The sequence below is a fragment of the Schistocerca nitens genome, chromosome 2 (assembly GCF_023898315.1).
Source record: "Schistocerca nitens isolate TAMUIC-IGC-003100 chromosome 2, iqSchNite1.1, whole genome shotgun sequence".
In the NCBI taxonomy this organism is placed as follows: Eukaryota; Metazoa; Arthropoda; class Insecta; order Orthoptera; family Acrididae; genus Schistocerca; species Schistocerca nitens.
Genome location: NC_064615.1, coordinates 197,158,090 through 197,734,805, shown reverse-complemented (window position 1 = coordinate 197,734,805; position 576,716 = coordinate 197,158,090). Strand labels below are relative to the sequence as shown.

Here is a 576,716-nt window from a genome sequence, read left to right as displayed (position 1 = left end):
CGTCGCCGTCAGTGTTTCGTGTGTGTGCCTTCGTTTGTGTGTAGTGTTGTTCGCCGTCACGCCACCATCGTTCACGTGCCGTCGCCATCATCCATGTTCTGTGCATTGTGTCGCCCAGTGTTAGTGCTGTTTCTCGTCCAGCGTGAACGGCTCCATGTTTTTTCGATTTTTAGTGTCTACATTTTTTGCCCACCGTTTTGACTGTCTTCCCTGTGCCACCTTTATGTGCTACTTGTTGTCAAACTCGAGGCTGAAGAGCGGCGTATTGTGCTGCTGACAGCCCGCCTTTGTATAAGGTGTTTAAAATCACAATAAAGAAAAAAAAACCCTCGTAAGGTATTAATGAACCGCATCGCAAGCTACCACTTGAGCTTCACAAAACACAGTGGTTATTTTGCTGCTGTATGCTTGATCCCGGTCCCGGCGGAGATTCGAGTCCTCCCTCGGGCAAGGATGTGTGTGTTTGTAGTTAACTTTAGGTTAAGTAGTGTGTAAGCTTAGGGACTGATGACCTTAGCAGTTAAGTCCTATAAGATTTCCCACACATTTGAACATACTTATTCTGGTGCCTCACTTGAACATTACGTACTTTCTCCCTCTGTCTTTAACACTGTGTGTGTGTGTGTGTGTGTGTGAGTGTACACGTTAGATTACTTTTTACCTGTTTGTGTTGCATTTTTCTGAAGTTTCTTTAATGTCTGAAACAGTGTGCCTTTGCACAGTGTAGCGTGGCTGTTTATAATCTTATTTCCTTCTTTTACAGTCGATCACCTTCACAATATCATTGTGTTGCATGTGGCAACGGATTCGAATACACTAGAGAATAATCAGAATAGACATAAAATATTTTAAGCATAATTTTCTCTTCAATAATATTGCTTAAAATTTGTTTGCATTTTACAGATTTGAATAAAAGTATACACTTCTGACGCGGCGCCGTTAGAGTTGGCGACGAATCTGCATACTCCGGAAACAAATACGTCTCTACTACCTCAGTACACACAACATTCGTGACATAAGTAACACCGTCAACAACTTCCTGTGCATCCTTCGCAGTATCTACAACGAACTTACAACCGACAGTGGCACTCTGCACGACACAAATATCATTGACGCAAAGAGATCTCGCCACCAAGAAGCAGTTGTGCGAGATGAACGAACGTTGGTAGTAGTGTTTCTGCATCTGGAAGATAACGCCTCTTCATATTTCACTGCAGTCGTACAAGAGTGGCGATAGAGGCGACAGTATGAGGAAGCAGATCAGGTTTGCTTTAAACACGCGATGAAATGGTCGTGGGGTCGTGAGCGTTAGTTACCTCTGAGACTGGAGGTAGTCAGTCGGTGATAGTAGTAAAATAGGGGTTGCGTCTTAGATTAGTAATTAAAACATTCTCGGTCTCAGGTTCTAAACCCACCACCACTTCAATTTTGATTAATATTCAGCATTCGCGCCTGAAGACTGCTGGGATAAGAAGTACCCTCATTCTGCCAACGGCTTTATGAAAGAGGGTGGAGGAGCGGACAGAGGTTCAGGGCACTCTCTTCCCCTTGGGGTGGGAACCTGCCTCTAAAGGCGGAAGCATCAGCAATGATCAATGGCATGAGGATGCAGAAGCCAATGGAAACCACTGCATTAAAGACATATTACGTGTATCCATAGGACATGAGGTCTGTAACTGAAAAAGTGCCATGATGATCTCTCCAATAGCAAAAGATTCCGAACTAGACCCGCATACGGATCTCCAGGAGGGGACTGCGAAGAGGAAGGTGACTATGAGGACAAGACTGAGTAACCGACGAAAGGATGACGTTCTACGAGTCGGGGCGTGGGATGTAAGGAGTTTGAAAGTGGCAGGGAAACTAGAAAATCTGAAAAGGGAAATAATAAGAGGGGGTCAGTGAAGTGTAATAGAAGGCAGAGAGTAAGTTACGGTGAAAAGTTCGATGACAGAGTTGTTCTCTCCAGAATCGATAGCAGACCGACAATAATTCAGGTATATATGCCAACGTCGCAAGCGGAGGATAAAGAGATAGAGAAAGTATGAGTATATTGAGCTGGTAATTCAGTACGTAAATGGAGATGAAAATCTAATAGTCATGGGGAACGGCAATGAGGTTGTAGGGGAGGGAGTAGAAGAAAGGGTTAGGAAGAGTATGGGCTTTTTAGTAGAGATGAGAGAGGTGGAAGACTAATTGAGTTCTGCAATAAATATCAGTTAGTAATAGCAAGAATCACAAGAGGAGGAGTTATACTTGGAAACAGTTGGGGGATATGGGAACATTTCAGTTAGATTACATCGTGGTCAGGCAGAGATTCCTAAATCAGACATTGGACTGTAACCCTTACGCAGGAGCAGATATAGACTAAGATCAGAATTTAGTAATGACGAAGAGTAGGCTGTAGATTAGGAGGTAAGTCAGGAAGATTCGGTGCGTAAAGAAGTGGGATACTGAAGTACTAAGGCGTGAAGAGATACACTTGAAGTTCTCTGGAACTATGGACACCGTGATAATGAATAGCTCAGTAGGCACTACAGTTAAAGAGGAATGGATATCTCTAAAGAGGGAAATCACAGAAATTGCAAACAAAAGCGTTGGTACAAGGAAGGCAACTGTGAAGAAACACCCGATGAAATACTTAAGATATCATCGAAAGAAGGCAGGACAAAAATGTTCAGAGATATACAGGAATACAGGTCATTTAGGAACGAAATAAATAGAAATCGCTTGGAAGCTAAGGCAAAATGGCTGCATGAAAAATGAGAAGAGATTGAAAGAGTAACGTTTATTGGAAGGAAAGATTCAGCATACAGAAAACTCAAAACAGTCTTCGGTGAAATTAAAAGCAAGGCCGGCAACATTAAGAGGGCAATGGGAATTCCACTGTTAAATGCAGAGGAAAGGGCAGATAGGTGCAAAGAGTACACCAAAGGCATCTACGGGAGGAAAGGCTTGTCTCATGACCTGGCATAAGAAGAAACAGGAATATACAGGGAGGAGATATGGGATCCAGTATTAGAATCAGAATTTAAAAAGGCTTCGGAAGACTAAAGGTCAAATAAGGCGGAAGGGAGAGATAAGATTCGATCAAAATTTTTAAAATCATTAGGGGAAGTGGCAACAAAAAGACTGTTCACGTTGGCGTGTAGAGTATATGAGACTGGCTATATACTATCTCACTTTCGGAAAAACATCATCCACACAACTCTGAAGATAGCTAGAGCCGACAAATGCGAGAATTGTCCCACAGTCAGCTCAACAGCTCATGCATCCATGTTGCTGACAAGAGTAACATCCCGAAGAATAGACAAGAAAGTTGAGGATCTATTAGATGACGATCAGTTTGGCTCTAGGAAAGGTAAAGGCGACAGGGAGGCAACTCTTGTGTGTGGTTGATAATGCATCGATATACCTTCATAGGATTTGTTGACCTGGAAAAGGGTTCGACAAAGTAAAATGGTGCAATATGTCCGAAATTCTGAGAAAAATAGGGGTAAGCTATATGGAAAGGAGGGTAATATACAGTATGTATAAGAATTAAGAGCGAACAATAAGACTGCAAGGCCATTACCAAAGTGCTGTTCAGTCTATGCATCGAGGAAAGACTGATGGGAATAAAAGAAAGGTTCAAGACTGGGATTAAAATTGTGGGCGAAAAGATATCAATGATATGGGTTGCTGATGACGTTGTTATCCTGAGTGAAAGTGATGAAGGACTTCAGGGTGTGTTGAATGGAATGAACAGTCTAATGAGTACAGAATATGGTTTGAGAGTAAATCGAAGAAAGACGAAGGTAATGGAAAGTAGCAGAAATGAGAACAGCGAGAAACGTAATATTACAATTGGGTATCAAGAAGTAGACGAAGTTAAGGAATTATTCTACCTAGGCAGCAAAATAACTAAGACGGACGGAGCAAGGAGGGCACAAAAAAAACAGACTAACACTGGCAAAAAAGACATTCGTCGCCCAGAGAAGTCTGCTAGTATTATACATAGGTGTTAACTTGAGGAAGAAATTTCTGAGAATGTACGTTTGGAGCACAGTATTGTATGGTAGTGAAGCATAGGTTGTAGGAAAACCAGAACATTAGAGAATCGAAGCCTTTGAGATGTGGTGCTACAGAAGAATGTTAAAAATTAGGTGGAGTGATAAGGTGAGGAATGAAGTAAGTTCTCTTCAGAATCAAAGAGGAAAGGAATATATGGAAATCACTAACAACAAGAAAGCACAGGGTGATAGGACATCTGTTAAGAGATCAGAGAATGAATTCCATGGTCCTAGAGGGAGCTGCATGAAGTGTAGAACTAATTTGGGACATGAGGGGCTTCTATCTTGACTAACACGAATAACAGAAATAAAGATGAATAACATCTTAAATACACTGTTTAAGCTCCTCTGCATATAGCAGTTTTCCTTAGTAATAGTAATAGCTCATTTTTTCTTAATAGGAGGGAATATGATGGGGATCCATAAACTGGTATAGTTTCACTAGCCAAGGTGCTTTGAATATTGCAAAAGTAAAAACTATCTATAAAAGCTAATCATTCACTGAAATCACTTTCCAAGGTAATAAAATGCAGCACTGGGCTTAATTAACTTCAAAAGGAACCATTCATGATGGGTACCAAAACTACACTATCTTTGAAAATGTGCATAACTTCACTTCTAATAGTATTAACGCAAATCGGTTTATTAAAGGTTTAACTGTACTTGTGCTTTAATCACCTGTGAAGCAGGTATTCTTGGAAATAATATTTACACAACCTAGCACTGTAATTCTCTCTCTCTATTCGTTTAGTCGGTTCCGACTCTTCGTGACCCCATGAACCAAATCACGCCACTTTTTCCTGTCTTGCACTTTCTCCCGTAGACTTCCCACATTGGAACACATTGCTTCTGTGATGCCATCGATCCATCTCATCCTCTGACGTCCTCTTCTTCTAGTTCCTTCAATCTTCCCCAGCATTAATGTTATTCCAGCGAGGCATGCCTTCGCATTGTGTGTCCAAAGTAGGTCAGATTTTGTTTTAACATTAGACCTTCCAGGGAGAAATGTGGTTTAATTTGCTCAAATATTGATCTGTTGGTTCTCTTTGCAGTCCATGGAACTCTAAGAAGTTTCCTCCAACACCACAATTCGAAGGAGTCAATTCTTCGCCGTTCAGCCTTTCTAATGGTTCAGCATAAGCCCGGCCTTTTCACTTTCGTCTTTCACCTTCAGTAAGAGTGTTCTCAATTCATCTTCACTTTCTGCCAACAGGATCGTATCATCCGCGTACCGAAGGTTGTTTACATTTATTCCAGTTATTTTAATTCCTGTTTCGCCTTCACCTAGCCTCGCATTCCTCATAACATGTTCTGCATACAGATTGAATAAGTACGGTGACAGTATGCAGCCTTGCCGGACCCCTTTCTGGATCTTTATCCATTTCGTTGTTCCATACGTAGTTCTCACCGTTGCTTCTTGGTCAAGGTATAAACTCCGTATCAGATGAATGAGGTGATCTGGTATACCTGTAATCCTACGCAACTATATTTTGTAATAAACTAAGGATACTTTAGCAAAGGCCTATTTAGCATCACTTTTATGGTTTTGGCTTTCAAATAATTAAGGTTTTCACTTTTCAATTGATGATCTTTAAATTATTGTACTTAAAGTTCCTACTTTAACAATTTCACTTGGAGTAGTCCATAAACAAAGCATCCAAATATGGTTCAAATGGCTCTGAGCACTATGGGACTTAACATCTGAGGTCATCAGTCCCCTAAGAACTTAGAACTACTTAAACCTAACTAACCTAAAGACATCACACACATCCATGCCCGAGGCAGGACTCGAACCTGCGACCGTAGCGGTCGCGCGGTTCCAGACTGAAGCGCCTAGAACCGCTCAGCCACACCGGCAAAGCATCCAAATTTTACTCTTACTTTACCTTTTGCTACTCCTGTTACTTTAGACAAAAAATCACTTTTAATCACATGAATGCCAGAATTGTTCATTTAAGTCAGGATACTCGGTTTTAGTAGCACTTAGATAAGGACCCTGCGTAGTTTCGTGATCAGGATTGAAGTTACGGTTTCGAACACAAATTGACGTTTCATGTCATTATTCTTGAAACAACACACAAATTAACTGGTCCGTGCCAATGTACATTACGTAATTGAATGTATGAAGTCTGTGAAGCAGTGGCGAAGATTAGTGGCAGGCGAAATGGCGGGTAACAGTATTCACGGCTCTTGATGTGCGAATGCTCTATAAAATCTCTTCGTGGCGTCGGATTTTCGATATATTAGATCCTTTCCATTATTCCGTGAATACCAAATAATAGCCAGATCCACATCCTAAGCAAACCCCTTCTAATGCAGCTTCCAATTTCCTCTGTTAGCACCGTCGAGATATACCGTGCTAAGGCTAGCCACACACGGCGTGCCGTTCACACAAATGAGCCGCTCAGTTCGACCGCCAAACTCCCCTTTTACATCGCGCCACGCCACTTTCGTTGCGGAGGGACTTCCCTACAGCCTTTGCATGTTACGTATACAAGTGTCCTAAGCATGTACCAGCTCTTAACAAACATACTTCTTTCATAAACATATTCACACTATAGTAATTTAAAATTTCAACATATTCTTTTCATTTTTTCATATATACATTACAAAACTCTAATTTTCTTGCCATACATCGAGGAGTTCAAACAACACAGAATCCACACTTCATAAATTGCAAATACACAGTTGCTTAAAATGAAATACTTCCAATCGACATAAGTGTTACAAGTTCACTAAAACATAATTTCACACTTAGCCGTATAGATCATCACAGGTGTCGAAAAACTGTTATTACTTACATTCAAAAAACCCAATAAAAGAATACAGAAAGTAGAATTTAGAAATCCCGATTTAATGGGAAATGTATCGATGTTGTTGCTATATTGAGTATATGATTTTTATGTATGAATATGAATATTACTACACAAAATAATATTTACGATGTATCGTTGCCTTTCATTTCAATAAACAAATACAGGGTATATCAAAAAGATCATCCAATTTGGGATGCATATATTTCTGAAAGTAATAAACATATACAATGAATTTTGTTTTTTGATGAACGGAAAACTCAAGAAGTTTTTTTTATACCTTTTGGTTCAAATGGCTCTGAGCACTATGGGACTTAACATCTGTGGTCATCAGTCCCCTAGAACTTAGAACTACTTAAACCTAACTAACCTAAGGACATCACACACATCCATGTCCGAGGCAGGATTCGAACCTGCGACCGTAGCAGTCGCGCGGTTCCGGACTGAGCGCCTAGAACCGCTAGACCACCGCGGCCGGCCTTTATACCTTTTCATAGCTGTCCAATATGCCCTCGTTGAGATGCACAGCATATATCAGTGCTATATTCAGATTGTTCCACACTGCACCGAGCATGTCCTGAGTTACAGCTTTCACAGCAGCTGCTGTTCGATGTCTCAGTTCATTCATTGTCATTCTAAAGGAGGGACATAAACAGTGTCTTTTACAAACCCTCACAAGAAATAATCACATACAGTCAGGTCCGGGAACCTTGGAGGCCAGTAGTGTAAGGCTGAAACATTTGGTTCAGTGCAATCGATCTATCGATCAGTAATTCTTTGATTTAAAATTTCACGCACATCCAGATGCAAGTGTGGTGGTGCAACACACGCCAGCGGAATCTGGGGTATGTTGAGCTGTCGAGTTGCATGACGAACGGATTTCTGCGGACTCCTTGTGAAACTGTGGCGGTTGCGTCCGACGTCTGTGTCAGACACGTGGGGTCGGCCCGGCGATTTGCCTTTACACAAACAACCTGCTTTCGGAATTGTTCATGCCATCGTCTAATGTTATGTGCTGTAGGAGGATCCATAGCTTACCTGGTACGAAAGTCACGCTGAACAGTTGTTAATGACTATCAGTGCGCAGACTGTAGAACACAAAACTTTTTTTATTGTTCTGACACCATTTTTACTAGAACTGAAGTGGGCGCACACTTCTGCTACCTAGCGGGAACCTGCTTTTTCCAGCAGTACATTGTTCACCCACATATCTCAAATAACATTTTTTTAAAATCTTATGATACGTTTTGATACACCTTGTACAGTATTTTTACAAAATTATTTCAGTGATCTAAGATATTGTTAGATTCTTTTCTAGAAATAAATGAGTGCACAGCTAGCATATTCTTGCTGAGTCAGTGGAGTGGTATAAAGAATATGAGCTTTCGTTTTGTACATTTCGGTTGATTTTCGTTTTTCAATGATGTTTTACTTTATGCCACGCTTATTATTTTTCTTACAATTCGAAGATGCTGTGTGGACTAACGTATACCTAGCGTGATGAAATATGTTACATTTCTAGACCGTTTACACAGACATACTGCCGGCCGGGGTGGCCGAGCGGTTCTAGGCGCTACAGTCTGGAACCGCGTGACCGCTACGGTCGCAGGTTCGAATCCTGCGTCGGGCATGGATGTATGTGATGTCCTTAGGTTGGTTAGGTTTAAGTAGTTCTAAGTTCTAGGGGACTGATGACCTTAGAAGTTAAGTCCCATAGTGCTCAGAGCCATTTGAACAGACATACTCGTTCAACTACTTCTAGCGAGAATATACGAAATGTAAGCGTAATTTTAATTCTTCGAAACATGAAACTAATTCCACAGGCTGATCTTGAATAAATAGTTAAAATCATGTAGTGGATCTTCTCATGCAGTCCAAAATATTTTGGAATATGTGTTCGCGATGAAATGCATAAAACCTCACTTTAGTAGAAATACATTCGGGTGTAATGATGTTGCCAGATTTGAAGATAAAAATTTCTACATGTTTCTCCTCAGCGGAGCACTTTCATGCGTTTTTCTGAGAGAATTTGACAAAAAAATATAAAATCTGAAGTCGTTTATCCATAAAAGGAAATAGTAGGGTTACTGCTGAATCATTAGACGGAGGAGTGCCGACTTGTACACCGGTTAAACTAGATCAGGATCTGGTGGCAGCAACTAGTAGAAAAAAAAAAGAAAAATGGGCTACGTCACGAGCAGGTGGTCTGTCTGAGATATTATCGGCGCGAGTGTTCTACTCGTTGCCTGCTGAAGTAGCGAAACTCTGTGCTCAGGTAGGGGAAGGAAGTTCTCGTCCTAGATAACCGACGCAGCGGAACTCACATGTGCCCCAGTTAATGATGAAGTGATCTCCACTGACTGTCAGAAATTATACAGAACCTGTCTCGTTGTGGTGCTCATCTGTGGGGTATATACCTAACATATATAATCTCACACTTTACTGTTGGAGAATTTAAAAGCAAAGACGTCAAACTTAACATTACAAAAGGAACTCCGCTGCTAGACATATGGGAAAGAGCAGATTGGTTTGCCTGAGTATACTGACGGCCTCTCAGCAGAGGAATAACTGTCGGATAACGTGTTGATATGGATGACGTAGTGAATCTAAAATGACATTTCCACAGTCACTGTTAGCATGTTTCTATTAATATGACCGATTTAGTGATTTTAAATCGCATCCTTAGGTGTTTCGTGGATTGTGGACGAAGTTGGGGATTCAAAGTGACACATTAGAGCCTCATAATGACGCTGGGGATGCTGGGTGCAAGAGCTGCTCTGAAATGAAGAGATTGATACAAGAGAGGAATTCGTGGTGGACAAAATCAAATCAGTCAGAAGACTGACGACCTAAAAAAAAGACTAATAATGAATAGAGACAGTTGTTTCGCAGCAACTTGCAGCTGTTCCTCAGTAGCTGTGTGTTTGTCTGACGATAAAGTCACTCGTTCTTTGATCATGCGTTTAATTATATTTACGAACTTGGATCTTGGTGAGATTTTTCCAAAGATTATTTGAAGTTTGACCGGAGGACCAAGTCCCTTCCACGTAAAGCACAGCTCACACCATAATGTAGCCATCACCATCTTGCACAGTGCCTTGTTAACAACTTGGGTCCGTAGCTTCGTACGATCTGCGCCACACTCGAGTCCTACCAACTGAAGTCGGGACTCATCTGACCAGGCCACGGTTTTTCAGTCTTCTAGGGTCCAAGCAATAGGGTCAGGAGCCCAGAAGAGGCGGTACAGGCGATGTCGTGCTGTTAGCGAAGGCACTGGCGTCGGTCGTCTGCTGCCACAGCCAATTACTGTCAAAAGCGGCTTCGAGACGGATAGGTTGTAATGGCCTGGCACACAGAGGGCCAGGATACTGAAAAACTAGCCAAAATTTCAAAATTTCTCCATTATGTCGAAAAGTGGGTGTAATGCAGCTTCTGACCCGCCTGATAACGATTTTTATTTCAAAATTAAAGAATTCAAAATGCGGATCCAGTGTGAAGAAAAGAATCTGGAAAAAAATAAATATGTTGTTGTGGTCTTCAGTCCTGAGACTCGTTTGATGCAGCTCTCCATGCTACTCTATCCTGTGCAAGCTTCTTCATCTCCCAGTACCTACTGCAACCTACATCCTTCTGAATCTGCTTACTGTATTCATCTCTTGGTCTCCCCCTACGATTTTTACCCTCCACGCTGCCCTCCAATACTAAATTGGAGATCCCTTGATGCCTCATAACATGTCCTACCAACCGATCCCTTCTTCTGGTCAAGTTGTGCCACAAACTCCTCTTCTCCCCAATCCTATTCAGTACCTCCTCATTAGTTATGTGATCTACCCATCTAACCTTCAGCATTCTTCTGTAGCATCACATTTCGAAAGCTTCTATTTTCTTCTTGTCCAAACTATTTACCGTCCATGTTTCACTTCCATACATGGCTACACTCCATACAAATACTTTCAGAAATGACTTCCTGACACTTAAATCTATACTCGATGTTAACAAATTTCTCTTCTTCAGAAACGCTTTCCTTGCCATTGCCAGTCTACATTTTATATCCTCTCTACTTCGACCATCATCAGTTATTTTGCTCCCCAAATAGCAAAACTCCTTTACTACTTTAAGTGTCTCATTTCCTAATGTAATTCCCTCAGCATCACCCGACTTAATTCGACTACATTCCGTTATCCTCGTTTTGCTTTTGTTGATGTTCATCTTATATCCTCCTTTCAAGACACTGTCCATTCCGTTCAACTGCTCTTCCAAGTCCTTTGCTGTCTCTGACAGAATTACAATGTCATCGGCGAACCTCAAAGTTTTTATTTCTTCTCCATGGATTTTAATACCTACTCCGAATTTTTCTTTTGTTTCCTTTACTGCGTGCTCAATATACAGATTGAATAACATCGGGGAGAGGCTACAACCCTGTCTCACTCCCTTCCCAACCACTGCTCCCCTTTCATGTCCCTCGACTCTTATAACTGCCATCTGGTTTCTGTACAAATGGTAAATAGCCTTTTGCTCCCTGTATTTTACCGCTGCCACCTTTAGAATTTGAAAGAGAGTATTCCAGTCAACATTGTCAAAAGCTTTCTCTAAGTCTACAAATGCTAGAAACGTAGGTTTGCCTTTCCTTAATCTTTCTTCTAAGATAAATAAATTCACTCCTGGAAATTGAAATAAGAACATCGTGAATTCATTGTCCCAGGAAGGGGAAACTTTATTGACACATTCCTGGGGTCAGATACATCACATGATCACACTGACAGAACCACAGGCACATAGACACAGGCAACAGAGCATGCACAATGTCGGCACTAGTACAGTGTATATCCACCTTTCGCTGCAATGCAGGCTGCTATTCTCCCATGGAGACGATCGTAGAGATGCTGGATGTAGTCCTGTGGAACGGCTTGCCATGCCATTTCCACCTGGCGCCTCAGTTGGACCAGCGTTCGTGCTGGACGTGCAGACCGCGTGAGACGACGCTTCATCCAGTCCCAAACATGCTCAATGGGGGACAGATCCGGAGATCTTGCTGGCCAGGGTAGTTGACTTACACCTTCTAGAGCACGTTGGGTGGCACGGGATACATGCGGACGTGCATTGTCCTGTTGGAACAGCAAGTTCCCTTGCCGGTCTAGGAATGGTAGAACGATGGGTTCGATGACGGTTTGGATGTACCGTGCACTATTCAGTGTCCCCTCGACGATCACCAGTGGTGTACGGCCAGTGTAGGAGATCGCTCCCCACACCATGATGCCGGGTGTTGGCCCTGTGTGCCTCGGTCGTATGCAGTCCTGATTGTGGCGCTCACCTGCACGGCGCCAAACGCGCATACGACCATCATTGGCACCAAGGCAGAAGCGACTCTCATCGCTGAAGACGACACGTCTCCATTCGTCCCTCCATTCACGCCTGTCGCGACACCACTGGAGGCGGGCTGCACGATGTTGGGGCGTGAGCGGAAGACGGCCTAACGGTGTGCGGGACCGTAGCCCAGCTTCATGGAGACGGTTGCGAATGGTCCTCGCCGATACCCCAGGAGCAACAGTGTCCCTAATTTGCTGGGAAGTGGCGGTGCGGTCCCCTACGGTACTGCGTAGGATCCTACGGTTTTGGCGTGCATCCGTGCGTCGCTGCGGTCCGGTCCCAGGTCGACGGGCACGTGCACCTTCCGCCGACCACTGGCGACAACATCGATGTACTGTGGAGACCTCACGCCCCACGTGTTGAGCAATTCGGCGGTACGTCCACCCGGCCTCCCGCATGCCCACTATACGCCCTCGCTCAAAGTCCGTCAGCTGCACATACGGTTCACGTCCACGCTGTCGCGGCATGCTACCAGTGTTAAAGACTGCGATGGAGCTCCGTATGCCACGGCAAACTGGTTGACACTGACGGCGGCGGTGCACAAATGCTGCGCAGCTAGCGCCATTCGACGGCCAACACCGCGGTTCCTGGTGTGTCCGCTGTGCCGTGCGTGTGATCATTGCTTGTACAGCCCTCTCGCAGTGTCCGGAGCAAGTATGGTGGGTCTGACACACCGGTGTCAATGTGTTCTTTTTTCCATTTCCAGGAGTGTATATTGGACAAAAATTTTTCGGTGAATATTTATAGTCCTATTGATAAACTGCATTAGAAATCTACCTTTGTCACTGTCTTTATTACAGAAAATATGTATTTGTAAGAAAAATGGGAAGTCTTAACTTTCCTCCTTTTGTGCTTCTTGGAAATTTGGAAATTTGTGGTAAGGGATTATGGGACCAAACAGTTGAGGCCATCGGTCCCTAAGCTTACACACTACTTAACCTAACTTAAACTAACTTACGCTAAGGACGACACACTCACCCATGCCCGAGGGAAGACTCGAACCTCCGACGGGGGCAGCCACGCGGACCGTGACAAGACGCCCTATACCGTGCGGCTACCCGCTAGGCTGCGCTACTAGTTCTTCATCTTCATTTCCTTCTTCATGTTCTTCCTCGCCGACATTTCGATCCTCTTCATCATCTGCAGGCATCTTATTCCTCGTAATCCTCTACAGCAGTCACAAAGAGGGCAACGGTTTCAGACAAGAAAGCTTTCACTTGCCTCGGAGATGGTTTCCACAAAGAAGAAATACGGGGATTTCGTTGCCAGAAATCCCCGGAACACGTCCTCCGTATTTTTCATGCGAGAAGATTTTAGTGCGAAGCTTGGGCGATATTGCCTTATTACTTTGGTTGTAGATTCCTGCCAGCTTCCGACTGCTGACCTATTGGTAAAAGTGTAGAAGTAATTATGCTCGGCCGTGGGTCAGCAGTCTATGGACTCCTGTTGGCATATTATGCCACGAGTACTCCTTGACATAATGGCTGGCTGTTGCAATGGCGAAGCTTCGAATCTTTTCTACGCCATTTTCTATTTTCTCAGTGTAAATAACGGCATTTTGCAACTGTCACTTAAAAAATGGCTCACAGCTGGAGCTGCTATTAGTAGATGCATTTTAAAGGCTGATAGCTGAATCTTAAGGACGCAACGAAAAAGAAGGAGGAATGTCGTCCTCTTTTCCACTTGCGTTTTACAATTTTCTTCCTTGCATTCGGGTAAGAAATTAATGAACAAAAACCAGTTGTTAATAAATGATTAAATAATGAAATAACAGATCGGAGTTAAGTACATACCTTCTGGAGCAGTTTCCATTTGAAGAACTGTCTGATTTGGCTGGACAAAAACATTTCATGCGAGGTACACATGACTTTTCCAGCCCGGCTAGATAGGCGCTTGGCTCACAAATGAACACCATGTTGGGCCTGAAATGCAGTCTTCTAAGACCGGAACTCAATAGTCTCAACATTACTCTAGCCAAGCTATCAAACGAAACCTCTTAACTTCGAACTTTATTTTTTATTATTTACGGCCACTATTTCGTGATTCTGACCCAATGTGCGACGCCTGGGAACCAGCATCTCGGAAACGACGAATCTGGTCAGTAGTTCGCGTTACTCTGTCCTGAACATCTGTGGAAAGTACATGAAGGACGGTGAAACCACAGCATGCGTCAAGGTGTTGGGCTACCACTCATCACAGAAAGTAGACGTCAGACGCTTAAACGATCTGTGACAGTTCAAATAACTTACGGGTTTGCTGCCGGCTGACGTCGTCGACCATCGCCGATATTTCGACAGGAGCACACCCTGCCATTCTCGAGGCACGAATGCAAGGAGGAAGCAATGTGCAAGGGAATTTAATACCTCGGTTCACAGAGGTGAAACAAGGAAGATACCACACACAGAACAAGTAACCGCAGAGTCAACACACAATCAAAGATAACCAACATCAGAAATGTCGATAGTGACTGTTAATCAACAGGTGAGGTAGCACTAATTCTGTCCCTCTGTTATTGATGAGAGACAGAGCCGGATTCCAAGTAGCATTTAAACAAAATCTACCATCTCTGTTTATAAGGTTGCTTGATAGTCCATAAAGAGGCTGTCCCGTTGAGGCCTATTGTTTCTAATATTGGTGCTCCGACATATCTTGTAGCTAAACATCTTGCTAGTTTGTTGAGCCCACTAGTAGGTAGGTGTGAACACCACATTAAGAACTCCGCAGATTTCTTACGTCGAGTGCAGGGATGGAGTTTGAATGATTGTGATATTTCAGTCAGTTTTGATGTGGTTTCTCTTTTCACTCGCGTTCCTCTCTCTGATTCGTTGCAGCTAATTGAGGTTAAGTTTAGTGTCGAGTTAATAAATTTGTTTCGACATGTGCTGACTTCCACTTACTTTTTATTGAATGGTCAGTGCTACGAACAGACTGATGGAGTTGCAATGAAAAGCCCGTTGTCACTTATTGTGGCCAATTTGTTTATGGAGGACTTTGAGGAACGTGCATTGGAGTCAGCGACCTTGAAACCTGCGTGTTTTTGCAGATATGTAGACGATACTTTTGTTGTTTGGCCTCATGGTAGTGAGAATTTAAACCTGTTTTTGGAACACCTGAATTCAATCCACCCGACTATTCAGTTCACTATGGAGGTGGAAAAGAATGGATGCCTTCCCTTCCTTGATGTGTTGGTCAGAAGGAAGACTGACGCTACGTTGGGACATTCTGTTTATAGGAAGCCTACTCACACTGACTTGTATCTGCGAGCTGATAGTTGTCACCATCCAGCTCAGCGTGAAGGAGTACGTCGTACCTTGGTTCACAGGGGCCACGTTATCCCAGACCCTGAAAGTTTGGCAGCTGAGCTATCACATCTCGAAGTCACCTTTCGTAGGAATGGCTATAGTGCTCTAATGCTATTTTGCTTTTGTTTCATTTATTGTTACATTGCTGAGCTTTTGTAAACATTGTTTTATTGAATCGATAACACAAAATTGTATACTCCTTTCTTTGTACAAACTTTGGTATCATGGTTTGGTTCAATGCAAAGTAGTGTATCTGTCATTTAAATGCTTTGTCCCATTTGGAGGGAACAAAACTTAATGTATATAATTGCAATTTCGTGTGAATAATTTTTTTTGTAGAGATGTCAATATGTGTAAACGTTTTGTTTTATTTAATGCATTTGGTTACTGTTATGTAAATTGCTGATCCTCACTTAGGGTTCTTAGTTATTTTGTATGTAAAAGGTAGTGTGGTTCCCCTCGGGAACGGAACTGTGTAGCGCGCGCAAATTGTGGTTGGCCTAGGTGGAAAAGGTGGAACTGATAGTCAGTCGGGGACGAGCCACCAGTCGGAGATGAGCTACGAGTCCATGCACTGCCATGTAAAGGATGCATATTGTGCTGGTTCCGAGAGAGGCTTTCCTGCTATTTTCTAAGGCCTCGGATGGATGGATAAATAGCTGGAACTATTCTGGAGTTTGTATCTATCAGCGCCACCAAGAAATGCCAAAGTCCAGCAATTCTGCCTGCAATTCCATCTACCAACATGCAGTTGCCACCACATTGCGCAATCATTGCAACGTAATACTATAACGATGTACAGTGAAGGATCAGCTTAATGGATGTGTTATTGTGCTCAAATATAAGGTAATTTATATTTGAATTTATGTACCAACCTTGATTTTTCTCCTCATCATAACACCTCTCAGGTTCCTTTCCGTTTGAACTAAAGTAATTACCGAGTGTCCCTATTGAAAGAACTTTTATGACCAATGTTATGCTAATTAATGTCTCTTGTACTTAGTAAAAAGAAAGTTAAAGTTAATGTGGCAAGAAAGTGGGTTAAAGTAAATGTTGTTTGATGAAAATAATTTTCCTATTAATACTGCTTATTAAAGTGCTGTTGCCAACTGCAAAATTAAAAGTTCTTAAGACTCAGGCTTATAAAGTTTTGCTTAGTAAATGATCACATTACTGCCTGTTGTAAATCGCAAAAAGTGAGTCAGTATCTTACATAAATGTTAATTTTATGTCTCACGGTAGTAAAAGTGGAAAACTGCATAGTAGGAAATTATATGATCATGATTACTAAGTGTTTGTCTCTCTTGTGTGCATATTAACAGTATAAGGACCACTCAGTTTGTGTAAGCATTGAAAGTGATAGTGTTTTTCTGTACGTGTTATAATTTTGCAAATAGTTTGTGCTGCTCCAACTGTTAGTTTCACTCTTACCGTAAACATATGAGTGTGTCAGAGTTCATTGCACTCGCTTGTGGTCAAGTATAGGTTGTGTTTACCCATTAGAGTTACTAATAACTACTTTCTTGAACGAGAATGTTAATCATTCTCTTGCCTAGTTAGGCTGGCGGCCGTTTTCTTTATCCGTTGAACAGTGCAGATAGGCAAAATTTTGTTTGGTACTGTTCAAATATTTACGTAATTCTGACTTTCATTTCCGATAAGCCACTTCCGTTAGGTACAACACGGTCAACTTAACAAATTTCCTCCCAGAGGGTAACACTGCTCTGCTGCTTTGTACCATAATCGCTATAACAAAATAATTCTGTTTTGTAAACTGCCCCCAGTTTTGAGGTTAAGGTATAACAGTAGCAGAAAAGGGAGTGTTATAAGATCAAACGTGCGTTGCGCTATCAGCCTTCTGTGCAACGGGTGAGTGACGATAGCAACGAAGTGGCACCTAAGTCTATGGACTTTTTGCCTTACGTAGGAAGCATTTCCAACAGAATTGGCCGTATTTTGCGGAAATATGATGTGAAATGTGTTTTTCGACCACTTTCTAAGATTAAGGCCCTGTTGGCGTCCGTAAAAGATGATCTTGGTTTGCGTAAGGCTCGTGTCTATCGTATTCCTTGCAGTTGTGTCATGTCATATATTGGTCAGACAATCAGGACTGTGGAAGACCGGTGTATTGAACATAAGCGTCACACACGCTTACAGCAGCCGAGCAAATCTTCTATTGCAGAACATTGCCTTGACACCGGTCATCCTATGGAATACAACAACACGGAGATTCTGGCTTGCACGTCCAGCTATTGGGATAGTGTTATTAATGGAGCTGTTGAAATCAAACTATCAAGCAACCTTATAAACAGAGATGGTGGATTTTGGTTAAAAGCTGATCAGAAACAGAGGGACACAATTAATGCTACCTCACCTGTTGATTAACAGTCACTATCGATATTTCTGATGTTGGTTATCTTTGGTTGTGTGTTGATTCTGCGGTTACTTGTTCTGTGTGTGATATCTTCCTTGTTTCTCCTCTGTGAACCGAGGTATTAAATTCCCTTGCACATTGCTTCCTCCTTGCATCTGTGGCTTCAGAATGGCAGGGTGTGTTCCTGTCGAAATATCGGCGGTGGTCGACAACGTCAGCCGGCAGCAATCCCGTAAGATATTTTAACATTCAATTCGCCAGGAAAAGTTAAGGTCTCTCGATCTGTGACAGATCTGACAGAACAGGCACAAATGTCTTGGAGCATACCTTTCAGCGCACACTTTTGAACAATGGGCTTCGCTGCAGACGACCCCTAAGTGTTTACACGTTGAGACAACGACAAAGTGAGTTACGATTTCGATGGGCATCGAATCATCAAGACGGCTCCCCGGATCGACGGAAATCTGTCACCTGACCGGTGGAATCACGGTTCCGGTTGTGGTTGTGTGTGAATATACCATCATCTAGACGAACGGCTGACCGACACATACACCGCGTCGTGGACTCAGGCCTGTGGAAGCAGTGCTATGCTAAAGGGGTCGCCCACCTGGGCTGCCACTGGAGCTGTGGCAGTAATCAAAGGGCCTGTGACAGCAGTGAATTACGTGAACATTATTATGGATCGCCTGTATTTGTGATGTGTTCCCTTAGGGCGATGGCATATTCCTGCATGATAGCTGCCCCTGTTACAGGGACAGAATCGTGTTACAGCGGTTTGAGTAGCATGATAATGAATACACTTGGATGTCTTGACCACCAAATCTACCTTATCTGAGCCCGATGGAATACATCTTAGTCGCTATAGGACGCCAGCTCCGCACCCTATAAACCACTGGCCTGTAATTTACTAGGAACATGTGACCTGTGGGTAGGAATCTGATGCCATATTCTTCACCAAAGGACTTGAAACTTCCTGGCAGATTAAAATAGTTTGCCGGACCGAGACTCGAAATCGGGACCTTTACCTTTCGCGGGAAAGTACTCTACCAACTGAGCTACCAAAGCACGACACTCGACCCGTCCCCACAGCTTTAATTCCGCCAATCTGCCAGGTCTGCAGGAGAGCTTCTGTGAGGTTTGGAAGGTAGGAGACGGGGCACTGGCGGAATTAAAGCTGTAGGGACGGGTCGTGAGTCGTGCTTGGGTATCTCAGTTGGTAGAACACTTGCACGCGAAAGGAGAAATTCCCGCGTTCGAGTTTTGGTCTGGCACACAGTTTTAATCTGCCAGAAAGTTTCGTATCAGCGCACACTCCCCTGCAGAGTGAAAATTTCATTCAGGAAACAAAGGACTTGTCGCAGCAGTTCCACCCAGAATCGCTACTGTATTGCGTTTCAAAGGTGAACCAAAATGTTACTAAACAGCTAAAGTTTTGTCTCATCAGTGCTGGCTGCCTTGTCAGCCAGAAACATGCCAAATAGTAGGCGAAATTATCTTGTGAGTTATTGGGTACCACTTTTATTTTCGATGTTTGTGATACATTTTTTGTTCAAATGGTTCAAATGGCTCTGAGCACTATGGGACTTAACTTCTGAGGTCAACAGTCCCCTAGAACTTAGAACTACTTTAGCCTAACTAACCTAAGGACATCACACACATCCATGCCCGAGGCAGGATTCGAACCTGCGACCGTAGCGGTCGCGCGGTTCCAGACTGTAGCGCCTAGAACCGCTCGGCCGCCCCGGCCGGCCACATTTTTGGCTTCGAGGTACCGGACACATAATTTGTAATAAACTATATGATACACTATGTGATCAAAAGTATCCGGACACCTGGCTGAAAATGACTTACAAGTTCGTGGCACCTTCCATCGGTGATGCTGGAATTCACCACGGTGTTGGCTCACACTTAGGCTTGCATGACAGCTTCCACTCTCGCAGGCATACGTTCAGTCAGGTGTTGGAAGGTTTCTTGGGGAATGGCAGCCCATTATTCACGGGATGCTGCACTTAGGAGAGATATCGATGTCGGTCGGTGAGGTCTGGCACGAAGTCGGCGTTCCAAAACATCCCAAAGTTGTTCTACAGGATTCAGGTCAGGACTATGTGTAGGCCAGTCCATTACAAGGCCGTGCGTTATGAACAGGTGCTCGATCATATTGAACGATGCAGTCGCCATCCCCGAATTGCTCTTCAACTGTCGGAAGCAAGAAGGTGCATAAAACATCAATGTAGACCTGTGCTGTGATAGTGCCACGCAAATCAACAAGGGGGGCAAGCCCCATCCATGAAAGACACGACCACATCATAATACCACCGCCTTCGAATTTTACTGTTGGCACTACACACGCTGGCAGTTGACGTTCACCGGGCATTCGCCATACCCATACCCTACCATTGGATCGCCACATTATGTACCGTGATTCGTCACTCCACACGACGTTTTTCCACTGTTCAATCGTTCAGTGTTTACGCTCCTTACACCAAGTGAGGCGTCGTTTGGCATTTACCGGCGTGATGTGTAGCTTACGAGCAGCCGCTCGACCATGAAATCCAAGTTTTCTCACCTCCCAACTAACTGTCATACTACTTGCAGTGGATCCTGCCGCAGTTTGGAGTTCTGGATGCGATGGTCTGGATAGATCTCTCCCTATTACACATTACGACACTCTTCAACGGTCGAGTCAACAGACGAGGTCGGCCAGTACGCTTTTGTGTTGTACGTGCCCCTTCACGTTTCCACTTCACTACCACATCGCAAACATGGACCTAGGGAATTTTAGGAGTGTGGGAATCTCGCGTGCAGACGTATGATAAAAGTGACACCCAATCACTTGACCACGTTCGAAGTCCGTGAGATCCGCGGAGCGCCCCATTCTGCTCTCTCACGATGTCTAATGACTACTTAAGTTGCTGATATGGAGTACCTGGCAGTATGTGGCAGCAGAATGCACCTAATATGAAAAACGTATGTTTTTGGGGGTGTCCGGATACTTTTGATCACATTGTGTACATTCGAGACTTCATGACAGTAACATCTTTCTTATCTATTTCTATCGTAATCAGTTTTGTCAGTCAGGAAACGTTACCATAATATTTCTGAAAGTTTGCCGTTCTGTTCTTTCACAGTTTTGAAGAAGCTACAACAAACATAAATAGATCACAGTTCTAGTAATTAACAATTTTTTTACTTGTCGTCAAACACTGTCAAGAAAGTGCGTAATAATCAAAATTCATTCATAAAGTGGCAAATTATAATTTATTGTTTAGTACCTTATGTTTGCTATGCTGATAAAAATAGTGTGAGTAAATTTACAGAGAACTACTTGCTTGAAGAAATATTCTTGAGGACTGTCATGATAACCCAGTAATAAAGTCACAAAGGTTCCCTTACGAAATACAATTTATTAAAATAATTGATATTGTATTTTGGTAACATTTCAATTTACATTTCTGAATATAAGTACCTTTGTTATAAGTTTATTCTATTTAGAAAAAACTTATTCTTATTTTGATCAAAGTTCTTTACCTAAGTTCCTGTTTCAGAAAGTTCACGCGCCAAATTCGAAGTTATTTAAGCCCAAACAGCACGCTATCCGTTCGTCAAGTGGTCGTTGCTTTCAAATGCGTAATATCTATGCTACTCGGCAGCTAGATATTTGAGATTCAGTTGGTTCTTACGTTATTAGTTCTTTTATTAAGTGCATTCTATACAGTGTTTTGGTGAACCAAAAGATTATAAACAGTTAAGAAAATGAAATCGTCATAGGCCAATGTTTTCGTTTGAGTCCTGTATCTGTGTATAAAAGCTGGTCAAGTGCGAGTAGAGCTCGCAAGCAGAGGGTTCCGAGAATCGAGAATCTCGACTATTTTTGCGTCTTATCGACACTGATACTGGCAAGGGAAGGACCTCAGGGATTCCAAGATTTCGTTTTAATTTCATTAATGTAAATGTGACAAAAGTTGTACAGAAAGCGGGCGACCACTACTATTACTACAATCAGTAGTTGTAGTCTGCGAACGTTTGTTTCATATACGACTTGGAACACTAAACCTGCGTGTAGTAATCACTGCTGGGTATCTGATGATGTACGAATTTCTAATCGCGTCATATGAGCAATAAAGTCATTCCAGACTTGATGTTTGGCTTTTACCATTGTGACCCAGTCATCCTGAATGTTGAACTATTAGCCGTCTTAATTTCACTTTGGATGACGGATAACAAATGACAAAAGAAATATTTTTGTCGTGTGATTTAAGTACAGAATGACAATTATCTGATATTTTCCTTTACTTTTACTGTGAATCCTTGTTTCTTGCCAAATTTCAAGATTCTAGGCCAACGGGAAGTACCCTATAGGATTTGATTTGATGAGTGGGTTTATGGCATAAATGCTCGCATCTTCTGGCTGCATTGACTTAGAAGCTTACATTTATTACATCACTAAGAGCCTATAGACCTTAGTTAGTGAGATAAATTTCAACTTTATAGATCTACTCGTTGCTGAGAAAAAGGAGTCTTTACAGACGGACGAACAGACAGCGAATCAGATAAAAAATGACAACATTTTTTTTCGTGAGATGTAATTACAATGTTAGGTTTTCGGATTTTTTTCCTTCGGTTGCACTGTTAACCCTTCCCTTTCGCCAAATTTTATGATTGTAAACCAACTGAAAGTAAGCTATAGGTTTTGACGAGTGAGTTTGCGGATATTGCAATATGTGACACAAACGGCCGTTTCTATTGATTGCATTAACTTAGAAGCATGAATGTTCACACTGCCAAGAGACCGTAAACCTCAGTACGTGACAGAAATTACAATTTCATACGTCAACCCGTTCCTGAGAAAAAGGGATTTTAAGAATCGGACATACAGACGGACAACAATGCGATGCTATAAGGGTTCCGTTTTTACCGTTTAAGGCACGGAACCCAAAAAATTATCCAACTGTTATTAGTAAAGACGTTGAATGAAACTATCCCTAGACACTGGTACCTGAGGATGATGGTTAAAATGGCTCTGAGCACTGTGGGACTTAACATCTGAGGTCATCAGTCCCCTAGAACTCGGAACTACTTGAACCTAACTAACCTAAGGATATCACATCCTGACCGAGGAGGGATTCAAACCAGCGACCGTAACGGTCGCGCGGTTCCAGACTGAAGCGCCTAGAACCGCTCGGCCACACCGACCGGCCCGAGGATGAGATAAGTACTCTTTCCATTCGAATTTATAACTATCCTTTCGAGAAAATCGCTTCTTCCGTGCAAAAATAATGTTCATCACTAAAATTAAGAACCAAAGACGTGGCATCGTGGCATGGACTCGAATAATGTCTCAAGTAGTGCTGGAGAAAAATGACACCATGAATCCTGGCAGGCCTATCCGTAAATCCGTAAGAGCACGAGAGCGTGGAGAGCTTTTCTGAACAGCACGTTGCAAGGCTCCCAGATATGATCAATAATGTTCATGTCTGGGGAGTTTGGTGGCCACCGGAAGTATTCAAATTCTGAAGAATGTTCCTGGAGCCACTCTATAGCTATTCTAAACGTCTGGGGTATCGCATTGTCCTGCTGGAATTGCCCAAGTCCGTCGAGATGGCCAATGGACATGAATCGACGCAGGTGATGAGTCAGGATGCTTACGTATCTGTCATCTGTTAGAATCATATCTAGAAGTATCAGGGGTCCTATATCACTCCAACTGCACACACCCCTCTCCTTCACAGAGCCTCCACCAGCTTGAACTGTCCGCTGCTGAGATGCAGGGTCTATGGATTCATGAGGTTGTCTCCATACCCGTCCACGTCCATCCGGTGGATACAATTTGAAACGAGACTCATACGACCGGGCAACATGTTTCCAGTCATCAACAGTCGGATGTCGGTGTTGACGGGCCCAGGCGAGGCGTAAAGCTTTGTGACGTGAAGTCATCAACAGTACACGAGCCGGTCTTCGGCTCTGAAAGCCCATATCGATGATGTTTCGTTGAACGGTTCCACGCTGACACTTCCTGATGGCCCAGCATTGACATGTGCAGCAATTTGTGAAAGAGTTACACTTCTGTCACGTTGAACGAGTCTCTTCAGTCGTCATTGGTCCCGTTCTTGCAGGATCTTTTTCCGCCCACAGCGATATCGGAGATTTTACGTTTTACCCGATTCCTCATGTTCACGGTACAGACGTGAAATGGCCTACGGGAAAATTTCCACTTCATCGTTTCAACGGACATGCTGTGTCCCATCGCTCGTGGGCCGACTGTAACACCACGATCAAACTCACATAAATTTAGATAAACTGCCATTGTAACAGCAGTAACCGATCTAACAACTGCTCCAGACACTTGTCTTATATATGAGGTGCCGACCGCAGTGCCTTATTGTGTCTGTTTAAATATCTCCCTTTTTGAATAGGCATGTCAATACCAGTTTCCTTGGCGCTTCAAGAGCCAAGGAAACTGGTACTGGCTTGCCGTCTTTGTTCTAATTGTTGCCACTCCAAGTATTCGTTTGGGGTCACTCAGGCCATACATTGTAAAAATGAAATTACAGATGTCTCCGTAACACTATATATATATATATATATATATATATATATATATATATATATATATATATATATAGTGTTACGGTAATATATACACTCCTGGAAATTGAAATAAGAACACCGTGAATTCATTGTCCCAGGAAGGGGAAACTTTATTGACACATTCCTGGGGTCAGATACACCATATGATCACACTGACAGAACCACAGGCACATAGACACAGGCAACAGAGCATGCACAATGTCGGCACTAGTACAGTGTATATCCACCTTTCGCAGCAATGCAGGCTGCTATTCTCCCATGGAGACGATCGTAGAGATGCTGGATGTAGTCCTGTGGAACGGCTTGCCATGCCATTTCCACCTGGCGCCTCAGTTGTACCAGCGTTCGTGCCGGACGTGCAGACCGCGTGAGACGACGCTTCATCCAGTCCCAAACATGCTCAATGGGGGACAGATCCGGAGATCTTGCTGGCCAGGGTAGTTGACTTACACCTTCTAGAGCACATTGGGTGGCACGGGATACATGCGGACGTGCATTGTCCTGTTGGAACAGCAAGTTCCCTTGCCGGTCTAGGAATGGTAGAACGATGGGTTCGATGACGGTTTGGATGTACCGTGCACTATTCAGTGTCCCCTCGACGATCACCAGTGGTGTACGGCCAGTGTAGGAGATCGCTCCCCACACCATGATGCCGGGTGTTGGCCCCGTGTGCCTCGGTCGTATGCAGTCCTGATTGTGGCGCTCACCTGCACGGCGCCAAACACGCATACGACCATCATTGGCACCAAGGCAGAAGCGACTCTCATCGCTGAAGACGACACGTCTCCATTCGTCCCTCCATTCACGCCTGTCGCGACACCACTGGAGGCGGGCTGCACGATGTTGGGGCGTGAGCGGAAGACGGCCTAACGGTGTGCGGAACCGTAGCCCAGCTTCATGAAGACGGTTGCGAATGGTCCTCGCCGATACCCCAGGAGCAACAGTGTCCCTAATTTGCTGGGAAGTGGCGGTGCGGTCCCCTACGGCACTGCGTAGGATCTTACGGTCTTGGCGTGCATCCGTGCGTCGCTGCGGTCCGGTCCCAGGTCGACGGGCACGTGCACCTTCCGCCGACCACTGGCGACAACATCGATGTACTGTGGAGACCTCACGCCCCACGTGTTGAGCAATTCGGCGGTACGTCCACCCGGCCTCCCGCATGCCCACTATACGCCCTCGCTCAAAGTCCGTCAACTGCACATACGGTTCACGTCCACGCTGTCGCGGCATGCTACCAGTGTTAAAGACTGCGATGGAGCTCCGTATGCCACGGCAAACTGGCTGACACTGACGGCGGCGGTGCACAAATGCTGCGCAGCTAGAGCCATTCGACGGCCAACACCGCGGTTCTTGGTGTGTCCGCTGTGCCGTGCGTGTGATCATTGCTTGTACAGCCCTCTCGCAGTGTCCGGAGCAAGTATGGTGGGTCTGACACACCGGTGTCAATGTGTTCTTTTTTCCATTTCCAGGAGTATATATATATATATATATATATATATATATATATATATATATATATATATATATATATATATAGGGTGAGTCACCTAACGTTACCACATCAAATACTGACGAACCGATTCCACAGACCGAACGTGAGGAGGGGGTGTAATTGTTTAATACAAACCATACAAAAATGCACGGAAGTGTGTTTTTTAACACAAACCTACGTTTTTTTAAATGGAACCCCGTTCATTTTGTTAGCACATCTGAACATATAAACAAATACGTAATCAGTGCCGTTTGTTGCATTGTAAAATGTTAATTACATCCGGACGCTTGAGTACCACTCCTCCACTGTTCGATCGTGTGTATCGGAGAGCACCGAATTACGTAGGGATCCAAAGGGAACGGTGATGGACTTTAGGTACAGAAGAGACTGGAGTAGCACATTACGTCCACATGCTAACACCTTTTTATTGGTCTTTTTCACTGACGCACATGTACATTACCATGAGGGGTGAGGTACACGTACACACGTGGTTTCCGTTTTCAGTTACGGAGTGGAATAGAGTGTGTCCCGACATGTCAGGCCAATAGATGTTGAATGTGGTGGCCATCATTTGCTGCACACAGTTGCAATCTCTGGCGTAATGAATGTCGTACACGCCGCAGTACATCTGGTGTAATGTCACCGCAGGCTGCCACAATACGTTTTTCATGTTCTCTGGGGTTGTAGGCACTTCACGGTACACATTCTCCTTTAACGTACCCCACAGAAAGAAGTCCAATACTAAATTGGTGATCCCTTGGTGCCTCAGAATTTACCCTACCAACCGATCCCTTCTTCTAGTCAAGTTGTGCCACAAATTTCTCTTCTCTCCAATTCTATTCAGTACCTTCTCATTAGTTATGTGATCTACCCATCTAATATTCAGCATTCTTCTGTAGCACCACATTTCGAAAGCTTCTATTCTCTTCTTGTCCAGAGACTGGTTTGATGCAGCTTTCCATGCTACTCTATCCTGTGCAAGCTTCTTCATCTCCCAGTACCTACTGCAACCTACATACTTCTGAATCAGTTTAGTGTATTCATCTCTTGGTCTCCCTCTACGATTTTTACCCTCCACGATGCCATCCAATACTAAATTGGTGATCCCTTGGTGCCTCAGAATTTACCCTACCAACCGATCCCTTCTTCTAGTCAAGTTGTGCCACAAATTTCTCTTCTCTCCAATTCTATTGAGTACCTTCTCATTAGTTATGTGATCTACCCATCTAATATTCAGCATTCTTCTGTAGCACCACATTTCGAAAGCTTCTATTCTCTTCTTGTCCAAACTATTTATCGTACACGTTTCACTTCCATACATGGCTACACTCCATACAAATACTTTCAGAAACGACTTCCTGACACTTAAATCTATACTCGATGTTAACAAATTTCTCTTCTTCAGAAACGCTTTCCTTGCCATTGCCAGTTTATATTTTATATCCTCTCTACTTCGACCATCATCATTTATTTTGCTCCCCAAATAGCAAAACTCATTTACTATTTTAAGTGTCTCATTTCCTAATCTAATTCCCTCAGCATCACTCGATTTAATTCGACTACATTCCATTATCCTCGTTTTGCTTTTGTTGATGTTCATCTTATTTCCTCCTTTCAAGACACTTTCCATTCCGTTCAGCTGCTCTTCCAGGTCCTATGCTGTCTCTAACAGAATTACAATGTCATCGGCGAACCTCAAAGTTTTTATTTCTTCTCCATGGATTTTAATTCCTGTTCCGAATTTTTCTTTTGTTTCCTCTACTGCTTGCTCATTATACAGATTGAATAACATCTGGGATAGGCTACAACCGTGTCACACTCCCTACCTCACCACTGCTTCCCTTTCATGCCCCTCGACTCTTATAACTGCCGTCTGGTTTCCGTACAAATTATAAATAGCCCTTCGCTCCCTGTATTTTACCCCTGCCACCTTCAGAATTTGAAGGGAAGTATTCCAGCCAGCATTGTCAAAAGCTTTCTGTAAGTCCAAAAATGAAATTGGAAATGTCTCCGAAGCAGTATATATATATTGCTTCTCAAACATTTGCAATTTCATTTTTGCAGTGTGTGGCTGGAGTGATCCCAAATGAATACTTGGGGTGGCAATAATCAGAACAAAGACGTTTCTCCTTGCGAAAAGATCTCTTCACGAAATTTCGATTTTCAAATTTCTCCTCGGAATCCGATCTACTTGGGCAGAAGTGATCATCGTAATAAAATGAGAGTAAATAGAGCTCGCCGTGGGAGATTTAAGTTTTTGTTTATCTCGAGAGCTATTCGAGAGTGGAACGATAGAGCAATACTGTGAAAGTGTTTCGTCGAACCCTCTGCCACGCACTTACGCGTGAATTGCAGAGTAGTTATGTAGATGTAGAGGTAGATGAACGAGTATTCCAACAGTGGCTGAGTAGCCCTGCTGCATGGCGGTAACAACTAGTTCAGGGCGATGCTGTCGCTGCTGAGGTAGGGCCTATTTGTTATTCTTACGGTTTTACTGCTCCTGTTTATTCATAACGATAAAACAGACTACTTTGGGGATGTTGTATCGAATGGGCACCTAGAAGTCTGCATTAAAATACAGTGTATTTAGAAATGAATATCTGGGTTTTAACGCTTTATAATATTAATTTCATTAAACTTACAGTTATAAATGATATGTCAAATGAAAGAGCAACTCAAACAGTTTTGTTTGGAACCAGTGTGCATGCGCAGCGCGCGCAATGTTTCCGCCGCAATCCGCTAGACAGCGGTAGAAGCAAAGATGGCGACTAGTGAACAGAAAGCGTTTTGTAATTTGCCGTTTGCAAAGACCGAATCTGTAGCTACTGTGCAACGCGCGTTCCGGCTGAAGTTTGGTTGTGATCCTCTAAGTGATAATAACATTCATAGGTGGTATCATCAATTTGAAGATACCGGCTGCCTTTGTAAAGGGAAGAGTACAGGACGATCAAGAGTTAGTGAAGAGACTGTTGAGCGATTGAGAGAGTCGTTCACTCGTAGCCCAAAGAAATCAGTCTGGAAGGCTAGTCGTGAATTACAAGTTCCCATGTCGACTGTCTGGAAAGTTTTAAGAAAACACGTACAACTACGTCCTTACCGTTTACAGTTATTACAGGCTCTAAACTGGCAGACCATGGATTATGTGCCAACTCCGCAAACGAAATGTTTCACGACGATGAAGATTTTCTGGATCTCTCTTCCGTGATGAATCGACCTTTCACCTTAGTGGACATGGTAACACTCACAATGTGCGTATCTGGGGCTCAGAAAATCCTCACGAGGTGGTACAAATGCAACGAGATTCCCCTAAAATGACTATTTTTTGTGCTGTATCCCAGCTGAAAGTTTGTGTGTCTTTCTTTTTTGGTGAACCTACTGTAAATGGCACTTCTTACCTTGATACACTAAAGCATTGACTCTTCCCTCAGTTGGAAGAAGATGAGCCAGAGAACTTCATTTTCTATCAAGATGGTGCGCCACCTCACTGACATGGCGAAGTACGCGATTGGTTGAACTTCACTGTAACCAAGTGCTGGATAGGCCACAAGGGGCCCAATGACAGAGGGCTTGCTTTGCATGGCTCCACGTTCACCCGACCTAACGCCATGCGATTTTGTCCTTTGGGGCTTCATCAAGGATCGTGTGTACGTGCCTCCCCTGCCAGGAGACCTCCCTGAATTAAAAAATTGAAGGAGCTGTTGCTACAATTACTGAAGACACACTTATCAACGTTCGGGAAGAACCTTGCTATAGACTTGATGTGTGCCGTGTGACAAATGGTGCTCACATTGAACATTTAAAAGGTTCTTGGTGAAACTGTTTGAGTTGCTCTTTTAATTGTTCAATTGGTTCAAATGGCTCTCAGCAGTATGGGACTTAACATCTGAGGTCATCAGTCCCCTATAACTTAGAACTACTTAAACCTAACTCACCTAAGGACATCACACACATCCACGACCGAGGCAGGATTCGAACCTGCGACCGTGGCAGTCGCGCGGTTCCGGACTGAAGCACCTAGAACCGCTCGGCCACCGCGGCCGGCCTTTTATTTGTCATATCATTTATAACTGTAAGTTTAATATAATAAATATTATAAAGCGTTAAAACCCCGATATTCATTTATGAACACCCTGTATTTTGTTTGTCAGAAAACAAACCTTCGCTTTCCGTCGAAATTTGGCGTTACATGAAAGACTTTATGAACAGCTACACACTGCAAAAACGAAGTTGCAGATATCTGGCGAGACACCAGAGGGATACCCTGTGTATTTTCTCTGTTCAAATCTATTAAGGGTGTTATAAAAACGCAATTATAAAATTGCCTCTACTTCTCCTAAAGTAGTACTTTGAGCGTTACATTCTGCGATAGAGAACTTTTAGATTTTAACTATCCTCAGGTGACACTAGAGTGCTTTGGCGTAATTTCGGCGTTTGTCCAACCTTGCTCTCTTTGGAACCGAAGTAATTAAACTCTTTCGAAGAATCTGATGGAGCTTTCCTAGTTTTATAAATTTAATTCACGAACTTGTGTTGTTCTTACTGTGTTGGTTCTTCTGCCGACCTTAAGATTTCAGCTGCTTGTTCATCAATATTTGTACATTTCTTCGTTTCGAGTTCGTGGAAAGCTTTTTGAAATTTAGATGTAATGATTCAGAGGCATTTCTGCTGAACAAGTATTACCTCCATCTCCTCGCCGTATTTTCTGCTTCCATTTCCCAGCTGTCAGATAAAACGTCAAGAAATGAAAGAATTCAACTCAACTAGTTTTCGTTTATGGCGAGGACTTAACGTTCCCATACGCATATGTACCCATTTCGACAGTATCACAGAACCGCACTCTGTTACATTTGGCGATGAGATTGTAAGAGAGTGTACACTGCTACCACCCTTTGACTGCGGGTTGTGAGGGTACCATTATCGATACCCTCACAAAAGATCGATATTTGCAACTCGTTGCAGTTGCTGTGGTATCGATGTTCTAGAAGGTTCTGGAAGTTGTAGTTACGGTTTGGCAATCCTATGGTGGCTGTGCACGCTTTCGAGATGTTGGAGTAGGTCTGTCGGTGGCTGGTGGCCAAGTGTGCCCAAGAACAGCAGATGAAATCTTGATTTTGAACGGTAATGAGTTTGAACGTGATAAGGCGAAATACACTCCTGGAAATGGAAAAAAGAACACATTGACACCGGTGTGTCAGACCCACCATACTTGCTCCGGACACTGCTAGAGGGCTGTACAAGCAATGATCACACGCACGGCACAGCGGACACACCAGGAACCGCGGTGTTGGCCGTCGAATGGCGCTAGCTGCGCAGCATTTGTGCACCGCCGCCGTCAGTGTCAGCCAGTTTGCCGTGGCATACGGAGCTCCATCGCAGTCTTTAACACTGGTAGCATGCCGCGACAGCGTGGACGTGAACCGTATGTGCAGTTGACGGACTTTGAGCGAGGGCGTATAGTGGGCATGCGGGAGGCCAGGTGGACGTACCGCCGAATTGCTCAACACGTGGGGCGTGAGGTCTCCACAGTACATCGATGTTGTCGCCAGTGGTCGGCGGAAGGTGCACGTGCCCGTCGACCTGGGACCGGACCGCAGCGACGCACGGATGCACGCCAAGACCGTAGGATCCTACGCAGTGCCGTAGGGGACCGCACCGCCACTTCCCAGCAAATTAGGGACACTGTTGCTCCTGGGGTATCGGCGAGGACCATTCGCAACCGTCTCCATGAAGCTGGGCTACGGTCCCGCACACCGTTAGGCCGTCTTCCGCTCACGCCCCAACGTCGTGCAGCCCGCCTCCAGTGGTGTCGCGACAGGCGTGAATGGAGGGACGAATGGAGACGTGTCGTCTTCAGCGATGAGAGTCGCTTCTGCCTTGGTGCCAATGATGGTCGTATGCGTGTTTGGCGCCGTGCAGGTGAGCGCCACAATCAGGACTGCATACGACCGAGGCACACAGGGCCAACACCCGGCATCATGGTGTGGGGAGCGATCTCCTACACTGGCCGTACACCACTGGTGATCGTCGAGGGGACACTGAATAGTGCACGGTACATCCAAACCGTCATCGAACCCATCGTTCTACCATTCCTAGACCGGCAAGGGAACTTGCTGTTCCAACAGGACAATGCACGTCCGCATGTATCCCGTGCCACCCAACGTGCTCTAGAAGGTGTAAGTCAACTACCCTGGCCAGCAAGATCTCCGGATCTGTCCCCCATTGAGCATGTTTGGGACTGGATGAAGCGTCGTCTCACGCGGTCTGCACGTCCAGCACGAACGCTGGTCCAACTGAGGCGCCAGGTGGAAATGGCATGGCAAGCCGTTCCACAGGACTACATCCAGCATCTCTACGATCGTCTCCATGGGAGAATAGCAGCCTGCATTGCTGCGAAAGGTGGATATACACTGTACTAGTGCCGACATTGTGCATGCTCTGTTGCCTGTGTCTATGTGCCTGTGGTTCTGTCAGTGTGATCATGTGATGTATCTGACCCCAGGAATGTGTCAATAAAGTTTCCCCTTCCTGGGACAATGAATTCACGGTGTTCTTATTTCAATTGCCAGGAGTGTATTTGGATCGTGTTAGTTATTGAAAATTCATGGTACGTAATTTCGTGAAGCAAAAATGTGTAGAATCGTAAAGTTTTAAGCACTTTGGAGATCATGAAGTTTTATGTTGCACGTCTCAAAGTAATTTCTTTGTCCAACGAGTGAAACAACTGAGTTGTCTTGAACAATTTTGCGTGAAATCACTAAATACTTGAAATATTCAAACCGTGAAATAGTTGAAGTGAATTGACATGTGGCTAAGTGGGATGAGTGATGTTGGACTGAGAGACTAAAAACTTGCAACAAGTGAAAAAAATAAACTGTAGTCGATTTGAGTGACTTTTATCATTTCAGAGTAACCATTAAAAATTGTTCCCTGTACATGAAGAATGAAGTGCGCAGGTTCAATTTAATAACGGCCTACGTATCTGTCTTAGCGAACAGCTTTCATTGGTCCAGTTGCCGTAAACCTTGAATGAACGTTTCAGTTATTCAAGGAAGTGGATAGGATATTTCAAGATCTAATTTTCATAACACAATTCAGGATACTTTCATCATTAGAAGTCGAATCACTTGCCTACGACTGGAGTGCCTCTGTGCTAGAACCTCGGTCAGAAAGACTGGTGGCTCCTATTCCACAGAGCCGCTCACCTTCTGGACAGCTGCCCCACGTCTTCCTTTTTCATGCTCTCACTCACCTCTGGCGGTGGCCATTAGGCTGTGGGCGGGAACTCGGCCTATTTACATTAAACCTGCCGTCCCTGTTCATTCTGGAATTTGCGCCAGGGCAATCTAGTGTTCTCTAATGACAACGCCTCAGATTGTAAGAGCAGTTCCGGTCCTACAACTCCATTTACGCACTGCCCTATAATCCTAGAAGTAGAAATATACTGGAGAGTTTATGGAAAGGAGACCGGGCAAGGAAGTGGCAGGCCGGTTGTGTTCAGTCTCAGTTCTCATCAGTCTTGAGGCCTCCTAGCGGTGAAAACTCAAACAACAGTACGAAAACAATAGTCTGAGTAGGGTGTACTCAGTTTCTAGTTCCTGGAGAAAGTTTTGTTCGTGTTTCTGAAGCTGTAAGTGTTCACTTACTGGTGTGATTGTTTTTCATTACATTCTTTTTATCCAGTGAAGTCTATTTCGCAAATATTTTCCGTTATTTTATAACAACGGCGTAACGTTATTCTGCATTATCGTTGAGGTTAGGCTCAAGGTCTGGTTTTCCCATTCGGCTTTTGTCTAAAATATCTGTTCGAGGTTGGTTGTCATAAAAATTTCGGATACATATTTTAAAGAGACTTTTTTGCTTGTTTCAGGCAAAGACGATGAGAAAACTGAGAAGAATTTGTTCCAGACATCATGCTCGCACCAATGGAGAAACTAAAAAAATGAAGGGTTTCTAAATTTGTAAAGCTGCTGCCGATTATCAAAGCAGTTATCGAACTTCCGCATGATACGGTGAGACAGTTCCCCAAGACGTTGAAAAGATAGTTCGCCCTTCCACCACGGTTTGTTATTTTTTAAATAGATAGCCTTTTTTCTGCCGACGAGAAGCAATTTCAGCAATATATTCTTAAAGTTGCCAATATTTACTGTTGTTTAATGCCAAAATAAATAAAAACTCTAGCATATGTTCCTTGCGCAGCAAAATCTGTTAAATATGAGAACGCCCATCAACGTGTACGAATCACGTCTTGTAGCAAGGCCTTTGTCAAATGCTGGCGAAAGGAAAATACAGATATAAATCACAAAAAAATTGGCTTACGCAGTTTAACAGAATCATCATTTTTTTACAGAAAACCTTAAAAACTAGATGCAAAAAATAATGAAATACCTAATTAGAAAAGCAACTGAAGTTAACGAGAATGCGAAAAAGATGAAAGGCAGTAAAAAGAAGGAATGTTTACCTCATTTAGTGAAGAAGAAGATAATGACGTTTTTGTTTGTCTCAAATCAGTCTTTTACAGTAAAGCTAAGGAAAAGAGAACCCAGTGTACAGAATGAATGAGGTGGGCCCACAGATTATGCATCCCTCAGTCAAATAACTTTCATTCACGTCAAAACTGGGAGAATGCATACAAAACTCACTACGCTAATATACAATATTTTCTTAAATTACTATTTCAGCATAGGCATCGGTCTTAAATATTTGTTAGTGCTTTATCAGTACCGTTGGTTGATTTTTATATTCCCAACAAAATTTTTTGGGTTAGATAATTTCTTTTTTCCGACCTAAATAAGCCGCGACTACGAACTCAAATGTCTGTGACAATCAATCCGGAGACGGAACAGGCTGTTAAAAGTTTTGTTTTTTCTGAATCGGCAAATGGCGCTATGGCCTTCGGGTTTTGTGGAAGCACAAATGGATATTGTAGACAGCCAGCTCTGCGACGTGAAGTGAGGGGGGGGGGGGGGGGAGGGGGTCAGACTCATTACTTCGCACCGTCCCCCACCCCCGTTTGTGTACGCTCGCAACCGATGACATGTTACACACTGAAGAGCCAAAGAAACTAGTACACCTACGTAATATAGTATAGGATCCCCGCCAGCACGCGGAAGTGCCGCTACACGACGTGGCAAGGACTCGACTAATGTTTGAATTAGTGCTGGGGGGAAATGACACCATGAATCCTGCAGGGCTGTCCATAAATCTGTAAGAGTACGACGCGGTGGAGATCTTTTCTGAAGAGCACGTTGCAAGGCAACCCAGATACGCTCAATAATGTTCATGTCTGGGGAGTTTGGTGGGCAGCGGAAGTGTTTAAAATCAGAAGACTGGTTCTGCAACCATTCTGCAGCAATTCACGACATGTGGGGTGTCGCATTGTGCTGCTGGAATTGCCCAAGTCCGTCGGAATGCACAGTGGACATGAATGGATGCTGGTGATTAGGCAGGATGCTTACGTACGTGTCACCTGTCAGAGACGTATCTAGACGTATCAGAGGTCCCTTATCACTGAAACTGTACACCTCCCAAACCATTACAGAGCCTCCATCAGCTTGAACAGTCCCCTGCTGAGATGCAGGGTCTGTTACACGTCCACCTGCTCGATAAAATTTGAAATGAGACTCGTCCGATTCGGCAACAAGTTTCCAGTCATCAACAGTCCAATGTTGACGGGCCCAGGCGAGGCGTAAACCTTAGTGTCGTGCAGTCAACAAGGATTCACGAGTGGGCCTTCGGGTCTGAAAGCCCATATCGATGATGCTTCGTTGAATGGTTCTCACGCTGACGCTTGTTGATGGCCCAGCATTGAAACCTGCAGCAATTTGCGGATGTGCTGCACTTCTGTCACGTTGAACGATTCTCTTCAGTCGTTGTTGGTCCCGTTCTTGCAGGATCTTTTTCCGGCCGATGTCAGACATCTGATGTTTTACCGGTTTCCTGATATTTGCGGTGCACTCGCAAAATGGTCATACAAGAATATTGCGAGGTGCCGGGGTGGAGAAGAGTTTGTACCTCTTTAATTCAGACGAATTTTGCACGAGAACGAGACATGCACTCGACCCCCTCCATATCTACCAGCTAATTAATTATGCGCACAACGATAACCGAAGGATATGGTGGTGGACTCTGCTAGTTGGTAAAATAAGGAGTGCATACTGACAATAATTTAATAAAAATGTTAATCTACTCAGAAAAACGAGAGAGCTTTATCATAATAAACCGCAGGAAATGGGATTCTGCATATATCTACGAAATGATATGCGGATTAAATATTACAATGAGATTTATTATACATCAGAACATAAATGCACATGATTATCGACACAAACAGTATGAGAATAAGAGTTGGCTCGAGCACAAGGGGCTCCTACTCTCTGCGATGCAATTCATTGACTATAATGAATGGAGGTCCTAATGAATCAAATATTAATCTCCCGACTATATAGCAGTATCACGATTTGTAGTGAGAGCTCAAATAGGATCACATGGAGAAACAAGCAAGGTGGACTTGTAGCAAAGCGAGCGCGCGTACTGCTGAGGGATTTAGTATAAAATTGATAAGGTCCTACTACGCCGGAGCCGCAAAATACTGTACCAGTGCTGAAATCTGCAGCACGTCGTCGGTAGGCAGCATCCTGATGATGGATTGGTTCAAATGGCATCTGAGGTCATCAGTCCCCTAGAACTACTTAAACCTAACTAACCTAAGGGCATCACACACATCCATGCCCGAAGCAGGATTCGAACCTGCGACCGTAGCGGTCGCGCGGTTCCAGACTGTAGCGCCTAGAACCGCTCGGCCACACGGCCGGCCCTGATGATGGAGGCGCCGACTTCTCCCCTGCAACTACTATGTGACAACCCCCGGCCTCGAAGGCTGTCCGAGAATTCTAAGTTCTTCCGAAAAAGAGCGACCAAGTCGCAAGACCATCCGACTCCGAGGAAGATCAGATCCCTAATTAACTGCCCGCTCAACGCAAGAGCGAAGCCAACGTTGCTCTACTCCCCGCTCTCCTCGAAAACCGCGAATCAGCATTCAGTTTTGATTCCAGAATTCCCCCACACTGTCTCAGAACATCATTCGCGCTAATAGCGACCATTCCCTCCAATTTCTAGCAGGTCTTTATGACGTCTACTAGCCTCAGTTTAAGTTGACCAATCATGCCTCTACTATTCAGCTGAGGGCACTGAACTTGCCGTTTGACCGGCTACGAAAACAACCAGCCGGCGCCAGACAGTCGCACCCAGCAGGGCACAGTCCACAAGCATTCTCAGAATCAAGAGGACAATGCAGGCAGTCGGTGCCAGGAATCTTCGTTCCGGAAGCGCCGATATGGTAAACATAAACTGCGGCGACACTCAGATGTCTCGCAGATCGTTTCGCCCTGCATACAATATGCGAAACTCGATCGACCGTCAGTCGTACCGCCAGGCGCTTAAGCCTATTGTACGAACCAGGGAAGTGCAGCTCCCAACCAGAAACGCCGCGTCCTACGATGCTCGCCTCGCCTAGGCCACCCACGGAAGTAAAACAACATGTTTACGAATCAAGTGAAAAGTATTTTTTTGAGCTCTCAATACAAATACTCTCATTACAATAACCTTATTCGGTCTGTTACTACCGCGCAATGACATAGAACATTAATAAAATTGATGAAAATGAGAGGAGACATGCAAAAGAGGGCATGGAACATCTCATCATCGCTATCTCGGAGACGCTGTGTCTCATTGCTCGTGCGCCGACTATAACACCACGTTCAAACTCACTTTAATCTCGATAACATGCCATTGCAGCAGCAGTAACAGATCTAACAAATGCGCCAGACACTTGTTGTCTTGTACAGGCATTGCCGACGGCACCTCCATATTCTTCCAGTTTACACATCTCTGTATTTGAATACGCATGCCCACACTAGTTTCTTTGGCGCTTCGTTGTATGTCCGCGTTACATTCAGTTCTCTACTCCGGTTGGTGTTTTTTTGTTGTTGTATAGAATGGAATGGAATGTCGCGATTTTGGCCACATCGATACTATAGCTGAAGAACTACTTCTGTCCGAGATAACTAGTAACAATCAAAATCTGTAGCAATAAAAAAAAGTTTTCATAGTAGCTGGTGGTGGTACAATATGATTTTCTATAAATACCTGCATTCTGCGGGTCACCAATTATTCAAAATCTCTACAGATATAAAACGAAATAGAGTACAGCTTATGGAATAGTCCCTAGAAATGTAAGCAACCGTGTGTCCCACACCTTTCGCATAGGAAGAGAGGTAAAAATGACTGCCTATATACGCTGACCACACATAACATTATTACCACCTACCTAACAGCCTGCAGGGATAATAGCGGCGATGCGTCGTGGCATGGAAGCAGTGAGGCATTGGTAGGTCGCTGTCACCACATCTGCACACTCTACTACAGTAATCTTGAAAGAACTGTGACAGAAGTCAGGACAACAGGGGTCTGAAGTGCTAGAGCATGCACTGATACGATGAAATGGTTCATTAATGATACAATGAAGGGTTTCACGACCGGATGTTTCAGCTGCCAAGAATTCTTCCAGGTTGTATGGCCGTGGTCCATGGAACTCTTCTATCCCTGACGTTTCGTCCAAAGCTACGTTGGACATCTTCGGAGGTGCTCCTGGTGGTGCTGAGTCTTGCCGACTGACGAGTCGGACCTCGAACAAGGCCTAAATACCGTGGAAAGTGGGCGTGGTCTGTATTTCATGTGATAGCAGAGATAAACCTTGTCAAGGATAAAATATAACTATCGATCATAGTACGTCAAAGATAAAGGAAAAACAGACAAGTCAGCCGTGTCCGAACATGATCTTCAGTCGGGTGATCACGTAGTGAAATTTTCGGAAACTGAAATTTTATCTACTATGACGAACTATTATCCACGGCTACATAGAGAAGCTATCGAAATATATAAACATGGGGATAATTTTAACAGAAAAGGAAAAGCTCTGAAAGTCAGCGATATATGGACAGTGGCGTTACACAATCGATGAGAAGTTTTTATCTTTGACGTACTATGATCGTTAGTTATATTTTAACCTTGACAAATTTTATCTCTGCTATCACGTGAAATCCAGACCATGCCCTCTTTCCACGGTATTTAGGCCGTTCTTCGACGTCCGACTCGTCAGTCGGCAAGACTCAGCACTACCAGGAGCACCTCCGAAGATGTCCAACGTAGCTTTGGACGAAACGTCAGGGATAGAAGATTTCCATAGACCACGGCCATACAACCCGAAAGAATTCTCGATAGCTGGTGCATTAATGGCTAGGCACTATCCGAAATGTAGAGTTGCCGAATAAAACCTGTAAGGAAAGGACGACTGATTGCTGTGCTCTGTCATTTCAAAGATTGTTGAAAAATGGGACTGCCGTCGGGCAACAGATCGTCATGAAGGTGTGTCCGTGGTCTGCAACCAGTGTACGATACTCACTGGCCGTCATGGTGCCTTGAACAGGCTCCATCGGACCCGTGGATGTCCACGTGAATGTTCCCCAGAGCATAATGGCGGCGCCGCCAGCTTGTGTCCGTCCCACAGCACAAGTGTCAAGGAGCTGTTCCCCTGTAAGACGACGATTTCGCGCCCTTCCATTGGCATGATGAAGAAGGTATCGCGATTCATCAAACTATGCAACGCCCTGCCACTGCGGCGACATCTAGTACCCATATATACCATATTAAAAATACCAAAAAATCTAGCACCTTAGAAAATGAAAGTGATGCAGATGAAAGGGGATGACTTTTCTTTCTTTCTTTTTAGCTTCGGCAAGCAGCAAAAATGGTTCAAATGGTTTAAATGGCTCTGAGCACTATGGGACTTAACAGCTGAGGTCATCAGTCCCCTAGACTTAGAACTACTTAAACCCAACTAACCTAAGGACATCACACACATCCATGCCCGAAGCAGGATTCGAACCTGCGACCGTAGCAGCAGCGCGCTTCCGGACTGAAGCGCCTACAACCGCTCGGCCACAGCGGCCGGCAAGCAGCAAATGATTTTGCAAGTATGGAGAGGGAAAATAAACCAAAATTTGAAATTTAACAAGGCAACTACTAAAGCGGATGTGGTAGTTCCTAGATAACAATAATAGGTTGATAACGATGTACTGAATTAAGAAAACTATTGTAAAATGTTTCTCGGGTGATACGAGAGTGTACAGTATCAATGTGATAGATAAGTGAGATGACTGAAAACAATAGGAATGTGAAGAAAACCAAACAGAAGCGTGCGCTGTGTAGTCATGAGATTTCAAAAGTGAAAATGGCAAACGGCACAGCAAGTAACACAGAAAGAAAAATTTACAAGCATTACATTTAAAAAGCAGTGAAGGGAAAAGCGGTATCAAAGTGTATGACGCAAATAATCATGGATTTAAGTTAAAAATAGGCATGTATTGTTGTTGTGATCTCCATTCCGAAGACATGTGTGATGCAGCTCTCCATGTTAGCCTATGCTCTGTGAGCCTCTTAATTTCTGCCTAACTTCAGTACCATACATTCAACTGAATCAACTTACTGTATTCTACCCTTGGTCTCCATCAACAATTTTTTACTCCCCCCTACTCTGACGCACACACAGACACTTCCTTCCATTGCCAAATTATTGAGAACTGCTTGATGCCTCATGATGTGCCCCTTAAATCGATCCTTTCTTTTGATCAAGTTGTACAATAAATTTTTCCCCAATACGTCGTCGTTTCCTATGTGGTTTACAAATCCAATCTTCAATATTCTTCTGTACTATCACATTCAAAAATTTGCTATTTTCTCCTCGTCTGAACTGGCTACCGTTCACTTTTCAGCTCCATACAAGGAAACACTCCAGACAAATACCCTCAGAAAGGACACGTTGACCCTTAAATTTATATTACAGTTGATAAATTACTCTGTACTCCATGAAGTTTCGGGATTACTGTCGGAAACTTCATGGAATACTCTTTACGCCGAGAAAATTTCAAGAATCACAAATTAATCTCTTTCAGAAATTCTTTACTAATTATTGCCAGTCTGAATTCTATGTCTTATCGAATTTGGCCATCACCAGTTACACTACTGGCCATTAAAATTGCTACACCACGAAGATGACGTGCTACAGACGCGAAATTTTACCGACAGGAAGAAGATGCTGTGATATGCCAATGATTAGCTTTTCAGTGCATTCATACAATGCGACGCCTACAACGTGCTGACATGAGGAAAGTTTCCTACCGATTTATCATACACAAACAGCAGTTGACGAGCGTTGCCTGGTGAATCGTTGTTGTGATGCCTCGTGTAAGGAGGAGAAATGCGTACCATCACGTTTCCGACTTTGATAAAGGTCGGATTGTAGCCTATCGCCATTGCGGGTTATCGTATCGCGACATTGCTGCTCGTGTTGGTCGAGATCCAATGACTGTTAGCAGAATATGGAATCGGTGGTTTCAGGAGGGTAATACGGAACGCCGTGCTGGATCCCAAAGGCCTCGTACCACTAGCAGGCGAGATGACAGGCATCTTATCAGCATGGCTGTAACGGATCGTGTAGCCACGTCTCGATCCCTGAGTCAACACATGGGGACGTTTGCAAGACAACAACTATCTGCACGAACAGTTCGACGACGTTTGCAGCAGCATGGGCTATCAGCTCGGAAACCATGGCTGCGTTTACCCTTGACGCTGCATCACAGACAGGAGCGCCTGAGATGGTGTACTCAACGACGAACCTGGGTGCACGAATGGCCAAACGTAATTTTTTTCGGATGAATCCAGGTTCTGTTTACAGCATCATGATGGTCACATCCGTGTGTGGCGACATCGCGGTGAACGCACTCTGGAAGCGTGTGTACATCGTCGCCATACTGGTGTATCACCCGGCGTGATGGTATGGGGTGCCATTGGTTACACGTCTCGGTCACCTCTTGTTCGCATTGACGGCACTTTGAACAGTGGACGTTACATTTCAGATGCGTTACGACCCGTGGCTCCGCCCTTTATTCCATCCCTGCGAAACCCTACATTTCAGCAGGATAATGCACGACCGCATGTTGCAGATCCTGTACGGGCATTTCTGGATACAGAAAATGTTCGACTGCTGCCCCAGTCAGCACATTCTCCAGATCTCTCACCAACTGAAAACGTCTGGTCAATGGTGGCCGAGCAACTGGCTCGTCACAATACGCCAGTCACTACTCTTGATGAACTGTGGAATCGTGTTGAAGCTGTAGGGGCAGCTGTACCTGTACACGCCATCCAAGCTCTGTTTGACTCAATGCCCAGGCGTATCAAGGCCGTTATTACGGCCAGAGGTGGTTGTTCTGGGTACTGATTTCTCAGGATCTATGCACCCAAACTGCGTGAAAATGTAATCACATGTCAGTTCTAGTACAATATATTTGTCCAATGAATACCCGTTTATCACCTGCATTTCTTCTAGGTGTAGCAGTTTTAATGGCCAGTAGTGTAAGATGATCCGTAGATTCAGTATTACCCCGCGTATTTCTAAATTTCTACGGAACCCAACGAGATACTCCCCAAGGTCGGCCTTTACCAGACACACATAGAACAAAAGGAACGCGCTACCGACAGACTGACGCGTTACAAGAGCGTCACCATAGTTCACGGCCGCACCGTTACATGAAACCTAGCCCGTTGCGCGCGTAACACTTTGCCTCTTCAGTCTGACGACCTCTGTGTCACGGTCGCAGGTTCTATGCCAGGAAGGCACCGGGGTCAGGTACGTGACGTTATGGCTCCATGTTGGCTGCAAAGAAGGTGCGAGCGCACAAAGAGCGCTATGTGCTCCTGCGAGTGAAATATGACTTTGAAGACACGATAATGAAGCTTGTATAAGCCCCATAACATTCCCCACGTAAGAAAGACGCGGAAATAGCTCTGATAGTTACAGAGGGATTGAATTTTTAATTGTAGTACACAAGATTCTTTCTACCCCCCCCCCCCCCCACCTCCTGATCACAACTGAACTGGAACCACTGCATTCAAAGCTTCGAGCATATCAAGGGTGTTTCAGAACGGGGCGACCATAATTGCGAAATTTATAAGCATAAGAAAGAAAGGGATTCTATAATTGTCATAGATTTCAAGATCGCCTATGATCCTATAAATAGACCAAGCACTAAAAAATACTCTGGAAGAAATGGGAATTGTGAAAAGGAGCAGAAACGTCACCAAAACTGCTCTAAGACAAAAATCAAGCTCAACATTTGTAGGAGATATCAAAATGGGAATCAGGTAAAATAATAGGTTAACCTCAACGGAAGAAACAAAGTAAAAAATGGACTCGATTTCAGATGCGCCAATGCAGACTGAATATAGATTGCCTGGCCTTTGGAATGAGTTCGTGTTGATAGGATCTTCAGTTAAAGTAACCTTAAAGTAATTAAAAAAATGGCTCTGAGCACTATGGGACTCAACGGCTGAGGTCATTAGTCCCCTAGAACTTAGAACTAGTTAAACCTAACTAACCTAAGGACATCACACACATCCATGCCCGAGGCAGGATTCGAACCTGCGACCGTAGCGGTCTCGCGGTTCCAGGCTGCAGCGCCAGAACCGCGCGGCCACTTCGGCCGGCTAAAGTAATTAGATGAAAAAACAAAGGAACCAGTTTTTCCTTATACTGCTCTACCTGTGCCAAGACACTAATTCTGTTCATGCCAGCCAAATACTGATTGCTTGCCTAGTTCCCATTTAAGACCTAGTTTAAAACAAGTCTGTTGCTAATTTAGTCATTTCTATACCACTACTGCAGAATGCTTGTGTTTTAATTGTTTCCCACTTACCTAACAAGCAAACGTCTGACAGTTATAGTCTGTCGCCAATCACTATAGTAAATTCGTAGTATATTAAGCGCCGAGTGTAGCAGTATATGTATAATCATCTTTCGATTCATATAGAGGCTTTTATCAAGTTTGAAAGTGATCAGTATTAAATGAAAAGTGCGACTGATACAAGACATGTTTCCCAACTTGCACGAAAATTGTAATTTGACTTTAGGCTCGATTTCCGACGTAATCACTCATGAAAGTCGAGCACATGACAAATGCCGTACTGCGTCAGTATACAAGTGAATCAAAAAATTTGAGTGTGATGCACATAAATGCGAAAGGAGTTACAAGATTCAGAATAAAAGTGGCTTCTGCAGTCATGTGCGTGTGAGTTGCGTTTGCGTGCGTGTGTGTATGTGTGTGTGTATGTGTGGCCGAAAGCTTATTTGTGACAGTCTACTTGTTGTGCCTATCTGCGGCTCCGCATCTCCGCTGTATGATGAGTAGCAACTTTCCTTTTCATAATATTTAACTGTAAATTAGACGTTTATGTACGACTTGGGAAACGATGTAGCTAAATGAATTCTTATTTTACAACGGGAGCTGAAGCGTTCAATACGCTCTCGACTTACACGTTGTGCGAACACTGTCGTCTACATATAAAACACACACACGAATTATCGCCTTGATAATATTCACTTTTATTACACACAGCCAAAAACCACGATGCGGACACATTAGCGAGCTAGCAAGAACAGAAAAATCAAAGAATATCTACAAGTTAAATGAATAGTGCACTTGTAACATATCGATTAGTCGATTATGCCAATACCACAACATAATAATATTGAAGATATAACAAGACTGCGTCAATGGAAGGTGGGTGAAATCCCGAAAAGCTTACAGGCGTAAATATACATATAAAAAAAAAACCTGACTGGTAGCTCTATTTCTTCAGCTAAGTTAATCCATGAACATGAATTTCAGTCACCAGTTAAATTAAGAAATAATGTTATTAAGAATTAATTTAACTGGTGAGCACAAGAGCTCTACAAACAAGCAGTTAAATGAGGATTCATTTGGAAACAACCTCTACCCTTTGGCTGACCTAAATCTCTGTGATATTCTGTCTTCCAGGAGTGATGACCCGGCATGATGTATAGGAAACAATGTGTGAAGTTTGGAGAATAGTAGAAACGTACTGACGGAGCTGAAGTTGCGAGGATGCGTCGTGAATCGCCCTCGACACCGATCAGTTACAGCGTTGTGACCGAAAGTCAAGGTTCCAGGTCCGAACTCTGTTTCGTTTAGAGACTCATTCATTCATTCATTCATTCAATCAATCAGTCAGTCCGCTTGCTTAGCTGGGTGGTAATGTGCTTGCCTTCCCTGCAGCTGTACCGGGTTCGATTCTCGGCTGGGTTGGAGATTGTCTCCGCTCCTGGACTGAGTGTTGTGTTGCCCTCCTCATTATTTCATCCTCGTCACCGGCACGCAAGTCGACTGAAATAAGACTTGCACTTGGCGACCGAACCCGTATGGGACCTCCCGACCAACAATGCCTTACGATCATTTCATTTTTTTCATTAGTTCAGTCAAACATTCGTCGAATTTGAGACAATTTCTACGCAGATGAGCCTTCAGAAATGTACAATAAGAAAAATTGTGCACTATCTGACAGAAAGTGTCCGGAGACCTATCAGTGGACATTAGTTTGGGGTATGTCCACCACTCACTTTTTTGACGTCGTGGACTCTGCTGGAGACACTTTCAATGAGATGGAAATGGAAATACCGTGTGGCTAGGGCCTCCCGACGTTTAGACCGTTCGCCTGCGGGAATAAATATGAGAAAAACAGAATATCTAGTTTTGGGAGGAGGTGGAAGGGATAGAGTACTGCCGCAAGGAAGTATTAAAGATGTAAAACAGTTTAAATACTCAGGATAGATTACCCCACTCATCGGGAAGCTGTGCAACGCATGATTCAGGAGGCAAGAGCATCAGTTAAAATGCTAAAAGGAGTTCTGTGGCCCGCATCTCGTGGTCGTGCGGTAGCGTTCTCGCTTCCCACGCCCGGGTTCCCGGGTTCGATTCACGGCGGGGTCAGGGATTTTCTCTGCCTCGTGATGGCTGGGTGTTGTGTGCTGTCCTTAGGTTAGTTAGGTTTAAGTAGTTCTAAGTTCTAGGGGACTTATGACCACAGCAGTTGAGTCCCATAGTGCTCAGAGCCATTTGAACCATTTGAAGTTCTGTGGAGCCGGGTGATATCGAAACAAACAATAACACGATACTGAAAACAGTAGTGGAAAGTATACTAACGAATGGTGCAGAAGGATGGACCCTGGGGGAGAGGCATAGAAGCAGATTACAGGCAGTAGAGGTGCATGGAATTAGGAGGCAGCCAGGATAACCAGATCAGAGTGGAGAAAGAATGAGAAAATTAGGGAGGTAACAGATGTGGAACAACCAGTCATGCAAGGAACTGAGGAGGGAGCTCTTCAATGGTATGGCCGTGTATGGCGAATGAAGCGAGGACGAAGGCCAAAAGTAATCCTGGAACGGTCGCCACCGGGAAGGAAAAAGCGTGGACGGCCAGAGTTAACACGGAGAGTGGGAGTGACTGGAATGATGAAAAATAGAGATCTGAAAGAGGAAGACATCCATGATTGTGCAAGCTGGCGAACGGGAATATGGAGTAACTGGTGACGAGTGGAGAAGCCCCTAAAAGTGAATGCTGTTAGTGTCGCTTTAGTGTAGCTGTAGCCGTCTGAAAACGGACTTTTCCTTGCACTCAACGACTTTCACGAGTACTGATTGCAATAAAACTTATATTTACACGGTTTGGTGTCAATATTTCTGGGAACACCGTTCCCACCTTTTGCCATCCAAACATAGGATTAGGGCCCGCCACTCAGCAGTTGGCCCACCTGCTACTGTCAAACTCACGAACATCCGGACGTGACGTCATGCGAGTCGTTACCTTGCGCAAATACAAGTCATCGCAACACACATTTGCACACGTCATGCATAAACCACAAAACGTACAGCAGTGCACTATACACCGGATTAGAGATCTAAGAAGAGGATTACTTTGAAATGTAAATTGACAGCGGAACTGATGTATTTCATTAGTTAATGAGTGGAGAAGAAATCTGTAACGACTTTTTGCAGTAACTGTAATAACATTTTTACTAATTAAGCCACAGAGAAAATCGATGTACCAAACGAAAGCACTAGTCTGGAGAAATCGAATGATCTGCTTAAATGCTTTTTATGTATTTAATTAACCAATGAGAAGCGTCTGAATCAAATCGTTAATTATAGTCATTATAACTAATTATAAAAGGCAGATATATGAATAATATTATAGCATGTGCTGGAAAAGCAACAACGCATTACGAACAACAGTAAATTGTAGGTTTTGAGTGTTTAATTGCCGTTTTTGATCAATTAATTAGATATTTTTAGATACGCATCTCTCGTATGCCAACAGTTGCCTAGAGGCTGTAACAATAAAGGCCTGTCTGCAATGAACATTGCTACTTATCATGCAGCTAATAGGAATCATCGAACCATCACTTATCTTTCTGTAGTTTGTAGTTTCTCCTAGTCGGTTTGGCAGTTAAAATGGAATAAAAATACAACATGTACAACAACATCCACGGAACCTTTAAGCAGAATTTGAAATTATTACTACATCATAGAAAAGTAAAATGGTTCAAATGGCTCTGAGCACTATGGGACACAACATCTCAGGTCATCAGTCCCCTAGAACAGAACTACTTAAACCTAACTAACCTAAGGACATCACACACATCCATGCCCGAGGCAGGATTCGAACCTCCGACCGTAGCGGTCGCGCGGTTCCACACTGAAGCGCCTAGAATCGCTCGGCCACAACGGCCGGCAGAAAAGTAAACTAACAGAACTATCTATAAGCTATACATACATCGTCCCAAAATGTAAACTAAATTGTATAAACGAAGATTTGTATATATTTCAGGGCACTGAAAATGCCCCGTAAGAAAATAAAGGTGAAACGCATATAGCTCGAAAACTGTGTTTCATTCAGTTGTAATTAGATGGTCCAAAAGTAAAAAATTATCAACATACCGTAATATTACGTGCAGCTGAGGACAAGAGAAGTTGAAAAGTTTTAATGTGCCTGAGAAAAGCTTAAAATAACCGTCAAAATTATTTAAAATTGGAAAGACTCCAAATTGAGTGAAATACTTCTAATGACACTTTAAGTCTTTTAAGGCACAAATTATAAGCTGGGCGTTTTCGACGAATTGCGATGGATGAGAAAAGTATCCAGAGAAAATGTAAAGCAAGCGATTTTGTGTTAATCTTATATTATGTGAATTTATTTGATGTTTCTATGTGTCAAGGCATGTAAATGTGTCGAAATATACAAATAACTTGTCAAAACTTTACTGATATACACAATTCCTTGTCTATAAGCAGCACACCCTGCTGTAGAGGGAAAAACAAGGGAACTAATGAAAGAACACTCCTGTTGGAGCACAAGAAAGGCAAATATGGTTTTCTTTAAAAGAGTGTGACAGAAAAGCGGGGAATCAGATGTCTCAACTTTGACTCAGACTTTGTAGGGAAGCAGCATACTCACGCCTTATAAAATTCACATCAGTCTTTCCATTGTGTGCCAGCCTAGTCCGCTGTAGCTAGCTCTGACGTCATAAATACTTTAAAATGAAGTAAATAACCTGAAACGTTTCTAGCATGTCAGGAGTAATACTAAATCAATATGTTTTGAATATCAGTTCAATAACTTTAACCATTTTCGAAATTTGGACGTTTTTCTGTAAAAATCACTGGCGCAACAGAAAAGAGCTAGAAACATAAAAATTTATATTTAGATTCCTTTTGCATAATAATTTAGTAGAAACAGTATTCTGGATCTCACAAATTAAAAGTTTAGTTGAAATTCATAATTTTCTGGTTTTTGTCTTAGAAATTAAGGAAGCAAGATAGATTAAGTAGGCGAATAAATAAAGCTAGGATGTTTAAATTTAAGTAGAAGGGAGATTCGCTATAATCATAAAAATGTGATAAGTTTCAACAGAATAACTATAAAACTATAGCTATAGCGTATCTCCAAAGAGCAAGTTCAGAGCTCGTCTACTGCGTGTAGTGTAATTAAATTAATTCTCTCGCCCAAAATATTTGACTTAGCCACGTCAGACTTTTATTATGATTACTTACCTGTGTGCTGATTGCACATTTAAATTGAGAGCTTCATCGGCCATCAGCAAAGGAAGCAATGACTTATTCGATAACTTAAAGTGGTGCATTACTAGCCCTGCGGCTAGTAGGGAGTGCAGATTTGATCAGGCGTTCCCTTAGCCGTCCGCACCGCGGCTTTATATGTAAGAACGCTGCACAAGGAAAAGACCAGTTCTCTCCAGACGCTGATTAGCGCACCACCTGTGCCGGGAGTCGCGTCGCGTCGGTATCGTTGATATAAACAGCCTCGGATGCCGTAATAAGTTGCTCGGGATACGCGTAACCATGAAATCGTTTTCGAGTGAAGTGTTAATTTTGGGATGACGTTAATGATGTATCTTTAGTTTGCGTATGTCGTATTTTCACGTGCCGCTGTAGGGCAGACATTCTACCATTATTAGCGTGGCGTTTGATGAACATCATCATCAAATTATGGCGAGCATTCACTTAAACATTTAATTTGAACAGTTATAGTGGCATCAGCGCATTAGACTCTGAACTGCTCTGGTAGTTGGATTGTGTGGATACTTTTTGGTCTGTGACTTTCAGAATATAGTGAACATTTTAGAGAGAATGGTTTTTGATTATGAATCCCAGACAATCTCCTAATTCCTCAGAGCTATAAGCTGCAGCTATAAATGTATTTCTCAGATGAAGTGGGCACTAAGAATTCTAATTACAAGCTTCACGTTTTGCTAATCACTTTCTGGTTGCCAATATTGTAGTTAGAGAGCCAGTGTTGAGAACGGTAAACAGCATAAATACAAAACATTTATTCTATTATTCCACCCGCCGCCCCACAACTTCCTTACCAAAAATTTTAGCATGCGAACATGTTTGTGATTTTTGTGCTGAAAGAGAGTAACAGAGTGGCGGCAGATGAGAAGATAGTGCCAGTGGGAGAGAAAGAGAGACGAGACAGTGATATCGGGGGAGGAAAGCGGCAGTAAAAGAGAAAGAGAGATAGATGGAGATAGAAGCAGTGGAAGCGATAGAGAAAGGAGGCAGTGGAAATGAAGAATTCAGATGAGTGGAAACCATATGTGGGGTTGGGGGCTTTGGATCCTCCCAGACTGGCGAACTTGAACACATAGTTGTAGAGGAGGGCGCATTTTGGGCCGAAGTTATAAACACGTGAGTGTGTAGCAATGAATGAGTTGGACCCCCGAGAATTTTTAAACTGCCGATGTATGGTAGAGGCAATGACAGTAGGAAAGAAAGACAAAAGGAGACAGTGTGAGAGAGGAGACGACGGCAGTGGGATAGACCGCAAATCAATGGGAGAAAAAGGAGGTAGTAGGAGAGAGACATATATAGACAGTGACAGAGCGAGGGAGATGCTGAGTGTAGTGGACTGACAAGGCAGCCAGTCCACAGTGACGGGTAGCCGAAAGGGCACACGTACACACACGTCGACTGGCGCGAAGTCTGGAACAGGATTCGTAATGAATGTGATAAAGAAAAGAACGTAGCTACTAGAACACTTAACTTTTATATCGTCCTTTGGTATACAGCATTCTTGATGATACAAGTGAGACTATCTTGAGATACATGCAATGGTACAAATGGCGCCTTGCTAGGTCGTAGCCATTAACTTAGCTGAAGGCTATTCTAACTGTCTCTCGGCAAATGAGAGAAAGGCTTCGTCAGCGTAGTCGCTAGCAACGTCGTCGTACAACTGGGGCGAGTGCTAGTACGTCTCTCGAGACCTGCCTTGTGGTGGCGCTCGGTCTGCGATCCTGACAGTGGCGACACGCGGGTCCGACATGTACTAATGGACCGCGGCCGATTTAAGCTACCACCTAGCAAGTGTGGGGTCTGGCGGTGACACCACACTATGAAGGCTTTCCTACAAAGAGAGAGTGGGTGAAAGGATTTAGAATGTTCTGTCTTAAAAGAGGGCGAATACGTCCGCAAACCACAATTTTTATGTGATTAAGATGGAATGAAGTTGAGGCACCTCACTTTTCTGTCACAGTCTTTTAAAGAGAAACGCATTCGTCTTTCTTGTGTTCGGAAAGTAGCATTTTTCTGCTGATTATTAATATTACATCCGAGATCATTAGCATGCACGATGAATGCAAAGCTATCAACAGATAACACACCGTGTGGTTCCTACTAAGAAATCCTCAATCAGATCACAAATTTATTTCATTTGATATCTCATATGATCATATTTTCATTAAAAAGTGTTCTTGTCGTACTGAAACAAAAGCCTTTCTGAAGTTAAGAAATAATGGATCTAACTCACTGCCTCTTTCGGTCGCTGTTAGGGTGTCATGTGAAGAAAGAGCTAGATATATGAACTGTTCACTTCAGTTTCATAACAGCTCCAGTGCCTCTCTTCTCTTGCTGATTTGCCTGGCCGGCCGCGGTGGCCGAGCGGTTCTAGGCGCTTCAGTCCGGAACCGAGCGACAGCTACGGTCGGAGGTTCGAACCCTGCCTCTCGCATGGATGTGTGTGATGTCCTTAGGTTAGTTGGGTTTAAGTAGTTCTCAGTTCTAGGGGACTGATGACCTCAGATGTTAAGTCCCATACTGCTCAGAGCCATTTGAACCATTTTTGATTTGCCTGGATTACGACGTCTTCCTGTCGTATGGATGTGTGTGATGTCCTTAGGTTAGTTGGGTTTAAGTAGTTCTCAGTTCTAGGGGACTGATGACCTCAGATGTTAAGTCCCATACTGCTCAGAGCCATTTGAACCATTTTTGATTTGCCTGGATTACGACGTCTTCCTTTACTCGAAGCGTTTCTTTTATTTCCGGACGAGCAGTAAGCAGAGGGAATTTTCTTGCAGCCTTCTGCTGAGTAGCTACGGGACGCGTATTCGTCAATGATAAATAGGATCACACTGTAAAGCTCACACTCGCCGTTGAATAAATCTTTTTCTATTCGCTTGACTAACGCTTTTAAAACCCATGCCTCAGTGCCACAGCTTATTAATGATAGTAAAAAAGTTATAGAGGCCTGGTCCCAGCACACATCTAATTTACTTTTGAGTACAGCATTTTATATCACAATGAAGTGGTAAGCGGAGTTTAATTTCCTGTTTATTTCTTTCAGGGCTCAGCAGCCTGCCGTTTTCATTGATCTGAACTACTTGGATTCATCAACGGGTTCAGTAACTTCTGTGCTAATCACAAAATAAAGGAGGGACGTTCATGAAATTGACCGGAAATGTCAATTTTCAATTTATTTTTTGTTTGTTAGTAGAACTGATGTAAAATAAGTCTCCAAAGTTCCAGTGATGAAATAGTATCTGAAGTGACTAAGAATAATGAAATGTGTGACGCGACTTTCCTGCCACGACCACTTTTTGAAGCAACACTTCAATACCAGCTCCGTGAACAACGATTCCGTGGACTACAAATTTGCATGGGATACATCTAGAAAGCTGTGATATATACTCTTTGGTTTTATAGATCATCTGTGACTCTGTTTCTTATCTTAGAAACAATAACAAACTAGCCGCTTTGTTTGTGAAGAAGAAATTCTTGTTTTGCCACATTTCATCGGTTACAGTTGTCAGAATTGCAACTTATGATGGAAGTGTTGTATTTAATTTTGGGGACATAGGGGCGATGAAGGTGTTAGAGACAATGGGCTTTAGAGAAGGAAATTTCACTCAAGACATATTGAGAAAAATAGATTTACAAAAAGTCAGTTGAAGAGCAGGAAAAGGAAAGAAGGCAGGAAGCCTTGAAGGGAAAGAGGGCCCAGAGCACAAATCTGGAGCCTTCTGACAAGGTGACATAAGAAAAAACTAACTTCCTGAAAATTACGTTTTTTTTAAGTTTATGTACGTTTTTCTCAGAACCTATGAAGGCTAGAATTATGAAATTTTGTACACTTGTTTCTACAAACACAATAAATGTTGTCACAAGAGTAAATCTGAAATTCTGAGTGTAAGCTAAGATATGGGGCACAGTGACTGGGATTTTGAACGAATTTTACATTATACCTACACAATTACAATTATAAAATATTTAAACCCTCCTATTCGATATATTCAAGAAACCTCTCGAGAAAATCTTACTATGTACACGCAAAGAGATTAAACAGAAAATTTTTGTAGAACTCTGTTGAAACGTATTATTTTTTGCAAAAACTTTTAAATTTTATAAAAAAGTTATATGTATATACTCCAAGGAACTTAAAAATTAATTTCATGTAAAGCATGATATAAAATTTCATTGCCGTAGATTTGGTGGATATTTTAAACAGTTCTTCATGAACATACACTCTTAAAGGAGTCAAGTAATGAGATTTCACATAACCCAAAACTGTTCTTAGCAGTGCTGGAGAAGGATAACAGATCAGCATAGGAAGACAGGGAAGGAACATACATATTAATGGAATATACCTGCGAGCAGTCTTCGTCTTGCTGACGAAACTGTAATCTTTGCTTCAAGTGAAGATATGTGTCAGCGACGAATGAGCCAAGTTAACAGATCAAGCTTGTATGCGGGCTTGAAAAGTAATTGTTATAAGTCAGACAATAATTTATAATCCGGTAGAATCTATCAAGTAGGCTATAAGAAAAAGATTGAGAAAGAGTAACATTCTACGAATCAGAGCGTCGAACGTCTGAAGTGTGAATGTGGTAGGGATGCTTGAAAATCTGAAAAGGGGACGAAAAGGCGAAACTATATATAATACATGTCAGTGAAGTAAAAGAGAAAGAAAATAAAGATACACGGTCATCTGAATGTATGGTATTATCAACAGCATCAGAAAATCTATAACGAGAGTAAATTTCTTTCTGAACAGGGAGGCTGTGGAAAGAGTGAGTTAGTGGGGACTGTTCAGCGATAGAATTACTCTCATCATAATCGAAACCAAACCAATTTTTGCAACTATATTTCAGGTATACATGCTGACGTCAGAAGCAGAAGATAAAGAGGTACAAAGACTACATGGGGTAAATGAATATTAACCCAAAATGTGAATAGGGGTAAAAATATAATAATCGTGGGTGCTTGGGAGAGTACTGTAGGGGAAGGAAAGGTTATGATACGGGTTTGGCAGTTGGAGTGGTAGAGGTGGAGACCCTCAGAGCTCTCGGAAGAAAAGGAGATTGGAGGGAGAGAGAGAGAGAGAAGTAGCTAGTAGTTGCTGCTCAAAAATCGCAAGAGGAAAAGTTATATGTGGAAAAGGCCAGGAGACACAGGATGATACCAACTGTCTTACGTCATGTTGAGACAGAGATCTATATTACTAAAACGCTGTCCCGGGAAACGGTACCAGCCGCAGCGTCGGGGCAACAAACATTTAACTATCAATACCACTTGCAAATATTGACCGAATTTAAAAATTTAAATTACTCTCATTATCCACTCTTTGAGAGGTATAATTGTATGTTAAATGTTTAACACAATAACTCAAGCATTATACACTGCTGGCCACCGTAAATGCAACACCAAGAAAGACAAGAGGTAGCACAACAAAATTTATTTTGTAGATAACATGTTGACCAAATATCAAATGATTACGTTTACAGACGTCTGTGACATGTGGTTCCTGCCAGAATCAGTAGCCAGAGTAGCCGCCATTGTTGGAGATCACCGCTGCCACACTTCTCGGCATTGAGTCAAAGAGACGTTGGATGTGTTCCTGGGGTACAGCAGCCCAAGCAGCTTCCACACGTTGCCAAAGATCATCTAGTGTGGCAGCTGGGGATGTAATCTGGGTCACTCGTTGAGCAACCATGGACCACATGTTTTCTATCGGCGAAAGATCCGGAGAGCGAGCCGGCCAGGGAAGCAATTCAATCTGGTTATTGACGAAGAACCTTTGGACAATGCGTGCCACGTGTGGTCGCGCATTATCCTGTTGAAATATGGCTGTGGCCGAGTCCTGAAGGTAAGGAAGGACAACTGGCTCCAGCACCTCGGATATGTAGCGCCGGCTATTTAAAGTACCGGCAATGCGTACTAGAGGCGTGCGAGAGTAATATCCAATACCGCCCCATACCATAATACTCGGTGCAAGACCAGTGTGGCGGTGCATAATGCAGCTGTCCAGCATCCTCTCTCCACGGTGTCTCCACACTCGAATCCGACCATCGTGGTGCTGCAGACAGAAGCGTGCCTCGTCAGTAAAGACAACGTCATTCCATTCTGCCGTCCACATCCGTCTGTCATCACACCATTGGCGACGGACACGTCTGTGGTTCTGCGTCAATGGTAGATGAAGCAATGGACGTCTTGCGGACAGACCACTCTGCCGTAAACGGCGTCGAATGGTACGCGCAGACACTGGATGATGCGTTACAGACGTAATGTGCTGTGCTATGGTTCGGGATGTCACTGAGCGATCCGTCACTGCCATGCGCACAATTTGCCTATCAGCGCGTGCAGTGGTGCACCGAGGTGAATGCGATCGACCACGTCGATCTGTCGTACCCTCCTGCATCCAACGGTTACATATCCGCATTACAGTTGTTTGGTTTCGTCCAACACGACAAGCGATTTCTCTGTATGATAATCCACAATCTCGGTAAGCCACTATCCTTCCTCTGTCGAACTCGGATACTTGATCAAACGATGTTCGCTGTTGTCTACGAGGCATAACTGATCGTCTTGTGAAACAACCACAAGGTAAACACACGTGCCGAACGTACACTCGTCGAAATCGCCAAGCCTTAAATGGCGCTATGAGGTGGCGCCACAGGCGCGCGTGATGTGCGTCTGCGCTGAAATTCTAATCAGTTGCATATCTCATCGCTGCAAACCCATGGTGTAAATTTCACTTGATTCGGATGCTTCCTTCAGGGTGTTGCATTTACGGTGGCCGGCAGTGTAGTTGAAAACTTCATGTGTCTTGAGGCAGAGTAACTGACGGGCGCAAATACACAGACTTCATTTATTCGGTCCTTGAGAGTGAGAACACTTACCGACTTCCAACGTAGCTTATACATACGTGGGTCACTCCAAAAGAAAAGCACACCATTTTTGTAAAAATACAGTTTTCATTCTGCACGTGTGAAAGTTTTACAGTGTGTAGATACATCCTTCCCGCTTGTTTTCAAACTTAGTTCAACCTGTTCCCGTGAGTGGGGCCGTCACAGCATGTCTTCAAGGTGGCTGCTACACTTGACGTTCGTCAGAAGCAACGTGCTGTCATAGAATTCCTGTGCTGTGAAAACGAGACAGTGGGAAACATCCACAAGAGGTTGAAAAAGGTGTATGGAGATGCTGCTGTCGATCGCAGTACAGTTAGTCGGTGGGCAAGCAGGTTGCATGATGAAAGCGGGCACGGCAATATTGAGGATTGGTGTCTGCTGACAGACGCATCACACTGAACGAATTGTCACGCTACGTTGGGCTAGGGGAAGGAAGTGTTTGCAGAATACTGAAAGTGTTGGCGTTAAAAAAGGTTTGTGCCCGGTGGGTTACCAGGATCTTGACAGTGGCTCACAAAGAAACAAGAAAAACGGTATGCAGCGAACTTTTGGAACAGTACGAGAACGGTGGAGATGAATTTCTTGGAAGAATTGTGACAGGTAATGAAACATGGCTCCATCATTTTTCACCAGAGATGGACAGGCAATCAATGGAGTGGCATCATGCAAATTCACCCAAGGAAAAACTTCAAAACCACACCTTCTGTTGGAAAAGTTATGGCTACGGTGCTTTCGATTCCGGACTCCTGCTTGTGGACATCATGCCCAGTGGAACCACCATAAATTCTGACGCATATGTGACGACACTGAAGAAACTTCAAGCTCGACTGAGTCGTGTTCGACCACATCGCCAAAAGCAGGATGTTTTGCCGTTGCACGACAATGCACGGCCACATGTCAGTCAAAAAACCATGGAAGGATCACAAAACTCGGATGGACAGCACTTTAAACACCCGCCTTACGGTCCTGACCGGGCTCCATGTGACTATCATCTGTTTGAGAAACTGAAAGACTCTCTTCGTGGAACAAGGTTCGAAGATGATGACTCCCTTGTGCACGCTACCAAACAGTGGCTCCAACAGGTTGGTCCAGAATTTTACCGTGCGGGTATACAGGCGCTGGTTCCAAGATGGCGTAAGGCAGTTGAGAGGGATGGAAATTATGTGGAGAAATGAAAACATTGTTCCTAAAGGATGTGTCTACACACTGTAAAACTTTCAAACATCTAGAATAAAAGATGGATAAAAAAATAGTGTGCTTTTTTTGGAGTGACCCTCGTAATTTCAAACTTTTAAAAAGTTTACAAATGAAATAACACAATTTCAGAGATTTCACTGATCTCATAAAGATGAATGAATCGAAGCCAGCTCTTCTGCTTATTCGGCAGGTGGGTTAGCCACTAAGCCACGTTGGCACAGTGATTCAAAATTTTTCACTCGCCGCTTCAGTCTGTATGTGTAAAATCATACCTATATGTGACCAGTAAAGTCTGTGTAAGTACCTGCACATGGGTTTCAGGCTGGATCTCCCATTTACGTCCGATGCTGAGGTGCTATTCCAGGACATCGAGAGCCTTGGCAATTCTGTTCATTTGTAAGAGGGAATTTAAAGCAACTGAAGTGGCATTGAGAATTTGGATCGAGGAGGGATGCGTGCCAGGGTAATCCGTGCAGTTGTGGGAACCGCTGCGCCAAGGTGACTTAGTGGCTAAAGCACCTGCCTAGTAAGCAGGAGACCAGAGTTCGATTCCCATCCTTGAAACAAATTTTCACTCACTGCTGAAGTCTATAAAATAAAAAAATTACAGAACTTTTTCTCTCTGAAATCCCTCATAAAATAATGAAAGGAGGAATGATTATCGCTTATTACACTTTACACTGCTCATGCACTCAAACTTCAGTATCAGACAGGATGTTTTAATTTATTATTTCTTTACTACTAACTCCATTTGCAACACAGATCACAGACAGTATCCACATATACACGTGTCATATTCCTGGCTTTGCAGCCTTCATATTCAGGTACAAGAAGCTCTCCTTAGAGCAGTTGATAAGGCAGCTGTGGCAAGATGACGTAATGTGGTGTGAGGTACCGATGATAGATGGTTTGTTCGGTACGGGTACTGTCAGAAAGACCGCCTAAATTGTGGTTCTTCTCCGCGCTTGGCTGCTGCATTCGGAAGTTGCCCGCCGAAATGGTAACCTCCTATTATTAGTATTTGAAAAATTAAACAGCGTATTTACTTGAATTTCAAATTAAAGCATCTCTCAACAGCATGCTATAATTCCATTTTTTCACAAGTATTAATAACCAGCCGAATAATAAACAACTGCAAAATGAAAAGGCAGACGAGGCACTTGGGTGATCTTCGGGTCGCGCCTGACTTGGATGGTGGGCGAAGTGGTTCGGCTGTAAGAGCAGAGCTGATTCGGCAGTCTCGGATATGTTGCCTGCCTCGGTATCAGTTAAGACTCAACTTGCAATGTGTAGTTGAGAACAGTGTGATTGTAATTACAGAAACACGCACTTAATTATTTTGTTGAAGAGTGGAAAGTATTTGTGACTCTAAAGTGAAATGTAATTGTGCAATTTCTCGTGTTTTGCCAATGAAAAGCGAATGGCATCCCGTATAAACAAACTGATCGGAAATTTAATTATTTCTAAAATAACAGTACCTCGCTAAAAGTTTCTTATAGCCTTAAGATTACGGATTCACGACCTACGCAGAGGACAACAACTATAGTAGACTGCAGGTTCGTGAACATTTATTAGAACTTACGCATTCCACTCAGAGCGGTGGAAGCAAATAGGCACCTCGCGTGTACTGCAATCTTAGTACAAATGAGATCAGTAACACGTCATCTGTGGTAACACAGAGGAGGTATGAAGGAGAGAAATGTTTTTGAGGGAAGGGATTCATCATACGCACGTATATATATCACTTCTCTCTATCTCTCACTCTCTCTTTTTCGACTTGCCGTATACGGAATGTAACTCCAAAATTGTATCATTGTACAACACATTTTGCAGGATATATGACGTCATAAATATTTAGATGCGTGAAAAACTAGTTTACGCTTAAAATGGCTCTCTACGGCATCAGGCATAACGTTTTAATTTATTACTTCTTTACTAACACGCACTTTGCATACTGTGTCTACACATATCACTTAATGTACCTGCATTATTATATCAATTTACGACTTATGATTCGGAAAATATGACGTCACAAAGATTGATATTCTTGAAAAACTGGCATTTGTTTAAATTGGAGAGCAAATTACGCAGTTCATATTCATCCATTGTTTTATAATGAGAGACTTTGTGACTTCCATCACACATTAAGCATAATGTCAAAGCTTCGCCAAACTTTTTCTCGCTTACATACTTAAAGATAGATATTTAACACTTTAACCCGTTTGTACAGTAATCAGACGTTTCCAACTGCTGTATACATGAATGAACAGTCATTAGAGGTAAGTTTGTACAGATTTTTACTGTTTTTTTGAAAATACTGGACACAAAATAAATTACACATGACAGCAGACGTTATGACATTTTACACCTTCAGTGCTTGGAAAAATGAAAATATATACTGTGCCCTATTAGAGTAAAATTTCATATTTAATGCTGGTACAAAGAAAGACAGTCATTCAGAATAACATTAGACCAGTCTTAAAAAACAAAGATTTTTTCCTATGTTTGGGTAAATTTAGATTGTTCCAGAAGGAAATCAAGTACTGATAATAAGTAACAATGTTAAATCAGTACTGCAGATTTTCTCTCAAATGTCAAGATATTAGCTAAGTAATTCGATTAGGAAACGAGACATTTAAAGTAGTAGATGAGTTTTGCTACTTGGGCAGCAAAATAACTTATGATGGCCGACTTAGAGAGGCTATAAAATGTAGACTGGCAATGGCAAGAACAGGATTTCTGAAATAGAAAAATGTGTTAGCATCGAATGTAGATTGAAATGTTAGGAAGTCTTTTATGAAAGTATTTGTCTGGGCTATAGCAATGTATGGAAGTGAAACGTGGACGATAAACAGTTTAAACAAAATGAGAACAGAAGCTTTCGAAATGTCGAAGACGAGATGTGACAATCACGTAACTAATGAGGAGGTACTGAATAGAACTGAGGAGACAATAAATGTATGGCACAAATGATCAGAAGGAGGTGTCGGTTGATGGGACACATTCTGAGACATCGGGGGGATTCACCAATTTAGTATTGGACGGAAGTGTGTATGTGTGTGGGAGGGGGGGGGGCAATGGGGGGGCGGGTAAAATTCGTATAGGGAGACCAACAACTGATTGATGTAGCAAGCAGGTCAGAAGAATGTAGGTTGCAGTAGTTATTCGGAGATGAAAGATATTTGTATCGTCCTGGCACTGTTCATCTTAAACCACTGTAGTCAGAAATTCTATTCACAGCCATCGCAATTAAAGGATAATCACAAGCCTAAGAGCTTGTAGGAAGTTGGAAATAATACTAGCTAGAAATCACAGAGGGTTGTTGTTGTTGTTGTTGTGGTCTTCAGTCCTGAGACTGGTTTGATGCAGCTCTCCATGCTACTCTATCCTGTGCAAGCTTCTTCATCTCCCAGTACCTACTGCAACCTACATCCTTCTGAATCTGCTTAGTGTATTGATCTCTTGGTCTCCATCTACGATTTTTACCCTCCACGCTGCCCTCCAATGCTAAATTTGTGATCCCTTGATGCCTCAAAACATGTCCTACCAACCGATCCCTTCTTCTAGTCAAGTTGTGCCACAAACTTCTCTTCTCCCCAATCCTATTCAATACCTCCTCATTAGTTACGTGATCTACCCACCTTATCTTCAGCATTCTTCTGTAGCACCACATTTCGAAAGCTTCTATTCTCTTCTTGTCCAAACTGGTTATCGTCCATGTTTCACTTCCATACATGGCTACACTCCATACAAATACTTTCAGAAACGACTTCCTGACACTTAAATCTATACTCGATGTTAACAAATTTCTCTTCTTCAGAAACGATTTCCTTGCCATTGCCAGTCTACATTTTATATCCTCTCTACTTCGACCATCATCAGTTATTTTACTCCCTAAATAGCAAAACTCCTTTACTACTGTAAGTGTCTCATTTCCTAATCTAATCCCCTCAGCATCACCCGATTTAATTTGACTACATTCAATTATTCTCGTTTTGCTTTTGTTGATGTTCATCTTATATCCTCCTTTCAAGACACTGTCCATTCCGTTCAACTGCTCTTCCAAGTCCTTTGCTGTCTCTGACAGAATTACAATGTCATCGGCGAACCTCAAAGTTTTTACTTCTTCTCCATGAATTTTAATACCTACTCCGAATTTTTCTTTTGTTTCCTTTACTGCTTGCTCAGTATACAGATTGAATAACATCTGGGAGAGGCTACAACCCTGTCTCACTCCTTTCCCAACCACTGCTTCCCTTTCATGCCCCTCGACTCTTATAACTGCCATCTGGTTTCTGTACAAATTGTAAATAGCCTTTCGCTCCCTGCATTTTACCCCTGCCACATTCAGAATTTGAAAGAGAGTATTCCAGTTAACGTTGTCAAAAGCTTTCTCTAAGTCTACAAATGCTAGAAACGTAGGTTTGCCTTTTCTTAATCTTTCTTCTAAGATAAGTCGTAAGGTTAGTATTGCCTCAAGTGTTCCAACATTTCTACGGAATCCAAACTGATCTTCCCCGAGGTCCGCTTCTACCAGTTTTTCCATTCGTCTGTAACACATCTGTCAACACCTGCTTTCTTTGGGATTGGAATTATTATATTCTTCTTGAAGTCTGTGGGTATTTCGCCTGTCTCATACATCTTGCTCAACAGATGGTAGAGTTTTGTCATGACTGACTCTCCCAAGGCCATCAGTAGTTCTAATGGACAGAGAGTAACAGAACTTAATTTTAGTACAAAATAACGCAAGTAGGCAAAGTGGAAGTCATTTGAAGCAAAAGAGGTAAGTGGTGGAAACATACCATGACTGGTGAAAGGTTATCGTGATTGACTGAATCGGGGATTCGCTGGTTCTTTTACTATCAAATGACGGGAAGTTCCGGTTTCAGGTGCAGTCAACTATACAGTCATTTCAGACGGAGCAAAAGCTTGATTTTGCGAAGCATCACGAAATAAATTGACGTGTCCTTCTCAAAGGAACCATCCTGTCATTTGCCTTCATCGATTTAGGGAAATCAAGGGATATCTGAATTTGAATAGCCGGACGGCGATTTGAATTACCATTATTCAGAAATCGAATTCAGTGTCTTTCCACAGCGCCATCTCGATCGCTATTTTTTAGCACAGTAACATACATGGATGTAATAATTGGAATAAAAACAACTGTCTCTCAAATATTTAGCTTAGTCCACCTCAGAAATGAACATTCAGTTCTAAAGTTAACTAAAATTTCAGGTAGGAAAACGTAATTTTAAAAACGGATTGAAGTTATTACCGGGAAACAGTTAATTCTATGCGTTTTGGTCAATGAATTTGATTCTGTAATCAAATCTGATTTGCGTCTTTCCACATCATAACGAGAGTCATGGACATTTTAGGATTATTCTGAGGTGATTTCTACGGAAATTAAAACAGTATTGCTAAAAACTGAGAATTGATAAGGCAGTAACATTAATGATATATTTATTAATAACATTCCGCCTTCAGCCACGATATTTTATTTTTCTGGTTACTGTCCGACACCTTTCGGAGCTACATTCCTTTTTCAAGGACTCCATAGATATAATGCGCGTTGCATCTGCTTCAGTTTCCCGTCTAACAGTGACAGAACACATGGTTGTTAAATTTAACGTGAAAATTGTCTCAGGTGGAATTTTTTGAGATTTATACTAGAAAAATGAGAGGAATATTGTAACATATTAAGTGATTTTGTACATAAAATTCGTCTTCGGCAGGGCAGTGCAATTACACTTTGTACGATTTTACATGTTTATGATAGTACTATATGACTCACACGACGTATACTTAGCCTATGTTACAATGATGTGATGAAGTATTGAATTTCATATATTTCCGTTTGCACAGACTGACGAAGTAAAATAAAAAACAAAACAAAAAACTGCATAGAGGGATGACAGTTAACGATTTTAGTTTTACATTCTTGCATATTCAACACGAGATTTGGCATACTTGTTAATGTACAAAGTGACTCAAGACACTCGTTACAATTTACTGCTTTTATTGCTAATTGTGTGATTATACTTGTTGGATTGTATCATAGCAATAACTTCGTATTATACAAGGTATACAACTTTGCTTCCGCCGTTTTTTCCCCAACATTTGAGGCTTTAATGAAACAATTTGGTATCATTAAGAGTATTTCCCATCGCTGGCCACTACTTTCTCCCATCTTTCGGGCAGTGTACGAATACCGCGTCGATAAAATGGTTCATCTTTTGAAGCGATCCACGAATCGATCCAATTTGTCACTTCTTCATGAGGTCGGAAGTGTTGGTCAGCCAGGCCCTGCGCCATTGATCTAAACAGGTGATAGTCAGAGGGAGCAGTGTCTGGAGAATACGGCGGGTGGGGTAGGACTTCCCATTTTAACGTTTCCACGTACGTTTTGACCTCTTTTGCAACGTGGGGTCGAGGGTTGTCGTGCTGCAAAATCACTTTATCGAGCCTCTCGCTGTATTGCGGCCGTTTGTCTTTTAATGCTCTGCACAAACGCATTAATTGCGTTCGATAACGAGCACCTGTGATTGTTTCACTTGGTTTTAACACCTCTTAGTACACGACGCCGAGCTGATCCCATCAAACGCAGAGCATGATCTTGGAGCCGTGAATATCCGGTTTGGCCGTCCACGTGGAAGCATGGCCGGGATATCCCCATGACGTTTTGCGTTTAGGGTCATCGTAATGAACCCATTTATCGGCCCCGGTCACAATGCGATGCAGAAATCCCTTCCGTTTTTGCCTCTGAAGCAACTGTTCACAAACACGCAAACGCTGTTCAACGTCTTTTGGTTTCAGCTCACAAGGGACCAAATTCCTTCTTGCTGAAACATGCCCAAAGCCTTGAGACGTTTTGAAATGGCTTTCTGTGTCACTCCCACTAATAGTGCCAATTATTCTTGAGGTTGACGCGAGTCTTCACTCAGTATTGTCTCCAATTTTGCATCTTCGAAAACATTCTCTCTTCCACCACTATGCCGGTCTACGACGTTAAAATCACCGATCTTGAAGGGTTGAAACCACTCACGACACGTTCTTTCACTAACAGCGTCCTTACCATACGTACCTGAGTGCATTTGATGAGACTCAGTCGCTGTTTTCTTAATACTGAAACAAAACAATAACACCTCCCGAAAATGACGAGAATTAGGCTCGTAAACTGACATTTTCAACCAAGAACAACTTTATGATGCAAACACAAATCGACTAATGTTTGAATGAGGTTATGTTGACAGACGTCAATGCTAACTGCCTGACGTCTGCGATGTGTTTCTTTCGACCGCTACTTACCGTTGTCGCCACCTATCGGCAAACGGCGGAGGCAAAGTTGTACACCTTGTATTATTCTAGTTATACGTAAAACAAAAATGAAACTACCTGAAAAGATACAATGACAGTAATACGTGGTTTATTTGGAAGATGGGAGGGGTTGGGGGGAGGGGAATGATGAGAGAGAGAGAGAGACGAGAGAGAGGAGGGAGAGAGAGAGAGACAGGAGGGATAGAGAGAGAGTGAGAGAGGAGGGAGAGAGAGACAGAGGAGAGAAAGAGATAGATAGAAACCAGGGTAGCTCCGAAACGAGTGGAATAGTAGTTAAAAAACAAGTTTATTGTGACTGAACACGGAATATTATTAAAAAATATACTACTCACCTGGAAGTTACAGTCACGGACAGCCCACGACTTAATATCCAATAATAACAGTGAAGATGGTATCAAGGAATATGAGATTCCCCAACTATTTGGTATGATTGTCCTAAGAAGCAAACGTCAGTGCGCTGTTTGCGTAGTGCATGTTTCAAGTTTTTTAGATTGAATAACTTTACGTTGGTAACGAATAATTGTGTCAGTAGCAAAAGGCGCGCTGTTGTTGAATATCCACACGCAGTGAACGTGGAACTCTATGCAGACTCTTGCCTTCAGCTATCAGTGCCCTCATCGGGTGAGCTATCCAGAAATTACTCACAATTTCACTTCTACCGGTGCCTTCCCCATATCCCTAACCGCACAGAAATTCTTCTCCATGCTTTTCTGGCGTAGCATTCGTGACAGAAGAAAATAGTTGGGATTTGTACGTTATTAAGCGACTTCCTCCTTACGTAAGGGAAATGAGTTAAAAGAAATCAGAGGTGAATTTTGTGCCAGAGGATGTACATTTGAAGATGTAGAAACGGAATGTTACCGCGACAGTGGCGTGAAGACATCCGTTAATAGAGGCGTTCTCACGGCGTTAATAGCGAGCAGGAAGTGAAGGGAGTTTAAATCGCGTTTCCGTTTAGCTTTTTGCTAAGCCGCTTGCTCAGCAAGTATTCCCGTCGTCTGAGAGACTTGCAGACTCTGTAACACAGTGTACTGAAGCAGCGATGGGACGATAGTTTCGTTATTTGCGACAGCTGAGTTCAAAGTCCGGTGCGAACAACGTGGTATACATATTCCCCGATCCCTCCATTTGCACATCTTTTCCTTATCAGATCACTACACGGGAGTTTCGGTGTGGCTCCTTGGACACGTTGGTAACGGAAACTCTCCCTCAGGGGTTGGTGGATGACTTGTCTACACTCATATTTGAAGCCATATTGATTGTTATTCCACGTGACTGTTTGTCAAGCAGTGTCTGAAAAATCTGTTTGTAAATTAATTTATGCTCTGCTTCTCACGACTGCCCTTCTTATTAAACGAATAAAGGCGACATCAGTTGTAAAGTAACCGCTGTGTTACCTTCAGAATGTAAGAATAGTCAGCTATAGGAAATACGGGGCGACATACTGGAGGCGAATTGTTTTTAAATAGAGAATACTCGTTCATATTTATGGATTCGTCCGTCGCTTCTTGATAGAACAATTTAATTTTGAGGGTTGGTAACACTTAGGTTGTTTTTTTTTCTACTGATTTTTATTTGTATGAACTAGTTTTCGGCTTATTAGGCCATCTTCAGGTAACTGGCCTGAAGATAGTCTAATAAGCCGAAAACTAGTTCATACAAATAAAAATCAGTAGAACAAAAAACCGCCGAAGCGTTATTCAATACTGGGTCAGCTTTAAAATTACTTAATGTTTATTGATATTAAATCAAAGCTCATTATTGTCATTTGAAACAGGGCAGATTTATTCGCAAAAAATAGTCTCGTCGAGGTAATGTGCGTCTTTAGAATGCAATATTCAAGTTTCTTCTACCCCATCACACTGACCAATGTCTCTGCAGGGATTGGAGCAATTTTTTGAATCATACTGTGGTGTCACTGCTAGACACCACACTTGCTAGGTGGTAGCTTAAATCGGCCGCGGTCCGTTAGTACATGTCGGACCCGCGTGTCGCCACTGTGTGATCGTAGACCGAGCGCCACCACACGGCAGATCTCGAGAGACGTACGAGAACTCGCCCCAGTTGTACGACGACGTTGCTAGCGACTATACGGACGAAGCCTTTGCTCTCATTTGCCGAGAGACAGTTAGAATAGCCTTCAGCTAAGTTCAAGTCTACGACCTAGCAAGGCGCCATTAGCCTTAGATAGCTTGTATCTAAAGAGTCGCACTTGTATCGCCACAATCTCCAGATGTCTCATCAAGAACGATGTATACAAGGAAGGATTAAAAGTTAAGTAGTCCAGAAGATATGTACTTTTCTTTATAGCATTCATTAAGTCTCCTGTTTCAGACCTCACTCCATCCTTCGTGAGTTAGCGCGTGCATCTTGACCGCCTCTTTCAATTAGTCTGCGTAGTGTTGGCAAGTCTGCCGACACAACACGTACAGTGTAGGCTTTCACAGCCGGCGTCTTCATTAGATAAAACTTCCGGGCTGAGAGGCGGTGGTCGATGTATAAAACTGCTTCCTGAAGTTTCGTCTCCAACTGCGGGAGACATCGTCGGAGGTAAAACGGCTACCACCACTAAGGCTTGAAGGACTGCACTCAAAAAAGAGGTGTCATTAAAACGCTGGTGAACAAAGGCAACAAAATCTAGGACCCGGTTTATTTGCAGGATGACCCAAATCACTTATGGTCAGCTACAGGAAAATGGATATGCTAGTAAGGAAATTGATCAAGCAGTCGATCAAAGAAGAGAATAAGCCGGAAGTACTGATCAACAACGTCGCCATCTGGTAAAGTTTTTCTCCCGTTCATTAATAAAGTTACGGATCGCATCGGAAAATTTCCGGCGAAGTACTGGGTCGAAACGATCTTTAGACCCACCAAGAAGAACAAAAACAATTACGGAGGGCAAATAGATGCACGACACCCACCCTAGCAACACCTGGGGTATATAAAATTCCGTGCAGTTGTGGACAAGTGTACACTGGAACTACGAAAAGAAGTGTCAACATCCACATAACCGAACACAAAAGGAACTGTCGTCTGGAACATTCCGTAAAATCAGACGTAGCATAATATGTTCTGCGAGACGGGAACCACGAAATAAAATTCTGTGAGACAGTTTCAGCAAGAACATCGCATTATCATGCACACATGGCCGGCCGGTGTGGCTGAGCGGTTATAGGCGCTTCAGTCTGGAACCGCGCGACCGCTACGGTCGCAGGTTCGAATCCTGCCTCGGGCATGGATGTGTGTGATGTCCTTAGGTTAGTTAGGTTTAAGTAGTTGTAAGTTCTAGGGGACCGATGACCTCCGATGTTAAGTCCCATAGTGCTCAGAGCCATGCACACATGTGTAGAGAACCAATAGAGAGAGATTCATAAACAACATAATGATTTTAATAGAAAAGAAGAAAATTTGAAGTTAGACAAAATTTGGTTGTCGACTTTGCACCAACAGAATGACAATCGTTAATTTTTGTCGAGAACGATGACGCTATCCAGAGATAGTCATACAGTCGGCATCAAGTGGTGCCCTCTATGCACCCTATAAATGCGAGCGCCCCCCATCCCTTGGTGTCAGTAAATATGTTACCGCTACAGCGCCGACTTGTTGAGCTTGTCAGCAATATAATTTTCCACGCTACCAGTATAAATTTCTATCACACACTGTAGCACAATGTATTAGGGAGACTATTGAGGAATTTGATAGAACAATTCCACTTGGGTCTTCTAATAATATTAGCCATTTAGTTAATGAAAGCTGAAGTGTAAATGTCAGTTCTTTAAACAAATTAAATAAATTAAGTGAGATACTAGAGAATAAATACGATATAAAGTAAAACATTATATAAGATTCATTATCCCAGGTGGGGTTTTTGAGGGGTTTTCCCTACTCGTAAGGCGAATGTCGGGATAAAACCCCCCGCCCCCCTCTGAGTAACAAGAAGATAAAGAGGAAGAAGCAGATTAAGTAGGAATGAGGAAGAAAATAATAATGAATAGAAATCGAAGATGTATAATGAATTATTGAAGAATTATTGTTACTGAATTCGATAGTCAATATTTCAAGTAAAACAGGGAATATCAATTTTTTTTTCTAAATAATATAAGTAAATGGAGTCCCAACAGTATTAAAGCACATAAGGCTGAAAAGAGCTAAACTCTAGATACAGCCCAACCACGTAAGGGGGGATGAAAGGAAAAAAAAGTAGTCGTTTTACCTCGGGAATGTCTCCCGCAGTTGGAGACTTACGAAGCAGCTTAATGCAGGCTTCTCAGCTTGGATGTTTTAACTAAAGAACCTCTTGAATGATTGCACCGTTCATGTGATCCCAATTTCGCGATTTGTGGTTATATACACGGCTCTTGATGTACCCCTACAGAACATAGTCACGCTCTGATACGTCTGGAGATCCGGGAGACCAAGGATTATTTCCAAAACAGGAGATAATCCGTCCAGAAAACAGGTGTCGAAGAACTGATATTGAAAAGTTCGCGCTGTGTGGTGTATCGCCGTGCTGTTGGAACTAAACATCTTGTAAAGGTAGTCTTCATCTTTTCATTTCTTGTTTCACGAATGTTTCAAGCATACGAGTATGAATGTACCGTGCGGAATTAACAACGACTGTGGTTCCATTTTCTTCGGAAAAATACGGTTCAGTAATGTGGTGCACAGCAGACAGTATCTTTTTCAGAGTGTAAAGGACGCTGGTGAATAAGATGTGAATGCTCAGGAGCCCACTAACCCAGGTTTTATCCATTGACTGTCGCGTTTAAGTGGAAGTGACCTTCATTGTTCATCAATAAACTCACTTTATCACTCAAAATCACCTTCATCCCGCAAGCAAAATCTTCGCGTACAGCAAAATCAGTGGGCTCCAGTTATTGAACAGTAAGAAGTTTGTACAGATGGAATTTTAATGCTTGTAGAACCGTCTAATCGATTCACAATTGATTGCTAGCTCACTCGCATGACGTCTAGCTGACTTTCCTGGGCTTCTTACTATCGCTTCCCTTACCCTTGCAACTTTTTCTGACGTCGTCGCTCTGCGTCTCGGGGCTGTACACTTCTTGTCCTTTATTATTTAAGCTGGGGGGGGGGGGGGGGGGGGCGGAGAAAGGAAAGCAAAGTGAAGGAGTTATTGATGTCAGCTGCATCAGGACTTAGTGAGGTATCAGTGGCGACGACTGAAAATGTGTGCAGGACCAGAACTCGAACCTGGGATCTCCGGCTTACTAGGCACTTGCGTAAACCAGTGCGCCATCCGGACACACAAATGTGAGAACCATCTCGTTAAGCCTCCTGGCCGACCTACACTCCCTCCTGGCGCTACTTATCCGCTGTCGCCATCCATGTGCTCCATGCTCACTACTTTGAGGTTCCCACAGGAGGTCGAGCGTTAATGTGTTTCCGCACTGGAGGTGTTGGTTTCATTGCCTATGGAGAGGAATTAATTATATGAATGCATATAACTTTTCCAACCCACCAGGTTAGCCGAGCGCGCTAACGCGCTGCTTCCTGGACTCGGGTAGCGGCGCCAGCCCCGGATCGAATCCGCCCAGCGGATTAACGACGAGGGCCGGTGTGCCGGCCAGCCTGGATATGGCTTTTAGGCGGTTTTCCACATCCCCCTAGGTGAATACCGGGCTGGTCCCCACGTCCCGCCTCAGCTACACGGCCCGCGGACGTCTGAACACTTTCACACTATTCCATGGATTACACTAGTCGCAGACAGTTGGGGTGCACTAATTCCTTCCCGGGTGGTACGGGTGGCGGCAGGAAGGGCATCTGGCCACCCCTTCACCTAACATTGGCACATCCGCTTAACCCTGCCGATCCTGCGTATCCGCGGGAAAAACGGCACAAGCAAATGAAAGAAAGATATAACTTTTCCACTATGTTCCCAGATGATATGAAGTGTTCCACCCATCTGAGGAATGTGTTACATCTCGGAACAGTTCCGTGTCGACTGAGATTGAATTGTACAGACTCACCACTTCTAGCGAAACTGTCGTAGACGAACAAACGGTGCTGTAAGACCAACTGCACCATTATAACTGAAATGATGCCTTATGTGGAGAAGAACTACCCCCAACCACGATCTTCTCCCCCCACCACACTCTCAGTACTACGCAGTTCAAAACAGTCTGCCTTCCGTGTGTTACCCAGCATAATTGATTTATTACACAAATATATCGACCTAATTATGGCTACTGCAATGCTATAGAGAACACGTACACTACAATCGAAGGTGCAGCGATAAAAACTCGGTCAAATCACTTAAGCTAATGGTAATATTGTCCAATTATTTATCTATCTTAAAGGGTACAACAAAACAAAAGAAAAATAAAAGATAATCAGATAAATGTTAAAGTTGAAATATAATTAAAAAGTAGTTTTCAGCCTTCATTATACCTTGATGTCCAGGTCCCTCAGTAAATCAAAAACATTGGGCATGACGTGGATGAAACCTTGAAGCGTGCCTGAATATACCTTCTGTGGAACACCGAAAAGCGATGTATACCATTTCAGTGCTTTTTTAGGGAGCACAGCAAACATTGTTTCACACAATAAACACGTACTGCTGCATTAAGGCCTTCTGAACAATTCACCATCCCTTACCATTCTGAACTATTTACATCTCTGCGCTCTTGCATGATTATAATGTTGCCTACACGTCGTGCCTGACTCTTGTTCATGGTCTTTTCTTATCTCTTGAAACCCACCAGAGAACTTCGTTGGACCAATTATCATCCATTCACTCGGCTACCTGCCATTCCCACCAAAATTTCCATCCTAATTTAGTCTGCTGTTGTTGTTGTTGCTACTGCTGTAGTCTTCAGTACAGAGACAGGTTTGATGCAGTTCTCCATTCTACTACAGGGTGGGCAAAATAAAATTGGCCCAGAAAATACTTCATGCTCCTCAAGATTGGCAACCCAACTTGCATCATCTGCCCTGGCAACAGTGTCCATAATATCCCACAATCATTTGAAAAATTACAACTTGGAAAGTATTAAAGATAGAGAACCGTGGTTTGTTGTGAAACGTGTAGTAGGTACTGTCAAAGATTTTTTTTCTTTTTCCTTTGTAGCATCAGAATCGTGGCGAGCCAAGAAAAGGCACAATGTGTCATCTCGTAATCCAAATGAGAAACAATGCCAGAGGGGGAGGGTACCACTGAGGAAAACAAGCATAGTGAGGTCGTTCATAAACTTTAGAGAGATGCAGTGTCCGGAACCTTCCTCGAGATAGACACCTCTTGTGTCTTAAGCACATGTTGACAGATTGCAAGTTTCAAAAAATGGTTCAAATGGCTTTGAGCACTATGGGACTTAACTTCTGAGGTCATCAGTCCCCTAGAACGTAGAACTACTTAAACCGAACCAACCTAAGGACATCACACACATCCATGACCGAGGCAGGATTCGAACCTGCGACCGTAGCGGTCGCGCGGTTCCAGACTGAAGCGCCTAGAACCGCTCGGCCACTCCGGCCGGCTTGCAAGCTTCATTTCAACGCATTCCCCAAAGTTAATTCGTCGTGCGTCAAGCGAATTGTTGGAAACACGACTACCTGGCCATAAATAGTTACGCCTTTTTCGGTAAATAGTGCAGAAAATCCAAGCACTGCAGGCCTTCGATGGTCCTCCGCTATATTCATTCGTGAGTTGCCTGCCGGCGTCCATAAATGCTGTCAATGAATAACTCAAAAAGTGGCTGTTTTCAGATGAATTTCTGAACATGTGAATCACCATAACATTAATATTTGGGCTCCGAAAATCCAAGCAACACGCATGAACACCTCCACGATGGCCCAAAGCTTAGGGTTGGGTGTGTCATAACACATGGTATGGTGACAGTCCCATTTTTCTTTGCAGAGAAAACCATAATAGGATATGATGAATGTAAGGGCAATGAACTGCAAGACAGCTGTCTTTCAGTTCATTTCACTTCGATTAGTTATGAAGTTTACTGGCTGTCCCTGCCTGCATTACGAACTTGTACCTCCATAATGCCGTATGTTTACCTGAACACACTTGAACAGTACCTGCTACCACAGATCGCAGAGCTGCAGCCATCATTCATCTTGCAGCATGATGGTGAACCCCCACAATGGAGTTTGAACATGTGGGACATGCTGAATGACACATTTCCTGGGAGATGGGTGGATCACGATGGTCCTATCGCATGGTACCCGCACTCTTCCAATGCCACATCATTAGACTTTTTTTGTGAGAGTACATCACGGATTGTTAGCACACGAACCCAATCAATGACATTGCTAGCTTTATGTGCACGAATCATTGAAGCAATCAGAGCTGCTGACGCTGTAATGCTGATCCATTCATGGGCAGGACACTAATATCACTTCGATGTGCTATGAGCAATGAGTGGGGTACACACCGTATTTCTGGAATACAGAAAGAGAACAGCTAAACGTTTTACAACAAATTATGATGCTTTGCGTCTAAAAGTTTCTAAGTTAATGCGTAAAATAAGGGAAAGACAACCAGTTGCCTGTAGAGGACTGGTACTTGGCACACAGAAACACTCAATAGAAAACAGTCAACACTAGCTTTCGAGCTCTTGCTCTTTTCCTGGTAAGAGTAAACACATTCAAAACACCACCCACCCAAATACCCAACCGTTCACAATGGCTGTAATGGCGATGCTGGTTATTGAAAGCCGTAACCTGTGTTGATGGAGATGGGGAGTGGGAAGGAAAGGATGTGCGAGATAAGGAGGGGGTATACAGGGTAGTGTGAGGCAGATCTTCCGCAGTTGACTCAGTGGCTGCACAACAAGGCGAAAGGAGTTCAGAGAGTCGAGCACACGAGTATAAGTGATAGAGGGAGAGGAGGGGAGGGGGAGGGGGAGGAAAGGCGACTTAGGTGTTGGTGATAAGGAAGATAGGTAGAGGGCTGGGAAAAAAGATGGGGAGAGGGGTGGAAAAGAAGGGAGAGAGTAGATAGGGAGAAAGAGAGAGAGAGAGAGAGAGAGAGAGAGAGACAGTGCCCACAAGCAGGGGGGAGCAGATGAGGATTAGTGGTAGAATGGAGTAAGCGATCTGGATGGGGAAGTAGCGGTGGGAACAGAAGAGGGAAGGTGAAGCAGCAGGAAATAAGTTACGCAGATTTAAGTCATGGGGATTGCGAGATCGAGCAGGGTAGTGCAGTGGCTAGCACAGTGGACTTGAATTCAGGAGGACGAAGATTCAAAGCCACTCCTGGCCATCCTGATTTAGGTTTTCCATGATTTTCCTAAATCGCTTAAGGCAGATGCTGGGACGGTTTCTTCGAAAGTGCGCGGCCGCTTTCTTTCTCCATCCTTCCCTAATCCGAGCTTGTGCTCCATCTCTAACGACCTAGTTGTCAACTCTAATCTCCTCCTTCTCCTCGGGATTGCGAAAGCGCAGGATATGCTGGAGAGACAATTGTCACCTGCGTAGTTCAGAGTAACTTGTGCTGGAAGGGAGTATCCAAATGGGTTGTGTAGTGAAGGGGCTGTTGAAGTCATTAGCATTGTGATGCACAGCATGTTAGGCAGCTGGAAGCTCAAGTTTGCGATTGGCCACAGTTTGGCGGTGGCCATACAGTTGGTTACTTCTCATGCTCAGTGACTGCAGTGTAGCTGACATATAACAAGGCTGCTTTCACATGAGGCCCTGCCTTTTATCGAGCAGGAGATGCCTATGACTGGACTGCAGGATGAAGTGGTAAGCGGATGTATGAGACAGGTCTTGCACTTGAGTTAGCCACAAGGGAAAGACCCACAAGGGCGCAGGGTTGAGAGCAGGAGTAGGGATGGACAAGGATATTCTGTAGGATGGGCAGGTGGCAGAAGACTACTCTGGGTGATGTGGGTAGGATATCACTCACCATAAGGCAAAATGAGAGGTAGTCAAAAGTCAAAACCTTGGTGATAGATTTGGTTGAGCTTTTCTAGGTCAATGTGATACTGGATGATTAGAGGAGTACTGGCGGTGGCTTGTTTACTGGTGACAGAGGAGGAGATGGCATGGGAGATCTGTTTGTTGATGATCTGGATAGGATATTGCTTGTCAATAAAGCCTCTAGTTAGGTTATCAGCATCTTCCGACGATTTATGCTTTCCACTGCAGATGCAGCATCCATGGATGGCGAGGCTATATGGAAGAGACATTTTTGCATGGAACAGGTGATCGCTGTCACAGTGGAGGTACTGTTGATGGGTGGTGCACTTGGTATGAATGGATATCTTTGTGGAGCCATCTTAGAAGAAGAGATCAACATCTAGGAAGATGGCTCTTTGAAAGAGGAACTAGGTGAAGCAGAGTAGATGTTGAAGTTATGAAGGAATAAGCAAAGATTGTCCTGCCCCGAGTCCAAATTATGAGAATGTCGTCAAGGAGTCTGAGCCAGACAAGCGGTTTAAGGTATTAACTGGACAGGAAGAATTCCTCCAAATAGACAAGCTGGAATAGGTTGCTCCATGCAGTGCCCATGCCAGAATCATGAATTTATTTATAGATTTGGCCTTCGAAAGTGAAATAATCGAGAGTCAGAATGTGGCTGGATAGGAAGGTTAGGAAAGAGGTGGCAGGTTTGCTATCAGGAGGACGTTGGGAAAGTTAGATTGGGCATGGGGGATGTTAACGTATAAAGATGTCACATTTACGGTGACCAAGAAGGAGTTTGATGCTAATAACACACACACTGTGGAAAGGCGGTGAAGGAAGTAAGCCATGTCTTGAAAGTTGGATGGGAGGTTACAGTGGTTTGGAGGTGTTGGAAAACAAAGACAGATGCAAGGGGTTGCTGGTTTGAGGAGAGAAATGGACTTATGTGTCAGGTTTCACATAGGCCTAAGGCCTTGAGGAACTGCTGGAGGTCATGCTGGACTTCTCAGATGGGATCATCGTAACAAGGTTTCTATATAGAGGGGTCAGAAAGTTGCCAGAGACGCTCGGCGACGTAGTAACTACAACTCCTGACCACCATGGTGGAGCCTTTGTCTGTGGGAAAGGTGACAACCTCTGGATTTGTTTCCAGTTCGTGTGTGTTCCTTAGGAGTTAATGCGTATTCCGTAGAAGTGATGTTGGACTCACTGGGAAGGCATTACAAGTGATAAATTCCTGAAGGTAAGTAAGGGATAGCAAACTTCCTGGCAGGTTAAAACTGTGTACCTTACCGAGACTTTCCCGCGAAAGACAAAGGTCCCGAGCTCGAGTCTCGGTCCGCCACACAGTTTTAATCTACCAGGAAGTTTCATATAAGCGCACACTCCGCTGCAGAGCGAAAATCTCATTCAAGAGGTAACTGGGTGAAAGGGGAGGGAATCGTAGTTGGAGGGAGGAACTGTTTAAACAAGATGAAATGACAATTAAATCAAGACCCTAATGGCTCTGAGCACCATGGGACTTAACTTCTGAGGTCATCAGTCCCCTAGAACTTAGAACTACTTAAATCTAACTAACCTAAGGACATCACACACATCCATGCCCGAGGCAAGATTCGAACCTGCGACCTTAGCGGTCGCGCGGTTCCAGACTGTAGCGCCCTAGAACCGCTCGGCCACCCCGGCCGGCCCTAAGCTGTCGACAGACGTTGATATACATCAACGGGGACAGTCGAAAATGTGTGCCCCGACCAGGACTTGAACCCGGGATCTCCTGCTTACATGACAGACGCTCTATCCATCTGAGCCACCCAGGGCACAGAGGATAGTGCGACAGCAAGGATTTATCCCACATTCCCAACTTAATGTCCACACACTACATTTGTAGTGCCCCTGCCCATTACACTCATTACTCGGGGCAGACAATCTTACCGAGTCCTGTAAGAGTTCGGGCAATGCGTGTGCATCCAGTACAGAAGAAGATCAATCGCCGGTTAGCCTTAACTATATGAAGACGGTATCTGTTCTTTCTGACATGTCCGAAAGAACAGATACCATTTTCATATACAGGGCTATTACAAATGATTGAAGCGATTTCATAAATTCACTGTAGCTCCATTCATTGACATATGGTCACGACACACTACAGATACGTAGAAAAACTCATAAAGTTTTGTCCGGCTGAAGCCGCACTTCAGGTTTCTGTCGCCAGAGCGCTCGAGAGCGCAGCGAGACAAAATGGCGACAGGAGCCGAGAAAGCGTATGTCGTGCTTGAAATGCACTCACATCAATCAGTCATAACATTGCAACGACACTTCAGGACGAAGTTCAACAAAGATCCACCAACTGCTAACTCCATTCGGCGATCGTATGCGCAGTTTAAAGCTTCTGGATGCCTCTGTAAGGGGAAATCAACGGGTGGGCCTGCAGTGAGCGAAGAAACGGTTGAACGCGTGCGGGCAAGTTTCACGCGTAGCCCGCGGAAGTCGACGAATAAAGCAAGCAGGGAGCTAAAAGTACCACAGCCGACGGTTTGGAAAATCTTACGGAAAAGGCTAAAGCAGAAGCCTTACCGTTTACAATTGCTACAAGCTCTGACACCCGATGACAAAGTCAAACGCTTTGAATTTTCGGCGCGGTTGCAACAGCTCATGGAAGAGGATGCGTTCAGTCCGAAACTTGTTTTCAGTGATGAAGCAACATTTTTTCTTGTTGGTGAAGTGAACAGACACAATGTGCGAATCTGGGCGGTAGAGAATCTTCACGCATTCGTGCAGCAAATTCGCAATTCACCAAAAGTTAACGTGTTTTGTGCAATCTCACGGTTTAAAGTTTACGGCCCCTTTTTCTTCTGCGAAAAAAACGTTACAGGACGCGTGTATCTGTACATGCTGGAAAATTGGCTCATGCCACAACTGGAGACCGACAGCGCCGACTTCATCTTTCAACAGGATGGTGCTCCACCGCACTTCCATCATGATGTTCAGCATTTCTTAAACAGGAGATTGGAAAACCGATGGATCGGTCGTGGTGGAGATCATGATCAGCAATTCATGTCATGGCCTCCACGCTCTCCCGACTTAACCCCATGCGATTTCTTTCTGTGGGGTTATGTGAAAATTCAGTGTTTAAACCTTATCTACCAAGAAACGTACCAGAACTGCGAGCTCGCATCAACGATGCTTTCGAATTCATTGATGGGGACATGCTGCGCCGAGTGTAGGAGGAACTTGATTATCGGCTTGATGTCTGCCGAATCACTAAAGGGGCACATATCGAACATTTGTGAATGCCTAAAAAAACTTTTTGAGTTTTTGTATGTGTGTGCAAAGCATTGTGAAAATATCCCAAATAATAAAGTTATTTTAGAGCTGTGAAATCGCTTCAATCATTTGTAATAACCCTGTATGTTTAAACACTGCTGTTTCTTATTTATATAAATGATATGCCTTCTAGTATTACAGGTGAGTCAAAAATATTTCTGTTTGCTGATGACACCAGCTTGGTAGTCAAGGATCTTGTGTGTAATATTGAAACAGTATCAAATAATGTAGTTCATGAAATAAGTTCATGGCTTGTGGAAAATAATTTTATGCTAAATCACAGTAAGACTCAGTTTTTACAGTTTCTAACTCACAATTCAACAAGAACCGATATTTTGATCAGACAGAATGGGCATATTATAAGCGAGACGGAACAGTTCAAGTTCATAGGCGTTCGGATAGATAGTAAGCTGTTGTGGAAAGCCCATGTCCAGGATCTTGTTGAGAAACTAAATGCTGCTTTATTTACCATTAGAACATTATCTGAAATAAGTGACAATTCAACACGAAAAGTAGTCTACTTCGCATATTTTCATACGCTTATGTCGTATGGTATTATTTTTTGGGGTAATTCTTCTGATTCAAAAAGGGTATTTTTGGCTCAAAAACGGGCTATTCGAGCTATATGTGGTGTTAAGTTCGAGAACCTCTTGTCGACCCCTATTCAATAGTCTGGGAGTTCTGACATTGCCCTCACAGTATATATTTTCTTTAATGTCGTTTGTTGTTAGCAATATTAGCCTATTCCCAAGAGTTAGCAGCTTTCACTCAGTTAATACTAGGCAGAAATCCAATCTGTATGTGGAATGCACTTCCTTGACTCTTGTGCAGAAAGGAGTGCAGTATTCTGCTGCATCCATTTTCAATAAGCTACCACAAGAACTCAAAAATCTTAGCAGTAGCCCAAACTCTCTTAAGTCTAAACTGAAGAGTTTCCTCATGGCTCACTGCTTCTATTCTGTCGAGGAGCTCCTGGAAGAGCTAAAAAATTAAGCAAATTCCAGTGTTACATTGTTGGTTTTCTTTATTTAAACTTACGACTTGTCACCTGAATATGTTTTTTTTATATTTCATTTTATCTGTTTCTAATATCGTGTTATAATTTCATGTATTGACTCGTTCCATGACCATGGAGACTTCTCCTTAATTTGGTCCCACGGAACAATAAATAAATAAATAAGGTCCTATGTGAGGTTCGGCTGGCTATTGTCAGTGGGAAAAGTGACGAAGAAATGTTTCCACTGCAGAGAACGGGTACAGGAAAGAACATCTCTTAAAAGTCCAGTCCAGCACGGTTGAATTTAGATTTTGGGCTAAAGGTGAGGTCTTTCGAAAGTACTGAGGCTTCTGCAGAACTCAGAGTTTTTGCGGAAAGGTTGACAACATTACTACAGGATGGGTATTTAGGAGTAATCTGATTCATGGAGAGTGGAAGAAGTTTTTGGGGATATGGAAGGTGAAGGCACAGTCGGGGAGCTACGAGGGCTTGAAGGGGGGAGGGAGAATTGGATCAGAGTTGGAGGCTCTAGAGGTCATCCCATGCCAGCATAGGATAGGAGCAGCTGGGACAACTTCCTTAGATGCTGCAGGGAATGCTGTTCCAATTGTTGAAGTGCAAGATTCTCTATTGCAGTAATAAACTTAAGTAAGTTTTGGTCTCAGAGCAAAAGGATTTTGCGAAAGGATTGGAGGCTGTCAAGTATGTTTTGAGCTTGGATTGTATGGTTATGAAGGACCAGACTGGTGACGGACGCATGGAACTGGAAATTGTTAAGATTATTGCGCTAGTATGGGTGACATCCCGAGATGCCAATTTTAAGCTCGTTAGGTGGTATACCATACACCAGACAAGTTTTCAGAAAGAGGGTGTTTGCGTGGAGTTTTGAAAGGGCAAAGAAGAGTTTTGGGAATCGGCGGAGGCAGAGTGGACAGGGATTCATGGTTGGAGGTCAGGAGATAAAACGATAAAACGAAGTGACTGGAAAAACAAGTTGAAAATAAGAAGATAAAAACATAAGTCGGAGAGTTATAAAAGAAATAAATGATACGTACAGTATATAGAGCTACTTGGAAAGTTGTAATGAAAGTCAGGAAGTGCTTTAAAGAAGCAGGAGGTAGTAGCAGAGTTCGTAAATAGATATGTCCTGTCGCAAATTGACCAGCGCGACAGTGGAAAAAAAAAAAAAATATCCGCGATGGAACAATGCTGTCGAAAATTAAAATGCACGATCGGCTAATAGTCAGGTTGGGCCCACAAGTTGGTACTGTAGCAAATGTAAAACAAAGCAAAGGAATTAAATGTTCAAAGACGGGCAGTCGCCGTGAGAACAGGGAGTCGTAGTACGATACTCATTAACGCGATGGGCCGTTACAACAGCGCTCATTCAAATTGCGCAACGAGAGTGGCCGGTGTGTGTTTTGAAGGCAGTTACCACAGAGGAGAAGAACGTATTGGTACAGGCAATCTTAGAACGCCAACCAATAGATCCTAGAGGAAGGGAAAATTACTGAAAATAATTTTTACCAAGTACTGGTGGTGGTGGAGGGAGTAGCTTCCGATGGGATCAAACTGGTGAGGTCATCGGTCCCTAGGCTTACACACTACTTAATTTAACTTAAACTAACTTACGCTAAGGACAACACACACACCCATGCCCGAGGGAGGACTCGAACCCCCGTCGGGGGGGAGAGACGCGTGAAACGTGGCAAGGCGATTGAGACCGCGCGGCTACCCCGCGCGGCTGCCAAGTACTATTTAAAACAGAACAGACATATTAAGTAATAAAAAATGTACAAATGAGTTGTAGAAAAGTAAAGCAAGCTGAAAGGATAGAGGATGGGAGAGAGCCGAATCGCAAAGTTTCTAAGTTAACGTTATTTTGAAATGGTATCGGGACTTTATGGACACCCTGTATCAGCCTCTTCATCTGTATAAAGCCCCCATAACATGTATCTATTTGAACCTGCTACCTATAGTCAATTTCCTGTAGTCACGTCTTGGTATCCCTCTACGATTTCTACGTCCCACAATTTGTTACCAAAGTGACGATTCCTTGATGTCTGAGGAAGTGCTCTCTCTTCTTTTACTTTTTTTCCCCACATATATTCAGCACCTCTTCATCAGTTATCTAACTTGCCCAGCTAAACTTCAGCATTCTCCTATAGCAACACGGTTTAGAAGTTTCTATTCTTCCTTGTCTGAAGCATTTATCATATACGTTTCACTTCCGTTCACAAATATTTTACACACAAACTCTTTCAGGAAATACTTTCCAACACTTAAATTTGTATTCGATGTCAACGATTTCTCTTTTTCAGGAAAACGTTTCCTGATAGTGCTAGTCTCTAGTTTGTATTCTGTGTAGTTCAGAAACCGCTAGTTATTTTGCTGCCCAAATAGCAAAAGATTACTACTAATAACGAGTCCCTCGTACTGGTGAAACGTCAGAAAAATCATAAAACAAGCGACAGCCAAACATCTCAAGGCGAAAACCAACAGGCAACACGTCAGTTCTAGCACTTACCTGCACTTCCTATCTTCGGTTCTATTTGGATGGTATTTATCCGAATATCAGATGATATATTTCCAATCTACTCCACATTAACGCGAAAAGTTGTTCGGTTGTGGTTGTCACTTCCCTCCAATTATTTTAGAAGTCTGAAGCGAATATTATCCATCCCTTCCGATCCGGCAAGCTCTAAATACTGGATCCCCTGTGTCATCCATAGCGACATCCAATTGTTCTATCACGTCATCCGTGAGTTCCTCCCTCTAGTAAATGCCAGCAATACATCCATTCCACCTGTCCGCTCTCTCCTCTGCCTTACTTTTGCACTCGTAATGGTGACGCCTTTGCTTTTAATTTCAACGAAAGTTGTTTCGTTTTTTGTATACGACGCAACTGCCCTTTTCGGTTTCTTCACACTTCTTCTGTTAACATTTTACTTTAGCATCAGTGCAACTTCCTACTGATTTCCTTCCTAAATGACTTACTTTCCTGTATTCGATTCCGTCTTTCGTCAATCAGCTGAATTACTGCATCTGTTACCCAATGTTTCATCGCAGTTACCGTCCTTGTACCTATATCTTATGTCCAACATCTGTGATTGCTCTTTTTATTGATCAACCATCTTCAGGGGAACCTGTTCGTGTAATATTCAGTATTTACAGGTTTAGAGAACTGGAAGAATGCGACATGATTGCTCAATACTTCATCATCCCACTTCTTTACGCATTCATTCTCTTCATGATTTCTATAAATTTTCCACAATGTTTCGCGAAAATAAGCGACAGGAAAATCAAAATCAAAGGTCATTCGGCACTTTATCATCAGTCCTGCTAGCAAACAGGTACTCATCAACAGAACAAGTAAATAAGGGGTAGGGAGAGATTTTGGGGGGGGGGGGGGAGGGGGAGGAAACAACGATGGACGGAGTACAATGGTGCCATAATAAACCTACACCATACACCGTGATATGGCTTGCAGAGTATAAATATTCACTGACGGAAGAAGATCACAACACCCATAAATAGAGAATATAGAGTAATGAAATATCAGCAACACATTTGTCTAGGTAACTTATTTAAGTGACATGTTGTTGTGGTCTTCAGTCCTGAGACTGGTTTGAAGCAGCTCTCCATGCTACCCTATCCAGTGTAAGCTTCTTCATCTCCCAGTACCTACTGCAACCTACATACTTCTGAATCTGTTTAGTGTATTCATCTCTTGGTCTCCCTCTACGATTTTTACCCTCCACGCTGCCCACCAATACTAAATTGGTGATCCCTTGATGCCTCAGAACATGTCCTACCAACCGTTCCCTTCTTCTAGTCAAGTTGTGCCACAAACTTCTCTCCAATTCTATTCAATACCTCCTCATTAGTTATGTGATCTACCCATCTAATCTTCAGCATTCTTCTGTAGCATTACATTTAGAAAGCTTCTATTCTCTTCATGTCTAAACTATTTATCGTCCATATTTCACTTCCATACATGGCTACACTCCATACAAATACTTTCAGAAACGACTTCCTGACACTTAAATCTGTACTCGATGTTAACAAATTTCTCTTCTTCAGAAACGCTTTCCTCGGCATTGCCAGTCTACTTCGACCATCATCAGTAATTTTGCTCCCCAAATAGCAAAATTCCTTTATTACTTTAAGTGTCTCATTTCCTAATCTAATTCTCTCAGCATCACCCGACTTAATTCGACTACATTCCGTTATCCTCGTTTTGCTTTTGTTGATGTTCATCTTATATCCTCCTTTCAAGACACTGTCCATTCCGTTCAACTGCTCTTCCAAGTCCTTTGCTGTCTCTGACAGAATTACAATGTCATCGGCGAACCTCAAAGTTTTTATTTCTTCTCCATGGATTTTAATACCTACTCCGAATTTTTCTTTTGTTTCCTTTATTGCTTGCTCAATACACAGATTGAGTAGCATCGGGGAGAGGCTAAAACCCTGTCTCACTCCCTTCCCAACCACTGCTTCGCTTTCATGTCCCTCGACTCTTATAACTGCCATGTGCTTTCTGTACAAATTGTAAATAGCCTTTCGCTCCCTGTATTTTACCCCTGCCACCTTTAGAATTTGAAAGAGTGTGCCGGCCGTGGTGGCCGAGCGGTTCTAGGCGCTACAGTCTGGAACCGCGCGACCGCTACGGTCGCAGGTTCGAATCCTGCCTCGGGTATGGATGTGTGTGATGTCCTTAGGTTAGTTAGGTTTAAGTAGTTCTAAGTTCTAGGGGACTGATGACCTCAGACGTTAAGTCCCGTAGTGCTCAGAGCCATTTTGAAAGAGAGTATTCCAGTCAACATTGTCAAAAGCTTTCTCTAAGTCTACAAATGCTAGAAACGTAGGTTTGCCTTTCCTTAATCTTTCTTCTAAAATAAGTCGTAAGGTCAGTATTGCCTCACGTGTTTCAACATTTCTACGGAATTCAAACTGATCTTCCCCGAGGTCGGCTTCTACCAGTTTTTCCATTCGTCTGTAAATAATTCGCGTTAGTATTTTGCAGCTGTGACTTATTAAACTGATAGTTTGCTTTCTTTGGGATTGGAATTATTATATTCTTCTTGAAGTCTAAGGGAATTTCGCCTGTCTCATACGTCTTGCTCACCAGATGGTAGAGTTTTGTCATGACTGGCTCTCCCAAGGCTGTCAGTAGTTCTAATGGAATGTTGTCTACTCCCGGGGCCTTGTTTCGACTTAGGTCTTTCAGTGCTCTGTCTAACTCTTTACACAGTATCAAATCTCCCATTTCATCTTCATCTACCTCCTCTTCCTTTTCCATAATATTGTCCTCAAGTACATCGGCCTTGTATAGACCCTCTATATACTCCTTCTACCTTTCTGCTTTTCCTTCTTTGCTTAGAACTGGGATTCCATCTGAGCTCTTGATAGTCATGCAAGTGGTTCTCTTTTCTCCACAGATCTCTTTAATTTTCCTGTAGGCAGTATCTATCTTACCCCTCGTGAGATAAGCCTCTACATCCTTACATTTGTCCTCTAGCCATCCCTGCTTAGCCATTTTGCAGTTCCTGTCGATTTCATTTTTGAGACGTTTGTATTCCTTTTTGCCTACTTCACTTACTGCATTTTTGTATTTTCTCCTTTCATCAATTAAATTCAGTATCTCTTCTGTTGCCCAAGGATTTCTACTAGCCCTCGTCTTTTTACCTACTTGATCCTCTGCTGCCTTCACTATTTCATTCCTCAAAGCTACCCATTCTTCTTCTACTGTATTTCTTTCCCCCATTCCTGTCAATTGTTCCCTTATGCTCTCCCTGAAGCTCTGTACAACCTCTAGTTCTTTCAGTTTATCCAGGTCCCATCTCCTTAAATTCCCACGTTTTTGCACTTTCTTCAGTTTTAATCTACAGTTCATAACCAATAGATAGTGGTCAGAATCCACATCTGCCCCTGGAAACGCCTTAATACTGGTGTAAAAACGCGAGAATGTTGGATGCAAGCGTGCAAACGCACATGCATTCTGTTGTAGAGGTGCCAGATGTCAGTTCCATGCCTTTTGCACTTGGTCGATCAATAAAGGGACGATCAACGCTGTTTGTGGATGATGCTGGAGTTGTCCACATGTGCTCAACTGGAGACATATCTGGTGATATAGTAGGCCAAAGGCCATGTCGACACTGTAGAGCATCTTGCGTTACAGCTTTGGTATGTAGACGACCAGTATGCTATTGGAAAATACCCCCCAGAATGCTGTTAATGACTGGAAGCACAACGGGTCGAAACATCAAAGTGACGTACGAATTTGCAGTGAGGGTGCGTAGGATGACCAGAGACTGCTCCTGCATCCCAGACCGTAACTCCAGGTTGGTTGCGTCGGCCGATGTGGCCGAGCGGTTCCAGACGCTTCAGTCCGGAACCGCACTGCTGCTACGGTCTCAGGTTCGAATCCTGCCTCGGGCATTGATGTGTGTGATGTCCTTAGGTTAGTTAGGTTTAAGTAGTTCTAAATCTAGCGGACTGATGACCTCAGATGTTAAGTCCCATAGTGCTCAGACCCATTTGAACCATCTGAACAGATTTCTACGGAAATATCACCGCAAGAACTCAAGAGGCAGGATTAACGAAAACCTCCGATTTCAGCTACCTGAATCGCTTTTTTGTCAGTACATTCGGAAAACACCACGCTTCTATGGCCTTAATCAGCTTGAACAGTTTAGAAAGTGTTGGAATTTGTGAACAACATAAAAATTCCCTTAAAGAAAAAAAAATCTGTGCAGATCATACAGTTCACGAGAGCGAAGCAGCGGACACCGACCTAATGTTGTCTAATTTATGTCTCTCTCTCTCTCGTCTCGGGGACATGTCGAAAATTATTAGGTGACTTTGCCCACGTATTCAATAGATAAAGTATAGCTCCATTTTGATCAGCTGTCCTTGAATTTTGATCCCACATAATATTCAAATTCCACCTCTTTTGGGATCACACTATAAATGCAGTAGTACTCCCCTCTTCATGAAATTTGATTCTCAGCTCCTGAAGACTGAAAGCGCACTTACTCGACACTGACAGCAGAAAATGTAGATACATTTGATTAAATGTTGATAACCACATTTCATATAATTGAGATTACTCCGACGTTAAACCAGGAGTACTGTTATAATTCCGGTGAATGAAGGAAATATTGTTAACAAAAAGCGCCAACTGAATTCTGGAGTGATGCCTTCGCTGTATCCAACGAGTTTCAGCAATGTTATTACCGCGTGCAGTGTTAAGACTTTCCCGACATTAGATTCAGCCAGTGGTCATCACTGTTGTTGAGAAAAATTATTTTCCAAGGAAATAGCGTTTCTATTAGCAAGTGTTTCATATCGAGTAACTATGACCTGAGAAAGCTTTCATCGCTCCGGGCATGCCACACCCATCAATTGCGGGAACTAGTTTATTCATTGCGGCCGCGACCTCGGCTAATGCACGTGCTGGCAAAAACGCAGCTACTGTCCTACCGGGTAGGGCAGCCGATGGGAACCGACCCAGTCCCGTCCGGTAGGTAGAAAGTCGAGGAGCTGGTGTCTGACAAATTGAACCTAGCGTACACCGCGCCTCATAGGGGATTCCAGTAGGCAATATAGCCAATAAAACAACAACGTTATCGCTCGTGCATACTACGACATTTTGGTTTGTTGACATTAGCACGACAGGAAAGATACGAAGTGACTATCAAAAATAAGTTTCATGGTATTACGGCACACAGTATTACTAGTACGATGACGCTGTAGAATAAGAAACAGGAGTCGGTATAAAAGAGATAGGGGAACCACTATTAGAATCAGAATTTAAAAGCACTCTGGAAGACTTAAAATCGAATGAGGCAGAAGAAATGGATAACATACCATCGGAATTTCTAAAATCATTGTGGGTAACTCGCAACAAAACGACTGTTGGCTTTGGTGTGTAGAATACAGGGTGAGTCACCAAATATTACCACTGGATATATTTCGTAAACCACGTCAAATACTGACGAATCGATTCCACAGACCGAACGTGAGGAGAGAGGCTAGTGTAATTGGTTAATACAAAACATAAAAAAATGCACGGAAGTATGTTTTTTAACACAAACCTACGTTTCTTTAAATGGAATCCCGTTAGTTTTGTTAGCACATCTGAACATATAAACAAATACGTAATCAGTGCCGTTTTTTGCATTGTAAAATGTTAATTACATCCGGAGGTATTGTAACCTAAAGTTGACGCTTGAGTACCACTCCTCCGCTGTTCGATCGTGTGTATCGGAGAGCACCGAATTACGTAGGGATCCAAAGGGAACGGTGATGGACCTTAGGTACAGAAGAGACTAGGAACAGCACGTTACGTCCACATGCTAACACCTTTTTATTGGTATTTTTCACTGACGCACATGTACATTACCATGAGGGGTGAGGTACACGTACACACGTGGTTTCTGTTTTCAATTACGGAGTGGAATAGAGTGTGTCCCGACATGTCAGGCCAATAGATGTTCAATGTGGTGGCCATCATTTGCTGCACACAATTGCAATCTCTGGCGTAATGAATGTCGTACACGCCGCAGTACATCTGGTGTAATGTCGCCGCAGGCTGCCACAATACGTTGTTTCATATCCTCTGGGGTTGTAGGCACATCACGGTACACATTCTCCTTTAACGTACCCCACAGAAAGAAGTCCAGAGGTGTAAGATCAGGAGAAAGGGCTGGCCAATTTATGCGTTCTCCACATCCTATGAAACGCCCGTCGAACGTGTACCTCACCCCTCATGGTAATGTACATGTGCGTCAGTGAAAAATACCAATAAAAAGGTGTTAGCATGTGGACGTAATGTGCTGTTCCAGTCTCTTCTGTACCTAAGGTCCATCACCGTTTCCTTTGGATCCCTACGTAATTCGGTGCTCTCCGATACACACGATCGAACAGCGGAGGAGTGGTACTCAAGCGTCAACTTTAGGTTACAATATCTCCGGATGTAATTAACATTTTACAATGCAACAAACGGCACTGATTACGTATTTGTTTATATGTTCAGATGTGCTAACAAAACTAACGGTGTTCCATTTAAAAAAACGTAGGTTCCTGTTAAAAAACATACTTCCGTGCATTTTTGTATGGTTTGTATTAACCAATTAGACTAGTCCCTCTCCTCATGTTTGTTCTTTGGAATCGATTCGTCAGTATTTGATGTGGTTTACGAAATATATCCAGCGCTAATGTTAGGTGACTCATCCTGTATATCAGTCTGGCGATATACAATCTGACTTCGGAAAAACATCATCCACACAGTTCCGAAGACTACAACAGCCGACAAATGCATCGAACAATCAGCTTAACAGCCCATGTTTTCAAGTTGCTGAGAAGAATAATATGCAGCAGAATGGAAAAGAAAGTTCAGGATTTGTTAGATGACGATCAGTTTGGCTTTCGGAAACACCAATTCTGACGTTGCGATTGATAATGGAAGCAAGTCTAAAGAAAAACGTAGACAAATTAGTAGGATTTGTCGACGTGGAAAAGGAGTTCGACAATGTAAAATGGTGTCAGATGTTCGTAATTCTGAAAGATAGAGGGAAAGGAGGGTAATGTAAGATATGTATAAGAGCCAAGAGGGAGCAATGAGAGTAGAAGACCAAGAACAAAATGCTCGCATTAAAAAGGGTGTAAGGCAGTGATGTAGACTTTCGTTCCTACCGTTCAACCTATACATCGAAGAACAATGACGGAAACAAAAGACAAGTTCGGGAGTGGGATTGAAATTCAAGGTGAAAGGGTATCAATGATAGGATTCGATGATGACATTGCTGTCCTCAGTGAAAGTGAAGAGGAATTATGGGATCTGCTAGATGAAATGAAAAGTTTAATGAGTGGAGAAAATGGAATAAGGGCAAGTCTAAGAAAGAGAAATAATGAGAGCAATAGAAACGAAAACAACCAGACGGTCTTAAACAAAGTAGATGAAGTTAATGAATTCTGCTATCTCGGTAAAAAGAACCAATGACGTATGGAGCAAGATAGACATCAAAACCAGACTAACATTGGCAAAAAGTGCATTTCAGGTTTAGAGAAGTGTACTAGTATCAAACATAGGCCTTAATTTGAGGAAGAAATTTCTGAGAACATACGTTTGGAGCACAGCATTGTATGATAGTGAAACATGGACTGTGGGAAAACCGGAAAAGGAAAGAATCAAAGCATTTGAGACGTGGTGCTACGGTTCTAGGCCCTACAGTCTGGAACCGAGCGACCGCTACGGTCGCAGGTTTGAATCCTGCCTCGGACGTGGATGTGTGTGATATCCTTAGGTTAGTTAGGTTTAAGTAGTTCTAAGTTATAGGGGACTGATGACCACAGCAGTTGAGTCCCATAGTGCTCAGAGCCATTTGAACGTGGTGCTACAGAAGAATGTTGAAAATTAGATGGATGAAAAGGTAAGGAATGCGGAGGTTCTCTGCAGGATCGGAGAGGAGACAAACATATGGAAAACACTGACAAGAAGGAAGGCCAGAATGATAAGACATTCGTTAAGATATCAGGGTATAACCTCCATGGTACTAGACGGAGTTGTAGAGGGTAAAATCTATTATCCTGCAGATAATTGAGGATATAGGTTGCAGTTACTACTCTGAGGTGAAAAGATTGGCAAAGGAGAGGAATTCGTGGTGGTCCCATCAAAGTCAGAAGACTGATGACTCAAAAAACAAAAAAAAAAAAAACGCAGCTGAGGCAACTTTTCTTGAAAGCAGCACTACACTTCAAACGAATATGAATACATTTCCAATAAAGTTACCGAGTCTCTGTAAACAACATTCGGAACTTCGTGCCAAACGCTCAGTTCCTCGGCGACAGAAATCCACTCCTTGGTCACGAAGCCATCGGGAATCGCTGTGTGAATGTTTCCATCTGTGATCGCTGCGAATCTGCTCCTCGACTGCATGGACATTGTCGTCGACGTCGATGACCTTCCTTCGCTATCGTCATCGCACACCTCTCGGCGGCCTTGGTCAAATTGTAGGCACCATTTCACTATCACTGGATGCGACATTGCATTTGGTCGATTCACAGCCAGAATTTCACGGATAGTCTGTGTGCAGGTTAGACATTTTGACCACAAGAATGGTGCTCTGCCCCGTAATTCAGCTTTGAAGAACATTTCCAGTTCATTTCACTCGTACAGTATGATGCACCTGTCAGCCATACCACAGCAGAACTACAGGCTGGAGAAAAGTCTGGATATGCCGCAAGAAATGCGTGCTTGAACATAAATGTAGACACAAGCCAAGCCTGCAAAACCTGTGGGCCGTGGACGGCTCGAATTGATGCCGTTTGGTCTTTGGCATTTTGTCACAATCGAGTGGCATCTTATTTCTCCCTGAGTTAGTACCATAACGAGTTGCTGACTTGCCTCTGTCAGTGGCAGCAGCAGCACTTATCGATACTAGTACTGCTGTACCATATTTGGTGTGACCCCTATATTTTCGTGTAGTGGTGCTGTGTGTGGCAGTCAGTCTGTTGGGACAGGGCAGCAAGGAAGTCTCCGCAGTGCGAAGTCAGGCTGAGACCGCTGGCGGCGTGCACACGCGGTTGGATTGTGAGACGCTAGCTGCAAGAGCTACAAAGTTCGTTGCCGACCAAACCTGGACACTGAAGTTGAGTGATCAGTTAACCTGTTATGAAACCTCAACTGCTGTGACGTCTCTTTGTTCATTGCCAGTTGTTGCTTCCTGGGCCGTTCCGGCTAGCAGCAACGTATAGCGTGTTGGGGCCGGCGAAATTTTGCAGCCCTCTTACTGTACAGTCTTTAACTATTATATTGGTTGTTACTTATCAGTGAAGTGCACCAGCGGTATTTTCTGCCTTGTGGCCGTTGACGCCCCAGTTACCTGCCCTGGTCGATAGCGTAGTTTTCCGGCAGTGTGTTTTTCCTCGCCGTGTTGATGCTGTCTGGCGTGGCGTGTAGTTCGACAGCCTTTTAGTTGCTTGTTCATATTTTTATTTTAGAGTGGTTATTGTGTCTTGCCTATTTTTAGATGCCAATTTTCAAGACGTAGTGCTGCTGGTATCTTCGACCTTGGCTGATGCTTTCCATTGCCGTGCCGTTGGTTGGGCAAAAGGGAATTGATTAGATTGTTGGTCGGTTCTTCAGCCGTCCCTGGGTCGGGTTGCCATCCGATTATTTAACCTTACTTTTGGCTGCCTGTCTCACCTCACCTTGGATTAGAGCTACCTCCTCAGGCCGACCCTTGAAACACTTCTGAGCACCACTTTTCTGTTGGTTTTAGATTGTGATTCTCATTTTAGTGTGAAGTACTATGCAAGGCCTTCAGCTGTCTATTAATTTACTTTGTTTTAATTTTAAAATAAGACCTTAAGCCGTCTTAAATTAAAATTTGAAAATTGATTTGTTTAAAACTATTTTTTTTTTAATTTTTTATCTGGAATTCTTGTTATCCAGGTTTTAAGTCCTGAGTTGTTCAATGTCCAGTGTGTGGACTTCAGTCATGCCTTTATGTGAAACGTTTTTAAAATAAGGCCTTAAGTCATCTTAAATTAAAATTTGAAAACTAATTTGTTCAAAACTATTTTTTTAAAAACAATTTTATCTGAAATTCTTGTTTTCCAGGCCCTGAGTCCTGAGTTGTTCAATGTCTTGTGTGTAGCCTTCAGCCAAGTATTTATTTTCTCATTTAAGGGCCATCAGCTGCGTGTATTCTTTAAAGTAATTTTTAATATCTTGTGTTCAGGCCTTCAGCTGTTCTTGTTTTTGGTCTGGTATTGGGCCTTCAGCCCAGTAGGTATTGCAAGTTTTCTTAACTAGGCCTTCAGCCGTATTGTTTTAATTAGATCCTTTTAAGGCAATGTGTAATTAAGTCGTTCATAGAAAAATAAAGGTTTGTGCGTTTGTACAACTAAAAGTAACTCATTACGGCCCCTTTCCACAACTATAACCTGATCAGCTCTATCCTGCGAAACCAGATTACAAGCTGTGCTGTTGTATTTGACCAGGAACGACACATGTCCAATCTCCTCAGTACGTTGCAAATATCAGTCGTGGTCAGAACAGAAGTCTTCCAGCGCATACTCCGCTATAGAGTGAAAAATCTCCTTCTGCGAACATCCCCCAGGCTGTGTGTAAGCCATGTCTCCGCAATATCCTTTCTTCCAGGAGTGCTAATTCTGCAAGTTTCGCAGGAAGGCGTCTGTGAAATTTGGGAGGTCGAAGATGAAATACTAGCGGAGGTAAAACTGTGACGGCGCGTAGTCAGAAGTCCTTGGGTAGCTTAGTTGGAGCACTTTCCCGCGAAAGGCAAAGGTCCCGAGTTCGACTCTCGGTCCCGCACACAGTTTTAATCTGCCAGGAAGTTCCAGTAGTCTTTTTAGTTGTAAGTTCATCATGTAGCAGCTAAGTGTTTGGAACGTGGGTACATTGTCGGTGCTTGTATGTTGGGTGCTTCCCTGCCAAGGTAGCCGATGTTTTCGGTGTTTCAAGAGGGGCTATGACCAAGATTTACACTGAACACAGGGAAAGCGGAAAAACATCATCCCCTAAGTCACAACGCGGACTAAAGTGTGTATTGAGTAAATGTGAAGGAGGGTCGCTGAAGAGGATTGTGACGAAACATTAGACATTAAAGGATGACGGCTGCAGAGGGCACTGCAAAAACCACGAAGGCAGCTCCACAACCAGGGAATTCCAGAGTGACGTCGATTTCAAAACCACCCATCAGATGTGCGCCATCTCCTGTTGGTACCTGATGAGAGTGGTCAAAGGCACTGCGGCGCCTTGGTTTTCGCCGCGGCCCGATAGGGGGACGCGAAGTCGTAAAGTGAGAGTTGCGCTCAAAGACCTCGTAAAAATAGCTAGACTGTCTGAAGGCGCAGCAGTCGCGGGATCTTTTGAACCTTCGGCCGGACAGCATTGTGGAGGTAAGTGTCTGAAACTCAGAAGTGTATTGTGTCCTGTAAGGACACAGATTAAACATATATTTAACAGTACTTGTATACAGTATGTTTTAGTTGTCTACACATTTCAGTTTACGCGAAGAAAAATGGTGAGGACTTGCGCACCGTTTAATGGCACAAATAAATTCGTGAAAGGAAGCAACAATACCTTTCGTAGAGACGTGGATATTTTCAGAAGTTTGTATCGAAATTCACTTGCCTGATAAATTTGTCTGCAACGTGATGTTAATGTAATGAATGTGAATTTATTTGCACGTTTCCCTTTTCAAAACTACACCTTTTAGAAAAATGGTTAAATGATGTTAGGAGGAAGGTCTCCGACTGACAGAAAATCATTTTCTAAGTTTGGAACTTCTCGAGGGAAGTTCTTTCCTTGCGAACTATGTATATTGCAGAATTCTAAAAGATGGTGCTGTTCCACCTATCTTTCGTTTCCCGACCTGTGTAGAGCAGAAGGTAAATTTTTTAATTAAACCATAGGAACTACGATATTTTATTTTAACTATAGAACTTTAAAGAGACTGAGTGCAAGTCACATGGAATTTTCGATCGCTACTTTAGTACCACAGTAACCGCTATTGCCGGCCGGAGTGGCCGAGCGGTTCTAGGCGCTACAGTCTGGAACCGCGCGACCGCTACGGTCGTAGGTTCGAATCCTGCCTCGGGCATGGATGTGTGTGATGTCCTTAGGTTAGTTAGGTTTAAGTAGTTCTAAGTTCTAGGGGACTGATGACCCCAGAAGTTAAGTCCCATAGTGCTCAGAGCCATTTGAACCGTTTGTGACCGCTATTCAGTTTGTCCGCTGTTCGCCGTAGACCGCTTATTTGACTGTGGGGCCTTACTTGCGCTAGAGCTCTTGCTTGGCGCGCTGCCTGGTGTGGAAGAGGCGCCACGCATTTTAATGGACAGGTTTTGCTGGCTGTTTGTATGGTTATGGTGCACCGTGAGGAAACGTGTTATCTAACAGTCTCGTCCGGCAGTGTGTTGCGTTGCCTACATTGGAGATTTCTACCAGGCATGGCTGCAGGTTGTTGTAGCACATTCACTGGCGAGTTACGGCCATCTCATCTGCGTAGCAGGATTGTGTTGCATCTGGTGAGGCTTCATTATTCGTTAATCCGAGCCAGTGCGTTTTGCTTTGTAGGAGACCCATTCTGATTGTACGAGGTGCATTCGTTCTAAGGCCTCCGAATTTTTTTCTAATTAACTACTCACCCGAAATCGATGAAACTGGCGTTACTTCTCGACGTAATCGCCCTGCAGACGTACACATTTTTCACAACGCTGACGCCATGATTCCATGGCAGCGGCGAAGGCTTCTTTAGGAGTCTGTTTTGACCACTGGAAAATCGCTGAGGCCAAAGCAGCACGGCTGGTGAATGTGCGGCCACGGAGAGTGTCTTTCATTGTCGGAAAAAGCCAAAAGTCACTAGGACACAGGTCAGGTGAGTAGGGAGCATGAGGAATCACTTCAAAGTTGTTATCACGAAGAAACTGTTGCATAACGTTAGCTCGATGTGCGGGTGCGTTGTCTTGGTGAAACAGCACACGCGCAGCCCTCCCCGGACGTTTTTGTTGCAGTGCAGGAAGGAATTTGTTCTTCAAAACATTTTCGTAGGATGCACCTGTTACCGTAGTGCCCTTCGGAACGCAATGGGTAAGGATTACGCCCTCGCTGCCCCAGAACATGGACACCATCATTTTTTCAGCACTGGCGGTTACCCGAAATTTTTTTGGTGGCGGTGAATCTGTGTGCTTTCATTGAGTTGACTGGCGCTTTGTTTCTGGATTGAAAAATGGCATCCACGTCTCGTCCATTGTCACAACCGACGAAAAGAAAGTCCCATTCATGCTGTCGTTGCGCGTCAACATTGCTTGGCAGCATACCACACGGGCAGCCATGTGGTCATCTGTCAGCATTCGTGGCACCCACCTGGATGACACTTTTCGCATTTTCAGGTCGTCATGCAGGATTGTGTGCACAGAACCCACAGAAATGCCAACTCTGGAGGCGATCTGTTCAACAGTCATTCGGCGATCCCCCAAAACAATTCTCTCCACTTTCTCGATCATGTCGTCAGACCGGCTTGTGTGAGCCCGAGGTTGTTTCGGTTTGTTGTCACATGATGTTCTGCCTTCATTAAACTGTCGCACCAACGAGCGCACTTTCGACACATCCATAACTCCATCACCACATGTCTCCTTCAACTGTCGATGAATTTCAATTGGTTTCACACCACGCAAATTCAGAAAACGAATGATTGCACGCTGTTCAAGTAAGGAAAACGTCGCCATTTTAAGTATTTAAAACAGTTCTCATTCTCGCCGCTGGCGGTAAAATTCCATCTTCCGTACGGTGGTGCCATCTCTGGGACGTATTGACAATGAACGTGGCCTCATTTTAAAACAATGCGCAAGTTTTTATCTCCTTCCAGTCCAGAGAAAAAAAATCGGAGGCCTTATAACTTGAATGCCTCTCGTACTCTCCCTTGTCGCGCTTTGAGGAGAGTAGGAGTATTTCTGTTGAACATTGTTTTAAGACGCTCTTTGTGTGGTGAATCCAGTTTGTATTTCGGTTAGTTTCTTGAAGTCTATTAACTTAAGGTACGAGCCAACTAGGCGTTAATGTTACACAAACTGATAGTATTTATGCCTTCGGATTATTAAGTCCGGTGTACCGCCAAGCTCGGCTTACCTAGTAATTATTCTTGGCACGCATTCCATGCTGTAATGTGCATTCAGTGGTTATGTTTTTTATGCGTGTAAGTGAATGGCCTGTGTGTAGCTTTCCTTTCAGTACTTTGTAGTCAAGTGGCCCACTGGGCCTTTAGGTAGAGGAAGATAGGATAAGTAGACGAAGAGTCGAACTTTAAGATGACGATTTTTGAATTTCTGCGATAACTTTACAGATGGTGCTACGAGCACAATCGTATTGATTCCTCAGAACGCTCTGCAGGTATGTCTGTTGAGCTAGACTTCGAACTGCTTAAACCTAACTAACCTAAGGACATCACACACATCCATGCCCGAGGCAGGATTCGAACCTGCGACCGTAGCGGTCGCGCGGTTCCAGACTGAAGCGCCTAGAGCCACTCGGCTACTGCGGCCGGCCATTAATAACGGTTTAATGAAATTTTTCTGTAATGCTTTGTGCCTGTTTAAGCCTGTATTGAAAGTGTCGACTATGGTTAAGATGGCATATCATCCAGAGGCTAAGATGGTGAATTCGTCACCTTACCCGTATCTCTCTGTTGCCATGCTTCTTATTCCTTTGTTGCTTTGTAGTCGTGTTACTTTGATCGCAGGCTACGTAATAAACATGGGAAAGGGTATATAAAGAAGGCAGATCACCAAAATCGAGCACGAGATCAATGAAAGAGGAAGTGCAGCATGTAAGAAATGGAAATTCTGTTACTGTCACCACTAGGAAGTCAACAATCCTGAAACTACCTTATGTCGCTGTTTAAGAAAACATACTGATGAAGTAAGCTCTGCTTTTATTCGTACCTAAATATATTTGAAAATCTCAGTTTAAATTAATATTTTATCTATTTACATTTCATTAAAAGAAAAATTAAAATAAAATCATTGTCATTTAATTTTTCGAAAATCTCGTTGTAGACCCAATAATTGTTTCAGGATATGCCACAAAATGCGAGTAGGTTTACAAATACATTTAATGATGACGAGTTACAAGATTTGCAACAGTATGTCATGGATTTGGACAGAAGAGGTTTTGGAGTGTCAAGTTCTGACTTCGCTCAAATTGCCTACGATTATGGTGAATTTAAGAATATAGAGCACAGATCCAGCAAAGCTAAAAAGACGGCACGGAAAGAGTTTATTCAGAATTCCATGACACGGTTCAAGTTTTCTTTTCGTAAACCAATCTGTTCATTTTTTGAACACAACCTACCGACCAGCTCAGAGACAGAAGTGATGACACTTTCTGCAGGACCTGACCATCATTTTACAGGACAATGTTCAAGCACGTACAGTGCAAGCTGTTACTGATTTGTTTGACTGATGGAGCTGCTAAGTGCTATACCACCTACTGCACTCCCCTGACGTAAGCCCTCGTGAGTTCTATTCTATTTCTAAACTGAAGGAATCACTTCACGGCATTCGGTTCAGAACAGCTAGAAATTCGTCGGCCAATAGACCGCGCCGCTCGAACTGTTAACACAACTGGCATTGCTAAAAGTATCCTACGACTTCCACATCGCTGGCAACGGGTTAGACACAAGGCTGGTGACTACTCTGAAGGTCAGTAAAACATTGAAACACGTATCTATTTTGTACGAGCTGTAAATAAATAATTGTCACTATTAAAGTTCCAACCCTCGTAGTATGAAAGCTATCTCCTATGTAGGTTGATTGCATTTCCCTAGTATTCTACCAGTAAGCCGAAGTCTGCTACCTGCTTAACCCACGACTGAACCTATGTCATCATTCCATTTCAAGACCCTACTAACAAGGGAACCTCCCCATCGCACCCCCCTCAGATTTAGTTGTAAGTTGGCAAAGTGGATAGGCCTTGAAAAACTGAACACAGATAAATCGAGAAAACAGGAAGAAGTTAAGTGGAACTATGAAAAAATAAGCAAAATATCCAGTGAGTAGTCCGTGAGCAAGATAGGCAACATCAAGGGCAACACGAGCTCAGGAGCGCCGCGGTCCCGTGGTTAGCGTGAGCAGTTGCGTAACGAGAGGTCCTTGGTTCAAGTCTTCCCTCGAGTGAAAGGTTTATTTTCTTTATTTTCGCAAATTTATGATCTGTCCGTTCGTTCATTGACGTCTCTGTTCACTGTAATAAGTTAAGTGTCTGTGTTTTGCGACCGCACCGCAAAACCGTGCGATTAGTAGACGAAAGGACGTGCCTATCCAATGGGAACCGAAAACATTTGACCACAAGGTCATAGGTCAACCGATTCCTCCACAGGAAAACACGTCTGATTTATTCTTTACGACACTGGTGACGGCATTTGCGTCACATGACAGGAATATGTTGTCGACCCACCTAACTTGTACACTTGGCGTATGGGTAAAAAGATTCTTCTACCTTGCCCGATTTAGGTTTTCTTGTGGATGTGATAATCACTCCCAAAAAGTGATGAAAAGAGTTTGTCACATAAACTGCAACAAATGAATGCAACAGTTTCATAGTCGCACAGTTTTCCCTGTGCTCTGTCAAAACATATGTTTTTAACGTTTTCAAATTTTTCCGTGTGTAGACCGTCAAATCCTGCATATCTCCAAGCAATTCTGAACATGTCCTGGATTTTGGACAGCGAAGTTGATTATATAAAAAAAATAAAATTTTCACTCGTGGGAAAACTTGAACCAAGGACCTCTCATTTCGCAGCTGCTCACGCTAACCACGGGACCACGGCGCTCCAGGGCTCACAGTGTCCTTGATGTTGCTTATGATGCACACGGACTACTCTGTTTGTATATTTTGCTTATTTTTTCATAGTACCACACAACTTCTTCCTGTTTTCTTGATTGATCTGTGTTCAATTTTTCAAGGCCTATCCACTGTGCTAATTTATAACTAAATCTGAGGGGGGTGCGATGGGGAGGTTCCCTTGCAAGTGATACAGGCAGATATTACATGGTTCAAATGGCTCTGAGCACTATGGGACTCAACATCTATGGTCATAAGTCCCCTAGAACTTAGAACTACTTAAACCTAACTAACCTAAGGACATCACACAACACCCAGTCATCACGAGGCAGAGAAAATACCTGACCCCGCCGGGAATCGAACCCGGGAACCCGGGCGCGGGAAGCGACAATGCTACCGCACGACCACGAACTGCGGACACAGGCAGATATTTCTATGAATATAGAATCTAATGGAGAGGCCACCGCGCCCTGTTTTTTTTTTTTTTCAGTTTCGGCGATTTCAGCTGTTTGTCAACACCAGTGACACTAAATCTACGTCTAAAGCTACATGTACTCTCAGTTAACCATTAACTGCCTAGCAGAGGGTCCATCAAACTACGTTCGGACTATTTCTCCAACGTTCCACTCTCGAATAGCGCGCAAACAGTTAAACATTACCGTGCGAGTTCTGCTTTCTGGTTTGATGCAGCTCCGCATGCTACTCTATCCTGTGCAAGCTTCTTCATCTCCCAGTACCTAATGCATACTACATCCTTCTGAATCTGCTTCGTGTATTCATCTCTTGGTCTCCCTCTACGATTTTTACCCTCCACGCTGCCCTCCAGTACTTAATTGGTGATCCCTTGATGCCCCATAACATGTCCTGCCGATCGATCCCTTCTTCTAGTCAAGTTGTGTCACAAATTTCTCTTCTCCCTAATTCTATTCACTACCACCTCATTAGTTACGTGATCTACCTATCTAATCTTCAGCACTCTTCTATAGCACCACAGTTCGAAAGCTTCTATTCTCTTCTTGTCTAAACTATTTATCGTCCACGTTTCACTTCCATACATGGCTACACTCCATACAAATACTTCCAGAAAATACTTCCTGACACTTAAATCTACTCTCGATGTTAACATATTCCACTTCTTCAGGAACGCTTTCCTTGTCATTGACAGTCTACATTTTATATACTCTCTACATCTGCCATCGTCAGTTATTTTGCTTCCCAAATAGCAAAACTCCTTTACTACTTTAAGTGTATCATTTCCTAATCTAATTCCCTCACCATCACCCGATTTAATTCGACTACATTCCAATATCCTCGTTTTGCTTTTGTTGATGTTCATCTTATATCTTCCTTTCAAGACACTATCGATTCCGTTCAACTGCTCTTCCAGGTCATTTACTGTCTCTGACAGAATTACAGTGTCATCGGCAAACCTCAAAGTTTTTTTTTCTCCATGTGTTTTAATTCCTACTCCAAATTTTTCTTTTGTTTCCTCTACTGCTTGCCCAATATACAGATTGAATAACATCGGGGAGAGGCTACAACCGTGTCTCACTCCCTTCCCAACCACTGCTTCCCTTTCATGCCCCTCGACTCTTATAACTGCCATCTGGTTTCTGTACAAATTGTAAATAGCGTTTCACTACCTGTATTTTACCCCTGACACCTTCAGAATTTGAGCGAGAGTATTCCAGTCAACACTGTCAAAAGCTTTCTTTAAGTCTATAAACGCTAGAAACGTAGATTTGCCTTTCCTTAAGCTATCTTCTGAGATAAGTCGTAGGGTCAGTATTGCCTCATGTGTTCCAACATTTCTACGGAATCCAAACTGATCTTCCCCGCCGGCCGGAGTGACCGAGCGGTTCTAGGCGCTACAGTCTGGAACCGCGCGACCGCTACGTCGCAGGTTCGAACCCTGCCTCGGGCATGGATGTGTATGATGTCCTTAGTTAGGTTTAAGTAGTTCTAAGTTCTAGGGGACTGATGACTTTCGAAGTTAAGTCCCATAGTGCTCAGAGCCTTTTTTTTTTTTTTTTTTTTTTGCAATTTTCACACCTGTCAACACCTGCTTTCTGTGGGATTAGAATTATTATATTCTTCTTGAAGTCTGAGGGTATTTCACCTGTCTCATACATCTTGCTCACTAGATGGTAGTTTTGTCTGTGTTGGCACTCCCAAGGCTATCAGTAGTTATAATGGAATACTGTCTATTCTCGGGGCCTTGTTTAGACTTAGGTCTTTCAGTGCTCTGTCAAAATCTTCACGCAGTATCATTGTATTACAATAATAATTTCACCCTTTCTAGTGGGCGCCAACGAAATATTTTCGCATTCGGAGGAGAAAGTTGGTGACTGAAATTTTGTGAAAAGGAAACGGCGTCGTTTTAATGATAGACATCCCAACTAGCGTATATCAGTGACACTCTCTCCCTCATTTCCCTGTAATACAAAACGAGCTGCCCATCTTTGAACCTATCCGATGTCCTCCGTCAGTATTACCTGACACGCATTCCATACCGCACAGCAATGCTTCAAAAGAGGACGGACAAGCTTAGTTTAGCCAGCCTCTGTAGTATACGTGTAGCATGGAAGCGCTCTCCATTGTAACAATCTTCGTTTCGCTTTCCCCACAATACCTATGTGAACTTTCCAGTTTAAGTTATTCGTAAGTATTGGAATCTCCAAGTGTTTAGTTGAACTGATAGCCTTCAGGTTTTGTGTTTTTTATTGTATCATCAAAATTGAAAGGGTTCCCTTTGTTACGCATTCGATGACCTCATACTTATTATTATTTAGAATCGGTTGCCATATTTCGCACCGTACAGACATCTTGTCTACATCAGTTTTCAGTTGGGTTAATCACCGGATAACTTTACTGGATGGTAAACGACAGCCTCATCTGCAAACAGTCCAAGAGGGCTGGTCATATTGTCTGCTAATGGTTTATTTAGATTAGAATAGCAGAGGGCTTCTAACACTTCCTTGGGGAACCCCAGATATCACTTCTGTTTTACCCGGTGAGCTTCCGTCAATTACTATGAATGTGGTCCTTCTGACAGAAAAATCACAGATCTACTTGGATGATACTCCACAAGCATGCAATGTGATAATAAGGGGTTTGTGAGGAACAGTTTCAGAAGCCTTCTGGAAATATAAAAATATAGAATCAATTTGACGTCCCCTGCAGAGAGCACTCATTACTTTGTGAGAATAAAGAGCTAATTGTGTTTCACAAGATCGATATTTTCTGAATCCGTGTTGGCTGTTCGTCAATAAATCATTTTCTTCGACGTGATTCGTAGTGCTGGAGCACAGTATATGTTCCAAAATCCTGCTGGAAATTGATGCTATTGATATAGGTCTGCAATGCAGCGGATTACTGCTGTTTTCTCTCTTGAGTGTTAGTATGACCTGTACAACTTTGCAGTTTTTACCGTTCGGATTATCTGTCGAGCGAGCGCTTGTAAATGATTCTAGTTATGGAGCTGTTTTATAGGACCAGAGGACTTGCCTTCATTAAATGATTTAAGCTGCTTTGCAACAGCGAAGATCTACTTCTAAGACATTCATGTTGGCAAATTTTCTTGATTCAGATTGTGGAATATTTCAGAAAGCCGTGTTTAATAACTCCGCTCTAGCGGCACTATTTTCTGTAATATTACCATCGATATCGCGCAATTAAAGTATTGTCTTGTCGCTGGTGTACTTTACATGTAACTAGGATCTCTTCAGACGTTTTGCCACATTCAGAGACCGTCATTTTATGAGATATAAAGCACAATCTCAAAACAGAGTTCAGTGTTACAGCACGCAGTTCAATTTTCTTATTGGTCACGAGGGAGCTTACCAAAGTTCCCCGCATTCGAATGGTTCATGTGGCTCTGACCACTGTGAGACTTATCTTCTGAGGACATCACACACATCCATGCTCGAGGCAGGATTCGAACCTGCGACCGTAGCAGTCGCGCGGTTCCAGACTGTAGCGCCTAGAACCGCTCGTCCACCACGGCCGGCTCACGGACTTTGATGAGTCTTAGTTGCGATACAGTGACACCTGTCCTGTGTATCTCCCTAGCGGCTTTTCATGTGACGACCCCTAATGGCCGAGAAAATACGTGTCAGTTACACCCGTGACGTTAGGCATGTTTCGACGCAGAGAGCGTAGCGTAGTGACAAAGCTTTACGGTTACCACGCTGACAGTATGGGTTGAAATGCGTCCGCCCCGACTGCTGACTGGAACACACATCAAGGATTTACTGAATGATTAATTTGGGTCTGGGAAATGATGATGAGGAACCTCAGGCTGCAGAAGAAGAAAATGTGTATGCTGAACTGCCACCAGGTGAAGGGGACAGTGAAGGTGCTAAATGTGTGCTACTCTTAAAGACTGAGTATAATTCTTCATTCTTTGAATGCTGTAATTTATGACTGCGACTATCTGTTGCCTTATTTATGTCATTTCATTGTAGCCATTTTTGTTACTTTTTTGTGGGAAAAAAAGTGGACAGCGTGACGGATTGCCGTCCTACGGGCCCGGAATCGATTCCCACCTGGGTCGGGGGTTTCTCCGCTAAGGGACTGGGTATTTTGCTGTCTTCATCATCATTTCATCCCCATCCGGCGCACAGGTCGCCGAATGTGGCGTCGAATGTAATAAGACCTGCCACCAAGGCGGCCGGACTTACCCCGCAAGGGGCCTCCCTGAAAATAACGCCAAATGCTCATTTTCCATTTCCATGGGTTGAAATCCTGCCGATGTACATTTTTTTATTTTCAGTTTCATCGTACAGAGTATCATTTAACACACACATTCAAAAGAAAATCGCAGCACGATTCGTATAGTAATGAAATTTTGGGAATACATTTGACTAGGTAATATATTTAACTGATTAACACTGCAAGATAATAGACTAATGTAAGCGCTAGGTAGGCCATTGCAGATGCGAAATGCTGGTATATTAATAAGCGGTGTAGCCGCTACAATGTTCAATCAAAGCATTTAAATACGCATTCATTGTGTCGCACAGGTGCCGGATGTCAGTTTGTGAGATGGAATTCCATGGCTGTTGCACTTGGTCGGTCAATACAGGAATGGTTAATGCTCTCTATGGATGACGCTGGAGTCGTCCTCCGATGATGTCCCATGCTCGATTGGAGATAGACCTGGTGATCGACACTCTCTGTAGAGCATGTTGAGTTACAACAGCGGTATGTGGGCGAGCGTTATTCTGTTGGGCAACGCCACCTGGAGTGCTATTCGTGAATGGCAGCACAACTGGCCGAATCACCAGAAATTTGCAGTCAGGGTGCATGGGATAGTCATGAGAGTGCTCCTGCTGTCATATGAAGTCGCACCCCAGACCATAACTCCTGGTGTAGGTCTTCTGTGTCTAGCACACAGACAGGTGGTTGCAGGCCGACAACTGACCTCCTTCCAACCAAGACTACCAGAAAACACAACAGACCTCCAGCCTACCCTCCAACGAACTCTCGACTGACACCGCGTAATCGCAAATGGTTTGGGGTCAGTGGAATGCACGAACAAGACATCTGTCACGGAGCTGTCCTTGAAGTAACCGATTTGTAACAGTTCGTTGTGTCAAAGTGGTGCTAACTGACGCTCAGATTCTTGCTGCAGATGCAGTACGAGACGCCAGATCTATACGCTGAACGCGATGTTCTTCCCTGTTGGTAGCCCCACGTGGTCGCCTGGAGCCCAGTCTTCTTCTCCCGTATATTCTCATGACCAATGCTGCCAACTATCATGTACAGTGGCTACGTTCTTTCCAAGTCTTTTGCAATATCGTAGAAAGAGCGTCCAGCTTCTTGAAGTCCTATTACAAGACCTCGTTCAAACTCAGTTAGATGCTGATAATGGGGTCTTTGTTGCCTGAAACGAATTCTTGACTAACATCAACTCGCGACGTCCAGTGCCGAAGTTAACTAACGCTCAGGAGCTTTAGAGCATGTATTTAAAACAGTTTTGATTTGCGTCCTCCTAGTGGCCATTCTGAAGCGACTGGTGTGAAATTTGAATATACATCGTCTTGCAGATGTAGGAACATGCCTACCAACTTCCTTTTGCTTATTGTTGGTGTTGCGATTTTTTCCGACAGTGTAGTATATGTGACACAAAACTCTTCAAAAATAGTCATATTCGCTAATCATTAATACGTCAATCATTACAGCAAACTTCCTGGTGTGGAGGAGGAGGAGATTAGTGTTTAACGTCCCATCGACAACGAGGTCATTAGAGACGGAGCACAAGCTCGGGTGAGGGAAGGATGGGGAAGGAAATCGGCCGTGCCCTTTCAGAGGAACCATCCCGGCATTTGCCTGAAGCGATTTAGGGAAATCACGGAAAACCTAAATCAGGATGGCCGGAGACGGGATTGAACCGTCGTCCTCCCGAATGCGAGTCCAGTGTGCTAACCACTGCGCCACCTCGCTCGGTTCTTCCTGGTGTATTCCATTTGTTACAGAATAGATTATGAAATGTACGTGAAATATCTTCCAAAGCAGTTCGATGCAACTCTCAAAAATTGTCTAGAAAATCGACTGAAGTTTCCTGAGTGTTATTTATCGTACCCAGTGTCAGTTAGATGGCAGTGCTGCTTGCAAGTCAAGGTGCGATCAAGTTGTAGGGAAGCAGCCTACTCACGCCATATACAGGGTGTTACAAAAAGGTACGGCCAAACTTTCAGGAAACATTCCTCACACACAAAGAAAGAAAATATGTTATGTGGACATGTGTCCGGAAACGCTTACTTTCCATGTTAGAGCTCATTTTATTACTTCTCTTCAAATCACATTAATCATGGAATGGAAACACACAGCAACATAACGTACCAGCGTGACTTCAAACACTTTGTTACAGGAAATGTTCAAAATGTCCTCCGTTAGCGAGGATACATGCATCCACCCTCCGTCGCATGGAATCCTTGATGCGCTAATGCAGCCCTGGAGAATGGCGTATTATATCACAGCCGCCCACGATACGAGCACGAAGAGTCTCTACATTTGGTACCGGGGTTGCGTAGACAAGAGCTTTCAAATGCCCCCATAAATGAAAGTCAAGAGGATTGAGGTCAGGAGAGCGTGGAGGCCATGGAATTGGTCCGCCTCTACCAATCCATCGGTCACCGAATCTGTTGTTGAGAAGCGTATGAACACTTCGACTGAAATGTGCAGGAGCTCCATCGTGCATGAACCACATGTTGTGTCGTACTTGTAAAGGCTCATTTTCTAGCAGCACAGGTAGAGTATCCCGTATGAAATCATGATAACGCGCTCCATTGAGCGTAGGCGGAAGAACATGGGACCCAATGAAGACATCACCAACAATGCCTGCCCAAACGTTCACAGAAAAATCTGTGTTAATGACGTGATTGCACAACTGCGTGCGGATTCTCGTCAGCCCACACATGTTGATTGTGAAAATTTACAATTTGATCACGTTGGAATGAAGCCTCATCCGTAAAGAGAACATTTGCACAGAAATGAGGATTGACACATTGTTGGATGAACCATTCGCAGAAGTGTACCCGTGGAGGCCAGTCAGCTGCTGATAGTGCCTGCACACGCTGTACATGGTACGGAAACAACTGGTTCTCCCGTACCACTCTCCATACAGTGACGTAGTCAACGTTACCTTGTACAGCAGCAACTTCTCTGACGCTGACATTAGGGTTATAGTCAACTGCACGAAGAATTACCTCGTCCATTGCAGGTGTCCTCGTCGTTCTAGGTCTTCCCCAGTCGCGAGTCATAGGCTGGAATGTTCCGTGCTCCCTAAGACGCCGATCAATTGCTTCGAACGTCATCCTGTCGGGACACCTTCGTTCTGGAAATCTGTCTCGATACAAACGTACCGCGCCACGGCTATTGCCCCGTGCTAATCCATACATCAAATGGGCATCTGCCAACTCCGCATTTGTAAAAATTGCATTGACTGCAAAACCACGTTCGTGATGAACACTAACCTGTTGATGCTACGTAATGATGTGCTTGATGCTAGTACTGTAGAGCAATGAGTCGCATGTCAACACAAGCACCGAAGTCAACATTACCTTCCTTCAATTGGGCCAACTGGCGGTGAATCGAGGAAGTACAGTGCATACTGACGAAACTAAAATGAGCTCTAACATGGTAAGTAAGCGTTTCCGGACACATGTCCACATAACATCTTTTCTTTATTTGTGTTTGAGGAATGTTTCCTGAAAGTTTGGCCGTACCTTTTTGTGACACCCTGTAGAATTCAAATGCTTTCCATTGTGTGCCAGCCTAGTCCGCTCTAACTAGCTATGACGTCACGAATGTTGCGCAATACCTTGAAAGTAAAGTGATCTGAAAAATTAATAGCATGTCAGGAATGGTGCTAAAATAATAATGTGTTCAATTTCAGTTTAGCAATTTTAACAGCCTTTAAATTTCGACATTTTACACAAAAATCATAGGCGCAACATGAAGGAGCTAGAAACTTCAAAATTTATATTCGGATTCCTTTTTCATTGTAATTTAATGGAAATAGCATGCTGAATCTCACAAAGTAAAATTTTGGTTGAAATTCATGATTTCCTGTTTTTGTGTCCTAAAAGTACAGAAGCAAGATAGATTAAGTAAGTGATTAGATAAAGTTAGGATGTTTAGATTTAGGTAGAATGGAGATACGCTATAATAACAAAGATGTGAGAAATTTCCAAAAGGTATAGTTTTATAGAAAACTATAGCTGTAACATCTCTCCAAAGGGCAAGTTCAGAGCTCATCTATTGCATGCAGTGCAACTAAAATAATTATCTCGCCAAAAGTATTTAACCTAGCCACATCAGAATTTTATTAAAGATACTTACCTGTGTGCTGATAGCACAATTAAATTTAGAGCTTCATTGGCCTTCAGCGAATGAAGCAGTTAATTATTTAGTAACTTGAAGTGATGTTCTGCTAGTCCCAGCGGCTAGTCAGGAAGGCAAATGTTGTCGGCTGTGTCTTCGGCGGTCCGCACCGCGGCTATATAAATAAGAGCGCTGCGAGCTAGAGTAAGGCCCCAGTTCTCTTCTAGATTCGTATCAGCGCGCACTCTGTGTCGGAAGCTGCGTCGCGTCATTCAAGTAGCAAGGAACAGCCTCGGATGCCATATTACGTAACTCGGTATGCACATAACAATGAGTTCGCATTGGGGTAAAGTGTGAATTGTGGAACGATTCAATGATTTATTCTCAGTTTGCATATGTCATATTTTCACGTATCGCTGCAGGACAGGCCTTCTACCATTACTAGCGTGGCGTTTGATGAGTATTAACATCAAATTTTGGCGAGCATTCACTTTGAAAATTCACATCGATAACGATTATTGAACAGTTTCGTTATCTAGGTATAATAGGATCCGTGCAATAGACTCTGAACAGCTCTTATAGTACAATAGATGATAGTAGTATTGCTTGGGTAAACATTTTTCTGAAACTTTATGCTTTATCTTTTTCAGAATATAGTGAAAATTGTTACTGTAAACTGTATTTTGTATGAATCCCAGAAATCAGCCTAAATCCTCAGCGTAATGCACATCTATGACCAATGACTTTATTTCTGCATCAGAGTGGGCACAGTGAAGTTTAATTACAGGCATCACGTTTTTGCTAATCAGTTTCTTGTTGCCAACATTGTAGTTAGAGAGCCTGTGTTGAGAACAGCAACAAATAGAAAATTTTCCGCCCGCCGCCCCACAGAGTGTGACATGTAAGTGTTTCGAATATGGTGTAGCATCATCGTATTGTACCCCTTGGCATTGAGCATACGAAGCATCTGCCTTTGTTTAGTGAAAAGCACACAGATGAGTTACATCTAGGTTTGGACGAAGTTGACTGTCATTGTAAAAAATACTCATCGTTTTCAAAGTTTATGTCAGGTGTACTTCCACTTCTTCAAAAGACTTAGCCTGGGTTACCGAAGGCAGAGCATCTTCCTAAGGAAGACTCCTGGTGTGCTTTAGGAGTGGCTAATTATTGTAAAGAACAGGGCCATTATGCTTCGTGGTGACATCCATTTTTCAGACATCGCCATCGACAGCGTTGTCCCTGAAACTCTATGCAGAACCTTCTGTTTCCAGGTGATTCTTCAACGTGTTTAGTGAGACCGTTGTTCTTGATAAGCACACAGAACATTTTTTCGTTAGCATGCGGACACTGACAAGATACTAAGTAGCTTCCAGGTCGATGAATTCTGCATTCGTGATATTCTGTATTTCGAAACCCATGCTATACGCCAGATGGAAACGGTTAATTTATGAAAGAATAAGGTAGCTAGATTGGGATTTAAAATCCTCAAGGGGAATGAATTGATTAGAGGTGGAGCTACTAGAAATGACTAAAATTATAGTACAAGGTTTTGTGAAGAAATCAGGTGCCCGTTTTGCGGAAGCCTCAGTGCTACATTCTCCTTAGTCGAGTTAGGGAAACAAGAAAAAAAGCATCAAAGGCTAATCGGGGATTGAACCCCGCGTACGTTGCTATCCAACGGTTACTGCTGAGCATTGGGCTATGCACGGCTCTGCTTAACAAGAATAATAACTCGATGTCATCATAGCGTCGAGCTGCGCACGTTTGCTTTCATTCCCCACAGCTAATTCGCTTCTAATAATAACTTGTAGCTCTGATCATGCAGTCAGATAGTTTATGCACTGACTAGAGTTGCGAACTAATAAAATACAGCGAAATACAAGATAAAAGATAAATGAATAATTTAATAAAATGGACTCTCTCCTAACGTCTGTAATTGACGTAGACGACAGAGAATTAGGTTGAATAACGTTTTTCAAGAAAGAACATCGTAAATAAACGGGAAGTGGTGCTACGTTATTCAGTTGAAATACCGACAAAAAATATTCTCATTAGTGCAGTAACGCTACGTTGAGAACGTTACTAGAATAGTAGCAAATTCCCCAAACTAAACATTCATCAAAGATACAAAAAAGCTGTCCATTACGAAATCACAGTATACGAAATATTCTCCAGCTCAAAATACAATACTGGCCATTAAAATTGCTACACCACGAAGATGACGTGCTACAGATGCGAAATTTAACCGGGAAGAAGAAGATGCTGTGATATGCAAATGATTAGCTTTTCAGAGCATTCACACAAGGTTGGCGCCGGTGGAGACACCTACAACGTACTGACATGAGGAAAGTTTCCAACCGATTTCTCATACACAAACAGCAGTTGACCGGCGTTGCCTGGTGAAACGTTGATGTGATGCCTAGTGTAAGGAGGAGAAATGCGTACAATCACGTTTCCGACTTTGATAAAGGTTGGATTGTAGCCTATCGCGATTGCGGTTTATCGTATCGCGGCATTGCTGCTCACGTTGGTCGAGATCCAATGACTGTTAGCAGAATATGGAATCGGTGGGTTCAGGAGGGTAATACGGAACGCCGTCCTGGATCCCAACGGCTTCGCATCATTAGCAGTCGAGATGACAGGCATCTTATCCGCATGGCTGTAACGGATCGTGCAGCCACGTCTCGATCCCTAAGTCAACAGATGGGGACGTTTGCAAGATAACAACCATACGCACGAACAGTTCGACGACGTTTGTTTGCAGCACTATGGACTATCAGCTCGGAGATCATGGCTGCGGTTACTCTTGACGCTGCATCACAAGACAGGAGCGCCTGCGTTGGTGTATTCAACGACGAACCTGCGTGCACGAATGGCAAAACGTCGCATCCGTGTTTGGCGACACCACGGTGAACGCACATTGGAAGTGTGTATTCGTCATGGCCATAATGGCATATCACCCGGCGTGATAGTATGGGGTGCCCTTGGTTACACGTCTCGGTCACCTCTTATGCGCATTGACGGCACTTTGAACAGTGGACGTTACATTTCAGGTGTGTTACGACCCGTCGCTCTACTCTTCATTCGATCCCTACGAAGCCCTACATTTCAGCAGGATAATGCAAGACCGCATGGTGAACGTCCTGTACGGGCCTGTCTGGATACAGAAAATGTTCGACTGCTGCCCTGGCTAGCACATTCTACAGATCTCTCACCAATAGAAAACGTTTGGTCAATGGTGGCCGAGCAACTGGCTCATCACAATACGCCAGTCACTACTCTTGATGAACAGTGGTATCGTGCTGAAGCTGCATGGGCAGCTGTACCTGTACACGCCATCCAAGCTCTGCTTGACTCAATGCCCAAACGTATCGAGGCCGTTATTACGGCCACAGGTGGTTGTTCTGGGTACTGATTTCTCAAGATCTGTGCACCCAAATTGCGTGAAAATGATGTAATGACATGTCAGTTCTAGTATAATATATTTGTCCAATGAATACCCGTTTATCATCTGCATTTCTTCTTGGTGTAGCAATTTTAATGGCCAGTAGTGTAGTTCAGAGTTGAACATGATAATTCACAAATTAACACACGTGATACAAAGAATAGTAACTCATACTCGGTATATTCTCAGTTTCGCAAATCAAGCGGAAATAGATTCCTGCTTTGGAGCACGTTCAGACCTCTCGAATTATAAAGTACCTTCAGGAGAACAGTATGATAGCGGCCGTTCACCATCCAGAGTGAAACACCTCCACGACCGATTCACGCTCGTTATCACAGGCAGGTCTGCTTTCTTCCAGCACTCCACGTAAAGTGTGCAGAATCGCTCCCTTGAGCTCTTCACCCTAGATGTCCCATGACTCCAGCAGTGTTCCGCCCCAGTCCAATTGTCATTGGCTGAAGGCCCTCCCCACCAAAAATACATCGTCCTCAAGGTCTACCAACATGATTTGATTCAACATGACAAGTCCTTGGACTAAATTAATACATTACAACAATATTTAAATAAAGAACTGTCATAAGCATTCGATTACACTCAGATAATTTACAATAAATGTAAATAATAGTTCATAAATAAAAAAAAGTATTCTTGCGCAAGTGCGCTCACGTTAAATGACAACAGACTACCGCTAAATACTATTTAAAACATTATTTATACCTTCTTAACTGAAGCATCATTTGGTTCTCTTTTCAACTGTGGTGTCCGCTAACACATGCGACTGACCAGTTTTAAACTAGCAAAGTTTTTTAATAGCACTTGCGATCAACATTTAAATACTAAATTGTTCAGTAAATAAATGGACAAGTATGACAAAATATGAGGTACTGATGCCGTGGTCATTCGCTGTGTAAATGTGGAGAATATGATGTTCTGACAAAAATTTGCTTGATAAAGGAGGTATAAAAGACATAACAAATCAATAAATAAAATAGATACAGATACATAGCTTTCAGGGATGATAGCTATTGTGCAATGCTATCATCTGAGATACCGCTGGTTGAAATCGCATGAAACGATTGAAAGTTGTTAATTCAGACGTTCATTTTGTAAATATTTATTTCCTGTGAAATTCTAGCTTCTGCAGTTTTAAAGATATCGAGATACTGTTGTGTCTTTGGATGTGCGTCATTTCTCGGAGGTCACAGATGTATTTAGATTTGTTCTAGTACCTGTCCGCGAATTACTGTCGAATCTCAAATAGCTGTAACTTAGCCATCTTTAAGATTTTGAAACACTCCGCAGTTTCCTGGAGCATCTTCTGCACAACGGATGTGCGTGTAACAGCCGTCCAGACTGCCAGCTTCGGGATTCTCTCCCCACATCCGGTCTTTTGCTAACTTACGTGGTTCGCCTGAAGCGGACGTGCCGCCCTCCCCCCCCCCCCCCCCCCTGCCCTCAGCCGTGTCGTTCTATCGGCCCTGGGACCGCACAGCTTCCCACACCAATTCACCTTACCTTGCGCTAATTCTAGGCGGACGATTAGCTAGCCTACATACGCATAACGTTACATGATCTTCGTAAATGCGAGTACAGTGTCCGAGCGCTGTGGTACTTCGTTCACTGTTTAATACCATAATTCCTCCTAAACTATATGCAACACGTGGAACATTGTCACACTGTTGAGTCTTTCTCTCGCAGAGTGTCAAATTATGGTTCTGTCTCGGGAAACGATCTTTGACATTGGTACTCTTACGCTTAGTTTACTATGAGCAGGCAACTCCTCTTTTACTAAGGATCTTGTTGCAGTTTACGTGGCTGCTAAAAATATAACGATGTCTTCGACGTTTCCAGATATACTCGAAATTACAGTTTTAGCAGAGTGATTCTTTACACAAAGAGATGGACAAAAGTATTCAGTGAGACACAAAATCTGGAGGGCAACATGTTATTAGGAGTAAAATTTATGTTCGGGATTTTGTTGGACCAGGGCAAAGCAAGTACGGTCGAGAGAAACTCTGATCCGGGTAATGTCGGCCATTTCGTTCTAAGGAAAGATTTTATTACTTCTACTCACTGGTATCAGAGCCTTTTAGAATTCATTTCTGTCCTGCCTCTTTAAAAAAAGACTCATACAATAACTATAATACGTCAAGCCTTAGGTTTGTGCTGCTTTTCAAAAAACAGTTCAGAACTAAAAAGTGTCATGACATTCGCTTAGGTTTTCGGAACAAATTTCAGTTTTGTATTTCACTAGCCAATGTCCCCACACTACCATTAGCGATGCTAAAAGATTTATTTGTTATAAATTGGCAGTGTAAATGTTGCTAAAAGTTGCACTGTAACTAAAACTACGCCTGAATTTATAATATTGCTACGAGAAAGTTAGAATTATATCTTAACCGATATTAATTGTAGTCACATAACTTTCATTTCAAGTATATGTACAGTGTTGCATTTTACATAACATCGTAATTTGTAAAGTGATGTCCTATACCATTAAGTGAATGAAAGTCCGAACTGCCGGATTTATAATGCCGTTGCAGATAGCCAAATGTATTCAATGACTGATCTTTGGCCAAAGAGAGGTCAAAGAGTAAAGTGCCTTAAGTATTGAGTACTTCAAGAAATACGTAAATATATGTACATTAGTTTAGCCCTGAAGAATAGCAAAGTAACAAACACAGTATTACATCACACTATTATTAATTTTATATTACATTGTTTCCAATATCATAAATTAAATAAAATTTTGGAGTTACAAAGCATAGAGAGAGGAAAAGAAACGGAGCAGCAACTTTAGCTAAAGGTATAAGAAAGGATTATGTTTCTGTGGGAGTAAATTTTGTGTAGAAAACCCTGTATAGAAAACCAGACGGAACACTCAGAAAGAGAGTAATAATAAATGCATGCATTCGAATATCATACTATCAGGGGTCGCTAGCAACGAAGAGAGCGTGTTGTTGGTTGGCCAATTCAACGAACTGTTGACCATTATAGAAGAGTGTCAGTGAGATGCTTACGGACCTAACAACTACACAGAGCCTACATCTTCTCGCTTTCGTAGCGCCTGAAATTGGGGATAGTTATTAAATATTTTATTATGAAGAATAAAGATTGTACTCATGCTATTGGTTCTCCAATTGTCTGTGTTAATTGTCTGGTTATTTGCTACCAATGTCAATGCATCTATCGTTTCATTTTCATCGATGTAATATCCAATCTAGCTACATTGTCTTACCGTTGCAACGCCAGAAGATGCTGGAGTATATTTTCCGGCCGTATGTTATATGAAACGTCTCATGCGTCACAGGACTGTAGCGCCTGAAGATGAAACTGTAGATGAACTGAAATCGGTAACAAGTAAATAGCTGAGTTGAGACTACATGGTCGCCATAGTGAGAAAAAGAGTAAAAATCTTCCAATGGATCATTCGTCCAATCACTGACGCTCTTCATTGACCATTAAGCCAATGCACATTACGTAATTTACGCTTGTTACGGGTTGGTGGCTTTCGCTACAGTTCAGCGCAGGTGTTACACGCACGACGTGTCTTTGCAGTAAGCTTCTGAAGGAAAGAGACGTTAAACCAGTCATAAGACTGCAGACTATAGATAAAAATAAAAAGGTTACGGTTTAATATGCATCGTAGGTATAGCATCGAACGGAATTGACGAGCTGGTCCCGTTACACAACTCGTCCAATCTGGAACCAGGTGACCACTAGCTCCAGTCAAGGGCGAACATAAAAAAAGTATCACGCGGTGCATACTCCCCGCGGCTATGGGCTAACGAGCAGTGTTGATGCTGTAAAGCAATTTGCAGCCACCTGCGAAGTGATGCTCTCGAACAGACGTGTGCTGAGGAATTTCTTCACAATTATTTGGGGCGAATCGTAAACGTTCTAAAGTGTTGTCTCTTTCACTAGCTAAAACGTCGTATATAGAGAGATGGGTTTGAACTGACATAAAACTCAACTCTCTTGCTGAAATTTTATTTATTTTTTATGCTCCCTAATAAGGAAGCAGCAATGGTGAACGAAGGCTTCCGGCATAAGAAGGCAGCCTCGTTCTGCCAACGGCTTTATCAAAGAGGCCGAAGGAGAGATTCAGAGCACTATCCTGTTCTTGGGGTGGGGAACTACACTGAAAGACGGAAGAATCAGCAGTGATCAACCGCTTGAGGACGCAGAAGGCAATGGAAACCACTACACTGATGACACCCTAATGTGTGTCCACAAGAGACGTGGGCTGGAATTGGAAAAAGTGTCATGATCTCTTCATTGGCAAAAGATTCCAGATTAGTCTCCTATTCGGATGTTCGGGACTGAGCTGCCAAAGAGAGATGATCGTGAGAAAGAGATGGAGTAACGTACTAAAAGTCGGAGCATGGAACGACAGAAGTTTGAACGTAGAAGGAAAGCTAGAAAATTCGAAAAAAAATATAAAGGTTCAGCCTATATGTGCTGGGGGTCGGTGAAGTGAAATGGGAAGAAGATTTGAGATTCATTATGAATAGGAAGGTAGAGCAGAGACTTAGCTACTCTCACCAATTCAGGGTGGTGGCTCTCATCAGATCCTATATAAAAACAAGGCCGACAACGTTTGTTCAGGTACATATGTCAACGTCGCAAGCAGAACATGTAGAAGTGGAGTGAGTATATGAGGATATTGAACGGGTCGTATGGTATGTGAAGGGAGATGAAAATCTAGTAATCATGGGGAACTGGAGCCAGGCTGTAGGGGAAGGGATAGGAGAAACGGTTACAGGAGAATATGGACTTGGCAGTAGGAATGAAGAGAAGCACAAACTGAATTTTGCAATAAATTTCAGATGATGTCAGTGACTACTCTGTTTAGGAATCACAGGAGGAGGAGGTAAACTTGGAAAAGACCCAGAGACATAGGCAGATTCCAGCCGGATTACACTGTGACAACAGATTCAAGGTTAGATATCAGCTTAGATTAGATTGGATAATACTTCTTCCATATACCCTGAATATGGCGCTTCATAACGGTGTGGAAGATATCATTTTAACAGTTTTTTACATGATATAATTCAATTTTTTTAAATAATTGTAAAATTTATAGTTCATACCTAAAAATTCACCTATTTAGTAGAGTTGTTATTAAGAAATTATTTTAATTTGCTTTTAAATTTTAGTTGGCTATCTGTCAGACTTTTGATGCTATTTAGTAAACGACCAAAGATTTTTGTGGCACCATAATTCACCACTTTCTGCAGCAAAGTTAGATTTAACCCAGAATAGTGAAGACTAGCCTTTCTCCTAGTGCTGTAGATATGCACTTTATTATTGCTTTTGAACTGGGATAGTTTTAAAAATGGCTCAAATGGGTCTCAGCACTATGAGACTTAACTTCTGAGGTCATCAGTCCCGTAGAACTTAGAACTACTTAAACCTAACTAACCTAAGGACATCACACACATCCATGCCCGAGGCAGGATTCGAACCTGTGAGCGTAGCGGTCGCGCTAGTCCAGTCTGTAGCCCCTAGAACCGCTCGGCCACTCCGGCCGACCTGGGATTGGTTATTAATAATAAATTCCATAAGAGAACGTATAAATCGTGAAGCTGCTGTGAATATCCCTAGTTCCTTAAGTAAATGTGTGCAAGATAATGTTGGGTGGGCTGAAGCTATTATTCTGAGTACAGGCTTTTGTGCAATGAATATTCTTTCCTTAATGATGAATTACCCCAAAATACGATACCACACGAGAACTGTAAATGAAAATAGGCGTAGTAAGCTAATTTACTGATATTTGCAGTATCCCTAATATTACAAGCAGCCGAACTGAAGCATTTCAGCAGATCATCAGTATGTTTCCTCTAATTCAATCTGGTATCAGTGAACACACGAAAAAAATTTCAATGTTATACCTACAGACTTCTGTTCAAAGTCTATATGCCATTTACTGTACAGAACAGTATATACTGTGTTTTATCAAAACTTCATGAAAGCCCATTTACAGAGAACAACATGACAATTTTCTGAAAGACATTATTTACAATTTCCTTAGCTAATTGAGTGTGGTTAATATACTTGTATCATTAGCAAAAAGAACTAGTTTTACATCTTTGTGAATACAGGGTGGCAAGAGAGATCACAGAAAGCCCCAGTGCATGATGTTTGGTAATTCAGAGAATTAAATATTTGATCAGTGAACACACATGTAGTTTTTGTTTAAAAGACTTTCTGAAAAACAGACATTCTTTTAGTACTGTAATTTTACAAACATGACTTTTGAAAGTGTTACTTTTTCAGGAATTTCGGATAAAGCTGTCAGAACTGAGACTGGGCTGTAGCTGTTGCATCAGACCTATACCCCTTTTTATGAAATGGTTTAACGATAGCACACTTCAGTCTATCAGGAAAAATGCTCTGTGTTTGGTGACCCATGGATTGTCACCCATGGAGGGTGCAATGAGACGTCAGGATGACAGTAGATTTGTTTAATTCTTTATTCTGGCCCTTGGCTGTAGAACAGGGCTGTTACAAATGATTGAAGCGATTTCATAAATTCACTGTAGCTCCATTCATTGACATATGGTCACGAAACACTACAGATACGTAGAAAAACTCATAAAGTTTTGTTCGGCTGAAGCCGCACTTCAGGTTTCTGCCGCCAGAGCGCTCGAGAGCGCAGCGAGACAAAATGGCGACAGGAGCCGAGAAAGCGTATGTCGTGCTTGAAATGCACTCACATCAGTCATAACAGTGCAACGACACTTCAGGACGAAGTTCAACAAAGATCCACCAACTGCTAACTCCATTCGGCGATGGTATGCGCAGTTTAAAGCTTCTGGATGCCTCTGTAAGGGGAAATCAACGGGTCGGCCTGCAGTGAGCGAAGAAACGGTTGAACGCGTGAGGGCAAGTTTCACGCGTAGCCTGCGGAAGTCGACGAATAAAGCAAACAGGGAGCTAAACGTACCACAGCCGACGGTTTGGAAAATCTTACGGAAAAGGCTAGAGCAGAAGCCTTACCGTTTACAATTGCTACAAGCCCTGACACCCGATGACAAAGTCAAACACTTTGAATTTTCGGCGCGGTTGCAACAGCTCATGAAAGAGGATGCGTTCAGTGCGAAACTTGTTTTCAGTGACGAAGCAACATTTTTTCTTAATGGTGAAGTGAACAGACACAATGTGCGAATCTGGGCGGTAGAGAATCCTCACGCATTCGTGCAGCAAATTCGCAATTCACCAAAAGTTAACGTGTTTTGTGCAATCTCACGGTTTAAAGTTTACGGCCTCTTTTTCTTCTGCGAAAAAAACGTTACAGGACACGTGTATCTGGACATGCTGGAAAATTGGCTCACGCCACAACTGGAGACCGACAGCGCCGACTTCATCTTTCAACAGGATGGTGCTCCACCGCACTTCCATCGTGATGTTCGGCATTTCTTAAACAGGAGATTGGAAAACCTATGGATCGGTCGTGGTGGAGATCATGATCAGCAATTCATGTCATGGCCTCCACGCTCTCCCGACTTAACCCCATGCGATTTCTTTCTGTGAGGTTATGTGAAAGATTCAGTGTTTAAACCTCCTCTACCAAGAAACGTGCCAGAACTGCGAGTTCGCATCAACGATGCTTTCGAGCTCATTGATGGGGACATGCTGCGCCGAGTGTGGCAGGAATTTGATTATCGGCTTGATGTCTGCCGAATCACTAAAGGGGCACATATCGAACATTTGTGAATGCCTAAAAAAACATTTTGAGTTTGTTTATGTGTGTGCAAAGCATTGTGAAAATATCTCAAATAATAAAGTTATTGTAGAGCTGTGAAATCGCTTCAATCATTTGTAATAACCCTGTACATCAGGAACAGCTTGGTGGAGGCGTTCAGTTGCCTCTCATGCGAAGCAAAGATATCCAGCATTGCTGACAGTGCAAGGAATGGGGCCGAGCACAGCATTATCACTCAAATGCTGCTGTCAGCAATGTATCTGGCTGTGACAGTGATGACAGAGTGACAGCGCAGCTGACGATACCATGGAGCTGACTGTAACCCTCCTCCAGCTTGTGTGACTCAGGGCAGGCTGCTCTGGCCCACGGTCGAACAGCGGACCCCCTATTGCATTCTAGGATGTCTCTGGGCGTCACAGACTCACGATGTAGGCTGTGATATTGAGACGAGAATATTTTAGTATACACATGGCTGAGTACTTAACGCCCCAGACTATGTTCGTTTAGGGCTTAAGGCACCTACTCTACACATTTCCATGGTGGCAGGTGAGGAAAGCCTCCCGTCCTTCTGCTAGCGTGTTGCAGTGCCAGCTGTTGCTATAAGGCCTGTTCAGAAAGTAAGCTCCGATTGATTGCCAAATTGAAACCACAGTGAACATCAGAAATGTTTTACTTGTAACAATTAGCTACACCTTTCAGCTACTTCTCTACGTAGTCGCCGTTCTGACTTAGACTTTTGTCATAGCGTTGTACCAACTTTTCAATAGCCTCATCATAGAAGGCAGCCGCCAGTGCTTTCCGCCAATTCTCCACGCTGGCCTACACCTCGTTGTCTGTGTCAAAATGTTGTCGTCAAAGACAGCGGTTCATGTGACCAGAGATGAAACTCAGGGGGAGACAGTTGCGGACTGTATTGTGGGTAATCTAACATTTCCATTTGCAAACGATGCAGGAGCATCTTCATTGCCCCTGCAGAATGCGGCTGAGAATTGTCTTGAAGACGAAACAGCACGACAGTTATGTAATGTTAGCTGCATAGCTTCAGGCGAAATTTCTCACCAGGCCCTCGTACTTGGCGGCAGACACTATTTTCTAGACATCTTTACGCACTCACTGCGAGCTCAGAAATGAGAAGAGCGACGTGATGCTAACTGGGGTTATACTAGAGACACTACCCAACACATCTGTGCAAAGCTTTATCGGATTTTCATAGTCGTTTCCATTTCGCGACCGATCGGAGCTTACTTTCTGAACGCCCCTCGTATACTGCGCCCAGTTGGCTCTGGTTCTTAATATCTGACGGCAGTGTTTTGTTTCGCAACACATAACACTCTTGCTTGCCTGCAGCTGTCTCTGTTGCAACTCACCTCTGCTCTGGTATACGTTTTGACTGAATTACGCAATAACTGTTTCAGGGAACTGTTACATACGGGGTGGTTGGAAATTCCCGTTACAAACTTGTAGGACATGTAGAGGGTAGTGAGTACAGAACATTTTAAACAGGAACCCATGTCCAGAATCGTAACGCTTCCGTTCTACGACAGTTTCAGTTCAGATGTGTACCTCGTCAACGTATGCTTAGGGCAAGAGAAACGTCTCAGAGATCCCTGTCCTGGTATGCAACAGGGAAGGCACTATGACGTGTACTACGTCAAACAATCCCCAGATGTCACTTGCTGTGAGACCGAGTCAATACCTGTGCATCACCGATAGAGGAATCGTGGTGCAGTATACGTTTACGGAATACACAGACATGCTCCTTGTGTATGGCGAAGCTGGAGGTAACGGAAGAGCTGCTAGTCGGCTGTATCACGAACGTTTTCCACACCGTCACACTCCGTCGCACAAACTGTTTGCTCAAGTTACACAATGGCTACGAGAAACGGGTACCTTCACCGTGAGCAGGCAGGACTGTGGTGCTCCACGGCGACGCAGCACTCGCAAATTTGAAGAAGGTGTACTGCGTCGCATTAAAGATACCCCGTCAACGAGTTCGCGAACAATTGCGCGTGCAATGGCTGTTAGTCACAGTACCGTCTTGGACGTCCTGCATGAGCAACATTTACATCCGTACCACTTACAGAGGGTACACGCTATGGGTCCAGCAGTCTTTATACAACGCGTCGCCTTATGCACATGCATCGACGCGCCCCTGTTTCCACGTCGAGCTCTCTTCACAGACGAATGTAGGTTCACAAGGGATTGTGTTCTGAATGCTCGAAATACCCATGTCTGGGCGGACGAAAACCCTCATGCCACGCATGTTCAGGAATTTCAAGACAGGTTTGGAACTAACGAGTGGGCAGGTATTCTGGACGGTCATGTGGCTGGACTATGCCACCTTCCATCCAAGCTCACGGGTCCCGCATACGTAGTCTTCCTACGACACGTAATGCACCCGTTCTTGGAAGCTGTGCCATTGAATGTCAGTCAGGAAATGTGGTTTCAGCATCATGGAGCACCACCTCACTTTTCACTGGCTGTCCAGAGACATGTCAACAGACGGTATGGTGAAAGATGGATAGGCTGTGTTGGTCCAACCGCGTGGCCGCCACGATCGCCGGACTTAACCCCTATGGACTACTTCTTCTGGGGTCGTATGAAGAGCCTAATTTATAAGACACCTGTAGAGACAGAGGAAGATCTGCTGGCACGAGTTGTGGCCGCTTCGCAAGACACTGAAGAGACACCAGGTGGGATGGAGAGAGTGTACCAGAGCATTCTTCGGAGGTACAATGTTTGTAACAACGTTGGTGGTCGCCACATCGAGCCGCTGTTGTAATGCATCGGTACGTTGCGGCTGGTGCCGTAGATGTTGGGTTCTTGTTGTTGTCGACTAATGTAAACAGTAAGGTGTAAGTTGTAACGCAAATGCGTAAGTAATAACGCAACGAGTCAGTATTCTTTTCAAATGGATTGCAACAATTGTACTGGATCACGCCTAAGTACATTCCTCACCTGGGTGTGGATGAGATAATCATCTGCATTGAAACTGTTGTAGAAGGGAAACGATACGTTTGCGGACATGGGTTCCTATTCAAAATGGTATGTACTCACTACCCTAGAAGCTTGTAACGGGAATTTCTGACCACCCTGTATGTTGCTGAGACTCCTACTTATCTGTTGGAAACGAGCTTTTAGTGGTCTGTAAGAAAGGCCATTAATTCCATGCGAGCCTCTTACTTTTAAGTGAGTTTATTATTTTCCTAGTTTCGGAAGCAGAGGTGGGTAGAATTTCAGTTTTATCAAATTGCGTACGTACTGCCTCTTCCATATACAGCCTTGCCTTTCTAATGAACATCTGGATCATATTTTCTCCACAACATTTAAAAAATGAGTATTAAAAATATTTTGAGCTTCTAACATTCTGCTAGTAAACGTTATAGATATTGGAGTCTAAGTATCCAGGTGCATATACACAGATCACAATTTAGTAATGATGAAGAGTAGAGTGAGTTTTAAGAAAATCGTCTGGAAGAATTTAGTGTGGACACTGAAGTACTGAGGACTGATGAAACGCGTTAGATGTTCGCTGAGGATGTGGATTTTGCGATAAGGAATAACAGCGTAGGGATTTCAGGGGCGTGGACATCACTAAAAAGGGCTGTCACAGATGTTGAACAGATAAACGTAGGTACAAGGAAGAAAATTGCAAGGAAATCTTGGGTAACAAAAGAAACGCTTCAGTTGATCAAGGCAAGAAGGAAGTACCCAAATGTTCATAGAAAGAGAGGCATACAGCAATATAAAACCCTTAGGAATGAATAAACAGGAAGTGCAGAGCAACCAAGGCGAAATGGCTGTATGAAACATTTGAAGAAATCCAATTTAGATTTAAAAGATAGGCTTCAGAAGCTTATAACTTATCTTTTAATCGGAAACCCTTTTCTCTTTGTTTAGTGTTTTGCCTTTCATTTGTCAGCATCTAGGAGAAACTGCCATTTGGTGCACATAGTGGATATTCCGTGAAAATCGTTCTGAGTTTTCTTACAATCATGCACCGAACGTACTTTCCTGTAGGCAGTACCATCGTCAGTGGGATGAATCTATCAGCACTGCTGGCTTTATCTGTTAAATAATTTACGTATATTGAGAATACTACCTGCTGTATTATGCTTCCTGGGGCGCAGAATCTGTTACGTTTCTGCTGGATATTTGTTTTCAATTTAGCGTGCTGGGTTCAACCAGTTACACTTCGAAGTAGACGCACTTTTGTGACAATACTCGATAGTATCGTAACTTGTTGCTTCCTTCTCCATTGTGCGTCCACAGCGAGCTAAAGTCGGTGTCCATGGACATTACACTTCCTTTCCCATCAACATCAGCAATAACGTCACTTGTATCACGTATTATGTGAGTGGTCCTTTGTGACTGTATCGGAAATGCGGTACACTGCCAAAAGCCGTTTTTACGAAGATGGAAGCTATGTTTTCACTTGCAGCTGCTGTTCGAAACTACGGTCTCAGGTTCGAATCCTGCCTTGGGTATGGATGTGTGTGATGTCCTTAGGTTAGTTAGGTTTAAGTAGTTCTAAGTTCTAGGGGACTGATGACCTCTGAAGTTAAGTCCAATTGTACTCAGAGCCATTTGAGCCATTTTTTGCTTTCCGAAAGATATCGAAGATAGCAAAAAGTTCGTTTGTTTGGTTTCCATGTCACGTGCGACTGCAGCAATAAAGTAAACATTTTCTCAAAGAACAACTGTCTCATTTTTTACTGATTTATGAGGCGTTAGAAAAGCATTATGGAAAGAGAGTAAGACCTCTAGTCAGAGTAGTAGAGGGAGTCATGTCGAATGGGGCACAGAGTTGAGATGGATAACAATGGGAAGGTGTCCGTCGTATGTCGTGGTGTTTCTCGTACCCATCTTCGAATACTGAGAACAGGCGTCTATCTCCCAATTTGGAATATCCCATTCTGGTAGAATATTGAGTAAAGACGAAAAAGAACTCTGAGAGGTTCTCACCAACAGTACTCGTTACTTAGATAGCGAGGCACTGTCAAACTCACAATATTCCTTTGGTGCATTATCTTACCGCCGGTCGCACTACATTCCTCAAGAGCGTGACACAAAACCTAGAATCATAGGCGATGACAAAACAATACATGGTCAAAAATCGAACAAGGCAAGACATATGAAACCCTCAATCTATCACACCATCAACTTTTTTAGTCTGTTAAGTTCATGTTTACCCTTTCCTGTCAAATTTTATTCTTCTGTAAACTCATAAAGTATTCCCTACAGATGTATTTAAAGCAACTCCCGCTCTCAAACCCTAAAGGCTTTTAGTTCTACCAACTTGTCTGTCATCACTTTGTGTAGTAATTCCAGTTGTCTGATAACTTGCATGGATACAGTTTGGGACTCACAAAGATGCATGGTATAAATATTTCATTCTTTAGAAAAATTTACTTCTGGAAAGGCATCATAGTATTGCATAACAGGCTCTTAGCAGCGACTGAATGAAACATAATTTTTGCTATCTTCATCAAAATTACCTTCTCTTTATAATTTGATTAGTCTTCTTCCGATCACCGTCGTTTCATGAATCACGTCACATCACATAATAAATTAACTGTTCATTACAACCGGCAACGACTGGTATTTTAAAATGTACTTCTCACGAAATCGTTAACCGGTAAGTAAAGAAAAAGCGATTGTGATGGCGGTAGCAAATATACAAAACTTGCGCATTATTTAAATTAAATATCTATTGAACATATAACACTGCATGATAAAAAGGTGACGCAACAGAAGATACAGTCGGATGACAGTGTAGCTTCATATGCATACACACCATCGGTGGGTATGTAAATGATTACAGTTGCAATTCTCTGTGACAGATGGAAAAGCCACCAAAGTGCGTTAGCGTTGTTCGTGTGTAATGTTGTTTTTTGGCCCACTAGGATAAACAGCATCAGATGTTGAGTGATCACTGTGAAGAACGCCTGGATGCTGCACACTCGTGTGAAAAAGTATTATGAGTAGCTTACACATTTTGAAAGTGGCATCATTGTGTGTGTCCGTTTGGTCAGCTGGTCGAATTATGATACATCCTGATTTGTGCAGCATTCTTATGTGACAGTGTCCCAGTTTTGGACTGCCTGTAAACGTGATGGCAGACATACTTTTCAAGGTTCTGGTCCGCCATGTTCACCACCACAATGGGGGATCGCCATGTAGAGTACCATGCACATTGTACCTCCTTCACATCTATGCCTGCTAGCTGAGAACAAGTAAAGGAATCCCAGCAACTCTGCATCTCATCCCGCACTATTGGTTGGAGACCAGCACCAGTCACTCTAAGGAATTAACACCCTATTCGTAGCTTGCCCTTAACAACACAACACAAACAGCTGCATTTGGAGTGGTGCCTTCACTAGAAAGCATAGATTACTGATGATTGGTATCACAGTGTGTTCAGCGATGAAAGGCGGTTCTGCACTGTCGTCAGCGAATATAGCAGCGGCCTGGGGTGCTATTCTGTATCTTTCGGCCGCCCTGCCGATCGGATTGGTAGGCGAGCGCACCGACGAGCGTTGTTTTCGAAGGAGAGCCCCCACGTTATTCTGTAAGCATTTCGGAAGCGATGCCACATGGTTCTAGCGAACCGAGACGCTGTTGTCAGTTCTCCTTGCACCAACCAATCAAAAGCAATCTGCCACTGATCCGCGCATGCGCACTGCAGCGCACACAGCGGCACAAACCCAAAGCGGCTAGCAGCCGACACACGCACGCTACCTTTCGCAGTACCGAAAAGTGTGTTTAGAGTACGTAATACTGCTCAAATTTTGCTGACCACGTGTTTCCATGCATGCATAGTAAAGACAGGCTATTTGACTGTGTTCTGGAAACTGTCGTGAATGAATTGTGAAAAAGAAGCAAAATGCGTATGACAGTAAAGAAACTGCCTTCAATTAGTTGCATGGTTGGAACATATCTCCATGAACCAGAAAAATTGTTTAAGACAGAGTCGAAGAACAAGAAGATGCATAGAATGTGGTTGTAACTCGCTCTTAGAGATACAAATTATGAAGTAGCCCACTTCCCTATACGATACATCAACGATTTGGGTCTTAAAAACAAAAATTAAGAAGCGCCAAGTTCGTTGTAGTTTATAACATGCGTCTGATGAATCAAAATGCTTCATATATGCCTGCCGCAGTGGTCGAGCGGTTCTAGGCGCTTCAGTCCGGAACCAGGTAGCTGCCACAGTCGCAGGTTCGAATCCTGCCTCGGTCATGGATGTGTGTGATGTCCTTAGGTTAGTTAGGTTTAACTAGTTCCAATGGCCTCAGATGTTAAGTCCCATAGTGCTTGGAGCCATTTGATTTGAGCTTCACATATGGTGGTATAGTCTAAAAATATTACCGCGGGGATCTTTCATCTCTATCTATTGTTGTAAAGGATTCGATCACAGATAAGTACTTGTGCCAAGCAAAGAGTACAAAGATGGTTGCTGCTAGTTTCATTACCAGTTGTTTAAGTCGTGCTCTTAGATGCCTGTCTGCCCCCACACTCATAAACCGCTACATATTCGTAAAAAAAAGATGAATTTTTTGTGACAAGAAAAAATATAAATCTCACCGCCAGTCTTTTCACAAACAGCAATTTCATCTTCCATTTCTGAAACATATGGAAGTCACAAAATGGAAGATACTCATTACTGAGAAAATACGCTCTTACATGTAAATAGCAACGAATATTTCAGAAAAATACTTAACTTTCACGAATAACGAAGTCTCAGAACGTGTTACAAACAGGAAGAGAAAAAAGTTTTCTGTATGCAGCAGTATGCGAGCGTACGGACCTTTAGAATGCAGCTCGTAGCCATTATCGCTTGGCTACTAAAACGCACATGGAAACAGCGCTTTGTTCCTGTGATTCTAGTCGAAAGAGACGCAGGCTGCCTTTGTTGCCGAATGATGAGAGCTTAAGCCGTAAATGCATGACATTTTGGAAGGTTTCCACTATCAGGCTTCACAAAATTCGTTTCCATTGTTACCTTAAAATTTTAAATGTGTTTCGATAATTAATAAGCATCTGAGACAAAAATTACGCAAAGTCACAAAAATTTCAGCTAACACTCATGTGATGTATGTAAACAGAGTCAAGCTTTTGAAATTTAATGATTTTTAAACTCTTAATTACGTAAAAATAACAGGTATTTTGTGAGAATATTGACTGACAATGATTTTTTGAAGTTATAACCATTCACAGTCACAGCAATACAAACCATATTTTTAACAAACGAAAACAGTGTATCATCAACTCACTTTTCACTCGGATGCATCCTGGTGATTCTTCAGTGAAACATAATCACTAAATCCGAAACTAAAACCACTCAGTAATTCTAAAATAACAAATTCCAACTGTAAAAAAATCACACCGAATTGAATGAGTGGCCAAACGGAAACCTAACCACCTCTCAGTACAGTTGCCGGAAAATCAGGGCAGGACTGGTCGGTAATAGATCTCAGAAACTTACAGAATAGCAACACCGAATAAAGAACCTAAAATGACTTCACTACCGAGGCCAACCTACCTCACCGATCGGTATGAACGATAAAAAATAGGTCTCCTGGCAAGAGGTTCCATTGTTCCAGAGGTCTGGAGAGGCTCAGCAGTGTTACTCCTGTTGTCGGGATGCGTGGAGCCATTGGTTACGAATTCAGGTCACGACTGGTAATTATTGAGGAAACTGAGACGAGACAACTATATGTGACGGACTTCCTACATCCTCACGTGTTATCTCTCATGTGACAGTATTGTGGTGCCATTTTTCAACAGGACAGTGCTCTTCCACATGTGGCACGTGTCAGACTCAGTTGTCTCCATGATGTTGCGGTGTTCCCACGGCCAACAAAATCCCTAGTAAAATCCCCAATAGAACACGTGTGGGATCAGATCTAGTGTAAACTCACCCCAGTGCCGGTACAAAAGGATTCAAGCATTCCTGAATGAAAAGTACGCTGATACGAAACTTCCTGGCAGATTAAAATTGTATGCCGGACAGAGACCCGTACTCCGGACTTTTGCCTTTTTGCGTGAAAGTGGTAGAACACTTTCCTGCGAAAGGCAAAGCTCCAGAGTTCGAATCTCAGTCGAGTAGACAGTATTAATCTGCCAAGAAGTTTCGATATAAGCATTGTTGTGAAGTTGATCTAAGAAGCAGTAACAGAGAAAATATTAACTTACGTTCTTATGGAAGTTGCTGACTGTTTTTACACAAATGGGCAAGCTACAGACTTTGAAAACATCTGAAACCTGTACAACTCAATACTGCACCTGTCGATGCTTGTATTCACAAACATGGGAGCCCGACGCCATACTATTTGTGGCTGTGTAGCACAACACATATTGGTCCTACCAAGTTGAAAGTGTTATCATTTCTTACGTGGTACTATCTACCTGCCTGCCAACAATGATCGCCGTCGACCTTCTTCTTCGGGGTACAGCTCTCTTTAAGGCGATGCATAAATTTTGTATATGTTTCTCCACGGATGTCTTTTTTATACGGAGATATTTGGAAAGGGAATGGCAATTAGACGAATAAAACATTTTGAGGTTTGTGATGAGATAATAAATTTGTCAGATGACAAAGGACTTGCAAGAGCAGCTGAACGGAATTGGTAGTGTCTCAAAAAGACGTTATAAGGTGATATCAACACAAATAGACAAGTATAATGGAATGTAGTTTAATTAAATCAAGTGATGCTGATAGATTTAAATTAGAAAATTAGACTTTTGAAGTTTAGGTACCAAACTAATTAATGCCTGAAGTTGGGAAGGTGTGAAATGCAGAATGCCATTAGCAGAAGAAGAATGTTTGAAAAAGAAGAAGTTGTTAACATTGAACAAAAATTTGAAAGTTTTTTCTGATTGTGGAATCTAGCCTTGTACGGAACTGAAACGTGGACAGTAAGCTCTTACCAGAAGAGAGTAGACGCTTTTGAAATGTGGCGTTGCAACAGGATAATGCTATAGATGCTATGGCTAGATAGAATAACTTATGCGAAGGTACTGAGTCGAATTGTGTAAAAAAAGAAATTTATGGCACTAGCTGATTAAAGGGAGGGGTCGGCTGACAGAATACATCCAGAGGTATCAAGGAGTCGTCAATCTGATAATAGTGCAGGGGTAAGAATTGTGAAGGGAGACCAAGGGATGAATACAGGACAGAGGTTCAGATAGACGCAGGTTCCAGCAGTTATTCGGAGACGAAGACGACTGCACAGGATAGACTAGTGTGGAGACCTGCATCAGACCAGTCTTCAGGCCGAAGACCACAATAGCAACATTTGATTTTTAGACTGTCTCTCACATTGGTTGCATTAAGTTCTTCTACTGGAATTAAAATTTACCTCTTCTAGAGGCGTACAGTACAACTTCGTTGTGAAAATAAAGGTATTTTAGATGCTTTTCGTTAACTCGTGTGTCCTATGGGTTTTCAGTTCAGAAAGCTTGAAACATCTTAAAACTTCCTCTAAGGCTACTCGGAACGGTTTTGGTTATATGCAGTCTACTTGACAGATTCATCTTCCTTCAATAGATGTTTCCCCATTCCGAGGAAACCTAATTGCATTGCTGCATTAAAGTATTTATTCTTCATTTTGCTAACGAAGGCTGAATCAGTGCCTTGTTTCTCAAAGATAAACTGAGTCAAAGGCTTTCTCAAATGCAGTGATAAATCATACTCCTTGCAAAATTCTATAGCTGCTTTATGACTTTCGAATTCTCCATTGGACTATATTCGTTTCCAATGCCGCCCTCTTATTTCACCTGTTAAAAATCTATTTTTTCCTTTGCTGTTGGTTATAACTTCAGTGAATATCTTGTAATATTTAGCGTTCCTACATAGTAAGCATTGAGACCCAGGTTAGGTTCAAGTGCCGGCTGTGGCACAAATTTTAATTCATTTCTCCAGCTTCCACCATTATCGTAGATGAAGATGATGTCGCAAGAAAAATTTAATTATAAGATCACCTCGTAACACCATAGCTCCAATGCTGTACGGATTTATTTTGCCTTTTGTTTTGGTTTAATGTTATAACGTTGAGTATCTGTAAATGTTGTTGGATTGAATCGATATCATGAGAGTGTTTATTCTTTTCTGTGTAAAAAATTTTGATATCATGGTTTGATTCTATGCAATGTAGTGTATCTATCATTTAAATTCTTTGTCTCATTTGGAGGGAGACAAAACTTATTGTATATAATTGTAATTTTGTTTAAATAAATTTTTATAGAAATGTTAATATGTGCAAACGTTCTGTTTTATTTAAAATGTTTGTTCTCTATTATGTAAACTGCTGACCTTCAGTTAGGGTTCTTAGTTATTTTGTAAGTAAAAGGTGTTGTGGTTCCCCTCGGGAACGGAAATGTGTAGCGCGCGCAAATTGTGGTTGGCCTAGGTGTAAATGTGGAACAGAGTCAGTCGGGAACGAGTTACCAAACTGTGAACTGCCCATGTAAAAGTTGTATATTGTGCTGGTTCCGAGAGAGGCTTTTCGTGACGCTTTCCAATGCCTCGGATGGATGGACAAAGAGCTGGAATTATTCTGGAATTGGTATCTATCATCGCCACCAAGAAACGACAGAGTCCAACAATTCTACCTGCAAATCCACCTACCAACATGCAATCGCCACCACATTGCGCAGTCACTGTAATGGAACACTATAGTAATGTACAGTGAAGGCTCAGCTTGTTGGATGTGTTAGTGTGCTCAAATATAAGGTAATTTATTACTGAATTTATGTACCTACCTCGATTTTTTTCCTTATCATAACACCTCTCAGGTTCCTCTCCGTTTGAACTAAAGTGGTTACCGAGTGTCATTCTTGAAAGAACATTAAAGGCTAGTGTTTTAACTAATTAATGCCTCTTGAACATAGTAAAAAGAATGTTAAAGTTGAAGTGGCAAGAGAGTGAGTTAAAGTAAATGATGCTTGGTGAAAATAATTTTCCTGTTAAAACTGCTTATTAATATGTTGTTGCCAAATTCAGACTTAAAAGTTTTTAAAACTGAGGCTTATAAAGTTTTGCTTAGTAAATGATCACATTGCTGTCTGTTGTAAATCGCAAAAGGTGAGTCAGTATCTTACAAATATGTTAATTTTGTGTCTCACTGTACTAAAAGTGGAAAACTGCAATAGTGGAAAGTTATATACTCATGCTTGCTAAGCACTTGTTTCTTTTGGGTATTGAAAGTGCATATTAATAATGTAATAGGATCCACAGGTTATCCTTTATGCTCATGATAAATAAAAATTAATAGAAAGATCACTATTTATGAAAATAATAATTTCTTTATTCAAAAGACAGTGAGAAGTAACCTGTTAGTGAATTCCAATTAACTTTCATTCTAAATAGAATAATATTTAGTTCAGAGAGACTTAACCTGCGATCAGTTAATTTCTTGAACAAGAATGTCAATTATTCTCTTGCCTAATTAGGCTGGCGACCGTTTTCTTTATTCTTTAAACAGTGTAGCTAGGTAAAATATTATTTGTTACTATTTGAATATTTACGTACTTCTGACTTTCACTCCGTTAGATATATCACGGTCAACATAACGAAATTCCTCTCAGAGGGTAACACTACTCTGTTGCTTTATACCATAATTACTAGTTTAACAGAATAGTTCCATTTTACAAACTGCCTGCAGCTTTGAGGTTATGGTATAGCAGTAGCGGACAGAAGTGTTATAACCTGCTCTGTAATTGGCTGATGCACTGGTGACGTCACAGACTAGGAGTAAGACAAAGCCATACGTTTGTTGTAGGAGCGTTAGCCGAAGTTTCGCGGTTTCAGCGTACTTTTTCTGCAACCAGTTTAGCTGTTTAATGATGGAATTTTGTGAACGCTGAGAGTGGAAGTCTTGCGAAAGTTGATGCTTTTATGCGGCGTAATGTGCAACGACGGACATTCTTTCTCCCTGCTCTCTGCAACAACATTGAACTCGCTTAAAACTAAGGAATTATAGAAATTCTGTAAATTGGTCTGTATATTATAACTAGATTGTCGACTATCAATCATGAGCTACAATCCAAAGAACAATAAAATTATTCTTGGCAAAACTTAGTGCTGATTTCCTCTGTAGAAGACACTCGAAAGACGTATTGTATCCATTGTGCGTTAAGTGGGGCAGTGGATGCCGCATTCGACTACAGATTAAGGGGTCATGTGTTTTTTTAATGTTTTACACGAAAAACGAAACTAGCGTTATTGCAGCAGTTGTTTCGGTTGTGGGATGTGTTATATATTGCTACACATTAGTCTTGGTCTGAGAAATGGACAACAGAAGATAAATGCATTTGTTTTGCCAACAAACAATCCACTTTTTTGGAAAGCATTGCTAGTAGTGAAGATATCACCGTAGGCCCAGAATACAATGAGGTGTAGGACGATGAGGTTTTACAGAAAGATATAAAGCGTGAACAACATGCAGGTGACACAAACGTGAGGCTGTGACGTTTGTGAGCTTCAATTAACGTTAGTTTCTGAAGCAGTCTTACTTCACCTTTATGTAAGATGATGAAACTGCGAAAGTTTAAACAATAAGCATCCTATGTGGACAGTAAGAAGACAAAAATGTTGTTTCTAATAAACTAAAAAGTGTGTGGTCACATTAACGAGACAAAATCTGTTTGAGCGTGACGTGTGTGAACAGCGATTGCATATGTAAGCGCTTGTAAACAGCAAGGAAAACACAATTCTATTCAGTGTGGAGAGGTTTATTAATTGTGATTTGGTTTTCATATGAGAGGACTGTCGAGTCGTTTTTACAAATAAGTTAAAAAGTTATTTCGGATTAGATTCGAAACAGTGATCTACGGACATCATCTTAATTCGACGGTCTACCGCGCTAACAGCTTAGATACAAAATAACGGAGGTGTAGTGGGGTAAAACGACAATTTTCGCTAGGTGTTTAATTCTGTTGAATGGCGCTTTCCTTCTTTGTAACAGTGGGAGAGCATATCTCGGAGGTAAGTAAATGTTAACTTCACAATGCAACACATTTTTAATTAAGTTAGTGAACTTGTGCGTCGACATGGCAGTAATTTGCTGCTACAGTGCACCAGATTTTACGCAACTTCTCATTCTCTGGAACACTCAAAAACTACTTTTCAGGAGCTTTTATAGATGCATGTGTACAATATGGTACTACACATCATTTTTAACCCTTAATGAATTAGCATTATGACAGTAGAAAAAGCGAGCTAGCCAGTGACGTCACAGGCAACACGTGACTCGAATGAAGCGTTTTAATGGGCTTTCAAATTATTTGAATTTTATATCCGTTTTTATAAAAGAACATTAAATTCAAGACAAAAAAAAGCACCTTAGGAGCATAAAATGACATAATTAATCGTCCAAGATAATTTCAAGAAAACAGTCAAATTGCGTATTATCACTTTATTCAAATTCAAAACCAACATGGAATCGAACTGCAACATGACACGTGAGAAACAAAAGCACAGGGAACAAACATCAAATACCGAAGTTATTTGTGTGGGGATTTGACTGACATGATTAGGTAGACTGCAATAAGAAAAAAAATCGGAGTTCCTGACCTGCGCAACTCTCACTTTCGAATAAACAAAGGAAAGAAGCCAATGAACCTCGCATGCGGTATGCACAGCCAACCAGATAAAAGTGAGCTGCTCGGACTATGGGCTTTGAAATATGAAACTAACACGTCATGCTATCAGCAAAAGCGACACGTACATGGTCAGTCTGCATAGTTATCCAGGGTCGACTTCAGGGGAATGAAAGATATAAATTCAAAGTTCTCTGTTCTCAGCCCAGACATTCTTTGGAGGGGCGGCAACAAGCTCGTAGCCAATGTGATGAACGAGAAACTGCCTCGAAAAGTGGAAATAGTGGGAAATACTGCAAAACTTTCTTTGACATGGCGAACGTAAAAGGTTGATAGCGAATTTGAACTGCCTTTCACTATTAGTTGACGAAGCGTCACTGTCTAGAAGCGGAACAAAATAAAGGATTGACTGAACAGAAAATACTGTTGGAAAGGCGATAAATTCTTCGTGTTTCATGGGAGCGGGAAAGCAAGATTCTTGTTCACATCCATGTTGAGTAGATACTTGCGACACCTCAGGCGGGCACTTGGGAGCTAAGGCACCGTGTGGCCACATGTAACGGAGTAACTCCTGGAACCCACAACTTCAGAATAACCTGAGCAACACCGACAATTGCCACCGGACCTGACCAAAGTCTTCTTGCAGCAACTACCTGGTAGAGACGGGATGCATCGGACTCCGCAACTTTGCGAAAGAACCATTCAGCCAGTGCCTCACAGCCAGTACTATCTGCTTAATATGCGAAATAAATGTAACGGAACTCATATAGATTCAAGAAGCGATCTGTACCAGTCTTTCGATGTACCATCAACGGCAGCCCCCTTTACTTCCTTCTGACCACGAATGGTTTTACGAACCTCATCTGCCATTATTTCCTGAATATCAACATTTTCATTTTGCCTCTCTGTCTTTACGACGCATCTATTTAAGTACACAAACATTTCAAGAAGTCTTCACATATTTCTGTCACTTTTAGACTGCTGTTAATTGTTGTGCAGTGCACCTTCTTCAATGGCAAATAACTGCAAATATTACGGTTTCATCTTCTTATACTGTCACTGATTTCCATAGTTTCTCTCAGCATAATTACACTCCTGGAAATTGAAATAAGAACACCGTGAATTCATTGTCCCAGGAAGGGGAAACTTTATTGACACATTCCTGGGGTCAGATACATCACATGATCACACTGACAGAACCACAGGCACATAGACACAGGCAACAGAGCATGCACAATGTCGGCACTAGTACAGTGTATATCCACCTTTCGCAGCAATGCAGACTGCTATTCTCCCATGGAGACGATCGTAGAGATGCTGGATGTAGTCCTGTGGAACGGCTTGCCATGCCATTTCCACCTGGCGCCTCAGTTGGACCAGCGTTCGTGCTGGACGTGCAGACCGCGTGAGACGACGCTTCATCCAGTCCCAAACATGCTCAATGGGGGACAGATCCGGAGATCTTGCTGGCCAGGGTAGTTGACTTACACCTTCTAGAGCACGTTGGGTGGCACGGGATACATGCGGACGTGCATTGTCCTGTTGGAACAGCAAGTTCCCTTGCCGGTCTAGGAATGGTAGAACGATGGGTTCGATGACGGTTTGGATGTACCGTGCACTATTCAGTGTCCCCTCGACGATCACCAGTGGTGTACGGCCAGTGTAGGAGATCGCTCCCCACACCATGATGCCGGGTGTTGGCCCTGTGTGCCTCGGTCGTTTGCAGTCCTGATTGTGGCGCTCACCTGCACGGCGCCAAACACGCATACGACCATCATTGGCACCAAGGCAGAAGCGACTCTCATCGCTGAAGACGACACGTCTCCATTCGTCCCTCCATTCACGCCTGTCGCGACACCACTGGAGGCGGGCTGCACGATGTTGGGGCGTGAGCGGAAGACGGCCTAACGGTGTGCGGGACCGTAGCCCAGCTTCATGGAGACGGTTGCGAATGGTCCTCGCCGATACCCCAGGAGCAACAGTGTCCCTAATTTGCTGGGAAGTGGCGGTGCGGTCCCCTACGGCACTGCGTAGGATCCTACGGTCTTGGCGTGCATCCGTGCGTCGCTGCGGTCCGGTCCCAGGTCGACGGGCACGTGCACCTTCCGCCGACCACTGGCGACAACATCGATGTACTGTGGAGACCACACGCCCCACGTGTTGAGCAATTCGGCGGTACGTCCACCCGGCCTCCCGCATGCACACTATACGCCCTCGCTCAAAGTCCGTCAACTGCACATACGGTTCACGTCCACGCTGTCGCGGCATGCTACCAGTGTTAAAGACTGCGATGGAGCTCCGTATGCCACGGCAAACTGGCTGACACTGACGGCGGCGGTGCACAAATGCTGCGCAGCTAGCGCCATTCGACGGCCAACACCGCGGTTCCTGGTGTGTCCGCTGTGCCGTGCGTGTGATCATTGCTTGTACAGCCCTCTCGCAGTGTCCGGAGCAAGTATGGTGGGTCTGACACACCGGTGTCAATGTGTTCTTTTTTCCATTTCCAGGAGTGTATTTTCATTGCCTCCACTCACAATAGTTCTATCAAGGGAAATAACTCAGCCCGAATCGCCAACCATCAAATAAGTATTGTATATAAATCTCTTTCTTGCAAGTCGTTTCCAAACACAATCTATGACCAAACAAAAGAAAAAAGAAGCACGACGAAGGAATTATCCGAATGGGACGGAAATCAGTAGAGGTCCTGTACATCTACAGACAAGTGATTACAATTACGAAAAAATTGGTTGTTTTATTCAAGAGAAAGAGCTTCATCAAAAAAATGGTTCAAATGGCTCTAAGCACTATGGGACTTAACATCTGAGGTTATCGGTCCCCTAGAACTTAGAACTACTTAAACCTAACTAACCTAAGGACATCACACACATCCATGCCCGAGGCAGGATTCGAACCTACGACCGTAGTAGGCGCGAGGTTCCGGACTGAAGCGCCGAGAACCGCTCGGCCATAGCGGCCGCCAGAGCCTCATCAATTAAGCAAGCCAAAAACGCGTTGGTCCACAGCTGGCACTTACCCAAGCACTTCTTAATACAGCAGGATATCCTCCTCAGGGATAGCTTGTCAAATTCTGCCCTACTGGCGCGTTAGAGTGTCAAAACCGCGAGATGGTTGGAGGGCCCTGTCCATAATGCTCCAAACTTTCTGAACTGCTGAGAGATCGGGAGACCTTGCTGGCCGATGTGGCATTTGGCAAGCGCGGAAAGAAATAGTAGAAACATCTCCAGTGTGGAGGCGAGCGTTACCTTGCTGAAATGTATGCCCAGAATATCTGGCAATGAAGGGCATCAAAGCAGAGTGTAGAACATCGTCGACGTGGCGCTGTGCTGTAAGGGTCCCGCGAATGACAACCAAAGGGGCCCTGCTCTGAAAAGAAACTGCACCCTAGACCATCAGTCAAGGTCATTTGGCCGTATGGTGGGCAGCAGTCAGGCTAATATCCCACCACAGTCCGGGACGTCTCCAGACTCGTCCTCGTCCTGGAGTCTCACGGACTGGAGTACAATTGTCTTCAGCGAGAAGTCTCGTTCTGAACTTAGTCCTGCTGACCTGGAGACCTCGTGGACAGTGGCAGGATACGCACCTGAGTGTCGCCGCCATACTGCGCGACATCCCCGAATGATGGTCGGCGGTTCCATTTCGTTTCATAGCACAAGCCCTTTGGTCGTCATGTTGCAGCACAGCGGTACGTCACTGGTATTCTACGCCTCCGTTTGTTGCCCTCAAAGGCAAACCACCTGGAGCTTACATTTCAGCAGGATAACGCATGGCGAGACTTTCCACTGTTTGACTTTGTGCTTTCCAAATCCTACATTGGCCAGAAAGATCGCCGGATCGCTCCCCAACTAAGAACGTTTGGAGCATTATGGTCAGGACCCTCCAAACAGTTCGGGACTTCATCTACTGCGCCAATTGGAAGGAATTGGGTTCAATGTCCCACTGAAAGACGTCGAAGAACTCTTATCAATCAATGCCAAGCCGAACGATGTCTCTCAGGAAGACATCCAACATCTCTATCAATCAGTGCCAAGCCGAGTAAATGCTTGCATAAGGGCGTTATTGACTTTCTCAATTTGTGAAGACCTTTCTCTTGAACGAATCATCAAATTTTTTGAAACTGTACTCATCTGCTTGTCTGTACATGTGCGTCATACCTACCGATTTCAGTCTCATTCGGATACTTCGTTCGTGGAGCGTCGTTTCTTCGTCTTTTAGTGCAGTTTTGTTTGATTTGTTATATTCTGTGACGTTTTTATTATTATTATTTGCTTGGGACTCTCAACTTGAGTGGCTGCTTCATTCCATTTGACAGAGAAATGTCGCGTTTTCGACACGCCATCAGGAATCAGATTTTTCCTGATTTCATTAAATCACTCATGACACAGGCCAGGTTGTCCCCTTGAAAAGGACACAACTAATATCGTTCCTCACCCTTCCACAGTCCGAACTTGGATCTGTGTTTAATGGCCAAGATGTTGACAGGAATTTAAACGCTAAAATTCATTCCTGCTATGCTCTCATTTGAGACTTTCTTTTCTCTTCCTCTTTCCATTCAAGCAACATCTTCTGGTGTTTATTTAACACCTGAGCTGGTGCGTTTTCTGGCGCCAATTTCCATCGATCGTCATTTTGATCTTTGAGTCGATTTCGATGATTATTTGTCTTCTGCTCATATTTTGCGACGCGGATTTAACGGCAGCGCGTGCGCTCTGCAGGGGGTGTGTCGGGATCGGCGGTGAGCGAGAGTCACGTGGGACTGTGTACATAGTGAGGACGGCTAGAGGACGAGTCGGACAACGAAGGAGCGGGGCCAGCGGCTACGGCGTGTTGAGTCGTGAGGGCAGATCCACCGCCCGTGGTGATTTGGTTTTCCTAGAGTTCAGAAGGATAAGCTTCTTCGAGTCTGTTATAAGCTACGCCGGTCGATTGAATTGGAGTCACCGAGTTGCTTCGGTGGGATGCGTGCGGCTTAATTGAATATGCCAGTGTACTAAAAATCCTTTGGAATTGTTTTGGTTGTTTATCACCTACCTCGGTGTCGTGACTAACTATCTTGACTGCACTTGAGGAAGCGTGGCTACGCCCAGCCAATCGACATGAAGTGTGGTTAAAGACGTCGCTAGAAGTGCAACGAGTAGTAAGTCCGTGGGGCGTTTCAAGACACGCCGAGACACGTCCTCTATTCTACCTTGTTCATTTGGTAGTTTGGCGTGTAAATGTACGCCGAGATAGTTCTTGTCATCTTAACTTTAGGGCATGATTTTTAGCGAACTTATTAATCAAAGTTTAAGGGCTGGCACTGGCCAAGTAACTCCCGGAGGCTAATTTGTTTCTATTCAGTAGTGTTGATCACCTGTTCTTTATGTAAGATTGTGTAGTTTATGTCTCACAATATTGTCTGCCGTTGATGTGTGTTGTGTTACAGATAATTGGCAGCGGTCGATGCGAGCATACTGGGAGCAGAGCACCACGGGCCCGCATCTCGTGGTCGTGCGGTAGCGTTCTCGCTTCCCACGCCCGGGTTCCCGGGTTCGATTCCCGGCGGGGTCAGGGATTTTCTCTGCCTCGTGATGGCTGGGTGTTGTGTGCTGTCCTTAGGTTAGTTAGGTTTAAGTAGTTCTAAGTTCTAGGGGACTGATGACCACAGCAGTTGAGTCCCATAGTGCTCAGAGCCATTTGAACCATTTTTAGAGCAGCACGGGGGCAGAGAGACATTTAAGGCCCTGTCCTCTCCTTTAAAATCTTGGGTTATGTTGTCACCGTTGCGTGATTCCATCTTTCCGGTGCAGAATTATAGCAACCGAAGTTCAATTGCAGTGCAAATTTGAGTACATTTCTATGTCATTTCCTGTCCCGTTGATCTCTCGTATTGATTTGAATCCTTGGTCTGCTCGTGTCTATCGCCAATTCACACGCAATATTGAAGCGACCTCATTTTAGGGGTATTGTCATATGGTCATGTTCTAGTTGTAATCATTCTAAGAACATTGTTGATCAACCAGCTGAGTAAATTTGAAGATTGGTTTGGTCAAAATTAAAGCACCTCCTTAATTCTAGAATGAAATTTTCACTCTACAGCGGAGTGTGCGCTGATATGAAGTACCTCGTCTCCTACCTTCCAAACTTTACAGAAGCTCTCCTGTCAGAAGTAAAGCTGTGAGGACAGGGCGTGAGTCGTGCTTGGGTAGCTCAGTTGGTAGAGCACTTGCCCGCGAAAGGCAAAGGCCCCGAGTTCGAGTCTCGGTCCGGCACACAGTTTTAATCTGCCAGGAAGTTTCACCTCCTTAATTGTTTGTCATTTGTATATAGTTTTATTTAGGAAAGTTGGTTAGCCAAACCTTAAAAGATCTGTGTTCTTACCATTAATGTGTTCCTCAGCTGATTGGAAGTAATGAGAGTTCTGATGGGAATTGTATGGACATTTGTACTATTTAAGTAAAGTCTTACCTGAGTATATTTACCAAGTCATATTCAAATTTCAAGTTTTATGAGTCTTGTTCCGGTTACAGAAATTTGTTATTTGTCCAAGTGATCTGGTCTTGTAAGGCAGTCTCCTGTATTACTGTGATTGTGATTTTATAATGCTATTGTTTGTAATAAAATATGTAGCAACTACAACGGATTACTATCGTGATTTTGGTGTGTCACTACCATTACCACATTTCAACTTCGTTAAAAAAATCATCCGTTAAATTTATATCTTGTATACCTCACTATTACTAAATAAATTATCATAATATTCATAGTGGCTTCCTGCTAGATAGATCTGCTTCTTTCTGTCTTTAGTCCTACATTTAATCTACATCTCACTCACTTGAAGTTCTACTGCATTTTAGGCTCGTCACGACCTTTACAGTCAATTCGTTGTTTATTCTTTCATTACGAATTAGACAGACGTGACTGCGGTGGAGGCGTCTACCCCGGCTTTCACCTGTGTGAAGACTTTCACGTGCCAGACTGAAGTACGGTGGAATGTAGGGGCGGTGGAGTGCCGGCCAGACACGTAATGTCTCAGGCGCGCGCCCGCCCGGACCGGACTAGGGACGACCTCCAGTGCAGCCGGCTTTACGGGACCCCAGACAGATTTATTGGCCATTACGGCCGAATGCCTGTCCCGATTATTCTCCGTTTCGGGTCCGGAGCTGGCATTCGGATCCTCTTCCTAAGTTCCGTTCTCTTGTGTACACAGCATACACAACAGTCGAATCGATTATCCATGTATTTTACGTAAATACACCTGGCATCTGGAGTCTTAATCAGTTGAGTTGCGAAATATCTTGCTGAATCTTCACTGAATCTACTCTGCAGTTAGCACTCAAGTCTGCTACGGTCTGTCGAGCCACTTTCAGTATACTTCTCTATCGTTCCTCTCCTAAATGTTTCCGTGCAAGCTCCTGTATCTCTTATTTTACTGCAACAGATTTTTCTCCATGTTGAAGTTGGAGTCAACATTTTCATATTCGGAGGAGGCCGTTGTCATGGACTGTGCGGCTGGTCCCGGCGGAGGTTCGAATCCTCCCTCGGGCATGGGTGTGTGTGTTTGTCCTTAGGATAATTTAGGTTAAGTAGTGTGTAAGGTTAGGGACTGATGACCTTAGCAGTTAAGTCCCATAAGATTTCACACACATTTTTTTTTTGAAGCTCTCGCCGCAACGAAAAATGCCTACATTTCCATAATTGCCACACTAACTCTCATATTACTGTATATCTGAGACGCTCTCTCCCCTATTTCGCGATAATTGAAAGCGAGCTGCTCTTTTTTGAACTTTCTCGATGTCCTCCATCAAATCCTATGTGATGAGGATCCCATTCCGCGCAGCAATATTCCAGCAGACGACGGACAAGCGTAATGTATGCTGTCTCTTTGGTACATTTGTTGAATCGTTTGTATTGCCAGCAAAACAACGTCTTTGGTTCGCCTTCCTCACAACAGTTTTTGTATAATGTTTCCATTGTACGTTGTTCCTAATTGTAATCCCTATGTGTTTATTTGAATCGACAACCTTAAAATTACTTCGATTTATCGTGCAACCGAAATGTAATGGATTCTTTTTAGTACTCACGTGGAGAAACTCACACTTTTTATTGCACGGAATCAACTGCCACCTTTCGCATCATGCAGATATCTTCTCTAAATGATTTTGCGATTGGTTGTGATCTTCTGCTGACTTTACTAAACGGTAAACTACAGCATCATCTGCAAACAGTCTAAGAGGTCTGCCGGCCACAGTGGCCGAGCGGTTCTAGGCGCTTCAGTCTGGAACCGCGCGACCGCTACGGTCGCAGGTTCGAATCCTGCCTCGGGCATGGATGTGTGTGATGTCCTTAGGTTAGTTAGGTTTAAGTAGTTCTAAGTTCTAGGGGACTGATGACCTCAGATGTTAAGTCCCATAGTGCTCAGAGCCATTTGAACCTTTTGAACCATCTAAGATGGCTGCGCAGATTGTCTTCTAAATGGTTTATGTGGATGAGGAACAGCAGAGGGCCTATAACATTTCCTTCTGGAACGCCAGATATTACTTCAGTTTCGCTCGATGACTATCCATGAATTAGCTTTCTACATCTACATCTGCATGGATACTCTGCAAATCGCTCTTAAGTGCCTGGCAGAGGGTTCATCGAATCACTTTCACAACAATTCTCTATTATTCCAATCTCGAGCAGCGCGCGGAAAAAATGAACATCTACATCTTTTCGTGCGAGCTGTGATTTCCCTTATTTCATGATGATGATCGTTTCTACCTAAGTAGTCGGCGTTAACAAAATATTTTCGCATTCGGAGACAGTTAGTGATTGAAATTTCGTGAGAAGATTCCGCCGCAGCGAAAAACGCTTTTGTTTTAATGATGTCCACCCCAGATCCTGTGTTATATCCGTGACACGCTCCCCTATTCCGCGATAACACAAAACGTGCTGCTCTTCTTTGAACTTTCTCGATACTAACGCTATCTGGTAAGGATCCCAGACCGCACAGCAGTACTCCAAAAGAGGATGGGCAAGCGTAGTGTAGGGAGTCTCCTTAATAAATCTCTTCTGCCAATAAAACGCGGTCTTTGGTTTGCCTTCCCCGCAACGTTTTCTATGTGTTCCTTCCAATTTAAGTTGTTCGAAATTGTAATTTCTAGGGTTTTAGTAGAACGTACGGCCTTAACGTTTCATTCGTATAACCGACATTTAACGGATTCCTTTTAGCACTCATCTGTATGGCCTGACACTTTTCATTATCTAGGGTCAGTTGCCAATTTTCACGCCATACAGATATCTTTTCTAAATCGCTTACAATTTATTTTGATCTTCTGGTGACTTTGATAGACGATAAACGATAGCATCATCTGCGAAAAAGCTAAGACGGTTACTGAGATAGTCTCCTAAATCGTTTATATAGACAATGGACAGCAGAGGGCCTATAAAACTACCTGTGGGAGCGCCAGAAATCACTTCTGTTTTACTCGATGACTTCCGTCAATTATACGAACTATAACCTTTCTGACAGGAAATCACGAATCCAGTCACACAACTGAGACGTTATTCCATGAGCACGCAATTTCCCTACGAGCCGCTTGTGTGGTACAGTGTCAAAAGCCTTCTGTAAGTCTAGAAATACGGAATCAATTTGAAATCCTTTGGCCGGCCGAAGTGGCCGTGCGATTAAAGGCGCTGCAGTCTGGAACCGCAAGACCGCTACGGTCGCAGGTTCGAATCCTGCCTCGGGCATGGATGTTTGTGATGTCCTTAGGTTAGTTAGGTTTAACTAGTTCTAAGTTCTAGGGGACTAATGACCTCAGCAGTTGAGTCCCATAGTGCTCAGAGCCATTTGAACCATTTTTGAAATCCTTTGTCAACAGCACTCAGCACTTCGTGTGAGTAAAGATCTAGTTGTGTTTCACAAGAACGGTGTTTTCTAAATCCGTGGTGACTGTGTGTCAATAGATCGTTCTCTTCGAGGTAATTCATTATGTTCGAACACAATATATGTTCCAAAATCCTGCTGCATTTTGATGTCAATAATATGATTATGTAATTTAGCGGATTACTCCTACTATCCCCTCACAGTTGCTACGATACTTAAAATAACCTCGGTAGCCACGAAGAGCAGGGTTTCGACTTGCTGGGAACCATATTTCCTGGATGGCAATACAGAGTGCTGGGTATGTGCTTAGAAGCTGACGTAATTCAACGAGGTGGAGGAAAAATTCATTCCAATTCCACTGGAGGATCTCACTGTCTGAATACTGTTGGGGCATCAAGCGACCAGGGGAGGGGGGCGGGCAGGTTATGACCCAGGGTCATGTACTTACAGCCAACGGTTGAGATGTGACCTGTGCAACTTTCCAGTCTTTGGGTACGGATCTTTCGTCTAGCGAGCAGTTGAGTATGATTGTTAAGTATGGAGGTATTGTATCAGCATACTCTGAAAGGAACCTAATTGGTGTACAGTCTGAACTGGAAGACTTTCTTATATTAAGCGATTTAAGTTACTTCACTGGTCTTACTTCACTGCTCAGAGGATATGTACTTCTAAGTTACCCGTGGTGGCAGCTGTTCTTGATTCTGCAATATTTATTTCGTCTTTTTTTTGTGTTTTACTGTGAACTGAACATCTCTCACAGGAAATCACGAATCCAATCGACAATTGTTACGATACCATAGACACTCAGTTTCATTGGAATATCTACCAAGTTTCGCTGCCGTACGATAATTACAGCACATACTAGACCATTGTGCGTAGCTGCCCTTTAATTATAACCACAAATCATTGGTTTTATAGTGACACGTGGAAATAAGACCAATATCCATGTACAGCTACGAAATGATGCGTCAGTTGCACTTTTCGCAAAAGAATTTTTGGTTACTCGGAATGGGAAACTGCCAGTCGATAAATCACACTTCTAAAAAGCTTCTGTAAAATCGTAGCAACCACAGACGAATTACAGAACTCATCAGTGGCTTAGTGAACGAGCTATATTAGCAGCCAAAAATAACTATGTCAAAGCCATCAATTTCAGCACTTAAAACGAAATACTAGGCGAAGAGACTACATATTCTTCTATGAATAGTGTAATGAATCAAGACGGAGTGTAATGAATGACATATGTATGATACGTGTACAATGTTTGGTTCCTGTGCAATAAATAATTGAAAGTGTTCCCGGACTTTGGCCGACCGTGGTCGAGCGGTTCTAGGCGCTTCAGTCCGGAACCACGCGGCTGCTGTGGTCGCAGGTTCGAATCCTGCCTCGGGCATGGATGTGTGTGATGTCCTTAGGTTAGTTCAGTTTAAGTAGTTCTAAGTCTAGGGGACTGATGACCTCAGATGTTAGTTCCCATAGCGCTTAGAGACATTTGAACTCGACATTTATGTACACCAGGGGACTCATGACCTCAGATGTTAAGTCCCATAGTGCTCAGAGCCATTTCAACCATTTATGTACACCCTGTATAAAGGGAAAATAATAGTTAAGGTGTCACTGCACAGCAGAACAGTTCAGTTTGGGCTGTCAGAAAATTTGCAAGTTCACTGGCCAAGCATTGCGTCTGCAGTGGGACCAAGGAGTCAACAGCCATGGCGTGTCGTAAGCGAGTATGCTTGGCAGGCTAACAGAAACAGCAAGGTCAACGGCGCAATGTGTGACTGCGAGCGATTCAGCATCAAGTGTGCGACAGGGACAGAGCTAGGCAAGCCTCGGTGCCTTCCATAACGTTATGCAAGAAGCCCTATTTACTTCGCAACTTCACTTATTGGGGTTTGTTAAGAGGGCTAACGCACCAGACCAAATCATTAAGCAAATGCTGGTGGCTAGAAATAAAAGAGGTTGGGTCAGTCATTACAAATGATCTCTACTAACAAACCTCTTCCCCAAACATGATAAATATGCCAGCGGACAGGCAAGTAGTCACTCTATCAGAAGGATCGATGGCCTTCACCTCTTTCGCACTTGATTCTCTGATTACTGGCAGGTAACAGTTTGTTGTGCAAGATTGTTCCTGTTATCCAGTACACCAATGCTGCACTCTCGGTTGAGGATGACTGTGTATTTGTGAACTGCGAGGAGCTATCCTCGAGACCGGGACGACAACTACAGGTGACGAACCCCTCAGGAGGCTATGACACCGAGCTGCGGCATGAGCTGTTGTAGTATTGCAGCCTCCGAGCCACGACCAGCTTGCTGAAGTGTGGGTCACGCTCTGCGAACAGCACAAAAATGTGACAACATAGTCACCAGATGGGCAGTAGCATCGGTCATCATGACAACCGACAACACGGAACGGTTGGAACCCTGCCAGCCGACAACACGGCCACATGCACTGCCTGGTAGGGCAGTAGCATCAGTCGTCACAGTATCCGAACAACTCCACAGTGTGGTGTGGGAAGGCGAGAAACGCTGCAGGAGGCACCGAGCACTTCCGCGCCCTCTCACAGGTCCAAACAAGGACCACAGCAGTGACGGATGTGAGGGTCCGCACCCAGGATCTAGCAGAGATCGGAAGACGCAGTCTGGATTGTAAAATTACTGAATAAACGAATCTTACAACTGATTCTTCTGTTACTGTGTCCTCCGACGCATCCAGGAACCTACCACAACCATCCTGAACACGGTAGGAGCACCAGCCAGGCATGCTGGCTCCTACAGACTGTTAAATTGTAACTAAATAGGACATCAGCATAACATGTGCATGTTTTAACTGTGTGGTATTTTTTTTGTGATATGCTGGTGTTCCCCGCCACTTTTTATCACAGTTTGATGCAACATCACTATGTGACTTTCAGCGTTGTAAAAAGCATGTACATCTAATAATGTTAAATGGTACTTTCAGAGGTGCAGTAGTGTACACAGCGGTTTTAAAAAGCATGTACATGTAATAATGTTAAAAGGTACGTTTAGAGTTGCAGTAGTATATGAGCCGTGTGCAGCTCGCGTTCATGCCGTTTGTTGTTTGGCATTTTGTCACGTCGAGTGGCGTCTTATTTCTTCCTTACTCACTGGCGTAACGAAGTTGCTGGCTTGTCTCCCTGAGTGGCAGCAGCAGCGCGTATTGATACTAGTACTACCGTACTATCTTTGGTGTGACGGCTACTATTTACGGGTGGTGGTGGTGGTGTGTGTGGTGGTCAGTGGTTGGGACGGAGCGGCGATTAAGTCTCCGTGGCGTGAGGCCAGGCTGGGACCGCTGGCGGTGTGCACGCGCTGTCGGATCGTGAGGCGCTAGCTGCGAGAGTGACAAAGTTCGTTGCCCGCCGAACCTGGGCGCTGAAGTTGAGTGTTATGAAACCTCAACAATTGTGACATCTCTTTGTTTATTCGCAGGTTGTTGCTCCCTGGTCCGTTCGGGCTAGCAGCAATGTACACTCCTGGAAATGGAAAAAAGAACACATTGACACCGGTGTGTCAGACCCACCATACTTGCTCCGGACACTGCGAGAGGGCTGTACAAGCAATGATCACACGCACGGCACAGCGGACACACCAGGAACCGCGGTGTTGGCCGTCGAATGGCGCTAGCTGCGCAGCATTTGTGCACCGCCGCCGTCAGTGTCAGCCAGTTTGCCGTGGCATACGGAGCTCCATCGCAGTCTTTAACACTGGTAGCATGCCGCGACAGCGTGGACGTGAACCGTATGTGCAGTTGACGGACTTTGAGCGAGGGCGTATAGTGGGCATGCGGGAGGCCGGGTGGACGTACCGCCGAATTGCTCAACACGTGGGGCGTGAGGTCTCCACAGTACATCGATGTTGTCGCCAGTGGTCGGCGGAAGGTGCACGTGCCCGTCGACCTGGGACCGGACCGCAGCGACGCACGGATGCACGCCAAGACCGTAGGATCCTACGCAGTGCCGTAGGGGACCGCACCGCCACTTCCCAGCAAATTAGGGACACTGTTGCTCCTGGGGTATCGGCGAGGACCATTCGCAACCGTCTCCATGAAGCTGGGCTACGGTCCCGCACACCGTTAGGCCGTTTTCCGCTCACGCCCCAACATCGTGCAGCCCGCCTCCAGTGGTGTCGCGACAGGCGTGACTGGAGGGACGAATGGAGACGTGTCGTCTTCAGCGATGAGAGTCGCTTCTGCCTTGGTGCCAATGATGGTCGTATGCGTGTTTGGCGCCGTGCAGGTGAGCGCCACAATCAGGACTGCATACGACCGAGGCACACAGGGCCAACACCCGGCATCATGGTGTGGGGAGCGATCTCCTACACTGGCCGTACACCACTGGTGATCGTCGAGGGGACACTGAATAGTGCACGGTACATCCAAACCGTCATCGAACCCATCGTTCTACCATTCCTAGACCGGCAAGGGAACTTGCTGTTCCAACAGGACAATGCACGTCCGCATGTATCCCGTGCCACCCAGCGTGCTCTAGAAGGTGTAAGTCAACTACCCTGGCCAGCAAGATCTCCGGATCTGTCCCCCATTGAGCATGTTTGGGACTGGATGAAGCGTCGTCTCACGCGGTCTGCACGTCCAGCACGAACGCTGGTCCAACTGAGGCGCCAGGTGGAAATGGCATGGAAAGCCGTTCCACAGGACTACATCCAGCATCTCTACGATCGTCTCCATGGGAGAATAGCAGCCTGCATTGCTGCGAAAGGTGGATATACACTGTACTAGTGCCGACATTGTGCATGCTCTGTTGCCTGTGTCTACGTGCCTGTGGTTCTGTCAGTGTGATCATGTGATGTATCTGACCCCAGGAATGTGTCAATAAAGTTTCCCCTTCCTGGGACAATGAATTCACGGTGTTCTTATTTCAATTTCCAGGAGTGTATGATGTGTTGGAGTTGGCGAAATCTTGCAGCCGTCTTCCTATATTGTGATTAATTATTAAATTGACTGTTACTTGCCAGTGAAGTGCACCAGCGGTATTTTCTGCTCTGTGGCCGTTAACGCCCCAGTTACCTGCCCGGTCGTCAGCGTAGTTTTCTGGCAGTGTGCCTTTCCTCACCGTTTTGATGCTCTCCGGCACGGTGTGTAGTTCGACAGTCTTTTAATCTGTTTGGTTCATATTTTGCTTAGAGTGGTTATTGTTGCCTTGGCTGTTTTTAGACGCCAATTTCTGAACACGTAGTGCTGTTGGTATCCTCGGCCTCAGCCGATATTTTCCATCGTTGTGCCAGACAGAAGGGAATTGGTTAAATTGTTGGTCGGTCCTTGGGCCGTCCCTAGTTTGGGTTGCCATCCGATTATTTAACTTCAACTCTTGGCTGCCTGTCTCAGCTCACCTTACGCTTGAGCTACCTTCTCAGGCCGACCCTTGGAACACTTCTGACAAGGGAACCTCCGCATCGCACCCCCCTCAGACGTTTGTTATAAGTTGGCACAGTGGATAGGCCTTGAAAAACTGGACACAGATCAATCGAGAAAACAGGAAGAAGTTGTGTGGAACTACGAAAAAAATAAGCAATATATACGAACTGAGTAGTCCATGCGCAACATAAGCAACATTAAGGATATTGTGAGTTCAGGAGCGCCGTGGTCCCGTGGTTAGCGTGAGCAGCTTCGGAGTGAGAGGTCCTTGGTTCAAGTCTTCCATAGAGTGAAAATTTTACTTTCTTTATTCTCGCAAAGTTATGATCCGTCCGTTCATTCATTGACGTCTCTGTTCACTGTAATAAGTTTAGTGTCTGTGTTTTGCCACCGCACCGCAAAACCGTGCGATTAGTAGACGAAATGACGTGCCTCTCCAATGGGCACCGAAAACATTTGCTCGCAAGGTCATAGGTCAACCGATTCCTCCACAGGACAACACGTCTGATATATTCTATACGACACTGTTGACGGCATGTGCGTCACCTGACAGGAATGTGTTGTCGACCCATCTAACTTGTACACTTGGCGAATGGGTGAAAAGATTCTTCTACCTTGCCGATTTAGGTTTTCTTGTGGATGTGATAATCACTCCCAAAAAAGTGATGAAAACATAAGAGTTCGTCACATGAACTGCAACAAATGAATGCAGCAGTTTCACAGCCGCACAGTTTCCCCTGTGCTCTGTCAAAACATGTTTTTAACGTTTTCAAATTTTTCCGTGTGTAGACCGTCAAATCCTGCACGTGTCGAAGCAAATCTGAACAAGTCCTGGAATTTTGGAGAGCGAAGTTGATTATGTTTAAGTGCCTTAACTTTGATAATAGTCTGAAAATAAAAATTTTTCACTCGAGGAAGGCTTGCACCGATGGCCTTTCGTTTCGCAGCTGCTCACGCTAACCACGGGACCACGGCGCTTCAGAGTTTACAGCGCCCTTCATGCTGCCTATCTTGCGCATGAACTACTCAGTTGGTATATTTTGCTTATTTTTTTCATAGTTCCACACAACTTCTTCCTGTTTTCTCGATTGATCTTTGTTCAGTTTTTCAATGCCTATCCACTGTGCCAACTTGTAATTAAATCTGAGGGGGGTGCGATGGGGAGTTTCCCTTGTGAGCACCACTTCTTCTGTTTGTTTTCGATTGTGATTTTCATTTTAGTTTGAAGTGTTGTGCGAGGCCTTCGGCCGTGTATTAATTCAGTTTTTTTAAATTTTACATAAAGGCCTTCAGCCGTGTTAAATTTAAAATTTTGAAGATTGATTTTACTTAAAAAAAAATTTTTTCTTACAATTTGTTCTGTCTGAAATTGTTTGTCATCCAGGCCCTAAGCCGTTAGTTGTTCAATGTTATGTGTGGCCTTCAGCCGAGGATTTACGCGAACCCCTTTTAATAAGGACTTCAGCCATGTGTATTCTTTAAAGGAGAATTTTTTATAAGAAGGAAGGTGTTTATTTTAAATTGCTTGTCTGACTTGGTGTTCAGGCCTTCAGCCGTTGTTTCAAATTTGTTTGTGGTCTTCAGCCATGCAATATGTAATATACCAGTAATTAGGCTTTTGGGTGTTATGTTGTAAGTTTAAAACGATTTTCTTGGTTAGAAAAAAATTGTTTATTAATGTGTTTTAGTTATAGTTGTCCTTCAGACGTGGAGTGTAGGACTTCAGACGCTAACTGTTTTAAATTGCATGTTTTTTATAAAAAATTTTAGTTCCATTTTTAATTGCTTTAGATTTCTAAGTCAGGCCTTCAGCCGTTCTTGTTTTAGATGTGGTTTTGGGCCTTCAGCCCAGAAAGCATCTCAAGTTGTCTTTAACTAGGCCTTGAGCCTTCTTGTTTGGTTGTGATCTCTCAAAGCAGTATGTAAATAAGTGGTTCTTAGAAAAATAAAGTTGTGTGTTTGATTGTGCAACTCACAGTAAATGTTTATGGCCCCATCCACAACCGTAAACTTATCCTGTACGCTCTCTGAGTATCTACCAACCAGGTTCCAGTGCACACAATGTGACCGATTCTAGTCAACCAGAGTACTGGTTGTGTATACTGATAAACCAAAACATTGTGATCACTGCTCACCGCTACTCTGGATGCCGTCTTGTGGCGCTGTCGGCACATGACGCGTAACGAAAGTATGTAAGGGGAGCAGGTACTGGTGGGGGATCATCCTAGCACAAATGTGGACTGCAAATACCAAAATACAGTGAAATAAGCTACTTTGACAAAGGGCAAATTATTATTACTCGTAGCCAGTGAACGAGTATCTCGAAAACAGCGAAGCTGGAAGAATGTGCACTTGCTACTGTCGTGAACGTCTATGGGAAGAGGAAGAAGGAAAGTACCACAAAGCAATGAATGGTTGAAGACCAACGACTTTTGACAGTATGTGAGGTTAGCTCTGTAAAGTGGCTTCTCCGTCAAAAGAGCACAATGCTGGTGCACGCACAAGTATTTCAGAGAACACTGTTCATCGTGTATTGTTGAACGTGGAGCTTCACAGCAGACCAATCCTGTGTGTTCACATGTTGACCCAAGGACATCGTCAATTACGATTGCAGTAGCCACGGTATCATCGGGATTCGATCGTCGATCAATGGAAACGCGTCGGTTCTTCAGATGAATCACATTTTTGCTACACTACGTCGCTAGTCGTCTCCACAAACACCGCCATCGACGTGGACGGCGGCTCGAAATGTACAGCGCGGCACGGACGCAGGCTAGTGGGAGCAGTATCATGCTATGGGAGACATTCTCTTGCGCTTGCATGGGATCTGCGGTGGTAATCGAATACACGTCGACAGCTGTGAACCACCTGCTTCGCTTCAAGCTTGATATCCTCTCCGACAACGAAGTCATCTCTCAGCAGTGTAATTGTCCGTGTCTCAGAGCCAGAACCGTGCTGCTGTGGTTTGAGAAGCATTACGCTGTACTCACGTTGATGCTTCGGTGACCATATTCGCCTGATGTGTATCCTATGGAACCCATATGGGTCGTTATAGGGCACCGTCACGGCGTACGCAGATCAGCGATCCGTTATTTACGCGAATTGTATGTTTCAAATGGTTCAAATGGCTCTGAGCATTATGGGACTTAAGGGGCTCCGGAACGCCCTATACTTGCAATGTTAAAATAACGCTTATAAATTACGTCTTTCCTCACAAAGTATTTGAGGTAGGAAGTTGAACTTTTTACTGATTATTTATTGGAATAAGGGCTACAACTTAACACAGGGATTTTACAAAATTTTAGTTCAGTTATTAAAGATGATTTTTTTCAATTCTAATGACAATTCACAACTTTTTTTTGCAATTTTTTATTTATATATTAAAAAATATACAGTTTTTTGGAAAAAGGCTGTGTTAAATTATGCAGAAGGTACTGTGTAACATTTACTGAAAGTTTGAAACGAATATGTTTGGAAGATCATTAGAAAACATGTAATTAGTATGAGAAAATAAAAGTTTTGGTAATCGAGCGACAAAGATTGGATTAACTTTTTAGTGCATTCCAGGTCCATAGGATGGATTATCTTCATCCTCTGCAAACTCCTCCTCCAGCTTCCTCTTGTTCCTCCTCCTGTTTACTCTTGCTTGTATTTCTAGACTCTTTACAGCCCTGTCTGCAGCCCGAAGGCGTTCCTTGTCTAAAGCAAGCATCGCTCGTACCATGTTAGAACCTATCTTCATTCCCATATTTCTAAATATCTTGGCTTTACAACATTTCTCCTTTTCTTAAAAGCCTTCAGAGGATTTCTAATAACTTTACTTTTACTCATTATTATACTTCAACAAAACAGAGACTCAAGAAACAGAATTAATTACGAATATTTTCGAGATAACGACAGAGTAAATAAACATGAAACAATCGACAATCACACCAGCGATATATATTGAACCATCACAGGTTAGCCACAACACATACTTTATCTCACATCACTAAAATGTACCTGATGAACACGGACGTTAATAATAACACCATTTGACAGCAGTTTAACAGCGCCACAGTGGGTCTTGCCCATGTAGAACACATTTCAAAAAAAATTTAAAAATAGTTGTAGTCTTCGGAATTGCATACATTATGTATCTATTAAAAGGTAATAGTCTGCAGATTCAGAAAACGCAAAAAAGTAAAAATTGAACTTTTCATGATTTTGAGCCTTTCCGGAGCCGCTTAACATCTATGGTCATCAGTCCCCTAGAACTTAGAACTACTTAAACCTAACTAACCTAAGGACATCACACAACACCCAGTCATCACGAGGCAGAGAAAATCCCTGACCCCGTCGGGAATCGAACCCGGGAACCCGGGCGTGGGAAGCGAGAACGCTACCGCACGACCACGAGCTGCGGACGCGAATTGTATGATCAGTGCGTAGACATCTAATGCGACATACCTCTACAAACCTACCAACAAACTGTCGCGTCTCTGATACGTAGAATCAGTGATGTATTTCGTTCCAAAGGCCGGCAAACAAGGTATTAAGCGGGCGGTCGTAATCTTTTAGCTCATTAGTGTATGTTTACTTTTGTCGACGCATGCAGTTTTGAGCACAAAGCACTCACTCATCTCCTCTCGTCCTGGCCAGAGCTGATTCAAACATATGTATTTTACATATGAGCTGTTGACCAGCGTCTTTGAACATAATAGTGAGACTGCAGCAAGATAAGAGTTTTCGGGGTTGGGTTCACATGAATGGAAGTCACCAGAGTGTTGAAGTTATACAGAACGATATTGGCTTGTTCTGGATAATATTGTGTCTTCGTTCTCGTTTTCGATCGCATTAGAATATGTGGTGATCAATATCCACGCCTAAGTCAACCACCGTAAGTTCAAGTGACGTATATACAGGTTCTGTCATTCGAAAAATTGTTTCTTCAAAGTTTGTAAATTTATTTTTACGTGGTTTTGTGCGATGATGTTCGGAGGGAGTGTTAGATGTAAGCATTTATCCTTAGCAGTTGCCTTACAAGGGGACTGCACCTACTCGTCCCGATTTTGTGGTGTAAGCAGGGCGTGGCCAGTAACGAAAGTGGCAGAAGTGGGAGGTTCAGACGCCCAGGGGAATGGAAAAGAAAGCGTTTTTGGCGCGGATCGGGCGAGAAATGAGCCATTTATGTTAGCGCAGATTACAGGCAGCGTTTTGGGGCAGTCAAAAGAGTACAGAATGGTAATCCGAGAGTCGTTACGCCAAGCCCTTATGTGGAAGCTTTTTTATTTTCAAAATTTTATATTACTTACACTGCAAATAAACTGAAATAATGCTCACTATGTTGCACTAGGTTAGAGCCCGCTGCTTCGCTGTATGACTGTATGGCTCTATGTATGGCCTGCAGTGATTTTTTTGGTTGTTTCTATTTAATCGAATTTTTATGTTGTTCACAAATTGCAACACTTTCTAAGCTTTGGTCTTTTCCGAATGTACTTCTGATCAAAAACTGATTCTGGCATCTGGAGTCCAAAGTTTTCCTTAATCGTACCTTTTGAGTTCTTGTGGAGATATTTCCATTGCAACTTTCATTACCTAACAAATATTTCTCTATATCTAACCGGGAAGTGAAATACCAGTTTCCACAAATTTAACTTCAAATTTTTTTTAATGTAACGAAATATTTTCTTAAAAATTTTCGTCCCCTATTGCACTTCCTTAGGGGCTGAATTCTCAGAAACACTGAATCACGAATTCTTTTTATATTTGTAACCGACAAGTACCAGTTGTCACAGATCTAGCCTTAAAAAGCCTTTAGTAGTTCTTTAGCAAATATTTGTTTCCAAGAAGCTTTCCCCCACTATTTTATCCGGCTTAGTGGTCGATTTTCCAAAAATGCTGTAACCCGTAGTTTTTATTTTCTGACTGAGAAACCAAACAGTTCCGTAGTTTTATCTTCAACATTGCGTTAATAGACACCTTTTATCCCCTATTTCTCCCCCTTAGGAGTCGAATTTCGGGCAATTCCTTCTTAAACGATGCCTACAATATGATTCACACCCTCTCCGAACTTCAAATTTCTATCCTTAGCGGTTTGGGCTCGGCGGTGATGAGTCAGTCAATCAGTCTGACCCCGTTTCACCCCCTTAGGGGTTGAATTTCCAAAAACAGTGAAACACATATTTTTTCATCTCCAACCGAGAAGTCAAACACCAATTTTCAAAGACTTAGCTTTAAAAATGTTTCGCAATGAAATATTTTCATAAAACGTTTAATCCCTATTTCACCCCCTTAGGGGTTGAATTTCCAATAATAGTGACATGAGTATGTTTTATCTCTAACAGAGAAGCCAAATACAATTTGTCATAGATTTAGCTTCTAACGTGCTTGCAGAGTGAAATATTTCCATGAAAACATTCATCCCCCGTTTCACCAAAACACGGGTTGAATTTTCAAAAACAGTGGAATATATATATATTGAACTGAGAAAACAAATTTAAATTTTCACACATTTAGCTTTACAAACGCTTTCATAATACAATATTTTCAGAAGAATCTCATCCCCTATTTCATCCCCTTAGGGGTTCAGTTTCCAAAAACAATGAATAACGTATTTTTTTGTTTTTAATGCTTTAGCAGTTCTTTACTCAAATTCAAATGGCTCTGAGCACTATGGGACTTAACAGCTGTGGTCATCAGTCCCCTAGAACTTAGAACTACTTAAACCTAACTAACCTAAGGACATCACACACATCCATGCCCGAGGCAGGATTCGAACCTGCGACCGTAGCAGTTGCGCGGTTCCGGACTGCGCGCCTAGAACCGCGAGACCACCGTGGCCGGCAGTTCTTTACTCATTATATATTTTGAAAAAAGCTTTCACCTGGTATTTCACGCCCGTAGCGTTAAATTTCTCAACATGCTGGAATAGATATTTCTTCATTTCTGACCGAGAAAGCAAATACCAATTTTCTAGGTCTAGCTACAAAACTGCCTTAACAGCGATATTTTTTTTTAAAAAAACTTCATCCCCTATTTCGCCCCCTTAGGGTTGGAATTTAGAGAAATCCCTCCTTAAACGACGGCTGCAGAACAAGATCCACACCTTCTTCAAATTTCGAGTTTCTATCTTTAGCGCTTTCGGCTGCGCGTTGATGAGTCAGTCACTCAGGACATTGCTTTTTATATTTAGAGATTTATTAACACCTTCACAAAATGCACGAGAAGGCAGAAGAAAAAACTTGAGATCGCATACAATTTATAAGAAAGGATTGTGCGTACAGCGTACATGAGAGCTCTGCAAATAACTATCCGAGAAGGGACTATAATTAAAGCGTACAGGACTTCCGTTAGTTTTACGAGAGTCACTCCAAGAGAAATGCACACTATTTTTCTTAAATCCATCTTTTATTCTACATGTTTGAAAGTTTTACAGTGTGTAGATACCAACGCCTGTATACCCGCACGGTAAAATTCTGGACCAACCTGTTGTAGCCACTATTGGGCAGCGTGCACAAGAGAGTCATCATCTTCAAACCTTGTTCCACGAACAGAGTCTTTCAGTTTCCCAAACAGATGACAGTCACATGGGGCCGGGTCAGGAATGTAAGGCAGGTATTTCAGTGTTGTCCATCCGAGTTTTGTGATCGCTTCCACGGTTGTTTGACTGACATGGGCCGTGCATTGTCGTGCAACATCAAAACATCCTGCTTTTGCCGATGTGGTCGAACACGACTCAGTCGAGCTTGAAGTTTCTTCACTGTCGTCACATATGAATCAGAATTTATGGTGGTTCCACTTGGCATGATGTCCACAAGCAAGAGTCCTTCTGAATCGAAAAACACCACAGCCACAACTTTTCCAGCAGACGGTGTAGTTTTGAATTTTTTTTCTTGGGTGAATTTGCATGATGCCACTCCACTAATTGCCTCTTCATCTCTGGTGAAAAATGATGGAGCCATGTTTCATCACCTGTCACAATTCTTCCAAGAAATTCATCTCCACCATTCTCGTACTGTTCCAAAAGTTCGTTGCATACCGTATTTCTTGTTTCTTTGTGAGCCACTGTCAACATCCTGGGAACCCACCTGGCACAAACTTTTTGTAACGCCAACACTTCCAGTATTCTGCAAACACTTCCTTTCCCTATTCCAACGTAACGTGACAATTCGTTCACTGTGATGCGTCTGTCAACAGTCACCAATTCGTTAACTCTCTGCACATTGTCTGCAGTGTGTGCAGTACAAGGCCTGCCGCTGTGAGGACGATCCTCAATATTGCCGTGCCCGCTTTCATCATGTAACAGCTCGACTGTACTGCGATCGACAAAAGCACCTCCATACACCTTTTTTAACCTCGTGTGGATGTTTCCCACTGTCTCGTTTTCACAGCACAGAAATTCTATGACAGCACGTTGCTTCTGACGAACAAGTGTAGCAGCATCTTGAAGACATGCTGTGACGGCGCCACTCCCGGGAACAGGTTGAACTAAGTTTGAAAACAAACGGTAAGGATGTATCTACACACTGTAAAACTTTCACACATGCAGAATGAAAACTGTATTTTTACAAAAATAGTGTGCATTTCGTTTGGAGTGACCCTCGTATTTTGACCTTCGAACAGCTCTCGGCAGCTGCTCGCGAACGGTAAGTCCCTCTGGTATTACGATGAATTTCACCGCAACACGTGTGAATCACCAACTTTAAAGTAATACAAGAATCTAATTTTATATGGGAATTTCTCGTGTGTGCATTAGAATAACTTTCTAGAAATTTGTTTACAGTCCCAAATTTCTCCTTGCCTGTGCTTTTCATCTAATTTAAGATGATAATAAATACGATATACTGAGCGTTATTTCGGTTTAATTACTGAATAAATAATGTAGAAACTGACGAAAAAGGCTTTTGCCTAGGGACACGACCTCACGACCCCCGGATTACAGGTCTGTAGACGCTGCCTGAAAACTACGCTATCATAAATGGTTCGTATCTCGCCAGACCGAAAATGACGTTCTTTTATTTTTCTTTTTTTTTTTTTTTTCCTAAACGTTTGGCCATTCAGAGCTCCCACTTCTTACGCTTACACATACCATGCGTTTGGACGAAATCGGTGACAACGAATACGCGCCGTCCCCTTGCTGGTATATCAGATCTTCATACACGTTTCGACATTACAAATTCACTACCTTACATCTTTCACTTGTTCACAAATTCCACTACGTGTAGCGTACCTCAATGTCTCAATATTTAATATTTGCTTTATACAAAACAGACTCCAGGCTCCTGAACTTGCTCAAGGACTACGTTACGTATGCTTACAGCACTTGGACACTACTGGCCATTAAAATTGCTACACCACGAAGATGACGTGATACAGACGCGAAATTTAACCGGCAGGAAGAAGATGCTGTGATATGCAAAGGATTAGCTTTTCAGGGCATTCACACAAGGTTGGCGCCGGTGGCGACACCTACAACGTGCTGACATCAGGAAAGTTTCCAACCGATTTCTCATACACAAACAGCAGTTGACCGGCGTTGCCTGGTGAAACGTTGTTGTGATGTCTCGTGTGAGGAGGAGCAATGCGTACCATCACGTTTCCGACTTTGATAAAGGTCGGATTGTAGCCTATCGCGATTGCGGTTTATCATATCACGACATTGCTGCTCGCGTTGGTCGAGATCCAATGACTGCTAGCAGAATATGGAATCGGTGGGTTCAGGAGGGTAATACGGAACGCCGTGCTCGATCCCAACGGCCTCGTATCACAAGCTGTCGAGATGACAGGCATCTTATCCGCATGGCTGTAACGGATCGTGCATCCACGTCTCGATCCCTGAGTCAACAGATGGGGACGTTTGCAAGACAACAACCACCTGCATGAACAGTTCGACGACGTTTGCAGCAACATGGACTATCAACTCGGAGACCATGGCTGCGGTTACCCTTGATGCTGCATCACAGAGAGGAGCGCCTGCGATGGTGTACTCAACGACGAACCTGGGTGCACGAATGGCAAAACGTCATTTTTTGGGATGAACCCAGGTTCTGTTTACAGCATCATGATGGTCGCATCCGTGTTTGGCGACATCGTGGTGAACGCACATTTGAAGTGTGTATTCGTCATCGCCATACTGGCGTATCACCCGGCGTGATGGTATAGGGTGCCATTGGTTACACGTCTCGGTCACCTCTTGTTCGCACTGACGGCACTGTGAACAGTGGACGTTACATTTCATATGTGTTACGACCCGTGGCTCTACCCTTCAATCGATCCCTGCGAAACCCTACATTTCAGCAGGATAATGCACGACCGCATGTTGCAGGTCCTGTACGGGCCTTTCTGGATACAGGAAATGTTCGACTGCTGCCCTGGCCAGCACATTCTCCAGATCTCTCACCAACTGAAAACGTCTGGTCAATGGTGGCCGAGCAACTGGCTCGTCACAATACGCCAGTCACCACTCCTGATGAACCGTGGTATCGTGTTGAAGCTGCATGGGCAGCTGTACCTGTACACGCCTTCCAAGCTCTGTTTGACTCAATGTCCAGGCGTATCAAGGCCGTTATTATGGCCAGAGGTGGTTCTTCTGGGTACTGCTTTCTCAGGATCTATGCACCCAAATTGAGTGAAAATGTAATCGCATTTCTTCTTGGTGTAGTAATTTTAATGGCCAGTAGTTTATCTTCCCTAAGAACTGTCAGCAATCCAGGTAAGATGTCACTAATGCAGTTCTTCGAGTTGCACGACAGGGACGACACCATCGCAAACTACTGCTTCCACCATACAAGTTCACCGTTTTAAGGTTACCAGGTAGTGTAAGTGAGAGACGCTAAACATATTTGTCTTGTACACATTGAACCTATAAAGCCCAATTTTGATACATTTTGAGGCAGAGTAGTACGAGGTTTGGAGTCAGCGTTCTAGTTCAAAATCAATTGCGTTAATTTCGAGTAATATCTACATTGGTTGCGTTTCCAGTATTATTCTATCTCCCAAACTTTGTAGTCAGATTTCAACATTAATAAGGCATATTCACTGTTTGTGGCTATATTTCAGGACAGAAACCGGGTTCATAACCTTGTATGAACACTCAGGTACACAAAAGGTCTCCAGAATAGAAAAGGTATCACAGTGAAATGTTTCAACTCACATCCTAGATGTTGTTCCCCCAAAGAATCTTCCATTCTGTGGCGGAGTGTGGGCTGTTCTCGACTTTCTAGACAGATTTCTTATCATACCGCTTGACAAAAATATTGAGCATAGAGTCACATCGATTCGTGCACACGTTTAAAGGTTCTTTATTGGTGATAGCCGAGCAAGATACTTGTACACCGCTTCAGTCTGTAGTAACTTGTATCTCTTCATATTTAGCTTCCATTAGACTTGTAGGTCAGTACAGGCGGAGGACACTTTTCCCTTTTGTAGGTGATCGTGGTACATCCTCGTTTCGGCGCGTATCACGGGAATGAACTAGAAAATTCTGGGCGACGGCGTACATGCTCGGACCGGATACTGGGTCCAGCTGCACCTACTTTTACCGAGGCACGTGGCGAAGCCTCGGAATGTGGTGCGTTGTCTGGGCAGGGGTCACGCAGGACGCGTCCTTACTGTGGTGTAAGGCAATACGCCGACCGTAGCCAGACGGAAAGCCCACCGCCGGATGCCGGCGACGTCACACGCACGCGCACACACACACACACACACACACACACACACACATGTACGCACACACGTATGCTAGTGGTGAACTAGCACTCAAGAGCGGACTGGCCGGGTGCGGTTTGTCTACTAGAGCTCTCTTGACCGACACAGCGGTAATTGATTAAAAAAAAAAAAAACGAACGATGGCGTTCTCCAACGAAAGAAAAGAAAACAACGTTAAAGCTATGTAGGGCAAGAAAAAAGAAAAAGAATTCTCTCTGTCGCGGATCAGTGAGCCGCCGACGGCATCTTAATACACGCAGAGAAACAGGTCAGGTTAATTGTAACATAAACTTCCCTGCTCGACTTTCGAGATATCTAGCGAGAGACTTTTCAGGCTTCAGTACAGAAAGGAGTGAATTTCTCTGGTTTTACTTGTACCTAATTTCGCAGAATGCATCGTAATAAAACTGCATTGTTTTTCCGCGATAGTGCCCAAATTAATCTTTGAGATACTCTACTCACGGCAATTGTGATGCCGGTTGTGTCTTCCCTTGGGTGACGTTCACAGTGACATAAAATTCTCAAAGGACGCCATTGTCACTTTCGACTCTATAAAAATTATTATTTGCAAAGTCAATGACTGCAATTTCGGCCTTTGGCTATTTTTTAGTGGTTCAGTTAGCTGGGACAATATCAGGAAAGTCTGATTCGTCTGTATACTGTGACCCATTCTTGAGTACTGCTCGCGTGTTTGGGATCTCCAACAAAACGGGTTAAAGGAAGATATCGAAACAATTCAGAGTCGCGGTGCTAGAGTTGTTACTGGTAGGTTCGATCGACGCGCGAGAATTATGGAGACGCTTCATGGACTGAAACGGGAATCCCTGGAGAGAAGGCGACGTTCTTTTCACGAAACACTGTCGACGAAATTTTAAAGAGACTATATCTGCAGTTGACTGCAGAACGATTCTACTGCCACCGACGTATATTTCGCATAAGGAGCTCGAAGACGAGAGAAATTAGGGATCTTACTGAGCCGTATAGACAGTCGTTGTTCCCTCGCTCTGTTTGCGAGTGGAACAGGAATGAAAATGAGTAGTAGTGGTACAACGTAACATCCGCCATGCACCACACGGTAGCTTGCGAATTATTGTAAATCTAGGTCACATTGAAAGCAGAGTGTACATGTAGAATTGCATCACTTCAATAAGACAGTGCATGCTGAGGCAGTTATACTACAAAACTATCTGTTACCCCCGGCTGCGTTCGCTTGTCAGTTGTTCCTGTATGATGACTGATGGTAAGGCATTATACTACTAATTTATAAATATCTGGGTATATAATAGTGTAGATATGTATGTGTGTATAAATAAATCTTCGTTGTGCTTGTATAAGTACATAATGAGTGCGTTTTTATTTTTTGCTGTGCGTCGAATCTTAGTTAAAAATATTAAAAACTACAAAAATATCTCCTTCTCATCAGCTATTTATTTCATGATTTTAATCCAACAAACCTGTATAAGCAATGTTTTTGCAAGGACATAGAGATTCTGTGGGTTGGAATACACGTGAGCACGCTACATAGAGATACCCCTGAGAAAAACACAACTTTTTTTCTAAAAACTCAGGGGAAACTTAGAGTGTGTACCCTTGGGCTTTATTTACGGTTATTTCAAAAGCAATACTCAGCGGAAATTTCAATCTCTTAAATTAAAAGATAAGTCCGTCGGTATAATTGAGATCTGTGGAATCAAAACACTCTCCTTCAGTTGCACCACTATTTATAGTAGTCTTAACAATATTTTGTCTCAAATGTATCATCTGTAAACGCGAACCGTTACACATTCTGGTCACATCAAGACTACTCATTAAGAAGGCTGGAACTCCAACCTTTAAACTCAGTTTATGCGAAGGCACTCCTGACAATTAAAAACGGTTAAGAAACTCTATAGGGAAAGAAATGACTTGTTCAGTGTCTATAACTTTATCGACAGAGAGATACTCTACAGCATCTCCTTCTACTTGTGACATAATTTTTTCATTTTTCTGTCCTATAAATTCGTTAGTCGGCGCCATGTTTGCCCTTCCACACACCTATTCTTTATTTGCCATATTTTCTTTGAGTTCAGGAGAAACTTTTCTCACCAGCTCTTATGTACTGTGAACAATATTACAGAATTCGTGATGTAATGTAATTGCGCCCTTGGTATCTGTACCAATACGATCTTCGCCGATTTTCGGAAGATCATTGAACATATTGTGCATACTGTGAGCACTGTGCAGTTGCACATGCGTGTTTATTGTTAATCTAAATTTTTAACATGTTGCCATGAAGTGGTGCCTTTGAACATGAATGTGCTTCATCTGCCAGTGTGCCTATACTTATTACGGGCAGAGTTCGTCGAGATATCCGTCCACATCGCCTTTTTTAATGATGTTGCAAGTAGGTCTGTCTTCATGAGCTAAGTTCATTGGTAAAATATGCCGTTCGACCACCATTGAGCAGGTGGGTAGGGTAGCAGCAACTCTTTTAGTTACCAAATTTGAGATAAGAGCAAATTTAAAAGAAAAATCTTATCAGTTCCTCCCGGACTTTCAGTGCACGTCTTTTTATTGAACGCCAAATCAGCAACTTGTGCATCGATTATTATAAAATTATGATGAGGACAACACATGTACTCTCAGTAGTCAGTGTGTAAGGTTTTGAGGTCAGAACAACTACTGTGGAAGCTGTCAATATTTCTGGTTTAATGTTGCAATCTTATCACACAAATACATGCATTTACACAGTTTACAATGTGACAACGTTACGACAATTGTCAAACGAATGCATCTCGTCCTCAGAAACTGAAATAATCTTAAACACAGCAATAGTAAATTATAACTGGAAGTTTCTTTTCAAAAGTTTTCTTACGAGTATGTCATGATGTTGGCCAGTACTACGATAAATCATCCGATTCCAGTTCAAAGTTCAGTCTGTTTAGGATGACACTCAAGTCTACTGAGGATTGTTAGTTTTGTGACAAGTTGAGCAAAGATTACCCAAGGTCGTTCGAGTTTACAGTGGACGCAAGCTGGTGAACCAACAAGTTTATGCCTCAGCTCGCGGTATTTACTTTAGCAGCGACGAGCTGTCGTCTGCATCGCTGCTCTCGCCCACTGAAATTCCTGTAAAAACTAATTAAGCCTTTGCCGATGTTTTTTAACAGAAACTCTCCCTATGTTGCTCGTTATGCGAGAAAACATGTACTCATCCCTAGTCTTGGAAAATGGCGATATGCACGCACTTGGCTGGAGCAGCATGCACATTAAAATGCCCTCTCAGTCCTCGCAAGAACAGTTAACTAACTGGCTGGTTCGTTTCTCCACAGTTGGACCTCAATGGCGCTACAGCCAGCTGAATGTCAGCCGCAGGGAATGCAGTGTTCGCCCAATTTTCTCCTCTGCATCGTACAGAGTGTTAAGTGCCCCGTTTTGCACTTGACGCCAGTTCAGAGAAAAGTTCTCGAAAATTTCGCTCTTGTCTTTCTCGTAGCAAAACGTTCTCCCCACTGGGTTCTTTTGTTCTCCACGGCACGGCATTTTTCGATCAATGGAGTGTTCCTCTTATTTTGTGGAAACTCTCTCTGTCAATCGCACTGGCCCTACCATTGAACTGCGTCGAAATCTCAGCACTTTACTCTTTCCTAGTTCGTTTCCGCCAATCAGAGGTTTTGTGCCCACTCCTGACGCCAAAAGTTACATGCTTACATCACATGTGTACCATTCGCTGTTCACATGATCAACTGCGTCACTATTTTTGTTCGTATCCATTTGGAATTCTGAAAGACAGTTCTCTAAAGGTTCTTTCTGTCGTACTTCTAGTGGCCTGTTACTTGATCTCCAGTATGCGTCACCTGTCCGGTCGCTGACACCGAGCGAGGTGGCGCAGTGGTTAGCACACTGGACTCGCATTCGGGAGGACGACGGTTCAATCCCGCGTCCGGCCATCCTGATTTAGGTTTTCCATGATTTCCCTAGATCACTTCAGGCAAATGCCGGGATGGTTCCTTCGTTAGGGCACGGCCGATTTCCTTCCCCATCCTTCCCTAATCCGAGCTTGTGCTCCGTCTATAATGACCTCGTTGTCGACGGGACGTTAAACACTAATCTCCTCCGGTCGCTGACTCCCACCACGGGTCACCCCCTAAGAGCTTTTCGTGGTGCCTTCCACGGTGCGGCCTCTGCTCCTGGCCGCACCTGCTTCCACACAAAACGTTTCCTCCTGCTCCTTGTTTCACCTTCTGCTCATTGACATGCTATATATAGGATTGGTGTTTTAATACCGTCGATTGAGTGTCATCCCTTTTCCATTACATACTTATACGCTAATCTGCTCATTGCCGCCAAAGTAAGTTAGCTGTCATATTCACCTTCCTGTTGCGATGTATAAAACTCTTAAATGATGTGCGAAATTGACCTTCATTTATTCTGCCACCTTACAAGCGGAAAAAACGGACCTCGCCAGAAATAGAACCTGGTACTCCACGATTGATAGTCAGCAACGTTAACCACAGAAGCATGACCTGTTTATGCATATCAAATCGCGTCTCAGCAGCTATAAAAGTCGTGAGACTATGAGCAGATAAAATACGATGGGCTTGTCACTGATATTACTGTGGAAGTATGAATTAAACACATAAAGAATTGGATAAGGATTGTACTCACTACATTGGCTCTAGTATGGAGAACATATAAACCAAAAAAGTATTTTTCCTAATATGATAAAATTCTAAAGCCAAAGAATAAACACCTTTTCCAAAGAGTAATTATTGTTCCATATTTCGAATTGTTGTTGTTGTGGTCTTCAGTCCTGAGACTGGTTTGACGCAGCTCTCCGTGCTACTCTATCCTGTGCAAGCTTCTTCATCTCCCAGTACCTACTGCAACCTACATCCTTCTGAATCTGCTTAGTGTATTCATCTCTTGGTCTCCCTCTACGATTTTTACCCTCCACGCTGCCCTCCAATACTAAACTGGTGATCCCTTGATGCCTCAGAACATATCCTACCAACCGAGCCCTTCTTCTAGTCAAGTTGTGCCACAAACTTCTCTTCTCGCAAATCCTATTCAATACCTCCTCATTAGTTATGTGATCTACCCATCTAATCTTCAGCATTCTTCTGTAGCACCACATTTCGAAAGCTTCTATTCTCTTCTTGTCCAAACTATTTATCGTCCATGTTTCACTTCCATACATGGCTACACTCCATACAAATACTTTCAGAAACGACTTCCTGACACTTAAATCTGTACTCAATGTTAACAAATTTCTCTTCTTCAGAAACGCTTTCCTTGCCATTGCCAGTTTACATTTTATATCCTCTCTACTTCGACCATCATCAGTTATTTTGCTCCCCAAATAACAAAACTTCTTTACTACTTTAAGTGTCTCATTTCTTAATCTAATTCTCTCAGCATCACCCGACTTAATTCGACTACATTCCATTATCCTTGTTTTGCTTTTGTTGATGTTCATCTTATATCCTCCTTTCAACACACTGTCTATTCCGTTCAATTGCTCTTCCAAGTCCTTTGCTGTCTCTGACAGAATTACGATGTCATCGGCGAACCTCAAATTTTTATTTCTTCTCCATGGATTTTAATACCAACTCCGAATTTTTCTTTTGTTTCCTTCACTGCTTGCTCAATATAGAGATTGAATAACATCGGGGACAGGCTACAACCCTGTCTCACTCCCTTCCCAACCACTGCTTCCCTTTCATGTCCCTCGACCCTTATAACTGCCATCTGGTTTCTGTACAAATTGTAAATAGCCTTTCGCTCCCTGTATTTTACCCCTGCCACCTTCAGAATTTGAAAGAGAGTATTCCAGTCAGCATTGTCAAAAGCTTTCTCTAAGTCTACAAATGCTAGGAACGTAGGTTTGCCTTTCCTTAATCTTGCTTCTAATATAAGTCGTAGGGTCAGTATTGCCTCATGTGTGCCGATATTTCTACGGAATCCAAACTGATCTTCCCCGAGGTTGGCTTCTACTAGTTTTTCCATTCGTCTGTAAAGAATTCGTGTTAGTATTTTGCAGCTGTGACTTATTAAACTGATAGTTCGGTAATTTTCACATCTGTCAACACCTGCTTTCTTTGGGATTGGAATTATTGTCTGGAACCGCGTGACCGCTACGGTCGCAGGTTCGAATCCTGCCTCGGGCATGGATGTGTGTGATGTCCTTAGGTTGGTTAGGTTTAAGTAGTTCTAAGTTCTAGGGGACTGATGACCTTAGAAGTTAAGTCCCACAGTGCTCAGAGCCATTTGAACCATTTTTTTTGGAATTATTGTATTCTTCTTGAAGTCTGAGGGTATTTCGCCTGTCTCATACATCTTGCTCAGCAGATGGTAGAGTTTTGTCAGGAGTGGCTCTCCCAAGGCTGTCAGTAGTTCTGATGGAATGTTGTCTACTCCCGGAGCTTTGTTGCGACTCAGGTCTTTCAGTGCTCTGTCAAACTCTTCACGCAGTATCATATCTCCTATTTCATCTTCATCTACATCCTCTTCCATTTCCATAATATTGTCCTCAAGTACATCGCCCTTGTATAGACCCTCTGTATACTCCTTCCACCTTTCTGCTTTCCCTTCTTTGCTTAGAACTGGGTTTCCATCTGAGCTCTTGATATTCATGCACGTGGCTCTCTTTTGTCCAAAGGTCTTTTTAATTTTCCTTAGGTAGTATCTATCTTACCCCTCGTGAGGTAAGCCTCTACATCCTTACATTTGTCCTCTAGCCATCCCTGCTTAGCCATTTTGCACTTCCTGTCGATCTCATTGTTGAGACGTTTGTATTCCTTTTTGCCTGCTTCATTTACTGCATTTTTATATCTTCTGCTTTCATCAATGATATTCAATATTTCTTCTGTTACCCAAGGATTTCTACTAGCCGTCGTCTTCTTACCTACTTGACCCTCTGCTGCCTTCTCCACTTCATCCCTCAAAGCTACCCATTCTTCTTCTGCTGTATTTCTGCCGGCCGAAGACGCCGTGCGGTTAAAGGCGCTGCAGTCTGGAACCGCAAGACCGCTACGGTCGCAGGTTCGAATCCTGCCTCGGGCATGGATGTTTGTGATGTCCTTAGGTTAGTTAGGTTTAACTAGTTCTAAGTTCTAGGGGACTAATGACCTCAGCAGTTGAGTCCCATAGTGCTCAGAGCCATTTTTTTGCTATATTTCTTTCCCCCATTCTTGCTAATTGTTCCCTTAAGCTCTACCTGAAACTCTGTACAACCTCTGGTTTAGTCAGTTTGTCCAGGTCCCATCTCCTTAAATTCCCACCTTTTTGCAGTTTCTTCAGTTTTAATCTACAGTTCATAACCAATAGATTGTGGTCAGAGTCCATGTCTGCCCCTGGAAATGTCTTACAATTTAAAACCTGGTTCATAAATCTCTGTCTTACCATTATATAATCTATCTGAAACCTGTCAGTATCTCCAGGCTTCTTCCATGTATACAATCTTCTTTTATGATTCTTGAACCAAGTGTATTTCGAATTATATTCCTGAAATATATGTTGTGCTACACATTTTCTAATGTAGCCTAGGTTCTTCCTCAGCGTTCAAGCTATCTTCATACCAAATTTCATAAAAATCGGATTAGTTGTGGAAACGTAACAGGCAGGGTTACTTTCGCATTTATAATATTAGTTTGGGTGCAATATTACATTTGGTCTTTATTTTAAGTGTTCAGTATTGTGACTGGTTTGATGCGGTCTGTCACGAATTCCTCTCCTGTGCCAACCTGTTCATCTCAGAGTAGCACTTGTAACCAGCGTCCTGAATTATTTGCTGGATGTATTCCAATCTCTGTTTTGTCTACAGTTTTAACTCTCTTGTACCGTGGAAGTTATTCCACGATGTGTTAACAGATGTCGCACCATCCTCTCCCTTCTTCTTGTCAGTGTTTTCCATGCATTGCTTTCACTGCTGATTCTCTAATTCCTTATCTTATCAGTCCACCTAATTTCAACATTCCTGTGTAGCACCACATCTCTAATGCTTAGATTCTCATCTGTTCCAGTTTTCTCGCTATCCTTGTTTACTACCAAATAATACTGTGTTCCAAACGTACATTCTCGGAAATTTCTTCTTCAAATTAAGGCCTATGTTTGATACTAGCGGAGTTCTCTTGGTCAGGAATGCCTTTTTGCCAATGCTAGTCTGCTTTTCATGTCCTGTTTGCTCCGTCCGTCATGGCTTATTTTGCTGCTTAAATACCAGAATTCCATAACTTCATACAGTTCGTGATCAACAAGCTTGACGTTAAATTTCCCGCTGTTCTGATTTCTGCTATTTCTCATCACTTCCATCTTTTTTCGATTTACTCTCAATCCGTATTCCGTACTCAACAGACTGATCATTCCATTCAACACAATATTTAATTCTTCTTCACTTTCACCGAGAGTAGCAATGTCATCCGCGAATCCTATAATTGATACTCTTTTACCATGAATTTTAATACCACTCTTGAACCTTTCTTTTATTTCCAGCATTCTTCAATGCATAGCTTGAACAATAAGAGCGAAAGACCAAATCCCTGTTGTACACCCTTTTTAATCCGAGCATGTCGTGCTTGTTCTTCCACTTTTATTTCTTGTTCTTCCATTTTTGTTGTTTCGTCTTGGATCTTCTTCTTCCCTATAGCTTACCCCAATTTTTCACAGAATTTCGAACAACTTTCGCCACTTGACATTGTCGAACGCTTTTTCCAGGTCGACAAAGCCCACGAACGTCTCTTGATTTTTCTTCTGTCTTGCGTCCATTATCAAAGGCAACGACAGAATTACCTCTCCGGTGCCTTTGCCTTTCCTAAAACCAAACTGATCGTCATCTAACCAATCGTCAATTTCTGCGTTCTACACACAAATGTGTATAGTCGTTTTGAAGCTCCTTCCCCGAACGATTTTAGAAATTCTGATGGAATGTTACATATTCCTTCTGCCTTATTCCGTCTTCCAAAGCTCTTTTAAATTCTGATTGTAATACTGGATGCCCTATCTCTTCTATATCGACTCCTGCTTCTTCTTCTGTCACTTCATCAAACATGTGTTCGCCATCATCTACGCCTTGAATGAGCTCCTTCCAACTATCCCCTCTCTTCTCTGTATTTTACAGTGGAATTCCCATTGCCCTCTTAATGTTACCATCCTTGCTTTTAATTTAACCGAAGGTTGTTCTGATTTTGCTATATGCTGAGTCAGTCCTTCCGACAATAATTCGGACAGTAATTTCTTTTTCGATTTCTTCATATTTTTAATGCAGTCATTTCACCTTAGCTTCCCTGCACTTCCTTTAGCAAACATGAAAATTCAAAAATATTTGACAACGATACATTTGCGACTATTGAGTTTATAAATAGAAGAATGTATTCACTTTAGGCGAGAACGCGACAAAGTATATTAAAAGGATAGCAAACACGGGAACAGTGTGTGTATGGTTTAATGTATTTTTACAACGTACATAGTCACGTGCTCGTGAAATGTGGACCTATTTATTCAGTTATGCTGAAAAGAAAGTCTAAGATGAACATCAGCAAAAGTGAAGCAAAAGGAATGAAATGTAGTCTACTTAAATGAGATTATATTGATAGATCAGGAAATGAAACGCTAAAAGTAGTGAACGATTTTTGCTATTTCGGCAGCAAAAAACTGACGATGGCCGGATTGGGGAGGATGTAAAATGCAGACTGGCAATATCAAGAGAAGCATTTCTGAAATACGGGAATTTGTTGACATCGAATATAAATTTAAGTTACGGAACAATTAACGGGTGAACGGCGGAATGTCAGCGCTCAACGGGCACAATATTATGGCAAGTAAATACGTTGCCATCATCACGCACGCTGATAAATGTTTTTTTGCATCTTTCATTTCCTCCCCATATGGAAGACGTCGGGCGCACATATGCTCTTTTGGCATCTTAAACTGACTTATTTTTATGCTCTTCAGAGACAATTACTTTTCATTTTTGCATGGTATTCTTTTTTTCTTTTTCCTAGTTTAGATAGCTTTTGTGTTTATGCTTCTTTGCTCTTTTATTTGTTTTATTCTTGCTCGGGGAGGGTGGTATAGACCCTGGCATTTGCTCTATTGTTAAGAAAAACCTCTCTAAAACGCAAAGAATGGTCCTTTGCTGGTGTATTTGAGTTTTCTGTTCGGTGGCTGGTGCCGTATCCATTTCGTTTCTGTATCTAAAGCTGTTTAATCTCTTTCGCTTTGTGGTTGTTGTCTGTTGTCTCATCTATGGTGGTCTCATCGTTGTTTATCCTTTAGTCTTTGTTTTGCTTTCCGTTTCTAAATAACTGCTCAGTTTGTCTGTGGCAGTGTGATGCTAGGCCCACGTTTTCTCCTTCTTCATCACTTACTTCAGTAATTGCCGTCAAGTGTTCGATGGCGGCCGCTTACGGGCTGCCAGCCGGGGTGGCCGAGCGGCTCTAGGCGCTACAGTCTGGAACCGCGCGACCGCTACGGTCGCAGGTTCGAATCCTGCCTCGGGCATGGATGTGTGTGATGTCCTTAGGTTAGTTAGGTTTAAGTAGTCCTAAGTTCTAGGTAACTGATGACCTCAGATGTTAAGTCCCATAGTGCTCAGAGCCATTTGAACCATTTTTTGCTTACGGGCTGGCGCGGCTCTTTTATCTCTTCCTTAGACACACAGTGGTTACGGTTACTACAAGCCACACCACAAGCTGGGAAACGGGGCCAAATTTGTAGTAGGTTACTGTCGAGTTGAGATTTTCACAAATGTCTTATCCGTATCTTACAGAAACTAGCAGTACGGCAATAAACAGCCTTTTAAACACGCCGCTAACGGCAATCAAGTAATTTATAGCAATACAACAATTTAAAAAAAATGTGAAGAACATTAGTAAACAGGCTATTAAAGTAAATACAAAACTTTGTTAATAAAGTATGGTGAGGTAGTGAAGCTACCAACACCGCCATTAAAAAAATTAAACAGGTCTCAGCAAACACACGATTAATGGCAATAAACGGAATTTACAAACTTGGAGGAATTTAAAAAAAATTTTAAACAAAAGTGTCCTGGAATATCGTAAGAACGTAAGAGATATGATGGACCCGTGTAAGGCGGCCACAAATCACCCACTCAGGGACGCTCAGGCTAGACAGAATACTGACCAATTTAAATACGCCCGTAAAAACACTATTGCCACTCTTAGGCTGGTCACTGCACCGACTTTTAGTCAGCGAAAACTAGTAATAAGATGGCTTAACTTGCTGACAGAATTAGAGCTAACTTCGTGCAAGGAAACATTACACCACACAGTCCTGAATGAGCGACCACATGATCAGTCAACAAGAAGCATGAATTTACTCACAACCCACGACAGAATAGCGAAACAATTAACCCTTTAGTGACCAGTGGGAACTATAGTTCCCACTTATTTGTTTTCGCTGTAAGTTCAGTGGTAATCCGTGTTCCCACTAGAGATGGGCAAAACTGTTCTTTTCAGAGATTGGATCAGAACTGTTCACTCCCTGAAATGAATTAGCTCTTTTTCATGACTCACCACTCATTTACAATAGAAAATAAATGGAAGGCACATTGCCCTTTAAACTTGGTTTATTCCAGTACTATACCTGTATTTTGATCTTATTTGATCCTATTTTGAAGTAACACAGATAATGAGTAAGAATTTTGTATTGTTTATTGAAATTTCCACGATATGACAAAGTTTTTGATTATTGATTTATTTTGCACTATCATGGTTTTTTGGGTGATCGGAAAATGTTGTAACTTGAGATTTACATTAACAATATATTTGGCTATAATGTATTAAAATTTCATTAACCTCATACAAATACATTGCAAGCCATATATTTTTAAAGTGAACGTTTCCTTCCGAAGACGCCTAAAATCGCAAAATCCGTACCAGAATAAGAAAAAAATATATAAATTTGACTGTAAAACGAAAGTGCTGCATATAGCCTTACGCAGAATAAAACAAGGAAAATATTGGTGTATCACATTTTGCGATACGTTTATCGGTTCGCTCGTAATTAAAGCGTAAATTCGAGTGTCCATAATAAAAATCCTATGGTAAGAGGAGTCATCAGGAACCTAATCTAATCAGTTTAAACAAATAAAAATAAAATAAAAACGATTGATGTATACATAACATAATAATGTAATATACATAGCGGTATTACTACGAAGAACAATATCCAGTGGGGACGAACTCCGATGCAGAGGCGCTGAGTCGAGCAGGTCGAGCCGCGAGCTGTATTACAGCATGAGCTGAGACCACAGAGACCAGAGTGACACCTGAGTCGCTTTGCTCAACGCTCTGGCTAGAGTCGAGACGGTGGGGTGAGCGTTGAGCGGGCGAGTTCCGAGGGTGGGGGGAGCGGTGAACTCACCCACTCCGAGACAAATCGTCCGTTCCCTTGCGAGCAGGTTTTTGCAAGTAGTTCCTATGTTATCCGCTAGGTGGCTCTGTCCTGTTGCTCGCATCAACTGCCCAGAGGGCAGGACGTGCGACTGAAACGATCGCCGACAGAGTGCGATGCGAAGTTAAGCTGCGCCAGACACTGCACACGGCAGACGACGCAGAGACGGCACGGCATATGTGAAACACAAAATCCAATGGGGCACTGCACAATGCAGGCAGCCAAGGTAGAAGCAGGGCAGAGGCCGGCGCTGGCTGTGTTGTGTGGCGTGCACTGTGCTCTGACCAGCAGAGGCGCTGCTGATATGCTCCGTCTCTCTCTCTCTCTCTCTCTCTCTCTCTGCCGTGGGAAACGTTTGGAGCTACCGTTCTTTTTTTCTGAATCACTGATTGTTCACTCCTTTGAAAGATTCAACTCTATGAATTAGTTCAAGAGCGGATCCCCCATCTCTAGTTCCCACTTCTAACTTGTGCTACCATCTCTGTTATAGTGCTAACTATGTGCAGACTGTCAACGGTTAGGCGAAAGCTGTTGTATTTCTATCTTGTGAGTCAATCAATGCAGAAGCGCAGTTCCCGCGTGAAAACGAGCCACTGTTTCGACCGCTACAGCGTTTTTTGGATAGTGTGCTTTCCTTTTGCGTGTGAAGCGACTTGTGTTGTATTTATCTACTTTTATATTTATGAAGGAGATAGTATTTGTGTATATTTGCTGGATTTGACTGAAAATTACATAAATATTACAAGGTAGTTAGTGGAAGCGTAAGTGAAGTATTCTGCCCATTGGCTGTGGCAGAGTATAATAAAATAATGGGAGGAGTGGATAGATTTGATCAGCTGCGTGAACGGTATGCTGTAGGCCGTTGTTCATGGAAGTGGTGGCACAAACTGTTTTTCTTTCTTGTGGATTTGGCAGTTGTCAATTCCTACGTTATGTGGAAGTTACAGAAGACAGGAGCAGACCAGCTAACATTTAGATTGCACTTGGCAAGGCAGCTTATCTCTGGCTTCTCAAGTCATAAGAGAAGAGTTAGGCCTGCTCATTTTCAAACACCAAAAAGAGGTGTGTATGGAGTACCGGATGAAGTTTGTCTGGAGAAAGTTGGAACCCATTTCCCTACAAAAGGTACAACAAACAGAAGATGCCACCAATGTAGCACCAAGAACAATGAAAAGAGAACAGAAATAATGTGTAGCAACTGTCGTGTACCTTTGTGTGTAGTACCATGCTTCTCTAAGTTCCATTGTACATCATCTTAGTGAACTCAAAGGACAGTATGAACTAATACAAATATAAATGTAATGTTTAACATGTTTTTGTACTAAAAAATAAAGAAAATACATTTATTTAAATTTGCAAGTGAAGTTACTCCAGAGTTCGGTGGGAACAATAGTTCCCTCAAATTTTTTTATACTCGTAGGCTAAACTCTCACTTTCAAGATTTAAACTATGATTTTATGAACGGTTTCTTAGCCCAATAAAGTGTTCATAAAAAGTGTACAACTTCCGGAAATAATTTGGTCACTAAAGGGTTAAACTGCCAAAACTACACCTCCCATCGGATAGTAACGAGAGGAGGAGGAAAGATCACTGCCTTCAATTACACCGGTGCCAGGGACAGGAAACCCGTTCGCCGGAGGCCACAAGGCAGAAGAGTTGCTGGTTACACAAAATTATTACTTAATGATTAAACCTTCCACGAACTTAACTTGCAATTATGCTCGAACAGGCAGTACACGACCTCCGATGGCAAGGATCCACACATCCGACCGCGCACGCGTCGCCAGCGTACCCAACACGCCACGGTCACGCGACAACACGCTCTGTCACCGGGGTTCACGTCTTCTCTGCAACGTTGACGGGTAGTGACAGCTCCTTCATGTTAGGTGTTTCCTTTAAAACTCCTGTGTTGAAACGGAGGATTTAAAGAAGCTTGTTAACGTCCCACCAAGGCGAAATGAATAGCAACTACTCGTGGGGCGATTCTGTATACAACCAACATACGGGGAGCTCTTCCGTCAACTCGACCCGCTCGTTACACACAAGCGACATACATCACGTGGCGACTCGGTGCAACCGACCACGCCTGCTTCGCGCAGGAGAGCCACACTGCCCTCCCGTGTCCACCAGACTCTCTCTGCGTGCAACGCCCCTACTTCCGCGCCACCACACGAGGCTACAACCGGTCAAAGATCTCACTTCCTCCATAGCAGTTTCCCGGAAGCAAAAACGCAGATATCGATAGCAGAGGGAAAAGACAACCAACCAGCCACTTAATGACGGGCAACATATCAAACAAACATGTCAGGGGAAGAAAAGGAAAACCAATTCAATCTAAACACAAGGTGTTGCACGAGTCGACACACGGCTCACTTCCCTCCTTCCCCCCACTCTCTCCACCGTTAACTTGCCCGCGAAAGGCAAAGGTCCCGAGTTCGAGTCTCGGTGCGGCACAGAGTTTTAATCTGCCAGGAAGTTTCATATCAGCGCACACTCCGCTGCAGAGTGAAAATTTCATTCTGGCGGTGGTTCCCTTATTCGAATCTTGATAGATTGTCTAATGACACAGTCTCATAAGTTAGACATCTGTGTCAGAAACTTAGTATGGTCGTATTTTATTCCACGTAATTCCGACAGGCGCTGCTCTTCGACTGATGTCGTGCAGGCTGCTGCAGTATGGCGTGTCACCGGTGTACTCGGCAAACGTCTTCTATAGTACGCACCAACTGACCTATACGAGTATACGAGGCTGTCTTGCCACATTCGCAGACGCCGGATTTCCATAGTCTGAGGCTGTCTTTCACTCTACCGGGCAGTGCCCGTGTTTTAACCGGTGTGCAGGAGACTGTTTAACACGGAAGTGCATGCCCAATATCCAGCGATACCTTCCTTCCTTCGTGCTTCTAATCTCCACCCTGTCCCCCACCCCATCACACGGGCAGGACACGATTTATCCCTTAATACGTTTTTAGCGTTCTTAGACGTGATACACACAATTATTGTCTGTTTTAAGTCCATTTCATTTACCAGTAGACATTAAGTTTGTACAATTAAAACACTAACTTCAATACTCTAAGATTTTTCCATCCCCAACGAAGTGGGAAATATTAGTCCTAGAGAAAAAATGAACAAGGCCGTTTTGAGGGAAATTTAATATAGTTGATTTGCATTGGGAAACATTTTCGCTAGGAGCCGCAGTTTTAGAGTTATTCAAGATAAATATAGAAAACTGGCCTTTAAATGCCTCCTCCCCTTCTCTTTACGCCCTACGCTTACACCCCACTGGTCAGAATTTTTAGTATGTTATCCATGGCACTTTCTCCTACCACTGTACAAAAATTTGCGACTACACGATTTTCTCCCTAATCGACCTGTTTTGGGCTTCCACAATATGTATTCGCAACTGCGAATATGGACAACCATTAGCTGTATTATGCAAAGACACAGTGGAAAGTTTTGCCTGACGGCGCCTCGAACCCGGTTGCCCACTTATCGCGAGCGGTCGCCTTATCATCTGGCTATCCGTGCACGACTCAACCCCAGAGCCAAACTTCCATATGTCATCAACTATGCATCCGAAACCGGTACTCGTAAATCCATTATGTATATTCCCGTACAGGTGAGGTATTTTACAGGAAAGTCGCTTGCCCGGTGTCGGGAGATAAATACGATATTGCAGTGCCTGTGTTATTCTGAATTACGATGCAAAGTTCCCTTGCACGTGCATGCATGTCCAAAGAAACTTTGCATCGTAATTCAGAATAACATAGGTAATGCAATATCGTATCGTGTTTTAGACTTGGTTGACCGTCGAATAGAGAGTATATCGTCGTCAAGACATGCCTGCCTGAACAGGTTTCTCGATTAGTTCGTATTTGGGGTTCGCAATTTCCACACGCTGTCATCGAATTTGTTCGTGATAGCCCTAAACTGAGAGTCTGCTGTGGGACTAATGAATGACAGGACTGTTGGGTCGTTCTTCTTTGCAAAAAGCAAAGTTAACGGGTCGGTGCATCCGGTCATGTTGGAACAGTTTGTACAGCTTCAAATAAAAGACGTACAACCCAACACCATCTTTCAAGAAAATTACTCCACTGGATTTCTTCTTGTGGGAATTCATGAAGGACCACGTGTATGCGAGCAAAATGGACAACGTTCCTATGTTAAGACGTCGTATAACTGAGGCGACTGTATCAGTGGCAAAGGATACGTTACGAAGAACATCGCAAGAAATTAAATATAGATTGAATATTCTTCGGGGTACAAACGGCTCACATGTGGAAGTATACTGATGATTGTATCAGGCGCTGTACCGTTAAAGGGCTCTATGAGAGGGATGATTATGAGAATTAAATAAATTCTTTCAGATGCTCTAGCCCTTAAGGCCCAAAGAGGGGGAGCACTTGTCTGATGACGTAATAAAAGAAGGAACCGGAGTCGACAGGGAAGAGAGAGATAGGGGATCCAGTATAAGAATCAGAATTTAAAAGGGGTTTGGACGACTTAAGATCAAATAAGGTGAAAGGGATGGATACCATTCCATCAGAATTTCTAAAATCATAGAAGTAGCAACAAAACGCCTAATGACGATGGTAAACAGAACGTATGGCACTGGCGATGTACTATCAGATTTTCCGCTAACGTCATCCACACAATTCCGAAGATAACAAGAGCTGACAGGTGCGAGAATTATATATACCACTGTCAGCCTCACAGATCATGTATACAATTTGCTGATAAGTATAGTATACAGAAGAATGAAAAGAAAATTTATGATCTATTAGCTGGTGATCAATTCGCCGTCAAAAAAGGTAAAGGTAGCAGAGAGGCAGTTCTACCGTTACGATTGATAATGGAAGCACGGATTAAGATTACAATCAAGACACGTTCATGGGATTTGTTGAGTGGAAAATACAGTGTAAAATATCCCAATATTTTCGAAATTCTGAGAAAAATAGGAGTAAGCTATAGGCGGAGACGGGTAAAATACAATATGTACAAGAGACAAGTGGGGACAATTAGAGTGCGAAACCAATATCGAAGTTCTCGGATTAGAAAAGGTGTAAGACTGGGATGTAGTCGTTCACTCCTACTGTTCAATTTGTACATTGAAGAAGCAATGACAGGAATAAGGTAAAGATCTAGATACGGGATTACAATACAGCGTGAAAGAATTAGACTTACAAGATTGATGAGATTGCCATTCTGTGTGAAAATGAAGAAGAATTACGGCATGTCTTGAATGGAATGAACAGTCTAATGAGTACGGAATATGAACGAAAAGTAAAACGAAGAAAGACGAAAGTGATGAGAAGTAGCAGACATGACAACAGCGAGAAACTTAAAGTCAGGATGTGGGACTACGAAGTGGATGAAGGAATTCTGCTATCTAGACAATAAAATAGTTATGACGGACGGAGCAATGGGGGCATAAAAAGTTGGCAAAAAGGGTATTCCTGGCCAAGAGAAGTCTACTAGTATCAAACATAGGCCTATATTTGAGGAAGAAATTTCTGAGAACGAACGTTTGGAGCACTTCATTGTATGGTAGTGAAACATGACTTTGGGAAAACCTGAACAGAAGTCAACCAATGCATTTGAGATGTGTTGCTACAGAAGGATGTTGAGAATTAGGTGGACACTTATAAGATAAGTAATGAGCAGGTTCTGCACAGAATCTGAGAGGAAAGTAATGTGTTGGAAACGCAGACCAGAAGAAGGGACAGGGTGATAGAACATCAGGGAATAACTTCCATGGCACTAGAGGAAGATGATGATGATTATTAGTGTTTTAGGGCGCACAACAGCGAGGCTATCAGCGCCCGTTCCCAAAAGTTCAAGTCAGAGCCGAATTGTGAGATAATTGGTATTGTTCAAATTGCAAGATTGGACACAGCACATCAAAACAGGGAGATAAAACTAAAAATAAAATAGCAGTACAAACAGGGAAAAATAATTAACGGTGGCTGAGTGACCACTTACAAATAATGGGTGACCAAACCACTGGACAGTACATTAAGACTTCAATCCCAATATTTTGGGAAGAAGGCCAGACATCACACAAAAACGTAAAACTCTAGCGACACTCGCCTCATTATTAGTTAAAAGAGAGGGTAGGTCTGATGGGAAACTGAAATCTTCCCTCAAACCCGCATATAAAACACACTCAGTTAAAATATGGCACGAGAGGAATCTGTAGAGGGTAGCGACTGTAGAGAAAGACAGAGATTTGAATACATCCAGCAAATAACTGAGGACGTGGGATGCAGCTGCTAATCTGAAATGAAAATAAATGGCGGGTCGCATCAAACCAGTCGGAACACTGAGGGCTTTAAAAAAAAAATAAAAAAAAATTAAAAAAAATAAAAGAGGCCTATGGTGCAATTTCATTATCATGTCTAGTATAGTCTTCTTGCAAGGCCCCTGAAATGTTGGAGGTTTGAAAGGGTTACCTTGTATATCCTTACGGCATATCTCCTTATTCCTCCTCATACCCATTCCGCGCGCTTACATCACTGGCCGGCAACGAGCCTTAGAAGTGCGTTCTCGTCTTCATCGCTAAAAAAGTCTAGTAAATGCCGAACAGATCGGACTTTCATTATTTGCCCGGACAGGACCGTAAAAATCTAAAGCCGGATATCCAGCATCCCTACTTACGAATGCGAGTCCAGTGTGTTAAACATTGTAGCGTCTCGCTCCGTTACTCGTAATTATTAACTTCGTCCGTACCTTAAAGTCCGATATCACTGTATCACTGCAGAGGGAAAGGTGGCCTTGGGTGTCATATGTTGACTGATGTGACTTAAACGGTTCATTGATGGGGAATGATGGAGCAAGAGGCTCGACAGAGAAACGCTTTCTTTTTCTCCAGGACCGAATGTGGGTTGCCCCGAAGCCCACAGAGCGCCTGCTCTCCTCGCTCTCTTGATCACCTCTCACTTCTTCCTCTGGGAACAGGGCCATCGCACCACTTAGATACGGCCGATAGTTCCAACTGTACTGGGCTGTCTACTCTCTTCGTTACAGGATGTGCCACCTCAAGAGAAGTGATAGCACTCCGAGAAATTACTCACACCTCGAGAAGGACATACAGCTCAAGATAGCAGTGTCTGCCCTTGTTTGTGTATGCCAAACTCGTATTTTTGAGTCTTTCGTTTTCGCCATCCAGTTTTCAAAAAAATTTGCACCGTTTCGTCTCACAAACTCGAAAGTTACAGCCCTGCAGTTGCTTTTGTTTCGAAACACGTCTGATTACTTCTTCGTCTTTTCTGCCTTGATTGATGTCACGCATGTACTCTTGTTTTGAGAGTCCGTCAGCTGCACCTCTCTGTGGATCGTTGAAGCAAGTTTTTGGCTCTCCAGTGCGACAACGTTGTTTTTTCTTAATGCAATTTTTTGTATAAAGACTCTGTACTTTCTTATGGTTGCTGCAAGACTATTCTTCCGTCCATTCATCGAAGGCTTCACGTATTTTCCTTTTTTCTCCATCCTTTCATGTCTATGGCATTAGATGCACGTACAGATGGCACCAATGAAATTTTTCTCAACCATTTACTTGTTTACACGTAAAAACTTCTTGTTAACAAGCCCTTTTTCCCGAAACATTTTAACTCCGACAGCAGTGTTTTGCTTTTCCTATCCTTTGTACATCATCCATACGATGTTCTGAAACTCTCTAAGTATTCACTTTTCATATTAAACCAAATCTTTGCACCGTATTTTCCATCTGTCGTGCACTTCACTGCTGCTGTTTGGTCGTAATATGTTCGTGTTGGCAGCTATTTTTAGGAACAGCTGATGAACCAAGTATTATCTTGTTTTACTCTCAAAGGCATACACTGAATTAAGAACATTTTTTTCAGCAGCATCGTTCAATTGTCGCTTTAACATATGAAAAGGAACAGTGAAGGTGGTAAGTAGTTTGCAGAAAACGTCAAGTTCTGAACTAAAACGGCTTATAACTCCGCAGAAATAACAAATAGAATTACGTATTCAAAATGATTACAAAGCATCGCTGCAGATTATTTATTGTCAAAGCGCAGCGTGTACGGAGAAATATTTCCTGAAGATTTAGTACGTTTATGACAGGATAAAAAAAATACTTTTTTGTTCTTATTGGTTTCATGTCTTTCAATTTATGTCTATTTTGTAAAAATTTCACAGTTTTTCTTCACTTTTTGCTAACACGCCAACGTCAGCAGGGAAATGAATGGTTTCCTAGGGTTCGCTGATAATTTCATTTATGCTACTGTCTAACGTTTGGTTTAATGCTTCTTCCAACCACACTTCCGATAACTATAGAGAAAAGTGTCTGGGAAGGGCCTAGGCGTATATGGAATATTACGGTTCCTGTTCTCTAAGTGTATGACTTCTTCAGCCAGATTTATTCGATAACCCTCTCTGTTGAATTTAAATTTGGTTCTTTCTAGAATCGTCTCAGAATTGATTCTACTTCCCTATCACACTCAGAAAACTCCCGCGAACTACTATAAGCTATAGCAAGGATTTGGAAAGTTTTCCAACAGGCTGCGACTTTACAGTTTTTCATACAGCACATCTCTGGTCGGATAGTCTTGTTTTCCTCTATATTGGCAGCAGGCTTTACCTGTTTGGAAACCTGAGTTCCTGCTTCTAAGGTTTTCCGCTGTGCGTTCACAGGTTCAGTGGCTGTTTGCACAAAAAAAGGCACTTTAGCGGTCTATCGTCACAGTCCTTTGAAATAAATGGGAATAACAGGAAAGAGGTATGAGAGTTCTCAGTTGGAATAAGGGATGGGTACTGCTTATTTACTATGAAACAACATTACAGTACCTTGCACAGAGAATTTAAACATTTAGATGACAATGAAAGACAAAAAAATTAGAACGACCGATAGACAAATTTCATTGTTCTGTACGTTAAGAAGCACTATGTGCTAAATTTGCAGGCGTGGAGCAGTTGAAGAAATTGGTGGTGCAAATAATAGAGTTTCAGAAGTAGCATCGATTATTCCATTTTCAGTTGCAACAGTTGACGACAGAAATAAAGGAAAAGTATGGAGACTTATAAATTACTGCAAAGTGCATTGCTTAAGTCAAGGGACATGCTTGGAAAGATTTTTCGATTTAAATCTCCCTGTTGAAAAGGGAGTGAAAATACGAAAATTAGAACATCCGGATGGATTGAGAACTTTGCATTTTAAGTGGACTTGGCTGTACACTGCCTACAGTAAGACGTTGCAAGGTAACTTCTTTTTGATTTGATGGGGATGCGTTTCAAAAGAAAATCGCATGGTAGAAGAGACACGTTCTGACAAAAAGAATCCAGTTCCCTAAGCTCACTGGGTTTAAAGGAAGTGTGAGGTATGAAGAATTCATTGTAGCCTTGCAAGAATTACGATAGTTTTATAAATGTTTTGAAGACACTGACAATCTTACATCTGCCTTCTATTTGTTTCCGCGACCGTTTGCTTTTCAGTTGAAAGCGCCCCTGCGCATGTGCAGATGTAACTGATTAACCTGCAAGGGTATTCCAGTTTTAATTGCAAATCCTTTTCTCAGGAAGATTTTCCAAGTTCCCATAATGAGGCTGCAAAAGTGGTACAGTATTTCGATCGACATTGAAACCTGTTAGTCAAGGGAAAGCGGGATTCGGTTACGATTGTGGACGGCGCCGTAATCAGTTGGTTGTCTTTTACAGTCACGCACATTTATTTTTAAAACAGTAATTCAAGACTCAACAATAAATTTAAAAAATACCTCACGTTATTAATGATGGAATAAACGACTGTGTAAATAATAGTGTTTTCAGTGCGTTACAATTTAGCAAATCACCATGAAAAACAGATACAGGAAAATTAAAAAAAAAGCCACTGTGATCACGGCTGAAGGCCTTACACCCCAAGAATGGCAATAAATTAAGAATGTTTAAGAACTCGCTGCAATTTACAACTTACAGGTATTGAAATATTAAAAGGTAAGTGGCCACAAACACAGCAGAAGGGGGGCAGTAAATAAGGTTTTAAGGCTTACTGCTAAGATACAAATACCAAATCATTTTTTAAAAGCAAATGACTACAATCAAGGCTGAAGGCCTTTCACGCCAGGAACGGCAATTATATAAAAAAATTAGAAACCTGCTGTAAAACAGCAAATACAAGCAAAGAGTTATTAAAAGAAACAAGCAACTGACTACCAAACGGGTGAAATAAGATGATGGTAATCTTGTAACACAACCCTTACACTGCTAGATTTATTACAGAAGGCGACCGGAACTATTAACTAGACATATATAACCTTTAATGTAGGCATTACGAGGTATGGTAATAAATAATACAACAATAAAACACAAGGACCAGCCACAGACGGTGCTCCAGGAATCGACCTCTGAGAAGGTCCGGCAACAAACACTTTCGCGAGCGATGAGATATGCAACCAAGAGTTGCATTCACTTCACAAGATGGTAACTCAGACTAGTGGCAACCTAATGAATGACTAATGATAATCTTGCAGAAGCTACCCGACACGCGATAAACCAAATGCAACTATGGAACAATACGCCAAATCCGGAACCGGCGGTCTGCATTGCGTCCCCAGAATACTGTGTTTAGAGCGCCCGGAACGAGAAAGAAGCCACTACCAGATTTCCGTCCGATTCCACAAACCCGAAAATCTGAACAAACAAGTCACAGTATAGAACACCAGACAAACTAACACTAACTAAAACCCCACTCGACTTGCGTGCGAGGCACGTAGGATATCCACACAGAAGAACACGTTTCGACGAGTAGAAACTTTGGACGTGGCAATGTTAAGGTCTGGGCAGCATTTTATGCTAAAGGCACGTCCAGCATAGCATGACTGTACCCCAAAAAGAAGTCCGGTGATTATACAGGAATGCTAGAACTTGAATTGGTTCCTATGTGTGAGGAATCTGATGATAATTTATTATTTCAAGACGATAACGCTGGAAGTCACAGGTCTGCCGAGATAAAGTCATAGCTTAAAGCAATTCCACTTCTGAGCTGGCCATCGAGAAGTCGAGATTTAAATCCCATGGAGAATCTATGGGGCAGCTCAGCACGACGTGTTCATCGTAATGGTCGACAGTTTCAGATCGTGGCCGCGCTGAAAATTGCAATTCTAATGGAGTGGACCCCACTCTCGGAAGAAGAGGTCACTGCCCTTATATGGTCAAAGCTTAAGACGATTTTTGCAGCTATTAATGACAATGGAGGTTCGACTAAATACTAGGTCTGTTTACTGCGTACGTTATGTTATTCTGACAAAAATTCATAACTGCCTTTATATCTATTTCCAACACTAAGCTTGTCTCGTTTCTTTAAATTTCTTGAGTACTAATGCTAATGGCAAAATAGGAATATATTTTATTTTAATTTATTGTAAACTGCATGGGAAAAAGCGCGGAATACCAAATACGTAAATCAACATGTTTTTGCCGGCCGCTGTGGCCGAGCAGTTCTAGGCGCTTCAGTCCGGAACCGTGCTGCTGCTACGGTCGCAGGTTAGAATCCTGCCTCGGGCATGGATGCGTGTGATGTCCTTAGGTTAGTTACGTTAAAGTGGTTCTAAGTCTATGGGACTGATGACCTCAGATGTTAAGTCACATAGTGCGTAGAGCCATTTTTTGAACATGTTTTTTCCACAAACAGTCACGTACCTTTATATTGATTTCCACCACTGTATATGCGATTCCTCACTCACAATAAGTCTCGTTCGAGCGTCGTTCCACGACGTCGTTTGTCAGAACCTAACAAATTGAGAGAATGTCGCCAAAGTGCCGCATGAAATCTGGTAGTAGTGCCGCTGTTTCTTCGTTTTGTTCCATTAGGTGGACTTGTTTTTGCTGGAATGTGCATTGAATTTGTCTTTCAGTAAAGCCTTTCTGTCAGATAACTGCTCTAAAAATGGTTCAAATGGCTCTGAGCACTATGGGACTCAACTGCTGAGGTCATAAGTCCCCTAGAACTTAGAACTACTTAAATCTAAGTAACCTAAGGACATCACACACATCCATGCCAGAGGCAGGATTCGAACCTGCGACCGTAGCGGTCGCGCGGTTCCAGACTGTAGCGACCAGAACCACTCGGCTACTCCGGCCGGCAAAACTGCTCTAAGGTGTTGAGGCTCACCCGGCACGATATTGGGATGAAATGAAATGTCGTGTGGATGGGTAGACCCGATCTCCTTGTGTAAATCATTTGAGGTGACGCCACTTCGGCGACTTGCACGTCGATGAGGATGAAATGATGATGACTAAGGCGACACAAACACCCGGTTCCTGAGCGGAGAAAATCTCCATCCCAACCGGGTGTCGAACCCAGGCCCCCCGCGTATAACAGGCCGGTGCGCTGTCCACTCAGCTACGGTGGCGGACGCTATTGGGATAGGACAGGCCGACTGCTGTGTGAATCAGATGGTGCAGATTTAGCTGTTGAAGGAACACGGGTAATGTTCCAGTCTCAGATGACAATACCGCGAATTTGCATCCACGTACGGCCAAAAGTAAAAACGTTTTTACCGACTATGGCGCTTTCTGTTTGAGATCCTACGTAAAGGAGTGGGTCATCACCGAGTTGCTACGTCGACTTGTTCAAAGTACTCTTTACTGAATAAGAAGTGTGTTCAAGTTCGCACATGTTAAACATGTTGGCCAGGTGCGTGTAGAACTGACGGTTCCGTACAAACCTAAGTATGCATACAGACAGTTCATCCATTCCAGGAGTCGATGATATAGGCGACTTTTGCTTATTATCGCTATTGAAGCTTTCAAAATATCGGTCCCAGGGATTCCCAGAATTTCGAGAAAAATTTAATTTCAAGTCGGAAGTCGGATAACAAATGACAGAAGAAGTATATTTTCGTATGATACTGAACTGTGTGTTCTTCACACTTAGATTCCTCTGCCTGTTAATGTCACCTGCATCCTTAATTCCAATTAACGCCACGCGCCATCTTTTGTTGACTAGCGATCCCAAGAGGGCGATGTGTGCTCTGCGCGAAGCGGTTCCCCGTTGCACGCGCAGCTGGGGGTGAGCGGGAAGGCCGGAGTGGCGAGTGGGCCTCAATAGTGCGACGGTTGTTGACGCTGTCTAGAATGGACGTGGCCTCGGTAAGGTTGTATTGCATTGTATTGTATGTTAACCGGGGACCTAGAAACGACGGACAGGCTCCAGCCCCGCCGCAACCTCATTGGTCCACAACCCCACGACGACTACCGCAGTCCACTTCACCCCTCTGCCACCCTGGGTTATTGTGCGGTTCGGGCCCCGCTGGACCCCCCAGGAAACGTCTCACACCAGACGAGTGTAGCCCCTATGTTTGCGTGGTAGAGTAATGGTGGTGTACGCGTACGTGGAGAACTTGTTTGCGCAGCAATCGCTGACATAGTGTTACTGAGGCGGAATAAGAGGAACCAGCGCGCATTCGCTGAGGCAGATGGAAAACCGCCTAAAAACCATCCACAGACTGGCCGGTTCACCGGACCTCGACACAAATCCGCCGGGCGGATTCGTGCCGGGGACCAGGCGCTGCTTCCCGCCCAGAAACGCCGTGCGTTACACCGCACGGCCAACCGGGCGGGCACCTTGGTAAGGTTACTGGCTTTGGGTCTGAATAGAGGTGTCTGAGTCAAGACGTTATAGAAATTCTATCAGTTCTATTTCCTCTATTTTTCCGGTGTGGAAGCAAGACTGTGTCCCGGTACCAGTAGCTATTTGTCGGAGTGTGCATCAATCAAAGTAAGCCCTATCAAGCAAGACTGTGTCCCCGCACCGGTAGCTATTTGTCAGAGTGTGCATCAATCAAAGTAAGACCTATCAAGCAAGACTGTGTCCTGGTACCGGTAGCTATTCCTTGGAGTGTGCATCAACCAAAGTAAGACCTATCAAGCAAGACTGTGTCCCGGTACCAGTAGTTATTTGTCGGAGTGTGCATCAATCAAAGTAAGACCTAGCAATCAAGGCTGTGTCCCCATACCGGTAGCTATTTGTCAGAGTGCGCATCAATCAAAGTAAGACCTATCAAGCAAGACTCTGTCCCGGTACCAGTAGCTATTTGTCAGAGTGTGCATCAATCAAAGTAAGACCTATCAAGTAAGACTGTGTCCCAGTACCGATAGCTATTTGTCGGAGTGCGCATCAATCAAATTAAGACCTATCAAGTAAGACTGTGACCCGGTACCGGTAGCTATTCGTCGGAGTGTGCATCAATCAAAGTAAGACCTATCAAGCAAGACTGTGTCCCGGTACCGGTAGCTATTCCTTGGAGTGTGCATCAACCAAAGTAAGACCTATCAAGCAAGACTGTGTCCCGGTACCAGTAGCTATTTGTCGGAGTGTGCATCAATCAAAGTAAGACCTAGCAAGCAAGGCTGTGTCCCCATACCGGTAGCTATTTGTCAGAGTGCGCATCAATCAAAGTAAGACCTATCAAGCAAGACTCTGTCCCGGTACCAGTAGCTATTTGTCAGAGTGTGCATCAATCAAAGTAAGACCTATCAAGTAAGACTGTGTCCCAGTACCGATAGCTATTTGTCGGAGTGCGCATCAATCAAATTAAGACCTATCAAGTAAGACTGTGACCCGGTACCGGTAGCTATTCGTCGGAGTGTGCATCAATCAAAGTAAGACCTATCAAGCAAGACTGTGTCCCGGTACCAGTAGCTATTTGTCGGAGTGTGCATCAATCAAAGTAAGACCTAGCAAGCAAGACTGTGTCCCCATACCGGTAGCTATTTGTCAGAGTGCGCATCAATCACAGTAAGACCTATCAAGCAAGACTCTGTCCCGGTACTGGTAGCTATTCGTCGGAGTAGCATCAATCAAAGTAAGACCTATCAAGTAAGACTGTGTCCCAGTACCGATAGCTATTTGTCGGAGTGCGCATCAATCAAATTAAGACCTATCAAGTAAGACTGTGACCCGGTACCGGTAGCTATTCGTCGGAGTGTGCATCAATCAAAGTAAGACCTATCAAGCAAGACTGTGTCCCGGTACCGGTAGCTATTCGTCGGAGTGTGCATCAATCAAAGAAAGACTTATCAAGCAAGACTCTGTCCCGGTACTGGTAGCTATTCGTTGGAGTGTGCATCAATCAAAGTAAGACCTATCAAGCAAGACTCTGTCCTGGTACCAGTAGCTATTTGTCGGAGTGTGCATCAATCAAATTAAGACCTATCAATCAAGACTGTGTCCCGGCACCGGTAGCTATTCGTCGGAGTGTGCATCAACCAAAGTAAGACCTATCAAGCAAGACTGTGCCCCGGTACCGGTAGCTATTTGTCGGAGTGTGCATCAATCAAAGTAAGACCTAGCAAGCAAGACTGTGTCCCCATACCAGTAGCTATTTGTCGGAGTGCGCATCAATCAAAGTAAGACCTATCAAGTAAGACTGTGACCCAGTACCGGTAGCTATTCGTCGGAGTGTGCATCAATCAAAGTAAGACCTATCAAGCAAGACTGTGTCCCGGTACCGGTAGCTATTCGTCGGAGTGTGCATCAATCAAAGAAAGACTTATCAAGCAAGACTCTGTCCCGGTACTGGTAGCTATTCGTTGGAGTGTGCATCAATCAAAGTAAGACCTATCAAGCAAGACTCTGTCCTGGTACCAGTAGCTATTTGTCGGAGTGTGCATCAATCAAAGTAAGACCCATCAAGCAAGACTGTCCCGGTACCGGTAGCTATTTGTCGGAATGTGCATCAATCAAATTAAGACCTATCAAGTAAGACTGTGTCCCGGTACCGGTAGCTATTCGTCGGAGTGTGCATCAATCAATGTAAGACCTATCAAGCAAGACTCTGTCCGGTACCGGTAGCTATTCGTCGGAGTGTGCATCAATCAAAGTAAGACCTATCAAGCAAGACTGTGTCCCGGTACCGGTAGCTATTTGTCGGAGTGTGCATCAATCAAATTAAGACCTATCAAGTAAGACTGTGTCCCCGTACTGGTAGTTATTTGTCGGAGTGCGCATCAATCAAAGTAAGACCTTTCAAGCAAGACTGTGTCCCGGTACCGGTAGCTATTTGTCGGAGTGTGCATCAATCAAAGTAAGACCTATCAAGCAAGACTCTGTCCTGGTACCGGTAGCTATTTGTCGGAGTGTGCATCAATCAAAGTAAGACCTATGAAGTAAGACTGTGTCCCGGTACCGGTAGCTATTTGTCGGTGTGCGCATCAATCAAAGTAAGACCTATCAAGTAAGACTGTGTCCCAGTATAGGTAGCTATTCGTCGGAGTGTGCATCAATCAAAGTAGGACCTATCAAGCAAGACTGTGTACCGTTACTGGTAGCTATTCATCGGAGTGTGTATCAATCAAAGTTATACCTATCAAGCAAGACTGTGTCCCGGTACCAGTTACTATTCTTCAGAGTGTGCATCAATCAAATTAACACCTATCAAGCAAGACTGTATCACGGTACCGGTAGCTATTCTTCGGAGTGTGTATCAATCAAAGTAAGATCTATCTTTGTTCATCGGTGGATGACATTCACATTCCGCTAAAACGGTGATCCAGTAACCCGGCCGTATTTACGAAGTTATTCGTCGTGACTGCTGTTGACTGTTCCTATCACACGCTTCAGTATTCTCTTCCGTTTCTTCCGCTGTGTGCTGTTGGGTTGATTTCAGTGTTAATATTCAGCCTAATGTATTAGAAATGAATTCTTGTTTTGTGGTTGAGTCCTGGGTTTGTTTGAATCGATAACCAGGACGTCCCATACCACTCACGACGCACGTCAAGCAACCAAGATAAATGCGACTTAAATTTGCATTTGTGTAACTTGTTTATCCTGTTTTCTATTAGTTTTTAGGTAATTAGTTAAATAACTATTTTATACTTTGAATTAGGTAAAACCTGTACCGCCCATGAAATGGGGTTTTGACATGCGATGTTTTTTTTTTTTGTGTTCTGGTCAATTAATGAGTTTAGTACTTGGTGGAGGTCAATCTTACCCTTTCTTTACCTGCCTCAGCTTTAGGAAGGGGTTTAATTCCTCAAGCTAGCTTTAGGCCAACGCTGGTCAATTAGGACCCCTTTGATGTTATATGCAGTTTTATATAGCTTTGAGAGCAATTTATTGTAGTCGAATTTATTAAGTGGGTTTTACACGGCCTATGTGACAACAGAGTGGTGGTTTTTAAGGGCAATTTGTAACCCCTTTTTTATCTGAATTGTTCAGGGTAAAACAATTGTGTTAGAAGCATATATATACACTCCTGGAAATGGAAAAAAGAACACATTGACACCGGTGTGTCAGACCCACCATACTTGCTCCGGACACTGCGAGAGGGCTGTACAAGCAATGATCACACACACGGCACAGCGGATACACCAGGAACCGCGGTGTTGGCCGTCGAATGGCGCTAGCTGCGCAGCATTTGTGCACCGCCGCCGTCAGTGACAGCCAGTTTGCCGTGGCATACGGAGCTCCATCGCAGTCTTTAACACTGGTAGCATGCCGCGACAGCGTGGACGTGAACCGTATGTGCAGTTGACGGACTTTGAGCGAGGGCGTATAGTGGGCTTGCGGGAGGCCGGGTGGACGTACCGCCGAATTGCTCAACACGTGGGGCGTGAGGTCTCCACAGTACATCGATGTTGTCGCCAGTGGTCGGCGGAAGGTGCACGTGCCCGTCGACCTGGGACCGGACCGCAGCGACGCACGGATGCACGCCAAGACCGTAGGATCCTACGCAGTGCCGTAGGGGACCGCACCGCCACTTCCCAGCAAATTAGGGACACTGTTGCTCCTGGGGTATCGGCGAGGACCATTCGCAACCGTCTCCATGAAGCTGGGCTACGGTCCCGCACATCGTTAGGCCGTCTTCCGCTCACGCCCCAACATCGTGCAGCCCGCCTCCAGTGGTGTCGCGACAGGCGTGAATGGAGGGACGAATGGAGACGTGTCGTCTTCAGCGATGAGAGTCGCTTCTGCCTTGGTGCCAATGATGGTTGTATGCGTGTTTGGCGCCGTGCAGGTGAGCGCCACAATCAGGACTGCATATGACCGAGGCACACAGGGCCAACACCCGGCATCATGGTGTGGGGAGCGATCTCCTACACTGGCCGTACACCACTGGTGATCGTCGAGGGGACACTGAATAGTGCACGGTACATCCAAACCGTCATCGAACCCATCGTTCTACCATTCCTAGACCGGCAAGGGAACTTGCTGTTCCAACAGGACAATGCACGTCCGCATGTATCCCGTGCCACCCAACGTGCTCTGGAAGGTGTAAGTCAACTACCCTGGCCAGCAAGATCTCTGGATCTGTCCCCCATTGAGCATGTTTGGGACTGGATGAAGCGTCGTCTCACGCGGTCTGCACGTCCAGCACGAACGCTGGTCCAACTGAGGCGCCAGGTGGAAATGGCATGGCAAGCCGTTCCACAGGACTACATCCAGCATCTCTACGATCGTCTCCATGGGAGAATAGCAGCCTGCATTGCTGCGAAAGGTGGATATACACTGTACTAGTGCCGACATTGTGCATGCTCTGTTGCCTGTGTCAATGTGCCTGTGGTTCTGTCAGTGTGATCATGTGATGTATCTGACCCCAGGAATGTGTCAATAAAGTTTCCCCTTCCTGGGACAATGAATTCACGGTGTTCTTATTTCAATTTCCAGGAGTGTATATATATATATATATATATATATATATATATATATATATATATATATATATATCCTGTCTCATTTAGTGTTTAACTAAGCCCACTGAAATAGCACTCTTAAATCAAACTAACTGATCTGGCCTCCTGTAACACGTGAATTTGGTTAGTTCTCCGTGTTCTACCATTTATCTAGTCGAAACGTGTTTTTGTGCTGTAATGTATGCCAGTCAAATCTGAACCAAGTTGTTCTCCAGTTTAACTGTTTATTCCCTAATTTCCGTGGAATTTAAATTTTCTAAATTTGCAAGCCTTAATCTGTTTTCTGTAAATTGTTGCCAGTATAGCTGTGACCTACCTAATTAGTTGCAACGCGTAATTGTTGATGTTTTACCTGGTTGTGTTGCAATAAATGCAAACTTAAAGTGAAGCTTGTGGGTGATTCATATTCCCTGGTACCTCATCCTCAGTAATGCTAGAATTAAATTTTTATTTATAGTTTCTGTTAAGATTTTTCGGTGAGTTAATGGGAGAAAAGAAAAGGAGGCGCTTCACATACAACTGCAAATAACCATTTTTTTTTCAATTTTTTCCTTTATTTTTGCTATGAAACCTTTCTTCTTTCCAAATTTTATAATTCTACGTCAAGAGGAAGTACCGTATAGGCCTCAGTGACTGCGAGATTATCAAAATATGTAGCATAAGTGGCTGCATCTTTTGAAACTTCTTGGCAGATTAAAACTGTGTGCCAGACCGAGACTCGAACTCAGGACCTTTGCATTTTGCGGGCAAGTGCTCTACCAATTGAGAAACCCAAGCACGACTCAGCACCCCTCCTCACAACTCTACATCCGCCAGCACCTCGTCTCCTAACTTTCAAACTTCACAGACGCTCTTCTGCGAAAGGAAAAGGTCCCGAGTTCGAGTCTTGGTCCGGGACACAGTTTTACTCTCCCAGGTAGATTTATATCAGCGCACAATCCGCTGCAGAGTGAAAATTTCATACTGTATCTTTTGACTGCATTGACTTAGATGCTTAACGTTTTCACACAACCAAAGGGATATTGACCGCAGTATGTCACACATGTTTGAACTTGATAAGTCCAGTAGTTCCTGGGAAAAGGGGGTCTTAACGTTCGGAGGGACAGATAGACAGTCGTATAACAAATGACAAAAAACTTTTTTACGTGTGATATAATTGTTGTTTTAGTTGTGGTCTTCAGTCCAGGGACTGGTTTGATGCTGCTGTCCTGTAATTACAAATTAAAAACTTCAGCCATTTCCCTGTACTTTTATAGTGAAACGTTTCTTCTTGCCAGATGTTTTGTTTCTAGACCAACTGGAAGTAAGGTATAGGTTATGAGTGTGTTTGCGAGTATGAAAAAATGTGACCTAAATGGCCATATCTTTTGATTTCATCGACTTATAAACTTACATTTATTAAAAAAAAAGGGGCTCTGAGCACTATGGAACTTAACATCTGAGGTCATCAGTCCCCTAGAACTTAGAACTACTTAAACCTAAGGACATCACACACATCCATGCCCGAGGCAGGATTCGAACCTGCGACCGTAGCGGTAGCGCGGTTCCAGACTGAAGCGCCTAGAACCGCTCGGCCACACCATCTGGCACATTTATTACACAGGCAAGTGACAATAGACCTTAGTATGTAACATAAATTTCAGTTTGACATATCTATCCGTCCCTGAGGAAAAGGAATCTTGACAGATGGACGGATAGACAAACGCTCTGATAGTAAATGACAATTATTTTTCGTGTGATATAATTACAAATTCACAATTTTCGGATTTTTTTGCCTTTGTTTTTAGTGCGAAGCCTTGCTTCTTGACAAATTTCATGATTCTAGGTCGACGGGAAGCACCCTGCAGATTTTGATGAGTGGATTTGCATCGAAATATGTGATATACACTCCTGGAAATGGAAAAAAGAACACATTGACACCGGTGTGTCAGACCCACCATACTTGCTCCGGACACTGCGAGAGGGCTGTACAAGCAATGATCACACGCACGGCACAGCGGACACACCAGGAACCGCGGTGTCGGCAGTCGAATGGCGCTAGCTGCGCAGCATTTGTGCACCGCCGCCTTCAGTGTCAGCCAGTTTGCCGTGGCATACGGAGCTCCATCGCAGTCTTTAACACTGGTAGCATGCCGCGACAGCGTGGACGTGAACCGTATGTGCAGTTGACGGACTTTGAGCGAGGGCGTATAGTGGGCATGCGGGAGGCCGGGTGGACGTACCGCCGAATTGCTCAACACGTGGGGCGTGAGGTCTCCACAGTACATCGATGTTGTCGCCAGTGGTCGGCGGAAGGTGCACGTGCCCGTCGACCTGGGACCGGACCGCAGCGACGCACGGATGCACGCCAAGACCGTAGGATCCTACGCAGTGCCGTAGGGGACCGCACCGCCACTTCCCAGCAAATTAGGGACACTGTTGCTCCTGGGGTATCGGCGAGGACCATTCGCAACCGTCTCCATGAAGCTGGGCTACGGTCCCGCACACCGTTAGGCCGTCGTCCGTTCACGCCCCAACATCGTGCAGCCCGCCTCCAGTGGTGTCGCGACAGGCGTGAATGGAGGGACGAATGGAGACGTGTCGTCTTCAGCGATGAGAGTCGCTTCTGCCTTGGTGCCAATGAGGGTCGTATGCGTGTTTGGCACCGTGCAGCTGAGCGCCACAATCAGGACTGCATACGACCGAGGCACACAGGGCCAACACCCGGCATCATGGTGTGGGGAGCGATCTCCTACACTGGCCGTACACCACTGGTGATCGTCGAGGGGACACTGAATAGTGCACGGTACATCCAAACCGTCATCGAACCCATCGTTCTACCATTCCTAGACCGGCAAGGGAACTTGCTGTTCCAACAGGACAATGCACGTCCGCATGTATCCCGTGCCACCCAACGTGCTCTAGAAGGTGTAAGTCAACTACCCTGGCCAGCAAGATCTCCGGATCTGTCCCCCATTGAGCATGTTTGGGACTGGATGAAGCGTCGTCTCACGCGGTCTGCACGTCCAGCACGAACGCTGGTCCAACTGAGGCGCCAGGTGGAAATGGCATGGCAAGCCGTTCCACAGGACTACATCCAGCATCTCTACGATCGTCTCCATGGGAGAATAGCAGCCTGCATTGCTGCGAAAGGTGGATATACACTGTACTAGTGCCGACATTGTGCATGCTTTGTTGCCTGTGTCTATGTGCCTGTGGTTCTGTCAGTGTGATCATGTGATGTATCTGACCCCAGGAATGTGTCAATAAAGTTTCCCCTTCCTGGGACAATGAATTCTCGGTGTTCTTATTTCAATTTCCAGGAGTGTAAATGGCCGTATCATTTGCTTGTACTGACATGGAAGCAAGGGACCGTAGACCTTAATATGTGACATAAGTTGCAGCTTCATGCGTCTACCCGTTCCTGAGCAAAAAGGTTTTCAACAGTCTAACAGACAGACGGACGACGAAGTGCTCCTATTAGACTGCCGTTTTTACCGATTGAAAGTTGCGTCCCGTGAGTTCCAGAGAATCCTGTAAACGAACTTTTGTAAATAAGGGTAAAACATCAAAAATAAGAGAGCCCGTGGTTGCAATTTGAGCATCGTACGCTTGTGGATCAACCTGATACATCTGAAATAAGTACGCATCTGGATCAACCGTATAAAACTGAAGTAGCAGAACTTTGCCGTAGAACAGGGCACCGCATGATGTACGATAAGCCGAAAGTTCCATCCTCTGTTTCTTCTGGGACTGTCTGATAAAGAGGCAATGGCATGGCTGATAATCTGATAAACAGGTACCTATATTTCCAATTGAATACAACACTGTGCTTGCTAGCATTAGAAAAAAAAAAAAAAAAAACACCGTCGAGAGTAACACTGCAATGCAATGGACGATCCACCGGGCTACCAATTTTTCTCTGACTCGCGGCCACAGCAGCGCCTGGTGACACCTGTGACATGTTGCGAGCGCGGAAGACCTCACATTGCTTCCCAGTGTGGGCCCCTGGTCACGCGCCCATCAGCCGCCTGAAAGCAACTTGGGCACGCATTCGCACACTGCGGACGTGGCCTTCATATGACGCACTCCATCGTGCTAATACCAGTAGTCCAGTCATATGTTACTGGGACCAGCTTCCGTGTGTGGGTGGAGGGGAAGTCTTCAGAACGCCACAACCGTGCGAGTGCGCCACAAGGGTCCATTCTTGGATCTCTTCTGGGTACACTGCGCAAAGCGAAAACTGCAAGGACGGCTCAACTGGCCCATTACTCCGACGATACGGCACTCTGCATTCACTGTATGAGAGCGTCATCCATCTTCAGTACCCGTTACAACAAGCCGTTGAATATTTGACACAACGGCGCGTGAAATTCAATGTCGAAAAGACGCAGTCCATTGCGGTTGCTCGCCGACCAATGAGAAGCACTGCATTGGTTATGCAACACCCCAGTTACAGAAACTCTAATAAACAACCCTTCGCTGTAAAAGAGGTAGGAAAATTAGTCATCCTGACAGTGACGACATACTGACGACAAAATTTACACTTGTGAAAATTTGATCGACAGGAATGTCATGTGAATAATAATACTTATCATGAAATAGAGACTGTGTGGTATCACCGCCAGACACCACACCTGCTAGGTGGTAGCCTTTAAATCGGCCGCGGTCCATTAGTATACGTCGGACCCGCGTGTCGCCACTGTCAGTCATTGAAGACCGAGCGCCACCACACGGCAGGTCTAGAGAGACTTCCTAGCACTCGCCGCAGTTGTACAGCCGACTTTGCTAGCGATGCTACACTGACAAAATACGCTCTCATTTGCCGAGACGATAGTTAGCATAGCCTTCAGTTACGTCATTTGCTACGACCTAGCAAGGCGGCATTACTAGTTACTATTGATGCTGTAAAACATGTACCGTCAAGAGCGATGTTCACCAATTATGGATTAAAGTTAAGTATTCCAGCAGCTACGTACGTTTTTGGCTATTCTCATTTCCGTGTCCTGTTCCAGACCTCACGCCAGCCTGCGTGAGCTTAAACGCGTGCATTTGGGCCTCCTCTAGCAATACGGTGTTGGCTCTTCTGCCAACACAGCAGACTGAATGGCAGAATATGATAAGATACGCAACAAAAACATCAAAGAAAGAATTACAAAATAATTAATAACGAAGGTTAAAGCCCAGATGGTAAATTGGCCAGTGATAACATTTACCATAGAAGAGAGTTGTAGCCGCATCGAGAAGGAAGTTCAATGTGACTACAATGTAAATCGGAAATGGAAATGTTAGCTTCAGTTGCTACCCAGTCGATCTCTAGTACTATCGCGATAGTACCATGCATGTAATCGATACTAGATTGTTTTAAGCTAATCGGAAGTTCGAAAGTTTTGCTAAATAGAGTGAAGTATTATTCAGGATTCATACTAAAGCAAAGTCATCTTTACCGTTAGCAAGATAACGGGATACAGAGATTCGCGACGAAATTAAATCTTGTGAGATTTGTGATGGGACTTTGCCTTCGTGACACTGATTAAGTACAGGGTGTTTCAAAAATGACCGGTATATTTGAAACGGCAATACAAACTAAACGAGCAATGATAGAAATACACCGTTTGTTGCAATATGCTTGGGACAACAGTACATTTTCAGGCAGACAAACTTTCGAAATTACAGTAGTTACAATTTTCAACAACAGATGGCGCTGCGGTCTGGGAAACTCTATAGTACGATATTTTCCACATATCCACCATGCGTAGCAATAATATGGCGTAGTCTCTGAATGAAATTACCCGAAACCTTTGACAACGTGTCTGGCGGAATGCCTTCACATGCAGATGAGATGTACTGCTTCAGCTGTTCAATTGTTTCTGGATTCTGGCGGTACACCTGGTCTTTCAAGTGTCCCCACAGAAAGAAGTCACAGGGGTTCATGTCTGGCGAATAGGGAGGCCAATCCACGCCGCCTCCTGTATGTTTCGGATAGCCCGAAGCAATCACACGATCATCGAAATATTCATTCAGGAAATTAAAGACGTCGGCCGTGCGATGTGGCCGGGCACCATCTTGCATAAACCACGAGGTGTTCGCAGTGTCGTCTAAGGCAGTTTGTACCGCCACAAATTCACGAAGAATGTCCAGATAGCGTGATGCAGTAATCGTTTCGGATCTGAAAAATGGGCCAATGATTCCTTTGGAAGACATGGCGGCCCAGACCAGTACTTTTTGAGGATGCAGGGACGATGGGACTGCAACATGGGGCTTTTCGGTTCCCCATATGCGCCAGTTCTGTTTATTGACGAAGCCGTCCAGGTAAAAATTAGCTTCGTCAGTAAACCAAATGCTGCCCACATGCATATCGCCGTCATCAATCCTGTGCACTATATCGTTAGCGAATGTCTCTCGTGCAGCAATGGTAGCGGCGCTGAGGGGTTGCCGCGTTTGAATTTTGTATGGATTGAGGTGTAAACTCTGGCGCATGAGACGATACGTGGACGTTGGCGTCATTTGGACCGCAGCTGTAACACGGCGAACGGAAACCCGAGGCCGCTGTTGGATCACCTGCTGCACTAGCTGCGCGTTGCCCTCTGTGGTTGCCGTACGCGGTCGCCCTACCTTTCCAGCATGTTCATCCGTCACGTTCCCAGTCCGTTGAAATTTTTCAAACATATCCTTTATTGTATCGCTTTTCGGTCCTGTGGTTACATTAAACCTCCGTTGAAAACTTCGTCTTGTTGCAACAACACTGTGTTCTAGGCGGTGGAATTCCAACACCAGAAAAATCCTCTGTTCTAAGGAATAAACCACGTTGTCTACAGCACACTTGCACGTTGTGAACAGCACACGCTTACAGCAGATAGACGACGTACAGAATGGCGCACCCACAGACTGCGTTGTCTTGTATATCTTTCACATCACTTGCAGCGCCATCTGTTGTTGAAAATTGTAACTACTGTAATTTCGAAAGTTTGTCCGCCTGAAAATGTACTGTTGTCCCACGCATATTGCAACAAACGGTGTATTTCTATCGCTGCTCGTTTAGTTTGTATTGCCGTTTCAAATAAACCGGTCATTTTTGAAACACCCTGTATGAACATTCAGGGACAGTGAAGAAGAAAGATCGCCGACAGAAAAAACAATTATTAGTCTCGTGTAGGCAACAGACAAAAAGTTGTCGTCAACGACAGGATTACTGATGCAAACGGAAGTAATTCCCTGAGTGAGAAATCGGTGTGCGTGCTCAGTGTAGTGACAATTAATGACAAGGAAAAATAAAATTGGATTCAAACTTTAATTCTTCGTGTCGCCTACATAACTGAATAGACATTATCAAGAGTATAGTGAAAATTAATTGACTATTAGAATATTATGAAGCGGAAAGTGAATTCATGATTATTTAATAGTGAACAGTCATCGATTTGTCCCAAGATTACGACACATTATAAACATTGCTTAAGTATATGTTATCTCTGGAATTACGTCGTGTAGTTATTGAACACGCGAGGTACCGACGTCTTGACGACGGAATAACAAATTATCAACTTAACGTCCCCGCAGTTCCGTAATATGGCCACGACTTGAGTGATGGATTGAAGATTCAAGACTTTATATTACTAATATTCAACAACCATTATGTACAGAATGAATTTTCACTCTGCAGCGGAGTGTGCGCTGATTTGAAACTTCCTGGCATATTAAAACTTTGTGCCCGACCGAGACTCGAACTCGGAACCTTTGCCTTTCGCGGGCAAGTGCTCTACCATCTGAGCTACCGAAGCACGACTCACGCCTCGTCCTCACAGCTTTAGTTCTGTGAGTATCACGTCTCCTACCTTCCAGACTTTACAGAAGCTCTCCTGCGAACCTTGCAGAGCTAGCACTCCTGAAAGAAAGGATACTGCAGAGACATGGCTTAGCCATAGCCTGGGGGATGTTTCCAGAATGAGATTTTCACTTTGCAGCGGAGTGTGCGCTGATATGAAACTTCCTGGCAGATTAAAACTGTGTGCCCGACGGGGACTCGAACTGTGTGAGGACGGGACGTGAGCCGTGCTTCGGTAGCTCAGACGGTAGAGCACTTGCCCGCGAAGGGCAAAGGTCCCGAGTTCGAGTCTCGGTCAAGCTCACAGTTTTAATCTGCTAGGAAGTTTCAGCCATTATCTAACCGGGTATAATAAAAAGAAGAACTACAGTTAGCCAGTTCGCGCAAGCCGAAAAGTCTGCCGCGGACTCACAACAAAAGAAATCGACGCGAGGATTTTGTGTTTTCTTACTAGTTACAGGGTGGCGTTGTCGTGAGCGACGGACGCCGTTGCACGTCATACCGACTGGGACAACCATCACCACCGAGTCGTGTCAACTCTAAGGAGACGCTGACGCCACAGTTACATTGGTGAATGTTGTCGAAAGCTCGGAAACTTATGCAGATTTAGCGTGACATGTTCACCTAGAATTGTGTATGCAAAATATTCGCTGCGAAAAACTACGACTATAATATTCACATTGTTCGTATTTTACGCGTAGCGAATTTAGATCGCTGGCAGATGGAATTATACACGGTCCAATCGCATTAATATGCCCACTACCTATATTCGACGTCAACGTGCGGTTAGCACTCACACGCGGCAGGTGGCAGCAGTAGTAGTTGAGGGTATATAACGCGTGTCGGTGGGAGGAGGAGCTCCCCCCCCCCCCAAGTCCTTTTGTATTCCCCTCCTCTACCTACCCCACTCCCTGTCGCGTCTGCCCAGCGCCCCCCACCCCTCTTATGGGTCCTCATCCTCCATCAGCTCCTTTCCCGGCTCCCCCCCCCCCCTTTTTTTATTTTCCCATCATCTGTCCAGTTTCCCCCCTCCTGCTCTCGGCTGGGGTCTGTCACATTTGACAACTTTTTAGTGCAGTGTTCCAGTGACTGTTCAGTGTTGTTCGTCTTTCTCGTGTTGCGAACAGAAACCATGCTGTCGCTGGGTGTGAATTTTATGTCTTTTGCGAACAGAAACCAGACTGTCGCCGTGTTTTTTTAATTGTCTGTCTATTGTTTTACCTGTCTGCCTTGTATGTATTTTCTTAGCGTCATCATCCCTCTGTTCTTTGTTTTAAGTTCCACGATTTCTTTTCGCCTTGTTGCTCTTTAAGTCTCCGATTTTATCGCCTGGTTTTATTATTTATTCTCTTCATCTTTCTAACAAAGTCTGTAGGCTGAAGAGCGGCATACTAAGCTGCTGCCAGCCCGCCCCCTTCGGGGTAGGAAAACGTTGCAGTCGTTGTCGTAATGCGGAAACGGGCGACTTACCTGACGTCTAAGAGGGCATGATCATTGGCTTTCCGGCAAAGGGTAGAAGCATTTTCGAAACGGGTAACTTTGTTCGCGTGCCACCATGATTAAAGTATACCGTGCAGCGCATAATCGCACTATCCAAAACTGGCGCCGAGGTAGCTGTAGTGACCACAGTCCATAGATGACAGGGGTGAACGATAGCTGCGGAGATGTATTCAGACTTGTTACTGTTAAACAACTGACTGCCCAGAAGAACCAAGGAGCTACCAACAGTATCCCCTAAACGCCTATTCAGAGAACATTGCTACTGATGGGCCTCCGCAGCAGGGCCTGGTCCATGCAGTTATGCTGACTGCTGTTCATCAGCGAGGAATGCAAATGGACGTCCACTGCATGGCGATAGGTGGACTTTTCAGATTAATCACGTTTAATACTCCATCGGACAGATGGCCTTTGGCATGTACGGCGAAAACGTCTGAAATCAAACACACTGCAACAATCGACGGAAATGTCCAGCCGGAGGAGGGAGCGTTATGGTCTGGGGAATCTTTTCGTGGCATTCCGTGGGTTATCTCGTCGTTCTGGAAGGGACAATGAATTAACACAAGTATGCATCTATCCTTGGTTACCAAGCCACCCCTGGTATCTACCAGAAGGAAAAAGCAAAGTGTCACACAGCACGCAGTGTACTCGCGTGGTTCGAAGAGCACCAGCATTTGAAACCAAATGTGAATCTGTGGAACCAGCTTGATCGAGTTGTTCGCGCCATGGATCCGAAACCGAGAAACCTAGCGCAGGTGGCCAATGCACTGCAGTCGGTCTGTCTCCAAATCCCTGTCAGTTCCTTCTAGAACCTTACTGACTCGTTTCGCAAGTGGTTCAAATGGCTCTAAGCACAATGGCACTTAACATCTGAGGTCATCAGTCCCCTAGACTTGGAACTACTTAAACCTAACTAACCAAAGGAAATCACACACATCCATGCCCGAGGCAGGATTCGAACCTGCGACCGTAGCAGCAGCGCGGTTCCGGACTAAAGCGCCTAGAACCGATCGGCCACAACGGCCGGCCCCCTTTCGCAGTCGTCCGTGTCGTAAAGGGTGGTTAGTTATGGTTTTGACCGGTGGTTACACTAATGTGACTGGATAGTATATTACGATTCAGCTGTAGGTCATTGGTGTAAATGAAATATTGAGGGGCACATCAGCAAGCGGGTGATTAATGTGAGAAACGGCACCAGCGTCAATAACATTTTCGCCTAACGGCATCATTGCAAAGTGGAGTTTTATGACCCACGAGGCACTGCCGCAAGATAAATGACCGTCTTACGGCAACGCTGGAGGTTAGACGTCTATAGACACGGAAACGAAACAGCTTGGATCAACATAACGGGACGGGGCGCCCATGCAGTCATTACGAATACGTTATAACAATTTATCGTCTGTCATAGGGAGAAAGAGAACAGAGTGCTCCTTTGTGTCCTCAGGTACTGCGGTAAATCTATTTGTAAGTCGTCAAAACACGTCCTGGGTGTCTCCATTTTGCACTGTTGTGTCAGTGACAAGTTGCACTCGTAATTGACGATTCTGAGACGTTGTTTTGGTCCGTTGTGCAAACCTGTTTCTAGCGGTCCGAGCCATAGTATTGGATTTACTGTCTTCTTAGCATCGGAATGTTTTACGTGTATGGACCACAGGAACACACTACAAGAGCAGAAACCAGCTGTAGGGATTACGCATGTTAACAGATCCTTGTTTTTGTTTTTATTTTATGATTTGGTCCGTACCGGTTCCTACCATCCGCCGTTTCTGTAAGAGGGTTCAGAGGGAGAGGGAGCTATGCTCTGTGCTCAAACGATTCAGAGGAGTCGTAAATGAGATATCGTTTGATAAAAAGCTAAACATTTGATTGAAACAATGTATGTTAATACATGCAGTACTTACAGGGTCCTCTTTCTGAGGAGTTCCTGTGTTGGCATACGTTCTATCCTTACTCGTCATCGATGTGCAAATGTACAATTTCAACGAAATGATTAAGACGCAGGGTAATGAAACAGCTCGTGGTAAATATCTGAGTAATGTGATCGCTGTGGCTTTTGATACTGGACTATTGCAATGCAGACATACCGGAGGTTACTTAACACGTCTACGTCATACTCTTGTTAATTTAATACCTGCAATATGTAGTTTTCCTGTTAGCGAAGCTGGTCGGGCGGTCTGGGGGAATGGTTTTCATGGAAATTGTGTCCCCTCTTTTACTCTTTTGATATGGAACATTTTTTCCTTGGTAGCAATAGGATGAGGATGGCCTCAGATAGTTAAGTTATCTTTCTTTTTATTGCACCAGGTGATGGAGCTTTAACCATTGCGAAGCCGGTCGTGTATGCAATAAAAGATTGTTGATTAGGAGACTGTTGTGTGTTTTTTTTCATTTTACAAAATAGAGTTTACACTGAGGGTGCCCCACAAGAACTAACGATAGCAAAACCAATCTGGATGATTCAGAATAAACCAATATTCAAAGTTGTCATGGACGTCAACTTGCAGACCCACTTTCCTTAATACCACTTATCTATACTATCACAATTTCGTAAGTATGGTCTTGTCTCACATCAAACGTTTAAAGATGTATCTTAAATTTGTTGAGTAGTACTGTAAGATACATTTCATTCTCGTTTTTTATTCACAAAATAATGGCAGTTTTAATGAACTTGAAAATTTACTTCAATTGCCCGTTACAAAACTTTCGCAGTTTTGCCACAGTGGGGAACATTGTACGAGGTGCGGCTAGAAAAAAACCGGACTGATGCTGGAAAAAACATTTATTTACAATTATTTACAATTTCATGTTCAATGTACACTCCTCCTCGGTCTTTACACCGCTCCATACGAATTTTCCACTGTTCATAGCAATGCTGCAGATCATTTTCGGTAAGTCCATACATTACTTCCGTCGATTTTTCTTTTACTGCTTCAACAGTCTCAAATCTAGTTCCTTTCAAAGCTGACTTGACTTTAGGGAAAAGAAAAAGTCACAGGGGGCCAAATCAGGTGAGTAGGGTGGATGATCTAAGATGGGAATGTTGTGTTTTGCCAAAAACGTCTTCACTGACAACGCACTGTGAGCTGGGGCATTGTCTTGGTGAAGGATCCTTGACTTTTTTCTCCACAAACCGTTCCGTTTTCTCCGTACTCGCTCACGTAGGGTAGCCAGGACGCTAATGTAGTAATGCTGATTCACTGTTTGTCCCTCTGGTACCCAATCAATGTGCACAATCCCTTTGACGTCAAAAAAAAAAAAAAAAAAAAACAATCATCATTGCCTTGAATTTCGATTTTGACATTCGTGTTTTTTTTTGTCGTGGAGAACCAGCAGTTTTCCAATGCATCGATTGGCGTTTAGTTTCGGGATCGTAAGTAAAAAACCACGATTCATCGCAAGTAATAACATTTAGTAAGAAGGTGGGATCACTTTCAGTGTTTTCCAGGATGTCAGAACAAATCATTCTTCGGCGTTCCTTCTGTTCAATTGTGAGACACTTTGGAACCATTTTTGAACACACTTTGTTCATGTTGAAACTTTCATGAAGAATCTGCCTAACACTTTCCTTGTCAACTCCTGTTAACTCAGACACTGCTCTGATTGTTAAACGGCGATCTTGTCGAACAAGTTTACCGATTTTTTCAATGTTTGCATCAGTTTTTGCTGACAATGGTCTGCCAGTGCGAGTGTCATCACTGGTGTCTTCGCGGCCATTTTTAAATCGTTTAAACCACTCAAACACTTGTGTTCGCGATAAACAATCATCGCCGTACACTTGTTGTAACATTACAAACGTTTCACTTGCAGATTTTCCTAGTTTGAACCAAAATTTGATGTTAACACGCTGTTCTTTCTGTACACACAACATTTTCCGACGCACAGACAAAACGTGAACTACTTAAAACAGACGCCACGGGCAGACTGAGTGCAGGAGGCAGATGAAACTCGAGCAGTAGGCGGAGCGAGAGTCACGTGACAGGCCACGCGACTTTCAGCCTTATTGCATTCGTTTTATTGTTTCACCAGTACTAGTCCGGTTTTTTTTCTAGCCACACCTCGTATGTTAGACTAACAAAATGACTTTTTTTATCGTCTTTTTCGCAGCATTGGATTTCTTGTTCTGTATAACACAAAACAATTTACGAACACTTTTAGCTTCATCCCCATTTACTACACCTACTTGAACAGCTGTCTGCCTCCTGACTTACACTGAGGTGGTGAAAGTCATGGATACCTCCTACTGTCGTGTCGGACCTCGTTTTGCCCCGGGTAGTGCAGCAACTCGACGTGGCAGAAATATTGAGCCACGCTGCCTCTGTAACAGTCTATAATTGCGAAAACGTTGCCGGTGCTGGATTTAGTGAACCAACTGACCTCTCGATTATATCCGATAAATCTTCGATGGAATTCACTTCGGGCGATTTTTTGGTCACCAAATCATTCGCTCGAATTGTCCTGGAAGTTCTTCAGATCATTCGCTAACGATTGTGGCCCGGTGAAATGTTTGGGAATGTTAACTCCATAAATGGCTGCAAATGGTCTCCATGGAGCCGAAAATAAACGTTTTTAGTCGATGTTCTGTTCAGTTGAACCGGAGGACTCAGTCCATTCCATGTAAACACAGCCCATACCGTTATGGAGCCACCACCAGCTTGCACAGTGCCTTGTTGACAACTTGGCTCCAAGGCTTCGTGGGGTCTGCACCACACTCGAATCCTACCACCAGTTCTTACGAAATGAAATCGGGACTCATGTGTCCAGGTACGGTCTTTCAGTGGTCTACTGTTCTGCCGATATGGTCACGAGCCAGGAGAGGCGCTGCAGGTGACGTCGTGCTGCTAGTAAAGGCAATCACGTCGGTTGTCTGCTGCTGCAGCCCATCAACGCCAAATTTTGACAAACTGTCATAACGGATACGTTCGTCGTACGTCCCACATTGATTTTTGCCGTTAATTCACGCACTGTTGCTTATCTGTTAGAACTGACAACATTACGCAAACGTCGCTGCACTCGCTCGTTATGCGAAGGCTGAAGGCTGTAGGCCATTGCGTTATACGTGGTGAGAGGTAATGCCTGCAATTTGGTGTTGTCAGCAGACTCTGACACTGTGACTCTCGGAATATTGAATTCCCTAACGGATTCCGAAATGAAATATCCTATGCGTCCAGCTCCAACTACTATTCTGCGTTCAAAGTCTGCTAATTCCCGTCGTGCCGCCATAATCACATCTGACACCTTTCACATCAATCACCTGAGTAGCTGTGACAGCCCCGTCAATGCGCTGCCCTTTTATACCTTGTGTATGCGATAGTACCACCACCAGGATATGTACATTTCGCTATTCCATTACTTATAACCTTAGTGTATACCTAACCTAAAAATTCTACCTATAGAGGAGTGAAAACACGCTCATTTGTAGGTGGTCAGACGGCATGACTTACTTGACTTAATTTCTTTGGCCCCTATGGGGACATAGGGCATCCAGAAGAACTCGTCATCCGTCTCTGTCTTTGGCCATTTGCCTCAATTCTGCCCAGCTCTTGCCAACGCTTTTTGCTTCCCCTTCCACTGTCCTCTTCCATGTGCCCCTTGGTCTTCCTCTCTTCCTTGTTCCCTGCAATTACAATGCTTTTTTCTCGATGGCTCCATCTGGTTTTCTAAAGATGTGCCCCAACCAGCCCCACTTTCTCTCTCGTATCTGTTCTTCTATAGGTATCTGGTTTGTTATTCGCCAGAGCTCCTCATCACATATTTTTTCTGGCCACCAGATATTCATGATGCGTCGAAGACATCTATTTGTGAAGCTTTGTAACTGGGATGTTATCTTTTTATCCATTTTTCAGCTTTCACTGGCGTACAGAAGGACAGCCTTTACATTTGTATTAAAAATACGGATTTTTGTTTTGTACGTGATATTTCTATTTTTTCATATTGGATACAATTGTATGAAGGCAGCATTTGCCTTTCTAATGCGGTTTTTCACGTCATCTCCAGCTCCACCATCTTCCGCCACTATACTACCCAGATATACGCTGCTCACCTATTAACAATGGCACCTCCATGTTCCCTGAATTTACTCTCATTTCCTTTGTTTTGCCTATATTTATCTTGAGGCCAGCAGTCTCAGCTTCTTCTTTCAGCAAGTTTAATTTAGCTTGCATATCACTCAGCCTTGGAGCTAATAAAACTATGTCGTCTGCAAAATCCAAATCCTCCAGACGTTCATGGATTCCCCACTGGATTCCTCGTCTCTTGCCTGCTGTGACTCTTCTCATAACAGAGTCTAGAACGAGTAGAAAAAGTGTTGGCGACAAAATGCAACCCTGACGGACTCCAGTTGTTACTATTATGGGCTCTGTCATATTTCCCTTGTGGAGTACGCAGCATTTGTCGCCATCATATAGATCTTTTATGAATACAGAAATACAAGTCGCTGAGGAATGAAATAAATAGGAAGTGCAGGGAAGCTAAGACGAAATGGCTGCAGGAAAAATGTGAAGACATCGAAAAAGATATGATTGTCGGAAGGACAGACTCAGCATACAGGAAAGTCAAAACAACTTGCGGTGACATTAAAAGCAACGGTGGTAACATTAAGAATGCAACGGGAATTCCACTGTTAAATGCAGAGGAGAGAGCAGATAGGTGGAAAGAATACATTGAAAGCCTTATGAGGGTGAAGATTTGTCTGATGTGATAGAAGAAGAAACAGGAGTCGATTTAGAAGAGATAGGGGATCCAGTATTAGAATCGGAATGTAAAAGAGCTCTGGAAGATTTAATATCAAATAAGGCAGAAGGGATAGATAACATTCCATCAGAATTTCTAAAATCATTGGGGGAAGTGGCAACAAAACGACTATTCACGTTGGTGTGTAGAATATATGAGTCTGGCGACATACCATTTGACTTTCGGAAAAGCATAATCCATACAATTCCGAAGACGGCAAGAGCTGACAAGTGCGAGAATTATCGCACAATCAGCTTAACAGCTCATGCATCGAAGCTGCTTACAAGAATAATATACAGAAGAATGGAAAAGAAAATTGAGAGTGCGCTAGGTGACGATCAGTTTGGCTTTAGGAAACGTAAAGGGACGAGAGAGGCAATTCTGAGGTTACGGCTAATAATGGAAGCAAGACTAAAGAAAAATCAAGACACTTTCATAGGATTTGTCGACCTGGAAAAAGCGTTCGACAATATAAAATGGTGCAAGCTGTTCGAGATTCTGAAAAAAGTAGGGGTAAGCTATAGGGAGAGACGGGTCTTATACAATATGTACAACAACCAAGAGGGAATAATAAGAGTGGACGATCAAGAACGAAGTGCTCGCATTAAGAAGGGTGTAAGACAAGGCTGTAGCCTTTCGCCCCTACTCTTCAATCTGTACATCGAGGAAGCAATGATGGAAATAAAAGAAAGGTTCATGAGTGGAATTAAAATACAAGGTGAAAGGATATCAATGATACGATTCGCTGATGACATTGCTATCCTGAGTGAAAGTGAAGAAGAATTAAATGATCTGCTGAACGGAATGAACAGTCTAATGAGTACACAGTATGGTTTGAGAGTAAATCGGAGAAAGACGAAGGTAATGAGAAGTAGTAGAAATGAGAACAGCGAGAAACTTAACATCAGGATTGATGGTCACGAAGTCAATGAAGTTAAGGAATTTTGCAGTGATGGACTGTGCGGCTCGTCCCGGCGGAGGTTCGAGTCCTCCCTCGGGCATGGATGTGTGTGTTTGTCCTTAGGATAATTTAGGTTAAGTAATATGTAAGCTTAGGGACTGATGACCTTAGCAGTTAAGTCCCATAAGACTTCACACACATCACATCATCTGCCGGGACATCCGGACACTACCTATAACTAAGCCATTTGGGTCTGAATAGAATTTGTCATTAAAAGTAAAGGCATTGAAGGACGAAGACTGTTTTGGTAAGTCAATTAATTCCACAACCCCACCATGGGAAAGTATATTATGGGCCAATACATTCTTTCTAACAACATCAAGAATTTTATTAATTGGTGTACATGAGTATAAGTTGACAATATCCAGTCATGCTAACGGGTACCAAGTGGTAGATGAAGGGTGTTGATTTTGTCCATCAAACCACACGAATATTTTACACGAAACTTCTTTGGAAAAGTACATGTACCTTTCAATTTTTTGTTTAAAAATCTGTTAAGTTTATAATTAGGGCTGCAACAATTATTGGCAATTGGCCTTATAGGCCACAGTTCCATATGTAACTTTAAGATTTAGTATTTTTGGTTTCATCGTAATAACGCTTTTCTTCTCAATATCACTGAAACAAAAAGTTACGGTTTTTGACAAATACGTTTTGGTCATTGTGAAACTTATTTACCAGATTGCGTTTGATCTCAACTATTCCCGTGTCCTTCAAGAAATTTTCAATTTTTATTTTGTTATCTGCGTCAGACAGAAGACAAACACAATTACTTTTACATGATTTCGTGACAATAATATGCTTGTTATGGAGCTTCGAATTAAGCTGTTTTAAAATGCGCTTATAGACTGCAGTATTCTTGCGTAAAGTATTGAAACCTCTGAGTGCCCTATCTCTCCTTACCGTAAATTCGGCTTGATGACACTTCGAAATCTTAGCATACTCACATATAATTTTAACCTTTGCAACTGAATTTTTTTTCAAGTTGTTTATTCATACGAGGAACAAGACTATGCTCGAGACGTTTATTCAAGATATTTAACTGGAGAAAATCTAACTTTTGAAAGTTTATCTATACGATCTGCAAATTTATGGGCGCTCATACTTTGACAAGCGTCATATTTGTAGTAATCACACAATCTGAGCAGTTTACATTTATGTCTATAAAAAAACCTTACATTTTTCACGCTCTATAACATCAGGTAACAAATTACTGCTCTAAAAAAACTGAAGATCGGACGCTTTATGAATCGTAATAGTGTTTAATCCTCTAACCATTAGGAAGCTCGCCGGCCGGTGTGGCCGTGCGGTTCTAGGCGCTTCAGTCTGGAACCGCGTGACCGCTACGGTCGCAGATTCGAATCCTGCCTCGTGCATGGATGTGTGTGATGTCGTTACGTCAGTTAGGTTTAAGTTGTTCTAAGTTCTAGGGGACTGATGACCACCGATGTTAAGTCCCATAGTGCTCAGAGCCATTTGAACCATTTGAACCAAACCATTAGGAAGCTCACTTTTGACAAGAGCAACTTCAGGCCTATGTATTATCACACGAAAATTTGCTGAACGGTCTTTACACTTAATTTTTGTATAGTTTGGAGTAACACTATAAAGTAAACATTTCCCTTTAAACTACACATTCATAAAGGCGGAAGTTCCATGAGGCTTTTCGGGGATGATGCAGTTGCACACAGAGAAGTCGCAACAGTAGAGGGAGAAATGTAGGAAGACCTGCAGAAATCGACGCTTGCACCGGGGTTAGCAGCTGACGCACAGTGTAAACATATGAACGTATTGCGCACAAAAAGCCAGAAAGACGCAATACTACATGATAACGCGTTTGCAGAACAATCGATGGAACCTGTCGCATCCATCAAATATCTACAAGAATGCGTTCGGAGAGATTTAAAGTTGAATGACTATATGAAAGTAATCTCACGTAAGGCATACGCCAGACGAAGATTAGATAGAATTCTTGGGAAGCGTAGCCTGTCAACTAAAGAGGTAGCGTGTAAAGCCTTCGTTCGACCAATACTTCATTGCTGATTGTGTGTCTGGGATCTGTACCAGATAAAGGCTCAAAATGGTTCAAATGGCTCTGAGCACTATGGGACTTAACATCTACGGTCATCAGTCCCCTAGAACTAAGAACTACTTAAACCTAACTAACCTAAGGACATCACACACATCCATGCCCGAGGCAGGATTCGAACCTGTGACCGTAGCAGTCGCGCAGCTCCGGACTGAGCGCCTAGAACCGCTAGACCACCGCGGCCGACCAGATAAAGGAAATCAGAGAAGATCCAAGGAAGAGCAACGCGTTTCGTGAGAGGTTATCCAATAGGCGCGAAAGCGTCCCGGACATTATAAGCGAACTCCAGTGGCAGACTCTACAACAGAATAGCGATGGGCGAATTTTTAAAAATACTGACATATATCGTATCGATAATTGTAAGAAACGCCAATTTTTACGAGACAAAATATCGGTACTTTGAAATATCAATGTTTTGGGCCCATCATATGAGTGAAACTCTTCTGATATGTGTTCCATGAATGAAATACTGTAGTTACCGTAAACGTTTCAGAGAGCAAGAGTCCATTTTCCACTAAATACCAGTCCAGTAAGGTGTTGTGCCGAGTCTACGTTACTTTTACAATGTGTATACCGTTTCCTGATCCAGGCACTCAGGGGGAAGGGGGGAGGGGGTTAGGAGAGCGCACATTCAGCCTCATCGTTGGGAACACAGAATGGTGATTCCCGTCACTCTCATACAGTGCTATTACAAAATGGTTCAAATGGCTGTAAGCACTATGGGACTTAACATTTACCGAGCGAGGTGGCGCAGTGGTTAGACACTGGACTCGCATTCGGGAGGACGACGGTTCAATCCCGCGTCCGGCCACCCTGATTTAGGTTTTCCGTGATTTCCCTAAATCACTCCAGGCAAATTCCGGGATGCTTCCTCTGAAAGGGCACGGCCGACTTCGTTCCCCATCCTTCCCTAATCCGATGAGACCAATGACCTCGCTGTCTGGTCTCCTTCCCCAAACGACCCCAACTTAACATTTGAGGTCATCAGTCCCCTAGACTTAGAACTACTTAAACCTACCTAACCTAAGGTCATCACACACATCCATGCCCGAGGCAGCATTCGAACATGCGACCGTAGCAGCAACGCGGCTCCGGACTGAAGCGCCTAGAACCGCTAGGCCACAGCGGCCGGCGCTGTTACAAAACGTGTTCGTTTTGCACATGTTATCTATTATTTGCAATGGTAGAAATGATCTGTGGAAGTACTTTCACAAATATGCAGTACAGATATATTTATGTTCAAATCTGGTGCTCATTTGTAATACTGGATGTTGTTGTGGTCTTCAGTCCAGAGACTGGTTTGATGCAGCTCTCCATGCTACTATATCCTGTGCAAGCTTCCTCATCTCCCAGTACCTAATGCAATCTACATCCTTCTGAATCTGCTTAGTGTATTCATCTCTTGGGCTCCCTCTACGATTTTTACCCTCCACGTTGCCCTCCGATATTAAATTGGTGGTCCCTTGGTACCTCAGAACATGTATTACCAACCGATCCCTTCTTCTAGTCTAGTTGTGCCCCAAACTTCTCTTCTCCCCAATTCTATTCAATACTTTCTCATTAGTTATGTGGTCTACCCAGCTAATCTTTAGCATTCTTCTGTAGCACCACATTTCGAAAGCTTCTATTCTCTTCTTGTCCAAACTATTTATCGTCCATGTTTCACTTCCATACATGGCTACACTCCATACAAATACTTTCAGAAACGACTTCCTGACACTTAAATCTATACTCGACGTTAGCAAATTTCTCTTCTTCAGAAACGCTTTCCTTGCCATAGCCAGCCTACATTTTATATCCTCTCTACTTCGACCATCATCAGTTATTTTGCTCCCCAAATAGCAAAACTCATCTACTACTTAAAGATTTCCTAATCTAATTTCCTCAGCATCACCTGATTTAATTCGACTACATTCCATTACCCTCATTTTGCTTTTGTTGATGTTAATCTTATATCCTCTTTTCAAGACACCGTCCATTCCTTTCAGCTGCTCTTCCAGGTCCTTTGCTGTCTCTGACAGAATTACAATGTCACTGGCGAACCTCGAAGTTTTTATTTCTTCTCCATGGATTTTAATACCTACTCCGAATTTTTCTTTTGTTTCCTTTACTGCTTGCTCAATATACAGATTGAATAACATCGGGGATAGGCTACAACCATGTCTCACTCCTTTCCCAACAACTGCTTCCCTATCATGCCCCTCGACTCTTATAACTGCCACCCTTTTTCTGTACATATTGTAAATAGCCTTTCGCTCCCAGTATTTTACCCCTGCCACCTTCAGAGTTTGAAAGAGAGTATTCCAGTCAACATTGTCAAAAGCTTTCTCTAAGTCTAATGCTAGAAACGTAGGTTTGCCTTTCCTTAATCTATCTTCTAAGATAAGTCATAGTATTGCCTCACGTGTTCCAACGGAATCCGAACTGATCTTCCCCGATGTCGGCTTCTACCTGTTTTCCCATTCGTACTGGATATGAAATTAAATTAAGCCCATTGTAAGACATTTACTGTTAGAATGTAAAGATTTCGTAGTAGCTGGAATGGGCAAGAAATTTGCCGATGAGAACTATAGTGCCTATGAATCAAGAAAAAATAGACAGTAAAAATATCACTTTTGATACCCAATATTTAATATCGCTTAACAGATTATCGATCATATAGCTGTCGGCGATATTTAGCAGTATTATTACTGTTTGGTTGGTTTTGGGGAGGGGAGCAAACAGCAAGATTATCGGTTCCATCATCGCTTCATCGGATTAGGGAAGAATGGGGAAGGATGTCGGCCGTGCCTTTTCAAAGGAACCATCCCGTCATTTGCCTGAAATGTGATTTAGGGAAATCACGGGGATGGTAAATCAGGATGGCCGGACGTGGGTTTGAATCGTCATCCTCCCGAATGTGAGTCCAGTATTATTACTGAAAAGTACTGATACTTTGGCATACAGAGTTCGCCAGAGAAACGTATACTCACTTCAAAGAACGAAAAGTATGACATATGTGTTTATTTTACATTTAATAATTGATCACATACGTTGTACAATCTTCAGTTCAAATGGTTCAAATGGCTCTGAGCACTATGGGACTTAACTTATGTGGTCATCAGTCCCCTAGAACTTAGAACTACTTAAGCCTAACTAACCTAAGGACATCACACACATCCATGTCCGAGGCAGGATTCGAACCTGCGGCCGTAGCAGTCCCGCGGTTCCGAATCTTCAGTTCAGCACAGAGTTACTTTAAATGTTCAAAATCTTCACCGTTGGCGGCTATACACATAACAGAACGACGAGCAGTCGCCGGAACTTCGTCACTCGATGTTACAGTGGAGATCGCTTCACATGTCGCTGTAATCTCCTGGTGAAGTTCCTCCAGCGTGCGTCCTTACGTCGATAGACGTTATCTTTCACAATTCCCCACAAGAAAAAGTTCATAGGCGTTAGATCTGGCAACCGTGGAGGGAACTCGATGGGCCTCTTCGTCCAATCCAATGCCCCGGAAAATTCTCATCCAGGAAAGATCGTACGGCTAGGTGGTAGATTGGTGGCGCCCTGTCCTGTTGGTAGAAGACCTCTTCATCAGCTCCATAAAGCGCATGTATACCTGGAAAAATTGATGTGCGTAACATTTCCAGGTACACTTCTCCAGTGACAGTAGTATCAAAGAAAAAGGGTCCTACTAAGCCCCTAGATGATAGTATAAAATGTTCAGATGTGTGTGAAATCTTGTGGGACTTAACTGCTAAGGTCATCAGTCCCTAAGCTTACACACTACTTAACCTAAATTATCCTAAGGACAAACACACACATCCATGCCCGAGGGAGACCTCGAACCTCCGCCAGGACAGATGATAGTCCACACTACGCATGAACCCCTGGTAGACTGACTGCTTTATCCACATAAAAATGCTGATTTTTCAGTTATGCCGATTCACGGTCCCATTAAGTTTAAATTGTGCCTCGTCACTCCACACTACCTTCGTCACAAATTGCTCGTCTCCAGATACCATTTGCTGGTACCATTCGCAAAACTGCATTCGGCGATCACAATCGTCATCATTAATCGCGTGCAGTAATCGTGGAATATAAACTTTCCACTTTGCAGCTTTTAGATTTCTTCGTATACTTGTACTGCTCCCATTTCACGTGCGCATTGCGTAGCAGACTTCTGTGAAGAATTAACAAACATTTCCAATACGAGAACCGACGAAAAAGGACTTGTAGCTGTACGCTGTCTTCCTGATCTTCCCCTGTGAATATCACAAATCGCTTCATGCAATTCAATCTTGTCAATGATGCGTTTAATTGTTAGGCGGGTTAGCGGTTCTGTTTCAAACTTCGCCTCCACTGACGTTGCACTTCAACGGCATTATCAAACTTGAAAAACCACTTCGCAATACATTTTCATTGCTCGAACTTGAAAAACGACTTCGCAATGCATTTTCGTTGCTCGAATGTCTAGAGTGCTCCAGCCATCTTGTTTTCTCAATACCGAGATGAAAGTATTAATATCAGTTGAGCAAAAGACCATACTACAACACACTCGAAACTCAAATCGAAAGACAATATCTATATCTCGATAGAGTCTGACAAATAGTGTATACATTTTTCAGGCGGACTCTGTATACTGATTTCTTTTACCAATCCCTACAACGGAGGCGTTCTGCCCCAAGATTTACGGCAAAAAAATCCAAGAGTGTACATTCCTAGGAGAGTCATCCCAATATATTGCTTTCTCCTCCCATGTATATTTCGCGCAAAGGTCATGAAAGTAAAGTTAGAGAGTTCCGAGCCCACACGGAGGTTTACCAACAGCCCTTCCCCCCCCCCCCCCCCCCCGCATGAACTGTTCGTGACTGGGAAAAGAAAATGGGTAAGTGATACTGGTACACAAAGTACTTCCGGCACACCATAAAGTGGTCTGAGGACTGTGGATGTAGACTTTTGTTTTTGTTTTCGGTTTGGTTGGTTCAGCCGTTTAGCTGGGCGTGGACGAGGGGAGCGCCGTGAATCTGCCAGCCACGTGCCGCTGTTGTGATGTGGGGCTGACCCGATGGCCTCTTAAGGACGCCTATATTGATTGCCGTCGGCATGTGGGATGGCCTCTGCCGCCTAGATGGCGCCAGATGCGTGGACTCGCGTCTTTCTTAACTACGTCGCTCTAGTTCTACTTTTCCGCCTGCAGGTGCCACGCTACCTTTTTAAAAAATCAACGCTCTGTCCACAGGCTCTAGTCTAGAATAACCTGTCTTGTAAATTCCAGTCCACGCGGTACAATTAATTCAGTATTTTTTCTGGAATAAGAATGTCATCCTTTTATTTATTATTTCTTGTTACTTAATATCTTCTTCGAGACTTGTTTCCGCTCCAGTGAGTTCTTCCTTAACACTTACGACCGTCCTGTCTAATTAACCAACACACCAATGTACCTTGTACCAACCCCCGATCCAAACCTGAAGTGGAAAACACAGATACTAACCATACGATAGTGAAGTCAGAATAGTAAAGTCTTCTAACCGAACTGCGTGCCTACGGAGTTTCGCCTCAGTTGTGCGACTGGATACGTGATTTCTTGTCAGAAAGGTCACAGCTCGTAATAATAGACGGAAAGTCATCGACAAAACAGAAGTAACATTCGGCGTTCCCCAAGGAAGTGTTATAGGCCCTCTATTGTTCCTGATCTATATTAACGACATAGAAGACAATCTGAGTAGTCGTCTTAGATTGTTTGCAGATGATGCTGTCATTTACCGCCTTGTAAAGTCATCAGGTGATCAAAACGACTTGCAAAATGATTTAGATAAGATACCTGTATGGTGCGAAAAGTGGCAATTGACCCTGAATAAGGAAAAGTGTGAAGTTATTCACGTGAGTACTAAAATAAATCAGCTAAATTTCGATTACGCGATAAGTCTCACAAATCTGAAGGCTGTAAATTCAACTAAATACTTAGGGATTACAATTACAAATAACCTGAATTGGAACGATCACATAGATAATATCGTGGGTAGAGGAAGCCAAAGACTGCGATTCATTGACAGAACACTTAGAAGGTGCAACAGGTCTACTAAAGAGACTGCTTACACCACGCTTGTCCACCCTATTCTGGAGTATTGCTGTGCGGTGTGGCATCCGCAGAAGGTGGGACTGACGGATGACATCGAAAAAGTACAAAGAAGGGCAGCTCGTTTTGTATTGGGAGGAGGAGGTTAGTGTTTAACGTCCCGTCGACAACTAGGTCATTAGAGACGGAGCACAAGCTAGGGTTAGGGAAGGATGGGGAAGGAAATCGGCCGTGCCCTTTCAAAGGAACCATCCCGGCATTTGCCTGAAGTGATCTAGGGAAATCACGGAAAACCTAAATCAGAATGGTCGGAAGCGGGATTGAACCGTCGTCCTCCCGAATGCGAGTCCATCGTTTTGTATTATCGCGAAATAGGGGAGAGAGTGTCACAGACATGATACGTGAATTGGAGTGGCAATTTTTAATACAAAGGCGTTTTTCGTTGTGACTGGATCTTCTCACGAAATTGCTATCAGCAGTTTTCTCCTCCGATTGAGAAAACATTCTGCTGGCACCCACTTACATAGGGAGAAATGATCATCACGATAAAATAAGAGAAATCAGGGCTCGCACAGAAAAACTTAAATGCTCGTTTTTCCCGCGTGCCGTTCGAGAGTGGAACGGTAGAGAGACAGCTTGAAGGTGGTTCCTTGAACCCACTGCCAGGCACTTTATCGTGAATAGCAGAGTAATCACGTAGATGTAGATGTAGATGTAGATAGACAAAAACCAGAACAGGCAGAACGAGGAGATTTAATCCCTCCACACTTGCAAAGCATTAACGAGGAGAGGAGGGCATAAAAACTTATATTAGCACAGGTAAAGAGGACATTCCTAGCCAAGAAAACTCTACTACAGTAGTATCTAAGATAGGTCTTAAGCTGAGGAATACATTTCAGATAATGTTCTTTTGGAGCACAGTATTGTTTAACAGTAAATCATGGCCTGTGGGAAAACAGGAACGGAAGAGAAAGGAAGCGTCTGAGATGTGGTGGTACAGAAATGTGATGAAACTGGCGAACTCTTAAGATTAAAAATGAAGAGGTTCTCCTGAGGAACTCGAAGAAAGGAACATATGGGAAACACTGTAAAGAAGAAGGGACAGGACATGTGCCAAGACATCAGAGAATAACTTACCTTGGTATTAGAGGGAAAGGTAGAGGGTAAAAACTGCAGTCAAAGACAGATATTAGAATATATTCAGCAAATGTTTGAGAAAGTACGGTATTCTGATACTCTGAGATCAAGAGGTTGCCACAAGAGAAACCAGTCTGGTGATTCAATTAAAAAAAGAAGACCTATCCTCTCCACCAGAATTTTACCTCTATGTCCAAATCGTCAACGTCACACACTACGCGTGGCCTTCCGTATCCGTCTAACTCCCCACACTACGGGACTAAGTTTAACCCTCTTCCCTCTTTTACAGTGAACCCGCTCAGAATTGCAACGTTTCTCTCAAATTTGAAACCAACCACTTTCATCCTTCAGTTCCACGTTAACAAACGTCATACACTTCCAAGTTTGTACCAACACATTCCCCGCAGGTTTACTCTTACACACTCTCCACATCCTATCCCAAGGAAACATTGACTACCTCCTACCACCTGATCATGATATCCTTCCAGATTTAATAGAACACACCATGTCCATGAGGAGGCTCATCCTTGCCCCACTTTACTCCCTCGCTTTCCAACGGCTTGTTTCGGGGCCATCTGCTCCAACTTCTCCATCCAACAATCTAGTAATGTGAAGTACTCAATTTTCATAAAGGCCATCATCAGTTCTCTGTATTTTAAAAGACTGAGTCGCGTGCAGATCGCGTTCGTGCCGTTTGTTCTTTGGCATTTTTTCACATCGAGTGGCGTCTTGTTTCTTCCTCACTTACTGGCGTAACAAAGTTGCTGGCTTGCCTCCTTGAGTGGCAGCAAATGGTTGGTTCAAATGGCTCTGAGCACTATGCGACTTAACTTCTGAGGTCATCAGTCGCCTAGAACTTAGAACTAATGAAACCTAACTCACCTAAGGACATCACACACACACATGCCCGAGGCAGGATTCGAACCTGCGACCATAGCGATCGCTCGGTTCCAGACTGTAGCACCTAGAACTGCACAGCCACTCCGGCCGGCTGAGTGGCAGCAGCAGCGCTTATCGGTACTAGTACTGTCGTACTGTCTTTGGTGTGACCGCTAGTATTTCCGGGTGATGGTGGTGGTGGTGTGTGTGGTGGTCAGTCAGTTGGGACGGAGCAGCGAGGAAGTCTCGGTTGCGCGAGGCCGGGCCGGGACCGCTGGCGGCGTGCACGCGCTGTCGGATCGTGAGGCGCTAAAGTGCGCGTCATTTATGTTGGCGGCCGAGTTTAGGTTCGTTCTGCGCATCTGACGTCACAAAACACAGTCTGCCAATGAACAGAGAACGACGTTGCCGGATCTCGACTGCAGTGCAGAGCATGGACGAGTGTCTTCAATTTTAGAAACGTTCAGTCATAAATAAAGTAATAGAACAAAAGCAATGTCTTGATAGCAGACTTTCTTTTATACAAAGTTTGGAAAAAGCATTCTTTATACCAATTGCTTCATATTCTATTAATTAATTAAACCAAACAAGAAATAAGACTCCTAATTCAGGCGATAGCAAGGAAAGGTGTTTGTATAAATCACAAGAACCGCTTTTTCGCAATAAAGAACAGCGGCAATTGTTTATTTCCTATTGTACTTCGACGAAGCGTGAGTAATTCATAGTCATACCAACAGTGTTTCAGTATTTTGCGTGACATGTTAGAGTCTTCATGGGGCTCTATAGTCAGACTAGTTGCGATAGTGTAACGGTTAAGGTGGTGAGCTTCTATGTGAAAGGTTATGAGTTCAAATCTTGTGTGAGGCGTGATATTTTCATTATTTAAAAACAATATCGAAGTGCGTTACTCCACGAATTATATTCGTTTGAATGCAATTTTTTAAAATTTCTAGTGCTTTGTCTCTTTATTTAAAATAAAGCCAAACGTGCTCAGTGTAAATAAAACTTTTGTTACAGTCGGGAAAGACGGAATATTTCTCAATATTACATATGGCACCTATCTGGTACTTAAACTAAATGAGATATTGTTATACACTAAATTTTATATGAAATTTAGCTGTCTTGTCCACATTTCATTCTCAACATTGTGGCAACTATAATTGACCATATGGAAAGTATATGCTATAGACTTTTACCTCTGCAAACTCTTCAAAATTTCGTACAGAGGTTTACTATATTTAATGCTGACCGAAATTAAGTCATTTATGGGGGGAAGGTATCGGTCAAGAAGATGTGTAAAAATCTAATTTTTGGGCCAAATAGTTTTTGTGGAATCGAATGATAAGACTGTCAAAGCAGTCGGAACACGATGTGTCTGCACAGGCGAGCAGTGCAGTGACAAAATCGCGCACTGCGCGGAATGCGGGGAGCACGTCTCTGTAGCAGCGAAAGGGTTAATGAAGCCGTGGTGGCTTTACTTCATGAACTGCGCGCTCCCCCTTAAACGAAAGTTTGCGAACTATACTATACTATGGCGCTGCTTCTATTGGCGCGTGCGTCGTTTGCACCTGGCAACGCAGCAATCTCCCGCGTCTGGGCGGGCATGCGTGAGCCGCCAAGATAAAAGAATTGAACTATAGCTGCGAGAGTGACAAAAGTTCGTTGCCCACCGAACCTGGACGCTGAAGTTGAGTGATCAGTTAACTGTTATAAAACCTCAACTATTGTGACATCTCTTCTTCACTTGCAGGTTGTTGTTCCCTGGGCCATTTGGGCTAGCAGCGATGTATGATGTGTTGGAATCTTGCAGCCGTCTTCCTATATTATGATTAATTACTAAATTGACTGTTACTTGCCAGTGAAGTGCACCAGCGGTGATTATTGTTCCCTTGGCTGTTTTTAGACGCCAAATTCTGAAGACTTAGTGCTGTTCATATCCTCGTTCTCGGCCGTTGGTCGGACTGTAGGGAATTGGTTAAATTGTGGGTCGGTCCTTAGGCCACCCTAGTTTGGGTTGCTATCGAATTATTCAACTTCAATTCTTGACTGCCTGCCTCACCTCACCTTATGTTTGACCTACCTTCTCAGGCCGACCCTTGGAACAATTCTGAGCACCAATTGTTCTGTTTGTTTTACATTGAGATTTTCATTTTAGTTTGAAGTATAGTTCGAGGCCTTCGGCATTGTATTAATTCAATTCTTCTTAAATTTTACATAAAGGCCTTCAGTCGTATTAAATTAAAATTTTTAAGATTGATTTTATTTAAAAAAATATTTTTTCCTTTTTGTTCTATCTGAAATTGTTTGTAATCAAAGACCTAAGCCGTTAGTTGTTCGATGTGTTATGTGTGGCCTTCAGCCGAGGATTTACGTGAACCCCTTTTAATAAGGTCTTTAGCCATATATATTCTTTAAAGGAAAATTTTTTATAAGAAGGAAGGAGTTTATTTCAAATTGTTGTCTGACTTGTGGTTCAAGCCTTCAGACGTTGTTTCAAATTTGTCTGTGGCCTTCAGCCGTGCAATAAGTCAATCTTTCTTTAATTAGGCTTTCGGCCGTTCTATTGTAAGTTTAAAAAGAAATTTCTTTGTCACAAAAATTGTTTATTAATGTGTTTTAAATATAGTTGTCCTTCAGACGTGTAGTGCAGGCCATCAGCCGCTAATTGTTTTCAATTGCATGCTTTTTTAAAAAAGTTTACCTTCTATTTTTAATTGCCTTTGATTTCTAAGCCAGGCATTCAGCCGTTCTTGTTTTTGATGTGGTTTTGTGCCTTCAGCCCAGAAAACATCTCAACTTGTCTTTAACTAGGCCTTCAGCCGTATAGTCTAATTGTGATCTTTTAAAGCAATGTGTAAATAAGTGGTTCTTCGTAAACTAAAGTTGTGTGTTTGATTTGGCAACTCGCAGTAACTGTTTACGGCCCCATCCACAATCGTAACCTTATCCTGTGCGCTCTCTGAGTGCATACCTACCAGGTTTCAAAGACAACAGTATTTTACTTAAAATCTTCAATGTAGAATCGTCCATTTTATTAAGTTTGAAAGAGGTGTATTCTAGACTCTTAATTGTTTTTAGAAGGCCTTACTTATATACTACAGTAATTTTCTCGGCTGAAGAGCGTCAATGTAATGCTACATTAACAAATAACCAAAGGGATGGGTTGGATAGTAAAATATCAGTCAATAACAGAAAAGAGATCATGGCATCTTACAAGATACTTTTTGACCAATTGAATTAGATTCTTTGAAAATAGTTGATCAAGCTGGAGCTACTGAAAATGAAGTGAAATGACGTTAGGAAAAATCGGTTATTATCACTGTCGTTTCCAGCTACGATTTCCTGACACTACTGTCGGATATTCTTTCATGGGGAATGCGGAAAAGGCACTCCGGCTTACCTTGCCATAATCGTATTTTACAGACTATAAGAAACACTTCTTTCTTCGAAAAATTGCCTGCAGTTTCCAGGTGCGTCTCATATTCGAAATTAATATAAATATGTCCAGTGTTTAACTTACACTACTGGCCATTAAAATTGCTGCACCATGAAGGTGACGTGCTACAGTCGCGAAATTTAACCGACAGGAAGAAGATGCTGTGCTATGCAAATGATTAGCTTTTCAGAGCATTCACACATGGCTGGCGCCGGTGGCGACACCTACAACGTGCTGACATGACTAAAGTTTCCAACCGATTTCTCAAACACAAACAGCAGTTGACCGGCGTTGCCAGGTGAAACGTTGTTGTGATGCGTCGTGTAAGGAGGAGAAATACGTACCATCACGTTTCCGACTTTGATAAAGGTCGGATTGTAGCCTATCGCGATGGCGGTTTATCGTATCGCGACATTGCTGCTCGCGTTGGTCGAGATCGAATGACTGTTAGCAGAATATGGAATCGGTGGGTTCAGGAGGGTAATACGGAACGCCGTGCTGGATGCCAACGGCCTCCTATCACTAGCAGTCTAGATGACAGGCATCTTATCCACATGGCTGTAACGGATCGTGCAGCCACGTCTCGATCCCTGCCCAACAGATGGGGACGTCTGCAAGACAACCAGCATCTGCACGAACAGTTAGACGACGCTTGCAGCAGCATGGACTATCAGCTCGGAGACCGTGGCTGCTGTTACCCTTGACGCTGCATCACAGACAGGAGCGCCTGCGATGGTGTACTCAACGACGAATCTGGGTGCACGAATGGCAAAACGTCTTTTCTCGGATGAATCCAGGTTCTGTTTACTGCATCATGATGGCCGCATGCGTGTTTGGCGACATCGCGGTGAACGTGCATTGGAAGCTTGTATTCGTCATCGCCATACTAGCGTATCACCCGGCGTGATGGTATGGGGTGCCATTGGTTACACGTCTCGGTCACCTCTTGTTCGCATTGACGGCACTCTGAACAGTGGACGTTACATTTCAGATGTGTTACCACCCGTGGCTCTACCCTTCATTCGATCCCTGCGAAACCCTACATTTCAGCAGGATAATGCGCGACCGCACGTTGCTGGTCCTGTACGGGCCTTTCTGCATACAGAAAATGTTCGACTGCTGCCCTGGCCAGCACATTCTCCAGATCTTTCACCGACTGAAAACGTCTGATGAATGGTGGTCGAGCAACTTGCTCGTCAAAATACGCCAGTTACTACTCTTAATGAACTGTGGTATCGTGTTGAAGCTGCATGGGCAGCTGTACCTCTACACGCCATCCAAGGTCTGTTTGACTCGATGCCCAGGCGTATCAAGGCTGTTATTACGGCCAGAGGTGGTTGTTCTGGGTACTGATTTCTCAGGATCTGTGCACTCAAACTGCGTGAAAATGTAATCACATGTCAGTTCTAGTATAATATATTTGTCCAATGAATACCCGTTTATCATCTGCATTTCAACTCGGTGTAGCAATTTTAGTGACCAGTAGGGTAAAATTCCCACAAGTCGTAAAAATGATCATATATTTGATGTCGCGGGAAACCAATCTCTGTGTGGCAACACTGGATCAACAAGCAGCAGCAGAGCATGTATGTGACGGACATGAGTTGCGTGGATTCACAAGCTTGCGAACACTGCCTCCTTCCCTCCCGCCACCACAAACCCAGTACACTGTCTAGTTTATGATGCGTCTTTGGAGTCTAGGCTGCCAGTGAACTAGAATTCAAAGTGATTTGTGTTCTCGGTAACAGTACAATATTTTTGTTAGTAGCTAGTTTCGTGTTGGAAAAAATAAAAGGTATTTATACGATGCGGGCTATAAATTGAAGGTAATGGTATATGCAGAATAACATGGAAACAGAGCAACTGAGAGGAATTACATCCATCTACTAAAAAAAAAAAAAAAATAAATAAAAAAATTCGCGGTTGGTGGGCTAGTAAAAAAGAACTGAAAAAAAATGAGGAAGACTAGAAGTGCAGGTAGAGGACTTAATGAAAAATGGCCAAAATTGGAAGATGACGTACTGAAATGGATTCGAGGACACCGTAAAAATGGTATTGGAATTAAAACAAAAAAATTCAAATACACGCTTCTAAGCTAGCGTTAGAGTGGAACTTAACAGTCTTTAAGGGTTGAGTTGTTTGGTGCTACAGGGTTACGAAGCGCCATGGACTTAGCATGCGAACCAAATCCCAAATATCTCAGAAAACGCCACAAGAGTATGGAGAGAAAATGTTATCTTTCCGTCGTTTATTATTTAACACTGAAAGAAAACCGAAGTGTAACTAAGCCATATAGCGAATGTGGACGAAACTCCTCTGACATTTGATGTGCCAAGTAACAGAACCACTGCCATGAAAGGTGCTTAAACTGTGTCTATAAAAAAAAGTGGACATGAAAAACTGCGCTACACTGGTATCCTTTCATGCTGTGCTAACGGTGCTAAGCTTAATCAAGTGATCATTTTCAAGCGCAAAACAATGCCAAAAGCTTCAGAAAGGTACTTTAGTAAAGAAGAGTTTCTTTTCTTGTGCTAGATCAGTTCAGTAATCACTTCAAAAATTCTGTGAAAGAGAAACGGAGGCAGGGAAATACAGAGCTTGGTGTTCCACCGAGAGGAATTACTTTACAATTGCAACCTCTTGATGTATCGATAGCAAAACCATTAAAAGTGTATATGAGAGAGGAGTGGAACAAATTGATGTCAGGTTATCTTCCATTCAGAAGGCTGTTGCACGCAGCGACTGTTATATTGACTTGTAAATAATAGATTTCTGCTATCAGTCGCCCTTTTTTAATTTTTTTTATTGGCAGATCTAGATTTCAGCTAGAAACTAGCCATTCTCAATGCACTATCATTCTCGATCAATGCCTGTAATGCCTGTTGGTTGGGCTTCATCCACAGTTCATTGAATACTATTATTTCCAAGTCAAAATGATGATGGATGAAACCCAACAAGAATTCACGCCGAAGGGAGCTTTAAAACCACCTGCTATCATACAAGTGTTTCAGTTGATAAAGCAGTCCTGGTCTAGAGTCAGAGAAGACATTATTGTTAAATCTTTCAAAAAGTGCGACGTAAGTAGACAAGTGTAATGTGCTGCGAATCTATAGAAGGATAGTTCCCTTATCATGTAGCTACAAAATAGCAGGTCAGCAACTGGAAGCAGTTAATTCCATAAATTGTCTGGGAGTACGCATTACGGGTGATTTAAAATGGAATTATCGTATAAAGTTGATCGTTGGTAAAGCAGATGCCAGACTGAGATTCATTGGAAAAATCCTAAGGAAATGCAATCCGAAAACAAAGTAAGTAGGTTACAGTACGCTTTTTCGCCCACTGCTTGAATACTGCTCAGCAGTGTGGGATCCGTATTAGATAGGGTTGATAGAAGAGATATAGAAGATCCAACGGAGAGCAGCGCGCTTCGTTACATGATCATTTAGTAATAGCGAAAGCGTTACGGAGATGATAGATGAACTCCAGTGGAAGACTCTGCAGGAGAGACGCTCAGTAGCTCGGTACGGGCTTTTCTTAAAGTTTCGAGAACATACCTTAACCGAAGAGTCAAGCAGTATATTGCTCCCTCCTACGTATATCTCGCGAAGAGACCTTGAGGATAAAATCAGAGAGATTAGAGCCCACACAGAAGCATACCGACAATCCTTCTTTCCACGAACGATACGAGACTGGAATAGAAGGGAGAACCGATAGAGGTACTCAGGGTACCCTCCGCCACACACCGTCAGGTGGCTTGCGGAGTATGGATGTAGATGTAGATGTAATGCTCTCGGTGGCAGTGAAGGCATCTTATATATGAAGAGGACAACGACGACAAGGAAGAGAAGGAGGAAGAAGAAGAAGATAGTTCAAAAGACGATTTTCAGGGATTTTAAAGAGGACTTTGGTTTTATAAGCGAAGATTTCTCTTTAGTGTGGCTTCGTAATCTAAAAAAAATTGCTTTAAATTTAAGGTTTCTCTTGTATTCCGCAGTGTCTTATAGTCCGTAAAATACGGTACGCCGATGAGCCAAAACATTGTGACCACTGTCCAACCCGAGACCTAACGCCACCTGGTGGCGTAGCGAGCAAGTGGCGCTGCAAGGAAAGTATATAAGCGGAGCAGAGATCATTGAGGAATCGTTGTAGCGACGATACGATCCGAAAATGGGGAAGTCCACAGACGTAAGTGACTTTGACAAATGACATTGTTACGGCGCGGCAGCTAGGAACTAGCATCTCGGAAAGTAGTCTAAGGACGATGAAACCACGAGTGGGCGACCATGCCTCATCATAGTACGTGGCCTTCCACCGATTTCCTGTCTGGCTGTGACAGCAATTTCCCACCACCGTCTGGGCTCCTTTATTACCATAGCACGTGCAGAGGCGGATTTTTTTTTTTTTTTTTATACTTGGAGTTTCGGCGTAACGACAAGCGGCGGCATGAAGATAAAGACTGGTAGAGCAGAGAAGGCTGTGAGACGACGTCAGCGAGTAGTTCTCTGACTAGGACCGCACCACGACAGGAGCGCTCTAGCCTCGGCCGGACTGTAGAAGATGGACACTAACAGAGGCACTAGCAGACAGGACCAGAAGAGCAGTGATATTACCGATAGCAGTCCCTTATGAGGGAGTGTGAATAACCTGCATGGACACTGTAATTAGCGCAGGACTTTGATTATTTGCATGTCGCCATTTGCTTGCGACCCAAAGTTAAGTACTGTCAACTTACTTTATTGTAATAAAAACCTTCAATGTGATTTGCTTGAATTGTTGTATAGCTATCCGAGAAAGCAGCCTCCGTAGCGTTCTCGCTTCCCACGCCCGGGTTCCCGGGTTCGATTCCCGGCGGGGTCAGGGATTTTCTCTGCCTCGTGATGACTGGCTGTTGTGTGATGTCCTTAGGTTAGTTAGGTTTAAGTAGTTCTAAGTTCTAGGGGACTGATGACCATAGCTGTTAAGTCCCACAGTGCTCAGAGCCAGCCAAGCAGCCTCCTTTAGGCACGCTATAAGAGACGAGTGGGCAGAACCCCACATTGGCGACGAGGAGTTACAGGAAACCCCGCGCCTGTCGGCCACGGAATTTCGTGTTTGCTTGAGCCTTAATTCTCTCTTCTCTTTACTTTGCAGACGCGTTTACTTGCTCCACCAGTCTCTTTTGCTAATCAGTGTTTTCAGGTGCGCCTTGCAGAAATTTTCTTTGCTTTTGTCTTCATTTTGCTTTCTTGCCTTGTCTGTTTGTTGCATTTGTCCCTTCCAAAATGCCCACCCCGCCTATAACGCCCACTTCTCAGGCGCCACAGCCGGCCGCTGTGGCCGAGCGGTTCTAGGCGCTTCAGTCTGGAACCACCCGCCTGCTACGGTCGCAGGTTCGAATCCTGCCTAGGGCATGGATGTGTGTGTCGTCCTTAGGTTAGTTAGGTTTAAGTAGTTCTAAGTCTAGAGGACTGATGACCTCAAATGTTAAGTCCCATAGTTCGACTTGACGTCATAGTAGCCATTCTTGCTTACAGAGGTAGCAGCTCCGTCAGTTAAATTTCGCTTCCCGTGCACCCACAATCACCTACAAGTCTATTCATGTATCTTTCCGATAGCACTAAATACGTACAATAAATAAAATTTCGTTATTTTCTGTTCTACCCGTGCTTCAGTTTTAATGCCTCTGGAAGCAGTTGTTTGTTTATGTACACGTGGTAAAATATGTGCCAGTGCGTTTTGTGTGTGTCGTGTTGCCAACGTAACTGTTAGTTCTGGCTATCACTATATCTTAAAATGTTCTTTCAACGTGTGGTTTGCCTTATATGTGTGATGCTGTTTTGTTTTTGTTCATGTGTATTTAAAGCAGCAGTGTAGGAATTAGAGGATACATTGGACGAGGAGGATGGGAGACAAAGATGAGCAAAACTAGTGAACAGTGAATGCATAGCAGATGAGGAGAGAGAGTGAGTTGTAAAGAGGCTGAGGCGAGGGGAGCGGGTGGAGCTGAAAAGAGGGGAGAGAGAGAGAGAGAGAGAGAGAGAGAGAGAGAGAGAGAGAGAGAGAGAGAGACGAACCAGCAATCGGATGTATGTTGAACAGGCTCAGTAAGATTCCCCTAAACACTCAAGATTACCAAAAAGCGATAGAGCATTGAAAATGGATACAAAGAAACACTAGTAGATATTGAACAATGCCTCTACGTATTTTGTGGAAGCACCCGTCTTGGAAGAATGGATATAGCGGAGATTTGGTTTAGCTACAACCTCGGGGATTGCTTCCAGATCACTTTTTCGCTCTTAAGCTCAAGGTCAAACATTATAGCAGATCAAAATTAAGTGCCGCACCAAGACTCGAACCCGGAAGCATAACTTCCACGGATAACAAGCGCTATTCCAGCAATGGAAAGGCGACAACATCTGCGAAATTTGAAATGCATTAGAAATGATACTGGTGGAAGTAAAGCTATGAGGACGGTTAGTGAATCATGTTTGGATCGCTCATTCGGTAAGAGCATTGCATGTCCGGTTTCCGGTGACAGTCGAGCACACAGTTTTAATTTACCGGGAAGGGTCAACTGTAGGCAACATTTAGAGGTTCAGTAAAACACTGCCGGAAGAAAGATTGCTTTCTCTGAGAAAAGCTCACAAATTTAGTACGAAAAAATTGTAAAATTTGACGATGAATCGTACGTTGCCAACTTTCGTCAAGTTTCGACTCCAAATTCGTTAATGATCTTTTATACATTTTTTATTCTTTCTTTTGCTGTCTCAGTTGCTAGTTGCTTATTATTTTTATGTGCGACTAGTTTCGATAAAAGTTGATCCTCTTCAGGTCTATTTTCGTCCCGTAAGTAACCTGTTGTGTCGATATGGAATTACAGATTTCATGCAGTCGACAGTATTCTGATGTGTATTTCGATACGACAATCATAGACCTGAGGATGATCAACTTTGATCGAAACTGGTCATAGCATAAAAATAATGTGCAATTGGAACGGCCAGTTATTTAGTTTCATTTTCCATGGACCATTTTGTAACAGCTCCTCTTAAGATACATTGGAAATGTTCGTTGATGAAAATCGTGCTCCGACCAACTAGCGGTAATATTGTCTTATGAGGAACATTACATAAAAAAATCTGTCCTGCTGCACTGTATTCACGCAGAGTGCGTATCAATGATACCGACCAGTTCAAGTAATTGTATGCTCCCCGACGTGTACGAGCACTGCTACTCGTAGTTGCACACCAATGGCTACCCTTGTACTAATTATGGCTACAGTCCCTGTACGGGACTGATGACGTCAGTAGTTAAGTCCCATAGTGCTCAGAGCCATTTGAACCATTAGTCCCTGTACGGTAATAGTTTCTCCACTAAAGTTTTCAGTTTACTTAAGCTTAACAGTTCGAATCGGTACAATAACTATCTCCCCCTTGGGCGAAACGATAAAATACCTGACGGCTTACCAGAGAGAACATCATCATCGTTGATAAAGAACGTCCGTCCTCAGAGACCAAAAACAGGAAAAGTTAACGTAATATTGGTAAACTGCAGGAGTATCCAGGGCAAGGTTCCCGAATTAGTATCTCTTATTGAAGGAAATAGTGCGCATATAGTATTAGGAACGGAAAGTTGGTTAAAACCGGAAGTGAACAGTAACGAAATCCTAGACACAGAATGGAATATATACCGCAAGGATAGGATAAACGCCAATGGTGGAGGAGTATTTATAGCAGTAAAGAATTCAATAATATCCAGTGAAGTTATTAGCGAATGCGAATGTGAAATAATCTGGGTTAAGTTAAGTATCAAAGGTGGGTCAGATATGATAGTCGGATGCTTCTATAGACCACCTGCATCAGCAACCGTAGTAGTTGAGCGCCTCAGAGAGAACCTGCAGAACGTCGTGAAGAAGTTTCGTGATCATACTATTGTAATAGGGGGAGACTTCAATCTACCAGGTATAGAATGGGATAGTCACACAATCAGAACTGGAGCCAGGGACAGAGACTCTTGTGACATTATCCTGACTGCCTTGTCCGAGAATTACTTCGAGCAGATAGTTAGATTAGATTAGATTAGATTAATACTAGTTCCATGGATCATGAATACGATATTTCGTAATGATGTGGAACGAGTCGAATTTTCCAATACATGACATAATTAGGTTAATTTAACAACATACTTAAGTTAATATAACAACTTTATTTTTTTGTGTTTTTTGTTTTTCTTTATTTTTATTTTTATTTTTTTTAATATTTTTTTCTTTTTTTTCTTAATTTATATCTAAAAATTCCTCTATGGAGTAGAAGGAGTTGTCATTCAGAAATTCTTTTAATTTCTTCTTAAATACTTGTTGGTTATCTGTCAGACTTTTGATACTATTTGGTAAGTGACCAAAGACTTTAGTGCCAGTATAATTCACCCCTTTCTGTGCCAAAGTTAGATTTAATCTTGAATAGTGAAGATCATCCTTTCTCCTAGTATTGTAGTTATGCACACTGCTATTACTTTTGAATTGGGTTTGGTTGTTAATAACAAATTTCATAAGAGAGTATATATACTGAGAAGCTACTGTGAATATCCCTAGATCCTTAAATAAATGTCTGCAGGATGATCTTGGGTGGACTCCAGCTATTATTCTGATTACACGCTTTTGTGCAATAAATACTTTATTCCTCAGTGATGAATTACCCCAAAATATGATGCCATATGAAAGCAATGAGTGAAAATAGGCGTAGTAAGCTAATTTACTAAGATGTTTATCACCAAAATTTGCAATGACCCTTATTGCATAAGTAGCTGAACTCAAACGTTTCAGCAGATCATCAATGTGTTTCTTCCAATTTAATCTCTCATCAATGGACACACCTAAAAATTTGGAATATTCTACCTTAGCTATATGCTTCTGATTAAGGTCTATATTTATTAATGGCGTCATACCATTCACTGTACGGAACTGTATGTACTGTGTCTTATCAAAATTCAGTGAGAGTCCGTTTACGAGGAACCACTTAGTAATTTTCTGAAAGACAGTATTGACAATTTCATCAGTTAATTCTTGTTTGTCAGGTGTGATTACTATACTTGTATCATCAGCAAAGAGAACTAACTTTGCCTCTTCATGAATATAGAATGGCAAGTCATTAATATATAATAAGAACAACAAAGGACCCAAGACTGACCCTTGTGGAACCCCATTCTTGATAGTTCCCCAGTTTGAGGAATGTGCTGATCTTTGCATGTTACGAGAACTACTTATTTCAACTTTCTGCACTCTTCCAGTTAGGTACGAATTAAACCATTTGTGCACTGTCCCACTCATGCCACAATACTTGAGCTTGTCTAGCAGAATTTCATGATTTACACAATCAAAAGCCTTTGAGAGATCACAAAAAATCCCAATGGGCGGTGTTCGGTTATTCAGATCATTCAAAATTTTACTGGTGAAAGCATATATGGCATTTTCTGTTGAAAAACCTTTCTGAAAACCAAACTGACATTTTGTTAGTACTTCATTTTTACAGATATGTGAAGCTACTCTTGAATACATTACTTTCTCAAAAATTTTGGATAAAGCTGTTAGAAGGGAGATTGGACGGTAATTGTTGACATCAGATCTATCCCCCTTTTTATGCAAAGGTATAACAATAGCATATTTCAGTCTATCAGGGAAAATGCCCTGTTCCAGAGAGCTATTACACAGGTGGCTGAGAATCTTACTTATCTGTTGAGAACAAGCTTTTAGTATTTTGCTGGAAATGCCATCAATTCCATGTGAGTTTTTGCTTTTAAGCAAGTTTATTATTTTCCTAATTTCAAAGGGAGAAGTGGGTGAGATTTCAATTGTATCAAATTGCATAGGTATGGCCTCTTCCATTAACAGCCTAGCATCTTCTAATGAACACCTGGATCCTACTATATCCACAACATTTAGAAAATGATTATTAAAAATATTTTCAACTTCTGACTTTTTGTTCGTAAAGTTTTCATTCAATTTGATGGTAATACTGTCTTCCTCTGCTCTTGGTTGACCTGTTTCTCTTTTAATAATATTCCAAATTGTTTTAATTTTATTATCAGAGTTGCTGATTTCAGACATGATACACATACTCCTGGATTTTTTAATAACTTTTCTTAATATAACACAGTAGTTTTTATAATTTTTGATAGTTTCTGGGTCACTACTCTTTCTTGCTGTCAGATACATTTCCCTTTTGCGGTTACAAGATATTTTTATACCCTTAGTAAGCCATGGTTTCTTACAAGGTTTCTTACGAGTATATTTAACTATTTTCTTGGGGAAGCAGTTTTCAAATGCATTTACAAAAATGTCATGAAATAAATTATATTTTAAATTGGCATCAGGTTCACGGTACACCTCATCCCAGTCTAACTGCTGTAGGCTTTCCCTGAAATTTGCAATTGTTAAATCGTTGACTGAACGTACCACTTTGGAGGGCTGTTTAGTATTGCTGAATGGAGCTATGTCATATATTGTAACTAGCTGTGCACCATGATCAGAAAGACCATTCTCAACAGGCTGAGCATTTATCTGGTTAAACTTATCTTGGTCTATAAAGAAGTTATCTATCAGTGAGCTGCTATCCTTTACCACCCGAGTAGGAAAATCAATAACGGGTGTCAAATTGAAAGAACCGAGTAATACTTCAAGGTCATTTTTCCTATTACCCTCTTTCAGAGAATCTACATTGAAGTCCCCACAAATAATAATTTGCTTCCCCCTGTCTGACAGATAGCACAACAAGGAGTCCAAATTTTTCAGAAATAGTTGAAAATTTCCTGATGGGGACCTATATACAGTTACAATTATAAATGTGCCTTTATTTAATTTAAGCTCACAGGCACATGCTTCTATATGTTTCTCTACACAAAACTTTTTTGTTTCTATACTTTCTGCACAATGACAACTTTTGACATATATGGCAACTCCTCCTTTCTCCATATTTTCTCTCATTACATGTGCAGAGAGCTTATATCCACTTACATTTACCTTATCCATATCAGTAACAATGTGATGCTCAGACAGGCATAGTATATCTATTTCATTCTCAGCTTCTAAATCTTCTAAACAAACCAGAAGCTCATCTACTTTATTCTTTAAACTCCCAATATTTTGATGAAATATACTTACATTATTTTTAATTATACCTTTATGAGAACCTTTCCTTATTCTAACATTTGCAGTACTCTCCTGTCTGAGTTTCTCATTGTGCTTAGGCCTAGTTCCTATACCAGTGGTCACACGGTGTTCAGAGAGGCAGATTATGTCAACTGGGTTGGGTGACTTTAATTCATCAATGCAATTACCTAGGACTGAGCTACAACTTGGTGGAAATAAAATTTCTGGTGATTGGTGAAAATTTATAATTGATAGCTGTGATTGGTGATCCAATGTGCTAGAATTGTGCTGTTTAATTTCTTTCCTAAACTGAAGATTTGTTTCAATCCTGACCTCTCGTAGAACTTGACATCTTTCTGTCTTACCTATCCTAAAAAAGGTGCTGCTCCAACACCTGTAACCACTGTTATTTTACCATTCATGGCAGTGCCTCCCCCCCTTAAATTTCCTGCTATTACCCCAGCCAGTTTCCCCTTCCCTTTCTTGTTGAGAACCAACTCGTGAAGCTAACGTTTTAGACCTCATAGCAACAAATAGACCGGAACTTTTCGACTCCGTGAATGTAGAAGAGGGTATCAGTGATCATAAGTCAGTGGTTGCATCAATGACTACGAGTGTAATAAGAAATGCCAAGAAAGGAAGGAAAATATATTTGCTTAACAAGAGTGATAGGGCACAAATCGCAGAATATCTGAGTGACCACCATCAAACGTTCATTTCTGAGGAAGAGGATGTGGAACAAAAATGGAAAAAATTCAGAAACATCGTCCAGTACGCCTTGGATAAGTTCGTGCCGACTAAGGTCCAAAGCGAGGGGAAAGATCCACCGTGGTATAACAATCATGTACGAAAGGTGCTACGGAAACAAAGAAAGCTTCATCATAGGTTTAAGAGTAGTCGAATCATAGCTGATAAGGAAAAGCTGAACGAAGCGAAAAAGAGCGTAAAGAGAGCAATGAGAGAAGCATTCAACGAATTCGAACATAAAACATTGGCAAACAATCTAAACAAGAGCCCTAAAAAGTTTTGGTCATATGTAAAATCGGTAAGCGGATCTAAATCCCCTATTCAGTCACTCGTTGACCACGATGGCACCGAAACAGAGGACGACCGAAGAAAGGCAGAAATACTGAATTCAGTGTTCCAAAACTGTTTCACTGCGGAAAATCGTAACACGGTCCCTGACTTCAGCCGTCGCACGGACGCCAAAATGGAAAATATTGAAATAAACGATATCGGAATTGAAAAACAACTGCTATCACTTAGTAGCGGAAAAGCATCCGGACCAGACGAGATACCCTTAAGATTCTACAGTGATTATGCTAAAGAACTTGCCCCCTTTCTATCAGCAATTTATCGTAGATCTCTGGAAGAACGTAAAATACCTAGCGACTGGAAGAAAGCGCAGGTCGTTCCCATTTACAAGAAGGGTCATAAATCAGATGCGAATAATTATAGGCCTATTTCGCTTACGTCAATCTGTTGTAGAATAATGGAACATGTTTTATGTTCTCGTATTATGACGTTCTTAGATAATACAAATCTCCTTCATCATAACCAACATGGATTCCGCAAACAGAGATCATGTGAAACTCAGCTCGCCCTATTTGTCCAAGAAATTCACAGTGCCGTAGACACTGGCGAGCAGATTGATGCCGTATTCCTGGACTTCAGGAAGGCATTTGATACGGTTCCGCACTTACGTTTAGTGAAAAAAATACGAGCTTACGGAATATCGGACCAGGTTTGTGATTGGATTCAGGATTTCCTAGAAGAAAGAACACAACATGTCATTCTTAACGGTTCAAAATCTGCAGATGTAGAGGTAATTTCAAGTAGCAACATCAGAAGACTCGTACGTACTCCAGGAAGACCTGCAGAGGATTAATGAATGGTGCGACAGCTGGCAGCTTTTCCTAAACGTAGATAAATGTAATATAATGCGCATACATAGGGGCAGAAATCCATTCCAGTACGATTATGCCATAGGTGGTAAATCATTGGAAGCGGTAACGACCGTAAAATACTTAGGAGTTACTATCCGGAGCGATCTGAAGTGGAATGATCACATAAAACAAATAGTGGGAAAAGCAGGCGCCAGGTTGAGATTCATAGGAAGAATTCTAAGAAAATGTGACTCATCGACGAAAGAAGTAGCTTACAAAACGCTTGTTCGTCCGATTCTTGAGTATTGCTCATCAGTATGGGACCCTTACCAGGTTGGATTAATAGAAGAGACAGACATGATCCAGCGAAAAGCAGCGCGATTCGTCATGGGGACATTTAGTCAGCGCGAGAGCGTTACGGAGATGCTGAACAAGCTCCAGTGGCGGACACTTCAAGAAAGGCGTTACGCAATACGGAGAGGTTTATTATCGAAATTACGAGAGAGCACATTCCGGGAAGAAATGGGCAACATATTACTACCGCCCACATATATCTCGCGTAATGATCACAACGAAAAGATCCGAGAAATTAGAGCAAATACGGAGACTTACAAGCAGTCGTTCTTCCCACGCACAATTCGTGAATGGAACAGGGAAGGGGGGATCAGATAGTGGTACAATAAGTACCCTCCGCCACACACCGTAAGGTGGCTCGCGGAGTATAGATGTAGATGTAGATGTAACGCGGCAAAGAATATTCATGCATGCTGCGCTCTGTTAATCTATGTCGTCGCACAAATAAATATTTCATAAACACACAATATTAATTGGTTTGAAAGAAATGTCACACAGTAAATCCACTTTATGCTGGTTTATTCTATACTATTCACGTGCTATTATTGTATTAAGGAAGTAACTTTTCCCTAAGCTGGGTGGAATTACGTTGAGATACGAACTGATCCAGCAAGCGCTAGCAGCACATTCACAATGTATGACTTTGTTCTTCTATATTACGCAGTTTCCAGAAAGAGTACTCACAAGGAGCATTCTTTGAGTTCACTCGTTCTATTCCGTGATCTATACGTACACTACTTTGTGATCTACTATTATTTTAATTTGAAACTAATGGATTCTATTTCTTTTCTTTCCCTTTTCAAAACATTAAGTCACCTTATACTGGATTTCCTTTCTATATACTTGTTACTATTCAAGTGATGCTATTGCAGTGGGACTTGAAATTTGGATCTTGGATTTTGGGAACTTCATTGGAAATTTCAGATTTCCAATTTTGCGTCCAAAAAAAGCGGCGTTACAATTTGAATGAGTAATCGTAATGCTGCAGAACGAGTCATTTTACATCAACATTACGTGTTAATATGTACATGTGGCTATATGCTGACCATTTAAAACTAGTAATTACTTCCCACCACCGTTTAAACTTCACAAAAATAGAAATTCTGCTACAGGATGGAAGGAGTTGTCAAGGAGAAACTTTTTCAATTTATTTACAAATATAACTTTCCCGTTTGTCAGACATTTTATGTGATTTAGGTGATCAAGAATTTTAATTGAAGCATTGTGCACCCCTTTCTGTGGTGAAAACAAGCTTAATGTGGAATAATGAATATCAGTTTTTCTTCTGGTATTATAATTATGTACATCATTGTTCCTTTTGCACTGCAGTGGATTATTTTGTAACAAACTAGGCGGGAACAAATACACTGTGAAGTAGTAGTCAAAATGCCAAACTACTTAAACAGATATCTACAAGATGATCGTGGTTGAGCACCACATACTATTCATAGAGCGTGTTTTTTTAGCACTGAAGAGTTCCTTTCTTTCCCCCAAAACATTATTCCGTATGAAAATAAGCAAAATATGTCAACACACAGATTTGTTTCTCTCCATGTTTTTTAATGATTCGAAGTGCAAATGTAACAGAGCTAAATTATTTTTAGGAATTCCAAAACGTTTTTGTTTCCAGTCTAAATTCTGACCAACATAATTGTTCAGTCTCAGCTGCACATTTTTTAATTGGAATACATGTATGATCACTCCGTATCTTCTTTAGATGAAAGTAGTTGCGTCAGCAACCCACCTTATCTACTACATGTCAAAGTACTTCAGTACTGGTTGCTAACGCAACTACTTATGTTTGAAGAGGATCCAGAATGAGCGAAACATGGAATCCAAGTTTAAAAATGTGCGACTGAGACAGAACAATAAATGAGAATTACCTTAATCATCTAAAACAATTGCTGATTCTCTCAAGAAAATTACGTCGACCGTAGTGTAAATACAATATTTCAGTGCGTGTGTTATTCGGAATTACGGTGCAATACATGCATACATGCAAACGGGCACTACGGCGACTGCAGCAATTATGAAATACATGAATGTAGTCGCAGCTGCCAATATGGGCAACCATCAGCTGTATAATGGAATGACGACAGTGAAAATTTGTACTGGACCGGGTCTCTAACAGCTATAAGCTGACGGTTGTCCATATTCGCAGATGCTAATACATTTCGTATAGTGTAAATTCTCATCAATATGGATTCCTAAAAATTCTGAAGTTTCCACCCAACTTCTTATTTACTCGCCACGCGTTAACATTTTTGGTGAAGTGCCTCAAGATGCACAGAACTGAATGTTTTGACTCTTTGTGAAATTGGGAGGGAGATCATTCACAGATAACGACTCAGCAATACTTTGAAGAACATTATTTGCCATTTATTCTGTTGTTGTAGATAAATTTTAAATTGATTTTCAGTGTCACGAGAAAAAATAACTACACTCATGCTCATGAATGAAGGATAATCGCAGAATGTGGTGCCACACACCGTGGCACTACACAAAATTGGCGCTAATAGCATAGGCACATAGGGAACACACACGACACAGATCTGTAAGTCCACGGTATTGGAAATAAGTTGAGAAAACCGTCCCGAAACATATGTGCTACAAAACGCCACTGTCTCCTGCGCATGGACCCCAACATCAATATGAAATATGATCACCATGCACATGTACACAGGCCGCACAACGGGTTGGCAAGCTCTGGATCAGGTGGTCGAGCAGCTGCTGGGGTATAGCCTCCCATTCTTGCACCAGTACCTGTCGGACCTGAGGTGTCGTAGGGGTTTGAAGACGTGCAGCGATACGTCGACCGAGAGAATCCCAGACGTGCTCGATGGGGTTTAGGTCTGGAAAACAGGCAGGCCACCCCATTCGCCTGATATCTGCAGTTTCAAGATACTCCTCCACGATGGCAGCTCGGTGGGGCCGTGCGTTATCATCAATCAGAAGGAAGGTGGGACCCACTGCTCGCCTGAGAAGGAGGACATACTGGTGCAAAATGACGTCCCAATACACCTGACCTGTTACAGTTCCACTGTCAAAGACATGCAGGGGTGTACGTGCACCAGTCATAATCCCACCCCACACTATCCAACCACGACCTCCACACAGGTCCCTTTCAAGGACATTAAGGGGTTGGTATCTGGTTCCTGGTTCACGCTAGATGAAAACCCGGTGATAATCACTGTTCAGACTATACCTGGAGTCGCCTGTGAACATAACCTGGGACCACTGCTCCAATGACCATGAACTGTGTTCTTGACACCAGGCTTTAAGGGCTCTCCTGTGACCAGGGGTCAGTGGGAATGCACCTAGCAGATCTCCAGGCGAATAAACCATGTCTGTTCAGTCGTCTGTAGACTGTGCGTCTGGAGACAACTGTTCCAGTGGCTGCAGTAAGGTCCCGAGCAAGGCTATCTGTGGTACTCCGTGGCCGTCTGCGGGCACTGATGGTGAGATATCGGTCTTCCCGTGGTGTTGTACACTGTGGACGTCCAGTACTGTAGCACCTGGACACGTTTCCTGTCTGCTGGAATCGTTGCCATAATCGTGAGATCACACTTTGTGGCACGCGGAAGGCCTGTGCTACGACCTACTGTGTTTGACCAGCCTCCAGTCGCCACTCGTAACGTCATCAATATGTGTTGTTTGAGCCATTTTCAACGCGCAGTCACCGTTAACACGTATGAAAACATCTGCACACTTACTCGCTGCACCATACTCTGACATGCACCAACACACCTCTGCTGCTAGCGCCTCCGTGCGACGACCGCAGGTCAAATGCACAGCATGGTCATACCCCGAGGTGATTTAAACGCGCAAACCGCCCACCAATGCGTTGTTTCACCATGTATCACCAAAATTCTTAATTTATGAGCATGAGTGTAATTCTGCTCGTTGTATACTGGGCGGATGGTCGTTTACATGTGACGGGAACAATAGTGGACCTAATATTGAGTCTTGAGTAACCCCATAACCGATAGTTGCTGTGTCAGAAGAATCTCCCCTGCGTATATTGGTTCTTTTCGTTGGTTAAGACATTATGCATGATTCGGCTATACCATTAAGTCCACAGAACAACAATACATGTAGGAGAAAATTGTGAGTCATGCATATAGAGGCCTTAGATAGATCACAGAAAATACTAAGTGGCACTGTTTTGTCATAAGAAAAAAATAGACGATAAAGTATTTCAATATGAACGCAGTTGCTGAATAGAACCCGGTACGTTGTCCACGATGGTGAGTGTTCATCGGAGGTGAGGGTATCATCTGGAGTGCCCCAGGGAAGTGTGGTAGGTCCACTGTTGCTTTCTGCCTACATAAATGATCTTTTGGATAGGGTGGATAGCAATGTGCGGCTGTTTGCTGATGATGCTGTGGTGTACGGGAAGGTGTCGTCGTTGAGTGACTGTAGGAGGATACAAGAAGACTTGCACAGGATTTGTGATTGGTGTAAAGAATGGCATCTAACTCTAAATATAGATAAATGTAAATTAATGCAGATGAATAGGAAAAAGAACCCTGTAATGTTTGAACACTACATTAGTAGTGTGGCGCTTGACACAGCCACGTCGATTAAATATTTGGGCGTAACATGCAGAGCGATATGAAGTGGGACAAGCGTGTAATGGCAGTTGTGGGGAAGGCGGATAGTCGTCTTCGGTTCATTGGTAGAATTTTGGGAAGATGTGGTTCATCTGTAAAGGAGACCGCTTATAAAACACTAATACGACCGATTCTTGAGTACTGCTCGAGTATTTGGGATCCCTATCAGGTCGGATTGAGGGAGGACATAGAACCAATTCAGAGGCGGGCTGCTAGATTTGTTACTGGTAGGTTTGATCATCATGCGAGTGTTACGGAAATGATTCAGGAACTCGGGTGGGAGTCTCTAGAAGAAAGGAGGCGTTCTTTTCGTGAATCGTTACTGAGGAAATTTAGAGAACCAGCATTTGAGGCTGACTGCAGTACAATTTTACTCCAGCCAACTTTCATTTCGCGGAAAGACCACAAAGATAAGATAAGAGAGATTAGAGCTCGTACAGTGGCATATAGGCAGTCATTTTTCCCTCGTTCTGTTTGGGAGTGGTACAGGGAGAGAAGATGAGATTTTCAGTCTGCAGCGGAGTGTGCGCTAATATGAAACTTCCTGGCAGATTAAAACGGTGTGCCGGACCGAGACTCGAACTCGGGACCTTTGCCTTTCGCGGGCAAGTGCTCTACCATCTGAGCTACCCAAGCACGACTCACGCCCCGTACTCACAGGTTTACTTCTGCCAGTACCTCGTGTCCTACCTTCCAAACTTTACAGAAGCTCTTCTGCGAACCTTGCAGAACTAGCACTCCTGAAAGAAAGGCTATGCCATGTCTCCGCAATATCCTTTCTTTCAGGAGTGCTAGTTCTGCAAGGTTCGCTGAAGAGCTTCTGTAAAGTTTGGAAGGTAGGAGACGAGGTACTGGCAGAAGTAGAGCTGTGAGTACGGGGCGTGAGTCGTGCTTGGGTAGCTCAGGTGGTAGAGCACTTCCCCGCGAAAGGCAAAGGCCCCGAGTTCGAGTCTCGGTCCGGCACACCGTTTCAATCTGCCAGGAAGTTTCAGGGAGAGAAGATGCTTGTTGTGGTACGAGGTAGCCTCCGCCACGCACGGTATGGTGGATTGCGGAGTATGTATGTAGATATAGATGTAGATTCTTTCGCGACGAACGTTCGATTTTTTTTCCTAGCTAGATTCGAAACTGTTACTTTCGCCTCAGTTGTTGCAAGGTACCGTAAAACGGCGACTGCGGCCACGGAGGCGGTATTTTCGGGGTAGCAGCGACCGTAGCTACTTGCAGTCGTAATGACAGCTTCCGGTGCGTCCCACCCGGCGCCCTCAGCGGCGCGTGGCGCCCACACATGCATTGTCCAACGCTATCTGGGTCGCGCCGCGTTAATATGCACGTACGCTGATGCAGCGCGCACTGGCGGGCAGGTCCAGGGTACACGCCCCGCCATGCCCTGCCCCTTCCTCCCCCCCCCCCCCCCGCCCCCAACTGTCTCCACCACGGCCGGCGGCCTCGACCGTGGCCCAGAAAACTGTCCGAGCTCATACACAGCCGCTACGAGGCGGCGCAGTAGCTCAGTCGCGGTCCGGGCAGCACGCGAACAGGTTAGACACCTGTTACCGGCCAAGCGGAGGGAGGTGCACCTGTTGCTAGCGGACTGGACACTGAAGGAGTCAACAGCTGCTAAGACCAGTCCTTCGTACTGTGGAACTACATCCGGTTACTCGTTCGCAACTCTTCCGGTAGCTGGTTGTGGTGGTTAGATAGTTGTGACGGAATTTGGAAAACACTGGACTGGTTCCGAGTCGGATGTCTCGAGTTCGCGGTAGGCGAACAGGTGCGGGTGTCCGCTGTCTGTGATGACCGCGGTGGAGCCTGGCGCGATGTGAGATGCGCCGCCCGCCGCCGCCGCTGTTGTTGATGACGGCGCTGCTGCTGGGGGCGGCAGCCGCGGCCGCTTCCGCCCCCGGGCCGGGGGCGGCGCAGGCGCAGGAGAGCGCGCGCGGTGGACCGCTGAGCGTGCTGTCCGCGCTGGTGGAGTACTTCAAGACGGGGCTGCGCGTCGTCGTGGGCGCCGCCGTGGGGGCGGTCACGGGCTCGGGGGCGAGGGACAAGGCCTCCGGGGGCGGGCGCGTCTCGTACCAGCGGTGGCAGGTGCTGCGCGCCACCGCGCCCACGCAAGACGCCGCCGACCAGCTGGAGTCCATGCTCAACGAGCTCGAGGAGGACGGCGCCGCCGCCATCTGGGCAGACGTCGCCTCCAACAGGTAAGCGGGCAACCCTCTGTCTGGGGAAAGAAACCTCCAGAGTCAAAACTGACGACTGCGTCCTGCCATGACACTCTCATTCATAGCCATTCTGTCCGCCCCGATAGCTGAATGGTCAGCGTGACGGTCTGCCGCGCTAAGGGGTCCGGGTTCGATTCCCGGCAGGGTCGGGGATTTTCTCCACTCAGGAACTGAGTGTTGTGTTGTCTTCATCATCATTTCATCCCCATCCGGCGCGCAGGTCGCCTAATGTGGCGTCGAATGTAATAAGACCTGCACCGAGGCGGTCGAACCTGCCCCGTCAGGGGCCTCCCGGCCAATGACGCCAAACGCTCATTTCATTTGATAGCCATTCTATCACCATAAAAGTGTAAGTTTCCAATTCATTAAGTAACGAAGTTATGGAAAGTTATACAAGTAAAACAGCATCAGATGCTAGTAGCTTGCTGCTACGACATTTCGGCGCAAAGTCTTCTGGCCATCTACAGGCGTACGCATATTGGCGACAGTATATTGCGTTCTGCTATTTAAGCCTTTGACTACCAAAGGGTCATATGTGTGCCACTATACAGCGTATCAATTGGAGTTCGTTGCAAGTTATTGCTATGTATGTGTCCCACTGGTAACGAGAAGCCTACTAATGGGGTAAGAATTCTTAAATTCTTATACATTACAGACTACACCTATTAGTTGTGCTTTCTTCAAGTCTCATTGTTAATCCTCGTCACCGGATTGTCACATCAAATTAGTTTGCACCAATAGATAGACAACCCAGTTACCAGATTAGCAAAGTGGGCTTCCTTCACGCCTACACGGACACATGGCACCAACGACTTGCACCGGAAAATTGACAATTGCCACATCACAAACGGAGCCGATATTGAGCACCTGTAGTAAGAGATACGACGTTGGAGAGATACTCTGTCCAATTGTGGTGTGTGACAGGTTTCAGTATGTCATCTAGCGTTTTGCGCAGTCGCATTCTGCAACACTGGAGTTGCTTATGAATAATTCTGTATTTCCTACCTCCCCCCCCCAACCCCTTTGTAAGCGAAACGGTCGTGAATAGTCTTGTACGTCCGACCCTCTTCCTCCCCCCCCCCCCCCTCACCAACCCCTTTCGAAACGAAACGGCGGGAAATATTCTTTTCATATTGTTACGTTCTGGTTAAGATACTGCCGGCTGTTGTGGCCGAGCGGTTCTAGGCGCTTCAGTCTGGAACCGCGCGAACGCTACGGTCGCAGGTTCGAATCCTGCCTCGGGCATGGCTGTGTGTGATGTCCTTAGGTTAGTTAGGTTTAAGTAGTTCTAAGTTCTAGGGGACTAATGACCTCCGATGTTAAGTCCCATAGTGCTCAGAGCCATTTGAACCATCATGCGAATCCGATTATGCACTCTATAAAAAGGTTAAGCTTCGATTTTCTTCCCTGCGTTTGTCAAATCAGTGACCGGCTCTCTACGTCTAGAGACCATTACTTTAGCCAGTATTAAATGTTTCGAAGAGTGTTATAGCATACTCGATTTAAAAGGTTTGAAATTACTGCGAAAGACATGAGTGTTTTAGTTTATCCAGATTGAACATCAACCTGTCGATTGTGAAGATATGGAAATAGACAAGCGTCTTGGATACGGCAAGTAAGATATGGTCCTCCTACAACCTTGACGCCTGTTTTGCTATTCCCACATTCTCTTGGGAAGATCTGTGGATGTAGCGTTCCAAGATAATAGCAGTGAACATCAGTGACTATGAAAGTTAGATTCAGGTCCGCAGGCATATTCATATAGCCTAGAAAATAACTAATGTTTCAATCCACTGCTAGCTATAAACAGCACATCCGTGTTCGAAACCCGGTGGAGGAAAAGTTTCATTTGTCACGACATATTTGAAAAATAGAGTATTTATGATTGATATAAATGAGGTAATATTTTATTTGCATGGACCTCGTCGTCAGAGGGGGATTAAGGGGCTCCGGAAAGGCTCAAAATCATGAAAAGTTCAATTTTTACTTTTTTGCGTTTTCTGAATCTGCAGACTATTACCTTTTAATAGATATATAACTTATTCAATTCCGAAGACTACAACTATTTTTAAATTTTTTTTGAAATGTGTTCTACATGGGCGTGACCCACTGTGGCGCTGTTAAACTGCTGTCAAATGGTGTTATTATTAACGTCCGTGTTCATCAGGTTCATTTTAGTGATGTGAGATAAAGTATGTGTTGTGGCTAACCTGTGATGGTTCAATATATATCGCTGGTGTGATTGTCGATTGCTTCATGTTTATTTACTCTGTCGTTATCTCGAAAATATTCGTAATTAATTCTGTTTCTTGAGTCTCTGTTTTGTTGAAGTATAATAATGAGTAAAAGTAAAGTTATTAGAAATCCTCTGAAGGCTTTTAAGAAAAGGAGAAATGTTGGAAAGCCAAAGGTATGTGTTATTACTGTAAACAATAAAGACGATAACCAAGTGAGTGAACCTAACCTCCCAAGTACACCTGCCCATAGCAGTCAAAGTGGGAAAGAAAATACTTCACAGAAGAAGCTTGGTTCAATGAGTGAAAACTATGAATGTTTTATGGGCGAATCGGATGTGAATGAAATATTTGATATGTCGGTTCTCAAAGGAATTTTTTCAAACTGTGTAAGATGTATTCATTGTAGTGAAGTTGGTCTGGAACTCTCCATAATAAAGCACGTAGGACTTGCTAGTGAAATACAACTGAAATGTGATAAGTGTTCATACATGACCACCTTTTGGAACAGTGTTGCAGTAACTGCAACTGAAGAAAATGGTAGCAAAATCTACGAACACAACATTAGATTTGTTTATTCCTTGCGTTCAGTTGGTAAGGGTGCTACTGCAGATGCAATTTTCTGTGGCATCATGAATCTTCCAAATCCCCCAACCAAGTTTACGACCTATAATAAATTAATAGGGTCTAAGGTAGAAGATGTCTGTATAGAATCTATGAAGAACGCTGTGGAAGAGGCAGTAATGGAAAATAATGGTAACAGAGATTTGACTGCAGCGTTCGATGGTACCTGGCATAAACGGGGACACACATCTCTTCATGGTGTAGTATCTGCCACCAGTATGTATACAGGGAAAGTTTTAGATGTAGCAGTAATATCAAAGTATTGTAGATGTCCACAAAAATATAAAGGTACACATGAAAATAATTGCAAAGCTAACTATAGTGGCAGTAGTGGAGGAATGGAAGTGGCTGGTGTTGCCAGTATATTCCAGCGTTCTGAGGCGTGTGATAAAGTGCGATATGTTAATTACCTTGGTGACGGTGATTCTAAAAGTTTCAAACATGTTCAAGGACTGAAGCCCTATGGTGATGATGTTGTAGTGCAGAAATTTGAGTGTATTGGACACGTACAGAAGCGAATGGGAACAAAACTTCGGCGACTGAAAGCTTCGCACAAAAAACAAAAACTCAGTGATGGTAAAGGGTTGAATGGGAAGGGAAGGTTAACTGACAGTGTAATTGACAAAATACAGAACTATTATGGAATGGCTATTAGGCAAAATACACAAAGTGTCGACGAAATGAAGAAGGCTGTTTGGGCTCTTTTTGTTCATACTTCTTCAACCGATGAAAATCCCCAACATAGCTTGTGTCCCAAAGAAGAAGACAGTTGGTGTAAATATAACAAAGGATTGCTAACTGGTGAAGTGTACACTCATAAGCATAATCTGCCTCATGCAATAATGGAGGTGATAAAACCTATTTTAGAGACTTAGCAGCACCTGAACTGTTGAAAAAGTGTATTCACGGAAAAACTCAAAACCCCAATGAAAGTGTAAATAGTGTTATATGGTCGAGAATCCCCAAGACTGTATTTGTTGGAATAGAAACACTTCACTTTGGTGTGTATGATGCTGTTGCGACTTTCAATGATGGCAACATTGTAAGGTGCAAGGTATTTAGAAATATGGGAATGAAGATAGGTTCTAACACGGTACGAGCGATGCTTGCTTTAGACAAGGAACGCCTTCGGGCTGCAGACAGGGCTGTAAAGAGTCTAGAAATACAAGCAAGAGTAAACAGGAGGAGGAACAAGAGGAAGCTGGAGGAGGAGTTTGCAGAGGATGAAGATAATCCATCCTATGGACCTGGAATGCACTAAAAAGTTAATCCAATCTTTGTCGCTCGATTCCCAAAACTTTTATTTTCTCATACTAATTACATGTTTTCTAAGGATCTTTCAAACATATTTGTTTCAAACTTTCAGTAAATGTTACACAGTACCTTCTGCATAATTTAACACAGCCTTTTTCCAAAAAACTGTATATTTTTGAATATATAAATAAAAAATTGCAAAAAAATGTTGTGAATTTTCATTACAATTGAAAAAAATCATCTATAATAACTGAACTAAAATTTTGTAAAATCGCGTGTTAAGTTGTAGCCCATATTCCAATAAATAATCTGTAAAAAGTTCAATTTCCTATCTCAAATACTTTGTGAGGAAAGATGTAATTTATAAGCGTTATTTTAACATTGCAAGTATAGGGCGTTCCAGAGCCCCTTAAATAAGTTCCTTCCATTCAGACGCAAGAGTTGGATCACGGGAAAATACCAACGCCGGTATAGTCATCGAGTGTTTTGGCACTGCTTGCGTTTTTTTACCGGGGCTTTAAGTGCAACTTTTTGTAATTGTGAAGGAGATCGTCATGTCGATGTGCAATACATGCTTTCTTTCTTAAAGAATTCATGATTTGGAACGATACATGTATTCTAATTTATTGTTTCCTTCAAGCAACAGACCACTCTCATGCACATAAAACGACATTAATTAGGGGACATGCGGCCAATTATCATTGATATCTACATCAGTGGTATACTCGTACATTCAATGCATCGAAATTTGAAAATGGAGGAAATTGCCCCATTATGCAGTGGGCAATACGTTAACAGATTAGACTGGGTCTACATGTATGTCCATAGCTGATGAAGTATTTTCGCTGGAAAACCCGCAATACAGAAATTTATTTCATTATTTGCTGCTAGTTTCGGAATCGCAACGCATTCTCAAGCGTTGATTCTCATTCAGATCATCCAGGCTTCTGTGATGCAAGTTGGCATCATCGCTGCCCACAACTAGAGTAAGGCTGCAAACGAACAAGCCATACATACGCTAAACAGCACCTATTAAGGCCTGGTATTGTCACTAACTTATGAAACTGATGTCCATTGCTGCACGTTGTTTGTGATGGATGACAAACCACAAAAGAAAAATAAGTAAGCGTCGTTTAATCAATTCTATCACAGGCTCATTTAAGTTAAGCAACCCAGTTTTCACTACCAACACTGTGTGTGGATGATGGAAGCTGGGCTGTTTATCTCATAGTACGTAAAATATATTTCAGGCAAGTTTTATTTTTAAAGCAATTCTTATTTATTCTTCCTTCTCAGTTCCATATTTTTAAATGCATAACATGTTTCGATCTCTTTGGATCATCTTCAGATCTATGTAGTTACATCAGTAACCCGTCGTGTCCGTGTCAGAACCTCATATCAGCAGTACTCTGTACCGGTTTTCCCATAGTTAGTGTTTCACTACCATACAATGCTGTGATCCAAACGTACAGTTTCATAAATTTCCTCCTCAAATTGAGGCCTATGTTTGATATTGCTGGCCTTCTCTTGGCTAGAAATGCTTTTTTTCCAGTGATACTCTACTTTTTATGTCACCTTATCATTTTTGCTACTTCTCATTACTTTTGTCTTTCTTCGATTTACATTCAATCCATATTGTGTAGCCATTATACTATTTATTCCATTGAACAGATTTTATAATTTTTCTGCTCTTTCGCTGAGGATAGCAATGTCACCACCGAATCTTATCATTGACACTCTTTCACCTTGAATTTTAATCCCACTCCTGACTCTTCCTTTTATTCCCGTCTGCTTCTTGGATGTATGAATTGATCGGTAGGAGTGAAATACTGCATTCTGTCTTACACCCTTTTTAATCCGAGCACTCGGTTTTTAGTCTTCTACTTGTATTGTTCCCTCTTCGTTCTTATACATATTATACATTATCCGTCTCTCCCTACAGCTTACCCCCCATTTTTCTTAGAATTTAGAACATCGTGCACCATTTTACATTGCCGAACGCTTTTTCCAGGCAGACAGATCCTATGAACGTGTCTTGCTTCCAACATCAACGCAAAATCAGAACTGCCACTCTGGTGCCTTTACCTTCCCTAAAGCCAAACTGATCGTAATCTAACACATGTTTCACTTTCTTTTCCATTCTTCTGTATATTATTTTCGGATGCATGAGCTGTTAATATGATTGTGCGGTAATTCTCGCACTTGTCTCTTGCAATCTTCGGAATTGTGTCAATGACGTTTTTCTGAAAGTCTGGTAATATATCGACAGTTCCATACATTCCGCACACCGAAGTAAAAAAGTCGTTTTGTTGCCATTTTTGCCAATGATTTTAGAAATTCCGATGGAAGCTATCTGTCCCTTCTGGCTTATTTGATCTCCCAGCTTTTTGTAGTTCTAGTGCTCGGTACCCTATCTTTTCCTTGTCTACACCTGTTTCTTCTTCTGTCATGTCATCATACAAGTCTTTCACTTCATAGAGGCCTTCAATGTACTGTTTCCACCTATTCGTTCTCTCCTATGCATTTAAAAATGGAATTCACATTGCACTTTAATGTTACCGCCCTTGCTTTTAATCTCACCGAAGGTTGTTTTTACTTTTCTTTATCCTGAGTCAGTCCTCCCATTTCGCCTTAGTGTCTCTGCAGTTACTGTTTATTAAGTTCGTAAGTGACTAGTTTATCTGCATTCCTGAATTTCCCTGAACATTTTTGTACTGTCTTCTTTCGCCGATCAACTGAAATATTTCTTCTGTTACCCATAGTTTCCTCGCAGTTACCTTTCTTGTACGTCTACGTCTACGATTGCTGTTTTTAGATATGTTAACTGCCATTAAACGTTGAAAGGACCCACTACGTGCATTCCAGAACGTGTAAAAGATTTCCTTCCAGCATGTGTGTAACGTATGAAGACATGCAAATCGAAGAGGTACACATTGTTATATTTCTGGGATTACAACACGATAGTAAATTCAGATGGGAAGGGCATATCACAAAATTGGTGAAGCGCTTAACGAGGTCTGTATTTGCAGAGAGAATGATGTCAGATTTAGGAGATATAAATATAAGAAACTGTCATACTTTGCTTATTTTGATTTTATTATGTCATGTGGGCTCATATTCTGGGGTGACTTGTCAAACAGAGTAAAAGTTTTTAGCGTGCAAAAGTGTGTAATAAGATTCATTTGTGGTGTAAATTCAAGAACATCATGTAGAAACCTGTTTAAGGAAATTTGTTTCTTACCACTGCTTCCTAGTTTATTCATTCCTTAATGAAATTCGCTGCAAGTAATATGTGCCTATTTCCAACCAACACCTCAATACTCACTATCAATACTAGGAATAAGAACGATCTATGTAAAGACCTAAAGTCAATTCCCTTGGTCCAGAAAGAGGTCCAATATTCAGGAAGACACATTTTCAATAAATTGCCAACAACCATTAAAAACCTGGTTTCATATAAAGCCCTGTTTAAACAGAGTTTGAAAGACTTTTTGATAGGCAACTCCTTGTACTCTGTAGATGAACATCTTAACAGAGACTCATGTCCATTATAATTATCCGGGCTGTTATGCCGTGGTCGGTTGATGAATTCTGAGGTGATTCCCAACGTTTCGTCTCCGACTGCGGGAGACATCTTCAAGGGGGTCCGTAGCTTGATGGAAGGTCCAACACACACACTGGCTCGCTACTGACTGCCGCTAAATTCCGTGTCCGCGCGCCCCCGCGCCGCGGCGTGACGTCACGTGTTTTGAAAACGTCAGTGCAATTGGCCGCTGTCCGTCGCCGTCGATCGCCGTTGCCATCACCCAGTAGTGGACGAGTGGTACACATCTTCTTTAACACCGGCATCCATATACCGTTTAAACAGAGACTGTTAGATCAACTTAAATAAAAATGTCTGTTAGATTTCTGTTTTGACTGCACTTGCTCACAACAGTCAAGTTTAGGTATTTTGTGCATGATAAATTTATTAAAAGTGCATAACTATGTTTCATTCTGACAGGGTATTAATTCTGTAAATATAAGCAGTTCCACTTCACTGTAATGTAGTCACGTATTTTGACAATCACCTGACAAATGGTCAGGGTAGTGAGCATTATATTCAAAATTTTTTTAAATTTATTTTAGCTTATCTGCCTTGTTCCACACCCACGAGAATCATCTCATTTTTGGGTCTATGGAACGAAAACCGAATCTAATCTAATCTAATCCGATCTAATCTGAACCGCCTACTGAGCTATTCGTCATCGCAGTATCTATTGCCTCAGAAAGTTTCAAAAGCATGTTTTTATTTCTTAGTATTTCCGTATCCCACTTCCTTGTACATTGATTCTTTCTGAGTAGTCTCTTAAACTTCAGCCTGTTGTTACAATGTTAATGATGTATTGAAACCACCTTAGCTGTGTAATTACACATTTATAGTGGTAGGACCGGATTCGTTCTTTGAACATTTTCAGGTTGCCCAGCTGTGCTGCTACCTGGAGATATTCGAACCGGTCGTGCCACTATAAATGTGCAGTCATGCAGATGAACTGGTTTTCAGTAATCATTAAAATTTGTCAGGTGTAGTGCTCTACACTGTCTATATTGCCAACGACGATACTTACAGCGCATCATCTTCGAAAGAACAATGAAGTGGGGAGTGGAGTCCAAGTTGTACCAGCCGCCTCGCACTATAAGGTGACTTGTGGAGTGTTGTAGATGTTGACGACGAACTCCTAAAAAAGGAAGGAAGGAAGATTAGGGTTTATCGTCCCGTCGACCTCGAGTTCGTTAGAGACGGAGGATGCACTCGAAATGTTTCGAGTACGGGGAAGGAAATCGTCCGTGCCCTTTCAAAGGAACGATCCCGGGATTTGCTTGGATGGAGAGATCTAAGAAAATGACGGAAAACCTAAATCTGGATGGGCGGATTTGAACCGTCGTCCTCCCAGATCCGAGTCCAGCGCCCTAACCAATACGCCACCTCACTCAGTCGACGAACTTCTGGTTTTCTGACTGGAACAAGTGAGATCATAGGACAAAATGTCGGTCACGCCCTTACAGAGAACACTGACTGCTTTTGACGATGGTAGACGGTAGAGAATTGGTAACAGGCGCTCATGCGACGGTCACGACTGACGAAGTCATGACAGCAAGGTAGTGTGTATATGTCATTCATTTATACGCAGTCAGCGCTATAAGATGGGTCGATCTGGTGATGCTAGAGAATGGTTAAAGAGCATTGTGTGTGTATGTCCCCATGGGCACATAAAAGGTTGTCCGATTTGTTGGGGTATCACTGGCGAATGTCCAACGTCTCTATACTGACTGGCGTACCAGTCACAGCCATCTAGCGTAACAGTAGTCGTGAAAACATTCAAAGCAATAGGGATCTTACGTGAATGTCACACCTTGTCAGTGACACCCGGTTTCACGACATGAATATCTGCTCTCAGTCAATCCACGTCCCTCCCAACACGCTTCCGAGCGAACATTACAGTGGACAATTGAAGTCTCACTGTATGCTGGATCGGCAGCTGCTAAGGTTACAAGACATACTCTTCTGTAAATTTAAAAAAATATTGTATGCAGTAAAAGTGAAGATACCTGTTGGAAGTAATCATCACAGTACATGTTACACCTCATAGAAAATGTTGTGCTATTGTGATATGGGCCAACAAGGTTCGAATAACTTGCACTGAAGATAGTCACACAGTGACTGAAATCGACCTGTAAAATAGAGGATTTCAGTATTTACGACCGATGCTATCCAAAATACACTCCTGGAAATGGAAAAAAGAACACATTGACACCGGTGTGTCAGACCCACCATACTTGCTCCGGACACTGCGAGAGGGCTGTACAAGCAATGATCACACGCACGGCACAGCGGACACACCAGGAACCGCGGTGTTGGCCGTCGAATGGCGCTAGCTGCGCAGCATTTGTGCACCGCCGCCGTCAGTGTCAGCCAGTTTGCCGTGGCATACGGAGCTCCATCGCAGTCTTTAACACTGGTAGCATTCCGCGACAGCGTGGACGTGAACCGTATGTGCAGTTGACGGACTTTGAGCGAGGGCGTATAGTGGGCATGCGGGAGGCCGGGTGGACGTACCGCCGAATTGCTCAACACGTGGGGCGTGAGGTCTCCACAGTACATCGATGTTGTCGCCAGTGGTCGGCGGAAGGTGCACGTGCCCGTCGACCTGGGACCGGACCGCAGCGACGCACGGATGCACGCCAAGACCGTAGGATCCTACGCAGTGCCGTAGGGGACCGCACCGCCACTTCCCAGCAAATTAGGGACACTGTTGCTCCTGGGGTATCGGCGAGGACCATTCGCAACCGTCTCCATGAAGCTGGGCTACGGTCCCGCACACCGTTAGGCCGTCCTCCGCTCACGCCCCAACATCGTGCAGCCCGCCTCCAGTGGTGTCGCGACAGGCGTGAATGGAGGGACGAATGGAGACGTGTCGTCTTCAGCGATGAGAGTCGCTTCTGCCTTGGTGCCAATGCTGGTCGTATGCGTGTTTGGCGCCGTGCAGGTGAGCGCCACAATCAGGACTGCATACGACCGAGGCACACAGGGCCAACACCCGGCATCATGGTGTGGGGAGCGATCTCCTACACTGGCCGTACACCACTGGTGATCGTCGAGGGGACACTGAATAGTGCACGGTACATCCAAACCGTCATCGAACCCATCGTTCTACCATTCCTAGACCGGCAAGGGAACTTGCTGTTCCAACAGGACAATGCACGTCCGCATGTATCCCGTGCCACCCAACGTGCTCTAGAAGGTGTAAGTCAACTTCCCTGGCCAGCAAGATCTCCGGATCTGTCCCCCATTGAGCATGTTTGGGACTGGATGAAGCGTCGTCTCACGCGGTCTGCACGTCCAGAACGAACGCTGGTCCAACTGAGGCGCCAGGTGGAAATGGCATGGCAAACCGTTCCACAGGACTACATCCAGCATCTCTACGATCGTCTCCATGGGAGAATAGCAGCCTGCATTGCTGCGAAAGGTGGATATACACTGTACTAGTGCCGACATTGTGCATGCTCTGTTGCCTGTGTCTATGTGCCTGTGGTTCTGTCAGTGTGATCATGTGATGTATCTGACCCCAGGAATGTGTCAATAAAGTTTCCCCTTCCTGGGACAATGAATTCACGGTGTTCTTATTTCAATTTCCAGGAGTGTATATTGGCAATAACACAGTTGTGGTGAGCACGGTTTTCAGTGGAATTAGACGTCAATAAGTGCACTTGTCAGCAATATGTCAGACAACACAAAAGCTTGACCGCAGGTGGCTGGAGGTACATAGTATGGCAGGACATGTGGCGTTTTCGCCTCTTTTCATATGTTGTAAGACGTAGAGAGCACCAACGGCCATATAAGTCGTTGAACCTACAATATGTGGTGGGAGCAGCTCGAACCGGAGATGGTTCACTGACGTTTTAGTATTGCTTTCGTATCACGAACTGGGTTCCTCATTCAGATTATTGCGAACATTATAATCCCTCTTTCTCTTAATTAGAAGATTAAAGGTTGATTATATCTAATTATTAGCAAGAAGAGAAAGCGTAATTATCTTAATGACGTGAGCTAAGGCAGAAACAGGTGTAATCAATGATCGCTGGATCGTTGCTAATAGGCTGACGCTTGACCTTGGCTCGGTATTTTAATGCCTCTATGGGATTTGCAATGCAGTGATTCTTTATAAGGTATAGCGTGATAAATTTATAATACACGCAGGTCCTATTATTGACCATACGATGTGCATTTAAGGCTGCTGCTGTGGTGCCGGATAAATGGCACCACCATATTAGCAACGTCCAGCTTAACTCGTTGCTGACCGTCACAAAATGCTGCAAAAGTATTTCCAACCAATGTTTGAACAAGGAATCATGATAATGTTATATAAAAACTTCTCCTGCAAACTATTATTAATGTAAGAAGTATAAAAACCAGAACATAACAACCTTGTACTAGCCGTTCGGAGGCGCGCTAAAAAGTGTGTTTGATTCCTCAATTACTTTTTAAACAAAATCCCAACGACTATCCATAATTTACACAATTCACAAATATTATCTGAGAGTTCATAAGGCTGTATAGGTTTTATTATAACATGAACCAGGATGTATATTTCAACACTCTCGGTAACCTTCTCCTACACCTTCATGATGAGAATGTAACGGACACTCTCGTCTTCCAAGATGACAACAACCGTATTCCCTAGTTTGACGGTTGGTTGGTTGCCTGGCTGATTTGCGGGAAGGGGGCAAAGTGCGAGATCATCAGTCCCAGCGGATTAGGGAAGGATTGGAAAGGAAGTCGGCCATGCCATTTCAGAGGAACCATCCCGGCATTTGTCTGAAGCGATTTACGCAAATCACGGAAAACCTAAATGAGGATGGCCGGACGCGGTTTTGAACCGAATACGAGTCCACTGTGCTAACCACTGCGCCACCTCACTCCGTGCTATGACGAAAACCGTAACGCCTCTCCACTGGCTCACTAAATCATCTTGTATTAAAATCATAGAAAATGTCTGAGGGTAATTGGAAAAGCGGGTGAAACGTAGTAAATTCGCCCGCAACTCAGTGTTTGCAGGTGAGTTCGTTGTATCCACGTTACACTGTACAGTCACATTAATGTGGACATCAGCAAAGTCCTGAATAACCACATTTGAAGTGCAGATCGCCGAGAGACGTGCAGAAAGAGAGTCAGTGAAGTTCTGGAAGGTACCGAAAGGGATCTGGAGCCTTTCCGACTCTAGTGTCCTGCCCAGGTGCACTAGGTTTCTGGACTGAAAATCCGTGGCGCTAACAGCCCAATCGAGGTGGTCCCACAAATTCTCGACTGCGTTCAAACACGGGCAGTTTGGGGACCGGGGGAGTACGGTAAACTCATGCTGGTTCTCCTCGAACCACGAGCTGTGTGACACGTTGCATTGACTTGCTGGTAAATGCCATTGTGCCGAGAAAAAACAAACTGCATGTAGGGTTGGACATGGTCCCCAAGGATAGATGTTTACTTGTGTCGATCCGCTGTGCCTTCCACAATTACGAGGTCAGCCAGGGAATGCCACGAAAATATTCCCCAGACTACGAGGGTCACTACAAAAGAAATGCACACTATTTTTCTAAAAATACAGTTTTCATTCTGCATGTGTGAAAGCTTTACAGTGTGTAAATAGACTGGGATGAGGTGTACCGTGAACCTGATGCCAATTTAAAATATAATTTATTTCATGACATTTTTGTAAATGCATTTGAAAACTGCTTCCCCAAGAAAATAGTTAAATATACTCGTAAGAAACCTTGTAAGAAACCATGGCTTACTAAGGGTATAAAAATATCTTGTAACCGCAAAAGGGAAATGTATCTGACAGCAAGAAAGAGTAGTGACCCAGAAACTATCAAAAATTATAAAAACTACTGTGTTATATTAAGAAAAGTTATTAAAAAATCCAGGAGTATGTGTATCATGTCTGAAATCAGCAACTCTGATAATAAAATTAAAACAATTTGGAATATTATTAAAAGAGAAACAGGTCAACCAAGAGCAGAGGAAGACAGTATTACCATCAAATTGAATGAAAACTTTACGAACAAAAAGTCAGAAGTTGAAAATATTTTTAATAATCATTTTCTAAATGTTGTGGATATAGTAGGATCCAGGTGTTCATTAGAAGATGCTAGGCTGTTAATGGAAGAGGCCATACCTATGCAATTTGATACAATTGAAATCTCACCCACTTCTCCCTTTGAAATTAGGAAAATAATAAACTTGCTTAAAAGCAAAAACTCACATGGAATTGATGGCATTTCCAGCAAAATACTAAAAGCTTGTTCTCAACAGATAAGTAAGATTCTCAGCCACCTGTGTAATAGCTCTCTGGAACAGGGCATTTTCCCTGATAGACTGAAATATGCTATTGTTATACCTTTGCATAAAAAGGGGGATAGATCTGACGTCAACAATTACCGTCCAATCTCCCTTCTAACAGCTTTATCCAAAATTTTTGAGAAAGTAATGTATTCAAGAGTAGCTTCACATATCTGTAAAAATGAAGTACTAACAAAATGTCAGTTTGGTTTTCAGAAAGGTTTTTCAACAGAAAATGCCATATATGCTTTCACCAGTAAAATTTTGAATGATCTGAATAACCGAACACCACCCATTGGGATTTTTTGTGATCTCTCAAAGGCTTTTGATTGTGTAAATCATGAAATTCTGCTAGACAAGCTCAAGTATTGTGGCATGAGTGGGACAGTGCACAAATGGTTTAATTCGTACCTAACTGGAAGAGTGCAGAAAGTTGAAATAAGTAGTTCTCGTAACATGCAAAGATCAGCACATTCCTCAAACTGGGGAACTATCAACAATGGGGTTCCACAAGGGTCAGTCTTGGGTCCTTTGTTGTTCTTATTATATATTAATGACTTGCCATTCTATATTCATGAAGAGGCAAAGTTAGTTCTCTTTGCTGATGATACAAGTATAGTAATCACACCTGACAAACAAGAATTAACTGATGAAATTGTCAATACTGTCTTTCAGAAAATTACTAAGTGGTTCCTTGTAAACGGACTCTCACTGAATTTTGATAAGACACAGTACATACAGTTCCGTACAGTGAATGGTATGACGCCATTAATAAATATAGACCTTAATCAGAAGCATATAGCTAAGGTAGAATATTCCAAATTTTTAGGTGTGTCCATTGATGAGAGATTAAATTGGAAGAAACACATTGATGATCTGCTGAAACGTTTGAGTTCGGCTACTTATGCAATAAGGGTCATTGCAAATTTTGGTGATAAACATCTTAGTAAATTAGCTTACTACGCCTATTTTCACTCATTGCTTTCATATGGCATCATATTTTGGGGTAATTCATCACTGAGGAATAAAGTATTTATTGCACAAAAGCGTGTAATCAGAATAATAGCTGGAGTCCACCCAAGATCATCCTGCAGACATTTATTTAAGGATCTAGGGATATTCACAGTAGCTTCTCAGTATATATACTCTCTTATGAAATTTGTTATTAACAACCAAACCCAATTCAAAAGTAATAGCAGTGTGCATAACTACAATACTAGGAGAAAGGATGATCTTCACTATTCAAGATTAAATCTAACTTTGGCACAGAAAGGGGTGAATTATACTGGCACTAAAGTCTTTGGTCACTTACCAAATAGTATCAAAAGTCTGACAGATAACCAACAAGTATTTAAGAAGAAATTAAAAGAATTTCTGAATGACAACTCCTTCTACTCCATAGAGGAATTTTTAGATATAAATTAAGAAAAAAAAGAAAAAAATATTAAAAAAAATAAAAATAAAAAATAAAGAAAAACAAAAAACACAAAAAAAGAAAGTTGTTATATTAACTTAAGTATGTTGTTAAATTAACCTAATTATGTCATGTATTGGAAAATTCGACTCGTTCCACATCATTACGAAATATCGTATTCATGATCCATGGAACTAGTATTAATCTAATCTAATCTAATCTAATCTAAACCTTCCCGCTTGTTTTCAAACTTAGTTCAACCTTTTCCCGTGAGTGGCGCCATCACAGCATGTCTTCAAGATGGCTGCTACACTTGACGTTAGTCAGAAACAACGTGCTGTCATAGAATTCCTGTGCTGAGAAAACGAGACAGTGGGAAACATCCACAAGAGGTTGAAAAAGGTGTACGGAGATGCTGCTGTCGATCGCAGTATAGTTAGTCGGTTGGCAAGCAGGTTACGTGATGAAAGTGGGCACGGCAATATTGAGGATTGTCCTCGCAGCGGCAGGCCTCGTACTGCACACACTGCACGAATTGGTGACTGCTGACAGACGCATCGCAGTGAACGAATTGTCACGCTACGTTGGGATAGGGGAAGGAAGTGTTTGCAGAATTCTGAAAGTGTTAGCGTTAAAAAAGTTTTGTGCCAGGTGGGTTCCCAGGATGTTGACAGTGGCTCACAAAGGAACAAGAAAAACGGTATGCAACGAACTTTTGGAACAGTACGAGAATGGTGGAGATGAATTTCTTGGAAGAATTGTGACAGGTGATGAAACATGGCTCCTTCATTTTTCACCAGAGACGAAGAGGCAATCAATGGAGCGGCAACATGCATATTCACCAAAAAAAAAATTCAAAACCACACCTTGTGCTGGAAAAATTATGGCTACGGTATTTTTAGATTCCGAAGGACTCTTGCTTGTGGACATCATGCCAAGTGGAAACACCATAAATTCTGATGCATATGTGACAACACTGAAGAAACTTCAAGCTCGACTGAGTCGTCTTCGACCACATCGGCAAAAGCAGGATGTTTTGCTGTTCCATGACACTGCACGGCCACATGTCAGTCAAAAAACCATGGAAGTGATCACAAAACTCTGATGGACAACACTGAAACACCCGCCTTACAGTCCGGACCTGGCTCCATGTGACTATCATCTCTTTGGGAAACAGAAAGACTGTCTTCGTGGAACAAGGTTTGAAGATAATGACTCCTTTGTGCACGCTGCCAAACAGTGGCTCCAACAGGTTGGTCCAGAATTTTACCGTGCGGGTATGCAGGCGCTGGTTCAAAGCTGGCGTAAGGCAGTTGAGAGGGATGGAAATTATGTGGAGAAATGAAAATATTGTTCTAAAGGATGTGTCTACACACTGTAAAACTTTCAAACATGTAGAATAAAAGATCGATTTAAAAAAAAATAGTGTGCATTTCTTTTGGAGTGACCCTCGTATAATGCTCCCGCCTCCGGCCTTTGAGATCTTTCACGCCGTATATGCAAACAGCCATCTGTCCGATCGAGCATAAAACGCGATTCCTCTGAAAAGGCTACCTGTCGCCCCTCAGTGGACGTGCAGTTGCGATATTGGCGTGCAAATCCAAGCCTTCGTTGTCGATGAATAACAGTCAGCATGGGTCTATCAACCAGACGTCTGCTTCGGAGATCCACGCGCAGCAACGTTCGCTGAACGGTCGTTGAGAAGACATTATTGGTAGACCAGCTGCTTAACAGTTCCACGTCTATTCACCCGTACACATCTCCGCAGTCTCCCTGTCATCTGCCGGCCTGTGTGGCCGAGCGGTTCTAGGCGCTACAGTCTGGAACCTCGCGACCGCTACGGTCGCAGGTTCGAATCCTGCCTCGGGCATGGATATATGTGATGTCCTTAGGTTTAAGTAGTTCTGAGTTCTAGGGAACTGATGATCTCAGATGTTAAGTCCCATAGTGCTGAGAGCCATTTTTTTCTCTGTCATCTATGGCCCGTGGAGCACCACAGTTACCTCGGCGCCGCTTTTGGGTAGCGCCATTTAGCCATTCACATTATATTTTAACCACGGCGTCAGGTGAACAGTTTAAAAACCTAGCCGTTTCGGAAATGCTTCCGCTCTTGACCCAAAAGCCAATGATCATGTCCTTTTGGACGTCAGACAAATCTCTCTGATTCCGCGTTACGACGACTACACAGCTTTCCACATCCCTCCGACACGCTTTATATACCGTCCATAGCCAGTGCTGCCACCTGCCATCTGTGATCACATTGATATGACTGGGCCGTGTATCTTCAGTTATTAGCATATCTTTCGGCCTAATTGAAGAGTATTTGAGGATTCTGTATATACTCAAAAGATTCCGTAAAGGTTAGTGTGCAGATTCTTACAGTCGTTTCACAGAATTTTTTAAAATAATATAAATGTGAATACAAATTATATTCTGCGATTGCGTATTAATTTCTACATTTTAATATATCAAAGATTATTACGAGAGTTCACATTTTAATATCAGTGTAACACCTTTGAAAGTCATCTTTGATAAACTAACATCTTTGATAGTAGTTTGGCGCCAAGTCTGGCAGAGAGCGTTGTTGTGAGCTATGGATATGACAGCGATGTTGGTAATAAAAGTAGCAAGTGCGGACCAAAATTTTAAAATATCTGCGTGGAATTTGACTGCCTCTGGCCACTGACGCCACAAGGAGATGAATATTTTTTCTTTACTTCGCTTTCTGGCATCTCTACTACGCTATTATTTACTCAAGCGCTATAAATGTGTTCGTCACATATAACCAACGTAATTATTTGTTGTTTAGACGACATTTGTAGTAACACTGAAGAGCCAAAGAAACTGGGACACCTGCCTCATATCGTCTAGGGCCACCGCCAACACGCTGAAGTGAAGCAACACGACGAGGCATGGACTCGAATAATGTGTGAAGTAGTGTTGGAGGGGAACTGATACCATGAATCCTGCAGGGCTGTTCATAAATCCGCAAGGGAACGAGGCGGTGGAGATCTCTTCTCAACAACACGTTGCAAGGCTTCCCAGACATGCTCAATAACGTTGTCTGGAGGGTTTGGTAGCCAGCGGAAGTGTTTAAACTCAGTAGAGTTTTCCAGGAACCACTCTGTAGGAATTCTGGACGTGGTGATGTCGCATTGTCCTGCTGGAATTGCCCAGTTCCGTCGGAATGACCAATGGACGTGAATGGATGCAGATGATCAGACAGGATGCTTATCTGCCGGCCGGAGTGGTCGAGCGGTTCTAGGCGCTACAGTCTGGAACCGCGCGACCACTACGGTCGCAGGTTCGAATCCTGCCTCGGGCATGGATGTGTGTGATGTCCTTAGGTTAGTTAGGTTTAAGTAGTTCTAAGTTCTAGGGGACTGATGACCTCAGAAGTTAAGTCCCATAGTGCTCAGAGCCATTTGAACCATTTTGATGCTTATCTATTTGTCACCCATCAGAGTCGTAACTAGACGTATCAGGGTCCCATATCAATCGAACTGCACACGCCCCACACCATGACAGAGCCTCCACCAGCTTGAACAGTCGCCTACTGATATACAGGGTCCATGGATTTATGAGGTTTTCTCCATACACGTACACGTCCACCCGCTCGATACAATTTGAAACGAGACTCGTCCGACCAGTCAACATGTTTCCAGTGATCAACAGCCCAATGTTGGTGTTGACCGATCCAGGCGAGGCGTAAAGCTTTGTGTCGTGCAGCCATCAACGGTACACGAGTGGCCCTTCGGCTCCGAAAGCCCGTATCGATGATGTTTCGTTGAATGGTTTGCACGCTGACACTAGCTGGTGGCGCACCAATGAAACCTGCAGCAACTTGCGCAAGGGTTCCACTTGTGTCACGTTGAACGTCTTCAGTCGTCGTTGATCTCGTTCTTGCAGGGTCTTTTTCCGGCTGCAGCGATGTCTGAGTTTTGATGTTTTACCGGATGCCTGATGTTCACGGTACACTCGCGAAATGGTCGTACAGGAAAATCCGCACTTCGTCGCTACCTCGGAGATGCTGTGTCCCAATGGCCGTGCGCCGACTATAACGTCATGTTCAGACTTACTTAAAACTCGATAACCTGCCATTGTAGCAGCTGTAACCGATCTTTCAAAATAAATAAATAAATAAATAAAAATAAAAAATGTTCAAATGTGTGTGAAATCTTTTGGGACTTAATTGCTATGGTCATCAGTCCCTAAGCTTAAACAATTCTTAACCTAAATTATCCTAAGGACAAACACACACACCCATCCCGAGGGAGGACTCGAACCTCCGCCGGGAACAGCCGCACGGTCCATGACTGCAGTGCCTCAGACCGCTCGGCTGATCCCGCGCGGCTGTAACCGATCTAGCAACTGCACCGGACACTTGTTATCTTATTTAGGCATTGATGACCGCAGCGCCGTATTCTACCTGTTTACATATCTCTGCTTTTGAACACGTCTGCCTATACCAGTTTCTTAAAAAATGGTTCAGATGGCTCTGAGCACTATGGGACATAACATCTGAGGTCATCAGTCCCCTAGACTTAGAACTACTTAAACCCAATTAATCTAAAGACATCACACACAAGATGTATGAAACAGGCGAAATACCCTCAGACTTCAAGAAGAATATAATAATTCCCACTCCCAAAGAATGCAGGTGTTGACAGATGTGAAAATTACCGAACTCTCAGTTTAATAAGTCACAGCTGCAAAATACTAATGCGAATTCTTTACAGAAGAATGGAAAAACTAGTAGAAGCCGACCTCGGGGAAGATCAGTTTGGATTCCGTAGAAATGTTGGAACACATGAGGCAATACTGACCCTACGAGTCATCGTAGAAGCTAGTTTAAGGAGGGGCAAACCTACGTTTGTAGCATTTGTAGACTTAGAGAAAGCTTTTGACAATGTTGACTGGAATACTCTCTTTCAAATTCTAAAGGTGGCAGGGGTAAAATACAGGGAGCGAAAGGCTATTTACAATTTGTACAGAAACCAGATGGCAGTTATAAGAATCGAGGGGTATGAAAAGGAAGAAGTGGTTGGGAAGGGAGTGAGACAGGGCTGTAGCCTATCCCCGATGTTGTTCAATTTGTATATTGAGCAAGCAGTGAAGGAAACAAAAGAAAAATTCGGAGTAGGTATTAAAATCCATGGAGAAGAAATAAAAACTTTGAGGTTCGCCGATGACATTGTAGTTCTGTCAGAGACAGCAAAGGACTTGGAAGAGCAGTTGAACGGAATGGACAGTGTCTTGAAAGGAGGATATAAGATGAACATCAACAAAAGCAAAACGAGAATAATGGAATGTAGTCGAATTAAATCGGGTGATGCTGAGGGGATTTGATTAGGAAATGAGGCACTTAAAGTAGTAAAGGAGTTTTGCTATTTGGGGAGCAAAACAACTGATGATGGTCGAAGTAGAGAGGATATAAAATGTAGACTGGCAATGGCAAGGAAAGCGTTTCTGAAGAAGAGAAATTTGTTAACATCGAGTATAGATTTAAGTGTCAGAAAGTCGTTTCTGAAAGTATTTGTATGGGGTATAGCCATGTATGGAAGTGAAACATGGACGATAAATAGTTTGGACAAGAAGAGAATAGAAGCTTTTGAAATGTGGTGCTACAGAAGAATACTGAAGATTAGATGGGTAGATCACATAACTAATGAGGAAGTATTGAATAGTATTGGGGAGAAGAGAAGTTTGTGGCACAACTTGACTAGACGAAGGGATCGGTTGGTAGGACATGTTCTGAGGTATCAAGGGATCACCAATTTAGTATTGGAGAGCAGCGTGGAGGGTAAAAATCGTAGAGGGAGACCAAGAGATGAATACGCTAAGCAGATTCAGAAGGATGTAGTTGCGGTAGGTACTGGGAGATGAAGAGGCTTGTACAGGATAGAGTAGCATGGAGAGCTGCATCAGACCAGGATCAGGACTGAAGACCACAACAACAACAACAACATCACACACATCCATGCCCGGGCCAGGATTCGAACCTGTGACCGTAGCAGCAGCGCGGTTCCGGACTGAAGCGCCTTGAACCGCTCGGTCACAACGGCCGGCTTAGTAGTTTGTTACATCAGTATGTAATCCAACAGTATATGAGAGGTTAGACTGGGATCGAATCATCTTGCGTTTTCAGAAGAAACTGGAGGATTCACTGCATTGCCTAATTACACTGTATTTGCGTGATGTTTTAGTTGGTATGAATAGTTTTTTTGTCCTGTGCCCTTACGCTAGACAATTAATCAGGCTTGTTAGGAAGACATGTTATGACACCCATGGGGTCTGATTTTTAGACGATCGCAGCACTGAAAGCAAAAGTTCTGTGCGAAGTTTCGAGAAGCCGTGCGACAGCGCTGTGGGAACGGCGACGCGGAGCCAGCTGCTGGTTGCTGACGTCACAGCCGCGGGTCGGCTCTCCGGTTTCTTCCAGTGGCTGGCCCCTGGAGGTAGGACGGCGACCGCGCACATCGCTCCACTGGCGCAGTCCTGTCACAGGAGGTTACGCGGCCGGGCCGGGCACCGCCGACGAAAGCCGAGTTCAAAGGCGCAGCCAGCGCCGAGCGTTAGCACAAAGCTCGCGGGTTCGCTGCAGCCCCTTCCCGGCGAGCACAAATACAATCCACTGCAGCCGCGTCACAGCAGTAAGAGAAATCGGGATGCAAAGACAACAGAAAAGAACAGTAGAGAAACGATCTTCGGCGTCCCAGATGCGCAATAGACATGCTTTCAGATCCGGTTGCGGGAGAGCGGGACCACTTAGACAGACAAAGAACTAAAAAAAAGGAGAAGAAAAAAAGTAGGATATTGCCTTGCTCGCTTGGAATGACAGTGAGAAGAAGTAGTTACATTTTATCATAGTCAGATCGCCCCACGTTTCAATACAAGATGAGTTTTTTTCTCTTTCCATAGTAACTACTCGTGAAGCGATATGCCACCATGTAATACATGGCAGAGCGTCTCTGTACCACTCACTGCAATTCATCCCCTTTCCTGTTCTGCTGGCAAATGGAGCGAGGGCAAAGTGGCTTTCCATATGCTTCTGTCGAGCTCTGATTTCTCTTGTCTTGTCTTCGCGGTTCTTACGTTACATAAATTCAGACAACATTGTCCGTGGAGCGCAGCAATCTGGAGCTATACTTTGGCTATACAGAGTTTCAGGGAGAGCATAAGGGAACAATTGACAGGAATGGGGGAAAGAAATACAGTAGAAGAAGAATGGGTAGCTTTGAGGGATGAAGTAGTGAAGGCAGCAGAGGATCAAGTAGGTAAAAAGACGAGGGCTAGTAGAAATCCTTGGGTAACAGAAGAAATATTGAATTTAACTGATGAAAGGATAAAATATAAAAATGCAGTAGATGAAGCAGGCAAAAAGGAATACAAACGGCTCAAAAATGAGATCGACAGGAAGTGCAAAATGGCTAAGCAGGGATGGCTAGAGGACAAATGTAAGGATGTAGAGGCTTATCTCACTAGGGGTAAGATAGATACTGCCTACAGGAAAATTAAAGAGACCTTTGGAGATAAGAGAACCACTTGTATGAACATCAAGAGCTCAGATGGAAACCCAGTTCTAAACAAAGCAGGGAAAGCAGAAAGGTGGAAGGAGTATATAGAGGGTCTATACAAGGGCGATGTACGTGAGGACAATATTATGGAAATGGAAGAGGATGTAGATGAAGATGAAATGGGAGATACGATACTGCGTGAAGAGTTTGACAGAGCACTGAAAGACCTGAGTCGAAACAAGGCCCCCGGAGTAGATAACATTCCATTGGAACTACTGATGGCCTTGGGAGAGCCAGTCCTGACAAAACTCTACCATCTGGTGAGCAAGATGTATGAAACAGGCGAAATATCCTCAGACTTCAAGAAGATAATAATTCCAATCCCAAAGAAAGCAGGTGTTGACAGATGTGAGAATTACCGAACAATCAGTTTAATAAGCCACAGCTGCAAAATACTAACACGAATTCTTTACAGACGAATGGAAAAACTAGTAGAAGCCGACGTCGGGGAAGATCAGTTTGGATTCCGTAGAAATACTGGAACACGTGAGGCAATACTGACCTTACGACTTATCTTAAAAGAAAGATTAAGGAAAGGCAAACCTACGTTTCTAGCATTTGTAGACTTAGAGAAAGCTTTTGACAATGTTGACTGGAATACTCTCTTTCAAATTCTAAAGGTGGCAGGGGTAAAATACAGGGAGCGAAAGGCTATTTACAATTTGTACAGAAACCAGATTGCAGTTATAAGCGTCGAGGGACATGAAAGGGAAGCAGTGGTTGGGAAAGGAGTAAAACAGGGTTGTAGCCTCTCCCCGATGTTATTCAATCTGTATATTGAGCAAGCAGTAAAGGAAACAAAAGAAAAATTCGGAGTAGGTATTAAAATCCATGGAGAAGAAATAAAAACTTTGAGGTTCGCCGATGACATTGTAATTCTGTCAGAGACAGCAAAGGACTTGGAAGAGCAGTTGAACGGAATGGAAGGTGTCTTGAAGGGAGGGTATATGATGAACATCAACAAAAGCAAAACGAGGATAATGGAATGTAGTCGAATTAAGTCGGGTGATGTTGAGGGTATTAGATTAGGAAATGAGACACTTAAAGTAGTAAAGAAGTTTTGCTATTTGGGGAGCAAAATAACTGATGATGGTCGAAGTAGAGAGGATATAAAATGTAGACTGGCAATGGCAAGGAAATCGTTTCTGAAGAAGAGAAATTTGTTAACATCGAGTATAGATTTAAGTGTCAGGAAGTCATTTCTGAAAGTATTTGTATGGAGTGTAGCCATGTATGGAAGTGAAACATGGACGGTAAATAGTTTGGACAAGAAGAGAATAGAAGCTTTCGAAATGTGGTGCTACAGAAGAATGCTGAAGATTAGATGGGTAGATCACATAACTAATGAGAAATTAAAGTTTTCACTCGGCGGTAGACTTGAACCTAGGACCTTTCGTTCTGCAGCTGCTCACGTTTACTCAATAGGATTGGGGAGAAGAGGAGTTTGTGGCATAACTTGACCAGAAGAAGGGATCGGTTGGTAGGACACGTTCTGAGGCATCAAGGGATCACCAATTTAGTATTGGAGGTCAGCGTGGAGGGTAAAAATCGTAGGGGGAGACCAAGAGATGAATACACTAAGCAGATTCAGAATGATGTAGGTTGCAGTAGGTACTGGGAGATGAAGAAGCTTGCATAGGATAGAGTAGCATGGAGAGCTGCATCAAACCAGTCTCAGGACTGAAGACCACAACAACAAACAACTTTAGCTAAAACAACAGCCGAGATCGCAATTTTATTTGCTTATTTTGACCCGTTTCGGCTTAAAGCCACCCTCAGATTTTTTTGTTTCGACCTTACCGTAAGCCGAAACCGGTCATAATGAACAGATGTTATTGCGATCTCGAATGTAGTTTTAACAAAACTTCTTACGTTAGATGTATGTTGGTGGCAGTACAGTAATTCTCCAGTTTGTAACCAGTTTCAGTTGCCTGAACACCTGCGCCCCACCACAGGGATTCCCCGTTTGGGTTTACGAAGCAGTTCCTGCAATCCGCGTATTGATCGAACCTACAATCTGTCAGCACCTTCTGAATTGCTTGAATGTCTTCTTATAATCTGACTTGGGGATTTCACACACTCTAGCAGAACTTAAGATCGGGTCGCACAAGTGTTCTATACTCGGACTCTCAATAAACTAAAGTCGACCTATCGCATTGCCTACTACGATCGTCGAGTGACTGTTCCATGTCATGTCACTTTACAACGTTACGCATACACATTTAAATGATACAGGTTCACTGTTTCCAGTGACTGTTTACCTTCACTACGCGGTCCGCCCCGATAGCTGAGAGGTTAGCGTGAAGGATTACCGTCCTACGGGCCCGCATTCGATTCCCGGCTGTGTCGGGGAATTTTCTCCGCTCAGGGACTGGGTGTTGTGCTGTCTTCATCATCATTTCATCCCCATCCGGCGCGCAGGTCGCCCAATGTGGCGTCGAATCTAATAAGACCTGCACCAAGGCGGCCGGACCTGCCCCGCAAGGGGCCTCCCGACCAATGACGCCAAACGCTCATTTCCATTTTTTACTACGCGTTTCAAAGGTTTAAACCTCTGTCATCAGGTGGATTTACATTCGTTAGTATGACATATGTGTGTGTTGTGTTACGAGTTTGTGGAGGACCTTGTGCCACTGTCTCCAGTGGTCACAGGTTCCTTTCACTGCCGTAACAAATCAGATATACGAGGTGTGGCTAGAAAAAAACCGGACTAGTACTGGTGAAACAATAAAACGAATGCAATAAGGCTGAAAGTCGCGTGGCCTGTCACGTGACTCTCGCTCCGCCTACTGCTCGAGTTTCATCTGCCTCCTGCACTCAGTCTGCCCGTGGCGTCTGTTTTAAGTAGTTGACGTATTGTCTGTGCGTCGGAAAATGTTGAGTGTACAGAAAGAACAGCGTGTTAACATCAAATTTTGTTTCAAACTAGGAAAATCTGCAAGTGAAACGTTTGTAATGTTACAACAAGTGTACGGCGATGATTGTTTATCGCGAACACAAGTGTTTGAGTGGTTTAAACGATTTGAAGATGGCCGCGAAGACACCAGTGATGACACTCGCACTGGCAGACCTTTGTCAGCAAAAACTGATGCAAACATTGAAAAAATCGGTAAACTTGTTCGACAAGATCGCCGTTTAACAATCAGAGCAGTGTCTGAGTTAACAGGAGTTGACAAGGAAAGTGTTAGGCAGATTCTTCATGAAAGTTTCAACATGAACAAAGTGTGTTCAAAAATGGTTCCCAAGTGTCTCACAATTGAACAGAAGGAACGCCGAAGAATGATTTGTTCTGACATCCTGGAAAACATTGAAAGTGATCCCACCTTCTTACAAAATGTTATTACTTGCGATGAATCGTGGTTTTTTACTTACGATCCCGAAACTAAACGCCAATCGATGCATTGGAAAACTCCTGGTTCTCCACGACAAAAAAAAGCACGAATGTCAAATTCGAAATTCAAGGCAATGATGATTGTTTTTTTTTTTTTTTTTTTTTGACATCAAAGGGATTGTGCACATTGATTGGGTACCAGAGGGACAAACAGTGAATCAGCATTACTACATTAGCGTCCTGGCTACCCTACGTGAGCGAGTACGGAGAAAACGGAACGATTTGTGGAGAAAAAAGTCATGGATCCTTCACCAAGACAATGCCCCAGCTCACAGTGCGTTGTCAGTGAAGACGTTTTTGGCAAAACACAACATTCCCATCTTAGATCATCCACCCTACTCACCTGATTTGGCCCCCTGTGACTTTTTTCTTTTCCCTAAAGTCAAGTCAGCTTTGAAAGGAACTAGATTTGAGACTGTTGAAGCAGTAAAAGAAAAAGCGACGGAAGTAATGTATGGACTTACCGAAAATGATCTGCAGCATTGCTATGAACAGTGGAAAATTCGTATGGAGCGGTGTAGAGACCGAGGAGGAGAGTACATTGAAGGAGATAACATGAAATTGTAAATAATTACCGCTACGGTCGCAGGTTCGAATCCTGCCTCGGGCATGGATGTGTGTGATGTCCCTAGGTTAGTTAGGTTTCACTAGTTCTAAGTTCTAGGGGACTAATGACCTCAGCAGTTGAGTCCCATAGTGCTCAGAGCCATTTGAACCATTTTTTTGTAAATAATTGTAAATAAATGTTTTTTCCAGCATCAGTCCGGTTTTTTTCTAGCCGCACCTCGTATAGTGTCATATTTTGTAAACAAAGTTTACAGAAGTGCACCCCTTCCGCAGATCGCTGCAGATTTAAGTGCTGGGCCTTCAGGAAGTGTCATCGTGAGAACCATTCAACGAAACATCATCGATATGGGCTTTCGGAGCCGAAGGCCCACTCGTGTACCCTTGATGACTGCACGACACAAAGCTGTACACCTCATCTGGACTCGTCAACACCAACATTGGACTGTTGATGAATGGAAACATATTGTCTGGTCGAACGAATCTCGTTTCAAATTGTATCTAGCGGATGAATCCAGGGAGTCTGCATGTCAGCAGGGGACTGTTCATGCTGGTGGAGGCTCTGTAATGGTGTGGAGCGTATGCGGTTGTATTGATATGGGACCCCTGATACCTCCAGACACGACTCTGACAGGTGACAAGTACGTAAGCATCCTGTCTGATCACCTGCACCCATTCATGTACATTGTGCATTCCAACGGCCTTGGGCAATTCCAGCAGGAGAACGCGACACCCCAGAAGTCCAGAATTGCTACAGAGTGGCTCCAGGAACACTCTTCGCAGTTTAAACACTGCCCTGGCCATCAAACTCCCAAGACATGAACATTATTGAGCGTATCTGGGATGCCTTGCAACGTGCTGCTCTGCGAAAATCTCCACCACCTCGTACTCTTACGGATTTATGGACAGCCTTGCAGGATTCATGGTATCAATTCCCTCCAGCACTACTTGACACATTAGTCGAGTCCATGCAACGTCGTGTTGCGGCACTTCTTCGTGCTGGCGGGGGTCCTACACGATATTAGGCAGGTGTACCAGTTTCTTTGGCTCTTCAATGTATAATCAGTGTATATTCGAATATTACAGGATTCTGTTTCATACTTATTATTTTCACATTTAGCACAAGCTGCCATTCATCACACGAAATAGAAATTCTCTCAAGGCCACCCTGTATCCTCATACAGTCACTCAGAGACGATATTTCCTCGATCACTACAGTGTCATCAGCAAACAGTCCCAGGTTACTGGTAACCTTATCCACCGGGTAGTTCATGTGTATAGAGAACAAGAGCGATGGTATCACATTTCCCTAGAAAACTCATGACGATACAAAATTATAATTATTTTACCGAAATAACCTGCGAACACTATCTTTCTGTGCACACCTCAACCTCTTTTCCATCTTGGATCCATATCAGTTCTGTATTACATGATGCATAGTAAAGATTCCTACATTTCAATGAGTCCGGCATCCCTTCAGCTTAGAAACAACAAATTACTTGCGAATAGCTCACAGTTCACTATTGCAGGCCTTCTTTTTTAGTCATCATTTTGGCTGATCAATACCACTGGCCCAAAATCATACTGCATTTTAGTCACCACCTAGCACGAATCTTCCAGAACGGTTAGGTGCTCTTCTTGACGAGTATTCTAAAAGAATTTAGGATAACGTTATAGAAGCTGTTTGTGAAAACAATACATCGTATTATGAGTGAGTAACTACAGTCACTTTGCTTGATTCTGAGCTACGTAATCGTAGCAAAGTGTAATAAACGTAAACATCGTCTGTAGCAGGCTGTAATGCGATGTTTATTGAATCGTGCGATTAGCTAATTTCGGCTATGTGTCGCTGTCAAGTAAATTTGTAACATCTGTATTCATGTCATTCCCAAGTCACTGTTAGTTACAAAAGTGTTTGACAATGACACTTAGTCGAAATTAACTAACCGCACGATTAAATAAGCATCGTATTACAGTCTACTACGGACCATGTTTACGTTTATCTGGAGGCTGTAGATCCCCCACAAATGCAAAATTTTAAGTAACAAAGTTCTTACTACATGTCTCATGTCAGCCGACCGGTGTGGCCGAGCGGTTCTAGGCGCTACAGTCTGGAACCGCGCGACCGCTACGGTCGCAGGTTCGAATCTTGCCTCGGGCATGGATGTGTGTGATGTCCTTAGGTTAGTTAGGTTTAAGTAGTTCTAAGTTCTAGGGGACTGATGACCTCAGCAGTTAAGTCCCATAGTGCTCAGAGCCATTTTTTTTGTCTCATGTCAGTGTAATGTGTGACATTTCTAGCGTTGTCTTAAATGTGTCACGGGATTACGTTCTGTAAACTACTCTCACGTTTATTTAACTCGTGATTATGGGAAAGGATAAGATCTGGTAATGAATGAAAAATAATTTTTGCGCTCTAAGTAGGGTAAACGTATCGTAGTTTTCATCCCTTTTTATTTTTCCTTCTTTCCTCCCCCAATTTTTCTCTCGCCTTTCTTTTATCATCTGCAGTTCTATCACAAAACGTAAATTATTTTCTCTACTATCGGAATGGGAAAGTGATGGGGTACTTCTACTGCCATGGTAGTGTTGCAGAATAGACACAGCTCAAGTGATGCAGCTTTTAAGACTGATAGTGGCTCGGCGTTACTTCAGCTGGCGTACCAATGAACATCATTGTTGCATTAGAATCTAAAATGTTGCTGCTAGGATCTTAAGAACTACTTGGTGTTTCATGTTACGTCAACATCACAGAATAATCTGTGTATGTCCATCTCTTTAGAGATGGTTGCGGGACTCAGCTTTCCCGTTTCGGCGATATACGCCATATTCAGGCTCCTGACCGATGTGTAGGAAGATTCCAACCTCGGTTTCGGTCAAAACAGGGACCAGCAATCAAAGACTGTTGTCTGTAGATTTCTTCTTGATACAGTGATCACTTCAAACATCATCTGCCGACCACGGGCCTGAAGATGGCGTAATATATCGCCGAAACTGGTAGCCCAATAAAATAACAGTTTGGAAATTAGAAGGCTGAAAGGTGTTTGATTTGTTTGACTTTCTCACAGAATGGTGTTGAAAATTGTATCAATATACCTTTTTTTTTTTTTTCAAAATCTAAATTTCCCGAATCGAATGAATGCTTCATCCTGCAGGTAAGAACGCACTATTGTAAAGCTTGCTAGCGTGTAGGAATGTGTGACAGGCCAGGCACTGAACCCGGAGCGTTGCCCTTGCGGCTCGTGAGTTGTGCCTCGATAAATCGGTGAGAAAATTGTCCGCGAAAAGAGAGGGACCGTGTTTGAATGCCGGTGCGTCACGCAGTTTTGATCTGTCTGGAAGTGATAAACTTCAAAATGATTCTGGTTCCAAAGAACGTACACTTAAGAATGTTGCAAGGAAGGACACAAATCTTAAAAACACTGCTTCACTAGCGAGATGAGACAGGATATTGGGATGAAGAGAGTCAAATACGAGCCACACACAGGAGCTTCCTAAAGCGTGTCAATTGTTGAACTAGATGAAAAAACGTAAATTTGTTACAAACTACGGCGTGCACACACTTTATTCAACATGTGAATGTCACTACAGATATTCGGACTTAGGTTATGACATGTTCGATATCCATGCTATCATTGGCGATGATGTGGCGCAGACGAAGAGCGGGATTCTACTCGTACATGACCCGCTGAAGTGTCTGAACATCAATGCTGAATGGCTGTTTTCAGCTCAGCAACGGTTTTCGGGTTATTTCTGTACACCTTGTCTTTAATATAGCCCCACGAAAAGAAGTTGCATGTGTAAAGATCCGGCAAATATGGCGGCCCATGCCAGTGGCCAGAAAGCGGTTACCAAATGTCCTCCAGGACATTAAACACTCTCGTGCTTCGATGGGTTCGAGGTCCGTGTTGCACGAACCACAGCTGTGTGAAATCAGGGTCACTTTGGATAGTTGTTGTTGTTGTGGTCTTCAGTCCTGAGACTGGTTTGATGCAGCTCTCCATGCTACTCTATCCCTTCTTCATCTCCCAGTACCTACTGCAACCTACATCCTTCTGAATCTGCTTAGTGTATTCATCTCTTGGTCTCCCCCTACGATTTTTACCCTCCACGATGCCCTCCAATACTAAATTGGTGATCCCTTGATGCCTCAGAACATGTCCTACCAACCGATCCCTTCTTCTGGTCAAGTTATGCCACAAACTCCTCTTCTCCCCAATCCTATTCAGTACCTCCTCATTAGTTATGTGATCTACCCATCTAATCTTCAGCATTCTTCTATAGCACCACATTTCGAAAGCTTCTATTCTCTTCTTGTCTAAACTTTTTACCATCCACGTTTCACTTCCATACATGGCTACACATCATACAAATACTTTCAGAAACGACTTCCTGACATTTAAATCTATACTCGATGTTAACAAATTTTTCTTCTTTAGAAACGCTTTCCTTGCCATTGCCAGTCTACATTTTATATCCTCTCTACTTCGACCATCATCGGTAATTTTGCTCCCCAAATAGCAAAACTCCTTTACTACTTTAAGTGTCTCATTTCCTAATCTAATACCCTCAACATCACCCGACTTAATTCGACTACATTCCATTATCCTCGTTTTCCTTTTGTTGATGTTCATCTTGTATCCTCCCTTCAAGACACCATCCATTCCGTTCAACTGCTCTTCCAAGTCCTTTGCTGTCTCTGACAGAATTACAATGTCATCGGCGAACCTCAAAGTTTTTATTTCTTCTCCATGAATTTTAATACCTACTCCAATTTTTCTTTTGTTTCCTTTACTGCTTGCTCAATATACAGATTGAATAACATCGGGGAGAGGCTACAACCCTGTCTTACTCCCTTCCCAACCGCTGCTTCCCTTTCATGTCCCTCGACTCTTATAACTGCCATCTGGTTTCTGAACAAATTGTAAATAGCCTTTCGCTCCCTGTATTTTACCCCTGCCACCTTTAGAACTTGAAAGAGAGTATTCCAGCCAACATTGTCAAAAGCTTTCTCTAAGTCTACAAATGCTAGAAACGTAGGTTTGCCTTTCCTTAATCTTTCTTCTAAGGTAAGTCGTAAGGTCAGTATTGCCTCACGTGTTCCAGTATCTCTACGGAATCCAAACTGATCTTCCCCGAGGCCGGCTTCTACTAGTTTTTCCATTCGTCTGTAAAGAATTCGTGTTAGTATTTTGCAGCTGTGGCTTATTAAACTGATTGTTCGGTAATTCTCACAGCTGTCAACACCTGCTCTCTTTGGAATTGGAATTATTATATTCTTCTTGAAGTCTGAGGGTATTTCACCTGTTTCATACATCTTGTTCACCAGATGGTAGAGTTTTGTCAGGACTGGCTCTCCCAAGGCCGTCACTAGTTCCAATGGAATGTTGTCTACTCCGGGGGCCTTGTTTCGACTCAGGTCTTTCAGTGCTCTGTCAAACTCTTCACTCAGTATCTTATCTCCCATTTCATCTTCATCTACATCCTCTTCCATTTCCATAATATTGTCCTCAAGTACATCGCCCTTGTATAGACCCTATATATACTCCTTCCACCTTTCTGCTTTCCCTTCTTTGCTTAGAACTGGGTTTCCATCTGAGCTCTTGATGTTCATACAAGTGGTTCTCTTATCTCCAAAAATCTCTTTAATTTTCCTGTAGGCAGTATCTATCTTACCCCTAATGAGAAAAACCTCTCTACATCCTTACATTTGTCCTCTAGCCATCCCTGCTTAGCCATTTTGTACTTCCTGTCGATCTCATTTTTGAGACGTTTGTATTCCTTTTTGCCTGCTTCACTTACTGCATTTCTATATTTTCTCCTTTCATCAATTAAATTCAATATTTCTTCTGTTACCCAAGGATTTCTACTAGTCCTCGTCTTTTTACCTATTTGATCCTCTGCTGCCTTCACTACTTCATCCCTCAAAGCTACCCATTCCTCTTCTACTGTATTTCTTTCCCCCATTCCTGTCAATTGTTCCCTTATGCTCTCCCTGAAATTCTGTACAACCTCTGGTTCTTTCAGTTTATCCAGGTCCCATCTCCTTAAATTCCCACCTTTTTGCAGTTTCTTCAGTTTTAATCTACAGGTCATAACCAATAGATTATGCTCAGAGTCCACATCTGCCCCTGGAAATGTCTTACAATTTAAAACCTGGTTCCTAAATCTCTTTCTTACCATTATATAATCTATCTGATACCTATTAGTATCTCCAGGATTCTTCTAGGTATACAACCTTCTTTTATGATTCTTGAACCAAGTGTTAGCTATGATTAAGTTATGCTCTGTGCAAAATTCTACAAGGCGGCTTCCTCTTTCATTTCTTCCCCCCAATCCATATTCACCTACTATGTTTCCTTCTCTCCCTTTTCCTACTACCAAATTCCAGTCACCCATGACTATTAAATTTTCGTCTCCCTTTACTATCTGCAAAATTTCTTTTATTTAATCATACATTTCTTCAATTTCTTCGTCATCTGCAGAGCTAGTTGGCATATAAACTTGTACTACTGTAGTAGGTGTGGGCTTCGTATCTATCTTGGCCACAATAATGCGTTCACTATGCTGTTTGTAGTAGCTTACCCGCATTCCTATTTTCCTATTCATTATTAAACCTACTCCTGCATTACCCCTATTTGGCTTTGTGTTGATAACCCTGTAGTCACCTGACCAGAAGTCTTGTTCCTCCTGCCACCGAACTTCACTAATTCCCACTAAATCTAACTTTAACCTATCCATTTCCCTTTTTAAATTTTCTAACCTACCTGCCCGATTAAGGGATCTGACATTCCACGCCTCGATCCGTAGAACGCCAGTTTTCTTTCTCCTGATAACGACATCCTCTTGAGTAGTCCCCGCCCGGAGATCCGAATGGGGGACTATTTTACCTCCGGAATATTTTACCCAAGAGGACGCCATCATCATTTAATCATACAGTAAAGCTGCATGCCCTCGGGAAAAATTACGGCCGTAGTTTCCCCTTGCTTTCAGCCGTTCGCAGTACCAGCACAGCAAGGCCGTTTTGGATATCGTTACAAGGCCAGATCAGTCAATCATCCAGACTGTTGCTCCTGCAACTACTGAAAAGGCTGCTGCCCCTCTTCAGGAACCACATGTTTGTCTGGCCTCTCAACAGATACCCCTCCGTTGTGGTTGCACCTACGGTACGGCCATCTGTATCGCTGAGGCACGCAAGCCTCCCCACCAACGGCAAGGTCCATGGTTCATGGGGGGGGGGGGGGGGGGGCACTTTGGATAATGGGGCTGAAATCATTTTCCAAAACCTTCACGTACCGTTCAATAGTCACCCCTTCCATCAAGGAATATCACACCGATTTTTCCGTGACTGGACATTGCACACCACATAGTCACCCTTTGAGGGTGAAGAGACTTCTCCATCGCGAAATGCTTATTCTCAGTTCCCCAAATGCGTCAATTTTGCTTATTGACGAACCCATCCAAATGAAAGTGGGCTTCGTCGCTAAATCAAACCATGCATGCGCATACTAATTCCCATCATGCCCCGCGGCAAACCGTGCAATTTGAACATCCTAACGCACCCATTCAGAAGCCATGACGATTTTATTTCATATAACTCAATACCTGTCACCCTGCACGTGCAGGACGAAGACAACATACTGTGAACAAGTGTGAAAATAAGGAAGGAAGGAGGATTAGCGTTTAACGTCCTGTCGACATCGAGGACGTTGGTTTCGGATGTGTGAAGAGTGACAAAATATTTATTAGTAAGCTTTCGTTGTTACATTACTCACCTACCCCACTTACGAGATAACAAAATCCTTTTAAATTTGCTTTTTAAATACGCTCTGTTTGAGCAAACACAATTCTTTCTGCCTCATTACCGAGACATGTATCAGTGAAATTAAAGTTTCATTAGTCGGTGTTTTTCTGTTTGGTTTTTGTATCAAATAACGGGAAAAGTTGCTTTTATGTGTCTGTATGTACAGTATTTCAGGTTTCAAACGAAGTATTCACGAGTCGAAAAAGCTGAAAGAACAATAAACTAAAATTCAAACAGAATAGATGAGATTCGTAAGAAAGACGAAGGACTGCACAAGAAGAGATATGATTAGAAACGAAGATATTAGAAAAGAATTAAATATTTTCAACGTGAATAAAAAAATTTAAAATATATCGTGAAGTTTATAGACACTCGAAGAGAATGCCAGGTCACAGAATTCCCCAGAAGATTTTGAACTATAAGCCGAATGAGAAAAGAGATATTGGAAGATCTTGAAAAAGATGGGAATGATTTTGTTCCTAATTTCGGAACGGGCAACAGCCTAATCCTCGAAACAAAGATGATGATAAACAGAAATTTTTAATGCGTTCTTAAAACTTGCTATGATATCTGTAGCTTTCTGTACTTCGCACTATAGTAGTTATTCCTTAGTAGTTTGTCATCGGCAACCATAGAGAACTTAATATTGAAAATCTGCTTACATCGAAAACTGGGTCTGGAATGTTACTCTTCTGGCTTACATTGCTTTATTCCTTGTGAAAGATCGAGTTAGTGTGTGTGGACAGAACGAGAGAGAGACAGATTAGAGATTGTTTTTTTTATGTTTTCTCAAGGCGGAACGTATCAAAAATAAATTTATTTGAAAGCAAACATGGACACAGAAATGAGCTTCAGCCTCAAGAAGCAATTCATTTAGCTTTCTTGATTAAAATATCACTATACACATATAATTTGACATCAGGCGCTCACGTGACCAAAATAGATGTGTGCTAATCAGCCGTTTACACTTATCATTCACGAAATGTGGAACTAACGAAAGTGGAAAACTATGTCGTTCTCATCGTGTGTCAGCCTTGTAGCGTGGACGCAAGCCAATAAGAGCACTGTATTTGTAAGAGAGTGATAATGGAAACACTGAGTTTCGTTCAGATTTGCGTTGCTTAAAGTTCTCAAGGCACCACCATTCAGTTTTATATATTGGGAAGCAATAAACGCAGAAACCAATTCAGCAGCCAAACCGAGGAAGGTAAACATTATCGGCCGTTCTTTTTCATGAATTACTGCCTGTATTTGACATGAGCTTGACAAATGCAAGTCACGTGAAAGAGTCAGAGGGATACATAACCACTCCTTTTGCATAAATTTTCCTAACTCAGGTCATGTCTTTGACTGAAGAAATCAGTCACGCAGCTTGTGATCCAGAATACCACATTGACGTTCATTTCTGTTTCGAAAGTGAAACTGGAGGACTACACAGTGTGTTCTACTTGATCATCGCTTTCTTTTAAGATAGTTTTGGATAGCTCCGTGTGTGTGAATATCGGCATCGTCGTAAACCCATAGCAAAAACTGACAAATGTATGCCGGAGAGGGACCCAAATCCAGATTTAATGGTTATCGCGAGTTGATGACATCACCGTAGGGTTATCTGTGGACGCCGCGATGCCTGCCTGAAACTCTCGTTGTCACTGATGCTACCATCTATGATTTATGAACACTACTACAAGAGTTTCTGCCACGGAGTATGTCTGAATGACATAACTGGTGGCACGAAGTCGAAGCGTTCGAAAATCAGAGGTCGAAACATCAATAGAAGTGAGAGTTTTATGCGGTCATTCAGGTGTGTTCACACAACCTAAGTGTCCGTTTATCCGATCGTTTAAGTGCGCAACAAAACGTGTGAAGCCGCGTTTGGTTGGGCGCACCACCGATCGCATGTCGGTTCTGCACGAGCAGGGAGCAAGCGATCGCGGCATCCAATGCTAAAAGGAAATCACCAATTCTTACTTTCACTGCAGTCGCTGCACTGAATATCACAAAAAGAAGAAAACGGCCATTGTATGCAAAAAATGAATGAACAGACGGGGGAGGAGGGAAAGCATGACATCTTTCGAAAACATATTCGTTTGGAGGGCATATCGCTGAAAGTAATAAAAATGACCGGTATCATCATATGTAAATAAATAACTATTTTCTACTGTAAATAATCGAGTATATTTATTCAGCAATCCGATCTTAGCTGTAGATTAGACACACAGCTCCCATCTGTTAAGAGTATGTCTGAAAAATGAAGTCTGCCTGACATCATTTTCCAAAATTTTTGTGAAGGTGATGTCTTCTAGAATAGTATCTCCTTTTAGCAACAATAATATCCTCAGCAAAACACAGTTTGGGCTTCAGAAGAGATTACCTTATACATGTTCACTCTCCACATTTTGCAAGCAAAAAATATCGCCAGTTGGTATTTTCTGTGACTTACCTAAGGCTTTTGACTGTGTGAATCACCCATTCTCCGAGAGAATTAGAAGTTTTATACACTCCTGGAAACTGAAATAAGAACACCCTGAATTCATTGTCCCAGGAAGGGGAAACTTTATTGACACATTCCTGGGGTCAGATACATCACATGATCACACTGACAGAACCACAGGCACATAGACACAGGCAACAGAGCATGCACAATGTCGGCACTAGTACAGTGTATATCCACCTTTCGCAGCAATGCAGGCTGCTATTCTCCCATGGAGACGATCGTAGAGATGCTGGATGTAGTCCTGTGGAACGGCTTGCCATGCCATTTCCACCTGGCGCCTCAGTTGGACCAGCGTTAGTGCCGGACGTGCAGACCGCGTGAGACGACGCTTCATCCAGTCCCAAACATGCTCAATGGGGGACAGATCCGGAGATCTTGCTGGCCAGGGTAGTTGACTTACACCTTCTAGAGCACGTTGGGTGGCACGGGATACATGCGGACGTGCATTGTCCTGTTGGAACAGCAAGTTCCCTTGCCGGTCTAGGAATGGTAGAACATTGGGTTCGATGACGGTTTGAATGTACCGTGCACTATTCAGTGTCCCCTCGACGATCACCAGTGGTGTACGGCCAGTGTAGGAGATCGCTCCCCACACCATGATGCCGGGTGTTGGCCCTGTGTGCCTCGGTCGTATGCAGTCCTGATTGTGGCGCTCACCTGCACGGTGCCAAACACGCATACGACCATCATTGGCACCAAGGCAGAAGCGACTCTCATCGCTGAAGACGACACGTTTCCATTCGTCCCTCCATTCACGCCTGTCGCGACACCACTGGAGGCGGGCTGCACGATGTTGGGGCGTGAGCGGAAGACGGCCTAACGGTGTGCGGGACCGTAGCCCAGCTTCAAGGAGACGGTTGCGAATGGTCCTCGCCGATACCCCAGGAGCAACAGTGTCCCTAATTTGCTGGGAAGTGGCGGTGCGGTCCCCTACGGCACTGCGTAGGATCCTACGGTCTTGGCGTGCATCCGTGCGTCGCTGCGGTCCGGTCCCAGGTCGACGGGCACGTGCACCTTCCGCCGACCACTGGCGACAACATCGATGTACTGTGGAGACCTCACGCCCCACGTGTTCAGCAATTCGGCGGTACGTCCACCCGGCCTCCCGCATGCCCACTATACGCCCTCGCTCAAAGTCCGTCAACTCCACATACGGTTCACGTCCACGCTGTCGCGGCATGCTACCAGTGTTAAAGACTGCGATGGAGCTCCGTATGCCACGGCAAACTGGCTGACACTGACGGCGGCGGTGCACAAATGCTGCGCAGCTACCGCCATTCGACGGCCAACACCGCGGTTCCTGGTGTGTCCGCTGTGCCGTGCGTGTGATCATTGCTTGTACAGCCCTCTCGCAGTGTCCGGAGCAAGTATGGTGGGTCTGACACACCGGTGTCAATGTGTTCTTTTTTCCATTTCCAGGAGTGTAGAATGGATGGTAAGCCAACCAATGGAGAATGTCATATCTAATCAAAAGAATGCAGAAAGTTGTACTTAGTAATTCAACAAATATAGCCAGAGGACATGATTCTGAGTGGGAAGAAATCACAAATGGCGTTCCTCAAGGCTCAATCTTTATTACAATACCAGAAGGAAAAAATGACATTCATTACTCCACATTGACGTTGTCTTTAACACAAAAAGGGGTCACAATGCTGCAACAAAAAATTGTGGTCGCTTAGCCAGTGATGTTAAAGTCTGAAAACAAACTGAGAAAGTTTCTCCTTGAAAGCTCCTTCAGTTCTGTAGAAGAATTTCTATAACTGTAAGGTGTAAAAAGTGGTGGCTGAAAATTACTATCTCAGATCTGTATATCTGTTTTTTTGTAATATATATTTAAAAAATAAAGACTTACAAATGTTCAGAATGTAACCCTATGTACAAATTAATTTGCAATGTGAACATAAAATGACTCGTTCTAATTCATTATGATCTAGCGTGCAAAATCATCAATGGTACATGTAACTAACTAACTAACTGTAAACGTCCTTACTGCCAGCACCTCTTCTCTCTGAGGCCATAATAGCTTCTCTTTCTCGATAGTACTGTGCCTAAAGTTTTTCTTTTCTTAATAATTTTGTCACTGGTCTTGCAGCCTTTATTCTTTTAACATACAGCAAATTTCATTTAATGTAATATCACGATTGCTTCTGTCGTTATAATCTTTTGATTTAAAAAAGATACTGTTTTAGTTCACAGGGTTCAATTAAAATAAGGCGTGTACTTTGCATCAAGTTACCGTATTCCGGCTTCAGTCTCTTCTAAATTACTTCGTCGAGTGCGACGTTGAAGATGTGACGTGTACAGCTGCAGACATCGTCCTCGCTTGAAAGCACACTTCTGAGTGAGCGCTTCGTCTTTTATCGTCAATATCTATAATTTAAAATTTCAGTGGAGCATATCTGAACTAGGATCATTTTACTGATGACAAAGTACATTTGCCTCTAGTACTGATATTGTGCATCTCCGCTTTCACGCTCTGGCACACACTGAGGTGACGAAAGTCATGGGATATTGGTACGAGCATATACAAATGGCAGTATCATCACGTGCATACGGTATAGAAGGGCAGAGTATTGGCGGAGCTGTCTGTCATTTGTACTCCCGTGTCTCATCTGAAAAGTGTTCCGACATGATTGTGGCCGCTCGTAAGAATGAACAGACTTTCAACGCGGAATGTTAGTTGATGCTAGACGCATGGGACGTTCCATGTCAGAAATCGTTAGGGAAATCTACATGGTGTTACAAAAAGGTACGGCCAAACTTTCAGGAAACATTCCTCACGCACAAATAAAGAAAACATGTTATGTGGACATGTGTCAGGAAACGCTTAATTTCCATGTTAGAGCTCATATTAGTTTCGTCAGTATGTACTGTACTTCCTCGATTCACCGCCAGTTGGCCCAATTGAAGGAAGGTAATGTTGACTTCGATGCTTGTGTTGACATGCGACTCATTGCTCTACAGTACTAGCATCAAGCACATCAGTACGTAGCATCAACAGGTTAGTGTTCACAACGAACGTGGTTTTGCAGTCAGTGCAATGTTTACAAATGCGGAGTTGGCAGATGCCCATTTGATGTATGGATTAGCACGGGGCAATAGCCGTGGAGCAGTACCTTTGTATCGAGACAGATTTCCAGAACGAAGGTGTACCGACAGGAAGACGTTCGATCAATTGATCGGCGTCTTAGGGAGCACGGAACATTCCAGCCTATGACTCGCGACTGGGGAAGACCTAGAACGACGAGGACACCTGCAATGGACGAGGCAATTCTTCGTGCAGTTGACGATAACCCTAATGTCAGCGTCAGGGAAGTTGCTGCTGTACAAGGTAACGTTGACCACGTCACTGTATGGAGAGTGCTACGGGAGAACCAGTTGTTTCTGTACCATGTACAGCGTGTGCAGACACTATCAGCAGCTGATTGGCCTCCATGGGTACACTTCTGCGAATGGTTCATCCAACAATGTGTCAATCCTCATTTCAGTGCAAATGTTCTCTTTACGGATGAGGCTTCATTCCAACGTGATCAAATTGTAAATTTTCACAATCAACGTGTGTGGGCTGACGAGAATCCGCACGCAATTGTGCAATCACGTCATCAACACAGATTGTCTGTGAACGTTTGGGCAGACATTGTTGGTGATGTCTCGATTGGGCCTCATGTTCTTCCACCTACGCTCAATAGAGCACGTTACCATGATTTCATACGGGATACTCTACCTGTGCTGCTAGAACATGTCCCTTTTCAAGTACGACACAACATGTGGTTCTGCACGATGGAGCTCCTGCACATTTCAGTCGAAGTGTTCGGTCGCTTCTCAACAACAGATTCGGTGACCGATGGATTGGTAGAGGCGGACCAATTCCATGGCCTCCACGCTCTCCTGACCTCAACCCTCTTGACTTTCATTTATGGGGGCATTTGAAAGCTCTTGTCTACGAAACCCCGGTACCAAATGTAGAGACTCTTCGTGCTCGTATTGTGGACGGCTGTGATACAATACGCCATTCTCCAGGGCTGCATCAGCGCGTCAGGGATTGCATGCGACGGAGGGTGGATGCATGTATCCTCGCTAACGGAGGACATTTTGAACATTTCCTGTAACAAAGTGTTTGAAGTCACGCTGGTACGTTCTGTTGCTGTGTGTTTCCATTCCATGATCAATGTGGTTTGAAGAGAAGTAATAAAATGAGCTCTAACATGGAAAGTAAGCGTTTCCGGACACATGTCCACATAACATATTTTCTTTCTTTGTGTATGAGGAAAGTTTCCTGAAAAGTTGGCCGGACCTTTTTGTAACACCCTGTATATTCCAAGATCCACAGTGTGAAGAGTGTGTCGAAGGTAACAAATTTCAGGCATTATCTTTCACCAGGGACAACGCCGTGGCCAACGGCCCTTCAATTAAGGACCGAGAGCAGCGGCGTTTGCGTAAAGTTGTCATTGCTAACAGACAAGCAACACTGAATGAGATGACCTCAGAAATCAATGTGGGACGTACGACGAACGTATCCGTTAGGACTGTGCGGCGAAATCTGGCGTTAATGGGCTATGGCAGCAGACGAACGACGCGAGAGCCTTTTGCTAACAGCGCGACATCGCCTGCAGCGCCTCTCCTGGGCTAGTGACCATGTTGGTTCGACAAGAGACGACGGGAGATCAGTGGCCTGGTCAGAAGAGTCCCGGTTTCATTTGGTAAGAGCTGATGATAGGTTTCGAGTGTGGCGCAGACACTAGGAAGCCATGGACCCCTCGAAGCCATGGGCCCAAGATGTCAGCAAGGCACTGTGCAAGCTGGTAGTGGATGGATAATCCTGTGGGCTCTGTTTACAGGAAATGGACTCGGTCCTCGGGTCCAACTGAACCGATCATTGACTGGAAATAGTTATGTTAGGCTACTTCACTTGAAAAGTCCCAATTGTGCATGCTGTATTTGCACCTACCCTCTTCAGTCCGATATCTGTTTAACTGCACCCACACCTCCCTTGGTTGGTGGAAGCCTCGAACTGGAACTGTTGGATTGTCTGCTAGTTCGTGTTTCTTGTAGCTTGCCACTCACGTTTCCACTCTGCGTCCTGGTCGAATCCTGTGGATAGCATTTGGACTCCCACTTCATATGCTGGTCTTCTAGATTTGAGGCGTTTCCTGGACAGTGATAGCAAATCGTCATCAAGAGCGATCGAGTTGTTTTCAGAAACTTGCTGACAGAGGTTGTAAAGAGCAACCTTTCGACGGAGGTCTGGTGGACAGTTGTTTGAAATCCCTGGTAGCCAGCAAGTAGGTGTAGACCGGACTGTACCACTAATTACTCTCATAACTGAGTTCAGTTGGACGTCTACTTTCACTACGTGGGCGCTTCGGAGCCAAACTGGTGCACAGTATTCTGCTGCGGAGTATACCAGTGCAATGCGCCATGTCACCGGGCCACAGCTGATCACTATTGTTTTGAGGAAGATTGTGGACAATTCGAACTAATGTCTTGGCTGCCCAATCGACATAATCGAGAGGTCAGTTCGTGCACAAAATCCTGCAGTGGCAACACTTTCACAATTATGGACGGCTAGAGAGGCAATGTGGCTCAATATAAATGTAGGGACTTGCAACGACTTGTTGAGTGCATGCCACGTCGAGTTGTTGCACTATACTGGGAAAACGGAGGTCCGACACGATATTAGGAGGTATTCCATTACTTTTTCCACCTCAGTGTTCACTTGCGTTTGGTTCCGTGCAACATACAGCAGTGAAGGATAAGGGAGGTTTTAGGCAGTCTGCAAACATGGTTTCTTGCTGTACACCAAAAAGAACCTGTAGATAGGCGCTAAGAGTTAAAGCAACTGCTCGCAATAAGCAGGAAATCCGGATCCGAATCCCGGTCTGGGATGGATTTTCAATTGATACCGTATGGTTTTTTGGTAGTAAATGGAGAATATATTAATAGTTTGCACAGATATCATTTCATGTCGTTTCTTCTGGAATGACTATATCTCAATCGATCCATTAAGTTCATTTAACGGCATTTAATGCATAATGGGCGTTATCCCTTTAGTGTGTGTGTGTGTGTGTGTGTGTGTGTGTGTGTGTGTGTGAAATATTATGGGACTTAACATCAGTCCCTAAGCTTACACACTACTTAACCTAAATTATCCTAAGGACAAACACACACACCCATGCCCGAGGGAGGACTCGAACCTCCGCCGGGACCAGCCGCACAGTCAATGACTGCAGCGCCCAAGACCGCTCGTCTAGTCCCGCGCGGCTATCCCTTTAGTACAGAAGCCATTCACCAGCAACAGTTTCTACTAATGGGTGAAAGTGGTCGATACGAAACCCGCCCTGTAACCTGACCATGCAGAACGACAAGTGCTCGAAGGTCACTGTCCTGCACTGAGACTCATAGTGTCACTGAAACGTCGCCATGCTTGATAGTAGGGCGGAGAGCGTCAACGTGATAGGCTTCTGCTGTGTTCTCCAACGGTAAATTCGTCGACTGCCCAGGAAAAATGTGAACGTGCTTCTTCTGACCAGATGCCGTTCTCTCATTGTTTTCGTGCCAAATTTGTGTTTATCATTTCTGGTCACTGCGGAGCGAAAAGCAGTAATTTCGAAACAACTGTTCTACTGTGTAAGTATGCCGCGTGAAGCTCGAGTGGACACTGTTCTTTCTAAAAAAAAGTACCGCCTCTGGTATAAGTATATTCATTTCATATGTTATCTAGAACGTTGTGCAGACTCGTTGGGTGTAAAATACACTACTGGCCATTAAAATTGCTACACCAAGAAGAAATGCAGATGATAAACGGGTATTCATTGGACAAATATATTATACTAGAACTGACATGTGATGACATTTTCACGCACATTGGGTGCAGAGGTCCTGAGAAATCAGTACCCAGAACAACCACCTCTGGCCGTAATAACGACCTTGATGCGCCTGGGCATTGAGTCAAACAGACCTTGGATTGTGTGTACAGGTACAGCTGCCCATGCAGCTTCAACACGATATCACAGTACATCAAGAGTAGTGACTGGGGTATTGTGACGAGCCAGTTGCTCGGCCACCATCGACCAGACGTTTACAGTTGGTGAGAGATCTGGAGAATGTGCTGGCCAGGGCAGCAGTCGAACATTTCCTGTATCCAGAAAGGCCCGTACAGGACCTGCAACATGCGGTCTTGCATTATCCTGCTGAAATGTAGGGTTTCGCAGGGATCGAATGAACGGTAGAGCCACGGGTCGTAACACATATCAAATGTAACGTCCACTGTTCACAGTGCCGTCAGTGCGAACAAGAGGTGACCGAGACGGGTAACCAATGGCACCCCATACCATCACGCCGGGTGATACGCCAGTATGGCGATGACGAATACACTCTTCAAATGTGCGTTCACCACGATGTCGCAAAACACGGACGCGACCATCATAATGCTGTAAACAGAACCTGGAGTCGTCCGAAAAAATGACGTTTTGCCATTCGTGCACCCAGATTCGTCGTCGAGTACACCATCGCAGGCGCTCCTGTCTGTGATGCAGCGTCAAGGGTAGCCGCAGCCATGGTCTCCGAGCTGATAATCCATGCTGCTCCAAACGTCGTCGAAGTGTTCGTGCAGATGGTTGTTGTCTTGCAAACGTCCCCGTCTGTTGACTCAGGGATCGAGACGTGGCTGCACGATCCGTTACCGGTTACAGCCATGCGGATAAGATGCCTGTCATCTCGACTGCTAGTAATACAAGGTCGTTGGGATCCAGCACGGCGTTCCGTATTACCCTCCTGAACCCACCTATTGCATATTATGCTAACAGTCATTGGATCTCGACCAACGCGAGCAGCAGTGTGGCAATACGATAAACCACAATCGCGATAGGTTATAATCCGAACTTTATCAAAGTCGGAAGTGGTACGCATTTCTCCTCCTTACACGAGCCATCAGAAAAACGTTTCACCAGGCAACGCCGGTCAACTGCTGTTTGTGTACGAGAAATCGGTTGGAAACTTTCGTAATGTCAGCACGTTGTAGGCGCCGCCACCGGCGCCAATCTTGTGTGAATGCTCTGAAAAGCTAATCATTTGCATATCACAGCATCTTCTTCCTGTCTCTTAAATTTCGCGTCTGTAACACGTCACCTTCGTGTTGTAGCAATTTTAATGGACAGTAGTGTAGTTCTCTGAAAGATCTTCGGGACAATTCTCGAATGGAGAAATGTGTAGCTTACGTGTCCTTGACCCACAAAAGCAGCAGAAAAGTAGCTCACCTCAAGGATGCAGCGAGAGGGTGAGACAGCTGGTGCGTGTGTTGTGGTGACGGCGGAACTGAGGCTCACGGACCACAGCGCCGCGCCGTCTTCACGCGTCAGCTCGGGTCTAATTGGCGGCATCTCGACCCGTCTCTGGCTGTGCTGGAGCCGTGAGACACGCAACTTCCTCGCCGCTTCTGGTGCGCGGGAGCGCAGCATCCGCTCGCTTCGCTTGAGAGCCGCACCGTGTAATTCCCGCACTCTTGCGTATCCCCACTTCCATGTAAACTGAAACGACAACATTCAGTGTATCAGATGTCGCTTAGGGCTAGGCGCACAGTGCTACGCAGGCGACGCAGGGTAGGGCAATTCAGCGCATACGTTAGCAGTTTACAAGTTTGTTTATACACACACATCAAAAAAAGTTTTGCATCACCTCGGTTCCGAGAGTTCCGGAACCTGTACAGAAAATTGAAATAGAGCTCAACATAAGCATAATTTCCGCCTTTATTATTGATTGCTCATGAAAACCACACATTGCATGTTGTACCACTATACAGCGAGACCTTCAGAGGTGGTGGTCCAGATTGCTGTACACACCGGTACCTCTAATACCCAGTAGCACGTCCTCTTGCACTGATGCAAGTTCATCAAGGCACTGTTGATCCAGATTGTCCCACTCCTCAACGGCGATTCGGTTTAGATCCCTAAGAGTGGTTGGTGGGTCACGTCGTCCATAACAGCCCTTTTCAATCTATCCCAGGCATGCTCGATAGGGTTCATGTCGGAAGAACATGCTGTTGACTCTAGTCGAGCGATGTCGTTATCCTAAAGGAAATCATTCACAAGATGTGCACGATGGGGACGCGAATTGTCGTCCATGAAGACGAATTTTCTAGGCGTTCAGTCCGGAACCGCGCGACTGTTACGGTCGCAGGTTCGAATCCTCCCTCGGGCATGGATGTGTGTGATGTCCTTAGGTTAGTTAGGTTTAAGTAGTTCTAAGTTCTAGGGGACTGATGACCACAGATGTTAAGTCCCATAGTGCTCAGAGCCATTTTTTGAAGACGAATTCCTCGGTAATATGCTGCCGATATGGTTGCACTACTGGTCGGAGGGTGGCAGTCACGTATCGTGCAGCCGTTACGGCGCCTTCCGTGACCACCAGCAACGTACGTCGGCCCCACATAATGCCAAGTCAAAACAGCAGCGAACCTCCACCTTGCTGCACTCGCTGGACAATGTGTTTAAGGCGTTCAGCCTGATCAGGTTGCCTCCAAACACGTCTCCGACGACTGTCTAGTTGAAGACATATGCGACACTCATCGGTGAAGAGAATGTGATGCCAATCCTGAACGGTCCATTCGGCATGTTGTTGGGCCCATCTTTACCGCGCTGCATGGTGTTGTGGTTGCAAAGATGGACCTTGCCATGGACGTCGGGAGTGAAGTTGCGCATCAATCAGCCTACTGCCCACAGTTTGAGTCGTAACACGACGTCCTGTGGCTGCACGAAAAGCATTATTCAAGATGGTGGCGTTGCTGTCAGGGTTCCTCCGAGTCATAAAACGTAGGAAGCGAAAAAAAAATGGCTCTGAGCACTATGGGACTCAACTGCTGTGGTCATTAGTCCCCTAGAACTTAGAACTACTTAAACCTAACTAACCTAAGGACATCACACACATCCATGCCCGAGGCAGGATTCGAACCTGCGACCGTAGCAGTCGCACGGTTCCGGACTGCGCGCCTAGAACCGCGAGACCACCGCGGCCGGCCGTAGGAAGCGGTCAACCACTGCAGTAGTAGCCCTTGGGCGGCCTGAGCAAGACATGTCATCGACATTTCCTCTCTCTCTCTGTATCTCCTCTATGTCCGAAGAACATCGCTTTGATTCAGTCCGAGACGTCTGGACACTTTCCTTGTTGAGAGCCCTTCCTGGCACAAAGTAACAGCCGATCGGTGTGGCCGAGCGGTTCTAAGCGCTTCAGTCTGGAACCGCACGACCGCTACGGTCGCAGGTTCGAATCCTGCCTCGGGCATGGATGTGTGTGATGTCCTTAGGTTTAAGTAGTTCTAAGTTCTAGTGGACTGATGACCTCAGATGTTAAGTGCCGTTGTGCTCAGAGCCATTTGAACCATTTGAACAAAGTAACAATGATGACGGGATCGAACCGCGGTATTGACCATCTAGGCATGGTTGACCTATAGACAACACGAGCCGTGTACCTCCTTCCTGGTGGAATGACTGGATCTGATCGGCTGTCTGACCCCCTCCGTCTAATAGGCGCTGCTCATCCATAGTTGTTTACATCTTTGGGCGGGTTTAGTAACGTCTCTAACAGTGGAAGGAACTGTGTCTGTGATACAATATCCACAGTCAACGTGTTTCTTCACGAGTTCTGGGAACCGGGAGAAAACTTTTTTTGATGTGTGTACAACAGTGCGACTGTAGGGTATGGCAGCACAGCGTAGCTGAACACTGCACCTGCTTCTACCAGCGCCACGCAGTGTTCACGACACAGTTCATTCGCGACATAATTCACTGCGCGCGTTTCACGAAGTTCTCATTGAGACCATTACTTTACAAGAAAATACTTGGGGTAAAGAACCTTCTCTTTCATTTCGTTTCAACTAAGGATCATGTGGAGGTAACTATTTCTACTCTCCTTCAGCCTTCTCCATAACTCTTTCATTTTTTCCAGAAAGTGCTCGTTCCATTTCATCTGACAATTTTACACAGAGGTTTTTGCGTTTGTTTTATATTATCGAAAACGCTTTAATTTCTTGATTTATAATTTTAAATCGTCTAAGTTGAGTAAGGTCTCCTATTCAGACTACATTTCTTCTAACTCCTCTTCCGTCTTACATTTCTTCTAACTCCTCTTCCGTCTTGCTTCCCCACTCTTTGTCTGTTTCCCTGTTTTTAATATATCTTCCATCAGTCTCTCTACAGGCTTTCCCAGGAGGAATACTCAGTATTCAGGGATATGACAGCAGTGATCATTCGAAGCAAAAAAAAGTGGTTCTAAAATTCGTGCCTTAAGAGCTATGAGCACTTCTTCATCTTCAAAAATGTTCAAGTGTGTGTGAAATCTTACGGGACTTAACTGCTAAGGTCATCTGGCCCTAAGCTTACACACTACTTAACCTAAATTATCCTAAGGACAAACACGCACACCCATGCCCGACGGAGGACTCGAACCTACGCCGGGACCAGCCGCATAGTCCATGACTGCAGCGCCCCAGACCGCTCGGCTAATCCCGCGCGGCTCTTCATCTTCGATGGTGTGAACCAAACCTATTCTACTGCACGCTCTTCTCTTTCCAATTTTGGTTGAAGATAGTATGAACCAAAACAAGACAATATTGCCAGGTAAATATGGGCTCTAAGACGCATACATTAGGAGCTATGAACACTTGTTCAATAGAAAAGGTGTGTTTCAGAGTAGCGAAGATGAAGTGGCCATAGTTCTTACGGTACGTACTTTACAGCTAACGTTTACTGGACTTATTTGCTTCGAATGGCCGCTCCTGTCACGTCCCTGAGTAATGGCCATTGCTCATGGGACACCCTGCAGGTGTCTCCAGATCCGATTTTAAATGCTTTCTTTTCACTTCGTATGTTTATATTTACAGCCAGTTAGTTAATATTGTTTGCCTTCTTAATATTGCTAGGATTCATTTTTAAAAACCTATCCTGCAGCAGTCATTGCAGCTGTATCCTTCAGAGGTTCTACTGTTTTCCTTACATTCTCTAAGGTTCAACTATTATCACAAAATCGTCCGTAAAGGCCAAATAATTTACTGATTTTTTCGATCTACTCAGCTGTATGTAGTTTTTGTTTTACTTCCTTCATTTCCAGACTCTTATAAGTCACAGAACTGAATAATAGTGGTGGAAAACAAACTCTATGTTTGATTCCAGATACAGTTTGAAGTTTTAACTATCCTCAGAAAAAATCAGGCAGCCACCATGAAATTTGGTGACGTGTCGATCTTCTGTACACCCTTCAATGCGACATACGGGGCTACTATGATTCATTCGTTTTCGAACTCTATATTTTCCAAAGTACTACGTATAAAAATATGATTGATGCATGAGTAGAACTGTAAACTAATCAAGTTTGCCTTCTGCACTGTTCAAACGTTCTTTCAGTGCCCCTCTAGTCACACGACAGAGGCCCAAGAGGTAGTTAATTTCGTTCCGTATCTTGTGTAGCGACTAGGACTGTTGATATTTTTAAAAATGTCCAGTATATCAATATTTAAAATAAATCGTTATCGGACCTAGATACATCAGGAAAAGTATCGATATATCGACAGAAAAAATGTTTTAGAGCCGTATATTTAAGTACTCAGTTATCATTAGACATTCTGTACATCAACAAGCTACCAGTCTGGTTATCTCCCTTAGAGCAAGAAGTGAAAGGGAAACGATGAGCGTTCACACTTGGCGATATCCACTTAGCTAAGAATGGAAACTGCATGTAAGTGGCACAATGAAAGCTGTCCGATGGGACCGTCGTTCAGTTCCGTCACTTATTGGATCTGTCCGGAATACTTCATGTCGACTTCTCTATTCTTTTTTTCATTTCTGCAAACGCCAGTGACCTAACAGTTGTAGTTTTAAGACTGGATGTGAAGTTAAATGATTCAGGTTCTGTTGGTAGCGACGGACGCCAGTTACGTCAGCATTTCCCCCCACACGTTCCCGCCCACCGCAGAGACCAGTCTTATCATTTAGATTTTTGTTCAGCAGTTTCATCACCTGGTTTTGAAGAAAGCCGAACTGAGGAAATTGCACACTAGTTGCGTTAAAAATTGTTGTGCTATTTCTGCACACAGTAAATTTTTTTGTTCCATTCACACCACTACCCTCCAATGCAGTCTGAATTCTTCTTTGTGCCATCTGTTCTTGCTTCACACAATCAAAGAGAAAGACTAAACTTGAGAAAAGCTCAAAAACTAGTGATACTCCTTGACTCAGTGAAAGTAAATTTATGTCCTACTACAATTTCAAAGGACAATTCCAAATATTTACCGAAAATTTCGAAAAAATATAATATAAAATAAAATAGATGTCATTCCAGAAAAAAGAAATTTCACTATGAAATCTCCACACCGTAAATATGATGTACAAAAGATAAATGGTAATGAACAATTTATAAAAGAAACATAAAATTTAAAACCACAAAATTGGCAACAACTGCAAGCAGGACTTTAAAAAGCAGCTGAAACTGTAGCACCGCAAACAAGAAAACGTAAACACCCATGGTGTACAGATGAGTATGACCAACTGATAAATCTCAGACAACAGGCGTGGCAAAATTGGTTGTGCAACAAAAATCAAAAGACCCTGGAAGATCTCAAAGATACCAGGAAAACAGGCACAAAAGCAATACGAACAGTCCGTAAACAACACAAAGACAAAAAATTGCAAGACATACAAAATGATTTCAAGAAAAACAATTCCCGAATTTCTACAGAGTATTCAAACAAAAATTAACAAAGTACTCTCCTCCATCACTCCAGGTTCAGAAACGAACTTGGGGAAATTGCCCATACCAACACCGAAAACTGTGAAATTCTTGCAAAATACTTTTCTAAATTACTGAATTGTGGAAAGCCTGCAGAAAAATTTGAGTTCCGTCATACACAACGAAACCCAGACTCAAAGCCACTAAGTTTGTAGGAGATTAAATAAATAATTCAGTCACTGAAAAGTAACAAAGCATCTGGAGAAGACCAAATCATCGCACAATTATGGAAAAATGCAGGAGAAAATTTTATTGCAAAACTCAAAGAACTTATAGATAAAATCTCGAAAACTGAAAAAATGCCCACAGATTGGAAGACAGCAATCATACATCCTCTGTACAAAAAAGGAAGTAAAACGGACCCCAACAACTACCCTGGAATCTCTTTATTGTCAATAACATACGAAATTCTGTCTAAAGCCCTACTAAAGCAGGCAGAACCTCAGCTGGATTCAAAACTAGGCGAATACCAAGGTGGATTCAGGAAAGGTCGATCATGCGTAGAACAAATCCTTAACTTGAAAAACTCGATGAAATATTTGCATAGCACCTCAAACAAAAGTTGTCATCACGTTTGACGACTTTAAAAAAGCATATGACAGTATAGACCGAGAATCCCTTTTTGAAGTGTTAGCAGAATTTGGACTAGATCAAAAGACAACAAACATAACAAAAGAGACACTAACGGAGACCAAATACAAAGTAAAATTTATGGGAGAATTGAGCACAGAATTTGAAATAGACGCAGGAGTACGACAAGGGGATGGACTGCCCCAGCGCTCTTTAATTGTGCTCTTGAAAAAGTTGTTCGAGAATGGAGAAAAGCAGGTGCACCAGCACACAGACTGGGACCAAAACGTAAGGGCATAGAATTAGACTGTTTAGCATTTGCTGACGACATGGCACTGATCGCCCAAGACATTGCCGATGCACAGAAACAAGAGCAGGCAGCAAAAATAGGATTAGAAATTTCATTGGAAAAACAAAATTTATGACTGACATCAAAGATGTCCCTTCTGATCTCAAAATTGGTAATAACTACATCTCTCGAGTAAAAGAATTTAAATATTTAGGTGAATGGATTGCAGAAAATTGTAATGAAAAGAAACCTGTCAAATCAAGAGTCTAGAGAATGGAGACGGCGTTTCAGTTAGCAAAAAACGTTTTCAACGAAAAGATTCTCTCGTGGAACTGCAAAATACGATATTATACAACAGTAACTAAACCGGATCTCTCTACGCATCTGAAACACTAAATCGTCAACACAGATCACTAAAAGGGGAATTAGAAATGAAAGAACTTAAAATAATGAGGAAAATCCTAGGACCAAGAACTAAAGATGGTGTGTATTATCCACAACCTACTGCAGAAATAGAATCTCCAAAATAACAGACACAATGCGCAAGAGAAGAATCCAGTTCATGGGACATTTAGAAAGAATGGACTCAAACAGGTTAACGCACAAAATCCATACATTTTTAAAGAACAAAACTACAAGACCCAACTGGTACAAACAGACGGAAAAAGACCTGAGAGAATTAGGGCCTCCAAATCTACATGACAGAAATGAAATCAGAAAAATCACAAACACACGCAGTTTTGAGGAAGAAGACAGAAAAACTAACCAACATACGTGGTCTACGCAACGAAAGCTAGCCCATTCGTTGCGTATGAAGGAATACTGGACGAAAAGAAAGGCCAACAAATGTCGATTACGCGTGGTCCTAAGTGATCCATCTGCGAAGAAGAAGAAGAAGAAAATAAAAAATATCGGCACTCGACAGTCCCATTTCGATATCGATATACCGGGGAGGAAATATCGCCGATATATTTATACTATTTGGTAAGAAATATCGTAATGCCCATACATCGACATTGTATGTATCAACAGCCCTAGGAGCCACATCCTGTCCATGCTCATCATAGCAGGGCTGATGCGCTCCCTGATCCGTTCACAGTATTCTTGGCAGTGCGGGAAAGTAAACACACTCCTTATTGTGCCCCCAAAGGAAAAGAGCTGCAAGAAACTAGATCAGGCGACGGGCGAAGAGGAGGAGCGGACGGGATGGGGGCAGGGACAAGAGGACAGAGAGATGTCGTCTTCACCACTACGCCCAATCCAGCGATATGCGCAAGTTGATCGTTTAGGTAGCGACGAACATCTATGTTCCAATTAGTTGGGGGGGGGGGGGGGGCGGGGGTGGAGGGTGCCTTGCTCCGTCGTAATAGAAGATAAAATTCTCGCGATCAGCAGTCAGTTGTGGAAACAACAGCAACTGCAACATACGAGTATCAAGATAACAGGTATTCGCCACAGTCTTCTCATAGAAGAAAAACTGCGCAAAGTCTTTCTTCTGTGTTACTGCAGAGAAAACATTAATATTCGACAAATCTCGTTTACGCGCCACAATTTCATGAGGATTTTCAGTCAATGCCACGCAGTCTGACACTGTGACGATTAACCATTGTAGATAAATGGAAGGTTGCTTCGTCGCTGAATATCAGCTCAGAGGCGAAATGTTCGCCCTCAAGTGTTTCCTGCATTCTGATGCAAAACTGAAGGCGCCGACCGTAATCGTCCGGCTTTAGTTGTTGCATGAGCTACAGACGGTACGGTTGGAAATGTAACCACCATGCTAAAGCCTTCGTGGCTTGCGCGGATCGTTGATTTTTTTTCGGACTTCATATGGAGCTTTCCATCACCCTCTCCTCCTCCTTCCCCACAGTTACATCTGACATACTATATCGACAGGTAGTTGACTGTTCACAGAGACAACCAGTGTTCCTAAATTGTCGACACCAATGCAAAATGGCCTATATACACGACAGTTCTTTTTCGTAATTCGTTCTCAACGCACGCTACACTGTTATAACAAATAACCATCTCGCATATACCGACACACAAAGACACTTTCTTGCCTCAGCCGCATTTTGTCAAGGCACTGCACTCATAAAGCCAACTGGTATGCACAATGCAAACTCTGTGAGTTTACGGTTCTGTTCATGCGTCAAACATACACTACTGGCCATTAAAATTGCTACACCAAGAAGAAATGCAGATGATAAACGGGTATTCATTGGACAAATATATTATACTAGAACTGACATGTGATTACATTTTCACCCAGTTTGGGTTGCATAGATCCTGAGAAATCAGTACCCAGAACAACCACCTCTGGCCGTAATAACGGCCTTGATACGCCTGGGCATTGAGTCAAACAGAGCTTGAATGGCGTGTACAGGTACAGCTGCCCATGCAGCTTCAACACGATACCACAGTTCGTCAAGTGTAGCGACTGGCGTATTGTGACGAGCCAGTTGCTGCGCCACCATCGACCAGACGTCTTCAATTGGTGAGAGATCTGGAGAATGTGCTGGCCAGGGCAGCACTCGAACATTTTCTGTATCCAGAAAGGCCCGTACAGGACCTGCAACATGCGGTCGTGCATTATCCTGCTGAAATGTAGCGTTTCGCAGGGATCGAATGAATGGTAGAGCCACTGGTCGTAACACATTTGAAATGTAACGTCCACTGTTCAAAGTGCCGTCAATGCGAACAAGAGGTGATCGAGACGTGTAACCAATGGCACCCCATACCATCACGCCGGGTGATACGCCAGTAATGCGATGACGAATACACGCTTCCAATGTGCGTTCACCGCGATGTCGCCAAACACGGATGCGACCATCATGATGCTGTAAACAGAACCTGGAGTCATCCGAAAAAGATGACGTTTTGCCATTCGTGCACCCAGGTTAGTCGTTGAGTACACCATCGCAGTCGCTCCTGTCTGTGATGCAGAGTCAGGGCTAACCGCAGCCATGGTCTCCGAGCTGATAGTCTATGCTGCTGCAAACGTCGTCGAACTGTCCGTGTTGATGGTTGTCGTATTGCAAATGTCCCCATCTGTTGACTCAGGGATCGAGACGTGGCTGCACGATCCGTTACAGCCATGCGGATAAGATGCTTGTCATCTCGACTGCTACTGATACGAGGCTGTTGGAATCCAACACGGCGTTCCATATTACCCTCCTGAACCCACCGATTCTATATTCTGCTAACAGTCATTGGATCTCGACCAACGCGATACGATAAACCGCAATCGCGATAGGCTACAATCCGACCTTTATCAAAGTCGGAAACGTGATGGTAGCCATTTCTCCTCCTTACACGAGGCATCACAACAACGTTTCACCAGGCATCGCTGGTCAACGTCTATTTGTGTGTGAGAAATCGGTTGGAAACTTTCCTCATGTCAGCACGTTGTAGGTGTCGCCACCGGAGTCAACCTTGTGTGAATGCTCTGAAAAGCTAATCATTTGCATATCACAGCATCTTGTTCCTGTCGGTTAAATTTCGTGTCTGTAGCACGTCATCTTCGTGTTGTAGCAATTTTAATGGCCAGTAGTGTATTTGTACGAGTGAGTCATTTACACCGGGGTGACAAAAGTCGTGAGACACCTCCTGATATCGTGTGTGGCTTCCCATTGCCCGGCGTAGTACGGCAGCTCGCCGTGGAATGGAGTCAACAAGTCGTTTGAAGTCCCCTGTAGAAATACTGAGCCATATAGCTGTTCATAACTGCGAAATTGTTGTCGGTGTTCGATTTTGTGCACTAATTGACCTCTAGATTATATCCCATAAACGTTCGATGAGATTAATGTCGGGCGATCGGTGACCAAATCATTTTCTCAATTGTCCACAATGTTCTTCAAACCAATCGTGAACAATTGTGGCCCACTGACATGGCATACTGTTGTTTGGGAACATGAAGTCGATGACTGGCTGAAAGTGGTCACCAAGTTGCCTAACATAACCAGTTCCAGTCAGTGATCTGTTCATCTGTACCAGAGGACCCAGTCCCTTCCATGTAAACACGGCCGGCACCATTATAGAGCCACTACCAGCTTGCACAGTGCCTTGTTGACAATTTGGATGTATAGCTTCGTAGGGTCTGCGCCACACTTGAACCATACCATCAGCTCATTCCAACTGAAATCATCTGACAAGGCCACGGTTTTCCAGTCGTCTCTGGTCCAACCGATATGCTCGCTAGCCCAGAAGAGCCGCTGCAGACGATGTCGTGCTGTTAGCAAAGGCAGTCGAGTCGGCCGTCTGCTACCACAGCCCATTAACGGCAAATGTCACCGCACTGTCCTATCTGATGCGTTCGTCGTACGTAGACATTGATTTCCGTGGTTATTTCAGGTTGTGTTGCTTGCCTGTTGGAAAACGCCGCTGCTCTCGGTCGCTAAGTGAAGGCCGTCGGCCACTGCGTTGTTCGTGGTGAGAGATAATGGGTGAAATCTGGTATTCTCGGCACACAATTGACTCTTTGGATCTCGGAATATAGAGTTCCCTAACGACTTCCGAAATGGAACGTCCAACTCGTTTAGCTCCAACTACCATTGCGCGTTCAAAGTCTACTGATTACCGCTGTGTAGCCATAATCATACCTTTTCACACGAATCACCTGAGAACAAATGACACTCAGCCAATGCACTGCCCTTTTATACCATCAAGCGAGGTGGCGCAGTGGTTAGCACACTGGACTCGCATTCGGGAGGACGACGGTTCAATCCCGTCTACAGCCATCCTGATTTAGGTTTTCCGTGATTTCCCTAAATCGTTTCAGGCAAATGCCGGGATGGTTCCTTTGAAAGGACACGGCCGATTTCCTTCCCAATCCTTCCCTAACCCGAGCTTGCGCTCCGTCTCTAATGACCTCGTTGTCGACGGGACGTTAAACACTAACCACCACCACCACCACCACCACCTTTTATACCTTGTAGACTACTTGGTACTACCGCCATCTGTTTATGTTCATATCTCCATCCCATGACTTTTGTCAACTTCTTTTATAGTAACTCGGTCTTTTTTTCCAACGACTGATGCCTTGGCGGAGTCTGATTTCAGACAACATTTTCTGTGTTTATTTATTTATTTAATTGTGCACCGAGCGAGGTGGCGCAGTGGTTGGCACACTGGACTCGCATTCGGGAGGGCGACGGTTCAATCCCGCGTCCGGCCATCCTGATTTAGGTTTTCCGTGCTTTCCCTAAATCACTCCAGGCCAATGCCGGGATGGTTCCTCTGAAAGAGCACGGCCGACTTCCTTCCCCGTCCTCCCCTGATCCGACGAGACCGATGACCTCGCAGTTTGGTCTCTTCCCACAAACAACCCAACCCCAACCCACTAAGGCTGCTATTTAATTGTATGGCTAGGGCCGCCCATTGGGCGGACCATTCGCCGGGTGCCGGTATTTCAATTTGACGCCACTTCGGCGACCTGCAGTCGATGAGGATGATGATGAGGACAGTACAACACCCAGTCCCTGGGCGGCGAAAATTCCCCGACCCAGCCGGGAATCGAACCTGGGCCCAGAGGATTGACAATCCGTCACGCTGACCACTCAGCTACCGGGGGCGGACGTTTTCGGAGTTAATGAAACGTTACACCTCAATAATTATCTCGCCACTATTCTGGATCAACTGAAGAATTCCGCATCATGAGGGGTGTCAAGCAAGGCGATCCCATCTCCCCAAAACTGTTCTCTGCTGTATTGGAAATGGCTATGTCAAAGCTGAGCTGGGAAGGTAAGGGAATTAGAATTAATGGAAGAAGGCTTACCAACTTGAGATTTACTGATGATATTGCCTTACTGGCCAAAGACTTCGCAGAGCTCCAAAACTTAGTTACAGATCTTGCATCGGAATGTCAGCTGGTTGGCTTGAACATGAACCTTTCCAAAACAAAAGTAATATCCAACAAATGGGTCCCAGCTGGAGATGTGGAAGTCAAGGACAGTCTACTAGAAGAGGTCAGTGAATATGTCTAACTTGGACAGATTATAAATATGAAGGGGGACATAAGGCCAGAAATCTATCGACGCATCAAGCTTGGCTGGCAAGCATATGGGAAGAATTCAAAAGTATTCAGATCAAAAATGCCAGTAAATCTGAAGAAAGCAGTATTTGATCAATGCATTCTTCCTGTGATGACGTATGGCTGCGAGACATGGACACTGAACTCATTCACAAAAGAGAGCCATGGAGAGATCAATGCTGGGCTATACAAGAAAGGACAGGAAAAGGGCAGATGACATCCGGTCTGTGACGAAGGTTAATGACATCTTAGAGAGAGTAAGTTCCTTGAAATGGCTGTGGGCTGGCCACGTTGCAAGAAGAAAAGACAACAGATGGATGAAGCTAGTACTGGAGTGGAGTCCGAGAGAGCACCGGAGGCCTAGAGGAAGAGCACCAGACAGATGGGACAAAGACATCAAGAAGATCGCTGGTAACACCTGGCAGAGAACTGCCCAAGACTGTCCCTCTTGGAGAAGACTTCTGAAAGCCTACCTGAATCCACATCTCGAAGAGGCCACATCATCTAATGATTGAATTGGCTGATGATGATGATGATTCTGGATACGCCTTCCACTCAGTGGTGGAAGAAAACACTGTGTGGCATGTCCGGAGAATAAGGGAGAACGGTGGCGGGGACGGTGGGGGGCGGGGGAGAGTGGGAGATACAACTTGACTGAAAAAAGTGGCAAGATGTGATAGGGTGTTTCATTGGAGAATGAGACGAGGTGTTGTATGTAGTGCACCAAAAACATCCCCTTCCGTAGTTTCCCACACCTCTTCTGCATGACAGCCTGCCGTAACCCCGCACAGGATTTCAGAGGTACAACATGACTGTTAACTTAAAAGCGAACTGCACTTTTGGGCTGGGGGTGGAGGGCCATTTTCCTTCCCCGCAAGAACTGCCGTACGGGATGAGTAATAATCAGTTTCTCGTCTAGCAGAGCACCGCGGTGTAAATATTGTGTAGCTCAGTTCGTGTGGGTTTCTTACTTTAGTTATTAATATGTGTATTCCGTTCATCGTTAATGCAATTAGGGCCGGCCGAAGTGGCCGCGCGGTTAAAGGCGCTGCAGTCTGGAACCGCAAGACGCTACGGTCGCAGGTTCGAATCCTGCCTCGGGCATGGATGTTTGTGATGTCCTTAGGTTAGTTAGGTTTAACTAGTTCTAAGTTCTAGGGGACTAATGACCTCAGCAGTTGAGTCCCATAGTGCTCAGAGCCATTTTTTAATGCAATTAGGGAAAGTATACAATGCCCAGGTCGCCACTGAGTCAATAGCGGCGCGGCGAAGGTGTGGTATAACCTTGTCAAACAACCTGCAGCAGCTGCTTTTGACGTAGCTGGGTAGACGTAGTGAGGACTTGTAGACTTGCTCTTAAGCTTGCAGACAGGCTATATACGGGGATCCTGTGCTTTCTTGTCCCTAGGAGCTTGGTCTGTCAGCTCCACACCATGGCAATCCCAAGAGACACTCGTGCATCGCCTTGCCCCATAATGGTTAGACCTTTGCATTTGAGGACGTTGGGGAAGCCACTTCCTTCCCAAACGATAGTTTTACGTTTGCTTCTTTGTTACATGATTCCACTCACAGTCAACCGAACGCATAACCGACAGAAGTCCACTTGATAGTTTTACGTTTGCGTCTATGTTACATGATTCCACTAACATTCTAACCGTCAAAGGCCCCCGCTTGAAGCACCATTGTTGTTGTTGTTGTTGTAGTCTTCAGTCCTGAGACTGGGTTGATGCAGCTCTCCATGCTACTCTATCCTGTGCAAGCTTCTTCACCTCCCAGTACCTACTGCAGCCTACATCCTTCTGAAACCGTTTAGTGTATTTATCTCTTGGTCTACCTCTACGATTTTTACCCTCCACACTGCCCTCCAATACTAAATTGGTGATCCCTCGATGTCTCAGAACAGGTCCTACCAGCCGATCCCTTCTTCTAGTCAAGTTGTGCCACAAGCTCTTCTTCTCCCCAATTCTATTAAATACCTCCTCATTAGTTATGTGATCTACCCATCTAATCTTCAGCATTCTTCTGTAGCACCACATTTCGAAAGCTTCTATTCTCTTCTTGTTTCACTTCCATACATGGCTACACTCCATACAAATACTTTCAGAAACGACTTCCTGACATTTAAATCAATACTCGATGTTAACAAATTTTTCATATTTAGAAACGCTTTCCTTGCCATTGCCAGTCTACATTTTATATCCTCTCTACTTCGACCATCATCACTTATTTTGCTCCCCAAACAGCACAACTCGCTTTACTAATTTAAGTGTCTCATTTCCTAATCTAATTCCCTCAGCATCACCCGACTTAATTTGACTACATTCCATTATGCTCGTTTTGCTTTTGTTGATGTTCATCTTATATCCTCCTTTGAAGGCACTGTCCATTCCGTTCAACTGCTCTTCCAAGTCCTTTCCTGTCTCTGACGGAATTACAACGTCATCGGCGAACCTCAAAGTTTTTATTTCTTCTCCATGGATTTTAATACCTACTCAAAATTTTTCTTTTGTTTCCTTCACTGCTTGCTCAATATACAGATTGAATAACATCGGAGAGAGCCTACAACTCTGTCTCACTCCCTTCCCAACCACTGCTTCCCTTTCATGTCCTTCGACTCTTATAACTGCCATCTGGTTTATGTACAAATTCTAAATAGCCTTTCGCTCCCTGTATTTTATCCGTGCCACCTTCAGAATTTGAAAGAGAGTATTCCAGTCAACACTGTCAAAAGCTTTCTCTAAGTCTACAAATCCTAGAAACGTAGATTTGCCTTTCCTCAATCTTTCTTCTAATATAAGTCGTGTTCCAACATTTCTAAGGAATCCAAACTGATCTTCCCAGAGGTTGGCTTCTACGTTTTCCATTCGTCTGTAAAGAATTCGCATTAGTATTTTGCAGCTGTGACTTATTAAACTGATAGTTCGGTAATTCTGCTTTTTTTGGGACTGGAATTATTATATTCTTCTTTAAGTCTGAGGGTATTTCGCCTGTCTCATACATCTTCCTCACCAGATGGAAGCACCATGGATTCTGGAATGTACAAGTTTTACGGCTAACAACGTAATTTTTAATTTACTTCCACATCTGTTAGTCCAGTTTCGTTACTTATATGGCTCACGAATACCGTGTTGCTGCGAGAAATTTCGGACCTAGTATTGACGGAGGAAGCCTGTTCGTGAAGCAACTGTTTCACATGAAGGATTTGGCATACGAAACACTCGGAATTTAGAAATGCCCTTTTAGGTACCAGGTGAAACACAGTGGTGCTCGAAACTCGGCACTCGTCCATGGGGGTTATGTTGCTGAAGAAACCGTCTGAAGTGGCCTGACACAGATGTAACATTTTCTCTGCTGCCTCAGTGCGGTGGGTCTTTTGAATAGGTGCGAGCAGTCGCGGAGTCCAGCTGACGTGACCAGTCTTATGTTCAAAATGCTGTACAAATTGTTGAAAACTGATGCATGGTTGAGTTTCTCTTTTTTGCCACCGCCTGTCAGCAGCAGGACCTCCCATTCTGTTGCGATTTCGGTTTCTTCACGGTGAGATGGTCTGCCACATCTTTCTTCGTCAGTAACAAAGTATTAGTTAAATTTTGCTATTTGGCCAGCAAAATAACAGCTGATGCCCGAAGTATAGAAGATATATAATGCAGACTTGCAATAGCAAAGTACATTTTTGAAACAGGGAATTTCTTAGTATCTAGTATCAAGTGTTTGGAAGTCTTCTGTGAAGGTATCTGTATGGAGTGTAGCCTTGTGTGCAAATGAAACGTGGATGATAAGCGGTTTAGAAAATAAGACGAAGTAGCTTTTTAAGTAAGGAGCGACAAAAGACACTGGGTGCATGGTGTAACTAATGAAGAGGTACTGAACGGAAATGGGGACACGTGGTAGGACACGTGTTGAGGCGTTAAGGAATTGTTTGACAAAATGAAAGAAGTGTGTGTGTGTGTGAGAGAGAGAGGGGGGGGGGGCGAGAATTGTAGGAACAGACAAATAAATGAGTGCAGAAAGCAGATTCAAATGCGTGAAGGTTGCAGTTGTTACTTGGAGATGAAGATACTTGCAGAGTGTACATAGCGCGCAGGACTGAAGATAGTGATGGGAACAAACGAATTATAACCATTAATTCAGTCGGTTCTTCGTAACCATTGCGCTCATTTGCTTGTAGTGTTTACCTGTCGATTGAATTATTCATTCATTCTTTTTGAGACAAACGAGTCTGGGAGCAACCGAATGAAAACAGCCGACACAGTACGACGCCTTCAGTTCTTACCGGAAATGTTCGATAGTTCTGCCACTACCATAATTTATAATGTAGCACTAGTTATTAACCTTTTAACCAACCAAAAATTCGTATTTAATGCCAGAAGTAAGAAAAATTTCTGTTTAAATAAATATATAAGTTTTGAAAATACTTCATTTTCAGAAATACACTTTTTATTCGCATCTCCGTGAAATAAGATACGTTATTTATCTCTAAAAACGTTGGCCAACCCTAGTCTTGGTTCATGCGTAGCCGAAGAGGCTGAAATAGTGCGTAAATGAAACAACTCAAGCCCAGAACCAGAGTGAAAACATTCATATAACGGCCGTAACTGCCAGAGAATTGTGTCCATCGGTTGTCTCGCAATAAGTGAAACCACTCAGACGCGGGGGTAAACATTTATACAGGATTCCTTGATACTGGTACAGACATACTGCGACGATGGAAAACGGTAGATGATGTATCAATTTCACGTAAGGGACCCTGGTCCCGAAAGACAAGGTAAATAGTTAAAAGCAAAAATCATTTTGATACCCCTTGTGGTGGAATACATGTGACGGTACTGTTGTTAGTAAGATCGTCGGGTAGGCAGCTATCAGAGAAAGTAGTAAGGAACTAAAGGAGAAAAATAAGTCTAGGAAACACGGGCTCTACAACGTGTACCCTATTTAAGACAAGTATCTGGCGCAGTTGTTAGATCGGTTAGTGCTGCTACAATGACAGTTTATCAAGATTTAAGTGAGTCTTGTGTTATAGTCGGCGCACGAGCGATGGGATACAGCATCTCCGAGGTAGCTACGAAGCGGGGATTATTCCGTACTACCATTTCACGAGTGTACCGTGAATATCAAGAATTCGGTAAAACATCCGGACGGAAAAAGATCCTCCAAGAACGGGACCAACTCAAGAAAATCGTTCAACGTGACAAAAGTGCAACCCTTCCACTAATTCCTGCAGATTTCAATGCTGAGCCATCAAAAAGCGTCAACGTGCGAACCATTCAATGAAACATCATTGATATGGGCATTCGGAGCCGAAGGACCACTCGTGTACTCTTGGCGGGTGCACGACACAAAGCTTTACGCCTCGCCTCGGCCCGTCAACACCGACATTGGTCTGTTGATGACTGGAAATAAGTTGTCTGGTCGGACGAGTCCAGTTTCAAATTGTATTGAGCGGGTATGGAGACACTCTCATGAATCCATGGACCCTGCATGACTGTAGGGGACTGTTCAAGCTGGTGGAGGCTCTATAATGGTGTGGGGCGTGTGCAGTTGGAGTGACATGGGACCCCTGATACGTCTACATACGACTCTGACAGATGACACGTAAGAAAGCACCCTGTCTGACCACCTGCATCCACTCATGTCCGTTGTGGATTGCAACAGACTTGGGTAATTCCAGCAGGACAGTGGGACACCCCACAGGTCCAGAATTGCTACAGAGTGGACCCAGGAACGCTCTTCTGAGTTTAAACACTCGCTCTGGTCACCAGACTGACGGGACATGAACATTACTGTGCATATCTGGGATGCCTTGCACGTGATATTCATAAGAGCTCTCCACCGTCTTGTACGCTTACGGATTTATGGACTGCCCTGTAGGATTTATGGTGTCACTTCCCTCCAGCACTACTTCAGACATTAGTCGAGACCATGAGACGTCGTGTTGCGGCACTTCCGCGTGCTCGCGGGGGCCTTACACGGTTTTAGGCGGGTGTACCAGTTTCTTTGGCTCTTCAGTGTAATTTTGATCAAAACAAGAAAAAAGGTCTATTGAATATGGGCTCTAGGAGCATACCTGAAGCGCTACGAGCGCTTGTTGAGTAGAGGAGATCTGTTCCACATTATTGAAGATAAGTGTTCATAGTTCATAAGGCATGCATTGCAGAGCCGATGTCTAGTAGGCATTTTTTCTTGTTTTGGTCCATGCTAGCACCTCTGAAAAATGCCTGTCCTACAGCCTTTATAGCGACAGTACCGGTACCTGTACTCCACTTTCAGAGGTATCAGAACGATTTTCGCTTATAAGTCCCCTCTCGATCGTTTTTGGACCAGGATCCTTTGCCTCAAACTGATACATTTACCCTTCTCCATCATCAATGAAGGTTTGTGACATCATCACGGAATCGCCCCCTATAGCTGACACGGCCGTGGTTCCATTCGCATGTTTCATTCAACTGAAAAACTGAGTAAACGGAAAAACAATCGGCTGGCCAATCGATTGTTAAAACCAATCTAATCATCACAGCAACAGCAACAAATTGAAACACACATTCCAGTGAGCTGACCTGTAAGGACGCGAGTTCGACGGTCACACGTGTGTGGAACCGCTGCTCCAGATGTGAGGGCGTGTCGCGTCCGCATTCCCGCCTCCAGCCGAGGACCAGACGGGCAGGCAGCTGGCGCCCGCTTTGGTGACCACTTGTGCTACTAACCACTCCGCCCCGCCAGGTCAGCGAGGGGTCAAGGTGGGCCGCTTACCTGTGGTACAGAAGCTAAAAATAGGAACACAGCCTGGAGTTTGTCACGACGACGGCAAGGATGGGGCAGGATGAAACGCGCGTTTCTTACGAGGGAACTCCAGGAACAAAGTTACACACTGTTATGGTAAGCCAAGTAATTTTTATTGAATGTTACAATCCACCTCGAAGTGTCACAGATACATGACACTATTTTTCGAATTAGTCGCTAGTCTCTGTGAACAACGGTCGGGAAGTTTTATCAATCGTTCTGTTTCTCGACGACAGACATCCGCTCCTTGGTCAAAGAGCCGTTCCAGAACCGCTGTAACGACCGCCCTCATAGTTGGAAAGTCTCTGTGCCCCAGATGTTCTTTGAGTTTTGTAACCTCCCCGCAGAATTTTGAAAAGACAATATATAAAATGAAATGGAGCCAAGTGTAACCTTCCCGCAAATAATGTAAATGTCAATAACTACCTCCCCGCAAATTGTAAAAGACAATAATTAAATGTTAATGGGCATAGACCCCTAGTGTGACTTCCCAGCAAAAATAAAACAAAACTCAATGATAATGAAAACGAGCCAAATGTTTGGTCTCCACAAAAATTATAGAATAATAATGACCTAAACGTAAACTCGACACAAAAATTGAGAAATGAACATTAATCATTAAACCCACAATAATAGGGCAGCAGCGCTGACCCTAGGCCCTGTGCAATAATTAATCTGATAAATTGATTCTGGGAGGAAAAGCATAGGAAATATTGATTCAACTGGAATGATTCTTTTGTTAAAAAAGATTGCTTTGAAAACAAAATTATTATTGGGGCATTTCTTGAACAAATTAATTACAATTCACATACATTACATTATCAGATGTGCACAATGCTGCTTCATTACCTTATTTAACAATATACCTCGTCCCGAACCTTGACCAGAGACCCATGTCGACGCCCGCCGACTCCTCACACACACAACTTCGACCGAGTCCAACTCACAACTGAACTGTTCCTGCCGACTCGCTACACGCAACTGAGTCCAACTAGCAACTGAACTGTTCCAGCCGACTCGCTACACGCAACTGAACTCTCGCGCAGTCAAGCGCAGACTAGCAACGATAAATAACTCTCTGGTCAGAGATTCTGTCATGCCTCGCCATCGCTGTTAATGAAAACATATGAAACGTACGCGTTTCATAACCCTCCACTGGGGGGGCAAAAATTTGGCAGCGATGGTGAGTCATTTGGACTTGCCATGAGCAACAAATTTTTTTTTTACCAATTAACTTTACAATCACAGAATATACAGATGTAGAACATGAAGTAAATGTGGTGCACATGCACCGAGTACAAAACATATTAAACAATAACAAAATGTGAGTACAAAACATATTAAGAAATGACATAAGTACACATGCACTGAAAAATTCTTCAATGTTTTCACAACAAATAAACATAATGAGTGCAAACCTCATTGACAAATGACATAAGTGCACGTGTACTGTAGTTCAGAACATATCAGCAAATCAAAATGCACATACAATGAGTAGAAATCATGTTAGAAAAATGACAAAAGTGCACACGCACTGAAAAACTCTTTAGCATTTTCACAACAAATAAACGTAATGGCAAAAAAAAATCATGTTGACAAGTGACATAAGTGCACATGTACTACAGTTCAGAACATATCAGCAAATCACAAAATGAATATACGATAAGTAGAAGTAGAAATCATGTTAGAAAAATGACAAAAGTGCACACGCACTGTAGTTCAGTCCAACTCACAACTGAACTGTTCCTGCCGACTCGCTACACGCAACTGAGTCCAACTAGCAACTGAACTGTTCCAGCCGACTCGCTACACGCAACTGAACTATTCCTGCCGACTCGCTACACGCAACTGAGTCCAACTAGCAACTGAACTGTTCCAGCCGACTCGCTACACGCAACTGAACTCTCGCGCAGTCAAGCGCAGACTAGCAACGATAAATAACTCTCTGGTCAGAGATTCTGTCATGCCTCGCCATCGCTGTTAATGAAAACATATGAAACGTACGCGTTTCAGTTTATCGAAAAGATGGAAATCGCACGATCCAAGATCTGGACTTCCCGATCAGCATTACCCACGTCTCTGCTGTCTTGGTCAATTTGTTGGCACCATTTTACTACGGCTGGACACGAATTTGCATTTGGTCCATACATCACCAGAATTTCAGTATGAATCTGCATCCAATTTACACGTTTAGGCCACAATAATCGGACTGTCCCGGGTTCTTCAATGTTTTAGCACGTTCTCGGTTGCTTTGCCATTTTATTCGCACTCTCATTCATTTCCGTATCCGGTCAGCATTTCCAGAAGGTAGCAACTCCGATGGCCTTGTTTTTCCCTCGATGAGGTCCTGTGTTGTGCAGGACAAATTAGCAGGTGGGCCGGGTCTTGTGTTGTTCCGTACTCGCAGGATGTATCTCCATCAGCTGGAAGAATGTCCCATTTTCACATGTTGGTCTTGCAAAGAGGAACGCACACCCTAAGACGATTGAGCTATCTCCAAATAGGGTAGGGCAAGTCATTTCCTGGAGCTAGCTCTTCCTTTACAGGGATATCAGGTGGTAGCTTGCACTTCCACCTGGTGATGCGGTTAGACTCTGGCGTTCCCTCTAGTGGTTGAGTCCTGGCGATGAAGCTCTTCCTCGACTTCAGTCGACGGACTACAGCCTAATGATCATGCAGTGGATGTCGGGGATCATAAGTTTGCTTAGCCCTCTCTGCATCAACGACAACAGCCGTTCTAATAGTGGGGGGAGCTATTCCAACAATCGGGTAGATTTTATCGACTGGAGTTGGCGTCGTACATCCCGACAAGATTCGGACGGTCTCATTGATTGCAATATCAACCTGTTTGGTGTGAGTGGATGCACTCCACACAGGTGAAGCAGACTCTGCAGCGGACACACACAAACCAAGAGCCGAAATTCTCAGGACGGGAGGACTTGCTCCCCAGGCGGTGGATGTGAGATTCCTCAAGATGGTATTCCGTGAACTAAATTTCAGCCTGGTGTTATGGCAATGTTTCTTGAAGGACAGAGTTCGGTCAACTGTGATGCACATGTTATCCATACCGCAGCGGAACAGGGCTGCAGGTACCTCGTAACATGTAATCTCGTCTGACAATGCGCCACACTCGTAGCTGAATGGTTATTTCATTTATTGGCATAAACGGCACGAAACTTATACTATAATTTGAACAAAAGTAATTTTCTCTTTTAAGCCCACCACAGTACGTAAAATTTTCTCACAATAATAACTGTTTACAATAATTTTCGTCAAGAAGCAAGACCACATCGACAGCTAGTAACACACCGACAGATGTCACTAGGACAAACAGTCACGGATACAGTCAAAGACAGTGCCACGTCAGACATAAAACTCTAGTACATGCTAGCAATTACAGTATCAATCTATTACGAGGTACATTATAATATTTGGATAACATTTTATGAATTAACAGCGATTAATATAAATTAACTTAGTATTAAGAAAACAGTCTTAATCACGTTTTTTCTTAATACTAAATTATAATATTTGGTTGCAAGTAAACACTGTACATAATGAGATACATCGTGAAATTCCATATGTAGACACGTAATACATCAAGAAATGTCACACTGGCGACCTTTGATATCTAAAATACATCATAAGTGCCGAAAGTAAATCAGCTTAAACCAACATAAAACAATTTAATGACATCAATACACCATAAAAATGGCGAAATTTTCTACATTAAAAAACATCGTAACTGTCGAAAAATAAGTCAGCTAGAACATATTATTCGGCTATGATGTTGTCATGTTAACAAATAAAAACCAAAACAGCGTGTACTAGCAGGTAAACATCGCCTCACAAAACGATGCATCGCAAAATATCATGTACAGTGTGAGTAAAAAGTAAGCCATCCTCACACAGTATCTCACACCAAAACATATTATCGCAGTGGCATGCATTCCTCTTAAACACAGAGGCTAAAACTTTATTACACTATTAATTCCACATACCGAATGGAAGGTCTATATGGGGGTGGGGGTAGTAGTGGGGGGAGGGGGTTGGAACTTTCTAAACAGTAGACATTTTTTGATGAATGTGAGTATAGAACATACTACAGAGAAAGCAGGAGGAAACAGTCTATGATACGTGCTTACTTAGGGAAAGGCAGCTTTCGCTGTGGACGAGGCCTTACTCAGTTATCGCTGGTTGCTCCGTTTGTTTTTTTAAATCACGTACACTTTATTTTGGATCCAATTGCATATAAGGTTGACAATAAGGAACAATTATCAAATTTGACTGTTAAGACAATATCTAATTAAAGATTCTTTAGAAAAATTGCATTCATGGCTGAAGGGTTCATTGACCAGAAATTCAAATTATTTGTCATCTGAATGCCCCCATAGTAATAACACAAAAAAACAATTTGGTTGATGAAGGCCTAGGTATTCTTAGTAAAATATTAAAAAAAGAGAATCATATTAAGAGACAATATCTAATTAAAATTTCTTAACACCAAATTGCATTCACGGCTGAAGGCCTTATTGGCAAGAAACTCAAATCATTTGTCAGCTGAAGGCCCCAATAGTAATTACGCAAAAACAATTTGATGGCTGAAGGCCTAGATATCAAATTCTTACTAATATATTATAAAAAGGACAATCAGATTAAGAGACAATATCTAATTAAACATTCTTAAGACAAATTGCATTCACTGCTGAATGCCTTATTGACAATCATCACAATCTGATTAAATCGAGAGAGAAGTGGGCCTCAGACAGTGCTCCAAGGATCGACCTGGGAAAGTCACTCAACTTCGTAAAGCATGAGACAGGCAGCCAAGAGTTGTATTCACTTAACCGGATGGCAACTCAAACTAGTGACAGTTTAAATGCCGGCCAACACTCTTGCAACATCTAGCTAACATCTGATAACCAACACAATGATGGATAAGCCAGGCAAGGTGGAACTGGCGGACTGCACTGCATCTTCTGAATCCGGTGTTTAGAATATCCAGAAGCAGAAGGGTCCGCTACGACCAAAGTAGTCCAAAAGAGACAAATATCCGAACCACAATCAAGGCGGCTGTTGAACTACACGCCTTACCAGACAGCAGCGGCAAGGCGAGGAAAGGTACACCGCAGCGAAAATACGCTAACCTCCAAAGCAGGTAACTGGGGCGTTAGCGGCCACTAGGCAGAAAATTACCGCTAGTTGAACTTCATTAGTAAACACAAGCAATTCAATGATTTATAATAAAGGGTGGAGGACGGCTAATTAATTTCGCCAACTCCAAACACTCCACTTGTTGCTCTTCATCTCAGTGGCCCTGCTCTTCATCTCAGTGGCCACACACACCCACACACACACCCACACAGTGTGTGTGTGTGTGTGTGTGTGTGTGTGCGTGCGTGTAGCGGCTATTTTTGTTATTAGTGTTGGTTTAGCACCGAATATTAGTCACGATATGATGTGATTCATTGAAGTGATCGCAAGATGGGTCAGGTGATAAATCATAACGTGATGCATGTGAGGAACATATGTGTCCTTTCCAGGCTGATTGTAATGAATTTCTGGTCAGAATGTTTGCGGGATGTGAAACGTGGCTGCACTATCACCAAACTGAAACCAAACACTCAAACAAGGAATGGCGCCATGCCTCTTCGCCAAAACAAAAAAATTCGGGACTCCACCGTCGGAAGCAAAAGTGATCCACTTTCCGTTTTGGGATGCAAAAGAGATAATTTTGGACCATTACATGAAGAATGGGTTAGAAGTAATCAATAATTCCTATTCAAATCCGCTGCAAAGTCACCCTCGGTTTGCCAACAGGAGTAATCGACTGTAGGTGTTTTGTTGCAACGTGGAAGTGCTCGGTGCCATACTGCCCGCTCAACCGTAGTAACAATACAGTATAGTAAATCTGATTGTCTCTACGCTCCCTCGTGATGGCTGCGTGTTGTGTGCTGTCCTTAGGTTAGTTAGGTTTAAGTAGTTCTAAGTTCTAGGGGACTCATGACCAAAGATGTTAAGTCCCATAGTGCTCAGAGCCATTTGAACCATTTCTCTACGCTCCTGCGGAAAGACGTGGAAGAATGTAGCCACTGTACATGATTCCTGGCAGCGGTGGTCAAGAAAATGCACGGTGGCAAGAAGACTGGGCTCGGGAGGTCACGTGACCCTACCGAAGGGGAAGACCATCGTTTTTGGCGTAAGGCCCTGGCCCATCGTACTGTATCTGCAGCAGCAATTTGAGCAGCAGTTGGCACCACAGTGGCACAACGAATTGTTACTAATCTGTTACTTCAATGGAAGCTCCGGGCCAGACAGCCTGTAGCGTGCATCCCACTGACCCCAAATCACCGTCATTTGCGACTTCAATGGTGTTCAAATGGTTCAAATGGCTCTAAGCACTATGGAACTTCACATCTGAGGTCATCAGTTCCCTAGACTTAGAACTACTTAAACTTAACTAACCTAAGGACATCACACACATCCATGCCCGAGGCAGTATTCGAACCTTCGACCGTAGCAGCAGCGCGGTTCCGGACTGAAGCGCCTAGAACCGTTTGGCCACGGCGGCCGGCTCCAATAGTGTCAAGTGAGAACTCACTGCAGGGCAGAGTGGAGGTCCGTTGTGTTTTTTGATGAAAGCTGGTTCTGTCTCGGTGCCATTGATGGCTGTGTATTGGAGGCCAGTTGAGAGCGTCCAACGAACCAGTCTGTGTGCTAGACACACTGGACGTACACGTGGAGTTATGGCCAAGGGTGCGATTTCGAATAACAGCAGGGGCACTTTCGTAGCTATCCCACACACCCTGAATGAAAATTCGTACATCAATCTAGTGATTCGACTTGTTGTGCATGAACAGCATTCCAGAGGTGTGTGTTGGTTGGTCGGTGGGAGTGAAGGGACCAGATTACTAGGGCCATCGGTCTCTTTTTCTTTGAACTTGAAACACCCACAAGGAAATAAAAAAAAACAAACAATGGAGACGACAAGAGACGACCCAGAACAAGAAAGATACAGAGACCAGACAAAAGGAATTAAAATCACACCGACAGTGACAATGGTTGGCCGACCATAGAAAAAAAAAAGGAAAAGCCAACCACCAAGAAACGCACTAAAAACTCCAGTCTAAAATGGTAGGCCAAAGGCCAGGCTGAACACAAAAAAGGACAAACACTTAGATCAAGCGATAAAAAACCCCTGCACAAATAAAACTCGAAACTAAATCTGCCATCGCAGCGTCATCTGATAATCCAGAGGTGTTTTCCGACAGGATAGCGCGCACTCACATACGGCTGTTGTAACCCAGCATGCTCTGCAGAGTGTCGACATGATGCATTGACCTGCTCGATCACCATTACAATCGAGCACGTCATCGGACGGACACTCCAGCCTCATCCACAAACAGCTTTTACAGTCCCTGTACTGACCGACCAAGTGCAACAGGTATGGAAGTCCGTCCAGGTGCTGACGTGCAGCAAGCACCTGTGCTGCGCAATGCATGCACGTTTGCATTCTTATATTGAACATTATGGCGGATATACCGGTTATTAATGTACCAGCATATCGCATTTGCAGTGGCTTCTATCCCACTTGCATTAACATGTGGTCTTGCAAATGTTAATCACTTGAATATGTTACCCAGACAAATGCATTCCCGCAATTTCGTTATTATACATTACTTATTTTTTGGTATTGCGATTTTTTTCGTCAGTGTATTTATCATTAGTGGTTAAGTCAGCGGACAACAGGGAGAGATGAATTAGATAACACATCATGTAGACAACATAAGGAAACAAGGAAAAGGATCAGGAGGCAAATTGGAGTGGAAGACGTAACTGTGACAAATTAAAACGAAATGGAAGTGGGTGGGGCGTTCAGGCGGAGGGGGACGGAACACAATAAGAGTTGAGACGATCTAATAGGAATTTGGTGGACTACAGTGGAAATACGACGGAGCATCATAGGTGTAGAAGCCTGTATGACACGGAAAAGCGTAGAGGTCTTTATCAGCAGTGACTGTCGAATGCTTGATGATTATAATGATGCTGATGCAGATTAGAGTTCGTGAGATATCACATCTCGTTGCAGTACATGCAAATTTTCCGAAGAGTTAACCCGTTGCCTTTCGTTGCGCCACGGGGGAGCTACACACAGTGTGGCAATGCCGCAACGCTTTTAAGCTTCCCGCGTCACACTTCGTTGTTTTATTAGCGACGTTAACACTGCGGGGTCACAGAACGACCGTTGCAAGAGTCGGCAGCTTGTTCCCTCGCTGCCGTAGCTCGCTGGACCTGTTCTCAGCATCTTGCACGCGGCTCTGAGTGCCGGCAGCAGATCTTCGGGCACACACAGTAGGTGAGGGACGAGTCAAAGGACACACTGCATTTGCTTACTTTATCAGTGACGTAGCGTTTTTTTTCTCTTTGAGCTTCTTTTTCTGGCATTTGGTGCATATGTCACGCATACAGAACATTATTACATAGGTGGTGCGTCTGATCATTCGAAAAATTATATATGACCCAAAGGATACACAAAAGTTCGTAACTGACCATAATAAAATACCTTAGTAAATAGCAACGAATGCAATTTCTTTTAAATTATTGATGAAAAACATCTAGACTAATATAAATACATTAATTTGCTAGCAAATGAAATTCTTATTTAATCTTCTGGTGTTGCTTTTTGCGAAGCCTATGTAGAGTGGTAGAGAGGAGTACAAATGTTATATAATTACATGTAACGGTGTATGTTTACATCACTAGAATTAAGCACTACTTTTCCACCAAAGAAACGAAACAAGATATCAAATCAAAGCACTTGCCAATCAGGATAAGGTGCAAATGACATCATTTTGCAAACCCTATGTAAATATGTGTGATTCTTTTTTGTCTGGAGAGGAACATCCAGAGCACAACGATGGACAGTCGTTATACTCTGTCCTGCGCAGTCGCGTCAGGTGCTCTAGTTTCTTCCGACCAGCTTCCTGCCCTTTTGCTGTGAGCGAGGAACGCTCATCAAGTCCCAATCAAATATCTTCGAAGTTAAAAGTCGAGCCCACTACGGCTCAGGTGTGTATTCCTGAAAGTCATATGCGGTTATTTAATATCCCGGCTAGTTGAAGATTCTACTATCAGGTTTTCTGATAATAAGGAATGTGTGCTTAGACCTCGGGGAAGATAAGTTTGGATTCCGTAGAAATGTTGTAACACGTGAGGCAATACTGACCCTACGACTTATCTTAGAAGATAGATTAACGAAAGGCAAACCTACGTTTCTAGCATTTGTAGACTTAGAGAAAGCTTTTTACAACGTTGACTGGAATACTCTCTTTAAAATTCTGAAGTTGGCAGGCGTCAAATACAGGGAGCGAAAGGCTATTTACAATTTGTACAGAAACCACATGACAGTTATAAGAGTCGAGGGACATGAAAGGGAAGCAGTGCTTGGGGAGTGAGACAGGGTTGTAGCCTCTTCCCGATGTTATTCAATCTGTATACTGAGCAAGCAGTAAAGCAAACAAAAGAAAACTTCGGACTAGGAATTAAAATTCAGGAGAGAAAATAAAAACCTTGAGGTTTGCCGATGATATTGTAATTCTGTCAGAAACAGCAAAGGACTTGGAAGAGCAGTTGAACGGAATGGACAGTGTCTTCAGAGCAGGATATAAAATTAACATCAAAAAAAGCAACACGAGGATAATGGAATGTAGTCGAATTAAATCGGGTAATGCTGAGGCAATTGGAGTAGGAAATGAGACACTTAAAAGTAGTAGATGAGTTTTGCTATTTGGGGAGCAAAATAACTGATAATGGTCGAAATAGAGAGGATAGAAAATGTAGACTGGCAATGGCAAGGAAAGCGTTTCTGAAGAAGAGAAATTTCTTAACATCGAGTGTAGATTTAAGTGTTAGGGGAAGTGTTTCCTGGAAGTATTTGTATGGAGTGTAGCCGTGTATGGAAGTGAATCATGGACGACAAATATTTTAGACAAGAAGAGAATAGAAGCTTTCTAAATGTGTTGCTACAGAAGAATGCTGAAGATTAGATGGGTAGATCACATAATTAATGACGAGGTACTGAATGGAACTGGGGAGAAGAGAAATTTGTGTCACAACTTGACTAGAAGAAGGGTTCGGTTGGTAGGACACGGTCTGAGGCATCAAGGGATCACGAATTTAATACTGGAGGGTAGCGTGGAGGGTAAAAGTCGTAGAGGGAAAACAAGAGATGGGTACACTAAGCAGATTCAGAAGGATGTAGGTTGCAGCAGGTACTGGGAAATGAAGAAGCTTCCACAGGATAGAGTAGCATGGAGAGCTGCATCAAACCAGTCTCTGGACTGAAGATCACAACAACAACAACTTAGATCTTTTAGTAGCAGTGTTGCATATGAACGACCACAAAGTTTCAGCTCATGTAGTAACTCCAGACTGTAAACGTTCAAGATTTAATCGAATTCTGATTTATTCAGTTGCTCCCTCGGTAACTGTTACGTGATAGCAGGATGTGCCTCTAGCTGGATACGAGTGTGAGTAGAGACGACAAGCAATCGCTCACTCACACTGCTAGAGTGATAAAGTGACGTATAAAAACGCTAGCCATCCATACGAACATTTAATACTTCAGAACGCATATAGCAACGACAGCGGCAGCGTAACGATTCTTACTGTATGGCTCTTTTTTTTTTTCACGTGGTAGGGGTATAGCATCAGTCATCTGACCCACCTTGAATTACACTCCTTTGTCAATCCTTCAGTCTCAAAGTAGTATTTGCACCCAACGTCATCTATCATTTATTGGATACTCTGTCTTTTCCATACAGTTTTTTTCCCACCTCGGCTGTCTCTAGTGCCATAAAAGTTATTTCCTGGTCTATTAACTTACGTCGTAGCATCCTCTCTCTTTATCTAGTCATTTACTCCTTTTTACACCGATACCGCGAATAATTTCCCCGTTTTTATTGGGTCAACCACACTTAATTTTCTGAAACGTTCTGTACGTCACGTCTCCGGTTTTCCCACAGTCCATGACACACTCAGTAGAATGTCGTTTTCCAGAGGTACACTCTCACAAAGACAAGCGAAGCAAAGCTTCGTGGTCTGGCCCTCTGGCCCTAATGCGCCCATTAGAACCGACCGATCGCCGTGTCATCTTCTGCTAATGGCATCACTGGATAGGGTACGGACGGCCATGTGCTCGGCTTTCTTGACCGTGGAGCCGCTATTTCTCACTGAATTGGCTTCACGATGGCGAGTGCACCCCAGTCCAGTCCTCTCATCCAGGAAAAATCCCTGCTAATACCGGGTATCGAATCTGGATCTTTCACATAGCGGCCAGACTGCCCTATGAAGGCGAACATTCTCAAAAAAGTATATATATATATATATATATATATATATATATATATATATATATATATATATATATATATATATATACATACATACACTCAATCACACACTCACTCACTGGTCGTACCGGGCTCGAGAGTCCATTATTGCAGCAACGTATTTTCGCCATCTGTCCCTGTCTTGGGCTATTTCCTTCAATACCTAGGCTCCTCAAATCAGCCTTCACATTGTCCTCCCATCTACGCCTCGCCCTCTATGTGCCCTACCAGTACTCTGCGCGCTGCCCTGCCTTCATCCATTCGAGCTACGTGACCCGCCCATCGCAGCCTACGTGATTTATTAATACTGATTATGTCAGGGCTTGAATAGAGTTCGTGAAGCTGTTCGTCATGCAGTTTTCGCCACTCTCCGCTAATATCATCCCTTTTTGCTCCGAAAATTTTCCTCAAAATTTTGTTTTCAAATACCCGAAACGGCTTTTCATTTTGCACAGTGACTGACCAAGTCTCACACCCATACAGCATAACTGATAGAATAATAGTTTTCTATATTCTAATCTTTAAATTCCTAGACAATATCCGTGATGAAAGTAATCTACTCAGTGAGAAGTAGCACGCGTTTCCCGCCCGTAATCTCTTCTTCAGTTCGGATTCAATCTCATTTCTCGAAGTGATGTCCACGCCTAGATACTTAAATGTGTTCACTTTTTCAAACTGCATGTGTCCAACTCTTAACATTTCCTGATCTGCTGCTGTTGGCATTCTAGTAGTAACCAGGCATTTAGTTGTGTCTTCACTTATCCTTAGACCTACATCTTCGCTAGCCTTGATTAACGTCTTCGCATTTGCTGTTACAGATTCTTTCCTATCGCTAATGATGTTTAGATCATCTGCATACCCTAATATCTTAATATTTCCATTTAACTCCACACCCTCTGAATTATCTGCTGCCATTCGTACAATATATTCTAGGACTAAATTAAAAAATAGCGGAGACAGGACATCTCCCTGCTTAAGTCCGTTCTTTATTACAAATTCTTCCGACTCCAGTTTCCCCACGCGCACTCAACCTTTTGTGTTTTTCAAACTCGCTTCTGTAAGTCTAACATACTTCTTTGGTATTCCATGTTCCAAAAGAATTCTGTACAATTTTAATTGCAATACTGAAAAAAAAGTATATGTATTTTTATATGTGTGTGGCGGTTCCACGTGCTTTTATTCCTTCGTTTGTTGTTGATTGTCCTCGGTGTCGACGTAATGCGTTGCTGCGCTGGCTGAAAAATGGGTTGTGGATTCCGACACACACTACTGTGAATCATTTAGCCGACACGTGCTAGGTGCGTTTCACAGTACTTTAATTTTTACTTTGCACAACCCCCCAATATCATATGGCCAGTGCACTACTGTTTAACTTGCGATAAGCCTCATTAATAGTTTGCAGGCGAAACTCCACGTACTGCTACAATAGTTTATTGTTGAACATCTATGAGCAATAAAACCTATCCACAAAGTTCACAGTTCTTGAAGAATAATCAGGCACTCATCACAATAATGGGTGCTGAAACTACACATTGTTTTAAGTAAAATTTACAGAAATTACAATTAAAACCTAACTCACTCAATTAACTGAACACATCGAAAAATTGCGGCTTTTTAACAGTTTCTCCTATTAAGAGGTTTACTCTGAATTATTTGTTTAGATCCTGAAATTAACAACTACAGTCATGCAAACAATACTTTTGACAAAACTGTTAATTACTTTGGAATTAATGAAGGTCTGGTTTTCCTAACATGTTTTCGAATAGAACTAAATAGATACTTTAAGATTACTATTACTTCGTCTTCCAAATGTTTACAATTATTAAAGAATTTATACTTTTTTATATGTCAACAATAGAATTTAAGTTACGAAACAATCGCCGATTTCAATCTATAACAATCGATACGAACAAGGAATTGCCAAAATAAGTTAGAAAATCAATTACATACATAAAACTAAACACAAAATTAGATCTGGTATTATATCCTCTAAAACTGAGAGCCGACCTTTCTCTTTTACGAAAATGCAGATTTATATTCACGTATGCAAATGGTAAACAGTTAAAACTGACAAATTGAATTTAAGGAGGCAGATGGCAAAACAAGAGGGTAATTAAAATTATCCCAGCTTGCTTCGTCACATGTGATGTCGGTTTTTTTCGGACATGGCCGAAAGGACTAACACCGTTTTGATCCTACAGTCGCTATGAATCGGTGCACAAAAGAAAGAAAGACATCAGCTACCAGTGGGGATTAATTTATATCAATGGGACAAGGTAGATGTGTTGACCACTACGGTATCCGGACACTGGTTACCACAGCTACACGGATTACCCCAGCACACCTCCCGTCAGACACAAATTCTCAGCTTATACCACACATTACAGATGTAGTGCTCTGGCTCATTACTCATGACTTCTCGCCGATTCCCATAAGAGTTCGAGCTTGGTGTACATCCGCACTGAAGGAATCATTACCCGTCATTGCCATTTTGATCCTATGGCATCTATGATTCAGGACACAAAGGAATTAAAAACGTTATGGTATCTTCATTGCAGATTTACACCAAGTTCGAACTCTTACGGGAATCGGCGAGATGCCACGAGTGTTGAGGCTAATGAGGAGGGGCACTACAACAGTAATATGTGGTGTAAGTTGAGAATTTGTGTCTGACAGGAGACGTGCTAGGTAGTCCGTGAGGTTGTGGAGGCCACTGCGTCCGGATGGCGTAGTGGTCAGCGCATCTGCCTAGTAAGGAGGAGACCTGGGTTTGAATCCCGGTCCGGCACAAATTTTCAACTAATCTCATTGTTATAAATTAAGCCTACTGGCAGCTAATGTCTTGAATTCCTTTGTGTCTTGGTCTCTGCTTTACTGGTACGTTTCTTTTATCAAGGAATGCCACGTTTGCCTGTGCTAGTGCACTTCTTGCGCCATCCTTGTTTCCTTGCTTCCTAGGAAGCACAATCCCTCCTCTTCGTCTAATGAGTGGTCCGCAATGTTATCCCTAATATCGTTAATGTTACTCATTACTTTCATCTTTGGTCTACTCTCAGCCCACATACTGCGCTCGTGGTACTGCACATTCTCTAGAACAGGTGCTGTAATTCTTCCTCACTTTCGGTGAAGACAGCAGTTACAACAATGAATCTCATCATTGATATCCTTTCACCCTTAATTTTAATCACGTTCCCGTAACTGGCGTTAATTATCGCCATTCATTTTTTGGTAGAACAGTAGCCAGGGACGGGTTTGGTGGAGGGGATGAAATGGGTGGAGAGAAATACTGCACGCCTGTCTTGTGCTCTATGTGCCACAATTCTTCTATTTATTTAATTATTTCGATCTAGGTTTATAACACTACCGTCCGCTGCTACTGCTATACCATAACCTTAAAGTTGGAGGCAGATCGTATAATGAAATTACCTTGTTAAAGCAGTTATGCTATAAAGCAACTGTGCAGTGTTACCCTCTGAAAGGAATTTAGTTGCGTTGACCATGTTATACCTAACGGAGGTGGCTTATCGGAACTGAAAGTCAGAATTACATAAATATTTAAACAGTAACAAGCAATAATTTACCTTTCCACACTGTCCAAATGATAATAAAAACGGTCACCAGACTAATTAGGCATAAGAATGAGTAACATCCTTGTTCAAGAAACTGAAAATAAGTACCTTCAATGGGCAAACACAGCCTATACTTTGTCACATGAGAGCGCAATGAACTCAGGCATCTTCATATGTTCACGTTAAGGTTGGAGCTGACAGAGCAGAACAAACTATTTGTATAAATATAACAGATAACGGTACACACTATTACCTTCAGGACTTAGTGAAAATGAATGGTCTCAATAACATCACTATTAATATTCACTGTAGAATCATAAATCGGACATAGGTTCAGTATCACTTTTCAAATATTTTCCTATGTGTCAAAAAATTGGAAATGTAGTTCACTGAAAAATTATGAATTGGGCATAGGTTAAGTCTCTCTCAGCTAAATACTTTTCTATTTAGAATGGAAGTTAAATGTATTTCACTAAAAAACACTTTCTCACTGACCTTTGAATAAAAGAAGTCTATTAATCGTTATTTAGCTTAGCACAATAGACAAACTGTGGGTCCTGTTACTCTATTAATAAGCACTTTCAATACACAAGAGGAACCCAATACTGTACCGGACTTGACAGGAATAGCGGGAGTAATTGAAACTTTCTATAATTAAGTAACTTTGTGCATTTGGACTACTTTCAATTGGGGGGGGGGGGAGACTTAATCTTGACCACTGTATTACAGTAAAATAAACGCACTTTCATTACATTAGTGGAACAATCACTTAGCAAACATGAACATGTAACTCTCAACAGTTGCAGTTCTGAACTTTTACTGCAGTGAAACACAAAACTGAGATATTTGTAAAATCCTTTCAACAACAATATTAATTTTAGCACACTCTATTGCCACATTAACTGTAATATGCTTTCAATAAAGGACACTCGGTAAGCACTTTAGCGTGGGAGGGATCCTAAGTGGATATGTGACAGGATAAATCACGGTAGGTACATGAGTTCAGTTATAATTTACCTTATATTTGAGTACACCATTACATCCAATGAGCTGATCCTTCACTTTACATTACTATAGTTTATCTGTTCCAATACAGTGATTGCGCAATGTGGTGGCGAGTGAATGTTGGTAGGTGGATTTGCAGGTAGAATTGCTGGACTCTGTCATTTCTTGGTGGCGATTATATATATAAATTCCAACATAATTCCAGCTGGTTACTGCATCCATCCGAGGCTTTGGCACATTGGAAAACGGCACAAAAAGCCCCTCTCTGCACCAGCACAACTCACAAACTTTTCGTGAGCGTTGGTGGTTCAGTAGCTCATCCCCGACTGACTCTCCCTTCCACCTTTCTATCCATGCCAACCACATTTTGCCCGAGCTACGAAGTTCCGTTCCCGAGGGGAACCACAACACTTTTTACATACGAAATAACTAAGAACCCTAAGCGAAGGTCAACAGTTTACATAACAGCAACCAAACATATTAAATAAAACAGAACATTTGCACATATTGACGTTTCTACAAAAAATTATTCACCCAAATTCCAAATACAGTAAGTTTTGTCTCTCTCCAAATCAGACAAAGAATTTAAATGATAGATACACTGCATTGCATATAATCAAACAATGACATCAAAGTTTTTACAAAGGAAAAAGCGAACGCTCTTGTGCTATCAGTATCATTAATATCTTAATGATAGAAGGTAGAAGAGACAAAAAAAAATTATGTCAGTAGAGCTATGGAACTCTGGTGTTACAGGTTCATCGCAGTGCAACAGAAGAAACTATTAAACTGTTCAAGAATTAGGTGGACTGAGACGAAGAGCCAGACCAACCAATACGACATATTTATTTGACATAATTTCTAAACACGCTGGCTATACACTGACCGACCTGCCTTTATTATGCTCTCTCTAACCTCAATCCACAATGCATCTCGTTCTTTGGGTAGTCTCCTCGCTACACGATCGACTGGGACGATTGTAGTACGGGCGTCATTCACAGTAATTATGACGTGTTTAGAAATGGGCCACCTGCAAAGAAAGGCTCCAGATCTCCTTTCGTGTTACGAGGTGAAACATCTCAGTGAGCGGCGCTAGCGGACGTCGGCTAAATGGTGATAGGAGTGCAGTGGGTTGCCTGGTCGCCGATGTGCCGATGCTTGGCGACGGGGAGAGGCAGGCGGCCAACAACGAAGCATAATATCATAGCGTGAGCCTGCAGAAATGTATTCTGCGAAGACGACGTTGGAAATTCCGTAGTGAGTGGTTGTGGTGATTATAATAGGAAGCAGTTCAGAGAGTGACAATGTAGTAGTGACACCTATAATTGGCTTCGCCTTAGATTTTAATTCCTCAGAAAAATTGTCATTATTTGGTTTGAAAGCTCTAACGTCAGCGGCGTTTGCAGTAGGGCTATTGATAAAATATCGATATCTCTCTCTCTATTCGTTTAGTCGGTTCCGACTCTTCGTGACCCCATGAACCAAATCACACCACTTTTTCCTGTCTTGCACTTTCTCCCGTAGACTTTCCAGGTTGGAACACATTGCTTCTGTGATGCCATCGATCCATCTCATCCTCTGACGTCCTCTTCTTCTAGTTCCTTCAATCTTCCCCAGCATTAATGTTTTTTCCAGCGAGGCATGCCTTCGCATTGTGTGTCCAAAGTAGGTCAGCTTTTGTTTTAACATTAGACCTTCCAGGGAGAAATCTGGTTTAATTTGCTCCAATATTGATCTGTTGGTTCTCTTTGCAGTCCATGGAACTCTAAGAAGTTTCCTCCAACACCACAATTCGAAGGAGTCAATTCTTCGCCGTTCGGTCTTTCTAATGGTCCAGGTCTCACATCCATACATCACAACTGGAAAGACCATAGCCCTCACAATACGGATCTTTGTTGCTAGTGTTATATCTCTGGACCTTATAACCTTGTCAAGGTTTGACATCGCCTGTCTACCGAGCAACAGGCGTCTCCGGATTTCATGGCTGCAGTCGCCGTCAGCAGAGATCTGGGAACCGAGATAACTGAATGTGGTCACTACTTCCATGGTTTCTCCTGCTATGTCCCACGAATTGGTGGGTGTAGTTGCCATAATTTTCGTTTTCTTCACATTCAGCGTTAGACCGGCCTTTTCACTTTTGTCTTTCACCTTCAGTAAGAGTGTTCTCAATTCTTCTTCACTTTCTGCCAACAGGATCGTATCATCCGCGTACCCGAGGTTGTTTACATTTATTCCAGCTATTTTAATTCCTGTTTCTCCTTCATCTAGCCTCGCATTCCTCGTGACATGTTCTGCATACAGATTGAATAAGTACGGTGACAGTATGCAGCCTTGCCGGACCCCTTTCTGAATCTTTATCCATTTCGTTGTTCCATACATAGTTCTCACCGTGGCTTCTTGGTCAATACCGAGTCCCGATATTTTTATTTTATACTATTTTTTTCGCAATTTTCGATAAATGTATGTTCTTCTTTCGATATTGTAGTAGAACATAATTTTACTTTCATTGTGTGAAGGAGTCTTACTAATTTTTGAGCTTTCATCACGTCCAGTCTTTCTCTTTGATTGCGTGAAGCAAGTATAGATGGCACAAAGAAGAAGTCCGATTCCTTGGGAGGGTATAACGGTGGTATGGCGATGTAAGTGCTGTTCCGTCATCTTAAGACATATATAACGACAGTATGTACACGTAGTATTTGTTCTAGTCGCGCCTAAAGGCCGCTTACAACACTCACGGTTTCTACTCTTGCAATTACGTTTAGTGCTTGAGATGTTATCCTAGCTTCGGTAATTGAAGCACTTAAACACGTCTACCTCCTTAACCACCGATAGTGACCTCAGATGCCCCGTAATGGATAAAGCTGGGTCAAATGTGAAGTTACCGAATAGTCTTGATTGCAGCTTTTCTTTTTCGTCAAACTACTTCTTGCTAGTGATAATAATACTGAAAAACACCGTCGGTCGCCAGCCAAAATGACGAATCGATTGACGTTGTTCAACAAATTCACCAAATTTGGTCTTAACTGCATTTTGATTCTTATTAAAACTTTTTCTCCTTTAATAATTTCCATCACCGAAGGAACAGGCTAATTCGCGTGGAGAGCGGAACAATGACTGGTTTCAGAATTGGTCACACGCACACAATTACAAAGTTTTGGTCCATGAAAACAACGCCGGAACGACAATAATGCCTACTTACGTTTCTGAAGGTAAGATCAGCAACACTGCCTCTGACAACACGTATTATACACAAGCGATATTTTACGATACTTTTGTAAGTATCGAAATGATTGCAAAAGGTTGTATACTTGGTTTTGCTCAGTTTTATTAAAACAGTTACTTTACGTAATTGCTTGGACAGTATGTCCCAATAACCAAGTTCACGCACTAGGTAAAATTGTTATTTACTTTACTTACTTTCAAGGCAATCTACAATTCTCCACATTCACTTTAATTGCTGCACTTGAGTGATAAGTTAAATTTACTTTGAAAGAAAACACTCAGTTGCGCAATAATGTTTCACACAAATGGATTCTCGGTTTCATTCTCTTTAGTACGGGAAAGGAGTCCTACTTGGAACACTTTAGGTTAGATGAGTAGTTTTGCGTAAAAAAGAAAACAATTAAATGATCATTGAACAAAACAAGCATAAACTTGTCAGCACAGCTTGTATATAGAACTATGGACGGTAAATTTCTGTACTGTCGTTACGAGCGCAGTTGGTGGAGATTTAGGTGCTTTGAAGGCACGTAGCGTTTTGCAGGACGGAGATTATTACTTTTCTTCTTGGCGTCGAATTATGCGACTTATACCATCGCAAACATGAATTTGAATTTCCATGGGTCTGCGTCAGTCTAAGTAATGGATGCCTTAGACCATTTCTCATCCAGGAACGAACACTCGTTGCAGACGTAATTTTATATCTCCCCTAAAGCGTTGCAAACTTGTGCCTTAGCACTTCCCCTTCACTCACATCTATTAAGCAGTTAAACTTTAGCTTTGTTTAAACAATACTGCGGAGTACAGCGCGCATCAGCTTTCGTCACCTCCCTCAACAGTGTCTTGCGCCTGTCTGACTCGCTCCACTTCTCTCCTCTCCTACCTGCTTCCTTTACCAGCAAAAAATCTCCATCTTTTCCGACCTTCCAGAACGTAGGTAAATCGCTACTGGTTTTCACCTATATTTAACTTTAGCCCTGAGCTGGTGTTGACTTCACTTTACAAACAATTATACATAGTTGAATAAAAGATACTTATTGTTACTTACATAACATTGTAAACATTTGTTAATTACATATAAACATTAAACTTCACACAGTCAAAGAATATTGTCTTCTGCATACCCTCTTATACACTGCATACTGTACTAATCTCATTCTTTGCTTCATTAGTGCAAAGTCTCTTGACTCTAAAAAGGTCGATAGTGTTACAAGGGTGGCTGTGTGAATGGAATAACATTTCTGATGTGAAGAAATAGCACACCAGTTGCATCAAAAAACAGTTTTTAACGCAACTAGTGTGCTATTTCTTCACATCGGCATTCTTCAAAAACGGTTGCTGAAAATGATGAACAAAAATCTAAATGACAAGATGGGGGTCTTTGCAGTGGGCGGAGGCGCGTAAGGGGAAACGCTGACGTAATCGGCGCTCGACGCTACCGACAAAGACTGCAACGTTTAACTTCAACACGTGGTTTTGACACTACGACTGCTAGGTCGCTGGCGTTTGCAGAAGTGAAAAAACATGATGCGATCCAGACAACGACGTACCCATCGGACATCTTTCATTCTGTTACTTACGTGCATTTACCATTGTTAGCAAAGTGGTTATCGCCAAGAGTGAACGCACATCGTTTTCGTTTCAATTCTTGCTCTAAGGGGGATAAACAGGCAGCTAGCTTGTTGATGTACAGAATATCTAATAATAAATCAATACTTAAATGTGCAGCTCTAAATCTGGGAGTATATTTACAACGTGCAGCCGTAATTCTTTTTGGCGGATAACCGATATTTTTTTCCTTCGATATATTTATAGTCTTTTGCGATATATCGGCGGTCGATAATGATGTTTTTTATAATATTTGTATTTGTGATTCCCGATGTTTTTAATCATATGACCAGTGCTAGTTTGCGGACTAAATTATGAGTATTCGCGTCGGTTTCTAGTGCAAGGGACTATCATTCTTAATGCCCAAACATGTTTCAGCACATTGCTTCATCATCACTGAATACCTGTATTCACGTCAGTAAACTGCAAACATGGTGTGGGTCATAATCATTGGAAAGAAAATTAGCCCTAAAAGCTTTTTATATCTGTGGTGACTCTTATCTTAGTCTGCACAATGTTAATGTCTGTAGGACAACTTTTAGCATTTTTACATAGCTGGCCATCTGTAACGAAATGGTGTTAAGGAGAGCTAACAAATTGCTTTATTAGTAAAATAATTACGTTACCCGAAAATATTCCGAGACCAGATTTTTCTCTTTACTTCTACATATTCTCATGGTACCTTCGGTCATCTGCGCGCTCATTTATTGCAGGAACACACGCGGAAATACAGTGAACGTTTTTATGAAACTACTCGTAATTCAAAAAGTCGAACTTCACGAAATGGCGTTTCTGTTGCTGTTGTGTGTTTCGTCCCTGTTGTAGTTCACCTGTTTTCACGCCACATTTTAACTTCACCTACTTCCTCTTGATAAGGCAAGATATTTTTGTTGGAAATCAGGGATTGATGTTCCGTGGCAGTCAATGTCACTAGAAATAGAATATACTCAACCTGGAAAAAACGGCTGAAGAGGCTGAGAGGGGTTGCTTTAAGAAATCATCCAGACATCTATGGGTACTATAACTTTCCATATCGTTATGAAGGCATTGCGAAACCATACTTACAGATTTCCAGAAGGCTTTGGACACCATTCGTCACGCCCGCATCTCGTGGTCGTGCGGTAGCGTTCTCACTTCCCACGCCCGGGTTCGATTACCGGCGGGGTCAGGGATTTTCTCTGCCTCGTGATGGCTGGGTGTTGTGTGCTGTCCTTAGGTTAGTTAGGTTTAAGTAGTTCTAAGTTCTAGGGGACTCATGACCAAAGATGTTAAGTCCCATAGTGCTCAGAGCCATTTGAGCCAACCATTCGTCACAAGAGATTTTAATCAAGTAGCGTACCTGTGGAGTATCGCCTCGGTTGTGCGACCGGATCCGAAATTTCCTCTCAGAAAGGTCAGAGTTCGTAGTAATCGACGGAAAATCATCGACTGAAACAGAAGTGATATCCGTCCCTCTGCTGTTCCTAATCTGCATAAACGATTTAGGAGATAATCTGAGCAGCCCTCTTAGATTGTTTGCAGATGATGTTGTCATTTACAATTTAATAAGGTCATCAGAAGATCAGAGTTAATCTGAAATGACTTAGACACGATATATGAATGGTGTGAAAAGTGGCAACTGTCTCTCAGTAAGAAAAAGTGTGAGGTTATCCACTTGAGTATAAAAAGAAATCGGTTAAATTTCGATAACACGGTAAATCACACAAATTTAAAGGCTGTGACTTTGACTAAATACCTGGGAATTACAATTACGAACAACTTATAATGGAACGGTCACATAGATAACTTTGTGGGACGTTTTACTGCCAGAACAGTTAGTAGGTGCAATAGGTCTGCTAACGAGATTGCCTACACATAGCTTGTGCGCACCTCTCCTAGAGTACTGCTGTGTCGTATAGGTTCCTTACCAGATAGAACAGACGGAGGACATCGAAAAAGTTCAAAGAAGGGCAGCACGTTTTGTATTATCTCGAAATAGGTGAGAGAGTGTCACGGATATGATAAGCTACTGGGGATGGCAACCATTAAAACAAAGGTGTTTTTCGTTTAGCGAGATCTTTTCATGAATGTGGAAGTATTTTACTGTCGTGAGCCTACATAGGGAGAAATGATCAACATAATATGAGAAATAAGAGCTCGCACAGAAAGATTTGAGTGTTACTTTTCCCAAGCGCTGTTAAAGAGTGGAACGATAGAGAAACAGCTTGAAGGTGGTTCGAAGAACTCTCTGCCAGGCACTTGAGTGGTGAACTGCAGAGGAGACACCTAGATGTCGATAAGTTCAAGTCCTTTCTACTATGGGACATTTGTCCTACAATAGGCTCTGACATACTAAGTCACATTTAAAACTGTCTGATAACATGTTCCTTAGCATTCGCATCTGGAGTCAGTTACTACATAATTGTTCTGAATTGTAGACCGCTTCATATCATAACATGATTAAATACTGTATCGTCATTAAGCGAGCCGTTTTCGTTAGGGTACGTAGTACTACTAAAGTAATGTTACTTCAACTTTAACATAGTGCTTTCTCTCTTGCCCCAATAATCACTTAACAGGAGATCGCTATGGTCCACCAAAAATGCCACCGGGTCGAGAATTCATCTGATTAGCTACGACTGTGTGGTAGTTTACGTCGGAAAGACGGGGCGACCTGTTAGATCACGGCTAAAACAGCATCAGATACAGCTCGGTCAAATCGCAAATACGTAACTTTAAAATGTGCCCCGAGGAGAGTTGTGTGACAGCCGTCAGCCACTTACTTTCGAAATAAACGTAAGGGAGCGACGGTGAGACTCAAGCGGCTTTTCATCGTGACCACAGATATGCGCTTCCATTCGGCTGCTTGCTTACGGACAAAGTCCATTCAATGAGATGCTCCACGCGCGACCGTAAACATTTCCGAGGTAGTGAAACACACAACGCATTGGTCCGTCATAACCGCTGGCTGCACCACGTTGCACAAGCAGATCCTTCCTATTCGCCAAAGTGGGCCAATAAACGTTAGGCAAAGACAGATCTCTTGGACCAGAGCCTAATGCCCATAAAACAAAAATCATCAAGCTGCTATGAACCCAGGTTGTTGGTATAAACGATAAGACGTGTATGTCAACAAAAAATAAATATTCATCCCCGACGATTAGTTCGTTGTCTCAAAGTATTCACCTTAGGATCCCCTGCCTACTGTATAATTTTGACGCTACAGACTGACCTTGTAGATGATGTACGTGTATGTATTAAACTTATCCGAATGATTTTATTGTTTGAGTAATTAATCTATATCTGACTATCATACCCGGGATGGATGGCAAAAAACTGGGCAAACGATCCAGAATTAAACTTTCTCTCTCTGTACATTATCTGAAACAAACGTTTTTGAAGCTATACCGAGCCGAGACTCATCACAAACTGCACCGTGAAGCAAGCTCGGACATCTCAGTTCGTAGATCGTTGCTGATATAAAATAAAAAAGAAAGCTCAGACAAATTCAGCAACGCTGGAATATATCACCTCACATGCAACTCCTGTCAGACCCAATACGTAGGACAAACAAGCAGAAATTTCCGAACGAGGTACACAAAGCACATGAGTGATAGCACACATTCAACTTTCGCAGAACACCTAATGAACAAAAACCATAACCCCACTAATATCGAAAATGATCTACACATTCCGAAACACAGCAGCAGTCTATACTGACAACTAACACTAGAAGAAAATTACTACACACAAAAGGCTATAGTGGCAGGGAAAAATGTAATAAACGAAAACACAACACTTCGCAACAACACACTCTTTACCGCTCTGAGAGAACTGACCAAAGAGACAGAACAGAAAGCACACACACTCAAAAGAACCACTTCCCCATCACTCACAGAGACATAAATAAGGAACAGAAGTCGTCGTAACTCCCGCTACAATTTTCATAGCCTTCTCGCAACATGCGATATATCTCCCGCGACACACGCGAATAGCAAGATGGCGTAATGTTCTTAATCATAACCAAAGTGCGAAAGTTTTGTTTTTCTGTGTATAGAATCAGCTACATGCCGTCCAACGAACGTGAGAACACGAATAACTTAGTAACAGCCCAGGACACACCAAAACTGTATTCCACAACACCAACGCAGCCCCAAGTGTATAACGATGACACACGTTAAGTTCCTCTCTTAGTACTTGTTTACTAACAGCCGCTCGTACAGTTGCAGATGACATGATGTACGCTGAGAAAAAACGGCAACAGAATAAAGCACAGAAAATATGGCACAAACAGTGACAATAATTCTTAAAAACATGCCATAACATACAATAAATAAGGTGGTACGAAACTATCCATAGAAAACTATGTTTCAAAAAAAGAACAGTAAAAAATGTAATAATGTGTCACTGTGCTTGTATAACATTGCTATTTTCTACATGTTTAGATTTAAAGAACCCACTGATGATGGTGACATTTGTCGCCGAAACTAATTTGGGGAATAATAAGTAAACAAATAACGAGGTGTTTTGCATCAAGGCGGACTCACAAATCCGATATTGTTGGATGAAGAAGTGTTACGACGGCAAGACTTCTACTGTAAGTGGTCTTAAACTTCCGTTTATGGGAAGGAGTGATTGAAAGAGACCCGCAACAACAACAGCAACAACAACAACGATTACTACTACCAGTACTAATACTACGACTATTACTACTACTACTACTACTACTACTACTACAAGTACGATAGTATTACCGGGATAAAATTAACGATAGTGTTACCGGGATAAAATTTATGAGTAACTACTTCAATTTCCCCCCCCCCCCCCCCCCCCCATGAACCATGGACCTTGCCGTTGGTGGGGAGGCTTGCGTGCCTCATCGATACAGATAGCCGTACCGTAGGTACAACCACAACGGAGGGGTATCTGTTGAGAGGCCAGACAAACGTGTGGTTCCTGAAGAGGGGCAGCAGCCTTTTCAGTAGCTGCAAGGGCAACAGTCTGGATGATTGACTGATCTGGCCTTGTAACAATAACCAAAACGGCCTTGCTGTGCTGGTACTGCGAACGGCTGAAAGCAAGGGGAAACTACGGCCGTAATTTTTCCCGAGGGCATGCAGCTTTACTGTATGATGAAATGATGATGGCGTCCTCTTGGGTAAAATATTCCGGAGGTAAAATAGTCCCCCATTCGGATCTCCGGGCGGGGACTACTCAGGAGGATGTCGTTATCAGGAGAAAGAAAACTGGCGTTCTACGGATCGGAGCGTGGAATGTCAGGTCCCTTAATCGGGCAGGTAGGTTAGAAAATTTGAAAAGGGAAATGGATAGGTTAAAGTTAGATATAGTGGGAATTAGTGAAGTTCGGTGGCAGGAGGAACAAGACTTCTGGTCAGGTGACTACAGGGTTATAAACACAAAGTCAAATAGGGGTAATGCAGGAGTAGGTTTAATAATGAATAGGAAAATAGGAATGCGGGTAAGCTACTACAAACAGCATAGTGAACGCATTATTGTGGCCAAGATAGATACGAAGCCCACACCTACTACAGTAGTACAAGTTTATATGCCAACTAGCTCTGCAGATGACGAAGAAATTGAAGAAATGTACGATGAAATAAAAGAAATTATTCAGATTGTGAAGGGAGACGAAAATTTAATAGTTATGGGTGACTGGAATTCCAGTGTAGGAAAAGGGAGAGAAGGAAACGTAGTAGGTGAATATGGATTGGGGCTAAGAAATGAAAGAGGAAGCCGCCTGGTAGAATTTTGCACAGAGCACAATTTAATCATAACTAACACTTGGTTTAAGAATCATGATAGAAGGTTGTATACATGGAAGAACCCTGGAGATACTAAAAGGTATCAGATTGATTATATAATGGTAAGACAGAGATTTAGGAACCAGGTTTTAAATTGTAAGACATTTCCAGGGGCAGATGTGGACTCTGACCACAATCTATTGGTTATGACCTGTAGATTAAAACTGAAGAAACTGCAAAAAGGTGGGAATTTAAGGAGATGGGACCTGGATAAACTGAAAGAACCAGAGGTTGTACAGAGTTTCAGGGAGAGCATAAGGGAACAATTGACAGGAATGGGGGAAAGAAATACAGTAGAAGAAGAATGGGTAGCTTTGAGGGATGAAGTAGTGAAGGCAGCAGAGGATCAAGTAGGTAAAAAGACGAGGGCTAGTAGAAATCCTTGGGTAACAGAAGAAATATTGAATTTAATTGATGAAAGGAGAAAATATAAAAATGCAGTAAATGAAGCAGGCAAAAAGGAATACAAACGTCTCAAAAATGATATCGACAGGAAGTGCAAAATGGCTAAGCAGGGATGGCTAGAGGACAAATGTAAGGATGTAGAGGCTTACCTTACTAGGGGTAAGATAGATACTGCCTACAGGAAAATTAGAGAGACCTTTGGAGATAAGAGAACCACTTGTATGAACATCAAGAGCTCAGATGGCAACCCAGTTCTAAGCAAAGAAGGGAAAGCAGAAAGGTGGAAGGAGTATATAGAGGGTCTATACAAGGGCGATGTACTTGAGGACAATATTATGGAAATGGAAGAGGATGTAGATGAAGATGAAATGGGAGATAAGATACTGCGTGAAGAGTTTGACAGAGCACTGAAAGACCTGAGTCGAAACAAGGCCCCCGGAGTAGACAACATTCCATTGGAACTACTGACGGCCTTGGGAGAGCCAGTCCTGACAAAACTCTACCATCTGGTGAGCAAGATGTATGAAACAGGCGAAATACCCTCAGACTTCAAGAAGAATATAGTAATTCCAATCCCAAAGAAAGCAGGTGTTGACAGATGTGAGAATTACCGAACAATCAGTTTAATAAGCCACAGCTGCAAAATACTAACACGAATTCTTTACAGACGAATGGAAAAACTAGTAGAAGCCGACCTCGGGGAAGATCAGTTTGGATTCCGTAGAAATACTGGGACACGTGAGGCAATACTTACCTTACGACTTATCTTAGAAGAAAGATTAAGGAAAGGCAAACCTACGTTTCTAGCATTTGTAGACTTAGAGAAAGCTTTTGACAATGTTGACTGGAATACTCTCTTTCAAATTCTAAAGGTGGCAGGGGTAAAATACAGGGAGCGAAAGGCTATTTACAATTTGTACAGAAACCAGATGGCAGTTATAAGAGTCGAGGGACATGAAAGGGAAGCAGTGGTTGGGAAGGGAGTAAGACAGGGTTGTAGCCTCTCCCCGATGTTATTCAATCTGTATATTGAGCAAGCAGTAAAGGAAACAAAAGAAAAATTCGGAGTAGGTATTAAAATCCATGGAGAAGAAATAAAAACTTTGAGGTTCGCCGATGACATTGTAATTCTGTCAGAGACAGCAAAGGACTTGGAAGAGCAGTTGAATGGAATGGACGGTGTCTTGAAGGGAGGATATAAGATGAACATCAACAAAAGCAAAACGAGGATAATGGAATGTAGTCGAATTAATTCGGGTGATGTTGAGGGTATTAGATTAGGAAATGAGACACTTAAAGTAGTAAAGGAGTTTTGCTATTTGGGGAGCAAAATAACTGATGATGGTCGAAGTAGAGAGGATATAAAATGTAGACTGGCAATGGCAAGGAAAGCGTTTCTGAAGAAGAGAAATTTGTTAACATCGAGTATAGATTTAAGTGTCAGGAAGTCTTTTCTGAAAGTATTTGTGTGGAGTGTAGCCATGTATGGAAGTGAAACATGGACGATAAATAGTTTGGACAAGAAGAGAATAGAAGCTTTCGAAATGTGGTGCTACAGAAGAATGCTGAAGATTAGATGGGTGGATCACATAACTAATGAGGAGGTACTGAACAGGATTGGGGAGAAGAGAAGTTTGTGGCACAACTTGACCAGAAGAAGGGATCGGTTGGTAGGACATGTTCTGAGGCATCAAGGGATCACCAATTTAGTATTGGAGGGCAGCGTGGAGGGTAAAAATCGTAGGGGGAGACCAAGAGATGCATACACTAAGCAGATTCAGAAGGATGTAGGTTGCAGTAGGTACTGGGAGATGAAGAAGCTTGCACAGGATAGAGTAGCATGGAGAGCTGCATCAAACCAGTCTCAGGACTGAAGACCACAACAACAACAACTTCAATTTAGTTAGTAGAGTATATCTTGTACGAAGTTATATGCTAATTTCTGCATTTCTGGAAGAAAGGATATTGCTTCGGTGACCAGATGAACTGTAGCATATTTCGTTTTTCCAAGGATGTCACTTTCGGTAACTTGGCTTACCCTCCGAGTCTCAGTGATGTACAACATATATATGCTAAATTTCAAGAGGATTGACTAATATTTAGCAGCTGCACACACTGATCACTTTTATCTCAAATTAGCGATATTTCTGATATTGAAGAGTTTTGCACTAATGAGCTTCTCATTTATGTCTTTCATCTGTTGCAGGTAACTGAACTTTGAAATGGAACCAAAAGTAGAACATGGCTGCTAGGAAAGAAGCATAGTGGTGAGTTTTTAGGAGCTTGGCTCCGCTCTAAAGAACAAGTACTTATAGTTTTTATTAATCTTCACAAGGAAATGAAAGGAAAACTTTCGAATGCTGCTAGTGTAACGTCCCCTGTGCTGGTAAACTTCTACGTTATTTGATTTTCAAACAGCTGGGCAAAACTCAACATACTCAAACAGTTTTCTCTTTACTTATTCTCATCATCACTAAACTGACACACAATATTTTTAGAGCAACGCAATCTGATTTTCAATAATCCCTACAAAAGAATGGTCCTGACTAACAATAACCTATACCTTTCATGAATCACTTACCTCACAAAAATCTTCGTTACTCGAACTACTGCAATACAGCGACCGTCAATACTGCCAGCTAAATAAAAGATTCTAACTACTGAAGGCACTAACTACTGATAGGCATAGTTAGCAAATGAAAGATTTTGATGAAGAACAAACAGTGTATGTGCCTTAATAATGTTCAAAAGTCATCATATATATCTATCAATTAATGACAACCATCTTTACAAATTTCCTTTTTCTGGCGGACACACGTCCAGATCGTTCGCTTACAGTAACCTCTCAAAACTCTGGCATCTCTCTCCCCACATCCACAACTGCTGGCGGCTCACCTCCAACTGCGCAACGCTACGGGCTGCTCACATCCAACTGCCAAACACTACAATAGCGAATATTCCAACAATGCCAACCAGCTACAGACTGCACACAAGCACAGTCAGTGATTATCATACAGAGCGCTGCGTGGCCTTACCAACATAAAAACCGAAACAGCCTATTTACACTAGATCTACCAAACTACAGGAAGAGCGGAGAAAAGCAAATATCCCAGTTAGGATGGAGGAGAATATCCTTGCTGTTATAGACAATCTGTACAGAGAATACCAAAATCTGCGAAAGCGAAATCCAGAAACACAGATAAAGCAAATGTGAAATGGCAGGTTGGGAAAGGCGATGCCGTAGAGTTATTTAACATTTCCCGGCAAAATGTGATGTACATGACTAGCGTGCTTCAAGACGATAAAGAATTTCTTAGCTCATAAAGAGAAGATCGTGGAGTAGACAGGGTTTCCACCTCGAAGATGAGAACTAAGTGCAGAAAAGGAGAAAAAAGCTCTATATAATAATAAACATTAGAAAGCTATCACTGAAATCAGTAAATAAGTTGTACTGAAAGATTTACCTCCACCATCATCAACAGCACCTAGTGACGAAGAGACAGAGTCTTCGCCTCTTGCAACGAAAAAGTTATGTTCAAGTCCTAGATTGTAACCTCTTTATTATTTCTTAGCTCATGTCTGTATGGGATCGAGAACAACTTTCTATTCGACAAGCAAGTACTTCATTTACATCAGCTGCTAAGAGCCTTGGCCACGATGGTGCAGAAATTTCCGTGTCTCCAGCTACCGTTTACAGAAAATCGAAGAGTTTCTCTTTGAAAATCGTCCTCATTTGGTCTCGCACAGGGATAGTAAATTGTTGCCTTCAGTTCCCTCTTGGGAGTGTCAAAACTGTGAACACAGAGTTGCAGTTCTAGTGACTTGAGTAGATTCTGAACATTTGCTAGCCGTATGTGTTGCCAGGAAGGCACTGGTGAGCAGATGGCTGAAGGAGGTATGTGGGATACACAGGGAGTTACAAAAAGGTACGGCCAAACTTTCAGGAAACATCCCTCACACACAAATAAAGAAAAGATGTTATGTGGACATGTGTCCGGAAACGCTTAATTTCCATGTTAGAGCTCATTTTAGTTTCGTCAGTGTGTACTGTACTTCTTCGATTCACCGCCAGTTGGCCAAATTGAAGGAAGGTAATGTTGACTTCGGTGCTTGTGTTGACATGCGACTCATTGCTCTACAGTACTAGCATCAAGCTCAACACTTTACGGATGAGGCTTCATTCCAACGTGATCAAATTGTAAATTTTCACAATCAACATGTGTGGGCTGACGAGAATCCGCACGCAATTGTGCAATCACGTCATCAACACAGATTTTCTGTGAACGTTTGGGCAGCCATTGTTGGTGATGTCTTGATTGGGCCCCATGTTCTTCCACCTACGCTCAATGGAGCACGTTATCATGATTTCATACGGGATACTCTACCTGTGCTGCTAGAACATGTGCCTTTACAAGTACGACACAACATGTGGTTCATGCACGATGGAGCTCCTGCACATTTCAGTCGAAGTGTTCGTACGCTTCTCAACAACAGATTCTGTGACCGATGGATTGGTGGAGGCGGACCAATTCCATGGCCTCCACGCTCTCCTGACCTCAACCCTCTTGACTTTCATTTATGGGGGCATTTGAAAGCTCTTGTCTACGCAACCCCGGTACCAAATGTAGAGACTCTTCGTGCTCGTATTGTGGACGGCTGTGATACAATACGCCATTCTCCAGGGCTGCATCAGCGCATAAGGGATTCCATCCGTCGGAGGGTGGATGCATGTATCCTCGCTAACGGAGGACATTTTGAACATTTCCTGTAACAAAGTGTTTGAAGTCAGGCTGGTACGTTCTGTTGCTGTGTGTTTCCATTCCATGATTAATGTGATTGGATGAGAAGTAATAAAATGAGCTCTAATATGGAAAGTGAGCGTTTCCGGACACATGTCCACATAACATCTTTTCTTTATTTGTGTGTGAGGAATGTTTCCTGAAAGTTTGGCAGTACCTTTTTGTAACACCCTGTAGATGCCGCGCGGGATTAGCCGAGCGGTGTGAGGCACTGCAGTCATGGACTGTGCGGCTGGTCCCGGCGGAGGTTCGAGTCCTCCCTCGGGCAGCGGTGTGTGTGTTTGTCCTTAGGATAATTTAGGTTAAGTAGTGTGTAAGCTTAGGGACTGATGAGCTTAGCAGTTAAGTCCCATAATATTTCACACACCTTTGAACATTTTTTTCGGATATAGACCGTTTGAGCTACGTGACAATATCATCGGTATATCTTATACTACAGCATCTCACACAGGACTGATCCAAGGGACATGTACCAGAATTGAAAGGGAATTCGGACGAACATTGTTGTGGTTGGCGTGCCGTCATCACACCCGTGAAATGGTTCAAATGGCTCTGAGCACTATGGGAGTTAACTTCTGAGGTCATCAGTCCCCTAGAACGTAGAACTACTTAAACCTAACTAACCCAAGGACATCATACACATCCACGCCCGAGGCAGGATTTGAACCTGCGACCGTAGCGGGCGCGCGGTCCCAGACTCTAGCGCCTAGAACCGCTCGGCCACCAAGGCCCGCACACTCGTGAACTAATATTGAAAGGAGTGTTTTAGGTGTCGTTGTGGAATACCATCAAACGGGCCTGACGTCCAGAAACGTCTTCGGCCTTTAATCCCATTGACTAGAGCAGAACTGTCTCGAGTGCTGAGTGCCGCTTCGAACTGAGCCCTCCGTGACTAGCGAAGACGTTTCTAGAGAGGACGGCGATGGGATGTCAACCTGACTGTTGCCCGCAATACGGCCCCACAATCACGAGTGATGGTCTGAGGTGTCATTTCATTTCACAGCAGAACCGCTTTGGTTGTCATCGGCGGCACTCTTACAGCATAACGGTACGTCGACGATAGTTCAACACGACACGACGTCCGATGTCAGCAGGAGCCAAAGAATGCATTTTCTGTGGATGTTAGGGGTGTAGCTGCCTTTTTCGCAACACTCGGCACTCAGTACTCTGCGAAACATTCATTTTCGCGTGCAAATGATCGAGTGCAGATTGCAGCCGCCTCATCCACTGCATTTTGTCGGTCAGATCGCCGTGTGGCTTGTTGTCCTCCTCCCTCGTTGTACTGCTGTGCCAACTACCCTATTTCACTTAATTGTTGGAACAGTTTTGGAAACGTGGTGAGAGCCGGATGTCTTCCACGCGAATATCTGGTCCTGTGCGAACTTCCCGCTTCTCTATTGCGTCCATCTGCTTGGCCGTAAGCGAAAATCACGTGCGCGAATTCCGTCACCGGGTGCAACTCCATTTAGTTAGGGCTGATCGTTGTTAGTACTTCATATGGTAAACAGACACTGCTGTCCATTACATCGCAGACATTGTACACCAGGACTGCTCACGTCAGTACACAGTACGACACCTGCAATGGATTAGTTGAGCTAATATCCCAACCCCTACACCTAAATGTTTGTCGGGATTGCCTACCCAACCATCTTAGCTACATCATAATCGGTACACGCTTTCCACTGTCAGAGATACCATAACGACTTACGCTTGTAACTTCAGACTCTGTCGTTTCTGGACCAGGGCCTTTTACCTCAGATTAAAAAATTTACCCTTCTCTATTATCCCTGAAAGTTTGTAACATCATCACGGTATCACCATGTATACTGTGTATGGCATTGTAGAGAATATTGTACGTCACCTTAAGCACTGCTGTCTAGATGGCAAGCAGTTTTTAATTTTAAAGATCTTACAAAAAATCACATTTCTTGGAGAAAAAAGAACACTTTCTCACTAATGTCCACTGCAGTATCTAAAATTCGGCTGCAAATACTTTTCAGCAATGCCGTCGGCGGTTATTGTTGTATACCACAGTCGAAAAATGAAACGTCTGCGTCTGTTTGCAACATTCACATTAACACTGATCAACATGCGGTCCGTGATGAAACCTCCTAGTTCATAGAAATGTTTCGTGTTTATGTTGCTCTTAAAGTACCTATATAGCAATGAACAAAGTAGTCTCAATTATCAAATCAGTCATTAAACGGCGTGGTACATCATCATCATCTCCATCATCATCATCTTCATCATCATCATCATCGTCATTATCCTTTCAGTGATTAGGCCCTTCGGCCTGTTTTTACCTCAATCCGTCTTTGCCTCGGTCTTCCTGCATCTCTTCTGCCACTAAGTCTGTATGAGAGTGCTACTTCTGGAATCCTTGAATTGTCAATTCTTTCTAAACGCTCCTCCCACTTGCCTCTACATTTGTCCACTTTATCCCGTATTCCAAACATTTGTAACTGATTCCGCATACCTGTTTTATCAAGGCGAGTGTGTCCCAGTAGTGTCCTAAGTAATGCCATTTCTGTGGCTTGCATAGGGCTGTCGTGTTTCTGTAACTTCCACATTTCACTGCCGTATAATAACCGTCTCTGTCAACATCTTGTGTAGCTTCAAATGTGTTTCGGTCCGCGCTGTTCTCAGTGTTCTTCGAATTGTTCCGCACATTACCTGTTATCTTTTTAATTTATTAATTTTACCACAATCGTAATCATACGAGATACCACAGCCTAAATAATTAAAATGTTGAACCTGTTCTAAAATTTTGTCATCCAAAATAATCTTTGCTCTTGATGGGTGTTTGCCCTAGAATGCCACGCTTACTGATTTTGAGGTAGAAATTTTAAAATTATGTTCTTTACAAATTTTATGAAGTGAATAGGTAGTTCTTTGAAGATAGCCTTCAGTGTTTTGCATAGTCACTAGGCTATCACCATATGCTAGCACATTTAAAGCGGTCTTAACATACACTATGTGATCCAAAGTATCCGGAAACCTGGCTGAAAATGACTTACAAGTTCGTGGCGCTCTCCATCGGAAACGCTGGAATTCAATATGATGTTCGCCCACCCTTGGCCTTGATGACAGCTTCCACTCTCGCAGGCATACGTTCAGTCAGGTGCTGGAAGGTTTCTTCGGGAATGGCAGCCCATTCTTCACGGAGTGCTGCACTAAGGAGAGGTATCGATGTCGGTCGGTGAGGCCTGGGACGAAATAGGAGTTCCAAAACACCCCAGAGGTGTTCTGTAGGAATCAGGTCAGGACTCTGTGCAGATCAGTCCATTACAGAGATGTTATTGTCGTGTAACCACTCCGCCACAGGTCGTGCATTATGAACAGGTGCTCGATCGTGTTGAAAGATGGAATCGTCATCCCCGAATTGCTCTTCAACAATGAGAAGCAAAAAGGTGCTTAAAACGTCAATGTAGGCCTGTTCTGTGATAGTGGCATGCAAAATAACAATGAGTGCAAGCCCCCCTCCACGAAAAACACGACCAGACCATAACACCACAGCCTCCGAATTTTACTGTTGCCACTATACAAGCTGGCAGATAACGTTCACCGGGCATTCGCCATACCCACACCCTGCCATCGGATCGCCACATTGTGTACCGTGATTCGTCACTCCACACAACGTTTTTCCGCTGTTCAATCGTTCAATATTTACCCTCCTTACACCTAGCGAGGCGTCGTTTGGCATTTACCGGCGTGATGTTTGGCCTATGAGCAACCGCTCGACCATGAAATCCAAGTTTCCTCACCTCCCGCCTAACTCTCATAGTACTTGCAATGGATTGTGATGTGGTTTGGAATTCCTGTGTGATGGTCTGGATAGACATCTGCCTATTACACATTACGACCCTCTTCAACTGTGAGCGGTCTCCGTCAGTCAACAGATGACGTCGGCCCGTACGCTTTTGTGCTGTAAGTGTCCCTTCACATTTCCACCTCACCATCACATCGGAAACAGTGGACCTAGCGATGTTTAGGAGCGTGGAAATCTGGAGTACAGACGTAGGACATAAGTGAAACTGGAACACCTGACCGCGTTCGAAGTCCGTGAGTTCCGCAGAGCGCCCCATTCTGCTCTCTCACGATGTCTAATGGCTACAGAGGCCGCTGATATGGAGTACCTGATAGCAGGTGGCAGCGGAATGCACTGAATATGAAAGATGTATGTTTTAAGGGATGTCCGGACATTTTTGATTACAAAGAGTAATTCTAGATTGTGCCTGATCCTTGCATTTGTGTAGGATGTCGTCCATATAAACGTTAAAAAGAGTGAGTGATAATACTCAACATTTTCTAATTCCATGATTAATAGCTGTATTTCCCCCGCTGTAATTGGGTAAACTGAGTCTGAAATGTTGAACTTCCCCACCTGTGTAAGTTCGGCCGCCGAGTCGTAAATTTTTCAGCTGATACCACATTTGGCGACTTGCGTGTGTAGGTTGTTGATGAAATGATGATGGGGACAACACAAAACCACGTTCCCGAGCGGAGAAAATCCCCGACCCAGCCGGGAATCGAACCCAGGCCTGCTGCAGGGTGGTAACACGCGCTAACCATGCAGCTAAGGAGGCGCAGATTGAGTCTTCTTATACACATTATTATGTGTTGAGGGTAGCCCCGTTTAGCCATTATATTTCGTAATTCGTGACTGTCTACTATCGAAGGTCTTCTCTACGAGGTGCATTCAAGTTCTAAGGCCTCCGATTTTTTTTCTCCGGACTGGAAAGAGATAGAAACATGCGCATTGTTTTAAAATGAGGCCACGTTCATTGTCAATACGTCCCAGAGATGGCACCACCGTACGGCAGATGGAATTTTACCGCCAGCGGCGAGAATGAGAACTGTTTTAAATACTTAAAATGGCGACGTTTTCCTTACTTGAACAGTGTGCAATCATTCGTTTTCTGAATTTGCGTGGTGCGAAACCAATTGAAATTCGTCGACAGTTGAAGGAGACATGTGGTGATGGAGTTATGGATGTGTCGAAAGTGCGTTCGTGGGTGCGACAGTTTAATGAAGGCAGAACATCATGTGACAAACCGAAACAACCTCGGGCTCACACAAGCCGGTCTGACGACTTGATCGAGAAAGTGGAGAGAATTGTTTTGGGGGATCGCCGAGTGACTGTTGAACAGATCGCCTCCAGAGTTGGCATTTCTGTGGGTTCTGTCACACAATCTTGCATGACGACCTGAAAATGCGAGAAGTGTCATCCAGGTGGGTGCCACGAATGCTGACGAACGACCACATGGCTGCCCGTGTGGCATGTTGCCAGGCAATGTTGACGCGCAACGAAAGCATGAATGGGACTTTCTTTTCGTCGGTTGTGACAATGGATGAGACGTGGATGCCATTTTTCAATCCAGAAACAAAGCGCCAGTCAGCTCAATGGAAGCACGCAGATTCACCGCCACCAAAAAAATTTCGGGTCACCGCCAGTGCTGAAGAAATTATGGTGTCCATGTTCTGGGACAGCGAGGGCGTAATCCTTACCCATTGCGTTCCAAAGGGCACTACGGTAACAGGTGCATCCTACGAAAATGTTTTGAAGAACAAATTCCTTCCTGCACTGCAACAAAAACGTCCGGGAAGGGCTGCGCGTGTGCTGTTTCACCAAGACAACGCACCCGCACATCGAGCTAACGTTATGCAACAGTTTCTTCGTGATAACAACTTTGAAGTGATTCCTCATGCTCCCTACTCACCTGACCTGGTTCCTAGTGAATTTTGGCTTTTTCCATCAATGAAAGACACTCTCCGTGGCCGCACATTCACCAGCCGTGCTGCTATTGCCTCAGCGATTTTCCAGTGGTCAAAACAGACTCCTAAAGAAGCCTTCGCCGCTGCCATGGAATCATGGCGTCAGCGTTGTGAAAAATGTGTACGTCTGCAGGGCGATTACGTCGAGAAGTAACGGCAGTTTCATCGATTTCGGGTGAGTAGTTAATTAGAAAAACAATCGGAGGCCTTAGAACTTGAATGCACCTCGTAGATCTAGGAATGCCATATAGGTGGGAAAATTGTATTGCCTTTTTTCTGTCATACATGTTTTATAGTGCACGCACTGCCAATAAAAGGTCTTCCTTTTGAAAAACATTCTCCTCTTCTTGCAACAGTGACTCTAATATTAGGTATACTCGGAATTTAATATAGTAGGTTGAAAATGGAATAGTTCATCTAGTGAAATCACGCCTCCAAGGTACCGTCGCTGAGCACATATCGGAGACTGGAATGTGAGAGGAGCCGATGGTAGCAGCTTGGCGCTAGGCTAGGTTAGTGGACTAGGCAGTCGCTTGCGGGCCCGGGATACTGACCGACCCGCCGCCCGCGGCGAGTCAGCTGCAAACAAAGAGACGGCCAAAAAACCCGCCGCGCAGGGTGTCGGCTAATTATGCAGGAAGGAGGCTGCAGCAGCGGACGCCGGCCCAGTAGTAGGCGAGCGGGCAACCACTCTGCGTTCACTGTGTCCCGACCGTGACAGGCAACAGGATAGAGGGCGGCGGGCTGCCCGAGGACTCGCTCAGCACAGGAAGGGAGGGGGCTGCACCCACATCTGCACTCCGCAGCCCCCGTGCAGTCAGTGGCGGAGGGTACCTCAGGCGCGGGTCCGGGAGGAGGCGGACGGCAGGGGTCGCTGAAAGAAACTCCATTCCTTTCATTTAGACGCTCCTACAACCACAGTTCACAGAACCGTGTTCACAGCCTTGGTGATAAGTGGAACGCTGATAATTACAGGGTGACAGTTATTGAACTACACGAAATATAATCGTCATATATATGACGGTAGTATCTGTTCCCCAAAGAACAGTTACCGTGGATGACCATGCAGCTTTGCTAGAAATGAAATGATAATTAAATGGACACCCTAGCTGCAAACAGGCGTTGATGTACTTCATTGAGGACATGTTACATTTTCAACATGTCCCCAATGAAGTACATCAACTCCTGTTTGCAGCTAGGGTGTCCATTTAATTATCATTTCATTTCTAGCAAAGCTGCATGGTCATCCACGGTAACTGTTCTTTGGGGAACAGATACTACCGTCATATATAGTTAAAATATGGCCTTCTTGTGCGAACGCACACGCTATGCCCGAACGCGTACGGGACTTGGTAGATTAATCTGCCACGAGTAATGAGTATGATGGGCAAACATCTATTAGACGCCCTACGAATGTAGTGGTGTGGACATGTTGGGAATGTGGATCTCACGGGGAGCGTGCAAGGGATAAGTCCCTGCAGACGCACTATCCTCTGTGCCCGCGGTGGCTCAGATGGATAGAGCGTCTGCTATGTAAGCAGGAGATCCCGGGTTCGAGTCCCGGTCGGGGCACACATTTTCAACATGTCCCCAATGAAGTACATCAACGCCTGTTTGCAGCTAGGATGTCCATTTAATTATCATTTCATAATCGTCATAACTTCTGAACGGTTTCCGTTATGGCGCTCAAACTGCACGGTTTGCCGCGGAGCATGATGGGAATTACTATGCGGTGCATGGTTTCGTTTAGCGACGAAGCCCTCTTTCATTTGGATGGGTTCGTCAATAAGCAAAACTGGCGCATTTGGGGGACTGAGAATCATTTCGCGATCGAGAAGTCTCTTCGTCGTCAACTGGGACCGCGTGGTGTGCAGTGTCCAATCACGGAATAATCGGTGCAATATTCCTAGATGGCCCGGTGGCTACCGAACTGTACTGTGAAGGTTTTGCAAGACGATTTCATCCCCAGCATCCAAAGACACACTGATTTCGACAAGATGTGGTTCATGCAAGACGGAGCTCGACCCCATCGCAGCAGGAGAGTGTTTGATGTCCTGGAGAAACACTTTGGCGACCGCATTCTGGCTCTGGGGTACCCAGAGGCCACTTTCACAGGCCTCGATTGCCCGCCATATTTCTGGATCTGAACACATACGACTCCTCTTTGTGGTGCAATAACCCCAAAACTCTCGCTGAGCTGAAAGCAGCCATTCACGAGGTCATCGACAGCGTCGATATTCCGACACTTTAGCGGGCCATGCAGAATTTCGCTATTCGTCTGCGTCACATCATCGCCAATGATGGCAGGCATATCGAACATGTCAGAAGCTAAATCCGAATATCTGTAGTAACGTTTACATGTTGAATAAAGTGTGTGCCCGCCGTAGTTTATAACTAATTTACGTTTCCTTTTCATACAGTTTAATAATTGTCACCCTGTGTAACTGTACACTTCGACTTTATAGTGAGTAAATTATGACGTTATCATAGTTGTCAGAGTCTGTTGTTATTATAGGTGTCAAATCGATTCAGTGTCACACATAATTGTCAAACTCTCTGATGTTTGCTTTCCAAAGCCTATATTTTTCTGAACTGCAGTTTCTTTGACGTTATGCTAAAGCAATGTGCTTCCCGCTGATGTAGAAAAATTATTGTTGTTGCATTAAAATATTTTATACAAGTTGTCTTCTCTGTTTTTCGACCTCTTCTTTCCACAAGTGCAAACATAAGTTTTATAGGTTAATTACTGTCTTTTGCAACTGTAATCAAAGTCTTATTAAGACCAGACGCGTTTCGGCTTATTCTAAAGAATCTTCAGTGTCTACTGTAACAATATAGTATTATCACTTTCTAGGATCAGGAACAGTCCGCGTGCTTTTCTTATTACTACAAAAAATATCTGTTCTTATCGTTATTCACTGTTTCTTATTTACTTTTTTTTTACTACATTCCTCTTGTACTTCTACGTGTTAATGTTCGGTTTCCAGGTCACAGCACTTTCACTGTACTAAATATATTCACGTTTCTCTATTGAGAAGAACCACTGACATCTCGCCATTTCGTGTGTTTCGTTTTGCTATTGCGGGTGCGAAAGTCTTTTGTTTTGGTATGGTGAGACTGTCTATCTCTCTGTGAGTATATTTTCCGACTTTTGTCTGTGTCTGTGTGTGTGTGTGTTTATATACGCATTTTTTTCGGCCACACACACGCACACACGCACACACACTCACACTCACATACACACACACATACATGCATACATACACACGACTACCAGCAACAATGAAACTGAGCTGTTTGTGTAAGGCGCAGGTTGAACGAACTGACTGTACCAGTAAAAGTGGCATCAGTCGTTAACTTGCTGTTGTATTAGAGGCAAGTTGAGCGAAAAATCTTTTAAATTTTGGAAATTTGTGGTAAGATCTTACGTGACCAAACAGTTAAGACCATCTGTACCTATGCTTACGCACTACTTAAACTAACTTAAACGCCAAGGACAACACACACACCTATGCCCGAGGGAGGACTCGACCTAGTGCGGCTTTTCGCGGATGATGCTGTAGTATACAGAGAAGTTGCAGCGTTAGAAAATTGTAGCGAAATGCAGGAAGATCTGCAGCGGATAGGCACTTGGTGCAGGGAGTGGCAACTGTCCCTTAACATAGACAAATGTAATGTATTGCGAATACATAGAAAGAAGGATCCTTTATTGTATGATTATATGATGGCGGAACAAACACTGGTAGCAGTTACTTCTGTAAAATATCTGGGAGTATGCGTGCGGAACGATTTGAAGTGGAATGATCATATAAAATTAATTGTTGGTAAGGCGGGTACCAGGTTGAGATTCATTGGGAGAGTGCTTAGAATATGTAGTCCATCAACAAAGGAGGTGGCTTACAAAACACTCGTTCGACCTATACTTGAGTATTGCTCATCAGTGTGGGATCCGTACCAGATCGGGTTGACGGAGGAGGTAGAGAAGATCCAAAGAAGAGCGGCGCGTTTCGTCACAGGGTTATTTGGTAACCGTGATAGCGTTACGGAGATGTTTAATAAACTCAAGTGGCAGACTCTGCAAGAGAGGCGCTCTGCATCGCGGTGTAGCTTGCTGTCCAGGTTTCGAGAGGATGCGTTTATGGATGAGGTATCGAATACATTGCTTCCCCCTACTTATACCTCCCGAGGAGATCACGAATGTAAAATTAGAGAGATTGGAGCGCGCACGGAGGCTTTCAGACAGTCGTTCTTCCCGCGAACCATACGCGACTGGAACAGGAAAGGGAGGTAATGACAGTGGCACGTAAAGTGCCCTCCGCCACACACCGTTGGGTGGCTTGCGGAGTATAAATGTAGATGTAGATGTAGATGTAGAACCTCCGACGGGGGGAGCCGCGCGAACCGTGGCAAGGCCTCCTGAGATCGCGCAGCTACCCAAGCGCGGCGAAAAATCTTTTATGCAACAGCACAACTATTGAGAATGGTGGTGTGGCGCTATCCATGGATTGCCGTTGTGTCTCCGGTTCAAAGTGATGAACCCGTGTTTCAACACATGTGTCGACGTTCGACAAAGAATTCTTAGGCTCAGCCTCCTAACTCGTGGATCCGTGTATTACCACCACCAAGACAGAAGTCCAGTAACGCAGCGAGGTGCTACATTGTGATCCGTTGATCACCCTCGAATGAGAGTGTCCGCACGTTCCAACACTGCAAGAGCCACAGCTGTGAGCGACCGACCGCCACGCTGGAGATCGGACAGGTTTGCGCGACCTGGTTGCCATGATGACAGACGCCTCGCCCAGCGACTCACGTACCTTTGTTCACTGCCGGGTCTCCTTAGCATTTTGCAAGTGCCTACGAATGTCTGCGATGCTCTGGGTTTCCAACGAAAGAAGCTCAATGATAGTTCTCTGCTTGGAACGCACCTTCGTTCCAGACGCCATTTTGAAGGATAGAGGCCATTTTGTAGACTACATATAGCGCCGCCACGTATTGGAAATTCATGAAACTGCAGAGTCTGAAGCGGGAATGTTCCATGATGTCCCACAATAAATTCCGCTTTTTTTCCAACCAATATTGGCCGAGAAAAAATGTGTCGCATTACTTATTGACCGCCGCTCGTATTTACAATGACTATTTCACTGTTACTACTTTTTGGGAGTCTAGTAAGTAAAGGACCATGTTTTTTCGAGTGGAAAAGAATAAGTTTGGCCCTTTTTTTGCGTGCTTGCCGACTAACATATCTTATTATTATGTGTTACAGTCAAACGATGCAGCACATATAGTGTACTAAGACACTATTTGAAAACTGTGATTACAGATATAACATAATCCGCTTCGTTGTCTCGTTTTCTATATATTTTTATATGCTGCAACACAAATAGCAGTACAATGGTTAGATCAAACCAATTATAAATTCACGCATACTGAACTTTATTTTAAAATGAATCTGTGCCCTTTATAAAGGTAGTGGTACAATTTGTTGGATGACACCATACTTTTTTCCCTTTATTGTGATTTCGACACCTTTACAATAAAGGCAGGCCGGCAGCGGTCTATCTACGCCGCCCTTCGGCCATAGATAACACAGACAGTAAAAAGAAAGACAGAAAAACAAACAAACATGGTGCATAAAAATGGAAGACAGACATAGTAAAATACGTGAAGCCGTTCACAGGCTCACTGTCTGGATAAAAAACGTTCATAACTGTACACAAACGGAGAAGACAGAAATTACACACGTGAACAGAGGAGCACAAACGGAGAGACACTAAAGCATTGATGCGAAGACTCACACAAGCACTGGCGACGATCTCTGGGCACGAAGATTCACTGTTCACGCACAAAGCCAAAGGGAAGGGTGCAGGTAGGAGGGAGAGGCGGAGGGTGTTGATGTAAGTGGCAGAGGAGAAGGGAGGGGAGGGGAGAAGGTAGGAGGGGTAGTGGAAGCCTGGGGGAGGGGAGGGAGTGAGGAAGAGAGGAGGGAGAGAGGGCAGAGAGGGTGCCCTGGAGGAAAAACACAGGGGCAGGAAGGGGAGGATCAAAGTTGGTAGGAGGGGTAGATGGAGGGGAGTTGGTAAAAGCGACCTTGGGCAAGGGTATGGAGTGTGGAGAGATGGAGAGTGGGTGGGATGTGGGAGTACAGGCACAGCAGCGGAAGGGGGTTGGAAAGGATGGGAGAGACAAGTGGGTGAGGGCGATCAAGTTTGCAGGAAGTGTAAAGGATCCGTATCTGTTCGAGGAAAAGGAGCAGGTGTGGGAACGGAATGAAGTCATACAGGATCCGCTTGGGGGAGGGGAGGCAGATGTGAAAGGTGAGGCGGAGCGCATGGTGTTCCAAGATTTGAAGGGATCTGTAAAAGGTAGGAGGGGCGGAAATCCAGATGGGATGGTCATAGCAGAGGATAGGGCGGATGAGGGATTTATAGGTGTGGAGGACGGTGGAGGGGTCCAGACCCCATGTGCAGCCAGAAAAGAGCTTGAGGAGGCGGAGTCGGGAGTGTGCCTTGGCTCGGATCGTTCGAAGATGGGGGTGTCCAGGAGAGGCGACGGTCAAGGGTGACGCCGAGGTACTTGATTGTGGGGGTGGGGTTGACAGGACAGCTGTAGATGGGTAAGATAGAAATCGAGGAGATGGAAGGAAGGGGTGGTTTTGCTTAACAATGATCACCTGGGTCTTGGAAGGATTGACCTTGAGCAGCCACTGGTTACAACAAGTGGTGAACCAGTCAAGATGGGATTGGAGAAGGTGCTGGGAGCGTTGCAGGGTGGGAGCGAGGGCAAGGACGGCGGTGTCATCAGCGTACTGGAGAAGGTGTAAGGGAGGTGAAGGCAGTGGCATGTCTGCCGTGTAAAGAAGGTGCCTTGGGGCACACCGGTAGAGGGGTAGAAGGTGTAGGAATCCGTGTTATGGATGGTGACATAGGAAGGACGGTAGGAAAGAAAGGAGGCGATCAGACGGATGTAGTTAATAGGAAGGGCAAAGGTTTGGAGCTTGGAGAGGAGACGAGAATGCCATACACGGTCGCAAGCACGTTCAAGGTCGTGGGAGAGGAAGATAGCGGAGCGACGGGAGTTGAGTTGTTTGGAGAGGAGGTGAGTGAGGTGAAGGAGAAGGTCATCAGCAGAGAAGGACGGTCGAAAGCCACATTGGGTAGCGGGAAGGAGGCGGTGCTGGTGGAGGTGCTGGCGGATGCGTCGGGTGAGGATGGATTCCAGGACCTTGCTGAAGACCGAGATAAGGCTGATGGGGCGGTAGGAGGAGACGGCGGACGGCGGTTTGTCGGGTTGGAGGAACACCAGGATCTGGGAGGTTTTCCACAGGTCGGGGTAGAAGCCGGAGGACAAGACCACTTTATATAGCCTGGCCAGGGTGGAGAGGAATGAGGCGGGAGCTTCACGGAGGTGACGAAAGGTAACACGGTCGTGACCGGGAGCGACGTTGCGTCCGTGCGGAGTGTAGATATGATATCCTGAATAGTGATCGGGGCATTTAGTTCGGTGTGTGTAATGTTGTCCAGGTACTGGAAGCCAGGAGAGAGTGGAGGGGCAGAGGTGTCAGTTCGATCGCGGACATCAGGGAAGAGGGAGTAATCGAACTGGGGATCGTCAGGGAGGGTAAAGATATCGGAGAGGTAAGAAGCAAAATGATTGGCCTTACTGCGGTTATCAGGAAAGACGCCATACTTTTTTAATATACTATTTACTGCACAGAGACTAGCACATTTTAAATATTTCTGTGCAGAATTATCACTGAATAAGTATAGTTACATGCTATATAAAATATATATGGTCTTTACATTCCTGTAAGAATGCAGATGCGTAGCTCTAGAAAAAAATTCCTTTCTCAGAGCCCAAAATAAAGTTGCATCACTCCACGCCAGTATTCACAACGCTCTATCGAAGATGCAACCTAATACACATTTTGTCCAACAGGCGGCACCACCATGCAGATAGTTCGCTAGCTATGTTTGTGGTAAAAATTTAAAAATCTACCCTAATTAATTTTTTTTACCGCCGGCAAATCAATGATAAACTGGAACTTCTCTTTTTCGATTGGAGCTATAGGTTCAGTCGTATTCGGATGAGGGCTCTCTACAGAGTTGCATTTAAGTGCAGGCTCCTGTATGCAATTGCAATCCAGGGGCCCACACTGCAAAAGTTTGAAACTAAAAGCATTTGTTTTAATATTCTGACACAGGTACTCTTAAAATCTTAACGGACGTAGACGTCATTTTCTTATATTTGACTTTCATCTGAATTTTTCAGTGTAGCTGACCCAAATTAAGTCAGCGTTCACATCGAAAATCCGCAGTTCCCTCGAAATTCCTAGTGTGCCCATTCACAAAAGTGGCACTACAATTTCCAAAATCTCTAACTTTTTTAAAAGAATGGTAACAGAATTTCGGAATGTTGAAGCGAATTCGACTAAATGGAAACATTTTTCTTCCACACAACAAATGTTATCCAAACCAGATCCCATGAAATTTTTAACTGCCTATCGGCAGAAGCGGTTTCTTGATCTCTTGAAGCTGCGGAAAATTATTTTCAGATAATTTTATCCCTGTACGAGATATTGCGCGAAACTAACAAGATGTCTTAAAATCCATAGCGTGTGTCAGATAGTTTGCTGGCTCATGACCTTATAGCAGATTCTCGCGGGCATGGAGAGCATTATAGCGGGAAATTCAAAAGTCTGTGACGCAAATTCTGCCTTTTCAAATACGAATGTATTATTGCCATGATACCTATGATATTGCCAGCTGCATGTTATGATGTGTTATTTTTAAAACTGAAATACGATTTTTGTTTGGACATGAATATTAAGTTACTGTTCTTGTTTTTAGTTCATTTTTTGTTGTGATGTTGATGAAATTTATTGTATACCCCCAACGATTTTCTCTTTTTCATTGTTTTAATATCATCAGTTCGTTAAATTATTCAATTATTCAGTAAAATTTTGTTCAATTAAGTAACAAATCCTGAAGATGCGTATTGTCTTTTAATTCTAAAACGGGAAAAACATGCTGTTTTTTCGACTTACTTTCCACAAAAATCCCCCTTTGTAACGGCCGTGTAGGGAAGCAGCCCACTCACGCCATATAAAATTCATATGCTTTCCATTGTGTGCCAGCCTAGTCCGCTGTAACTAGCTATGATGTCACGAATGTTGCGCAATACCTTAAAAGTAAAGTAAATAAGCTGAAAAGTTAATAGCATGTCAGGAGTGATGCTAAAATAATAATGTGTTAAGTTCCAGTTTAGTAACTTTAACAGTTTTCGAAATTTGGACGTTCTATGTAAAAATCATCGGCGCAACAGGAAGGAGCTAGAAACTTCAAAATTGGTATTCGGAATCCTTTTTCATTGTAATTTGATGGAAGCAGCATGCTGGATTTCACAAAGTAATATTTTGATTGAAATTCGTGATTTTCTGTTTTTGTGTCCTAAAAGTTCGGAAGAAAGATAGATTAAGTAAGTGATTAGATAAAGCTACGATGTTTAGATTTAGGTAGAATGGAGGTACGCTATAATAACAAAGATGTGAGACGTTTTAAAAAGGTAGCTATAAAACTATAGCTGTAGCGTCTCTCCAAAGGGCAAGTTCAGAGCTCATCTATTGCGTGCAGTACAACTAAAATAATTCTCTCGCCAAAAGTATTTAACCTAGCCACATTAGAATTTTATTATAGATACTTACCAGTGTGCTGATTGCATAATTAAATCGAGAGCTTCGTTGGCCTTTAGCGAATGAAGCAATTAATTATTTAGTAACTTGAAGCGGTGTTCTGCTACCCCAACGGCGAGTCAGTAAGGCAACGCTGTCGGCTGCGCCTTCGGCGGTAAGCACCGCGGCTATATAAATAAGAGCTAGAAAGGCCCCGGTTCTGTTCTAGATTCGTATCAGCGCGCACTCCGTGTCGGAAGCCGCGTCGCGTTTGTGTAGTTGCCAGAAACAGCCTTGGATGCCGTATAACGTAACTCGATAATTTATGCACTTAACAATGAGTTCGCATTGAGGTAAAGAGTTAATAGCGGAACGACTCCAGTGAATTTTTCTCAGTTGCGTATGTCGTATTTTCACGTGTCGCCGCTGGACAGACTTTCTACCATTACTAGCGTGGCGTTTCATGAGTATTATCATCAAATTTTGGCGAGCATTCGCTTTGAACATTTACATCGATAATGATTATTGAACAGTTTCGTTATCTAGGGAGAACAGGATCCACGCAATAGACTCTGAACAGCTCAGATAGTACAATAGCTGATATGGGTAATCATTTGCCTGGAATTTTACGCTTTATCTTTTTCAGAATAAAGTGAAAATTGTTATAGTAAACTGCATTGTCTATGACTCCCAGACATCATCCTAAATCCTCAGCGTAATGAACTTCAATAATCAATAATTTATTTCTCCATCAGAGTGGGCACAGTGAACTCTAATTACAGGCATCACGCTTTTGCTAATCACTTTCCGGTTGCCAACGTTGTAGTTAGAGAGCCTGTGTTGAGAACGGCAAATAATAGAAATAATAACTTAATTTCCCACCCGCCGCCCCACGGCCTGACCGCTGGTTCAGCCTAGTGGTCCAAACTGGATGTTCCAGGGGGAATGGCGAGTATTCAGGGATATGACAGGAACGATGATTCCAAGCAAAAGTTTGCAATGAACATGGGCTCTAAAATGCATACCTTTGCTGTGAACACTACATCTTCCATTCTATGAAACAAAGTTGTTCTACTGCAAACTCTTTTCTTTCCACATTTTGGGAGGTGGTAGTATGGACCAAAGAAAGAAAAAAATGTTCGATACCCATAGGCTTTAAAGTGCATACGTCGCCAAAAGCACTTGCTCACCTTCACCACTGCGAAAGAAATCTCTTCTACTGAACAAATTCTCGTAGCTCTGCATTCCAGAGCCCATGTGCACTATACAATTTTTCTTGTTTAGGTCTGTTGTGTCTAGTTCATACAGCATAGACACAATGAGGTAGCTAGGTGCACGCTAAACTAACGCAGACGGGCTTGAAGTTCTGGAACATGAGACTTATTAATGAATAAGAAAAAAAGTACGTAGATGTTACTTAACTTTTATTCTCTTGTTGGAATACATCTCTCTTGAAGATTAGTACGCTATAAGCACTGATACAAATGGCGCCTTGCTAGGTCGTAGCTATGGACTAAGCTGAAGGCTATTCAATCTGTCTCTCGGCAAATGAGAGGAAGACTTGGTAGGTCTAGTCGCAAGCAATGTAGTCCGTACAACTGGGGCGAGGTCTAGTCCGTGTCTTGTGACCTGCCATGTGGTGGCGCTAGGTTTGCGATTACACAGTGGCGACACGCGGGTCCGACATGTACTACAGGACCGCGGCCGATTTAAGTTACCACCTAGCAAGTGTGGTGTCTAGCGGTGACACCACAAGGTCCATATTACCTCTCCGCAGAATATGGAAAGCATAGACCTTACAGCGTATGAGTATTGTTTCACAGTATCGAAGATGGACAAGTGCTCATAACTCTTAATGTATAAATTTTGTAGCTCATGTTTACTAGACTTTTTTACTTCGAATAATCGTACCTGTCATATCTCCGAATATTGATCATTCTTCCCGGGGCACCCTGTAGATTTTAAATATGGAGCTGTTTCACAGTCTCCAATGATACTTTTGTCAACATCAATTAGGTCCGACATTTTGTGCCTACCTCGTGGAAGACACTCCAGTAGTGAACTACTTTGCAGTCTTATTAAATATTAACGGTCCTTGTAGATGTTGCAGCTTTCTTTTTTTCTCGAGCAGTGCAGATTTCTCGGAAGCCGCAGGAATGTTCGGCTGGCGGAAATCCGTTCCAGCCATTCTGGGTTCCTACGCACGGAATTTCCAGCTTTCCTTCCACAACGCGTCCGGCCCCTTGCGACCTAGCCAGCTGCGTGTTTGACCAGAAAATAAGAGGCACACGCTCCTGTTAGGCTAGTAGGCAATTAACGGTTGTTAACAGCCTGTACAAGGAACCGACCGCAGCAGCTGTCTAGTGGACAACAGGACCTGTCAGAGCTGAAGCAAGAATGGAAGCCTCATTTTCTTTTATAGTTCATTTTCACTACATGTTTCGTGCTCTGACACGTGAAATCACTTTCAACACGCAGCTGCCTAACGGACCATTCACTTTGTTACTTAGTTACGTGTTACGTAATCATTCAAGACGAACATTATGATATGGAACGTCACAATGGAGCAAACAAATACAACGTGTTTCAAAAACGTGTCATACGTTCCTATATGAGGTGGCAGTGGTCAAAAGTAGAAGAGAAGTTCCTACAACGATTTGTCTAGAAACTTATACCTGTTGCGATACGAGCCAATCTGTCCTATTTGCTCAGATTTAGTAATTGTACAAACTGAATTTCAATCATAGAATGAAGTCCTCTATAAACAACATAGGGTGTCCCAAAAAGAGTGACCCGATTTTAACTTGTAATACTTTTAAGACAAATGTCACTAGGTACCTGAAACAGCGCTAGATGTAATCGGCATGGTCTAGAGTTTCAGAAAAAACCCGCTAGATGTTGCTACGAGCGCGTGCAGCCAGTCTCGCGCAATATGGCTTCCGCGCAACAGAAGGCGTGTTGTGTTATTGAATTTAGTCGTACTCAATCAGTGATCGCTGTTCAGTGGCAGTTTCATGTTCGATTTCGTGCTAAACCACCATCATCAAAGAACATTCGACGGTGTTATAAACAGTTTGAAGGAACAGGATGTCACTGTAAAGGTAAAAGTCCTGGCCGGCCACGCGTTCCTGAACAAACAGTGTAACAAATTCGACGAGCATTTGAACGGAGCCCCCGCAAGTCGACGCGCCGTGCTAGCCGAGAACTTGCGTTGCCGTGCATGGCAGTGTGGCGTGTGTTACGGCATCGTTTAGCTGTCAAACCACACCCATTACAACTGGTGCAAGCTCTTCGTGATACTGACAAAGTCAAGCGAGTGGACTTTAGCAATGCTATTCTAGAGGACATGGAAGATGACACTTTTCTGTCACGGTTGATGTTCAGCGATGAGGCAACTTTCCATATTAGCAGTAAGGTTCACCGTCATAATGTGCGTATCCTCATGAAACAATTGAACACGAACGTGATTCACCAAAAGTGAATGTTTTTTGTGCTGTTTCGCAAAGCAAGATTTATGGATCCTACTTTTTTTGAGGAAGAAACCGTAACAGGACAATCATATTTTGCAATGCTACAGAACTGGTTATTCCCACAACTTGACTCTGACAGTTTCATCTATCAGCAAGATGGAACACCACTGCACTGGCAAAACAATGTGCATAGTTTCCTCAATGCCAACGTGCCTCAACGTTGGATAGGGCATACAGGACCGTGAGACCAAGGTTTACACTATGGCCTCCTAGGAACCCTGACTTAACACCATGTGATTTCTTCATCTGGGGATATGTTACCTCGTGACGCTGATGAACTAAAAACCAGAATATCAGCTGCTGTAGCTTCAGTGACAGAAGACACCTTACACTCAGTTTGGGATGAATTCGGCTATCGACTAGATGTCGTCCGTGCAGCCAATGGAGGACATATTGAACATTTGTGATGGAGTTTTATAAATTTCTGTCTTTTCTGAGTAATTTAGTAGGCAATTTGTCGGTGTTAAGCCCTTCTTCCTAATAAATAATTCTATTTAAAATCGGGTCATTTATTTAGGGACACCCTGAATTATAAAAAACTCAATTTTCGATACAGAGTTAGTGACACGTAAAGGGGACACCAGATAAGAGTAACAAATACAGAAAAAAGTATTCACACTGTCGGCCCACAGATGTCACAATCGAGCTCCGACTCAATATAGCAGAACAAATTATTGAAACCAGAGTAATATCTAATTCTACTAGTCAGCACTTTCACCAACTACTCACTACTACTATAATCAACCAGGCTACAAATCTGCCTACGCTTTGGACAAAAGTAATCACAAGAAGTTCAGAAACTTCTACTGTATGCAATATTACACCACCAGAATGGCAAATTATGGACAGAAATCTCGTTTTCAGAAACGTTGACACACGCCAGCGGTGTATAAAGAAACAGCATACAAGACAGACCATTCTGCCCCCACTGCCACTCCGTTTTTAATAGGCCAAGGGAATTTAGGACGAAAAAATACATTGTTGTAGGACATCGTGGAACATTCCCGCTTCAGCCCTTATAGTGTCATGAATTTCCCGTAGGTGGTGGCGTTATACACTACTGGCCATTAAAGCTGCTACACCACGAAGATGGTGTGCTACAGAGGCGAAATTTAACCGACAGGAAGAAGATGCTGTGATATGCAAATGATTAGCTTTTCAGAGCATTCACACAAGGTTGGCGCCGGTGACGACACCAACAACGTGCTGACATGAGGAAAGTTTCCAACCGATTTCTCATACACAAACAGCAGTTGCGGCGTTGCCTGGTGAAACGTTGTTGTGATGCCTCGAGTAAGGAGGAGAAATGCGTACCATCATGTTTCCGACTTTGATAAAGGTCAGATTGCAGCCCATCGCGATCGCGACATCGCTGCTCACGTTGGTCAAGATCCAATGACTGTTAGCAGAATATGGAATCGGTGGGTTCAGGAGGGTAATACGGAACGCCGTGCTGGATCCCAACGGCCTCGTATCACTAGCAGTCGAAGTGACAGGCATCTTATCCGCATGTCTGTAACGGATCGTGCAGCCACGTCTCGATCCCTGAGTCAACAGATGGGGACGTTTGCAAGACAACAACCACCTGCACTAACAGTTCGACAACGTTTGCAGCAGCATGGACTATCAGCTCGGAGACCATGACTGCGGTTACCCTTGACTCTGCATCACAGACAGGAGCCCCTGCGACGGTGTACTCAACGACGAACCTGGGTGCACGAATGGCAAAACGTCATTTTTTTCGGATGAATCCAGGTTCTGTTTACAGCATCATGATGGTCGCATCCGAATTTGGTGACGTCGCGGTGAACGCGCATTGGAAGCGTGTATTCGTCGTCGCCATACTGTCGTATCACCCGTCGTGATGGTATGGGGTGCCATTGGTTACACGTCTCGGTCACCTCTTGTTCGCGTTGACGGCACTTTGAACAGTGGACGTTACATTTCAGATGTGTTACGACCCGTGGCTCTACCCCTCATTCGATCCCTGCGAAACCCTACATTTCAGGAGGTTAATGCACGACCACATGTTGCAGGTCCTGTACGGGCCTTTCTGGATACATAAAATGTTCGACTGCTGCCCTGGCCAGCACATTCTCCAGATCTCTCACCAATTGAAAACGTCTGGTCAATGTTGGCCGAGCAAATGGCTCGTCACAATACGCCAGTCACAATTCTCGATGAACTGAGGTATCGTGTTGAAGCCACATGGGCAACTGTACCTGTACACGTCATCCAAGCTCTGTTTGACTCAATGCCCAGGCGTATCAAGGCCGTTATTACGGCCAGAGGTTGTTGTTCTGGGTACTGATTTCTCAGGATCTATGCACCGAAATTGTGTGAAAATGAAATCACATGTCAGTTCTTGTATAATATATTTGTCCAATGAAAAAAAAAGAACTGTTATTCCGCAAGTCTTAAGGAAATGCTGAATTGTATAGAGAGGCCTTAGGTGGCGCCTATTAAAGAAATTACTTACTGGTTCCTGCCAGGGATACTTTTGATCATATAGTATGTATGCCCAGTGTAAATAAGAAATTAAACTAAGGACAGTAAAAAACGGACAACTTTCTCGCCGATGGAGTGTTGGCTATTCTTCTTCCTGTTTGAGTGCCCTTGTTAATACATACCGATCAAACGAATATTGAACTATATCAATTTTGGACTGTCCTATCGAATGAACACGTAAAATTCCGCTCTATAACCATTTTATTTGTAACGGAAACAAATCCATGTTTTTCATTGCATTAAAGATACCGTTAGCAGTATTTGTTTGAGGTGACTGCAGTTGGGAAAATATGTACGAGTATTAAGAGGAACATATATATTCCATAACATAGAATATTCCCTAATGTAGTAAACACCATCGAATCCACCATTGGTTAGCAAAAGAACTGCAATAATTGTAACAAGGGACTGTCAGTGTAATTTTTTAGTGATCTCCTGCGTGTATGACTTGCAGTGCAGGTATTACATAGGGTATTGTATGTGTGAAAGTGAACCTCCAGCCGTGGGTCATGTCCAATGGGAGGAATGTGTTAATACTTACATTTCCGTTTTTCCCCTCTCATTCTGTCTGATTGACTACTACTCTACTGGCGCTTCCATTTCCTATAGTACTCTCAGGTATGCATTTATAGGACACGAGTATAAAATTGATAAAGTGAATTGGGACAGCTATTTTGGAGGAAAAACGCATGGCAGCCATTTTTGGGAGATAAATCATTATAACTTTCTAAATAAACAACGGTGGTTTATTTGATAGCCATAAATTACAAATGACAGGTCATTAATAAATGTAATTAATAAAAGTGGTAGACAATTATTTTTAAGGCACATAATCACCAAAGTGAGGCCTCATGCAATAAGAAGCCATTATTTGAATTTCCCACTCTTTTTTTAAAATTTCCTGTCACTTTTAAGTCATACAGTTGCTCCGGAATGCAAGGGGAGAGCGTGGAGGACTCTGGCTCTTCGAGACAAAGAGGACAACGACCCTATTGTCCTGGACCCTGGACTTGGCGAAAGCTAGGTTAGAACATACCGCATCCTGCTACTCATCAGGACCAGAACGCCGGGCTTTGCTTGCTTTGTACTAGGTTAACAGGAGGTGAGATATTTTTGACAATATAAAAATGATTCAGCTGCTGTGTTTCAGAAAAGAACGCTAGCCCATTTGTGCAAAACCAGTCAGCAACTTTCACAAAAACGTAATTTACTATTTTCTTTGTTTATGATTCATTGCTCTGTTGCACATCAGTGCTTGTATCATCAGCAAACAAGACTGATTCTGCCTCCTGCTTCAAATGAAGTAGCTGGTGATTAACATAAAGTCATTAACATTCTGGTGATAACGTCACAGTTTACAGTGACTTGAATAGCATGTGTATGTCGCCGTGTTTTATGTTCATCACAACTAATTCATACAAGGAAAAAATATCGTGACTCAAACATTAACAGTCCGCACCTCGTGGTCTCTCGGTAGCGTTGTCGCTTCCCGAGCACGGGTTCCTGGGTTCGATTCACAAGCTACGAACCACCTTCAAGGAAAATCGCTGCAAGTAGAGTACCTTAAAAAAAGGGTACACTAGTAAGTCAAAACATTATGACCAGTGCTCACCGCGACGTTGGATGCCGTCTGGTGGCGTTACGGACACGTGACGCGATAAAAAAAAAGTATGTAGACGGAGCGGACACGGACGGAGGATCACCCTGGCGAAGCTATGGGTTTAAGATGGGGAAATCTACCGAGATAAGCAAGTATGACAGTGGGAAGATTAATATTACGCAGAGCCTGTGGACGAGTTTCTCGGAGACGACGAAGCTGGTCGAATGTTCATGTGCTACTATCGCGAGCATCTACGGAGAGTGATACTACCACTAGGTGCTAAATGGTTGGACATCCACGACTATTCGTAGAACGTGGGGTTATCTGCTCTGTAAAGTAACGCAGATGATGATTTCAGGAATCTCTGCCGAAAGATCACAACGCTGGTACATGCACAAGTGTTTTTTTCTGAGTACACCTTTTATCGTACATTGTACAACATGGAACTCCACAGCAGATCAACCCTACGTGTTCACATGTTGACCCAACGACTTCGTCAATTACACTGCTGGCCACCGTAAATGCAACACCAAGAAAGACAAGAGGTAGCACAAAAAAATTTATTTTTTAGATAACATGTTGACGAAGTATCAAATGATTACGTTTACAGACGTCTGTGACATGTGGTTCCTGCCAGAATCAGTAGCCAGAGTAGCCGCCATTGTTGGAGATCACCGCTGCCACACGTCTCGGCATTGAGTCAAAGAGGCGTTGGATGTGTTCCTGGGGTACAGCAGCCCAAGCAGCTTCCACACGTCGCCAAAGATCTTCTGGTGTGGCAGCTGGGGATGTAATCTGGGTCACTCGTTGAGCAACCATGGACCACATGTTTTCTATCGGCGAAAGATCCGGAGAGCGAGCCGGCCAGGGAAGCAATTCAATCTGGTTATTGACGAAGAACCTTTGGACAATGCGTGCCACGTGTGGTCGCGCATTATCCTGTTGAAATATGGCTGTGGCAGAGCCCTGAAGGTAAGGAAGGACAACTGGCTCCAGCACCTCGGATATGTAGCGCCGGCTATTTAAAGTACCGGCAATGCGTACTAGAGGCGTGCGAGAGTAACATCCAATACCGCCCCATACCATAATACCCGGTGCAAGACCAGTGTGGCGCTGCATAATGCAGCTGTCCAGCATCCTCTCTCCACGGTGTCTCCACACTCGAATCCGACCATCGTAGTGCTGCAGACAGAAGCGTGCCTCGTCAGTAAAGACAACGTCATTCCATTCTGCCGTCCACATCCGTCTATCGTCACACCATTGGCGACGGAGACGTCTGAGGTTCTGCGTCAATGGTAGACGAAGCAATGGACGTCTTGCGGACAGACCACTCTGCTGTAAACGGCGTCGAATGGTACGCGCAGACACTGGATGATGCGTTACAGACGCAATGTGCTGTGCTATGGTTCGGGATGTCACTGAGCGATCCGTCATTGCCATGCGCACAATTTGCCTATCAGCACGTGCAGTGGTGCACCGAGGTGAATGCGATCGACCACGTCGGTCCGTCGTACGCTCCTGCATCCAACGGTCACATATCCGCATTACAGTTGTTTGGTTTCGTCCAACACGACTAGCGATTTCTCTGTATGATAATCCACAATCTCGGTAAGCCACTATCCTTCCTCTGTCGAACTCGGATATTTGATCAAACGATGCTCGCTGTTGTCTACGAGGCATAACTGATCGTCTTGTGAAACAACCACAAGGTAAACACACGTGCCGAACGTACACTCGTCGAAATCGCCAAGCCTTAAATGGCGCTATGAGGTGGCGCCACAGGCGCGCGTGATGTGCGTCTGCGCTGAAATTCTAATCAGTTGCATATCTCATCGCTGCAAACCCATGGTGTAAATTTCACTTGATTCGGATGCTTCCTTCAGGGTGTTGCATTTACGGTGGCCAGCAGTGTACGATTGCAGTAGGGTCGGGATCATCGAGATTCGACCATCGATCAATGGAGACCTGTCAGCTCTTCGCCTGAATCATAGTTTTGCTACTTTAGGTCGATGGCCTTCTCCACAAACATCGTCATCGAGGTGAACGACAGCTCAAAACGTGCAGCGCACCGCGGACATAGGCTGGTGGGAGCAGTATTATGCTATGGGAGACATTCTCCTGCGCTTGCATGGGATCTTTGGTAGTATCCGAAGACACGCTGACAGCTGCGAACCACCGACACTCCTTCATGCTTCATGTCTTCCCCGACGGAGATATTATCTTTCAGCAGTACAACTGCCGCGTTTCGGAGCCAGAACCGTGCTACACTGGTTTGAGGAGCATTATAGTGAACTCACATCGATGTCTCGGCAACCAAATTCGTCTGATGTAAACCCTATGGAACCCATCTGAGTCGGTATCGGGCACCATCACCGCATACGCAAACAGCGGCCTGTTATTTACGCGACTTACGTTGTCTGTGGGTAGACATCTAATGTCACATATCTCCAGAAACGTACCAACAACCGATAGTTTCATACGCAGGATCAGTGACGAATTTCGTTGCAAAGACGAACAAACATGCTATTAAGCGGGTGTTTATAATGTTTTGGCTCATCAATGTATACATGCTGACGTCGCGAGCCGAAGGTGACGAGATAGAGAAACTATATGACAATAGAGAACGGGTAATTAAATGCATTAATCGAAATGAATATCTAATAGTTATGGCGGATTGGACTGTGCTTGTAGTGGAAGAAGTAGAAGAAACGGTTACGGGAGAATATGGTCTTGATACTAGGAATGACTCTGCAACAAATTTCAGCTAGTAATAGAGAATACACCGTTCACAAAATTAGGGGGTGTACTTGGAATAGGCAGAAAGATACGAGAATATTCCAGTTAGGTTAAATCATGGTCAGGCAGAGATTCCGAAATCAGATATTGGATTTTAAGGGGTACCCAGGAACAGATGTGGATTTAGATCACAATTTGCAAGTGATGAGGAGTAGGCTGAAGTTTAAGAGCCTAGTCGGAAGAATCAATGCGAAAAGAAGTGTGATACGTAAGTGCTAATGAATGAAGAGGAACGTTTGAAGTTCGCCGAGGCTACAGATGCTGCGATAACGAATGGCTCAGGAGGCAGTCCAGTTGAAGAGGAATGGACATCCTACAAAGGGCAATCACAGAAATTGGAAATACAACGTAGGTACAAAGAAGGTAGCTGCGAAGAAACCTTGGGTAACAAAAGTAATACTTCAGATCGTCGACGAAAGAATGAAGTTCAAAAATGTTCCGGTAAATTCAGGAATACAGCAACACAAGTCGCTCAGGAATGAAATAAATAGGAAGTGTAGGGAAGCTAAAGGCAAAATGGCTGCATGGAAAATATGAAGAAATCATAAAGGAAATGATGATCAGAAGGACTGATGAGCATATAGAAAAGTGAAAACAACCTTCAGTGAAACTAAAAGCATGGACTTAACATTAAGATTGCTGTCAGAATTGCACTGTAAATGCTGAGAAGAGAGCGGAGAGGTCGAAAGAGTACATTGAAGGCTTCAATGTGGGAGGTGAGGTCTTGCCTGATGACGTGATAGAAGAGGAAACAGAAGTCAATGTAAAAGAGATAGGGGATGCAGTATTGGAATTAGAATTTAGAAGAGCTTTGGAAGACTTAAAATCAAATAAGGCAGAAGGGACAGATAACATTCCATCAGAATTTCTAAAATCATTGGGGGAAGTGGCAACAACACGACTATTAACGTTGGTGTTTGGAATGTATGAGCCTGGCGGTACACCATAAGACTTTCGGAAAAAAATAACCCACTCAAGTCCGAAAATTGGAAGAGTCAACAAATGTGAGAACCATCGCACAATCAGCTTAATAGCCCATGCACCCAAGTTTCTAACAAGAATTACATAGAGAAGAATAAGAAAGAAAATTGAGAATGTGTTAGATGACGATCAGTTTTGCTTTAGGAAAGATAAAGGCACCAGAGACGCATTTCTGACGTTGTTGTTGACAATGGAAGCCAGACTGAAGAAAAATCAAGACACATTCATATGATTTATCGAGCAGCAAAAAGCGTTCGATAATGTAAAATAATGCAAGATGTTCGAAATTCTGAGAAAAATAGGGGTACGCTAAGGGACAGACGGGTAAATACAATAAGTGCAAGAGCCAAGAGGGAATAATAAGAGTGGACGACCAAGAACGAAGTGCTCGGGTTAAAAAGGGTGTAAGACAGGGATGTAGTCTTTCGCCCCTACTGTTCAATCTGTATTTCGAAGAAGCAGTGATGGAAATAAAAGAAAGTTTGAGGAGTGGAACTAAAATTGAAGGTAAAAGAATACAATGATACGATTCGCTGATGGCATTTCTATCCTGAGTGAAAGTGAAGAAGAATTACATATTCTGCTGAACGGAATGAACAGTCTAATGATTATAGAATATGGATCGATATTAAACCGAAGAAAAATGAAGGTAATGAGAGGTAGCAGAAATGAGAACAGTGAGAAACGTAACATCAGGATTGGTGATCACGAAGCAGATGAAGTTCAGAAATTCTGCTGCCTAAATAGCAAAGTAACCAATCACTGACGGAGGAAGGACACGAAAAGCGGATTAGCACTGGCAAAAGATAAGATTACTAGTATCGAACATAGATCTCAATTTGAGGAAGAAATTTCTTAGAATGTGCGTTTGGAAAACAACATTGTATGGAACTGAAACATCGACTGTGGGAAAACCGAAACAGAAGAATCGATGCATTTGAGAAGTGGTGCTACAGTAGAATGTTGAAAATTAGGTGGACTGACAAACTAAAAAATTAGTTCTCTGCAGTATCGGCGAGGAAAGGAATTTATGGAAAACACTGACAAGATGAAGGGACAGGATGGTGGGACATCTGTTAACACATCGTGGAATAACTTCCATGGTACAAGACAGTTAAAATTGTAGACAAAAACAGAGATTGGAATACATCCAGCAAATAATTCAGGATGTTGGTTACAAGTGCTACTCCGAGATGAACAGGTTGGAACAGGAGAGGAATTCGTGGCGGGCCGCATCAAACCAGTCAGAAGGCAGAAGACTGAAGAGTAGCCTGGAAGGACCGTCACGCCATATCGACCAACTGCCATGCGTACCAACTGTTTGTTGCGGGATGGCCAACATTCTACGCTGAAGGGAAGTGAATTAACCTATCTTATACGGCAACAACAAAATGACTGTATTTCGTTAAGACCCCGTGGAATCTTCACACCTCAGAAGTATACAAGCTTAGCTGCGATTGTAGACTGGTCTACATTAGTGTGACGGGACACCCTACATAAAATTCTATCAAGTTTTGATCTTACATTAAACCAGTGAACAGATCGAAGCCATCTGTCCAGACCAGCTGTGACCATAACGGTACCGAAATGGCGGATAACACAGAAAAGGCCGCAATACTAAACGCCTACTTCCAAAATTGCCTCACTGAGGAAGGTCGTACTATAATTCCTCCTCTAAATCGTCGGACGAAAGTAAAAATGACAGATATCGTAGTGAGTTGCTATGAAATAGAAAATCAACTGAAATATGTAAGTAGGAATGGCCAAAGGACCTGATAGAATACCAGTATGGTTCTACTCAGAGTATGCGAAAGAACTAGCTCATCTTGTATGAGCAATGAAACGTTCCTGATAACCGGAAGAAAGCACAGTTCATTCCCGTTTTCAGGAAGGGTCCTCGAACCTACGCATAGAACTATAGGCTTATACATTAGTATTTATATCTAAAAAATGAATAAAAACGAAGTAACTGTAAAAAATTAAATTTTTATGTTTATCTGTTGTAGAATTTTGTAACATGTTTTATGATGAATGGGGCGTGACCGAAAAGGAAGTCCCTTTTCGTTTAACCGTCCAGCAGCACTGGTTTCGCAGCTCCCATACTGCTTCACTTAGGGGTGCGTTTGAACATGACTCGAATTGTTTGAACAGATTGTCACAGTTCGGGAAATCTCGGGTTCTGTTCCGTCTATTGATCGGCCTGCGATCTACCGACTTTTGTTGGTGCTATCACAACATGTCTTAGCCTTTTTAATGCTCTACGGATTTTAACAATAAAAATAACTGCGAAACATGGAAAGCTCAGATATCTTCTAGAGCGCAAGTCATGCGTCAGAACGACAAGCAATAAATAAATAAATATTGCAATTATGGTGTTGTCCAATTCTCAAGGTTTAGTTCGTCCTGCGATCTATTGATGTCTGATGGTACTATTTCAAAGACGGATACTGGCGCTGTAAATCATTCTCGCGATAAAAATTACAGTCACTTCAATAAGTTACATTACGTTTGTTCGGCATTTAATTCTTGTTTAATTCTCCTGATTGTTTCAACTGAATTTTGTTGTCCTGTTTTTAAGCTGATCACAATCTGGTAATTTTTTTGTCTGTTATTCTAATGTGTGAGCAGGGACTGAACTGGTTATTTGCAACCTGCTTCGTAAATCATTACTGCCACTCATAAATAAATAAAATATTATACTGGATTCAGTGAAGTAATATTTTTAAGAACATTTTCGCCTTTGTAATATCTACTTAAAAATTGGCATAAATGTTTATATATCCATAAACACAAATACTGTATCAGAATTCGATTTGTAAATTTGCTCAAGCACAAGAGGAGTTTCTGCAGAAGTAGGATTTTGTGCTACTTCTACCAGTTTTTAATGACAGCGTCAAATTTTAAACAGAGTTATAACTTATTTTTGTGACAGGTTTGTAGTTTCTTGCGTATCCCTTGCACTCGCACCGCGCGTGTAAAATGTTATGTGACTGTCCGAACAACCTCGATACTGTATCGCAAGCTGCGGCGAATCGGGAAATCTCGAACCCGTTCGAACGCGAGTATCACTTGGCCAGCACAAAGTTCACTGTCATTCCACTGACGCCATAACCGCCAGATTGTGTCGTGTTATCATTTGTACATCTACATCTACGTGATTACTCTGCTATTCACAATAAAGTGCCTGGCAGAGGGTACAATGAACCAACTTCAAGTTGTCTCTCTACCGTTCGACTCTCGAAAGGCGCGCGGGAAAAACGAGCACTCACATTTTTTTGTGCGATCCCTGATTTCTCTTATTTTATCGTCATGATCATCTCTCCCTATAGGTGTGTGCTAACAGAATGTTTTCACAATCGAAGGAGAAAACTGGTGACTGAAATTTCATGAGAAGATCCCGTCACAAGGAAAAACGCCTTTGTTTTAATGATTGCTATTCCAATGCACGCACCATGTCTGTGGCACTATCTCCCCTATTTCGCTGTAATACAGAACGAGCTGCCCTTCTTTGTACTTTTTCGATGTCATCCGTCAGTCCCATCTGATGCGGAGCCCACACCGCACAGCAATACTTCAGAATATGGCAGACTAGCGTGGTGTAAGCAGTCTCTTTAGTAGATTTGTTGCACCTTCTAAGTGTTCTGCCAATGAATCGCAGTCTTTGGTTTCCTCTACCCACATCATCTATGTGATTGTTTCAATTTAGGTTATTTGTAATTGTAATCCCTAAGTATTTAATTGAATTTACAGCCTTCAGATTTATGTGACTTATCACGTAATCGAATTTTAGCAGATTTCTTTTAGTACTCATGTGAATACCTTTACGCTTTTTTTTTATCCAGGGTCAATTGCCACATATCGCACCATACAGATATCTTATCTAAATCGTTTTGCAATTCGTTTTGGTCATCTGATGACTTTACAAGACGGTAAATGACAGCAACATGTGCGAATAATCTAAGACGGCTATTCAGATTGCCTCCTATGTCGTTAATATAGATAAAGGCCCAGGAACAACAGAGGACATATAACATTTCCTTGGGGAACGCCGAATATCATTTCTGTTTTACTCGATGACTTTCCGTCTATTACTACGAACTGTGACTTTTCTGACGGGAAATCACGAATGCAGTCGCAGAACTGAGACGATACTCCGTAGGCACGCAGTTTGGTTAGAAGACGCTTGTGAGGAACGTTGTCGAAAGCCATCTGGAAATCAAAAATATGGAATCAATTTGACATCCCCTGCCGATAGCACTCATTACTTCAAGAGTGTCAAGAGCTAGTTGTGTTTCACAAGAACGACATTTTCTGAATCCGTGCTATGTGTCAATAAATCGTGTGTTTAGAGGTACTTCATAATGTTCGAATACAGTATATGTTCCAAAACCCTACTGCAAATCGACGTTAGTGCTATGGGCCTGTAATTCAGCGGATTACTCCTACTTCCCTTTTTGGGTATTGGTGTGACTTGAGCAATTTTCCAGTCTTAGGTACGTATCTTTCTGCGAGCGAGCGATTGTATATAATTGCTAAATATGGAGCTATTGTATCAGCATACTCTGAGAGGAACCTGACTGGTATACAATCTGGACCGGAGGCCTTGGCTTTATTAAGTGATATAAGCTGCTTTTTTACACAGAGGTTATCTACTTCTATGTTTCTCATCTTGGCAGTTGTTCTTGATTGGAATTAAGGAATATTTACTTCGTCTTCTTTGATGAAGTAGTTTCGAAAAACGTGTTTAATAACTCTGCTTTAGTGGTACTGTCATCAGTGACTTCATCGTTGTTGTCGCGTAGTGAAGGTATTGATTGCATGTTACCACTGGTGTGCTTCATGTATGACCAGAATTTCCTTGGGTTTTCTACCAGATCTCTAGACAGAATTTCGTTGTGCAAATTATTAAAAGCATCTCGCATTGAAGTACTCGCTATATTTCGAATTTCTGCAAAACTTTGCCAGTCTTGGTGATTTTGTGTTCTTTTATATTTGGCATGCTTTTTCTCTGCTTCTGCAACAGCGACCTGATCCGTTTTGTGTACAATGGGGGATCAGTACCATCACTTGTTAATTTATGTCGTATATATCTCTCCATTGCTGTCGATACTATCTCTTTGAAATCATTCCACAACAATTCTACGCTTACATGATCAGATCGGAAGCAGTGAAGACTGTCTTTTCTAAAGGCTGTAAGAGTATTTTTATCAGCTTTTTTAAATAGATATACTTTGCGTTTCTTTTTGATGGTTGTAGGTATTATGGTATTCAGCCAAGCAGTAACTGCCTTGTGGTCGCCGGCCGGAGTGGCCGTGCGGTTCTAGGCGCTACAGTCTGGAACCGAGCGACCGCTACGGTCGCAGGTTCCAATCCTGCCTCGGGCATGGGTGTGTGTGATGTCCTTTGGTTAGTTAGGTTTAATTAGTTCTATGTTCTAGGCGACTGATGACCTCAGAAGTTAAGTCGCATAGTGCTCAGAGCCATTTGAACCTTGTGGTCGCTAATCCCTGTTTTCCTCACTGTACTCACTATTTGTTCAGGATTATTTGTTGCTAAGAGGCTGTGAGGTAACGGGCGAGTTATGGCGCCCTGAAAATATGAGTTCAGAGTTGGCGTGGCCGCACGGGCCGCTCGGCAGCCGTGGTTCATCAGCGACCGCGTTGTGCCGTATGTTAGCCGGAGGAAGAGGGGTAGCCCCAGCGCGTGGTCCAGGCCGACCACGTGGCTGGGAATTGCATGTTGACGCTGTGTCGCGGAATGGGCTTTGTGTCGATGAAAGAGATTTGTGTGCTGCGGAGTGCCAAAGATGGCGGACTTTGTGAAACCATAATGGCAGACATTTCACAGTTCGTATAGAAATTAATAGCAGCCAGATGAATCATGATACCTCAAAAAGAAACATGTACACTATCATTATCTGCACGACGATTCTGATGGTGTAATCAGTTTTTCAATATCTTTATTAGTTTAAAGTTTAGTATCTGACTATAAATTATACAAGTTACACAAAGCAACGAATTTCCAAAATCTAAACAGTTCATCCGATTTTGTCAATCGACGTGTCTTTAGAAAGCAGTTAGTGTAAACCTAAATTGGTATAAATTACAGACATGTAAGTTGAATAGTACGTGAATTATTTGAGGTCAAAGCGGCCCATTACTACTAATCGCGTCAGGCCATAAGTACTCCACAGTTACACAAAAAAACGGTAGCAGCATACTTATAAATATATTTATTCATCTATGTTTTTGTTTATATCCGATATATACTATTCATGAAGAAATTGGTTAAATATTTACTGTGTTTTAGAAAGCCCAGAGACATTAGGCTACTGGCCCTCCTTTTGTTTCTATTCCTTTGATATATGTTTATTTGATTTGTTTATGTATTTAATAATGTGTGTTAGAGCATGTTTATGGTCCAGCCGTAGGAATACTTATTTAATTTCAAGTTATTTAAATGAAAATTCATTATTTCGAATGTGTTTCATTATGTTTGTGAGTGTGCGTTGGGTTGGAGACAGGGCGGGAGTGCTCTAGCCAATCTTAGCGATCGTTCCATAAAGGACACGTGGAGAGGCTGTATGGAAGTGGGGGAGGAGGAAGAGTATGGCACAGGAGGTGGGAGTGTGGAACAGTGAGGCGCGAGGGACAGTCGCACAGGATACGGGGAGAGTCCTGGACAGTGGAGAAGTTTGCGCGTGGTCGCGAGAGATAGAAATATTTCGTAATGCCGACATGTGCACTTGTGTAATTTCCGTGGCATCTGCAGTGAAGACGTAGTATGCGTTTAGAAGTGAATATCTCATTAGCTATGTTGTTGCTCATAATTAATTACGTGAAGTAGGAATCTATTGCTTCCCTGTTATTCAACTTATATTTTATTTAATTGCTGGACCATCGACACCAATAAGTGTTTTGTATTAATAAACGGCATTCTTATAGGTACGTCTAGTATCGTACTCATCATTTAAAGACGTTAAGAATATCATCTGCAGATTTTATTTAATTGCTATCTTTCATTTATAAATCACTATGTTGCATTAGAAATTCGTAATTGCCGAGTGATAGGAACCTTCGACCATGTGTTTATTCATATTGTATACTGTAGATTCAGCAGTATTTGGCTTGTAATCCGGCAACTATGTATCCCAGCCCGTTGACAACGAAACCAGCCAAAACTCTTAATATTTCAACTCTGAGTCAGAGGGTACGTAGTCGAGGGCCATGACCACCACACTCATCACATTTTTAATATTGGAAAGGCAGCAAGGCTAAGTATGCTTTCGCAACCATTTACGCTTCGAGTGGGCTCATAAAGTAATTGTCCAAAATAATTTTCTGAGAAAGCATTCAGTACAATTTCGGATGACGTTTTATACCTGCTGCCGGCTTTAAACGTATAATTTTTCCAGCAGATTGAGGGTAGATTGAAGTCGCCACCGACTATAATTGTGAGACTGGGGTACCTATTTGAAATGAGACTCAAGTTTTCTTTGAACTGTTCAGGAACTACATCTTCTGAGTCGGGGGGTCGGTAAAACGATTGTCAGGTATAACCTCTACCCATTCTATTTCGCAGGAACTATCTACTTCAATTTCACTACAAGGCAAACTACTTCTGACAGCAATAAATACTCCACATCAACTGTATTTAATCTGCCCTTTCTGAACACTGTTAGATCGTTTGAAAAGATTTAGGCTGATTTTATTTCCGGCTTTAGCCAGCTTTCTGTACCTATAACTATTTGAGCTTCAGTGCTTTCTATTAGGGCTTGGAGCTCTGGTTCTTTCCCAACGCAGCTACGACAACGTAAACTACAATACCAATCGTTTCTACAACTACCTTACTGTGTTTTACCTGCCCCCTTTCAGACGGACGCCCTTTTTGTGGTTCCCTGAGACCCTCTAACCTAATAAACCGCCCAGTCCCTTCCACACAGCCCCCGCTACCCGTGTAGCCGCTTCCTGTGTGTAGTGGACTCCTGACCTATTAACCGGAACCTGGAAACCCACCACCCGACGGCGCAAGTCAAGGAATTTGCAGCCTACACGGTCACAGAACCACCTGAGTCTCTGATTCAGACCATCCACTCGGCTCTGCACCAAAGGACCACAGTCGGTTCTATTGACGATGCTGCGGATGGTGAGCTCCGCCTTAATCTCGGAAGCAAGACTGGTAGTCTTTACCATTTCCGCTAGCCACCGGAAACCACAGAGAAAATCTCCTCCGATCCAAAGCGACACACGTCATTGGTACCGACATGAGTCACCACCTGTAGTTGGCTGCACTCTGTACTCTTCATGGCATCCGGAAGCACCCTTTCCACAACCAGAATGACTTCCTCGTATGCACACAGAGTGCACACTGGCTTTCTTCCCCACCTTGGCAGCTATGTTGCTAAGGGACCCCATTACATGGCTAACATTGGAGCTTCCAACTACCAGCAAACCCACCCTCTGTAAGTCCCCAGACCTTGCGGGCCGAGAAGCTTCCTGTGGAACTGAGTGGACATCGTAAGCCACAGATAATGCCCGAAATCTGTTAGTCAAACGAACCAGGGAGGCCCTACGTTCGGCCTCTCAGAAAGTTTTTTGCTGCCTGCCAGACTTTGGAATGATCTTCCATTCGACCACAGGTGAGGGGTCAACCTCAGTTAGGCAGCACCCGGGGCGGCCACGGCAGTGGACCGATCGGTGGACACGTGGGATGTGCTCGAAGTCCCTCACATCCCTGCGTCTGACCCCCCACAGTGATGCTCCTTGGCAGCAACCTCAAGCTGAGTGATGAAAGCCAACGCAGCCTGGAGCTGTGAGCAGAGGGTCGCCAACTCACCTTGCATCTGTACACAGCAATCACAGTTCATATCCATTACTGCAGTCGCTCCTGTTTGAAACTCGTAAACAAACGAACGGCGTACTCGGCTTATTAGCAACAGGAACACGAGGTGCTCTGTCTTTGACGGTCTATCCGGCACATCTGTAAGTGATCGAAATGTTTAAGACAATCTCTGAGACCGCCGACTGTGAAAAGCGGTCCATAATACAGGTTTTGAACCCTAAGTATGTTAAGCTAGCTGATATTCGTCGTCAACTTGAAGAGATTTATAGCGAAAATGTAATGAGTGATGAAATTGTGAAAAAGTAGGTGAGAGAATTCAATGATAGACGAACCAGTGTTCATAACACAGCATGGAGTGGGTGGCGCTGTGTTTTTAATGATGGTTTGGTTCAGTAAGTGAGTGAAAAAAAATGGTTCAAATGGCTCTGAGCACTATGGGACTCAACTGCTGTGGTCATTAGTCCCCTACAACTTAGAACTACTTAAACCTAACTAACCTAAGGACATCACACACATCCATGCCCGAGGCAGGATTCGAACCTGCGACTGTAGCAGTCGCACGGTTCCGGACTGCGCACCTAGAACCGCGAGACCACCGCGGCCGGCAGTAAGTGAGTGAGAAATTTGTTGTACACTATATTGTCACAAATCGCTTAAATTTTTGCAAGTTGTTTTTCCGTTGGGTTCAGAAAATGCTTACGGATGTCCACAAAACCAAAAGTCTTGGCAGTGCTTTGACATTTCTACCCAGTACTGTGATGCAGGGGATGGATTTTTAAAAAAAATTGTGGTCGACGATGAAACTTGGGCTTCTGATGTCACTCCAGAATCAAAACGACAGTCGATGGAGTGGAGGCACTCAAGATATCCCAAAACCAAAAAGGTAAAACAACGTTGTCGTCAGTACAAAAAAAAAAAAAAAAAAATCATGTCCACTAAGTTCTGGGACAGAGGGGGCTTGTTGAATTCTTTCCCAGAGGTGAAACCGTTAGTGCGGTACGATAACGTGAAACACTGAGAAAACATCGGCGAGCAATTCAAAATAAAAGGTGTGGAATGCTGTCAAGGCATTGTACTGCTTCATGATCACGGTCGTTCCCATTCTGCTGGTTTCACTCAACACCATATTCAGCAGTTCGGTGGGGAACAGGTCGTTCACCTGCCGTACAGCCCCAATCTCGCACCCTCTGACTACCACTTGTTGAACTTGAAGCCTGATTTTGGAGGAAGGCACTTTGACAGCGATGACGACGCTAAAAACATACGTTCAGTAGTCGCTGCCTTCACTGGCAGAATCTTTCTATGAAGAGGGCACAGAAAAGTTAGTTTCCCAATATGACAAATGTCTGAACAATGGTGGCAACTATATAGAAAACTAGTTTAAGAAATGTTCTTTCTTGTAAAAATAAAAGTGGCTCTGAACACTACGGGACTTAACATCTGAGGTCATCAGTCCCCTAGAACTTAGAACTACTTAAACCTAACTAACCTAAGGACATCACACACATCCATGCCCGAGGTAGGATTGGAACCTGCGACCGTAACGGTCCAGACTGAAGCGCCTAGAACCGCTCGACCACAACGGCCGGCTGTAAAAAAAATTTGGTTTGAAAAAAAAATATATTTTTATGACCTTGCTCTAAAAAACAGTACTTACTTTCCAGGAAACGTTTCGTAACTAGGAGTAGGCGTATGGAATGATTTAAAGTGGAACGAACACCAACACATAAGACTAACCACCTGCAAGGCAGATGCCACACTGAGATTTGTTGCAACATCCCTCAGGAAATGCAGGCCACCCAGAAAGGGGGTGACTCACAAAACGCTGGTTCCACCAATAGTTGAACAGTGCTCGTCGGTCTGGGATCCGTGCCAGACAGAGTTGATAAAGGAGTTATAGAAGATCAAAAGAAGAGCAGCGCGTTTCGTTACACGTTCATTCAGTAGGCACGAAAGCGTCACAGGGATGCTCCAGTGACCATAGTTGCAAGAGAGGCGCTCTGCATTACGGTATGGTTTTCTGTTAAATTCCCGAGAGCGTACATTTCTAGAAGAATCAACCGATATATTTCTTCCTCACACATCTATATCGTGAAAAGATCACGACGGTAAAATTAGAGGTTCGAGCTCACACGTAGGCTTAGCAATAATTCTTCTTCCCGCGAATCATACGCGAATGCTGGAATCCGAAAAGGGGCGAGTGGGGACGGCAAATGACCGTAGTTCGCTAAGTACCCTCCGCGACCCACCGTAAGATGGCTTCTGGAGAATAGATGTAGATGCAGATGTACTACTGTGTACGAGCGATCCATATGACTTGGTCAGCATACTAAATCAGTGGTGACAGAAGGCGAAGACAAGTAGGGTAAATCCATACAATTTAAACAAGCCCGTGTTTTACACTAACCGAAAAACCAGAGGGCCCGTCGAGGTGCGCTAGTACTCACGATGTCTCGGTCGCCAGCAGTACTAGCGTAGCTGCCCAGAAAACACTACACTGAAAGCAACAGGAAACCAGGCTTCCAGAGCAGCCGGCCAGTGCGTAAGCACGACTGTGTCACTATGTCAATTTCCACCTGATTGGCCGATAACAATGAATATAAAATAATATTAAATACTCCTAGTTACAAGCATCTGATATCTCTTTCCTTTGGTCCCGTCAGTCAGTCAAAACACAGTATCCCTGGGCGAACAGCAATTTCCAAATAACATTCAGGATGATTCAGCTAAACTGTTGGCCTCATATATACTCTAAGAAAAAAAGTGAAAAACAACGTCGCAGCACGAAGAAGTTATCCGAATGGACGGTGGGTATTTGTAAGCGTGATGTACATGTACAAACCAATGATTACAGTTTCGGCAAAATTTGATGCCTTATTCAGGAGCAAGAGCTTCACAAACTGAGCAAGTCAGTAACGCGTTTATTCACCCCTGGCCCTTATGGCTTGGCATTGATTGACAGAGTTGTTGGATGTCTTCCTGAGGCATACCGTGCCAAATTCTGTCCAAATGGCTCCTTAGGTCATCAAAATCCCGAGCTGATCGGAGGGCCCTGCCCATAATGCCTCAAGCGAACGCAATTGGGGAGGGGTCTGTCGATCTTGGTGGCTAAAGTAGGGTCTGACAAGCACGAAGACAAGCAATAGAAACTCGCTGTTTGTGGGCGGGCATTATCTTGCTGAAATGTAAGCCTGGACCAAGGGATCCTGCCATGAAATGAAATGGTACCTCAAGCCATCACTACTGGTTGTCGGGCCGTATGGTGACGACAGGTTGGTATCTAACCGCTGACCAAGACGTCTCCAGACACATCTTCGCAGGTCATCAAGCTCAGTTCAAACCGGGGCTACTCATTCAATGAGATTCCAGGCAGAATACGTCTCTGGAGATGCTCCGGACAGCGGTGAGACACTAGTCTATCTGTCGCCTGCCATATGGCCCGACAATCAGGAGTGAAGGTCTGAGATGTCATTTCATATAATAGAAGGATCCCTTTGTTGTCATCTCCGGCACCCTTACAGCACAAAGGTATGCCGACGATTTTGTACGCTCCATTTGTTGCTCTTCATGGCAAGCCAACTGGAAATACAATTTAGCAAAGTATTGTCCATCCGCATGCGGCGAGGGTTCCTACTGCTTGTCGTCGTCCTTGCCAAACCCAATCTTGGCCAGCAAGGTGGCTGGATTTCTCCCCAATTGATACCGTTTGGAGTATTGTGGGCAGTGCCCTCCAACTAGGTAGGGATTTTGAAGATCTAAAACGCCAACTGAACAGAATTTGGCAATAGCACAGAATGTGGCACGACATATTTATATAAATGATAAGCCCTCTAGTATTACGGGTAACTCTAAAATATTTCTGTCTGCTGATGACACTAGCTTGGTAGTAAAGGATGTTGTGTGCAACATTGGCTTGGTTTATAATAGAGCGCGCGGGATTAGACGAGCGGTCGAGGGCGCTGCATTAATGGACTGTGCGGCTGGTCCCGGCGGAGGTTCGAGTCCTCCCTCGGGCATGGGTGTGTGTGTTTGTCCTTAGGATAATTTAGGTTAAGTAGTGTGTAAGCTTAGGGACTTATGACCTTAGCAGCTAAGTCCCATAAGATTTCACACACATATGAACATTTTTGTTTGAAATCGAGCAGTACATGATCTAAGTTCATGGCTTGTAGAAAATAAACTAACGCTAAATCGCAGTAAGACTCAGTTTTTACAGTTTCTAGCACACAATTCAACAAAACCTGACGTTTTAATTTCACAGAACGGGCATATGATTAGAGAAACTGCACAGTTCAAATTTTAGGTGTTCAGATAGATAGTAAGCTGTCTTGGAAAGCCCACGTTGAGGATCATGTTCAAAGACATAATACTGCCATTTTTACTATTCGAACGGTATCAGAAGTGAGTGATCGTTCGACACGAAAATTAGTCTACTTTGCTTATTTTCATTCACTTATGTCGTATGGTATTATATTTTGGGGGTAGCTCTTCCCATTCTGAAACGATATTTTTGGCACAGAAACGGGCGGTTCGGGCAATAAGTGGTGTAAGTTCACGAACCTCTTGTCGACCCCTGTTCACCAGTCTGGGTATTTTGACATCGTCCTCTGTGACGGTACGTCACATAAATGGACATTTGGAGAAAGGGAAAGGAAATTTTTGTTATGAGACGTGTGATTTATAAATTATTTCAAGACTGTGTACGTGTGCACGATATATAACAAATAGTAAAGAACGTAAGTTATTATTATCAAAACACAAATATCGATGTAATTAACAAAAAACAGTTTTTTTGGTATAATCTCTGTGTAACATAGGCCATGAAGATCAGAGACAATGCTTTGATTGAACTAGTTCTCTTGTTTTGTTTCGTCCAGCGGTAGGCCGCCATTGTAGTGCTGTCTAATAATTAACGTAAGTTTTATCTGTATTTTTGACAAATACAATAGAAATTGTTATTGTAAAGTGTGTAATATTGACTTAGTTGTCACCTCGCATGATCGCAACCATTAATTATAATTAACAAAATTTTTACAGAACTTCATGGTGCAGGGAGGTCATCTCCCCTAGCAGGATTTAATCGGCCATTACGCTGACTGTATTATTTAATTAAAATTTCATATCATAATATTAAATGTAAATGCGAGAGACTTCTCAATTTTGATCTTTCATTAATTTCGAAGTTAAAATTAATTTCAGTTACCAAAATTCACAGCACTGAATGAGTTCAGTATGTTTCATTTTGGACGCCTAACGGCCGACGAGATTCTCTCCAGTTTTGCCTTGCAAATAATGAATAAGAAATATTGAAAATCATTACATTCCGCAATATCTCAGTTAATCTTTATGTAATTTGTTACGTAAATAACCAGTAGCCCCTGAGACCCATATTGATAATTACAGTTGGCGTAAGAATACGCATATTTTCTTTTCTAAATAGCAGCGCTCGCGTAAACTTTTTATTAGAAGGCGGTGAGTAGCGCCTTGTGTTTAAGAAATATTATATCGTACGTACTTCGGGGCAGCCGATGTCCGTACGAGTGTTATCGCGGTATAAGTTAATTAAAAGTCTCATGCTAGCCCACAATATTTAAAGCCACCGCAACCAAAATCATAAAATATATAATTATAAAAACAGAAATATACACTTATTCCCTGATACCTCTCAATATACATATATTACTGTCGTTTCTTGTTAACAATATTAGCTTATTCCCAAGAATAAGCAGTTTTCACTCGGTTAATACTCCGCAGAAATCAAACCTGCATCTGGATCGGACTTCCTTAACTCTTGTGCAGAAAGATGTGCAGTATACTGCTGCATCCATTTTCAATAAGCTACCACTCGAATTCAAAAATCTTAGCAGTAATCCACGCACTTTCAAATCGAAACTGAAGTGTTTCCTCATGGGTCACTCCGTCTATTCTGTCGAGGAGTTCCTTGAAAAATTAAGCTGATTCTTTTTGTATTTTTGACTACGTTTACTTAAACTTATGGACTGACTTTTTTCGGGTTCATAAACATTTATTTTTATCTGTTATTACTTTTATGTTGTAATTTCATGTACTGACACATTCCATGACCCTGGATATTTGCTCCTCAATTTGGTCCTACGGAACTTAACGTGTAAATAAAAATAAATAAATCTCTCAGGACGATATCTAACAATTTTTCAAACAATGCCAAGCTGAGTAAATGCTTGCGTAAGGGCCAGAAATGGCCGAGAGCGTTTTTCTGAATTTGTAATCATTTGTGCGTCTTTTTTTCCTTTTTTAGAGTGTATTTGCTGAATCGAGTAAGTCATAATTTTTCTCATCCTAATGAACTGTGAGAAAGGCCTCACTACAGGACATATAGTCTCTAAACGACATATAGTCTCTTTCAACACTTATATTAATTACAGAGATAACGACACCAACTTCGATTTTTCAAATGGAAATACTGCGCAGTTCTAAAAATAGTTCTGTTGAAAGTATCTAGTTTCCGAGAAACTACAATATTCTGAAGCTAGAATTTATCTGTCCCAATATGAAACAGAGTGCTATCTTGCGCGAAGATTCGTGATTTCGTACCCCCACTAAGAGAAAACGTCTTATTGCATAAGAAGGAAACAGAGTGCTGTACCGCCGCAGCATCGATGTGAAAAGGGGCACAGAGGAAACATGGCTATCTCCCCCTGTGTGTTGTTCACTGGTGTCAACTGCTGGTTAGTTTTTTAAAAAAATGTCTTTCACAAATCGAGAGAAACTGGATATACTTCTTCTTTTCGGAGGCTGCAGAAGTTACGTGAAGAGAACTGCTGAGTTGTATGCACAATAGTATTCCGACAGACGGTGTCCAACATGAACGACAATTCAGCAAATGTGTAAAATAATGTTATTGGATTGGTATCTGACTGATACGCAGAAAGTTACGACTGGAGCGAACGTAACAGATGTTCTAGCAGCTGTTGCTCATAATCCGAATGTAAGCCCCAGAAAAACTGCGAGCACCTCTGGAATAACTCAGCCTGGATGTGTTCGCATTTTGCGAGCAGCCTCCATCCATATCACCTATTAAACTTTCTGTTTGTAGCCTCTTAATTCTAAAGGAGGCGAATACAAAAGCGTTTCATTCTTCAAAATCCGACTACTAGTCTCAGAGTTATTATAATATGCAGAACTTAGGTTTATCGTTGCATTTGAATACGCGCGTCATTTCATATACTTACTAGATCTTCATATGATAAATACTATACACACAGGATGAATCACCTAAAAAATTGAACCGCAAATACTCTGGAAATGGAAAGTGCTATTGACGTGAGGTTTTCACATAATAGATTGATAGGGGCTCGTATTGTTAGCCAAAAAACAGATTGTAATAATGAAACTTCCTGGCAGATTAAAACTGTGTACCGGACCGACACTCCAACTCAGAACCTTCGCCTTTCGCGGGTAAGTGCTCTACCAACTGAGCTACCCAAGCACGACTCGGGCACCGTCCTCACAGCTTTACTTCTGCCAGTTCTGGAAACATCCCCTAGGCTGTGGCCAAGCCATGTCTCCGCAATATCCTTTCTTTCAGGAGTGCTAGTTCTGCAAGGTTCGCAGGAGAGCTTCTGTAAAGTTTGGAAGGTAGGAGACGAGGTACTGGCATAAGTAAAGCTGTGAGTAGCGGGCATGAGTCGTGCTTGGGTAGCTCAGTTGGTAGAGCACTTGCCCGCGAAAGGCAAAGGTCCCGAGTTCAAGTCTCGGTCCGGCACACAGTTTTAATCTGCCAGGAAGTTTCATGTCAGTGCGCCCTCCGCTGCAGAGTGAAAACCCAATTCTGGAGACTGTAATAATACTCACAAAGTGTTTTTTGTGTAAATATACATTCTTTAAATGGGACAATGCCTATTGGCATTAACAAACTAAAAGTATCTCAAACAATAATGTCAGTGGTGTCCGTTGCAGCAGTCTTTTACGAGGTATCGTATTTTGAAAAGTTTCCACACCGACACTGGTTTGGGCCACTCAACATACGTAGTTCTTAGGTGCGATGTTGTTATGTTTGCTTATAGCGTATTTGTGTGTTCCTTGAGTGCATTGAGACTTGCTAGTCAGTTAGTGTGTGACAGTCCAAGCAGTAGTTCGTCAGAGGAGGATGGATTTACCAATGCAGATGTATGGAGAGGGTAGGAAATTTTAGTTCGGTCCTGTACGGTGTATCCGGCAAGATGTACCAACAGACGTGAACCATCTCTGGAATTATTTATCGAGCCCATCAACCAGTTACGTGAAAATAGCAATATAACACCCAGACAACTTAACAGAGCGAAACAGGTGATGACAGAAGAGGTGAAAATTATTGTTCTTGCTGCTGTTGCAGTTGATCCGCACGTTAGCTCCCACGTGCCATAAGCTGCATCCCCACCACACCTCTCTCCATCAAGAGCTGCATAGAAACAATTAAGAGAATCTTGCTAACTTTTGTATAAGGACATTAGGTCAGAATTCTCCAGACCTCATTTATCTTGTTTTGTGATGAATCCATAATTATCAATCATGGCCAGGTAAACCGTCTAAACATGCACTATTGGTCTGTTGACAATCCCCGTTGGCTTCGTCAGGCGGAACGTCAGCGTCCATGGAGTGTAAACGTGTGACATGAGATAGTGAACCATGAGCCCATAGGTCTGTTTTTCATAGACAGAACACTGAAAGCGCACAAGTATGTCAGCCTCCTTACACACCATTTTCCACGGATACTACAAAACGTTCCAAATGGTTCAAATGGCTCTGAGCACTATGGGACTCAACTGCTGTGGTCATTAGTCCCCTAGAACTTAGAACTACTTAAACCTAACTAACCTAAGGACATCACACACATCCATGCCCGAGGCAGGATTCGAACCTGCGACCGTAGCAGTCGCACGGTTCCGGACTGCGCGCCTAGAACCGCGAGACCACCGCGGCCGGCACAAAACGTTCCCTCCATACTAGGAGGAGCATGTGGTACTAACATGATGGCTGTCCAACGCATAATGCACGAAATACTACAGCATGTCTTCACTAAATGTTTCTAAATCTTTGCACTAGACACAGAGGACACGTACCTTTACCAGCCCGTTCTCTGGATTTGACAGCTGTGGACATTTTCGATGGAGAAAGCTGAAAGACGCTGTCTGCGAGGACATATCAATAACACCCAATGATACGTAGTACTGAAGCCGGCTGGAACCGCTGAATTATATATATATATATATATATATATATATATATATATATATATATATATATATATATATATATATGTGTGTGTGTGTGTAATATACACTGAAGAGCCAAACAGACTGGTACACGCGCCTAATGTCGTGTAGGACCCCAGTGAGCACGCAGAAGTGCCGCAACTCGACGTGGCACGGATTCGACTAATGTCTGAAGTAGTGCTGTAGGGAACTGACACCATGAATCCTGCAGAGTACGACAGGGTGGAAATCTCGTCGTTGCAAGACATCCCAGATATGCTCAATAATCTTCATGTCTGGGGCGTTTGCTAGCCAGCGGAAGTGTTTAAACTCAGAAGAGTGTTTCTGGAGCCACTTTGTAGCAATTCTGGACATGTGGGGTGTCGCATTGTCCTGTTGGAATTGCCCAAGTCCGTCGGAACGCACAATGGACAAGAATGGTCGCAGGTGATCAGACGTACCTGTCAGAGTCGTATCTAGACGTATCAAGTGTCCCATATCACTCCAACTGCACACGCCCACACCATCACAGAGCCTCCACCAGCTTGAACAGTCCCCTGCTGAAATGCAGGGTCTATGGATTCATAATGTTGTCTCCATACCCGTAAACGTCCATCCGCTCGATACAATTTTAAAGGATACTCGTTCGACCAGACAACGTGTTTCCAGTCATCAACAGTCCAATGTCGGTATTGACTGACCCTGGCGATCTGTAAAGCTTTGTGTTGTGCAGTTATCAATGGCAGACGAGTGGCCCTTCAGCACCGAAAGCTCATTTCGATGATGTTTCGTTGAATAGCTCGCACGCTGACACTTATCGATGGCCCAGCATTGAATTCTGCAGCAATTTGCGGAACGGTTGCACTTCCATCACGTTAAACGATTCTCTTCAGTCGTCGTTGGTCCCGTTTTTGCGGGATCCTTTTCCGGCCACAGCTGTGTCGCAGATTTGATGTTTTACTGTATTACTGATATTCACAGTACACTCGTGAAACGGAAGTACGGGAAAATCCCAGCTTCATAACTACCTCGAAGATGCTGTGTCCCATCGCTCGTGCGTCGACTGTAATACCACGTTCAAACTCACTTAAATCTCGATAACATTCCATTGTAGCAGCAGTATCCGATCAAACAACTGCGCCAGACACTTAATAGGCATTGCCAACCGCAGCGGCGTATTCTGCCTGTTAAGTATCTCTCTATTTGAATACGCGTGCCTACACCAGTTTCTCTGGCGCTTTTGTGCATAATTCGCAAAAGTTATTACCAAAAATCTCGGAAAATTGTTGATTGATTTACATTAAATTTTTACATAATACTCTAACGAAGATTCGGACAGACACAGAGTATCTATAAAACCGAAACGTTGTCAGGAAACAGCAGAGTCGTATTGATGGCTTATTGACTTACGATTAGAATACTGCTACAGAAAATGAATATTCAACAAGAATAAAAGCTTCAAAGTCAGAGAGAGGGGGAAGAGAAGATGGATAGAAGGGTGGCAGGAAATGGAGACAGAAAGTGGAAAAATAGAGATTCTAACATTCTACGTGGTGTCTGTTTGTTCTAAGTCGTGTATCCCTACCACTTTCGCGCAACGACGCTCTGAGCGTGTTTATTAGGGAATTGACTAGTTTGAACCTGGGACCTTTTGCTGGTAAGGAGACGCCAGACCGCACATGACATGTAGAATGGATCGAAGGATGACCTATGCCATATCACATCTATAATCTAGGTTTAAATTAAGTTTCATAAAATAGAAAACTATTAAAAATGGTCTACAATGACCCTCAATTATCTTTAATTACTTACTTAACTTGTTGTAAATTACAGTGGCTGATGTGGCTTCTCAATAGTTATATAACAGAAAAATCATCGCGTTTCAGATTTTAACTTCAAGTAGCAAATGTGAATACCATGAAGTTTAATTTACGATCGACACTAGTATTACGTAAAAAGGGGATGTAACAGATGAGACTTCTGCAGTTCTGAGTGAAGCCCTATGCGCTCATTACCTTGTGCGTTCATTACCTTGTCTGTGGTTAGGCAGTGTCAGGGGCGGCTGGCGGTGCAGCTCCACACACCTCGCCGTTGCGGTAGCATATCTCTCGAACTTATCCTTACTACTCTTTACCGAAGTTGGTTTAAGAAAAAGGTATCTGGCTGTGTTTTCAACTGACCAATCAGCGTCTCAATGTTAACCTTAAGCTCCGCCTACAAAAATTCTGTCCATCCAATGAGAAACGTTATACTTTTCGTGGTGGGGCAATGTTTTTTATGTTTGCTACGTAACAGAGACGGGTATAGTCTCACTCTAAAACTTGCAGCTGATGCCGTTTTAGTGTTATCGTAAGATCTATACTGTTCTTCTGGAGGGCTCTCTCTTTTAACATGGGCTGGAGGATGGACCTCTTGGCTGTCGGCCGGCGATGTGGGTGTCCCATTGTCCCGCTCTTATCGTAGGGCCTTCTAGCCTACACGTCTCTGCTCTCGGCTTCTGTTCTCCTTTCTCCCCTTGGAACTGCGTTTGTTTCAAGGTGGGAAGGTATGACATGCATTTAGGCGTTCTTGTGCTAGTCTGTGGTATTCCATTTGCTCAGTCGTTGATTGTATTACTTTGGTTAATTTAACGTCAGGATTTATTCGGAGCTATGTGACATATTGCCGGATTTGCTGTCATGTCAGGGTTTTCATGGAAGGTGTTGGACTTGCCTGACACCTTACAAGATGAGTAAAGAGAGGGAGCTGGAAAAGATAGGAGAGGAGAAGATAGAGAGGGGAGGAGGTGATGATCAGAGAGAGGGGGAGGGAGAGGGGCAGGAGGAGATGGAGGGGGGAGGAGAAGACGGACAGAGAGGGGACGTGATGGACAGTGGAAGGAGGAGAGAGAGGGGGGAGGAAATGGAGGGGGGAGGAGAAGACGGACAGAGAGGGGAGGTGATGGACAGAGGGAGGAGGAGAGAGAGGGGAGGAGGAGATGAAGGGGAGGAGAAGGACAGAGAGGGGAGGTGATGGACAGAGGGAGGAGGAGAGAGAGGGGAGGAGGAGATGGAAATAGATGGGAATGAGAAGATGGCCAGATAGAGAGGGAGAAGGGGATGGACAGAGAGGGGAAGGCGAAGGAGGCGATGAGAGAGGAGGGAGGAAGAGGAGATCGACAAAGAGAAGCTGAGGAGAAGATAAATAGAGACAGAGGAGAGAAGAAGATTGCTACATACGTCCAATTCCCGTGCGTATTAGAAACACGTGCATTCTCTTTTGTTTCTTTTTGATTAAACCAGCTTGCGGCACAGCAGCGCATGGCTGGAAACAGCCGGAATTTGTGTTTATCTTACTTCTAAAATCTATTGGGGCCGAGAGTTGACCTCGTCAGTGGTGGGGGTATCGGCTCTTCGTAGGTCAGTGAAAGAACCGGCTTCCTCTTGCGGACGTGGGCTGTACAGGTGGTGATGACCGGTACCGCTCGGAGAGCTATTAATGGGACATCCTCGTTTATAATAGTGCTTTATTGATTTCAGTACAGAGACAGGATCGCAGCAAGCTGGAGGCTATTGCCCCACTGATGACGTCGGTGCCTGCCGGCGCACTGGGCTCCGAGGTCATCAGCTGCAGGCTCTGGGGAGAGCACAGCACGCGTCAGTAGCGACGCGCGGTGACGTCAGCGTAGCTGCGCCGAAGTGTTGCAGACGCGGCTGCTACAGTAGCAGCCTGAATAACTAGCGGTCGCCACGTACCACACCGGGAAGGACGGTTTTTGAAACGGAACATCAAACCTGACGGAAGTCGAAAGTGTATGACCACACCGTGAAATGATCTACAACGATGAGGGCTCTCACGACCGCTGTACACCAACAGAGCGGGCAGGCCTAGCCAAGGATCGAATGTGAGACCCACCGTGGAGGTGGCTCCAGTAAAAGATAGTAATCCGGCAGGTACAAAGGTGACAAGTTCTCTCCACGCTCCCTCCAGTCCAAGCTACCGGTGCTGGACACTAAGAAATGACCTCCGTACACTCGCTTTAAACTCATCAGCTACTCCTGTGACGTCATCTCCGAGCTCGCCGTCTCCTGTGCCCGTGGACTCGTAAGTCTCCCCCGCAGCCCACACGTCACCTGCTTTCCCGCACATGCGCTACCATTTTGAATGAAATTTCCACCATTAATCTGTAAATTAACACTCATTTATTTCACACAATCATGATTGCAGCTTTACAGCCATTCTCAAGTGCAAGTTGAAACGCCACAAAATGTCCGATCTGCCTAAATGACAGAAGCAAGTTATATGGCAATATAACGACATCAGTTAGCAGTGAATATGGTTCCCTTTATACATATTTTTGTAGATAAAACTTTTTCGAAGACAGCTGTAAATTGATTTTAGTAGTTAATATCTATTCAGAGAATGTTTAACAATTGCATTTGATATACACACTTTCGAAGCGTTACCAAGTCTGAAACGGCAGTACCGGAAAACGTGTCACAAGGAAGAAGTACAGTCTCTAAACTGTGATTAATTATTAAAACCAACTACAGAAATGTACGATAAGCTACACAAACCACTGTTAGTTCATAACCGCAAGCTGCCAGGACGAAAATCAGAAGCACCTCTTAGGAAATACACCACTGGCCATTAAAATTGCTACACCAAGAAGTAATGCAGATGATAACCGGGTATTCATTGGAAAAATATATTATACTAGAACTGACATGTGATTACATTTTCACGCAATTTGAGTGCATAGATCCTGAGAAATCAGTACCCAGAACAACCACCTCTGGCCGTAATAACGGCCTTGATACGCCTGGGCATTGAGTCAAACAGAGCTTGGATGGCGTGTATAGGTACAGCTGCCCATGCAGCTTCAACACGATACCACAGTTCATCAAGAGTAGTGATAGGCGTAATGTGACGAGCCAGTTACTCGGCCACCATTGACCACACGTTTTCAATTGGTGACAGATCTGGAGAATGTGCTGGCCAGGGCAGCAGTCGAACATTTTCTGTATCCAGAAAGGCCTGTACAGGACCTACAACATGCGGTCGTGCACTATCCTGCTGAAATGCAGCGTTTCGCAGGGTTTCGGTCGTAACACATCTGAAATGTAACGTCCACTGTTCGAAGTACCGTCAGTGCGAACAAGAGGTGACCGAGACGTGTAACCATTGGCACCCCATACCATCACGCCGGGTTATACGCCATTATGGCGATGACGAATACACGCTTCCAATGTGCGTTCACCGCGATGTCGCCAAACACGGATGCGATCATCATGATGCTGTAAACAGAACCCGGGTTCATCCGAAAAAGTAACGTTTTGCCATTCGTTTACCCAGGTTCGTCGTTGAGTATACCATCGCAGGCGTTCCTGTCTGTGATGCAGCGTCAAGGGTAACCGCAGCCACGGTCTCCGATCTGATAGTTCATGCTGCTGCAAACGTCGTCGAACTGTTCGTGCAGATAGTTGTCTTGCAAACGTCCCCATCTGCTGACTCACGGATCGAGACGTGGCTGCACGATCCGTTACAGCCATGCGGATAAGATGCCTGTCATCTCGACTGCTAGTGATACGAGGCCGTTGGGATCCAGCACGTCATCTTCGTGGTGTAGCAATTTTAATGGCCAGTAGTGTAGCATGCATTCCACTGACCCCAAACCATCTATATTTGTGACTTTAGTGCTGTCAAGCGAGGGCAGGGTGGAGGTCTGTTGTGCTTTCTGATGAAAGCTGGTTCTGTTTCGTTGCCAGTGACGGCCGTATGTTGGTTAGAAGGAGACCAGTTGAGGGCCTGCAACCAACAAGTCTGCGTGCTAGACTCACTGGACCAACACCTGGAGTTACGGTCTGGGATGCGCATTCGTATGGCAGCAGGAGAACTTTCGCGGTTATCCCACGTGCCCTGACTGCAAAACTGTACGTCCTATTGTGCTGTCATTCATTAAGAGCAGTTCGAACAGGTTAGCGCTCGCCCACATATCGTCGTTGTAACCCGAGGTGTTCTATGGGGTATCGGCATGTTGTCTTGACCTACTTGATCACCAGATTTGTCCCCAATCGAGCATATATGGTACATCTTCCGACGACAACTCCAGCATCATCCACAACGAGCATTAACCGTTCCTCTATTGGCCGACCAAATACAAGAGCCATGGAACTCCATCCCAAAAACTGACATTTGACACCTGTACGGAACAATGCCATTAACCTGTGATCTCGCAACGGTAATCACTTAAGTATGTTACCTAGATAAACGTATTCCCGAAGTTTCACTACCGTACATTAATTATTTCTTGATGTTGAGATGTATTTTTCCGTCATATATCGGCAGGAATTGTAAATTTGAGAAACTATTGATGGGGACTTGATTATATTCTCGGAAATAGATCGTGTACGCTCCTATCCATGTCCTGTCACTGGGTAAAATTCTGATTCTCCAGACGTGGGGGCTGCTTAGCGATCAGCTCATAAAATTTAACTGATCGTAGGACCCTGTTCTGCCAGGCTCAGGCGGTGGCCGAGTGGTTCTAGGCGCTTCAGTCCGGAGCCGCGCGGCTGCTACGGTCGCAGGTTCGAATCCTGCCTCGGACATGGATGCGTGTGATATCCTTAGGTTAGTTAGGTTTAAGTAGTTCTACGTCTAGGGGACTGATGACCTCAGATGTTAAGTCCCATAGTGCTCAGAGCCATTTGAACCATTTTTGCCAGGCTCAGGAAACGTCTGCGATAGTTGCAGATTACCATATATGCAGATGGAAGGGGGATCACTGCTGTCAGATGCAACGAGACATTAAGTGGAATCAGCGGCGACGAGCGAAAATGTGTACCGGACCGGGATTCGAACCCTTCGAAAGAACAGACACCATGCATTCGCATAATTAAGAAATATGCCTTGAAATACGTAGAAATTCCATTCTTGAGACGAGAAACAAACAGAAATATTGTCCTGAAGCTACAATATAAATAACATAGAAAAATTTTAATCGAAATTTTACATTTATACATACATTATCGAATAAATTGATATCAACTTCAGACGCTTCAGATGCATACATAGCCCAGTCTCATTAATGTTACCACCTCCTACGTTAAACTTCAGTGTATATCCACTGACGGACAGCATGTGGCAGCACTAGCAGTGGAGGGAATATAAAGCACGTCAGGGAGACGTGCAAAACATTGCAGTTGTTGTCATAATGACAAACGAAAGGAATTATCTAACGTCTGAAAGAGAGTGATTATTTTGTTTCAGACGAAGGGTGGGAGCATTTCCGTAACGTTTATATGAGGTGCAAAAATAAAGTAATGAGGCTGATTTTCTTTGCAAGATGTGGCAACCCTGCAGGCTTGCATAGGCACAATATCTTTGACCTTGGTCTATAAGCTGCTTCTAGACCAAGCGGCACATCGATGCAACTGCTCCGTCGTGAGTTGTGCCGTAATAAGTTAACACGTGTTTGTGTCTCTTGCCACGGAAATAGAACCGCATAATATTGCGCAATGGTATGCCATTTCTTTTTGCGTTAAATTGGGTGAAAACATGACAACTTACGGTAAGCTTCAGAAGGCTTTTCGAGGGGAGGTCATCTCAAGAGCTCAAGGTTTTTGTTGGCATAAAATGTTTAGTGAAGGGAGAACGAATGTTGAAGATGAAGGCCGCAGTGAACAACCATCAACCTCTTTGATTGCAAGGGAATTGTTCATGAAGAGTGAGTGCCTCCTGGACAAACAGTTAACCAATGTTACTATAAAGACATTTTAGAAAGACTTTGTAAAAGAGTTCTTCACATCCATGCCAACATTGCTGATAATTGGATTCTGCATCACAATAATGCGCCATCCCATACTGCTCTGTCAATACAGCAATTTTTAACCTCAAAACAAATATTAGCACTACCACAGCCACCTTATTCACCAGATATTTTTTTCTATTTCCAAGAGTTAAAACGGCTGTCAAGGGACACCACTTTCAAACAACCCAAGATGTCCAAAAAGCTGTGACGAGGGTCTTGGAGGATGAGTTCCAGAAATGTTACCATCAATGGCAGAAGCATTGGAAAATGTGTGTGCAATCAGAAGGGAACTACTTTGAAGGAGACAACACTAAACTTGACTAAAACGGTAAGCAATTTTTTTTTTCACATCAGTCTCATTACTTTATTTTCGCACCTCGTATCTGTAAACATATCACGTCCTGCTGTGGTTAAGGTATACTGTGCATAGCACAATGGCGCTGTGGTTCACCACGGGCCATAGATGACAGGGGTGAACGACAGCTGTGGAGATGTGTATCGGCCAACAGATGTACAACTGTCAAGACCATGTGAACCAAGGGCTTACCAACTGTCTCTCCTCAACAACCACAAGGCAAATGTTTGCTGCGTATGGGCCTCTGCATCAGACACGTGGTTCATGCACCTGTGATGATTGTTGTTATCCACTGACGAAGGCTGAAACTTACACGTCAGTATCGCAAATGGACGTTGACTGAGTGGTGACACGTAGCCTTCTCAGATGAATCACGTTTTATGTTCCATCTGATGGATCGCCGTTAGCATGTGCGGCCTGAAGCATCTGAAAGGAAACACCACATCAATTATAAAATTCTTCTCGGGTATGCAGCCGGATCATGACGTCTTCAAGACACAATATTTCTGCGGTCCAACTGGCCGCCATCATCAGGTGAGAGCGCTGGTGCACAATCTCGCCGGAACTGACTTCCCAGCGCAAGCGGCAGCCCATATATAGGCCGCAGAAGGCCCACAACGCGTGCGCGAAAAGGTGCCGTAGCTGCCCTCTAGTGCAGTAAACATGCCGCGCCGCCGGTGGTGGAAAGAGGCGAAATCGAGATATCGCTGTCAAAAATAAAAGAAAATTAAAAAATTCTATTCCGACGAATGAGACGCAGACCGTTGTTTTTTAATGTCGGATAACACCGGGTCCCAAGTCTTACTTAAAAGATAGCCCTTGTCTCTATTAATAAGATTGTCAGATAAACGAATCTCTATTGATTCTTTTAAAATACAGTCCCAATATCGAGATGCAGGGGCAACCATTTGTGTCGCATCATATTGCATTCTGTGTCCCTGGGTGAGACAGTGCTCCGCCACTGCGGATTTCTCGGGTTGAAGCAGCCGTGTGTGCCGATGATGCTCAACACATCGGTCCTGAATGGTCCGGATCGTCTGACCAATGTAAGCCTTCCCACAGTGGCAAGGGATCTTGTATACACCGGGCTTCCTCAAACCCAAGTCATCCTTAACAGAGCCAAGAAACGCTCTAAGCTTGGCCGGCGGACGAAAAATACTTTTGATGTGATATCTTTTTAGAATTCTTCCTATCTTCGAGGAAATACTCCCAGCAAAAGGCAGAAAAGCCACCGATTTGCAGGTATCTTCTGGTGGTTCAGGCGATGGTCCAAACTGGAAAGCACGACGGATCTGTTTATCTGTATAGCCATTCTGCTTGAACACAACCTTAAGGTGGTCCAATTCTTGTGTCAAGCTTTCTCCATCTGAAATGGCATAAGCTCTTCTCGCCAACGTTCGCAGGACCCCTGTACGCTGGAACGATGGATGACAGCTAGAAGCATGCAGGTAACGGTCCGTGTGCGTAGGCTTTCGATAAACACTGTGTCCCAGTGTCCCATCATCCTTTCTGTACACCAGAACATCCAGAAACGGAAGCTTTCCATCACTTTCCACCTCCATGGTAAACTTGATGCTAGGATGCAGGGAATTAAAATGATCTAGGAGGCGGTCAAGAGCCTCTCTCCCATGAGGCCACACCATAAACGTGTCGTCAACGTACCTCCAAAAACAGGTTGGTTTTAAGGACGCCGTCTTAATTTTCTTTTATTTTTGACAGCGATATCTCGATTTCGCCTCTTTCCACCACCGGCGGCGCGGCATGTTTACTGCACTAGAGGGCAGCTACGGCACCTTTTCGCGCACGCGTTGTGGGCCTTCTGCGGCCTATATATGGGCTGCCGCTTGCGCTGGGAAGTCAGTTCCGGCGAGATTGTGCACCAGCGCTCTCACCTGATGATGGCGGCCAGTTGGACCGCAGAAATATTGTGTCTTGAAGACGTCATGATCCGGCTGCATACCCGAGAAGAATTTTATAAATTATTACGCCGGGAAAGCCTTCGTAGTCACACCACATCAATTGTCGGAAGGATCCAGAACGGAGGCCTTCTCTGGGAGATCTCTTCAGTCTGGAATGCACAGTGGATGAACACAAGTATGCATCTATCCTTGGGGAATACGTCCACTCCTACATGCAGTTTGTTTTTCCTTTGATTTATGGCATCTACCAGCAGGACGATGCAACATGTCACGCAGCTCGTAGTGTACGTGCGTGGTTCGAAGAACACTGAGAAGGGTTCATTGTATTCCACTGATCACCTACTTCCCCGGATTTAAACCCATCCAGAATCAGTGGTAGTGCCTCGATCGAGCTGTTTGCTCCATGGATCCTCAACTGGGAAACGTAGCGGAGCTGGTCATCGCACTGGAGTTAGCATAACTCCACATCGTTGCCGGAACCTTCCAGAATCCCGCTGCCTCTCTTCTTGCACGTCTCGCAGTGGTCCACGCTGCAATGCTTCAGCACCAACCTGGCGCACAGTTTCCGGAACAGCTGGTGCTCCGTGACCGTTTCATGCTCAACGCGTGCCACATCTGCGGGAACTGACTGTTGGGTTCCGTGATGTGAAGCGACAATTCTCCATTATGCGTTCTGGCGCAAGCTGCACCAGGTCGCCTGCAATGATGAATGGTCTGCCGCTGCGCTCCTCATTATGAACATTGTTATTCAGGCTTTTTACAGGTGGTCACATTAATGTGACTGAACAATGTGTATGTCACACAATCTCAACTGCATGTTCCGCATATCGTGAAACACCAACAGAATAGGTGTAGATACAGATACAGATATAAATGGGCATGGAAATGGAGGATGATATTCCGGCTACCGCTGTGAGCTAAGTGCGGTCGGTGATAAAGTTTTTGAATGCACAAAACATACAGTCGACTGAAATTCATCGTCAGCTATGCCAATCTACGCGCATGAGCAAGCAGGTATTGCAACCTTCGTGCCCGAGACATGTTCGTAATGAGGAGCGCAGCGGCAGACCATCCATCATTGCAGGCGACCTGGTGCAGCTTGCGCCAGAACGCATAATGGAGAATTGTCGCTACACATCACGGAACTCAACAGTCAGTTACCGCAGATGTGGCACGCGTTGAGCATGAAACGGTCACGGAGCACCAGCTGTTCCGGAAATTGTGCGCCAGGTTGGTGCTAAATCAGCTGACTCCAGAGCACGAAAGCGCATGGGGTCATCTTTGACTGTCCTGCTGCCTTATCGTGACGCCTGCGATCAGATTCTGCTCTGGATCATCACAGGCGGTGAGACAGCAGTCAATGTAGTGGCGTCAGAGTGACTCTCCGTGCAAGACGACATTCAGGAGCGGAATGTCGTGTGTTTACTGTTCTGGGACAAGCGCAGAATTCTCGTTATCGGATTCTTCAGCAAGGGTGGGATAGTGAATGGTCAGCTTTAGTGCGAAACAAAACATAAATTGCGACAGGCCATACAAAACGATCGGCGCGGGATGCTTACTTCCCCTCACCGATTTGATTCATACTGATAGGACGCTTATAGCATTGCTAGGACTTCAACATTTATAAACAGAAAGACGCTAATCTCAGTCATTTTCGAGAAAATCGAATTTGAGAATTTTAGGCGTGTGCTTATACCTACTTCGTACGGTCGCTAGTCACTAGTAATCAAGGTTTCCAAACCCGAGCGACTAAGCTGTTTCACAAGCACAGGATCTGTGAAACGTATCACACTGCCGGCATTTTTTTCCCATTCCCACGTAATTCTAACAACAGATATCCGCGGTACGCTGTGAAATTGAATGATGAGTAAGAACCGTTACGCCGGCCCCTGTGGCCGGGCGGTTCTAGGCGCTTCAATCCGGAACTGCGCTGCTGCTACGGTCGCAGGTTCGAATCCTGCCTCGGGCGTGGATGTGTGTGAGATCCTTAGGTTAGTTAGGTTTAAGTAGTTCTAAGTCCAGGGGGCTGATGACCTCAGATGTTAAGTCCCGTAGTGCTTAGACCCATTTGACCCATTTGAGAACCATTACAAGCGACACGGTGAAAAAACAATACACGTGCAAAAATTAGTCTCGTCAATCCCAAGTGCTCTAGGCTCCAACCGTTATTGTTTCCCATGTTTCTACGACCAGTGTCATCCTGATTCGTCGAGTGCTCCACAGGTCACATATTATACTTGTCACAAACGTAGATGTAATAATATAAATAAAATGACTGATTTGACTGTAAGTTTTGTCTCTCTTTTTTTATTTCCACTCTCCTTTTTTTCCTGTTTCAGGCCAAAGATCATAAAAAAAGAACCATTCAATGGTAATAATCTGCACAGTCGTAATAAATCTTTTGTTAGATTATGTGGCGATGAAAAAAATACCAAGAGAGAGAGATTCGGTCGATGGACCTCGCTCTTCTGAAACTAAACACTTACACGCATGGCTGCGGACTGCTTGCATATTCGGGACCATTCAAAATACGAGTATGTAAGCAGGCATAAGATTTTATAAGTCGATTTTCTCGGAAACGGTTGATAGTTACGTCTTTCTGCCCCAGTTGTGTTCTGGTCTTGTCCGACACATCCTGTCAAAGCGGATCAAATCGGCGAGGGGAAGTTCGTGCAATCCCTTGCTTGATAGTGCCGGTGCACGATAACGCTCGGCCATACACGACTCCGTGCACAGCAGAGCTCTTGCAGAACGTTCGGCTATAAGATCACTGAAGGTACTGTAGTTTACTTATTTAATATTTACCATTAGATATCAGTTTAATTTTTCGTCAAAAGTTATCCTAAACCATATTCTGAAATAGTGTCTCGTTTCTCTACTAGGCAGTGCCACAAGTTCCTCCAAAAATCGTAACACAACACACACACAAATGTAATACTTACTAATGTAAATCCACCCGATGATGGAGGTTTAAACCTTCGAAACGCGTCGTGGAAATAAATAAAACGGTGACTGGTAACAGTGAACTTATTGTTTCATTTAATGTCAGTAACAGTCACGGTAAAGCCTAACCTAAAATGTTCGCATTTAAACCTAAGTGGTGTTGGCTACAAAAAAAATTATAACATCCAACTTCAGTTGGGACACAAAAATACACATATTACAGACATACAGTATATTCACTAAGAAATTTCATACATTTCTTTCAAAACATTTTCAAAATAACACATTTACAGTAGTTTTCATTTTCACACTGGTTTAAGGAAACTAATTTTCATCATTACGCAGGGCATAAATTAAAAGTTTTTATCTCTTCTACATATATACTATATCACAGACAGACAAGCAGTATACAAAATAATCTGCGCATTAGTAAAACAGGCATAGTATTCTTGAAAAATATATGCATATACAAAAACATACATTAGCAAAAACACAAATATTTTTTTTCAATATTATCAATTTTAAAGCTGCTCTTCTTTTATAGCATTTCGAAAATGTTTGTTCTGCATAAACACACTAACAAATTCAGAACCTATCTTTAATTTTCGCTGCTGTGTTTTAAAACAAGACAGTCCAGAACTTTACGTTATTCCAGAAAACCTAGTCTCGAAAACATCTACATTCATTTGAATAAGATTCCATATATATTTTATAATAACTTTCCACTGACTTCAGTAAGAGTAGTCAGTCCATAACACATTGGTCAAAAACCCTAACTTACTTCACTGCTTGCCTCAGCACTAGCAGTCCATGTTATAAATAACTAAACACAATTTTCTACATATACAAAAAATATTTAAAAAGAATCATTACAAATACACATTCTGCCCATTATTGGTTTTGAAGTCTTTTTATGTAAACATTTAGGCACAGAAATACAATTTAGAGTAAGAACACTAAAAGAACACCTTTTTAAGTTGACGCACTGCCCCATCCTCTAGGTTTGGCAGTTCGTGACCACTTATCAACTCCTTGCTCCACATTTGCAAGCCCTTGGGTTATTGCTCACATAGCATTTTAGGTAGTTCTTTACTCCAGAACTACTTGGCGTTTCATTAGATTGGTTGGTTACCCAACAGTACAACTTTCGGGTATTCTGGTTCATTCCGAACTGCAGTACTTTTATCACTGCAGTTGTCTGTCCATCATCTACAGTACACGTGTTAAATATTATGTACAATTATATCCTTTTATGTTACATTGAATCTGAACCTCGGTTCGGCATGTGTTCTGTTGCCTTGCACGCACAGGGCCCGCCATGGGCCCTGATAACTTTTTCCATGCGTTACGGCATTGACACGTAATAGGCGTGAATGCCGTCCTGTGGTATAGCCAACCATGCTGCATTCACCTGGTTCCAAAGTTCATCTGTGGTGGGTACCTTTGAATCACAGCGCTTCACCCGTCGTTTCACCATATCCCACACATTTTCGATTGGCGACAAGTCTGGTAATCTGGCAGGGTAGCACAAAAGGCTGACATCATGTGACGCCAAGAAAACGCATACTTGTTCGTGCACCAACACATGATAGTGCATTGTCTTGCTGAAAAATGGAATGATAGTGCATTGTCTTGCTGAAAAATGGAGTCTGGGGCATTCTGGAGAATGGCCATGGTTGTGGGTCGCAGGATGTCATTCACGCAGGTCACTCTAGTCGCAGTGCCCTGGATACGCACCAACTGTGATTTGTGGTTGTGCCCAATAGCATCCCACACCTTAAGGCTTTAAGTTGTCACTGTATGTCATGTACCAATGCAATCACTGTGATGCCTCTACCCCTGTCTGCGACGAACCGAAACGCGGCCTTCACTTTCAAACAAACAGAACCTCGATTCGTCCGAAAACACTGTCTGATGCCGTTCCTGTCCTCAGCGACGTCGTTCATTACACCATTTCCGTCTAGCATGTTTCTGCACATTCTTCAAACGTAGGAGAAGTGGACGACGAGCACGTAACGCACGCCGAAATAAACAGCGACAGACAAAGTTACCCCTGATAGTGTACGATGTGTACCAATGTTCCACTGTTGCGCCAGAGCCGAGGAGGACGCAGATATGTCCTGCAGTGCCATTCGGATGAGATGTGGATCTTCTTGAGGGGTGATTGTGTGGTGCGACCTGATCCGCCTCGTTGTATTATGCGGCCTTCCGTGAACCAGTCTGCACACACCGGTTGCACTGCCGAAACAGTTAGTCCCACACGAGTAGCAGTTTCCCGGATGGATGCATCAGATTCTGTTCAAAAATGGTTCAAATGGCTCTGAGCACTATGGGAGTTAACATCTGAGGTCATCAGTCCCCAAGAACTTAGAACTACTTAAACCTAACTAACCTAAGGACATCGCACACATCCATGCCCGAGGCAGGATTCGAACCTGCGGCCGTAGCAGTCGCGCGGTTCCGGACTGAAGCGCCTAGAACCGCTCGGCCACCGCGGCCGGCGCCTCACATTCTGTCATGCCAATAAAACGCCCTCTTTCAAACGCACTGATTTGACGGTACTGTTCGCGCATACGTCTGCGAGTGTCCTGCGCGTCTGCTCAATCCACATTCATCCATTACCTTCGATTTATAGCGCAAACGAAAGCCGCAGGCTCATTTCACGGTGTTGGCCTGCGATCTCGTTGTTGACCTTGAAACTGCTGGCCGGTATGTTACAAATGCTTACCATTTTTGCAGAAAATACTAATGTACATACCCTGTGGATGTGAACGTCCTATCTCTAATCGTTCAACGTGTTTCTTTTCTGAACGTGAAACTGAATTGCGTTTCGCTTCTTGTCACGAGCCCAGGAAATATTACTTTACTGATGCGCCTCGTTTTTGGTCCCAGTTAGGTTGCGCATTGAAATGGACATAGTAAGACAGTACTGGTACATCCGTTCTCCTTACTTCTTCCGGTTGTCGTCAGCAGCAATTCTCCAGAGCTTCCTTGTCTGTTCCAGGTCGGCGGACTTCGCAGTCTCTCCGGACATCCTTGAGGATGTCAAGGACTTCCTGGAGGAGCACGCCATCCCTCACACTGTCATGATTCCCGACCTGCAGGTGAGCCAAACACTGTATAATTTACTGATTGTACTGTCGCAAAATCGACATCTGATTGCACTGACGGTACAGTTTAATTGTTGGACTCGTCTGTGCGAAAATTAAATGACGACGTTGCCTTATCCCACAAAGTTTCTGATAGTTGATAGACTTCATACTATTAGTTAAGAATGACGCTTTTATTGAGGACAGTTTGTACGGATGCTATATGTATTTAATTCACGATTCAAGTCTATTTATTTTCTTCAAGAAACCGTTCTTAGATAGAACACCTTTCTCATGTCCTCCCCTTCTTATTCATAGATATTTCTCTCTAAATAGCGAGCGAAGCAATACCAGAGAAATGATGCAACCTACCGACTGGGAGAAGACGATATACCAACGGCGTTTGCTAAATAATGCAACAAATTTTTTCTGGGCTATTTTCCGTTGAAAAAATGCGGAATTTGTTGTAGCACACCGTGGAATATTCCCGCTTCAGTCCCTACAGTTCCGATAGGTGACGCCCTATACGTAGCCTTCAAAATGGCGTCTGTAATGGAAGTGCGTTCCAAACAGGGAGCTGTCACTTGAAACGTCCCCTGTGAAAATTAATTATTAATGGCAGTGCTGGAAAAACTCTTACGTTATTTGATGCAGAGACAGCTGAGTAAAACTGAACGTACTCAGACAGTTCTCTCTTTACTTATTCTGATCATCACTAAACTGACACACAATATGTATTAGCACAACGCAGTCTGACTTTCAATAATCCCTACAAAAGAATGGCCCTAAGAATAACTTATACCTTTCATGAATCGCTTACCTCACAAAAATCTTCGTTACTCGAACTACTGCAATACAGCGAGCGCCAATACTGCCAGCTAAATAAAAGATTCTAACTACTGAAGGCACTAACTACTGATAGGCATAGTTAGCAAATGAAAGATTTTGATACAAAACAATCAATGTATTTACCTTAATAGTATTCAAAAGTCATCATATATCTATCAATTCATGACATCCACCTTTACAAATTTCCTTTTTCTGGCGGACACACGTCGAGATCGTCTGCTTATAGAAACCTCTCAAAACTCTGGCATCTCTCTCCCCACATCCACCACTGCTGGCGGCTCAACTCCAACTGCCCAACGCTACGCGCTGTTCACTTCCAACTGCCCAACACTACACAAGCGTATACTCCAACAGTGAGTCCAATCAGCCACAGACTACACACAGCGCAGTCAGCGATTTTCATACAGAGCACTACGAGGCGTTACCACCATAAAAACCTAAACAGCCTACTTACATACTGAGTATTCATAGGCGCTTGTAGAGCGTCTACGGGACCTAGCATTGAACAAAAGCACGGTGGGTCGTTGGACGTGGCGTCTGTCATCGTCGCAACAAGGTCGCGCAAACCTGTCCGATCTCCTCCTCGTGCCTGCCGGCCGCGCACAGCTGTAAATCATGAAATGCAAAGTGCGGAAACTCTCATTCCAGGTGATCGACGGATCACAATCAAACACACTCATCACAACGCAAGTCTGCGCACCCGAGAGGACCTCGCAAAACTTCCAGTAAGCTAGCGGAAGGCTGCCGCATTGAACGGAGATTATACTGAAAAAGTGGGTTTTGTAGCAAAAGAACGGAGGAATAATACGGTTTATTGGAATCCCAAATGAAGCCAACCTGCAGTCGGAAACAAGAAAATGTGTGGTGTTACTTATTGAACGCCCCTCGCACTACGTCTCACTATTCTAAAAGGTGTCGTTGGATGTTACTCCACTCGTTTGAAGTAAGATGACTAGATGGTGCTCATTGTAAACAAAATGAAAGGTTTACTGTATTTTCTGCAGGTGATGTCCAGAGCTCGTAGATATATGAAGACAATACAAGACTGGTCATTAAAATTGCTACACCACGAACATGACGTGCTACAGACGCGAAATTTAATCGACAGGAAGAAGATGCTGTGATACGCTAATGATTAGCTTTTCAGAGCATTCACACAAGGTTGGCGCCGGTGGCGACTCCTACAACGTGCTGACATGAGGAAAGTTTCCAACCGCTTTCTCATACACAAACAGCAGTTGACCGGCGTTGTCTGGTGAAACGTTGTTGTGGTGCCTCGTGTAAGGAGGAGAAATGCCTACCATCACGTTTCCGACTTTGATAAAGGTCGGATTGTAGCCTATCGCGATTGCGGTTTACCGTATCGCGACATTGCTGCTCGCGTTGGTCGAGATCCAATAACTGTTAGCAGAATATGGAATCGGTGGGTTCAGGAGGGTAATACGGAACGTCGTGCTGGATCCCAACGGCTTCGTATCACTAGCAGTCGAGATGACAGGCATCTTATACGCATGGCTTAACGGATCGTGCAGCCACGTCTCGATCCCTGAGTCAACAGATGGGGACGTTTGCAAGACAATAACCATCTGCACGAACAGTTCGACGACGTTTGCAGCAGCATGAACTATCAGCTCGGAGACAATGGCTGCGGTTACCCTTGACGCTGCATCACACACTAGAGCGCCTGCGATGGTGTACTCATCGACGAACCTGGGTGTACGAATGGCAAAACGTCATTTTTTGGAATGAATCCAGGTTCTGTTTACAGCATCATGATGGTCGCATCCGTCTTTGGCAACATCGCGGTGAACGCACATTCGAAGCGTGTATTTGTCATCGCCATACTGGCGTAACGCCCGGCGTGATAGTATGAGGTGCCATTGGTTACAAGTCTCGGTCACCTCTTGTTCGCATTCACGGCACTTTGAACAGTGGGCGTTGCGTTTCAGATGTGTTACGACCCTTGGCTCTACCCTTTATTCGATCTCTGCGAAACCATACGTTTCAGTAGGATAATGCACGACCACATGTTGCAGGTCCTGTACGGGCCTTTCTGGATACAGAAAATGTTCGACTGCTGCCCTGGCCGGCACATTCTCCAGATCTCTCACCAATTGAAAACGTCTGGTCAATGGTGTCCGAGCAACTGGTTCGTCACAGTACGCCAGTCGCTACTCTTGATGAACTGTAGTATCGTGTTGAAGCTGCATGGGCAGCTGTACCTGTACACGCCATCCAAGCTCTGTTTGACTCAATGCCCAGGCGTATCAAGGCCGTTATTACGGCCAGAGGGGGTTTTTCTGGGTACTGATTTCTCAGGATCTATGCACCCAAATGGCGTGAAAATGTAATGACATGCCAGTTCTAGTATAATATGTTTGTCCAATGAATAGCCGTTTATCATCTGCATTTCTTCTTGGTGTAGCAATTTTAATGGCCAGTAGTGTAGTTCTTACTAACACAAAAAAATTATTTCCTATTGCTTTTCGTCTCTATTCATCATTAGCCATCACCGAAGGGAATATATGATATACATTTCGCTATCTTACTATCAGTGCGGTGAAATTCCTTACAAAATTCTAATGACATAAATTTAACATGCTGACATGAAACTGGTTTAGGTATTAATATGGTGTCAGACCTGCCGGGCCCTCAGTAACAAAAATGAAATCATAAAAAGTCAGCCGGCCGGAGTGGGCGAGCGGCTCTAGGCGCTACAGTCTGGAACCTCGCGACCGCTACGGTCGCAGGTTCGAATCCTGCCTCGGGCATGGATGTGTGTGATGTCCTTAGGTTTGCTAAGTTTAAGTAGTTCTAAGTTCTAGGGGACTGATGACCTCAGCAGTTACGTCCCATAGTGCTAAGAGCCATTTGAACCATAAAAAGTCATTCTGCGTCGCCGAAACTAAAATATATAGTACCAAGTAATTAAATCGACAGTATCCAAACATATGAATGAAACTGTTGAATATAATACACTTGCACAGAACAACGTATCACCAGGAGTGAAATACATTAATACAATTCAATACAGGAGAGAGTCGTACCTTGACGATAGAGTACCTAGGAACGCACGATATTTCCTCGTCTGTGTTTCAATCTAATGACCAATTTCAGAATCACATGAATATTTGCTCACTAGAAACCGAGCAGTTTACGATTCTTCCACTGTTTCTGTTATTGTGAGACATGAAGTTGTGTTTTGTGCAACATTGGTAAATATACAGAGTTCTACATACTTATGAGCTGTATAATTTATTAAAGCTATTTGGAAGATTCTGTAAGTTCTTTAGTTATAACATTTTATGGCGAGTAAAATTCTATTATATTTTCAAAATTACTTATATAACTTGTGGACGGTTAAGCAATAAATCGTTAGTCGTGTGCACCATCTTGTACCTTGAAACAGAAGGTCTTCTACCACCTGGAAATGTGACATTTACAAATTAACTTAGTTTCTTTTAGCTGCTGTTTCAAAATGCGTTTGACTTGTAGTTTCTTTTTGGTAACATTTGTACTCAATTTGATTTCACGTACTGAAAGAGCGTAGTAGAGCAATAAAGTAACAGACAGACTATTAAACATAGTTCTGAAACATCTAAATAATAAAATCATATTAAAAAACCACCATAAGCTGTCAGTTTTATTAATCAAGATGACTTTATTGCACCATGTATGCAAATCACATTATTGGCGAGTTTCGGCCTGTGTCCATTTTAAAATGTCTGTGAACAGAATACCAAAATGACAGTAAACAGATAAGATATTTTAGTGAACATCGTTATGCTAGCACATTACAACTGTTGTTAAATTGCTTACATATCATTGGTAACGTCTGTGTCACATTTCGTGCAAACGTCGTTGTGGTAAGTTTCTTTTAGAATGATCTCATGCGTTCCTTTTTCCTAAAGTAAAATATTAGAATTAACTGTTTACATCATTAGTAAAAATACAAAAACCATCGCTACAGAGAGACACAAAGGTGCTCTGCAACTACTGCCAGATTTCATGACGGCAAAAACAGTCTCTGTTGTCAATTAATTCACATAGAACTCAAAATATGACTAAAATAGTCTTCAAATCTATTCAGCAAGTTTGTCTGCATGTTTAATATATGATGTTCGTATATCTATGTGTTTCCCAAGACCCCCATTGTTTTTCTTTACCTGCTCTGTGCAAAATTATTAACGTTTTTTATAGAAAAGCATTTTGATTTGCCAAACAGCTGTATAAATTATGTTTATTCGGCCGGTTTCAGTTCTTTCAACCATCATCATCTGAAAGAACGCAACAAACATAAGAAATCACATGTTATATACACAGACAGAAAGAAAAATTAGTGTTGACCTCTGAAACGAACATCATACTTACAGAATTATATTGTTGGTTTAAAATTGCATATTTCTCATAGAAGGCACTTTTGTGTACCAAATGGAGCAATGGGGAAACGTAAAATGCAACCTAACTGCTGTATATTTTGACAAATTCTATACGTTTCGGCAAGTTACACATGCACTCTTGACAGTTGTTGGAATTGTGTGAACAATATATTTCGTGTGTGACGGAGCAAAGTGCACTGTGTAAAATAGACCTCTTGACCTCTTTGGCATTGCCTAACACTCTTTGTGTGCGCTGATTCTTGTGTTGTGATCGCTGTAATCTTGTTTTGTTCTTGAATGTGCAAATATAGTTATTAGTAAGATGTCTCTTTTCTCCTTAATACTTATTCAGCTGTGCAAACCCCAATAGGTTATGGGCCCAGCGTGCATTTGGAATAAGTATATCAACAAAATAGTAAGGAGAAAGTATTGGAAAAGTTCCAATTTACGTGAAGTGCGAGTGATCCTTACAAGACGATCGCAATTTTTTTCCGCATTATTTTTCGGTGTTCTTTACGGCAATAAAAAGCAAGTTACCGTTAAGAATGAGTGCGGCACAAATTCCACAGATTGAAAGACTTATAGGTCGCGAAAACTATGCAACCTGGAAGTTCGCAGTAGAAGCGTATTTACGTTTAGACGACCTATGGGACGTGGTAGATGGGACAATGAAATCCACAGATCAGAATTATTCAAGTAAGGATAGGAAAGCAAAATCAAAATTGATATTACTGATTGATTCGGTGAATTATGTTCACGGTGAAAAAGCTGCTACAGCGAAAGAAGTCTGGGACAATTTACGAAGTGCATTCGAGGATGGTGGTCTTACGAGAAAAGTAGGATTATTACGCGAGTTAATTACCAACGTCTGGACAAATGTAAGAGTGTAGACGAATACGTTAACAAAATATTAACCACGTCAAACCGACTGAGAAACATCGGATTCGAGATCGCTGAAGAATGGATAGGAACATTGCTTTTGGCAGGACTGCCCGAAAGGTATGCACCTATGATTATGGGACTTGAAAGCTCGGGTATACCAATCACAGGCGACAGTGTTAAGGTGAAAATCCTGCAGGACGTAAAGAGTGCTCCAAGCTGTTGTACATTGGAGAAGGAAGGTGCGTCTGCTCTCTACTCAAAAAACAAAAAGAAGAAACCGGTGAGGTGCTATAAATGTCAGAAGATGGGACATATTGCGTCTCAGTGCAAAGAAAAAGTAAGCCCAGGATCAGACACTCAGCGAAGGAGGTATGTTACTGATAGCCCAGAGAGAAGGACCAATAACAAAGGTAAAGCACTCTCACGTTTTTATTCTTTTGGTGGGATGAGCAACCGTGATATGGAATGGATTTTAGACTCAGGTGCATCTGTGCATATTGTTAAAGATAAATCACTTCTTTATGACATCAAAGATAAGACTCATATGGGAATATCTACTGTTGATGGCAACAAACTCCAGTGTCACCTGGCTGGGAAACTAGATCTACATGTAAGTGTAAATGGTGAATCAGATATGGTTACAGCACACAATGTTCATTATGTGAAAAATGTGGCAACTAACCTGCTGTCTGTAGGGGAAATTGTCAAGAAAGGAAATACAGTCACCTTTGACATGCAGGGTGCAAGAGTAATCAGTGAAAGTGGTGAAGTTATAGCTACAGCAAGTAACGAAAGGGGTATTTTTAAGTTGGATATCATTGACGTAAACATAAAAATGTTAGTGATTCAGTATATTCAGCAGAAGGTTTTTTATGGCACCGGAGGCTTGGACATCTAAATAGAAAGAGTATGTCTATAATAAAGGATATGGTAAAGGGAATACAGAATTTTAGTGTGTCCAAGGATCCTTGTGAGACATGTGTAAAGGGAAAACAAGCAAGGTTACCCTTCAAGACTAGTAAGAGTAAATCCACAGAAGTCTTACAGTTAATCCACACAGATGTATGTGGTCCGATGGAGCGTGAATCCATAGGTGGGAATAATTATTTTCTTACGTTTATTGATGATTACTCACGATATACTCATGTTTATTTTCTTAGTTCTAAAGACCAAGTGAGTGATATCTTTGAGGAATATTGCAATATGGTTGAAAGATGGACAGGAAAGAAGATCAAGATCATCAGGTCTGATAATGGGAGAGAATATATTAACCAGAAATTGAAGAAACTTCTGACAGAAAAGGGAATCAGGCATCAAACTACCATAAGGTACAGCCCATCTCAAAATGGGGTTGCTGAGAGGGCTAATAGGACCATTGTTGAGAAAGCAAGGAGCATGATGACTGACGCTGAATTATCCAAAGATTTTTGGGCAGAGGCAGTGTCAACAGCTGTATATTTGAACAATAGATCACCTACAAAAGCATTAAAGAGTAGAACCCCTTATGAAATATGGGTAGGAAAGAAACCTGATCTAAGCAATATAAGGGTTTTTGGGTGTGATGCAATGGCACATATTCCAAAACAGCTAAGAGGAAAGTGGGATCCGAAAGCTAAAAAGTATATTTTTGTAGGCTATTGTGAAAATTCAAAGGGCTACCGATTAATGGATCCATTGACTAAAAAGATTGTCACAAGTAGAGATGTAATATTCTTTGAAAATAGAAAGGACTCAGAAGAGAGCAAAACCACTAAGTCAACTGCACCTAGTTCAGAAGGTGAAACCTTGTGTGAGGAAATAGGAAGTGAAGAAGAGGAAGACGACAGCCAAGGACAAATGGAAGCAATTTATGATGACAATGAGTTAGAAGATGGAAAACATGAAGAAACCAATGTAAGGCGTTCTTCTCGTGTACCAAAACCGAAGGAATATCCGGATTTTGAGATGTATACAGCACAGTCTTTTAATGATGAGCCAAGAACAGCAGAAGAAGCAATGAGTGGCCCAAACTCTCAAGAAAGGAAAGAAGCGATGAAGAGAGAATTAGAATCTTTATATCAAAACGAAACCTTTGAACGGATAGATATGCCAGGAGATAAGAAACCACTGCAGGCAAGATGGGTATTCAATCTGAAGCACCCTGAAAGCTCATCACCGAAATACAAAGCAAGACTCGTGGTAAAAGGATATTCACAAAAACAACGGGTAGATTACGAAGAAACTTTTTCACCTGTAGTCAAGTATACATCATTGAGATATCTTTTAGCCTTGGCAGTAAAACGAAATTTAAAAATTCATCATATGGATGTTAAAACGGCATATTTAAATGGGAAATTGGAGGAGGAGATATATGTCATTCCACCAAGGGAAGCCATAAAAACCAGGTCAGAAAGTAAAAAGATTTGGCGTTTGAGAAAAAGTATTTATGGACTTAAACAAAGTGGCCGTTGCTCGAATCGATGTCTACATGAAACTCTAATAAATATGAATATGAAGCAATCCAAGGCAGATCCCAGCATTTACTATAAAGGGAGTAAAGGGAGAAAAGAAGAAATAATAATAATGGCGATATGGGTGGACGATTTCTTTATCCTGACTGAAAGTGAAGGCCAAATGAGAATTTTCAAGAAACAGCTGCAAACCAAGTTTAAGGTGCATGATTTGGGAGAAGTTAAACGTTATTTAGGTATGCAAATTACTAAGGATGAAGAAAGACAAGAATTGAGCATAAGTCAATCACATACCCGGAAAAAATATTAAAGAAATTTGGCATGAGTGATTGCAAACCCATAAGTACTCCAATGGAAGTAGGAGTGAAGTTAAGTGTAAATGAGACTGATGTGGAATGTGACAAGAATGTTCCTTATTTAGAAGCAGTAGGGAGTCTGTTATATTTGTCTCAAACATCACGACCCGACATTGCTTTTGCCACCAATGCAGTGAGCAGATATTGCAGAGACCCAAAGGAAAAGCACTGGAAAGCTGTAAAGAGGATATTCCGATACCTAAGAGGAACCTCAAACTATGAGCTAAAATACCATAGAGATGGTAACGCAAAACTAGAGGGATATAGCGATGCGGACTGGGGGAGTGAATTGGGAGACAGATACTCTACCACTGGCTGCTGTTTTAAATTAATGGGGGGCCTCACATCATGGTCCTGTCAAAAGCAAAAAACTGTTGCATTGAGCACCGTAGAGGCCGAGTATATGGCACTATCCTACACCACACAGGAAGCATTATGGCTACGGACATTAATAAGTGAAATAGAACCCAATTTAATTGAGGAACCTACAACCATCTTCTGTGACAATAAGGGAGCCATAAATCTAGCTAAAAATGATGTTACTAGTGCTAGGACAAAGCATATTGATATACGGCACCATTTCATTCGCGACCACGTAGAACGACAGAACATTGCCGTGGACTATCTACGTACAGAAGACATGTTAGCTGACCTTCTGACCAAACCCTTGGAAAGGGAGAAGTTTGAGAAGATTGTGGGACTATTTGGTTTATCTTGTGGAAGCAACTCACAAAATATAAGTTCAAGGAGGGGTGTTGGAATTGTGTGAACAATATATTTCGTGTGTGACGGAGCAAAGTGCACTGTGTAAAATAGACCTCTTTGACCTCTTTGGCATTGCCTAACACTCTTTGTGTGCGCTGATTCTTGTGTTGTGATCGCTGTAATCTTGTTTTGTTCTTGAATGTGCAAATATAGTTATTAGTAAGATGTCTCTTTTCTCCTTAATACTTATTCAGCTGTGCAAACCCCAATAACAGTTAACAGGCGATTGACATCTCAGGCCTATGTACCTTCAGACGTCCATCTTGTCTAATGCCACAGAGTAAAAACATACTAGGTACAATAAAAGCATAGGTGATAGAGGGGAGAGTAGTTCACAAGATTATTTACAATATTCGCATTATGTGGTGCTGTGAACAAACAACACGCTATGAGTATAGAATTAGGAACACAAAGAACGAACGTTAACTTACAGGACATGTACATATGAAAATAATGTCATGCGAGGACCATATACTGGTATAACACAGTAATGGCTTCGATAAACTGCCCTTCTAGAAAATAATAACAATAATTCAGCCTATCATTCAATGAGGAAGTGTCAAGGTCACAATTCTCGTTGCAGTAACAAGCGTCAATTTTATCAGCAATCAAATGACAACTGTAATAGTTAATGACAGTGAAGTTCTGTCAACTCACATATTATATGAGAAAATGAACTATTATACAAAATCATTACAGTAAAACATTTGTTTGCACCTTAAATAACCACCACTTAAAATTAACAAGGTGAAACTACTGTCCATATAATGTAAAGAGTTACTTTACAATTGTAGAAACAAGATACGTCACAAAAATTACGTTAGATAATATCTTACACAACAGATCAATAAGACATGTATGTAGCACAACGTAGACTTCTGGTTACAATAGACTTGAAACTAAGATATCGGGCTACCGATAACATGAAACCTGGACCTCGGACTGTAGCTGTAATATACACTGGGTGCAACTGATTATAAATTACAATAGTAATGTTTACGTACTAATAGCGATAAGAAGAAGCACGTAAGTGATAGTACATGAAGAAATATCATTTGTACATCATTGTACATCGTTGTTTAAGATGCAAACAAATGTTTTACTTTCATGATTTTGTATAAAAACTCATTTTCCCATGTAAAATGTAAAGTGACGAAAATTCACTGTCATAGATTATTACGGTTGTTGACTTGTCATTTTATTGGTTATAAAGCTGACACTTGCTACTGTAATGAAAACTGTAACCCTGACACAGCCGCACTGAATAATAAGTTGAGTTATCGTAGTTTATCAACGCCATTACTGTATTACACCATTATATGGCTCTTATATGGTATAATTTTTTTATGTGCATTTTATGGGTTTGGCATTTCTTACAAATTAACCTTTGTTTAGTCTTTGTATTCATTATGCTATACTCATAGCGAGTTGTTTATTCACAGCACCATAAGGTGACAACGCTGTAACACTGTTCTACAAAAAAAAAAAAAACCCTTTTTTCTATTTCTGATAAAAAATATTGTGATCCTAGTTGTATTTTGAGTGCTGAATTGAAAACTGTTTCTGGTTTTTTTCTGTCAGGGATAGTTTATGAGTAATCGCAATTTTATTTCTCTTTTCAGTTTCTGATATAGTGCAGCAAACGTGAGGTGAAATTCGACAAACAAATGCACATCTTTATGATGTTATAAGTTCATCACATTAATGGAGGATGGGATCGAACATATAACACAGTAACCTTTGTGTATACACTTTGAAGCATTTATTTGACATGAGAAATTACAGAAAATTGACAAACAATGAGCCACTGCCTTGTAATGCACATCACTTTTTTCTCTTGTATTGTGAATCTTTCTTCTCTCGAATGATATTCCAGCAATAATCTGCTAACATAGAAGGTACCCACTTCCCTTCATAGCGCCTTTCTATGGTAGAAACGTCTTTATGGAATCTTTCCCCATGTTCATCCGATACGTTACTACAACTCTCTGTGTAGTCCAGATGAGAGTCCATCATATGTACCTTCAAAGACATATTGCACCCCAAATCCTGATATGCTTTGATCATATCCTTCACCATTGCTTTGTAGTTAGTAGCTCTTCTTCTTCCGAGGAAGTTTTCCGACACCATCTTGAAACAGTCCCATGCGGTTTTTACTTTATCAGTTAAACATGCTTCAAAATTTGCATCTTTCTGCAGCTCCCTGATTTGTGGGCCCACATATACACCTTCCTTTATTTTTGCAGCTGAAAGACGGGGGAATTTGGTGGCTAGATATGCAAAACCCACAGCATGTTGGATCCATGGCCTTCACGAATTGTTTCATCAGGCCAAGTTTGATGTGAAGCGGTGGAAGTAGTATATATTCAGGAGCTACCAGACTTTCACGTTGTACATTATTTTCGCCAACTTTCCATCTTCGCCTAGGCCATTTCTCTTTTACGTAGTGAGAATTTCGGTCTCGACTATCACACTCGCAAAGAAAACAGGCATACTTTGTGTAGCCTTGTTGCATTTCCAGTACCATAGGAATTACCTTGAAATCTGCACATATTTTCCATTTGTGTTCATTGTATTTTAATGAATTTGGCATCTTTTGTACGAATTCGTAATTCTCTTTTGTCTAAATAGCATAAGCTACTGGAACAGAGGGTATTTTACTTCCGTTAGGGAGCAAAACACCCTTCAGACCTGTTTTCGATGCATCTATGAAAAGTCTCCACTCCTGTGAAATGTAAGTGAAGTTCAGCACTTTCATCAGGCCAGAAACGTCATTGCAAAATGTCAGTGCTTCGTCAGTTGAAAAATAAGAAATGAAGGCATGTTCTCTGTGCCTGAACACACTGATTTTAGTACTTTGGTGCAGTAGATTATACTCTTGTAATCTTGAACCAAGCAGCTGCGCCTTCTGTTTACTTAGTCCTAGATCACGTACTAAATCATTTAAATCTGCCTGTGTTAACAAATGTGGCGATGACTCACTTGTGCAGTGACATAAAGAATCATCATCTGTGATTTCATCAGTACTACTTATTTCACTGTCACTCGGAATTTGACCTCGAGCTCTTGAAGGTACTGGAAGGTTGTCGGAATGCTGCACTGGCATTCTCGCTGAAGGCAGATCTGGGTAAACAATGTGCCTCTTCGACTTTTTGTTTGTAAAACCCTGAATTTTTGTTAGACAGAAATAACAATCAGTAACATGGTCCTTAGGCTCCCTCCACACCATGGGAACAGCAAACAACGCCACATTATCTTTACCTTTCCACCACTGAATTAGTTTGCAGTAACATGTAGCACAACAGAAATGTGGTGCCCATTCTTTATCTTGGTCTCCTACCTCTACTCCAAAGTAATGTTTGTATGCTTTCTTTATGACTGAAGAAATTTTCTTCTTATTTCGGGCAAAAGTGAACTTGCCACAGGTGTAGCAGAAGTTGTCCGGCTTATATCGACATCCACGACGACGTGGCATTTCTGCAAATTTAAAAATACTACTTTGGTAATACACCTGTATTAAATTAATAGTAGGGAACTAGAGGAACGCTGATGTGTAAAAACAAGCAGTCGTTTTACCTTCAGCACCAGACTCAATCAGTTTACACACAGGAACTAAAAAATTCAACCGTGCTCGGAAATATGACAGACAGTTACTTGTCAGCCAAAACACCCACTCGTTAAGACTGACACAAACTGCGGCTAACACCACTGTTGTAAACTCGATGCACCTGCCCCTAGGAGGCGTGAAGCTCTACTGCCGAGGCAGCGACCGGCTATCGCCGTTCGAGTTAATGAAATGTTTCAGGTGGTCTTAATGACATAGGTGTGGCGGGGGATAACCTAATGATGTCTGATTCTTCCCACCTGCTGTTGCACAAGAAATTATCACGTTCTATCACTACTGGATGCGGCAACATACCCGTATTCCTCTATAACGTCTCTGTGTTTGCCATGAATTGTGAATATACATATATATACATATTACATAAAAAGTTTCCCTGACAACGATATTTTGTTTACATATTTGAATTTCCCACGGTAAAATGGTTTAGAAGCACATACTTTAATATCAGAAATAGAACCCATGTCGAACAGTGTAATTGTTCTTGTCAACTATTCTTCCCCCCGATTTCACCAATGATGGTATTGTAGACAGTATGATGGTAATGTAGATAGCATGTACTCTTTTATGTTAGACTCCTTGGGCGTCTGAAGGTACAGAGGTCTGAGATGTCAATCGCCTGTGAACTGTCAAAAGTGCGTGTGTAACTTGTTGAAGCTTTTTAAGAGTTTGTCAAAAACTTGTTACCTTGCATTTTAAGTATGCACATTATTACATTTCGTTTATGAAACAATGTTCTAAGAGAAATGTGTACGATTAAACCAAAAGATATTACACTTTTGTAAGTACTGCATAAGATATTAGTTTGAGGGGTGCGGCTGTAAGCTTTCTTTTTTGTCTGTGTACATCATAAATGTTTTCTTCTATTTTTTTCAGTTTTTCCAGTTGATGATGATCAAAACAATTGAAATCGGTCAAATAAATATAATTTATGCAGCAGAATGGCAAATAAAATGCTTTTCTATAAGTAGATCACAGCTGTAGCCAGTTATCTACATACGTTCTTTATTAATTTTTCGTTTATGTCTATTGTGGAGTTGCTTTGTTTACAAAGATGATGTTGACACATACACCAAGAAATTAATAGTTCTCTAAGATTTTTTTTTATTGGAACTCTTTGAAACGCCAGCAGAAAGCGTGTTCGTAGGTACGTCACCGTGTTGTGCCTTTTCATGTTCTGAAAAGAAAACCAAGTTTCCCTTCTAAATTCAGGAAAAAGCTACAGAACAGAGAAAGTGAGACCTTTCATTTAAATATGGAATAATAAAATATATTACACTTGTATTACAGTGCTAGAGGCGAGTCTTGAAAAGTACTCCAAGGTACAATTGTCTTCCCTTTGTTAGTAAACTGCTTATTCCTATGATCGCTGCTGTTAGATGAAGTGCGCTACGCATACTGCCGAACTGGGAAGCTCAATGCAAAGTTGGCACAGTGTGATATGGAGAGAGTCTAGTAATAGCAATGTTTACGATTTTCTTCATATATACATGCTGCACAACTGTACACAAACTATGAGCTATTAGTGGAAGTCGGCTCCATTACTTTGTACCATATTTTTTTCATTGCCAGTGACGCGGAAAGGCTTTTTATAATTTTATTTTTGTTGTTGTCACAAGAGCGGGAGAGACGCCGTACAGACTGGTATAACAATTTAATGTCGGTATGTTAGATTTAAGTTCTGATAATTTCGTGAGCACGTTCACTACATATTGTTAATTCATAGTCAGATGGTCAAAGGTACCTCGTGTGTTCTTTCCATTGCTGTGCAGCTTGCCTGACGATGATCAGTTCGGTCGAAACTGATAACGAATGAGTGTTTGAATTGCCGCCCTTGACTTTAAATGAAAATTATTTCTTTAAAATCTCACTGTTTCGTGGTAAAGTAAAACAGACCGCACATAGAATCACTTTGTCTTCCATCCTCCTGTCTGTCTGTCTGTCTCAGTAACTGGGACAAGTATAAAGTTGAAATTTATGTCACATATCAAGGTCCCCTGACGCTATAATAAACGTTAACCTCTAAGTCATTGCAGTCAAAACATACGGCCATTTATGTTACATACTTTGATGCCTACTCAATTATCAAACTCACGGGGTACTTCCCGTTTACCTAGAATGATGAAATTTGCCAAGAAAAATGGTTTCACATTACAACCAAAGAAAAAGAACCGAAAATTGTTAATTTGTAACGGTACCGCAAGAAAAAAATTTGTCGTTTGTTATTCGACTACCTTCGCCTGTTAAGACTCGTTATTCTCAGGAAAGGATAGACGTATCACGTCGAAATTTATGTCACATATTGAGATCTGTAGTCCTTTGGGGCTGTATAAATATTAAGCTGCTAAGTCAGTACAATCGAAAGATGCGGTTATTTATGCCACATATTTTTATACTTGCAAACTCACTCCTCATAACGTGTAGGGTACGTCACCTTGATGAAGAATTTGGCCGTAAGAGAGTTTTCACAGTACAAGTAAAGGAAAAAAATCAGGAAATTTTTAATTCATGATTGTACCAAACGAAAAAATTAGTTCTTTTGTCTGTTGTAATTCGACTTCAAACTTGAAACTGAAACACTCTACATCTACATCTACATCCATATTCCGCAAGCCACCTGACGGTGTGTGGCGGAGGGTACGCTGAGTACCTCTATCGGTTCTCCCTTCTATTCCAGTCTCGTATTGTTCGTGGAAAGAAGGATTGTCGGTATGCTTCTGCGTGGGCTCTAATCTTTCTGATTTTATCCTCATGGTCTCTTCGCGAGATATACGTAGGAGGGAGCAATATACTGCTTGACTCTTCGGTGAAACTTTAACAAAAGCCCGTACCGAGCTACTGAGCGTCTCTCCTGCAGAGTCTTCCACTGGAGTTTATCTATCATCTCCGTAACGCTTTCGTGATTACTAAATGATCCTGTAACGAAGCGCGCTGCTCTCCGTTGGATCTTCTCTATCTCTCGAAGGTCTTGGAATCCTTGGGATCGATATTTTGACAGCGTCAATGTCGACAACAGGCAAAAACTGTGGAGATTCTCGTTTCTCAGAATGAATGAACTGTCTGTATACATAATTAAAATTATACGGACCTCTCAGTGCGCGAATCCTACTCGCATCCGGCCTTTTTTTTTCAGTAAGCACAGGCGCCTCCGACGATGACGATACTCGGTATCGAAAAAATTAGTGAGAGACTGCACTAGCAGCAGTAGTTCGAGACCCCGCCAGACCCACTTCGCTGAGTACGAAGCCTAATAAGGACTTGCTCTTATTTGAGTTCTGTCGACGAATAGCCTGCTGAGCAAGTAAGTGGGCGCATTTTCTGTAACGGGATAACGGCCACGGCCCCATTAAGGTATTTTTGCGGACAGCTCAAGTCCCGGCTGTGACACCGACGTTTGTAGGTTATGCAGTACGACGGGTAGTCAGAAAGTAATTCTTCATCCTGTTTTTCTTCTCTCCTTTGTTAAGCTGGTACGTAATGTGGTAATAATGCATTTGGTGCACTTCCGCAAACTTTCTTCTACGAGGTCCACTCCAGTAATAGCGTCGTACGTCAACAGCTGGCTGCCCTGTAGAAGTATAGAAAATGGGCAGCATTGATGTACTTGGCACTGTGTTACACTCCCGGCGGTAGTTATATACTCACAAATACTCACTAAACACAGTAGCGGGGACTCGATATTTAACGGCCGCGTGCGTAAGCTCAGTGTGCTCGGTTTTCTCGCGGCCGTTGCTCTTTCTCCTTGCACTGCCTTCTTCGATGTGTCCTTAAACAGAGTGCAGAGCCACTCACACAAACAATGCCAACTTAGTCTGGTATAATTTGTGTATCCTATTAAAACACGTACACAGGGCTGGGCTGCACTGCTCAGAATTACATCTACATCTACATTTATACTCCGCAAGCCACCCAACGGTGTGTAGCGGAGGTCACTTTGCGTGCCACTGTCATTACCTCCCTTTCCTGTTCCAGTCGCGCATGGTTCGCGGGAAGAACGACTGCCGGAAAGCCTCCGTGCGCGCTCGAATCTCTCTAATTTCACATTCGTGATCTCCTCGGGAGGTATAAGTAGGAGGAAGCAATATATTCGATACCGTTCACGTTACTTCACAATTGATGTAGCGTGTATTTGCATTTCAACCGCGTGATCCGTTCTGACGTACTAAAGTTATCGCTCAAGTAATATACCCAATTCAAATACATGCAACACAGGAAGCGAATGCAATTCACTGTTCAAAAGGTGCATTATAACCACAGTTCTTCCAGTCAGTACTAAACAGTTCCCTCGTTCATTACAAGAGCGTGAGTGTGAACGAATCGTCTACATCTACATGGATACTCTGCAAATCACATTTAAGTGCCTGGCAGAGGGTTCACCGAACCACCTTCACAATTCTCTATTATTCCAATCTCGTATAGCGTGAAGAAAGATTGAACACCTATATCTTTCTGTACGAGCTCCGATTTCCCTTATTTTATCGTGGTGATCGTTCCTCCCTATGTAGGTCGGTGTCAACAAAATATTTTCGCATTCGGAGGAGAAAGTTGGTGATTGGAACTGCGTGAGAAGATTCCGTCGCAACGAAAAACGCCTTTCTTTTAATGATGTCCACCCCAGATCCTGTATCATTCCTGTGACACTCTCTCCCGTATTTCGCGATCATACAAAACGTGCTGCCTTTCTTTGAACTTTTTCGATGTACTCCGTCAGTCCTATCTGGTAAGGATCTCACACCGCGCAGCAGTATTCTAAAACAGGACGGACAAGCGTAGTGTAGGCAGTCTCCTTAGTAGGTCTGTTACATTTTCTAAGTGTCCTGCCAATAAAACGCAGTCTTTGGTTAACCTTCCCCACAACATTTTCTATGTGTTCCTTCCAATTTAAGTTGTTCGTAAATGTAATACCTAGGCACTTAGTTGTAGTTAAGGCTTTTAGATTAGACTGATTTATCGTGTAACTGAAGTTCCACGAGTTCCTTTTAGCACTCATGTAGATGATCTCACACTTTTTGTTATTTAGGGTCAACTGCCACTTTTCGCACCATTCAGATATCTTTTCTAAATCGTTTTGCAGTTTGCTTCGATCTTCTGACGACCTAATAAGTCGATAAATGACAGCGTCATCTGCAAACAACCGAAGATGGCTGCTCAGATTGTCTCCCAAATCGTTTATGTAGATAAGGAACAGCAAAGGGCCTATAACACCACCTAGGGGAACGGCAGAAATCACTTCTGTTTTACTCGATGACTTGCCGTCAATTACTACGAACTGTGACCTCTCTGACAGGAAATCACAAATCCAGTCACATAACTGAGACGATATTCTATAATCACGCAATTTCACTACGAGCCACTAGTGTGGTACCGTGTCAAAAGCCTTCCGGCATGACGTGCATGTTTCAGAATGTCGGTGTACAATATCCGAAAAGAGAAAGTACCTACGGTCGTGATATTCAGAGAGTCCAACCATACATGTTTGTTTCGGTTGGAACTTGTAATTAGAGTCAGTCCAGTAGCAATCCCGACGCGGTTAGTTATAGATCTTCCGACACGATACACAAGATCGAAAATCGTCACCTTTCACAATAAACATTAATACTGAGCCCTGAACATTCATATGAAATGTACAACTTGCGTGGCAAACATCACATCACAACTTGAGAAATGCGTGCTGTAGTCACGGCCTCAACACTGCACGATGCCCACGCCCTCGTTAACTAAATTATGACTCCACTGTTGCGCTCTAGCCTCGCCAGGAAGGTGACCATCGATACATCAGCGATACAACGTACGCTTCCAAGACTTCTGTGATTGACTTTCTTACTGCAAAAAGTGAAACACTCAATCGCATTCATTGAACTCCGAAGAAGGTCTATGGAGATACGCCGGCCAACGACAATTGAATTATGCCGCCAGTTATCCATTGGTAAAGGCAGTGTAGCGAACATTATTAAAAAGACTTGTGGTCGCTGGCTACTGAAAATATTGACCGACCAGAGTAAAGAAGCAAGCAAAACAATTGCATCCAGTCCGTTACACCGTCAGTTCTGTCTTTTCATCCCACTCAAAGAAGCTAATCGGGGGCCTCATTTTGAAGACGTGGAGATCTTAAAAAAGTGCAACAATGGCTGAGGAAGCAGAACCATCATTTTTACCACAGAGGTATGCGTGCTCTTGTTTCAACGTAGAAAAAAAAACTTGTGGTCAATGAAGGTGATTACACTGAAAAGTGAGAAATCAATGGTGCACGTTGTAGCTGTCACCCTATGAATGTGGCATTTAATTTTCTTGTAATATACAAATAAAAATATGAGACGTTTCTTTTTGACTGATCCTCGTACCTCGTCTCATTGAGGACTCCCCTGTCTGTAACTTCCAAACAATTCCACTCCACCTTCGGGATGTAAAATCGGTCAAAAACATCCGCAGACTTTTTAATGTATATATCGCTGTCTGTCCGTCCTATTATCCTGCTCAGAAGACAGCATGTTTAGAAACTTCGACATAAACAGTTACAGGGATTTCTGACAAGAATTACTTGAATTCCAAGGTAAGACATTTCAAAAAGTATTCCGAAGAAACGTCAGTGATGAAAAACAAGTGAGATTAGCGGTTTCACACAATCGGAAACGCCAAGATATTCAACCAGGAAACTTTCAGGCTGTCAAAACTTTATCAGTATAAAGTTAATTTAATTTTTTCTATATTTTTCAGCTCTGAACGTGACTGTATTCAGTACATACGAAATTTGAATAAAAACCGAACGATGCATTTTGGGGCCTATGGGTCCATCTTAAAGTGCAAATCATCTAATACATAATTTACATAGCTCTTGAGTGAGGTGAAATGCATTTTCCTGTTACGAAAAAATTAAATGTTACGTTTCGTATTTCATGAATCGATTGCGGAAATACGTGAGAAACAGCGGGAAAAAAAACGGTGAAAAACTTACCGAAAAAACAAGGAAGAACATTTTTAACCTTTCGAGGTCAGCATATGTTGGTTTATTCATAAGTACGAGTGACTGGAGTCGCATATTTGTTTACAACTCATATTAAAAGCAGTTCACAGATGTACTTTAACCCGATGTGATCAATGATGAAGTTTATCACATAGTGTCAGAGATCTGAGTTGTAAGAGCTTGATATATGCAGGGAATATATTTAAAATAAGTCTTTAAATTAACGAAAGTAGCTATGGCTAGCAAAATCTGTTTGTTCGTTTAACATTTTATAATTTTAAAGACTTATTTTAAATTTATTCCTTGCAACTACCAACATCTTAAAACTCGAACTTCTGACACTATGTGATAAACTTCATCTTTGATCACATCAGGTTAAATTACATCTGTGAAGTGTTTTGAAAGAGTTGTAAGGAAATGTCGCCTTGGCTGATGTGAGATGCGACTGGTATATGAATAAACGAACGTACGCTAACCTCAAAAGATTAAAAATGTTCTTCGTTGCTTTTTCACTGTTTCTTCCACTGTTTCTCACTTATTTCCGCACTCTATTCACACAATACGAATCCTAACACCTAAATTTCCCATAATAGGAAAATGCCTATCTTCTCACTCAAGAGCAATGTAAATTAAGCACTAGACTATTTGCACCCGAAAATGGATCAACAGGACCTGAAATGCATCGTGTAATTTAATAAAACACGAAAAAATTATGACTGACGACATTTTTAAAATGGTTCAAATAGCTCTGAGCACTATGGGACTTAACTTCTGAGGTCATCAGTCCCCTAGAACTTAGAGCTACTTAAACCTAACTAACCTAAGGCCATCACACACACCCATGCCTGAGGCAGGATTCGAACCTGCGACCGTAGAGGCAGCGCGGTTCCAGACTGTAGCGCCTAGAACCGCTCGGCCAGACGATGGTTTTACTCCAATTTCTATGTGCAGGTAGTACCGTACTGAGAACATAGCAGCCTTGTGCAAAGACTAACCAACTACCTCCTAATGTCAAGATATGCACTTCACGGATCGCACAAATGTAATAAAATTGGACTACATAATTCATGTCTCATTAATAGTCATCCAAATATCTGCTAATCCAAATATCTGCTAAAACAGAATAAAATTTGTTTTAAAATACCCATACGTGTATTGAACACGACGCTCTTTTCGTAAATACGAGATCGATTGCGACCACAGTCTACTCCAAATTGACTGCTTTAGTTAAAACCATAATCTAAAAATTTACGTAATAAATCTTGGTTCCGATGATAACACACATTATCGGTCGTTGTATAAAGTTCTTCACACATAATAAAAAGTTTTGCATCACCTCGGTTCCGAGAGTTCCGGGACCTGCACAGAAAATTGGAATAGAGATCAACATAAACATCATTTCCGCCCTTTTTATTGCTCATGAAAACCACACATTGCATGTTGTACCACCAAACAGCGAGACCTTCAGAGGTGGTGGTCCAGATTTTTGTAGGCACCAGTACCTCAAATACCCAGTAACATGTCCTCTCGCATTGATGCATGTCGTAGCATACTAGCCACAAGTTCATCAAGGCACTGTTGGTTCAGATTGTCCCAGTCCTCAACGGCGATTCGGCGTAGATCCCTCAGAGTGATTGGTGGGTCACGTCATCCAAAAAGCCCTTTTCAATCTATCCCAGGAATGTTCGATAGGGCTCGTGTCTGGAGAACATGCTGGCCACTCTAGTCGCGCGATGTCGTTATCCTGAAGGAAGTCATTCACAAGATGTGCACGATGGGGGCGCGAATTGTCGTCCATGAAGACGAATTCGTCGCCAATATGCTGCCGAATGGTTGCACGATCGGGTGGAGGATGGCATTCACATATCGTACAGCCGTTACGGCGCCTTCCATGACAACCAGCAGCGTACGTCAGCCCCACATAATGCCACCCCAAAACAGCAGGGAACCTCCACCTTGTTGCACTCGCTTGACAGCGTGTCTAAGGCGTTCAGCCTGACCGGGTTGCCTCCAAACATGTCTCCGACCATTGTCTGGTTGAAACTCATCGGTGAAGAGAACGTGATGCCATTCCTGAGCGGTCCATTAGGCATGTTGTTGGGCCCATCTGTACCGCGCTGCATGGTATCGTGGTTGCAAAGATGGGCCACGGCATGGACGTCGGAACTGAAGTTGCACATCGTGCAGGTCTATTGCGCACGGTTTGAGTCGAAACACGACGTCCTGTGGCTACACGAAAAGCAATATTCAACATGGTGGCGTTGTTGTCAGGGTTTCTCCGACCCATAATCCGTAGGTATCGGTCATCCACTGCAGTATCAGCCCTCGGGTGGCCTGAACAAGACATGTCATCGACAGTTCCTGTCTCTCTGTATCTCTTCCATGTCAGAACAACATCGCTTTGGTTCACTCCGAGACGCTTGGACACTCCCATTGTTGAGAGCCCTTCCTGGCACAAAGTAACAATGCGGACGCGATCGAACCGCGGTATTGACCGTCTAGGCATGGTTGAACTACAGACAACTCGAGCCGTGTACCTCCTTCCTGGTGGAATGACTGGAACTGATAGGCTGTCGGACACCCTCCGTCTAATAGGCGCTGTATATGCCTGGTTGTTTAAACTTTGGGCGGGTTTAATGACATCTCTGAACAGTCAAAGGGACTCTGTATGTGGTACATTAACGACAGTCAGGAGTTCTGGGAACTGGGGTGATGGAAAACTTTTTTTGATGTGTGTATATCTGTGTATATTCTACACTGATATTCCACATGCCACCTGACGATGGCAGGTGTTTGGCAGAGGGTACTTCTAGCACCACTAACTGATTCCCTATCCTGTTCCATTCGCCAACAGCGCGTGGGAAGAATTATTGTCGGTAAGCCTCTGTATTAATTCTAATTTCCCAAATTTTCTCATGGCGGTCATTTTGCGAGATGTGTGTGGGTGGAAGTAATATGTCGTCCGACTCTGCAACGCTCTCGCGCCGACTAAACGATACTGTGACGAAATGCGGCTCTCTTCGTTGGATATTCTCCATCTCTTCTATCAGTCCTACGTGATAAGGGTCCCAGATAATCAACAGTACTAAAAAATACGTCGAAGCCACCTTGTAAGCCACGTCTTTCGTGGATAAGTTATCGTTCCTTAAGCCTCTTCCTATGAATCTCAGTCTGGCATATGCTTTTCTTACTATCTTTTTTTTGTATAATTCCCATTAAGAACACTCTGGGTACTTACTCCTAGATATTTTACGGTAGCTACTGTTTCCAGAAATTTTTCGTCAGTAGTGTAGCTGTAAAGTATTGGATTTCTTTTCCTATGTGTGGGCAACATGTTACATTTATTTACGTTCAGGATCAACTGCTAGGGGCTACACCATTCAGCCATCCTCTCTATGCCATTCTGCAGATCGATACTGTCTTGTGGCGTTGCTGCTTTATTATGGACAACGTCATCATCTGCGAACAATCTTAAAGAGGGTCCAATGCTTTCTGCAAGGTCACTTATATTCAGTTCTTCATTAGTGTGACCATAGTGTCTGTAGTTGCTTTATAATCCTTGAGGGGTTTTTTGTTCTGTCGTTGCAACTACAAAAATGCGTGGTTTTTTTCACTAGACGCTTTTCGCTTTATTGAGGTAAATCATCATCAGTGGTGGTGCTTTTCGGTTGATTTCTCGCATACATTGGGAAATACCGTCTGCTAGGCCATCGTTCGTTGTTTTTGTGCGTTACACATTGATAATTTTGGTCTAACTTTTAGATGTTCTTCAGCGCTATGCCCTTCTTATGTTTTTCACAGCACATTTTTATGCACACCACTGTATTCTGTTTGTTTTTGTACTTCATGTATGTTTACAAAAACTAACAGAATAGAGTGGTGTATATAAAAGTGTGTTGTGAAAAACAAAACATAAATGCATAGTGCTGCAGAACATCTAAACATTAGACCTAAATTATCAGTGTCCAGGATTTTTGTCAGATCGGTTCACAACTGATTCGATAAATTCAGATTTGCTTGTTGCTGGAAAGTGTAAGCCGTGTTACCTTCACTAGTTGGTTCTCTTGTTATTTGCTCGAAGTAATTTTCGGACAAGACATAAAAAATTATGTCACACGAATCCCTGTCTCTGGCGCCAGTTTTGATAGGATGACTCTCCCCGTCTATGCCTGGCAGGTTTAAGTCACCCCTTATGTCAACGGCACGATCAGTAAAGTTATTGACGATATTCTGCAAGTTCTCTCTGAAGCGCCCTACCACTACAGCTCCTGACCTAGGCGGTCTAAAAAAGCATTCAATTACCATTTTTACCAATTTTTGATGTTTAACTTCATCCAATTTAATTCACATTCGGAATCCGTGATAGCCTCGCTCGGTATTATCGAATACTTTACTGCAAAAAATACGCAGCCACTATTGGCGACTACCTATCCTCACGAAAAATATGACTTCTTGGAACTATTTTTTCCTTTTAGTATCGATCTTTTTATTTGTATTTACGTTTTTCAGCTTTTTTCGTGCCGTTCAAGTTATCGTATTTGGTTTTTTTTTCAGAAATTATCTCCAGCTTTACTAACGTATTGAAAATCGATACGCAGTGACATACGCAGTGACATAACATGTTTTGTAGGTTACAGCTAATCCTGCAAATCCTCGTATGAGACCACTACTCGTCTTAAGTTTGGCACCATTTCCAGAAAAGACTTTTGAAACAACTGAGGTATTTCAGTCGAAGCACGAGGTCAAAATCCCTCGAGTCTGATAACTAGTTTCGCTTAAAATACGATGTTTTAATTACTATTGATTAAATAAAACACTAACAAAAATTTATCGGTAACTCTCGTAATACTTTGCATAATCAAATGTGTCTGCTGGGGAACATTACGCCGTACCGAAGACACACGATGTGGGAGGTAATGCATATTCACTATAAAAATCACATTCTGGACATCTGAATGCTCACACCGTAAGTGTTTCTACTGTATGTCGAACTGCAGCTCTCAGAACGAGATGACCGCAGATCATCATACTTCGTGGCCACCATGTTGTAACTAGCCAAGAAATGCAGTGTACAAGAGGAACTGCTGTCACTAGAATGCAAAAGAAACTGTACTGACTGATCCAAAATGCTAAGTACTTGCAACGAACTGTCCGATGTAGACACAATTTTGTACATGTCACTAGAGTGACGAAACTTAATACTTGAGTGACAGTTGTCGATGTTAAAGGAGCTTCATAACCACCATCACCCGACGTAGCTTCAGTTGTGAATGGTTCAAGAAAAATCTCCCATTTATCAGTTCTATGTCGTCCCCGCTGTGAGCATTACACAATTAAAATTCCAAATTTTCGTGAGAAGACGGTGAAGGAATTGCATTTACTGAACAGTGTAAACAGACTAGCATTCAAAAACTGTAATGAAATACTGATACCGTCGTTAACAGTTACAACCATTGTAAATCTACCGAATACTATTAAATAAGTAATGTACCGATAATGTTACTCCAGTGAAAGGATTTTTATTTTTGTGATCGTGACCATGTGCAATGGGAAGGTATCGGACTGTTTTTCGACTCTGGAAAGATTTCTATTGATAGGAAATAATACTTTAAAAAACGGGAATCTAACCAAGGTTAATTTAGTAATCAAGTAAACTGTAATTACGTATGTAAAAGGAAACAGTCGCCAGCCTAATTAGGCAAAGTTTTATCCAGTACTATCATGGCTCACAAAGGAAATCAACTATTGGGGGTTGACGTTACTTAATACTGAACTACTGTTTTACTGTTAAGATACAAGACAGTAGAACATTGTAGCAAGTGATGTACAGTGATTTGACTTGTACTACACAGGAGGAGGATTAATATGTCTAGCCAACAACTGGCCCTCAATAACACTTACGATCTGTACATCACAATAGGAAGATAATGATAATTGTAAGTAAATGGTAACTAATGGTAGAGCACAACTGACTTGGACAAGAGGTTCTTTTGTCAGTTTAATTACAGGAAATTACTACTACTTAGGTAGATATGAAGTAATTGTGTCTTTTATACTGATTATTATTTGCATTCTCAAAGAATATTCACATCCTTATACTACTTAGTTTAAGTGGCACATGTGTTACCTGGATCTAGTATAGCCTGAATGTTTGTAGCCAGTTGCTCATTCTTGATTGCTGTTACTGTAATATTACGTTCTTCATAATTTAAATCTGGCTCAACTATCAGCTTGAAGACCCAGACAGTAGTCTATCGGTAGAGTCAGATAAAGATGAACACCTGAGCCACAACACTATTAACTACATAACACGGGAAATTCTAAACACTATTATTTCAAAAATATTTGAACTAAATGCTGATTGATGGCCTCAGATGTTAGGTCCCATAGAGCTCAGAACCATTTGAACCATTTGAACTAAATACTTTAAATCTTCTCTTAGTAATTGTACTTTGATGAAACTTTACTGTCCATTTATAAAAACTGCGTGAAGTATTTTAAAACTTATGCTAACTAAATAATAAAGTATGCCAAAGTAAGACATGAATAATAATAAGTAGTAGTTGTAGTAGTAGCTTTATTCATCTGTAGATCTCTTTTTACAAGGATATAGGACATGTCAAAGTATTTACAAGTTTAGACCAATTTAAAATAAGCTAAATCGTATACACATATGTTTACAGACTTCTAGTTAGACATAATCATTAGATTTAATCCTGGTATACAATACCTTTTTTACAAATAACTTATTAAATAATGTAATGCCACACAATGCCATTATAGGTAACATAGATAATAGTGTAACACCATCTTTACAAAACCTACTTTTTAGTACAAATTTGATTCTGCAGTGAAATCAATTACTGAAATGGTAAAGGAGCAGTAAATCTATAACTTCTGAGTGGAAGCCATGTGAACTGTCAACTTTCCTTAATCAGGTCTCAGTTACCGAACTAACTAATCCGAATCAATAAAGAAATATCCCCCTAAAACTTTCTGTTTTCCAAACACATCATAAATTCAGCAACAACATTACCCGAAAATCTCTTCTCAAATTGATCTTTACGAAACCATATTTACAAAATTCAACATTCCCTGTAACGTTACCTCTATGCTCTAGAAGCTATTTCCAGACCTCTTGTTAGTGTGACCAACAAACAACTCACTCGCTTACTTCTCACAGAATGGTACTGCAACGAAAATGCTACCGACACCCAAAGATCACGGTGATTGTACTCAGAACATCTGTGGCACAATATGCCGACTGTTTGAAAAACGTCCAGATTACAATTATGAAGTGTGACACATCGAATGAAAACAGAGGTCACATCACATTCCTTGAATATACAATAATCCAGAAACCTCACATAACTCACATATACTCTAATGCAATATCTGCTAAAACTGAACTATTTCCATTTCATTACAATAGCTGGATGCTATACAGGCTATTCCACATCATTTTTGTCAACTTGAAAATCCTCTTTAATGTTGAAACGTATACAAAGTTGTTTGAAGTTGGTAGCAGTTTGGTCATTTGATTACGTTGTATAATTCATTACAAATGCAACAGCCTAGGAGAGACCCTTTCATACGCCAACAGAAAATTTCGCATACAGAAAAATAAGCGCATGGCGAACTCCAAATTTGGTCGGAAGTGTGAGTATGACCCATTCTGATATCGAAATTTCCGCAGATTGCGAAATCTGACACATAATGCTGCCAATACACAAAGTATTGTGTTGCAAAGAAGGACAAACAAAAGCATCACTTGTGCATTTTCACACTTTTAAATTTCATTACCTGTACATCAAAAAATTTTAAAATCCCCCCCTGTTGGCATCTATCACGAATCTTCATAAAAAAAGAACACTGTGCCATGTCTCCTTCAGATGCGCTTGCGGTTCATCAAGACTTGTTCATGGTCGTTGACACGATTTCATCATCGTTGCGGTAAAGTGGCAAGCTAATTAGCATAGTAACGACAACTTTAGAGCTCTTTTAGGAAACCGGCATATCGGGCAGTTACGTAGAAGTCAGGTCATAATCCACATATGCCGGAACAAACCAGTTCTCACAAGTGGTTGACAGCACATGTTGCAACGGGTTTGCAGCGTCCGTATTTTATTTTATCTAGTTCATGTCAATAGAGTCAATCGATTTTTCCCTGGACTTGTATTATGAGCTGGAATCTTGAAATTGTCAGCATTATTTAAGAATATGAATTTTGAGAAATTAAAAAGTGAGTAGGTTTGCAGTATCACCTTATTTTATCCAGCTCATGGTGATAGAGTCAGCCGATTTTTCCTGTAATTTTATTAAGAGCTAAAATATTGAGGCTGTCCGCAGTACTTGAGTACTAACTGTGACTTCTGAGGCTCCCAAAAATTGAGTTTTCTGGATTGCGTGATATTTACCACTGAAAATGTCGGAAGCAAGTGCTTGTTATGGACCACCTCAGAATAGTTCGAGGAATGATACAGTAAACTACAAAGTCTTTCAGTCTGCTGTCGAAAGTCCACGACACTACAAACGTATTGTTTGACTTCCAGTAAAACACTGACCTCATACTCTCTAAGAACGCAGAATCAAACACTTTAAATGTGATGAATATTGAATAGGGAGTCCGCAGCTCGTGGTCGTGCGGTAGCGTTCTCGCTTCCTACGCCCGGGTTCCCGGGTTCGATTCCCGGCGGGGTCAGGGATTTTCTCTGCCTTGTGATGACTGGGTGTTGTGTGATGTCCGTAGGTTAGTTAGGTTTAAGTAGTTCTAAGTTCTAGGGGACTGATGACCATAGATGTTAAGTCCCATAGTGCTCAGAGCCAATTTATTGAATAGGGAACATGATTTTTAACTCCACCAAATGATTGTCAATATCTAAGTGTGTTTCAAAAATATTTGTATAATATTTGTGGGAAAAGAAAAAGTTCATACGTATATATGTCCGAAAATACTTCGTTTTCGAGTTATTAATGGAAGTTTGCAACTTACGTGATTGGAACTCATCAGCGTAGAAACCCTAACAAATGCTCGAAAAGTCCTTCTCTTCTGAATACACATCCGCTCTTCGAATCACGGACTATTGCGTCCGTTCAAGTGTTCCCTAATGGTATCGAATGATTTCACTGGCTTCCGTAGCACGTCGACGAATAGTTTCTGCATCTGTGGGGTCTGCTGCATAGACCAGTCGTTGAAGGTGCTCACAAAAGTAAGTCCAAAGGACTGAGGTCGGTGCCATGAAACTGGTGTTCCTCTACCTATCCATCGGTCATGGCAGTACCAGACAATGCCTCTCGACCACTGAGAATGAGATGTGCTGAAGCTCCATCACACATTTATTTGCAGGGTCACATCTTCTTGTAGTTCTTGGAGGGCGTTCTGAATAGCCCCTGTAAACAGCACTTGTAAGACGTGCTCGGAGAAAGTATGGTCCTACCAGACAGTCACATACAATTCCATCCCATACATTACTCTGAAACTGATGCTGATGTCTACCCTATATTTAAGCATGAGGTTGGCGATCAGCCCATATGTGTTAGTTATGGACGTTTGTTATTCCATCTCCTCCAAATGTTGTCTGGTCTGTAAATAAAACTGAAGAGACAAACAAAGATTGGCAGTTTGTGCAATAAACCATCGGCAACTGTTCTCTTGTGGTGGGTGATCGGTAGGGCTAAGTCCCTGCACACGTTGAAGATGATCCGGATATACGAATATTCTCGTGAAGTATCATTCATGCTGAATTTAGAAATGTATGACATGCCAGGACCACCTGTCTTGCCCAGATACCTGTCTCTTCTTTGACAACTCTTACAACATGCTCTTTCTGGTCAGGCATATGAGCAACACGTGATCTTGCTCTGTCTGTAGTCTGTGGTGCTACTGATCCTGTCTTGGCAACACGTCTTTACACAACACCAACGGTTGAATAACTCGGCTGTCTTCGGTCTAAAAACTCCGTCTGATACAGCCGTGGAGCCCCGTGTCCATTACCATCCGGGCGGTCGTACATAAAAATCATGTCTGCCTCAGCCTCCGTCTGATACAGCCGTGGAGCCCCGTGTCCATTACCATCCGGGCGGTCGTACATAAAAATCATGTCTGCCTCAGCACGAAATGAATATCTAGCATTGGTTAAACGGAGCACTTCCAGTTAACTTACTAGCTATAGTACATATACACAATGGACACGCTGAAGACAGACAAATGACGAACGTAACCAAGTCTCCCTGGCAACACAACGCCATCTAGAATAAATAAGTCAGATGGGTGCACATGTAAGTGAAGTTGGTGTGTACCTGGAAAGCTGTTGGACGTTATTTTTCATGAATAAACTGAAAACGAAGGGTTTTGGGACATAAGTTTCTACGGGCTTTTTTTCTTGTTCTAGTGTAAGGAAGCTGTCCCCAAAGTTTATACAAGTGTTACCGAAACATCCCGTATATAAGACAATAGAATAAACATAAGAAAAACTTCATGAAGACCAGTTCGTATTGAAAATAGCGAGAGGTACGTGTAATGCAACTTCTTTTTTTACTAATGGTAGGAATGATTAAAAAATATCAAGATATATTCACAGCACTAGTGCATTAGTCTTCAATAACGCAAACTGAACATAAATAAATATGTCTTAAAACCGATTTCAACGTGTATTTATGCGGAAGAGGTAGTAATAAATGAGGTGACACGTGACCCTCTTTCCTTTTGATACGCGTAACCCAAATCAAAGATGGCGGATTTCAAAATGGCTGCCGCTGTTGCCATAGCTCCTGTAAATTGCTCCCCCACCTACAGACACCCCATTCCAGACGCCATTTGACTTTTATAGTGGCGTATCCAGACTTTTGCCTCACTCTATACATCGAACTAACCATGTATTAGGGTAAACACTCCGCTCGATCATTTCTCTATATGGTACTGTCTCGAAGGCCTGGAAGACCAAACTCTCTGTTTGCACGCATCTGTTGTCTGTAAACTATCCTGTATTCATTCCCTTTTAGGTCCCCTGGGTTTCAGTTCCTCATATTGGATTCTTTTCTGGTTGACGCATTGTGAGGCTGTACGGAATCCTGGTGCTAAATACCACCGTTATTTGCAAATATGGCTATATGGAGGTAACTTGACATTGAATTTTTCGTCCAAGCGTTATTCGATATTTTGGATAGCTTTTGATTAATACTTCTAGACTTTTATGGCTATTATTCTGTTAATAAAAGGACATTCTGAAGTATTCCAGCTCGGCTATTTTTTCAAAAGTATTCACTTTATTACACCTCGCACGATTGACCAATTGCCAGTTTGGACAGTTGGTGTTCCACAGATTAGATTAGATTAGATTAGTACTTGTTCCATAGATCATGAAGACGACTTCATAATGGTGTGGAACGTGTCAGGTTAATAAAAGGTGTCTATACAAGATATTACATTACACAAAATATTACATGACACTTAATATTTTTTTGTTGGGGTTGGGGAAATTACCCACTTACTATATCCAAAAATTCATCTAATGAGTAGAAGGAGTTGTCATTAAGAAATTCTTTAAATTTCCTTTTAAATGCTATGTGGCTATCTGTCAGACTTTTGATGCTATTAGGTAAGTGACCAAAGACTTTTGTGGCAGCATAATTACCCCCTTCTCAGCCAAAGTTAGATTTAACCTTGAGTAGTGAAGATCATCCTTTCTCCTAGTGTTGCAGCCCTGTGCACTGCTATTACTTTTGAATTCGTTCGGATTGTTAATAACAAATTTCATAAGTGAATATGTATATTGTGAGGCTACAGTGAAGATCTCTAGCTCTTTAAATAAGTGTGTGCAGGATGATCTTGGATGAGCTCCAGCAATTATTCTGATTACACGATTTTGTGCAATGAACACTCTTTTACTCAATGATGAGTTACCCTAGAATATGATGCCATACGAAAGCAGAGAATGAAAATAGGCGTGGTAAGCTAATTTACTCAGAAGTATATCGCCAAAATTTGCAATGACCCTAATAGCATAAGTAGCTCAGCTCAAACGTTTCAGCAGATCCTCAGTGCGTTTTTTCCAGTTCAACCCCTCATCAATGCATACACCTGGAAAGTACGAAAGCAAGCATATATACGTATGTCTTACAACGCGGCATTATCTATAAAAATTACTATTACTGCACGCAGTAAGCTTTCCGGTTTCAATTCTGACGCTTGCACGACGTACACTCCTGGAAATGGAAAAAAGAACACATTGACACCGGTGTGTCAGACCCACCATACTTGCTCCGGACACTGCGAGAGGGCTGTACAAGCAATGATCACACGCACGGCACAGCGGACACACCAGGAACCGCGGTGTTGGCCGTCGAATGGCGCTAGCTGCGCAGCATTTGTGCACCGCCGCCGTCAGTGTCAGCCAGTTTGCCGTGGCATACGGAGCTCCATCGCAGTCTTTAACACTGGTAGCATGCCGCGACAGCGTGGACGTGAACCGTATGTGCAGTTGACGGACTTTGAGCGAGGGCGTATAGTCGGCATGCGGGAGGCCGGGTGGACGTACCGCCGAATTGCTCAACACGTGGGGCGTGAGGTCTCCACAGTACATCGATGTTGTCGCCAGTGGTCGGCGGAAGGTGCACGTGCCCGTCGACCTGGGACCGGACCGCAGCGACGCACGGATGCACGCCAAGACCGTAGGATCCTACGCAGTGCCGTAGGGGACCGCACCGCCACTTCCCAGCAAATTAGGGACACTGTTGCTCCTGGGGTATCGGCGAGGACCATTCGCAACCGTCTCCATGAAGCTGGGCTACGGTCCCGCACACCGTTAGGCCGTCTTCCGCTCACGCCCCAACATCGTGCAGCCCGCCTCCAGTGGTGTCGCGACAGGCGTGAATGGAGGGACGAATGGAGACGTGTCGTCTTCAGCGATGAGAGTCGCTTCTGCCTTGGTGCCAATGATGGTCGTATGCGTGTTTGGCGCCGTGCAGGTGAACGCCACAATCAGGAATGCATACGACCGAGGCACACAGGGCCAACACCCGGCATCATGGTGTGGGGAGCGATCTCCTACACTGGCCGTACACCACTGGTGATCGTCGAGGGGACACTGAATAGTGCACGGTACATCCAAACCGTCATCGAACCCATCGTTCTACCATTCCTAGACCGGCAAGGGAACTTGCTGTTCCAACAGGACAATGCACGTCCGCATGTATCCCGTGCCACCCAACGTGCTCTAGAAGGTGTAAGTCAACTACCCTGGCCAGCAAGATCTCCGGATCTGTCCCCCATTGAGCATGTTTGGGACTGGATGAAGCGTCGTCTCACGCGGTCTGCACGTCCAGCACGAACGCTGGTCCAACTGAGGCGCCAGGTGGAAATGGCATGGCAAGCCGTTCCACAGGACTACATCCAGCATCTCTACGATCGTCTCCATGGGAGAATAGCAGCCTGCATTGCTGCGAAAGGTGGATATACACTGTACTAGTGCCGACATTGTGCATGCTCTGTTGCCTGTGCCTATGTGCCTGTGGTTCTGTCAGTGTGATCATGTGATGTATCTGACCCCAGGAATGTGTCAATAAAGTTTCCCCTTCCTGGGACAATGAATTCACGATGTTCTTATTTCAATTTCCAGGAGTGTATGTTCATTTCAGGATCGGCTACATCGCCATTTATGATAATAATTTACAACAAACCGGCATCTACCGTGCTTGAAAAAGGCCTGTAAGGTCGAAGTTGGCCAATCGTGCAAGATTTCGTAAATTAAATATTTGTGAAAAAAAAACACCCAAAGCGGTATACTTCAACAAATATACGGCTGTGGCACCCCAAACGAAGAAAATGATCTGTCTAGTAGTTTACCTCCAATAGTACAATCGAAACGTCCACCAAAGGATGTCTGCGAAATGCAGTTTACCGTTCAGTGATACTGCAGCTCACGTTAGTCGCTGTCCCACGACTGTCCGGAGGACAAGGAATGGATGGGATCACCAGGGTCACACTCAGTACCATGAAGGCACCCAATGGTGATGCTTCACTGGCGCCCGAGACGAGACGCACACTGTTCACTCTGGAGTGCAGGATCGTACAACTCTGCCACGGACAAGGAGCGTTCAATAAGCAACACAACACATTTCTTTTTTCGGCCAATTCGGGCTGAGAAAATGCGGAATTTTTCCTGGGACATCGTGGAATATTGCCGCTTCAGCCCTTACAGTTATCCGAAGTTCCGATAGGTGGCGACGCTATGCAGGGTTATTCTAAATGGTGGACCCATTTTCAAAAATTCGTATGTGTTCAAGTAGAAATCCAAAATGAACAAACTTTATACCAATTAAAAGTGAAAGATTCAAAGTTTTGGGGAGGGGGGGGGGGCGGTGATGGTTTCAAAATGGCTCTGAGCACTATGGGACTCAACTGCTGAGGTCATTAGTCCCCTAGAACTTAGAACTAGTTAAACCTAACTAACCTAAGGACATCACAAACATCCATGCCCGAGGCAGGATTCGAACCTGCGACCGTAGCGGTCTCGCGGTTCCAGACTGCAGCGCCTTTAACCGCACGGCCACTTCGGCCGGCGGTGATGGTTTCAGAAGCGGCCGGTAGAATGCGCGCGGCAATAGGGCCGTCATTCCGTTTCAATGTCATTTGTGAGAGAGAAGGCGACTGTGGAGCACAAGGTTTTCTGCGTTCTTGAGTTCGCGAAAAGTGAGTCGCAAATTGCAGTGCAATGGTCATTTCTTACCAAATTTGGTATTCAACCACCAACTCGAAAAAGCATTAGCCATTGGTTTAAGCAATTTAAACAGACTGGGAGTGTGTGCAAAGGAAACAGTACAGGCCGACAGCGTGTGTCAGAGGATGATGTCCGACGGATTCAAGAAAGTTTCGTGCGCAGTCTCAGTAAGTCTACCAATAGAGTCAGTCGAGAACTTGGAATACTCCAACCAACTGTATGGAAAGTTCTGAGACGGCATTGGTGTAGAAGCCCTACCGATTACAACTTGTGCACGCTCTCAACCCCAATGACAAAGAGGAGTGTCTCGCATTTTGTGGTTATGAGTTAGCAGAGATGGAGGATGGCGCATTTCTACAGCGTGTAATTTTTAGCGATGAAGCGACGTTCCACCTTGGTGGAAAAGTCAACAGACACAATGTTCTCATATGGGGTTTGGAAAATCCACATTCACCATTGCAACACGAAAGTCAGTCAGCAAAGATCAACGGGTACGGTGCCGTATGCCGTACAAAGGTTTATGGACCATTTTTCTTTGCGGAAATAACTGTAACGGGAATCACATACCTGGACATGTTGGAACAATGGCTGTTCCCTCAAGTTATGGAAGATTCCCAGGACTTCATTTTCCAACAGGACGGAGCTCCGCCCCATTGGCACCATGATGTACGAGCTTTTTGAATGACTCCCTTCTTCAGCGCTGGATCTGTCGCAGGGGACTTGAGGACCTGGCTCTGCACTTCTGACCACCGAGATCTCCTGATCACACACCCTGCGACTATTTCTTATAGGGTTATGTGAAGGAAGCTGTTTATGTCCCGCCTCTACCAACCACTCTGAAGGGTCTGCAGAACCGCGTCGCTGCTGCTGTACACTTAGTAACAGCAATTATGCTTTCGCATGTGTGGGTCGAATTTGGCTACCGTGTCGATGTTTGCCGTCTAGCCAACAGTGGCCACACTGAACATTTATAACATTTGTCACATTTCCAATTATTAAATAATTATTAAAACTAATTAATTACAAATTATTACAAATTATTAAATTTATTAAATTGATATCAATCATTATGAAAGAAAACTTTGAAACTTCCTGTTTTCATTGGTATAAAGCTTGCTCATTTTGGATTTATACTTATAATTACGAAAATTTTGAAAATGAGTCCATCATTTAGAATAACCCTGTACTTAGCCTTCAAAATTCCGAGACCTGGCTGTGAACAAAAGCACGGCGAGTCGTTGGGCGAGATGTCCGTCATTGCAACAAAATCGAGCAAATCTGTGCGAACTCCAGTGTGCCGTCAGGCCGCAAGCAGTTGTGACTACTGCAATGCTGCAACGTGCAGACCCACTCATTAGAGGTGATGGACGAATCACAATCGGCTACCTCATTACGCAACTGGGCGTCTCTGTTGGTAGTTCTGACACACTCGTCCACCGTCTGGGGTACTCAAAGGTGGCTGCCCGCTGGGTTCCTTGCTGCCCAACATAAGACTATAAAGACCAGTGATGAACCACCTGTGCGGTATTGCGTAAGCGTTACGAGGCTGATGGCGATAACTTTTTGTCGAGCATCATCACAAGCGATGGAACATGGATTCATCACTTCCACCAGGAAACAAAAGGCAACCCATGGAACGCCGCCACGCCACCTTTCCTCTGAAGCAAAAGTTCAATGCCGCACCCTGAAACGATAAAGACACAGCCGCTTCTTTTTGGACCCTGAAAGGGTTATCCTGTTTGATCTCTTCCCTCACGGTACAATGATCAGTTCTTTATGCGTATTATGGCAACCACAGGAAACGAAGAAACGACTTCAGCGTGTTCGTCGCCACGAAAATGCAAACGAACTTCTCCTTCTCCGTGACAACGCAAGGCCCCCCACAAGTCTGCGCACTCCAGAGAATCTCACAAAGCTTCGTCGGACCGTTCTTTCTCGTCCTCCCAACGGCCACTTTAAAAATCGTTTTGTTTGTAACGGGAAACAAACCGAGGCTGCCCATCGTCGCTGAGCGTCGTATGAAAGATGTGTGTAGCAGCATTTCCTTGTGTTGACTTCAGCTACAAGTAAAATAATACTGAAAATATCCCACGAAACACAAGGGAAAATACGCCTGACAACTTTTAGAAGAGGCACCTGGTGTATATGTGTTTGTGAAACGTATGTGAATGTGCATGAGGGCGGTGCCGCAGCCGAGAGGCTACTTCCGATTACTTATATCGAAACAGTCACGTAATTCATGTACAGTTGAAACGAATTTTGCCGGCCGTTGTGGCCGAGCAGTTCTAGACACTTCAGTCTGGAACCGTGCGACCGCTACGGTCGCAGGTTCGAATCCTGCCTCGGGCATGGATATGTGTGATGTCCTTAGGTTAGTTGGGTTTAAGCAGTTCTAAGTTCTAGGGGACTGATGACCTCAGATGTTAAGTCCAATAGTGCTGAGAGCCATTTGAACCATATTTTTGAAACGAATTTTAAAAAGTGGAATGAAAATACAATGAAATGTGACTCATTCTGAAGTTGTTGATGCGTCCTGATCGATTTTGCCGCAGGCGCAATCGACTGCAGCGACATTGCTGATGGGTTGCTGGAGGCTGCATGCTCCATGCCGAACAACTTCAGAATGATTCACATTTCATTGTATTTTCATTCCACTTTCGGCTCTGAAGCTGCGCGCTGGACGAAGAGCTGTAGATGTACAGAGTGGGACGTTGGCTAGAGGGCCGCGAGATGGAGCGGAAGATTCTGATGTCGTCAGTAGTTCTGTGTGTGGCTGTCACTAGAGATTGATGCACACAACGGGAGTGAGTGAGCACTGAGGATTGGATTAGACGCCTTGTTTTCATGAGATGCAATACTCGCGCGTCCTGTGAGGTGTGAGGCTTTCGGCAGCAAAGCTGGGCGTCAGTTTCTATGGTGAGCTGGAATTTCAAACTTCGGAAGACTGTGTGGGTGACTTTGCTGGATTTTGATTTATGTCCTTGTGGGCATTTCAAGGCTTTAGTTACTAATGTTAATATCAAATCACACTATGTTCAAGTGGCTGCTTGAATATTTCATCGCGCGAGAGCAAAATTGAGAAAGAAGCTATTTTGGGAGGTTTGAAATGTTTCACCGCCAAGTATGACATTTGTGAAAGAACCGTTTTGGATTGCTGTGTTTTGCCGATTGTGCACTTTGTAACTGCTATTTAGACCCAAGTGTTGAATGTTGTTACTTGAGATACCAAATTTCACTCCTCTGTTTGTTACAGTAGCCTGATAATACTCTGTGGACTATTTCTCTTGCTACCAAGGATTGTTTTGCAACTGCAAGATACCTGCAGTGGGTTTACCGAGCGAACTGGCGCAGTGGTTAGCATACTGGATTCGCTTTCGGGAGGACGACAATTCAAACCCGCGTCGGCCATCCTGATTTAGGTTTGCCGTGAATTCCCTAAGTAGCTTCAGGCAAATGCCAGGATGGTTCCTTTGAAAGGGTACGGCCGACTTCCTTTCCCATCCTTCCCTAATCCGATGGGACCGATGACTTGCTGTTTGGTCCACTCCCCCAGAACAATCACTCTTGACCAGCCAGCGGGATGGTACACATTCTGGGTCTGGTCCCGTAATGTCAATGCCAATCTAAAGGCAGTGTTCATCGAAATTCGACATTCTTCCCAGTAGATTACTATGGCGCTGTTGTAACCAATAAGTAGCAGGTGGATAAACAGGACAGCAAGTCGGCAAAATTTATAACTTTTCTTTCCTTTGTTGGCAATATTCGGTATAATATAGCAAGAGTCAACCGCAGATGTCAGTTGAAAGTGGTTTCCCTTCCACCATCTATGTTTTCAGACCTTTTGGGATTAGTGAAGAACGAGTTTACAAAATACCTTGAAGTGTGGTATGACTTCACCATTATCTTGACTCAAGCGCTGAATATCCACTGCGCGCTAATAAATCAAAGAACGGGTGGACGTCTTCGTCAGTCTTCGATGGCTCACCTGAAGATGAATGTACACAACGATGACCTGCTGAAATCCCGAAATGTCCTCGAACGTAAATTATACTGTAAATATTTGTAACCATTTTCCCTCAGTCGCTACTTCCTTTATATTTATCATATGAACAAGCACAAACGTTATCATTCCTCTGCAACTAAAAAGTTAATGTACTTACTCCACATATGCAGAACACGTTCTACAGGAAAATCTTTAGCACGCACTGAGAAATACAGACGTGGCAATATTATATGATAGTAAGTACAAGTCCTCACTCTTCAAAAAGCGTAACTGATACAGAGGGTCATAATCAGAAATGAAAATATCTCAGTGACTAAAAAAAGGAAGAAAAGAAGGATAATATTCTTCCTAATTCACAGATTACTATAGAAATACGAAATATTATTTTAAAAACTAAAAAAAAAAAAAAATGAAAACTTAAATACAAATGCACCAAGAGACATACACAAACACATACACACGCGTGCGAACCTGCACACACACACACACACACACACACACACACACACACACACACACACAGAAGTGTCTGCACTACCACATTATTCACACTCCCTACCCTATCACCCCAATACTGCACTCTACTGGCATCCTCTACAGCTCCCACTGTCTCTCAGACAGCAAGTCATGTCTATTGTCTAGCGAGAAAGGTTTTGTACAGTTAAATGCTTAAGTGAGATGTACAGTTGTATGAACTGAAACCTGTAATGTGAATGACCAGTCGACAGACGAACAGAATAGAAAGTCTCTCTCTTTCCAAGCATTAATCCCGACTTGCGGGGTCTGCTGGTAAATCGGATGTGGCATGTTAATCTGAAGGGTGGTCGAATGTCCTTCCTGTTGCAACCCCGTGCCCCTCGGGAAGGAATTAGTGTACCCCAACTGTCTGTGTCTAGTGTAATACATGGAACAGTGAGAATGTGTTCAGATGTCTGCGAGTTTTGTAACTGAGGCGGAACGTGGAGGCCAGCCCGGTATTCACCTAGCAGGATGTGGAAAACCGCCTAAAAACCACATCTAGGCTAGCTGGCATACCGGCCCTCGTCGTTAATCCTCCGGGCAGATTCGATTCGGGGCCGGCGCGCCTACCCGAGTCCAGGAAGCAGCGCGTTAGCGCTCTTGGCTACCCTGGCGGGTATAAACAGAATAGAAAGTGATGCATCACAATTCTGTATACCTAAATAGATAAATGCTATATCAATGTGCTATTAAGATGCTGGAATGGATGACGTCTGTGGGTTTAGATCTCCTCGAATGAGAGTGTCCGCACGTTCCAGCGTTGCTGGAATCGCTGCTGCGTGCGGTCGGCCGGCAGGCGGGAGATCGCACAGGTTTGCTCGATCTTGTTGCGATGATGACAGACTCTCATCCAACGACTCTTCGTGCTTTTGTTCTCTGCCAGTTATCCGTCGATATTCTGTGAGTAATTATGAATATCTGCGATGGTCTGGTTTTCCCCCAAAAGACACTCAATGACAGCTCACTGCTTCGAACGCACCTTCGTTACAGACGCCATGTTGAAGGCTACGTAAATCGCCGCCACCTATCGGAACTTCATGAAAATTAGGGGCTGAGGCGGGAATATTCCACGATGTCCCACAGTAAATACAGCTTTTTTTCAACCGATAAAAAGTGTATAGTATTACTTGGTTCAGATGGCTCTGAGCACTATGGGACTAAACATCTATGGTCATCAGTCCCCTAGAACTTAGAACTACTTAAACCTAACTAACCTAAGGACATCACACAACACCCAGCCATCACGAGGCAGAGAAAATCCCTGACCCCGCCGGGAATCGAACCCGGGAACCCGAGCGTGGGAAGCGAGAACGCTCCCGCACGACCACGAGATGCGGGCATAGTATTACTTATTGAACGTCTCTTGTACTAAAACATTTTTCTATTATTCTTGTTACCTTAGTCGTAAGCATCTGTTGCACATTGAAAGTGAGGGATGCAGCATGTTAAATTTGAGAGGGTGGTTGGGGAATAAACAGTATCCCTTAGCCTGAAAGCCTGCCCCCCTGGAACGAACGCTGGATCTGTTAGAAGCACGCGGCCAAATTTTTATCTCAGTTCGTGACCTGGTTAACACATGACAACATCGAACGACAAAAATAAAAGACAGTTTTCCCTTCATCTTTTTCAAATATTCCACGTCAACTAAATCCAGGATAGAAACGCAAACACGTCCTTTTACAACATTTTTGAGTGTGATTCTTTCTCATACCTACCTCCACCCGTAGCAGAAGTAAGATTATCGTACTCCCACAGTATTTTTATACAAACAATGACTCATATATGTGTAGTGTCGGCAGACTTGCCAACACTACGTACACTAATTGAAAGAGGCGGCCAAGATGCACGCGCTAACTCACGAAGGATGGAGTGAGGTCTGAAACAAGATACGTAATGAATGCTATAAAGAAAAGTACGTAGCTGCGGAAATACTTAACTTTATCCCATCCTCGTCGCCAAAAATGTAGTGTCGGCAGACTTGCCAACACTACGTACACTAATTGAAAGAGGCGGCCAAGATGCACACGCTAACTCACGAAGGATGGAGTGAGGTCTGAAACAAGATACGTAATGAATGCTATAAAGAAAAGTACGTAGCTGCGGAAATACTTAACTTGATTCCATCCTTGTGGTACATCGTTCTTGATGAGACATCTGGAGATTGTGGCGATACAAGTGAGACTCTTTAGATACAAGCTATCTAAGGCTAATGGCGCCTTGCTAGGTCGTAGCCATGGACTTAGCTGAAGGCTATTCTAACTGTCTCTCGGCAAATGAGAGAAAGGCTTCGTCAGTGTAGTCGCTAGCAAAGTCGTCGTACAACTGGGGCGAGTGCTAGTCAGTCTGTCGAGACCTGCCGTGTGGTGGCGCTCGGTCTACGATCACACAGTGGCGACACGCGAGTCCGACATGTACTAATGGACCGCGGCCGATTTAAGCTACCACCTAGCAAGTGTGGTGTCTGGCTGTGACACCACATTATGCACCAAAGTTGTATGAAGTTTCTCCAGGCGTTCCTCACTTACGCTTTTACGTCACCATTTTTCACCGCAACCCCCAGTCATACGAGTGTTATGACAGCAAGGAATGGGTCTGTCAAGTTTGCAAGAAACTACTATAGGCCTTACAGGGATATGCTAATTTGTCACTACTTTTGCGCCTCACCCCCACAGCGCGTAGGACTAAAACACCCTGGCACCAATGAGCCTATCGACCCCGAAAACTGTGGATTCGACATTAATACCAGTCGCTAACGAATATTTTTAAATGTCAACGCTTCTCGCTTCCATGACCACCTCTAGGTACGGTAGGGGTATATTACCTCAGACTATTTTATGCAAATAACTGTGCAAATAATGAGTCTTGTAAGTATAACATTTAGTTGAAATTTCTCTAGACATCCTGAGTATTCTTCTACGCCAACCTCTTTTCATCCTAATCCCAATGGGAGATAAGTGGTTCTTATCTCTATAGAGATTCTTTCTAGATAGTAAGCGATGTGAGTACCAAGTTTGGCTAAAATTGATCCAACGGCTTAGGACAAGGCGTGGGATATATATACAGTATTGCTCGAAAGGATTTTGTAGTTGAACAAGTGGGTTGGTAGGCGTGTTTATCTACAAGCGTAAGCGAAACAAACTGGTTGTTCAGACAAAAGACTGTTTGACCTCGCGGCGTTTACATGTATTGATTGCTGAGTCCAGGTAAGCATGGACTTTAGTAGAAAACAGTGTTTCCAAGGTGTTAATCAGTATTTTGTAGAATGGAAGGCTTCAACAAACCTAACTAAATCAGGCAAAACTAATTCTAATATTTTTATTTACTTATAGCAATGCCTAAAACCAAAGAATATTCAGTAGATTTCAGACAAGCTGCCTTAACAGCATTGAGTGAAGGCCACGACCAGTCCTTCGTTGCATCTCACAACTCGTGAGGGTCTGGGCTCGGCATTAGAAAAAAGGGGGACGATAGACAACAGTGTACGAAGTGGTCGGCCCTGAAAAACCAACCAAAAGGAAGGTAGAATCATCCGAAGACAATCGATGGCTGATCCCAAAAAACCAGCCGGGGCAATACGTGATGATCAGCAGGTAAAACGCGGGGTGAAGGTCCGTGTTTCGACAGCTAAACGTCGTTTTGCAACTATATATCTGAATAGCAGGCGATCTTCTCAAAAACCTACGGTAAGGTTACTTGATTGGTTGATTCGGGGGAGGGGACCAAACAGCGAGGTCATCGGTCCCATCGGATTAGGGAAGGATGTGGAAGGAAGTCGGCCGCACCCTTTCAAAGTAATCATCCCGGCGTTTGCCTGAAGCGATTTAAGGGAACCACAGAAAACCTAAATCAGGATGGGCGTGTGCGGGTTTGAACCGTTGTCCTCTCGAATACGAGTCCACTGTGCTAACCACCGCGACACCTCACTCAGTCAATGACAGGGCAAGACTATCGTTTACTAAGAAGTACCAGTCATGGACCACTGAAGAGTGGTCAGAAATTCTGTGGAGTGATGAAAGCAAGTTCGATCTCCTTCTCTCAGCCGGCATACCGTATGTTCGACGGCCAGAAAACAAGGGGAATGGCAGAAAGTACCAAGTACCCACCATGATGCATCGAGGAGGAAGAACATGAGGTGAGGCTGTTTATTACGAAATGGTGTAGGTTCTCTCATTGTAATTCATCGGGTAGTAGATAGACAGAAGTTGGCTTGGGTTGGGTTGTTTTGGGGAAGGAGACCAGACAGCGAGGTCATCGGTCTCATCGGATTAGGGAAGGATGGGGAAGGAAGTCGGCCGTGCCCTTTCAAAGGAACCATCCCGGCATTTGCCTGGAGCGATTTAGGGAAATCACGGAAAACCTAAATCAGGATGGCCGGACGCGGGAGTGAACTGTCGTCCTCCCGAATGCGAGTCCAGTGTCTAACCACTGCGCCACTAGACAGAAGTACGGTGGAATATTAACAGACCATATGATACCTCACAGAAGACGAAATAAGCCTAGTAATTAGCAGTTTCAGCATGACAACGATCCAAAGCACACTTCTGGTCGTGTGAAGGCAGTTCTGAAGCAGCACAAAGTAAAGGTACTCGAATGGCGAAGCCAAAGTCCAGACTTCAATCCCATAGAATATCTTTGGAGAGATCTGGATTGACGTTGAAATGACCTGCCTAACCCGCAGGACAGGACAGATAGAATGAATTGTGGAAAGGGGCCAAAATAAGGGGCTGTCAGTTATACTCGAACATACAACTGTATTGTTTGATCAAACGTTACAAAAGCCCCAAAAAAATTTTTAAACACACAGCTTTAATCTTACGAACTCAAGTACCGGCTGAAAGCCACTTTAATTTAAAAACGGCTGAAGGCCAATAACTTAAAATGCAAGCATAATCAGAAATTTAAAAGGCAAGCGTTATCTTAAAACAGTCCTTTAGTTAAGCTGAAGTGAACAAGTTAAATTCAAATCGGCTGATGGCCGAACACTTAAAACTCCAAAATATTATTTTTTTTTAAAAATACCGAAGTCCTTACGTGAAACAGTTCTTTACTTTAGGCTGAAGGCCTTAGGAACAAACAACTGAAACTCAAACCGGCTGAAGGCCGAAGACTCAAAAATTCAATAGGCTGAAGTAAACAAGTTAAATTCAAATCGGCTGAAGGCCGAAGACTTGAAAATTAAAAAAAAATTAAAATGCCAAAGGACTTACGTGAAACAGTACTTTAAACTAGGCTGAAGGCCTTAAGAGTAAAACAACTCTAATTTAAAACACAAACTGGCTAGAAGCCACACAAGTACCAACAAGAAGAACAAATTTAAAAAAAATAAACCATTCTCCACAAGGGCGCCCAGATGTTCGAGGGTCGGCCTGTAATTCGAACACTAACGCTCGCTAAGGTGAGACAGGCAGTCGGGCCAACCATTCACGATCCAACGACAACCCAATCGACCAGTCAGCGGACCCACCGACAAGATAACTTCCACTTCACCCGACCAGGGCACAACAGGGAGTTCAACATAACAACGTAGAAGATATTGGAGCCCACAACCAACCATACACGGAGCTGTCAAACTACACACCGTGCTGGACAGCAACAACACGACGAGGAAACTAGACTACCTGAAATTTACGTCAACTCCCAGGGCAGTTAACCGGAACATTAACGGCCACAAGGCAGAAGATTCCGCTGGTACACTTAAATTCGAATAAACAAATACAGTGAAACTCCACCGGATGGTGGCTAGAATTTTCCAACTTGCAAACCACATTGTTGCTCGCGGGAATATCCCAACAGCCGACAACGAACTCCAAACCACACAATGTGAACAGTCTTGACTTGCCGGTAGGTTAAATCAGAACTCAACTTTCGTGTCCAGGGTCGGTGAGCCACGGACCTCGTAGCAATGGGAACAGCGCCACACACTCCGACACCGCGTTGAGGCTCCCAGCGGGCCCCACCCAAACTACGCCCCGCCGAGAATTCCTCAATGCTCCACGCCAACCGACTGACTGCTCAGAGCCAGCACGCCGACAACGCTTAAAATAACTTGCAAGTCAAAATCACACAAACTACATACAGCTTCACGAACAATTGCACGAAGAACTAGACAATACTAACGGCAGTGACTGTACAATAACAGGGACGAATCACGAGTCGGCACACACGGCCAAACAAACGTCGTCCGGCAAAACGACCGACTGACGACCAACCAAAGTCGTCGCCACTCCAATCATGTGTGTCGGCAACCGTCGGGCGAGTGATGGCGGTCCGGACCTCACCGCTGCCGCACCCGACTGAACTTGTGCCGCGTGCCAACTCAAACACTGCCAGGTCCGAACTGCACTCGCAGCGCCTCCCAACTCAGTGGCAGATCAGAACTCACCCCGAACATACGACAATCTGGAAGTAATAGCAGTCCAGCAAAAATAATATGGCAGGGCCTATATCGATAAGCGCTGTTGCTGCCGCTCACGGGCAGGCAAGGCAGCCATCCAGTGACACCAGTAATTGATATTTAACATAACGAAGTCTCAGTACGGTAAAAACAGGGTGTAAAATAAGAAATGGCACGAACACCAGCCACGCACGGCTCACACGTGTTGGTCCATAAAACTGCACCAACAAGGCGGCCTCTACAAAGAATAGTGTGAGCATTGGAAGAAGTTATCTTACGCGCGATTGGCCAAACTCGTGGATTCTATGCCATACATGTGTGCTGCAGTAAGACACGCAAAGGGGTGTGCAACGAAATTCAAGAATATCATGGGTCAGGACTTCATTATTGTGTTTCTTCTGTTTAGTTTCAACAAAATACTTTTAAACCTATGAAACTTGTTCACATTTGTTTTATTACTGGTGCAAAGTTTTGAATTGTAGAATATGTGTAAGATTTGGTAAATAAGTTATTTCATTTATACTCGTATTTTCTGCTAAATAATTTGTTTTCCAAATTTATTATCTCCACAGAATACTTTTGAGAGGTACTGTACATACATACAATGATTTTTATAAATGTATAGATAGGTAGAATTAATATGGCTGCTGTCAGCCTTCTCCTCTGGCAGTAAGGGATAAAGTTAACGTCAGGAGCCTGGAAGTGTAAGGCAGTTCTATAGCTACCAGCGTCGCTGTTGTATAATTTTTTTCCAGGATGTGAAGCATAGCACTGGAAATTAGCGAGATGAGTAGCGTTCAAGGCCGTGACGATGCGCCTTGAAGACAACGGGGCCGGAACGGCCGGGGCTGCGGGTCGCGACGAGTGGGCGTCAGTAATGGCAGACCTCAGAGCACAAGAGAGTCTAGCAGGTCACCCACCTGTCCTCAAGCTGACGACTGGCTCGTACGCCGCGCTCTGGAGGTGTCTGCGTAATACACTTTACTGAGTGTTAGACAACATGCACTCGAAACACCGACAAACGTATACCGGCTCTGGTAATCGAAACGTAGCAAAGTCATACCAAGCAGGCTTTCACAGCCGGCACTTGAATCCTTGTCTACTTTTGTTTTATGGGCGTTAGGGCGTGGTCCAACGAACATGTCTCTGCTTAACGTTCCGTGTTCCATTGCCGGAGACTTCATCAGAGGCTATAACAACCCAGAAAGCAGTTACAACCTCAACCGAGTTCAGCAAGCCGAACTGTTGCTTGTTTGCGATTTTTACTGCTTTCTGATTTGTTATAGTCTATGATGGTGTCCTCTGCATTGGAAGAAGAAGCATAGTGAGAGAAACGTGCCCTGTACCACGACCTAGTACCCAAAAAACAAAAATCATCGAATAGCAATGTCGTCAACAAACAAGTCCACTCAGATTTAAAACGTTCTCGGTTCACTTGTCACGTGAAATCGCCATAAAATCTTAAGCTTTCGACAAAAGCTTCCACTGTCTTCCTCAGAAACAACTATGTGGTTGTGCTGTGTGAGATAGTGATAGCAACCACGGGCTTCTCATGTGGTACAGTGCACCTTCACCTCTGCTAATTCATCTCCTCTTACAGTAACTTCTTTTAACAACTTCCCGTGCAAGTGTAATTTTATTTTATCCTAACGTCTTTTGTGAATTCTGTGTTTTGCATTGTGTTTACACAATCGCTCCCAGAGTACAGAAACAGCCCGGGAGATTACATTACAAACACTGTACATGTTTGGTTTCCGTTTCTAATAGAAAATTGGCGAAACGAATACCCTAGTATTGCCCGGTTTGTCAGCTAAATATCAATAGATGGCGAGGGACCTGAAGACTGCAGTTACGACAGCAAATGGTCTATTAGTTTTTTATGTTTTATTTATTTACGAGGGCTATCCACAAAGTACATTACGTTTTGGAATTAAAAATAAATAAAGTATTGGAAATTTTTTTATTATATACAGATGAAAGCCACACTTAAATACTACTTTTCTACATAGTTCCCATTTAAATTGAGGCACTTATCGTAGCGATGGACTAGTTTGGAAATTCCTTCGTCATAAAGTTCGGCCGCCTGCGCCTTCAACCACGTAACGACTGTCTTTGGGGACAGAAAAGGTGTGATTTTTGTGGATTTCCTGGAAAGAGGCACTACAATAAACTCTCAAAGGTACTGCCAAACTCTGCACAACCTCAGAAGAGCAATACAAAACAAGCGAAGGGGAAAGTTGGGCTCAAAGATCTTGCTGATTCACGACAACGCCCGGGCCCACACGGCAAATGCCACTCCGGAAGTTCTCGAATCTTTTAAGTGGGAGTTGTTTCCTCATCCGCCGTACAGTCCCGACCTGGCACCTAGCGACTTCCACTTATTCCCAACAATGAAGAAGTGGTTGGCTATGCAGCGTTTTGATGACGACGCACAGCTTCAAGAAGAGGTAACCACGTGTTTGAAGGCGCAGGCGGCCGAATTTTACGACGAAGGAATTTCCAAGCTCGTCCATCGCTACGACAAGTGCCTTCATTTAAATGGCAACTATGTAGAAAAGTAGTATTTAAGTGTGGCTTTCATCTGTATGTAATAAAAAAATTTCCAATACTTTATTTATTTTTAATTCCAAAACGTAATGTACTTTGTGGGTAGCTCTCGTATTTACATGTCAAGTTCCGTAGGACCAAATTGAGGAGCAAATCTCCAAGGTCATGGAACGTGTCAGTACATGAACTTACAACATAAAAGTAATAACAGATAAGAATAAATGTTCATGAACCTGAAAGAAAATCAGTCCATAAGTTTAAGCAAACGCTGTCAGCAATACAATGCGAATCAGCTTAATTTTTCAAGGAACTCCTCGACAGAATAGAAGGAGTGACCCATGAGGAAACTCTTCAGTTTCGATTTGAAAGCACGTGGATTACTGCTAAGATTTTTTAATTCGAGTGGCAGCTTATTGAAAATGGATGCAGCAGTATATTGTACACCTTTTTGCACAAGAGTTAAGGAAGTCCGATCCAAATGGAGGTTTGATTCCTGCCGATGATGATCAGTAGGCCCTCGATATAATCGACGCACGGAAAAACAAATAGGCACCATGACTAGATTCCCTTCCTACCGAGATATTGAAGTATTTTGAAACCAGTGTTACTCTGACTTTAAGTAAGCTTTTCAATGAATCTAGGAAATATCGAAACATGTGGAAATCTACACAAGTAATAATCCCTGAAGTATAAAGATCGCGCCCAACCAAAATTGAAAGTTCAGGATAAAATAATTCAAAAAATACTAAACACTATACTTTGCCCAGGAGCAGGACTGAATAACGTTCAGTATGGCTTTAGAAAGGACAAATATACCACGTATTGCTGTTAATAATGTTAGTACAGGATTCGAGGCCTAATATGTCGCCTCTGTTATGATTGATATCTTTGGTACCTGTACCTTTGGCTGCCCAATCTTTGTGCAACTGACTTACTTCCTTTGTCTATGAAAGCATTATAAATGTATTCTAAGATATTGTGCATGCAGACAGGTTAGAGGTCCCAACAAGAATATGGCCCAAAAACTCACCGAACACTGCTGTCACAGCTCATTCCTTGCCCCTACATTCTGAGACATCAGCCCTGAGCCTCTTTTGCGCTAACTACAAGAAAAACCAAAGCACTGTGCGTGGTGTGTATTATCTCTTGCTGCTAGCCTAGGGTAATATCGGGCTGCAGTTGGAGACGAATGAAATATTTACGCTGAGCACCAGGCCTCAGAAATGTTGAAAGACAAACAGTAACTTACAACGTCAGTGCTATGGTTAAAATCAGTGGCGGACATATATTCATAAATATCAAACATCAAGAAACGGCGTGGTGCACCCAAATGAAAAAACACATACTTTCATATCCACAAAATTGCAGAATAAAAAGTAACTTTCGCTTATCCTGAACTAAACTGTTAGCATTACACAAAGAACGAGAGGGGCTAAGAGCGTTCAAACATGGGTCCACGACCTTTACAACGTTAGTTAAGTAGTTGGTTGCGTGTTCCATTGATCAATCGCATGGTACGGTAGCCGTTATGATGTGGAACGTGTCGAGTGCACAAGAATGCACATATGAAACAAGATTTTATAATTTTTTAATATATGGTGCGTCAAAAAATGTATATACACACTTTGAAGCGTCATAGAAAATTTATTTCCCGTACTAAAATGTTAAATTTCTGGTAATGGAAAGCTTAAAGTCCAACTGGAAAAATAAATTTATTTTGCAAATGTGATTAATGTTCGAAGTGGTGGCATTCAGCATCAATACATTTCTGAGTACGAGTCACTACTGATTCCGTACATCGTACCAAAGTGTCCAATGAGATTTCTGCGCACACCGCCTGAATCTTATTCCAAAGTGTGTCCAGGTTACGTGGTTTACGTTTGTACACCTCATCTTTTACTGTGCCCCATAAGAAGAAATCCAGCTGCGTGAGGTCTGGAGAGCGTGCACGAAACTCGATTGGTCCCCTGCGTCCTATCCACTGGTGTGGCACATTGTGATCCAGGTACGCTCGTACGTCCCTATGATAGTGCGGCGGGGCGCCATCTTGTTGGAAATAAAATTCATCATTACCGTACAATGCACGAATGGCAGGGAATATGGAGTCAGTAAGCATTGTTAGGCACGTTTCTCCAGTAACATTACCTTCAAAGCGGAAAGACCCAATGACAAACCACACCACACATTTACACCAGGCAAATTCACAGCCTTTTCAACTGTAATGTGAGGACTATCTTCAGCCCTGTACACACAATTGTGCCTATTGACAGTTCCATTGAGTTTGAATTGGGCTTCATCCGACCAAAGTAAGCTACCCATAAATCCCGGTTCACGTCTCACCATCTCCTGAACCCATTCCCAAAATTATAACCTTCGATCAGGGTTGTCGTCACTTATGCACCAGCCTTGGAATGTACACACAAAACTTGCCTTTCTTCAGAATGCGTAGCACACTACTAGCACTTAAATTACTCTCACGCGCCACTTGCCTTGAAGATTTTTGAGGCAAACGCTGAAACAGTTCCAAGACCGCAGTTGTGAAATCATCACTTGTAGCTGTACGAGGTCGCCCTGATCGACCTTTATGCACATCACGCACTGTTCCATGAATTTCGAATTTGTCTCGTAGACGTGTAATTGTTAACCTTGAAGGTGGTTCTGTACCATACTCACTTCTCCACTGTCTTCGAACTGCAGCTACATTCTCAAACTTCCAGTACCATTTAATTATATGCTTCCGCTCTTCAAAGCTCAAACGCACATCCGCCATGTTGCAGTTACTTCCTTGCCACTGCTGCCACCTGTTGAAGAAACATAACATTGCTTTCTCACAGATATTTAACCTTGTAGAACGGGAAATGAATTGTCTATGACAGTTCAAAGTGTGTATACATTTTTTTATGCACCCTGTATATATTACAGTACAATGTTAACGATTAATATTTCTATTATTTACCCCATTCCCTTAAATGGCACAATGTGCATATACTATATTTATAAATTTATTTATTCCTGTTCAAGAATTCATCTATGGTATAAAAGGAGTTGTCAAGGATATGTGATTTCAATTTATTTTTGAAGCTATTACTGCTGTCTGTCAGACATTTTATTTCATCTGGTAATTTGTCAAAAATTTTTATAGCAGCATATTTTAGCCCTTTCTGTGCCGAAGATGGGTTGAGTAAAGGATAGTGTAAGTCTTTCTTTTTTCTAGTATTACAGTCATTAATGTCACTGTTCTTTTTAAACTGGTCCATGTAGTTGAGAACAAATTTCATTAGTCAGTAAATGTACTGTGAGGCTGTTGTAAGAATTTCCAATCTTTTAAAAATGTGCCTACAAGATGTGCGACTATGAACCCCACACATTAATCTAACCACTTTCTCTTGAGCAGTGAACACTTTTTGTCTAAGTAGTGAGTACCCCAAAATATTATTCAGTATGACATCACAGAGTGAAAGTATGCAAAGTGTGATAGCTTACTAAATTCTGTATCCTCAAAATTGGCAATTATTCTGATTGCAAAAGTCGCTGAACCTAGTCGCTTTAGAAGAGCCAAAATATGAATTTTCCAGTTAAGATTCTCATGTATATGTACACCCAAAAACCTAGTATGTTCTACCCTGTCTACTGATTTCTGTTCACGTGTTATATTTATTAAAGGAGCTGTACTTTTTGTAGCAGAAAATTGAGGTACTGTGTTTTTTCAACGTTTAAAGCAAGCCCATTTGCAGAAAACCAATTAGCGACTTTTCCAAAGACCTTATTTATATCATTTTCAACTGGAGTTTCTTTTACTGGATTAATAATGATGCTTGTATCATCAGCAAACAGTGTCAGTTCTTTCAGATAAGAAGGAAGGTCGTTCACATATATCAAGAACAGAAGGGCATCCATGATTGAACCCTGTGGAACACCTAATGTAATTTCACCCCAGTTAGACGAAGTAGCAAACTTATTTAAATCACTTGACCCATATAAAGAAACTTTTTGTTTCCTGTTCTGTAGGTATGTCTTAAACTACTTATATACTTATCCATTTATACCATAGAATTGTAATTGCTGTAACATAATGTCATGGTTCACACAATCAAATGCTTTGGACAAGTCACAGAAAATTCCTATTGGTGACATTTTACTATTTAAAGACTCTGTTATGTGGACAGTGAAACTGTATATTGATATCCGAGTGGAACATCATTTTTGAAACCCGAGCTGTGATTTACTAAGTATCCCATTACTGTTGAGGTGGCTAACCACTCTTGAGTACATTACTTTCTCAAAGATTTTAGAATATGCTGTAAGCAATGATACTGGCCGTCTGTGGTGTCCCCCTTTTTGTAGAGAAGCCCAACAATGGCATATTTGAACTTGTCTGGGAAAATACCTTGAGTAGTGATGCATTACATATGTGATTCAGAACAACAGCTGTGATTGCTCCATTTTGTTTTAATATCTTGTCGGCCAGGGTGGCCGAGCCGTTCTAGGCGCTACAGTGTGGAACCGCGCAACCGCTACGGTCGCAGGTTCGAATCCTGCCTCGGGCATGGGTGTGTGTGATGTCCTTAGGTTAGTTAGGTTTAAGTAGCTCTAAGTTCTAGGGGACTGATGACCTCAGAAGTTAAGTCCCATAGTGCTCAGAGCCATTTGAACCATTTTTTAATATCTTATTAGAGGTGTCATCTATTCCAACAGAACATTCATTTTTCAAAGATTTAATAATTTTACTTATTTCACGAGACGTAGTTGGGTGAAACTTAATGTGACTAAAATTTTTCAAAAATGACTCTTCTATGTACTGCCTGGCTTTTTACTTTGAACTATTCTCACCAATTTCTTCTCCTGCAGTTAAGAAATGGTTGTTAAATACACTAGCTTTTTGTGTACTTGTTGATTAGGATGGTCTCATTCTCTTTAATAGTAATACTACTTACCCCAGTCGTTACTTTTCCTGCCTCCCTTCTAACAATATTCCATACTGATTTGATTTGATTGCTGGAGTTGTAAATTTCTTCTCTAACATACATATTTCTTGATTTCTTTACAACCTTTCCCAGTGTGTTAAAAATAATTTTTATAGAGTAAAACTGCTTCTGGATCTTCACTAGTTCTTGCTGTCTCATACAGTTTTCTTTTTCTTTCTGGAGATACTTTAATACTTGCAGCAACAAAAGGTTTCTTTGAAAAGTGTATAGTGTTACATTTAGTAATTTTCTCTGGGGAACAATATTCAAAAAGGGATATAAATTTATCAAGAAATATGTTGCATTTATCATTAGCATTTGGCTCATTATATACATCTCCCCAATTAATATTTCTTAAACTTTCTCTGAAGTGCTCTATAGATACTGGGTTGAGCACCCTCACACTTTTACTTAACGGTTTCTGAACTGTACACCTTGTTAGGTTTTGTAAGTTAATCAATTGTGAATCATGGTCTAACGATCCATTTACCACAGGGAAAGCATATGATTGTTTTACATCCTCTTTCTGTACAAAAACATTATCTATTAGAGTGCTACTGTCTTGAGCTACACGTGAAGGCAAATTGACCACTGCTTCTAAGTCATATGTTGTTAATAACACTTCTAGTTCACTTTTACTATCAGGATTACTTAGAAACATTACATTGAAATCACCACAGATTAATAACTTCTTCTTTTTGTCTGACAGACAGCATAATAGGGAGTCAAACTTTTTTATGAATAGCTCCCAGTCTCCTACACTGTTGCTAATATCAATACTACATTATCTAGCTGAAGTTCACATGCACAAACCTCAAAGTGCTGATCACAAAATTTGCTTACTTCTACAGTTTTGTATTTATACCCTTGTTTTATGAAAATGGCAACTCCTCCTTTATCCATCATAGATCTACAAGTGTAAGTTATTAAATGAAGCCTCTTTTCATTTATTTGGTTGTAACATAGACATACACCGTACACAGAGAGGTGACTTCGTCTTCAATGGGCATTTTAAAATGATCAACAAGTGGAAATAATTCAAAGATGTTTCGCGCTTGCTGCTGCTCATCGTTTACAGCACTCCAATGAAGTGTAGTAAACGACAACCGACTACAAACCCGAAAGGAGTTCGAATGTACAGGATGAGCCAGCTGAGACAGGCAGCCCCAAATATATCCAGAACGAATAATACTATATATCGATGTGCAGTTTTCGTCAATTTATAGCGGACAATATAGTGAATTTCCTTATTTTCGCAAGTAATATTTATCATTTAAGTCGCCGAATTTCGACACCGACGCTGTTTTTATTATTATTATTATGGAACGATGTACTATATTCTGTTGCATTTGGAAGAAGCTTCTAACAAGGGAAACTCCCCATCGCATCCTTCCTCAGATCTAGTGGTAATATGGACCAGGAGATAGCCGGACAAAAACTGAACACAGATCAAGCATGAAAACAGGAAGAAGGTGTTCTAAAGTGTGAAAAAAAAGTTAATTAGAAACAGTGAACTGTCCAAGGCTAACAAGCGCAACGTCGAGTGCACAGGAAGAGCGACGGCGTCTTGGTTAAGAGATGACGGTATTGGACTGCTACGCAGACAACCCTGGTTCAAAATTATTTCGTGCCATTTATTTTATTTTATTTTTTTCACAAAATTGTGAAGTGTCCGTCAGGTCACTGAAATGATTGTTTTATTTCTGTAGTCTTGGAAGTAGTCATACCATACACTGGTTATAGAAAATGAGTCATGTGATAAGAATACAGTACCGTCGCAAGCACGAGGCGTGTTTTTTAAGTAAGTACCATTTTGAAATTAAGAAAAGACGTTCTAAGATATCTCAAAAATTTTATTTTTACTTGAAAGCCTGTACCTTAATCTACTTTTCTACATAATTTCCGTCAATACTGAGGCACTTCTCATAACGTTATACCAGTTTCTGAATATCGTCCTCATAAAAGTCTGCCGCCTGACTTGTTAACCACTGCATCACCACCATTTTGACTTCGTCATCGTCTTGAAGACGCTGACCGCCCAGGTGTTTCTTCAAGTGCAGGAACAGATGGTAGTCACTGGGCGCAAGATCGGGGCTGTACGGAGGATGATCTAGAGTTTCCCATCTTAAAGGTGTGATGAGATCTTTGGTCTGATTCGCCACATGTGGACGGACTTTGTCTTGCAGCAAAACGATGCCCTTGCTTAACTTCCATGGACTGTTGCTTTGGTTCTGGTGTAACGTAGGCCACCCATGTTTCATCGCCCGTAACAGTTTGGCTTAAGAAATCATCACCGTCGTTGTGGTACCGCTCAAGGAAAGTCAATGCACTGTCTAAACGTTTGGTTTCGTGCACATCCGTCAACATTTTCGGTACCAAAGTGCGCACAATTTTCAGTAATTCAAGTGCTCGGTCACAATGCCATACACATCACTACGAGAAACATTAGGAAAGTCATCCCGCAAGGAGGAAATCGTAAATCGTCTGTTTTCTCTCACCTTATTGTCCACTTCCTGCACCAAACATTCATTAACGACTGAAGGACGCCCACACCGTTGTTCATCATGCGCATTTGTGCGGCCATCTTCAAATGCTCTCATCCACTTTCTTACCATTCCATCACTCATAATGTTTTTTTCCGTAAACTGCACAGATCTCACGATGAATACTGCTTTTAGGCCTTTAGCACTAAGAAATCTTATAACAGCCCGTACTTCACAGTCGGCGGGACTCACGATTATCGGAGGCACCTTAAACACTCAGTACACAACGTAAACAAGGAACAATCAGACTGTAATGGCGTCAGTGCGTAGATTAAGGTACAGGCTTTCATGTAAAAATAAAATTCTTGATATATCTTAGCACGTATTTTTTTAATTTCAAAACAGCACTTACTTAAAAAACATGCCTCGTAAATGTGATAAATACTGAGAGCTGGCGAGATACTACATAGACGTCTCACAGAAATGGAAGCAACAAGTAAGGGGTGTGAACTGTGATACAAAAAAGGAATTCAAGAGGCAAAACGTACAAAAGCGGAACGCAACGTCAATAACGTTGAAAAATATCAGTTCTGACCGAGCACAGAGAAACTGTGTTATTGTGAAACTGTTGCGTTCATTTGTTGCATCTTATGTGACAAACTATTGTGTTTTCATCATTTCTTTTGGGAGTGATCACATTCACATTCATACGAACGCCTAAATCGGTAAGGAGGCACATCTCACTCAGTTACCAGTCGTACAAGTCAGCTTGTCGATAAGAGATTTCTACCGTATGACACACGTACTGTCATTGATGCCGTGTGTGACACGCCAGTCGTGTTTTGCGGTGGAGGGTTCGGCTGACTTGTCACCTTGTCATCAAACGTGTTGCATTTCCCTTTCGAAAGCCGTTTCCTTTCGGCTGCTAATAGAGTAGTTGTGGAGAATCAACTTTCATTGCAGGTCCCTTCCTCACATCTCGCTGCTGCAGACGGACGTTACACCACGAAACAGGCACAAATTTGAATACAGGAAACAGCGAGGGAAAAAAAAAATTGGACCAGTGAGTGTCTAACACTGTTACCACTGAACCACGACGCCATAGCGCTGCAATACTGCTCTGTATTGCACTTGCTGCGCTTTAGAATTCAGTACACCACCTCCATGTTTTCATGCTTGATTTAAGTTCAGTTGTTCACGGGCTGTCAACTGCGGCGGAGGGGGAGAGGGGGTACGATAGGGAGTTTCCCTCGTAAGAGAACTTCAACGACATAACATGCATGGGACTTGATAAGATGACAGCGTTGGAAACCATTGTCCCGCCTTAAGGAAAAGAGGTTCCACAAACGTCTGCCCTATTATACCAAATGCAAGCAAACACGCAAGTCAGGTGCCTGTGCACGTGAAGCCAATCAGTCTGTGTTCTGCTGTTGTAGCAGATAACTTACCCGTAGGGCTATTGAGATATTCGCAAGGTATATAACAGTCGAAAAAGTAAATCTCGTTTATAGCGGATTTCGCCAAACCATTGCTGCAGCGATGCGGTTGCATGCTTCAGAGCCTCCAGATCGTGCCATGCACACACCATCCTCTTTGCGAACATTATAAAAAAAGTTCTGGAAACTGGAAGTGTGGGGTATAAAATACGCCAAGGAAGGAGAAGAGCAACTGATGAAAGAAAGGAAACTAACATTTTAGAAACGGTAACAAGTAGTGCAAGTATCTCTAACAGACATGTCAGAAGCACGAGACGAGTCAACCATCGCATTTCATCCTCTCCACAATTCGCTCCATCTACAGCTTCATGGCAACGAGTTCCAAAACTGTTTACGGTCCTCCCAACGTTATCTACGAAAGGTCCAATGTGATGTGGCATATTTATGCAAAATTTAGTTTGAGGAAGAAGCATCGCTTATAAACCACGACCAAGTAAGCCCTCGCAATATGCACTAATCGTCAGTTGAAATCCACCTGACGGAAAGAAGTGGATAAAAACTAAGCTCTTGGTCTATCAAAGTTTGGTGCGTGTTTATGCAAGGCCAGCAATCACTCGCCCCTGTTTTGCTGATGTTTTTCTGAGACATGCTGCAGCTGCAGCTATAGGAGAACACCCCACTGGACTTAAGGCAGTCAGTGTCGTACCAACATGGCGGATGTCCCTCCAATATCGCAATTGTAATGACAGACCCTAATAAGAGAACAATTGTTGAGAAAAGGAACGGTCGTCCAGGAAACGCAAAATGGGCTGCAGACTCACCAAACTTAACACTTCTATATGTTTATCTGTGGCCGCAATGAAAACAAGAGGTCTATAAGGAAACAATGACGATTCCAGAAGACATGGGGTGCCTTGTAACATGGGCCTGTGCTGCCGCAGATGAAATTCAACATGCGGTATTGTTCCTCCAGAATCACTGAATAGCTTGTAGCAAAGCTCAAGGTCAACATTTTGAGCACTTGCTATGACAGGCGTGATAATAAACACCCGAACCGTACCTTAGGGACGTGTTTGCTTACATTTGTTATAACAGGGTAAATGTGTGTAGAACCTCTTCTCCTGATGGCGGGCCAATGGTTTCCGGCGCTGTTATCTTGATACTATGTAATATGTAATACATGTTATGTCGTTGAAGTACTCTTACAAGATTCATTCAAATGTCAGAGAAAAAGTATATAGTTCCTTTACCAAAACAACGTCAATATCGTAATTCGGAACTATAAACGATAAAAATTACTTGCGAATGTCAGGAAATTCGCCATATTGTCCGTTACAACATGGCGAAAACCGCGTCTCGATATACTGATTCATTTTGGATCTGTTTAGGGTGGCTGCCTCGCCAAGTACAATTCTCCAGAAAGATTTTAAAATTCGCAACTGTGAATACTTAAAAAGTTGTCCGAATTGAGCAAAAATTAGCTGATTTCATTATATGTATAGACTTCTGTCCACTTATTATAGCCAAATAAGGAGTTACAATCTCAATCTGGACATTCACATTCAGGTTTGCCGTGAGTTCCCGAAGTCAGTTAAGGCAAATTCCCGGATGGTTTCTGCCGGCCACTGTGGCTGAGCGGTTCTAGGCGCTTCAGTCCGGAACCGCGCTGCTGCTACGGTCGCAGGCTCGAATCCTGCCACGGGCATGGATGTGTGTGATGTCCTTAGGTTACTATGTTTAAGTAGCTCTAAGTCTAGGGGACTGATGACCTCAGATGTTAAGTCCCATGGTGCTTAGAGCCATTTGAACCATTTTGAACCGGATTGTTTTTGCGAAACAGACAGTTCCAAGTTAATATCCCATTCTTGGGCAGTCTGACCTTCTGCCGAATAACGAACTCGTCGTGGATAGGGCATACCTTAATCCTCCCTTGATTAGTCCCACTGGGTAAGTGAACACCCTATTGTCAGAATAAATTTTCACTCTGAAGCTTCTTGGCATGTTGCAAATGTGTCCCAGACTGGCACTCGAACCTCGGACCTTTTCTTTCGTGGGCAAGTGCTCTACTGACTGAGGTATTCTAGCGGTGAGTGGGGAACGTGGCAGCGAAGGGTAAAGGGTTCGAGTCGATGTCTACTACATGCTTTCTATCTGCCAGGAAATGAAAAACTTGTTGCTGATCATGGCGGTTGACTGTTTGGTGAAAGTAAATAAAAGTTGGTTCAGTGTTATGGTGACAATTTAATTTGTGTGATTTGTAGAAAACTGATGTCAGTTATTACTAAAGTATAAATTAACACTATTTCCTTATACTTTGTAAAACAAAACTTCTTTTAGTTGCTAGATGAACCTTGCAAAAATTTAAAAAATATTAGACACATTATGTTTTTTGTTCCAGAAGGCGATCATGGCGCAGAACCCTCGCCTGTCCAAGCAGCAGCGGAAGGAGCTGCGCACCATCCAAGGACATGACTTCACGTTCCGACGTTACCACAGATACGCAGGTAACACCAACAGAAGTAGCCTGCTGACAGTGTGGCGAGGGAACGTACTATCGTTAACGTTTACTGTTGGTGTTGTGGTCATTCATCATATCCTGTCACTCCACTGATCACTCAAGATTACATGATTACGAACACGAATATTTTCTATTCCGCTTATAATGAACTACCTTACCCACACTACAAATCCATTTACAAACAATTTGCTTGGAGAAACCAGTGTAATGAACTCTGTAACATCCACGTTCCAATTGCGATTGTTAAAATCTGGAACAATCTAGCAGCCTAACCTTAGACCCATGTGATTATGGCCTATTCGTTACAGAGGATTCGGTTTTAGCACGTAAGATGCTACAACGTCTTTTGGCTGCTTACTGGCATTACAGTCGGGAAACTTAGGAGACAATCACCACATTTACTAACCTCTAATCCCAACACAAGTTCAAACCACCGAAATGTCGTCACTCGCTACTACAGTAATGTACGCCTGTAGTTCATATTGCAATTCATTAGCTGGTGGGGTTACACGAACATGTGTATCGTCACTGTGTAATTTTTATATTCACTGTTTGCTTAAAAAATAATTTTTGTCACGAACTGGGATAATTGTTACTATATACTGTCAACCCATGGCGCCAGTGGTACACTTCCAATAAACCACCTTCTGCTACGCCATCACAACAACGACTCGCCACACTCTTAACGACTACAGTATTACTGATGAGGCGCCCGACAGTCGATTCGTTACCTACTTGAGACGTGTGTGAGTGAATGACGACTATCGATAAGTAATCGATCGTGTGCTATTTACAACTCTTCATAAAAACACAGCTCGAGGATGTGAATTAAATGCAAAAGAATTCATATTATCACTGTGCCCACAATCTCGGGTCTAACGGACTATTGCAGGTACTCTAAGTGATACCGTATTTGCGTACCATGCACGTCGCGGACATCGGTACTTTTCCCGTAAAGCCGTGACACCATAACTGACGTTGCATCTTGACTCGCTGGTGGTAGAGATCCAAACAACTGTAACTCACAAATGACAACTACAAATTTTCTAAGACGCCTCAAAAGCTAAACCCTTCTAAACTTTCTTGGGACTTGTTACAGTCAGCTTTTTTTCTGATAGTCTCTGTTGTCAGCTTCTATGAGTTCTAAATGTGAATAATTTACACACATCAAAAAAGTTTTGCATCACGCCGGTTCTCAGAATTCCTGAAGATAGACGTTGACTGTGGATATTGTATCACAGACACAGTCCCTTTGACTATTCAGAGATGTCACTAAACCCGTCCAAAGATGTAAACAACCATGCATGAGCAGCGCCTATTAGACGGACGGGGTCCGACAGCCGATCAGTTCCAGTCATTCCACCAGGAAGGAGGTACACTTCTCGTGTTGTCTGTAGTTCAACCATGCCTAGATGGTCAATACTGCGGTTCTATCACGTCCGCATTGTTACATCGTTCCAGAAACAGCTCTCAACAAGGGAAGTGTCCAGGCATCACGGAGTGAAGCAAAGCGGTGTTGTTCGGACATGGAGGAGATACAGAGAGACAGGGACTGTTGATGACATGCCTTGCTCAGGCCGCCCAACGGCTGCTACTGCAGTGGATGACCGCTACCTACGGATTATGGCTCGGAGAAACCCTGACAGCAACGCCACCATGTTGAATAATGCTTTTCGTGCAGACACAGGATGTCGTCTTACGCCTCAAACTGTGCGCAATAGGCTGCATGATGCGCAACTGCACTCCCGACGTCCATGCCGAAGTCAATCTTTGGAACCACGACACCATACAGTGCGGTACAGATGGGCCCAACAAAATGCCGAATGGACCGTTCAGAATTGGCATCACGTTCTCTTCACCGATGATGTCGCATATGCCTTCAACCATACAATCGACGGAGACGTGTTTGGAGGCAACCCGGTCAGGCCAAACGCCTTAGACACACTGTCCAGCGAGTGTAGCAAGATGGAGCTTCCATGCTGTTTCGGGGTAGCATTATGTGGGACCGACGTACGCCGCTGGTTGCTATGGAAAGCGCCGTAACGGCCTATACGAGACGTGAAGGCCATCCTCCAACCGACAGTGCAACCATATTGGCAGCATATTGGCGAGGCATTCGTCTTCATGTACGACAATTCGCGCCCCCGTCGTGCACATCTTGTAAATGACTTCCTTCAGGATAACGGCATCGCTCGACTAGAGTCTCCAGCATGTTTTCCAGACAATAATCCTATCTAACATGCCTAGGATAGATTGAAAAGGGCTGTTTATGGACGACGTGACCCACCAACTACTCTGAGGGATCTACGCCGAATGGCCATTGAGGAGTGGAACAATCTGGACCAACAGTGACTTGGTGGTGGATGGTATGACACGACGAATACAGGAGTGCATCAGTGGAAGAGGATGTGCTACTGGATATAGAGGTTATTTTATTCTAATGTCTTTCGTGAATTCTGTGTTTTGTATTGTGTATATAGTCTGAATTAGACCACATGCACACAGTTCTAAAGTTTGCATCAGTAATAAAACACAAATGAAAAAAATTAGATTGGCTCAAAAGTATTTGTTAAAAATAAACTGAAGAAAATCAGTGATGAAGTATTGGCACATGACGTTCTTGGCTTAATACTTCGTTGCATAGCCTTTTGCGTGTATTACTGTATCACACGTTTATGGCACAGAATCCACGAGTATGGCCAGTGGTTCATTTTTGGAACACAACCTACGATCAGCTTACAGACAGAAGTGATGGCAATTTATGCAGGACCTGACCATAATTTTGCAGGACAATGCTCAAGAACGTACAGTGGAAGCTGTCACTGATTTGTTTGACTGATGGGGCTGCTAAGTGCTATACCACCTACTGCACTCCCCTGACTTAAGCCCTCGTGAGTTCAACTCGATTTTTAAACTGAAGGAATCACTTCACAGCATTCGCTTCAGAACTGCTACAAATTCGTCGGGCAATAGACCGCGCCGCTCGAACTGTCAACACAACTGGCGCTGCTAAGAGTATCCTACGACTTCCACATTGCTGGCAACGGGTTATACACAATGCTGGTGGCTACTTTGAAGGTCAGTAAAACTTTGAAACACATGTCTAATTTGTACGAGCTGTAAATAAATAGTTGCCACTATTAAAGTTCAAAATGGCTCTGAGCACTATGGGACTTACCATCTGTGATCATCAGTCCCCTAGAACTTAGAACTACTTAAACCTAACTAACCTAAGGACATCACACACATCCATGCCCGAGGCAGGATTCGAACCTGCGACCGTAGCAGTCGCGCGGTTCCCGACTGCACGCCTAGAACCGCTAGACCACGGCGGCCGGCATTAAAGTTCCAACTCTCGTATTTCTACATACTTCAGACTATCCATTACTCCATGAATTTTGATTATAGGACCTACACCACTTTCTGATAAACAGGCTAACACCATGATACTTCCTCCTCTTTGCTTCATGGTGGGTATGTCGTACTTTCTGTCTTTTCTCTTGTTTTGCAGCCGACGAACGTACTGTATCCCGTCTGAGAGTAGAAGAAATTAAACTTTCTTTCATCACTCCATAACATTTTTGACGACTGTTCAGTGCTCCAAGACACGTACTTCTTAGCAAACTATAGTCTGGCTTTCCTCGTTTTAGCACTTATCATAGGTTTTCGAGAAGGTCGCCTCCCGTGCAGATCTGTAGCTGCTTAGCAACGTTAAACTGTAGAAAAATTGAATTCCTCTTCGTGTTTTACCTGTAGATCATCACGCATGCGCCCGAGCTGATTTCTTGCAATCAGCCATCGAGTGCCTTGGGGTAATTTTATCTTCGTTTTGCGTGGTTTTTCGGTAGTGACCACTTCGTACATTGTTTTCTATCAACCCCTTTTGCACTGAACGGGAAGCCACCACTGGAATCACTTCCCCAGACGGTCATGCGATGGACCTCTCTGACGAGGCTTACCCCATGACAAGACCTGCAGTAAGGCAGAACACAAAGTTTTTTTTTCTTTTTCTTTGTCGAACCCAGACATTCACAAGCTGTTGTGAGATGATGCCAAACACCTTCACGATGAAGGACCGAGGCTGGCCTCATCTCAGTACTGTTAAGAGAGCTTATCTGAAATCTACTGAATATTCTTTTGTTTTAGTCATTACCGTAGTTACACACACACACACACACACACACATATATATATATATATATATATATATATATATATATATATATATATATATATATATCCCAATGCTAATTCATATAATTAAGTCGCCTAGCTGGTCAATGGATCCACCTTCTTCTGTGCGGATACACAAACGCGTCGGACCTCCTTTGGGAAATAGACAAGGACTTCGGATAGGTGGCGTTCGATGAGAATATGTATCGGCCTTGAGGCGTGCCGAGATAGTTGCCACGGTGGCAATAACGCTGTGTCACAGCTGGCTCAGTGGTTAGCACACCTGCCTCGTGAGCAGGAGATGCTGGGTTCGAATCCCAGTCTGGGTACATATTTTTACTCGTCGCCGCTGATTCCACGTAATGTCACGATACAGCTGACAGCAGTGTTCCCCTCCCTTTCCAGTCCGCAGCTCGTGGTTTAGTGGCTAGCGTTGCTGCCTCGGGATCACGGGGTCCCGGGTTCGATTCCCGATCGGGTTGGGGATTTTCTCTGCCCTGGGACTGGGTGTTTGTGTTGTCCTCATCATTCTATCATCATCATCATCATCATTTGTGACAGTGACTGCACTGTATTGTGAATGAAAAATGGTCTGTGTAAAGACTGGGACTTTGTTCGGGCGCTGATGACCACGCAGTTGAGCGCCCCACAAACCAAACATCATTATCATCCCCTCCCTTTCCTTTCCTTTCTCCCCCTCTTCACCTTCAATTTACATTTAATTGCTGTAAGTAAATACTGGAATTACATTTGCTGTATGTAGTTAAGTTTGTTGCATTCTTCCCATGGTTACCTGCACTCAGCAATCAAGAAATGTAAACGTGGCAATATCAAGCAGACTTCTGTCTGAACAGCAAGCAATTTTTTTTGATTCCGCGAACGAAAAAACAAGTTTACCATCTGAAACGTCCCCTTTGAACAATTATAAAGGGCTGTCCTTAAACTGACGCACAATATTTTTAGCGCAACGCAATCTGACTTTCAATAATCTCTACAAGAGAATGGCCCTGGCTAACATTAACCTGTACTTTTCACAAATCACTTACCTCACAAAAATCTTGGTTACTCCCACTACTGCAATACACCAAGCGCCACTACTGCCAGCTAAATAAAAGATTCAAACTATGGAAGGCACTAACTACTGATAGGGATAGTTAGCAAATGAAAGATATTAATAGAGAACAAACAATGTATTTACCTTGATATCATCATATACATATATATATAGGGCAGTTAATGACAAATTTCAAAACTCCGCCATCTCTCTCCCCACATCCACCACTGCTGGCGGCTCACCTCCAACTGCGCAACGCTATGCGCTGTTCACAGCCAGCTGCCTAACACTACAATGGCGAGTATTACAACAATGCAAAGCAGCCACAGACTGCACACAGCACAGCCAGTGATTTTCATACAGAGGTGGCGTTACCAATAAAAAAAACCTAAACAGTCTACTTACATAGCCCCCATGCTCCCCAAAAAAAAATTTTCATATTGTTTTGGGCACTGGGCAATACATATTTGTTAAAATTTTTCATAATCGTAATTACAATAACAAAGAAATCAAATGCACACACTTATTGATACAATGTTGGTCAAAAGCTAAAATTTTCTCACAGTCCATAAAGATAGTCCTGATCGTTGATCACAGTAAAATTGCCGTGTTTTTCACAAAATCTGAGCAGTAAAAGACAATGCACATAGACGTAGTGGATTTCCATGCAGTCTTGAAGAAGTAGTGTTGCCCTTCCAACGGAGAGACAGTGCTGACTCTTGACATGCTGACAGGTAATGGGCCACAACAGAGAAAACCCACAGCAGAGTCATTCGACGTTTTGAAGAAGATTGGTAGGTAGGTCATCACAGAGCAGACCCACTGCAGTCCTGGTAGAGATTACGGTATTGGTGGGCCACCAGAGGCGCAGACCCACTGCAGTCCTTGTAGAAATAATGGTACTGATGGATCATCAAAGATGTAGACCCACTGTAGTCCTTGTAGAGATGGCCAGCAGCCATCTGTTGTGACTGTGCAGGTGCACAATCACCATTGAAGAGTCTTGCGGCTAATATAGCAAGTCCATAACCACCACTTGTGCACTCACAAAGTTTTTGGAATTGTCCTTAGAACCAGCAATGCTGTTATCCAGTCCCTTGCTGAATTATTAACACATGTGCAAACACTAACAGTCCCTACTTCTCACATATTGTCCATATACTATGACCAACAGAAATGTGTGCAGTGAAATGAATGCTTACAAGTTACTTAGTTTGATAAACTGGTGTCAATTACAATTTTATAACATGAGAATACAATTACAAAGGTACAAAATACATCATTAAAAACATAATAATACAGATAACATTTGTAGTACAGGCTTTACAAAAGAATCACAATAACATATACATCAGTGTTACAGGAATTATGACATAAGTAAACACATAAAGATCAGAAGAACTTTTGAAACATCACCTTCACATGTGAGCAACAAACCAGAATAAATAATGTCTATAAACATTTTTACAAAGAAAATAACATATTATTAATGCAAATTATATTTGAGGATAACAGTATTCCTCATCATAGTGAATGTAGCTTAGTACTAGAACAGAAAAAAATTTCTATGAAACAGTACACAGAGACAGGAAGAAAAGAAATACACAAGGGTACACAAACACATAGCATAATAACACAGGGGGAAAGGACAGGGTTTGTTTTCAATATAACATTTGGTACTGCAGTATTTTGTGAACAAAACCTTTTTTTGTTCTTGGAGATCTCCCTTCATTCATCATTATTCCCAAAAAGTCCTATCTATACCTCCTTTTTGTATTCCAACCATATTTCTTTCAAAATAATTATGGCTCATTGTATAATACTCATTTTGGCCCAAAACGTTTTCATATACCTTGTCAATGTATTGCTTCCAATTCATCATAGTTAGTTTCTTATATAGTCTACCCCCTCTTAAGCTAACTTAAATCTACTGAGCTCAGATGCTAAACTAAGGGACGAGGCAATGCAGCAGCACAAAACAATTAACACAAACAGCAATGATCAAAAATACAAATGGCGAAGCAAGCAGCATAAATTACAACTAATATAAGGCAATGAGCAGCAAACAAGAAAAATAAATCAGTAGTAAAACTGGCTTAGAAGAGTAACACAAATTAAAATTCAGTAGCACTATTCCTGGCAAACAGCATAACTTATACCTAAACATGACAAAGTTCAAGCAGAAAAAGTATTACACTAAAAATGGCCATGTCTAATACCTATGTCACATCTTAACACTAGAGTGATGCATCACGAGAACTTACACTAGCAGATAAGTTACCAAATCGTAAAGAAATTATTTATGCAATTCCTGTGAAGGGAAATGTCTATTTATGTGCCCTCGTTTTCTTGGAAGTAGATCACAAAACTATTATTTACTGGATCTGTAGACAGAAAATATTTATATTAGTACATCTATAAAATTTTATTTTAACCAATGCTGCAGTGCAGCTAGAAACTAGATATTTAACAAAATAGGCAAAGCAAGGCGTGAAACGTCATTCACTAGCCATATGGCATTTCATAGTGCAGTAAACAATCTTTCAACTAGAAAGACAATAGATGTGAAATGTTTCTCATCATTTCATTTCAGTAAATATCATAAATTAAGAGCTCCACAGTTTAATCATATGTTTTCCAGTGCGACCGTGTCGTTTTTGCGATGCTCTCTACAAAGAAACGTCAATAGCGAGGATAATGGCCTCCCCTTTTTTTTTCTACCTGTGCCGCTGAAAAGGGCAACCACAGACTGCACACAGCACAGCCAGTGATTTTCATACAGAGGTGGCGTTACCAATAAAAAAAACCTAAACAGTCTACTTACACATCGTACTAGTTCAACTACAAAATACTTTTGAGCGGTGCGGTACAGAAAAGTAGAGTTTTCGATCTATATATGTGTGCTGTCTTCGCTTTTCAGACATCTTGCGCTACCTGAGTTACCTGAGCTCCGCGTACCCCAGCCTGGTGGAGGTGCTCACCATCGGCCACTCGTGGGAAGGCCTGCCCCTGAAGCTGGCCCGCGTCTCCACCGGCGGAACCATCAGCAAGGACGGGCGGCCCAAGCCAGCCGTCTGGATAGACGCAGGTCAGTACCCTCCACCTACGCAAACACACTACATGCAGGGCAGCTCATACACTGACGAGCCGAAACATTATGAGCTCCGCCGGCCGATGTGGCCGAGCGGTTCTAGGAGCTTCAGTCTGGAACCGCACGACCGCTACGGTCGCAGGTTCGAATCCTGCCTCGGGCATGGATATGTGTGATGTCCTTAGGTCAACTGGGTTTAAGAAGTTCAAAGTTCTAGGGGACTGATGACCTCAGATGTTAAGTCCCATAGTGCTCAGAGCCAGCCATTATGAACTCCTCTTACTTCACGACGTATTGGTCCAAGTCTGGAACTCAACGCAGCAGTGATTATGCAAGGAATTGAGCTTTTTGTGCGGGAAGGAAGTACGCACGTCAATACAATAGTGGGTTCTTTGGCTTGCTCCGAGAGGAGATTGAGTTGAACTATGACACATATAACGTTAGTTCACTTTCTTAGAATACAGATACGAAGATTTACTTACCTTGGTAAAATCCATTTCCCCAGGAATGTTGTGAGTATTTACAACTGTCTCTGAATGTTTATGTATCACATAAATTTACAAGGCTCTTCACTTGAAGAATAATTTGCAGAATGTTCACAAAAGAAAGGGACTTATGACGTAAAAAAGTTACTGTATGTATGAAACCCCGGTACGATGTAAGAGAGAACCTGATGGCCCTAATCACATCAGGTTAAGTAAACAAATAAAGAGCCCGCCCGGTTAGCCATGCGGTCTAACGCACGGCCTTCCGGATTGGGAAGGAGCGCCTGGTCCCCGGCACGAATCCGCCCGGCCGAATTGTGTCGAGGTCCGGTGAGCGGGCCAGTCTGTGGATAGTCTTTAAGGCGGTTTTCCATCTGCCTCGGCGAATGCGGACTGATTCACCTTATTCCACCTCATCTACACTATGTCGGCGATTCCTGCGCAAACAAGTTCTCCACGTACGCGTACACTACCATTACTCTACCACGAAAACATAGGGGTTACACTCGTCTGGTGTGAGACGTTCCATGGGGAGTCTACCGGGGACCAAACCGCACAATAACTCTGAAAGAGTGGTTCGGTGTAGGGCGGCGGAGGGGTGAAGTGGACTGCGGTAGTCGTCGTGGAGTTGTGGACCACTGCGGTTGCGGCGGGGACGGAGCCTCTCCGTCTTTTCTAGGCCCCGGTTAACATACAATACAAACAAATAAATACAAAAGGGAAGATGGGACTGCTGTCATCAGTTTGTCTTCTTCTTCCGAGTTTCAGGAACTGAAAACTCCCTTTATCGCCACTGCGAATAGTTTTGGTGATGGGAATCTCCATGCATGAATCAGATTTCAGTTCTGAACTTCGCGCTATCCTATCTAACTAACGGAAACTGTATCATTTAGGTATATCCTCCGCAGTATACCCTTTAGCGAACAAATTGTGTACTCATGTTTAGAAAGAAAGCGTAACGTAACATCTCGAATCATTAGAGGTAGGACGTTCATATTCACAGGACGTGTACACCAATACGTTCTACAGAAATGATTAGCCTTTGAACCAAGTCGCCCTGCGGATTCAAGGTCAACATTCATGTCACGGCGCAACACTATCTACAGGTAAAATGAGCCTGCCGCTCTCGTTATCGGTATAAGCCGAAAAATGGTTCAAATGGCTCTGAGCACTATGGGACTTAACTTCTGAGGTCATCAGTCTCCTAGAACTTAGAACTACTTAAACCTAACTTAACCTAAGGACGTCACACACATCCATGCCCGAGGCAAGATTCGAACCTGCAACCGTAGCGGTCGCGCGGTTCCAGACTGTAGCGCCTAGAACCGCTCGGCCACCCCGGCCGGTGGTATAAGCCGAAGGTAATAAATCAGTGTGACTTGAGTAGACGTTAAGGATGTCTCGGAGACGTGTGCGCGTATGTCAAATCAGTGACTTGAAAGAGGACTTGTTATTGTTAAAGTAGAATGTGATGCATCCATCCAGGAAATTGCTGTTCGTGTAGGCACTGCAGGACAGATCTGCGTCCTCCTAGGCTCTGGTGCAACAGGGGAACAGTGGAACAGCGTAACACAGCGTGTATTAACACCTTCATCCACCAGTCCGCCTACCTTTGAAGAATGTGCAGAAACATGCTAGACGGAAATGGTGTAACGACGTCAGTGGGGACAGGAATAGCATCAGATAGTGTTTTCAGACGAATACAGTTCCTGTTTGTTTGAAAATAAGGGCCGCATTTTGTTTAACCGCAAACAGGGGAAGCGGCATCACACTGACTGCATTCGCACAAGGCATACATCCACTTATGGTGTGGGGTGCTGTTTGGTACAACCACAAATCACAGTTGCTGCATGTCCAGGGCACTGTGACCAGTGTGACCTACGTGAATGACAACCTGCGACCCATATCCACACCCTTTCTGCGCCATAAACCAGACCCCCCTTTCAGCAAGACAATGCACGACCACATGTTGTTGCACGTACACTTGCCTTCTCGGTGTCACAGGATGTCAGCCTTTTACCATGGCCAGCCAGATGACCAGACTTGCCGCCAATCGAAAATGTGTGGAATATGGAGAGACGATGGGTTCTGTGCTGTGATCCAGTGTGAAGCACCACAAATTACCTTTGGAACCACGTGAATACAGCATGGATAGCTATATCACAGGATACCATTCGCGCCTTATACACGCGGATGCCATCACGCATGAATAAATTATCAGGGCCCAAGGTGGACCCTGTGCCTACAACGCAACAGGACACAAGCTGACCACGGCGACTGAAATGTAATCATTTCTGCAGAACATACTAATGTACATCCTGTGAAAATGAATGTCATATCTGTAGTAGTTCAAGGTGTTCTGTCTTTTTTGAAAAAGAGTGTTCATTGAACGTTTGTTAATGTGGATTTAAATGATCAGAATAAAAAAAACAACACGTTCTAACTTTTACATAAAATTATGCAATATACGCAACAGAAGCAGAGAAGAAGACCTGTCTCCATGACCAACTGAACGTGACAAGCAACTTACTCTTTATGTTGATAAAAAAGCAGTAAAACTATATTCGAACATGCGATCATCAGAATACTATCACACAATACCTCTTCTTTCACTCCCCCGTCGTTCTCTCGAAGTATCTACTAATAAAACCCAGTTGTATGAAAACCTCCAACGTAACCTTCCCCATTCTTTAACACCTATTCTAGGCATATCCAGCGTTCATACACAAACTAGAAAAAGCGACAGGTGGGGCAACACTTCCATACACAAGAAACCAACAAACCCCAAGTGACTAAACATGTCTTCCAACAACAAAAATCACCGAGCGAGATGGTGCTGTGGTTGGCACACTGGACGACGGTTCAAACCCGCACACTGGACGACGGTTCAAACCCGCGTCCGGCCATCCTTATTCAGGTTTTGCGTGATTCCTCTAAATAGCTTCAGTCAAATGCCGGAATGGTTCCTTTGAACGCGCACGGCCGATTTCCTTCCCCATCCTTACCAAATCCGATGGGACCGATGACCTCGCTGTTTGGTCACCTCCTTCGAATCAACCAACCAACCAACAAAAAATCATCACGTACTATCAATCTGAACTAGATCATCAGTCAAAGGTTTCACGTCGTATAGGACAAGCAAAACCAAGTGCGAAACACAAGAAAACAGAAAATTTCAATGGAAGTGTATGTCGACTATTTTAAAGTGGGAGAGCGTCTCATAACCTACTACCAGATGAGAGGGAACACAAAATTTTGGAGCAGGGTAATAACAATTTACTGTGTGTGCATTATTTTAGGCCGTTCTTCCGCAGTCGCACTTTTAGAAGTAATAATGGCAGTCATGCCGCCTTTTGTGAACGTGTGAAGTGCTGGTTCAAATGGTTCAAATGGCTCTGAGCACTATGTGACAACATCTGAGGTCTTCAGTCCCCTAGACTTAGAACTACTTAAACCTAACTAACCTAAGGACATCACACACATCCATTCCCGAGGCAGGATTCGAACATGCGACCGTAGCAGCAGCGCGGTTCCGGACTGGAGCGCCTAGAACCGCTCGGTCACTACGGCCGGCGTGTGAAGTGTAATTTAGACTATACGGGTATCCTACTTTATGTAAATCATCACTGGTAGTGAATGTAGCACTTATGTTCCTTTTTACCAATCGGTTTCTCAAGTTTAAAACTGCTTGTTAGGCCTCGCGTTTTTTTGAGTTCATTATTTTGTCCTATGTACAGGTGTCCAATTTTTAGCACATTGTACTGCACTTGCTACCTTATTTTCTCGTTTGTGCGTTTTTATATCCCCATATTTAGCTAGTGATTATGTCTATATTGTCACGTGTACAGAATCAAAGACGATTGCATTCGTGATCGAAACAACGTGCACTGCGAGGTGAATGTGTGACTAGGAGAAACGAGAAATATCGCCAACCTGCCGCCTGTACCATTTTTGTCACAATTGTGTGTATGTGTGTGTGTGTGTGAGAGAGAGAGAGAGAGAGAGCTCGCGCGCTTGAGTGCGCACAGGGGTGTGAATACAGAAGCTTTCTTCTTTGCGAGAGTTGCGTTATGGGCATTGGGAGAAATGAGAAATGTTGCAGAAAATTGGATGTACCTGGAATAGTAACAATATTAACAGGGGATGTTTAAGGGTGCGTCGGAGGTTTTTGGTAGTTATTTGAAGGCAATCGTTTGATAATGAAAGCAAAAAGGACTGTGTACCAGTATTCTGATGATCACTTGTTGGAATATCGTTCTGCTGCTTTTTCTGTTGATGTAAACAGTAAGTTGCTTGTCATGTTCACTTGGGCACTGAGACAGGTCTTCTCCTCTGCTTTTGTTTTGTATATTTCATTATTTTTTTGTAAATTTAGGAGTCGTTTATTACTGTTTAATGTGATCGTTTTACAACTACGTGAACAAACGTTTGACGTACTATATGTCCACTAAAAGAATCACCAACCCGATTCTACGAGAGTGAGTCAAGTGAAAACCTTAAATTTGTAATAACAAACCAAAATTTCGCGCCGTTATCCTGTAAGTTGGTAAGCGTGCTACAAACAGCATGCAGAATGGCCTGTAGGTGGCAGCATAGTGCAGATGCACTCATACCGTCGCAGTATCAGTATAAAGATGGCCGCCCCACTTGCGAGTTGTACCAGGTAAGAACAGCGTTCAGTCATTCGGTTTTTTCGTAGTGACGGTGTGAAACCTATTGAAATTCATCGACGAATGAAGGTTGAGTACGGTGATGCATGTTTGTCACAGCAGAAAGTCTAAATTGGAGTAGGAAGTTCGCAAATAGTGTGACTTCAGTGGAAGATGCTCCTCGTCCAGGTCAGGCACAACGAGTTGTGACTCCACAGAACATTGCAGCAGTTGAAGCCATAGTGAAGGAAAACCGCCGAATGACATTGCAGCATGTTTACTGATTAGTCGTGGGTTAGCACACCACATTGTGCATGATGTGCTCCAGTTTCACAAAGTGTCTGCAAGATGGGTGCCACGCCAGCTGACTCCTGAAATGAGAGAACGACGTGTTGATGCTTATGAAGAACTTCTTCGGCGCTTTGAACGAGAAAGTGATGGCTTCCTTGCAAAGAATCGTTACTGGGGACGAAACCTGGTTTCACTTCCACCAACCGGAAACGAAGAGAGCGAGCAGGGAATGGCGCCATTCCTCATCACCAAAACCAAAGAAGTTTCGAACAGAACCAAAAGCAGGGAAGGTTATGCTGACTCTCTTTTGGGACGAAAAAGGCGTCATTTTGGAGCATTACGTGCCTAGAAGGACCACTGCATCATACACAGATCTCCTAAAAAATCATCTGCGGCCTACAGTCAAATCAAAGCGTCGTGGATTGTTGACAGCACGTGTCCTTTTGCAACATGACAATGCAAGGCCCCACACTGCCCATACAACAGTTGCAACAATCACCGACCTACATTTTGAGTGTCTTCCTGATCCACCATACTCACCAGACCTTGCCCCAAGCGATTTCCATATGTTTCGACCACTCAAAGACGCAATGGGAGGAAAGAAGTTGCGTTCTGATGAAGAAGTACGCCACGCAGTGCATGAGTGGTTGCGCGGACTACCAAAAGAACTTTTTTCTAAAGGAATTTATGCACTTTGTAAGCGCTGGAGGACTTGCATTAAGCGTGGGGGAGATTACATTGAAAAGTGAAACAGCTTTGTACCACTTGTGCACAATAAATAATATCATAAAAAATATTAAAGGTTTTGATTTGACTCACCCTCGTACGTATTGATATTAAATAGCAATACTGCATTTTAAAAAAGGGGTATACTGTGTAAAAAAAAAGTTGTACATTAGTTACAGTAGTCTAATTGGTCTACTGTTTCTTTTACATCGTGTTCGTTTCCTTTCTTGTCAGGCTAATTATTGCATGATGATTTGGTAGCTGTCATTTACACTAACATCCTGTCACACACGTGACACACTTATAACTGAACCTATGGAACAAGTACATGTTTAAATGAGTTGTAGCTGTTATTAAAATCGCTACTGTTGCGGGTCGCGCCCGCCATTTGGCGTTCTCCACTGACGTAACTGGCTGTTTGGTTGCCGGCAGGCGCCCACGGCCGTGAGTGGGTGTCTCCCGCGGTGGCGCTGTTCGTGCTGCGCCAGCTGGTGGAGAACTACCAGGTGAACCGGCGCGTCGTCGACGCCGCGGAGTGGTTCGTGCTGCCCGTGGCCAACCCGGACGGCTACGAGTACAGCCACACTACCGACCGCCTGTGGCGCAAGACCCGCTCCACGCACACCTCGGCCGCCGCCAGGTACGTGCCCTCTGCCCCAGCTGCAAACGTACCTCGCTGCAATATTCTAAGGGTGACTCAGAGGCCCCTACCGATCCGTTCTATGCAACCCGCACTACGTCCCTACCGATGCGTTTTATGCAACCCGCACTACTTCCTTACCAGAAACGATATCCAGACAGGTCACAGCCACGTAATTGATGTAAGTTCCCTCTCAAAGCTTTGTTTGCAAATTGAACCATGTGTAAAAAATACAAGTGAGGATTGGCCAGGAGTTAAACCGTATTTTTGGCCCAAGAGACATCTTACTTCTGCCACACTTATCGAAGTGTCTCCAGCCCTTCTATGTGTTCAAAAATGGCTCTGAGCACTATGGGACTTAACTTCTGAGGTCATCAGTCCCCTAGAACTTAGAAATACTTAAACCTAACTAACGTAAGGACATCACACACATCCATGCCCGAGGCAGGATTCGAATCTGCGACCGAATCGATCGCGCGGTTCCAGACTGAAGCGCCTAGAACCGCACGGCCACTTCGACCGGCTTTCTGTGTGTGATCAGCCGTGTAGTCTTACAGGTTTTGGATGTTTCTGTAAGTTTATTCCGTTTTTAGTGCTCAGTTTTTCGTAAATACTTCAAAGGTGTTGCTTTGTGGAGTATGTATCACCATTGGAAACAACGAAACTAACAGGAGACATCGAAAGTGGAAGTGCAGAAGTAACAATCTGCAGGTTTATAACCCTATGAAAAGATCAACACCGATGTCATTTAAGAAACTCCACATGACAGAACAATATTGTTGGCTATTTCGCTGTGGAAATCTGAAGCACATTGTCATAATGTCACACAGTAACTAGTAAAGTGTATGAAGGCATCTTTTGGGGGGACGAAATTTAGGGGCCATCTTCGGAAATTTTGTGGTGACGTGTTCTGTTAGGATGCCTATGTAAGAATGAGGGGGGGGGGGGCGTAAGAGGAATTGCGAGCTTCGTGGAAGAACAGTTTGGATTTTCTTTTGAAGGGTTCGGTAATTTATGGAAATCTGTTTGCATCTAGAGATCTCTGATAGATGTGTAACGGGGTGCATTTAGTGCTAAGCGCAAAAATTTGTTTCGTACAATCGAACTTTCTTAATGTTAGCGACCTTGTACTCAATGAGCGAGAGAATGTGAAAATCCTGCGCACGGTATTTGAAGGCGTTGCGGGTTGCATAAAACCGAGAATTAGGGGCAGCTGAACGACGATGTTTAGCAGAATACATTGCGTCTTTACTCGGTGTGTAAGGGTTGTTCCCCTGCTACCACGCTGGAGAAGAGACCTGGTGACTGGAGTGTATGTGTGTGTGTGTGTGTGCGGCAGGTGGCTGTGGCGGCAGTGCGCGGGGGCGGACCTGAACCGCAACTGGGGCTTCCACTGGGGCGGCGCGGGCGCGTCTCGCGACCCCTGCTCGGAGCGGTTCGCGGGCCCGCGCGCCTTCAGCGAGCCCGAGGCGCGCGCCGCCGCAGACTTCGTGACGGACCGCGCGGGCCGCGTGCGCCTCTTCCTGTCGCTGCACGCCTACTCGCAGGCGTGGCTGGCGCCCTGGGGCCACTCGCGCCGCCCGCCGCCCGACGCGCAGGACCTCATGGACGTCGCCCGGCTCGCCGTGGAGGCCGCCGCCCGCGTCACGGGCCAGCCCTACCGCATGGGCCACGCCAGGGACCTCGCCGCGCCCAGAGCCGGTCAGTCCTCTCCCCTCTACACGAGTCGCTACATTAAGGGCAGGCGAACAATACTCTGAAACTTTGCAGATGATGCAGTAACGGTATCTGATTGTGGTGTGTATACTGTAAGACCTTCGGTACACACACCATCAGATTATTTGACTTGTCGCTCTAACGAAGAAGGCGAGTGTCAGCAATATGTCTTGTGGTCTTATCGTGGCGTGTTTATCTTCTGCCATTAGGTCAGACGATAGAAATGCCACTTGCACGCTTAGAGTAGCAGTTGGACGGTGACCAACTTTAAACAGAACTTGATTAATTTTCACACTCAACTATTAAAATAATAAAAAGCATAGATATTACGTAACTTGATTCTGGATGCTGTTTACAACTGACAATCTGAAGTTCCTTTGGTCTTGGTACGTTAATCTTATTCTCACATACCTCTGATACTTGACAAAGTGTCTATACATTTATCTTCATGGCTATGTACAGGAATATGATAATCTTCTTGGGTGCAGACTGAAACTTGACTATAGACTGGTACAGACTAATGTAGACTGGTGCAGACAAATGCAGAGTGACTAATCGGCGGTCTGTGCACTCGTTATAATACCTCGCGCGTTCAGGTATCACTACGCGAGTGTGATCCGCGAGGAGAAAAGGTTCTACGTTAGCAGCAATCTCATTGGCTGCATTACATATTAATACGCGGATCGGCGGAAGCAGAATTTCGTGCGTCTCTAAGGCAGCGCCATCTCGTAGTGCGGAGTTGGACGAGCGCTGCGCCTGCGCTGTTGTGCTTAGCGGGGCGCGCTCTAGTGGGAAAGTTGTGTACGCGCTGACTACCCAGAACTATGTACACAACACTGATCTAAAGAATCTGGACACTATTCGTACACTTTGTAACGTATTACTATCTTCACCACGTTTCCCATCGAGCCGTATACGTTATCTCGCATTTCTAACTGCTTCTCTCACACAAATAGTGATAAAAATTCAGAAATTCAGTGTTGTGACTTGGCCAGACAGCCAAGCCACTGTGAGATAGCCGAAAGGCACGCGTTTAAGCTCACGCAGGCTGGCGTGAGGTCTGGAACAGGTAAAGTAATTATACTATCAAGAAAAGTACATAGCTGCTGGAATACTTAACTTTAATCCATAATTGGTGAACATCGGTCTGACGGTACATGCATCACAACATTAATAGCAAATGATAATGGCGCCTTGCTAGGTCGTAGCAAAGGACGTAGCTGAAGGCTATGCTAACTATCGTCTCGGCAAATGAGAGCGTAATTTGTCAGTGAACCATCGCTAGCAAAGTCGGCCGTACAACTGGGGCGAGTGCTAGGACGTCTCTCTAGACCTGCCGTGTGGCGGCGCTCGGTCTGCAATCACTGACAGTGGCGACACGCGGGTCCGACGTATACTACCGGACCGCGGCCGATTTAAAGGCTACCACCTAGCAAGTGTGGTGTCTGGCGGTGACACTACATTCAGGGTCGCCACCAGCCCAAGCCCTTCATAAAGCCGTCGGCACATGGACCGTGCTGTCGAACGTTAACGTTGAGCGTGCCAAGTTCAACGTGCTGCTGAAAGCTCAGGAACGATGCGACTTGTGCATAAGGTACGTGGGCCCCAACGTGGTACACGCGATCGTAAAGCACTCCAGCGGCAGTCTGAGCGATGTTTCTAGTTCGTAAATCACACTGTTTACTCAAAGGGTGCGCGTAAAATTACCACGTTAGCTCTATTAAAACGCACATTTCCTCCATCGTCCACGAAAAGGAAAGTACCATGTCCAATCAATAAGGACACAGGCTTATAAAAGTTCCATTACAAACAGTGCGGTACAAATTTGGAATACATCTCTGCATAAGATAAACATTATTTCATCATTCCCACATTTTAGTAAAACCCCAAGGTCAGTCTTAGTTGATCACTGTTCCTACCGAGTAGCAGAATCTTTGCAACATGTGAATTACGAAGCGTAAAAGAAAAAGGAGCAAAATATCTTTATACAAGTAGCGCAAGCTGTCCTGTAGATTAAGCCAATCGAACAAAGTCACCCCTCAAAAAAAGGTGAACTTATATTTACATAACATCAAATATTATAGCATATACTTATATTAAACTAATAATAAAGTATCAGAACCTAATAAAAAAGACAAATATTGGGGAAAAAAATTTGGAAGTTTTAAGAAGCGAACCACCGCCTCAACAAACACTCAGTATTGAACAGCGACTCTACACATTACGTTAAAGCAACAACAATAGCTTGTTGCTAAATAATAATGTCTTACGCCTTGCTAAAAACGTTAATCGTAGATAATTATGTTACTAATTGAAATTTAATTATAACAAATTGTACCAAGAACAATGCGTTTTGGGTGGATCTTCAGTGTGTCACTGCCTTCAAATAGCCTACTCTCATAACACGCAAGTTACAATAATTGTTTTGCCACAAATATGATGTTTCTCATTATTTTATTGGAGCGAATCACACAACTAACAACGGGTTTCCCATTGATTCTCAATTTGCTGGTTCTCAGAAACGGCATATATACGTATAGGCTTGAAATGAATGCCAATATGGCGTCCCATAACTCTGTACTGAAGGGAGACGGCGTGCGTGTGACGTAGGTAGCATTGTGCCATCTCATTGGTCAACGCTCAGACGCACGCTCAGAATATCTGACATGCCAGATATTGCTCTGCACGTTCGGAAAGACTCCCGAACGTGCTATTCCACGCTATGACGTCAGAAACTAGGCACGCTCAACGCTCGACGTTCGGATGCACGGTCCGTGTGCCGACGGCTTAACCATTTAGAAAAAAACGGAGCTGGAAAATGATTAGTTTAATTCCTTTAATAATTTAACTACAAGTATGCAAATTTCTTTAAGTAGCCATATAAATAACACTCCATGTCGTGCATGAAGCAACACCACAGAATCTATCTTTCACGTACATTATTTATTGTATCTAAGTATTTGGTTGCACATCCTAACTACTCATAACTGGTGCCTGACTAGAAATATTTACCGAGCGAGGTGGCGCAGTGGTTAGTACACTGGACTCACATTCGGGAGGACGACGGTTCAATCCCGTCTCCGGCCATCCTGATTTAGGTTTTCCGTGATTTCCCTAAATCGCTTCAGGCAAATGCCGGGATGGTTCCTTTGAAAGGGCACGGCCGATTTACTTCCCTCACCCGAGCTTGCGCTCCGTCTCTAATGACTTCGTTGTCGACGGGACGTTAAACACTAATCTCCTCCTCCTCCCTCTGGAAATATTTAAGTAAGAATTACGTGAGAATGTAACAGAGCACAATTTAACGACAGCAAGGAGAAACACAAAAAACGGGGGTGGGAGACAATGATACTATCATCTCCTTTGCATTAATACCATAAAAATATCTCAGTGAGATTCGCATTGCGATTCTACACATGCACTATTCTGGACAGAGGTTTAACCAATGCACGAAGTTGTGCGATAATTATTCAACATACTAACTGCGTCTGCTGCTTGCAAACGGTCGAACTAGAGCACGTGCTGCATTCCGAATCAAACGGTTGTGCTGCTTTGCAGAAAGCGCACGAAAGAACAGATATTCTTGCAGAAAACATAGCTCATTAAAAAAGCAAACTGTTAAAGCCTATTGCGGTGCCGTGGTGGACCAGAAGGGTAATTGATTACCAAACACGTGGCATAAAATCGACACACAAAGACAAAAGCAACTTACACAAAATATAAGATTAAAAATCATTAAAAATCACACTCGCTTCGACACAGTATTACACTCACGTACGGTTGAAGTGATCCTAACCAGCTTTTCCTAATCAGATTTATCGTTTGAAATTCTAGTACATCGTTGTTCAAAATGAACAAGGTAACTTCCACACTTTTCTACTCAACACCCAAAAATCGCCATTTAAAGCAATATAGTTATGGCACATTCGGAATAATAAATCGCTTCACACGCTTCAGTTAAGCTGAAGTTCTTAAGTATTTCAACAGTTATACATAACGAAGTCTTAACTCAACCTGCTTCCTATCACCTGAAACCCCCCTTAAGAGCTACGATCCATACTCACTAAGCGTTCACCGAAGAGTGCCGCTTTCTCTTTCGAGATTACTTAGCTCCCCGTGCAGCGGAAGCTGCCAGAGGCGTAGCCCTCCGTCAGCAACCGCACACACAAAAAAACAGCCTTCGACTAAGATGCGTAAATCTCTCTGTTCAGGTATTGGAAACCTAAGTTGGTCATCCTGTGCTCTCCTTCGAACGAGAAGCAACATCGTCTGCTCCCAGCAGACGATGACCAACTCAGCGTTTCCCACAAAACAAAACCGAAACCCCACATTAAAACAAACATATAATATTCAATAGGCCTTATTTGAGTGTTCAGTCTTTCTGGAAGAGTTCATGAATTGAGCTAAAATCAGGTAGTAAAGTGAATAACTTGTACCGAATTCGACAAGCGTCTTATGAAACTACTTCACAGAGACGTTTCAACTTACGAGGTGTACCCATCCTTTACTACGTCTTCATCTCTCTCTGGGACACTTTCAGTGAGATGTCTGAATGTCTACAGAGCAATGGCAGGCCATTCTTCCTCAAGGGCCCAAACCAGAGAAGGTAGTAATTCTGGAATCTCATACTTGGAGCAATGTCAGTTGGTTGGTTGATTTGGGGGAGAGGACCAAACAACGAGGTCCCATCAGATTGGGGAAAGAAGTCGGCTGTGCCCTTTCAAAGGAATCATCCTGGCTTTCGCCTGAAGCGATTTAGGGAAATCACGGAAAACCTAAATCAGGATTGCCGGACGTGGGTTTCAATCATTTTTGTCCTGAATGTGAGTCCATTATACTAACCATTGAGCCACCTCGCTCGGTGGAACAAAGTCGACATTCTAACTCATCTCAAAGGTGTTCCATTAAGTTTAGGTATGGAGTCTGGGCAGACCAGTCCATTTCAGGAATCTTGTTGACCAGAAACCATTGCCTCACAGGTGCTGCCTTCTGACAGGATGCAGTGTCACTCTGGTACAGTCATCGATTCCGAACCCTTCCCTTACTGTTCGCAGAATACAGTGCTGTAAAATAAGTTCATGCTCTTCCGCATTAAGCACAACAAGGGGATGATGCCCTAACCACGACAAACCGTAACACCACCTCCTTTGTACTTCACTGTTAGCACAACACATTGTGGCAGGCAAGGATCTCCAGGCATTCGCCAAACCCAGAGCCTTCCACCGATTTGCAACAGGATATAGTACGTTTATCATCCCAAACCACTCCATTACAGTAGTTCACTGTCTAGACGGTTTCGCTCGTTTGAACTATCTCAAGAGTGTCAGCAGTGACTACAGAAATGCGTGCCTCATGATATGAGCTGCTCAACCACTGCAACCCAATATAATTCCCTGTGGACACTCATTGTGGTAGCTGGACTTTCGGTAGCACTTCGGAATTCAGGAGTCATTCCTTTCGTTGGTTTCCTGCGATTTTTTGTTCCTGATAAATTTGTTTCAGAGCAGGATTTTGCCTACCTGATTTAATTAACTTTCTAAGTTGCTCTGAAGTTTTTCTTACCCCCTGTGTTATCCAAGTGTTAATTCTAGTTTTTACTTTAATTTTATTTACAGGGAATGCATTTTCATAGATATGTTTGTAGCAAGCTAAAAATACTTAAACTTCATATCTGCATTGTCATGTTTACCCTAATCCCAGTTTGAATTTTTTAGCAATGAATTAAAAATCCTAATATTGTCATCATTCATACGTCTTCTATAGAAGTATTTCTCACTCTTCCTGGAATTTGCGCTGAGTACATTATTCACACTAAATTTTATTACTTTTGAGAATCCAGCGTCAATCATTCTACACTATGATCAAATGTTTGCTAGTCAAAAAAGTATTTGATCAATTGTAGTTTTAGTGCCAAGTCTAGTGTATTCATGGACAGCAGGTCATAAATTATGTGAATATAGCAAATTTTTCAGTTTATATTTTGACAGGTTATGTTAAAGTTTACATTGAAATCTCCAACTACAATAATGTTTTCTTTAAAATTTCTTAATTCACTAAAGAGTCTTTATGCACTGTCCAAGAACACCATAAAGTTGCCTGATAGGGATCGGTACATGCAGACAATGATTATTTTGGGTTCTTTAATTTTGCAAACACAATATTCAAACACTTTTCTAATGTTATTTACGTTACTGAACTTAATTTCTTTGCATTCAATTCCTTACTTAACATATATGCATGTTACTCCTATGCAGTCTCTCTGCAGAAGCTACTAATAATTTCAAATCCTGTTGTTCTAGCAGTACAAGCTTGGTTATCCTTTAACCAATGTTCACTCACACATGAAACTGATATATCCTTTAGCTGATCAAGCAATAGTACTTATAAATTTGTTACTTCGCTGGCATTGAGTGACTATTTCATATTTGAAGTGACTGATATTTCCTGATCAAACCATTTTGCAGTTACTGCTTTCCTACTAACAACAAAATTCTCTTTACCTCCTTTTATGCTGGCGGGTCCGCTTCTCGTGACACATATTCATCAATTTTGCGTTACATAGGGGTGTCCAGACTCTTTTGATCAGGTAGTGTATAGGGTAATCCGTGGATGTGGATAAACAGGCTTCACAGCTAAGGAATATGACATTGGAGAGGCGAAAATCTGTAAGGTTTTGGTACCAACATGGCTGCCATTTCGTAAGCCGTCATCTTGGATATAACTCGAAATTTCCAAACGGAAAAGTAGTCAGTTGACATATGAAACCGATGCAGAATTACACAAGAACAAAATGGGGCCCATTTCAGTACAGCTTTCTCCTTTCTCGAGTTGTGAATGATGTTTCTTCCTTGCAAGTGACGTGGCTGTTGATTACATTAATACAAGAGGTACCGTACACATTTAAACTGACTGACAAGAAGAGTGGTACAGCCAGGAGAGATAGTCGGATATCATTGTAAGTTCGTACACGTAGACTCAATCGATGGATGTGTAAACGATTATATTTGCAATTCTGTATGAGAGGGAGAATGGCCACCAGAGAGCATTACTCTTGTTTGTGTTTAGTGTTCTTACGAGGACTGGTAGAGTATATAAAGGGTGTGAGCAGCATCAGATGTTGAGAGATAATTGTGAATGACACAGAGGTGCTGCGTGCTTGTGCGAGACAGCGTTATCAGCAACTGACAGAGTTTGAAAGGAGCCTTGTTGTCGTTGTGAGTCTCCATTTGGCTGGCTGGTCTAATGCTGCAGTAACTGGATTTGTGGGGCATTCAGATGTGACAGCGGCCAGATATTGGACTGCATGGAAACGTGATGGTAGGCACATTCATCGTCAAGATTCCTGTCCAACACAGTCGGTCACCAGGAGGTAAGATCACCGTACTGTGCACCGAGCAGATCATAATCGCTTACAACCACTAATGGACTCCCTTCGACAATTCTTGTCATCCTGCATTATGCACCGCAATACAAATGGCTGCGTTCGATGATGCGGTGTCCGGGACACATAAACTGCTGATGAACGTCGTCACATTGTGTTCAGTCATAAATCAAGGTTCTGCACTATCCTAGATGACCATTGGCATCGAGTATGATGACGAACTGGAGATAGGTCCCATTCTTCCAACGCTTTGTAAAGGCACAGTGATGTTATTTCTGGCGTCATGCTGTGGGAAGCCATCGGAGATGACTTCAGGTCATGGCTGGTTGTGACTGAGGGAATTCAGAACGCACAACGGTACGCCACAGACATCCTGCGGCCTCAGCTGTTGCCTCTCATGCGACAGGAGCCTCGTGCCAGACAGGACAATACTCATCCACTTTCTGCCTGTGTTGAGGTACTCCTGTGCCAGCAGGATCACCAGATCCACGACAGAACATGCGTGCGACAGGTTCGGAAGTCAGCTTCGTCGAAGTGCCAGTATCCAGGACATAAAGGACCAGTTAAGACCGTTGTGGGCCAGTTTGTCTCGGGAGAGCGTCCAGCAGCTTGATGACCACCTTGCCAAAGAATCAAGGCACGCATACAGATCAGAAAAGGTGCAACGTCTTAATGATAAATGAGCTCATCCTGTCGTCTTCTTTGTAAATTTGACTTGATTTTGAAATCACTGAAATAACATCAAACACCCTCTCAACCCATGAATTTTCCTTTTGGTTCCTCTTCCCCTTTTGGGTGCTTCATGTGTTTTGTCAAGCCGTTCAGATCGTCTTGGTATCAGAACAGAGGAGCATTTGAGCTATCGCAGAGGATTTCAACTGACGCTGTACAGACAAATCAGTCATTACCCACAATCCTGTGGTGAAATCCTGCACTTCTAATGAAATTTTATTACTTGTCTCTTAATTGCAATATCTACTACTTTCTGGCAAAAATTTTTGTAAAGAAATATATCTTTGTAAGACTGATTACATACACTCAGATCTACGTCGTAGCCCTTATCCAGTTCTGCATCTACATCCATGCCAAAGACACCACTCTGAATGCATGGCAGAGGATACTTTCTGCAGTATCACATATTGGGATTTCTGTTTCCTTGCCATACGCATGTGGAGTGAAGAATGATGTATTAAACGTCTCTGTGTGAGCTGTAATTAGCGTAATCTTGTCTATGAGTTCCCAGTGGGAACTAACTTAAAATTTAGAGAGAGAAATTAAAAGCTATATGGTGCGCTGATAATATCGTAATCTACATCTACATGGATACTCTGCAAATCACTCTTAAGTGCATGGCAGAGGGTTCATCGAACCACCTTCACAATAATTCGCTGCTATTCCAGTCTCGTACAGGTCGCGGGAAAAACTAACACCTTTATCTTTCCGTGCGAGCTCTGAATTCTCTTATTTTATTATGATAACCGTTTCTACCTATGTAGGTCGGCGTCAACAAAATATTTTCGCATTCGGAGGAGAAAGCTGGTGATATAAATTTCGTGAGAAGATTCCACCGCAACGAAAAACGCCTTTGTTTTAATGGTGCCCATCCCAAATCCTCTTGTCAATGACACTCTCTCCCTTATTTCGCGATAATATAAAACGTGCTGCTCTTCTTTGAACTTTCTCAATGTATTCTGTTAATTCTATGTGTAAAAGGTCTCAGAGCGCGAAACAGTACTCCAAAAGAGGATGGACAAGCGTAGTGTAGGCAGTCTCTTTAGTAGATCTAGTGCTCTGCCAATAAAACAGAGTCTTTTCTTTGCTTTCCTCACTACATTTTCTGTGTGTTCTTTCCAGTTTAAGTTGCTATTAATTGTAATTGCTAGGTGTTTAATTGAATTTACGGCCTTTAGATTTGACTGATTTATTGTGTAACCGAAATTTAACGCATTCTTTTTAACACTCATGTGGATGACGTCACACTTATCAATATTTAGATTCAATTGCCAGTTTTCGCACCATAGAAATACCTCTTCTAAATCTTTTTCCAATTTGTTTTGATCTTCTGATGACTTTACTAGGCGATAAACGACAGCATCATCTGCAAACAACCTAAGACTGCTGCTCATATTATCACCCTGAATCGTTTATATAGATAAGGAACAGCAGAGGGCCTATAACACTACCTTGGGGAACGCCAGAAATCACTTCTCTTTAACTTGCTGACTTTCCGTCAGCTACTATGAACGCGTGCCTGAAATACGATGGAATACCAATATCCGTGCACTCGCAAACCACAGTGCATGTCGGAGGGTATTTTCCATTGTACCAGTTATTAGCATTTCTTCCGGTTCCATTATCAACATATCAGTTTGTGCTGTCATTTGATATTTATTTCATTTTTTAAACCCGAAAGGAATAATGTCACAATTTCTCTCTGACAGGAAGTCAGTAATCCAGTCACATAGCTGAGACGATATTCCATGAGCACCCAATTTCAGTACATGCTTGTGTGACACAGTCAAAAGGTTTCTCAGAGTATAGAAATGCATAATGAATTTGTAATCCCTTGTCAATAGCCGTCAACACTTAGTGTGAGTAAAGAGCTAGTTGTGTTCCACAAGAACGATGTTTTTTAAATTCGTGTTGTCTGTGTGCCAGAGATCTATAGAACTAGGAAAATCACTTGAATGGACTGAATAGTGACTTGAAAATAAGTTATTAGATAAACATCAGTAAAAGTGAAAAAGGATAGCAGAGAGTAGTCGAATTAATGCAGGTGATGCTAGAAGAATTAGGCTATGAAATCAAACGATACAGGTGGTAGATTAGTTTTCCTATTTGGACAGTGAAATAAGTGACAATGAACAAAATAAAGAGGACATAAAATGTAAACTGGTAACAGCGAAAAGAACTCTAGTGAAGAAAAGAAATACGTCCAAATTACATGTAAATCCACTTATTTCATTTATTTCACATGGGGTGTCTAGGGGTTTCACATCCTCGCGTGTATCTAATCAGTTGTCTTCAGTTAATTAGAATTAAAATGAGCGTAATAGATAACAGTACGTAATAACAATAACATTAGGCACAGTAATCAATATGTGATACTCGAAAAACATACATGTACAGAAGAATGAAGAAATTAAGAGAGTTGCACAGAACAGCCTAGCATTAAGAACAGCATCAGACCAGTCTCCAGACTAAAAACTAAGGAACAGTTCAGATAACAAGTGTCTTTCGACATTAGGGCCGGTACGCAAGTGTTGTAAGGAGCACTACTATCTTTGGTGTCTTCATGTAATGATATTGTACTCCGTACTCCTTAGTCATCACTGGCTTCTGGAATTTTCGAAGCTGAGTGCGCTTTTTCTGTGGCGGGGTACTGTCTTGCTTTTAATGTGAACATTGTCCAAATTCCACTGGTGACATGCGGAGGTAGTGTGCGGAAAACTGTTAGTGTCACACAGGGAGCAGTCGCACATAGCCGAATAGCGGATAAATTATCTGTAGAATTTGTTAAAAATTATGGTTATAATCTCACGGGATTATGTCTGTTCATAGGGTGAAAGTGGTTTATGATTCGGTCGCTTACGCGGAAAGGTGCGCAGGATTATTTATGAAATCTCAGGACAAAACAGCGTTGTGGTTGTCGCTCATTAACTTCAGTGAATTGAAAATAATCTTGTTTAAACAGATACAAAAAGGCTTCAGCGATCAGTAATTACCTGCTAAACTAGCGTGGTGTTCAACGCAGCACGGTTACTTCAACACGAATGTAAAATGAGAGTAACTGTTGATACATGAGTGGATGGGCCTAGGCATTGTTAAGGAACATGGTACGTGACAAAAGCATAAAAAAAGTTATATTATTAATCTGCACTGTTATTACTTCTAACTGACTTTTTCCTGTTTACGATTGAGAAACGTTAATCGTTGAAAAGTATAAGAGACACATGTTCATATTAGGCACTTGATCAAGTTTATTTAGTAACGAAGCGATTGCTTTCTGTAAAGTCTCCATACTCGAACCTGATGCCCACAAAAATAACTAAAATAACGTAAAAGAGCTTTACATTTCTCTCTGTCACAGGATGCATTTTACGTTTAACCTTGGTAACAATGACCGACATTATGGCAGAGTGAATGCAGTTATTTTTTCCTTTATCGCATTTGGGAATGATAGGAAATTTACTGCTCCAGACGCGTGCCTGAAACACTATGGAATACCTATATCCGTGTACTCGCAAACCACAGTGCATGTCGGAGAATACTTTTCCCAAAGCTGTTTCACAGACTGCACTGTGCTTCCTTCTCTAGATTGTCGCACAGATGACAAAATGGTATATATCGAAATAGATGGCAGAGGGATATAAAAACAATTAAAATCGTTCAAAAGAGAAAAGGCCGCAGGACCTGATGGTATACAAGTTCGATTTTACACAGAGTACGCGAAGGAACTTGCGCCCCCCCCCCCTTCTTGTAGCGGTGTACCGTAGGTCTCTAGAACAGCGTAGCGTTCGAAAAGATTGGAAAAGAGCACAGGTCATCCCCGTTTTCAAGAAGGGACATCGAACAGATGTGCAGAACTATAGACCTACATCTCTAAAGTCGATCAGTTGTAGAATTTTGGAACACGTATTATGTTCGAGTATAATGACTTTTCTGGAGACTAGAAATCTACTCTGTAGGAATCAGCATGGGTTTCAAAAAAGACGATCGAGTGAAACCCAGCTCACGCTATTCGTCTACGAGACTCAGAGGGTCATAGACACGGGTTTCCAGGTAGATGCCGTGTTTCTTGACTTCCGCAAGGCGTATGATACAGTTCCCCACAGTCGTTTAATGAACAAAGTAAGAGCATATGGACTATCAGACCAATTGTGCGATTGGATTGAAGAGTTTCTAGAAAACAGAACGCAGCATGTCATTCTCAATGGAGAGAAGTCTTCCGAAGTAAGAGTGATTTCAGGTGTGCCGCAGGGGAGTGTGGTAGGACCGTTGCTATTCACAATATATATAAATGACCTTGTGGATAACATCGGAAGTTCACTGAGGCTTTTTGTGGGTGATGCTGTAGTATATCGAGAGGTTGTAACAATGGAAAATTGTACTGAAATGCAGGAGGATCTGCAACGAATTGACGCGTGGTGCAGGGAATGGCAATTGAATCTCAATGTAGACAAGTGTAATGTACTGCGAATACATACAAAGAAAGATCCTTTATCATTTAGCTACAATATATCAGGTCGGTAATTGAAAGCAGTTTATTCCATAAATTATCTGGAAGTAGGCATTAGGAGTGATTTAAAATGGAATGACCATATAAAATTAATCGTCGGTAAAGCAGATACCAGACTGAGATTCATTGGCAGAATCCTAAGGAAATGCAATCCGAAAACAAAGGAAGTAGGTTACAGTACACTTGTTCGCCCACTGCTTGAATACTGCTCACCGATGTGGGATCCGTACCAGATAGGGTTGATAGAAGAGATAAAGAAGATCCAACGGAGAGTAGCGCGCTTCGTTACAGGATCATTTAGTAATCGCGGAAGCGTTACGGAGATGATAGATAAACTCGAGTGGAAGACTCTGCAAGAGAGACGCTCAGTAGCTCGGTACGGACTTTTGTTGAAGTTTCGAGAACATACCTTCACCGAGAGGTCAAGCAGTATATTGCTCCCTCCTACGTATATCTCGCGAAGAGACCGTAAGGATAAAATCAGAGAGATTAGAGCCCACACAGAGGCAGACCGACAATCTTTCTTTCCACGAACAATACGAGACTGGAATAGATGGGAGACGCGATAGAGGAATTCTAAGTACCCTCCGCCACACACCGTCATGTGGCTTGCGGAGTTTGGATGTAGATGTAGATGTACTTTCCATTGTACCAGTTGTTAGGATTTCTTCCGGTTCCATTATCAACATATCAGTTTGTGCTGTCATTTGATGTTCATTTTATTTCTTAAACGCGAAAGAAATAATGTCACAATTTCTACATTAATGTAAGTTTTTGTGAACAATATATGTAGGCCTTATAGAGATGATACTTATTTTAAGTAATAACTAGCAGCAGCTGTTCCTAAAATATTTCAGTTGTTCCTCAAAACACTAAGTTTATCATAACTACTCTGATTACTTCCAGGCAATCAAATCTCTCTTTGCAAAACTAGACCTAAGGCTGGTCAGTTTGATACCAATTTGTCCATCTCCCACTCATTATTTGGCTATGTAAATTCGGATAAAAAGCCTTTGTGTGATTTCTAGGGATTCTTGCTTTCGTTCCGCTCCAACAGTTGACCGAATAAATCTAACAGCAGATAACGTGTTGACGCTTATAGTATACAAATTTGGGTTATTCTTATATGAGAATAGTCATGAGTATGAACGTCAGATGCTTTGTACACGCAGGCAGATGAACAATGTGTTGCGGTGTTGTTGCAGGTTGTTCGGAGGACTGGGCCAAAGGTGTGGCGGGCATCAAGTACGCCTACGCCGTGGAGCTGAGGGACCGGGCCGACTTCGGCTTCCTGCTGCCCGCCTCGCAGATCATCCCCACGGGCCGAGAGACCTTCGCCGCCATCAAGGCCGCCGTGAGGGCGGTCATCGCCAGGATATAGCCTCGCCCCGTTGGCTCCGTCCAAAGAGGGGCATAGTCGCGTGGGAACAGAGGCTGGTTCGAACCTCAAATGGGTGTTGTCACATTGGTAACAAAGCCTGCCCGACACGCGTAAGGAGAACTCAGTCCCTCTACCAACGTCTTCCTAACTCTGTTTTGAACTGAATGGAAAGTATGTGGCGTACAGCTGTGTCGATTTTGCTGTGCTTCAAAGCACTGACTAGACGATACTTACAAGACAGCTATTAGGACGGTATGACGTGTAAATTAAGATGATGCAGAGTTTGAAACGCAAATGAGGGGAAAACGTAGACGATACTAAATAATATGCTCTTTCAAACGGTGAATAGTCTGCCAATGTCTCTATTCCGTCGCTTCTCTTCCAGACGAGTATAACAGTGAAACTAGTCTTCTAGATATTTTTTCCAGACTCAGTCAGGGCTTACACAACAAAAGCGTCTCTTCGGGATAAGCGCTGTCCATGTCTGGGAGCTGACACTTAGATTCAATACACCAAATTTCCATACGTCATTATCAATACCCCCTTAACAATAACTACATTTCCAGGACTTCAAAACGCTGCCTCGTACAAAAAACTTTTTCATTAGCAGTAAGTAACATTTTATTTCTAAACAACATTCATCTGTAATAACGTCACGACATTTCAACATAACCAATGTTTATAACCTTCTTAGGATTTGAATTGCTCAATAATTTGTAACAGAATGTTTCTAATAGCATCGGGTGGATTAAATATATTACACAATATGAAGGCGTGAAAATTACGCGGATAATAGTCCAAATTTATCAGGACAGAGTCTTACGTGTCAACAAACCTATGCAGGAGAATGTGATCACTGCTATGCTGATCTCTGACAGTGAATTTAATTGCTGTGAAACTCGTTGACCATTTACCTCAAACAGAAATAGTTGACCTACGATTGTTATTTCCTTACCTCCATTTCAAGCTATCTGCATCAAAGAAAGTGTGAATTCAAAACTCGTCATAATACAAGTATCTCTGATAACAAGCGTGGCTCTAGAAAATGACCCGAATGCGTGGTTATTCAACAACAAACAAACAGTCAGTATTCAGCAGTACTGAAGAAAAACAATGCCAAATGTATATTTCTCCAACTAAGTTTTAATTTGTCCATTGTTAGGTGCATGCTCTTGAGTTTGGCACGTGAAACAAAAAATCGACACTATCTTGTAACATAAAGGTAGCAAATTCCTATCCCAGCCTTCATAACCATTAGAGCGACATTTTATATTAAAAAATAACAGTTTTCGATGAATTTTCATTTCAGTCTCAAGAATGCAGAACTGTGTAGATTAGCTTGATTCACGTGAATGAAATGCCAAAAAACAATTAAATCGGATCATTCGAGTGAAAATGCAAAATTGTCACGACACGACCAAATATTATGTTAGATATAGAGGTGACTTGCTATGTAATGGCTGTAACAGCTACTGAAATACTAGTTTATGCAGCTTTTTAGCCAATGTGGAGACGTCTGAGACAGTATTTTGAAGTGAGCTGATTTTTCATAGGAATGGAGTTTATCACTCGTGTTACAGTCAGATTTTTCTGAAAAAGTAAAAGAACCTGTCTTTTGTGCCCAAGGCAGCTGAATGAGCTGTGTTTAAACATGTACTCGTATTGTACTGTACAGTACGACAGGTCAGTAATTTGTGATCAAAGAGACACTCTTCTCACATGAATGCTACATTGTGAGTACCTATGCAGCAGAGAATTCTTCAGCTGCAACCAACTGATTTGAATCACGCACAATTAATTTATAAACATATTTATTGCAATAAAGACATTTTATTAAAGTTTACACTTCCTTTATTTACTTTTATCACAGTACTCCTTTTATGTGTGTTCACCTCTGTGTGCCAACAGGTAAATTCTAGAGCTGACGTCATGCATATTTGTAACTCAGCATTCTCTGTTCTTTAGAATGCCTCTTGCGTGGTGTACGTTTTGTGTGCATCATCAGGCACTGTAAAATACACACTCTCTTTCTTTTTGGTTCTTTCATTCACTTGCTTACAGTTTTAACCTTTTTAGTAAGAGTACAAAAACTAGTTTCCATCCTGATGTTCGCTACAAGACTGATCGTGAGAAACAGAAGCACTAGTTTCTGTAACTTTTTTTACAAAAAAGTATTGCAGTGTGGTATGTTTAGTAATGTAAAGGCACCTCTAGTCACCTGGTCACCACTTTTTATTGTTCTAACAATTCTTGGCAGAAACAGTCATTTTCTGCTTTTCACTGTTGATCAGTCTTGTGAAAACTAAAATAATAATCTTGCCCAACTTCTTAAAAACAAATATACTGTAGCACATTAATCACACACTCGTACATAAAGAACATTGTTATCACATGTTACGTATGTTTAATCCATATACTGGTAAAAAAGTCTGTGAAGCACATTGAGTGGCACCCACAACTACGTTAAGTTACCTACTCATTCCTGGATAATTCTAATCCTGCACAAGTAAGCGGGCATGTAAATATCCTTTAGTTTGCATAAAAAAGGTATAAAGAAATTAATAAAATATTATACGAGTTTAACAACTTACACTCAGTTCATCCTAAAATATATCTCTATCAAGTGTGAAATAATGCAAAAATGGGAACAACACAGCTAGTTCTCCCGTGGAAGGAAAGTATTTCTACAGCCTGAAAAGCGTGCTTGAACTTTGGTATTACTTTTTTATTTTGTTTCTTACTTTTCTTTCGACGATACGTATGTGTGTCACTCGATGACCCAGAATGTTAATGATAGATTACCAATTCTGGCTTGCAGGATTTGGTCCCCAGTTGCTCCCCAGGACTTTTCTACTGAGTCACGGTTTCTTTCGCTCCTGCAACGGATTTTTGTATGTGAAAAATGTCTGATTACACCGAACTACAGAGTTCACGTTAAACCTTATTCCTCTCTGTGCTTGGCTAGGTAAGCCTATTTACAGGTCGGAGAAAGGTTAGTTAATTAATTAGTTGCATGTCCAACATCATTTGAACGATTCTTTTATCGAAATGATGTGGAATAAGTCCGTTTACAAGGTACGAATACATGATTAGCGTTGACATCAATGAGTATATTATTTTTCAGCTCTTGTGCACTTATGCAATTAAAACTGAATACTAGAATTTTTTTATAGGCTACCAAGTTTTGTCCAGGAGAAATAACTTTGCATTAGATTGTTAAGTGTCAAACATTTTATGTTGTTAGACAAATTATCAAATATTGTTGTTGCTGTACATATACCTCCATTCTGAGCCACTGGCAGCTTTAATAATGGGTAGAAGGCTCAGTTTTTCCTCTAGTGTTGCTGGTATGGACACTGATATTCTTCTCAAATTGTAATGGAGTATTTATAATGAATTTCATTAGCAGTTATACGTACTATGATGGTGCAATTAAAATGCCCAACTCCTTGAAGAGGTATCTGTGTCACGACCAGTGGCAGGTCATGCAAAATTTTGCCAATGTGGTGCAGTGGTGACATGTAGCCATATGACTTACAATGGTAGTAATAGTAAATAAATTGAATATATCAATTTTGCTTATATAAACTGAACTGATTAAATATATTTAAATTTTATAATGTAAGTCTAACATTGTGAGGAATAAAGTAAATGAAAAAAAAAGAAAACGAAAAACAACAGTACGATCAGGTACTGAGCCAAGGATATTGAACTGGCAGTGTGTGCAGTTGACCATTCAGCTCTAGTACTCTTACGCGGGTAGATGTTCGAAAATGCCTGATACTCTAAATAGTAATCTTTAGAGAACTTAGGAGTTATACGCGTCCTTTTCCGCTGACCCTCTCAGTACTGCGAAAGAGTTATTTCCATATCTCAGCGAATAAAAGAGTTTTGATTCTTTATACGTAGCTCTTTGTGTGCTACAATTTGCAACAAAACTCATTTCGATATCTTGAACCATTTGTGAAATATGACGATTGTTAGGGCCATATGATTCCAAATGTACAGTGACGAAAATGGGCCCATCATGTCCAACTGTCTGCCTCAGATAATAACCAATAGCTCGAAAATGAAATGATACATAGTTCTGCCCTCAATTTCAAATGAAATTTCGATATAGTATCTATATTTCATACACAGCAGTGTCTCTGCTAAAATCAACCATACGAAAGGTTAACCCATTGCGTTTGTACCACTTCATACTCTTTAAAACTTTGTGCCCTGCTTTACTTAATTTGATGCAGAGCAGTAACTATGAAGAATACCGAAAAGAAATTGAGTCCTTAATCAAGCGAAGATATCAGACTGTAAGAAGTACAAAAATCAAATATTTTTGCCTCAAAGTTTTCTTAATATCCGGTGGTAAGTATTTCATAGTGGCCGAAACACCATCGCTCAACACATGTAGCAGAATTAGGTGAGCTGTACAAGGACAACAAAACTGCTCCCATCACAGAATGTAGAGAACACATCTGCAGCGGTCAAAGCGTTAGAAATGAAAAAAAATGTTGGTAGCAATTGGATTCGAACCCCAGCCAACGAATTCCCGGTGTATAGACTAGAAAACTCGGCCCCAGCGCCAGTGTGCAAACTACTCCAGAATCCCTCATACACTATACTTGCACCATACTTTACACACAGTGCTCAAAGAAAAATATTGAAATGGAGCTATGAGCAACATAGCACCCTCAGTGCCAGTAGGGATGACGTCATATCAGAGCATGTGCAGTCCAAAACAGACAACTGTGTCCCTTCTCTGAGTTGATCGTAGTGTGACTCACTGTCATTTCAGTGCTAGACACTGGTTTCAAGTTATCACAGAGAGAGCACGACAAACCGTGTTTTAGTCCGTTTTATTTGCATACCAGCAGGCATTCTAAAAGAATTAGCGTAATTTTAGTGCCATTTCCAGCTTACATTCGAAGAGAAATTTCATAACTTTAGAGAGATATTTACAATGTGCTGCAGTACATTAGCACATGAGCATCATCCGCCACTAGTCATGTCAGCAGGTTAGAAAAGCACACATTCTTACTGCTCACTTTTGTGCAATTAAGACTTTCAAAGCGATGGGTTACCCCGGAAAATCATTCCATAAGACATTATTGACTGAAAATACACAAAATATGTCAGGACATTGATTCAGTCGTTTCCAAGAATAGCAGTTATACGAAAAGCAAAAGTTAATTCTTTGAGCAGCTCAGTGTTTGTTCCAGTTCAGGTTTTTATTAGTATGTACATCCAACGATTTGCGGTATTCTGCCCTGTTTATTGAGCCTTGTTCGTGTGCTACATCAGTTGTTTGCATGACTCTATATGTTGTACAGAACTGAACATAGTGTGCTTTCTCAAAATTTGAGGACAGTCTATTTACAGAGAACCACTTAATAATTCTTTGAAATATATAATTTACCATCTCTTCTGTTGTTTTCTCTCTAATGGAATTTATTATTGCACTTGTATCACCTGAAAGAAGAATCAATTCTCTTTGACTTACGTTATGTGGAAGGTCATTTACATATACAAGGAATAGGAGTGGACCTAAAATTTAACCCTGTGGGACTCCTTTTCTGATTTCTTCCCAGTCACTAAAATGTTCTGCCATTCGAATATTGTTTGAATTATTCAGCACAACGTTTCGCATTCTGTTTGTTAAGTATGATTCAAAGCAGTTGTGTGTAAGGCCATTAATTCCATAAAACGTAAGTTTTTCTATGAGAGTAACATGATCTACAGAAACAATCGTAAGTGACTATACAAACTGACTATACAAATTGTATTCTAAGCCGAGAAACCCTCCTGGAATGTGTGAATTCCCAAGCGACCAAACTGCTTATGTCCTCGGTCTCTAGACTTACACACTACTTAAAGTAATTTTAACTTACACTAAGAACAATGCACACACCCATGCCCGATGGAGGACTCTAACCTCCGGCGGGAGCGGCCACGCAGTCCGTGACATTGTGCCTCAGACCGCGCAACCACTCCGAGCGGCAAACTCTCCTGGAATCCAAACAATTATGTGGTAAGTAAATATTTCTATTTAAACGTGAGACTACTATTGAGTACATTACTTTTTCGAAGGCTCCGGAAAGAGATATGTGGCAACTGTACGATAATTATATAAGTCTTTCTTGTCGCCTTTCTTATGAAGGGAATTAAGAATTACATATTTTAATCTGCCTGGAAAAATTTCCTGTGTCAGTGATGCATTACATATAGCACTAAGGACATTACTTATTGATTAAGAACAACATTTAAGAATGCTGTTTAAGATTCCATCAAAACCATGTGATCCTTTGGTTTTTTAGAATTTTTATAACTCCGTTAATTCAGTGGAGGATGTTGCTTCTACTTCCAGTTGCTTAAAGTTTTTTGGACTGCCTTTCTTAACATATCCTGTTATTACTTCAGCTGAACCATTTAGTCTAGTTTTGCTGCTACATTTAAAAAGTGCTTATTAAAAGTACTCACAACTTGTGAATCATCAGTCACAACATTGTTATGGTACTGGAATAATGAGTGGTTGTCCTGTCCACTGTTCCACAATGTGCCATATACTTTTAATCTTATTATTTGAATTACTAAATTCTGTAATCATCTGTAGTTTTTAATAATTTGACTTAAAATATTGCCGTATTTTTGCAGAATATCATGTCTCGATGTATTCTGGCCATTATGTAAATTTCGCATTTCCTCATATATAAGACTTGAGCCATTCATTTATCTATTGTTCACTTTTTTTTCTTTTTCTTTTAATGTGATTTCAGGTCAACATTTTAGGAACTCTACTTTCAAATATTGAAACAAATTTACTATGGAACATACAGAATTACATATAAGCATCTCTTTCTATATATACCACATCTCATCCCAGACCTTTGAAATTATTCCTAAAACAACGTAGCCTGTTCACGTTAATGAGCCTTACTTCTGTGTATAATCATGCTCAGAGCTGTAAGCTGCTACAGCGTGAATTTCCATTACTTGTGCATCATGTTGAGATACTCCATTAACAATTTGGTAAACATTAATTGTTTAAGCTTGAGCCCTCTCTTTAAAAATGTTATCGACCAGTGTACTGACATTTAGCTGCAGGCGAGTTGGAAAACTCGCACCTGAAATCTGAAACAACTGGTAATGGTTCTTGTTCACTCTTCTTGTCATAGTCTTGTAGGAAATTTACGCTGTTACACTCCCAAGAGAAGTATTCTGCAATAACAAATTACGAGAACGTACTTCTAGGTGTTGCTCTAAGTCAATATTTCTGACTTGTGTCCAACTTTTATATATATTGCAAGTCCTTTTTTTCCATGTTACTTCTATACCTATTTCCATGTTACCTCTATCTTAGAAGCTAGATTTTAAAAAGCCAAACCTACGTTTCTAGCATTTGTAGACTTAGAGAAAGCTTTTGACAATGTTGACTGAAATACTCTCTTTCAAATTCTGAAGGTGGCAGGGGTAAAATACAAGGAGCGAAAGGCTATTTACAATTTGTACAAAAACCAGACGGCAGTTATAACAGTTGAGGGACATGAAAGGGAAGCAGTGGTTGGGAAGGGAGTGGGACAGGGTTGTAGCTCTCCCCGATGTTATTCAATCTGTATATTGAGCAAGCAGTAAAGGAAACAAAAGAAAAATTTGGAGTAGGTATTAAAATCCATGGAGAAGAAATAAAAACTTTGAGGTTCGCCGATGACATTGCAGTTCTGTCAGAGAGAGCAAAGGACTTGGAAGAGCAGTTGAATGGAATGGAGAGAGTCTTGAAAGGAGGATATAAGATGAACATCAACAAAAGCAAAACGAGGATGATGGAATGTAGTCAAATTAAGTTGGGTAATGCTGAGGGAATTAGATTACGAAATGAGACACTTAAAGTAGTAAAGGAGTTTTGCTATTTGGGGAGCAAAATAACTGATGATGGCCGAAGTAGAGAGGATATAAAATGTAGACTGGCAATGGCAAGGAAAGCGTTTCTGAAGAAGAGAAATTTGTTAACATCGAGTATAGATTTACGTGTCAGGAAGTCGTATCTGAAAGTGTTTGTATGGAGTGTAGCCATATATGGAAGTGAAACATGGACGATAAATACTTTGGACAAGAAGATAATAGAAGCTTTCGAAATGTGGTGCTACAGAAGGATGCTGAAGATAAGGTGGGTAGATCACGTAACTAATGAGGAGGTATTGAATAGGATTGGGGAGAAGAGAAGTTTGTGGCACAACTTGACTAGAAGAAGGGATCTGTTGGTAGGACATGTTTTGAGGCATCAAGGGATCACAAATTTAGCATTGGAGGGCAGCGTGGAGGGTAAAAATCGTAGAGGGAGACCAAGAAATCAATACACTAAGCAGATTCAGAAGGGTGTAGGCTGCAGTACGTACTGGGAGATGAAGCAGCTTTCACAGGATAGAGTATCATGGAGAGCTGCATCAAACCAGTCTCAGGACTGAAGACCACAACAACAACAAACAACCTCTATAAGGAAATGATGCTAGTCTATAATCCGTGATATTTAACTTCTGTCTCCCTGCAAGGGCGTGGTATTTCCAGTAGGGCCATGCCTAGTAGAGCAATGTGGCGTTCAAACCAATCTTCAGGCTGATGATAATTTCTTTTTTACACTGCAGTATTTTTTTCTGTCTGAAGGATTACTTCATAATGTTGTATTGTAAGTAAATACATTAATTATAAAAGTTATGTGTTCCTCTTGATTCATAGTGAAACTGACTTCCAAGAAGGAAACATGTTTAATTCTGAAGATGGGTAGTCGAGGTCGAAAGGAAGGGAGAGAACCTCAGGGCTTAACGTCCCGTCGACAACGAGGTCATTTAAGACTAACTACTAGCTAACACTAAGGAACCATCCAATCATTTGCTTTAAGCGATTTTGGTAAACCACGAGAAATCCGGAGCTAGAAGGCCGGATGGGGATCTGGATCTGCCCTCCTCCCAAATATGAGTCCATTGTCTAAGCACGGTGTCACCCAGCTTGGCGCGAACCATTAAAAAAGGCTACTCACACAGAAAGCTACATTATCTGTCTGATGCGGCTCATAACAGATCTGAATTGTGCCCCGTCACATAGTCATCCGATATGTCATAATTCATCCTCGCCACCGCAATCATTGTATGGCAAAAAAAAAAGAAAAAAAGAAAAGAAAAATGAGAAGCACCCAGTAGACGTGTTCGGATGTGAATGTGACTTCATTCAAGTAGACTACATCGGTGGATGTAGGGTCGCAGGTTCGAATCCTGCCTCGGGTATGGACGTATGTGATGCAAAAATGGTTCAAATGGCTCTGAGCACTATGGGACTCAACTGCTGAGGTCATTAGTCCCCTAGAACTTAGAACTAGTTAAACCTAACTAACCTAAGGACATCACAAACATCCATGCCCGAGGCAGGATTCGAACCTGCGACCGTAGCGGTCTTGCGGTTCCAGACTGCAGCGCCTTTAACCGCACGGCCACTTCGGCCGGCTGTATGTGATGCCTTTAGGTTAGTTAAGTTTAAGTAATTTTACGTCTAGGGGACTGATGGCCTCAGATGTTAAGTCCCATAGTGCTCAGAGCCATTTGAACAATTTTTTTCTGCGGGTGTGTTGCAATTCTCTGCGACAGAAAGTACGGACACCGAAGCACGTTAGTGTTCCTCATGTTTAGCGTTGTTGGCAGGACTGATAAGGTGTGCAAGAGGCGTCAACAGAGTCAGAGACAGACACCAGCAACTGACAGAGTTTTAAAGGGGTCTCATTGTGGGACTCCATTTGGCTGGTTGATCGAAGCGTGCAATATCCGAATTTGGGGAGCATTTGGATGTGACAGTGGCCTGATGCGGGACTGCATAAGAATGTGAATGGTGGTAAAATCGTTGTCAACGTCCTGTCGGCCACGTATGATCACCAGAAGGGAAGATCGCCGCATTTTGCACCAAGCACATCAAATCCCTACGCCTGCCACCCGAGAACAAATAATGGACTTCCTTCAACATTCTGTGTCATCACACACCACTGGCCAGAGACAAGCCGCAGCCAGAGTAGGGAATTATCGTCCCGTGCGTAAACTGTCATCAACACCACAACACAAACGGCTGGAGTGCAGCTGTGTATGAGAAGCATGGGCTTCTGATGAATAGCGTCATATTGCGCTCAGTGACGACCAACTTACCCCGGATGACCGTCGCCGACGAATATGGCGGCGACAGCGGTACGTCATGGACTTCTTGCGCCCTCATCTGACAAAACCGTGGTGCCAGTTTTCAACAGGACAATGCCCCTCAACTCGTGGCACCTGTCGGCATGAACTGTCTGCCTAACGTTGGGGTGATCCTATGGCCAACGAGATCTCTAAATCAGTGATCGATAGAACATATGTTGGAACAGCACCGACGTCAACACCGTCCCAGTGCCAGTGTCTTGGATATCAAGCACCAGGTCACATGATCGAGGCTGAGCTCTCCTCGGGAGAGAATGAAACACCTTTCTGACACCCATTCCAACAGATTCAGTGCATGAATCGAGGCCAGAGCGTCATACTGATAAGTTAGGTCATACTGCCAAGTGATACGCCCGCTAAACCCGCTGGGCAGAAGAGGTAATAGGATTGTGGAAAGGGTCAAAGGTTGAGGTCAGTTTCTCCTTCTAATTGTCATTTATTGTAATTTAATAACCTTTACAACCAAAGCGGCACATAGCTGGACCTTTACCGAATGCAACTCTTTCACAACTGAAGGCCTCCAAACAAGAAATCTCAACAAATCAACGAGATAAATATCGAATTGAGATAGCAGTGAAGTAATTTAAAAAGAAACCAGCAAACATATGCAAGGTGCAATATCAATGGCTGAAGGCCACAATTAAGTTTCAAAATTTTAAAATATATTACCATAATCTTTTAAAGGCAAAAGGCCGCAATGTTTAAGCTTGAAAGATGAATTTAAAAATCAATTTTGCAAAATTTTTAAGAAAAGTAAAAGAATAACCATAAGCCTTGAATTTAAAGTAGCTGACAACAGATAATTAAACATCGGTGGCACTCAGAAGCCTCCAGGGTGTTCGGTCTGCCCTCGTTCACTTTGGCGAGACAAGTGGTGCGCCCAACTATAATTGATCGGCCGGAACCCAACCAGGGGACACATCACTGCTGCCACACGTAGAAGGAAGAAGAACCACGACGTAACCGCAACAAGGGCGGGAAACCAAACACAGACAGACAGCGAAGTTCACGAAAACGCATAGTTGGGAGTGAGCGCGGCTCACCAAGTTACATGTAAATGTCACTCGATTTTGTAATCACTGAAATATCATCAAACACCGTCTCAAACGATGAAATTTAGTTCTTTCTCAATCTCTCATTCTAAGCACTTCACGCTTTTTTCTCAGTGACATTCCAGCTGTCTGATCGAGTTTCTGAGTGATTTGTGACACCACCTTCTATATCTTCCAGCTTCTGCCAAAGCTACATGAACGTACCTTAATCTACATCTACTGTACATCTACATGGCTACTCTGTAAATCACACTTAGTGCTGGGCAGAGGGTTCATAGAACAACATTCCCAATAATTCTCTGTTATTCCACACTCAAACAGCGTGCGGAAGAGACGAACACCTGTATCTATCCGAGCGAGCTCTGATTTCTCTTATTTTGTTATGATGATCGTTTCTGCCTTTGTAGGTCGGTATCAACAAATTACCTTCGCATTCGGAGGAGAAAGTTGGTGATTGAAATTTCGTGAGAAGATCCCGCCGCAAGGAGAAATCTCGCTGTTTATTGAGGTCCACCCCAAATCATGTATCATGTCCGTAACACTCTATCCCCTTCTCCCCTATTTCGCCTTTCTTTGAACTTTCTCGATGTACTCCGCGCAGCAGTACTCCAAAAGAGGACAGACAAGCGTAGTGTAGGCAGTCTCTTTAGCAGTCTGTTGCATCTTCTAAATATTCTGCCAATAAAGGGCTGTCTTTGGTTCGCTTTCCCCACAACATTTTCTGTGTATTCTTTCCAATTTAAATTGTTCGTAATTGTAATTCTTATGTATTTAGTTGAATTTACGATCTTTAGATTTGATTGATTTATCGTGTAACGGAAGTTTAACGAATTCCTTTTAGCACTCAAACTTCTCATTATTTAGGGTCAATTGCCAATTTCCGCACCATACAGGTATATATCTACTTCGTTTTGCAATGTGCTTCGATATTCTGATGAGTTTACTAGGCGATTAACGACAGTACCATCTGCAAACAACCTAAGACGGCTGCTCAGATTGTCTCCTATATTCCTAAGGAACAGCAGACGGCCTATAACACTACCTATAACACTTCTATTTTACTCTTTGTTTTCCCTCAATTGCTAGGAAGTGTGACCTCTCTGACAGGAAATCAAGAACTCAGGTCTCGTAACAGAGACGATATCTCATAAGCAAGGAATCTGATTATAAGTCACGTATGACCTACGGTGTCAGAACCCTTCTGGAAATCTAGAAATAAGGATTTGAAATCCTTTGTCGACAGCACTCAACTCTTCGTGTGAGTACAGAGCTAATTGTGTTCCACAAGAACGATGTTTTCTAAATAAGTGTTGACTATGTGTCAATAGACCGTTCTCTTCGAGGTAATTCATGATAATCGAACACAGTATATGTTCTAAAATCCTGCTGCATATCGGCTGTAATGATAGGGGCCTGTAACGTAGTGGATTACTCCTACTGCCTTTCTTGAATATTGGTGTGAGCTGTGCAACTTTCCAGTCTTTAGGTACGGATCTTTCGTCGAGTGAGCGGTCGTACATGATTGTTAAGTATGGAGCTATTGCATCAACATAAAATGAAAGTAACATAACTAGTATACCTTTTGGACCGGAAGACTTCCTTTTCTAAAGTTGCTTCACTAGTCAGAGAATATCCACTTCTAAGTTACTAATGTTGGCAGCTGTTCTTGATTCAAATTCTGGAATATTTACTTCGTCTTCTTTGGTGAAGGAATTTCGGAAGGCTGTGTTACGTAACTCTGCTTTAGCAGCAGTGTCATCGATAACATTTCCATTTCTATCGATCAGAAAAGGCATTGATTGTGTCTTGCCGCTAGCATACTTTACATACGACCAAATTCTCTTTGGATTTTCTGCCTGGGTTCGAGATAAAGTTTCGTTGTGGAAACTATTATAAGCATCTCGCATTTAAGTGCGCTAAGCTTCGAGCTTCTGTAAATGATCGTCAGTATTGGGGGTTTTGCGTCCGTTTAAATTTGACATGTTTTTTGGTTGTTTCTGCAACAGTCTTCTGGCCCGTTTTGTGTACAAAGGGGGATCAGCTCCGTCATTTGTTAATTTATTTGGCATTAATCTCTGAATTGCTGTCGACACTATTTCTTTGAATTCAACCACATCTAGTGTACATTTACACTGTTAATCAAAATATCCACGGGTGTACTGCCGGTCTACAGTGTCCAACGGGCACAATATTTCGGCGATCATACATGTCGCCATCATCAGGTGAACTGACGGACTGAGCTCCTGTGAACGTGCCGGCACGGAGATCCGTACACTATGGCTGCTCAGGTGGAACTGGGTTCGGTCGCGGCGGCGGCGGATTTAAATACCCTCCGCCCGCGGCGCGCTCACTCCGCCGTCCGCGCCCCGCGCCTCGGTCGCGCGGTGGAACAGATTGCGACGGCGTCTGAGATGACGTCGGTGTGATGGCTCCGTCCACCGTGGTCGTCACAACTATACATTTGCTCGATTTACTCTTGATTAACCCAATCGCTGGTTCCCAAGCCTTGCTAAGATTATAGCTACAGTCACGATTTATGAGGTCGTCATTGGTGCGAATTTCGATGGCCTCTCTAACAACGCTGTCCCAGTATCTCGACGTCTGTACCAGAATCCTCGTGTGTTCATACGCCATAGCGTGATTTTCCGACAAACAATGTTCAGCGACCGCCGACTTGCTCGGATACATCAGTCGAGTGTGCCTCTGGTGTTCACGGCATCGATCCTCGACGGTACGCATCGTCTGACCAATATACGACTTGCCACATTGACACGGAATCTGGTACACGCCGGCCTTCCTCAAACCGAGGTCATCTTTGGCGCTCCCCACCAGTGCACGAGTTTTATTCGGAGGACAAAACACCGTTCCGACCCGGTGTTTCTTCAAAATGCGGGCGATCTTTCCCGAGAGTGCGCCTGTATATGGGATAAACGCAGTGCCTACCTCCTCCCTCGTGATTTCATCCATATCCACAGGTTGTGCTGTAGTGGTTGGGCGGAGAGCACGTTGAATCTGCCACTCTGAGTACCCATTTTTTCGAAATACAGTTCTCAGATGTTCCAATTCCTGGGGTAGACTCTCTGCGTCAGAGATAGTGCGCGCCCTATGTACTAGAGTTTTAAGTACCCCATTCCTCTGTGAAGGGTGGTGGCAGCTGTCTGCATGCAAATACAGATCAGTGTGCGTTGTCTTCCGATACACCCCATGACCTAGGGTGCCGTCAGGCCTTCTCTTGACCAAGACGTCAAGGAAAGGTAGTTTACCCTCCGTTTCAGTCTCCATAGTGAATTTGATGTTGGGGTGTATGGAGTTTAGATGTGTAAGGAAGTCAAGGAGTTTATCCATACCATGTGGCCAGATGACGAAAGTGTCGTCCACGTAACGGAAAAAGCAAGTAGGTTTCCATTCGGATGACGACAGGGCTTCCTCCTCGAAGTTCTCCATGTACAAATTCGCTACCACCGGTGAGAGTGGGCTATCCATGGCGACTCCCTCCGTCTGTTCGTAGTATTCTCCATTAAAAAGAAAATACGTGGAAGTCAAGACATGCCTAAAAAGTTCAGTGGTCTTCTCGTCAAACTTTCTACCTTTCCTTGACGTCTTGGTCAAGAGAAGGCCTGACGGCACCCTAGGTCATGGGGTGTATCGGAAGACAACGCACACTGATCTGTATTTGCACGCAGACAGCTGCCACCACCCTTCACAGAGGAATGGGGTACTTAAAACTCTAGTACATAGGGCGCGCACTATCTCTGACGCAGAGAGTCTACCCCAGGAATTGGAACATCTGAGAACTGTGTTTCGAAAAAATGGGTACTCAGAGTGGCAGATTCAACGTGCTCTCCGCCCAACCACTACAGCACAACCTGTGGATATGGATGAAATCACGAGGGAGGAGGTAGGCACTGCGTTTATCCCATATACAGGCGCACTCTCGGGAAAGATCGCCCGCATTTTGAAGAAACACCGGGTCGGAACGGTGTTTTGTCCTCCGAATAAAACTCGTGCACTGGTGGGGAGCGCCAAAGATGACCTCGGTTTGAGGAAGGCCGGCGTGTACCAGATTCCGTGTCAATGTGGCAAGTCGTATATTGGTCAGACGATGCGTACCGTCGAGGATCGATGCCGTGAACACCAGAGGCACACTCGACTGATGTATCCGAGCAAGTCGGCGGTCGCTGAACATTGTTTGTCGGAAAATCACGCTATGGCGTATGAACACACGAGGATTCTGGTACAGACGTCGAGATACTGGGACAGCGTTGTTAGAGAGGCCATCGAAATTCGCACCAATGACGACCTCATAAATCGTGACTGTAGCTATAATCTTAGCAAGGCTTGGGAACAAGCGATTGGGTTAATCAAGAGTAAATCGAGCAAATGTATAGTTGTGACGACCACGGTGGACGGAGCCATCACACCGACGTCATCTCAGACGCCGTCGCAATCTGTTCCACCGCGCGACCGAGGCGCGGGGCGCGGACGGCGGAGTGAGCGCGCCGCGGGCGGAGGGTATTTAAATCCGCCGCCGCCGCGACCGAACCCAGTTCCACCTGAGCAGCCATAGTGTACGGATCTCCGTGCCGGCACGTTCGCAGGAGCTCAGTCCGTCAGTTCACCTGATGATGGCGACATGTATGATCGCCGAAATATTGTGCCCGTTGGACACTGTAGACCGGCAGTACACCCGTGGATATTTTGATTATCAAATACGCTGGGAGAAACTCAAGAATCACATTTACACTGTTAATTTGGAACGAGTGGAGATTGTCTCTCATGAAGGCGTCAAGCGAATTTTATCTGCTTTTTCTGAATAGATATATTTTTCGTTTATTTTTGGTAGATTTTGCAGTTGCGGCATTCGGTCTCGCTACGACAACCCTGTGTTCACTAATCCGTGTATCCGTTTTAATGCTCGTTATTCGATCAGTATTATTTGTTGCTAACAGGTCAAGTGTATTTTCACAACCATTAACTATACGAGTGGGCTCATAAACTAACTGCTTGAAATAATTTTCAGCGAATGCGCTTAGCACAATTTCGCATGATGTTCCATGAGTACCTCCGGATTTAAACATGTGTTTTCGCCACGATAGCCGGCCGAGGTGGCCGAGCGGTTCTAGGCGCTACAGTCTGGAACCGCGCGACCGCTACGGTCGCAGGTTCGAATCCTGCCTCGGGCATGGATGTGTGTGATGTCCTTAGATGTAAGTAGTTCTAAGTTATAGGGGACTGATGACCTTAGAAGTTAAGTCCCATAGTGCTCAGAGCCATTTGAACCATTTTTTTCGCCACGATATTGAGGGTAAACTGAAGTCACCACCAACTATAACTCTGTGAGTCGGGTACGTGTTTGAAAATAGACTCAAGTTTAATATGAAACTTTCACCAACTGTATCATCTGAGTTGGTAGGTCCGTAAAAGCATCCAACTACTGTTTAATTTCGGTAGCCAAGAATGACGTCCACCCATACTACATAACGCATACGAACTATCTACTTCAATTTCGCTACAAGATAAGATACTTCTGACAGCAGCATACATGCCACCGCCGCCATTACCGTATATCTAGCAATTACTGTTTGACTAAATTTTCCAATTTGTTTATTTTTCAAGTAGGTTAATTGAAATATGAAACCCACAATCATTATAAACTGATATCCTCACAAATAGAACCATTTTAGTGGGCAACGTGGAGAGTTAAAAAGTTTTTGTGGCCAGTTCTCCTTATCCAATACGACAAGGTGGCCAAGGAGACAAGGAGACAACATCTACACCGTACGGTGCGCGAGGCAGGTTAACCTCAAATGCTATTAGTCATTTTCTTTCCTGTTCCACTTATAACAGAAAGAGGATTCTTAACCAAGGACATCCCCCGAAAAAGGACGAAGTCATAATGCGTCCCAAAACAGTACCGCATATTCCTGTTTATTACGGTGTTGTATCCAAAAGATAGCGTCTACTACTTCAAAATTTCGGATAAATCCTAAATCTTCGAAAATACAGACAGTGGAAACGGGAGGCTGTACGGGGGCTTTCAAGGGGAGCACGAAATGTATTAAGAGGTGATACTACAGACTATTTCGAATAGAACATTTTACGTAACATGTATCCATTTTTTTATAGGTTCCAGAGTTACAACTGTTAAAACGTAAACCAAACAAACTTTTATAAGATGTTATGCAAATGCAAATGATTAAGTTCAAAGCTTATTTTCATCAATTCCACCTCCAACTTCATTCCACTATCGCAATCTGAAAACTGCGAGAAAGAAGATAGCAGCAGCGGTAAATGTTTCTCGTCATCCGGCACAGCGCTTAGTGAAAAATGTATGTGAGCCTGTTACTTATTATGGCTCCGTACCTCAGTCGGTGAAAAATGAACCCTTATAAGGTCACACCGTTGTCCATCTGTGTGTCTGTGTATCTTGTCTGCCCATTAAATACGATTTTTCTCAGGAACGGATTGCCGTATTAAGTTGAAATTTACGCCACATACTGAGGTCTACAATCCACCGGCGATGAACAAAACTGTAGCTTCTAAGATAATGCAATGAAAGGATACGGCCATTTATGTCACATGTTGTGATGCTCGCAAACTCGCTCATCAAAACCTGTAGCACACTTCCCGTTGACCTAGAATCATGAAATTTGGCAAGAAACACGGTTTCACAGTTCAGATTGTTAATCTGTAATTTTATTTCTTTTCTCGTTTGTTATCCGACTTCAAATGTAAATTAATACATACTCGAGAGTCTTGGTATTGCCGGGGCCGGTATCATACCAGTATACTATTAACAGTCGACATGAAACTTCCTGGCAGATTAAAACTGTGTGCCCGACCGAGACTCGAACCCTTTGCCTTTCGCGGGCAAGTGCTCTACCAACTGAGCTACCGAGCACTTGCCCGCGAAAGGCAAAGGTCCCGAGTTCGAGTCTCGGTCGGGCACACAGTTTTAATCTGCGCACACTCCGCTGCAGAGTTAAATCTCATTCTGGAAACAGTCGACATTCTTGATCCCTGGTATGGATGAACAATCGATATACATAATTAAGTTCGTACAGAAACCTCAGGGCGCCAGTCCTGTTTGCACCTGGCCCCCTTCTTTTTAGTATATATTTGCTAAGTCGTTTGAGTTCACTTCCTTAATGACAACAAAAAAAAATGGTTCAAATGGCTCTGAGCACTATGGGACTCAACTGCTGAGGTCATTAGTCCCCTAGAACTTAGAACTAGTTAAACCTGACTAACCTAAGGACATCACAAACATCCATGCCCGAGGCAGGATTCGAACCTGCGACCGTAGCGGTCTTGCGGTTCCAGAGTGCAGCGCCTTTAACCGCACGGCCACTTCGGCCGGCTAATGACAACAATGACCCACTACATATATTGTGTGAATGAAAACATGGTCAAGGTAGCCTGTGTTTCTTTTTATTACTTATGTGATTGGCCAAGTCCGACCTGTGGTCATTTTCAAGCATATATCTGTTCTTTCCCCCAGAACCATGGACCTTGCCGTTGGTGGGGAAGCTTGTGCGCCTCAGCGATACAGATAGCCGTACCGTAGGTGCAACCGCAACGGAGGGGCATCTGTTGAGAGGCCAGACAAACGTGTGGTTCCTGAAGAGGGGCAGCAGCCTTTTCAGTAGTTGCAGGGGCAACAGACTGGATGATTGACTGAACAACAACCAAAACGGCCTTGCTGTGCTGGTACTGCGAACGGCTGAGAGCAAGGGGAAACTACAGCCGTAATTTTTCCTGAGGGCATGCAGCTCTACTGTACGGCTAAATAGTGACGGTGTTTTCTTGGCTAAAATATTCCGGAGGTAAAATAATCCCCCATTCGAATCTCAGGGCGGGGCCTATTCAGGAGGATGCCGTTATAAGGAGAAACAAAACTGGCGTTCTACGGTTCGAAGCTTGGAATGTCAGCTCCCTTAATCGGGCAGGTACGTTACGAAACTTAAACAGGGAAATAGAGAGGTTAAAGTTAGATATAGTGGGAGTTACTGAAGTTCGGTGGTAGGAGGAACAGGACTTCTGGCCAGGTGAATATAGGGTTTAAACACAAAATCAAATAGGGATAATACAGAAGTATGTTTAATAGTGAGTGAAGAAATAGCAATGCGGGTAAGCTACTGTGAACATCATAGTGAACGCATTATTGTGGCGAAGATTGACACGAAGCGCACACCCACCACAGTAGTACAAGTTTATATGACAACTAGCTCCACAGATGAGGTGGAGATAGAGGAAATGTATGATGAGATAAAACAAATTATTCAGATATTTAAGGGAGACGAAAATTTAATAGTCATGAGAGACTGCAATTCGATAGTAGGAAAAGGAAGAGAAGGAAAGGTAATAGCCGGTGAACATGGACTGGGGGAAAGGGATGAAAGAGGAAACAGTTCAAAATGGTTCAAATGGCTCTGAGCACTATGGGACTCAACTGCTGTGGTTATCAGTCCCCTAGAACTTAGAACTACTTAAACCTAACTAACCTAAGGACATCACACACATCCATGCCCGAGGCAGGATTCGAACCTGCGACCGTAGCAGTCGCACGGTTCCGGACTGCGCGCCTAGAACCGCGAGACCACCGCGGCCGGCGAGGAAACAGTCTGGCAGAATTTTGCACAGAGCATAATTTAATCACAGCTAACACTTGGTTTAAGAATCATGAAAAAAGGCTGTATGTGTGGAAGAGACCTAAGAGACATCGGAAGGTTTCAGGTACAGATATTTCGGAACCAGATTTTAAACTGTAAGACATTTCCAGGGGCAGATGTGGACTCTGACCACAATTTAGTAGTCATTAATTGCGAATTAAAACTGAATAAACTGCAAAAAGGAGGGAATTTAAGCAGATGGGACTTTGATAAACGGAACGAACCAGAGGCTGTGAGAGTTTCAGAGGGAGCATTAGGGAACAATTGACAATGTCAAGGGAAAGGAATACAGTAGAAGTACAATGGGTAGCTTTGAGAGATGAAATAGTGTAGGCAGCAGAGGTTCAAGTAGGTAAAAAGACGGGGGCTAGTAGAAATCGTTGGCCAACACAAGAGATACTGAATTTAATCAATGAAAGGAGAAAATACAAAAATTCAGTAAATGAGCCAGGTTAAAGGGAACACAAACGTATAAAAAAGGAGATCGACAGGAATTGCAAAGCCGGCCGGTGTGGCCGAGCGGTTCTAGGCGCTTCAGTCTGGAACCGCGCGACCGCTACGGCGCAGGTTCGAATCTTGTCTCGGGCATGGATGTGTGTGTTGTCCTTAGGTTAGTTAGGTTTAAGTAGTTCTAAGTTCCAGGGGACTGATGACTTCAGATGTTAAGTCCCTTAGTGCTTAGAGCCATTTGAACCATTTTGGAGGAATCGCAAAATGGCTAAGTGGGAATCGTTAGAGGACAAATGTAAGGCTGTAGAAGCATATACACTAGGGGTATGATGGATGCTGCATACAGGAAAATTAAAGAGATCTTAGGAGAAAAGAGAGCCACCTGTATGAATAGAGCTCAGATGGAAAACTAGTCCTAGGCAAAGAAGAGAAAGCAGAAAGGTGGAAGGAGTAAATGGAGGGTCTATACAAGGGAGTTGTACTTGAGGGCAATATTATGGAAATGGAAGAGGACGTAGATGAACATAAGAAAGGAGATATGATACTGCGTGAAGATTTTGACAAAGCACTGAGAGCCCTAAGTCGAAATAAGGTCCCAGGTGTAGACAACATTCCGTTAGAACTTCTGATAACCTTGGGACAGCCAGTAATGACAGTACTCTTCCATCTGGTGAGCAAGACGTACGAGAAAGTCGAAATACCCACTGATTTCAAGAAGAATATAATGATTCCAATTCCAAAGAAAGCAGGTGCTGACAGATGTGAAAATTACCGCCTCTCAGATTAATAGGTCATGGAGCCAAAATAGTAACACGAATCCTTTACAGAAGAATGGAAAAACTGGTAGTAACCGACGTCGGGGAAGATCAGTTTGGATTCGGGAGAAATTTAGGAACACGAGAGGCAATACTGACCCCACGACTTCACATAGAAGATAGGTTAAGGAAAGGCAAACCTACGTTCATGACATTTGTAGACTTAGAGAAAGCTTTTGACAATGTTGACTCGAATACTGTCTTTGAAATTCTTAAGGTGGTAGGGGTAAAATACAGGGATCGAAAGGCTATTTACAATTTGTACAGAAACCAGACGGCTGACACCGAGCGAGGTGGCGCAGTGGTTAGCACACTGGACTCGCATTCGGGAGGACGACGGTTCAATCCCGCGTCCGGCCATCCTGATTTAGGTTTTCCGTGATTTTCCTAAATCGCTCCAGGAAAATGCCGGGATGGTTCCTTTGAAAGGGCACGGCCGACTTCCTTCCCCATCCTTCCGTAATCCGATGAGACCGATGGACCTCGCAGTTTGGTCTCTTCCCCCAAACACCCAACCAACCAGAAACCAGATGGCAGTTATAAGAGTCGAGGGACACAAAAGGAACGAGTGCTTGAGAAAGGAGTGAGACAGTGTTGTAGCCGATGCCAGACGTTATTCAGTCTGTATATTGAGCAAGCAGTAAAGGAGACAAAACAAAAATTTGGAGCAGCAATTAAGATCCAGGGAGAACAAATAAAAACCTTGAAGTTTGACGATGATATTGTAATTCCGTCAGAGACAACAAAAGACGTGGAAGTTCGGATCAAAACTAACAAAAAGACTGATGAAGTTAAATATACAGCAATAAAGGCTTTCTTGTATCCAGATGCTGCACTCTTCTGCTTCTCCCACATCCATTTCCCACATCATCGTCCACATCAAGCCATCCTAGATACCCCATTACATTTGGTGTCAGAAGAACTACGAAAGATGACATTGGACAACCAAAGGAAGTCAGCAGCCAGTTCCATGTTGCCACAGCAGGGGTATCCTACACAGTAATATAAGGAAGTGTCAACGTTACAGTTTTCTTGGGCCTGTATCAAAGTTACAGTTTTCTTAGGCCTGTATGTCTGTTTTTTTTCTATCTAAAGGATAGATGCTTCCTTATTTTAGGTATAGTGTGTACTTGTGGTGATAGAAAGTGAGCAATATGTCTAAAAAAGTGACGGCTAAGGATGCTGGACCAAGTAGTTCAGTTGCAGGCCAACGTAGGAAAACTAAGGTTGGAAAGGAGGGAACTGTCGCATCCTAGTTTCCCTGTCCTTGATACTAAAGCCGTTTTTTCGTCAATCCCGTTTTCCAGATTATTTGGATACAGCTACCAGGTTGGAAAATTTGAATAATGAACAATTATTAAGTGTAACTAGACTGAAGTGGATGCTGGCTCTTACGTAATGTGCAACGAGAAATTAAGTAATACATGGTCATCTAACGACTTAAGGGAACGGTTAGTTGAAGATGAAGGAGAAGTTGTATATCAAGCTACAACTGCGAGTAGATTAACTGGACACTTCAGAAATACGGAGAATCAGTAGAGAGTTTTTATAGAATGCAATCAGAAAATTAATATTATTACATATTATATGAGTGAGGATGATAAAGCAAGTTAGGTCATATTACCGGAACCTGAATAGAGCGTACTTCATGCTTTTTTGCGGGGCCAACCAACGGCAATGTCATGTAGGGTACGTAAGGAATTCCCAAGGATTTTCAACGAAGTGTTAGATGCTTTGGCACCACTAGTTTAAACTTATGTGATCACTAAACAACAGGAAAAACGAATTTATATTTAATATAGAAGTCAAGTGTTTTAAATGTGGTAGTCCATGTCGTAGTAAGCGTAATTGTGGGGGAACAACAATGTCAAGGCTGCAAATGGTTTGGGAACTCCAAACCGAATTGTAGAAACAGAGGTTCACAGAGATGGGAAAGTTGGTGACAGGTTTAACCTCATATCCCTTCCATTAAGTGGGACTGAGGGTGGTGTGTCCACTATGAATTGCTTTCAGTAAGAGTCACCATAGGTCACTTCTGTGTGGAATCAGAGGCACATTTTCGTCTGGCCATCTCTGTGAGAGAAAACTGTTCAGCTTTTTATTTGATACAGCATCGCAAGTATCTGTAGTAAGTAAGACTGCACTTGGTGACGTAGAAATGAGCACGCCACACTGGAGGCTAAGCAGTGCAAGGGGTATGTGGAGGTGCTATTAATTCACTCTGTTCAGCAATGCTAGGATTCTCAGGGAAGAGAAGTAACTTCCAAGGTAGTGCAGAGTATAGTTGGCAGTAGCTACAAGGTTATACATGGTTTGTATCTCTTGGTTTTGTGTTATGCTAACGTTGACTTAGACTGAAGTGTAGTAGAGCTGGGTGGAATAATTTTTCATCGAGGTTTCATGACCAGAGGCCCAACACTATTGCAAGAATAACCTGTAGGACAGTGGTAGCCAGCTCAACTGCATACAGGGTCCCTCAAAGTCTACTTGTAGGATGAAATAAAGAAATAGATGTAGCACAAAATTTGACGTAATGTGGTTTGTCTTGCATATGGGAAATTGATGGATGCTGAGATGTTCTTGAAGTACTGATAACTTCCCAAAAGATAAAGCTATAATGTGGAACTCTTATGGCCCGCTTAGAAGTACTGAATGAGGATGAATCAGATTTCATGTAACTCTGTGCTACACACGGACACTCTTCCAATTTAAGTACGCTGAGGAGGTAAGTGTCACATCTAGGGGGATGAGATAAGGAGGAAATGGAGGAAATGTTTTAAGATTATGCTGGGTTATTTGATCCTCCTGGTCCTTTGCTTGCCATGCCGCTAAATCATTATCATATTTCGACTGGAGATGAATTGCCTGTCTAGAATAAATCTTGTTTACAGCTTTCATTGGAAGCGTCCATAAATCAACAACTTCATTATGGCATCACTGGAGAGGGTAATAGCGTCTGGGCCACACTGGTTGTCATGCCAAAGAAATCATCAGATGGCAGTAAAGCATATATGTTGTTCAGTGACTAACTTTAACTATACCAGTGCTACCCTATGCTGTACATAACAAAGATTTTAGATAATCTAGACGTATATGGTTATTTTAAAACTATAGATGTAAGAAGTAGGTACCATCAATTAGATCATCCGAAAACTGTATTCAAGTTGTGACTGGTCATTATCAATATTGTTGCATGCTATTTTGACTGAAAGATGCATCAGCAACTTGCCACTATCTGTTAAGTGGTGCACTATGGAGTTAAAACCAAAATAATGCATGGTGTATGCGGCGGGGTTCAGTCACCTACCTCGATAGGATTCTTGCCGATGTCCCTTCACTCTGTGTTAGCGGATACGTGCTAGGCAGTGTAAAGCAGCGTTGAAGACACCACCACCTAATACCTACCACACAGAGGCCGCGTAACTCTAGTTGAAAGGTAGTTCCTGAAAGTTCATGATAAAAAAAAAAATCGGGCGTTCCGGATATTCACTGTACTGGCAGAAAAGCATTTAAAATTAGATTAACGCTGCTTTTTATTCATATTGAAACGCATGAAATGGCTATCAAGTCCGTATTTAATATGGTAAAACGTTATCATTCAAAGTTCACTGTCTGTATAACAAATATTCACTCGAAAAGCCGCCAGAATTTTAGTAAGTCCGACCTGACTAATTTTCACATTCTATCAGTCACAGACCCACAACTATGCGCAAGTTAAACATTCGGTCGTTTCAGTGGTCTTCTTCATAAGAGGTGCTCGCCAAAATATTCCGTATACAGAGCACGAAACACGCCACGCGGAGTTGTTACTACGACCAGGAAGTTCACACGCTCATATCTCTCAAACTATTTAACTTAGAAACACCACACTTTCATTAAAATGTTCGTAGCCCCAGTCGCTTCAGTCACGATATGTTCGAACCGAAATTAGTTCACTATTTCCTCATCTTACAGAGTATTTTTAAGGAGCGATCTGACCTCGTGTTAACCGTAGACCAGCTAGCAAGCGACTCCTCTCGAGGTAACACTCCTCTATGCCCACTCCTCTTTTCGCGCGGGATCAGCTTAATTCTGATTAGCTGTTGATCTAAACGACCAATCAGAACTTTCCTTCCAGATCATTCTCGCGGTAAATCTTGCCTTAACCAATCACTAATTTGATAGTAATTAATGACAGCAAAACTTCAAACTCTTGTATTTTGTTTAATCAAAATAAGCGAAGTGCGAAATATTCTTCAAATTAATAAATAAACTTATTCCGCCTCTACCTTCCATTCTGGCTACTTTTAGACAAAAGCAGGCACACACCGACATACGTCACCTTAATCGTGGTTTGCAACATAACTTTCCCACGGTTCGTTTGTACAAGGTTCTACGTAAAATGAAATATTAAATTTTTTATGTATGCCCCACATACACTCCATACACTCTCTCAATCATTCTCACGCACTCACAAGGCAAAATATAATCAAATAATAATTCTGACGATTTTTGTATCACGTAATGCACTGTGACTAAAGTTTTAAAAAGAAAATTCTATTTAATTGATTTTTATGCACTGATAACTTTGTAATGGCTTCAAACGATAATGAAAGTCAATCAGTTATTGTTCCTAACTTGGTTTTAAAAAACAAGAGTAGGTTTTAGGAGTTCTAGGTAATTCTCTTTATCTCCAAAATAATAAAAAATCTGAAATTTTAACAGCATCGTTCCATTAATAACAAAAGGCTTGTACCAAATTTGAACAAAATCGGTTAATAACTAATATGGATTATTGAGATTCGTGGAGGGTGCAGTTTTCATGGCAAGCAGTGTCAGCTGTGCTGTGAGCAAAGCGAAAAAAAAACATAGCCATCCCGCAGCCGCGTTACCAAACGGCTGCGTGCCTTACTGCAACGAATGTCGTCTCGTAATAACTTGCTGCGTTACATGTACTTAGACGAGATCGTTGTGTTCTCCAAGGATATCCAGGAGCATATACTGCATTTATGCAAAGTTTTGAACATGCAGTCTGGAAAAGTGCCATTTCACATTACAGGACGAGCGTTATTTGGGTCATATTTTTTTTTCAGGAAAGTGTAGGCACCAATCCGTGAATTGTTCATACTGTGAGAAATTTTCTGACACCAATGACAGAAAATGAATTGCAGGTACGTCTAGGTTTAGCCAATTTCTATAGAGAATTTATTCAAAAATTCACTGAAATCTCAAGGCCCTCACACAGTTACTATTTTGAAAGTAGTAAAATTTCAGTGGTCTCTGGACTGCGAAACAGCATGTGTAATTATTGAACTAGAATATTTATTGACCATTAGCCCAATCTGCACTTTTCCATGCTACTAAAAACAATTTGTACTATCATGTGATACCAGCACTTTTGCATTGGGATGCGTTTTTTAAGTCAGGAGATTAATGGACTAGAACATGCGATAGCATATACATCAAGACATCTCCATAAAGAGAGATAAAATATTCAACTACTGCATTTGTAGACTTAGAGAAAGCTTTTGACAACGTTAACTGGAATACTCTCTTTCAAATTCTGAAGGTGGTAGGGGTAAAATACAAGGAGCGAAAGGCTATTTACAATTTGAACAGAAACCAGATGGCAGTTATAAGAGTCGAGGGGAATGAAAGGGAAGCAGTGGTTGGGAAAGGAGTGAGACAGGGTTGTAGCCTCTCCCCGATGTTATTCAATCTGTATATTGAGCAAGCAGTAAAGCAAACAAAAGAAAAATTCGGAGTAGGTATTAAAATTCATGGAGAAGAAATAAAAACTTTGAGGTTCGCCGATGACATTGTAATTCTGTCAGAGACAGCAAAGGACTTGGAAGAGCAGTTGAACGGAATGGACAGTGTCTTGAAAGGATATAAGATGAACATCAACAAAAGCAAAACGAGGATAATGGAATGTAGTCAAATGAAATCGGGTGAAGTAGAGAGGATATAAAATGTAGACTGGCAATGGCAAGGAAAGCGTTTCTGAAGAAGAGAAATTTGTTAACATCGAGTATAGATTTAAGTGTCAGGAAGTCGTTTCTGAAAGTATTTGTATGGAGTGTAGCCATGTATGGAAGTGAAACATGGACGATAACCAGTTTGGACAAGAAGAGAATAGAAGCTTTTGAAATGTGGTGCTACAGAAGAATGCTGAAGATAAGGTGGGTAGATCACGTAACTAGTGAGGAGGTATTGAATAGGATTGGGGAGAAGAGAAGTTTGTGGCACAACTTGACTAGAAGAAGGGATCGGTTGGTAGGACATGTTCTGATGCATCAAGGGATCACCAATTTAGTATTGGAGGGCAGCGTGGAGGGTAAAAATCGAAGAGGGAGACCAAGAGATGAATACACTAAGCAGATTCAGAAGGATGTAGGCTTCAGTAGGTACTGGGAGATGAAGAAGCTTGCACGGGATAGAATAGCATGGAGAGCTGCATCAAACCAGTCTCAGGACTGAAGACCACAACAACAACAACAACCTCTACGTAATTGAAAAATACTTTAAATCTATGGCGCCTTGATCAAACTGCATGCCTCGCCACAGGGAATAAAAATTACTCTAAACACTGAAAATTATTGCAAACACCAGTTTGAGTGCTGAAATTTTGAGAATTTTTTCGACCTAGATGAGGGAGAAAAGATTTGAGTCTTACATTTTATAACAATCGTAAAAAGGAGCGTACAAAGACAGACAAAAATGGTTATTCCGCCCAATATTATAAAAACGTTGGAAAATCCTTGATTTCAACTGCGCATTCATCTTTGGCAGATTCCTGTGACTTGCCCTTATATCAATTGTTACAAAACTTATTATCAAACAGAGCATTATAAGTTGTTGGAACTTTACAAATAAAAACAGCACAAACGGATAAAGTCTACACACACACGCACGTACACACACACACACACACATACACACACACACGAAAAATAGATAAACTAAAATATGCAAAGACGCACCATTTATACACAAAAGTACTACCATATAAAAGTCAACACACACAACTAAGAAGCGCACAGAAAACACACACACACACACACAAAAAGGTAAAATGCAAACAAAATTCTAATTTGGTGCCGAACTCTGGTGAACAAATGAACACTGACTGGGCTGGTTCACATAGCAAACCACAATCATACTGTGTTCTCGTGAAATGATAAGTGTTTTACTACTTTATTTGTGAAAAATACTTGTTATACTTACATGTGCATCACAACACCTCAGTATTATGCTGAGAATGGATGTACTTGCCACACGAAAACGTAAGTAAAAACGAATATAGGCGAGAAAACATCGCGAAAAACTGAATTACATTCTAGAAGATAGGTTAACTCCGAGCAAAAAAAAAAAAAAAAGGGAGAGAAGAAGAAATCGTTCTCATCAACATCGTTCGGTTGCAGATGACAAGCTACCTGTAGTAATTAACACACAAGTGATCGAAAAAATTCATGCACACCAAATGTAAAGGTATTTACAAAAAGAAACGATCTGTTGTTTGAACTAAAAATGCACATAATTTTATAGTCATTTAACAAAAATGTTCACATTGCAGAATAAATAAAAACGAAAACCCACTGATGATGGAACAGTGGTGCCGAAACGTGTTTGGGTACTGAGAAAAACGGTGTTTTGCATAACTGGCGGACCTCACATGAAACAATTTTAACTGCAAACACGGCCAATACAAGGAGGTGCAAATCAAAATCATGGATAGACCATTAAAGGTTTGCAAAATAACTGATACGGCCAAAGTAGAGAGGACATAAAACGCAGATTGGCTATAGCACGAAAATAATTTCTGAAAAAGAAGAACTAGTTACCATCTGATATAAATATAAGTATTAGGAAGTCTTTTTCTAAGAGTATTCGTCTGACTACGTACTCGTGCTAAAGTGGAACGTGAAACATAAGCAGTTTAGATAAGACGAGAATAGGAGAGTTAGAAATGTGCTCCTACAGATGAATGTTGAAGACTAGACTGGTAGATCAAGTAATTACCGAGGAGGCACTGTATCGAACTGTAGGAAAAAGCAATTTATGGCACAATTTTAATAAAAGAAGGAGTCAGTTGACAAACGGAGGTGTAAAGAAATTGTCAGTCTTTTTTACTGGAGTTGAGGGACAATGAAAATGAGACAGAGAAGTGAATGCAGTAAGAAAATTAAATGACTGTATGTTGTAGTAGTTACTCGGCGATGATGAGACGTACAATGGATAAAATACCGTGGAGAGTTGCTTCAAACCAGTCTTCAGACTAAATGAAGTCCGTAACAACAGAAACATCGTTACCTTAAGAGATATCGCTCAAGAAGTAGCAAAAGCAAAATTTGTGTTATTTTAAGTATAAGATCACAGCATACTGGACATTCGTCAAAGATATTTCGGTATAATTGAAAACAAGAATTGAAGAAACAAGAATTCTCAGATATTGCCTGCAGTTTCCTTGTTTCGTTGTGATCGAGGCACGTAGTTAACTAGGCTCTCACCAGGTGGCATACAAAGCCTCATTCAGCAAAGTTTTACTGCTGCTTGGCTTATTAAGAAACGAAAATAAGGTAAGTAGCAACTTTGTAACAGCAACGAAACGTAGAATGAAATGTATGTGGAAAATGAAGAGTTGTACAGAATTTTAATGACTATTACCTCTATGAACTCATCTGAATGAATCAGTCAGGAAATAATTAGAAAAATGCGATGGGTAAGATGAAAAAAAAAAACAAAGGATATTGAACACTACCGAAAACACAAAAATAGTAACTTTCATACAAGTAAAAAATAATTTTTACTCTTACATTTATTCGCGTATTGGTCCATTTCAGCATACAGTGCCAGACGATTCTGCTCGGAAACTGTCATTTTATTAGAGTTGAAGACTGATTGGGACCGTGAAGGTGATTATGCAGAAACGGAATAGAGCTTCGCGTCGTGTATACACAATGAATAATACATACTTCTTTAATTCATTTCCTTTATTTTATTTAAGCTCACGCAATACTACTAAGAAAAAATGCGAAATTTTCGGAATTAATTACGCATATTGCAGTGGTTTAATAACAGACAAAGTCCGCCGGGTAACGGATTACATTTCGCTGTACATATGAGCGACAAAGCTTTGTTACGTACAGTACATAATATAGTCAAGCCATTTGCATTTATATTACGTTTTATCATTCCATTGCCCATCTGATAACTGAAAAACTTGTCGTAATACATAGCCTTCTCTATAACGAAAAGTATTATTTGTCACAAAACTAAAAGTCGTTTTCAATTCATGACCCCAGAAAATAAAACAATTTCTGGAAGTCACTGATATTATTCGTGTCTAATTTTCCACTGAATCTGTATGAATTACCTCAGATCGAAAGCCTATTGACATATCCACATAAACACAGGAGTCCTTCCCATTACAGTGGAACTTTGTTTTTGTGACCGCCATTAAACTGAATTTGAGGTTCATCCAATTTTTTTTTTTTATTGTCCGGATGTAATAGGGTCAACAATTGAGGACGTCAATCATTTGATTTAAATACAGCCAACCGCCATACTTGGATCTAACGCATTAACATTGAGTTGTGTTGTACTGTAGAAAGTAGGCGGCAGTGTCCATGGACAATAATTTAGATGCACAGAACTCAATGGATAAAAAGAGAACTGTTATAGAACGAGTTGGTGTTGGAACTTATACGGTGTCCAATTCTATAAATAATCGGAAGGGAACTGAAGGCTCCTGTTTTAAAATTATGACAAATAACAGTTTGCCAAGATTACAATAATGGAGTCCAGGAAAAATCTATGGCCACTCATTTGCGAGTCCACTGAATCAGTTTTCACGTTGAATAAACAAAGTGCTTAACATGTCGACATGTCGGAGTTCGTCAAAGCGTTTGTTAACATTCCAGGATGCTCAGACACAGGTGTTAATGACAAAGTAAGTGAATAGCTGCGCAATGACAATGACGCTCGCTGCGACATGATGAAAATAAAACCGGTGGTTCGTCTACAAACAATGACGTTAGTGCTGATGGATTAGTTGATCAACTCGGTGATCAGTTTGAAGACATAGACACACACAGTGACAACAAAGCAGCCGGACAGAATACTGGTTTATTTGGGACTGCATCAGTTCGTTAGACTAGTGTTGAAACGCTTGCGAGACCTTAATGCCTACGCTATACGACTCTAGCTCAAAAGCAACTTAGTGATTATTTTGGTGTGTACAAAACTTATTATTTTTTCAATACCTGGTCAAAATATATGAGTAAATTACGTTTAATTGATGTGTTTACGAGAAAATAAATGGAACGTAATTGTTTGTGGCATTTAATAAGTAATTCTAATGTTTTTCAGGGCTTCCGGATAATCGGCATTTTCGATAATCTGGATAATCTACGGCCCCAGCTAGTCGTACTACATGACCGAACCTTGTCAAACTAGACCTCTAACTAACTAACTCCGTCTACAGGCCGCAAGCGACCCATCGGGACCATCCGACCGCCGTATCATCCTCAGGTGAGGATGCGGATAGGAGGGGCATGGGGTCAGCACACCGCTCTCCCGGTCGTTATGACGGTTTTCTTTGACCGGAGCCGCTACTATTCGGTCGAGTAGCTCCTCAATTGGCATCACGAGGCTGAGTGCACCCCGAAAAATGGCAACAGCACGTGGCGGCGGGATGGTGACCCATCCAAGCGCCGGCCACGCTCGACAGCGCTTAACTTCGGTGATCTCACGGGAACCGGTGTACCCACTGTGGCAAGGCCGTTGCCCAAACTAGACCTCTAAGTTTGAAAATTTTTGGAAATTTGTGGTAAGGTCTTATGGGAAAAACTGATGAGATCATCGGTCCCTAAGCTTGCACACAACTTAAACTAACTTACGCTAAGGGCAACACACACACTCATGCCCGAGGGGGACTCGAATCTCCCCGACAGGGAGGGTGGGGGGCGTGGGGGAGGGGGGGGGGCAGCGCGAACCGTGACGCCTAAAGGCACCCACACACGCTACTGCATGCTTGACGATCACGCTTGCGCATGACCGTGTGTAGGATAAATTAGCGCAAGCATCAGGCTTGCACAAGCAGCTTGACGCTTGACCGAATTTCGATTATGCGTGCTTGTGCAAGCCTCCAAGCGTGTCCATGCTTGCTCGTGTGTGCATAGAGTAGGGAGGCTTGAACAAGCACACATCTGTCATTCGGACACAGACTGTAGAGAGCGCGATTTTATTTAGATTTTGTGTCGTTCCCTTCTTCGTTCTGATGTCTGACAGGGAAGTGTTGGAGGAATTTACGAAAGACACCAATGTTTACGGAATATTAAAAGTAAAGAATATCGCGATAAAATGAAAAGAGACGCAGCATATGAGGTGCTTCTCACAAAGTACAAAGAAATAGAGCCATCAGCGACTAAAGATACTTTTATTAAGAAAATTAATACATTACGAACGAATTACAGACGAGAAAAAAGGAAACGTGACAGCACTTACAAATCAAGGGCTGCGGTAGACGAAGTTTACAGACCTGTTCTGTGGTAAACAAACTGATGCTCGTACGTGCGTGCTTGAGTCGTGTGGAGGCGCGAGGAATTTGTGCACGCTTGAGCAAGCACGCTTGCTCAAGTGTGATTGTAAAGCATGCAGTAGCGTGTGTGGGGGCCTTAAGACCGCGCGGGTACTCCGCGCGGCCTCTAAGTTCGCGTATGTAAATGCCTTATGAATTACGTTATTTTTCTTACTAACTAAAGGGAATAAGGTTAAAAAAGTGTTTCGTGTAGTTAATACAATACATAGTGTTTCAGGAAGAAACCACAGTTGCCGGCCGGTGTGGCTGTGCGGTTCTAGGCGCTTCGGTCTGGAACCGCGTGACCACTACGATCGCAGGTTCGAGTCCTGCCTCGGGCATGGATGTGTGTGATGTCCTGGGTTAGTTAGGTTTAAGTAGTTCTAAGTTCTATGGGACTGATGACCACAGATGTTAAGTCCCATAGTGCTCAGAGCCATTTGAAACAAACCACAGTTGAATCAATGAAAATACTTTTTTTATTGCAATACCAAGGCATGTTGATTATCTTTCTAAATAATTATCTAAGGATGAATAAACTACAACTATATGATTTAACTACAAGAATATAAATACATAGTAATCTAATGACATTTCGTAAGGCCTCACAATATGAAACACAATTCGATTTCCTCTTGCATTTACGGTAAGTTTAGGTCCGTTGAACGAGATACATTGTGTTTATTGCACTTCAAAAATCTATTGAGTAACAATTAGGCTACAGATAACAATTAAAATAGAGTTTTGTACCGTTTACATCAGAGTTTCATTGCTGCAATAAATGTTGGTTTAGACGTAATATGCACTTTGTTGTACCGTGATTCATCTCTGTACACTTGAGTGAGGCATCACCTGAAGTGAGTGCTGTTTTACTTTGGATTTATGACGTGGCAGACAATGTTATCTGCACAGTGAGACAGTTTGAAGACAACAGAATTATCTACTGGGTCAAGGTGAAACGTTCTCTGTCTCGTAATTAAAGACTAGTTTCTTTAGCTCAAAACCGCACTTTTCTCTCTTAGGGGCCCTCGACAAATTAATTCGCACGAATTTCACGACTTTTGGAGCCCCCTTCCTTGTCACAGGTGGTCACATTTGTGTGACCAGCCCCTTCCTCTAGAGTGAAGTAGCATATTTTGCAGTTCTAAATTTAGAAGTTATTAAATTAAAGCAACAACAGAAAATAAAACAATTCCAAAATCGTATATATGTTTCTACGTAAAATCTATTTTTCATAAAATCATGAATAAATCAGGCGTTTTAGAAAAATTAGAAGTCAAATGAAAGATACAGAATTTAATCATCTGGTGTCCAAGAACTTTGAACCCATTCCTTAATATTATTTACGACTGGCGTAGCAATAATTTCGTTCTCGATTTGGATAATGTTAGGAAGATTCGATGTGTTCATATCATCTTCATGCAACTATACAGCATCGTCGTCGTTTGTCAAACAACTTCCCTGGCACGTCTAGCTGCAGTTCTTTGAGTATGGATCTTCATGAAAGGCGTAACTCTTCTTGGGTCTTATGAGGTTGTATGTAGGCCTATTGGTTAGTGGCTTTGTATGATGAAAATTATAAGCCTCAGATGCCACACTATCGTTTAAAAAAGTATGGCTCGACACAGGGTCAATACCCATAGTACGGAACTTACTTCAAATGTGATGACGCTCGGAGATCTAAAGATAGCTAGCAAATTTACCTTCGGAGTCGTCATTGCCTACCGGTACATACCCATATGAAATCTGTTTAAGCAAAATAGATGGTGATAAAAACCCTTCTCATAATAATCGCCACAGGCTAAATCGTCACACACCGCAACACGCGCAACATCGCATTTTACAATTTGTAAAAATATTGTGATTCGCGTACTTGATTTAGGTACCAAGTAGCATCATTTTCCAACGTTCTAGCCTGTACGATATCCAGTCTCGTGTATGCTGGCAGAATGTATTCGGAAACCACAGGAAAATCGTCAATGACCAATTGGCTCTAAATATTAGCCAGTATGATGCGCGCATTCGCATTGTCCCGTTTTTCTAGTTCCAAGTCAGTAGTCCTATTACTCGAATCTAGATGTGAACCGGAACTGTCATGTTTTAACACATCAGTAAGTTCGCGACTAAGAGGCGCCATCTGTCGCTCCAATCTGTCAAATGCTCTTCTTCCTGGGGCATTTGTTGCATTGGAAATAGTGTCCAAGTAAAATCTTTCAAATGTTGTGCAGCTGAAACTATAACTCGCTCATCGTGGATTTTCGTCAGGACCACCAACGCAAGTGAAAGTAAACACGAATTTTGCAAAACCTTCTCGAGTTCTCATTATTTTCCGAAAGGAGATAAATCAAGTGTATGTGCCAGAATGTGTCACAGCTTCAGGTTTCCATTAATCATGTTTCCTTACTGCAATACCTCCATAAACAGGGGGTATTAGTTTAAGTTTTTCAGCGACCATGAAATCATGATCCATTACGCTAAAGATTCAAGGTTTCTTAAAGAAGCTCTACAGAATTTGTCATCTTTATGCCTCACGTGAAGCGTACAGTCTGATTTGAACGATTTGTTAGGGACAGTTACCAAGTGGTTCAAAAATGGCTCTGAGCACTATGGGACTTAACATCTATGATCATCAGTCCTGTAGAACTTAGAACTACTTGAACTTAACTAACCTAAGGACAGCACACAACACCCAGCCATCACGAGGCAGAGAAAATCCCTGACCCCGCCGGGAATCGAACCCGGGAACCCGGGCGTGGGAAGCGAGAACGCTACCGCACGACCACGAGATGCGGGCAGTTACCAAGTGGTTTTTTCCCATTATTCTGTAATGACCCGTCTGCGAAGGAGTCTTAAATATAACCCTGGTCGAATGACAGTATAGCCTTGTTTACACAGTTCGGCTTGTGAGTCGCCCCGGGTTTCGCAGCACTTTATAATTTCAGTGCGACGTCAATTATCAGCTGCACCGCCAAAAACTGCAATCTCCTTTATGACTTCAAGTAAACCGGGCTGATCTTTCATCTACTGTAGGCCGACCAACAGTATTTCGAATTTTAAGAGCTGTTGCTAAGCCGAAATTATTTTCAAAAATTTATAGAATTTTTTTGTTTGTTAGAATTATAACTTTTTTCCTGCCGTTCGGCTGCGCTGATCTTTCTCTTCAGGATCTTTCTTTCCTGTTAAATGTCTTTCCTTAACGCTTTTTTTTCTGTCGACATGCCACGATGCCGTGTTAATAGCAAGCTATTTAGCTCAGATCCTAGTACTACAGCCCGCATCTCGTGGTCGTGCGGTAGCGTTCTCGCTTCCCACGCCCGGGTTCCCGGGTTCGATTCCCGGCGGGGTCAGGGATTTTCTCTGCCTCGTGATGGCTGGGTGTTGTGTGCTGTCCTTAGGTTAGTTAGGTTTAAGTAGTTCTAAGTTCTAGGGGACTTATGACCACAGCAGTTGAGTCCCATAGTGCTCAGAGCCATTTGAACCTAGTACTACAATTTTATTCCTAGAAGCGATCTGGCTAGGCGTTGATTTAGGTACTGTTTAATGTAACTAGCTTCCACTTGGTTGCATACTAATATCTTTAGTGTCTTCTGTTATGTTCTGTTTGGTTTCTTCCTGAAATTGAAAATAAGCATGTTAATTGCTGAGTACGGGCATTTCCCACAATACCTATACTAAATCATCCTGAAGAATTCATCTGCACGGTACTGAGGACTGCAACGAAATCGTCGCTGTACTTTCCGAGATTACCTCCAAGGGACAGACAGAAAGATGAGGTTGCCGAGCTTGCTTTATAATAAGCAGTGAAATACAGCTGAAGATAACTGACTGTTTTGTTCCGTTTCTCAGTTTGCTACAGAAAACTAATTATAATTTTAGCTGTGGAGAACGAAATGTTAAAATAATATAAACTCTGTCTTACTTTTACGCTCACGGGCTCTACTTGTTTTGGGCGTTGAGACGACTCTTCCTTTTTCGTCAGTCTTATTTGCAATTCTTCGATTTTCGAATTCACTTCATCTTCATCATTTTCATTACTTGTCAAACTTCGTTATAAGTTGTTAACTTCGGCTTGTATATTTTGTTTATTATTATCAGCATTAGCTGCACTGCACACCTCTTATACTTTGCGGTAAAGAAGACCTAAATCAGCTTTTTTTAGTCATTTTGAATTGAAAATCACAAAATAATAGAACCAAGATACACAAGTCCATCTCTCAGCGAAAGTCAGTTTTCGACAGAATCATATAAACAATTCAACACAGGCGAAATCTGAGCGGTGGTGATTTTTGTCAAAGCGTCAAAGACGGTAGTGATATCTGTGCATATGTCGAAGGCGACTGGCGCTACGACACCGTAGGTACAGCGAGCGGGGACAACAGTCACATCGCACGACGAGCCAGAAAGTAATACAAACAAATTTAAACCTGGGTAAATAATAATGATCAAATTCATAATGTTTCAAAGCTTTTCGATGGAGTTCAAGTTTAGAGTTGTAATAAAAGACAAAACAAAACTTTATATATGTAACGTCACAAAGCTTGTGACGCCCCCCCCCCCCCCCCCCCAGTCCATGTCACATGACGTCCACTTTGTTGACATCCTCCTGTAATTTTTCCCCCTATTTTCTACGTAATTATGTAGATCTCAATTCGTTCGAGCAATCAATCATTCATGATAGGAAACACAGTCATAGCTCAGTCACTCAAAATGATTCTGAAATTTTACTTCTTAAAATGAAATCAGGCGATGATTCTTCTTCTCTGCAGGCTCGTGCTTTGCGGCAGTCCGCTAATCTGTACAAATAAAATGCCCCGTAATTTTGGGAGCGTTGTATAATCAGTCAGGAAACCTCAGATCACGCGGATATTTGGCTTTGATGAAGTTTAACCTTCCGAAGAAATAATGGAGCTCTTGGATTATTAAATGCAGGTTCGTATCCAGTCTTTCGGAAGTTCCCTTCTGATTAACAACTACGCAATATATCGATGAATATCATTAATTCTCAAAAGTCGAATACACACCTTTTGTGTGAAGGAGCCATATATAAAACATGGTTCAAATGGCTCTGAGCACTATGGGACTCAACTGCTGAGGTCATTAGTCCCCTAGAACTTAGAACTAGTTAAACCTAACTAACCTAAGTACATCACAAACATCCATGCCCGAGGCAGGATTCGAACCTGCGACCGTAGCGGTCTTGCGGTTCCAGACTGCAGCGCCTTTAACCGCACGGCCACTTCGGCCGGCCATATATATATATATTTCACTTTTAATCGTACAATTTCGTATCAGTTATCTTCTGTCATAAATCTCAATAATCAGGTTACAGTTCTTCAAACCGAGTTCAGGCTAATCGGCACGAAGACAATCTCGGAAGCTCCCTCTCTTTTTTTTCTAACAACCACCAGAGAGAGTACTACAAAGAATACTTAAGCGCTCATGGCATAGCTATTGTATGAAACTACTTTTCGCATGGATTCTGCGAGTATGAAGATAGAAAATTAGTAAACGTCATTCAAGGGTAGAATTGTATCTGAATAATTCATCGTATATAAAGAGATATTACACTCCATTCCCCTTAATGTGTGACGTAATTTATGAATGACCCCTTCCATCACTTCATGTTGTACAATGTTTTTCTCGTTCCGTATGGTATTCAAAGTGTCCATAACTCCTTCATTCAAATTATACAGTCTTACAAGCACAAAGTTTTTGTAGGTAAGTTAATACATGAAAATTAGAGCTATAACATCTGGAAAATTAAGTGGAGTATTCTATCAATTGTAGCCGAGAAACCTAAATGAGATAGTCCGCAGCTCGTGGTCGTGCGGTAGCGTTCTCGCTTCCCGCGCCCGGGTTCCCGGGTTCGATTCCCGGCGGGGTCAGGGATTTTCTCTGCCTCGTGATGACTGGGTGTTGTGTAATGTCCTTAGGTTAGTTAGGTTTAAGTAGTTCTAAGTTCTAGGGGACTGATGACCATAGATGTTAAGTCCCATAGTGCTCAGAGCCATTTGAACCTAAAGGGGATAAACGTCACTTTTCACCCAAATACGTTTCTCACTTCAGAACAAGGTACAAATAAGGCTAAACCAAATGCATGGCTCAATGTGCACTGTGACATAGTTCTTCATGTCGCTCAGGTTAGAACTTCTTGGCATCAGTTGGTGTTTCTAACCCTAAAAGAACTATATCTTTGAGGAAAAAAAATATGTATTGATCTTGTAACGTTTGTGTTTGCAGCGGGTGGACTGAAATTATTTAAATATCTTGTTGTGTGTTTGTGTGTGTGTGTGTGTGTGTGTGTATGAACTGGGTGAAGTGAAATTATTCTGACACCCCACCTGACATACGGAGATAAATATAATTGCATGTGCCAGTAGTGTTAAACTCATTTAGGTGATTAGGAAAAGGAACACACAGAGTTTTTCAGAATGACGTTTTTAAAACTTGCAATAAAAAATGTCTGGTTAATATGGCTTCTAAAACGCAAACCAAAAGAGTTATAAGCACTTATTCATCGTCGACAATGTGTGAAATATCTCTTCTAATGCAAGCTCTTTGCTTTCCATATTTTGGGAGGAGGTAATGTGGACCAAAACAAGGGAAAAAAACAGTAAACATGGGCACTAAGGTGCATACCTTAAGAGCTATGGACAGTTGTTCAGTGGAAGAGGTGTGTTTCACAGTATCGAAAATGAACAAGTGCTCACAACTCTTAATTTTAGAGCCCATGTTTACTGGACATGTTTCTCTCGTTTTTGTGTAAGGAACCTGACCCTAAATCTTTAAAACGCCATTCTGAAACACCCTGTATTTTCTGCAGAAAGGAAAAGACTGGTTCGTATTATTTCTGATCGCTAAACATTTCTCATGGGTCTCCAGATGAAGAAAACAGTTTACCTAGGATTAAACACAAATAAAGCAAAACAATATGATTATTAATCTCTTTATGGGATCACTAATACAACAAGTAATACTCTTGTGAGCGTGAACCACAGAGAAAACGGTTGAATCAAGAGGAATGGAAGTGCATCATCCCTTTATATGCAGAACCACATAGCTCGTATAATCCGAATAGGACCAAAAACAATTGCACAGATCGCCGTGTTACATCTAAGTGACGTTTTATCATTTATGCATATGACACAAAACCCACCCATTCGATCTCATAAGCAGTTCTTAGAAAATAAGAATCTGGCTAAGATTCACTAATCGGTAACTTATTCCTGAATTAAGGTACGGACATTAATGAGGTTACTGAAATCGGCCTTAATGAAACTCGCACCTTGTGACTGTCGTCTCAGAATGAACAATGCCTAACCGAACTTAACACACATTTTGCAGCCGATTACCACCAAAGAGTCAGTACCATCTCTGAAATCAGACCTGTCACCCATCAGGAGCTGATTTTCTCCAAGTCCAACAACAGTAATGGAAAGGCTATTAACATCGGATTCTTGCGTCTGTATCCCTTGGTATCTGATGCCGTCTGCTCTACTGAGACGCTGGTACTAGAATAATATTCTAATTTCGCCTCTGCGCTCCAATTCGGATCTGCATAAGGAAAACGTGTGAGCTTGTTTTTAGCCTGTCACGTTCTGGCAAGAGCTAATCCGCCAATCAGACGAGAGCCTACTGCTTAAATCCCCTCTACGTGAAATTTTTGAGACTGGCTAATGACACGGGGGTAGGTTAACTCTTGTCGTTCCCTCTATGTAGAATTTTGGAGACTGGTTAATGGGACGCTTGCAGATTAACTCTCGTCATTGCTTCGTAACGAAATCTAAAAATTATTCGAGTGGAAATGACTGAGAGGAAGAAAAGGAGCGAGAAAGATATTGTTTGTTCGAGCAACAAATTGTTCCGGTGGCAGGTCGTATTCAAAGAACGTAGGTCCTTAGCCAGTTTTCTAGTGTGAAACTGGAGTCGCTACCACAAAGGTTTTTCCTCCTCCGCTGCTTAACCCATGAGTGCGATCGAGCCTCTATCAGAAAGCGATATGCCCCAACTCCGTCTCATCTGACGTCTCTAGTCGCACGTCCAAGAAGAACCCACTATTAGACAAGGTTCAAAATGATTCAAATGGCTCTGAGCACTATGGGACTTACATCTGAGGTCATCAGTCCCCTAGATCTTAGAACTACTTAAACCTAACTAACCTAAGGACATCACACACATCCATGCCCGAGGCAGGATTCGAACCTGCGACCGCAACAGTCGCGCGGTTCCGGAATGAAGCACCTAGAACCGCTCGGCCACCGCGGCCGGCTATTAGACAAGGGAATAGGTGTATCTGGAATGTGGCCTTTGCGTCGCCAGCCATCCAGGCACCTGCGCGAAGACTCTTATTTCAGAAGTCGCCACAGACCTCCGACATAGGACATGTCACTAGCCTCCTACCGTCAGAGAGGGAGTCGCCAAGGCGTGGCCACAGCTAGAAGGGCATGACCGCCCATTCACAAAGCGTTCGAGGGGGCGGAGAGCGTGTCTTCCACGACGAAACAGCAGCTGAAGCCAAAAACCAAATTTACGTTATTACTTAAGAATTTACCCTGCAAAATACAAATGGATGTACCACGAAGAACCTATCCGAATGGGATGGAAATCGGCACATGTGATGTGCATGTACAGACAAACAAATGATTTTTGTTGTTGTTGTTGTCTTCAGTCCAGAGACTGGTTTGATGCAGCTCTCCATGCTACTCTATTCTCTGCAAGCCCCATCATCTCCGAATAACTACTGCAAACTACGTCCTCCTGAATCTGCTTCGTGTATTCATCTCTTGGTATCCCTATATGATTTTTACGCTCCACGCTTTCCTCCAGTACTAAATTGGTGATCCCTTCATGCCTCAGACCGTGTCCCACGAAACGATCCCTTCTTCTAGTCATGTTGTGCCACAAATTCCTCTTCTCTCCAATTCTAATCAGTACCTTGCTAGTCACATGATCTACTCATCTGATCTTCAACATTCTTCTGTACCACCACATTTAGAGAGCTTCTATTCTCTTCTTGTCTCGACTGTTATCGTCCATGTTTCACTTTAATACATGGCTATTCTCCATACAAATACTTCCACAAAAGGCTTCCTGACACTTAAATCTATACTCGATGTTAACAAATTTCTCTTCTTCAGAAACGCTTTCCGTGCCATAGCCAGCCTACATTTTATATCCTCTCTACTTCTACCATCATTAGTTATTTTGCTCCTCAAATAGAAAAACTCATTTACTACTTAAGTGGCTCATTTCCTAATCTAATTCCCTCAGCGTCACCTGATTTAATGCGACTACATTCCATTATACTAGTTTTACTCTTGTTATATCCTCCTTTCAAGACACGGTCCACTCCGTTAAACTGCTCTTCCAAGTCCTTTGCTGTCTGTGACAGAATTACAAAGGCATCGGCCAAACTCAAGGCTTTTATTTCTTCTACATGGATTTTAATTCCTACTCCAATTTTTTTCTTTTATTTCGTTTACTGTTTGCTCAATAAACAGATCGAATAACATCGGTGATAAGCTACACCCCTGTCTCGCTCCCTTCTCAATCACTGCTTCCCTTTCATGCGCCTCGACTATTGTAACTGCCACCTGGTTTCTGCACAAATTGTAAATAGCCTTTCGTTCCCTGTATTTTCCACTCGCCAGCTTCAGATTTTCAAAGAGGCTGCCCCAGTCAACACTGTCAGTAGCTTTTCCTAAGTCTACAAATGCTCGATATGGAGGTTTGCCTTTCCTTAACCTATCTACTAAGATACGTCGTAGGGCCAGTATTGCCTCGCGTGTTTCAACATTTCTACGGCATCCAAACTCATCTTCCCCGAGGTCGGCTTCCACCAATTTTTACATTTGTTTTTGAAGGATTCGTGTTATTATTTTGCAACCATGATTTGTTAAACTGACAGTTCGGTAGTTTTCATACGTGTCAACTCCTGTTTTCTTTGGGATTGGAGTTATTATATTCTTCTTGAAGTGTGAAGGTATTTCGCATGTCTCATACATATTGCTCACCAGATGGTAGAGTTTTGTCAGGGCTGGCTCTCCCAAGGCTATCAGTAGTTCTAATAGAATGTTGTCTACTCCTGGGACCTTGTTTCGACTTAGGTGTTTCAGTGCTCTATCGAATTCTTCACGCAGTACCAATAACCCATTTCATCTTCATCAACGTCCTCTTCTATTTCCATAATATTGCCCTCAAGTACATTGCCCTTGTATAGACCCTCCATATACTCCTTCCACCTTTCTGCTTTCCCTTCTTTGCTTAGGACTGGTTTTCATCTGAGCTCTTGATATACATGCAGGAGGTTTTCATTTCTTCAAAGGTCTCGGTAACTTTCCTGTAGGCAGTATCTATCTCACCCCTAGTGATATATATTTCTACGTACTTACATTTGTTCTCTAACCACCCCTGCTTAGCCATTTTGCACTTCCTGTCGATCTCATTTTTGAGACGTTTATATTCCTTTTCGGCTGCTACATTTGCATTTTTATATCTTCTTATTTCATCAGTTATATTCAGTATCTCTTCTGTTACCCAAGGATTTCTACTAGCCCTACTTGATCCTCTGCTGCCCTCACTCCTCCACTATTTCATCTGTCAAAGCTACCCATTTTTCTTCTATTGTATTTCTTTCCCCTGTTCTTGTCAATCGTTCCCTAATGCTCTCTCTGAAACTCCCTACAACCTCTGGTTCTGTCAGTTTATTCAGGTCCCATCTCCTTAAATTCCTACTTTTTGCAGTTTCTTCAGTTTTAGTATACAGTTCATAACCAATCAATTGTGGTCAGAGTCTACATCTGGCCCTGGAAAGTCTTACAACTTAAAACCTGGTTTCTAAATTTCTGTCTTATCATTATAAAATCTATCTGAAACCTTCCAGTGTCTCCAGGCCCCTTCCACGTATGCAACATTCTTTTATGATTCTTAAACCAAGTGTTAGTTATGACTAACTTATGCTCTGTGCAAAATTCGACCAGGCGGCTTCCTCTTTCATTCCTCACTCCCAGTCCATATTCACCTACTATTTTTCCTTCTCTTCCTTTTCCTACACTCGAATTCCCATCGCCCATGATTATTAAATTCTCGTCTCCCTTAACTAGCTGAATAATTTCTTTTATTGCATCATGTATTTCTTCAATCTCTTCATCATCTGCAGAGCTCGTTGGCATATAAACTTGTACTATTGTAATAGGCGCGGACTTGGAGTCTGGCCGGAGTGGCCGAGCGGTTCTAGGCGCTTCAGTCTGGAACCGTGCGACCGCTACGACCGCAGGTTCGAATCCTGCCTCGGGCATGGATGTGTGTGATGTCCTTAGGTTAGTTAGGTTTAAGTAGTTCTAAGTTCTAGGGGACTGATGACCTCAGATATTAAGTCCCATAGTGCTGCGAGCCATTTGAACCATTTTTTTTTCGCTTCGGGTCTATCTTGGTTGCAATAATGCGTTCACTATGCTGTTCGTAGTAGCTTACCCACATTTCTATTTTTTTATTCATTATTAAACCTACTCCTGCATTACCAATATTTGATTTTGTATTTATGACCCTGTACTCACCTGACCAGTAGTCTTGTTCCTCCTGCCACCGAACTTCACTAATTCCCGCTATATCTAATTTTAACCTATCCATTTCCCTTTTTCAATTTTCTAACCTACCAGCCTGATTAAGTATCTGACATTCCACGTTCCGATCCGTAGAGCGCCAGTTTTGTTTCTCCTGATAACGACGTTCTCCTGAGTAGTCTCGGCCCGGAGATCCGAAAGGGGGGCTATTTTACCTCCGGATTACTTTACCCAAGAGGACGCCATCATCATTTAATCATACAGTAAAGCTGCATGCCCTCGGGAAAAATTACGGCAGTAGTTTCCCCTTGCTTTCAGGCGTTCGCAGTACCAGCACAGCAAGGCCGTTTTGGTTAGTGTTACAAGGGCAGACCAATCAATCATCTAGACTGCTGCCCCTGTAACCACTGAACGGCTGCTGCCCCTCTTCAGGAAACACACGTTTGTCTGTCCTCTCAACTCTGTTGTGATTGCACATTCGGACAGGTATCTGTACTGCTGAAGCACGCCAGCCTCCCCACCAGCGTCAAGGTCCATGGTTCATGGGGGGAACAAATGGTTACAATATCAATATTGATAACAAATGATTACAGTATCAAAAAACTGATTGACTGATTGATTCGTTGGATGTTCTCCTAAGGGATATTGTGTCAAATCCTGTCCAATCGGTTCGTTCGATCGTCAAAATCCCGAAACGGTTGTAGGGCACTGCCATAACGTTCCAGATGTTCTCAAGTGGGGAGAGATCCGGCGGGTTTGCTGGCCAAGATAGGGTTTGGCAAACGCGAAGACTGGGGGCAGGAACTATCGCCACGTGAGGGCGGCCGTGATGCTATTGAAATGTAACCCCATCAGTCTTCGGACTGGTTGGTTGCGGCTCGCCACGAATTCTTATGCTGGGACAACTTTTCCATGTCCAAGTAGCACTAGCAACCTACGTCCTCAATTATTTGCTGGATATATTCCAGTCTTTGTCTTCCTCTACAGATTTTGCCCTGTACAGCTCCCTCTAGTACCATGGAAGTCATTCCCCGATGTCTTAACAGATGTTCTATCATCCTTTTTCTTCTACTAGTCAATGTTTTTCATATAGTCATTTCCTCTCCGATTCTGTGCAGAACCTCCTCATTCCCTACGTTATCAGTCCACCTAATTTTCAATATCCGTCTGTAACATCACATCTCAAATGTTTCTATTCTATTCTGTTCCGGTTTTCCGGCAGCCCATGTTTCACTACCGTACAATGCTGCATTCCAGACGTACATTTTCCGAATTTTCTTCCTCAAATTAAGGCCTATGTTTGATACTAGTAGACTTCTCTTGGCCAGGAATGTACTTTTTGGCAGTGCTAGTCTACTTTTGATGTCCTTCTTGCTCCATCCGTCATTGGTTATTTTGTTGCCTACGTAGCAGAATTCCTTAATTTCATGTATTTACTGACCATCAATCCTGATGTTAGGTTTCTCGCTGTTGTCATTTCTGCTACTTCCCATTACTTTCGTCTTTCTTCGACTTACTCACAGTCCATATTCCGTACTCATTAGATTTTTCATTCCATTCAGCAGATCATGTAATTCTTCACTCTCACTCATGATAGCAATGTCATCAGCAAATCGTATCATTGATATCCTTTCACCTTGAATTATAATTCCACTCCCGAAATTTTCTTTTATTTCCATCATTGCTTCTTCGATGTACAGATTGAACAGTAAGTGGGAAAGACTACATCCCAGTCTTACACCCCTTTTAATCCGAGCCCTTCATTCTTGGTCGTCCATCCTTATTATTCCCTCTTGGCTCTCGCACATATTGTATATTATTCGTCTCTCCCTATAGCTTACCCCTATGTTTCTCAGAATTTCGAACATGTTGCATCATTTTACATCGTCGAAAGCTTTTTCCAAAAAAATGGCTCTGAGCACTATGGGACTTAACTTCTAAGGTCATCAGTCCCCTAGAACTTAGAACTACTTAAACCTAACTAACCTAAGGACATCACACACATCCATGGCTGAGGCAGGATTCGAACCTGCGACCGCAGCGGTCGCGCGGTTCCAGACTGTAGCGCCTAGAACCGCTCGGCCACCCCGGCCGGCCGCTTTTTACAGGTCGACAGATCCTATGAACATGTCTTGATTTTTTTTAGTCGTACTTCCATTATCAACCGCTACGTCAGAATTGCCTCTCTGGTGCCTTTACCTTTTCAGAAGACAAAGTGATCGTCATCTAGCACATGCTCAGTTTTCTTTTCCATTCTCTCGTACGTTACTCTTGTCAGCAACTTGGGTGCTTGAGCTGTTAAGGTGATTGTGCGATAGTTTTCGCAGTTGTCAGCTCTTGCAGTCTTCGGAATTGTGTGTATGATATTTTTCCGAAAGTCAGATGGTATCTCGCCAGTCTTATTCATTCTACACACCAACGTGAATAGTCATTTTGTTGCCCTTCCTCCATTAACTTTAGAAATTCTGATGGGATGTTATCTATTCCTTCTGCCTTATTTCATTTTAAGTCCTTCAAAGTTGTTTTAAATTCTGATTCTAATACTAGATCCTCTATCTCTTCTAAACAGACTCCTGTTTCTTCTTCTATCTCATCAGAGAAATCTTCCCCCTCATAGAGTCTTTCAGTGTACTCTTTCCACCAATCCAATCTCTCCTCTGCATTTAACAGGGAAATTCCCATTGCACTCTTTATGTTACTACCCTTGCAATTTTGACTTTACTGTATGCTTAGACAGTCGTTCCAACAGTCATTTCTTTTTCGATTTCTTCACGTTTTTCATACACACATTTCGTCTTGGTTTCCCTGCACTTCCTATTTATTTCATTCCTCAGCGACTTGTATTTCTGTATTCCTGAATTTCCGTGAATATTTTTGTACTTCCTTGTTTCATCGACCAACTGCAGTATTTCTTCTTTTACCCATGGCTTCTTCACATTTACCTTCTTTGTACCTATGTTTTTCTTTCCATCTTCCGTGACTGGCCTTTTTAGAGATGCCCAGTCCTCTCCAACTGTACCGCCTAGTGAGCTAATCCTGATTGTTGTCTCTATAGCCTTAGAGAACTTCAAGCGTATCTCGTCGTCCCTTAGTACTTCCGTATTCCACTTCTTTGCGTATTGATCCTTAGTGACCTATCTCTTACACTTCAGACTACTCTTCATCACTACTACATTGTGTTCTGAATCTATATCTGCTCCTGGGTACGCGTTTCAATCCAGTATCTGATTTCGGAATCTCTGTCTAGCCATGATGTAATCTTCCCGTAGCCCCCGTCCTTTTCCAAGTATACCTCGTCCTGAATAAACTTGTTGTAGCTGGGATACACAGTCATAAAATTTTTTTTGAAGGACATCATCTTTACGTCAGTGACTGTTATAAGTTTTTATTGCTCTATTGCAATTTCGGCCTTAGGCCATTATCAAGTGCTGATATTATGGCTTTAAGCCATGTCAACGTAATGTAAGGTGACAACGGCATACTAGCGTGTCAGCTTACATTACGTTGACGTGACTTAAAGCCATAATATCAGCACTTGATGATGGAACAAGGCCGAAATTGCAATAGTGCAATAAAAACTTATAACAGTCACTGGCGTAAAGATGATGTCCTTCAAAAAACTACCTCCTCCTCTTGTGATTCTTGAACAGAGTATTCGCTGTTACTAGTATAAATTTGTTACAGAACTCAATTAGTCTTTCTCCTCTCATTCCTTGTCCCAAGACCATATTCTCCGGTAACCTTATCTTCTCTTCCTTCCGCTACAACTGCATTCGATTCCCTTTACGTACTATATTACGCTTTTAATATCCTCATATACTTTCTATATTTCATCTTCTTCAGCTTGCGACGTCGGCACGTATACCTGAACTATCGTTGTCGGTGTTGGTTTGCAGTCGATTCTGATAAGAGCAACCCCATCTCTGAACTGTTTACAGTAACACACTCTTTGTCCTACCTTGCTATTCGCAACGACTCCTACACCTATTATACCACTTTCTGCTGCTGTCGGTATTACCCTATACTCATCTGACAAGAAATCTTTGTCTTCTTGCTATTTCACTTCACTGATCAATACTATATCTACAATGAGCCTTTGCATTTCCCTTTTCAGATTTTCTAGCTTCCCTACCACATTCAAGCTTCTGACATTCCATACTTCACTCGTAGAACTTTATCGTTTCGTTGATTATTCAATCTTTTTCTCACCGTCACCTCCCCATTGGCAGTCCCCTCCAGGAAATCCGGATGGGGGATTGACACACAGTCAACATGGGTTTAGAAAACATCGTTCCTCTGAAACACAGCTAGCTCCTTCTTCACACAAAGTGTTGAGTGCTATTGACAAGGTATTTCAGATCGATTCCGTATTTCTGCATTTCCGGAATGTTTTTGACACTGTATCACCCAAGCGGCTTGTAGTGAAATTGCGTGCTTATGGAATATCGTCTCAGTTATGTGACAGAATTTGTGATTTCCTGTCAGAGAGGTCACAGTTTGTAGAAATTGACGGAAAGTCATCGAGTAAAACAGAAGTGATTTCTGACGTTCCCCAAGGTAGTGTTATAGGCAAAAATGTCTCAAAAGGCTCTGAGCACTATGCGAATTAACTTCTGAGGTCATCAGTCGCCTAGAACTTAGAACTAATTAAACCTAACTAACCTAAGGACATCACACACATCCATGCCCGAGGCAGGATTCGAACCTGCGACCGTAGTGGTCACTCGGCTCCATACTGTAGCGCCTAGAACCGCACGGCCACTCCGACCGGCAGTGTTATAGGGCCCATTGCTATTCCCTATCTATATAAACGATTTGGGAGACAATCTGAGCAGCCGTGTTCGGTTGTTTACAGATGACGCTGTCGTTTATCGACTAATAAAGTCATCAGAAGATCAAAAACAAATTGCAAAACGATTTAGAACCGATATCTGAATGGTGCGAAAATTGGCAGTTGACCCTAAATAACGAAAAGTGTAAGGTCATCCACATGAGTGCTAAAAGGAATTCGTTAAACTTGGGTTACACGATAAATCAGTCAAATCTAAAGGCCGCAAATTCAACTAAATACCTAGGTATTACAATTACAAACAACTTAAATTGGAAAGAACACATAGAAAATGTTGTGGGGAAGGCTAACCAATGACTGCGTTTTATTGGCAGGACACATAGCAAATGTAACAGAGCTACTAAGGAGTTGCCTACATTACGCTTGTCCGTCCTCTTTTCGAATACTGCTTCGCGGTGTGGGATCCTTACCAGATAGGACTGACGGAATACATCGAAAAAGTTCAAAGAAGGGCAGCACGTTTTGTATTATCACGAAATATGGGAGAGAGTTTCACATAAGGATCTGGGCTGCAAATCATTAAAAGAAAGGCGTTTTTCGTTGCGACGGAATCTTCTCACGAAATTCCAATCACCAACTTTGTCCTCCGAATGCGAAGATATTTTGTTGACACCGGCCTACATAGGGAGAAACGATCACCACAATAAAATAAGGGAAATCAGAGCTCGTACGGAAAGATATAGGTGTTCGTTCTATCCGCACGCTATACGAGATTGGAATAATAGAGTATTGTGAAGGTGGTTCGATGAACCCTCTGCCAGGCACTTAAATGTGATTTGCAGAGTATCCATGTAGATGTAGATGTAGATTCCAGAATCATTTGCCAATGGAGAAATCATCGTGACACTTAGTTATTTATAGGCCACATGTCCTGTGGATACACGTGTCTTTAATGCAGTGGTTGCCATTGCCTTCGGCATCCTCATTCCGTTGATCATTGCTGATTCTTACGCCTTTAGGTACAGTTTTGCACCCCTAGGACAAGAACCTCTGTCCGCTCGTCCGCCCTCTTTGACGAGGCCGTTGGCAGAATGAGGGTGATTACTTATGCCGGAAGTCTTCGGCCACCAATGCTGATTATTGCCGGCCGTTGTAGCCGAGCGGTTCTAGGCACTTCAGTCTGGAACTGCGCGACCGCTACGGCGCAGGTTCGAATCCTGTCTCGGGCATGGATGTGTGTGATGTCCTTTGGTTGGTTAGGTTTAAGTAGTTCTAAGTTGTAGGGGACTGAAGACCTCAGATGTTAAGTCGCATAGTGCTCAGAGCCATTTAAACCATTTTTTTGCTGATTATTAATCAAAATATATGAGGTGGTGAGTTTCGAACCCGGGACCGAGGACGTTTTGATTACTAGTTGGTCGTAGCGGACGTCACAAGACATCTGTTGAAGTTCGTTGTTGATACCTTCACGCAGTTTTTTTTTTTTTTTTTCCACAGAGACCAGCGAGCTCTCTGACCGAACACGCTGAGCTACCGTGTCGGCTGCCCGTAGACCATGGGCACTACCATGCTGAAATATAAGCCCAGGATGGTTCGCATAAAGACCAAAAAAAGAAAACGGAGAGTAGAATATCGTCGACATACTGCTGTCACGTAAGGACGCTGCAGATGACAAGCAGAGGGGTCCTGCTATGAAAAGAAATTGTACCACAGACCATGACTCCAGGTCGTCGGGCCGTATGGCGGGCTACAGCCACGTTGGTACGCTACCACTGTCCATGGCATCTCCAGAGGCGTCTCTGGTTTGGAATATCATTGACTGGAGTAGAATTTTCTTCAGTAATGGCTTCCGCCTTGAAATGAGGTCCGATGACCAGCGGAGAAGAAGTGTCTGGAGACGCCCCAGACAGTGGTGGGTTACTAACCTGACTGACGCCTTCTATACAGCCCGACACCTGGAAGCGATAGTCTGGAGTGGCATTACTCTACTGGCCCTTAAAATTGCCACACCATGAAGATGACGTCCTACAGACGCGAAATTTAACCGACAGGAAGAAGATGCTGTGATAAGCTAATGATCAGCTTTTCACAGCATTCACACAAGGTTGGCACCGGTGGCGACACCTATAACGTACTGACAAGAGGAAAGTTTCAAACCGATTTCTCATACACAAACAGCAGTTGACCGGCGTTGCCTGGTGAAACGTTGTTGTGATGCCTTGTGTAAGCAGGAGAAATGCGTACCATCACGTTTCCGACTTTGAGAAAGGTCGGATTGTAGCCTATCGCGATTGCGGTTTATCGTATCGCGACATTGCTGCTTGCATTGGTCGAGATCCAATGACTATTACCAGAATAGGGAATCGGTGGGTTCAGGAGGGTAATACGGAACGCCGTGCTGGATCCCAACGGCCTCGTATCACTAGCAGTCGAGATGAGAGGCATCTTATCCGCATGGCTGTAACGGATCGTGCAGCCACGTCTCGGTCCCGGAGTCAACAGATGGGGACGTTTGCAAGACAACAACCATCTGTACGAACAGTTCGACGACGTTTGCAGCAGCATGGACTATCAGCTCGAAGGCTACGGCTGCGGTTACCCTTGACGCTGCATCCCAGACAGGAGCACCTGCGATGGTGTACGCAACGACGAACGTGGGGGCACGAATAGCAAAATGTCATTTTTTAGGATGAATCCAGGTTCTGTTTACAGCATAATGATGGTCGCATCCGAGTTTGGCGACATTATGGTGAACGCACATCGGAAGCGTGTATTCGTCATCGACATACTGGCGTATCACCCGGCGTGATGGTATGGGGTGCCATTGGTTACACGTCTTGGTGACATCTTGTTCGCATTGACGGCACTTTGAACAGTGGACGTTACATTTCAGATATTTTACGACCCGTGGCTCTACCCTTCATTAGATCCCTGCGAAACCCTACATTTCAGCAGGATAATGCAGGACCGCATGTCGCAGGTCCTGTACGGGCCTTTCTGGATACAGAAAATGTTCGACTGGTGCCATGGCCAGCACATTCTACAGATCTCTCACCAACTGAAAACGTCTCGTCAATGGTGGCCGAGCAACTGGCTCGTCACAATACGCCAGTCACTACTCTTGATGAATTGTGGTATCGTGTTGAAGTTGCATGGGCAGCTGTACCTGTACACGCCATCCAAGCTCTGTTTGACTCAATGCCCAGGCGTATCAAGGCCGTTATTGCGGCAGAAGTGGTTGTTCTGAGTACTGATCCCTCATGATCTATGTACCCAATTTGCGTGAACATGTAATCACATGTCAGTTCTAGTATAAAATATTTGTCCAATGAATACCTGTTTATCATCTGCACTTCTTCTTGGTGTAGCAATTTTAATGGCCAGTAGTGTATTTTCGTTATATTAATATCGGTACCCTTGTGCTTGTCATCCACGGAGCCCTCCCACCGCAGCGATACGTCCATAATATTCTACGCCACGTTTTGTTGCCCTTGATGGCAAGCCGTCCTGAGGTTTCATTTCAGGAAGATAATGCCCACCCGGGCACAGTGAGAGTTTCTACTGTCTCTCTTCGTGCCTGTCAAATCGTACCCAGAGCCTCACTCTTAACACTCGAAACGTTCTCAAATCTCCCCAATTGAGAACGTTTGGAGTATTATGGGTGAGGCTCTCCAACCATTTCGGGATTTTGACGATCTAATGCGCCAATTGGACAGAATTTCATACGATATCACTCAGGGAGAATTCCAACAACTCTTTAGATTAGATTAGATTAATTATTCTTTACATAGACCCATAAAAGAGGGAATCCTCCTGGTTGTGGAACATGTCAGATAAACACATTACAAAAACATAATTAGAAAAACTCGAGTTTCAATAATTTTACTGATCCTCAGTCAATAAACAGTAAAATTATGTACATGAATTAAATTTTAACTTCTAATATTTACAGGTTTTATACTTACATCTGCTTTCATTAAATCCATCATTGAGACATTTGCTAGTTTCTTGGCTATTACAACCAAGTATTGCCAAAAATTAAAATTAATTATTCATTTCAGTGATCCTCAGTTAAGAGCAGTCAGATTATGTACAAGATTTAAAATTAAACTTCCACTATTTACAGATTTAAGACTTACATCTGCTTTCCATACATCCATCATTCACACAGTAGGTAGTTACCTCGCTGTTACAACCAAGTATTGTCAAAAATTAAAGGATAATAAATTTTCATTAAAATGGTCTACTGCACTTGATGAGAAACTCATGAAAGGAATAGAAGGAGTTGGTCACCAAAAATCTTTTACATTATGTTTAAATTGTGCCTTGTCTGAAACTAAACTCTTAATGGTTGCTGGTAACTTATTGAAAATATGCGTTGCTGAATACTGGACTCCTTTCTGGGCCAGAGGAAGTGATTTCAAATCTTTATGTATATTGTTCTTATTCCTAGTATTGATACTGTTATCTAAGCAGTTAATTGGAAAAAGAGATGTATTATTTACAACAAACTTCATTAAGGAATAAATATACTGAGAAGCTGTAGTTAATATGCCCAATTCTTTGAATAGGTTTCGACATGATGTTCTTGGATTTACACTACTCATTACTCTTATTATACGCTTCTGTACTTTAAAAATTTTTCTCTGTTTGTGGAGTTACCCCAAAATATGATACCACATGACATAATGGAGTGAAAATAAGCAAAATATGCCAGTTTTTTTTATTATATCTCCTATGTCTGACATCATTCGCATTGCAAACACAGACTTGTTTAGGCGCTTTAGCAGTTCGTTAGTATGTTGCTCCCAACTGAATTTACTATCAAGTTGTAATCCCAAGAATTTTACACTCTCAACTTCTCCTATTTCCATGTCATCATATTTTATACACACACCAGAAGGAAATCTCTTGAAAGTTCTGAACTACATATAGTGGGTCTTTTCAAAGTTTAATGGCCGTGAATTGGCTATGAACCACTTATTAATGTCAGTAAAAATTTGATTAGCTGCCCTTTCTAAATTTATATTTATATTTAAATCAGTGCCAAGCCGAATAAATGCTTTCATATGGGCCAGAAGTGGACCAACACATCACTGACTCGCTTAGTTTGTGAAGCGCCTTCTCACAAACAAATCACCCACTTTTTTTTTAATTGGAATCACTTGTGTGTGTGTGCACGAGGGTAATCTCAAAAGTAAAAAAATGGCTCAAATGGCTCTGAGCACTATGGGACTTAACATCTGTGGTCATCAGTCCCCTATAACTTAGAACTACTTAAACCTAACTAACCTAAGGACATCACACGCATCCATGCCCGAGGCAGGATTCGAACCTGCGACCGTAGTTCCGGACTGAGCGCCTGAACCGCAAGACCACCGCGGCCGGCCTCAAAAGTAAGGTCTCCTATTTTTTCATAAGTACAGAACTCTGTTTGTGTGGCAGTTGGTCACACTGTTATGAAGAGTGCTTCACGCGCTGTGTGTATACATGCGCACACCGCGCTGAGGCGCTCAGTCTTGGCTTGGCAGCGGTTGAGAATGGAGCTCCCGTTGGGTGTTGCCGCCAAGTGCGAATTGCGCCCAATTGTTTGGTTTTTGAACGCAAAGGGCACTGCGCCGATTGAAATCCATCACCAAGTGACGGAAGTGTATGGTGAGTCGTGCATGGATGTCAAAAACGTTCGTCAGTTGTGCAGAGAGTTTTCAACTGGTTGGACCGAAATTCACGACGAACAAAGGAGCGAGAGACCGTCAATTTCTGAGGAGACAGTGTTGAAGGTTGACCAAAGCATGCGTGAAGATCAGCGGATCACCCTGGAGGATGTCTGCACGTTCGTTCCTGAGGTTCCCCGAAGCGCATTCACTGAATTTTAACGGAAACATTGAACTACCGGAAGCTGTGCGCAAGATGCTGACTGTGGACCACATGCGGCAACGAGTTGATGCTTCTCGCGCATTTCTTCGCCGCCTTGCAGCGGAATAGGACAACTTTCTAGACTCAATTGTCACGGGTGACGAAACCTGGGCATACCACTTTACACCTGAGACCAAGCAACAATCACGCCAGTGGCGGCATCCTTCTTCGCCAAAGCCGCGGTCATTCAAACAAACACAGTCTGCCGGTAAAGTCATGACAACCGTTTTCTGGGATCGGAAAGGGGTATTGTTAGTCGGCTTTATGTCCATGAGACCACAATTAACGCTGACAGGTACTGTGAGACTCTGAAAAAACTCAAATGGGCAATTTCAGAACCGGAGAAGAGGAATGTTGAGCAACGGCGTACACATCCTCCATGACAACGCTCGCCCACACATCGCTCGGCAAACAGTTGCTTTCCTGCAACAGTTTCAGCGGAACATAATCACCCACCCACCCTATAGTCCTGACTTGGCGCCCAGTGACTATCACCTGTTCCCTAAGTTAAAGAACATTTGACCGGAAAGCTATTCAGCTCCGATGACGAGGTGAAACAGGAGGTTCATAACTTTCTGAACAGCATGGCGGCAAGCTGGTATGACATGGGCATACAAAAACTGCCACAGCGTCTACAAAAATGCGTCAACATAAATGGTGATTATGTCGAAAAGTAGCTAAATGTTCAAGCTGTAGCCGGCCGGAGTGGCCGAGCGGTTCTGGGCGCTACAGTCTGGAACCGAGCGACCGCTACGGTCGCAGGTTCGAATCCTGCCTCGGGCATGGATGTGTGTGATGTCCTTAGGTTAGTTAGGTTTAAGTAGTTCTAAGTTCTAGGCCACTGATGACCTCAGAAGTTAAGTCACATAGTGCTCAGAGCCATTTGAACCATTTTTCAAGCTGTAAACTGATGTAAACCATTGTAGAAATAAACAGGTCTATTTACTTATAAAGAAATAGGAGACCTTACTTTTGGGATTACCCTCGCACATGTACATCACATTTAATGATTTCCGTCCCATTCGGATAATTCCTTCCTGGAGCGTCTATTCTTTTTTTGTCCTAGGTTCTATTCTCTTCTACAGAGAGATAAGAAGCTGCCTATACTATGCCTAGACAAGGAGATATAGGTACATTAAAATCACACGATGGGACGAGGTAAGTCTCACACATTGATCTTCTGCGTTTGCTTCTGCTAGTTATTATTGCCTTACTAACTTCGTCTCTATTAGAGGGGCAGAAATTAAACAATAAGAGGTTGCTCTCACTGCAAGGGGCTACCTAGTAAATGGTTGGACAATTTCAGTGTCATATAAATGTACATTTCTGTGTCAGTTTTATTATGTCCTTTCATACAGGTTTGTTTATTAGCTTTGTAAGGAATTCTTTAAAAAGTAATTTCGCAAGGATTTACATTAAACTGGAAATAAAACTCAAAAGAGGTACATCCCAGGAAGTACGAGTCCACTATTTTTAGATATTTATTGGTTCATTGATGTAATTAAACTTTCGAAAACATTTAAATAAATATAATTTTCATAATATGTATTTCCTTGCAAAATACACTCCTGGAAATGGAAAAAAGAACACATTGACACCGGTGTGTCAGACCCACCATACTTGCTCCGGACACTGCGAGAGGGCTGTACAAGCAATGATAACACGCACGGCACAGCGGACACACCAGGAACCGCGGTGTTGGCCGTCGAATGGCGCTAGCTGCGCAGCATTTGTGCACCGCCGCCGTTAGTGTCAGCCAGTTTGCCGTGGCATACGGAGCTCCATCGCAGTCTTTAACACTGGTAGCATGCCGCGACAGCGTGGCCGTGAACCGTATGTGCAGTTGACGGACTTTGAGCGAGGGCGTATAGTGGGCATGCGGGAGGCCGGGTGGACGTACCGCCGAATTGCTCAACACGTGGGGCGTGAGGTCTCCACAGTACATCGATGTTGTCGCCAGTGGTCGGCGGAAGGTGCACGTGCCCGTCGACCTGGGACCGGACCGCAGCGACGCACGGATGCACGCCAAGACCGTAGGATCCTACGCAGTGCCGTAGGGGACCGCACCGCCACTTCCCAGCAAATTAGGGACACTGTTGCTCCTGGGGTATCGGCGAGGACCATTCGCAACCGTCTCCATGAAGCTGGGCTACGGTCCCGCACACCGTTAGGCCGTCTTCCGCTCACGCCCCAACATCGTGCAGCCCGCCTCCAGTGGTGTCGCGACAGGCGTGAATGGAGGGACGAATGGAGACGTGTCGTCTTCAGCGATGAGAGTCGCTTCTGCCTTGGTGCCAATGATGGTCGTATGCGTGTTTGGCGCCGTGCAGGTGAGCGCCACAATCAGGACTGCATACGACCGAGGCACACAGGGCCAACACCCGGCATCATGGTGTGGGCAGCGATCTCCTACACTGGCCGTACACCACTGGTGATCGTCGAGGGGACACTGAATAGTGCACGGTACATCCAAACCGTCATCGAACCCATCGTTCTACCATTCCTAGACCGGCAAGGGAACTTGCTGTTCCAACAGGACAATGCACGTCCGCATGTATTCCGTGCCACCCAACGTGCTCTAGAAGGTGTAAGTCAACTACCCTGGCCAGCAAGATCTCCGGATCTGTCCCCCATGGAGCATGTTTGGGACTGGATGAAGCGTCGTCTCACGCGGTCTGCACGTCCAACACGAACGCTGGTCCAACTGAGGCGCCAGGTGGAAATGGCATGGCAAGCCGTTCCACAGGACTACATCCAGCATCTCTACGATCGTCTCCATGGGAGAATAGCAGCCTGCATTGCTGCGAAAGGTTGATATACACTGTACTAGTGCCGACATTGTGCATGCTCTGTTGCCTGTGTCTATGTGCCTGTGGTTCTGTCAGTGTGATCATGTGATGTATCTGACCCCAGGAATGTGTCAATAAAGTTTCCCCTTCCTGGGACAATGAATTCACGGTGTTCTTATTTCAATTTCCAGGAGTGTATTTGCCAACAGTGCATCCTTCATTAAAGACAGTACGATATTTTTGCTATGCACAGGCATACAGACGTTTCGTAGTAAAACGTTAAACCAGAGTTATCGGATTGACAGTATTCCTTCCATTGTACTGATGAAGGGTACTTTTTTTCTCATGTACCGTCCCAGTCTCTTCTCTTCGTCCATTTTGTGCAGAAGACGATCAGACTATTCGTCATCGTTTCACACTTCTTAAGACAGTGAATGAGATTAATTGGTTCTAAATGAATGATGAAATCTGTCTCGCCTTTTTCTTGTGGTGGGCCACCGAGTCATCCACTTCTGCTGTTAGGTGTCTCGCGTGAATTGATTCATGAGAGATGCAGTATTCAGTCGCTTGAAACGAGCAGGAGAGAAACAGCGCTGGATCACTCTTTGTTCAGTTCACTCAAGGGAGATGCGTAACGTTCTGACCCACGTAACGCGTCAGAAATCTGAAACAAAATGGGTATTGCCTCCTAAGAAAAATTGCGCACACAATATCAAAAATCACTGTCTTCCAAGGCGGATTGCAATTCTGTACAGCCACTGATATTATTAACATGGCTGGAAAGTAATAAGGCACAGGGACACCAGAGCAATCATGTTGGATGCGCACTGAACGCGGTGGAAAACTAGTCTTCTCCTTGTCTAGAATTTAACGTGAAAATCGTGGGTAGTGAACCTACGATTGTTTGGACTGGCTTTACGAGTCTGTTAATGTTTTGGAGGAGTATGGTGAAGCACAAGTCAGGTCGTTAATTCTGGTGCCAAATGCATATTAGAAAACCAGAGTCACGTAGGATGTTTTCTAAAACCAAAAATAAAATAAAAGGATGATACAACAACTGAAATGACATCGAGACACACATATCGTCCAGTATAAAAAAAATTGTTGAATACAATATAGCCTTGCAAGAAAAAACTATTTCGCAGAATGTAATTATCTACCGTAGCGGTTCATTTGATCAATTCGAGGAATTTGGAGGCTATTTCCAAAGGATACTGCCTACAGAGTTGTGGTGCAGTTATCCTGGTGCGTGACTGCTTCATATCCCCATTAAGTCGAACTGAATGCCTAGGTTTAAGGAATTCAGATATCTGCTGCTATTGCTGCACCTGTACTATTTACTGTGCGTGATAATGTTACACGAAAGCCCTGGGTCACACAACGCAAACTATAGAGGAAATACAGCGTTCTCTATGACGACTGCTAGGTAAACTAACGCGGATCTGTGTTTACATTCTCTCAGATGCAACACAAAACCTTCCAAGTTCTTTGTATGCTGAATCCCTTAACAATTGAGAATCACTAGTGCTTCCACGCATTTGCCAAGTTCTCACATCTGGTCATTTTTTCAAAGGCGGAATATGTCCACGAGCCTGTTTGTTTCCTTCAAGCTGTAGGGTCAAGACTTGCAAAGAGTTATCGAAAGTGGTAGCTTCCATCATTATTCATGATGTAATGTTCAGTGACTTGCGAAATTCATGTAGAATAAAGGCGAATAATTTGGTCACCTGCAGATTGTATTGACGCAGATGTGCAAGAAATCTTCATACCTTTCATCTGTGACCAGAAACGGAAACATTTCTGTAAGATCATGTAACCCGTTGTTCGCGTTGATTCTTAAAAACAAATGTCGATGTGTAAGCAATGATAGAAGAGGCAGGGGTGCGAAACGAAGTATATGGGGCGGCCGCGGTGGCCGAGCGGTTCTAGGCGCGTCAGTCCGGAACCGCGCGACTGCTACGGTCACAGGTTCGAATCTTGTCTCGGGCATGGATGTGCGTGATGTCCTTAGGTTAGCTAGGTTTAAGTTAGCTAGTAGTTCTAAGTTCTAGGGGACTGATGACCTCAGATGTTAAGTCCCATAGTGCTCAGAGCCATTTTTTCGAAGTATATGGTAAACAAGTACTCAGATTAGATGGAGAGCAATTTCGTTATCAACGTGCACCGTACTGTTTGTCTGTAACAATTCTCGTGATAGTTGCGTGTGTCACCAAACTACCGATAGCGCCCAGAGCTCCTGGAGCGGCATGCTTATTTTAATCAGATAACGCAAAGGTGCTGATGAACTTAGCTCTTATCTACTTCAGATTGGCTTTGCGCTTTTCTAAAGCAGACGTGGGAATTCTCAGTCAAATGATATCATACATCTCTCCCGATGACAAACGGATGCTACCTTTGGACGCAGGTGACTCACGAAGGACGCAGCCAGATGCGTTAGCGACCGGGAACTGGCATCACGTGACAGCCTGGTCTGTTCTCAGCTACCATACCGCGTGCGTTGTGTACCTAATTTCGTTTTTATTTAACACTTGCTACTGTCATTCCATTGCCGTTCTTTAGTTCTGTTGTTATTTCCTTATCGAAGCAGTATTTCTTAACTTGATTTTTGTTGTATGTTAGTATGTACAACTTCTCTGTATTCATACGAGAAATTATAACACAGAATTCGCATTATAGACACACAAACATTTCAGTTAAGAACAGACTGTGAAACCTATAATTTTTCGATTTATTAAAACAGCAGACTCACGAGCAGCAACCAGACGAATGATAACGGAATAATGGATTTGAAACAAGCGCCGGACTTGGATTGCGATACACACTACTCGCCATTAAAATTGCTACACCAAGAAGAAATGCAAATGATAAACGGGATTTTATTGCACAAATATATTATACTACAACTGACATGGGATTACATTTTCACGCAATTTGGGTGCATGGATCCTGAGAAATCAGTACCCAGAACAACGACCTCTGGCCGTAATGAAGGCCTTGATAAGCCTGGGCGTTTAGTCAAACAGAGCTTGGATGGCGTGTAGAGGTACAGCTGCCCATGCAACTTCAACACGATACCACAGTTCATCACGAGTAGTGACTGGCGTATTGTGACGAGCCTGTTGCTCGGCCACCATTGACCAAACGTTTTCAGTTGATGAGAGATCTGGAGAATGTGCTGGCCAAGGCAACAGTCAAACATTTTCGGTATCCAGGAAGGCCCGTACAGGACGCGCAACATGCGGTCCTGCATTATCCTGCTGAAATGTATGGTTTCGCAGGGATCGAATGAAGGGTAGAGCCACGGGTCGTAACACATCTGAAATATAACATCCACTGTTCAAAGTTCCGTCAATGCGAACAAGAGGTGACCGAGACGTGTAACCAATGGCACCCCATGCCATCACGCCGGGTGATACGCCAGTATGGCGATGACGAATACACCCAGTAGGCGATGACGAATACACGCTTCCAATGTGCGTTCACCGCGATGTCGCCAAGCACGGATGCGACCATGATGATGCTGTAAACAGAACCTGGATTCATCCGAAAAAATGACGTTTTGCCATTCGTGCACCCAGGTTCCTCGTTGAGTACACCATCGCAGACGCTCCTGTCTGTGATGCAGCGTCAAGGGTAACCGCAGCCATGGTCTCCGAGCTGATAGTGCATGCTGCCTCAAACGTCGTCGAACTGTTCGTGCAGATGGTTGTTGTCTTGCAGGTGTCCCCATCTGTTGACTCAGGGATCCGTTACAGCCATGCGGATAAGATGCCTGTCATCTCGACTGCTAGTGATACGAGGCCGTCGGGATCCAGCACAGTGTTCCGTATTACCCTACTGAACCCACCGATTCCATATTCTGCTAACAGTCATTGTATCTCGACCAACGCTAGCAGCAATGTCGCGATAGGATAAACCGCAATCGCGATAGGCTACATTCCGACCTTTATCAAAGTCGGAAACGTGGTGGTAAGCATTTCTCCTCCTTACACGAGGCATCACAACCACGTTTCACCAGGCAACGCCGGTCAACTGATGTTTGTGTATGAGAAATCGATTGGAAACTTTCCTCATGTCAGCTCGTTTTAGGTGTCGCCACCGGCGCCAACCTTGTGTGAATGCTCTGAAAAGCTAATCATTTGCATATCACAGCATCTTCTTCCTGTCGGTTAAATTTAGCGTCTGTAGCATGTCATCTTCGTGGCGTAGCAATTTTAATGGCCAGTAGTATAAAATCTACATCTACATCTACATGAAAACTCAGAAATTCGCACTTAGGTGTCTGGCAGGTGCTTCACTGAGCCAGGTTGACACTCTTTCTCTACCGTTCCACTCTCGAACACTGCGCGGATAAATTAAAGACTTACATCCTTCTGTGTGAATTCTGATTTCTCTTATTTTATTAAGAGGATGATTTCTGCCTATGCAGGTGGGCGTCAAGAGAATATTTTCACATTCGGTGAAGAAAGTTGGTGATCTAAATCTCGTGAAAATATCTCGCCGCAGCGAAAAACGCCTCTGTTTTAGGGATTGCCATTCCATCTCGCGTATCATATGCGTGACACTCTCTCCCCTATTACGTGATAGCACAAATGAACTGCCCTTCTTTCAACTTTTTCGATGTCCTCCATCAATCCCATCTGATAATGATCCCATACCGCACTGCATTACTCTAGCAGAGGACCTACAACCGTAGTGTACGTAATCTCTGTAATGGATTTTTTGCACCTTCTAAGTGTTCTGTCAATGAAATGCCGTCTTTAACATTAGTCCGCCCCCGTTAGCTGAATGGTCAGCGCGGCGGAATGCCACGCCAAGGGGCCCAGGTTCGATTCTGGGCTGGTGCAGGAGATTTTATCCGCTCAGGAACTGGGTGTTGTGTTGTCCTCATCATCATTTCGTCCCCATCCCCGACGCGCAAGTCGCTCAATGTGACGTCCAATACAATAAGGACTTGCCCTCGGCGGCCGAACTTCTCCGAATGGGGGACTCCCGACACACAATGCCGTACGCTCATTTCCATTTCCATATCATTACCTTTGTGATTGTTCCAACTTAAGTTATACGTAATTGTAACCCCTCAGTATTTAATTCAGTTTATAGCCTTCAGATTTGCGTCATTTATCGTTTATCGAAAATGTAATGTATCCCTTTTAGTACTCATCTGTATGACCTCACATTTTTTTTCTTTATTTAGAGTCAATTGCTGCTTTTCATACCATATAGATATCTTGTCTAGAGCATTTTGCAATTGGTTTCGATTTTCTGATGACTTTACCACACGATGAGTGATATTATCATATACAAACAATGTAACAGTATTGCACAGGTTGTCTCCTAAATACATTGATTAGGAGCAGCAGAGCACATATAAAACTTCCCTGAGGGAAGCCAGATATCACTTCGATGGCTACTGCGCAGGTTGTCCCCTAAATCGTTTACATTGATTAGGAGCAGCAGAGCACATATAAAACTTCCCTGAGGGAAGCCAGATATCACTTCGATGGCTTTCCGACGATTACAACGAACTCTGACCCTTCTGACAGGAAATCACCAACTCAATAGCACAAATGAGTCGATACTTCATAGGTATACAATTTCATTAGAGCTGCTTTGGACGCGACACAACAATATCTTTGAGAGCGATGTAGTAACCTCTCTGGCTGTGGTATTTAATCCTTGGGCCTGTCACAAACAATAGAGTGCTGACGAACCGTGGCCGCGAAGGTACTTCCGCGCGTCGAAGGTAGCAGGCGACGCATAAGAACCGTCAACGTGCTAGACGCAGGTGAGATATTGTGCTACAGAGGACTATATTGTGAGTAGAATACCATCTTTGGCACGAAATCATTATTACTAGACTCTTGCTACGTTCAGAAGGTGGAACAGTCACATGAAAGCCCCAGTCCAGCAGACGTGCATTGCAGTTCTGAAAACTTGACGGCAGACTTCTATTCTTACGTCAGGTATATAATTGTTATCCCGGTCAAACTGTACTTACGGCAGCGGCGGCGTCGTGTGCATTCAATAAATAATCTGTCCTCTTCCTACTCTGTGGTTGACAGGTTCTTGTACGTACCCTTGTCCACTCAGTAAATTAATTACCATCTTAAAGTAAATATTTCATAACAAATATTTTCGTTAATATGAACGTCACATAATTCCGAGCATTTATCGGTCGTTGCAGCAACAGCAGACTACGCTGCTGTAAGTAAAATTTAAACGTCATCCTTTGATGGATGCTATTACACGCAAGTAATCATTCCAGTGAGAAAATATTGATAGTGGCTACCCTGGCATCTGCTGAATTACTACGCAAATTCAAACCAAAGCAGGGTGACTATATCATGTAACAATTATGACCCCCAAATTTTTCGTTGGTGGTAGAAACTGCGGAGTACTTTTTTATCGTAAGCTAGAGTTATTACATTAAGTTCCAGCCAAGCAGTGGTCGGGAAAAGGCGTAGTTGCTGCAGTATTGTGTGCTTACTTTGCCTTTTATGATACTAATTCTTTGTTCTGCCTGTTCCAAGGAAGTTTGCAAGCATTGTGGGCACTTTCCAAGATCACTTGGAAACGATATATATCGAGCGCCGACTGACATGGCGGCAGATAACCACTAGTTATTGTTTTTTTAATTTTTTTATTTATTTACAGCGTTGATAACAGAACATCTTGTTCTACGGATGCGTGAGTTTAAGTCACTGCGGTGTCGACTAGCACTGTTCATATCTGGCCGAAGTTAATTCCGAAATTGTGTACAGTGGAAAGCGGTTTACACTGATGTTGGGAATATCGTTTGTTGCCGAATCACGATTTTGGGAAATGCGCGGTTTTCGGGGGGAAATGTTTGAAATTTGATAAGAAAAAGATCGACGTTCATTTTCCGTTTCAAGTGTACGAAGTCTGTTCAAACAATTCCGGAACTTTGTCCACAAATTTTTTCTACGCTTGCCTTTTACTAATTGCGCACGGTCTCCTTCGAAATACTCTCTTCCACAGTTGATACACAGCTCCCAACTACGTTTCCACTTCTGTACGGAGACTTGGTACGCCTCTTGTTGGATCGCGCGAAGCACCGTCCGCAAATTTTCCTTTCTTTTGTCTCTCGCTGCAAATCTCCTTCCTTTCAAAAGGGTTTTCAACTTTGGAAATAAAAAAAGTCCTCGGGGTCAGGTATGGAGATCACGGTGGATGAGGCATCACAGTGATTTCGTATTTTGTGCAACAGTCACGCACCAACAGGGATGAATGTGCGGGTGCGTTATCGTCATGCAAGAGCCATGAACTGTCTCCCAAATTTCAGGCCGTTTCCTTCTCACATTTTCTCGCAGAAGTCGCGACACGTCCCGATAGTACCATCGATTAACAGTTTGTTCCTGTGGCACGAATTCATGACGAACTAGTACTTCAAAGTAGAAGAAAACTATCAGCATGGCTTTGACATTTGATCCGACCTGATGAGTTCTTTTTTTTGTTTTTTTTTTGTTTTTGGTCTTCGAGAACCTTTACCGACCCATTGTGAAGACTGAACCTTGGTCTCAACATCATAACCGTAGACCCACGTCTCATCACCACTTATGATTTCTCTTAAGGAACGTCTCGTTGTCATTTGCGCGATCGCTCGCCGGTGTGGCCGAGCGGTTCTAGGCGCTTCAGTCTGGAACCGCGCGACCGCTACGGTCGCAGGTTCGAATCCTGCCTCGGGCATGGACGTGTGTGATCTCCTTAAAAAGGTTAGTTACATTTAAGAAGTTCTAAGTTCTAGGGGACTGATGACCTCAAGTGTTAAGTCCCATAGTGCTCAGAGCCATTTGAACCATGATTTGCGCGATCCAAAGCCTCTTCACAGATGGCGAGGCGTTGGTCTTTTCTGGCCTTGACTCATGAGCAATGGAACGAACTAGGCGGCAAAACGATGCAGTCTACATCTACATCTAGATCTACATTTATACTCCGCAAGCCACCCAACGGTGTGTGGCGGAGGGCACTTTACGTGCCACTGTCATTACCTCCCTTTCCTGTTCCAGTCGCGTATGGTTCGCGGGAAGAACGACTGTCTGAAAGCCTCCGTGCGCGCTCTAATCTCTCTAATTTTACATTCGTGATCTCCACGGGAGGTATAAGTAGGGGGAAGCAATATATTCGATACCTCATCCAGAAACGCACCCTCTCGAAACCTGGCGAGCAAGCTACACCGCGATGCAGAGCGCCTCTCTTGCAGAGTCTGCCACTTGAGTTTATTAAACATCTCCGTAACGCTATCACGGTTACCAAATAACCCTGTGATGAAACGCGCCGCTCTTCTTTGGATCTTCTCTATCTCCTCCGTCAACCCGATCTGGTACGGATCCCACACTGATGAGCAATACTCAAGTATAGGTCAAACGAGTGTTTTGTAAGCCACCTCCTTTGTTGATGGACTACATTTTCTAAGCACTCTCCCAATGAATCTCAACCTGGTACCCGCCTTACCAACAATTAATTTTATATGATCATTCCACTTCAAATCGATCCGCACGCATACTCTCAGATATTTTACAGAAGTAACTGCTACCAGTGTTTGTTCCGCTATCATATAATCATACAATAAAGGATCCTTCTTTCTATGTATTCGCAATACATTACATTTGTCTGTGTTAAGGGACAGTTGCCACTCCCTGCACCAAGTGCCTATCCGCTGCAGATCTTCCTGCATTTCGCTACAATTTTCTAATGCTGCAACTTCTCTGTATACTACAGCATCATCCGCGAAAAGCCGCATGGAACTTCCGACACTATCTACTAGGTCCCATAACACTCCCCTGTGGCACGCCAGAGGTTACTTTAACGTCTGTAGACGTCTCTCCATTGATAACAACATGCTGTGTTCTGTTTGCTAAAAACTCTTCAATCCAGCCACACAGCTGGTCTGATATTCCGTAGGCTCTTACTTTGTTTATCAGGCGACAGTGCGGAACTGTATCGAACGCCTTCCGGAAGTCAAGACAAATAGCATCTACCTGGGAGCCTGTATCTAATATTTTCTGGGTCTCACGAACAAATAAAGCGAGTTGGGTCTCACACGATCGCTGTTTCCGGAATCCATGTTGATTCCTACATAGTAGATTCTGGGTTTCCAAAAACGACATGATACTCGAGCAAAAACATGTTCTAAAATTCTACAACAGATCGACGTCAGAGATATAGGTCTATAGTTTTGCGCATCTGCTCGACGACCCTTCTTGAAGACTGGGACTACCTGTGCTCTTTTCCAATCATTTGGAACCCTCCGTTCCTCTAGAGACTTGCGGTACACGGCTGTTAGAAGGGGGGCAAGTTCTTTGGCGTACTCTGTGTAGAATCGAATTGGTATCCCGTCAGGTCCAGTGGACTTTCCTCTGTTGAGTGATTCCAGTTGCTTTTCTATTCCTTGGACACTTATTTCGATGTCAGCCATGTTTTCGTTTGTGCGAGGATTTAGAGAAGGAACTGCAGTGCGGTCTTCCTCTGTGAAACAGCTTTGGAAAAAGTTGTTTAGTATTTCAGCTTTACGCGTGTCATCCTCTGTTTCAATGCCATCATCATCCCGGAGTGTCTGGATATGCTGTTTCGAGCCACTTACTGATTTAACGTAAGACCAGAACTTCCTAGGATTTTCTGTCAAGTCGGTACATAGAATTTTACTTTCGAATTCACTGAACGATTCACACATATCCCTCCTTACGCTAACTTTGACATCGTTTAGCTTCTGTTTGTCTGAGAGGTTTTGGCTGCGTTTAAACTTGCAGTGAAGCTCTCTTTGCTTTCGCAGTAGTTTCCTAACTTTGTTGTTGTACCACGGTGGGTTTTTCCCGTCCCTCACAGTTTTACTCGGCACGTACCTGTCTAAAACGCATTTTACGATTGCCTTGAACTTTTTCCATAAACACTCAACATTGTCAGTGTCGGAACAGAAATTTTCGTTTTGATCTGTTAGGTAGTCTGAAATCTGCCTTCTATTACTCTTGCTAAACAGATAAACCTTCCTCCCTTTTTTTATATTCCTATTAACTTCCATATTCAGGGATGCTGCAACGGCCTTATGATCACTGATTCCCTGTTCTGCACATACAGAGTCGAAAAGTTCGGGTCTGTTTGTTATCAGTAGGCCCAAGATGTTATCTCCACGAGTCGGTTCTCTGTTTAATTGCTCGAGGTAATTTTCGGATAGTGCACTCAGTATAATGTCACTCGATGCTCTGTCCCTACCACCCGTCCTAAACATCTGAGTGTCCCAGTCTATATCTGGTAAATTGAAATCTCCACCTAAGACTATAACATGCTGAGAAAATTTATGTGAAATGTATTCCAAATTTTCTCTCAGTTGTTCTGCCACTAATGCTGCTGAGTCGGGAGGTCGGTAAAAGGAGCCAATTATTAACCTAGCTCGGTTGTTGAGTGTAACCTCCACCCATAATAATTCACAGGAACTATCCACTTCTACTTCACTACAGGATAAACTACTACTAACAGCGACGAACACTCCACCACCGGTTGCATGCAATCTATCCTTTCTAAACACCGTCTGTACCTTTGTAAAAATTTCGGCAGAATTTATCTCTGGCTTCAGCCAGCTTTCTGTACCTATAACGATTTCAGCTTCGGTGCTTTCTATCAGCGCTTGAAGTTCCGGTACTTTACCAACGCAGCTTCGACTGTTTACAATTACAATACCGATTGCTGCTTGGTCCCCGCATGTCCTGACTTTGCCCCGCACCCGTTGAGGCTGTTGCCCTTTCTGTACTTGCCCAAGGCCATCTGACCTAAAAAAACCGCCCAGCCCACGCCACACAACCCCTGCTACCCATGTAGCCGCTTGCTGCGTGTAGTGGACTCCTGACCTATCCAGCGGAACCCGAAACCCCACCACCCTATGGCGCAAGTCGAGGAATCTGCAGCCCACACGGTCGCAGAACCGTCTCAGACTCTGATTCAGACCCTCCACTCGGCTCTGTACCAAAGGTCCGCAGTCAGTCCTGTCGACGATGCTGCAGATGGTGAGTTCTGCTTTCATCCCGCTAGCGAGACTGGCAGTCTTCACCAAATCAGATAGCCGCCGGAAGCCAGAGAGGATTTCCTCCGATCCATAGCGACACACATCATTGGTGCCGACATGAGCGACCACCTGCAGATAGGGGGCACCCTGTACCCTTCATGGCATCCGGAAGGACCCTTTCCACATCTGGAATGACTCCCCCCGGTATGCACACGGAGTGCAAATTGGTTTTCTTCCCCTGTCTTGCTGCCATTTCCCTAAGGGGCCCCATTACGCGCCTGACGTTGCAGCTCCCAACTACCAGTAAGCCCACCCTCTGCGACCGCCCGGATCTTGCAGACTGAGGGGCAACCTCTCGAACAGGACAAGCAGCCATGTCAGGCCGAAGATCAGTATCAGCCTGAGACACAGCCTGAAAGCGGTTCGTCAGACAAACTGGAGAGGCCTTCCGTTCAGCCCTCCGGAATGTCTTTCGCCCCCTGCCACACCTTGAGACGACCTCCCACTCTACCACAGGTGAGGGATCAGCCTCAATGTGGGCAGTATTCCGGGCAACCACAGTCGTAGTCCGATCGGGGGATGCGTGGGACGAGCTGGCCGTCCCCGACAAACCCCCATCCGGACCCCCAAAGTGATGCCCATTGGCAACAGCCTCAAGCTGTGTGACCGAAGCCAACACTGCCTGAAGATGGGAGCGATACTGTGTCAGGATTTCATGACATGATCCAACTCAAATGTTACATTCTTCTGCAACCTCTCGGACAGACAGTCTTCGATTGCCACACACAGTTACGTTGACGTTCCTGACATGAGCGTAATCGGTAGACGCCGAAAGGCATCCTGAACGAGGGTCATCTTTAACTTCCGTCTGGCCATTTTTAAACTGTGTGAACCATTCGTAACACCGGTATGGCTCAAGTACTCACGACCGTAGGCTTCCTGCATTTGGTGTTTCTCTGTAAAGGTTTTCTTGAGTTCACGCCAAATCTAATGCAGACGCGTTGCTCCTCTAATTCTGCCATCTCAAAATTCCAAAACTATGCGATGCAATACAGTGCTCAATACAGCACTGAACAATAACTAACAGACATACAACAATGAAACTTCCGGGAGTTAGACATAAAACACAGACGTGTGCAGTGATGCCAACCGCATTTCGCTCCAAGACACCACAGGCTCGAAATTACGTATGTTACGGAATTTTTTTGAACAGACCTCGTTCATACCGATACAGGTTAAGTGCTTATAGGTTTAGGTGGTGAGGTAGTACACCAAAACTTTTGTCAGCTGAGCGTAGGGTATTGCCTGAGGCGCCAAGGTGAGAGTGGCGCCAGAGGCGCAACAACTGGTAAAAAAAAAAAAAAAAATTTAAATAAAAAATAAATGGTTCAAATGGCTCTGAGCAGAATGGGACTTAACTTCTGAGGTCATCAGTCCCCTAGAACTTAGAACTACTTAAACCTAACTAACCTAAGGACATCACACACATCCATGCCCGAGGCAGGATTCGAACCTGCGTCTGTAGCGGTAGCGCAGTTCCAGACTGTAGCGCCTAGAACAGCTCGGCCACTCCAGCCGGCTCACAATTGGTAGCAGCCGCTTGGGGTTTCAAGATGGCACGTGCGCCAGAGGCGGCCACGTACAAGATTCGTATTCTGTGCGTCTCCAATTTAGTAGCGGAAACTGACGCAGATGAAAGTCTACGATGGAAAAGGGGGATGTGGGGGGGCAGGGGAGAGGGGGGCTCCAAATGGTAAGTCTCTTGTGTGGGAAAATGTTGTGGATCCGCCGTGTTAGCAGGTGATGCTGGTGCTGGCGGCGCTGGTGTTGATGGCAGCGTCACAGCTCGTGGCGGCGGCGCATCCGCGGCGGTCCACGGTGCACATCCCGGCACACGGCGCTCCCCTCGACACCCGTGACCCGGAGGGGCAGCGGAACGCTCCGTTGGCCTGCGCGCTCTGCCTCGCCGTCGCCGACAGGGTGCGTCCTCTCACCTCACCTCTCAGTAGGAGCAGCGGGTGACTCCCCACTGGTGTACAGCAAACCCCCAGCAGACACCGAACTACACTCGTGCTCATAAATTAAGGATAATGCTGATACATGGTGAAACAGAAGTGCAAAATGGCTAAGCAGGGATGGCTAGAGTACAAATTTAAGGATGTAGAGCCTTATCTCACTAGGGGTTAGATAGATACTGCCTACAGAAAAATGAAAGAGACCTTTGGAGAAAAGAGAACAACTTGTATGAATATCAAGAGCTCATATGGAAACCCAGTTCTAAGCAAAGGAGGGAAAGCAGAAAGGTGGAAGGAGTATATAGAGGGTCTGTACAAGGACGATGTACTTGAGGACAATATTATGGAAATGGAAGAGGATGTAGATGAAGATGAAATGGGAGATATGATACTGCATGAAGAGTTTGACAGAGCACTGAAAGAACTGAGTCGCAACAAGGCCCCGGGAGTAAACAACATTCCATTAGAACTACTGACAGCCTTGGCAGAGCCAGTCCTGACAGAACTCTACCATCTGGTGAGCAAGATGTACGAGACAGGCGAAATACCCTCAGACTTCAAGAAGAATATAATAATTCCAATCCCAAAGAAAGCAGGTGTTGACATATGTGAAAATTACCGAACTATCAGTTTAATAAGTCACGGCTGCAAAATACTAACATGAATTCTTTACAGACGAATGGAAAAACTAGTAGATGCCGACGTTGGGGAAGATCAGTTTGGATTCCGTAGAAATATTGGAACACGTGAGGCAATACTGACCCTACGGCTTATCTTAGAAGCTAGATTAAGGAAAGGCAAACCTACGTTTCTAGCATTTTTAGACTTAGAGAAAGATTTTGAGAATGTTAACTGGATACTCTCTTTCAAATTTTGTAGGTGGCAGGGGTAAAATATAGGGAGTGAAAGGCTATTTACAATTTGTATAGAAACCAAATGGCAGTTATAAGAGTTGAGGGGCATGAAAGGGAAGCAGTGGTTGGGAATGGAGTGAGACAGGGTTGTAGCCTCTCCCCGATGTTATTCAATCTGGATATTGAGCATGCAGTGAAGGAAACAAAAGAAAAGTTCGGAATGGTATTAAAATCCATGGAGAAGAAATAAAAACTTTGAGGTTCGCCGATGACATTGTAATTCTGTCAGAGACAGCAAAGGACTTGGACGAGCAGTTGAACGGAATGGATGGTATCTTGAAGGGAGGATATAAGATGAAAATCAACAAAAGCAAAACGAGGATAATGGAATGTAGTCGAATTAAGTCGGTTGATGTTGAGGGTATTAGATTAGGAAATGAGACACTTAAAGTAGTAAAGGAGTTTGGCTATTTGGGGAGAAAAATAACTGATGATGGTCGAAGTAGAGAGGATATAAAATGTAGACTGGCAATGGCAAGGAAAGCGTTTCTGATGAAGAGAAATTTGTTAACATCGAGTATAGATTTAAGTGTCAGGAAGCCGTTTCTGAAAGTATTTGTATGGAGTGTAGCCATGTATGGAAGTGAAACATGGACGACAAATAGTTTAGGTAAGAAGAGAATAGAACCTTTCGAAATGTGGTGCTACAGAAGAATGCTGAAGATTAGATGTGTAGATCACATAACTAATGAGGAGGTGTTGAATAGGATTGGGGTGAAGAGAAGTTTGTGGCACAACTTGAATAGAAGAAGGGATCGGTTGGTAGGAAATGTTCTGAGGCATCAAGGGATCACCAATTTAGTATTGGAGGGCAGCGTGGAGGGTAAAAATCGTAGAGGGAGACCAAGAGATGAATACACTAAACAGATTCAGAAGGATGTAGGTTGCAGTAGGTACTGGGAGATGAAGAAGCTTGCACAGGATAGAGTAGCATGGAGAGCTGCATCAAACCAGTCTCGGGACTGAAGACCGCAACAACAACAACAACATGGTGAAACAACGCTCTGGTGGGCTGTTTACAGGTTTAAATCACATCGGGGTACGACCATGTGGTGTATTAGACCTGGGGTCGTCGCACGGTGGCGCTGGCAGCAGTCCACATACGCATAGGTGTGTTGGTGCATGTCAGAGAACGGTGCAGCGAGTAAGTGCGAAGACGTTCTGAGACGTGCTAATGTCGAAAATGGCTCAAAGAACACATATTGATGACGTTATGAGAGTTAGAATACTAGGGCGGCTGGAGGCTGGTAAAACACAGCAGGTCGTAGCAAGGGCCCTCCGTGTGACACAAAGTGTGATCTCAAGATTATGGCAACGATTCTATCAGACAGGAAACGTGCCCAGGCCCTACAGTACAGGACTCCACAGTGTACAACACCACAAGAAGACCCATATCTCACCATCAGTGCCCGCAGACGGCCACGGAGTACTGCAGGTAGCTTTGCTCGGGACCTTACCGCAGCCACTGGAACAGTTGTCTTCAGACACAGTCTACAGACGACTGAACAGACATGGTTTATTCGCCCGGAGACCTGCAAGGTACATTCTACTGACCCCTGGTCACAGGAGAGTCCGTAAAGCCTGGTGTCAACAACACAGTACATGGTCACTGGAACAGTGGTCCCATGTTATGTTCACGGACAAGTTCCCAAAGAACAGTTACCGTTTCGGGAACAGATACTACAGTGATATATAGTTAAAATATGGCTTCCCGGCCATTGACCTTCTTGCGCGAATGCACATGCTATGCCCGAACTCGTACGGGACTTGGTAGATTAATCTGCCACGAGTAATGAGTATGATGGGCAAATATCTATTAGGCGCACTACGAATGTAGTGGTGTGGACTTGTTGGGAATGTGCATCTCACGGGGAGCGTGCAAGGGATAAGTCCCTGCAGGCACACTATTCTCTGTGCCCTCGGTGGCTCAGATGGATAGAGCGTCTGCCATGTAAGCAGGAGATCCCGGCTTCGAGTCCCGGTCAGGGCAAACATTTTCAACATGTCCCCAATTAAGTATATCAACGGCTGGTTGCAGTTAGGGTGTCCATTTAATTATCGTTTCATTCTAGCAAAGCTGCATGGTCATCAACGGTAACTCTTCTTTCGGGAACAGATACTACCGTCATATATAGTGAAAAGTGATTCTCACCGGGTTTTCATCTGGCGTGGACCAGGAACCAGATACCAACCTCATAATGTCCTTGAAAGGGACCTGTATGGAGGTCGTGGTTTGATGGTGTGGGGTGGGATTATGATTGATGCACGTACACTCCTGCATGTCTTTGACAGAGGAACTGTAACAGGTCAGGTGTATCGGGACGTCATTTTGCACCAGTATGTTCGCCTTTTCAGGGGTGTAGTTGGTCGCACCTTCCTCCTGATGGATAATAACGCACGGCCCCACCGAGCTGCCATCGTGGAGGAGTACCTTGAAACAGAAGATATCAGGCGAACGGAGTGGCCTGCCTGTTCTCCAGACCTAAACCGCATCAAGCACGTCTGGTTTGCTCTCGGTCGACGTATCGCTGCACGTCTTCACACCCCTAGGGCACTTCAGGAGCTCCGACAGGCACTGGTGCAAGAATGGGAGGCTATACCCCAGCAGCTGCTCGACCACCTAATCCAGAGAATGCCAACCCGATGTGCGGCCTGTGTACGTCTGCATGGTGATCATATCCCATATTGATGTCGGGGTGCATGCGCAGGAAACAGTGGCGTTTTGCAGCACATTTGTTTCGGGACGGTTTTCTCAACTTATCACCAATGCCGTGGACATACAGATCTATGTCGTGTGTGTTCCCTATGTGCCTGTGCATTTAGCGGCAGTTTTGTGTAGTGCCACGTTGTGTGGCACCACATTCTGCAGTTATCCTTAATTTGTGAGCATGAGTGTAATTTGTTTATTTAGCCAGACCAGATTAGGCCTTAAGGCCGTCTGATTTCGGACCAACATCAACACTTACTAAAAAAATGTTGCAAAACATTCTGAAACGTCCCCTTTTTTGAACAATTATACATAAGACTGTGCTTTAACTGACACAAAATATTTTTAGCGCAACGCAATCTGACTTTCAAAAAATCCCTACGAAAGAATGGCCCTGACTAACATTAACCTATGCGTTTCACAAATCGCTTACCTCACAAAAATCTTGGTTACTCGAACTACTGCAATACAGCAGGCGCCACTACTGCCAGCTAAATAAAAGATTCAAACTATGGAAGGCACTAACTACTGATAGGGATAGTTAGCAAATGAAAGATATTAATAGAGAACAAACACTGTATTTACCTTAATAGTCATAATATACATAGCAGTTCATGACAAATTACAAAACTCCGCCATCTCTCTCCCCACATCCACCACTGCTGGCGGCTCACCTCCAACTGCGCAATGCTACGCGCTGTTCACAGTCAGCTGCCTAACACTACAATGGCGAGTATTACAACAATGCAAAGCAGCCACAGACTGCACACAGCACAGCCAGTGATTTTCATACAGAGGTGGCGTTACCAATAAAAAAACCTAAACAGCCTACTTACATAGCCCCCATGCTACCCACAAAAAATTTTACAAATTTTTTTGGGCACTGGCCAATACATATTTGTTAAAATTTTTCATAATCGTAATTACAATAACAAAGAAATCAAATGCACACACTTATTGATACAATGTTGGTCAAAAGCTAAAATTTTCTCACAGTCCATAAAGATAGTTCTGATCATTCATCATAATAGTGATTACAGTTTTTTTTTTCTAAAAAGTCTCATTAGTAAAAGAAATTGCACACAGAAGTAGTGGATTTCCATGCAGTCTTGAAGAAGTAGTGTTGTCCTTCCAACAGAAAGACAGTGCTGACTCTTGACATGCTGACAGGTAATGGGCCACAACAGAGCAAACCCACAGCAGAGTCAGTCGAAGTTTTGAAGAGTATTGGTAGGTAGGTCATCACAGAGCAGACCCACTGTAGTCCTGGTAGAGATTACGGTACTGGTGGGCCACCAGAGGTGCAGACCCACTGCAGTCCTTGTAGAAATAATGGTACTGGTGAGTCAGCAAAGGCGTAGACCCACTGTAGTCCTTGTAGAAATGGCCAGCAGCCATCTGTTGTGACTGTGCAGCTGCACAATCACCATCAAAGAGTCTTGCGGACAATATAGCAAGTCCATAAACCACCACTTGTGCACTCACTAAGTTTTTTTTTTTTTTAATTGTCCTTAGAACCAGCAATGCTGTTATCCAGTCCCTTGCTGAATTATTAAGACACGTTCAAACACTAACAGTCCCTACTTCTCACATATTGTCCATATACTATGACCAACAGAAACGTGTGCAGTGAAATGTAACTTACAAGTTAATAATATGATGAACTGGTGTCAATTACAAGTTTATAACATGAGAATACAATTACAAAGATACAGAAAACATCATCAAAAAACATAGCAATACAGATAACATTTGTAGTAATAAAGGCTTTACAAAAGAATAAAATATACCTATGTCACATCTTAACACTACAAACACTGTATTTACCTTAATAGTCATAATATATATAGCAATTCATGACAAATTACAAAACTCCGCCATCTCTCTCCCCACATCCACCACTGCTGGCGGCTCACCTCCAACTGCGCAACGCTACGCGCTGTTCACAGCCAGCTGCCTAACACTACAATGGCGAGTATTAAAACAATGCAAAGCAGCCACAGACTGCACACAGCACAGCCAGTGATTTTCATACAGAGGTGGCGTTACCAATAAAAAAACCTAAACAGCCTACTTACAGTTCTCAGTATCTATGTGTACTTCTGGTCCCATTACTTACTTCTGAAAAATGATTATGAGAACAATTATAATTGCCGACACAATAATAGCAGTGAATAATAATTATTATTGGCATTAATAATGTTAATTACAATACAGGGAGTTAAGAATAACAACAGCTATGGCTAGAGCTCCCGTCGATAGCGGTCACGTATGGGCGACGTTTGCCTGCTTGTGCGAATGTATGTGTATTTTCCTTTCTTTTTTGAAGAAGCCTTTGGCCGAAAGCTTAGTGTGCAGCAGTCTTTCCGTTGCGCCTGTCTGCGGCTCAACGTGTCATCTTTACGGCGTCCTTTTCATAATTGTTGATATTCCAACCTGGACTTTCCACTGTTTGATTCTGTCTAACAGGTTTTGTTCCATCCCACAACCCTGTGATCTCTAAAGCCTTCCTCAGCCCTTCGTCGTGTCTTTATTTTGTTTTCCAAACCGCGCACAACACACGGCTACGTGACCGCGCGGCTACTCGTGCCCAAAATTCTTCTCACCGATAGTTAGATTATGCCTATTGACCCTATTTACTCCCTCACTGTCACGTATTGTCGCATAGTATTTTCCACAGTACCAGTGCAACAAGAATTTGTGAATCTCGAAGTAACCAGCTCCCCGCTCTCTCCTCCCTTATCCAACACGGGAACTCATCCGTTCCGTCCTTTTCCCCATGTTTTTCACGTATTTTTTGGGCGTATTTTTACCTATTTCCAAGTACTGGTCCGTATTTGTGCGTATTTTTTGTATTTCAACGTATTTTTACACATTAGTGTGTATTCTTAATTTATACGTATTTTTAAGCATCTGTATGTATTTTTGCGTCTGTTTTTCTGTTATCCAACTTCCCTCACAACCACCTAACGCCTTCTTATGCCGATTTGCCCATTTCCTACGTCACTTCCTCTTTCTTCAACGTCATCCCTTTCACAATTTACCCCAGCTCCATCTTCCTGCACTACTTCAGAAAAGTATTGTGTTCCCTTGCTAAAACCCAGTCAGTCCGACGTCTTGTTCCTTAACCCGGCGCTGCACGTACCTGGCAACAGGATGGCAGTACACGCAGCTGGTCTCACAGACCCTTGCAGTTTCTGTCTTTCTGAACTTGCATTTAGATGTATATTATGGAGGGAAGCGTTATTAAATAAAGTAATATCATTAAAAAGCAGTTTAGTAAATATATTTAATGGATAAATTTAATATTTTGGTCAAAAATATTTACACAAATGGAGATAGATAAAATTTAGCTGTTATCAAAATAATGCATGTATTCAATCAGATATTTTGTCGATACAGTCTTGGCACACAGTAACAGAATGTTCAAGGCAATGTATTTCTTGCAGTTCTTACAAATATATCTTGTTTCTCTGTTTTTGCTTCTGCAGTCCACACATCGTCCGTGTGAAGTCGCAGTTGATTCCACTTCAGAAATTTTCACACTGCAAAGCTCTCCAATTCTCTCAGTTATCTTCCATGGCAATATTTTTGACATTACTCTTTGCTGAAGACGATCATGCAGAAGCGAAAAAGAAAGCTGCCTCAAAAACTCTCTTCTGCTCAGTTGTTCTTTCTGATTTGAGTTGAAAATAATAGCAGCATTTATCGCAGCTATGTTCATGAGGCTATAAAAAACAACCATTGGCTATCTTCTTGTGTTTCTAGCTACATTATATGTTGCACTCATTCCATCTAGAACGTCAACTCCACCCTTAGCAAGGTTATAGAAAGTCATAATTTCTGGTTTTTTATCATTCCCTGTATTGTCGTCAGTATTTCCATTGTGGCGCATCGTTGGCAGTAGTTATACCACTCTATTTCGTTTCGGCACATAAGAGACTAAGGTGCAATTTTTCTGAAACCCAAACATAGATGACTTTTCCTGTCGGTTTTTAGTGTTAAAAAATCCCCTTGGGACTTGTCTCTTGTTCTTCCTCAGGGTACCAACGATGGTCGTCTTAATTGTAATCAATTAGTTTGCAAGCTCGTAACTTGTAAAATAATTGTCGCAAGTTATGTTGCGGCCTGGCAAATCCCGGCACACGGCGTTCCCCTAGGTTGGCAAAGTCTCTGAACAAGTTCAACTGGTCTGTTGTCCTGTCTTCCTGTCTATAAGGGCCTACAGGCTATTGCCCAACATGCACCTCCATATTGAATGATGTAGTGTAACGACGTAAGTTTTGTATAAATGATTTTCTTTTTTTATATGACCATGTGCAGACTTCGTCACCTACGTCAGTTACAACACACTTCAAAATTATTTAAATTATTTTTAAATTGTCTCTGAATGGTTCTTGAACGAAACTGTAATTAAAATATCATCATTTGAGTCGTATGCGCAGAATTACGTCACTCAGTCCAATTGGTTTGCGCAAACATTTTAATTTAGATGTCGTTTGTTTCTTCTCGGAAATTATATTAATGCAAGTTATCTGCTTTAATAAATATTAGAACCACATTGAATAAACTTTCGAGACTCAACTCACGACGAACGTTGTCAAAATTAATAATCTTGTCAAATAAATTCATAATTTATTAAGATAATTCTTCATAAATAAATTCTCGGAACACGTATTTAAACTTTAATAGCATCCACCAGTTTATTATCTTCCTACATACAGACGTGAACCTGAGCCTTGACAAGATAGGACTGAACATTTACAACATGTTTAAACTTTCTATGACGTCATTGTTGTAGAAACATTACAAATTCTTATTTTTTCAGTTTTTAGAAGCACGATGCAACAACTCGGTTTCAGGATCTTCTGTTGCTCTCTGGCTGTCGACCCGTGACGTATAGTGGCAAGCAATTTTCTCTCTGGCCCCGGCAGTGAAGATGCTGTCTCCGTTCGTTGCGTCGGCCTCTCCGTACATGAAACATAAAAAATAAATACAAAACTTTAGATAATTCACAACAATTACAAAGATTACAAAAATACATAAACAAAACACTAAATTGAATTTATATTCAGCTGCAAACTAGGCTGACACTGGTGGATGGATGACGCTCCAATTTCGCGTCCCACTACATACCCCACCCACAAGCTCAGTTTGTCAGGTTTTAACCGAAAATAAAACTTCTTCTATATACAATATTTAACTGTTAGTATTATACATTTTTCTCACATTTTCCGTAATCTAAAGTCCTTGCTCTTAGATAGATTCAATCCTTTTATGACGATATTGTTGTGACTATTTGTCATTTACTTTTAATTGTGCTATTATGGTAATTCATAACCGAATATATGGAGATTACTCCTTTTCATTTAATAGTTGCTAGTAAATAATAATTTAGTACGTTCTTTTACGTTGTTACATTAGGACAGAGCGTTCAAATTGTGATAGGTTAGTTTCAGTTTTATTTATTTACTAGAGTTATTCTTTCCAAAATATATATTACTAATAAGTTTCTCACAATAACTAATAGTACTATTTACTTTACGTCGTTCTTTTCCCTAATGCTTTATTTATGCCTGAGGTCAAGAAGAAATCCAGCAATACTTTCTTTAGAATCTCGGCGCGGCTTTCTTTACCTTCGGACATTTTGTTGGGTAATGGCAATTTATTTAGGAGAAACAAGCGAGAGAGCCCCGTCTGTTGTGTTCTATATCAACACTGTTACAAATCTCTATTAAAGGCACTCTGCTATGTTCTCGTGAGCTATATAGCTCTGGACGCCCATGGTCCCTAAAATTATTAACCATCCCCTTTGGTTCCTACTATCCGAGTAAATATAAAATATACAACATTCCTTCTGACCTAATAACAAAACTTTCTTCCATATAAATCCCCTTTTAGTTACCTTTCCCTTTTTGAAGTACCGGTAGATTATTGTAGAACACTTCTTTAAACTTCCTGTCATTTCTTTAAAATAACACGTAACTATCACGAAAATCTTCACATGAATAAACTATGAACGCTCGTCCGTATGTAACATATACTAAATATTAACTTATTTAGGAATGAAGGGTTTCATTTGATCGACACTATATAATCCTTTAATTACACCTGACGAAGGTTCCATAAGAAGTAACGCTTTGGGATGTACAATCTTATGAACAACATATGGACCTTCAAAGATAAAGAAGAATTTTCTACATTCCTGATTGATCTTCGAACTTTTAGGATGAGATCGTACTAAAACAAGATCTCCTACCTGAAATGTGGGTACTATAGCATGTTGATTATAACTTTTAATTCTCCGTTCAGCATTTTTAACAATCTGTTCGCGAATTTTTTCGTTTGGAATGCATTGTTGGATCTCATTTACTGGTGGCCAAGGTAGAGCAGCTAGTAAAGGCTCACCTATAATTCGTTTGCCTAAAATTTCTATAGGTGATAATCCCATCGTTAAATGAGGCAATTCATTTAATATCTTTTCGAATTCAGGCATTAGTTTGGCCCACCGAGTACGTTTATATGCACAATAAGTTCTACATAATCGTCCTAATTCTTTCATGACTGTTTCTGCTAAATTACTTAGAGCGTGATACTTCGAAATTAAGATATGTCTGATTCCATATTGTTTTATCATATCTTGAAACTTTTGACTAATAAAGGCACTACCGTTGTCAGACATAAGTCGTTTAGGAATGCCCCAGTTAACAAAGTAATCTCGAGTAAGACAGCATATAACGCAAACGCTTGCTGTATTCGCTCGTTTCAAAGTATATAGCTTCACATGTTTGGACCAACATTCCATTACAACAAACACATAAGTAAATCCTCCTGAACTACGAGGCAGAGGACCGAAAAAAGCTAATGACAGTAGATCCCACAGACCTCGAGGAATTACAGCATATAATTTATAACGCTTGGATTTGTTACTAACTTTAACCTTTTGACAGGTTTCACAAGTCCTAGTAATACTTCTCACAATACGGGACATATTTTTGAAATAATAATACTTCATTAGATGTTTAATACATTTATGAATTCCAAAATGCCCGTAACCTTCATGAATATAAGTAATTAATTCGTACACAACAGTTTTCGGAATGCAGATTTTCCATCTATGGTGTTCCCTCTGTGCTTTCCAATACAACAAGTCGTTGAAATATAACCACACACCCCGGGTGTTAATTGTTTTGTCCCCATTATTAAGGTTTTGTATAAGGTCCCTATATTGATCGTCATTTCTTTGATTGCATGTAATAGCAGTTACTATCTGTTTAACCTTACGTTCGTTCTCCTGAGTTAAAAGGAAATAAACATGGTAATTTGTTCCTGGTTCTTCTGCAATGTTAAAATTCTTCATTCCTACTGGAAGTCTCGACAAAGCATCCGAAACTACATTCTGAGATCCTTTTATATACCTAATTTGGTACTGAAACTCTTGCAAGCATAATACCCAACGTAATAATCTACAGTGAAGTAACCGACAATTGTTCAAAGAGTTTAAAGCCTGATGATCAGTATATACAATTGTTTTTCTTCCCATTAATAATCCTCTAAATCTTTGAAAACCCCATACCACTGCGAGAGCTTCCTTCTCGGTTACAAAATAATTTCTTTCATGTTTATTTAAAGTTCTGCTAGCGAATCCAATAGGCTGATATAATCCCTTTTCATTGGTCAGATCACCTTGGAATATTACGCAAGACACACCATAATCAGAGGCATCCGTACACATACAAAAGTCCTGATTGAAATCTGGATGGTATAACATTTTGGCTTCTGTTAACGATCCTTTTATCCTATTAAAAACTTCCTCTTCCTCTTTTCCCCAGAGACATACTGATTTCTCTTTTAATAAATCCAGTAATTTAGGATTAACAATATCCTGCCCTGGAAGAAATCTTCTCAGAAATCCTACCATTCCTAAGAATGATTTCAGTTGTTTCCGATTTCTAGGACTCGGGCATCGAGCAATAGCTTCAATACGTGCTGGGTCTGGCCTAATACCTTTACTGTCCACTATATGCCCCAAAAATCTCACTTCCTCCTTTCCGAAGTAAGACTTAGATAATTTTAAAGTAATTCCTCTGTCAATTAAACGGTCAAATAATTCCCGTAATATCGTTACGTGTTCTTCCCACGTTTTAGTGGCTACCAAAATATCATCTACATATAAAATAATCTTTTGTAATAATTGCTGACCCAAAGCAGAATCTAATGCCCTAATGAAAGTTGACACTGATATATTAAGTCCAAGGATGATCTGCCTTCAAAAAGAAAAGCCGTATATTGCCGTGAATCCGGGTGTAATATTACTTGATGGTAGCCCGCAGTTAAATCCATTGTACTCATATAACGAGAACCAGCAATCTTAAGAAGTACGTCCTCCATAGGAATAGGTCTGTCTCTTTTCATCTCTATAATTTTGTTTAATTCACGAACATCCAGAACCAGTCGTACCCCACCAGTAGCTTTCTTAACTACCCACAAAGGACTGTTAAAAGCAGTACATGATCGTTCGATAATATTTTGTTCTAGCGCCTTACTTATTTCTCTACTAGCCGGTTCTTTGAATTGTACTGGAATAGGATAAGGTTTCTTAAAGAATGGTTTTTGATCTTTAATCTTAAGTTTACAATCGTAATCTTTGATTCTCCCCGGTTCATCTGAAAAGATGGCTCTAAATTCTAACAATAAAGATTCCAACTCTTCCTTTTCTTGTTCGGATAGACAATTCGTAGAATAACATTTTTCTTTCACTTCGGTTTCGATACTATTACTAGCCTCACATTGGTATACTTCATATTCAAGATCATTAGAATCTATTAATAGGTTCATGGTCTGTGTGTACTTAATCTGTAAAGATTCGTAGCAATTTTCAGGTACTTGTTTATTAGAAAACCACACTTTAAAAGCACATGCCTCCTTATGGATGGTTAGGGAAGAGTCTTTAAAATCTAATATAGCTTTATATTTACACAGCCAATCTATACCTAAAATTATGGCCACATTTAAGTTGGCTACGACAATTACAGAGTGAGCAATTGTTTAGAAATTTCAAAAGTTAAATAAACTTTCTCAGTAATATTTTGACTTATTTTACCAGTAACTCCTATAATTTTCACCCCAGTTACAGGTAAGGTTGGGAAATTCCAATATTTTCTTTTAAGTTGAAATAATTCTTTAGATACAATACTTACTTCGCTACCCGAATCGATTATAATATTTACTTGGGTATCTTAAATATAACCTTTAATAACGGGTTCATAAGTTATATTCTCCCTTATCTGATTGTCTTCCTGAAGTAAATCTTGTTGCCAATCACCTTCCTTTTGGCAGCTTAATGATAAATTTCAATTGGGTCTTGTATAATTTTGATTAACAGTTCCCTTTAGTCGACCCGTACTAAAGGACTTTACTAGTTTTCCGAACTTTCTGTGATAACGTCACCTACAACTTGACCTTCATTAATTGCTTGAGGATGATTTATCTCACTATCGTTATTGTGTAATTTCCGCATTTTAGAGTTATTACCACGATTTTGTTGGCTCTCTTTATCTTCAGATTGACGTTTTATATAACAAAACTGGCTATGATTGTTGTTGTTAAACTTTCGTGGTTCTGAATTATTATTATTTCGAGGATTGTCATTTCTACCAAATCTAAATTTCTCGTCTTCCCGTTCTCTATTAAGTATATCTAACTGTCCTAAATATCCTAATAATTCGCAAGGTTGTGACCATTCCCTTTCCATCATTCTTTCCTTTACATAATACGGTAACCTACTAATTAGGGCTCGTATTAGATGACTTTCAATAATTGGTTCTTCAATTAATTTAGCACGATTTAAATGCCATTCGAAATAATTCCTATAACCTCCCCACCGTTTAGAATAAGGAGGAGGGTCTAACAACTCTAAAGTTAAGTGTTGTTGTTTTCCTCTTGACCAATAATTTTGTTTAAACTGCTTAACAAAGTCATCCCAGTCCCTAAATTCAGTTTTATGCAGTACTTCCCATTGCGCAGCTTCTGCTTCTAAATGTCCTATTACAAATTGAATCCGTTTTTCATTACTCCATTTAGGAGATAATGAAGTTTCAAAAGCTTTTATAAAGATTATAGGGTGAAGTTCGCCTCCTGGTTTGAATACAGGAAATCGACTTGCTACATTTGAATTTGTCGTTATATCATCCCAACATTCTGCGGAAGACATAGTTGGATTTTGTTTAGATTGCAGAGACGGAGTTGCATCGGATTGGCTTGCCGTGATTTCTTTATTTGTATTGTTGTCGTCCGAGCTAGCAAACACGGCGCGACTGTTGTCTCTGATTACGTTATTACTTCTACTACTTGAAATGTTTTCATTATTATCTAATTCCGATAACCGCTTAGTAATTTCCTGTATTCGCATTTCTGTTTTGGATACGCGGTTAGCTAATATCGATTCTTCACTGTGTTCACAATGTGAACGCTCTGTACCTTCGTCAATGTTATTATCTTTGGAAGTCTCAAGGTTACTGCATATTTCGGTAATTAAAAATTTCATGTTTTCTATTTCAGTATGATCTTTTTCTCCTCGATGAGTTAATGTCTCTAATTCTACATTATCTATTGAAGAAATCTCTACAGGTTTGGTAGAAACCTCTTTAATAGATTCTAATAATTCTCTACGAACAGTTTCTGTTTGCATAGAAAATTCATCTCGTAACTTATCGTTATTTTTCTCTATTTCATTTACAACTAAGACATTGACATTATCTAGTCTCTTGGTTAAGTCAGTAATATCATTTCGCATGCGAGCTTTTTCCTCACGCGATTCCTGCATATGTTCTTCTAACCTTTTACAATTATCAGCAATCTTATTACTAAGTCCTACTAGTTTTTCCTGCATTTCAACTTTAGAAGCCTCTATTTTATCACTTAATTCTCGACTGGTTTCATTAAGATGTTCCTGTAACCTGTCTGTCGATTTTGTTAGCTCCCCTTTAAGTTCCTCTTTTAATCTAGCCGTAGATTCTTCGTTAGACTGTTTTAATTCCTGTTTTCATCTAGCAGTAGATTCTTCGTTAGACTGTTTTACTTCCTCTTTTAATCTAGCAGTAGATTCTTCGTTAGACTGTTTTAATTCCTGTTTTAGTTCCTCTTTTAATCTAGCAGTAGATTCTTCGTTAGATTGTTTTAATTTAGCGATCGCCCTAAAAAGGGATCTCATGCTCCTATCGGACACAGATTGCTCTTCGTCTGACATTTCACTTCCCGACATTATTGTAAGATATTAACTAGTTACCCACGCAGACTTGTAATCAACAATCCTATTAAAAGCACACTCCCTATGTACAACACTCCACTTCCAACTTAAAACAGACTCACCGGACACTAATGTTGTAGTTTGTAGTTCTCGGTGATCAGTGTGCTGCTATGGGCTGCAGAAGTAACAGCCGTCGGTGCAGCCGCTGAGATGCTGCGACCCCGCTTCCGCAGCAGGCAGGACGCTGAGTCGAACACCGGAGACGTCACTGGCTGCAACCACGCCCGGCCCCACCGTAGACAGGCGAAGCCCTCAGCAACACCTCTATAGTCCGTGAGACGAGTGATTGGTACTGACAGTTCCGGCGGGCAGACGGCGCTGTTGCCGAACGTGGCTCACAGCACGCGGCGCCCTGTCTGCTACACGCATTCTCTAGCAGCAGAAATAAAAGCGAGACAAAATACAAGTCGTATTGGTACGCGTGAATTTATTTAAAGTTGATGCTTGAAATATATTAACTCGAAAACTGGTAAGAGCTATTTAGTACAAGTATCTAAGATGCTTGTTAAGTATTAGCATTATTAATTTGTTCTACTACAAGCTACAGAATAATTGGTCAGTGTATTAAGAGTTATAATCTGAAGAAAGTACTCACAATATGATGATCTGGTTGTAGATCGATAGCAAACTCTCTCCTTACATTCCTGAATACGTTGTAGTTACTGTAATGGAAAAACACCACTCACATCACTGTCAGAATCTGATTTGACATTGTCTTCCTCAGCACTACTCCAACTATCACTGCTCTCTCCCAGATGTATAATTAAATTTTCGATGCATTCTTCCACAACCCCTTCGGTTTTGGCCGCCTCTCTGATGGCACTTGCAGTGCTGTTTACAATTTTAGCCCACGTCTCGCTTGTCACTTTATTGATAGCTGCTGGAAGGAGAGTTTCCACTTCAGAGATCGTGAATTTTTTATTGTTTGCAGCAATGTAATTTTTTATCTGCGCCCACACTCTTTCAATTGCATTGAAGTGACAGTGGTATGGAGGAAGCCGAACGATTTCATGCCCGTGCCTTTTAGCAATCTCGTCAATTACATATGTTGGAAATTGGGGTTTCTTTTGTGCCACAATTTCGAGCAGTTCCGCCTTCCTTAAATCTTCTCTGAAATCTACTTTTCGCCGTTTCAACTACTGAATGATATCGTCTTTTTTTGTTGCCAAGGTTGGTGCCTTATCGTGAACAACGGAATGATAAGGCGCATTGTCCATAACAATCACTGATTGACTTGTCAGATTCGTCATAAGCGATGTCTCGAACCATTCTTGAAATACTACACTGTTAATTTCTTCATGGTAATCTCCCATCTTTTTTGACCGAAACATTTTCAAGCAGTTTGGCACAAAACCTTTCGATGTTCCTGCATGTAAGACAATAAT

General features: G+C 43.0%; 1 protein-coding gene and 2 non-coding genes across 3 annotated transcripts; all 3 read left to right on the top strand.

The window, feature by feature from the left end:
- Window positions 1-241,009: 241,009 nt before the first annotated feature.
- On the top strand, window positions 241,010-491,269 carry LOC126234920 (carboxypeptidase B-like). The gene is made up of 9 exons (XM_049943660.1): window positions 241,010-241,207; window positions 241,265-241,386; window positions 398,791-398,890; window positions 458,601-458,706; window positions 466,868-467,035; window positions 473,622-473,833; window positions 474,330-474,358; window positions 475,169-475,530; window positions 489,371-491,269. The coding sequence occupies exons 1-9, from the start codon at window positions 241,010-241,012 to the stop codon at window positions 489,544-489,546; spliced, it is 1,473 nt and encodes a 490-aa protein (XP_049799617.1). The 3' UTR covers window positions 489,547-491,269.
- Window positions 320,182-320,254, top strand: Trnat-agu (transfer RNA threonine (anticodon AGU)). The gene has a single exon. It is a non-coding gene; the product is annotated as a tRNA-Thr (tRNA).
- Window positions 345,143-345,217, top strand: Trnat-ugu (transfer RNA threonine (anticodon UGU)). The gene has a single exon. It is a non-coding gene; the product is annotated as a tRNA-Thr (tRNA).
- Window positions 491,270-576,716: the final 85,447 nt, after the last annotated feature.

Coding starts and splice junctions, on each gene's coding strand:
- LOC126234920 (XM_049943660.1), top strand. CDS start 241,010: ATGCGCCGCCCGCCGCCGCCGCTGTTGTTGATGACGGCGCTGCTGCTG. Junction 241,387..398,790: donor GCAGACGTCGCCTCCAACAG/GTAAGCGGGCAA, acceptor TGTCTGTTCCAG/GTCGGCGGACTTCGCAGTCT. Junction 458,707..466,867: donor ACGTTACCACAGATACGCAG/GTAACACCAACA, acceptor TTCGCTTTTCAG/ACATCTTGCGCTACCTGAGT.